Source organism: Chiloscyllium punctatum, chromosome 33, assembly GCF_047496795.1.
Source record: "Chiloscyllium punctatum isolate Juve2018m chromosome 33, sChiPun1.3, whole genome shotgun sequence".
Classification (NCBI taxonomy): domain Eukaryota; kingdom Metazoa; phylum Chordata; class Chondrichthyes; order Orectolobiformes; family Hemiscylliidae; genus Chiloscyllium; species Chiloscyllium punctatum.
The window spans coordinates 23,456,979-24,014,926 of record NC_092771.1 but is presented as its reverse complement, the minus strand read 5'-3'; positions in this window follow the sequence as shown (position 1 = coordinate 24,014,926).

The window sequence follows — 557,948 nt, the reverse complement described above, 5'->3', positions numbered from 1 at the left end:
CAACACTCCCCTTCCTGGTCTGTACCCTCTGTCTCTCACTCTCACCCATCCTGGTCTGTCCCCTCCATTTCTCACTGTCCCCCATCCTGGCCTGTCCCCTCCCTCTCTCACTGTCACCCATCCTGGCCTGTCCCCTCCCTCTCTCATTGTCCCCCGTCTTGGTCTGTCCCCTCCCTCTGTCACAGTCCCCATCCTGGTCTGTCCACTCCCTCTCTCACTGACCCCCGCCCTTTTCTGTCCCCTCCATTTCTCACTGTCCCCCATCCTGGCCTGTCCCCTCCCTCTCTCACCGCTCCCTGTCCTGGTCTGTACCTTCCCTCTCTCACTGTCCCCCGTCCTGGTCTGTCCCCTCCCTCTCTCACTGTCCCCGATCGTGGCCTGTCCCCTCCCTCTCTCACTCTCTGCCGTCTTGGTCTGTACCCTCCCTCTGACACAGTCCCCATCCTGGTCTGCCCCCTCCCTCTCTCACTGTCCCCGTCCTGGTCTGTCCCCTCCCTCTCTCACTGTCCTCCGTCCTGGTCTGCCCCCTCCCTCTCTCACTGTCCCCCATCCTGGGCTGTCCCCTCCCTCTGTCACTTTCTCCAGTCCTGGTCTGTCCCCTCCCCCTCTCACTGTCCCTTGTCCTGGTCTGTCTCCTCCCTCTCTCACTTTCTCTGGTCCTGATCTGTCCCCTCCCTCTCTCACTGTCCCCAGTCCTGGTCTGTCCCCTACCTCTCTCACTGTCCCCCGTCCTGGTCTGTCTCCTCCCTCTCTCACTGTACCCCATCCTGGTCTGTCCCCTCCCTCTCTCACTGTCCCCCGTCCTGGTCTGTCCCCTCCCTTTCTCCCTGTCCCCCGTCCTGGTCTGTCCCCTCCCTCTCTCACTGTCCCCCGTCCTGGTCTGTCCCCTCCCTCTCTCACTGTCCCCCGTCCTGGTCTGTCCCCCTCCCTCTCTCACTGTCCCCCGTCCTGGTCTGTCGCCTCCCTCTCTCACTGTCCCCGTCCCGGTCTGTCCCCTCCCTCTCTACTGTCCCCGTCCTGGTCTGTCCCCTCCCTCTCTCCCTGTGCCCCGTCCTGGTCTATCCCCTCATTCTCTCACTGACCCCATCCTGACCAGTGCCCTCCCTCATCAACACTCCCCTTCCTGGTCTGTACCCTCTGTCTCTCACTGTCCCCCGTCCTGGTCTGTCCCCTCCCTCTCTCACCGCTCCCTGTCCTGGTCTGTACCTTCCCTCTCTCACTGTCCCCCGTCCTGGTCTGTCCCCTCCCTCTCTCACTGTCCCCGATCGTGGCCTGTCCCCTCCCTCTCTCACTCTCTGCCGTCATGGTCTGTCCCCTCCCTCTCTCACTCTCTGCCGTCTTGGTCTGTACCCTCCCTCTGACACAGTCCCCATCCTGGTCTGCCCCCTCCCTCTCTCACTGTCCCCCATCCTGGTCTGCCCCCTCCCTCTCTCACTGTCACCCGTCCTGGGCTGTCCCCTCCCTCTGTCACTTTCTCCAGTCCTGGCCTGTCCCCCTCCCTCTCTCACTGTCCCTGTCCTGGGGTCTGTCCCCTCCCCCTCTCACTGTCCCTTGTCATGGTCTGTCTCCTCCCTCTCTCACTTTCTCATGTCCTGATCTGTCCCCTCCCTCTCTCACTGTCCCCCGTCCTGGTCTGTACCCTCCCTCTCTCACTGTCACCCGTCCTGGGATATGTCCCCTCCCCCTCTCACTGACCCTGTCCTTCTCTGACCCCTCCTTCTTTCACGGTCCCTCGCCCTGGTCTGTCCCCTCCCTCTCTCACTGTCCCTTGTCCTGGTCTGTCTCCTCCCTCTCTCACTTTCTCTGGTCCTGCTTTGTCCCCTCCCTCTCTCACTGTCCCCCGTCCTGGTCTGTCCCCTCCCTCTCTACTGTCCCCGTCCTGGTCTGTCCCCTCCCTCTCTCACTGTGCCCCGTCCTGGTCTATCCCCTCATTCTCTCACTGACCCCATCCTGACCAGTCCCCTCCCTCTCTCAACACTCCCCTTCCTGGTCTGTACCCTCTGTCTCTCACTGTCACCCATCCTGGTCTGTCCCCTCCCTCTCTCACTGTCCCCCGTCCTGGTCTGTCCCCTCCCTCTCTCACTGTCACCCATCCTGGCCTGTCCCCTCCCTCTGTCTTAGTCCCCATCCTGGTCTGTCCACTCCCTCTCTCACTGACCCCCGCCCTTTTCTGTCCCCTCCATTTCTCACTGTCCCCCATCCTGGCCTGTCCCCTCCCTCTCTCACCGCTCCCTGTCCTGGTCTGTACCTTCCCTCTCTCACTGTCCCCCGTCCTGGTCTGTCCCCTCCCTCTCTCACTGTCCCCGATCGTGGGCTGTCCCCTCCCTCTCTCACTCTCTGCCGTCTTGGTCTATACCATCCCTCTGACACAGTCCCCATCCTGGTCTGCCCCCTCCCTCTCTCACTGTCCCCCATCCTGGGCTGTCCCCTCCCTCTGTCACTTTCTCCAGTCCTGGCCTGTCCCCCTCCCTCTCTCACTGTCCCTGTCCTGGGGTCTGTCCCCTCCCCCTCTCACTGTCCCTTGTCCTGGTCTGTCTCCTCCCTCTCTCACTTTCTCTGGTCCTGATCTGTCCCCTCCCTCTCTCACTGTCCCCCGTCCTGGTCTGTACCCTCCCTCTATCACTGTCCCCCGTCCTGGTCTGTCCCCTCCCTCTCTCACTGTCCCCGTCCTGGTCTGTCCCCTCCCTCTCTCACTGTCCCCGTCCTGGTCTGTCCCCTCCCTCTCTCACTGTGCCCCGTCCTGGTCTATCCCCTCATTCTCTCACTGACCCCATCCTGACCAGTCCCCTCCCTCTCTCAACACTCCCCTTCCTGGTCTGTACCCTCTGTCTCTCACTGTCCCCCATCCTGTCCTGTCCCCTCCCTCTCTCATTGTCCCCCGTCTTGGTCTGTCCCCTCCCTCTCTCACTGTCCCCCGCCCTTTTCTGTCCCCTCCCTCTCTCTCCGCTCCCTGTCTTGGTCTGTCCCCTCCCTCTCTCACTGTCCCAGTCCTGGTCTGTCCCCTCCCTCTCCCACTGTCCCCCGCTCTTTTCTGTCCCCTCCCTCTCTCTCCGCTCCCTGTCTTGGTCTGTCCCCTCCCTCTCTCACTGTCCCAGTCCTGGTCTCTCCCCTCCCTCTCTCACTGTCCCATGTCCTGGTCAGTACCCTCCCTCTCTCACCGCTCCCCGTCCTGGTAAGTACCCTCCCTCTCTCACAGTCCCCTGTCCTGGTCTCTCCCCTCCCTCTCTCACTGTCCAATTTCCTGGTCTGTCCCCCCCCTCGCTCACTGTCCACCGTCCTGGTCTGTCTCCTCCCTCTTTCACTGTCCCCAGTCCTGGTCTGTCCCCTCGCTCTCTCACTGTCCCCAGTCCTGGTCTGTCCCCTCGCTCTCTCACTGTCCCTCGTCCTGGTCTGTCTCCTCCCTCTCTCACTTTCTCTGGTCCTGGTCTGTCCCCTCCCTCTCTCACTGTCCCCCGTCCTGGTCTGTCCCCTCCCTCTCTCACTGTCCCCCGTCGTGGTCTGTCCCCTCCCTCTCTCACTGTACCCCATCCTGGTCTGTAACGTCCCTCTCTCACTGTCCCCCGTCCTGGTCTGTCCCCTCCCTCTCTCACTGTCCCCCGTCCTGGTCTGTCCCCTCCCTCTCTCACTGTACTCCATCCTGGTCTGTATCCTCCCTCTCTCACTGTCCCCCGTCCTGGTCTGTCCCCTCCCTCTCTCACTGTCCCCTGTCCTGGTCTGTCCCCTCCCTCTCTCAGTGTCCCCGTCCTGGTCGGTCCCCTCCCTTTCTCACTTTCTCCAGTCCTGGCCTGTCCCCCTCCCTCTCTCACTGTCCCCGTCCTGGTCTGTCCCCTCCCTCCCTCACTGTCCCTTGTCCTGGTCTGTCTCCTCCCTCTCTCACTTTCTCTGGTCCTGATCTGTCCCCTCCCTCTCTCACTGTCCCCCGTCCTGGTCTGTCCCCCTCCCTCTCTCACTGTCCCCCGTCCTGGTCTGTTCCCTCCCTCTCTCACTGACCCTGTCCTTCTCTGACCCCTCCTTCTTTCAGTGTCCCCAGTCCTGGTCTGTCCCCTACCTCTCTCACTGTCCCCCGTCCTGGTCTGTCCCCTCCCTCTCTCACTGTCCCCCGTCCTGGTCTGTCCCCTCCCTCTCTCACTGTCCCCCGTCCTGGTCTGTCCCCCTCCCTCTCTCACTCTTCCCCGTCCTGGGGTCTGTCCCCTCCCCCTCTTACTTTCCCTGTCCTTTTCTGTCCCCTCCCTCTCTCATTGTCCCCCGTCTTGGTCTGTCCCCTCCCTCTGTCACAGTCCCCATCCTGGTCTGTCCACTCCCTCTCTCACTGACCCCCGCCCTTTTCTGTCCCCTCCATTTCTCACTGTCCCCCATCCTGGCTTGTCCCCTCCCTCTCTCACCGCTCCCTGTCCTGGTCTGTCCCCTCCCTCTCTCACCGCTCCCTGTCCTGGTCTGTCCCCTCCCTCTCTCACCGTTCCCCGTCCTGGTCTTTCCCCTCCCTCTCTCACTGTCCCCGATCGTGGCCTGTCCCCTCCCTCTCTCACTCTCTGCCGTCTTGGTCTGTACCCTCCCTCTGACACAGTCCCCATCCTGGTCTGCCCCCTCCCTCTTTCACTGTCCCCCATCCTGGGCTGTCCCCTCCCTCTGTCACTTTCTCCAGTCCTGGCCTGTCCCCCTCCCTCTCTCACTGTCCCTGTCCTGGGGTCTGTCCCCTCCCCCTCTCACTGTCCCTTGTCCTGGTCTGTCTCCTCCCTCTCTCACTTTCTCTGGTCCTGATCTGTCCCCTCCCTCTCTCACTGTCCCCCGTCCTGGTCTGTACCCTCCCTCTCTCACTGTCCCCCGTCCTGGTCTGTCCCCTCCCCCTCTCACTGACCCTGTCCTTCTCTGACCCCTCCTTCTTTCACTGTCCCCCGTCCTGGTCTGTCCCCTCCCTCTCTCACTGTCCCTTGTCCTGGTCTGTCTCCTCCCTCTCTCACTTTCTCTGGTCCTGCTTTGTCCCCTCCCTCTCTCACTGTCCCCCGTCCTGGTCTGTCCCTCCCTCTCTCACTGTCCCCCGTCCTGGTCTGTCCCCTCCCTCTCTCACTGTCCCCGTCCTGGTCTGTCCCCTCCCTCTCTACTGTCCCCGTCCTGGTCTGTCCCCTCCCTCTCTCACTGTGCCCCGTCCTGGTCTATCCCCTCATTCTCTCACTGACCCCATCCTGACCAGTCCCCTCCCTCTCTCAACACTCCCCTTCCTGGTCTGTACCCTCTGTCTCTCACTGTCACCCATCCTGGTCTGTCCCCTCCCTCTCTCACTGTCCCCCGTCCTGACCAGTCCCCTCCCTCTCTCGCTGTCACCCATCCTGGCCTGTCCCCTCCCTCTCTCATTGTCCCCTGTCTTGGTCTGTCCCCTCCCTCTGTCACAGTCCCCATCCTGGTCTGTCCACTCCCTCTCTCACTGACCCCCGCCCTTTTCTGTCCCCTCCATTTCTCACTGTCCCCCATCCTGGCCTGTCCCCTCCCTCTCTCACCGCTCCCTGTCCTGGTCTGTACCTTCCCTCTCTCACTGTCCCCCGTCCTGGTCTGTCCCCTCCCTCTCTCACTGTCCCCGATCGTGGCCTGTCCCCTCCCTCTCTCACTCTCTGCCGTCTTGGTCTGTACCCTCCCTCTGACACAGTCCCCATCCTGGTCTGTCCCCTCCCTCTCTCACTGTCCCCCATCTTGGGCTGTCCCCTCCCTCTGTCACTTTCTCCAGTCCTGGCCTGTCCCCCTCCCTCTCTCACTGTCCCTGTCCTGGGGTCTGTCCCCTCCCCCTCTCACTGTCCCTTGTCCTGGTCTGTCTCCTCCCTCTCTCACTTTCTCTGGTCCTGATCTGTCCCCTCCCTCTCTCACTGTCCCCCGTCCTGGTCGGTACCCTCCCTCTCTCATTGTCCCCCGTCCTGGTCTGTCCCCTTCCTCTCTCACTGTCCCCGTCCTGGTCTGTCCCCTCCCTCTCTCACTGTCCCCGTCCTGATCTGTCCCCTCCCTCTCTCATTGTCCCCCCTCTTGGTCTGTCCCCTCCCTCTCTCACTGTCCCCCGCCCTTTTCTGTCCCCTCCCTCTCTCACCGCTCCCTGTCTTGGTCTGTCCCCTCCCTTTCTCACTGTCCCAGTCCTGGTCTGTCCCCTCCCTCTCCCACTGTCCCCCGCTCTTTTCTGTCCCCTCCCTCTTTCACTGTCCCCTGTCCTGGTCTCTCCCCTCCCTCTCTCACAGTCCCCTTTCCTGGTCTGTCCCCCCCCTCGCTCACTGTCCCCCGTCCTGGTCTGTCTCCTCCCTCTTTCACTGTCCCCAGTCCTGGTCTGTCCCCTCGCTCTCTCACTGTCCCCAGTCCTGGTCTCTCCCCTCGCTCTCTCACTGTCCCTCGTCCTGGTCTGTCTCCTCCCTCTCTCACTTTCTCTGGTCCTGGTCTGTCCCCTCCCTCTCTCACTGTCCCCGTCCTGATCTGTCCCCTCCCTCTCGCATTGTCCCCCCTCTTGGTCTGTCCCCTCCCTCTCTCACTGTCCCCCGCCCTTTTCTGTCCCCTCCCTCTCTCACCGCTCCCTGTCTTGGTCTGTCCCCTCCCTCTCTCACTGTCCCAGTCCTGGTCTGTCCCCTCCCTCTCCCACTGTCCCCCGCTCTTTTCTGTCCCCTCCCTCTTTCACTGTCCCCTGTCCTGGTGTCTCCCCTCCCTCTCTCACTGTCCCATGTCCTGGTCAGTACCCTCCCTCTCTCACCGCTCCCCGTCCTGGTAAGTACCCTCCCTCTCTCACAGTCCCCTGTCCTGGTCTCTCCCCTCCCTCTCTCACTGTCCCCTTTCCTGGTCTGTCCCCCCCCTCGCTCACTGTCCCCCGTCCTGGTCGGTCTCCTCCCTCTTTCACTGTCCCCAGTCCTGGTCTGTCCCCTCGCTCTCTCACTGTCCCCAGTCCTGGTCTGTCCCCTCGCTCTCTCACTGTCCCTCGTCCTGGTCTGTCTCCTCCCTCTCTCACTTTCTCTGGTCCTGGTCTGTCCCCTCCCTCTCTCACTGTCCCCCGTCCTGGTCTGTCCCCTCCCTCTCTCACTGTCCCCCGTCCTGGTCTGTCCCCTCCCTCTCTCACTGTCCCCTGTGCTGGTCTGTCCCCTCCCTCTCTCAGTGTCCCCGTCCTGGTCTGTCCCCTCCCTTTCTCACTTTGTCCAGTCCTGGCCTGTCCCCCTCCCTCTCTCACTGTCCCCTGTCCTGGGGTCTGACCCCTCCCTCTTTCACTGTCCCCGTCCTGGTCTGTCCCCTCCCTCCCTCACTGTCCCCAGTCCTGGTCTGTCCCCTCCCTCTCTCACTGTGCCCCGTCCTGGTCTATCCCCTCATTCTATCACTGACCCCATCCTGACCAGTCCCCTCCCTCTCTCAACACTCCCCTTCCTGGTCTGTACCCTCTGTCTCTCACTGTCCCCCATCCTGGCCTGTCCCCTCCCTCTCTCATTGTCCCCCGTCTTGGTCTGTCCCCTCCCTCTCTCACTGTCCCCCGCCCTTTTCTGTCCCCTCCCTCTCTCACCGCTCCCTGTCTTGGTCTGTCCCCTCCCTCTCTCACTGTCCCAGTCCTGGTCTGTCCCCTCCCTCTCCCACTGTCCCCCGCTCTTTTCTGTCCCCTCCCTCTCTCACTGTCCCATGTCCTGGTCAGTACCCTCCCTCTCTCACCGCTCCCCGTCCTGGTAAGTACCCTCCCTCTCTCACTGTCACCCGTCCTGGTCTGCCCCCTCCCTCTCTCACAGTCCCATGTCCTGGTCTCTCCCCTCCCTCTCTCACTGTCCCCCATCCTGGTCTGTCTCCTCCCTCTTTCACTGTCCCCAGTCCTGGTCTGTCCCCTCGCTCTCTCACTGTCCCTTGTCCTGGTCTGTCTCCTCCCTCTCTCACTTTCTCTGGTCCTGGTCTGTCCCCTCCCTCTCTCACTGTCCCCCGTCCTGGTCTGTCCCCTCCCTCTCTCACTGTCCCCCGTCATGGTCTGTCCCCTCCCTCTCTCACTGTACCCCATCCTGGTCGGTAACGTCCCTCTCTCACTGTCCCCCGTCCTGGTCTGTCCCCTCCCTCTCTCACTGTACCCCATCCTGGTCTGTATCCTCCCTCTCTCACTGTCCCCCGTCCTGGTCTGTCCCCTCCCTCTCTCACTGTCCCCTGTCCTGGTCTGTCCCCTCCCTCTCTCAGTGTCCCCGTCCTGGTCGGTCCCCTCCCTTTCTCACTTTCTCCAGTCCTGGCCTGTCCCCCTCCCTCTCTCACTGTCTCCTGTCCTGGGGTCTGACCCCTCCCTCTTTCACTGTCCCCGTCCTGGTCTGTCCCCTCCCTCCCTCACTGTCCCCAGTCCTGGTCTGTCTCCCTCCCTTTCGCACTGTCCCCCGTCCTCGTCTGCCCCAACCCTCTTTCACAGTCCCCTGTCCTGATCAGCCCCCTCCCTCTCTCACTGTTCCCCGCCGTTTTCTGTCACCTCCATCTCTCATTGTCCCCCATCTTGGTCTGACTCCTACATCTCTCACTGTCCTCCGTCCTGGTCGGTACCCTCCCTCTCTCATTGTCCCCCGTCCTGGTCTGTCCCCTTCCTCTCTCACTGTCCCCGTCCTGGTCTGTCCCCTCCCTCTCTCACTGTCCCCGTCCTGATCTGTCCCCTCCCTCTCTCATTGTCCCCCCTCTTGGTCTGTCCCCTCCCTCTCTCACTGTCCCCCGCCCTTTTCTGTCCCCTCCCTCTCTCACCGCTCCCTGTCTTGGTCTGTCCCCTCCCTTTCTCACTGTCCCAGTCCTGGTCTGTCCCCTCCCTCTCCCACTGTCCCCCGCTCTTTTCTGTCCCCTCCCTCTTTCACTGTCCCCTGTCCTGGTCTCTCCCCTCCCTCTCTCACAGTCCCCTTTCCTGGTCTGTCCCCCCCCTCGCTCACTGTCCCCCGTCCTGGTCTGTCTCCTCCCTCTTTCACTGTCCCCAGTCCTGGTCTGTCCCCTCGCTCTCTCACTGTCCCCAGTCCTGGTCTCTCCCCTCGCTCTCTCACTGTCCCTCGTCCTGGTCTGTCTCCTCCCTCTCTCACTTTCTCTGGTCCTGGTCTGTCCCCTCCCTCTCTCACTGTCCCCGTCCTGATCTGTCCCCTCCCTCTCGCATTGTCCCCCCTCTTGGTCTGTCCCCTCCCTCTCTCACTGTCCCCCGCCCTTTTCTGTCCCCTCCCTCTCTCACCGCTCCCTGTCTTGGTCTGTCCCCTCCCTCTCTCACTGTCCCAGTCCTGGTCTGTCCCCTCCCTCTCCCACTGTCCCCCGCTCTTTTCTGTCCCCTCCCTCTTTCACTGTCCCCTGTCCTGGTGTCTCCCCTCCCTCTCTCACTGTCCCATGTCCTGGTCAGTACCCTCCCTCTCTCACCGCTCCCCGTCCTGGTAAGTACCCTCCCTCTCTCACAGTCCCCTGTCCTGGTCTCTCCCCTCCCTCTCTCACTGTCCCCTTTCCTGGTCTGTCCCCCCCCTCGCTCACTGTCCCCCGTCCTGGTCGGTCTCCTCCCTCTTTCACTGTCCCCAGTCCTGGTCTGTCCCCTCGCTCTCTCACTGTCCCCAGTCCTGGTCTGTCCCCTCGCTCTCTCACTGTCCCTCGTCCTGGTCTGTCTCCTCCCTCTCTCACTTTCTCTGGTCCTGGTCTGTCCCCTCCCTCTCTCACTGTCCCCCGTCCTGGTCTGTCCCCTCCCTCTCTCACTGTCCCCCGTCCTGGTCTGTCCCCTCCCTCTCTCACTGTCCCCTGTGCTGGTCTGTCCCCTCCCTCTCTCAGTGTCCCCGTCCTGGTCTGTCCCCTCCCTTTCTCACTTTGTCCAGTCCTGGCCTGTCCCCCTCCCTCTCTCACTGTCCCCTGTCCTGGGGTCTGACCCCTCCCTCTTTCACTGTCCCCGTCCTGGTCTGTCCCCTCCCTCCCTCACTGTCCCCAGTCCTGGTCTGTCCCCTCCCTCTCTCACTGTGCCCCGTCCTGGTCTATCCCCTCATTCTATCACTGACCCCATCCTGACCAGTCCCCTCCCTCTCTCAACACTCCCCTTCCTGGTCTGTACCCTCTGTCTCTCACTGTCCCCCATCCTGGCCTGTCCCCTCCCTCTCTCATTGTCCCCCGTCTTGGTCTGTCCCCTCCCTCTCTCACTGTCCCCCGCCCTTTTCTGTCCCCTCCCTCTCTCACCGCTCCCTGTCTTGGTCTGTCCCCTCCCTCTCTCACTGTCCCAGTCCTGGTCTGTCCCCTCCCTCTCCCACTGTCCCCCGCTCTTTTCTGTCCCCTCCCTCTCTCACTGTCCCATGTCCTGGTCAGTACCCTCCCTCTCTCACCGCTCCCCGTCCTGGTAAGTACCCTCCCTCTCTCACTGTCACCCGTCCTGGTCTGCCCCCTCCCTCTCTCACAGTCCCATGTCCTGGTCTCTCCCCTCCCTCTCTCACTGTCCCCCATCCTGGTCTGTCTCCTCCCTCTTTCACTGTCCCCAGTCCTGGTCTGTCCCCTCGCTCTCTCACTGTCCCTTGTCCTGGTCTGTCTCCTCCCTCTCTCACTTTCTCTGGTCCTGGTCTGTCCCCTCCCTCTCTCACTGTCCCCCGTCCTGGTCTGTCCCCTCCCTCTCTCACTGTCCCCCGTCATGGTCTGTCCCCTCCCTCTCTCACTGTACCCCATCCTGGTCGGTAACGTCCCTCTCTCACTGTCCCCCGTCCTGGTCTGTCCCCTCCCTCTCTCACTGTACCCCATCCTGGTCTGTATCCTCCCTCTCTCACTGTCCCCCGTCCTGGTCTGTCCCCTCCCTCTCTCACTGTCCCCTGTCCTGGTCTGTCCCCTCCCTCTCTCAGTGTCCCCGTCCTGGTCGGTCCCCTCCCTTTCTCACTTTCTCCAGTCCTGGCCTGTCCCCCTCCCTCTCTCACTGTCTCCTGTCCTGGGGTCTGACCCCTCCCTCTTTCACTGTCCCCGTCCTGGTCTGTCCCCTCCCTCCCTCACTGTCCCCAGTCCTGGTCTGTCTCCCTCCCTTTCGCACTGTCCCCCGTCCTCGTCTGCCCCAACCCTCTTTCACAGTCCCCTGTCCTGATCAGCCCCCTCCCTCTCTCACTGTTCCCCGCCGTTTTCTGTCACCTCCATCTCTCATTGTCCCCCATCTTGGTCTGACTCCTACATCTCTCACTGTCCTCCGTCCTGGTCTATACCCTCCCTCTCTCACTGTCCCCCGTCGTGGTCTGCCCCCTCCCTCTCTCACTGTCCCCAGTCCTGGTCTGTCCCCTCCCTCTCTCACTGTCCCCCGTCCTGGTCTGCCCCCTCCCTCTCTCACATTCTCCAGTCCTGGCCTGTCCCCCTCCCTCTCTCACTGTCCCTTTCCTGGGGTCTGTCACCTCCCCCTCTCACTGACCCCATCCTTCTCTGACCCCTCCTTCTTTCACTGTCCCCAGTCCTGGTCAATCCCCACCCTCCCTCACTGTCCCCAGTCCTGGTCAATCCCCACCCTCCCTCACTGTCCCCAGTCCTGGTCTGTCCCCTCCCTCTCTCACTTTCTCTGGTCCTGGTCTGTCCCCTCCCTCTCTCACTGTACCCCGTCCTGGTCTGTCCCCTCCCTCTTTCACTGCCCCCGTCCTGGTCAGTTCCCTCCCTCTCTCACTGTACCCCGTCCTGGTCTGTCCCCTCCCTCTCTCACTGTCCCCCATCCTGGTCTGACCCCTCCCTCTTTCACTGCCCCCGTCCTGGTCTGTCCCCTCCATTTCTCCCTGTCCCCCGTCCTGGTCTCTACCCTCCCTCTCACTGTCCCCATCCTGGTCTGTCCCCTCCCTCTCTCACTGACACCCATCTAGGTCTGTCCTCTCCATTTCTCACTTTCCCCCATCCTCGTCTGTCCCCTCCCTATCTCACTCTCCCTGTCTTGGTCTGTCCCCACCCTTTCTCACTGCCCCCCGTCCTGGCCTGTCCCCTCCCTCTCTCACTGTCCCCATCCTGGTCTGTCCCCTCCCTCTCTCACTGACCCCCATCTTGGTCTGTCCCCACCCTTTATCACTGCCCCCTTCCTGGTCTGTCCCCTCCCTCTCTCACTGACACCCATCTAGGTCTGTCCTCTCCATTTCTCACTTTCCCCCATCCTCGTCTGTCCCCTCCCTATCTCACTCTCCCTGTCTTGGTCTGCCCCCTCCCTCTCTCACTGTCCCCCGTCCTGGTCTGTCCCCTCCCTCTCTCACTGTCCCCCGTCCTGGTCTGTCCCCTCCCTCTCTCACTGTCCCCATCCTGGCCTGTCCCCTCCCTCTCTCACTGCCCCCGTCCTGGTCTGTCCCCTCCCTCTCTCACTGTCCCCTTCCTGGTCTGTCCCCTCCCTCTCTCACTGTCCCCTTCCTGGTCTGTCCCCTCCCTCTCTCACTGTCCCCTGTCCGGGTCTGTCCCCTCCCTCTCTCACTGTCCCCCGTCCTGGTCAGTTCCATCCCTCTCTCACTATCCCTGTCCTCGTCAGTCCCCTCGCTGCCAAACTGTTCCCCATCTTGGTCTGTCCCCTCCCTCTCTCACTGTCCCCCATCCTGGTCTGTCCTCTCCCTCTTTCACTGTCCCCAGTCCTGGTCTGTCCCCTCGCTCTCTCACGGTCCCCATCCTGGTCTGTCCCCTCCCTCTCTCATTGTCCCCAGTCCTGGTCTGTCCCCTCCCTCTCTCACTGTCCCTGTCCTGGTCTGTCCCCTCCCTCTCTCACTTCCCCCGTCCTGGTCTATCCCCTCCCTCTCTCACTGTCCCTGTCCTGGTCTGTCCCCTCCCTCTCTCACTTCCCCTGTCCTGGTCTGTCCCCTCCCTCTCTCACTTCCCCCATCCTGGTCTGTCCCCTCCCTCTCTCATTGTCCCCAGTCCTGGTCTGTCCCCTCCCTCTCTCACTGACCCCGTCCTGGTCAGTTCCCTCCCTCTCTCACTGTCCCTGTCCTCGTCAGTCCCCTCGCTGCCAAACTGTTCCCCATCTTGGTCTGTCTCCTCCCTCTCTCACAGACCCCGTCCTGGTCTATCCCCTCCCTCTCTAACTGTCCCCGTCCTGGTCTGTCCCCTCCCTCTCTCACTGTCCCCGTCCTGGTCTGTCCCCTACCTCTCTCACTGTCCCCGACCTGGTCTGTCCCCTCCCTCTCTCACATCCCCCATCTTGGTCTGTCCCCTCCCTCTCTCACTGTCCCCCGTCCTGGTCTGTCCCCTCCCTCTCTCACTGCCCCCGTCCTGGTCTGTCCCCTCCCTCTCTCACTGCCCCCGTCCTGGTCTGTCCCCTCCCTCTCTCCCTGTCCCCCGTCCTGGTATCTACCCTCCCTCACACTGTCCCCATCCTGGTCTGTCCCCTCCCTCTCTCACTGTCCCCTTCCTGGTCTGTCCCCTCCCTCTCTCACTGACCCCCATCTTGGTCTGTCCCCTCCATTTCTCACTTTCCCCCATCCTCGTCTGTCCCCTCCCTATCTCACTCTCCCCATCTTGGTCTGTCCCCTCCCTCTCTCACTGTCCCCCATCCTGGTCTGTCCTCTCCCTCTCTCACTGTCCCCCGTCCTGGTCTGTCCCCTCCCTCTCTCACTGTCCCTCGTCCTGGTCTGTACCCTCCCTCTCTCATTGTCCCTAGTCCTGGTCTGTCCCCTCCCTCTCTCACTGACCCCGTCCTGGTCAGTTCCCTCCCTCTCTCACTGTCCCTGTCCTCGTCAGTCCCCTCGCTGCCAAACTGTTCCCCATCTTGGTCTGTCTCCTCCCTCTCTCACAGACCCTGTCCTGGTCTATCCCCTCCCTCTCTAACTGTCCCCATCCTGGTCTTCCCCTCCCTCTCTCACTGTCCCGCGTACTGGTCTATCCCCTCCCTCTCTAACTGTCCCCATCCTGGTCTGCCCCCTCCCTCTGTCACATCCCCCATCTTGGTCTGTCCCCTCCCTCTCTCACTGTCCCCGTCCGGGTCAGTCCCCGCCCTCTCTCACTGACCCCCATCTTGGTCTGTCCCCTCCATTTCTCACTGTCCCCGTTCTGGTCTGTCCCCTCCCTCTCTCACTGTCTCCGTTCTGGTCTGTCCCCTCTCTCAGTGTCCCCGTCCTGGTCTGTCCCTCCCTCTCTCACTGTCCCCCATCCTGGTCTGTCCCCTCCCTCTCTCACTGTCCCCGTCCTGGTCTGTCCCTTCCCTCTCTCCCTGTCCCCCATCCTGGACTGTCCCCTCCCTCTTCACTGACCCCCATCTTGGTCTGTCCCCTCCCTCTCTCACTGACCCCCATCTTGGTCTGTCCCCTCCATTTCTCACTGTCCCCCATCCTCGTCTGTCCCCTCCCTATCTCACTCTCCCTCTCTTGGGCTGTCCCCTCCCTCTCTCACTGTCCCCCGTCCTGGTCTATACCCTCACTATCTCACTGTCCCCATCCTGGTCTATCCCCTTCCTCTCTAACTGTCCCCATCCTCGTCTGCCCCCTCCCTCTCTCACATCCCCCATCTTGGTCTGTCCCCTCCCTCTCTCACTGTCCCTCGTCTTGGTCTGTCCCCTCCCTCTCTCACTGTCCCCCGTCCTGGTCTGTCCCCTCCCTCTCTCACTGTCCCCCGTCCTGGTCTGTCCCCTCCCTCTCTCACTGTCCCCCGTCCTGGTCTGTCCCCTCCCTCTCTCACTGTCCCCATCCTGGCCTGTCCCCTCCCTCTCTCACTGCCCCCGTCCTGGTCTGTCCCCTCCCTCTCTCACTGTCCCCTTCCTGGTCTGTCCCCTCCCTCTCTCACTGTCCCCTTCCTGGTCTGTCCCCTCCCTCTCTCACTGTCCCCTGTCCGGGTCTGTCCCCTCCCTCTCTCACTGTCCCCCGTCCTGGTCAGTTCCATCCCTCTCTCACTATCCCTGTCCTCGTCAGTCCCCTCGCTGCCAAACTGTTCCCCATCTTGGTCTGTCCCCTCCCTCTCTCACTGTCCCCCATCCTGGTCTGTCCTCTCCCTCTTTCACTGTCCCCAGTCCTGGTCTGTCCCCTCGCTCTCTCACGGTCCCCATCCTGGTCTGTCTCCTCCCTCTCTCATTGTCCCCAGTCCTGGTCTGTCCCCTCCCTCTCTCACTGTCCCTGTCCTGGTCTGTCCCCTCCCTCTCTCACTTCCCCCGTCCTGGTCTATCCCCTCCCTCTCTCACTGTCCCTGTCCTGGTCTGTCCCCTCCCTCTCTCACTTCCCCTGTCCTGGTCTGTCCCCTCCCTCTCTCACTTCCCCCATCCTGGTCTGTCCCCTCCCTCTCTCATTGTCCCCAGTCCTGGTCTGTCCCCTCCCTCTCTCACTGACCCCGTCCTGGTCAGTTCCCTCCCTCTCTCACTGTCCCTGTCCTCGTCAGTCCCCTCGCTGCCAAACTGTTCCCCATCTTGGTCTGTCTCCTCCCTCTCTCACAGACCCCGTCCTGGTCTATCCCCTCCCTCTCTAACTGTCCCCCGTCCTGGTCTGTCCCCTCCCTCTCTCACTGTCCCCGTCCTGGTCTGTCCCCTACCTCTCTCACTGTCCCCGACCTGGTCTGTCCCCTCCCTCTCTCACATCCCCCATCTTGGTCTGTCCCCTCCCTCTCTCACTGTCCCCCGTCCTGGTCTGTCCCCTCCCTCTCTCACTGCCCCCGTCCTGGTCTGTCCCCTCCCTCTCTCACTGCCCCCGTCCTGGTCTGTCCCCTCCCTCTCTCCCTGTCCCCCGTCCTGGTATCTACCCTCCCTCACACTGTCCCCATCCTGGTCTGTCCCCTCCCTCTCTCACTGTCCCCTTCCTGGTCTGTCCCCTCCCTCTCTCACTGACCCCCATCTTGGTCTGTCCCCTCCATTTCTCACTTTCCCCCATCCTCGTCTGTCCCCTCCCTATCTCACTCTCCCCATCTTGGTCTGTCCCCTCCCTCTCTCACTGTCCCCCATCCTGGTCTGTCCTCTCCCTCTCTCACTGTCCCCCGTCCTGGTCTGTCCCCTCCCTCTCTCACTGTCCCTCGTCCTGGTCTGTACCCTCCCTCTCTCATTGTCCCTAGTCCTGGTCTGTCCCCTCCCTCTCTCACTGACCCCGTCCTGGTCAGTTCCCTCCCTCTCTCACTGTCCCTGTCCTCGTCAGTCCCCTCGCTGCCAAACTGTTCCCCATCTTGGTCTGTCTCCTCCCTCTCTCACAGACCCTGTCCTGGTCTATCCCCTCCCTCTCTAACTGTCCCCATCCTGGTCTTCCCCTCCCTCTCTCACTGTCCCGCGTACTGGTCTATCCCCTCCCTCTCTAACTGTCCCCATCCTGGTCTGCCCCCTCCCTCTGTCACATCCCCCATCTTGGTCTGTCCCCTCCCTCTCTCACTGTCCCCGTCCGGGTCAGTCCCCGCCCTCTCTCACTGACCCCCATCTTGGTCTGTCCCCTCCATTTCTCACTGTCCCCGTTCTGGTCTGTCCCCTCCCTCTCTCACTGTCTCCGTTCTGGTCTGTCCCCTCTCTCAGTGTCCCCGTCCTGGTCTGTCCCTCCCTCTCTCACTGTCCCCCATCCTGGTCTGTCCGCTCCCTCTCTCACTGTCCCCGTCCTGGTCTGTCCCTTCCCTCTCTCCCTGTCCCCCATCCTGGACTGTCCCCTCCCTCTTCACTGACCCCCATCTTGGTCTGTCCCCTCCCTCTCTCACTGACCCCCATCTTGGTCTGTCCCCTCCATTTCTCACTGTCCCCCATCCTCGTCTGTCCCCTCCCTATCTCACTCTCCCTCTCTTGGGCTGTCCCCTCCCTCTCTCACTGTCCCCCGTCCTGGTCTATACCCTCACTATCTCACTGTCCCCATCCTGGTCTATCCCCTTCCTCTCTAACTGTCCCCATTCTCGTCTGCCCCCTCCCTCTCTCACATCCCCCATCTTGGTCTGTCCCCTCCCTCTCTCACTGTCCCTCGTCTTGGTCTGTCCCCTCCCTCTCTCACTGTCCCCCGTCCTGGTCTGTCCCCTCCCTCTCTCACTGTCCCCCGTCCTGGTCTGTCCCCACCCTTTCTCACTGCCCCCCGTCCTGGTCTGTCCGCTCTCTCTCTCACTGTCCCCATCCTGGTCTATCCCCTTCCTCTCTAATTGTCCCCATCCTCGTCTGCCCCCTCCCTCTCTCACATCCCCCATCTTGGTCTGTCCCCTCCCTCTCTCACTGTCCCCCGTCCTGGTCAGTCCCCTCCCTCTCTCACTGTCCCCCCTCCTGGTCAGTCCCCTCCCTCTCTCACTGTCCCCCGTCCTGGTCTGTCCCTCCCTCTCTCACTGCCCCCGTCCTGGTCTGTCCCCTCCCTCTCTCACTGTCCCCTTCCTGGTCTGTCCCCTCCCTCTCTCACTGTCCCCCGTCCTGGTCAGTTCCCTCCCTCTCTCACTGTCCCTGTCCTCGTCAGTCCCCTCGCTGCCAAACTGTTCCCCATCTTGGTCTGGCCCCTCCCTCTCTCACTGTCCCCCGTCCTGGTCTGTCCCCACCCTTTCTCACTGCCCCCCGTCCTGGCCTGTCCCCTCCCTCTCTCACCGCCCCCGTCCTGGTCTGTCCCCTCCCTCTCTCACTGACCCCGTCCTGGTCTATCCCCTCCCTCTCTAACTATCCCCATCCTGGTCTGCCCCCTCCCTCTCTCACATCCCCCATCTTGGTCAGTCCCCGCCCTCTCTCACTGACCAACATCTTGGTCTGTCCCCTCCCTATCTCACTCTTCCTGTCTTGGTCTGTCCCCTCCCTCTCTCACTGTCCCCCGTCCTGGTCAGTCCCCTCCCTCTCTCACTGTCCCCCCTCCTGGTCAGTCCCCTCCCTCTCTCACTGTCCCCCGTCCTGGTCTGTCCCTCCCTCTCTCACTGCCCCCGTCCTGGTCTGTCCCCTCCCTCTCTCACTGTCCCCTTCCTGGTCTGTCCCCTCCCTCTCTCACTGTCCCCCGTCCTGGTCAGTTCCCTCCCTCTCTCACTGTCCCTGTCCTCGTCAGTCCCCTCGCTGCCAAACTGTTCCCCATCTTGGTCTGGCCCCTCTCTCTCTCACTGTCCCCCGTCCTGGTCTGTCCCCACCCTTTCTCACTGCCCCCTGTCCTGGCCTGTCCCCTCCCTCTCTCACCGCCCCCGTCCTGGTCTGTCCCCTCCCTCTCTCACTGACCCCGTCCTGGTCTATCCCCTCCCTCTCTAACTGTCCCCATCCTGGTCTGCCCCCTCCCTCTCTCACATCCCCCATCTTGGTCAGTCCCCGCCCTCTCTCACTGACCAACATCTTGGTCTGTCCCCTCCCTATCTCACTCTTCCTGTCTTGGTCTGTCCCCTCCCTCTCTCACTGTCCCCCGTCCTGGTCTATACCCTCACTCTCTCACTGTCCCCATCCTGGTCTGCCCCCTCCCTCTCTCAATGTTCCCCGCATTTTTCTGTACCCTCCATCTCTCACTGTCCCCGTTCTGGTCTGTCCCCTCCCTCTCTCAGTGTCCCTGTCTTGGTCTGCCCCCTCCCTCTCTCACTGTCCCCCGTCCTGGTCTGTCCCTCCCACTCTCACTGTCCCCATCCTGGCCTGTCCCCTCCCTCTCTCACTGGCCCCTTCCTGGTCTGTCCCCTCCCTCTCTCACTGTCCCCTTCCTGGTCTGTCCCCACCCTCTCTCACTGTCCCCCCTACTGGTCAGTTCCCTCCCTCTCTCACTGTCCCTGTCCTCGTCAGTCCCCTCCCTCTCTCACTGTCCCCGTCCTGGTCTGTCCCCTCCCTCTCTAACTGTCCCCCGTCCTGGTCAGTACCCTCCCTCTCTCACTGTCCCCCGTCCTGGTCTATCCCCTCCCTTTCTCACATCCCTAACTTGGTCTGTCCCCTCCCTCGCACTGTCCCCATCCTGGTCAGTCCCCGCCCTCTCTCACTGACCTCCATCTTGGTCTGTCCCCTCCATTTCTCACTTTCCTCCATCCTCGTCTGTCCGCTCCTTATCTCACTCTCCCCGTCCTGGTCTGTCCCCTCCCTCTCTCACTGTCCCCATCCTGGTCTGCCCCCTCCCTCTCTCAATGTTCCCCGCATTTTTCTGTACCCTCCATCTCTCACTGTCCCCGTTCTGGTCTGTCCCCTCCCTCTCTCACTGTCCCCCGTCCTGGTCTGTCCCCTCCCTCTTTCACTGTCCCCCGTTCTGGTTTGTCCCCTCCCTCTCTCAGTGTCCCCGTCCTGGTCTGTCCCTCCCTCTCTTAGTGTCCCCGTCCTGGTCTGTCCCTCCCTCTATCACTGTCCCCTGTCCTGGTCTGTCCCCTCCCTCTCTCACTGTCCCCCGTCCTGGTCTGTCCCCTCCCTCTCTCACTGACCCCAGTCCTGGTCTGTCCCCTCCCTCTCTCACTGTCCCCCGTCCTGGTCTGTCCCCTCCCTCTCTCACTGTCCCCCGTCCTGGTCTGTCCCCACCCTTTCTCACTGCCCCCCGTCCTGGTCTGTCCCCTCCCTTTCTCACTGTCCCCATCCTGGCCTGTCCCCTCTCTCTCTCACTGCCCCCGTCCTGGTCTGTCCCCTCCCTCTCTCACTGACCCCGTCCTGGTCTATCCCCTCCCTCTCTAACTGTCCCCATCCTGGTCTGCCCCCTCCCTCTCTCACACCCCCATCTTGGTCTGTCCCCTCCCTCTCTCACTGTCCCCATCCTGGTCTGCCCCCTCCCTCTCTCAATGTTCCCCGCATTTTTCTGTACCCTCCATCTCTCACTGTCTCCGTTCTGGTCTGTCCCCTCCCTCTCTCAGTGTCCCCGTCCTGGTCTGTCCCCTCCCTCTCTCAGTGTCCCCGTCCTGGTCTGTCCCTCCTTCTCTCACTTTTTCTGGTCCTGGTCTGTCCCCTCCCTCTCTCACTGTCCCCCGCCCTTTTCTGTCACCTCCATCTCTCATTGTCCCCCATCTTGGTCTGACTCCTACATCTCTCACTGTCCCCTGTCCTGGTCTGTCCCCTCCCTCTCTCACTGTCCCCCGTCCTGGTCTGTCCCCTCCCTCTCTCACTGTACCCCGTCCTGGTCTGTACCCTCCCTCTCTCACTGTCCCTCGTCCTGGTCTGTCCCCTCCCTCTCTCCCTGTCCCCCATCTTGGTCTGTCCCCTCCATTTCTCACTTTCCCCCATCCTCGTCTGTCCCCTCCCTATCTCACTCTCCCTTTCTTGGTCTGCCCCCTCCCTCTCTCACTGTCCCCCGTCCTGGTCTGTCCCCTCCCTCTCTCACTGTCCCCATCCTGGCCTGTCCCCACCCTCTCTCACTGCCCCCGTCCTGGTCAGTTCCCTCCCTCTCTCACTGTCCCTGTCCTCGTCAGTCCCCTCGCTGCCAAACTGTTCCCCATCTTGGTCTATCCCCTCCCTCTCTCACTGTTCCCCATCTTGGTCTATCCCCTCCCTCTCTCACTGTACCCCGTCCTGGTCTATCCCCTCCCTCTCTCACATCCCTCACCTTGGTCGGTCCCCTCCCTCGCACTGTCCCCATCCTGGTCAATCCCCGCCCTCTCTCACTGTCCCCCGTCCTGGTCTGTCCCCTCCCTCTCTCACTGTCCCCCGTCCTGGTCTATACCCTCCCCCTCTCACTGTCCCCATCCTGGTCTGCCCCCTCCCTCTCTCAATGTTCCCCGCATTTTTCTGTACCCTCCCTCTTTCACTGTCCCCCGTTCTGGTTTGTCCCCTCCCTCTCCCAGTGTCCCCGTCCTGGTCTGTCCCTCCCTCTCTCAGTGTCCCCGTCCTGGTCTGTCCCTCCCTCTCTCACTGTCCCCTGTCCTGGTCTGTCCCCTCCCTCTCTCAGTGTCCCCGTCCTGGTCTGTCCCTCCCTCTCTCACTGTCCCCTGTCCTGGTCTGTCCCTCCCTCTCTCACTGTCCCCTGTCCTGGTCTGTCCCCTCCCTCTCTCACTGTCCCCCGTCCTGGTCTGTCCCCTCCCTCTCTCACTGACCCCAGTCCTGGTCTGTCCCCTCGCTCTCTCACTGTCCCTCGTCCTGGTCTGTCCCCTCCCTCTCTCACTTTCTCTGGTACTGGTCTGTCCCCTCCCTCTCTCACTGTCCCCTGTCCTGGTCTGTCCCCTCCCTCCCTCACTGTCCCCCGTCCTGGTCTGCCCCCTCCCTCTCTCAATGTTCCCCGCATTTTTCTGTACCCTCCCTCTTTCACTGTCCCCCGTTCTGGTTTGTCCCCTCCCTCTCTCAGTGTCCCCGTCCTGGTCTGTCCCTCCCTCTCTCAGTGTCCCCGTCCTGGTCTGTCCCCTCCCTCTCTCACTGTCCCCCGTCCTGGTCTATACCCTCCCCCTCTCACTGTCCCCATCCTGGTCTGCCCCCTCCCTCTCTCAATGTTCCCCGCATTTTTCTGTACCCTCCCTCCCTCACTGTCCCCCGTCCTGGTCTGCCCCCTCCCTCTCTCAATGTTCCCCGCATTTTTCTGTACCCTCCCTCTTTCACTGTCCCCCGTTCTGGTTTGTCCCCTCCCTCTCTCAGTGTCCCCGTCCTGGTCTGTCCCTCCCTCTCTCAGTGTCCCCATCCTGGCCTGTCCCCACCCTCTCTCACTGCCCCCGTCCTGGTCAGTTCCCTCCCTCTCTCACTGTCCCTGTCCTCGTCAGTCCCCTCGCTGCCAAACTGTTCCCCATCTTGGTCTATCCCCTCCCTCTCTCACTGTTCCCCATCTTGGTCTATCCCCTCCCTCTCTCACTGTACCCCGTCCTGGTCTATCCCCTCCCTCTCTCACATCCCTCACCTTGGTCTGTCCCCTCCCTCGCACTGTCCCCATCCTGGTCAATCCCCGCCCTCTCTCACTGTCCCCCGTCCTGGTCTGTCCCCTCCCTCTCTCACTGTCCCCCGTCCTGGTCTATACCCTCCCCCTCTCACTGTCCCCATCCTGGTCTGCCCCCTCCCTCTCTCAATGTTCCCCGCATTTTTCTGTACCCTCCCTCTTTCACTGTCCCCCGTTCTGGTTTGTCCCCTCCCTCTCTCAGTGTCCCCGTCCTGGTCTGTCCCTCCCTCTCTCAGTGTCCCCGTCCTGGTCTGTCCCTCCCTCTCTCACTGTCCCCTGTCCTGGTCTGTCCCCTCCCTCTCTCAGTGTCCCCGTCCTGGTCTGTCCCTCCCTCTCTCACTGTCCCCTGTCCTGGTCTGTCCCTCCCTCTCTCACTGTCCCCTGTCCTGGTCTGTCCCCTCCCTCTCTCACTGTCCCCCGTCCTGGTCTGTCCCCTCCCTCTCTCACTGACCCCAGTCCTGGTCTGTCCCCTCGCTCTCTCACTGTCCCTCGTCCTGGTCTGTCCCCTCCCTCTCTCACTTTCTCTGGTACTGGTCTGTCCCCTCCCTCTCTCACTGTCCCCTGTCCTGGTCTGTCCCCTCCCTCCCTCACTGTCCCCCGTCCTGGTCTGCCCCCTCCCTCTCTCAATGTTCCCCGCATTTTTCTGTACCCTCCCTCTTTCACTGTCCCCCGTTCTGGTTTGTCCCCTCCCTCTCTCAGTGTCCCCGTCCTGGTCTGTCCCTCCCTCTCTCAGTGTCCCCGTCCTGGTCTGTCCCCTCCCTCTCTCACTGTCCCCCGTCCTGGTCTATACCCTCCCCCTCTCACTGTCCCCATCCTGGTCTGCCCCCTCCCTCTCTCAATGTTCCCCGCATTTTTCTGTACCCTCCCTCTTTCACTGTCCCCCGTTCTGGTTTGTCCCCTCCCTCTCTCAGTGTCCCCGTCCTGGTCTGTCCCTCCCTCTCTCAGTGTCCCCGTCCTGGTCTGTCCCTCCCTCTCTCACTGTCCCCTGTCCTGGTCTGTCCCCTCCCTCTCTCAGTGTCCCCGTCCTGGTCTGTCCCTCCCTCTCTCACTGTCCCCTGTCCTGGTCTGTCCCTCCCTCTCTCACTGTCCCCTGTCCTGGTCTGTCCCCTCCCTCTCTCACTGTCCCCGTCCTGGTCTGTCCCTCCCTCTCTCACTGTCCCCGTCCTGGTCTGTCCCCTCCCTCTCGCACTTTCTCCAGTCCTGGCCTGTCGCCCTCCCTCCCTCACTGTCCCCTGTCCTGGGTTCTGTCCCCTCCCCCTCTCAGTGACCCTGTCCTTCTCTGACCCCTCCTTCTTTCACCGTCCCCCGTCCTGGTCTGTCCCTCCCTCTCTCACTGTCCCCTGTCTTGGTCTGTCCCTCCCTCTCTCAGTGTCCCCGTCCTGGTCTGTCCCCTCCCTCTCTCAGTGTCCCCGTCCGGGTCTGTCCCTCCCTCTCTCAGTGTCCCCGTCCTGGTCTGTCCCTCCCTCTCTCAGTGTCCCCGTCCTGGTCTGTCCCTCCCTCTCTCACTGTCCCCTGTCCTGGTCTGTCCCCTCCCTCTCTCACTGTCCCCCGTCCTGGTCTGTCCCCTCCCTCTCTCACTGACCCCAGTCCTGGTCTGTCCCCTCGCTCTCTCACTGTCCCTCGTCCTGGTCTGTCCCCTCCCTCTCTCACTTTCTCTGGTACTGGTCTGTCCCCTCCCTCTCTCACTGTCCCCCGTCCTGGCCTGCCCCCTCCCTCTCTCAGTGTCCCCGTCCTGGTCTGTCCCTCCCTCTCTCAGTGTCCCCGTCCTGGTCTGTCCCTCCCTCTCTCACTGTCCCCTGTCCTGCTCTGTCCCCTCCCTCTCTCACTGCCCCCGTCCTGGTCTGTCCCCTCCCTCTCTCACTGACCCCGTCCTGGTCTATCCCCTCCCTCTCTAACTGTCCCCATCCTGGTCTGCCCCCTCCCTCTCTCACAGCCCCCATCTTGGTCTGTCCCCTCCCTCTCTCACTGTCCCCATCCTGGTCTGCCCCCTCCCTCTCTCAATGTTCCCCGCATTTTTCTGTACCCTCCATCTCTCACTGTCTCCGTTCTGGTCTGTCCCCTCCCTCTCTCAGTGTCCCCGTCCTGGTCTGTCCCTCCTTCTCTCACTTTTTCTGGTCCTGGTCTGTCCCCTCCCTCTCTCACTGTCCCCCGCCCTTTTCTGTCACCTCCATCTCTCATTGTCCCCCATCTTGGTCTGACTCCTACATCTCTCACTGTCCCCTGTCCTGGTCTGTCCCCTCCCTCTCTCACTGTCCCCCGTCCTGGTCTGTCCCCTCCCTCTCTCACTGTACCCCGTCCTGGTCTGTACCCTCCCTCTCTCACTGTCCCTCGTCCTGGTCTGTCCCCTCCCTCTCTCCCTGTCCCCCATCTTGGTCTGTCCCCTCCATTTCTCACTTTCCCCCATCCTCGTCTGTCCCCTCCCTATCTCACTCTCCCTTTCTTGGTCTGCCCCCTCCCTCTCTCACTGTCCCCCGTCCTGGTCTGTCCCCTCCCTCTCTCACTGTCCCCATCCTGGCCTGTCCCCACCCTCTCTCACTGCCCCCGTCCTGGTCAGTTCCCTCCCTCTCTCACTGTCCCTGTCCTCGTCAGTCCCCTCGCTGCCAAACTGTTCCCCATCTTGGTCTATCCCCTCCCTCTCTCACTGTTCCCCATCTTGGTCTATCCCCTCCCTCTCTCACTGTACCCCGTCCTGGTCTATCCCCTCCCTCTCTCACATCCCTCACCTTGGTCTGTCCCCTCCCTCGCACTGTCCCCATCCTGGTCAATCCCCGCCCTCTCTCACTGTCCCCCGTCCTGGTCTGTCCCTCCCTCTCTCACTGTCCCCTGTCCTGGTCTGTCCCTCCCTCTCTCACTGTCCCCATCCTGGTCTGCCCCCTCCCTCTCTCAATGTTCCCCGCATTTTTCTGTACCCTCCCTCTTTCACTGTCCCCCGTTCTGGTTTGTCCCCTCCCTCTCTCAGTGTCCCCGTCCTGGTCTGTCCCTCCCTCTCTCAGTGTCCCCGTCCTGGTCTGTCCCTCCCTCTCTCACTGTCCCCTGTCCTGGTCTGTCCCTCCCTCTCTCACTGTCCCCTGTCCTGGTCTGTCCCCTCCCTCTCTCACTGTCCCCGTCCTGGTCTGTCCCTCCCTCTCTCACTGTCCCCGTCCTGGTCTGTCCCCTCCCTCTCGCACTTTCTCCAGTCCTGGCCTGTCGCCCTCCCTCCCTCACTGTCCCCTGTCCTGGGTTCTGTCCCCTCCCCCTCTCAGTGACCCCGTCCTTCTCTGACCCCTCCTTCTTTCACCGTCCCCCGTCCTGGTCTGTCCCTCCCTCTCTCACTGTCCCCTGTCTTGGTCTGTCCCTCCCTCTCTCAGTGTCCCCGTCCTGGTCTGTCCCCTCCCTCTCTCAGTGTCCCCGTCCTGGTCTGTCCCTCCCTCTCTCAGTGTCCCCGTCCTGGTCTGTCCCTCCCTCTCTCAGTGTCCCCGTCCTGGTCTGTCCCTCCCTCTCTCACTGTCCCCTGTCCTGGTCTGTCCCCTCCCTCTCTCACTGTCCCCCGTCCTGGTCTGTCCCCTCCCTCTCTCACTGACCCCAGTCCTGGTCTGTCCCCTCGCTCTCTCACTGTCCCTCGTCCTGGTCTGTCCCCTCCCTCTCTCACTTTCTCTGGTACTGGTCTGTCCCCTCCCTCTCTCACTGTCCCCTGTCCTGGTCTGTCCCCTCCCTCCCTCACTGTCCCCCGTCCTGGTCTGTCCCCTCCCTCTCTCACTGACCCCAGTCCTGGTCTGTCCCCTCGCTCTCTCACTGTCCCCCGTCCTGGTCTGTCCCCTCCCTCTCTCACTGTCCCCCGTCCTGGTCTATACCCTCCCCCTCTCACTGTCCCCATCCTGGTCTGCCCCCTCCCTCTCTCAATGTTCCCCGCATTTTTCTGTACCCTCCCTCTTTCACTGTCCTCCGTTCTGGTTTGTCCCCTCCCTCTCTCAGTGTCCCCGTCCTGGTCTGTCCCTCCCTCTCTCAGTGTCCCCGTCCTGGTCTGTCCCTCCCTCTCTCACTGTCCCCTGTCCTGGTCTGTCCCCTCCCTCTCTCAGTGTCCCCGTCCTGGTCTGTCCCTCCCTCTCTCACTGTCCCCTGTCCTGGTCTGTCCCTCCCTCTCTCACTGTCCCCTGTCCTGGTCTGTCCCTCCCTCTCTCACTGTCCCCTGTCCTGGTCTGTCCCCTCCCTCTCTCACTGTCCCCGTCCTGGTCTGTCCCTCCCTCTCTCACTGTCCCCGTCCTGGTTTGTCCCCTCCCTCTCGCACTTTCTCCAGTCCTGGCCTGTCGCCCTCCCTCCCTCACTGTCCCCTGTCCTGGGTTCTGTCCCCTCCCCCTCTCAGTGACCCCGTCCTTCTCTGACCCCTCCTTCTTTCACCGTCCCCCGTCCTGGTCTGTCCCTCCCTCTCTCACTGTCCCCTGTCTTGGTCTGTCCCTCCCTCTCTCAGTGTCCCCGTCCTGGTCTGTCCCCTCCCTCTCTCAGTGTCTCCGTCCGGGTCTGTCCCTCCCTCTCTCAGTGTCCCCGTCCTGGTCTGTCCCTCCCTCTCTCAGTGTCCCCGTCCTGGTCTGTCCCTCCCTCTCTCACTGTCCCCTGTCCTGGTCTGTCCCCTCCCTCTCTCACTGTCCCCCGTCCTGGTCTGTCCCCTCCCTCTCTCACTGACCCCAGTCCTGGTCTGTCCCCTCGCTCTCTCACTGTCCCTCGTCCTGGTCTGTCCCCTCCCTCTCTCACTTTCTCTGGTACTGGTCTGTCCCCTCCCTCTCTCACTGTCCCCCGTCCTGGTCTGTCCCCTCCCTCTCTCAGTGTCCCCGTCCTGGTCTGTCCCTCCCTCTCTCAGTGTCCCCGTCCTGGTCTGTCTCCTCCCACTCTCACTAACCCCCGTCCTGGTCTGTCCCCACCCTCTCTCATTGCCCCCCATCCTTGTCTGAACCCTCCCTCTATCACTGTCCCTGTCCTGGTCTCTCCCTCCTTCTCACTGACCCCCATCCTGGTCTGTCCCCTCCCTCTCTCACTGACCCCCATCTTGGTCTGTCCCCTCCATTTCTCACTGTCCCCAATCCTCGTCTGTCCCCTCCCTATCTCACACTCCCTGTCTTGGTCAGCACCCTCCCTCTCTCACTGTCCCCCGTCCTGGTCTATACCCTCCCTCTCTCACTGTCCCCAGTCCTGGTGTGTGCCCTCCCTCTCTCACTGTCCCCCGTCCTGGTCTGTCCCCTCCCTCTCTCACTGTCCCCGTCCTGGTCTGTCCCCTCCCCGTCTCACTGTCCCCGTCCTTCTCTGACCCCTCCCTCTTTCACTGTCCCCCGTCCTGGTCTGTCCCCTCCCTCTCTCACTTTCTCTGGTCCTGGTCTCTCCCCTCCCTCTCTCACTGTCCGCCATCGTGTCCTGTCCCATCCCTCTCTCATCGCTTCCCGTCATGGCCTGTCCCCCTCCCTCTCTCACTCTTCCCCGTCCTGGTGTCTGTCCCCTCCCCCTCTTACTGTCCCTGTCCTTCTCTGTCCGCGCCCTCTCCCACTGTCCCCTATCCTGACAATTCCCTTCCCTCTCTAACTGTCCCCCGTCCTGGTCTGTCTCCTCCCTCTCTCACTTTCCCCCGCCCTTTTCTGTCACCTCCATCTCTCATTGTCCCCCATCTTGGTTTGACTCCTTCATCTCTCACTGTCCTCCATCCTGGTCTATACCCTCCCTCTCTCACTGTCCCCCATCCTGGCCTATCCCCTCCCTCTCTAACTGTCCACAGTCCTGGTCTGTCCCCTCCCTCTCTCACTGTCCCCATCCTGGTCTGTTCCCTCCCTCTCTCACTGTCCCCATCCTGGTCTGTCCCCTCCCTCTCTCACTGTCCCCCGTCCTGGTCTGTCCCCTCCCTCTCTCACTGTCCCCGTCCTGGTCTGTCCCCTCCCTCACCCACTGTCCCCCGTCTTGGTCTGTACCCTCCCTCTCTCACTGTCCCCCATCCTGGCTGGTCCCCTCCCTCTCTCACTCTCCCTGTCTTGGTCTGTCCCCTCCCTCTTTCACTGTCCCCCATCCTGACCAGTTCCCTCCCTCTCTCACTGTCCCCCGCCCTTTTCTGTCACCTCCATCTCTCATTGTCCCCCATCTTGGTCTGACTCCTACATCTCTCACTGTCCCCCGTCCTGGTCTGTCCCCTCCCTCTCTCACTGTCCCCCATCCTGGTCTGTCCCCTCCCTCTCTCACTGTCCACGTCCTGGTCTGTCCCCTCCCTCTCTCACTGTCCCCGTCCTGGTCTGTCCCCTCCCTCTCTCCCTGTCCCCCGTCCTGGTCTGTCCCCTCCCTCTCTCACTGTCTACCATCGTGTCCTGTTCCATCCCTCTCTCATCGCTTCCCGTCATGGCCTGTCCCCCTCTCTCTCTCACTCTTCCCCGTCCTAGGGTCTGTCCCCTCCCCCTCTTACTGTCCCTGTCCTTCTCTGTCCCCTCCTTCTCTCACTGTCCCCAGTCCTGGTCTGTCCCTCTCCCTTTCGCACTGTCCCCTGTCCTCGTCTGCCCCCACCCTCTCTCACTGTCCCCCGTCTGGGACTGTCCCATCCCTCTCTCACTGTCACCCGTCCTGGTCTGTCCCCTCCCTCTCTCACTGTCCCCCGTCCTGGTCTGCCCCCTCCCTCTCTCACTGTCCCCGTCGTAGTCTGTCCCCTCCCTCTCTCACTGTCCCCCGTCCTGGCCTGTCCCCACCCTCTCTCACTGTCCCCCGTCCTGATCTGTCCCCTCCCTCTCTCACTGTCCCCAGTCCTGGTCTGTCCCCTCCCTCTCTCACTGTCCCCCGTCCTGGCCTGTCCCCTCCCTCTCTCACTGTCCCTCGTCCTGGTCTGTCCCCTCCCTCTCTCACTGTCCCTCGTCCTGGTCTGTCCCCTCCCTCTCTCACTGTCCCCGGTCCTGGTCTGTCCCCTCCATCTCTCACTGTCCCCAGTCCTGGCCTGTCCCCTCCCTCTCTCACTGTTCCCCATCCTGGTCTCTCCCCTCCCTATCTCACACTCCCTGTCTTGGTCTGTCTCCTCCCTCTCGCACTGTCCCCAGTCCTGGTCTGTCCCCTCCCTCTCTCACTGTCCCCCGTCCTGGTCTGTCCCCTCCCTCTCTCACTGTGTCCCGTCCTGGTCTGCCCCCTCCCTCTCTCACTGTCAATGTCCTGGTCTGTCCCCTCCCTCCCGCACTGTCCCCCGTCCTGGTCTGTCCCCTCCCTCTCTCACTGTCCCCGTCCTGGTCTGTCCCCTCCCTCACCCACTGTCCCCCGTCTTGGTCTGTACCCTCCCTCTCTCACTGTCCCCCATCCTGGCTGGTCCCCTCCCTCTCTCACTCTCCCTGTCTTGGTCTGTCCCCTCCCTCTTTCACTGTCCCCCATCCTGACCAGTTCCCTCCCTCTCTCACTGTCCCCCGCCCTTTTCTGTCACCTCCATCTCTCATTGTCCCCCATCTTGGTCTGACTCCTACATCTCTCACTGTCCCCCGTCCTGGTCTGTCCCCTCCCTCTCTCACTGTCCCCCATCCTGGTCTGTCCCCTCCCTCTCTCACTGTCCATGTCCTGGTCTGTCCCCTCCCTCTCTCACTGTCCCCGTCCTGGTCTGTCCCCTCCCTCTCTCCCTGTCCCCCGTCCTGGTCTGTCCCCTCCCTCTCTCACTGTCTACCATCGTGTCCTGTTCCATCCCTCTCTCATCGCTTCCCGTCATGGCCTGTCCCCCTCTCTCTCTCACTCTTCCCCGTCCTAGGGTCTGTCCCCTCCCCCTCTTACTGTCCCTGTCCTTCTCTGTCCCCTCCTTCTCTCACTGTCCCCAGTCCTGGTCTGTCCCTCTCCCTTTCGCACTGTCCCCTGTCCTCGTCTGCCCCCACCCTCTCTCACTGTCCCCCGTCTGGGACTGTCCCATCCCTCTCTCACTGTCACCCGTCCTGGTCTGTCCCCTCCCTCTCTCACTGTCCCCCGTCCTGGTCTGCCCCCTCCCTCTCTCACTGTCCCCGTCGTAGTCTGTCCCCTCCCTCTCTCACTGTCCCCCGTCCTGGCCTGTCCCCACCCTCTCTCACTGTCCCCCGTCCTGATCTGTCCCCTCCCTCTCTCACTGTCCCCAGTCCTGGTCTGTCCCCTCCCTCTCTCACTGTCCCCCGTCCTGGCCTGTCCCCTCCCTCTCTCACTGTCCCTCGTCCTGGTCTGTCCCCTCCCTCTCTCACTGTCCCTCGTCCTGGTCTGTCCCCTCCCTCTCTCACTGTCCCCGGTCCTGGTCTGTCCCCTCCATCTCTCACTGTCCCCAGTCCTGGCCTGTCCCCTCCCTCTCTCACTGTTCCCCATCCTGGTCTCTCCCCTCCCTATCTCACACTCCCTGTCTTGGTCTGTCCCCTCCCTCTCGCACTGTCCCCAGTCCTGGTCTGTCCCCTCCCTCTCTCACTGTCCCCCGTCCTGGTCTGTCCCCTCCCTCTCTCACTGTGTCCCGTCCTGGTCTGCCCCCTCCCTCTCTCACTGTCAATGTCCTGGTCTGTCCCCTCCCTCCCGCACTGTCCCCCGTCCAGGTCTGTCCCCTCCCTCTCTCACCGCTCCCCAGTCCTGGTCTGTCCCCCTCCCTTTCGCACTGTCCCCCGTCCTAGGGTCTGTCCCCTCCCCCTGTCACTCTCCTCGTCCTGGTCTGTCCCTTCCCTCTCTCACTTTCCCCCGTCCTGGTCTGTCCCCTCCCTCTCTCACTGACCCCGTCCTGGTCTGCCCACTCCCTCTCTCACTGTCCCCCATCCTGGGGTCTGTCCTCTCCCCCTCTCACTGTCCCCGTCCTTCTCTGGCCCCTCCCTTTTCACTGTCGCCTCCCTCTCTCACTGACCCTGTCCTGGTCTGTCCCCTCCCTCTCTCACTATCCCCCATCCTGACCTGTCCCCTCGCTCTCTCACTGTCCTCGTCCTGGTCTGTCCCCTCCCTGTCTAACTGTCCTCGTCCTGGTCTGTCCCCTCCCTCACTCACTGTCCCCCATCCTGACCTGTCCCCTCCCACTCTCACTGTCGCCCGCACTTGTCTGTCCCCTCACTCTCTCACTGTCCCCCATCCTGGTCTCTCCCCTCCCTATCTTACTCTCCCCGTCTTGGTCTGTCCCCTCCCTATCGCACTGTCCCCTGTCCTGGTCTGTCCCCTCCCTCTCTCGCTGTCCGCCATCGTGGCCTGTCCCCTCCCTCTCTCACCGCTCCCCATCCTGGCCTGTCCCCCTCCCTCTCTCACTGTCCCCCGTCCTGGGGTCTGTCCCCTCCCTCTCTCACTGTACCCCGTCCTTCTCTGACCCCTCCCTTTTTCACTGTCCCCAGTCCTGGTCAGTCCCTCCCTCTCTCACTGTCCCCAGTCCTGGTCAGTCCCCTCCCTCTCTCACTGTCCCCTGTCCGGGTCTGTCCCCTCCCTCTCTCACTGTCCCCCGTCCTGGTCTGTCCCCTCCCTCTCTCACTGTCCCTGCCCTGGTCTGTCCCCTCCCTCACTTACTGTCCCCAGTCCTGGTGTGTCCCCTCCCTCTCTCACTGTCCCCCATCCTGGTCTCTCCCCTCCCTATCTCACTCTCCCTGTCTTGGTCTGTCCCCTCCCTCTCGCACTGTCCCCAGTCCTGGTCTGTCCCCTCCCTCTCTCACTGTGTCCCGTCCTGGTCTGTCCCCTCCCTCTCTTACTGTCCCCGTCCTGGTCTGTCCCCTCCCTCTCTTACTGTCCCCGTCCTGGTCTGTCCCCTCCCTCTCTCACTGTCCCCTGTCCTGGTCTGACCCCTCCATCTCTCACTGTCCCCGTCTTGGTCTGTCCCCTCCCTCCCTCACTGTCCCCAGTCCTGGTCTGTCCCCTCCCTCTCTCACTGTACCCCGTCCTCGTCTGTCCCCTCCCTCACTCACCGTCCCCATTCCTGGTCTGTCCCCTCCCTCTCTCACGGTCCCCCGTCTGGTCTGTCCCCTCCCTCTCTCACTGTCCCCCGTTTGGTCTGTCCCCTCCCTCTCTCACGGTCCCCCGTCTGGTCTGTCCCCTCCACTTTCTCACTGTGTCCCGTCCTGGTCTGTCCCCTCCCTCTCTCACTGTCCCCCGTTTGGTCTGTACCCTCCCTCTCTCATTATCCCTTTCCTGGTCTGTCCCCTCCCTCTCTCACTGTCCCCCGTTTGGTCTGTACCCTCCCTCTCTCATTATCCCTTTCCTGGTCTGCCCCCTCCCTCTCTCACTGTCCCCCGTCCTGGTCTGTCCCGTCCCTCTCTCACTGTCCCCCGTCCTGGTCTGTCCCCTCCCTCTCTCACTATCCCCCGTCTGGTCTGTCCCCTCCCTCTCTCACTATCCCCCGTCTGGTCTGTCCCCTCCCTCTCTCACTGTTCCCCCTCTGGTCTGTCCCCTCCCTCTCTCACTGTCCCCCGTCCTGGTCTGTCCCCTCCCTCTCTCACTATCCCCCGTCTGGTCTGTCCCCTCCCTCTCTCACTGTCCCCCGTCCTGGTCTGTCCCCTCCCTCTCTCACTATCCCCCGTCCTGGTCTGTCCCCTCCCTCTCTCACTGTTCCCCCTCTGGTCTGTCCCCTCCCTCTCTCACTGTTCCCCCTCTGGTCTGTCCCCTCCCTCTCTCACTGTCCCCCCTCTGGTCTGTCCCCTCCCTCTCTCACTATCCCCCGTCTGGTCTGTCCCCTCCCTCTCTCACTGTTCCCCCTCTGGTCTGTCCCCTCCCTCTCTCACTGACCCCAGTCCTGGTCTGTCCCCTCCCTCTCTCACCAGGTCACGTTGCTGTTTGATGTGTTGGTGTCTGGAACTGAGCCATTCCAGAGCAGAAATAGGTACACAAGCCTTTGAAGGCCTACTTCACCTCACATTTGCTGCACCAGACCCACAGAGTTTCTCTGGATTAGCCTCCTTTCTTTTTGTCTGTCGTACACATAGATAGCTCGGTCCTGCAGAACTACTGCCTAAAGTTTAGTGAACTTTGTTAATATTTCAGGGCTCTGTCACTGTCACATCCTGGACATATCTCGAGCGCTCCACCTGAATTAAGAGTTTCTCTGAACTCATTCATCATCTCCTTTTAGTTTCCAAGTGTTCTCAATTTTAAAATAATCAGCGGCACAGCCTCATGGTTTAAACAAGATGAAAAATTAATTTATCACACAACTCCTGTTGTATATTGTTTGAGCAAATAAAAATTAATAAAGTTATTAGCCGAAATACAGACACTATTTCAAACTGGGTAAGGATAAAAGACTGGATAAGCATGAAAAAGAGGTTCGTCTGAGATCGTTACATGCCTATTACTTCTTAAAGTTTCTCTTTCTGAATTGAAGGGGTTGCAACGTGAAATCAGATTTTGCATCTGTGATGACCTCTACAGTTGAATAGTTGTCATCGGCCTGCATAGTGACTCAGCAAGTCAACAGAGAGAGAGATAGAATGTTGCTTGTTCCTCACTATTTTTACAGTTACAGTTTTTGCAGATTGCTCAGGGTGCTTTTTTTTTATTGGCTGAATATTTCAGAGCACCTTCCTCCTTTCCCTCTGTGTGGCTAGGGACCCTCTCTTCCTGGGGTTGTCCGTTAGAATCCTTTCTGGGGATGGTTTGCGCAAAATGGCTTTTCCAATTCTGCCTTGAGCACCACCAAAGCTAAGCTGCTTAGATGTTAATTTCACATCACACGCTGCTCGTGCAATTTACATTGAGATCTTCTTCTGTCTCATGCTCTCCCAGAAGTTTTGAATTCTCACACCCTCTTAGTGTGTTCTCTAAGGGCTATTCAAATTTGACGTGAGGCCCCTTTATGACTGATGCTGAAATAATATCGATCAATTGTTTCGTGTGACTGATGGTGTTTGGCCATGACTTCCACTTTGGGAAAAAAAAACTTTTTAAAACTGAAAGTTACAGGTTTCAAATGAGAAATGTGCTTGTTATATAACAAGTAATATCAGAATTGCATAACTGTAGTCAAGGTCGATAACCATGTCTTAACTCTCACCAATCACCTTCCACCTCACCATTGCCAATGCACATTGGCTCCTTGTTCAACAACAGCTTAAGTTTAAAACTCTCCTTCAAATCCCCTCCAAGGCTTTTTCATTTCACACTTCTGGAATATCCGGAATCATACTGGGAGTAAACGTTACGTTGTGATGGGGCGTCAGACAAAATGGCTTTCATTCCCTGAAAGTTAGCAGATCAGCGGGTCATTTGATTGAAGTTTACATGTTAAAGGAGACGGATAGGTGTGACAGAGAGATATAAGAGGATTCTTGATCCAGGGCATAATTATCAGAGTCAGGCTGTTCAGGATAGAAATTCAGAAATATTTCTTAAGTCTTAAGTTTGGAACTCATTTCTGTAATCAGTTATAGAAGTGAGAGCAATCAGTCATTTTAAAGTTCACATTGATGTGTTTTTGTTAACTGAAGCTATTAAGGGATTGGGCAAACATAGGATTTGTCACAGGTCACTCTGTAACTATATAGAACTATATACAGAGGAATCTCGATTGTCTGAATGAGATGGACCGGCACTATTTTGTTCAGAGAATTGGTTATTCGGTTAATTGATTTCCTCTGGGGCTCGGAGTTTTCTGTGAAGTCTGTTCCCTGTTCAGGAGACTCGGCCACAGCACACTGTGTGTGAGACCCCATCCCCCATCTGTTCCCAACCCAGTCCAACACCCCCCCCCGCACCATTCGCCCTCAATCCCGCACCCCCCATTCATCCCCACCCACGATCCGATCCCCGTCCATGCCCCTGCCCTCCGTCTGACCCCCACCCCCCGCTCTGGGGTAGCTGGACTGTACACCAACAGTAAGACTGCTACTGCCTTTGTTGGGTAAGTCTCCAAATAGCGCGCACACACACACACACACACACACATTTTGACAGGTTCTACCTCTGCCCTATACAGGACAATGTTGGAGAGATTATCTGGGGAAGGGGGGGTTCACCACTGTGTAGAACTCCAGGGAAAGTGTGGGGAGAGAGAGAGAGGGTGGGAGGTCAGTCATTTAGAGATGGTGCCTGGGCTGTTCAGGACTGTTCTCGGTAACATTTCAATGAGCCAAGTTTGTTTTTAATCACTGTACCTGTAAACAAAAGATGCGATCAGGGTTGAAACAGCTCTTTGACGTAATGCTTCTATCGGGACCCTGAGATCCCCTTCGGATAATCTGATATTCGGATAATTGATGTTCGGATAATTGAGGTTCCTCTGTAAATTTAACTATAACGATAGATCAGTCATTTCCTTGTTGAAAAGTGCAGCAGATAAGTGTGGCGAAGTGTCTGTCCAGATCTAGCTCCAACCCTTGGATATTCCTCCCAATTAACCATCTCTGACTGCGATCACACCATCGTTGGCATCTGTGTCTCCAACTGCCAAGGCCTAAAGTTCCGGAATGCCCTCCTTAAGCCACATTGTCCCTTTCCCTCAGTTATAGACCAGGGCAGACCCCCTTGTAGACCCCCTTGAAGACCCCCTTAAAGTACACTAAGAAGGTAGCCCAGACCCTAACCTTTATTGTTTTTAAGGCAGGTGTAAAGTAGATATCCCAGGAGTGATGCAGCTGGTCTAAACACTCAGCTTTCAACAAAACAGAATTTATTTAAACATTACAGATGAAACAAAGACAAATGACAACGGAATTTAGAATAACTTAAAACTCAACCGACACCATATTGCAACTTAACGAAGCTGTTCCAATCCGCGCAGCACACCATAAACACACCCCTTGGCAAAAGGTAGATTCAAACACAGGGTCTTACAGGCAGGAGAGGTTTCAGAGGGAAAGTTCAGGCAAGAAGTATCTGTTGAAGCGTGGAGCCTCTTTTCACTGTAGCTGCTTGTCGAGGGCCCCAACAGTTTCCGACTGCCTGATAAAACAAACCAAACTGGAAAAATAAACCTGAACTGGCCACTCCCCTGCCATTGTTTCCAAATAGACATTTCCAGACAAATCAGAACCTCTTCCTTTACGACCCCACTGGGAAAACAAACAAGGAAAACGTAGGAGAAAGTCAGGACTGCAGATGTTGGAGATCAGAGTCGAAAAGCACAGCCGGTCAGGCAGTATCCGAGGAGCAGGAGAACCGACGTTTCGGGCATAAGCCCTTCATCAGGATGATGCCCAAAATGTCGATTCTGCTGCTCCAAGGACAACATAACCTTGTTAAAGGGGCAGCATCTTCACACCTCCTTTCTTTCCTTTCTGAGGCTTCTTAAAGTGACCCCTTCATTCAGCTTTGATCGCCTGTTGTCCTCATTATGAGATACCGTGATTTTAATTCCATTCCTTCATGGAGTGGGATATCATTGACCATCTCTAGTTGGGAAATAAATCCCAAGAGAAGGTGGTAGTGAGCTGCCTTCTTGAACAGTCGTACTCCATGTGCTGTGAGCAAGGGGATTTCAAGGGCCCAGGGACAGTGGGATGTCTGGCTTTGTGCTAAAGTTTGCTTTATAATACTTTGCTGTGTGAAAGGTGTTACAGCAATGCAAGTTGTTGCTGTAGGGGTTCCATTTTGTGCAGCGCACTTTACAAAACTTGACAGCTCAGTGATTGACTGGGGGCGGGGGGGCGGGGAAGGGTCTACTCCCAGAGTTGGGGCTGGGCCTGTATTTAAAAGCCCACACACCTTCTCTATCGGCAACGTGTGGAAACTTGTGCATTTCGGGAGCGCCGCTTCTGTTGGGCATCTCACAGTTTGGGGAAGGGGGTGCTGTCCGTTCAGTCAAAGCCTTGGAGATTGAGGACATGGTGGTGGTGGGAGGGGGTGTGGCGGGAGTGAGAAGGAGCTAAGCTCTGACCAACAGAGAGAGGAGTGAGCACACCAACTGAATACAGTTCTGTGTAAATTGTTTAATATTTATATTAAAATCCATCCCCATCATTCAGGAAACTGGCTTCTTCAACTCCCCCAAGACTTCAGGATTGACAGTACCAGCAGACAGAGAGCTGGGAGATGTGCTGTTAAACAGAATTGGCTGCTGATTTCTGCGCTCTGGGACCTGGGGAGAGCTTCTGAGGGGGTGGGGGGGGTGTGAGAGCTGATCTTTCACGCAGGAACACTATCTGCACGGATTAACACAAACTTCTGTCCTGGTTTGTGAAGTTTAGGGATCTTTTTAAATCAAAATGAAAGAAGTCAACAGAGAAGTTTGATACCTTTGCAAACAGGAATTGTCTGCCTTGAAGGAAAGGTTGGCAGCGACAGGAATAATTACAGAAAGATAATCGTGACGTCTCAGTATTTCTTTCTACCTTAGCAGGCAAAAGCTTTCATTCATTGATCACTCCTCAGAAAACACCAAAGATGATTCACAACCAACAAACTGGGCGGCATGGTGGCACAGTGGTTAGTACTGCTGCCTCACAACGCCAGAGACCCGGGTTCAGTTCCCGCCTCAGGCGACTGACTGCGTGGAGTTTGCACATTCTCCCCGTGTCTGCGTGGGTTTCCTCCGGGTGCTCCGGTTTCCTCCCACAGTCCAAAGATGTGCAGGTCAGGTGAACTGGCCATGCTAAATTGCCCGTAGTGTTAGGTAAAGGGGTATGGGTGGGTTGTGCTTTGGCGGGTCGGTGTGGACTTGTTGGGCCAAAGGGCCTGTTTCCACACTGTAGGTAACCTAATCTTAAATTCCAGCCATTGGTGCTGATATATGGGTAATGTATGGAATACATTCATGCACATATTGTAATAACTCCACAGAGGCCAGTATCCCATCACCAAGTCGCCCTTTATTTACACATGCATAGTACATGAGACTGATCCAACTACAGTCATACATTCAGAGAGATGTACAGCATGGAAATAGACCCTTTGGTCCAACTTGTCCATGCTGACCAGATATCCTAAATTAATCTCGTCCCATTTGCCAGCACTTGGCCCATATCCCTCCAAACCCTTCCTACTCATATACCCATCCAGGTGCCTTTTAAATGTTGCAATTGTACCAGCCTCCACCACTTCCTCTGGCAACTCATTCCATACACGTACCACCCTCTGCATGAAAAAGTTACCCCTTAGGTCCCTTTTAAATCTTACCCCTCTCACTCTCGACCTATGCTTCCTAGTTTTTGATTTCCCTACCCCAGGGAAAAGCCCTTGTCTATTTACTCTATCCTTGCCCCTGATGATTTTATAAACCTCTATAAGGTCTCCCCTCAGCCTCCGATGCTCCAGGGAAAGCAGCTCCAGCCTATTCAACCTCTCCCTATATAGCTCAAACCCTGGCAACATTCTTGTAAATCTCATTCTTGTAAATCTCTTCTGAGCCTTTTCAAGTTTCACAACATCCTTCCTTTAGCAGAGAAACCAGAATTGACTGCAGTATCCCAAAAGTGGCCAAACCAGCGTCCAATACAGTTGCAACATGACCTCCCAACCCCTATACTCAGTGCACTGACCAGTAAAGGAAAGCATACCAAACACCTTCTTCACTGTCCTGTCTACCCGTGACTCCACTTTCTAACACAGAGGCTGCTCCTAGAGTGAACCGGACCCCTGACCCTCCTGTATCTATCTGTCAGCCAGGGCTCCCTGATTGGACCAGGTTAACAGCCCTAATCAGGGAACACATATTGTATGATGTCAACCTGGCTGACCTTGTTCCTATCACTACAAATATATACAATTGTGTGTGTATATGGAAAATAGCTAATATCAGGCTACAATCACAAATATATATCAGTGCAAATGGAGGCCATTAGGTCTGGAGCATCTGCACTAGCTTCTCACCGGCTTATCATGATTTAATGGTGGAGCAGACTCGATGGGCTGAATGTCCTACTTCCTGCTCCCATTTCTTATGGTCTAAATGATGAATACATCTACCACCCATTCTGCTGCCTTCTGTCAGTAAACCTGTACACTGCTCCTTTTCAGAGAACAAATTTAATCTGTAGTGACTGCAACAAAGTCAGTCAACTGCACCTCCAAGAATATGAGTTCCCTGATTGGGGCTGTCAATCTGGTCCAATCAGGGAGCCCCGGCTGACATATAAAAAAAAGTTGGGTGTCAGGGATACTGACAGTCTGGTTCCTGATTCTGTGTGAGGTCGTGCTTTGGTCAAGGACTGTTTATCTGTAAATAAAGGGTGACGTGGTGATGGGATACCGTCCTCTGTGGATTTATTTGATGATTCCGCTCTCACTTTGAACCTGCCCCACCCCCACCCCCCACAACCTCAGGTGACCCCATCCAAAGCCTAACCATGTGAACAACTTTCTCCTCATGCCAACACTGGCTCTTTTGCCCATTCTCTTCAATCCATGCCTTCAGATTCTGGATTTTGTTGGACTAGGTTAGTCATAGGATTTGAGGTCATAAGTAGTGGACATACTGATCACCCAGAACTTAAGTGATTAACTGAACCCGCTCAAGGGACGAAGTCTGTTCCTTTGTTCCTAACAGTGACGAAAATATTCACGCTAGGTTTGGAACAAAGAAAACCTGGTTTGATTTGAGGTTGTGAGGAAAAGGTAACCAGATACCTGAGGGGTAACGTTGTCATGCAGAGGGTGGTGGGTATATGGAACAAGCTGTCAGAAGAAATGGTAGAGGCCGATGCAATTACAACATTTAAAAGATGTTTGGACAGGTGTATGAATAGGCAAGGTTTAAAGGCATATGGACCAAACACAGGAAAAGTTAGGAAATCTGGTCGACATGGATGAGACTCAGATGGGCTGAGGAGTGGAAGATGGAGGTTAATTTAAATAAATGTGAGCTGTTGCATTTTGGTGAAGCAAACCAGGGCAAGACTTATACATTTAATGGTAGGGGCCTGGGGAGTGTCAAAGGGACTTGGGTGTAGGTGCATACTTCCTTGAAAGTAGATTCCCAGATAAACAGGGTGTTGAAGATGTTTAGTATGCTTACATTTATTGGTCAGAGCATTGAGTATAGGAGTTGGAAGGTCATGTTGCGGCTGTACAGGATATTAGTTAGGTTATGTTTGGAATACTCTGTACAATTCTGGTCTCCCAGCTATAGGAAAGATGTTAAACTTGAAAGGATTTACTAAGATGTTGCCAGGGTTGGAGGGTTTGTGCTTAGGGAGAGGCCGAACAGGCTGGGGCTGGAGTTTACCCTGGAGTGTTAGAGGCTGAGGGCTGACTTTATAGAGGTTTATAAAATCATAAGGAGCACGGATAGGATAAATAGACAAGGTCTTTTTTCCCCTGGGGTGGGGGAGTCCAAAATTAGAGGACTTGGTTGAAGGTGAGAGGGGAATGATTTAAAAGTGACTTAAGGGGCAACTTTTTCATACAGAGGGTGGTACGTGTATGGAATGAGCTGCCAGAGGAAGTGGTGGAGGCTGGTACAATTCCAACATTTAAAAGGCATCTGGATGGGTATATGAATAGGAAGAGTTGAGAGGGATATGGGCCAAATGCTGGCCATAGTGAAGAACTATGGCTGGACATTGATCACCAGAACTGTTTACGGGAAATGATGGTCCCATATACCACCACGAACCCCTGGGCAGCTAAAGCAAGTCATTGCTTCTGAAGGGTTTTTGATGTATACTGAGGAGTGATCAGGTGTTGTACAGAGTCGCAGAGTTTGCCTACTCAGGTCGAAACAAACGGTGAGAAGTCAAGCGTGTTGCTCATGATGACATCACAGCATTCAGCCAATGGGAGCTTCAATGAGAATCAATGAAAGACAAATCACCCAACCGCAAGGAGGCGGTTCACAAAATCATGCCATTCACAGGGGGACTCGGGGCTAGCACAATCAATCAGATCTCAGCGACAAGAACTTGATCAGGGGCAAGATGGGTACAAATTGGGACATGACACGGAGGGCGAGGATGAATGACTGCACCTCAGATCAGAGCGAGGGAGACTGCTGCCTCACAGCAAGGTCATAATCACCTGGGAGAGAGTATGCACTGCAGATGCTGGAGATCAGAGTCCAAGAGTGTCGTGTTGGAAAATCACAGCAGATCAGCCAGCATCCGAGGAGCAGCAGAATCGATGTTCTGAGTATAAGCTCTTCATCAGGAACGAAGGCTGGCCCAAGGGGGATGAGAGATAAATGGGAGGGGGAATGGGGCTGGGGGCAAGGTAGCTGGGAATGCGATGGGTCGATGAAGTTGGGGTGAAGGTATTAAGTCGGAGAGGAGGGTGGAGCGGTTAGGTGGGAAGGAAGATGGACAGTTAGGAGAGGTCAAGAGGGCAGTGCTGGGTTGGAAGGTTGGAACTGGGATAAGGTGGGCTCAAAGCGCAAGCGATCCAGGTTCGATTCCACCCTCGGGCGACTGTCTGTGTGGAATTCTCCCCGTGTCGGTATGGGTTTCATCTGGGTGCTCCTGTTTCCTCTCACAATCCAAAGATGTGTAGGTCAGGATGGATTGGTCATGCTAAAATGCCCACAGTGTCAAGGAATGTGCAGGCTAGGTGAGTTACAAATGGGAAATGCAGGGTTACAAGGAGAGGGTAAGGGGGAGGGGCTGGATGGAATGCTCTTCGGAGGGTAGGTGAGGACCGATGGGATGAATGGCTTGCTTCCATCTGTAGAGATTCTATGATTCTACATCAGAGATTCTCACAGAAGTCTCTCTTGAACTCAAGAAATAGTGTGAAGTCACTGAGTATTTAGGTAGAGGAATTAAATATTTTAATTGCTCAAAGCGAATGAAATTTAAATTAGGTGTTGGATGTTGACGTTGAGAGATCCAAATTTAGTTAAATAATTGGTTAGCTTAAATAATAAATGAGGACCAATGCTACAAAAGCAGCACTAATTAATTTTGAATCAATCTAACACCATATAAAAATGTTCATTTGCATTCTATTACATGAAGACTAAATTACTAATCATTAGCTAAAGAGTCGCAATGGCAGCAGGTTGGGAGTATGTTTTATTGATGTTTGCGGGAGAACCAAACTGTCTCGTTTATGCACGGAGTACTTATGGTTTCCAACATTCTGGTTCGTACTGATTAATCCAGAGTTCAACCAAGGAGTCTGTCCTTCACTGAAGCGGTGACTTGGCTCAATAAATAGCTTTCTCCAAACATTGTGTGCTTCAAGTTCACAACCTCTACCATCTAGAAGGACAGGGGCAGCCGATACATGGGAACACCACCCCCTGCAAGTTCCCCTCTGAGCCACTCACCATCCCGACTTGGAAATTTATCGCCGTTCTTTCACTGTCACTGGATCAAAATTCTGAAACTCCCTCTGGAACAGCAAATGGACGACAGCGATTCAAGAAGACGACAGGCAACTTTTTAATAGACAGTGTGTGGAATGACCTGCCAGAGGAAGTGCTGGAAGCGGGTGCAGTTACAACCTTTAAAAGACAAGTACATGAGTAGGAAAGGTTTGGAAGGATAGAGGCTAAATTTAGCCAAGTGGGAATAGTTTAGTTTGGGAACATGGCCGATGGAGACTAGTTGGATCAAAGGGTTGTTTCCATGCTATATGACCCCATGAATTGACTCGATGAGAGTGAAGACGAGTTTGCTGAAGGAATTTCACAGGGCTCAGTCCTATCCTGATGTGATGCTTGGGTCATTGGCAGATCTCAAAGAGATGGACAGTAAATACTGGCCCAGCCTGTGTCAGACATCTTTCGAGAATTAATGTATTAAGTGCATGTACAGGAGTGGAGCTTGACTGGAATTCAACTATGTGAGAAAACCAAGAAGCGATATGGAACAAGAGCTCTTAGATACTGAACCTGAACCGGGTTGGAACTAGATCCTGTTGGAAAGAATGAATGGGCCTTTGCGGAAAGGAGTTGAGTGTAATAGACAGAGGTGGGGATAAGGAGTGATTAATCAGACTCAATATGTAACATTAAACAAACAACTGATGTACCCGATGATGATACAAAAGCTGTGGCCCCAACTCCATAAAGCTGACCAGAGCACAGTGTAGGCCATGCCCAATTAAAAGAGATAGTGAGGAAAATGGTTGTAGTTATTAGGGATTTAATAACCAATGGATAGATAATACACTTAAAATTGAGTGTTCTAAAGGGTGTGTGGTGTTAGGTCTCATAGCAGATATGCAATAACTTTAAGGGATATGTTCATTATGCTATCACAGAATCATGGCATGTGACCCAATGATACAAAGGTCTCAGTTTCCATCTTACTGGGCCCTCTTGCAGCATGTCCTGCTGAGAGAAACATGAAAAAGAACATCCAAATTGCTTAGCTTGAGTCTGGACCTGTGACTGTGGTGTATATATGTAGATACCTGGAGCTATAATAAAAGTGCATGGAATTCTTCAGTATCATGTGACCTATAGTTATGCTATGGGAAGCCATCATAGATTGTGGGTGGCACGGTGGCACAGTGGTTAGCACTGCTGCCTCACAGCACCAGAGACCCGGGTTCAATTCCCGCCTCAGGCGACTGACTGTGTGGAGTTTGCACATTCTCCCAGTGTCTGCGTGGGTTTGCTCCGGTTTCCTCCCACACTCCAAAGATGTGCGGGTCAGGTGAATTGGCCATGCTAAATTGCCCGTAGTGTTAGGTAAGGGGTAGATGTAGGGGTATGGGTGGGTTGCGCTTCAGCGGGGTGGTGTGGACTTGTTGGGCCGAAGGGCCTGTTTCCACACTGTAAGTAATCTAAAAAAATATATAACAGCAGCACGGTGGCACAGTGGTTAGGACTGCTGCCTCACAGCGTCAGGGAACTGGGTTCAATTCCTGCCTCAGGCAACTGTCTGTGTGGAGTTTGCACGTTCTCCCTGTGTCTGCGTGGGTTTCCTCCGGGTGCTCCGGTTTCCTCCCACAGACCAAAAATGTGCAGGTCAGGTGAATTGGCCACGCTAAATTGCCCGTAGTGTTAGGTGAAGGGGTAAATGTAGGGAAATGGGTCTGGGTGGGTGGCTCCCCGGAGGGTCGGTGTGGACTTGTTGGACCGAAGGGCCTGTTTCCACACTGTAAGTAATCTAATCTAACAGAGACGCAGCTCATTAGAATATTTCACCACGACACATCATGTTATCTTGGCATCAGACTAAGGCGTACCTCCTTGTACCTGGTAAGGAATTCAGAAACCTAATTGCTACAGTTGGGGGGTGACGCCCTAGCAGCATTATAGCTGGACTGTCAATCCAGAAACCCAGATAACATTCTGGGCACCTCGGTTCAAATCCTGCCACGGCAAATAGTGGAACTTGAATTCAATAAAATCTGGAATTAAGGGTCTAATGATGCCCATGAAATGATTGTCGAAAGAAAAAAACCCGTCTGGTTCGCTAATGCCCTTTCGGGAAGGAAACTGCCATCCTTACCTGGTCTGGCCTACATGTGACTCCAGACTCACAGAAATGTGGTTGACTCTTAACTGCCCTCTGGGCAATTAACGATGGGCAATAAATGCTGGCTCAGCCAGTGACGTACACACAACTTAAAAAAAAAAGTTCATGTCAGGACAAATAATATGAGGAAGGAAGGCGGTGTGGGGTGAGGGGGTGGTGGTTAGACGAAATATCAGGAGTTTGGAGCTCAAGTATGAAGCAGAACAAGTGCCAATCCCAAGTTGGTTAGTGAGAGTGGGAGTCTCTCAGAGAAAACAGAGAAGTTAAGCCAAGCCTTTTGTAGATTTATTTGATTGGTTTAATTTATTTATTATCTTGTTACAAAGTACAATGTTACTACTCTCTTAAAACACAGAAAACTAAACCAAAACATAGAATGTAAAGGCAGAAAAATAAAGAAACCCTTTAGAACACTCAATTCTAACCGCAACGATTACCATCTATTCATCGGTTATTGATCCATTGGTAAGCGATAGACTCTATCAACAAACACATTGACTTGGATCCCATTTACCACCCCCTGAGAAAAAGAACAGGAAATGAGATCACCATAGGAAATGATGTCACCACAGGAAATGACATCATCAACCCAAGGTAACCCAAACATATAAACAGAAAGCAGGAAACAGCAGCAGTGCTCTGTCTGGAGGCTCATTGAAGATATGACCTAGTATGGTTACGAAATATCTGGAAATGAACCTTCCAGCTCAATGAGCAAACCTAATCCAGAACCTCTAAGCTACAAATCTTCTCAAAACTTGCTAACATTAGGGGCATTTAAACAGTCCTTGGATGAGATATGGATGATGATGGGAAAGTATAGGGGATGGGCTTAGATTCCCATTCCCGGGAAAACAAATCCCCATTCCTGGGGGTGGTCCCTCAGAATGGGGGATTTGGTTCCTGAGATTGGGGATTTTTTTTCCCTGGGAATGGGAAGTTTGGTTCCTCGGAACGGAGAATTTGGTTCCCGGAATTGGGGATTTTTTTCCTGGGAATGGGGAATTTGGTTTCTAGTAATGGCGAATTTTTTTTCCTGGGAAAAAGGAATTTGGCGCCTGGGACTGGGGATTTTTTTTCCTGGGAATGAGGAGTTTGGATCCTGGGAATGGGGCATTTGGTTCCTGGGAATGGGGAATTTGGCTCCTGGGAATGTGGATTTTTTAACTTGGGAATGGGGAGTCTCGTTCCTAGGAATGGGGAATTTGGCTCCTGGGAATGGGGAATTTGAGCGAAATGGTTTGATTGGGAAAACTGGGAATGTTCTCTTCGGAGCAATGGAGATTGATGGGAGATTTGATTGAGATGTACAGATAACAACAAGATTAGACAAGGTTGACAGAAACTGTTCCCATTATCTGAGGACGAGGGGGTCACAGATTTAAGATATTGGCCAAAAGAGACAGGAGAAAGTTTTAACTTGATCAAAGATAATGATCTGGAATTCACTGTCCATCATGGTGGTCAGAGCATAGATGATGAATGATTTTAAAAGGAAATTAGATGGGAACATGTGAGAAATAAACATGCAGGATACAGAGATAGAACGGGGTAACAGGATTGATTCAATTTCTCTGCAGAGTCTGAAGCAGAGGGAGACGAAGGTGTGTCTTTTAAACTTTTTGTTTTACCTTTTTTTTTAAATTTAGGAGACTTAATACTTTAGCTAACTAGTTACTGAAATAGTAAAGTAATCAAACAAAGAAAATTGGACAGATGTGGCAAGGAAGCTGGAATGTCACTTAATGCCAGAGGTGGGGGCTTGTGGGATATGACCCAATACCTGACAGCTGCATCCAGAGACTGCAATTTGAGCAGTTTCGGCTCAGAGTTGCAATCCAAGTCATCGTGGGGCATCAGTGAGGAGGAGAATTTACCCTGGGTACTTCATTCCTGGAGGTCGTCACTGACCTTGGGTTAAGTGGAGTGTCAGAGGCAGAAGAGTGTGACCAATAGCTGGGTAGCCCATAATCCTCAGAGCCTGACTCTTGACCAACCTGTGGGTGAGGTACCTGCTGCCTGACTTGGTGAGGATAACTTCGGAATGCTGAGCTGAGCAACGTTGATGGTGTGCACCAGGATTCCCAAAAAGCCATTTTATAAATTATCACGCGTATTAGCAAAATCAACATTCAGGAGGCAGTCACAGGGCGGATTCCAAATTGTCCAATGGACAAAAAAATGGAGAGCAATCAGTTATCAGACTGGAGAGAAATATATAGTGGCATTCCTCAGGGATTGGGATTAGGGTCGCTGCACTCGTTTTAATGATTAGACTTGAGCACAGGGTGAGATTCCAATCTTTGAAGATGGCATAAATTTTGGAAATGCAGTTCATAACGGAATGTGTAGTACTGGACTTCCAGGGTTAGACAGCGCTGTTGGTTCCAGGTGGCTGAGATCTTCGATGGCAGCCTCTCGCATCAGTCAGGAATCTGGAACTGGTCACAGTGGACCATCAGATGTAGTCTTCCCAGAGCTGGACAGATCGAAAGCTGCCTCAGGGAGTGCTATCATTTAGGAATGGCGGGGGGAGTCCAAGCCATGTCCATAACGATTCTCACCGACTTTTACGTGTGTGTCACGGAGAGCATTCTATCTGGAGCGATTGCTCTGCCCAGGACTGTTAGCAACTACAGAGAGTTGTGGACACAGCCCCAGTCCATTACACAAACCGACCTTCCATCCATTGACTCCATCGACACTTCCCTTTGCCTTGGGAAGGCAGCCAACATCATCAAAGACCCCTCCCACCTCCGATTATAATCTCTCCCAACCTCTTCCATTGGGCAGAAGCTTAAACACACGGACCAACAGATTCAAGGACAGCTTCTTCCCCGCTGTTATTCGACTTCTGAATGGACCTCGCATATTTTAAATCTAATATTGATCTCACTCTTGGTGCACCTCCTCTGCAGTGTAACGTTGTATTCCTCACTCTGCTCTGTTACCTTGATGCACTTTGTATGGTATAAACTGTCTGTACCGCACGCAAAACAAAACTTTTCACTGTATGTAGGTACATGTGACAATAATAAATCAAATCAAATCAAGTCGGGGGAAGGTGTGCTTAATGCTGGACACGGGGTGTGAACTACTAAGGGGGAGCAGCAATAGCTATGATTGTGACGTTTCATGGAGTCTTCTTCAGTCAAAGGGTTGTGGAGGACTTTGCAGCCAGATTCGTAGAGACAGTCTTCAAGAAGTGGCTGCTCAGGGAAACCTGGGCACTGCAACTCAAAGATTAATAGCTGGTTTATGAGAGATCTTGTTTTGGACTGAGATCACAGTTCCACTGAGAGACCACCTCCAACCCATTTCCCAGTCAGCCATCAGACATATCGTGATCTATTTTGACTAGGGGCCAATTGCCCCCATTAAATACCCTGTCCACCACAGTGGGTGGTCAGCCATTGCACCTTGGATTGCATTCCCCCCCACATGGTGGCTCAGTGGTTAGCACTGCTGCCTCACAGCATCAGGAACCTGGGTTCAATTCCAGCCTCAGATGACTGTCTGTGTGGAGTTTGCACATTCTCCCTGTGTCGGTGTGGGTTTCCTCCGGGTGCTCTGGTTTCCTCCGACAGTCCAAAGATGTGCAGGTTAGGTGGATTGGCCATGTTATATTGCCCTATAGCATCCAGGGATGTGCAGACTAGGTGAATTAGTCTTGGAAAATGCAGGGATAGGGTAGGGGGCTAAGTCTGGGTGGGATGCTCTTTGGAGGGTCGGTGTGGACTTGATGGACTGAATGACCTGCTTCCACACTGTAGGGATTCTATGATTTATGGAAACACAGATGGGGATGTTTCATATTTCCCTCCTCACCCCATCACCTCCAAAATTACTATTACAGGATGAAGAGTCGAGGGAACTGAATAGACACATGGGAGATGAGGTTTCATACAAAGAGTTTGAAGATTTGCATTCGGGTGGGATAACTGAGCAATGATGAGATAAATCATATGGTCCAATTTTGAAAGAGAGGGGCAGCAGCAGAGAGACATATTGATGCATTTATCCACAGATCTTCCAATGTGACAGAACAAGTTGGGAAAGTGTTCAAATTCCAGATGGAATCTTTGGCTTTATTTACAAGAGGAATTGGTTACAAATGGATGACGTTATACCAATCATTTATTAAAATCTAGAAGAAGTCTCAAGGAGTAGCATGTGGGGAGCTTCGAAACCATCCACTTTGGAAAGAAGAGTAGAAAAATTGTACTTTTAAAAAGGAATGTTAGAGACTATCCAATGTTCTGGATTATTCACAAATCACAAGAAGAATTAACAATCAGGTACAGGAAGCAATTAAAAATGGATTGGATACATTGAAAATGAAAAAGAAAATTGCAAAGGCCATGGGGAAAGTGCTGGTTAGTGTAACTAATTGGATTCGCTCTTTCGAGGAGCTGATATGATAAATAGAGTCATTTCCCTGCTCTGCATTAACAAAGGATTGGCCAATTCAATGAGCAATTATTGTGACAGTCTTCCTATTCCAGGGAAAACAATTCCCTGTCAATAACTGGAGCTCACAAAAGGTGACTTCTGCAAGAAGATTCAAGAACGGGGAAAAAAATATCATAATACCCAAATCCTCAGGGTCTGATAGGTTCCACCACAGGGTTTCAAAAGAAGTAGGTGAAGGGATTGTGGATGCTTTAGCTGCAATCTTCCAAAGGTTTTACGATCCAGGAGTCGTAAGGATAAATTATGAATGCAACACTGTCACTTAAGTAAGATGAAAGAGACTGGAGGGGGTGGAGAGTGGACTCCTTGGTAAGTTTAAGACACGAGGAAAGATTGGATAGGTTTGCACTGTTTTCCTTGGTGCAAAGAAGGCTGAGGGGTGATCAGATTGAGGTGAACAAGATTATAGGAGGCTCGCTCAGAATGGATAAGGAGCAGTTGTCCGCCTTTGTTGAAGGGTCAGTCACAGGGGAACGTAAGGTTCAAGGTGAGGGGCAGGAGGTTTAGGGAGGACGTGAGAAAAACGATTTTCACCTAGAGGGTGGTGACAGTTGAGAATGAGCTGCCTGGGAGGGCGGTGGAGGTGGGTTGTCTCACATCCTTTAAAAAGTACTTGGGTAAGCACACCATAACATTCATGGCTATGGGGCCAAGTGCCGGGAAATGGGATTAGGGTGAAGGTCAGGTTTGTCACATGGTGGTGCAGACTCAATGGGCTGAATGCCCTCTTCTGCACTATGACTCTATGATGAAGTCAAGAAGCCAGGGAATAATTAATTACAGGCTTGCTATGTCACTTGCAAGGAAGTTATTGGATACGTAATTAAGGACAAAGGTGGCTGAGCACTGAGAGGATTGTGAACTAATGAGAGAGAGCTGACATAAAGGGCAGGTCAAGCTAACCCAATTGAATCTTTGCCTGATAGTTGGAGATAATGGAATGTCTAAGTGTTGCTTATGTGGATTTCTGAATGGCACATATTAAAGTTCTGCATAAGAGACTAGTAAATAAAAAAATCCAGGCATTTTATTGACCTGGTTAGGAGCTTCCTTATATGTTTGAAGTCAGGAAGTAAATGATGATGTCCCACAAGGATCTGTGCTGGGGCATCAGTTATTCACTCTATTTATTATGAACTGAGATAACACAATAGATAGTCATATATCCACGTTTACCAATGACACAAAGATCGGTGGCATTGTAAGTAATGTAGACAGGAGCATAAAATTACAAAGAGACTTTGATAGATTAGAGAGAGCATGCAAAGCTGTGGTAAATGGATATCAATGTAGATATACATGAAAAGGATAAATCTGAGTAATTTTAGCCTTAAATGGGGTGTTTTTTCTCAGTGCATGAGATAGAGTGCTGGTTATAAAAGTGGCCACCTAGACATTATTCCTATGGCATTATGTCATTAGTGATAGGGGTTTATAAAATCATAAGAGAACATAGCTTGGTTAACGGAAGGTTTCTTTTCCCCGGAATAGGGGAGCTCAAGACTGGGCATATTCTTAAGGTGAAAGGAGAGAGATTTAAAAAAGACATGAGGGGCCACTTTTTTTTTAACGCAGAGCGTGGTTCACGTATGGAATGAACTTCCTGAGGAAGTGTTGGATGCTGGTCCAGTTACCACGTTTAAAAGACACTTAGTTAAATACACGAATAGGAAAGGTTCGGAGGTAGATGGGCCACATGCAGGCAGGTGGGACCACTTTAGATTGGAATTATGTTCGGCACGGACTGGTTGATCCGAAGGGTCTGTTTCCATGCTGTATGACTCTATGAAGAGCGGCCTACAGTGTAAACAGGGTCTGTTAAAATACAGGGAATATGAGCCATAACAAAATAACCTACAAATATATGGATAAAGAGCAGGAGTAGGCCTTTCAGCCCCTTGAGCCTGCTCTGCTAGTCAATATGATCATATCTGATCGATAAGTCCAATCTGCATTCCTGCCTGCCTCAATGGCATTTCACTCCTTTGCTTAACAAGAAGCCAGGAAATCTTCTCTGTACTGCTTCTGACACGTTCACATGCTTCCTTAAATAATGTGTGCATTACTGCAGCTAGTGAAACAGATTCTTCTCACGCTTGCATTTACTTCTGCTCACACTGAGTGATACCATACTGGTCACTTTCCTAATTACTTATGGAGTCATTGAGATGTACAGTGCAGAAACAGATCCTTCGGTCCATCTCATCCATGCTGACCCCGATATCCTAACCTAATCTAGTCCCATTTGCCAGCACCCGGCCCATATCTGTCTAAACCCTTTCTATTCGTTTACCCATCCAAATGCCTCTTAAATGTTGCAATTGTACCAGCCTCCACCACTTCCTCTGGCAGCTCATTCCATACACACACCACCCTCTGCGTGAAAATGTTGCCCCTTAGGTCCCTTTTATATCTTTCCCCTCTCACCCGAAACCTATCCCCTCTAGTTCTGGACTCCCCGACCCCAGGGAAATGACTTTGCCTATTTACCCTATCCATGCCCCTCATAATTTTGTAAACTCCATAAGGTCACCCTCAGCCTCCGACGCTCCAGGGAAAACAGCCCCAGCCTGTTCAGCCTCTCCCTACAGCTCAAATCCTCCAACCCTGGCAACATCCTTGTAAATCTTTTCTGAAACGTTTCAAGTTTCACAACATCCTTCTGATAGGAAGGAGATCAAAATTGCACACAATATTCCAACAGTGGGCTAAACCAATGTCCTGTACAGGCGCAACATGACCTCCCAACTCCTGTACTCAATACTCTGACCAATAAAGGAAAGCATACCAAACACCTTCTTCACTATCCTATCTATCTGCGACTCCACTTTCAAGGAACCATGAACCTGCACTCCAAGGTCTCTTTGTTGAGCAACACTCCCCAGGACCTTACCATTAAGTGTATAAGTCCTGCTCTGAGTTACCTTTCCAAAATGCAGCACCTAGAATTTATCTTACTGGAGCTGGATTCATACAGGATGATACCTAGACCCCTCCGCATCTCAGAACCCTGTAATTAACAGTAATACTGGGCCAGATAGTGACCTCCGTATCCTGTGATTGAATAAAAAGTCACAAAGATATTGCTGGGACGAGAGGGTTTCCTTTTTTATGTCTTCTGCCAAAATGGACAATTTCCCACATCCTACGCCACTTGCCAAATCTTCACCCATTCAAATCTTTATCCCTACCCAATCTATTGATACCTTTATAACCTCCATGTGTTCTCTTCATAACTTAAGTTCCTACTTAACTTTGTGTCACCAGCAAATTTGGCAATCATACATTCCATCCCTGCGTCAAAGACATTGATCTAACTCGTAGACGGTTGAAATTGCAGAACTGATCCCTGTTGTATTCAGCTTCATCATTTTGCCAAACCAGGGGGTGGGGGTGGGGGTGGGGGTGGGGGTGGGGGTGGGAAGGGGGCGGTGGGGGGGGGGGGTGGGGGGAAGCATGTATGCTTCAGTTCTGCTTGCTGTTAGCCAGTCAGTCTTCTATCGTAGAGTCAGACAGCACAAAAACAGACCCTTGGGGCTAAACTAACCTTGCCTACATTCAACTCTTATCCCTCAAGCCTTTTCTTATTCATGGACTTGTCCAAATTTTTTTTTAAATGTTGTAACTGTACCTTTATCTATCACTTCCTCTGGTACTTTATTCAATATGCACACAGCCCTCTGTGTGAAAAAGTTGCCCCTCAGGTCCCTTTGAATGTTCATTTTCTCACTTTAAACTATGCCCTCTAGTTTTGAACTCCCCTACACTACGGAAAGACCTTTGCTAATCACTTTACCTATGACCTTCATGATTTTATAATCCTGTATAAGGTCACCCCTCAGCCTCCTATGCTCCAGTGAAATAAATCCCAGTTTATCCAGCTTCTCTTTGTAATGAAAACCCTCTAGCCCCAGCAACATCTTTGTGAAATCTTTTCTGCGCCCTTTCCAATTTAATAATGTTCTTCCTGCAGAAGGGTGACCGGAACTGCATGCCCAAGAGTGACCTCACCAATGTCCAACCATGTCAAAATGGTTCCTCCTACAGTGTGAACATGTATTTTCCACAACTGTCTTTGCCAAAGTATTTTATCGGAAGCCTTCTGGGCATCTGAATACATTCCATCCATCAAATTGCCTTCATCTGCAGCATATGTTACTGCTTCAAAGAATTCTCATAGATGGGTCAAATATGTCTCCCATTTTACAAACATATGAATGAGAAACAAGAGAAGGCCACTCAGCCCCTTGAGCCTGCTCCCCCATTCAATAAGATCATGGCTGATCTGGTTTCAACCTCAATTCTACACTTCTGCATAACCCCCATAATCTTTCAACTCTTTGGTGAAACGTTTTGACCTGATTACTTTGATTTTATCTAAGCGTTCATGCTATAACTTATTTAAGCATAGCTTCTAATATTTTTTTCCGTTAACAAATGTTAACTGCCTGTAATTTCCTTTTTGAATAAAGGAATCACATTTGCCAATCCAATGGGACCATCTCTGAATTAAAATCCCTCCAGTGTGGAAACAGGCCCTTCAGCCCAACAAGTCCACACCAACCCTCTGAAGAGTAACCCACCCAGACCCATACCCCTACCCTATATTTACCCCTGACTAATGCACCTAGCCTACACATCCCTGAACACTATGGGCAATTTAGCATGGCCAGTTCACCTATCCTGCACATCATTGGACTGTGGGAGGAAACCGGAGCACCTGGAGGAAACTCACACAGACACAGGGAGAATGTACAAACACTACACAGACAGTCACTTGAAACTGGAATCGAGCCCAGGTCCCTGGCACTTTGAGGCAGCAGTGCTAATCACTGAGCCACAGTGCCGGCCTTAAATTTGGGAAATGCAAGCCAATACGACAACTATCTCAATAGCCAATTATTTTCAAATCCTAGAATAAATTTTACTAAGACCCCTTGATAGAGGCAGCACTGTGGCTCAGTGGTTAGCACTGCTGCCTCACAGAGCCAGGGACCTGGGTTCAATTCCACCCTCAGTGGACTGATTGTGTGGAGTTTGCACATTCTCCCCGTGTCTGCGTGGGTTTCCTCCCACTATCCAAAGATGTGCAGGTGAGGTGAATTGACCTTGGGCAATTGCCCATAGTGTTCAGGGATGTGTAGGTTAGTCGGGGTAAATGTAGAGTAAAGGGGAACAGGCCTGGGTGGGATACTCTTCGAAGGGTCGGTGTGGACTTGTTGGGCCAAATGACCTGTTGTACATTGTAGGGATTCTATAAAGACCCAGGGACTTGTCAGGCCACAGTTCCAGTAAGTTACTCTACCATTTCCCTGGTAATTGTAATTTTCCTGAGTTCTCTCCCATTTTCTGATGAATTGCTGCTTCTGAGATGTTGCCTAAATCCTCTATGCTGAGGAGTCATGCAAAATATCTATTCAATTCATTGCCCATTTCCTTAATTTCTACTGTTAATTCTCCAGTCTCACTCTCTGTAGTTCACTTTGTTAACTCTCTCTCTCTTTAACTATTTGTCAAAACTCTTACTATCTGTTCTTACATTTCTGGCTAATTTTCTCTCATATTCTAATTTTTCTCTTTTTTCTTGGTCATCCTTTGCTGTTTTCTATTTTCCATTGAACCGTCTGAGCTGCCACCAACATTTGCATAATTGCATATTTTAAATCATCTTGTTGCTATCTTTAACATTACTGCTTTACCACGGATGGTGGGGTTGTCCCTCAGGACATTCCTTACTCAGTGGCATCTATCTATTCTGTATATTCTGGAATCTCTCCTTAAATGACTGCCACTGAGTGTCTATTGACCTATCCTTCAATGTATCTGTCAATTCATTTTAGCCAGCTCTGCTTTCATGTTCTCAGGATTGTTTTTATTTAAACATTAATAAATAGTTTTGGTCTCATTTCTTGCTCCCTCAAACTGAATGTAAAATTCATTTAACTTATGGCCACTGCTACTTTTGAAATCATGAATTAATCCGAATTTGTTGCACAATACCAGGTCTAGTATAATCTCTTTTCTGGTTGCCTCCACACAGTACTGTTCTAAAAAAAAGCTATTCTAAAACATTTATGAATTTTTCATCCAGACTACCTTTGCCTGCATGACGTTTCTATCTGACAGGCAGGTTAAAATCTCCTCCTATATTGATGTGCCTTTCTGATATATTCTTATTATTTCTTCATGTTCTAACCAACTATATAATTACTGTATTGTGCCCAAATGTTCTTCTTTCTGTCCAAACTGTTTCCACATCTTGCTTTCCTGAACGTCCTTCATCCTTCTCTCTTGCACTCATTAATGAACAGAGCCACCCCTCCACCTTTTCCAAGTCATAGAGTCATACAGCACAGAAATAGACCTTCCAGTCCAACCAGTCCATGCCGACTATAATCCCAAACTAAACCAATCTCCTGATATTCATAAATGCCTTGTACCCTTCAAATCCCAGGTCTTAATTCATGTTATCCTGCAGCCATGTCTTTGTAATGGCTACAAGGGCAGATGTATTCATTTCTAACAGTTAATTTGCTTTATTTCAAAAGCTCTGTGCATTTAGACATAGAGTATTTAATTTTATTCGTTTAGTTTCTTTAAAACTTTTAATCTTATCCATTGATTGCCTTGTATTCTGTATCCTTGCCTGTCATTGAAGCATAAAATCATTTAAAAAGGAGCAGGAGCAGGCCATTCAGCCCTTTGAACCTGTTCTGCTATTCAATATGATCATGACGGATCATCCAACTCTGTCCCTCGTTCCTGCTTCCTCCACTCCCCACTCCACGCCCCCTCCCTCCCCCCCCCCCCCCCCCCCCCCCCCCACCTCCTGCCAAACCATTTTATCCCTTTAGCTCTGAGAATGACAGGGGCGTTTAAGGGGGTTTTAGGTAAGCACATGAATATGCAAGGAATGGAGGGATAAGGACCATGGGCAGGCAGAAGGGATCCGTTTATCTTGGCGTCATGTTCAGCACGATATTGTGGGTTAGAGAGTCTATTCCTGTGCCGTGCTGTTCTATGTTCTAACTTTAACTAATTCCTTCTTGAACGTGCGATGCTTTGGCCTCCACCACTGTCTGAGTCACAGTCTTTCTATCATTTCCTGTATAATTATACCATTCTCGATGTCCTTCACTCTATTCTTTGATCTACCGCATCTTCCCAGATTTGATCCCTTGCCCTCACTATTTAATTCCAAGTGGCACGGTGGCTCAATAGACAGCACCAGGGACCCGGGTTTGATTCCAGCCTCGGGTGACTGTCTGTGTGGAGTTTGCACATTCTCCCCGTGTCTGGGTGGGTTTCCTCCGGGTGCTCCGGTTTCCTCCCACAGTCCAAAGATGTGCAGGTCAGGGGAATTGGCCATGCTAAATTGTCCAAAATGTTCAGGGATGTGTAGGTTAGGGGCATTAGTCAGGAGTAAATATAGGTAGGGGAATGGATCTGGATGGGTAACTCTTCAGAGGGTCGGTTGGTGTGGACTTGTTGGGTTGAATGGCCTGTTTCCACACTGTAGGGATTCTAATTCTAATTCTCTACTCCCTGAGTGCTGCGGTGGGCAAGCAAAGTTCAGAGTTCAGGAGAAGAGTGTCCCAGGAACTGAAACGCACTTCTCCCACACCAGTGTCTGAGCAACATGTTCAACTCTCATCTCCTGATTTCCATATAGCTTTGGAGAAAGTGAGGGCTGCAGATGGTGGAGATCAGAGCTGGAAATGTGTTGCTGGAAAAGCGCAGCAGGTCAGGCAGCATCCAAAGAGCAGGAGAATCGACGTTTCGGGCATGATTCCGGAAGAAGGGCTCATGCCCGAAACGTCGATTCTCCTGTTCCACATAGCTTAGGTAATTCTGCAGAGGAAAGGACCCCAAAGGGGTTCAGCTTCTGAATTTGGTCTTAGCTTCTTCTCACAAGAATGATGAGGAGACACTGCTTTTGGACTGGTCCTGGTCCATGGATGTACCAATGAAACAAAGAAGGAGGTTGTACATTATTGTTATAGTTAAAATCGCACAACACCAGGTTATTGTCCAACAGGTTTATTTGGAAGCCCTAACTTTTGGAACACTGCTACTTCATCAGGTAGCATGCACTTCCAAATAAACCTGTTGGACTATAACCTGGTGTTTTGTGATTTTAACTATAGCAATAATATACAACTTCCTTCTTTGTTTCATTGGTACATCCATTGGATTCTCCTGTTCCCACTGGAAGGGTGATATGGTGGCTCAGTGGTTAGCACTGCTGCCTCAATGCTCTAGGCCTGGGTTTAGTTCCAGCCTCAGGCGACTGTCTGTGTGGAGTTTGTACGTTCTCCCTGTTCCTGTGTGGGTTTCCTTTGGGAGCCCTGGTTTCCTTCCACAATCCAAGGATGTGTAAGTGAGCTGGGTTGGCCATGCTGAGTTGCCTAGGCGCTTTAGTCGTGGTATATGCGGAAATTGGGTGGGATGGTCTTCAGACGGTTGATGCTAATTCAATGGGCTGAATGGCCTTTTTCCACACAGTTGGGACTCAGTGAAGTTCCTTTCCATTTCTGAACCTTGACGCTGGATTGATGCTGTTTGCTGCACAGAGCTGTGTCAATTCCCCACATTGGACTGATCCCCCACTGACTTTACATTGCTTCTCCCTCCTTCCTCTTGAGTGGCACCCTGTACCACAGTGCCACTGTCAGTTATCCCATCCACCCTGCAGCCTTCACTTTTACCCAGACAAGCTGAAAGGACTCGCTGGACAATTGCGAAGAATGAGGCTCCTAACTTCTGGATCCCTTTACCTTCCTCCCTCACACTCGTCTGCTCCCTCCCTGAGCACTGACCAAATCAGACAAGCGAACTCCTCAAAGGTATGACTGCCTCAAGTTACAGATAGTCCAGACATCTCTCACTCTCCTTGATGCGTAGCAGTGCCTGACTGATTAGATTACTTACAGCGTGGAAACAGACCCTTTGGCCCAACAAGTCCACACCGACCCACCGAAGCGCAACCCACCCATTCCCCTACATTTACCCCTTACCTAACACTACGGGCAATTTAGCATGGGCAATTCACCTGACCTGCATGTCTTTGGACTGTGGGAGGAAACCGGAGCACCCGGAGGAAACCCACGCAGACACGGGGAGAATGTGCAAACTCCACACAGTCAGTCGCCTGAATCGGGAATTGAACCCGGGTCTCTGGTGCTGTGAGGCTGCAGTGCTAACCACTGTGCCACCGTGCCAACCTGACGTTCAGCTTCCAGCTTATTCACTCAGAGCTGAGGCTGCTCAAGCTTCAAGCCCCTTGGCACAGGTATGGCAGCTCCACTCCCAGCTGGCATCCAGGATTTCCCCCGTGTTGCAGTGCTGACCCAGCTCCTGCAATAGTCTCTCTAAGCTGTGTAGGAGCATGCACATTGATCCTTCTGTTCCCAGCATTGACTTACGGTTTCACAAGCCCCTGGCTGCACATAGAGAGCATGAGAAAAAAATTAGATGTGTTGGTCATCTGTCCTGCAATCCTAAATGTGTTCGAAAGAACTGCTTTATTTATTCAGTATTATATTCTATGTTTTTATATATTTTATTATGTATAGATCGCTATATATAAAAGAATACACCGAAGTCACTTACCATTGACTCATCAGCTCATAAGAATCAATCCTGAGGCTGAAGAAGTTTAAGAAAAGCAACAAAATCCATCATTCCCTTCCTTACCTTCACTCCCTGAAACATTTAATTCCCACACTCGATCACTTCTTCTCCAGTACAAAGGTTTTAGATTAGATTAGATTACTTACAGTGTGGAAACAGGCCCTTCGGCCCAACAAGTCCACACCGCCCCGCCGAAGCGTAACCCACCCATACCCCTACATCTACATCTACCTAACATTACGGGCAATTGAGCATGACCAATTCACCTGACCGGCACATTTTTTGGAGTGTGGGAGGAAACCGGAGCACCCGGAGGAAACCCGCACAGACACGGGGAGAACGTGCAAACTCCACACAGTCAGTCGCCTGAGGCGGGAATTGAACCCGGGTCTCCGGCGCTGTGAGGCAGCAGGGCTAACCACTGTGCCACCGTGCCGCCGGTTGTGAGGTGAGATTGCATAAACTACACTTGTATAAACCAGAATATAGAAAGAGTGATTTTATTGCAATTTTTAGGGTTTTAAAAGGAAGCGACTGGCTAAGTAGAATGACGTTTCTTTTTCGCTGGACATGACCTTAAGGTCTTGGCGGCACAATGGCTCAGTGGTTGGCACTGCTGCCTCACAGCGCCAGGGACCTGGGTTCGATTCCACTCTCAGGTGACTGTCTGTGTGGAGTTCTTCCTATGTCTGTATGGGTTCCCTCTGGGTGCTCTGGTTTCCTCCCACAGTCCGAAGATGCGCAGGTTAGATTGAGTTAAGTTAAAAATCACACAACACCAGGCTATAGTCCACAGGTTTATTTGGAAGCACTAGCTTTTGGAGCGCAGCTCCTTCATTAGGTGATTAAAACTAGTGTTTCCAAATAAACCTGGTGTTGTGTGATTTTTAACTTTGTCCACCCCCTGTCCAACACTGGCACCTCCCTGTCTTGGTTGGGTTAACCATGCTAAATTGCTCTTAGTGTCCAAAGATGTGTAGGCTAGGTGGATTGGTCATGGTAGATGCGGAGGTACAGGGATTAAGCAGGGGTCTGGGCGGGATGCTCTTCAGAAGGATGGCATGGACTCACTGGGCCGAATGGCCTGCTCTCACAATGTGGGGATTCCATGATTAAGATCAGAAGCAAGCCATTCATGAGAGATGTTAAGAAACACTTCTTTGCACAAGGACAGTCCACTATCTACAAGCCACAAGTCAGGAGGATAATGGAATGGAATCCCCAACCACACTCAAGGTGTTGACACCATCGTTGGTAAAGCAGCTGACTTACTCCCTCAGCACCCAATCCACCACCTTCACTCACCCCAACACCAACACCAAGGCAGCAGTACGCTCCATCAACAGGATGTACCACAGAAGCTCTATCGACAACATCTTCCGAAACCATGTCTTCCACCAACCAACAGAATAAGGGCAGAGGGCACATGCACGTTTCCCCCTAAGTCACCCTTTATCATTATTGTATCAAAGTTCTAAAACAACAACAGCAATTTGCATTTATATCACTTCTCAAACCTTAATATTTCTTTAAAGGGTTGCATGATGCTTCAGATGAGGATTACCAAAAGATGTGCAGGTCAGGTGAATTGGCCGTACTAAATTACCCATAGTGTTTGGTGCATTAGTCAGAGGGAAATGAGTCTGGATGGGTTACTCTTCGGAGGGTCGGTGTGGACTGGTTGGGCTGAACGGCCTGTTTCGACACTGTAGGGAATCTAATCAAAAGGAAGTTACAACCAAGTCCTAGAAAAAGCTTTGGGCAGATGACCAAAGACGTGGTCGATGAGATGGGGTTCTAGGAGGGGGACAGGGAGACGTGTTTGGGAGAGACCTTATGTGGCAGACGAAGAGAAAGGTAAGGCAATACTTTTTGATTGGAAGGACATGGAGAGACAATACAAAATAACGAGTGCAACTCGAAGAAGGGCACAAGAACAGGGGGACCTGGACATAATGTGCTTACACATTGAAGGTAGTTAATAAACTATGTGGTATCCTCAGCATTATCAATAGCAGTATATAGTGTAAGGAGGTTATGTTAAACTCTTGTAAAATACTGGTTCACCCTCAGCCAAAGTATTGCATCACTTTAGGAAGCATGTGAGGCCATTGGAAAGAGTGTAAAAATGTAAAAAAAAGGAATAGTTGTAGAAATCAAGAATTTTACTTATGGAAATGGAAACAAGAAATAGAAGCTGTTTCCTTTGCAGAAGAGGAAACTAAGCGAGAGCTAAAAATTACTTCTGCTCAATGGAGTGGCGTGGTAAGATAGTGTCAGTGTCAGTATGATGCTTGGTATGTAGGCTGGGTGTCTGGACACTGGTGAATCATATCAATATGTGCATTTGGCTCTTAGCAACAGGTAAGGTACTGATGGCCCTTAACCAGCCTGCACTTACCGGACTCAAATCACAGTGTCAAGAGTTAAACGTGATTCCTTGACTGGACACCATTAGCTAGATAATGCCGAGTAACCAGCTTAGGATTGTCAGTTGAGCCCACAGCGTAACGTGCTAGCATGGCGCAGAAACTGCATTTGTTAAAGCATCAGGCTGTTCTTTGCTGATGGAAAGAATGTGTGCACACATTGCATCTGTTCAGGCTCAAGGAAACAGGTGACAGCTAATCTCTGGTTCATTCTCCAGGGCAATGCCTTGATTGATCAGTGTCAACCTGCCTGATTTAAGTTTAGACAAAGCTTGGCAGTTAACTGTCAGTCATCACCTGGCTGGTGCATGCTCCGTGACAATGCCTCTAACAATCAGAGTGTACTTGCTCACCATTCAGTGCTCTGACCTGATACAAGATAAAATATTCCAGTAGTGACATTAGTTGAGATCATAACAGTGCTTTGCATCTGTTTTTAAGCAGGACTGAAACTGTTATCGGTACAGTGAGAGCGGAAGAGGTTGAGACACTAAAAAATTCTGATAGAGAGAAACAATTGGAAAGGCTGACTGTGCTTAATAATAACACTTATCCAGGATTGGGTGAGATGCATCTGAATTTAACTGCATGACTATGTAATGTTGAAAATTATAGAAGCACAGGCCATTGTCATATAACCCTCCTTAGATACAGAAATTGTTGTCAGGACCAGAAAATCGCAAATGGTCCAGAAAGAATGTAAGGAGAATTGCAGCTATAACCCGATCAGTTTAATGTCAGCGGTGGGCAAGCTTCTCAAACTAATCATCTAGAACAGGGTGTGCAGGTTAGGCCGTGGGAAATGCAGGGTTATAAGGATAGGGCAGGGGATTGGGTCTGGTTGAGATGCTCTTCAGTGAGTCGGTGTGGACTGGATGGGCTGAATGGTCTACTTCCACACTGTAGGGATTCTAAGGTAAGAGGTCCATTTATAAGTCTGAAAGCAGCGGGGAAAAAGCTGTTTGTTGGTACCTGTTTTCAAGCTTTCGTATCTTCAGCCCGATGGAAGCGGGTGGAAGAGAGTATAACCGGGGTGGGAGGGGTCTTTGATGACGTTGGCTGCCTTCCTGAGGCAGTGGAAAATGTAGATGGAGTCAATGGATGGAAGGTTGGCTTGTGTGATGGACTGGGCGTTCACAACTCCTCTGTAATTTCTTATGGTCCTGGGCAGAGTAGTCACCAAACTAAGCTGTTACATCCGAATAGGATGCTTTCTACAAAAATTGGTAAGAGTCATTGTGGACCAGGACAAGTTGTTGGTGATAATTACTCTGAAGAACTTGAAACTCTCCACCACTTTCACCTCAGCCCCATTGATACAGACAGGGGCATGTCCTCCACTCCACTTCCTGAAGTCAATGACCTTTGTGTATTCCAATTGGTGTTTAACATGAAACAGTACTAATTCATTGGATGAGGGGAGTGGGGTTCTCAAGGTGTTAAAGAGGCTGCTTTTTTCATGTGGTTGGAAACAATATGGAGGAGTTCCAGTCTCAGGGGTTCAAAGGATTAGTTGAGGGAGGGAATCCATGATGGATTTGAGGTTCAGTTTAACTGTTTCCCAGGAGTTGGAGCTGGTTGTAGTCCCCTAACCTCCCCTACAGTCACTTGGAACCCTCCAAAGCCCCCCAGTTCTAACTCAGAGTAGGGGAAATTTTCAGAGGATTCCAAACACCAGATAAACGACCCAAGATAATTTCAACTCCTTGGGCAGTTCCCCAGGAGTCAGTACTGGTGGGAATACCATCCAATTGCGATGAGGAACTCCAGTCTATGCTTCAGCAATGGCAAGTGTCCAGTTGGAAAATCTGGTCAATATCTCCTTCTGTGACCCAGAGTCAAATATGATCATTAAAGCACCTTTGGAAATGTGTTTTTTTTAATAATAATGATATATAAATCCTTCTTGTCTCCTTCTTACAGTAAAAAATATGATTTATAAAATGATGAATCTGGTGCCTTTTGAGGTAAGTTTAGCTTTGTTAGCATCATGAGTATGAGGATAATGAGTGAAAATGCTTTGAGCCGATGATATGTGTTAACAGCGGTGCAGTCTCAGATATCTAAATGACCTACTCCTGCTCCTATGTTCCTGCATCTTTATTTATTGAAGAGTACAGTAGTTGGATTTTTAACCAAAGACAACCTAACCAGGATATTTCTCGATTCTGAGATTCTCTTGCTTCCAAGAGTGCATGATATAACATTACACTCCCCCTCGAAGTATAAACCAGTCTCTCCCAAATGCAACTGGTTCAGTAGCCATCATGGTTAATGAAATAACTCCACATAGGCCGGTATTTTGTCACCAAGTCAGCTTTTATTTACACATGCATCCAAGAGGTCTGGCTTCCTCACAGCCTTGTTTATATCTGTCAGCCAGGGCTCCCTGATCGGACCAGGCCAACAGCCTCAATCAGGGAACTCATATTGTATGAGGTCCACCTGGCTGACTGCATTCCAATCGCTACACTGGGAAGAAAGACGTAGAGTCAGAGAGCATGGAACCAGACCCTTCAGTCAATGCTGACCAGGTATCCTGAACCGAACTAGTCCCATGAGCATTTGGAGCGTGTTCCATCTCAACATTTCCCGCCCCAATCCAAATGACACGGGTGAGGGTTTCAGCAGCAGAGGGGTGAGATGCAGCGATGTTACAGAGGTGCAAGCAGGCAGTTTTCATAATAGAGTCAGTAGATGGCCAGAAGCTCACCTTGGGGTGAATTACAACAAGCAAGTGGGAAAACCGTTTGGTTCAATCTCAGCACATGGACAGAAAGAGAAATCGTCTCCATCGCGCGGGAGTGGAATTCATGACAGGAACTGAGAAGAATGTCTTTGCTCTTCACAATATTTAATTGATGGGCATTTCTGCTCATCCTAAAGTGATGGGGAATAGTTGGAAACCTGGAACAGAAGATGCGGAAAACAAGCTGGCAAGTAGCTCAGCAAAGGAGAAAAATGAAATGAACACCATGACTCCCTGAAGGGTCGATGAATCACAGAGAGAAGCTGAGTGCACTCGTCTGATGCTCTTTAAAGTACATCAAACATTTTATAAAAGTAATGTCGTGGATTGTTCTCAGATAATTTTAATCTGCTTTGAGTCATTTCCTAAATAAACAGGAGGAACGAGAGTGATTTTGTTTATCATTTAGTCTCAGATCTTTGTTTAAATTGAGCGCTTGCATTCTGACTGTAATCCCTTTTGTTAGTCCATTACTCAACAAAAGGAAATTGGTACATCCTGCGGGATTAGATCATTTACAATAACCCTGAAATGGATAGAAAAATAATCAACCCCAGCAATAATTATTTATGGTATTATTTAGGGATTTGTAATGATTAATTAATCATGAAACACTGTGAACATTGCAACCTGTGATCTACAAATAACAAACTACACTCCGAACACAGTCATTGCCTCAGGCAGCTGCTGTGTGGGGGAACGTTGAAGTTTTATTCTGCAATGTTAATGTCTTCGGAAGCAGGGAATTTAATAGAAACTTTTTTTTTTCCCTGAGATGATGAACAGGTTATCAGCTGAAGTTGTGTTTGTGCTGGAAGCAAAGTTGTCTACTGCGTCTCTGAGCCCCTCCTCGTCTGACAGTGCATATCTTGAAACTTCACTTCCACTCTGGAGAGTTTTTGAAGAATCTGACAACCTTTCCAACACATCCCCATCTCGCAGAAAATGGTCCTGAGTTGGCCAAAACATTCTGGACCAGATAATTCTACATTTGTCATTTTCCTGTAGCTGCCTTTTCCAATTATCTTAAGAAAGTTGTCATCTTTGTCCTGGTTTTTATCTTTTGTTCACTGTCTCTAGATTTAAATATAAAGAAAAGCGTAAAAAATTGGCTCTAGCCCAGTTAGATTTAATTAGATGATGGAGAGAATGAACCCAAATTGAGAGAAAGACATTAAACTCTGAGCTCAGCTTTTATGAGTGAGTTATAGTCGTGTGTTGTAGCTCCATCTAACTCAAGGGGAAAATGTCAGAAGTCACATGACACCAGGTCATGGTCCAATACATTTTATTTGAAATCACAAGCTTTCTGAACGCTGCTCCTTCATCAGGTGACCTCTGACTTTATCCACCCCAGTCCGACACTGGCACCTCCACATTATAACTCAAGGGAGGCGTGAACTTTGGAAAGTAAACCTAGCGGACGAGGTAGTGGGGGGATGATGATGGATGATGAAGGAGAGTGAGTGGATTAACAAGGTCTTTCAGATTAAAAAAAACTCCCCAAATAGGAACGTCGCACCTGACCACTGCATTGCTTGCAATAATCCAATGTGTCACCATGTCCCCCAACATAGATTCTCACACATATAACCTGTTTTAGTCCATCACCAGGGATTATGAGGCCTATATTTTGATGTGACGCTGATGCAAGAAACATGGAATTCTTCAGTTTGGTCCCACTTTAAACCTGGAAAAGAGGGTCAAGAACCAATATTTTATTCCCAACTGTATGTAGGTTTGTATTTGCATGTGTCACTCTGTGTATATTTGTGTGTAGATCTATATGACTCTAAGCATTTTGCTTTATACATTCAAAGCAGGCACCATCCTTACTGTTCATCGTTAATTGTCCCTTGCAAAGATATTAGTGAGTTGTCTTCTTGAACCACTGCATTCCATATGGATGGATACACTCCCAGTGCTCGAGAGAACTCTAGGATTTTGTCCCCGCGACTCTGAAGGAACAGCGATATATTTCCAGGTCAGAATGTTGTGTGTCTTCGAGGAGAACTTGCAGGGGGTGATGTTCCCATGTATCTGCTGCCCTCATCCTTCCACATGGAAGAAATTGGATACTTGAAAATTCTAACAGTAGTGGACTTGCCAACATTAAGGGTGTTTAAATGGTCATTGGATAAACATATGGATGATAGTGGAATAGATGGGCTTTAGCTTGATTTCACAGGTCAATATCGAGGGCCAAAGGGCCTGTACTGCTGTATAATGCTCTATGCTCTATGTTCCAAGAACCTTATGAATTTTGGCAGGGCATTTTATAAACATCGTTGCTACTATGATGGTGGGAGAGTTGTGCTATGATGCTTAAGTTAGTGGATTGATTGCAATCAAATGGTCTGCTTTGTCCTGGATGGTGTCGAACTTATTGAGTGTTGGTGAAGCTGCATTCATCCAGATAAGTGGAGAGTAGTCCATCACCACCCTAATTTGTGACTTGTAGTTGGTGGAGAGGCTTTGGGGAGTCAGGAATTGAAACATTCACCACAGAGTTTCCAATTTCTGACCTTTTCTTGCATTCAGTCCCACATAGCAATCCCAGTCCCAAAGATCAACACCAATCCCACACCCCAATCCCAATCTCACCCATTGATTCCAACTCACACGCCATCACTCCTAATCCCAAACACCAAGCCAATCCCACACTCCAATCCCAAACTCACCCATTCATTCCAAATCACACGCCATCATTCCTAATCCCAAACACCAAGCCAATTCCACACCCCAATCCCAATCTCACCCATTGATTCCAATTCACGTGCCATCATTCCTAATCCCAAACAGCAAGCCAATCCCACAGTATTCCTAATCCCATTCTGCAAACTTTATGCCATAGAGTGATCCTGATCCCAATCCCACTCGTCATGCCAATGACTAGACTGTGCCTGAATGCGGAAGTTGCCAGTGCTCTGATTTCTCCAGCCTGCAATCACGTTCCCTTACCTCCCTTCATGGTAACCTCAGCCGGTGTGGGAATTGAACCCAGACTATTGGCATCACTCTGCATCACAAGCCAGCTCTCCTTCTCAAACTCCCTCTTTGTTTGAAGCATGATGACTCTCAGATTAAACCACCAAAAGTTGTCTTTCTCTAATAAGAGCACAGCATTATGGTCTGGTAAGACAATGGTGACTTTATCTACAACAGAGTAGATAAAGGGGAACCAGTAAATATAGTGTATTTGGATTTCCAAAAGACGTTCGATAATAAACCACATAAAAGTTCACTAAATAACATAATGGCGGAGCTGTATATTAGCACTGGGTGAATTAGATACAGGATCAGTTCACTATTGGATAGAGGTTTGGCTCACTAACAGAATCAGTGCATTGGAATAAATGGGTCATTTCCAGGTTGGCAAACTGTAACAACTGAATTTAACAGAGCCTCAGATGTTACAATCTATGTTAATAAATTGGATGTTGTCTACTGATGGTAATGTGAGAAGTGAGAAAGCAATTAGTGAGGCGGATACAAAGAGTGCATCGTGACAAATTCCGAAGAGGCCATACCTGACTTGAAACATTAACTCTGTTTCTCTCTCCACTCATGCTGCCAGGCCTGCTGAGTTTCTCCAGCGTTCTCTGTGTTTCAATATCTACAGTACTTTGCCTTTATTCCAGCCAGCAGGGTGTGTTCCAGGAGTCCAAGGGACTTTCCCCTGCTCTGTGCCTGAGGGAGATCCAAGAACTTCACTCCAAATTGATTCCATTTGCATTGAGCCCAGAGCAGGCACCATAAAGATTGCCAGTAATGATTTAAACAGGGGAGTTCATGGGAAACATCTTTATCCAGACTGTACAACAGATGGAACTTTCTTTCTGAAAGCACCTTAATACCGTGAGATGTCCCAGGCTACTTTGTGGGATTGTAACAACAAAGTGTGGGGCAATGAGCAACATGAGGAGATATTGGAGCAGTTGACCAAAAGCTTGCTCAAAGGTTTAAGGAAGGAAATGAGGTAAGGGAGGGAATAATCACTTATTAGGAGGTTAAAGGAATAAGAGGAGGCCATTCAGCCCATCAAGCATGCCCTGCTGTTCAATACCATCATGGCTGATTGAATACTTCATTGCCTTTTACCCAGCCTATCCCTCCACTGGTAATTAGAAATCTATCAATTTTGACCTTATACAAATTCAAAGACTAAATCAGGGGGGCTGGAGATAAGCTTTTTCCCAGGATGAGGGATTCACTAAGGAGAGGTCACGTGGTCAAGATGAGAGGTGAAAAGTTTAAGGGGGATACACGTGGAAAGGACTTCACATAGAGGTACCTGGAACATGTTACCAGCACAGGTAGTAGAGGCAGGCATGATAGATTCATGCCTGGTGGGGAGCAGAGGGACAGAGATGCTTAGGAATTAGGCGATAGGTTTAGACAGTGGATTTGGATTGGCTCAGGCTTGGAGGGCCGAAGGGCCTGTTCCTGGGCTGTACATTTTTTTTGACGAAAGTGAGGACTGCAGATACTGGAGATCAGAGTCCAGGTTAATGTGGTGCTGGAGAAGCACAGCAGGTCAGGCAGCATCCAAGGAGCAGGTGCAAAATTTGACCTAGTCTTGGGAAATAAGGCAGGGCAGGTGACTGAGGTGTCAGTGGGGGAGCACTTTGGGGCCCGCGACCATAATTCTATTTGTTTTAAAATAGTGATGGAGAAGGATAGGCCAGATCTAAAAGTTGAAGTTCTAAATTGGAGAAAGGCCAATTTTGACGGTATTAGGCAAGAACTTTCGAAAGCTGATTGGAGACAGATGTTCGCAGGTAAAGGGACGGCTGGAAAATGGGAAGTCTTCAGAAATGAGATAACAAGAATCCAGAGAAAGTATATTCCTGTCAGGGTGAAAGGAAAGGCTGGTAGGTGTAGGGAATGCTGCATTACTAGAAAAATTGAGGCGTTGGTTAAGAAGGAAGTATATGTCAGGTATAGAGCGAGTGAATCCTTAGAAGAGTATAAAGGCAGTAGGAAGATACTTCAGAGGGAAATCAGGAGGGCAAAAAGGGGACATGAGATAGCTTTGGTAAATAGGGTTAAGGAGAATCCAAAGGGTTTTTACAAATATATTAAGGACAAAAGGGTAACTAGGGAGAGAATAGGGCCCCTCAAAGATCAGCAAGGTGGCCTTTGTGTGGAGCCGCAGGAGATGGGGGAGATACTGAATGAGTATTTTGCATCAGTGTTTAATGTGGAAAAGGACATGGAAGATGTAGAACGTAGGGAAATAGATGGTGACATCTTGAAAAAATGTCTATATTACAGAGGAGGAAGTGCTGCATGTCTTGAAATGCATAAAAGTAGACAAATCTCCAGGACTTGATCAGTTGTATCCTAGAACTCTATGGGAAGCTAGGGAAGTGATTGCTGGGCCTCTTGCTGAGATATTTGTATCATTGATAATCACAGGTGAGGTGCTGGAAGACTGGAGGTTGGCTACGGTAGTACCGCTATTTAGGAAGGGTGGTAAGGACAAGCCAGGGAACTATAGACCAGTGAGCCTGATGTCGATGGTGGGCAAGTTGTTGGAGGGAATCCTGAGGGATAGGTTTTACATGTATTTGGAAAGGCAAGGATTGATTAGGGATAGTCAACATGGCTTTGTGCATGGGAAATCATGTCTCATGAACTTCATTGAGTTTTTTGAAGAAGTAACAAAGAGGATTGATGAGGGCAGAGCAGTAGATGTGATCTACATGGACTTCAGTAAGGCGTTCGACACGGTTCCCCATGGGATACTGGTTAGCAAGGTTAGATCTCATAGAATACAGGGAGAACTAGCCATTTGGATACAGAACTGGCTCAAAGGTAGAAGAGAGAGTGTGATGGTGGAGGGTTGTTTTTCAGACTGGAGGCCTATGACCAGTGGAGTGCCACAAGGATCAGTGCTGGGTCCACTACTTTTCATCATTTATATAAATGATTTGGATGTGAACATAAGAGGTGCAGTTAGTAAATTTGCAGATGACACCAAAATTAGAGGTGTAGTGGACAGTGAAGAGGGTTACCTCAGAGTATAACGGGATCTTGATCAGATAGGCCAATGGTTTGAAAGTGGCAGATGGAGTTTAATTTAGATAAATGTGAGGTGCTGCATTTTGGGAAAGCAAATCTTAGCAGGACTTATACACTTAATGGTAATGCCCTAGGGAGTGTTGCTGAACAAAGAGACCTTGGAGTGCAGGTTCATAGCTCCTTGAAAGTGGAGTCGCAGGTAGATAGGATAGTGAAGAAGAACATTTCTGAGGAGTGTTGCTGAATGAACAGACCTTGGAGTGCAGATGCACAGTTCCATGAAAGTGGAATCGCAGGTAGATACGATAGTGAAGAAGGTGTTTGATGTGCTTGCCCTTATTGGCCAGAGCATTGAGTAAGCAGTAGTGACATCATGTTGTGACTGTACAGGACATTGGTTTGGCCACATTTGGAATATTACGTGCAATTCTGTTCCCCCTGCTATAGGCAGGATGTTGTGAAACTTGAAAGGTTTCAGAAAAGACTTATGAAGTGGTTGCCAGGGTTGGAGGATTTGAGCTATAGGGAGAGGCTGTGGCTGTTTTCCCTTGAGCGTCAGAGGCTGAGGGGTGACCTTATAGAGGTTTATAAAATCATGAGGGGCATGGATAGGGTGAATAGACAAGGTCTTTCCCTTGTCTGGGGGAGTCTGGAACTGGAGAGCATAGGTTTAGGGTGAGGGGGGAAAAGATATAAAAGAGACCGAAGAAGTAACCTTTTCACGCAGAGGGTGGTACGTTTATGGAATGAGCTGCCAGAGGAAGTGATGGAGGCTGGTACAATTGCAATATTTAAAACGCACCTGGATGGGTATATGAATAGGAAGGATTTAGACGGATATGGACTAGATTAATTTAAGGTATCTGGTCAGCATGGGTGCATTGGACCGAGGGGTTTGTTTCCTTGTTATACATCTCTATGACTCTACGTACCATGGTAGGATTTGAACCCAGATCCACAGATGTATTTATAGAGTCATACAGCACAGAAACAGACCCTTCAGTCCAACCAGTCTATGTCAATCATGCTCTCAAACTAAACTAGCCCCATCTGCCTGTACTTGGTCATATCCTTCCATTACTTTCCTATTTGTGTTAGAAATTTAGAAGGAATTCTAAAAAAATGCTTAAACCTTAGGAGCAGCTGCAAGATCCAAACTACTCTCAGTCCTCCATTTTCGAATCTGTCTGAGGAAGGGTCACTGGACCTGAAACCGTAACTCTGATTTCTCCCCATCGACACGGAGATTTTCCAATAATTCTTGGTTTCATTTTAGATTTCCAGCATCCATGGGCCTTTCAGTTTCTTGGGTCTCTGGATTAATAGTACAATTATTCTCTACTACTAATCCTATCACCTCTACTTCTGCTGTTCCTAGTAAGGGAGTTGCTCAGTGGTTAACGCTATTGTCTCATAGCACCCGGGATCTGGGTTCGATTCCACCCTCAGGTGACTGTGTGTATGGAGTTTGCACATTCACCCTCTTCTCTCACTGTGCAAACTCACATGACACTGGATTATAGACCAATAGATTGTTTTCATATTGCACCCCTACAGTGTGGAAACAGGCCCTTCAGCCCAACAAGTCCACACCAACCCTCCGAAGAGTAACCTACCCAGACCCATTCCCCTACATTTACCCCTGACTAATGCGCCTCACTTACACATCCTTGAAAACTATGGGCAATTTGGCATGGCCAATTCACCCTGACCTGCACATCTTTGGATTAGTGTGAGGAAACCCACGCAGACACGGGGAGAATGTGCAGACTCCAGACAGACAGTCGCCCGAGGCTGAGAATCGAACGCGTGTCCCTGGCGCAGTGAGGTAGCAGTGCTAACCGCTGAGCCACCCCGATTTGAAATCACAAGCTTTGCAGAGGGCTACTCCTTCATCACGTGAAGTCAAAGCTGTGTAGGTTAGGGTGGATTGGCCATGCTAAATTGCCTGTAGTGTCCAGGGGTGTGCAGGCTGGGTGGGTTAGCCATTGGAAGTGCAGGGATAGGATAGCGGGGGGGGTGGGTCTGGGTGGGATGCTCTTTGGAGGGTTGGCATGGATTCGATGGGCCGAATGGCCTCCTTCCCTACTGTAGGGAATCTATGATTAGAGACCAGGACACGGGAGCAGTGAGCCACTATCAGCTCAGGTATGCGGACAGCTCATTCTTCTTGGTAGTCTACCTGACGATGTTGTTTGACTGTCAGCTTTAGACTGCCATCTGCTGCTCAGTGGCTTCATTACACCGTGAGCTCCCTCTCCTCTTCACTGTCACCTCTCCTCCGTTCCATGCCCTGCAGATCTGCAGAACTCGCGCTGAGCTACCTTCTCGACACGTTCGACTTTGAACCCTGCCAACCAACAACTGAAGGAGATTTTTCTCTTTCTCTCTCTCTCTCTCTCTCTCTCTGTCTAATTGGAGAGAAACTATGCACGGGTTTGAGAATCTGCTATTGCCTTCAGCAACTGGCTGCTCATTTACAGCTGCTTCACTCTGGGTTTACTGTGCCTGTATTGTACCCGGGTGTGATTCCTCAGTCATTACCCCGGCCCCCAATTCCAGCTCCTGCCTGAAATTCAATTACCACCCCACCTTTCGCACTCTCAGACTGGCTGAGTTCACATCCAACCCCAAAGGTGGAAGTGCAGAGTGACTCCCATTGTGTCTTTTTTTTTCCCAAAATAAATTTAATTGAACGGTACTGGAGAGTAAATATGCAGAGCATGTTGAGAATATAATTGGCAAATTTCTCCCGCTCACATTACGGGCTGACCTTCAGCTGCATACACTCACCACCTTCACAATCTGCAAAGAGGTGGCGTGTTATTTAAAGAAGAATGTTTGTACACTTCTGTGTTCAGAGCAAAGTGACAAATTCCCAACTCCCTCTGTCTCTGCCCATGTGTCAAACCCATCTTGCCTTTACTTTTTACTCATATGTCTCAGCAGAAAGCCCCCCCCCCCCCTCATAAATTTGACTCTCTCACCTTCCAGCAGCAGTTATTCAAAAGCAGCTGTTCTGTAGCTGGTATTGTGTGGGGATTTTTGTGGTAATGTCCCTACCTCAGGAATAAGAGGCCTGGGTTCAAGACCCACCTGCCCCAGAGGCCTGTAGTAACAGACTGATTCGGAAAATTAGCTTACATTTTTTTAAAAATGCTGGATTAGATGGGGCTTTTGTGGGAAAGTGATAGTGTCCCTGTCTTTGGATTAGGAAGCCTGGGTTCAAGTCTCACCTGGTCCTGAGGTGTGTGGTAGCATCCCTGAACAGCATGGTCAGAAAGCAATAGAGCTGGAGGTACTCTGTGTTTATAACTAGAAAGCAAGCCTTTACTCCCTTCAGTAACAATCTCCATCAGTATCCCATTCTGCAGCACCTTAAACACGTCTTCGCTATTCACAGGGGGAGCTCGGAGGGTGAGTGTGAGGGGAGGGCAGAGGGAGCTCGGAGGGTGAGTGTGAGGGGAGGGCAGAGGGAGCTCGGAGGGTGAGTGTGAGGGGAGGGCAGAGGGAGCTCGGAGGGTGAGTGTGAGGGGAGGGCAGAGGGAGCTCGGAGGGTGAGTGTGAGGGGAGGGCAGAGGGAGCTCGGAGGGTGAGTGTGAGGGGAGGGCAGGGGGAGCTCGGAGGGTGAGTGTGAGGGGAGGGCAGAGGGAGCTCGGAGGGTGAGTGTCAGAAGAGGGCAGAGGGAGCTCGGAGGGTGAGTGTGAGGGGAGGGCAGAGGGAGCTCGGAGGGTGAGTGTGAGAAGAGGGCAGAGGGAGCTCGGAGGGTGAGTGTGAGAAGAGGGCAGAGGGAGCTCGGAGGGTGAGTGTGAGGGGAGGGCAGAGGGAGCTCGGAGGGTGGGTGTGAGTGAGTGTGAGGGGCGGGCAGAGGGAGCTCGGAAGGTGAGTGTGAGGGGAGGGCAGAGGGAGCTCGGAGGGTGGGCGTGGGTGAGTGTGAGGGGCGGGCAGGGGGAGCTCGGAGGGTGGGTGTGGGTGAGTGTGAGGGGCGGGCAGGGGGAGCTCGGAGGGTGGGAGTGGGTGAGTGAGGGAGGGGGGGTGAAGCAGGAGGCTCAGAAGGAGGCCCAGAGGTTTGGGAAGGTTGGGGTGGGCTAGTGTGGGGTGGTGTGGGAGTGCGGGGTGGTGTGGGAGAGGAGGGTGGGGAAGTCCGGGGGTGTGGGTGAGTGTTGGGCGGGGAGGGCAGGTGGGGGTGAGGGTCCTCTCACATTCAGAGGAACTCTACCCGATCGAACGGCTTGTCATCAGGAAGTGAGTGGAGGGGGGAGGTGGGGGGAGGATGTTGGAAAGAAACACCTGCCTTCGTTGCTAAGCCTCCACCCATCCCCATCGATGCTTCCCCACCCTACATCCCAGCATCAACAGGGGAGGAGCGAATGGCCTTGTGATTATAGCTGCTGGACTGTTAATCCAGAGGCTTAGATAATGTCCTGGGGACCTGGGTTTGAATCCTGCTATGGCAGAGGGTGGAATTTTAATTCAGTAATAATTCTGGAACTAAGAGTCTAATGATGATCCAGAAACCATTGTTCGAAAAACCTATCTGGGTCACCAATGTCCTTCTGGGATGGAAATTGCCATCCTTACCTGGTCTGGCCTACATATGACTTCAGACCCCACAGCAATGTGGTTGACTCTTCACTGCCTTCTGGGTAATTAGGGATGGGCAATAAATGCTGACAGAGCCAGCAAAACCCACATCCTCTGAGTGAATAAAATTTTTAAAAAGACTTGTTAGGACTGGGCCTCTCCCTGGGTGCACTACCAACAGCTGCCAGCACTCTCACTGGCACTGTCGAGCAATGGTCAGGAGTTAGTCTCTGATTGGATGGGTCAGGCGGTGTGTGGGGGATGGGGTGGGGATGGGGGCAGCACAAGGGGCAAAGCCTCAGTGATGTGGAGTCACTGAACGTTCTGTTGAATCGGCCCCTGTTTGTCGGTCTCTCGAACTCCCTGTGTACAAAGCCCAGGGTTCGTCTGCTGGAGACTGGGTACACAGTCTACACAGACACACTGAGGTGGGCAGCAAGGAGAATAGATCCTGAGTTCAACTCATCCATGCCCACGCCCTTCAGCCCATCGCATCCATGCTGGCCAAGAACAACCACCTAACTATTCCGATCCCATGTTCCAGCACTTGCCTTGGAATAGCAAGTGCACATCGAAATCCTTCTTCAAAGTGATGAGGGTTTCTGCCTCTCCCACCCAGTCAGTTCCACATTCCCCACCACCCTGGAATCAGAGAGTCATTCAGTACAAGAGACAGCCTTTGGCCCATCAAGCCTGAGCTGCTAGAAATGTACCACTACCTGCATCGCTCCGACTTTCCTGCAGTTGTCCCATTGTTTGAAGTGGTGTGGTACGTCAATGCTTACCCAAGTAGTTTTTAATGGTTGTGAGGTTTCCAGGCAGTGAGTTCTAGAGTGCCACTACCTTCTGGGTCAAAAATGATTTTCCTCCAATCCCCTCCTGCCTTCCACCTTAAAATTATGCCCACCTTGTTATTGGTTCTATGTCCTTTCCCAAATTATTGAGCTCTAACATCACCACCTTCCAGGATTGGATTCAAACTCCTGCACCCGGGACATTTTCCGAATCTCCAGATTGTTAATCCAATGGCGTTACTGTGACACTACCGCCTCCCCCTGTTTACTGTCTGCACTGCGTCCCCTGCTCCAGCTGTACTGCCAGCAGCATGAGCAGGCCCTCCCACAAGGACATTAGTCCCATTCTGGTTCAGGGTCAGACCTCCAGTTTCCCCAGAGACGGAACCTTGTCAGACAGGTCTGTGTTAACTCTGAGTGCCACACTCTCAGGATAGTCTCAGATTGAGCAGGATAATGTTGGAGCTGAGGACGCTCAGCAATCAAGAGTTTTGCTTCAGATCTGGTTTTGTTTCAGTGTCTCTTGGCTCAGCTTTCCAGTGCTGTCCCCACCATCAGTGAAACAGATGAATGGCAGACAGAAACTTAACAAAACTACAAACTATGTTCAGGTGTGTCTTTGTGAATGTGAACCGTGTGAGTGAGTGCGAGCTGTATACGTGAGGATGAGCTGTGTAGGTGAGTGTGAGCTGTGTAAGTGAGTGTGAGCAGGATTGGGTGTGATCTGAGTGGGTGAGTGTGAGCAGTATTGGGTGTGAGCTGAGTTGGTGAATGTGAGCTGTGTGAGTGAGGGTGAGCTGTGTGAGTGAGTGTAAGCTGTGTAGGTGAGTGTGAGTTGAGTGAGTGTGAACTGAGTTGGTAAGTGTGAGCTGAGTGAGTGTGAGATATGTAAGTCAGTGTGAGCTGAGATGGTGCATACGAGCTGTGTAAGTGAATGTGAGTTCTGTAGGTGAATGTGAGCAATGTTAAGTGAGTGTGAACTGTGTTGGTGAGTATCAGCTGTGTAAGTCAGTGTGAGTTGTGTTGGTGAGTGTGAGCTGTGTTGGTGAGTGCGAGCAGCTTTGGAGAGTGTGAGCTGTGTTGTTGAGTGTGAGCCTGGTTGGGGGTTTTGAGTGTTTTGTTGAGTGTGAGCTGTGTTGGAAGGTTTGAGTGTGAGCTATGTTGGAGGTTTTGAGTGCGCTGTTGAGCGTGAGCTGTGTTGGAAGTTTTGAGTGTGAGCTGTGTTGGAGGTTTTGAGTATGTTGTTGAGTGTGAGCTGTGTTGGAGGTTTTGATTGTGTTGTTGAGTGTGAGCTGCATTGGAAGTTTTGAATGTGATGTTGAGTTATGAGCTGTGTTGGAATTTTTTAGTGTGTTGTTGAGTGTGAGCTTTGTTGGAAGTTTGAGTGTGTTGATGAGTCTGAGCTGTGTTGGAGGTTTTGAGTGTGTTGTTGAGTGTGAGCTGTTTTGGAGGTTTGAGTGTGTTGAGAGTGAGGTGGGTTGGAAGTTTTGAGTGTGTTGTTGAGTGTGAGCTTTGTTGAAGGTTTTGAGTGTGTTGCTGAGTGTGAGCTGTGTTGGATGTTTTGAGTGCGCTGTTGAGTGTGAGCTATGTTGGAAGTTTTGAGTGTGAGCTGTGTTGGACGTTTTGAGTGTGTTGCTGAGTGTGAGCTGGGTTGGAAGTTTTGAGTGTGCTGTTGAGTGTGAGCTTTGTTGAAGGTTTTGAGTGTGTTGTTGAGTGTGAGCTGTGTTGGAAGTTTAGAGTGTGAGCTGTGTTGGAGGTTTTGAGTATGTTGTTGAGTGTGAGCTGTGTTGGTGAGTGGGAGCTGTTTTGGAGAGGGTGAGCTGTGTTGGAGGTTTTCAGTGTGTTGTTGAGTATGAGCTGGGTTGGAGGTTTTGAGTGTGTTGTTGAGTATGAGCTGGGTTGGAGGTTTTGAGTGTGTTGTTGAGTGTGAGCTGTGTTGGAAGTTTTGAGTGTGTTGTTGAGTGTGAGCTGTGTTGGAGGTTTTCAGTGTGTTGTTGAGTATGAGCTGGGTTGGAGGTTTTGAGTGTGTTGTTGAGTGTGAGCTGTGTTGGAAGTTTTGAGTGTGTTGTTGAGTGTGAGCTGTGTTGGAGGTTTTGAGTGTGTTGAATGTGAGCTGGGTTGGAAGTTTTGACTGTACTGTTGAGAGTGAGTCTGGTTGGAGGTTTGAGTGTGTTGATGAGTGTGAGCTGTATTGGAAGTTTTGAATGTACTGTTGAGTGTGAGTCTGGTTGGAGGTTTGAGTGTGTTGATGAGTGTGAGATGTGTTGGAAGTTTGAGTGTGTTGATGAGTCTGAGCTGTGTTGGAGGTTTTGAGTGTGTTGTTGAGTGTGAGCTGTTTTGGAGGTTTGAGTGTGTTGAGAGTGAGGTGGGTTGGAAGTTTTGAGTGTGTTGTTGAGTGTGAGCTTTGTTGAAGGTTTTGAGTGTGTTGTTGAGTGTGAGCTGTGTTGGATGTTTTGAGTGCGCTGTTGAGTGTGAGCTATGTTGGAAGTTTTGAGTGTGAGCTGTGTTGGACGTTTTGAGTGTGTTGCTGAGTGTGAGCTGGGTTGGAAGTTTTGAGTGTGCTGTTGAGTGTGAGCTTTGTTGAAGGTTTTGAGTATGTTGTTGAGTGTGAGCTGTGTTGGAAGTTTAGAGTGTGAGCTGTGTTGGAGGTTTTGAGTATGTTGTTGAGTGTGAGCTGTGTTGGTGAGTGGGAGCTGTTTTGGAGAGGGTGAGCTGTGTTGGAGGTTTTCAGTGTGTTGTTGAGTATGAGCTGGGTTGGAGGTTTTGAGTGTGTTGTTGAGTATGAGCTGGGTTGGAGGTTTTGAGTGTGTTGTTGAGTGTGAGCTGTGTTGGAAGTTTTGAGTGTGTTGTTGAGTGTGAGCTGTGTTGGAGGTTTTGAGTGTGTTGAATGTGAGCTGGGTTGGAAGTTTTGACTGTACTGTTGAGTGTGAGTCTGGTTGGAGGTTTGAGTGTGTTGATGAGTGTGAGCTGTGTTGGAAGTTTTGAATGTACTGTTGAGTGTGAGTCTGGTTGGAGGTTTGAGTGTGTTGATGAGTGTGAGCTGTGTTGGAGGTTTTGAGTGTGTTATTGAGTGTGAGCTGTGTTGGAGGTTTTGAGTGTGTTGGTGATTTTAAGCTGTGTTAGAGGTATTGAGTGTGTTGCTGAGAGTGAGGTGTGTTGGAGGTTTTGGGTTTGTTGGTGAGTGTGAGCTGGGTTGGATGTTTTGAGTGTGTTGTTGATTGTGAGCTGTGTTGGAGGTTTGAGTGTATTGAGTGAGAGCTGTGTCGGAGGTTTTGAGTGTGCTGTTAAGTGTGAGCTGTTTTGGAAGTTTTGAGTGTGTTGTTGAGTGTGAGCTGTGTTGGAGGTTTTGAGTGTGCTGTTGAGTGTGAGCTGTGTTGGAGGATTTGAGTGTGTTGTTGAGTGTGAGCTGTGCTGGAAGTTTTGAGTGTGTTGTTGAGTGTGAGCTTTGTTGGAGGTTTTGAGTGTGTTGTTGAGTGTGAGCTGTGTTGGTGAGTGAGCTGTGTTGGAGAGGGGGAGCTGTGTTGGAGGTTTTGAGTGTGTTGTTGATTGTGAGCTGTGCTGAAGGTTTTGAGTGTGCTGTGGAGTGTGAGCTGTGTTGGAAGTTTTGATTGTGTGGTTGAGTGTGAGCTGTGTTGGAGGTTTTGAGTGTGTTGTTGATTGTGAGCTGTGTTGGAGAGGGGGAGCTGTGTTGGAAGTTTTGAGTGTGTTGTTGAGTGTGAGCTGTGTTGGAAGTTTTGAGTGTGTTGTTGAGTGTGAGCTTTGTTGGAGGTTTTGAGTGTGTTGTTGAGTGTGAGCTGTGTTGGAAGTTTTGAGTGTGTTGTTGATTGTGAGCTGTGCTGAAGGTTTTGAGTGTTTTGTTGAGTATGAGCTATGTTGGAGGTTTGAGTGTGTTGAGTGTGAGCTGTGTTGGAGGTTTGAGTGTGTTGAGTGTGAGCTGTGTTGGAGGTTTTGAGTGTGTTGTTGAGCGTGAGCTGTGTTGGAGGTTTTGAGGGTGTTGTTGAGTGTGAGCTGTGTTGGAGAGGGGAGCTGTGTTGGAGGTTTTGAGTGTGTTCGTGAGTGTGAGCCGTGCTGAAGGTTTTGAGAGTGTTGTTGAGTGTGAGCTGTGTTGGAGAGTTTGAGTGTGCTGTTGAGTGTGAGCTGTGTTGGAAATTTTCAGTGTGTTGTTGTGTATGAGCTGTGTTGGAGGTTTTGAGTGTGTTGTTGAGTGTGAGCTGTGTTGGAAGTTTTGAGTGTGTTGTTGAGTGTGAGCTTTGTTTGAGGTTTTGAGTATGTTGTTGAGTGTGAGCTGTGTTGGAAGTTTTGAGTGTGAGCTGTGTTGGAGGGTTTGAGTGTGCTGTTGAGTGTGCGCTGTGTTGGAAGTTTTGAGTGTGTTGTTGAGTGTGAGCTGTGTTGGAGGTTTGAGTGTGTTGAGTGTGAGCTGTGTTGGAGGTTTTAAGGGTGTTGGTGAGTGTGAGCTATGTTGGTGAGTGTGAGCTGTGTTGGAGCGGGACAGCTGTGTTGGAGGTTTTGAGTGTGTTGGTGAAGTGTGAGCTGTGTTGAAAGTTTTGAGTGTGTTGTTGAGTATGAGCTATGTTGGACGTTTTGAGTGTGCTGTTGAGTGTGAGCTATGTTGGTGAGTGTGAGCTGTGTTGGATATGGGAAGCTGTGTTGGAGGTTTTGAGTGTGCTGTTGAGTGTGAGCTGTGTTGTTGAGTGTGAGCTGTGTTGGAGGTTTTGAGTGTGTTGAGTGTGAACTGTGTTGGACATTTTGAGTGTGTTGTTGAGTGTGAGTTGTGTTGGATGTTTTGCGTTTGTTGGTGAGTATGAACTGTGTTGGAGGGTTTGTGTGTGTTGGTGAGTGTGAGCTGTTTTGGAGGTTTTGAGTGTGTTGTTGATTGTGAGTTAATTTGGAGGTTTTGAGTGTGTTGTTAAGTGTGAGCTGTGTTGGAGGTTTTGAGTGTGTTGTTGATTGTGAGTTGGTTTGGAGGTTTTGAGTGTGTTGTTGAGTGTGAGCTGTGTTGGAGGTTTTGAGTTTGTTGTTGAGTGTGAGTTGTGTTGGCGGTTTTGAGTGGGTTGTTGAGTATGAACTGTGTTGGTGAGTGTGAGCTGTGTTGGAGAGGGGGAGCTGTGTTGGAGGTTTTGAGTGTGTTGTTGGGTGTAAGCTGTGTCGGAAGTTTTGAGTTTGTTGTTGTGTGTGAGCTGTGTTGGTGAGTGTGGGCTGTGTTGGTGAAGGGGAGCTGTGTTGGAAGTTTTGAGTATGCTGTTGAGTGTGAGCTGTGTTGGAGGTTTTTAGCGTGTTGAGTGTGAACTGTGTTGGATGTTTTGAGTATGTTATTGAGTGTGAGTTGTGTTAGAGATTTTGAGTGTGTTGCTGAGTGTGAGCTGTGTTGGAAGTTTTGAGTGTGTTGTTGAGTATGATCTATGTTGGACGTTTTGAGTGTGCTGTTGAGTGTGAGCTGTGTTGGAGGTTTTGAGCGTGTTGAGTGTGAACTGTGTTGGACGTTTTGAGTGTGTTATTGAGTGTGAGTTGTGTTGGAGGTTTTGAGTGTGTTGGTGAGTGTGAGCTGTGTTGGAAGTTTTGAGTGTGTTGTTGAGTGTGAGCTGCATTGGAAGTTTTGAGTGTGCTGTTGAGTGTGAGCTGTGTTGGAGGTTTTGAGTGTGCTGTTGAGTTTGAGCTGTGTTGGAAGTTTTGAGTGTGGTGTTGAGTGTGAGCTGTGTTGGAGGTTTTGCGTGTGATGTTGAGTGTGAGCTGTGTTGGAGAGGGTAGCTGTGATGGAAGTTTTGAGTGTGTTGTTGAGTGTGAGCTGTGTTGGAGGTTTTGAGTGTGTTGTTGAGTGTGAGCTGTGTTGGAGGTTTTGAGTGTGCTGAGTGTGAGGTGGGTTGGAAGTTTTGAGTGTGTTGTTGAGTGTGAGCTTTGTTGAAGGTTTTGATTGTGTTGTTGAGTGTGAGCTGTGTTGGATGTTTTGAGTGCGCTGTTGAGTGTGAGCTATGTTGGAAGTTTTGAGTGTGAGCTGTGTTGGACGTTTTGAGTGTGTTGCTGAGTGTGAGCTGGGTTGGAAGTTTTGAGTGTGTTGTTGAGTGTGAGCTTTGTTGAAGGTTTTGAGTGTGTTGTTGAGTGTGAGCTGTGTTGGAAGTTTAGAGTGTGAGCTGTGTTGGAGGTTTTGAGTATGTTGTTGAGTGTGAGCTGTGTTGGTGAGTGGGAGCTGTTTTGGAGAGGGTGAGCTGTGTTGGAGGTTTTGAGTGTGTTGTTGATTGTGAGCAATGCTGAAGGTTTTGAGTGTGTTGTTGAGTATGAGCTGGGTTGGAGGATTTGAGTGTGTTGTTGAGTGTGAGCTGTGTTGGAAGTTTTGAGTGTGTTGTTGAGTGTGAGCTGTGTTGGAAGTTTTGAGTGTGATGTTGAGTGTGAACTGTATTGGAAGTTTTCTGTGTGTTGTTGAGTGTGAGCTGTGTTGGAGGTTTTGAGTGTGTTGTTGAGTGTGAGCTGCATTCGAAGTTTAGAGTGTGATGTTGAGTATGAGCTGTGTTGGAATTTTTTAGTGTGTTGTTGAGTGTGAGCTTTGTTGGAAGTTTTGAACGTGTTGTTGAGTGTGAGATGTGTTGGAAGTTTGAGTGTGTTGTTGAGTGTGAGCTGTGTTGGAGGTTTGAGTGTGTTGAGTGTGAGGTGGGTTGGAAGTTTTGAGTGTGTTGTTGAGTGTGAGCTGTGTTGGAGGTTTTGATTGTGTTGTTGAGTGTGAGCTGCATTGGAAGTTTTGAGTGTGATGTTGAGTTATGAGCTGTGTTGGAGGTTTTGAGCGTGTTGAGAGTGAACTGTGTTGAACGTTTTGAGTGTGTTATTGAGTGTGAGTTGTGTTGGAGGTTTTGAGTGTGTTGGTGAGTGTGAACTTTGTTGGAGGTTTTGAGTGTGTTGTTGAGTGTGAGCTGTGTTGGAAGTTTTGAGTGTGTTGTTGAGTGTGAGCTGTGTTGGAGGTTTTGGGTGTGGTGTTGAGTGTGAGTTGTGTTGGAGAGGGGAGCTGTGATGGAAGTTTTGAGTGTGTTGTTGAGTGTGAGCTGTGTTGGAGGTTTTGAGTGTGTTGTTGAGTGTGAGCAGTGTTGGAGGTTTTGATTGTGTTGTTGAGTGTGAGCTGTTTTGGAGGTTTGAGTGTGTTGAGTGTGAGGTGGGTTGGAAGTTTTGAGTGTGCTGTTGAGTGTGAGCTGTGCTGGTGAGTGTGAGCTGTGTTGGAGGTTTTGAGTGTGTTGTTGAGTGTGAACTTTGTAGGAGGTTTTGAGTGTGTTGTTGAGTGTGAGCTGTGTTGGAAGTTTTGAGTGTGTTGTTGATTGTGAGCTGTGCTGAAGGTTTTGAGTGTTTTGTTGAGTATGAGCTATGTTGGAGGTTTGAGTGTGTTGAGTGTGAGCTGTGTTGGAGGTTTGAGTGTGTTGAGTGTGAGCTGTGTTGGAGGTTTTGAGTGTGTTGTTGAGCGTGAGCTGTGTTGGAGGTTTTGAGGGTGTTGTTGAGTGTGAGCTGTGTTGGAGAGGGGAGCTGTGTTGGAGGTTTTGAGTGTGTTCGTGAGTGTGAGCCGTGCTGAAGGTTTTGAGAGTGTTGTTGAGTGTGAGCTGTGTTGGAGAGTTTGAGTGTGCTGTTGAGTGTGAGCTGTGTTGGAAATTTTCAGTGTGTTGTTGTGTATGAGCTGTGTTGGAGGTTTTGAGTGTGTTGTTGAGTGTGAGCTGTGTTGGAAGTTTTGAGTGTGTTGTTGAGTGTGAGCTTTGTTTGAGGTTTTGAGTATGTTGTTGAGTGTGAGCTGTGTTGGAAGTTTTGAGTGTGAGCTGTGTTGGAGGGTTTGAGTGTGCTGTTGAGTGTGCGCTGTGTTGGAAGTTTTGAGTGTGTTGTTGAGTGTGAGCTGTGTTGGAGGTTTGAGTGTGTTGAGTGTGAGCTGTGTTGGAGGTTTTAAGGGTGTTGGTGAGTGTGAGCTATGTTGGTGAGTGTGAGCTGTGTTGGAGCGGGACAGCTGTGTTGGAGGTTTTGAGTGTGTTGGTGAAGTGTGAGCTGTGTTGAAAGTTTTGAGTGTGTTGTTGAGTATGAGCTATGTTGGACGTTTTGAGTGTGCTGTTGAGTGTGAGCTATGTTGGTGAGTGTGAGCTGTGTTGGATATGGGAAGCTGTGTTGGAGGTTTTGAGTGTGCTGTTGAGTGTGAGCTGTGTTGTTGAGTGTGAGCTGTGTTGGAGGTTTTGAGTGTGTTGAGTGTGAACTGTGTTGGACATTTTGAGTGTGTTGTTGAGTGTGAGTTGTGTTGGATGTTTTGCGTTTGTTGGTGAGTATGAACTGTGTTGGAGGGTTTGTGTGTGTTGGTGAGTGTGAGCTGTTTTGGAGGTTTTGAGTGTGTTGTTGATTGTGAGTTAATTTGGAGGTTTTGAGTGTGTTGTTAAGTGTGAGCTGTGTTGGAGGTTTTGAGTGTGTTGTTGATTGTGAGTTGGTTTGGAGGTTTTGAGTGTGTTGTTGAGTGTGAGCTGTGTTGGAGGCTTTGAGTTTGTTGTTGAGTGTGAGTTGTGTTGGCGGTTTTGAGTGGGTTGTTGAGTATGAACTGTGTTGGTGAGTGTGAGCTGTGTTGGAGAGGGGGAGCTGTGTTGGAGGTTTTGAGTGTGTTGTTGGGTGTAAGCTGTGTCGGAAGTTTTGAGTTTGTTGTTGTGTGTGAGCTGTGTTGGTGAGTGTGGGCTGTGTTGGTGAAGGGGAGCTGTGTTGGAAGTTTTGAGTATGCTGTTGAGTGTGAGCTGTGTTGGAGGTTTTTAGCGTGTTGAGTGTGAACTGTGTTGGATGTTTTGAGTATGTTATTGAGTGTGAGTTGTGTTAGAGATTTTGAGTGTGTTGCTGAGTGTGAGCTGTGTTGGAAGTTTTGAGTGTGTTGTTGAGTATGATCTATGTTGGACGTTTTGAGTGTGCTGTTGAGTGTGAGCTGTGTTGGAGGTTTTGAGCGTGTTGAGTGTGAACTGTGTTGGACGTTTTGAGTGTGTTATTGAGTGTGAGTTGTGTTGGAGGTTTTGAGTGTGTTGGTGAGTGTGAGCTGTGTTGGAAGTTTTGAGTGTGTTGTTGAGTGTGAGCTGCATTGGAAGTTTTGAGTGTGCTGTTGAGTGTGAGCTGTGTTGGAGGTTTTGAGTGTGCTGTTGAGTTTGAGCTGTGTTGGAAGTTTTGAGTGTGGTGTTGAGTGTGAGCTGTGTTGGAGGTTTTGCGTGTGATGTTGAGTGTGAGCTGTGTTGGAGAGGGTAGCTGTGATGGAAGTTTTGAGTGTGTTGTTGAGTGTGAGCTGTGTTGGAGGTTTTGAGTGTGTTGTTGAGTGTGAGCTGTGTTGGAGGTTTTGAGTGTGCTGAGTGTGAGGTGGGTTGGAAGTTTTGAGTGTGTTGTTGAGTGTGAGCTTTGTTGAAGGTTTTGATTGTGTTGTTGAGTGTGAGCTGTGTTGGATGTTTTGAGTGCGCTGTTGAGTGTGAGCTATGTTGGAAGTTTTGAGTGTGAGCTGTGTTGGACGTTTTGAGTGTGTTGCTGAGTGTGAGCTGGGTTGGAAGTTTTGAGTGTGTTGTTGAGTGTGAGCTTTGTTGAAGGTTTTGAGTGTGTTGTTGAGTGTGAGCTGTGTTGGAAGTTTAGAGTGTGAGCTGTGTTGGAGGTTTTGAGTATGTTGTTGAGTGTGAGCTGTGTTGGTGAGTGGGAGCTGTTTTGGAGAGGGTGAGCTGTGTTGGAGGTTTTGAGTGTGTTGTTGATTGTGAGCAATGCTGAAGGTTTTGAGTGTGTTGTTGAGTATGAGCTGGGTTGGAGGATTTGAGTGTGTTGTTGAGTGTGAGCTGTGTTGGAAGTTTTGAGTGTGTTGTTGAGTGTGAGCTGTGTTGGAAGTTTTGAGTGTGATGTTGAGTGTGAACTGTATTGGAAGTTTTCCGTGTGTTGTTGAGTGTGAGCTGTGTTGGAGGTTTTGAGTGTGTTGTTGAGTGTGAGCTGCATTCGAAGTTTAGAGTGTGATGTTGAGTATGAGCTGTGTTGGAATTTTTTAGTGTGTTGTTGAGTGTGAGCTTTGTTGGAAGTTTTGAACGTGTTGTTGAGTGTGAGATGTGTTGGAAGTTTGAGTGTGTTGTTGAGTGTGAGCTGTGTTGGAGGTTTTGAGTGTGTTGTTGAGTGTGAGCTGTTTTGGAGGTTTGAGTGTGTTGAGTGTGAGGTGGGTTGGAAGTTTTGAGTGTGTTGTTGAGTGTGAGCTGTGTTGGAGGTTTTGATTGTGTTGTTGAGTGTGAGCTGCATTGGAAGTTTTGAGTGTGATGTTGAGTTATGAGCTGTGTTGGAGGTTTTGAGCGTGTTGAGAGTGAACTGTGTTGAACGTTTTGAGTGTGTTATTGAGTGTGAGTTGTGTTGGAGGTTTTGAGTGTGTTGGTGAGTGTGAACTTTGTTGGAGGTTTTGAGTGTGTTGTTGAGTGTGAGCTGTGTTGGAAGTTTTGAGTGTGTTGTTGAGTGTGAGCTGCATTGGAGGTTTTGAGTGTGCTGTTGAGTGTGAGCTGTGTTGGAGGTTTTGAGTGTGTTGTTGAGTGTGAGCTGTGTTGGAGGTTTTGGGTGTGGTGTTGAGTGTGAGTTGTGTTGGAGAGGGGAGCTGTGATGGAAGTTTTGAGTGTGTTGTTGAGTGTGAGCTGTGTTGGAGGTTTTGAGTGTGTTGTTGAGTGTGAGCAGTGTTGGAGGTTTTGATTGTGTTGTTGAGTGTGAGCTGTTTTGGAGGTTTGAGTGTGTTGAGTGTGAGGTGGGTTGGAAGTTTTGAGTGTGCTGTTGAGTGTGAGCTGTGCTGGTGAGTGTGAGCTGTGTTGGAGGTTTTGAGTGTGTTGTTGAGTGTGAACTTTGTAGGAGGTTTTGAGTGTGTTGTTGAGTGTGAGCTGTGTTGGAGGTTTTGATTGTGTTGTTGAGTGTGAGCTGCATTGGAAGTTTTGAGTGTGATGTTGAGTTATGAGCTGTGTTGGAATTTTTTAGTGTGTTGTTGAGTGTGAGCTTTGTTGGAAGTTTTGAACGTGTTGTTGAGTGTGAGATGTGTTGGAAGTTTGAGTGTGTTGATTAGTCTGAGCTGTGCTGGAGGTTTTGAGTGTGTTGTTGAGTGTGAGCTGTTTTGGAGGTTTGAGTGTGTTGAGTGTGAGGTGGGTTGGAAGTTTTGAGTGTGATGTTGAGTGTGAGCTTTGTTGAAGGTTTTGAGTGTGTTGTTGAGTGTGAGCTGTGTTGGATGTTTTGAGTGCGCTGTTGAGTGTGAGCTATGTTGGAAGTTTTGAGTGTGAGCTGTGTTGGACGTTTTGAGTGTGTTGCTGAGTGTGAGCTGGGTTGGAAGTTTTGAGTGTGTTGTTGAGTGTGAGCTTTGTTGAAGGTTTTGAGTGTGTTGTTGAGTGTGAGCTGTGTTGGAGGTTTAGAGTGTGAGCTGTGTTGGAGGTTTTGATTATGTTGTTGAGTGTGAGCTGTGTTGGTGAGTGGGAGGTTTTGAGTGTGTTGTTGATTGTGAGCAATGCTGAAGGTTTTGAGTGTGTTGTTGAGTATGAGCTGGGTTGGAGGATTTGAGTGTGTTGTTGAGTGTGAGCTGTGTTGGAAGTTTTGAGTGTGTTGTTGAGTGTGAGCTGTGTTGGAAGTTTTGAGTGTGATGTTGAGTGTGAACTGTATTGGAAGTTTTCCGTGTGTTGTTGAGTGTGAGCTGTGTTGGAGGTTTTGAGTGTGTTGTTGAGTGTGAGCTGCATTGGAAGTTTTGAGTGTGATGTTGAGTATGAGCTGTGTTGGAATTTTTTAGTGTGTTGTTGAGTGTGAGCTTTGTTGGAAGTTTTGAACGTGTTGTTGAGTGTGAGATGTGTTGGAAGTTTGAGTGTGTTGTTGAGTGTGAGCTGTGTTGGAGGTTTTGAGTGTGTTGTTGAGTGTGAGCTGTTTTGGAGGTTTGAGTGTGTTGAGTGTGAGGTGGGTTGGAAGTTTCGAGTGTGTTGTTGAGTGTGAGCTGTGTTGGAGGTTTTGATTGTGTTGTTGAGTGTGAGCTGCATTGGAAGTTTTGAGTGAGATTTTGAGTTATGAGCTGTGTTGGAATTTTTTAGTGTGTTGTTGAGTGTGAGCTTTGTTTAAAGTTTTGAACGTGTTGTTGAGTGTGAGATGTGTTGGAAGTTTGAGTGTGTTGATGAGTCTGAGCTGTGCTGGAGGTTTTGAGTGTGTTGTTGAGTGTGAGCTTTGTTGAAGGTTTTGAGTGTGTTGTTGAGTGTGAGCTGTGTTGGAGGTTTTGAGTGTGTTGTTGAGTGTGAGCTGGATTGGAAGTTTTGAGTGTGATGATGAGTATGAGCTGTGTTGGAATTTTTTAGTGTGTTGATGAGTCTGAGCTGTGTTGGAAGTTTTGAGTGTGTTGTTGAGTGTGAGCTTTGTTGGAGGTTTTGAGTGTGTTGTTGAGTGTGAGCTGCATTGGAAGTTTTGATTGTGATGTTGAGTATGAGCTGTGTTGGAATTTTTTAGTGTGTTGTTGAGTGTGAGCTGTGTTGGAAGTTTTGAACGTGTTGTTGAGTGTGAGATGTGCTGGAAGATTGAGTGTGTTGATGAGTCTGAGCTGTGTTGGAGGTTTTGAGTGTGTTGTTGAGTGTGAGCTGTTTTGGAGTATTGAGTGTGTTGAGTGTGAGGTGGGTTGGAAGTTTTTAGTGTGTTGTTGAGTGTGAGCTTTGTTGAAGATTTTGAGTGTGTTGTTGAGTGTGAGCTGTGTTGGATGTTTTGAGTGCGCTGTTGAGTGTGAGCTATGTTGGAAGTTTTGAGTGTGAGCTGTGTTGGACGTTTTGAGTGTGTTGCTGAGTGTGAGCTGGGTTGGAAGTTTTGAGTGTGTTGTTGGGTATGAGCTGGGTTGGAGGTTTTGAGTGTGTTGTTGAGTATGAGCTGGGTTGGAGGTTTTGAGTGTGTTGTTGAGTATGAGCTGGGTTGGAGGTATTGAGTGTGTTGTTGAGAGTGAGCTGTGTTGGAATTTTTCCGTGTGTTGTTGAGTGTGAGCTGTGTTGGAGGTTTTGAGTGTGTTGTTGAGTGTGAGCTGTGTTGGATGTTTTGAGTGCGCTGTTGAGTGTGAGCTATGTTGGAAGTTTTGAGTGTGAGCTGTGTTGGACGTTTTGAGTGTGTTGCTGAGTGTGAGCTGGGTTGGAAGTTTTGAGTGTGTTGTTGAGTGTGAGCTTTGTTGAAGGTTTTGAGTATGTTGTTGAGTGTGAGCTGTGTTGGAAGTTTAGAGTGTGTGCTGTGTTGGAGGTTTTGAGTATGTTGTTGAGTGTGAGCTGTGTTGGTGAGTGGGTGCTGTTTTGGAGAGGGTGAGCTGTGTTGGAGGATTTGAGTGTGTTGTTGAGTATGAGCTGGGTTGGAGGTTTTGAGTGTGTTGTTGAGTATGAGCTGGGTTGGAGGTTTTGAGTGTGTTGTTGAGTGTGAGCTGTGTTGGAATTTTTCCGTGTGTTGTTGAGTGTGAGCTGTGTTGGAGGTTTTGAGTGTGTTGTAGAGTGTGAGCTGCATTGGAAGTTTTGAGTGTGATGTTGAGTATGAGCTGTGTTGGAATTTTTTAGTGTGTTGTTGAGTGTGAGCTTTGTTGGAAGTTTTGAGCGTGTTGTTGAGTGTGAGATGTGTTGGAAGTTTGAGTGTGTTGTTGAGTGTGAGCTATGTTGGAGGTTTGGTGTGTGGTGTTGAGTGTGAGCTGTGTTGGAGAGGGGAGCTGTGCTGGAGGTTTTGAGTGTGTTGCTGAGTGTGAGCTGTGATGGAAGTTTTGAGTGTGTTGGTGTGTGTGAGCTGCATTTGAAGTTTTGAGTGTGATGTTGAGTTTTGAGCTGTGTTGGAATTTTTTAGTGTGTTGTTGAGTGTGAGCTTTGTTGGAAGTTTTGAGCGTGTTGTTGAGTGTGAGATGTGTTGGAAGTTTGAGTGTGTTGATGAGTCTGAGCTGTGTTGGAGGTTTTGAGTGTGTTGAGTGTGAGGTGGGTTGGAAGTTTTGAGTGTGTTGTTGAGTGTGAGCTTTGGTGAAGGTTTAGAGTGTGTTGTTGAGTGTGAGCTGTGTTGGAAGTTTTGAGTGCGCTGTTGAGTGTGAGCTGTGTTGATGGTTTTGAGTGTATTGTTGATTGTGAGCTGTGCTGAACGTTTTGAGTGTGTTGTTGAGTATGTGCTGGGTTGGAGGGTTTGAGTGTGCTGTTGTGTGTGAGCTGTGTTGATGCTTTTGAGTGTGTTGTTGAGTGTGAGCTGTGTTGGAGGTTTTGAGTGTGTTGAATGTGAGCTGGGTTGGAAGTTTTGAATGTACTGTTGAGTGTGAGTCTGGTTGGAGGTTTGAGTGTGTTGATTAGTGTGAGCTGTGTTGGAAGTTTTGAATGTACTGTTGGGTATGAGTCTGGTTGGAGGTTTGAGTGTGTTGATGAGTGTGAGCTGTGTTGGAGGTTTTGAGTGTGTTATTGAGTGTGAGCTGTGTTGGAAGTTTTGAGTGTGTTGTTGAGTGTGAGCTTTGTTTGAGGTTTTGAGTATGTTGTTGAGTGTGAGCTGTGTTGGAAGTTTTGAGTGTGAGCTGTGTTGGAGGGTTTGAGTGTGCTGTTGAGTGTGCGCTGTGTTGGAAGTTTTGAGTGTGTTGTTGAGTGTGAGCTGTGTTGGAGGTTTGAGTGTGTTGAGTGTGAGCTGTGTTGGAGGTTTTAAGGGTGTTGGTGAGTGTGAGCTATGTTGGTGAGTGTGAGCTGTGTTGGAGCGGGACAGCTGTGTTGGAGGTTTTGAGTGTGTTGGTGAAGTGTGAGCTGTGTTGAAAGTTTTGAGTGTGTTGTTGAGTATGAGCTATGTTGGACGTTTTGAGTGTGCTGTTGAGTGTGAGCTATGTTGGTGAGTGTGAGCTGTGTTGGATATGGGAAGCTGTGTTGGAGGTTTTGAGTGTGCTGTTGAGTGTGAGCTGTGTTGTTGAGTGTGAGCTGTGTTGGAGGTTTTGAGTGTGTTGAGTGTGAACTGTGTTGGACATTTTGAGTGTGTTGTTGAGTGTGAGTTGTGTTGGATGTTTTGCGTTTGTTGGTGAGTATGAACTGTGTTGGAGGGTTTGTGTGTGTTGGTGAGTGTGAGCTGTTTTGGAGGTTTTGAGTGTGTTGTTGATTGTGAGTTAATTTGGAGGTTTTGAGTGTGTTGTTAAGTGTGAGCTGTGTTGGAGGTTTTGAGTGTGTTGTTGATTGTGAGTTGGTTTGGAGGTTTTGAGTGTGTTGTTGAGTGTGAGCTGTGTTGGAGGTTTTGAGTTTGTTGTTGAGTGTGAGTTGTGTTGGCGGTTTTGAGTGGGTTGTTGAGTATGAACTGTGTTGGTGAGTGTGAGCTGTGTTGGAGAGGGGGAGCTGTGTTGGAGGTTTTGAGTGTGTTGTTGGGTGTAAGCTGTGTCGGAAGTTTTGAGTTTGTTGTTGTGTGTGAGCTGTGTTGGTGAGTGTGGGCTGTGTTGGTGAAGGGGAGCTGTGTTGGAAGTTTTGAGTATGCTGTTGAGTGTGAGCTGTGTTGGAGGTTTTTAGCGTGTTGAGTGTGAACTGTGTTGGATGTTTTGAGTATGTTATTGAGTGTGAGTTGTGTTAGAGATTTTGAGTGTGTTGCTGAGTGTGAGCTGTGTTGGAAGTTTTGAGTGTGTTGTTGAGTATGATCTATGTTGGACGTTTTGAGTGTGCTGTTGAGTGTGAGCTGTGTTGGAGGTTTTGAGCGTGTTGAGTGTGAACTGTGTTGGACGTTTTGAGTGTGTTATTGAGTGTGAGTTGTGTTGGAGGTTTTGAGTGTGTTGGTGAGTGTGAGCTGTGTTGGAAGTTTTGAGTGTGTTGTTGAGTGTGAGCTGCATTGGAAGTTTTGAGTGTGCTGTTGAGTGTGAGCTGTGTTGGAGGTTTTGAGTGTGCTGTTGAGTTTGAGCTGTGTTGGAAGTTTTGAGTGTGGTGTTGAGTGTGAGCTGTGTTGGAGGTTTTGCGTGTGATGTTGAGTGTGAGCTGTGTTGGAGAGGGTAGCTGTGATGGAAGTTTTGAGTGTGTTGTTGAGTGTGAGCTGTGTTGGAGGTTTTGAGTGTGTTGTTGAGTGTGAGCTGTGTTGGAGGTTTTGAGTGTGCTGAGTGTGAGGTGGGTTGGAAGTTTTGAGTGTGTTGTTGAGTGTGAGCTTTGTTGAAGGTTTTGATTGTGTTGTTGAGTGTGAGCTGTGTTGGATGTTTTGAGTGCGCTGTTGAGTGTGAGCTATGTTGGAAGTTTTGAGTGTGAGCTGTGTTGGACGTTTTGAGTGTGTTGCTGAGTGTGAGCTGGGTTGGAAGTTTTGAGTGTGTTGTTGAGTGTGAGCTTTGTTGAAGGTTTTGAGTGTGTTGTTGAGTGTGAGCTGTGTTGGAAGTTTAGAGTGTGAGCTGTGTTGGAGGTTTTGAGTATGTTGTTGAGTGTGAGCTGTGTTGGTGAGTGGGAGCTGTTTTGGAGAGGGTGAGCTGTGTTGGAGGTTTTGAGTGTGTTGTTGATTGTGAGCAATGCTGAAGGTTTTGAGTGTGTTGTTGAGTATGAGCTGGGTTGGAGGATTTGAGTGTGTTGTTGAGTGTGAGCTGTGTTAGAAGTTTTGAGTGTGTTGTTGAGTGTGAGCTGTGTTGGAAGTTTTGAGTGTGATGTTGAGTGTGAACTGTATTGGAAGTTTTCCGTGTGTTGTTGAGTGTGAGCTGTGTTGGAGGTTTTGAGTGTGTTGTTGAGTGTGAGCTGCATTCGAAGTTTAGAGTGTGATGTTGAGTATGAGCTGTGTTGGAATTTTTTAGTGTGTTGTTGAGTGTGAGCTTTGTTGGAAGTTTTGAACGTGTTGTTGAGTGTGAGATGTGTTGGAAGTTTGAGTGTGTTGTTGAGTGTGAGCTGTGTTGGAGGTTTTGAGTGTGTTGTTGAGTGTGAGCTGTTTTGGAGGTTTGAGTGTGTTGAGTGTGAGGTGGGTTGGAAGTTTTGAGTGTGTTGTTGAGTGTGAGCTGTGTTGGAGGTTTTGATTGTGTTGTTGAGTGTGAGCTGCATTGGAAGTTTTGAGTGTGATGTTGAGTTATGAGCTGTGTTGGAGGTTTTGAGCGTGTTGAGAGTGAACTGTGTTGAACGTTTTGAGTGTGTTATTGAGTGTGAGTTGTGTTGGAGGTTTTGAGTGTGTTGGTGAGTGTGAACTTTGTTGGAGGTTTTGAGTGTGTTGTTGAGTGTGAGCTGTGTTGGAAGTTTTGAGTGTGTTGTTGAGTGTGAGCTGCATTGGAGGTTTTGAGTGTGCTGTTGAGTGTGAGCTGTGTTGGAGGTTTTGAGTGTGTTGTTGAGTGTGAGCTGTGTTGGAGGTTTTGGGTGTGGTGTTGAGTGTGAGTTGTGTTGGAGAGGGGAGCTGTGATGGAAGTTTTGAGTGTGTTGTTGAGTGTGAGCTGTGTTGGAGGTTTTGAGTGTGTTGTTGAGTGTGAGCAGTGTTGGAGGTTTTGATTGTGTTGTTGAGTGTGAGCTGTTTTGGAGGTTTGAGTGTGTTGAGTGTGAGGTGGGTTGGAAGTTTTGAGTGTGCTGTTGAGTGTGAGCTGTGCTGGTGAGTGTGAGCTGTGTTGGAGGTTTTGAGTGTGTTGTTGAGTGTGAACTTTGTAGGAGGTTTTGAGTGTGTTGTTGAGTGTGAGCTGTGTTGGAGGTTTTGATTGTGTTGTTGAGTGTGAGCTGCATTGGAAGTTTTGAGTGTGATGTTGAGTTATGAGCTGTGTTGGAATTTTTTAGTGTGTTGTTGAGTGTGAGCTTTGTTGGAAGTTTTGAACGTGTTGTTGAGTGTGAGATGTGTTGGAAGTTTGAGTGTGTTGATTAGTCTGAGCTGTGCTGGAGGTTTTGAGTGTGTTGTTGAGTGTGAGCTGTTTTGGAGGTTTGAGTGTGTTGAGCGTGAGGTGGGTTGGAAGTTTTGAGTGTGATGTTGAGTGTGAGCTTTGTTGAAGGTTTTGAGTGTGTTGTTGAGTGTGAGCTGTGTTGGATGTTTTGAGTGCGCTGTTGAGTGTGAGCTATGTTGGAAGTTTTGAGTGTGAGCTGTGTTGGACGTTTTGAGTGTGTTGCTGAGTGTGAGCTGGGTTGGAAGTTTTGAGTGTGTTGTTGAGTGTGAGCTTTGTTGAAGGTTTTGAGTGTGTTGTTGAGTGTGAGCTGTGTTGGAGGTTTAGAGTGTGAGCTGTGTTGGAGGTTTTGATTATGTTGTTGAGTGTGAGCTGTGTTGGTGAGTGGGAGCTGTTTTGGAGAGGGTGAGCTGTGTTGGAGGTTTTGAGTGTGTTGTTGATTGTGAGCAATGCTGAAGGTTTTGAGTGTGTTGTTGAGTATGAGCTGGGTTGGAGGATTTGAGTGTGTTGTTGAGTGTGAGCTGTGTTGGAAGTTTTGAGTGTGTTGTTGAGTGTGAGCTGTGTTGGAAGTTTTGAGTGTGATGTTGAGTGTGAACTGTATTGGAAGTTTTCCGTGTGTTGTTGAGTGTGAGCTGTGTTGGAGGTTTTGAGTGTGTTGTTGAGTGTGAGCTGCATTCGAAGTTTAGAGTGTGATGTTGAGTATGAGCTGTGTTGGAATTTTTTAGTGTGTTGTTGAGTGTGAGCTTTATTGGAAGTTTTGAACGTGTTGTTGAGTGTGAGATGTGTTGGAAGTTTGAGTGTGTTGTTGAGTGTGAGCTGTGTTGGAGGTTTTGAGTGTGTTGTTGAGTGTGAGCTGTTTTGGAGGTTTGAGTGTGTTGAGTGTGAGGTGGGTTGGAAGTTTTGAGTGTGTTGTTGAGTGTGAGCTGTGTTGGAGGTTTTGATTGTGTTGTTGAGTGTGAGCTGCATTGGAAGTTTTGAGTGTGATGTTGAGTTATGAGCTGTGTTGGAGGTTTTGAGCGTGTTGAGAGTGAACTGTGTTGAACGTTTTGAGTGTGTTATTGAGTGTGAGTTGTGTTGGAGGTTTTGAGTGTGTTGGTGAGTGTGAACTTTGTTGGAGGTTTTGAGTGTGTTGTTGAGTGTGAGCTGTGTTGGAAGTTTTGAGTGTGTTGTTGAGTGTGAGCTGCATTGGAGGTTTTGAGTGTGCTGTTGAGTGTGAGCTGTGTTGGAGGTTTTGAGTGTGTTGTTGAGTGTGAGCTGTGTTGGAGGTTTTGGGTGTGGTGTTGAGTGTGAGTTGTGTTGGAGAGGGGAGCTGTGATGGAAGTTTTGAGTGTGTTGTTGAGTGTGAGCTGTGTTGGAGGTTTTGAGTGTGTTGTTGAGTGTGAGCAGTGTTGGAGGTTTTGATTGTGTTGTTGAGTGTGAGCTGTTTTGGAGGTTTGAGTGTGTTGAGTGTGAGGTGGGTTGGAAGTTTTGAGTGTGCTGTTGAGTGTGAGCTGTGCTGGTGAGTGTGAGCTGTGTTGGAGGTTTTGAGTGTGTTGTTGAGTGTGAACTTTGTAGGAGGTTTTGAGTGTGTTGTTGAGTGTGAGCTGTGTTGGAGGTTTTGATTGTGTTGTTGAGTGTGAGCTGCATTGGAAGTTTTGAGTGTGATGTTGAGTTATGAGCTGTGTTGGAATTTTTTAGTGTGTTGTTGAGTGTGAGCTTTGTTGGAAGTTTTGAACGTGTTGTTGAGTGTGAGATGTGTTGGAAGTTTGAGTGTGTTGATTAGTCTGAGCTGTGCTGGAGGTTTTGAGTGTGTTGTTGAGTGTGAGCTGTTTTGGAGGTTTGAGTGTGTTGAGTGTGAGGTGGGTTGGAAGTTTTGAGTGTGATGTTGAGTGTGAGCTTTGTTGAAGGTTTTGAGTGTGTTGTTGAGTGTGAGATGTGTTGGATGTTTTGAGTGCGCTGTTGAGTGTGAGCTATGTTGGAAGTTTTGAGTGTGAGCTGTGTTGGACGTTTTGAGTGTGTTGCTGAGTGTGAGCTGGGTTGGAAGTTTTGAGTGTGTTGTTGAGTGTGAGCTTTGTTGAAGGTTTTGAGTGTGTTGTTGAGTGTGAGCTGTGTTGGAGGTTTAGAGTGTGAGCTGTGTTGGAGGTTTTGATTATGTTGTTGAGTGTGAGCTGTGTTGGTGAGTGGGAGCTGTTTTGGAGAGGGTGAGCTGTGTTGGAGGTTTTGAGTGTGTTGTTGATTGTGAGCAATGCTGAAGGTTTTGAGTGTGTTGTTGAGTATGAGCTGGGTTGGAGGATTTGAGTGTGTTGTTGAGTGTGAGCTGTGTTGGAAGTTTTGAGTGTGTTGTTGAGTGTGAGCTGTGTTGGAAGTTTTGAGTGTGATGTTGAGTGTGAACTGTATTGGAAGTTTTCCGTGTGTTGTTGAGTGTGAGCTGTGTTGGAGGTTTTGAGTGTGTTGTTGAGTGTGAGCTGCATTGGAAGTTTTGAGTGTGATGTTGAGTATGAGCTGTGTTGGAATTTTTTAGTGTGTTGTTGAGTGTGAGCTTTGTTGGAAGTTTTGAACGTGTTGTTGAGTGTGAGATGTGTTGGAAGTTTGAGTGTGTTGTTGAGTGTGAGCTGTGTTGGAGGTTTTGAGTGTGTTGTTGAGTGTGAGCTGTTTTGGAGGTTTGAGTGTGTTGAGTGTGAGGTGGGTTGGAAGTTTCGAGTGTGTTGTTGAGTGTGAGCTGTGTTGGAGGTTTTGATTGTGTTGTTGAGTGTGAGCTGCATTGGAAGTTTTGAGTGAGATTTTGAGTTATGAGCTGTGTTGGAATTTTTTAGTGTGTTGTTGAGTGTGAGCTTTGTTTAAAGTTTTGAACGTGTTGTTGAGTGTGAGATGTGTTGGAAGTTTGAGTGTGTTGATGAGTCTGAGCTGTGCTGGAGGTTTTGAGTGTGTTGTTGAGTGTGAGCTTTGTTGAAGGTTTTGAGTGTGTTGTTGAGTGTGAGCTGTGTTGGAGGTTTTGAGTGTGTTGTTGAGTGTGAGCTGGATTGGAAGTTTTGAGTGTGATGATGAGTATGAGCTGTGTTGGAATTTTTTAGTGTGTTGATGAGTCTGAGCTGTGTTGGAAGTTTTGAGTGTGTTGTTGAGTGTGAGCTTTGTTGGAGGTTTTGAGTGTGTTGTTGAGTGTGAGCTGCATTGGAAGTTTTGATTGTGATGTTGAGTATGAGCTGTGTTGGAATTTTTTAGTGTGTTGTTGAGTGTGAGCTGTGTTGGAAGTTTTGAACGTGTTGTTGAGTGTGAGATGTGCTGGAAGATTGAGTGTGTTGATGAGTCTGAGCTGTGTTGGAGGTTTTGAGTGTGTTGTTGAGTGTGAGCTGTTTTGGAGTATTGAGTGTGTTGAGTGTGAGGTGGGTTGGAAGTTTTTAGTGTGTTGTTGAGTGTGAGCTTTGTTGAAGATTTTGAGTGTGTTGTTGAGTGTGAGCTGTGTTGGATGTTTTGAGTGCGCTGTTGAGTGTGAGCTATGTTGGAAGTTTTGAGTGTGAGCTGTGTTGGACGTTTTGAGTGTGTTGCTGAGTGTGAGCTGGGTTGGAAGTTTTGAGTGTGTTGTTGGGTATGAGCTGGGTTGGAGGTTTTGAGTGTGTTGTTGAGTATGAGCTGGGTTGGAGGTTTTGAGTGTGTTGTTGAGTATGAGCTGGGTTGGAGGTATTGAGTGTGTTGTTGAGAGTGAGCTGTGTTGGAATTTTTCCGTGTGTTGTTGAGTGTGAGCTGTGTTGGAGGTTTTGAGTGTGTTGTTGAGTGTGAGCTGTGTTGGATGTTTTGAGTGCGCTGTTGAGTGTGAGCTATGTTGGAAGTTTTGAGTGTGAGCTGTGTTGGACGTTTTGAGTGTGTTGCTGAGTGTGAGCTGGGTTGGAAGTTTTGAGTGTGTTGTTGAGTGTGAGCTTTGTTGAAGGTTTTGAGTATGTTGTTGAGTGTGAGCTGTGTTGGAAGTTTAGAGTGTGTGCTGTGTTGGAGGTTTTGAGTATGTTGTTGAGTGTGAGCTGTGTTGGTGAGTGGGTGCTGTTTTGGAGAGGGTGAGCTGTGTTGGAGGATTTGAGTGTGTTGTTGAGTATGAGCTGGGTTGGAGGTTTTGAGTGTGTTGTTGAGTATGAGCTGGGTTGGAGGTTTTGAGTGTGTTGTTGAGTGTGAGCTGTGTTGGAATTTTTCCGTGTGTTGTTGAGTGTGAGCTGTGTTGGAGGTTTTGAGTGTGTTGTTGAGTGTGAGCTATGTTGGAGGTTTGGTGTGTGGTGTTGAGTGTGAGCTGTGTTGGAGAGGGGAGCTGTGCTGGAGGTTTTGAGTGTGTTGCTGAGTGTGAGCTGTGATGGAAGTTTTGAGTGTGTTGGTGTGTGTGAGCTGCATTTGAAGTTTTGAGTGTGATGTTGAGTTATGAGCTGTGTTGGAATTTTTTAGTGTGTTGTTGAGTGTGAGCTTTGTTGGAAGTTTTGAGCGTGTTGTTGAGTGTGAGATGTGTTGGAAGTTTGAGTGTGTTGATGAGTCTGAGCTGTGTTGGAGGTTTTGAGTGTGTTGAGTGTGAGGTGGGTTGGAAGTTTTGAGTGTGTTGTTGAGTGTGAGCTTTGGTGAAGGTTTAGAGTGTGTTGTTGAGTGTGAGCTGTGTTGGAAGTTTTGAGTGCGCTGTTGAGTGTGAGCTGTGTTGATGGTTTTGAGTGTATTGTTGATTGTGAGCTGTGCTGAACGTTTTGAGTGTGTTGTTGAGTATGTGCTGGGTTGGAGGGTTTGAGTGTGCTGTTGTGTGTGAGCTGTGTTGATGCTTTTGAGTGTGTTGTTGAGTGTGAGCTGTGTTGGAGGTTTTGAGTGTGTTGAATGTGAGCTGGGTTGGAAGTTTTGAATGTACTGTTGAGTGTGAGTCTGGTTGGAGGTTTGAGTGTGTTGATTAGTGTGAGCTGTGTTGGAAGTTTTGAATGTACTGTTGGGTATGAGTCTGGTTGGAGGTTTGAGTGTGTTGATGAGTGTGAGCTGTGTTGGAGGTTTTGAGTGTGTTATTGAGTGTGAGCTGTGTTGGAGGTTCTGAGTGTGTTGGTGATTTTAAGCTGTGTTGGAGGTTTTGAGTGTGTTGGTGATTGTGAGCTGTGTTAGAGGAATTGAGTGTGTTGCTGAGTGTGAGGTGTGTTGGAGGTTTTGGGTGTGTTGGTGAGTGTGAGCTGGGTTGGAAGTTTTGAGTGTGTTGTTGATTGTGAGCTGTGTTGGAGGTTTGAGTGTGTTGAGTGAGAGCTGTGTTGGAGGTTTTGAGTGTGCTGTTAAGTGTGAGCAGTTTTGGAAGTTTTGAGTGTGTTGTTGAGTGTGAGCTGTGTTGGAGGTTTTGAGTGTGCTGTTGAGTGTGAGCTGTGTTGGAGGTTTTGCGTGTGTTGTTGAGTGTGAGCTGTGTTGGAAGTTTTGAGTGTGGTGTTGAGTGTGAGCTTTGTTGGAGGTTTTGAGTGTGTTGTTGAGTGTGAGCTGTGTTGGAAGTTTTGAGTGTGAGCTGTGTTCGAGGTATTGAGTGTGTTGTTGATTGTGAGCTGTGCTGAAGGTGTTGAGTGTGCTGTTGAGTGTGAGCTGTGTTGGAAGTTTTGAGTGTGTTGTTGAGTGTGAGCTGTGTTGGAGGTTTTGAGTGTGTTGTTGAGTGTGAGCTGTGTTGGAGAGGGGGAGCTGTGTTGGAAGTTTTGATTGTGTTGTTGAGTGTTAGCTGTGTTGGAATTTTTTAGTGTGTTATTGAGTGTGAGCTGCATTGGAAGTTTTGAGCGTGTTGTTGAGTGTGAGATGTGTTCGAAGGTTGAGTGTGTTGATGAGTCTGAGCTGTGTTGGAGGTTTTGAGTGTGTTGAGCGTGAGGTGGGTTGGAAGTTTTGAGTGTGTTGTTGAGTGTGAGCTTTGGTGCAGGTTTAGAGTGTGTTGTTGAGTGTGAGCTTTGTTGAAGGTTTTGAGTGTGTTGTTGAGTGTGAGCTGTGTTGGAAGTTTAGAGTGGGAGCTGTGTTGGAGGTTTTGAGTATGTTGTTGAGTGTGAGCTGTGTTGGTGAGTGGGAGCTGTTTTGGAGAGGGTGAGCTGTGTTGGAGGTTTTGAGTGTGTTGTTGATTGTGAGCAATGCTGAAGGTTTTGAGTGTGTTGTTGAGTATGAGCTGGGTTGGAGGATTTGAGTGTGTTGTTGAGTGTGAGCTGTGTTGGAAGTTTTGAGTGTGTTGTTGAGTGTGAGCTGTGTTGGAAGTTTTGAGTGTGATGTTGAGTGTGAACTGTATTGGAAGTTTTCCGTGTGTTGTTGAGTGTGAGCTGTGTTGGAGGTTTTGAGTGTGTTGTTGAGTGTGAGCTGCATTCGAAGTTTAGAGTGTGATGTTGAGTATGAGCTGTGTTGGAATTTTTTAGTGTGTTGTTGAGTGTGAGCTTTGTTGGAAGTTTTGAACGTGTTGTTGAGTGTGAGATGTGTTGGAAGTTTGAGTGTGTTGTTGAGTGTGAGCTGTGTTGGAGGTTTTGAGTGTGTTGTTGAGTGTGAGCTGTTTTGGAGGTTTGAGTGTGTTGAGTGTGAGGTGGGTTGGAAGTTTTGAGTGTGTTGTTGAGTGTGAGCTGTGTTGGAGGTTTTGATTGTGTTGTTGAGTGTGAGCTGCATTGGAAGTTTTGAGTGTGATGTTGAGTTATGAGCTGTGTTGGAGGTTTTGAGCGTGTTGAGAGTGAACTGTGTTGAACGTTTTGAGTGTGTTATTGAGTGTGAGTTGTGTTGGAGGTTTTGAGTGTGTTGGTGAGTGTGAACTTTGTTGGAGGTTTTGAGTGTGTTGTTGAGTGTGAGCTGTGTTGGAAGTTTTGAGTGTGTTGTTGAGTGTGAGCTGCATTGGAGGTTTTGAGTGTGCTGTTGAGTGTGAGTTGTGTTGGAGGTTTTGAGTGTGTTGTTGAGTGTGAGCTGTGTTGGAGGTTTTGGGTGTGGTGTTGAGTGTGAGTTGTGTTGGAGAGGGGAGCTGTGATGGAAGTTTTGAGTGTGTTGTTGAGTGTGAGCTGTGTTGGAGGTTTTGAGTGTGTTGTTGAGTGTGATCAGTGTTGGAGGTTTTGATTGTGTTGTTGAGTGTGAGCTGTTTTGGAGGTTTGAGTGTGTTGAGTGTGAGGTGGGTTGGAAGTTTTGAGTGTGCTGTTGAGTGTGAGCTGTGCTGGTGAGTGTGAGCTGTGTTGGAGGTTTTGAGTGTGTTGTTGAGTGTGAACTTTGTAGGAGGTTTTGAGTGTGTTGTTGAGTGTGAGCTGTGTTGGATGTTTTGAGTGCGCTGTTGAGTGTGAGCTATGTTGGAAGTTTTGAGTGTGAGCTGTGTTGGACGTTTTGAGTGTGTTGCTGAGTGTGAGCTGGGTTGGAAGTTTTGAGTGTGTTGTTGAGTGTGAGCTTTGTTGAAGGTTTTGAGTGTGTTGTTGAGTGTGAGCTGTGTTGGAGGTTTAGAGTGTGAGCTGTGTTGGAGGTTTTGATTATGTTGTTGAGTGTGAGCTGTGTTGGTGAGTGGGAGCTGTTTTGGAGAGGGTGAGCTGTGTTGGAGGTTTTGAGTGTGTTGTTGATTGTGAGCAATGCTGAAGGTTTTGAGTGTGTTGTTGAGTATGAGCTGGGTTGGAGGATTTGAGTGTGTTGTTGAGTGTGAGCTGTGTTGGAAGTTTTGAGTGTGTTGTTGAGTGTGAGCTGTGTTGGAAGTTTTGAGTGTGATGTTGAGTGTGAACTGTATTGGAAGTTTTCCGTGTGTTGTTGAGTGTGAGCTGTGTTGGAGGTTTTGAGTGTGTTGTTGAGTGTGAGCTGCATTGGAAGTTTTGAGTGTGATGTTGAGTATGAGCTGTGTTGGAATTTTTTAGTGTGTTGTTGAGTGTGAGCTTTGTTGGAAGTTTTGAACGTGTTGTTGAGTGTGAGATGTGTTGGAAGTTTGAGTGTGTTGTTGAGTGTGAGCTGTGTTGGAGGTTTTGAGTGTGTTGTTGAGTGTGAGCTGTTTTGGAGGTTTGAGTGTGTTGAGTGTGAGGTGGGTTGGAAGTTTCGAGTGTGTTGTTGAGTGTGAGCTGTGTTGGAGGTTTTGATTGTGTTGTTGAGTGTGAGCTGCATTGGAAGTTTTGAGTGAGATTTTGAGTTATGAGCTGTGTTGGAATTTTTTAGTGTGTTGTTGAGTGTGAGCTTTGTTTAAAGTTTTGAACGTGTTGTTGAGTGTGAGATGTGTTGGAAGTTTGAGTGTGTTGATGAGTCTGAGCTGTGCTGGAGGTTTTGAGTGTGTTGTTGAGTGTGAGCTTTGTTGAAGGTTTTGAGTGTGTTGTTGAGTGTGAGCTGTGTTGGAGGTTTTGAGTGTGTTGTTGAGTGTGAGCTGGATTGGAAGTTTTGAGTGTGATGATGAGTATGAGCTGTGTTGGAATTTTTTAGTGTGTTGATGAGTCTGAGCTGTGTTGGAAGTTTTGAGTGTGTTGTTGAGTGTGAGCTTTGTTGGAGGTTTTGAGTGTGTTGTTGAGTGTGAGCTGCATTGGAAGTTTTGATTGTGATGTTGAGTATGAGCTGTGTTGGAATTTTTTAGTGTGTTGTTGAGTGTGAGCTGTGTTGGAAGTTTTGAACGTGTTGTTGAGTGTGAGATGTGCTGGAAGATTGAGTGTGTTGATGAGTCTGAGCTGTGTTGGAGGTTTTGAGTGTGTTGTTGAGTGTGAGCTGTTTTGGAGTATTGAGTGTGTTGAGTGTGAGGTGGGTTGGAAGTTTTTAGTGTGTTGTTGAGTGTGAGCTTTGTTGAAGATTTTGAGTGTGTTGTTGAGTGTGAGCTGTGTTGGATGTTTTGAGTGCGCTGTTGAGTGTGAGCTATGTTGGAAGTTTTGAGTGTGAGCTGTGTTGGACGTTTTGAGTGTGTTGCTGAGTGTGAGCTGGGTTGGAAGTTTTGAGTGTGTTGTTGGGTATGAGCTGGGTTGGATGTTTTGAGTGTGTTGTTGAGTATGAGCTGGGTTGGAGGTTTTGAGTGTGTTGTTGAGTATGAGCTGGGTTGGAGGTATTGAGAGTGTTGTTGAGAGTGAGCTGTGTTGGAATTTTTCCGTGTGTTGTTGAGTGTGAGCTGTGTTGGAGGTTTTGAGTGTGTTGTTGAGTGTGAGCTGTGTTGGATGTTTTGAGTGCGCTGTTGAGTGTGAGCTATGTTGGACGTTTTGAGTGTGAGCTGTGTTGGACGTTTTGAGTGTGTTGCTGAGTGTGAGCTGGGTTGGAAGTTTTGAGTGTGTTGTTGAGTGTGAGCTTTGTTGAAGGTTTTGAGTATGTTGTTGAGTGTGAGCTGTGTTGGAAGTTTAGAGTGTGTGCTGTGTTGGAGGTTTTGAGTATGTTGTTGAGTGTGAGCTGTGTTGGTGAGTGGGTGCTGTTTTGGAGAGGGTGAGCTGTGTTGGAGGATTTGAGTGTGTTGTTGAGTATGAGCTGTGTTGGAGGTTTTGAGTGTGTTGTTGAGTATGAGCTGGGTTGGAGGTTTTGAGTGTGTTGTTGAGTGTGAGCTGTGTTGGAATTTTTCCGTGTGTTGTTGAGTGTGAGCTGTGTTGGAGGTTTTGAGTGTGTTGTAGAGTGTGAGCTGCATTGGAAGTTTTGAGTGTGATGTTGAGTATGAGCTGTGTTGGAATTTTTTAGTGTGTTGTTGAGTGTGAGCTTTGTTGGAAGTTTTGAGCGTGTTGTTGAGTGTGAGATGTGTTGGAAGTTTGAGTGTGTTGTTGAGTGTGAGCTATGTTGGAGGTTTGGTGTGTGGTGTTGAGTGTGAGCTGTGTTGGAGAGGGGAGCTGTGCTGGAGGTTTTGAGTGTGTTGCTGAGTGTGAGCTGTGATGGAAGTTTTGAGTGTGTTGGTGTGTGTGAGCTGCATTTGAAGTTTTGAGTGTGATGTTGAGTTATGAGCTGTGTTGGAATTTTTTAGTGTGTTGTTGAGTGTGAGCTTTGTTGGAAGTTTTGAGCGTGTTGTTGAGTGTGAGATGTGTTGGAAGTTTGAGTGTGTTGATGAGTCTGAGCTGTGTTGGAGGTTTTGAGTGTGTTGAGTGTGAGGTGGGTTGGAAGTTTTGAGTGTGTTGTTGAGTGTGAGCTTTGGTGAAGGTTTAGAGTGTGTTGTTGAGTGTGAGCTGTGTTGGAAGTTTTGAGTGCGCTGTTGAGTGTGAGCTGTGTTGATGGTTTTGAGTGTATTGTTGATTGTGAGCTGTGCTGAACGTTTTGAGTGTGTTGTTGAGTATGTGCTGGGTTGGAGGGTTTGAGTGTGCTGTTGTGTGTGAGCTGTGTTGATGCTTTTGAGTGTGTTGTTGAGTGTGAGCTGTGTTGGAGGTTTTGAGTGTGTTGAATGTGAGCTGGGTTGGAAGTTTTGAATGTACTGTTGAGTGTGAGTCTGGTTGGAGGTTTGAGTGTGTTGATTAGTGTGAGCTGTGTTGGAAGTTTTGAATGTACTGTTGGGTATGAGTCTGGTTGGAGGTTTGAGTGTGTTGATGAGTGTGAGCTGTGTTGGAGGTTTTGAGTGTGTTATTGAGTGTGAGCTGTGTTGGAGGTTCTGAGTGTGTTGGTGATTTTAAGCTGTGTTGGAGGTTTTGAGTGTGTTGGTGATTGTGAGCTGTGTTAGAGGAATTGAGTGTGTTGCTGAGTGTGAGGTGTGTTGGAGGTTTTGGGTGTGTTGGTGAGTGTGAGCTGGGTTGGAAGTTTTGAGTGTGTTGTTGATTGTGAGCTGTGTTGGAGGTTTGAGTGTGTTGAGTGAGAGCTGTGTTGGAGGTTTTGAGTGTGCTGTTAAGTGTGAGCAGTTTTGGAAGTTTTGAGTGTGTTGTTGAGTGTGAGCTGTGTTGGAGGTTTTGAGTGTGCTGTTGAGTGTGAGCTGTGTTGGAGGTTTTGCGTGTGTTGTTGAGTGTGAGCTGTGTTGGAAGTTTTGAGTGTGGTGTTGAGTGTGAGCTTTGTTGGAGGTTTTGAGTGTGTTGTTGAGTGTGAGCTGTGTTGGAAGTTTTGAGTGTGAGCTGTGTTCGAGGTATTGAGTGTGTTGTTGATTGTGAGCTGTGCTGAAGGTGTTGAGTGTGCTGTTGAGTGTGAGCTGTGTTGGAAGTTTTGAGTGTGTTGTTGAGTGTGAGCTGTGTTGGAGGTTTTGAGTGTGTTGTTGAGTGTGAGCTGTGTTGGAGAGGGGGAGCTGTGTTGGAAGTTTTGATTGTGTTGTTGAGTGTTAGCTGTGTTGGAATTTTTTAGTGTGTTATTGAGTGTGAGCTGCATTGGAAGTTTTGAGCGTGTTGTTGAGTGTGAGATGTGTTCGAAGGTTGAGTGTGTTGATGAGTCTGAGCTGTGTTGGAGGTTTTGAGTGTGTTGAGCGTGAGGTGGGTTGGAAGTTTTGAGTGTGTTGTTGAGTGTGAGCTTTGGTGCAGGTTTAGAGTGTGTTGTTGAGTGTGAGCTTTGTTGAAGGTTTTGAGTGTGTTGTTGAGTGTGAGCTGTGTTGGAAGTTTAGAGTGTGAGCTGTGTTGGAGGTTTTGAGTATGTTGTTGAGTGTGAGCTGTGTTGGTGAGTGGGAGCTGTTTTGGAGAGGGTGAGCTGTGTTGGAGGTTTTGAGTGTGTTGTTGATTGTGAGCAATGCTGAAGGTTTTGAGTGTGTTGTTGAGTATGAGCTGGGTTGGAGGATTTGAGTGTGTTGTTGAGTGTGAGCTGTGTTGGAAGTTTTGAGTGTGTTGTTGAGTGTGAGCTGTGTTGGAAGTTTTGAGTGTGATGTTGAGTGTGAACTGTATTGGAAGTTTTCCGTGTGTTGTTGAGTGTGAGCTGTGTTGGAGGTTTTGAGTGTGTTGTTGAGTGTGAGCTGCATTCGAAGTTTAGAGTGTGATGTTGAGTATGAGCTGTGTTGGAATTTTTTAGTGTGTTGTTGAGTGTGAGCTTTGTTGGAAGTTTTGAACGTGTTGTTGAGTGTGAGATGTGTTGGAAGTTTGAGTGTGTTGTTGAGTGTGAGCTGTGTTGGAGGTTTTGAGTGTGTTGTTGAGTGTGAGCTGTTTTGGAGGTTTGAGTGTGTTGAGTGTGAGGTGGGTTGGAAGTTTTGAGTGTGTTGTTGAGTGTGAGCTGTGTTGGAGGTTTTGATTGTGTTGTTGAGTGTGAGCTGCATTGGAAGTTTTGAGTGTGATGTTGAGTTATGAGCTGTGTTGGAGGTTTTGAGCGTGTTGAGAGTGAACTGTGTTGAACGTTTTGAGTGTGTTATTGAGTGTGAGTTGTGTTGGAGGTTTTGAGTGTGTTGGTGAGTGTGAACTTTGTTGGAGGTTTTGAGTGTGTTGTTGAGTGTGAGCTGTGTTGGAGGTTTTGAGTGTGTTGTTGAGTGTGAGCTGCATTGGAGGTTTTGAGTGTGCTGTTGAGTGTGAGCTGTGTTGGAGGTTTTGAGTGTGTTGTTGAGTGTGAGCTGTGTTGGAGGTTTTGGGTGTGGTGTTGAGTGTGAGTTGTGTTGGAGAGGGGAGCTGTGATGGAAGTTTTGAGTGTGTTGTTGAGTGTGAGCTGTGTTGGAGGTTTTGAGTGTGTTGTTGAGTGTGAGCAGTGTTGGAGGTTTTGATTGTGTTGTTGAGTGTGAGCTGTTTTGGAGGTTTGAGTGTGTTGAGTGTGAGGTGGGTTGGAAGTTTTGAGTGTGCTGTTGAGTGTGAGCTGTGCTGGTGAGTGTGAGCTGTGTTGGAGGTTTTGAGTGTGTTGTTGAGTGTGAACTTTGTAGGAGGTTTTGAGTGTGTTGTTGAGTGTGAGCTGTGTTGGAGGTTTTGATTGTGTTGTTGAGTGTGAGCTGCATTGGAAGTTTTGAGTGTGATGTTGAGTTATGAGCTGTGTTGGAATTTTTTAGTGTGTTGTTGAGTGTGAGCTTTGTTGGAAGTTTTGAACGTGTTGTTGAGTGTGAGATGTGTTGGAAGTTTGAGTGTGTTGATGAGTCTGAGCTGTGCTGGAGGTTTTGAGTGTGTTGTTGAGTGTGAGCTGTTTTGGAGGTTTGAGTGTGTTGAGTGTGAGGTGGGTTGGAAGTTTTGAGTGTGATGTTGAGTGTGAGCTTTGTTGAAGGTTTTGAGTGTGTTGTTGAGTGTGAGCTGTGTTGGATGTTTTGAGTGCGCTGTTGAGTGTGAGCTATGTTGGAAGTTTTGAGTGTGAGCTGTGTTGGACGTTTTGAGTGTGTTGCTGAGTGTGAGCTGGGTTGGAAGTTTTGAGTGTGTTGTTGAGTGTGAGCTTTGTTGAAGGTTTTGAGTGTGTTGTTGAGTGTGAGCTGAGTTGGAGGTTTAGAGTGTGAGCTGTGTTGGAGGTTTTGATTATGTTGTTGTGTGTGAGCTGTGTTGGTGAGTGGGAGCTGTTTTGGAGAGGGTGAGCTGTGTTGGAGGTTTTGAGTGTGTTGTTGATTGTGAGCAATGCTGAAGGTTTTGAGTGTGTTGTTGAGTATGAGCTGGGTTGGAGGATTTGAGTGTGTTGTTGAGTGTGAGCTGTGTTGGAAGTTTTGAGTGTGTTGTTGAGTGTGAGCTGTGTTGGAAGTTTTGAGTGTGATGTTGAGTGTGAACTGTATTGGAAGTTTTCCGTGTGTTGTTGAGTGTGAGCTGTGTTGGAGGTTTTGAGTGTGTTGTTGAGTGTGAGCTGCATTGGAAGTTTTGAGTGTGATGTTGAGTATGAGCTGTGTTGGAATTTTTTAGTGTGTTGTTGAGTGTGAGCTTTGTTGGAAGTTTTGAACGTGTTGTTGAGTGTGAGATGTGTTGGAAGTTTGAGTGTGTTGTTGAGTGTGAGCTGTGTTGGAGGTTTTGAGTGTGTTGTTGAGTGTGAGCTGTTTTGGAGGTTTGAGTGTGTTGAGTGTGAGGTGGGTTGGAAGTTTCGAGTGTGTTGTTGAGTGTGAGCTGTGTTGGAGGTTTTGATTGTGTTGTTGAGTGTGAGCTGCATTGGAAGTTTTGAGTGAGATTTTGAGTTATGAGCTGTGTTGGAATTTTTTAGTGTGTTGTTGAGTGTGAGCTTTGTTTAAAGTTTTGAACGTGTTGTTGAGTGTGAGATGTGTTGGAAGTTTGAGTGTGTTGATGAGTCTGAGCTGTGCTGGAGGTTTTGAGTGTGTTGTTGAGTGTGAGCTTTGTTGAAGGTTTTGAGTGTGTTGTTGAGTGTGAGCTGTGTTGGAGGTTTTGAGTGTGTTGTTGAGTGTGAGCTGGATTGGAAGTTTTGAGTGTGATGATGAGTATGAGCTGTGTTGGAATTTTTTAGTGTGTTGATGAGTCTGAGCTGTGTTGGAAGTTTTGAGTGTGTTGTTGAGTGTGAGCTTTGTTGGAGGTTTTGAGTGTGTTGTTGAGTGTGAGCTGCATTGGAAGTTTTGATTGTGATGTTGAGTATGAGCTGTGTTGGAATTTTTTAGTGTGTTGTTGAGTGTGAGCTGTGTTGGAAGTGTTGAACGTGTTGTTGAGTGTGAGATGTGCTGGAAGATTGAGTGTGTTGATGAGTCTGAGCTGTGTTGGAGGTTTTGAGTGTGTTGTTGAGTGTGAGCTGTTTTGGAGTATTGAGTGTGTTGAGTGTGAGGTGGGTTGGAAGTTTTTAGTGTGTTGTTGAGTGTGAGCTTTGTTGAAGATTTTGAGTGTGTTGTTGAGTGTGAGCTGTGTTGGATGTTTTGAGTGCGCTGTTGAGTGTGAGCTATGTTGGAAGTTTTGAGTGTGAGCTGTGTTGGACGTTTTGAGTGTGTTGCTGAGTGTGAGCTGGGTTGGAAGTTTTGAGTGTGTTGTTGGGTATGAGCTGGGTTGGAGGTTTTGAGTGTGTTGTTGAGTATGAGCTGGGTTGGAGGTTTTGAGTGTGTTGTTGAGTATGAGCTGGGTTGGAGGTATTGAGTGTGTTGTTGAGAGTGAGCTGTGTTGGAATTTTTCCGTGTGTTGTTGAGTGTGAGCTGTGTTGGAGGTTTTGAGTGTGTTGTTGAGTGTGAGCTGTGTTGGATGTTTTGAGTGCGCTGTTGAGTGTGAGCTATGTTGGAAGTTTTGAGTGTGAGCTGTGTTGGACGTTTTGAGTGTGTTGCTGAGTGTGAGCTGGGCTGGAAGTTTTGAGTGTGTTGTTGAGTGTGAGCTTTGTTGAAGGTTTTGAGTATGTTGTTGAGTGTGAGCTGTGTTGGAAGTTTAGAGTGTGTGCTGTGTTGGAGGTTTTGAGTATGTTGTTGAGTGTGAGCTGTGTTGGTGAGTGGGTGCTGTTTTGGAGAGGGTGAGCTGTGTTGGAGGATTTGAGTGTGTTGTTGAGTATGAGCTGGGTTGGAGGTTTTGAGTGTGTTGTTGAGTATGAGCTGGGTTGGAGGTTTTGAGTGTGTTGTTGAGTGTGAGCTGTGTTGGAATTTTTCCGTGTGTTGTTGAGTGTGAGCTGTGTTGGAGGTTTTGAGTGTGTTGTAGAGTGTGAGCTGCATTGGAAGTTTTGAGTGTGATGTTGAGTATGAGCTGTGTTGGAATTTTTTAGTGTGTTGTTGAGTGTGAGCTTTGTTGGAAGTTTTGAGCGTGTTGTTGAGTGTGAGATGTGTTGGAAGTTTGAGTGTGTTGTTGAGTGTGAGCTATGTTGGAGGTTTGGTGTGTGGTGTTGAGTGTGAGCTGTGTTGGAGAGGGGAGCTGTGCTGGAGGTTTTGAGTGTGTTGCTGAGTGTGAGCTGTGATGGAAGTTTTGAGTGTGTTGGTGTGTGTGAGCTGCATTTGAAGTTTTGAGTGTGATGTTGAGTTATGAGCTGTGTTGGAATTTTTTAGTGTGTTGTTGAGTGTGAGCTTTGTTGGAAGTTTTGAGCGTGTTGTTGAGTGTGAGATGTGTTGGAAGTTTGAGTGTGTTGATGAGTCTGAGCTGTGTTGGAGGTTTTGAGTGTGTTGAGTGTGAGGTGGGTTGGAAGTTTTGAGTGTGTTGTTGAGTGTGAGCTTTGGTGAAGGTTTAGAGTGTGTTGTTGAGTGTGAGCTGTGTTGGAAGTTTTGAGTGCGCTGTTGAGTGTGAGCTGTGTTGATGGTTTTGAGTGTATTGTTGATTGTGAGCTGTGCTGAACGTTTTGAGTGTGTTGTTGAGTATGTGCTGGGTTGGAGGGTTTGAGTGTGCTGTTGTGTGTGAGCTGTGTTGATGCTTTTGAGTGTGTTGTTGAGTGTGAGCTGTGTTGGAGGTTTTGAGTGTGTTGAATGTGAGCTGGGTTGGAAGTTTTGAATGTACTGTTGAGTGTGAGTCTGGTTGGAGGTTTGAGTGTGTTGATTAGTGTGAGCTGTGTTGGAAGTTTTGAATGTACTGTTGGGTATGAGTCTGGTTGGAGGTTTGAGTGTGTTGATGAGTGTGAGCTGTGTTGGATTTTTGAGTGTGTTATTGAGTGTGAGCTGTGTTGGAGGTTCTGAGTGTGTTGGTGATTTTAAGCTGTGTTGGAGGTTTTGAGTGTGTTGGTGATTGTGAGCTGTGTTAGAGGAATTGAGTGTGTTGCTGAGTGTGAGGTGTGTTGGAGGTTTTGGGTGTGTTGGTGAGTGTGAGCTGGGTTGGAAGTTTTGAGTGTGTTGTTGATTGTGAGCTGTGTTGGAGGTTTGAGTGTGTTGAGTGAGAGCTGTGTTGGAGGTTTTGAGTGTGCTGTTAAGTGTGAGCAGTTTTGGAAGTTTTGAGTGTGTTGTTGAGTGTGAGCTGTGTTGGAGGTTTTGAGTGTGCTGTTGAGTGTGAGCTGTGTTGGAGGTTTTGCGTGTGTTGTTGAGTGTGAGCTGTGTTGGAAGTTTTGAGTGTGGTGTTGAGTGTGAGCTTTGTTGGAGGTTTTGAGTGTGTTGTTGAGTGTGAGCTGTGTTGGAAGTTTTGAGTGTGAGCTGTGTTCGAGGTATTGAGTGTGTTGTTGATTGTGAGCTGTGCTGAAGGTGTTGAGTGTGCTGTTGAGTGTGAGCTGTGTTGGAAGTTTTGAGTGTGTTGTTGAGTGTGAGCTGTGTTGGAGGTTTTGAGTGTGTTGTTGAGTGTGAGCTGTGTTGGAGAGGGGGAGCTGTGTTGGAAGTTTTGATTGTGTTGTTGAGTGTTAGCTGTGTTGGAATTTTTTAGTGTGTTATTGAGTGTGAGCTGCATTGGAAGTTTTGAGCGTGTTGTTGAGTGTGAGATGTGTTCGAAGGTTGAGTGTGTTGATGAGTCTGAGCTGTGTTGGAGGTTTTGAGTGTGTTGACCGTGAGGTGGGTTGGAAGTTTTGAGTGTGTTGTTGAGTGTGAGCTTTGGTGCAGGTTTAGAGTGTGTTGTTGAGTGTGAGCTGTGTTGGAAGTTTTGAGTGCGCTGTTGCGTGTGAGCTATGTTGGAAGTTTTGAGTGTGAGCTGTGTGGTGGTTTTGAGTATGTTGTTGAGTGTGAGCTGTGTTGGTGAGTGGGAGCTGTTTTGGAGAGGGGGAGCTGTGTTGGAGGTTTTGAGTGTGTTGTTGATTGTGAGCTGTGTTGGACGTTTTGAGTGTATTGTTGATTGTGAGCTGTGCTGAAGGTTTTGAGTGTGTTGTTGAGTATGTGCTGGGTTGGAGGGTTTGAGTGTGCTGTTGTGTGTGAGCTGTGTTGATGGTTTTGAGTGTGTTGTTGAGTGTGAGCTGTGATGGAGGTTTTGAGTGTGAGCTGTGTTCGAGGTATTGAGTGTGTTGTTGATTGTGAGCTGTGCTGAAGGTGTTGAGTGTGCTGTTGAGTGTGAGCTGTGTTGGAAGTTTTGAGTGCGTTGTTGAGTGTGAGCTGTGTTGGAGGTTTTGAGTGTGCTGTTGAGTGTGAGCTGTGTTGGAGAGGGGGAGCTGTGTTGGAAGATTTGATTGTGTTGTTGAGTGTTAGCTGTGTTGGAAGTTTTGAGTGTGTTGTTGAGTGTGAGCTTTGTTGGAGGTTTTGAGGGTGTTGTCGAGTGTGAGCTGTGTTGGAAGTTTTGAGTGTGAGCTGTGTTGGAGGTTTTGAGTGTGTTGTTGATTGTGAGCTCTGCTGAAGGTTTTGAGTGTGTTATTGAGTATGAGCTATGTTGGAGGTTTGAGTGTGTTGAGTGTGATCTGTGTTGGAGGTTTTGAGTGTGTTGTTGAGTGTGAGCTGTGTTGGAGGTTTTGAAGGTGTTGTTGAGTGTGAGCTGTGTTGGAGAGGGGAGCTGTGTTGGAGGTTTTGAGTGTGTTGTTGAGTGTGAGCTTTGTTGGAAGTTTTGAGTGTGTCGTTGAGTGTGAGCTTAGTTGGAGGTTTTGAGTATGTTGTTGAGTGTGAGCTGTGTTTGAAGTTTTGAGTGTGTACTGTGTTGGAGGGTTTGAGTGTGCTGTTGAGTGTGAACTGTGTTGGAAGTTTTGAGTGTGTTTTTGAGTGTGAGCTGTGTTGGAGGTTTGAGTGTGTTGAGTGTGAGGTGTGTTGGAGGTTTGAGTGTGTTGTTGAGTATGAGCTATGTTGGAGGTTTGAGTGTGTTGAGTGTGAGCTGTGTTGGAGGTTTGAGTGTGTTGAGTGTGAGCTGTGTTGGAGGTTTAGAGTGTGCTGTTGAGTTTGAGCTGTGTTGGTAGTTTTGAGTGTGTTGTTGTGTGTGAGCTGTGTTGGAGGTTTTGAGTGTGTTGTTGAGTGTGAGCTGTGTTGGAAGTTTTGAGTGTGTCGTTGAGCGTGAGCTTAGTTGGAGGTTTTGAGTATGTTCTTGAGTGTGAGCTGTGTTGGAGGGTTTGTGTGTGCTGTTGAGTGTGAGCTGTGTTGGAAGTTTTGAGTGTGTTGTTGAGTGTGAGCTGTGTTGGAGGTTTGAGTGTGTTGAGTGTGAGGTGTGTTGGAGGTTTTAGTGTGTTGTTGAGTATGAGCTATGTTGGAGGTTTGAGTGTGTTGAGTGTGAGCTGTGTTGGAGGTTTGAGTGTGTTGAGTGTGAGCTGTGTTGGAGGTTTTGAGGGTGTTGTTGAGTGTGAGCTGTGTTGGAGAGGGGAGCTGTGTTGGAGGTTTTGAGTGTGTTGGTGAGTGTGAGCTGTGCTGAAGGTTTTGAGAGTGTTGTTGAGTGTGAGCTGTGTTGGAGAGTTTGAGTGTGCTGTTGAGTGTGAGCTGTGTTGGAAGTTTTGAGTGTCTTGTTGTGTGTGAGCTGTGTTGGAGGTTTTGAGTGTGTTGTTGAGTGTGAGCTGTGTTGTAGAGGGGAGCTGTGTTGGAGGTTTTGAGTGTGTTGGTGAGTGTGATCTATGTTGTTGAGTGTGAGCTGTGTTGGAGCAGGGGAGCTGTGTTAGAGGTTTTGAGTGTGTTGGTGAAGTGTGAGCTGTGTTGAAAGTTTTGAGTGTGTTGTTGAGTATGAGCTATGTTGGACGTTTGAGTGTGCTGTTGAGTGTGAACTGTGTTGGTGAGTGTGAGCTGTGTTGGATATGGGAAGCTGTGTTGGAGGTTTTGAGTGTGCTGTTGAGTGTGGACTTTGTTGGAGTTTTTGAGTGTGTTGTTGAGTGTGAGCTGTGTTGGAAGTTTTGAGTGTGTTGTTGAGTGTGAGCTGCATTGGTGGTTTTGAGTGTGCTGTTGAGTGTGAGCTGTGTTGGAGGTTTTGAGTGTGTTGTTGAGTGTGAGCTGTGTTGGAGGTTTTGGGTGTGGTGTTGAGTGTGAGCTGTGTTGGAGGTTTTGAGTGTGTTGAATGTGAGCTGGGTTGGAAGTTTTGAATGTACTGTTGCGTGTGAGTCTGGTTGGAGGTTTGAGTGTGTTGATGAGTGTGAGCTGTGTTGGAAGTTTTGAATGTACTGTTGAGTGTGAGTCTGGTTGGAGGTTTGAGTGTGTTGATGAGTGTGAGCTGTGTTGGAGGTTTTGAGTGTGTTGGTGAGTGTGAGCTGCATTGGAAGTTTTGAGTGTGATGTTGAGTTATGAGCTGTGTTGGAATTTTTTAGTGTGTTGTTGAGTGTGAGCTTTGTTGGAAGTTTTGAGCGTGTTGTTGAGTGTGAGATGTGTTGGAAGTTTGAGTGTGTTGATGAGTCTGAGCTGTGTTGGAGGTTTTGAGTGTGTTGAGTGTGAGCTGTGGTGGAAGTTTTGAGTGTGAGCTGTGTTGGAGGTTTTGAGTGTGTTGTTGATTGTGAGCTCTGCTGAAGGTTTTGAGTGTGTTATTGAGTATGAGCTATGTTGGAGGTTTGAGTGTGTTGAGTGTGATCTGTGTTGGAGGTTTTGAGTGTGTTGTTGAGTGTGAGCTGTGTTGGATGTTTTGAAGGTGTTGTTGAGTGTGAGCTGTGTTGGAGAGGGGAGCTGTGTTGGAGGTTTTGAGTGTGTTGGTGAGTGTGAGCCGTGCTGAAGGTTTTGAGTGTGCTGTTGAGTTTGAGCTGTGTTGGTAGTTTTGAGTGTTGTTGTGTGTGAGCTGTGTTGGAGGTTTTGAGTGTGTTGTTGAGTGTGAGCTTTGTTGGAAGTTTTGAGTGTGTCGTTGAGTGTGAGCTTAGTTGGAGGTTTTGAGTATGTTGTTGAGTGTGAGCTGTGTTTGGAGTTTTGAGTGTGTACTGTGTTGGCGGGTTTGAGTGTGCTGTTGACTGTGAGCTGTGTTGGAAGTTTTGAGTGTGTTGTTGAGTGTGAGCTGTGTTGGAGGTTTGAGTGTGTTGAGTGTGAGGTGTGTTGGAGGTTTGAGTGTGTTGAGTGTGAGCTGTGTTGGAGGTTTAGAGTGTGCTGTTGAATTTGAGCTGTGTTGGAAGTTTTGAGTGTCTTGTTGTGTGTGAGCTGTGTTGGAGGTTTTGAGTGTGTTGTTGAGTGTGAGCTGTGTTGGAGAGGGGAGCTGTGTTGGAGGTTTTGAGTGTGTTGGTGAGTGTGAGCTATGTTGTTGAGTGTGAGCTGTGTTGGAGCGGGGGAGCTGTGTTAGAGGTTTTGAGTGTGTTGGTGAAGTGTGAGTTGTGTTGAAAGTTTTGAGTGTGTTGTTGAGTATGAGCTATGTTGGACGTTTTGAGTGTGCTGTTGAGTGTGAACTGTGTTGGTGAGTGTGAGCTGTGTTGGATATGGGAAGCTGTGTTGGAGGTTTTGAGTGTGCTGTTGAGTGTGGACTTTGTTGGAGTTTTTGAGTGTGTTGTTGAGTGTGAGCTGTGTTGGAGGGTTTGAGTGTGTTGTTGAGTGTGAGCTGCATTGGTGGTTTTGAGTGTGCTGTTGAGTGTGAGCTGTGTTGGAGGTTTTGAGTGTGTTGTTGAGTGTGAGCTGTGTTGGAGGTTTTGGGTGTGGTGTTGAGTGTGAGCTGTGTTGGAGGTTTTGAGTGTGTTGAATGTGAGCTGGGTTGGAAGTTTTGAATGTACTGTTGCGTGTGAGTCTGGTTGGAGGTTTGAGTGTGTTGATTAGTGTGAGCTGTGTTGGAAGTTTTGAATGTACTGTTGAGTGTGAGTCTGGTTGGAGGTTTGAGTGTGTTGATGAGTGTGAGCTGTGTTGGAGGTTTTGAGTGTGTTGGTGAGTGTGAGCTGCATTGGAAGTTTTGAGTGTGATGTTGAGTTATGAGCTGTGTTGGAATTTTTTAGTGTGTTGTTGAGTGTGGGCTTTGTTGGAAGTTTTGAGCGTGTTGTTGAGTGTGAGATGTGTTGGAAGTTTGAGTGTGTTGATGAGTCTGAGCTGTGTTGGAGGTTTTGAGTGTGTTGAGTGTGAGGTGGGTTGGAAGTTTTGAGTGTGTTGTTGAGTGTGAGCTTTGGTGAAGGTTTAGAGTGTGTTGTTGAGTGTGAGCTGTGTTGGAAGTTTTGAGTGCGCTGTTGAGTGTGAGCTGTGTTGATGGTTTTGAGTGTATTGTTGATTGTGAGCTGTGCTGAACGTTTTGAGTGTGTTGTTGAGTATGTGCTGGGTTGGAGGGTTTGAGTGTGCTGTTGTGTGTGAGCTGTGTTGATGGTTTTGAGTGTGTTGTTGAGTGTGAGCTGTGTTGGAGGTTTTGAGTGTGTTGAATGTGAGCTGGGTTGGAAGTTTTGAATGTACTGTTGAGTGTGAGTCTGGTTGGAGGTTTGAGTGTGTTGATTAGTGTGAGCTGTGTTGGAAGTTTTGAATGTACTGTTGGGTATGAGTCTGGTTGGAGGTTTGAGTGTGTTGATGAGTGTGAGCTTTTTTGGAGGTTTTGAGTGTGTTATTGAGTGTGAGGTGTGTTGGCAGTTTTGGGTGTGTTGGTGAGTGTGAGCTGGGTTGGAAGTGTTGAGTGTGTTGTTGATTGTGAGCTGTGTTGGAGGTTTGAGTGTGTTGAGTGAGAGCTGTGTTGGAGGTTTTGAGTGTGCTGTTAAGTGTGAGCTGTTTTGGAAGTTTTGAGTGTGTTGTTGAGTGTGAGCTGTGTTGGAGGTTTTGAGTGTGCTGTTGAGTGTGAGCTGTGTTGGAGGTTTTGCGTGTGTTGTTGAGTGTGAGCTTTGTTGGAGGTTTTGAGTGTGTTGTTGAGTGTGAGCTGTGTTGGAAGTTTTGACTGTGAGCTGTGTTCGAGGTATTGAGTGTGTTGTTGATTGTGAGCTGTGTTGGAAGTTTTGAGTGTGTTGTTGAGTGTGAGCTGTGTTGGAGGTTTTGAGTGTGTTGTTGAGTGTGAGGTGTGTTGGAGAGGGGGAGCTGTGTTGGAAGTTTTGATTGTGTTGTTGAGTGTTAGCTGTGTTGGAATTTTTTAGTGTGTTACTGAGTGTGAGCTGCATTGGAAGTTTTGAGCGTGTTGTTGAGTGTGAGATGTGTTCGAAGTTTGAGTGTGTTGATGAGTCTGAGCTGTGTTGGAGGTTTTGAGTGTGTTGAGCGTGAGGTGGGTTGGAAGTTTTGAGTGTGTTGTTGAGTGTGAGCTTTGGTGAAGGTTTAGAGTGTGTTGTTGAGTGTGTGCTGTGTTGGAAGTTTTGAGTGCGCTGTTGAGTGTGAGCTATGTTGGAAGTTTTGAGTGTGAGCTGTGTGGAGGTTTTGAGTATGTTGTTGAGTGTGAGCTGTGTTGGTGAGTGGGAGCTGTTTTGGAGAGGGGGAGCTGTGTTGGAGGTTTTGAGTGTGTTGTTGATTGTGAGCTGTGTTGGACGTTTTGAGTGTATTGTTGATTGTGAGCTGTGCTGAAGGTTTTGAGTATGTGCTGGGTTGGGGGGTTTGAGTGTGCTGTTGTGTGTGAGCTGTGTTGATGGTTTTGAGTGTGTTGAATGTGAGCTGGGTTGGAAGTTTTGAATGTACTGTTGAGTGTGAGTCTGGTTGGAGGTTTGAGTGTGTTGATTAGTGTGCGCTGGGTTGGAAGTTTTGAATGTACAGTTGGGTGTGAGTCTGGTTGGAGGTTTGAGTGTGTTGATGAGTGTGAGCTGTGTTGGAGGTTTTGAGTGTGTTATTGAGTGTGAGCTGTGTTGGAGGTTCTGAGTGTGTTGGTGATTTTAAGCTGTGTTGGAGGTTTTGAGTGTGTTGGTGATTGTGAGCTGTGTTAGAGGTATTGAGTGTGTTGCTGAGTGTGAGGTGTGTTGGAGGTTTTGGGTGTGTTGGTGAGTGTGAGCTGGGTTGGAAGTTTTGAGTGTGTTGTTGATTGTGAGCTGTGTTGGAGGTTTGAGTGTGTTGAGTGAGAGCTGTGTTGGAGGTTTTGAGTGTGCTGTTAAGTGTGAGCTGTTTTGGAAGCTTTGAGTGTGTTGTTGAGTGTGAGCTGTGTTGGAGGTTTTGAGTGTGCTGTTGAGTGTGAGCTGTGTTGGAGGTTTTGCGTGTGTTGTTGAGTGTGAGCTGTGTTGGAAGTTTTGAGTGTGTTGTTGAGTGTGAGCTTTGTTGGAGTTTTTGAGTGTGTTGTTGAGTGTGAGCTGTGTTGGGTGTTTTGAGTGTGAGCTGTGTTCGAGGAATTGAGTGTGTTGTTGATTGTGAGCTGTGCTGAAGGTGTTGAGTGTGCTGTTGAGTGTGAGCTGTGTTGGAAGTTTTGAGTGCGTTGTTGAGTGTGAGCTGTGTTGGAGGTTTTGAGTGTGTTGTTGAGTGTGAGCTGTGTTGGAGAGGGGGAGCTGTGTTGGAGGTTTTGAGTGTGTTGGTGAGTGTGAGCCGTGCTGAAGGTTTTGAGTGTGCTGTTGAGTTTGAGCTGTGTTGGTAGTTTTGAGTGTTATTGTGTGTGAGCTGTGTTGGAGGTTTTGAGTGTGTTGTTGAGTGTGAGCTTTGTTGGAAGTTTTGAGTGTGTCGTTGAGTGTGAGCTTTGTTGGAGGTTTTGAGGGTGTTGTGGAGTGTGAGCTGTGTTGGAAGTTTTGAGTGTGAGCTGTGTTGGAGGTTTTGAGTGTGTTGTTGATTGTGAGCTCTGCTGAAGGTTTTGAGTGTGTTATTGAGTATGAGCTATGTTGGAGGTTTGAGTGTGTTGAGTGTGAGCTGTGTTGGAGGGTTGAGTGTGTTGAGTGTGAGCTGTGTTGGAGGTTTTGAGTGTGTTGTTGAGTGTGAGCTGTGTTGGAGGTTTTGAAGGTGTTGTTGAGTGTGAGCTGTGTTGGAGAGGGGAGCTGTGTTGGAGGTTTTGAGTGTGTTGGTGAGTGTGAGCCGTGCTGAAGGTTTTGAGTGTGCTGTTGAGTTTGAGCTGTGTTGGTAGTTTTGAGTGTGTTGTTGTGTGTGAGCTGTGTTGGAGGTTTTGAGTGTGTTGTTGAGTGTGAGCTTTTTTGGAAGTTTTGAGTGTGTTGTTGAGTGTGAGCTGTGTTGGAAGTTTTGAGTGTGAGCTGTGTTGGAGGGTTTGAGTGTGCTGTTGAGTGTGAGCTGTGTTGGAAGTTTTGAGTGTGTTGTTGAGTGTGAGCTGTGTTGGAGGATTGAGTGTGTTGAGTGTGAGGTGTGTTGGAGGTTTGAGTGTGTTGTTGAGTATGAGCTATGTTGGAGGTTTGAGTGTGTTGAGTGTGAGCTGTGTTGGAGGTTTGAGTGTGTTGAGTGTGAGCTGTGTTGGAGGTTTAGAGTGTGCTGTTGAGTTTGAGCTGTGTTGGTAGTTTTGAGTGTGTTGTTGTGTGTGAGCTGTGTTGGAGGTTTTGAGTGTGTTGTTGAGTGTGAGCTGTGTTGGAAGTTTTGAGTGTGTCGTTGAGCGTGAGCTTAGTTGGAGGTTTTGAGTATGTTGTTGAGTGTGAGCTGTGTTGGAAGTTTTGAGTGTGAGCTGTGTTGGAGGGTTTAAGTGTGCTGTTGAGTGTGAGCTGTGTTGGAAGTTTTGAGTGTGTTGTTGAGTGTGAGCTGTGTTGGAGGTTTGAGTGTGTTGAGTGTGAGGTGTGTTGGAGGTTTTAGTGTGTTGTTGAGTATGAGCTATGTTGGAGGTTTGAGTGTGTTGAGTGTGAGCTGTGTTGGATGTTATGAGTGTGTTGAGTGTGAGCTGTGTTGGAGGTTTTGAGGGTGTTGTTGAGTGTGAGCTGTGTTGGAGAGGGGAGCTGTGTTGGAGGTTTTGAGTGTGTTGGTGAGTGTGAGCTGTGCTGAAGGTTTTGAGAGTGTTGTTGAGTGTGAGCTGTGTTGGAGAGTTCGAGTGTGCTGTTGAGTGTGAGCTGTGTTGGAAGTTTTGAGTGTGTTGTTGTGTGTGAGCTGTGTTGGAGGTTTTGAGTGTGTTGTTGAGTGTGAGCTGTGTTGGAGAGGGGAGCTGTGTTGGAGGTTTTGAGTGTGTTGGTGAGTGTGAGCTATGTTGTTGAGTGTGAGCTGTGTTGGAGCGGGGGAGCTGTGTTAAAAGGTTTTGAGTGTGTTGGTGAAGTGTGAGCTGTGTTGAAAGTTTTGAGTGTGTTGTTGAGTATGAGCTATGTTGGATGTTTTGAGTGTGCTGTTGAGTGTGAACTGTGTTGGTGAGTGTGAGCTGTGTTGGATATGGGAAGCTGTGTTGGAGGTTTTGAGTGTGCTGTTGAGTGTGAACTTTGTTGGAGGTTTTGAGTGTGTTGTTGAGTGTGAGCTGTGTTGGAAGTTTTGAGTGTGTTGTTGAGTGTGAGCTGCATTGGTGGTTTTGAGTGTGCTGTTGAGTGTGAGCTGTGTTGGAGGTTTTGAGTGTGTTGTTGAGTGTGAGCTGTGTTGGAGGTTTTGGGTGTGGTGTTGAGTGTGAGCTGTGTTGGAGGTTTTGATTGTGTTGAATGTGAGCTGGGTTGGAAGTTTTGAATGTACTGTTGCGTGTGAGTCTGGTTGGAGGTTTGAGTGTGTTGATGAGTGTGAGCTGTGTTGGAAGTTTTGAATGTACTGTTGAGTGTGAGTCTGGTTGGAGGTTTGAGTGTGTTGATGAGTGTGAGCTGTGTTGGAGGTTTTGAGTGTGTTATTGAGTGTGAGCTGTGTTGGATGCTTTGAGTGTGTTGGTGATTTTAAGCTGTGTTGGAGATTTTGAGTGTGTTGGTGATTGTGAGCTGTGTTAGAGGTATTGCGTGTGTTGCTGAGTGTGAGGTGTGTTGGAGGTTTTGGGTGTGTTGGTGAGTGTGAGCTGGGTTGGAAGTTTTGAGTGTGTTGTTGATTTTGAGCTGTGTAGGAGGTTTTGAGTGTGTTGTTGAGTGTGAGCTGTGTTGGAGGTTTTGATTGTGTTGTTGAGTGTGAGCTGCATTGGAAGTTTTGAGTGTGATGTTGAGTGTGAGCTTTGTTGAAGGTTTTGAGTGTGTTGTTTAGTGTGTGTGCTGTGTTGGATGTTTTGAGTGTGAGCTTTGTTGGACGTTTTGAGTGTGTTGCTGAGTGTGAGGTGGGTTGGAAGTTTTGAGTGTGTTGTTGAGTGTGAGCTTTGTTGGAGGTTTTGAGTGTGTTGTTGAGTGTGAGGTGTTGTGGAAGTTTTGAGTGTGAGCTGTGTTCGAGGTATTGAGTGTGTTGTTGATTGTGAGCTCTGCTGAAGGTTTTGAGTGTGTTGCTGAGTGTGAGCTGGGTTGGAAGTTTTGAGTGTGTTGTTGAGTGTGAGCTTTGTTGGAGGTTTTGTGTGTGTTGTTGAGTGTGTGCTGTGTTGGAAGTTTTGAGTGTGAGCTGTGTTGGAGGTTTTGAGTGTGTTGTTGATTGTGAGCTCTGCTGAAGGTTTTGCGTGTGTTGCTGAGTGTGAGCTGTGTTAGAGGTTTGAGTGTGTTGAGTGTGAGCTGTGTTGGAGGTTTTGAGTGTGTTGTTGAGTGTGAGCTGTGTTGGAGGTTTTGAGGGTGTTGTTGAGTGTGAGCTGTGTTGGAGAGTTTGAGTGTGTTGTTGAGTGTGAGCTGTGTTGGAAGTTTTGAGTGTGTCGTTGAGTGTGAGCTTAGTTGGAGGTTTTGAGTATGTTGTTGAGTGTGAGCTGTGTTGGAAGTTTTGAGTGTGCGCTGTGTTGGAGGGTTTGAGTGTGCTGTTGAGTGTGAGCTGTGTTGGAAGTTTTGAGTGTGTTGTTGAGTGTGAGCTGTGTTGGAGGTTTGAGTGTGTTGAGTGTGAGGTGTGTTGGAGGTTTGAGTGTGTTGTTGAATATGAGCTATGTTGGAGGTTTGAGTGTGTTGAGTGTGAGCTGTGTTGGAGGTTTGAGTGTGTTGAGCGTGAGCTGTGTTGGAGGTTTTGAGTGTGTTGTTGAGTGTGAGCTGTGTTGGAGGTTTTGAGGGTGTTGTTGAGTGTGAGCTGTGTTGGAGAGGGGAGCTGTGCTGAAGGTTTTGAGAGTGTTGTTGAGTGTGAGCTGTGTTGGAGAGTTTGAGTGTGCTGTTGAGTGTGAGCTGTGTTGGAAGTTTTGAGTGTGTTGTTGTGTGTGAGCTGTGTTGGAGGTTTTGAGTGTGTTGTTGAGTGTGAGCTGTGTTGGAGAGGGGAGCTGTGTTGGAGGTTTTGAGTGTGTTGGTGAGTGTGAGCTATGTTGTTGAGTGTGAGCTGTGTTGGAGCGGGGGAGCTGTGTTGGAGGTTTTGAGTGTGTTGGTGAGTGTGAGCTATGTTGTTGAGTGTGAGCTGTGTTGGAGCGGGGTAGCTGTGTTAGAGGTTTTGAGTATGTTGTTGAGTGTGAGCTGTGTTGGTGAGTGGGAGCTGTTTTGGAGAGGGGGAGCTGTGTTGGAGGTTTTGATTGTGTTGTTGAGTGTGAGCTGTGTTGGAGGTTTGAGTGTGTTGAGTGTGAGCTGTGTTGGAGGTTTTGAGTGTGTTGTTGAGTGTGAGCTGTGTTGGAGGTTTTGAGGGTGTTGTTGAGTGTGAGCTGTGTTGGAAGTTTTGAGTGTGAGCTGTGTTGGAGGTTTTGAGTATGTTGATTAGTGTGAGCTGTGTTGGGAGTTTTGAATGTACTGTTGGGTGTGAGTCTGGTTGGAGGTTTGAGTGTGTTGATGAGTGTGAGCTGTGTTGGAGGTTTTGAGTGTGTTATTGAGTGTGAGCTGTGTTGGAGGTTCTGAGTGTGTTGGTGATTTTAAGCTGTGTTGGAGGTTTTGAGTGTGTTGGTGATTGTGAGATGTGTTGGAAGTTTGAGTGTGTTGGTGAGTCTGAGCTGTGTTGGAGGTTCTGAGTGTGTTGGTGATTTTAAGCTGTGTTGGAGGTTTTGAGTGTGTTGGTGATTGTGAGATGTGTTGGAAGTTTTAAGTGTGTCGTTGAGTGTGAGCTTTGTTGAAGGTTTTGAGTGTGTTGTTTAGTGTGTGTGCTGTGTTGGATGTTTTGAGTGCGCTGTTGAGTGTGAGCTATGTTGGAAGTTTTGAGTGTGAGCTGTGTTGGACATTTTGAGTGTGTTGCTGAGTGTGAGCTGGGTTGGAAGTTTTGAGTGTGTTGTTGAGTGTGAGCTTTGTTGGAGGTTTTGAGTGTGTTGTTGAGTGTGAGCTGTGTTGGAAGTTTTGAGTGTGAGCTGTGTTCGAGGTATTGAGTGTGTTGTTGATTGTGAGCTCTGCTGAAGGTTTTGTGTGTGTTGCTGAGTGTGAGCTGGGTTTGAAGTTTTGAGTGTGTTGTTGAGTGTGAGCTTTGTTGAAGGTTTTGAGTATGTTGTTGAGTATGAGCTATGTTGGAGGTTTGAGTGTGTTGAGTGTGAGCTGTGTTGGAGGTTTGAGTGTGTTGAGTGTGAGCTGTGTTGGAGGTTTTGAGTGTGTTGTTGAGTGTGAGCTGTGTTGGAGAGGGGAGCTGTGTTGGAGGTTTTGAGTGTGTTGGTGAGTGTGAGCCGTGCTGAAGGTTTTGAGAGTTTTGTTGAGTGTGAGCTGTGTTGGAGAGTATGAGTGTGCTGTTGAGTTTGAGCTGTGTTGGTAGTTTTGAGTGTGCTGTTGAGTGTGAGCTGTGTTGGAAGTTTTGAGTGTCTTGTTGTGTGTGAGCTGTGTTGGAGGTTTTGAGTGTGTTGTTGAGTGTGAGCTGTGTTGTAGAGGGGAGCTGTGTTGGAGGTTTTGAGTGTGTTGGTGAGTGTGATCTATGTTGTTGAGTGTGAGCTGTGTTGGAGCAGGGGAGCTGTGTTAGAGGTTTTGAGTGTGTTGGTGAAGTGTGAGCTGTGTTGAAAGTTTTGAGTGTGTTGTTGAGTATGAGCTATGTTGGACGTTTGAGTGTGCTGTTGAGTGTGAACTGTGTTGGTGAGTGTGAGCTGTGTTGGATATGGGAAGCTGTGTTGGAGGTTTTGAGTGTGCTGTTGAGTGTGGACTTTGTTGGAGTTTTTGAGTGTGTTGTTGAGTGTGAGCTGTGTTGGAAGTTTTGAGTGTGTTGTTGAGTGTGAGCTGCATTGGTGGTTTTGAGTGTGCTGTTGAGTGTGAGCTGTGTTGGAGGTTTTGAGTGTGTTGTTGAGTGTGAGCTGTGTTGGAGGTTTTGGGTGTGGTGTTGAGTGTGAGCTGTGTTGGAGGTTTTGAGTGTGTTGAATGTGAGCTGGGTTGGAAGTTTTGAATGTACTGTTGCGTGTGAGTCTGGTTGGAGGTTTGAGTGTGTTGATGAGTGTGAGCTGTGTTGGAAGTTTTGAATGTACTGTTGAGTGTGAGTCTGGTTGGAGGTTTGAGTGTGTTGATGAGTGTGAGCTGTGTTGGAGGTTTTGAGTGTGTTGGTGAGTGTGAGCTGCATTGGAAGTTTTGAGTGTGATGTTGAGTTATGAGCTGTGTTGGAATTTTTTAGTGTGTTGTTGAGTGTGAGCTTTGTTGGAAGTTTTGAGCGTGTTGTTGAGTGTGAGATGTGTTGGAAGTTTGAGTGTGTTGATGAGTCTGAGCTGTGTTGGAGGTTTTGAGTGTGTTGAGTGTGAGCTGTGGTGGAAGTTTTGAGTGTGAGCTGTGTTGGAGGTTTTGAGTGTGTTGTTGATTGTGAGCTCTGCTGAAGGTTTTGAGTGTGTTATTGAGTATGAGCTATGTTGGAGGTTTGAGTGTGTTGAGTGTGATCTGTGTTGGAGGTTTTGAGTGTGTTGTTGAGTGTGAGCTGTGTTGGATGTTTTGAAGGTGTTGTTGAGTGTGAGCTGTGTTGGAGAGGGGAGCTGTGTTGGAGGTTTTGAGTGTGTTGGTGAGTGTGAGCCGTGCTGAAGGTTTTGAGTGTGCTGTTGAGTTTGAGCTGTGTTGGTAGTTTTGAGTGTTGTTGTGTGTGAGCTGTGTTGGAGGTTTTGAGTGTGTTGTTGAGTGTGAGCTTTGTTGGAAGTTTTGAGTGTGTCGTTGAGTGTGAGCTTAGTTGGAGGTTTTGAGTATGTTGTTGAGTGTGAGCTGTGTTTGGAGTTTTGAGTGTGTACTGTGTTGGCGGGTTTGAGTGTGCTGTTGACTGTGAGCTGTGTTGGAAGTTTTGAGTGTGTTGTTGAGTGTGAGCTGTGTTGGAGGTTTGAGTGTGTTGAGTGTGAGGTGTGTTGGAGGTTTGAGTGTGTTGAGTGTGAGCTGTGTTGGAGGTTTAGAGTGTGCTGTTGAATTTGAGCTGTGTTGGAAGTTTTGAGTGTCTTGTTGTGTGTGAGCTGTGTTGGAGGTTTTGAGTGTGTTGTTGAGTGTGAGCTGTGTTGGAGAGGGGAGCTGTGTTGGAGGTTTTGAGTGTGTTGGTGAGTGTGAGCTATGTTGTTGAGTGTGAGCTGTGTTGGAGCGGGGGAGCTGTGTTAGAGGTTTTGAGTGTGTTGGTGAAGTGTGAGTTGTGTTGAAAGTTTTGAGTGTGTTGTTGAGTATGAGCTATGTTGGACGTTTTGAGTGTGCTGTTGAGTGTGAACTGTGTTGGTGAGTGTGAGCTGTGTTGGATATGGGAAGCTGTGTTGGAGGTTTTGAGTGTGCTGTTGAGTGTGGACTTTGTTGGAGTTTTTGAGTGTGTTGTTGAGTGTGAGCTGTGTTGGAGGGTTTGAGTGTGTTGTTGAGTGTGAGCTGCATTGGTGGTTTTGAGTGTGCTGTTGAGTGTGAGCTGTGTTGGAGGTTTTGAGTGTGTTGTTGAGTGTGAGCTGTGTTGGAGGTTTTGGGTGTGGTGTTGAGTGTGAGCTGTGTTGGAGGTTTTGAGTGTGTTGAATGTGAGCTGGGTTGGAAGTTTTGAATGTACTGTTGCGTGTGAGTCTGGTTGGAGGTTTGAGTGTGTTGATGAGTGTGAGCTGTGTTGGAAGTTTTGAATGTACTGTTGAGTGTGAGTCTGGTTGGAGGTTTGAGTGTGTTGATGAGTGTGAGCTGTGTTGGAGGTTTTGAGTGTGTTGGTGAGTGTGAGCTGCATTGGAAGTTTTGAGTGTGATGTTGAGTTATGAGCTGTGTTGGAATTTTTTAGTGTGTTGTTGAGTGTGGGCTTTGTTGGAAGTTTTGAGCGTGTTGTTGAGTGTGAGATGTGTTGGAAGTTTGAGTGTGTTGATGAGTCTGAGCTGTGTTGGAGGTTTTGAGTGTGTTGAGTGTGAGGTGGGTTGGAAGTTTTGAGTGTGTTGTTGAGTGTGAGCTTTGGTGAAGGTTTAGAGTGTGTTGTTGAGTGTGAGCTGTGTTGGAAGTTTTGAGTGCGCTGTTGAGTGTGAGCTGTGTTGATGGTTTTGAGTGTATTGTTGATTGTGAGCTGTGCTGAACGTTTTGAGTGTGTTGTTGAGTATGTGCTGGGTTGGAGGGTTTGAGTGTGCTGTTGTGTGTGAGCTGTGTTGATGGTTTTGAGTGTGTTGTTGAGTGTGAGCTGTGTTGGAGGTTTTGAGTGTGTTGAATGTGAGCTGGGTTGGAAGTTTTGAATGTACTGTTGAGTGTGAGTCTGGTTGGAGGTTTGAGTGTGTTGATTAGTGTGAGCTGTGTTGGAAGTTTTGAATGTACTGTTGGGTATGAGTCTGGTTGGAGGTTTGAGTGTGTTGATGAGTGTGAGCTTTTTTGGAGGTTTTGAGTGTGTTATTGAGTGTGAGGTGTGTTGGCAGTTTTGGGTGTGTTGGTGAGTGTGAGCTGGGTTGGAAGTGTTGAGTGTGTTGTTGATTGTGAGCTGTGTTGGAGGTTTGAGTGTGTTGAGTGAGAGCTGTGTTGGAGGTTTTGAGTGTGCTGTTAAGTGTGAGCTGTTTTGGAAGTTTTGAGTGTGTTGTTGAGTGTGAGCTGTGTTGGAGGTTTTGAGTGTGCTGTTGAGTGTGAGCTGTGTTGGAGGTTTTGCGTGTGTTGTTGAGTGTGAGCTTTGTTGGAGGTTTTGAGTGTGTTGTTGAGTGTGAGCTGTGTTGGAAGTTTTGACTGTGAGCTGTGTTCGAGGTATTGAGTGTGTTGTTGATTGTGAGCTGTGTTGGAAGTTTTGAGTGTGTTGTTGAGTGTGAGCTGTGTTGGAGGTTTTGAGTGTGTTGTTGAGTGTGAGGTGTGTTGGAGAGGGGGAGCTGTGTTGGAAGTTTTGATTGTGTTGTTGAGTGTTAGCTGTGTTGGAATTTTTTAGTGTGTTACTGAGTGTGAGCTGCATTGGAAGTTTTGAGCGTGTTGTTGAGTGTGAGATGTGTTCGAAGTTTGAGTGTGTTGATGAGTCTGAGCTGTGTTGGAGGTTTTGAGTGTGTTGAGCGTGAGGTGGGTTGGAAGTTTTGAGTGTGTTGTTGAGTGTGAGCTTTGGTGAAGGTTTAGAGTGTGTTGTTGAGTGTGTGCTGTGTTGGAAGTTTTGAGTGCGCTGTTGAGTGTGAGCTATGTTGGAAGTTTTGAGTGTGAGCTGTGTGGAGGTTTTGAGTATGTTGTTGAGTGTGAGCTGTGTTGGTGAGTGGGAGCTGTTTTGGAGAGGGGGAGCTGTGTTGGAGGTTTTGAGTGTGTTGTTGATTGTGAGCTGTGTTGGACGTTTTGAGTGTATTGTTGATTGTGAGCTGTGCTGAAGGTTTTGAGTATGTGCTGGGTTGGAGGGTTTGAGTGTGCTGTTGTGTGTGAGCTGTGTTGATGGTTTTGAGTGTGTTGAATGTGAGCTGGGTTGGAAGTTTTGAATGTACTGTTGAGTGTGAGTCTGGTTGGAGGTTTGAGTGTGTTGATTAGTGTGCGCTGGGTTGGAAGTTTTGAATGTACAGTTGGGTGTGAGTCTGGTTGGAGGTTTGAGTGTGTTGATGAGTGTGAGCTGTGTTGGAGGTTTTGAGTGTGTTATTGAGTGTGAGCTGTGTTGGAGGTTCTGAGTGTGTTGGTGATTTTAAGCTGTGTTGGAGGTTTTGAGTGTGTTGGTGATTGTGAGCTGTGTTAGAGGTATTGAGTGTGTTGCTGAGTGTGAGGTGTGTTGGAGGTTTTGGGTGTGTTGGTGAGTGTGAGCTGGGTTGGAAGTTTTGAGTGTGTTGTTGATTGTGAGCTGTGTTGGAGGTTTGAGTGTGTTGAGTGAGAGCTGTGTTGGAGGTTTTGAGTGTGCTGTTAAGTGTGAGCTGTTTTGGAAGCTTTGAGTGTGTTGTTGAGTGTGAGCTGTGTTGGAGGTTTTGAGTGTGCTGTTGAGTGTGAGCTGTGTTGGAGGTTTTGCGTGTGTTGTTGAGTGTGAGCTGTGTTGGAAGTTTTGAGTGTGTTGTTGAGTGTGAGCTTTGTTGGAGTTTTTGAGTGTGTTGTTGAGTGTGAGCTGTGTTGGGTGTTTTGAGTGTGAGCTGTGTTCGAGGAATTGAGTGTGTTGTTGATTGTGAGCTGTGCTGAAGCTGTTGAGTGTGCTGTTGAGTGTGAGCTGTGTTGGAAGTTTTGAGTGCGTTGTTGAGTGTGAGCTGTGTTGGAGGTTTTGAGTGTGTTGTTGAGTGTGAGCTGTGTTGGAGAGGGGGAGCTGTGTTGGAGGTTTTGAGTGTGTTGGTGAGTGTGAGCCGTGCTGAAGGTTTTGAGTGTGCTGTTGAGTTTGAGCTGTGTTGGTAGTTTTGAGTGTTATTGTGTGTGAGCTGTGTTGGAGGTTTTGAGTGTGTTGTTGAGTGTGAGCTTTGTTGGAAGTTTTGAGTGTGTCGTTGAGTGTGAGCTTTGTTGGAGGTTTTGAGGGTGTTGTGGAGTGTGAGCTGTGTTGGAAGTTTTGAGTGTGAGCTGTGTTGGAGGTTTTGAGTGTGTTGTTGATTGTGAGCTCTGCTGAAGGTTTTGAGTGTGTTATTGAGTATGAGCTATGTTGGAGGTTTGAGTGTGTTGAGTGTGAGCTGTGTTGGAGGGTTGAGTGTGTTGAGTGTGAGCTGTGTTGGAGGTTTTGAGTGTGTTGTTGAGTGTGAGCTGTGTTGGAGGTTTTGAAGGTGTTGTTGAGTGTGAGCTGTGTTGGAGAGGGGAGCTGTGTTGGAGGTTTTGAGTGTGTTGGTGAGTGTGAGCCGTGCTGAAGGTTTTGAGTGTGCTGTTGAGTTTGAGCTGTGTTGGTAGTTTTGAGTGTGTTGTTGTGTGTGAGCTGTGTTGGAGGTTTTGAGTGTGTTGTTGAGTGTGAGCTTTTTTGGAAGTTTTGAGTGTGTTGTTGAGTGTGAGCTGTGTTGGAAGTTTTGAGTGTGAGCTGTGTTGGAGGGTTTGAGTGTGCTGTTGAGTGTGAGCTGTGTTGGAAGTTTTGAGTGTGTTGTTGAGTGTGAGCTGTGTTGGAGGATTGAGTGTGTTGAGTGTGAGGTGTGTTGGAGGTTTGAGTGTGTTGTTGAGTATGAGCTATGTTGGAGGTTTGAGTGTGTTGAGTGTGAGCTGTGTTGGAGGTTTGAGTGTGTTGAGTGTGAGCTGTGTTGGAGGTTTAGAGTGTGCTGTTGAGTTTGAGCTGTGTTGGTAGTTTTGAGTGTGTTGTTGTGTGTGAGCTGTGTTGGAGGTTTTGAGTGTGTTGTTGAGTGTGAGCTGTGTTGGAAGTTTTGAGTGTGTCGTTGAGCGTGAGCTTAGTTGGAGGTTTTGAGTATGTTGTTGAGTGTGAGCTGTGTTGGAAGTTTTGAGTGTGAGCTGTGTTGGAGGGTTTAAGTGTGCTGTTGAGTGTGAGCTGTGTTGGAAGTTTTGAGTGTGTTGTTGAGTGTGAGCTGTGTTGGAGGTTTGAGTGTGTTGAGTGTGAGGTGTGTTGGAGGTTTTAGTGTGTTGTTGAGTATGAGCTATGTTGGAGGTTTGAGTGTGTTGAGTGTGAGCTGTGTTGGATGTTATGAGTGTGTTGAGTGTGAGCTGTGTTGGAGGTTTTGAGGGTGTTGTTGAGTGTGAGCTGTGTTGGAGAGGGGAGCTGTGTTGGAGGTTTTGAGTGTGTTGGTGAGTGTGAGCTGTGCTGAAGGTTTTGAGAGTGTTGTTGAGTGTGAGCTGTGTTGGAGAGTTCGAGTGTGCTGTTGAGTGTGAGCTGTGTTGGAAGTTTTGAGTGTGTTGTTGTGTGTGAGCTGTGTTGGAGGTTTTGAGTGTGTTGTTGAGTGTGAGCTGTGTTGGAGAGGGGAGCTGTGTTGGAGGTTTTGAGTGTGTTGGTGAGTGTGAGCTATGTTGTTGAGTGTGAGCTGTGTTGGAGCGGGGGAGCTGTGTTAAAAGGTTTTGAGTGTGTTGGTGAAGTGTGAGCTGTGTTGAAAGTTTTGAGTGTGTTGTTGAGTATGAGCTATGTTGGATGTTTTGAGTGTGCTGTTGAGTGTGAACTGTGTTGGTGAGTGTGAGCTGTGTTGGATATGGGAAGCTGTGTTGGAGGTTTTGAGTGTGCTGTTGAGTGTGAACTTTGTTGGAGGTTTTGAGTGTGTTGTTGAGTGTGAGCTGTGTTGGAAGTTTTGAGTGTGTTGTTGAGTGTGAGCTGCATTGGTGGTTTTGAGTGTGCTGTTGAGTGTGAGCTGTGTTGGAGGTTTTGAGTGTGTTGTTGAGTGTGAGCTGTGTTGGAGGTTTTGGGTGTGGTGTTGAGTGTGAGCTGTGTTGGAGGTTTTGATTGTGTTGAATGTGAGCTGGGTTGGAAGTTTTGAATGTACTGTTGCGTGTGAGTCTGGTTGGAGGTTTGAGTGTGTTGATGAGTGTGAGCTGTGTTGGAAGTTTTGAATGTACTGTTGAGTGTGAGTCTGGTTGGAGGTTTGAGTGTGTTGATGAGTGTGAGCTGTGTTGGAGGTTTTGAGTGTGTTATTGAGTGTGAGCTGTGTTGGATGCTTTGAGTGTGTTGGTGATTTTAAGCTGTGTTGGAGATTTTGAGTGTGTTGGTGATTGTGAGCTGTGTTAGAGGTATTGCGTGTGTTGCTGAGTGTGAGGTGTGTTGGAGGTTTTGGGTGTGTTGGTGAGTGTGAGCTGGGTTGGAAGTTTTGAGTGTGTTGTTGATTTTGAGCTGTGTAGGAGGTTTTGAGTGTGTTGTTGAGTGTGAGCTGTGTTGGAGGTTTTGATTGTGTTGTTGAGTGTGAGCTGCATTGGAAGTTTTGAGTGTGATGTTGAGTGTGAGCTTTGTTGAAGGTTTTGAGTGTGTTGTTTAGTGTGTGTGCTGTGTTGGATGTTTTGAGTGTGAGCTTTGTTGGACGTTTTGAGTGTGTTGCTGAGTGTGAGGTGGGTTGGAAGTTTTGAGTGTGTTGTTGAGTGTGAGCTTTGTTGGAGGTTTTGAGTGTGTTGTTGAGTGTGAGGTGTTGTGGAAGTTTTGAGTGTGAGCTGTGTTCGAGGTTTTGAGTGTGTTGTTGATTGTGAGCTCTGCTGAAGGTTTTGCGTGTGTTGCTGAGTGTGAGCTGTGTTAGAGGTTTGAGTGTGTTGAGTGTGAGCTGTGTTGGAGGTTTTGAGTGTGTTGTTGAGTGTGAGCTGTGTTGGAGGTTTTGAGGGTGTTGTTGAGTGTGAGCTGTGTTGGAGAGTTTGAGTGTGTTGTTGAGTGTGAGCTGTGTTGGAAGTTTTGAGTGTGTCGTTGAGTGTGAGCTTAGTTGGAGGTTTTGAGTATGTTGTTGAGTGTGAGCTGTGTTGGAAGTTTTGAGTGTGCGCTGTGTTGGAGGGTTTGAGTGTGCTGTTGAGTGTGAGCTGTGTTGGAAGTTTTGAGTGTGTTGTTGAGTGTGAGCTGTGTTGGAGGTTTGAGTGTGTTGAGTGTGAGGTGTGTTGGAGGTTTGAGTGTGTTGTTGAATATGAGCTATGTTGGAGGTTTGAGTGTGTTGAGTGTGAGCTGTGTTGGAGGTTTGAGTGTGTTGAGCGTGAGCTGTGTTGGAGGTTTTGAGTGTGTTGTTGAGTGTGAGCTGTGTTGGAGGTTTTGAGGGTGTTGTTGAGTGTGAGCTGTGTTGGAGAGGGGAGCTGTGCTGAAGGTTTTGAGAGTGTTGTTGAGTGTGAGCTGTGTTGGAGAGTTTGAGTGTGCTGTTGAGTGTGAGCTGTGTTGGAAGTTTTGAGTGTGTTGTTGTGTGTGAGCTGTGTTGGAGGTTTTGAGTGTGTTGTTGAGTGTGAGCTGTGTTGGAGAGGGGAGCTGTGTTGGAGGTTTTGAGTGTGTTGGTGAGTGTGAGCTATGTTGTTGAGTGTGAGCTGTGTTGGAGCGGGGGAGCTGTGTTGGAGGTTTTGAGTGTGTTGGTGAGTGTGAGCTATGTTGTTGAGTGTGAGCTGTGTTGGAGCGGGGTAGCTGTGTTAGAGGTTTTGAGTATGTTGTTGAGTGTGAGCTGTGTTGGTGAGTGGGAGCTGTTTTGGAGAGGGGGAGCTGTGTTGGAGGTTTTGATTGTGTTGTTGAGTGTGAGCTGTGTTGGAGGTTTGAGTGTGTTGAGTGTGAGCTGTGTTGGAGGTTTTGAGTGTGTTGTTGAGTGTGAGCTGTGTTGGAGGTTTTGAGGGTGTTGTTGAGTGTGAGCTGTGTTGGAAGTTTTGAGTGTGAGCTGTGTTGGAGGTTTTGAGTATGTTGATTAGTGTGAGCTGTGTTGGGAGTTTTGAATGTACTGTTGGGTGTGAGTCTGGTTGGAGGTTTGAGTGTGTTGATGAGTGTGAGCTGTGTTGGAGGTTTTGAGTGTGTTATTGAGTGTGAGCTGTGTTGGAGGTTCTGAGTGTGTTGGTGATTTTAAGCTGTGTTGGAGGTTTTGAGTGTGTTGGTGATTGTGAGATGTGTTGGAAGTTTGAGTGTGTTGGTGAGTCTGAGCTGTGTTGGAGGTTCTGAGTGTGTTGGTGATTTTAAGCTGTGTTGGAGGTTTTGAGTGTGTTGGTGATTGTGAGATGTGTTGGAAGTTTTAAGTGTGTCGTTGAGTGTGAGCTTTGTTGAAGGTTTTGAGTGTGTTGTTTAGTGTGTGTGCTGTGTTGGATGTTTTGAGTGCGCTGTTGAGTGTGAGCTATGTTGGAAGTTTTGAGTGTGAGCTGTGTTGGACATTTTGAGTGTGTTGCTGAGTGTGAGCTGGGTTGGAAGTTTTGAGTGTGTTGTTGAGTGTGAGCTTTGTTGGAGGTTTTGAGTGTGTTGTTGAGTGTGAGCTGTGTTGGAAGTTTTGAGTGTGAGCTGTGTTCGAGGTATTGAGTGTGTTGTTGATTGTGAGCTCTGCTGAAGGTTTTGTGTGTGTTGCTGAGTGTGAGCTGGGTTTGAAGTTTTGAGTGTGTTGTTGAGTGTGAGCTTTGTTGAAGGTTTTGAGTATGTTGTTGAGTATGAGCTATGTTGGAGGTTTGAGTGTGTTGAGTGTGAGCTGTGTTGGAGGTTTGAGTGTGTTGAGTGTGAGCTGTGTTGGAGGTTTTGAGTGTGTTGTTGAGTGTGAGCTGTGTTGGAGAGGGGAGCTGTGTTGGAGGTTTTGAGTGTGTTGGTGAGTGTGAGCCGTGCTGAAGGTTTTGAGAGTTTTGTTGAGTGTGAGCTGTGTTGGAGAGTATGAGTGTGCTGTTGAGTTTGAGCTGTGTTGGTAGTTTTGAGTGTGTTGTTGTGTGTGAGCTGTGTTGGAGGTTTTGAGTGTTTTGTTGAGTGTGAGCTGTGTTGGAAGTTTTGAGTGTGTCGTTGAGTGTGAGCTTAGTTGGAGGTTTTGAGTATGTTGTTGAGTGTGAGCTGTGTTGGAAGTTTTGAGTGTGAGCTGTGTTGGAGGGTTTGAGTGTGCTGTTGAGTGTGAGCTGTGTTGGAAGTTTTGAGTGTGTTGTTGAGTGTGAGCTGTGTTGGAGGTTTGAGTGTGTTGAGTGTGAGCTGTGTTGGAGGTTTGAGTGTGTTGTTGAGTATGAGCTATGTTGGAGGTTTGAGTGTGTTGAGTGTGAGCTGTGTTGGAGGTTTGAGTGTGTTGAGTGTGAGCTGTGTTGGAGGTTTTGAGTGTGTTGTTGAGTGTGAGCTGTGTTGGAGAGGGGAGCTGTGTTGGAGGTTTTGAGTGTGTTGGTGAGTGTGAGCTGTGCTGAAGGTTTTGAGAGTGTTGTTGAGTGTGAGCTGTGTTGGAGAGTTTGAGTGTGCTGTTGAGTGTGAGCTGTGTTGGAAGTTTTGAGTGTGTTGTGTGTGAGCTGTGTTGGATGTTTTGAGTGTGTTGTTGAGTGTGAGCTGTGTTGGAGAGGGGAGCTGTGTTGGAGGTTTTGACTGTGTTGGTGAGTGTGAGCTATGTTGTTGAGTGTGAGCTGTGTTGGAGTGGTGGAGCTGTGTTAGAGGTTTTGAGTGTGTTGGTGAAGTGTGAGCTGTGTTGAAAGTTTTGAGTGTGTTGTTGAGTATGAGCTATGTTGGACGTTTTGAGTGTGCTGTTGAGTGTGAACTGTGTTGGTGAGTGTGAGCTGTGTTGGATATGGGAAGCTGTGTTGGAGGTTTTGAGTGTGCTGTTGAGTGTGAACTTTGTTGGAGGTTTTGAGTGTGCTGTTGACTGTGAGCTGTGATGGAGGTTTTGAGTATGTTGTTGAGTATGAGCTGTGTTGGAATTTTTTAGTGTGTTGTAGAGTGTGAGCTTTGTTGGAATTTTTGAACGTGTTGATGAGTCTGAGCTGTGTTGGAGGTTTTGAGTGTGTTGCTGAGTGTGAGATGTTTTGGAGGTTTGAGTGTGTTGAGTGTGAGGTGGGTTGGAAGTTTTGAGTGTGTTGTTGAGTGTGAGCTTTGTTGAAGGTTTTGAGTGTGTTGTTGAGTGTGAGCTGTGTTGGATGTTTTGAGTACGCTGTTGAGTGTGAGCTATGTTGGAAGTTTTGAGTGTGAGCTGTGTTGGACGTTTTGAGTGTGTTGCTGAGTGTGAGCTGGGTTGGAAGTTTTGAGTGTGTTGTTGAGTGTGAGCTTTGTTGAAGGTTTTGAGTATGTTGTTGAGTGTGAGCTGTGTTGGAAGTTTAGAGTGTGGGCTGTGTTGGAGGTTTTGAGTATGTTGTTGAGTGTGAGCTGTGTTGGTGAGTGTGAGCTGTTTTGGAGAGGGGGAGCTGTGTTGGAGGTTTTGATTGTGTTGTTGAGTATGAGCTGGGTTGGCGGTTTTGAGTGTGTTGTTGAGTGTGAGCTATGTTGAAAGTTTTGAGTGTGTTGTTGAGTGTGAGCTGTGTTGGAAGTTTTGAGTGTGATTTTGAGTGTGAACTGTATTGGAAGTTTTCCGTGTGTTGTTGAGTGTGAGCTGTGTTGGAGGTTTTGAGTGTGTTGTAGAGTGTGAGCTGCATTGGAAGTTTTGAGTGTGATGTTGAGTATGAGCTGTGTTGGAATCTTTTAGTGTGTTGTTGAGTGTGAGCTTTGTTGGAAGATTTGAGCGTGTTGTTGAGTGTGAGATGTGTTGGAAGTTTGAGTGTGTTTTTGAGTGTGAGCTGTGTTGGAGGTTTTGTGTGTGGTGTTTAGTGTGAGCTGTGTTGGAGAGGGGAGCTGTGCTGGAGGTTTTGAGTGTGTTGCTGAGTGTGAGCTGTGATGGAAGTTTTGAGTGTGTTGGTGAGTGTGAGCTGCATTGGAAGTTTTGAGTGTGATGTTGAGTTATGAGCTGTGTTGGAATTTTTTAGTGTGTTGTTGAGTGTGAGCTTTGTTGGAAGTTTTGAGCGTGTTGTTGAGTGTGAGATGTGTTGGAAGTTTGAGTGTGTTGATGAGTCTGAGCTGTGTTGGAGGTTTTGAGTGTGTTGAGTGTGAGCTGTGTTGGAAGTTTTGAGTGCGCTGTTGAGTGTGAGCTATGTTGGAATTTTTGAGTGTGAGCTGTGTGGAGGTTTTGAGTATGTTGTTGAGGGTGAGCTGTGTTGGTGAGTGGGAGCTGTTTTGGAGAGGGGGAGCTGTGTTGGAGGTTTTGAGTGTGTTGTTGATTGTGAGCAGTGTTGGCCTTTTTGAGTGTATTGTTGATTGTGAGCTGTGCTGAAGGTTTTGAGTGTGTTGTTGAGTATGTGCTGGGTTGGAGGGTTTGAGTGTGCTGTTGTGTGTGAGCTGTGTTGATGGTTTTGAGTGTGTTGTTGAGTGTGAGCTGTGTTGGAGGTTTTGAGTGTGTTGAATGTGAGCTGGGTTGGATGTTTTGAATGTACTGTTGAGTGTGAGTCTGGTTGGAGGTTTGAGTGTGTTGATTAGTGTGAGCTGTGTTGGAAGTTTTGAATGTACTGTTGGGTGTGAGTCTGGTTGGAGGTTTGAGTGTGTTGATGAGTGTGAGCTGTGTTGGAGGTTTTGAGTGTGTTATTGAGTGTGAGCTGTGTTGGAGGTTCTGAGTGTGTTGGTGATTTTAAGCTGTGTTGGAGGTTTTAAGTGTGTTGGTGATTGTGAGCTGTGTTCGAGGTATTGAGTGTGTTGCTGAGTGTGAGGTGTGTTGGAGGTTTTGGGTGTGTTGGTGAGTGTGAGCTGGGTTGGAAATTTTGAGTGTGTTGTTGATTGTGAGCTGTGTTGGAGGTTTGAGTGTGTTGAGTGAGAGCTGTGTTGGAGGTTTTGAGTGTGCTGCTGAGTGTGACTTGTGTTGGAGGTTTTGCGTGTGTTGTTGAGTGTGAGCTGTTTTGGAGGTTTTGAGTGTGTTGTTGAGTGTGAGCTTTGTTGGAGGTTTTGAGTGTGTTGTTGAGTGTGAGCTGTGTTGGAAGTTTTGAGTGTGAGCTGTGTTCGAGGTATTGAGTGTGTTGTTGATTGTGAGCTGTGCTGAAGGTGTTGAGTGTGCTGTTGAGTGTGAGCTGTGTTGGAAGTTTTGAGTGTGTTGTTGAGTGTGAGCTGTGTTGGAGGTTTTGAGTGTGTTGTTGAGTGTGAGCTGTGTTGGAGAGGGGGAGCTGTGTTGGAAGTTTTGATTGTGTTGTTGAGTGTTAAGTGTGTTGGAAGTTTTGAGTGTGTTGTTGAGTGTGAGCTTTGTTGGAGGTTTTGAGTGTGTTGTTGAGTGTGAGCTGTGTTGGAAGTTTTGAGTGTGAGCTGTGTTGGAGGTTTTGAGTGTGTTGTCGATTGTGAGCTCTGCTGAAGGTTTTGAGTGTGTTATTGAGTATGAGCTATGTTGGAGGATTGAGTGTGTTGAGTGTGAGCTGTGTTGGATGTTTGAGTGTGTTAAGTGTGAGCTGTGTTGGAGGTTTTGAGGGTGTTGTTGAGTGTGAGCTGTGTTGGAGAGGGGAGCTGTGTTGGAGGTTTTGAGTGTGTTGGTGAGTGTGAGCCGTGGTGACGTTTTTGAGAGTTTTGTTGAGTGTGAGCTGTGTTGGAGAGTTTGAGTGTGCTGTTGAGTTTGAGCTGTGTTGGAAGTTTTGAGTGTGTCATTGAGTGTGAGCTTAGTTGGAGGTTTTGAGTATGTTGTTGAGTGTGAGCTGTGTTGGAAGTTTTGAGTGTGAGCTGTGTTGGAGGGTTTGAGTGTGCTGTTGAGTGTGAGCTGTGTTGGAAGTTTTGAGTGTGTTGTTGAGTGTGAGCTGTGTTGGAGGTTTGAGTGTGTTGAGTGTGAGGTGTGTTGGAGGTTTGAGTGTGTTGTTGAGTATGAGCTATGTTGGAGGTTTGAGTGTGTTGAGTGTGAGCTGTGTTGGAGGTTTGAGTGTGTTGAGTGTGAGCTGTGTTGGAGGTTCTGAGTGTGCTGTTGAGTTTGAGCTGTGTTGGTAGTTTTGAGTGTGTTGTTGTGTGTGAGCTGTGTTGGAGGTTTTGAGTGTGTTGTTGAGTGTGAGCTGTGTTGGAAGTTTTGAGTGTGTCGTTGAGCGTGAGCTTAGTTGGAGGTTTTGAGTATGTTGTTGAGTGTGACCTGTGTTGGAAGTTTTGAGTGTGAGCTGTGTTGGAGGGTTTGAGTGTGCTGTTGAGTGTGAGCTGTGTTGGAAGTTTGAGTGTGTTGAGTGTGAGCTGTGTTGGAGGTTTTGTGTGTGTTGTTGAGTGTGAGCTGTGTTGCAGGTTTTGAGGGTGTTGTTGAGTGTGAGCTGTGTTGGAGAGGGGAGCTGTGTTGGAGGTTTTGAGTGTGTTGGTGAGTGTGAGCCGTGCTGAAGATTTTGAGAGTTTTGTTGAGTGTGAGCTGTGTTGGAGAGTTTGAGTGTGTTGTTGAGTGTGAGCTGTGTTGGAAGTTTTGAGTGTGTCGTTGAGTGTGAGCTTAGTTGGAGGTTTTTAGTATGTTGTTGAGTGTGAGCTGTGTTGGAAGTTTTGAGTGTGAGCTGTGTTGGAGGATTTGAGTGTGCTGTTGAGTGTGAGCTGTGTTGGAAGTTTTGAGTGTGTTGTTGAGTGTGAGCTGTGTTGGAGGTTTGAGTGAGTTGAGTGTGAGGTGTGTTGGAGGTTTGAGTGTGTTGTTGAGTATGAGCTATGTTGGAGGTTTGAGTGTGTTGAGTGTGAGCTGTGTTGGAGGTTTGAGTGTGTTGAGTGTGAGCTGTGTTGGAGGTTTTGATTGTGTTGTTGAGTGTGAGCTGCATTGAAAGTTTTGAGTGTGATGTTGAGTGATGAGTTGTGTTGGAATTTTTTAGTGTGTTGTTGAGTGTGAGCTTTGTTGGAAGTTTTGAACATGTTGTTGAGTGTGAGATGTGTTGGAAGTTTGAGTGTGTTGATGAGTCTGAGCTTGTTGGAGATTTTGAGTGTGTTGTTGAGTGTGAGATGTTTTGGAGGTTTGAGTGTGTTGAGTGTGAGGTGGGTTGGACGTTTTGAGTGTGTTGTTGAGTGTGAGCTTTGTTGAAGGTTTTGAGTGTGTTGTTTAGTGTGTGTGCTGTGTTGGATGTTTTGAGTGCGCTGTTGAGTGTGAGCTATGTTGGAAGTTTTGAGTGTGAGGTGTGTTGGACGTTTTGAGTGTGTTGCTGAGTGTGAGCTGGGTTGGAAGTTTTGAGTGTGTTGTTGAGTGTGAGCTTTGTTGGAGGTTTTGAGTGTGTTGTTGAGTGTGAGCTGTGTTGGAAGTTTTGAGTGTGAGCTGTGTTCGAGGTATTGAGTGTGTTGTTGATTGTGAGCTCTGCTGAAGGTTTTGAGTGTGTTGCTGAGTGTGAGCTGGGTTGGAAGTTTTGAGTGTGTTGTTGAGTGTGAGCTTTGTTGGAGATTTTGGGTGTGTTGTTGAGTGTGTGCTGTGTTGGAAGTTTTGAGTGTGAGCTGTGTTGGAGGTTTTGAGTGTGTTGTTGATTGTGAACTCTGCTGAAGGTTTTGAGTGTGTTGCTGAGTGTGTGCTGTGTTGGAGGTTTGAGTGTGTTGAGTGTGAGCTGTGTTGGAGGTTTTGAGTGTGTTGTTGAGTGTGAGCTGTGTTGGAGGTTTTGAGGGTGTTGTTGAGTGTGAGCTGTGTTGGAGAGGGGAGCTGTGTTGGAGGTTTTGAGTGTGTTGGTGAGTGTGAGCCGTGCTGAAGGTTTTGAGAGTTTTGTTGAGTGTGAGCTGTGTTGGAAGTTTTGAGAGTGTCGTTGAGTGTGAGCTTAGTTGGAGGTTTTGAGTATGTTGTTGAGTGTTAGCTGTGTTGGAAGTTTTGAGTGTGAGCTGTGTTGGAGGGTTTGAGTGTGCTGTTGAGTGTGAGCTGTGTTGGAAGTTTTGAGTGTGTTGTTGAGTGTGAGCTGTGTTGGAGGTTTGAGTGTGTTGAGTGTGAGCTGTGTTGGAGGTTTGAGTGTGTTGTTGAGTATGAGCTATGTTGGCCGTTTGAGTGTGTTGAGTGTGAGCTGTGTTGGAGGTTTTGAGTGTGTTGTTGAGTGTGAGCTGTGTTGGAGAGTTTGAGTGTGCTGTTGAGTGTGAGCTGTGTTGGAAGTTTTGAGTGTGTTGTGTGTGAGCTGTGTTGGATGTTTTGAGTGTGTTGTTGAGTGTGAGCTATGTTGGCCGTTTGAGTGTGTTGAGTGTGAGCTGTGCTGAAGGTTTTGAGAGTGTTGTTGAGTGTGAGCTGTGTTGGAGAGTTTGAGTGTGCTGTTGAGTGTGAGCTGTGTTGGAAGTTTTGAGTGTGTTGTGTGTGAGCTGTGTTGGATGTTTTGAGTGTGTTGTTGAGTGTGAGCTGTGTTGGAGAGGGGAGCTGTGTTGGAGGTTTTGACTGTATTGGTGAGTGTGAGCTATGTTGTTGAGTGTGAGCTGTGTTGGAGCGGGGGAGCTGTGTTAGAGGTTTTGAGTGTGTTGGTGAAGTGTGAGCTGTGTTGAAAGTTATGAGTGTGTTGTTGAGTATGAGCTATGTTGGACGTTTTGAGTGTGTTGTTGAGTGTGAGCTGCATTGGAATTTTTGAGTGTGATGTTGAGTTATGAGTTGTGTTGGAATTTTTTAGTGTGTTGTTGAGTGTGAGCTTTGTTGGAAGTTTTGAACATGTTGTTGCGTGTGAGATGTGTTGGAAGTTTGAGTGTGTTGATGAGTCTGAACTTTGTTGGAGGTTTTGAGTGTGTTGTTGAGTGTGAGATGTTTTGGAGGTTTGAGTGTGTTGAGTGTGAGGTGGGTTGGAAGTTTTGAGTGTGTTGTTGAGTGTGAGCTTCGTTGAAGGTTTTGAGTGTGTTGTTTAGTGTGTGTGCTGTGTTGGATGTTTTGAGTGCGCTGTTGAGTGTGAGCTATGTTGGAAGTTTTGAGTGTGAGCTGTGTTGGACGTTTTGAGTGTGTTGCTGAGTGTGAGCTGGGTTGGAAGTTTTGAGTGTGTTGTTGAGTGTGAGCTGTGTTGGAAGTTTAGAGTGTGAGCTGTGTTGGAGGTTTTGAGTATGTTGTTCAGTGTGAGCTGTGTTGGTGAGTGGGAGCTGTTTTGGAGAGGGTGAGCTGTGTTGGAGGTTTTGAGTGTGTTGTTGATTGTGAGCTATGCTGAACGTTTTGAGTGTGTTGTTGAGTATGAGCTGGGTTGGAGGATTTGAGTGTGTTGTTGAGTGTGAGCTGTGTTGGAAGTTTTGAGTGTGTTGTTGAGTGTGAGCTGTGTTGGAAGTTTTGAGTGTGATGTTGAGTGTGAGCTGTATTGGAGGTTTTGAGTGTGTTTTGTTGAGTGTGAGCTGCATTGGAAGTTTTGAGTGTGATGTTGAGTATGAGCTGTGTTGGAATTTTCTAGTGTGTTGTTGAGTGTGAGCTTTGTTGGAAGTTTTGAGCGTGTTGTTGAGTGTGAGATGTGTTGGAAGTTTGAGTGTGTTGTTGAGTATGAGCTGTTTTGGAAGTTTTGAGTGTGTTGTTGAGTATGAGCTGTTTTGGAGGTTTTGAGTGTGTTGAGTGTGAGGTGGTTTGGAAGTTTTGAGTGTGTTGTTGCGTGTGAGCTGCATTGGAGGTTTTGACTGTGCTGTTGAGTGTGAGCTGTGTTGGAGGTTTTGAGTTTGTTGTTGAGTGTGAGCTGTGTTGGAGGTTTTGAATGTGGTGTTGAGTGTGAGCTGTGTTGGAGAGGGGAGCTGTGCTGGAGGTTTTGAGTGTGTTGCTGAGTGTGAGCTGTGATGGACCTTTTTTAGTGTGTTGCTGAGTGTGAGCTGTGATGGAAGTTTTGAGTGTGTTGGTGAGTGTGAGCTGCATTGGAAGTTTTGAGTGTGATGTTGAGTTATGAGCTGTGTTGTAATTTTTTCGTGTGTTGTTGAGTGTGAGCATTGTTGGAAGTTTTGAGCGTGTTGTTGAGTGTGAGATGTGTTGGAAGTTTGAGTGTGTTGATGAGTCTGAGCTGTGTTGGACGTTTTGAGTGTGTTGAGTTTGAGGTGGGTTGGAAGTTTTGAGTGTGTTGTTGAGTGTGAGCTGTGTTGAAGGTTTTGAGTGCACTGTTGAGTGTGAGCTATGATGGAAGTTTTGAGTGTGAGCTGTGTTGGAGGTTTTGAGTATGTTGTTGAGTGTGAGCTGTGTTGGTGAGTGGGAGCTGTTTTGGAGAGGGGGAGCTGTGTTGGACGTTTTGAGTGTATTGTTGATTGTGAGCTGTGCTGAAGGTTTTAAGTGTGTTGTTGAGTATGTGCTGGGTTGGAGGGTTTGAGGGTTCTGTTGTGTGTGAGCTGTGTTGATGGTTTTGAGTGTGTTGTTGAGTGTGAGCTGTGTTGGAGGTTTTGAGTGTGTTGAATGTGAGCTGGGTTGGAAGTTTTGAAAGTACTGTTGAGTGTGAGTCTGGTTGGAGGTTTGAGTGTGTTGATTAGTGTGAGCTGTGTTGGAAGTTTTGAATGTACTGTTGAGTGTGAGTCTGGTTGGAGGTTTGAGTGTGTGGATGAGTGTGAGCTGTGTTGGAGGTTTTGAGTGTGTTATTGAGTGTGAGCTGTGTTGGAGGTTCTGAGTGTGTTGGTGATTGTGAGCTGTGTTAGAGGTATTGAGTGTGTTGCTGAGTGTGAGGTGTGTTGGAGGTTTTGGGTGTGTTGGTGAGTGTGAGCTGGGTTGGAAGTTTTGAGTGTGTTGATGAGTGTGAGCTGTGTTGGAGGTTTTGAGTGAGCTGTGAAGTGTGAGCTGTTTTGGAAGTTTTGAGTGTGTTGTTGAGTGTGAGCTGTGTTGGAGGTTTTGAGTGTGCTGTTGAGTGTGAGCTGTTTTGGAGGTTTTGCGTGTGTAGTTGAGTGTGAGCTGTGTTGGAAGTTTTGAGTGTGTTTTTGAGTGTGAGCTTTGTTGGAGGTTTTGAGTGTGTTGTTGAGTGTGAGCTGTGTTGGAAGTTTTGAGTGTGAGCTGTGTTCGAGGTATTGAGTGTGTTGTTGATTGTGAGCTGTGCTGAAGGTGTTGAGTGTGCTGTTGAGTGTGAGCTGTGTTGGAAGTTTTGAGTGTGTTGTTGAGTGTGAGCTGTGTTGGAGGTTTTGAGTGTGTTGTTGAGTGTGAGCTGTGTTGGAGAGGGTGAGGTGTGTTGCAAGTTTTGATGGTGTTGTTGAGTGTTAGCTGTGTTGGAAGTTTTGAGTGTGTTGTTGAGTGTGAGCTTTGTTGGAGGTTTTGAGTGTGTTGTTGATTGTGAGCTGTGTTGGAAGTTTAGAGTGTGAGCTGTGTTGGAGTTTTTGAGTATGTTGTTGAGTGTGAGCTGTGTTGGTGAGTGGGAGCTGTTTTGGAGAGGGGGAGCTGTGTTGGAGGTTTTGAGTGTGTTATTGATTGTGAGCAATGCTGAAGGTTTTGAGTGTGTTGTTGAGTATGAGCTGGGTTGGAGGTTTTGAGTGTGTTGTTGAGTGTGAGATGTGTTGGAAGTTTTGAGTGTGTTGTTGAGTGTGAGCTGTGTTGGAAGTTTTGAGTGTGATGTTGAGTGTGAGCTGTATTGGAGGTTTTGAGTGTGTTGTTGAGTGTGAGCTGCATTGGAAGTTTTGAGTGTGTTGTTGAGTGTGAGCTATGATGGAAGTTTTGAGTGTGAGCTGTGTTGGAGGTTTTGAGTATGTTGTTGAGTGTGAGCTGTGTTGGTGAGTGGGAGTTGTTTTGGAGAGGGGGAGCTGTGTTGGACGTTTTGAGTGTATTGTTGATTGTGAGCTGTGCTGAAGGTTTTAAGTGTGTTGTTGAGTATGTGCTAGGTTGGAGGGTTTGAGGGTGCTGTTGTGTGTGAGCTGTGTTGATGGTTTTGAGTGTGTTGTTGAGTGTGAGCTGTGTTGGAGGTTTTGAGTGTGTTGAATGTGAGCTGGGTTGGAAGTTTTGAAAGTACTGTTGAGTGTGAGTCTGGTTGGAGGTTTGAGTGTGTTGATTAGTGTGAGCTGTGTTGGAAGTTTTGAATGTACTGTTGAGTGTGAGTCTGGTTGGAGGTTTGAGTGTGTGGATGAGTGTGAGCTGTGTTGGAGGTTTTGAGTGTGTTATTGAGTGTGAGCTGTGTTGGAGGTTCTGAGTGTGTTGGTGATTGTGAGCTGTGTTAGAGGTATTGAGTGTGTTGCTGAGTGTGAGGTGTGTTGGAGGTTTTGGGTGTGTTGGTGAGTGTGAGCTGGGTTGGAAGTTTTGAGTGTGTTGATGAGTGTGAGCTGTGTTGGAGGTTTTGAGTGAGCTGTGAAGTGTGAGCTGTTTTGGAAGTTTTGAGTGTGTTGTTGAGTGTGAGCTGTGTTGGAGGTTTTGAGTGTGCTGTTGAGTGTGAGCTGTTTTGGAGGTTTTGCGTGTGTAGTTGAGTGTGAGCTGTGTTGGAAGTTTTGAGTGTGTTTTTGAGTGTGAGCTTTGTTGGAGGTTTTGAGTGTGTTGTTGAGTGTGAGCTGTGTTGGAAGTTTTGAGTGTGAGCTGTGTTCGAGGTATTGAGTGTGTTGTTGATTGTGAGCTGTGCTGAAGGTGTTGAGTGTGCTGTTGAGTGTGAGCTGTGTTGGAAGTTTTGAGTGTGTTGTTGAGTGTGAGCTGTGTTGGAGGTTTTGAGTGTGTTGTTGAGTGTGAGCTGTGTTGGAGAGGGTGAGGTGTGTTGCAAGTTTTGATGGTGTTGTTGAGTGTTAGCTGTGTTGGAAGTTTTGAGTGTGTTGTTGAGTGTGAGCTTTGTTGGAGGTTTTGAGTGTGTTGTTGATTGTGAGCTGTGTTGGAAGTTTAGAGTGTTAGATGTGTTGGAGTTTTTGAGTATGTTGTTCAGTGTGAGCTGTGTTGGTGAGTGGGAGCTGTTTTGGAGAGGGGGAGCTGTGTTGGAGGTTTTGAGTGTGTTATTGATTGTGAGCAATGCTGAAGGTTTTGAGTGTGTTGTTGAGTATGAGCTGGGTTGGAGGTTTTGAGTGTGTTGTTGAGTGTGAGCTGTGTTGGAAGTTTTGAGTGTGTTGTTGAGTGTGAGCTGTGTTGGAAGTTTTGAGTGTGATGTTGAGTTTGAGCTGTATTGGAGGTTTTGAGTGTGTTGTTGAGTGTGAGCTGCATTGGAAGTTTTGAGTGTGTTGTTGAGTGTGAGCTATGATGGAAGTTTTGAGTGTGAGCTGTGTTGGAGGTTTTGAGTATGTTGTTGAGTGTGAGCTGTGTTGGTGAGTGGGAGCTGTTTTGGAGAGGGGGAGCTGTGTTGGACGTTTTGAGTGTATTGTTGATTGTGAGCTGTGCTGAAGGTTTTAAGTGTGTTGTTGAGTATGTGCTAGGTTGGAGGGTTTGAGGGTGCTGTTGTGTGTGAGCTGTGTTGATGGTTTTGAGTGTGTTGTTGAGTGTGAGCTGTGTTGGAGGTTTTGAGTGTGTTGAATGTGAGATGGGTTGGAAGTTTTGAAAGTACTGTTGAGTGTGAGTCTGGATGGAGGTTTGAGTGTGTTGATTAGTGTTTGCTGTGTTGGAAGTTTTGAATGTACTGTTGAGTGTGAGTCTGGTTGGAGGTTTGAGTGTGTTGATGAGTGTGAGCTGTGTTGGAGGATTTGAGTGTGTTATTGAGTGTGAGCTGTGTTGGAGGTTCTGAGTGTGTTGGTGATTGTGAGCTGTGTTAGAGGTATTGAGTGTGTTGCCTAGTGTGAGGTGTGTTGGAGGTTTTGGGTGTGTTGGTGAGTGTGAGCTGGGTTGGAAGTTTTGAGTGTGTTGATGAGTGTGAGCTGTGTTGGAGGTTTTGAGTGAGCTGTGAAGTGTGAGCTGTTTTGGAAGTTTTGAGTGTGTTGTTGAGTGTGAGCTGTGTTGGAGGTTTTGAGTGTGCTGTTGAGTGTGAGCTGTTTTGGAGGTTTTGCGTGTGTAGTTGAGTGTGAGCTGTGTTGGAAGTTTTGAGTGTGTTTTTGAGTGTGAGCTTTGTTGGAGGTTTTGAGTGTGTTGTTGAGTGTGAGCTGTGTTGGAAGTTTTGAGTGTGAGCTGTGTTCGAGGTATTGAGTGTGTTGTTGATTGTGAGCTGTGCTGAAGGTGTTGAGTGTGCTGTTGAGTGTGAGCTGTGTTGGAAGTTTTGAGTGTGTTGTTGAGTGTGAGCTGTGTTGGAGGTTTTGAGTGTGTTGTTGAGTGTGAGCTGTGTTGGAGAGGGTGAGGTGTGTTGCAAGTTTTGATGGTGTTGTTGAGTGTTAGCTGTGTTGGAAGTTTTGAGTGTGTTGTTGAGTGTGAGCTTTGTTGGAGGTTTTGAGTGTGTTGTTGATTGTGAGCTGTGTTGGAAGTTTAGAGTGTGAGCTGTGTTGGAGGTTTTGAGTATGTTGTTCAGTGTGAGCTGTGTTGGTGAGTGGGAGCTGTTTTGGAGAGGGGGAGCTGTGTTGGAGGTTTTGAGTGTGTTATTGATTGTGAGCTATGCTGAAGGTTTTGAGTGTGTTGTTGAGTATGAGCTGGGTTGGAGGTTTTGAGTGTGTTGTTGAGTGTGAGCTGTGTTGGAAGTTTTGAGTGTGTTGTTGAGTGTGAGCTGTGTTGGAAGTTTTGAGTGTGATGTTGAGTGTGAGCTGTATTGGAGGTTTTGAGTGTGTTGTTGAGTGTGAGCTGCATTGGAAGTTTTGAGTGTGATGTTGAGTATGAGCTGTGTTGGAATTTTCTAGTGTGTTGTTGAGTGTGAGCTTTGTTGGAAGTTTTGAGCGTGTTGTTGAGTGTGAGATGTGTTGGAAGTTTGAGTGTGTTGTTGAGTATGAGCTGTTTTGGAAGTATTGAGTGTGTTGTTGAGTATGAGCTGTTTTGGAGGTTTTGAGTTTGTTGAGTGTGAGGTGGTTTGGAAGTTTTGAGTGTGTTGTTGAGTGTGAGCTATGATGGAAGTTTTGAGTGTGAGCTGTGTTGGAGGTTTTGAGTATGTTGTTGAGTGTGAGCTGTGTTGGTGAGTGGGAGTTGTTTTGGAGAGGGGGAGCTGTGTTGGACGTTTTGAGTGTATTGTTGATTGTGAGCTGTGCTGAAGGTTTTAAGTGTGTTGTTGAGTATGTGCTAGGTTGGAGGGTTTGAGGGTGCTGTTGTGTGTGAGCTGTGTTGATGGTTTTGAGTGTGTTGTTGAGTGTGAGCTGTGTTGGAGGTTTTGAGTGTGTTGAATGTGAGCTGGGTTGGAAGTTTTGAAAGTACTGTTGAGTGTGAGTCTGGTTGGAGGTTTGAGTGTGTTGATTAGTGTGAGCTGTGTTGGAAGTTTTGAATGTACTGTTGAGTGTGAGTCTGGTTGGAGGTTTGAGTGTGTTGATGAGTGTGAGCTGTGTTGGAGATTTTGAGTGTGTTATTGAGTGTGAGCTGTGTAGGAGGTTCTGAGTGTGTTGGTGATTGTGAGCTGTGTTAGAGGTATTGAGTGTGTTGCTGAGTGTGAGGTGTGTTGGAGGTTTTGGGTGTGTTGGTGAGTGTGAGCTGGGTTGGAAGTTTTGAGTGTGTTGATGAGTGTGAGCTGTGTTGGAGGTTTTGAGTGAGCTGTGAAGTGTGAGCTGTTTTGGAAGTTTTGAGTGTGTTGTTGAGTGTGAGCTGTGTTGGAGGTTTTGAGTGTGCTGTTGAGTGTGAGCTGTTTTGGAGGATTTGCGTGTGTAGTTGAGTGTGAGCTGTGTTGGAAGTTTTGAGTGTGTTTTTGAGTGTGAGCTTTGTTGGAGGTTTTGAGTGTGTTGTTGAGTGTGAGCTGTGTTGGAAGTTTTGAGTGTGAGCTGTGTTTGAGGTATTGAGTGTGTTGTTGATTGTGAGCTGTGCTGAAGGTGTTGAGTGTGTTGTTGAGTGTGAGCTGTGTTGGAAGTTTTGAGTGTGTTGTTGAGTGTGAGCTGTGTTGGAGGTTTTGAGTGTGTTGTTGAGTGTGAGCTGTGTTGGAGAGGGTGAGGTGTGTTGCAAGTTTTGATGGTGTTGTTGAGTGTTAGCTGTGTTGGAAGTTTTGAGTGTGTTGTTGAGTGTGAGCTTTTTTGGAGGTTTTGAGTGTGTTGTTGATTGTGAGCTGTGTTGGAAGTTTAGAGTGTGAGCTGTGTTGGAGGTTTTGAGTATGTTGTTCAGTGTGAGCTGTGTTGGTGAGTGGGAGCTGTTTTGGAGAGGGGGAGCTGTGTTGGAGGTTTTGAGTGTGTTATTGATTGTGAGCTATGCTGAAGGTTTTGAGTGTGTTGATGAGTATGAGCTGGGTTGGAGGTTTTGAGTGTGTTGTTGAGTGTGAGCTGTGTTGGAAGTTTTGAGTGTGTTGTTGAGTGTGAGCTGTGTTGGAAGTTTTGAGTGTGATGTTGAGTGTGAGCTGTATTGGAGGTTTTGAGTGTGTTGTTGAGTGTGAGCTGCATTGGAAGTTTTGAGTGTGATGTTGAGTATGAGCTGTGTTGGAATTTTCTAGTGTGTTGTTGAGTGTGAGCTTTGTTGGAAGTTTTGAGCGTGTTGTTGAGTGTGAGATGTGTTGGAAGTTTGAGTGTGTTGTTGAGTATGAGCTGTTTTGGAAGTATTGAGTGTGTTGTTGAGTATGAGCTGTTTTGGAGGTTTTGAGTGTGTTGAGTGTGAGGTGGTTTGGAAGTTTTGAGTGTGTTGTTGAGTGTGAGCTATGATGGAAGTTTTGAGTGTGAGCTGTGTTGGACGTTTTGAGTGTATTGTTGATTGTGAGCTGTGCTGAAGGTTTTAAGTGTGTTGTTGAGTATGTGCTAGGTTGGAGGGTTTGAGGGTGCTGTTGTGTGTGAGCTGTGTTGATGGTTTTGAGTGTGTTGTTGAGTGTGAGCTGTGTTGGAGGTTTTGAGTGTGTTGAATGTGAGCTGGGTTGGAAGTTTTGAAAGTACTGTTGAGTGTGAGTCTGGTTGGAGGTTTGAGTGTGTTGATTAGTGTGAGCTGTGTTGGAAGTTTTGAATGTACTGTTGAGTGTGAGTCTGGTTGGAGGTTTGAGTGTGTTGATGAGTGTGAGCTGTGTTGGAGGATTTGAGTGTGTTATTGAGTGTGAGCTGTGTTGGAGGTTCTGAGTGTGTTGGTGATTGTGAGCTGTGTTAGAGGTATTGAGTGTGTTGCTGAGTGTGAGGTGTGTTGGAGGTTTTGGGTGTGTTGGTGAGTGTGAGCTGGGTTGGAAGTTTTGAGTGTGTTGATGAGTGTGAGCTGTGTTGGAGGTTTTGAGTGAGCTGTGAAGTGTGAGCTGTTTTGGAAGTTTTGAGTGTGTTGTTGAGTGTGAGCTGTGTTGGAGGTTTTGAGTGTGCTGTTGAGTGTGAGCTGTTTTGGAGGTTTTGCGTGTGTAGTTGAGTGTGAGCTGTGTTGGAAGTTTTGAGTGTGTTTTTGAGTGTGAGCTTTGTTGGAGGTTTTGAGTGTGTTGTTGAGTGTGAGCTGTGTTGGAAGTTTTGAGTGTGAGCTGTGTTCGAGGTATTGAGTGTGTTGTTGATTATGAGCTGTGCTGAAGGTGTTGAGTGTGCTTTTGAGTGTGAGCTGTGTTGGAAGTTTTGAGTGTGTTGTTGAGTGTGAGCTGTGTTGGAGGTTTTGAGTGTGTTGTTGAGTGTGAGCTGTGTTGGAGAGGGTGAGGTTTGTTGCAAGTTTTGATGGTGTTGTTGAGTGTTAGCTGTGTTGGAAGTTTTGAGTGTGTTTTTGAGTGTGAGCTTTGTTGGAGGTTTTGAGTGTGTTGTTGAGTGTGAGCTGTTTTGGAGTTTTTGCGTGTGTAGTTGAGTCTGAGCTGTGTTGGAAGTTTTGAGTGTGTTTTTGAGTGTGAGCTTTGTTGGAGGTTTTGAGTGTGTTGTTGAGTGTGAGCTGTGTTGGAAGTTTAGAGTGTGAGCTGTGTTGGAGGTATTGAGTGTGTTGTTGATTGTGAGCTGTGCTGAAGGTGTTGAGTGTGCTGTTGACTGTGAGCTGTGTTGGAAGTTTTGAGTGTGTTGTTGAGTGTGAGCTGTGTTGGAGGTTTTGAGTGTGTTGTTGAGTGTGAGCTGTGTTGGAGAGGGTGAGGTGTGTTGCAAGTTTTGATGGTGTTGTTGAGTGTTAGCTGTGTTGGAAGTTTTGAGTGTGTTGTTGAGTGTGAGCTTTGTTGGAGGTTTTGAGTGTGTTGTTGAGTGTGAGCTGTGTTGGAAGTTTTGAGTGTGAGCTGTGTTGGAGGTTTTGAGTGTGTTGTTGATTGTGAGCTGTGCTGAAGGTGTTGAGTGTGTTGTTGAGTGTGAGCTGTGTTGGAAGTTTTGAGTGTGTTGTTGAGTGTGAGCTGTGTTGGAGGTTTTGAGTGTGTTGTTGAGTGTGAGCTGTGTTGGAGAGGGTGAGGTGTGTTGCAAGTTTTGATGGTGTTGTTGAGTGTTAGCTGTGTTGGAAGTTTTGAGTGTGTTGTTGAGTGTGAGCTTTTTTGGAGGTTTTGAGTGTGTTGTTGATTGTGAGCTGTGTTGGAAGTTTAGAGTGTGAGCTGTGTTGGAGGTTTTGAGTATGTTGTTCAGTGTGAGCTGTGTTGGTGAGTGGGAGCTGTTTTGGAGAGGGGGAGCTGTGTTGGAGGTTTTGAGTGTGTTATTGATTGTGAGCTATGCTGAAGGTTTTGAGTGTGTTGATGAGTATGAGCTGGGTTGGAGGTTTTGAGTGTGTTGTTGAGTGTGAGCTGTGTTGGAAGTTTTGAGTGTGTTGTTGAGTGTGAGCTGTGTTGGAAGTTTTGAGTGTGATGTTGAGTGTGAGCTGTATTGGAGGTTTTGAGTGTGTTGTTGAGTGTGAGCTGCATTGGAAGTTTTGAGTGTGATGTTGAGTATGAGCTGTGTTGGAATTTTCTAGTGTGTTGTTGAGTGTGAGCTTTGTTGGAAGTTTTGAGCGTGTTGTTGAGTGTGAGATGTGTTGGAAGTTTGAGTGTGTTGTTGAGTATGAGCTGTTTTGGAAGTATTGAGTGTGTTGTTGAGTATGAGCTGTTTTGGAGGTTTTGAGTGTGTTGAGTGTGAGGTGGTTTGGAAGTTTTGAGTGTGTTGTTGAGTGTGAGCTATGATGGAAGTTTTGAGTGTGAGCTGCGTTGGATGTTTTGAGTGTATTGTTGATTGTGAGCTGTGCTGAAGGTTTTAAGTGTGTTGTTGAGTATGTGCTAGGTTGGAGGGTTTGAGGGTGCTGTTGTGTGTGAGCTGTGTTGATGGTTTTGAGTGTGTTGTTGAGTGTGAGCTGTGTTGGAGGTTTTGAGTGTGTTGAATGTGAGCTGGGTCGGAAGTTTTGAAAGTACTGTTGAGTGTGAGTCTGGTTGGAGGTTTGAGTGTGTTGATTAGTGTGAGCTGTGTTGGAAGTTTTGAATGTACTGTTGAGTGTGAGTCTGGTTGGAGGTTTGAGTGTGTTGATGAGTGTGAGCTGTGTTGGAGGATTTGAGTGTGTTATTGAGTGTGAGCTGTGTTGGAGGTTCTGAGTGTGTTGGTGATTGTGAGCTGTGTTAGAGGTATTGAGTGTGTTGCTGAGTGTGAGGTGTGTTGGAGGTTTTGGGTGTGTTGGTGAGTGTGAGCTGGGTTGGAAGTTTTGAGTGTGTTGATGAGTGTGAGCTGTGTTGGAGGTTTTGAGTGAGCTGTGAAGTGTGAGCTGTTTTGGAAGTTTTGAGTGTGTTGTTGAGTGTGAGCTGTGTTGGAGGTTTTGAGTGTGCTGTTGAGTGTGAGCTGTTTTGGAGGTTTTGCGTGTGTAGTTGAGTGTGAGCTGTGTTGGAAGTTTTGAGTGTGTTTTTGAGTGTGAGCTTTGTTGGAGGTTTTGAGTGTGTTGTTGAGTGTGAGCTGTGTTGGAAGTTTTGAGTGTGAGCTGTGTTCGAGGTATTGAGTGTGTTGTTGATTATGAGCTGTGCTGAAGGTGTTGAGTGTGCTTTTGAGTGTGAGCTGTGTTGGAAGTTTTGAGTGTGTTGTTGAGTGTGAGCTGTGTTGGAGGTTTTGAGTGTGTTGTTGAGTGTGAGCTGTGTTGGAGAGGGTGAGGTTTGTTGCAAGTTTTGATGGTGTTGTTGAGTGTTAGCTGTGTTGGAAGTTTTGAGTGTGTTTTTGAGTGTGAGCTTTGTTGGAGGTTTTGAGTGTGTTGTTGAGTGTGAGCTGTTTTGGAGTTTTTGCGTGTGTAGTTGAGTCTGAGCTGTGTTGGAAGTTTTGAGTGTGTTTTTGAGTGTGAGCTTTGTTGGAGGTTTTGAGTGTGTTGTTGAGTGTGAGCTGTGTTGGAAGTTTAGAGTGTGAGCTGTGTTGGAGGTATTGAGTGTGTTGTTGATTGTGAGCTGTGCTGAAGGTGTTGAGTGTGCTGTTGACTGTGAGCTGTGTTGGAAGTTTTGAGTGTGTTGTTGAGTGTGAGCTGTGTTGGAGGTTTTGAGTGTGTTGTTGAGTGTGAGCTGTGTTGGAGAGGGTGAGGTGTGTTGCAAGTTTTGATGGTGTTGTTGAGTGTTAGCTGTGTTGGAAGTTTTGAGTGTGTTGTTGAGTGTGAGCTTTGTTGGAGGTTTTGAGTGTGTTGTTGAGTGTGAGCTGTGTTGGAAGTTTTGAGTGTGAGCTGTGTTGGAGGTTTTGAGTGTGTTGTTGATTGTGAGCTGTGTTGGAGGTTTTGAGTGTGTTGTTGAGTGTGAGCTGTGTTGGAGGTTTTGTGGGTGTTGTTAAGTGTGAGCTGTGTTGGAGAGGGGAGCTGCGTTGGAGGTTTTGAGTGTGTTGGTGAGTGTGAGCCGTGCTGAAGGTTTTGAGAGTGTTGTTGAGTGTGAGCTGTGTTGGAGAGTTTGAGTGTGCTGTTGAGTTTGAGCTGTGTTGGTAGTTTTCAGTGTGTTGTTGTGTGTGAGCTGTGTTGGAGGTTTTGAGTGTGTTTTTGAGTGTGAGCTATGTTGGAAGTATTGAGTGTGTCGTTGAGTGTGAGCTTAGTTGGAGCTTTTGAGTATGTTGTTGAGTGTTAGCTGTGTTGGAAGTTTTGAGTGTGAGCTGTGTTGGAGGGTTTGAGTGTGCTGTTGAGTGTGAGCTGTGTTGGAAGTTTTGAGTGTGTTGATGAGTGTGAGCTGTGTTGGAGGTTTTGAGTGAGCTGTGAAGTGTGAGCTGTTTTGGAAGTTTTGAGTGTGTTGTTGAGTGTGAGCTGTGTTGGAGGTTTTGAGTGTGCTGTTGAGTGTGAGCTGTTTTGGAGGTTTTGCGTGTGTAGTTGAGTGTGAGCTGTGTTGGAAGTTTTGAGTGTGTTTTTGAGTGTGAGCTTTGTTGGAGGTTTTGAGTGTGTTGTTGAGTGTGAGCTGTGTTGGAAGTTTTGAGTGTGAGCTGTGTTCGAGGTATTGAGTGTGTTGTTGATTATGAGCTGTGCTGAAGGTGTTGAGTGTGCTTTTGAGTGTGAGCTGTGTTGGAAGTTTTGAGTGTGTTGTTGAGTGTGAGCTGTGTTGGAGGTTTTGAGTGTGTTGTTGAGTGTGAGCTGTGTTGGAGAGGGTGAGGTTTGTTGCAAGTTTTGATGGTGTTGTTGAGTGTTAGCTGTGTTGGAAGTTTTGAGTGTGTTTTTGAGTGTGAGCTTTGTTGGAGGTTTTGAGTGTGTTGTTGAGTGTGAGCTGTTTTGGAGTTTTTGCGTGTGTAGTTGAGTCTGAGCTGTGTTGGAAGTTTTGAGTGTGTTTTTGAGTGTGAGCTTTGTTGGAGGTTTTGAGTGTGTTGTTGAGTGTGAGCTGTGTTGGAAGTTTAGAGTGTGAGCTCTGTTGGAGGTATTGAGTGTGTTGTTGATTGTGAGCTGTGCTGAAGGTGTTGAGTGTGCTGTTGACTGTGAGCTGTGTTGGAAGTTTTGAGTGTGTTGTTGAGTGTGAGCTGTGTTGGAGGTTTTGAGTGTGTTGTTGAGTGTGAGCTGTGTTGGAGAGGGTGAGGTGTGTTGCAAGTTTTGATGGTGTTGTTGAGTGTTAGCTGTGTTGGAAGTTTTGAGTGTGTTGTTGAGTGTGAGCTTTGTTGGAGGTTTTGAGTGTGTTGTTGAGTGTGAGCTGTGTTGGAAGTTTTGAGTGTGAGCTGTGTTTGAGGTATTGAGTGTGTTGTTGATTGTGAGCTGTGCTGAAGGTGTTGAGTGTGTTGTTGAGTGTGAGCTGTGTTGGAAGTTTTGAGTGTGTTGTTGAGTGTGAGCTGTGTTGGAGGTTTTGAGTGTGTTGTTGAGTGTGAGCTGTGTTGGAGAGGGTGAGGTGTGTTGCAAGTTTTGATGGTGTTGTTGAGTGTTAGCTGTGTTGGAAGTTTTGAGTGTGTTGTTGAGTGTGAGCTTTTTTGGAGGTTTTGAGTGTGTTGTTGATTGTGAGCTGTGTTGGAAGTTTAGAGTGTGAGCTGTGTTGGAGGTTTTGAGTATGTTGTTCAGTGTGAGCTGTGTTGGTGAGTGGGAGCTGTTTTGGAGAGGGGGAGCTGTGTTGGAGGTTTTGAGTGTGTTATTGATTGTGAGCTATGCTGAAGGATTTGAGTGTGTTGATGAGTATGAGCTGGGTTGGAGGTTTTGAGTGTGTTGTTGAGTGTGAGCTGTGTTGGAAGTTTTGAGTGTGTTGTTGAGTGTGAGCTGTGTTGGAAGTTTTGAGTGTGATGTTGAGTGTGAGCTGTATTGGAGGTTTTGAGTGTGTTGTTGAGTGTGAGCTGCATTGGAAGTTTTGAGTGTGATGTTGAGTATGAGCTGTGTTGGAATTTTCTAGTGTGTTGTTGAGTGTGAGCTTTGTTGGAAGTTTTGAGCGTGTTGTTGAGTGTGAGATGTGTTGGAAGTTTGAGTGTGTTGTTGAGTATGAGCTGTTTTGGAAGTATTGAGTGTGTTGTTGAGTATGAGCTGTTTTGGAGGTTTTGAGTGTGTTGAGTGTGAGGTGGTTTGGAAGTTTTGAGTGTGTTGTTGAGTGTGAGCTATGATGGAAGTTTTGAGTGTGAGCTGCGTTGGACGTTTTGAGTGTATTGTTGATTGTGAGCTGTGCTGAAGGTTTTAAGTGTGTTGTTGAGTATGTGCTAGGTTGGAGGGTTTGAGGGTGCTGTTGTGTGTGAGCTGTGTTGATGGTTTTGAGTGTGTTGTTGAGTGTGAGCTGTGTTGGAGGTTTTGAGTGTGTTGAATGTGAGCTGGGTCGGAAGTTTTGAAAGTACTGTTGAGTGTGAGTCTGGTTGGAGGTTTGAGTGTGTTGATTAGTGTGAGCTGTGTTGGAAGTTTTGAATGTACTGTTGAGTGTGAGTCTGGTTGGAGGTTTGAGTGTGTTGATGAGTGTGAGCTGTGTTGGAGGATTTGAGTGTGTTATTGAGTGTGAGCTGTGTTGGAGGTTCTGAGTGTGTTGGTGATTGTGAGCTGTGTTAGAGGTATTGAGTGTGTTGCTGAGTGTGAGGTGTGTTGGAGGTTTTGGGTGTGTTGGTGAGTGTGAGCTGGGTTGGAAGTTTTGAGTGTGTTGATGAGTGTGAGCTGTGTTGGAGGTTTTGAGTGAGCTGTGAAGTGTGAGCTGTTTTGGAAGTTTTGAGTGTGTTGTTGAGTGTGAGCTGTGTTGGAGGTTTTGAGTGTGCTGTTGAGTGTGAGCTGTTTTGGAGGTTTTGCGTGTGTAGTTGAGTGTGAGCTGTGTTGGAAGTTTTGAGTGTGTTTTTGAGTGTGAGCTTTGTTGGAGGTTTTGAGTGTGTTGTTGAGTGTGAGCTGTGTTGGAAGTTTTGAGTGTGAGCTGTGTTCGAGGTATTGAGTGTGTTGTTGATTATGAGCTGTGCTGAAGGTGTTGAGTGTGCTTTTGAGTGTGAGCTGTGTTGGAAGTTTTGAGTGTGTTGTTGAGTGTGAGCTGTGTTGGAGGTTTTGAGTGTGTTGTTGAGTGTGAGCTGTGTTGGAGAGGGTGAGGTTTGTTGCAAGTTTTGATGGTGTTGTTGAGTGTTAGCTGTGTTGGAAGTTTTGAGTGTGTTTTTGAGTGTGAGCTTTGTTGGAGGTTTTGAGTGTGTTGTTGAGTGTGAGCTGTTTTGGAGTTTTTGCGTGTGTAGTTGAGTCTGAGCTGTGTTGGAAGTTTTGAGTGTGTTTTTGAGTGTGAGCTTTGTTGGAGGTTTTGAGTGTGTTGTTGAGTGTGAGCTGTGTTGGAAGTTTAGAGTGTGAGCTGTGTTGGAGGTATTGAGTGTGTTGTTGATTGTGAGCTGTGCTGAAGGTGTTGAGTGTGCTGTTGACTGTGAGCTGTGTTGGAAGTTTTGAGTGTGTTGTTGAGTGTGAGCTGTGTTGGAGGTTTTGAGTGTGTTGTTGAGTGTGAGCTGTGTTGGAGAGGGTGAGGTGTGTTGCAAGTTTTGATGGTGTTGTTGAGTGTTAGCTGTGTTGGAAGTTTTGAGTGTGTTGTTGAGTGTGAGCTTTGTTGGAGGTTTTGAGTGTGTTGTTGAGTGTGAGCTGTGTTGGAAGTTTTGAGTGTGAGCTGTGTTGGAGGTTTTGAGTGTGTTGTTGATTGTGAGCTGTGTTGGAGGTTTTGAGTGTGTTGTTGAGTGTGAGCTGTGTTGGAGGTTTTGTGGGTGTTGTTAAGTGTGAGCTGTGTTGGAGAGGGGAGCTGCGTTGGAGGTTTTGAGTGTGTTGGTGAGTGTGAGCCGTGCTGAAGGTTTTGAGAGTGTTGTTGAGTGTGAGCTGTGTTGGAGAGTTTGAGTGTGCTGTTGAGTTTGAGCTGTGTTGGTAGTTTTCAGTGTGTTGTTGTGTGTGAGCTGTGTTGGAGGTTTTGAGTGTGTTTTTGAGTGTGAGCTATGTTGGAAGTATTGAGTGTGTCGTTGAGTGTGAGCTTAGTTGGAGCTTTTGAGTATGTTGTTGAGTGTTAGCTGTGTTGGAAGTTTTGAGTGTGAGCTGTGTTGGAGGGTTTGAGTGTGCTGTTGAGTGTGAGCTGTGTTGGAAGTTTTGAGTGTGTTGTTGTGTGTGAGCTGTGTTGGAGGTTTTGAGTGTGTTGTTGAGCGTGAGCTGTGTTGGAAGTTTTGAGTGTGTCGTTGAGTGTGAGCTTAGTTGGAGGTTTTGAGTATGTTGTTGAGTGTGAGCTGTGTTGGAAGTTTTGAGTGTGAGCTGTGTTGGAGGGTTTGAGTGTGCTGTTGAGTGTGAGCTGTGTTGGAAATTTTGAGTGTGTTGTTGAGTGTGAGCTCTGTTGGAGGTTTGAGTGTGTTGAGTGTGAGGTGTGTTGGAGGTTTGAGTGTGTTGTTGAGTATGAGCTATGTTGGAGGTTTGAGTGTGTTGAGTGTGAGCTGTGTTGGAGGTTTGAATGTGTTGAGTGTGTGCTGTGTTGGAGGTTTTGAGTGTGTTGTTGAGTGTGAGCTGTGTTGGAGGTTTTGAGGGTGTTGTTGAGTGTGATCTGTGTTGGAGAGGGGAGCTTTGTTGGAGGTTTTGAGTGTGTTGGTGAGTGTGAGCTGTGCTGAAGGTTTTGAGAGTTTTGTTGAGTGTGAGCTGTGTTGGAGAGTTTGAGTGTGCTGTTGAGTGTGAGCTGTGTTGGAAGTTTTGAGTGCGTTGTTGTCTGTGAGCTGTGTTGGAGGTTTTGACTGTGTTGTTGAGTGTGAGCTATGTTGGTGAGTGTGAGCTGTGTTGGGGAGGGGGAGCTGTGTTGGAGGTTTTGAGTGTGTTGGTGAGTGTGAGCTATGTTGTTGAGTGTGAGCTGTGTTGGAGCGGGGGAGCTGTGTTAGAGGTTTTGAGTGTGTTGGTGAAGTGTGAGCTGTGTTGAAAGTTTTGAGTGTGTTGTTGAGTATGAGCTATGTTGGACGTTTTGAGTGTGCTGTTGAGTGTGAACTGTGTTGGTGAGTTTGAGCTGTGTTGGATATGGGAATCTGTGTTGGAGGTTTTGAGTGTGCTGTTGAGTGTGAGCTGTGTTGTTGAGTGTGAGCTGTGTTGGAGGTTTTGAGTGTGTTGAGTGTGAACTGTGTTGGTGAGTGTGAGCTGTGTTGGATATGGGAAGCTGTGTTGGAGGTTTTGAGTGTGCTGTTGAGTGTGAGCTGTGTTGTTGAGTGTGAGTTGTGTTGGATGTTTTGAGTGTGTTGTTGAGTGTGAGCTGTGTTGGAAGTTTTGAGTGTGTTGTTGAGTGTGAGCTGTGTTGGAGGTTTGAGTGAGTTGAGTGTGAGGTGTGTTGGAGGTTTGAGTGTGTTGTTGAGTATGAGCTATGTTGGAGGTTTGAGTGTGTTGAGTGTGAGCTGTGTTGGAGGTTTGAGTGTGTTGAGTGTGAGCTGTGTTGGAGGTTTTGATTGTGTTGTTGATTGTGAGCTGCATTGAAAGTTTTGAGTGTGATGTTGAGTGATGAGTTGTGTTGGAATTTTTTAGTGTGTTGTTGAGTGTGAGCTTTGTTGGAAGTTTTGAACATGTTGTTGAGTGTGAGATGTGTTGGAAGTTTGAGTGTGTTGATGAGTCTGAGCTTGTTGGAGATTTTGAGTGTGTTGTTGAGTGTGAGATGTTTTGGAGGTTTGAGTGTGTTGAGTGTGAGGTGGGTTGGACGTTTTGAGTGTGTTGTTGAGTGTGAGCTTTGTTGAAGGTTTTGAGTGTGTTGTTTAGTGTGTGTGCTGTGTTGGATGTTTTGAGTGCGCTGTTGAGTGTGAGCTATGTTGGAAGTTTTGAGTGTGAGCTGTGTTGGACGTTTTGAGTGTGTTGCTGAGTGTGAGCTGGGTTGGAAGTTTTGAGTGTGTTGTTGAGTGTGAGCTTTGTTGGAGGTTTTGAGTGTGTTGTTGAGTGTGAGCTGTGTTGGAAGTTTTGAGTGTGAGCTGTGTTCGAGGTATTGAGTGTGTTGTTGATTGTGAGCTCTGCTGAAGGTTTTGAGTGTGTTGCTGAGTGTGAGCTGGGTTGGAAGTTTTGAGTGTGTTGTTGAGTGTGAGCTTTGTTGGAGATTTTGGGTGTGTTGTTGAGTGTGTGCTGTGTTGGAAGTTTTGAGTGTGAGCTGTGTTGGAGGTTTTGAGTGTGTTGTTGATTGTGAACTCTGCTGAAGGTTTTGAGTGTGTTGCTGAGTGTGAGCTGTGTTGGAGGTTTGAGTGTGTTGAGTGTGAGCTGTGTTGGAGGTTTTGAGTGTGTTGTTGAGTGTGAGCTGTGTTGGAGGTTTTGAGGGTGTTGTTGAGTGTGAGCTGTGTTGGAGAGGGGAGCTGTGTTGGAGGTTTTGAGTGTGTTGGTGAGTGTGAGCCGTGCTGAAGGTTTTGAGAGTTTTGTTGAGTGTGAGCTGTGTTGGAAGTTTTGAGAGTGTCGTTGAGTGTGAGCTTAGTTGGAGGTTTTGAGTATGTTGTTGAGTGTTAGCTGTGTTGGAAGTTTTGAGTGTGAGCTGTGTTGGAGGGTTTGAGTGTGCTGTTGAGTGTGAGCTGTGTTGGAAGTTTTGAGTGTGTTGTTGAGTGTGAGCTGTGTTGGAGGTTTGAGTGTGTTGAGTGTGAGCTGTGTTGGAGGTTTGAGTGTGTTGTTGAGTATGAGCTATGTTGGCCGTTTGAGTGTGTTGAGTGTGAGCTGTGTTGGAGGTATTGAGTGTGTTGTTGAGTGTGAGCTGTGTTGGAGAGGGGAGCTGTGTTGGAGGTTTTGAGTGTGTTGGTGAGTGTGAGCTGTGCTGAAGGTTTTGAGAGTGTTGTTGAGTGTGAGCTGTGTTGGAGAGTTTGAGTGTGCTGTTGAGTGTGAGCTGTGTTGGAAGTTTTGAGTGTGTTGTTTGTGAGCTGTGTTGGATGTTTTGAGTGTGTTGTTGAGTGTGAGCTGTGTTGGAGAGGGGAGCTGTGTTGGAGGTTTTGACTGTATTGGTGAGTGTGAGCTATGTTGTTGAGTGTGAGCTGTGTTGGAGCGGGGGAGCTGTGTTAGAGGTTTTGAGTGTGTTGGTGAAGTGTGAGCTGTGTTGAAAGTTATGAGTGTGTTGTTGAGTATGAGCTATGTTGGACGTTTTGAGTGTGTTGTTGAGTGTGAGCTGCATTGGAAGTTTTGAGTGTGATGTTGAGTTATGAGTTGTGTTGGAATTTTTTAGTGTGTTGTTGAGTGTGAGCTTTGTTGGAAGTTTTGAACATGTTGTTGCGTGTGAGATGTGTTGGAAGTTTGAGTGTGTTGATGAGTCTGAACTTTGTTGGAGGTTTTGAGTGTGTTGTTGAGTGTGAGATGTTTTGGAGGTTTGAGTGTGTTGTGTGTGAGGTGGGTTGGAAGTTTTGAGTGTGTTGTTGAGTGTGAGCTTCGTTGAAGGTTTTGAGTGTGTTGTTTAGTGTGTGTGCTGTGTTGGATGTTTTGAGTGCGCTGTTGAGTGTGAGCTATGTTGGAAGTTTTGAGTGTGAGCTGTGTTGGACGTTTTGAGTGTGTTGCTGAGTGTGAGCTGGGTTGGAAGTTTTGAGTGTGTTGTTGAGTGTGAGCTGTGTTGGAAGTTTAGAGTGTGAGCTGTGTTGGAGGTTTTGAGTATGTTGTTCAGTGTGAGCTGTGTTGGTGAGTGGGAGCTGTTTTGGAGAGGGTGAGCTGTGTTGGAGGTTTTGAGTGTGTTGTTGATTGTGAGCTATGCTGAAGGTTTTGAGTGTGTTGTTGAGTATGAGCTGGGTTGGAGGTTTTGAGTGTGTTGTTGAGTGTGAGCTGTGTTGGAAGTTTTGAGTGTGTTGTTGAGTGTGAGCTGTGTTGGAAGTTTTGAGTGTGATGTTGAGTGTGAGCTGTATTGGAGGTTTTGAGTGTGTTTTGTTGAGTGTGAGCTGCATTGGAAGTTTTGAGTGTGATGTTGAGTATGAGCTGTGTTGGAAGTTTTGAGCGTGTTGTTGAGTGTGAGATGTGTTGGAAGTTTGAGTGTGTTGTTGAGTATGAGCTGTTTTGGAAGTTTTGAGTGTGTTGTTGCGTGTAAGCTGCATTGGAGGTTTTGAGTGTGCTGTTGAGTGTGAGCTGTGTTGGAGGTTTTGAGTTTGTTGTTGAGTGTGAGCTGTGTTGGAGGTTTTGAATGTGGTGTTGAGTGTGAGCTGTGTTGGAGAGGGGAGCTGTGCTGGAGGTTTTGAGTGTGTTGCTGAGTGTGAGCTGTGATGGACCTTTTGAGTGTGTTGCTGAGTGTGAGCTGTGATGGAAGTTTTGAGTGTGTTGGTGAGTGTGAGCTGCATTGGAAGTTTTGAGTGTGATGTTGAGTTATGAGCTGTGTTGTAATTTTTTCGTGTGTTGTTGAGTGTGAGCATTGTTGGAAGTTTTGAGCGTGTTGTTGAGTGTGAGATGTGTTGGAAGTTTGAGTGTGTTGATGAGTCTGAGCTGTGTTGGACGTTTTGAGTGTGTTGAGTTTGAGGTGGGTTGGAAGTTTTGAGTGTGTTGTTGAGTGTGAGCTGTGTTGAAGGTTTTGAGTGCGCTGTTGAGTGTGAGCTATGATGGAAGTTTTGAGTGTGAGCTGTGTTGGAGGTTTTGAGTATGTTGTTGAGTGTGAGCTGTGTTGGTGAGTGGGAGCTGTTTTGGAGAGGGGGAGCTGTGTTGGACGTTTTGAGTGTATTGTTGATTGTGAGCTGTGCTGAAGGTTTTAAGTGTGTTGTTGAGTATGTGTTGGGTTGGAGGGTTTGAGGGTTCTGTTGTGTGTGAGCTGTGTTGATGGTTTTGAGTGTGTTGTTGAGTGTGAGCTGTGTTGGAGGTTTTGAGTGTGTTGAATGTGAGCTGGGTTGGAAGTTTTGAAAGTACTTTTGAGTGTGAGTCTGGTTGGAGGTTTGAGTGTGTTGATTAGTGTGAGCTGTGTTGGAAGTTTTGAATGTACTGTTGAGTGTGAGTCTGGTTGGAGGTTTGAGTGTGTGGATGAGTGTGAGCTGTGTTGGAGGTTTTGAGTGTGTTATTGAGTGTGAGCTGTGTTGGAGGTTCTGAGTGTGTTGGTGATTGTGAGCTGTGTTAGAGGTATTGAGTGTGTTGCTGAGTGTGAGGTGTGTTGGAGGTTTTGGGTGTGTTGGTGAGTGTGAGCTGTGTTGGAGAGTTTGAGTGTGCTGTTGAGTGTGAGCTGTGTTGGAAGTTTTGAGTGTGTTGTTTGTGAGCTGTGTTGGATGTTTTGAGTGTGTTGTTGAGTGTGAGCTGTGTTGGAGAGGGGAGCTGTGTTGGAGGTTTTGACTGTATTGGTGAGTGTGAGCTATGTTGTTGAGTGTGAGCTGTGTTGGAGCGGGGGAGCTGTGTTAGAGGTTTTGAGTGTGTTGGTGAAGTGTGAGCTGTGTTGAAAGTTATGAGTGTGTTGTTGAGTATGAGCTATGTTGGACGTTTTGAGTGTGTTGTTGAGTGTGAGCTGCATTGGAAGTTTTGAGTGTGATGTTGAGTTATGAGTTGTGTTGGAATTTTTTAGTGTGTTGTTGAGTGTGAGCTTTGTTGGAAGTTTTGAACATGTTGTTGCGTGTGAGATGTGTTGGAAGTTTGAGTGTGTTGATGAGTCTGAACTTTGTTGGAGGTTTTGAGTGTGTTGTTGAGTGTGAGATGTTTTGGAGGTTTGAGTGTGTTGTGTGTGAGGTGGGTTGGAAGTTTTGAGTGTGTTGTTGAGTGTGAGCTTCGTTGAAGGTTTTGAGTGTGTTGTTTAGTGTGTGTGCTGTGTTGGATGTTTTGAGTGCGCTGTTGAGTGTGAGCTATGTTGGAAGTTTTGAGTGTGAGCTGTGTTGGACGTTTTGAGTGTGTTGCTGAGTGTGAGCTGGGTTGGAAGTTTTGAGTGTGTTGTTGAGTGTGAGCTGTGTTGGAAGTTTAGAGTGTGAGCTGTGTTGGAGGTTTTGAGTATGTTGTTCAGTGTGAGCTGTGTTGGTGAGTGGGAGCTGTTTTGGAGAGGGTGAGCTGTGTTGGAGGTTTTGAGTGTGTTGTTGATTGTGAGCTATGCTGAAGGTTTTGAGTGTGTTGTTGAGTATGAGCTGGGTTGGAGGTTTTGAGTGTGTTGTTGAGTGTGAGCTGTGTTGGAAGTTTTGAGTGTGTTGTTGAGTGTGAGCTGTGTTGGAAGTTTTGAGTGTGATGTTGAGTGTGAGCTGTATTGGAGGTTTTGAGTGTGTTTTGTTGAGTGTGAGCTGCATTGGAAGTTTTGAGTGTGATGTTGAGTATGAGCTGTGTTGGAAGTTTTGAGCGTGTTGTTGAGTGTGAGATGTGTTGGAAGTTTGAGTGTGTTGTTGAGTATGAGCTGTTTTGGAAGTTTTGAGTGTGTTGTTGCGTGTGAGCTGCATTGGAGGTTTTGAGTGTGCTGTTGAGTGTGAGCTGTGTTGGAGGTTTTGAGTTTGTTGTTGAGTGTGAGCTGTGTTGGAGGTTTTGAATGTGGTGTTGAGTGTGAGCTGTGTTGGAGAGGGGAGCTGTGCTGGAGGTTTTGAGTGTGTTGCTGAGTGTGAGCTGTGATGGACCTTTTGAGTGTGTTGCTGAGTGTGAGCTGTGATGGAAGTTTTGAGTGTGTTGGTGAGTGTGAGCTGCATTGGAAGTTTTGAGTGTGATGTTGAGTTATGAGCTGTGTTGTAATTTTTTCGTGTGTTGTTGAGTGTGAGCATTGTTGGAAGTTTTGAGCGTGTTGTTGAGTGTGAGATGTGTTGGAAGTTTGAGTGTGTTGATGAGTCTGAGCTGTGTTGGACGTTTTGAGTGTGTTGAGTTTGAGGTGGGTTGGAAGTTTTGAGTGTGTTGTTGAGTGTGAGCTGTGTTGAAGGTTTTGAGTGCGCTGTTGAGTGTGAGCTATGATGGAAGTTTTGAGTGTGAGCTGTGTTGGAGGTTTTGAGTATGTTGTTGAGTGTGAGCTGTGTTGGTGAGTGGGAGCTGTTTTGGAGAGGGGGAGCTGTGTTGGACGTTTTGAGTGTATTGTTGATTGTGAGCTGTGCTGAAGGTTTTAAGTGTGTTGTTGAGTATGTGTTGGGTTGGAGGGTTTGAGGGTTCTGTTGTGTGTGAGCTGTGTTGATGGTTTTGAGTGTGTTGTTGAGTGTGAGCTGTGTTGGAGGTTTTGAGTGTGTTGAATGTGAGCTGGGTTGGAAGTTTTGAAAGTACTTTTGAGTGTGAGTCTGGTTGGAGGTTTGAGTGTGTTGATTAGTGTGAGCTGTGTTGGAAGTTTTGAATGTACTGTTGAGTGTGAGTCTGGTTGGAGGTTTGAGTGTGTGGATGAGTGTGAGCTGTGTTGGAGGTTTTGAGTGTGTTATTGAGTGTGAGCTGTGTTGGAGGTTCTGAGTGTGTTGGTGATTGTGAGCTGTGTTAGAGGTATTGAGTGTGTTGCTGAGTGTGAGGTGTGTTGGAGGTTTTGGGTGTGTTGGTGAGTGTGAGCTGGGTTGGAAGTTTTGAGTGTGTTGATGAGTGTGAGCTGTGTTGGAGGTTTTGAGTGAGCTGTGAAGTGTGAGCTGTTTTGGAAGTTTTGAGTGTGTTGTTGAGTGTGAGCTGTGTTGGAGGTTTTGAGTGTGCTGTTGAGTGTGAGCTGTTTTGGAGGTTTTGCGTGTGTAGTTGAGTGTGAGCTGTGTTGGAAGTTTTGAGTGTGTTTTTGAGTGTGAGCTTTGTTGGAGGTTTTGAGTGTGTTGTTGAGTGTGAGCTGTGTTGGAAGTTTTGAGTGTGAGCTGTGTTCGAGGTATTGAGTGTGTTGTTGATTGTGAGCTGTGCTGAAGGTGTTGAGTGTGCTGTTGAGTGTGAGCTGTGTTGGAAGTTTTGAGTGTGTTGTTGAGCGTGAGCTGTGTTGGAGGTTTTGAGTGTGTTGTTGAGTGTGAGCTGTGTTGGAGAGGTTGAGGTGTGTTGCAAGTTTTGATGGTGTTGTTGAGTATTAGCTGTGTTGGAAGTTTTGAGTGTGTTGTTGAGTGTGAGCTTTGTTGGAGGTTTTGAGTGTGTTGTTGATTGTGAGCTGTGTTGGAAGTTTAGAGTGTGAGCTGTGTTGGAGTTTTTGAGTAAGTTGTTCAGTGTGAGCTGTGTTGGTGAGTGGGAGCTGTTTTGGAGAGGGGGAGCTGTGTTGGAGGTTTTGAGTGTGTTATTGATTGTGAGCAATGCTGAAGGTTTTGAGTGTGTTGTTGAGTATGAGCTGGGTTGGAGGTTTTGAGTGTGTTGTTGAGTGTGAGCTGTGTTGGAAGTTTTGAGTGTGTTGTTGAGTGTGAGCTGTGTTGGAAGTTTTGAGTGTGATGTTGAGTGTGAGCTGTATTGGAGGTTTTGAGTGTGTTGTTGAGTGTGAGCTGCATTGGAAGTTTTGAGTGTGTTGTTGAGTGTGAGCTATGATGGAAGTTTTGAGTGTGAGCTGTGTTGGAGGTTTTGAGTATGTTGTTGAGTGTGAGCTGTGTTGGTGAGTGGGAGCTGTTTTGGAGAGGGGGAGCTGTGTTGGACGTTTTGAGTGTATTGTTGATTGTGAGCTGTGCTGAAGGTTTTAAGTGTGTTGTTGAGTATGTGCTAGGTTGGAGGGTTTGAGGGTGCTGTTGTGTGTGAGCTGTGTTGATGGTTTTGAGTGTGTTGTTGAGTGTGAGCTGTGTTGGAGGTTTTGAGTGTGTTGAATGTGAGCTGGGTTGGAAGTTTTGAAAGTACTGTTGAGTGTGAGTCTGGTTGGAGGTTTGAGTGTGTTGATTAGTGTGAGCTGTGTTGGAAGTTTTGAATGTACTGTTGAGTGTGAGTCTGGTTGGAGGTTTGAGTGTGTTGATGAGTGTGAGCTGTGTTGGAGGATTTGAGTGTGTTATTGAGTGTGAGCTGTGTTGGAGGTTCTGAGTGTGTTGGTGATTGTGAGCTGTGTTAGAGGTATTGAGTGTGTTGCCTAGTGTGAGGTGTGTTGGAGGTTTTGGGTGTGTTGGTGAGTGTGAGCTGGGTTGGAAGTTTTGAGTGTGTTGATGAGTGTGAGCTGTGTTGGAGGTTTTGAGTGAGCTGTGAAGTGTGAGCTGTTTTGGAAGTTTTGAGTGTGTTGTTGAGTGTGAGCTGTGTTGGAGGTTTTGAGTGTGCTGTTGAGTGTGAGCTGTTTTGGAGGTTTTGCGTGTGTAGTTGAGTGTGAGCTGTGTTGGAAGTTTTGAGTGTGTTTTTGAGTGTGAGCTTTGTTGGAGGTTTTGATTGTGTTGTTGAGTGTGAGCTGTGTTGGAAGTTTTGAGTGTGAGCTGTGTTCGAGGTATTGAGTGTGTTGTTGATTGTGAGCTGTGCTGAAGGTGTTGAGTGTGCTGTTGAGTGTGAGCTGTGTTGGAAGTTTTGAGTGTGTTGTTGAGTGTGAGCTGTGTTGGAGGTTTTGAGTGTGTTGTTGAGTGTGAGCTGTGTTGGAGAGGGTGAGGTGTGTTGCAAGTTTTGATGGTGTTGTTGAGTGTTAGCTGTGTTGGAAGTTTTGAGTGTGTTGTTGAGTGTGAGCTTTGTTGGAGGTTTTGAGTGTGTTGTTGATTGTGAGCTGTGTTGGAAGTTTAGAGTGTGAGCTGTGTTGGAGGTTTTGAGTATGTTGTTCAGTGTGAGCTGTGTTGGTGAGTGGGAGCTGTTTTGGAGAGGGGGAGCTGTGTTGGAGGTTTTGAGTGTGTTATTGATTGTGAGCTATGCTGAAGGTTTTGAGTGTGTTGTTGAGTATGAGCTGGGTTGGAGGTTTTGAGTGTGTTGTTGAGTGTGAGCTGTGTTGGAAGTTTTGAGTGTGTTGTTGAGTGTGAGCTGTGTTGGAAGTTTTGAGTGTGATGTTGAGTGTGAGCTGTATTGGAGGTTTTGAGTGTGTTGTTGAGTGTGAGCTGCATTGGAAGTTTTGAGTGTGATGTTGAGTATGAGCTGTGTTGGAATTTTCTAGTGTGTTGTTGAGTGTGAGCTTTGTTGGAAGTTTTGAGCGTGTTGTTGAGTGTGAGATGTGTTGGAAGTTTGAGTGTGTTGTTGAGTATGAGCTGTTTTGGAAGTATTGAGTGTGTTGTTGAGTATGAGCTGTTTTGGAGGTTTTGAGTGTGTTGAGTGTGAGGTGGTTTGGAAGTTTTGAGTGTGTTGTTGAGTGTGAGCTATGATGGAAGTTTTGAGTGTGAGCTGTGTTGGAGGTTTTGAGTATGTTGTTGAGTGTGAGCTGTGTTGGTGAGTGGGAGTTGTTTTGGAGAGGGGGAGCTGTGTTGGACGTTTTGAGTGTATTGTTGATTGTGAGCTGTGCTGAAGGTTTTAAGTGTGTTGTTGAGTATGTGCTAGGTTGGAGGGTTTGAGGGTGCTGTTGTGTGTGAGCTGTGTTGATGGTTTTGAGTGTGTTGTTGAGTGTGAGCTGTGTTGGAGGTTTTGAGTGTGTTGAATGTGAGCTGGGTTGGAAGTTTTGAAAGTACTGTTGAGTGTGAGTCTGGTTGGAGGTTTGAGTGTGTTGATGAGTGTGAGCTGTGTTGGAAGTTTTGAATGTACTGTTGAGTGTGAGTCTGGTTGGAGGTTTGAGTGTGTTGATGAGTGTGAGCTGTGTTGGAAGTTTTGAATGTACTGTTGAGTGTGAGTCTGGTTGGAGGTTTGAGTGTGTTGATGAGTGTGAGCTGTGTTGGAGATTTTGAGTGTGTTATTGAGTGTGAGCTGTGTTGGAGGTTCTGAGTGTGTTGGTGATTGTGAGCTGTGTTAGAGGTATTGAGTGTGTTGCTGAGTGTGAGGTGTGTTGGAGGTTTTGGGTGTGTTGGTGAGTGTGAGCTGGGTTGGAAGTTTTGAGTGTGTTGATGAGTGTGAGCTGTGTTGGAGGTTTTGAGTGAGCTGTGAAGTGTGAGCTGTTTTGGAAGTTTTGAGTGTGTTGTTGAGTGTGAGCTGTGTTGGAGGTTTTGAGTGTGCTGTTGAGTGTGAGCTGTTTTGGAGGTTTTGCGTGTGTAGTTGAGTGTGAGCTGTGTTGGAAGTTTTGAGTGTGTTTTTGAGTGTGAGCTTTGTTGGAGGTTTTGAGTGTGTTGTTGAGTGTGAGCTGTGTTGGAAGTTTTGAGTGTGAGCTGTGTTTGAGGTATTGAGTGTGTTGTTGATTGTGAGCTGTGCTGAAGGTGTTGAGTGTGTTGTTGAGTGTGAGCTGTGTTGGAAGTTTTGAGTGTGTTGTTGAGTGTGAGCTGTGTTGGAGGTTTTGAGTGTGTTGTTGAGTGTGAGCTGTGTTGGAGAGGGTGAGGTGTGTTGCAAGTTTTGATGGTGTTGTTGAGTGTTAGCTGTGTTGGAAGTTTTGAGTGTGTTGTTGAGTGTGAGCTTTTTTGGAGGTTTTGAGTGTGTTGTTGATTGTGAGCTGTGTTGGAAGTTTAGAGTGTGAGCTGTGTTGGAGGTTTTGAGTATGTTGTTCAGTGTGAGCTGTGTTGGTGAGTGGGAGCTGTTTTGGAGAGGGGGAGCTGTGTTGGAGGTTTTGAGTGTGTTATTGATTGTGAGCTATGCTGAAGGTTTTGAGTGTGTTGATGCTTATGAGCTGGGTTGGAGGTTTTGAGTGTGTTGTTGAGTGTGAGCTGTGTTGGAAGTTTTGAGTGTGTTGTTGAGTGTGAGCTGTGTTGGAAGTTTTGAGTGTGATGTTGAGTGTGAGCTGTATTGGAGGTTTTGAGTGTGTTGTTGAGTGTGAGCTGCATTGGAAGTTTTGAGTGTGATGTTGAGTATGAGCTGTGTTGGAATTTTCTAGTGTGTTGTTGAGTGTGAGCTTTGTTGGAAGTTTTGAGCGTGTTGTTGAGTGTGAGATGTGTTGGAAGTTTGAGTGTGTTGTTGAGTATGAGCTGTTTTGGAAGTATTGAGTGTATTGTTGAGTATGAGCTGTTTTGGAGGTTTTGAGTGTGTTGAGTGTGAGGTGGTTTGGAAGTTTTGAGTGTGTTGTTGAGTGTGAGCTATGATGGAAGTTTTGAGTGTGAGCTGTGTTGGAGGTTTTGAGTATGTTGTTGAGTGTGAGCTGTGTTGGTGAGTGGGAGCTGTTTTGGAGAGGGGGAGCTGTGTTGGACGTTTTGAGTGTGTTGTTGATTGTGAGCTGTGCTGAAGGTTTTAAGTGTGTTGTTGAGTATGTGCTAGGTTGGAGGGTTTGAGGGTGCTGTTGTGTGTGAGCTGTGTTGATGGTTTTGAGTGTGTTGTTGAGTGTGAGCTGTGTTGGAGGTTTTGAGTGTGTTGAATGTGAGCTGGGTCGGAAGTTTTGAAAGTACTGTTGAGTGTGAGTCTGGTTGGAGGTTTGAGTGTGTTGATTAGTGTGAGCTGTGTTGGAAGTTTTGAATGTACTGTTGAGTGTGAGTCTGGTTGGAGGTTTGAGTGTGTTGATGAGTGTGAGCTGTGTTGGAGGATTTGAGTGTGTTATTGAGTGTGAGCTGTGTTGGAGGTTCTGAGTGTGTTGGTGATTGTGAGCTGTGTTAGAGGTATTGAGTGTGTTGCTGAGTGTGAGGTGTGTTGGAGGTTTTGGGTGTGTTGGTGAGTGTGAGCTGGGTTGGAAGTTTTGAGTGTGTTGATGAGTGTGAGCTGTGTTGGAGGTTTTGAGTGAGCTGTGAAGTGTGAGCTGTTTTGGAAGTTTTGAGTGTGTTGTTGAGTGTGAGCTGTGTTGGAGGTTTTGAGTGTGCTGTTGAGTGTGAGCTGTTTTGGAGGTTTTGCGTGTGTAGTTGAGTGTGAGCTGTGTTGGAAGTTTTGAGTGTGTTTTTGAGTGTGAGCTTTGTTGGAGGTTTTGAGTGTGTTGTTGAGTGTGAGCTGTGTTGGAAGTTTTGAGTGTGAGCTGTGTTCGAGGTATTGAGTGTGTTGTTGATTATGAGCTGTGCTGAAGGTTTTGAGTGTGCTTTTGAGTGTGAGCTGTGTTGGAAGTTTTGAGTGTGTTGTTGAGTGTGAGCTGTGTTGGAGGTTTTGAGTGTGTTGTTGAGTGTGAGCTGTGTTGGAGAGGGTGAGGTTTGTTGCAAGTTTTGATGGTGTTGTTGAGTGTTAGCTGTGTTGGAAGTTTTGAGTGTGTTTTTGAGTGTGAGCTTTGTTGGAGGTTTTGAGTGTGTTGTTGAGTGTGAGCTGTTTTGGAGTTTTTGCGTGTGTAGTTGAGTCTGAGCTGTGTTGGAAGTTTTGAGTGTGTTTTTGAGTGTGAGCTTTGTTGGAGGTTTTGAGTGTGTTGTTGAGTGTGAGCTGTGTTGGAAGTTTAGAGTGTGAGCTGTGTTGGAGGTATTGAGTGTGTTGTTGATTGTGAGCTGTGCTGAAGGTGTTGAGTGTGCTGTTGACTGTGAGCTGTGTTGGAAGTTTTGAGTGTGTTGTTGAGTGTGAGCTGTGTTGGAGGTTTTGAGTGTGTTGTTGAGTGTGAGCTGTGTTGGAGAGGGTGAGGTGTGTTGCAAGTTTTGATGGTGTTGTTGAGTGTTAGCTGTGTTGGAAGTTTTGAGTGTGTTGTTGAGTGTGAGCTTTGTTGGAGGTTTTGAGTGTGTTGTTGAGTGTGAGCTGTGTTGGAAGTTTTGAGTGTGAGCTGTGTTGGAGGTTTTGAGTGTGTTGTTGATTGTGAGCTGTGTTGGAGGTTTTGAGTGTGTTGTTGAGTGTGAGCTGTGTTGGAGGTTTTGTGGGTGTTGTTAAGTGTGAGCTGTGTTGGAGAGGGGAGCTGCGTTGGAGGTTTTGAGTGTGTTGGTGAGTGTGAGCCGTGCTGAAGGTTTTGAGAGTGTTGTTGAGTGTGAGCTGTGTTGGAGAGTTTGAGTGTGCTGTTGAGTTTGAGCTGTGTTGGTAGTTTTCAGTGTGTTGTTGTGTGTGAGCTGTGTTGGAGGTTTTGAGTGTGTTTTTGAGTGTGAGCTATGTTGGAAGTATTGAGTGTGTCGTTGAGTGTGAGCTTAGTTGGAGCTTTTGAGTATGTTGTTGAGTGTTAGCTGTGTTGGAAGTTTTGAGTGTGAGATGTGTTGGAGGGTTTGAGTGTGCTGTTGAGTGTGAGCTGTGTTGGAAGTTTTGAGTGTGTTGTTGTGTGTGAGCTGTGTTGGAGGTTTTGAGTGTGTTGTTGAGCGTGAGCTGTGTTGGAAGTTTTGAGTGTGTCGTTGAGTGTGAGCTTAGTTGGAGGTTTTGAGTATGTTGTTGAGTGTGAGCTGTGTTGGAAGTTTTGAGTGTGAGCTGTGTTGGAGGGTTTGAGTGTGCTGTTGAGTGTGAGCTGTGTTGGAAATTTTGAGTGTGTTGTTGAGTGTGAGCTCTGTGGGAGGTTTGAGTGTGTTGAGTGTGAGGTGTGTTGGAGGTTTGAGTGTGTTGTTGAGTATGAGCTATGTTGGAGGTTTGAGTGTGTTGAGTGTGAGCTGTGTTGGAGGTTTGAATGTGTTGAGTGTGTGCTGTGTTGGAGGTTTTGAGTGTGTTGTTGAGTGTGAGCTGTGTTGGAGGTTTTGAGGGTGTTGTTGAGTGTGATCTGTGTTGGAGAGGGGAGCTTTGTTGGAGGTTTTGAGTGTGTTGGTGAGTGTGAGCTGTGCTGAAGGTTTTGAGAGTTTTGTTGAGTGTGAGCTGTGTTGGAGAGTTTGAGTGTGCTGTTGAGTATGAGCTGTGTTGGAAGTTTTGAGTGCGTTGTTGTCTGTGAGCTGTGTTGGAGGTTTTGACTGTGTTGTTGAGTGTGAGCTATGTTGGGGAGTGTGAGCTGTGTTGGAGAGGGGGAGCTGTGTTGGAGGTTTTGAGTGTGTTGGTGAGTGTGAGCTATGTTGTTGAGTGTGAGCTGTGTTGGAGCGGGGGAGCTGTGTTAGAGGTTTTGAGTGTGTTGGTGAAGTGTGAGCTGTGTTGAAAGTTTTGAGTGTGTTGTTGAGTATGAGCTATGTTGGACGTTTTGAGTGTGCTGTTGAGTGTGAACTGTGTTGGTGAGTTTGAGCTGTGTTGGATATGGGAATCTGTGTTGGAGGTTTTGAGTGTGCTGTTGAGTGTGAGCTGTGTTGTTGAGTGTGAGCTGTGTTGGAGGTTTTGAGTGTGTTGAGTGTGAACTGTGTTGGTGAGTGTGAGCTGTGTTGGATATGGGAAGCTGTGTTGGAGGTTTTGAGTGTGCTGTTGAGTGTGAGCTGTGTTGTTGAGTGTGAGTTGTGTTGGATGTTTTGCGTTTGTTGGTGAGTATGAACTGTGTTGGAGGTTTGTGTGTGTTGGTGTGTGTGAGCTTTGTTGGAGTTTTTGAGTGTGTTGTTGATTGTGAGTTGGTTTGGAGGTTTTGAGTGTGTTGTTGAGTGTGAGCTGTGTTGGAGGTTTTGAGTTTGTTGTTGAGTGTGAGTTGTGTTGGCGGTTTTGAGTGTGTTGTTGAGTATGAACTGTGTTGGTGAGTGTGAGCTGTGTTGGAGAGGGGGAGCTGTGTTGGCAGTTTTGAGTGTTTTGTTGAGTGTAAGTTGTGTTGGAAATTTTGAGTGTGCTGTTGAGTGTGAGCTGTGTTGTTGAGTGTGAGCTGTGTTGGAGGTTTTGAGCGTGTTGAGTGTGAGCTCTGTTGGAGGTTTTGAGCGTGTTGAGTGTGAACTGTGTTGGACGTTTTAAGTGTGTTATTGAGTGTGAGTTGTGTTGGAGTTTTTGAGTGTGTTTGTGAGTGTGAGCTGTGTTGGAAGTTTTGAGTGTGCTGTTGAGTGTGAGCTGTGTTGGAGGTTTTGAGTGTGGTGTTGAGTGTGAGCTGTGTTGGAGAGGGTAGCTGTGCTGGAGGTTTTGAGTGTGTTGGTGAGTGTGAGCTGTGATGGAAGTTTTGAGTGTGTTGGTGAGTGTGAGCTGTGTTGGAAGTTTTGAGTGTGTTGTTGAGTGTGAGCTGCATTGGAGGTTTTGAGTGTGCTGTTGAGTGTGAGCTGTGTTGGAGGTTTTGAGTGTGTTGTTGAGTGTGAGCTGGGTTGGAGGTTGTGAGTGTGTTGTTGAGTGTGAGCTATGTTGGAGAGGGGGAGCTGTGCTGGAGGTTTTGAGTGTGTTGGTGAGTGTGAGCTGTGATGGAAATTTTGAGTGTGTTGTTGAGTGTAAGCTTTGCTGAACGTTTTGAGTGTGCTGTTGAGTGTTAGCTGTGTTGGTGAGTGTGAGCTGTGTTGAAGGTTTTGAGTGTGTTGTTGAGTGTGAGCTTTGTTGGAGATTTTGAGTGTGCTGTTGAGTGTGACCTGTGTTGGAGGTTTTGAGTGTGGTGTTGAGTGTGACCTGTGTTGGAGAGGTGGAACTGTGTTGGAGGTTTTGAGTGTGTTGGTAAGTGTGACCTGTGATGGAAGTTTTGAGTGTGTTGTTGAGTGTGAGCTGTGTTGGAGGTTTTGAGTGTGTTGTTGAGTGTGAGCTGTGTTGGAGAGGTGGAACTGTGTTGGAGGTTTTGAGTGTGTTGGTGAGTGTGAGCTGTGTTGGAAGTTTAGAGTGTGTTGTTGAGTATGAGCTTTGCTGGAGGTTTTGAGTGTGCTGTTGTGTGTTAGCTGTGTTGGTGAGTGTGAGCTGTGTTGAAGGTTTTGAGTGTGCTGTTGAGTGTGAGCTGTGTTGGAGATTTTGAGTGTGCTGTTGAGTGTGACCTGTGTTGGAGGTTTTGAGTGTGTTGTTGAGTGTGAGCTGTGTTGGAAGTTTTGAGTGTGATGTTGAGTGTGAGCTGTATTGGAAGTTTTGAGTGTGTTGTTGAGTGTGAGCTTTGTTGGAAGTTTTGATTGTGTTGCTGAGTGTGAGATGTGTTGGAAGTTTTGAGTGTGTTGTTGAGTGTGAGCTGTTTTGGAGGTTTTGAGTGTGTTGAGTGTGAGGTGGGTTGGAAGTTTTGAGTGTGTTGTTGAGTGAATGCTGTGTTAGAAGTTTTGAGAGTGTTGTTGAGTGTGAGCCTGGTTGGAGTTTTGAGTGTGCTGATGAGTGTGAGCGGTGTTGGAAGTTTTGAATTTGCTGTTGAGTGTGACCTGTGGTGGAGAGGGGAGCTGTGCTGGTGGTTTTGAGTGTGTTGGTGAGTGTGACCTGTGCTGGAAGTTTTGAGTGTGTTGTTGAGTGTGAGCTGTGTTGGAGGTTTTGAGTGTGTTGTTGAGTGTGAGCTGTGTTGGAAGTTTTTGTGTGTGATGTTGAGTGTGAGCTGTATTTGAACTTTTGCGTGTGTTGGAGAGGGGGAGCTGTGTTGGAGGTTTTGAGTGTGTTGTTGAGTGTGAGCTGCATTGGAAGTTTTGAGTGTGTTGTTGAGTGTGAGCTTTGTTGGAAGTTTTGATTGTGTTGTTGAGTGTGAGATGTGTTGGAAGTTTGAGTGTGTTGATGAGTCTGAGCTGTGTTCGTGGTTTTGAGTGTATTGTTGAGCATGAGCTGTTTTGGAGGTTTTGAGTGTGTTGAGTGTGAGGTGGGTTGGAAGTTTTGAGTGTGCTGTTGATTGTGAGCTGTATTGGAAGTTTTGAGAGTGTTGTTGAGTGTGAGCCTGGTTGGAGGTTTTGAGTGTCTTGTTGAGTGTGAGCTGTGTTGGAAGTTTTGAGTGTGTTGTTGAGTGTGAGCTGTGTTGGAGGTTATGAGATTGTTGTTGAGTGTATGCTGTATTGGAAGTTATCGTGTTTTGTTGAGTGTGAGCTGTGTTGGAGGTTTTGGGTGTTGGCTGTGTTGGAGGTTTTGAGTGTGTTGTTGAGAGTGAGCTGTGTTGGAGGGTTTGAGTGTGCAGTTGAATGTGAGCTGTGTTAATGATTTTGAGTGTGTTGTTGAGTGTGAGCTGTGTTGGATGTTTTGAATGTGCTGTTGAGTGTGAGCCTGGTCGGAAGTTTGAGCGTGTTGATGAGTGTGAGCTGTGTTGGTGGCTTTGAGTGTGAGCAGTGTTGGAGGTTTTGAGTGTGTTGTTGAGTGTGAGATGTATTGGAGGTTTTGTGTGTGTTGAGTGTGAGCTGGGTTGGATATGGGAAGCTGTGTTGGAGGTTTTGAGTGTGCTGTTGAGTGTGAGCTGTGTTGTTGAGTGTGAGCTGTGTTGGAGGTTTTGAGTGTGTTGAGTGTGAACTGTGTTGGTGAGTGTGAGCTGTGTTGGATATGGGAAGCTGTGTTGGAGGTTTTGAGTGTGCTGTTGAGTGTGAGCTGTGTTGTTGAGTGTGAGTTGTGTTGGATGTTTTGCGTTTGTTGGTGAGTATGAACTGTGTTGGAGGGTTTGTGTGTGTTGGTGCGCGTGAGCTGTGTTGGAGTTTTTGAGTGTGTTGTTGATTGTGAGTTGGTTTGGAGGTTTTGAGTGTGTTGTTGAGTGTGAGCTGTGTTGGAGGTTTTGAGTTTGTTGTTGAGTGTGAGTTGTGTTGGCGGTTTTGAGTGTGTTGTTGAGTATGAACTGTGTTGGTGAGTGTGAGCTGTGTTGGAGAGGGGGAGCTGTGTTGGCAGTTTTGAGTGTGTTGTTGAGTGTAAGTTGTGTCGGAGGTTTTGAGTTTGTTGTTGTGTGTGAGCTGTGTTGGTGAGTGTGGGCTGTGTTGGTGAAGGGGAGCTGTGTTGGAAATTTTGAGTGTGCTGTTGAGTGTGAGCTGTGTTGTTGAGTGTGAGCTGTGTTGGAGGTTTTGAGCGTGTTGAGTGTGAGCTCTGTTGGAGGTTTTGAGCGTGTTGAGTGTGAACTGTGTTGGACGTTTTGAGTGTGTTATTGAGTGTGAGTTGTGTTGGAGTTTTTGAGTGTGTTGGTGAGTGTGAGCTGTGTTGGAAGTTTTGAGTGTGCTGTTGAGTGTGAGCTGTGTTGGAGGTTTTGAGTGTGGTGTTGAGTGTGAGCTGTGTTGGAGAGGGTAGCTGTGCTGGAGGTTTTGATTGTGTTGGTGAGTGTGAGCTGTGATGGAAGTTTTGAGTGTGTTGGTGAGTGTGAGCTGTGTTGGAAGTTTTGAGTGTGTTGTTGAGTGTGAGCTGCATTGGAGGTTTTGAGTGTGCTGTTGAGTGTGAGCTGTGTTGGAAGTTTTGAGTGTGTTGTTGAGTGTGAGCTGTGTTGGAGGTTGTGAGTGTGTTGTTGAGTGTGAGCTATGTTGGAGAGGGGGAGCTGTGCTGGAGGTTTTGAGTGTGTTGGTGAGTGTGAGCTGTGATGGAAATTTTGAGTGTGTTGTTGAGTGTGAGCTTTGCTGAACGTTTTGAGTGTGCTGTTGAGTGTTAGCTGTGTTGGTGAGTGTGAGCTGTGTTGAAGGTTTTGAGTGTGTTGTTGAGTGTGAGCTGTGTTGGAGATTTTGAGTGTGCTGTTGAGTGTGACCTGTGTTGGAGGTTTTGAGTGTGGTGTTGAGTGTGACCTGTGTTGGAGAGGTGGAACTGTGTTGGAGGTTTTGAGTGTGTTGGTAAGTGTGACCTGTGATGGAAGTTTCGAGTGTGTTGTTGAGTGTGAGCTGTGTTGGAGGTTTTGAGTGTGTTGTTGAGTGTGAGCTGTGTTGGAAGTTTTGAGTGTGATGTTGAGTGTGAGCTGTATTGGAAGTTTTGAGTGTGTTGTTGAGTGTGAGCTTTGTTGGAAGTTTTGATTGTGTTGCTGAGTGTGAGATGTGTTGGAAGTTTTGAGTGTGTTGTTGAGTGTGAGCTGTTTTGGAGGTTTTGAGTGTGTTGAGTGTGAGGTGGGTTGGAAGTTTTGAGTGTGTTGTTGAGTGAATGCTGTGTTAGAAGTTTTGAGAGTGTTGTTGAGTGTGAGCCTGGTTGGAGTTTTGAGTGTGCTGATGAGTGTGAGCGGTGTTGGAAGTTTTGAATTTGCTGTTGAGTGTGACCTGTGGTGGAGGTTTTGAGTGTGGTGTTGAGTGTGACCTGTGTTGGAGAGGGGAGCTGTGCTGGTGGTTTTGAGTGTGTTGGTGAGTGTGACCTGTGCTGGAAGTTTTGAGTGTGTTGTTGAGTGTGAGCTGTGTTGGAAGTTTTGAGTGTGATGTTGAGTGTGAGCTGTATTGGAAGTTTTGAGTGTGTTGTTGAGTGTGAGCTCTGTTGGAGGTTTGAGTGTGTTGAGTGTGAGGTGTGTTGGAGGTTTGAGTGTGTTGTTGAGTATGAGCTATGTTGGAGGTTTGAGTGTGTTGAGTGTGAGCTGTGTTGGAGGTTTGAGTGTGTTGAGTGTGTGCTGTGTTGGAGGTTTTGAGTGTGTTGTTGAGTGTGAGCTGTGTTGGAGGTTTTGAGGGTGTTGTTGAGTGTGAGCTGTGTTGGAGAGGGGAGCTTTGTTGGAGGTTTTGAGTGTGTTGGTGAGTGTGAGCTGTGCTGAAGGTTTTGAGAGTTTTGTTGAGTGTGAGCTGTGTTGGAGAGTTTGAGTGTGCTGTTGAGTGTGAGCTGTGTTGGAAGTTTTGAGTGCGTTGTTGTCTGTGAGCTGTGTTGGAGGTTTTGACTGTGTTGTTGAGTGTGAGCTATGTTGGTGAGTGTGAGCTGTGTTGGAGAGGGGGAGCTGTGTTGGAGGTTTTGAGTGTGTTGGTGAGTGTGAGCTATGTTGTTGAGTGTGAGCTGTGTTGGAGCGGGGGAGCTGTGTTAGAGGTTTTGAGTGTGCTGGTGAAGTGTGAGCTGTGTTGAAAGTTTTGAGTGTGTACTTGAGTATGAGCTATGTTGGACGTTTTGAGTGTGCTGTTGAGTGTGAACTGTGTTGGTGAGTGTGAGCTGTGTTGGAGGTTTTGAGTGTGTTGAGTGTGAACTGTGTTGGTGAGTGTGAGCTGTGTTGGATATGGGAAGCTGTGTTGGAGGTTTTGAGTGTGCTGTTGAGTGTGAGCTGTGTTGTTGAGTGTGAGTTGTGTTGGATGTTTTGCGTTTGTTGGTGAGTATGAACTGTGTTGGAGGGTTTGTGTGTGTTGGTGCGCGTGAGCTGTGTTGGAGGTTTTGAGTGTGTTGTTGATTGTGAGTTGGTTTAGAGGTTTTGAGTGTGTTGTTGAGTGTGAGCTGTGTTGGAGGTTTTGAGTTTGTTGTTGAGTGTGAGTTGTGTTGGCGGTTTTGAGTGTGTTGTTGAGTATGAACTGTGTTGGTGAGTGTGAGCTGTGTTGGAGAGGGGGAGCTGTGTTGGCAGTTTTGAGTGTGTTGTTGAGTGTAAGTTGTGTCGGAGGTTTTGAGTTTGTTGTTGTGTGTGAGCTGTGTTGGTGAGTGTGGGCTGTGTTGGTGAAGGGGAGCTGTGTTGGAAATTTTGAGTGTGCTGTTGAGTGTGAGCTGTGTTGTTGAGTGTGAGCTGTGTTGGAGGTTTAGAGCGTGTTGAGTGTGAGCTCTGTTGGAGGTTTTGAGCGTGTTGAGTGTGCACTGTGTTGGACGTTTTGAGTGTGTTATTGAGTGTGAGTTGTGTTGGAGGTTTTGAGTGTGTTGTTGATTGTGAGTTGGTTTAGAGGTTTTGAGTGTGTTGTTGAGTGTGAGCTGTGTTGGAAGTTTTGAGAGTGCTGTTGAGTGTGAGCTGTGTTGGAGGTTTTGAGTGTGGTGTTGAGTGTGAGCTGTGTTGGAGAGGGTAGCTGTGCTGGAGGTTTTGAGTGTGTTGGTGAGTGTGAGCTGTGATGGAAGTTTTGAGTGTGTTGGTGAGTGTGAGCTGTGTTGGAGGTTTTGAGTGTGTTGTTGAGTGTGAGCTGCATTGGAGGTTTTGAGTGTGCTGTTGAGTGTGAGCTGTGTTGGAGGTTTTGAGTGTATTGTTGAGTGTGAGCTGTGTTGGAGGTTGTGAGTGTGTTGTTGAGTGTGAGCTATGTTGGAGAGGGGGAGCTGTGCTGGAGGTTTTGAGTGTGTTGGTGAGTGTGAGCTGTGATGGAAATTTTGAGTGTGTTGTTGAGTGTGAGCTTTGCTGAACGTTTTGAGTGTGCTGTTGAGTGTTAGCTGTGTTGGTGAGTGTGAGCTGTGTTGAAGGTTTTGAGTGTGTTGTTGAGTGTGAGCTGTGTTGGAGATTTTGAGTGTGCTGTTGAGTGTGACCTGTGTTGGAGGTGTTGAGTGTGGTGTTGAGTGTGACCTGTGTTGGAGAGGTGGAACTGTGTTGGAGGTTTTGAGTGTGTTGGTAAGTGTGACCTGTGATGGAAGTTTTGAGTGTATTGTTGAGTGTGAGCTGTGATGGAAGTTTTGAGTGTGTTGGTGAGTGTGAGCTGTGTTGGAAGTTTTGAGTGTGTTGTTGAGTGTGAGCTGCATTGGAGGTTTTGAGTGTGCTGTTGAGTGTGAGCTGTGTTGGAGGTTTTGAGTGTGTTGTTGAGTGTGAGCTGTGTTGGAGGTTGTGAGTGTGTTGTTGAGTGTGAGCTATGTTGGAGAGGGGGAGCTGTGCTGGAGGTTTTGAGTGTGTTGGTGAGTGTGAGCTGTGATGGAAATTTTGAGTGTGTTGTTGAGTGTGAGCTTTGCTGAACGTTTTGAGTGTGCTGTTGAGTGTTAGCTGTGTTGGTGAGTGTGAGCTGTGTTGAAGGTTTTGAGTGTGTTGTTGAGTGTGAGCTGTGTTGGAGATTTTGAGTGTGCTGTTGAGTGTGACCTGTGTTGGAGGTTTTGAGTGTGGTGTTGAGTGTGACCTGTGTTGGAGAGGTGGAATTGTGTTGGAGGTTTTGAGTGTGTTGGTAAGTGTGACCTGTGATGGAAGTTTTGAGTGTGTTGTTGAGTGTGAGCTGTGTTGGAGGTTTTGAGTGTGTTGTTGAGTGTGAGCTGTGTTGGAAGTTTTGAGTGTGATGTTGAGTGTGAGCTGTATTGGAAGTTTTGAGTGTGTTGTTGAGTGTGAGCTTTGTTGGAAGTTTTGATTGTGTTGCTGAGTGTGAGACGTGTTGGAAGTTTTGAGTGTGTTGTTGAGTGTGAGCTTTGCTGAACGTTTTGAGTGTGCTGTTGAGTGTTAGCTGTGTTGGTGAGTGTGAGCTGTGTTGAAGGTTTTGAGTGTGTTGTTGAGTGTGAGCTGTGTTGGAGATTTTGAGTGTGCAGTTGAGTGTGACCTGTGTTGGAGGTTTTGAGTGTGGTGTTGAGTGTGACCTGTGTTGGAGAGGTGGAACTGTGTTGGAGGTTTTGAGTGTGTTGGTAAGTGTGACCTGTGATGGAAGTTTTGAGTGTGTTGTTGAGTGTGAGCTGTGTTGGAGGTTTTGAGTGTGTTGTTGAGTGTGAGCTGTGTTGGAAGTTTTGAGTGTGATGTTGAGTGTGAGCTGTATTGGAAGTTTTGAGTGTGTTGTTGAGTGTGAGCTTTGTTGGAAGTTTTGATTGTGTTGCTGAGTGTGAGACGTGTTGGAAGTTTTGAGTGTGTTGTTGAGTGTGAGCTGTTTTGGAGGTTTTGAGTGTGTTGAGTGTGAGGTGGGTTGGAAGTTTTGAGTGTGTTGTTGAGTGAATGCTGTGTTAGAAGTTTTGAGAGTGTTGTTGAGTGTGAGCCTGGTTGGAGTTTTGAGTGTGCTGATGAGTGTGAGCGGTGTTGGAAGTTTTGAATTTGCTGTTGAGTGTGACCTGTGGTGGAGGTTTTGAGTGTGGTGTTGAGTGTGACCTGTGTTGGAGAGGGGAGCTGTGCTGGTGGTTTTGAGTGTGTTGGTAAGTGTGACCTGTGCTGGAAGTTTTGAGTGTGTTGTTGAGTGTGAGCTGTGATGGAGGTTTGGAGTGTGTTGTTGAGTGTGAGCTGTGTTGGAACTTTTTGAGTGTGATGTTGAGTGTGAGCTGTATTTGAACTTTTGCGTGTGTTGGAGAGTGTGAGATGTGTTGGAAGTTTGAGTGTGTTGATGAGTCTGAGCTGTGTTCGTGGTTTTGAGTGTATTGTTGAGCATGAGCTGTTTTGGAGGTTTTGAATGTGTTGAGTGTGAGGTGGGTTGGAAGTTTTGAGTGTGCTGTTGATTGTGAGCTGTATTGGAAGTTTTGAGAGTGTTGTTGAGTGTGAGCCTGGTTGGAGGTTTTGAGTGTCTTGTTGAGTGTGAGCTGTGTTGGAGAGGGGGAGCTGTGCTGGAGGTTTTGAGTGTGTTGGTGAGTGTGAGCTGTGATGGAAGTTATGAGTGTGTTGTTGAATGTGAGCTGTGTGAAGGAGGTTTTGAGTGTCTTGTTTATTGTGAGCTGTGTTGGAAGCTTTGAGTGTGTTGTTGAGTATGAGCTGTGTTGGAAGTTTTGAGTGTGATGTTGAGTGTGAGCTGTATTGGAAGTTTTGCGTGTGTTGTTGAGTGTGAGCTTTATTGGAAGTTTTGAGTGTGTTGTTGATTGTGAGCTGTATTGGAAGTTTTGAGTGTGTTGTTGAGTATGAGCTATGTTGGACGTTTTGAGTGTGCTGTTGAGCGTGAGCTGTGTTGGTGAGTGTGAGCTGTGCTGGAGGTTTTGAGTGTGTTGTTGAGTGTGAGCTGTTTTTGGAGGTTTTGAATGTGTTGTTGAGTGTGAGATGTGTTGGAAGTTTTGAGTGTGCTGTTGATTGTGAGCTGTATTGGAAGTTTTGAGTGTGTTGTGTGTGAGCTGCATTGGAGGTTTTGTGTGTGCTGTTGAGTGTGAGCTGTGTTGGAGGTTTTGAGTGTGTTGTTGAGTGTGAGATGTGTTGGAAGTTTGAGTGTGTTGATGAGTCTGTGCTGTGTTCGTGGTTTTGAGTGTATTGTTGAGCGTGAGCTCTTTTGGAGGTTTTGAGTGTGTTGAGTGTGAGGTGGGTTGGAAGTTTTGAGTGTGCTGTTGATTGTGAGCTGTATTGGAAGTTTTGAGAGTGTTGTTGAGTGTGAGCCTGGTTGGAGGTTTTGAGTGTCTTGTTGAGTGTGAGCTGTGTTGGAAGTTTTGAGTGTGTTGTTGAGTGTGAGCTGTGTAGGAGGTTATGAGTTTGTTGTTGAGTGTAAGCTGTATTGGAAGTTTTGCGTGTTTTGTTGAGTGTGAGCTGTGTTGGAGGTTTTGGGTGTTGGCTGTGTTGGAGGTTTTGAGTGTGTTGTTGAGTGTGAGCTGTGTTGGAGGGTTTGAGTGTGCAGTTGAATGTGAGCTGTGTTGATGATTTTGAGTGTGTTGTTGAGTGTGAGCTGTGTTGGAAGTTTTGAATGTGCTGTTGAGTGTGAGCCTGGTCGGAAGTTTGAGCGTGTTTATGAGTGTGAGCTGTGTTGGTGGCTTTGAGTGTGAGCAGTGTTGGAGGTTTTGAGTGTGTTGTTGAGTGTGAGATGTATTGGAGGTTTTGTGTGTGTTGAGTGTGAGCTGGGTTGGAAATTTCGAGTGTGTTGGTGATTTTAAGCTGTGTTGGAGGTTTTGAGTGTGTTGTTGAGTGTGAGCTGTGTTGGAGAGGGGGAGCTGTGTTGAAGGTTTTGAGTGTGTTGGTGAGTGTGAGCTGTGTTGGTGAGTGTGAGCTGTGTTGGATAGGGGGTGCTGTGTTGGAGGTTTTGAGTGTGTTGTTGAGTGTGAGATGTGTTGGAAGTTTTGAGTGTGCTGTTGATTGTGAGCTGTGTTGGAAGTTTTGAGTGTGTTGTTGAGTATGAGCTATGTTGGACGTTTTGAGTGTGCTGTTGAGTGTGAGCTGTGTTGGTGAGTGAGGGCTGTGTTGGAGGTTTTGAGTGTGTTGTTGAGTGTGAGCTATGTTGGAAGTTTTGAGTGTGCTGTTGATTGTGAGCTGTATTGGACATTTTGATTGTGTTGTTGAGTGTGAGCTGTATTGGAAGTTTTGCGGGTGTTGGAGAGGGGGAGCTGTGTTGGAGGTTTTGAGTGTGTTTTTGAGTTTGAGCTGCATTGGAAGTTTTGAGTGTGTTGTTGAGTGGGAGCTTTGTTGGAAGTTTTGGTCGTGTTGTTGAGTGTGAGATGTGTTGGAAGTTTGAGTGTGTTGATGAGATGGATCTGTGTTGGTGGTTTTGAGTGTGTTGTTGAGTGTGAGCTGTTTTGGAGGTTTTGAGTGTGTTGAGTGTGAGTTGGGTTGGAAGTTTTGAGTGTGTTGTTGAGTGTGAGCCTGGTTGGAGTTTTGAGTGTGTTGATGAGTGTGAGCTATGTTGGAAGTTTTGAATGTGCTGTTGAGTGTGAGCCTGGTTGGAGGTTTTGAGTGTGTTGATGAGTGTGAGCTGTGTTGGAAATTTTGAGTTTGCTGTCGAGTGTGAGCCTGGTTGGAGGTTTTGAGTGTGTTGTTGAGTGTGAGCTGTGTTGGAGGTTTTGAGTTTTGGCTGTGTTGGAGGTTTTGAGTGTGTTGTTGAGTGTGAGCTGTGTTGGAGCATTTGAGTGTGCGGTTGAGTGTGAGCTGTGTTGATGATTTTGAGTGTGTTGTTGAGTGTGAGCTGTGTTGGAAGTTTTGAATGTGCTGTTGAGTGTGAGCCTGGTCAGAGGTTTGAGAGTGTTGATGAGTGTGAGCTGTGTTGGTGGTTTTGAGTGTGAGCTGTTTTGGAGGTTTTGAGTGTGTTGTTGAGTGTGTGCTGGATTGGAGGTTTTGAGTGTGTTGAGTGTGAGCTGGGTTGGACGTTTTGAGTGTGTTGGTGATGTTAAGCTGTGTTGGAGGTTTTGAGTGTGTTGTTGAGTGTGAGCTGTGTTGGAGAGGGGGAGCTGTGTTGGAGGTTTTGAGTGTGTTAGTGAGTGTGAGCTGTGTTGGTCAGTGTGAGCTGTGTTGGAGAGGGGGTGCTGTGTTGGAGGTTTAGAGTGTGTTGGTGATAGTAAGCTGTGCTGGATGATTTGAGCGTTTTGTTGAGTATGAGCTATGTTGGACGTTTTGAGTGTGCTGTTGAGCGTGAGCTGTGTTGGTGATTGTGAGCTGTGTTGGAGGTTTTGAGTGTGTTGTTGAGTGTGAGCTGTGTTGGAGGTTTTGAGTGTGGTGTTGTATGTGAGCTGTGTTGGAGAGGGGGAGCTGTGCTGGAGGTTTTGAGTGTGTTGGTGAGTGTGAGCTGTGATGGAAGTTATGAGTGTGTTGTTGAATGTGAGCTGTGTGAAGGAGGTTTTGAGTGTCTTGTTGAGTGTGAGCTGTGTTGGAAGCTTTGAGTGTGTTGTTGAGTATGAGCTGTGTTGGAAGTTTTGAGTGTGATGTTGAGTGTGAGCTGTATTGGAAGTTTTGCGTGCGTTGTTGAGTGTGAGCTTTATTGGAAGTTTTGAGTGTGTTGTTGATTGTGAGGTGTATTGGAAGTTTTGAGTGTGTTGTTGAGTATGAGCTATGTTGGACGTTTTGAGTGTGCTGTTGAGTGTGAGCTGTGTTGGAGGTTTTGAGTGTGTTGTTGAGTGTGAGCTGTGTTGGAGGTTTTGAGTGTGGTGTTGAGTGTGAGCTGTGTTGGAAGCTTTGAGTGTGTTGTTGAGTATGAGCTGTGTTGGAAGTTTTGACTGTGATGTTGAGTGTGAGCTGCATTGGAAGTTTTGCGTGTGTTGTTGAGTGTGAGCTTTATTGGCAGTTTTGAGTGTGTTGCTGATTGTGAGCTGTATTGGAAGTTTTGAGTGTGTTGTTGAGTATGAGCTATGTTGGACGTTTTGAGTGTGCTGTTGAGCGTGAGCTGTGTTGGTGAGTGTGAGCTGTGCTGGAGGCTTTGAGTGTGTTGTTGAGTGTGAGCTGTGTTGGAAGTTTTGAGTGTGCTGTTGATTGTGAGCTGTATTGGAAGTTTTGAGTGTGTTGTGTGTGAGCTGCATTGGAGGTTTTGTGTGTGCTGTTGAGTGTGAGCTGTGTTGGAGGTTTTGAGTGTGTTGTTGAGTTTGAGCTGTGTTGGTGAGTGAGGGCTGTGTTGGAGGTTTTGAGTGTGTTGTTGAGTGTGAGCTGTTTTGGAGGTTTTGAGTGTGTTGAGTGTGAGTTGGGTTGGAAGTTTTGAGTGTGTTGTTGAGTGTGAGCCTGGTTGGAGTTTTGAGTGTGTTGATGAGTGTGAGCTATGTTGGAAGTTTTGAATGTGCTGTTGAGTGTGAGCCTGGTTGGAGGTTTTGAGTGTGTTGATGAGTGTGAGCTGTGTTGGAAATTTTGAGTTTGTTGTCGAGTGTGAGCCTGATTGGAGGTTTTGAGTGTGTTGTTGAGTGTGAGCTGTGTTGGAGGTTTTGAGTTTTGGCTGTGTTGGAGGTTTTGAGTGTGTTGTTGAGTGTGAGCTGTGTTGGAGCATTTGAGTGTGCGGTTGAGTGTGAGCTGTGTTGATGATTTTGAGTGTGTTGTTGAGTGTGAGCTGTGTTGGAAGTTTTGAATGTGCTGTTGAGTGTGAGCCTGGTCAGAGGTTTGAGAGTGTTGATGAGTGTGAGCTGTGTTGGTGGTTTTGAGTGTGAGCTGTTTTGGAGGTTTTGAGTGTGTTGTTGAGTGTGTGCTGGATTGGAGGTTTTGAGTGTGTTGAGTGTGAGCTGGGTTGGACGTTTTGAGTGTGTTGGTGATGTTAAGCTGTGTTGGAGGTTTTGAGTGTGTTGTTGAGTGTGAGCTGTGTTGGAGAGGGGGAGCTGTGTTGGAGGTTTTGAGTGTGTTAGTGAGTGTGAGCTGTGTTGGTCAGTGTGAGCTGTGTTGGAGAGGGGGTGCTGTGTTGGAGGTTTTGAGTGTGTTGGTGATAGTAAGCTGTGCTGGATGATTTGAGTGTTTTGTTGAGTATGAGCTATGTTGGACGTTTTGAGTGTGCTGTTGAGCGTGAGCTGTGTTGGTGATTGTGAGCTGTGTTGGAGGTTTTGAGTGTGTTGTTGAGTGTGAGCTGTGTTGGAGGTTTTGAGTGTGGTGTTGTATGTGAGCTGTGTTGGAGAGGGGGAGCTGTGCTGGAGGTTTTGAGTGTTTTGGTGAGTGTGAGCTGTGATGGAAATTATGAGTGTGTTGTTGAATGTGAGCTGTGTGAAGGAGGTTTTGAGTGTCTTGTTGAGTGTGAGCTGTGTTGGAAGCTTTGAGTGTGTTGTTGAGTATGAGCTGTGTTGGAATTTTTGAGTGTGATGTTGAGTGTGAGCTGTATTGGAAGTTTTGCGTGTGTTGTTGAGTATGAGCTATGTTGGACGTTTTGAGTGTGCTGTTGAGCGTGAGCTGTGTTGGTGAGTGTGAGCTGTGCTGGAGGTTTTGAGTGTGTTGTTGAGTGTGAGCTGTGTTGGAGGTTTTGAATGTGTTGTTGAGTGTGAGATGTGTTGGAAGTTTTGAGTGTGCTGTTGATTGTGAGCTGTATTGGAAGTTTTGAGTGTGTTGTGGAGTGTGAGCTGCATTGGAGGTTTTGTGTGTGCTGTTGAGTGTGAGCTGTGTTGGAGGTTTTGAGTGTGTTGTTGAGTGTGAGCTGTGTTGGAGGTTTTGAGTGTGGTGTTGAGTGTGAGCTGTGTTGGAAGCTTTGAGTGTGTTGTTGAGTATGAGCTGTGTTGGAAGTTTTGACTGTGATGTTGAGTGTGAGCTGTATTGGAATTTTTGCGTGTGTTGTTGAGTGTGAGCTTTATTGGCAGTTTTGAGTGTGTTGTTGATTGTGAGCTGTATTGGAAGTTTTGAGTGTGTTGTTGAGTATGAGCTATGTTGGACGTTTTGAGTGTGCTGTTGAGCGTGAGCTGTGTTGGTGAGTGTGAGCTGTGCTGGAGGTTTTGAGTGTGTTGTTGAGTGTGAGCTGTGTTGGAGGTTTTGAATGTGTTGTTGATTGTGAGATGTGTTGGAAGTTTTGAGTGTGCTGTTGATTGTGAGCTGTATTGGAAGTTTTGAGTGTGTTGTGTGTTAGCTGCATTGGAGGTTTTGTGTGTGCTGTTGAGTGTGAGCTGTGTTGGAGGTTTTGAGTGTGTTGTTGAGTGTGAGCTGTGTTGGAAGTTTTGCGGGTGTTGGAGAGGGGGAGCTGTGTTGGAGGTTTTGAGTGTGTTGTTGAGTGTGAGCTGCATTGGAAGTTTTGAGTGTGATGTTGAGTATGAGCTGTGTTGGAATTTTTAGTGTGTTGTTGAGTGGGAGCTTTGTTGGAAGTTTTGGTCGTGTTGTTGAGTGTGAGATATGTTGGAAGTTTGAGTGTGTTGATGAGATTGATTTGTGTTGGTGGTTTTGAGTGTGTTGTTGAGTCTGAGCTGTTTTGGAGGTTTTGAGTGTGTTGAGTGTGAGTTGGGTTGGAAGTTTTGAGTGTGTTGTTGAGTGTGAGCCTGGTTGGAGTTTTGAGTGTGTTGATGAGTGTGAGCTATGTTGGAAGTTTTGAATGTGCTGTTGAGTATGAGCCTGGTTGGAGGTTTTGAGTGTGTTGATGAGTGTGAGCTGTGTTGGAAATTTTGAGTTTGCTGTCGAGTGTGAGCCTGGTTGGAGGTTTTGAGTGTGTTGTTGAGTGTGAGCTGGGTTGGAGGTTTTGAGTTTTGGCTGTGTTGGAGGTTTCGAGTGTGTTGTTGAGTGTGAGCTGTGTTGGAGCGTTTGAGTGTGCGGTTGAGTGTGAGCTGTGTTGATGATTTTGAGTGTGTTGTTGAGTGTGAGCTGTGTTGGAAGTTTTAAATGTGCTGTTGAGTGTGAGCCTGGTCAGAGGTTTGAGAGTGTTGATGAGTGTGAGCTGTGTTGGTGGTTTTGAGTGTGAGCTGTATTGGATGTTTTGAGTGTGTTGTTGAGTGTGTGCTGGATTGGAGGTTTTGAGTGTGTTGAGTGTGAGCTGGGTTGGACGTTTTGAGTGTGTTGTTGTGTGTGAGATGTGTTGGAGAGGGGGAGCTGTGTTGGAGGTTTTGAGTGTGTTAGTGAGTGTGAGCTGTGTTGGTCAGTGTGAGCTGTGTTGGAGAGGTGGTGCTGTGTTGGAAGTTTTGAGTGTGTTGTTGAGTGTAAGCTGTGTTGGCGGTTTTGAGTGTGTTGTTGAGTGTGAGATGTGTTGGAAGTTTTGAGTGTGCTGTTGATTGTGAGCTGTATTGGAAGTTTTGAGTGTGTTGTGGTGTGTGAGCTGCATTGGAGGTTTTGTGTGTGCTGTTGAGTGTGAGCTGTCTTGGAGGTTTTGAGTGTGTTGTTGAGTGTGAGCTGTGCTGGAGGTTTTGAGTGTGTTGTTGAGTGTGAGCTGCATTGGAAGTTTTGAGTGTGTTGTTGAGTGTGAGCTTTGTTGGAAGTTTTGATTGTGTTGTTGAGTGTGAGATGTGTTGGAAGTTTGAGTGTGTTGATGAGTCTGAGCTGTGTTCGTGGTTTTGAGTGTATTGTTGAGCATGAGCTGTTTTGGAGGTTTTGAATGTGTTGAGTGTGAGGTGGGTTGGAAGTTTTGAGTGTGCTGTTGATTGTGAGCTGTATTGGAAGTTTTGAGAGTGTTGTTGAGTGTGAGCCTGGTTGGAGGTTTTGAGTGTCTTGTTGAGTGTGAGCTGTGTTGGAGAGGGGGAGCTGTGCTGGAGGTTTTGAGTGTGTTGGTGAGTGTGAGCTGTGATGGAAGTTATGAGTGTGTTGTTGAATGTGAGCTGTGTGAAGGAGGTTTTTAGTGTCTTGTTGAGTGTGAGCTGTGTTGGAAGCTTTGAGTGTGTTGTTGAGTATGAGCTGTGTTGGAAGTTTTGAGTGTGATGTTGAGTGTGAGCTGTATTGGAAGTTTTGCGTGTGTTGTTGAGTGTGAGCTTTATTGGAAGTTTTGAGTGTGTTGTTGATTGTGAGCTGTATTGGAAGTTTTGAGTGTGTTGTTGAGTATGAGCTATGTTGGACGTTTTGAGTGTGCTGTTGAGCGTGAGCTGTGTTGGTGAGTGTGAGCTGTGCTGGAGGTTTTGAGTGTGTTGTTGAGTGTGAGCTGTGTTGGAGGTTTTGAATGTGTTGTTGAGTGTGAGATGTGTTGGAAGTTTTGAGTGTGCTGTTGATTGTGAGCTGTATTGGAAGTTTTGAGTGTGTTGTGTGTGAGCTGCATTGGAGGTTTTGTGTGTGCTGTTGAGTGTGAGCTGTGTTGGAGGTTTTGAGTGTGTTGTTGAGTGTGAGATGTGTTGGAAGTTTGAGTGTGTTGATGAGTCTGTGCTGTGTTCGTGGTTTTGAGTGTATTGTTGAGCGTGAGCTGTTTTGGAGGTTTTGAGTGTGTTGAGTGTGAGGTGGGTTGGAAGTTTTGAGTGTGCTGTTGATTGTGAGCTGTATTGGAAGTTTTGAGAGTGTTGTTGAGTGTGAGCCTGGTTGGAGGTTTTGAGTGTCTTGTTGAGTGTGAGCTGTGTTGGAAGTTTTGAGTGTGTTGTTGAGTGTGAGCTGTGTTGGAGGTTATGAGTTTGTTGTTGAGTGTAAGCTGTATTGGAAGTTTTGCGTGTTTTGTTGAGTGTGAGCTGTGTTGGAGGTTTTGGGTGTTGGCTGTGTTGGAGGTTTTGAGTGTGTTGTTGAGTGTGAGCTGTGTTGGAGGGTTTGAGTGTGCAGTTGAATGTGAGCTGTGTTGATGATTTTGAGTGTGTTGTTGAGTGTGAGCTGTGTTGGAAGTTTTGAATGTGCTGTTGAGTGTGAGCCTGGTCGGAAGTTTGAGCGTGTGATGAATGTGAGCTGTGTTGGTGGCTTTGAGTGTGAGCAGTGTTGGAGGTTTTGAGTGTGTTGTTGAGTGTGAGATGTATTGGAGGTTTTGTGTGTGTTGAGTGTGAGCTGGGTTGGAAATTTTGAGTGTGTTGGTGATTTTAAGCTGTGTTGGAGGTTTTGAGTGTGTTGTTGAGTGTGAGCTGTGTTGGAGAGGGGGAGCTGTGTTGAAGGTTTTGAGTGTGTTGGTGAGTGTGAGCTGTGTTGGTGAGTGTGAGCTGTGTTGGATAGGGGGTGCTGTGTTGGAGGTTTTGTGTGTGTTGTTGAGTGTGAGATGTGTTGGAAGTTTTGAGTGTGCTGTTGATTGTGAGCTGTGTTGGAAGTTTTGAGTGTGTTGTTGAGTATGAGCTATGTTGGACGTTTTGAGTGTGCTGTTGAGTGTGAGCTGTGTTGGTGAGTGAGGGCTGTGTTGGAGGTTTTGAGTGTGTTGTTGAGTGTGAGCTATGTTGGAAGTTTTGAGTGTGCTGTTGATTGTGAGCTGTATTGGACATTTTGATTGTGTTGTTGAGTGTGAGCTGTATTGGAAGTTTTGCGGGTGTTGGAGAGGGGGAGCTGTGTTGGAGGTTTTGAGTGTGTTTTTGAGTTTGAGCTGCATTGGAAGTTTTGAGTGTGTTGTTGAGTGGGAGCTTTGTTGGAAGTTTTGGTCGTGTTGTTGAGTGTGAGATGTGTTGGAAGTTTGAGTGTGTTGATGAGATTGATCTGTGTTGGTGGTTTTGAGTGTGTTGTTGAGTGTGAGCTGTTTTGGAGGTTTTGAGTGTGTTGAGTGTGAGTTGGGTTGGAAGTTTTGAGTGTGTTGTTGAGTGTGAGCCTGGTTGGAGTTTTGAGTGTGTTGATGAGTGTGAGCTATGTTGGAAGTTTTGAATGTGCTGTTGAGTGTGAGCCTGGTTGGAGGTTTTGAGTGTGTTGATGAGTGTGAGCTGTGTTGGAAATTTTGAGTTTGCTGTCGAGTGTGAGCCTGGTTGGAGGTTTTGAGTGTGTTGTTGAGTGTGAGCTGTGTTGGAGGTTTTGAGTTTTGGCTGTGTTGGAGGTTTCGAGTGTGTTGTTGAGTGTGAGCTGTGTTGGAGCATTTGAGTGTGCGGTTGAGTGTGAGCTGTGTTGATGATTTTGAGTGTGTTGTTGAGTGTGAGCTGTGTTGGAAGTTTTGAATGTGCTGTTGAGTGTGAGCCTGGTCAGAGGTTTGAGAGTGTTGATGAGTGTGAGCTGAGTTGGTGGTTTTGAGTGTGAGCTGTTTTGGAGGTTTTGAGTGTGTTGTTGAGTGTGTGCTGGATTGGAGGTTTTGAGTGTGTTGAGTGTGAGCTGGGTTGGACGTTTTGAGTGTGTTGGTGATGTTAAGCTGTGTTGGAGGTTTTGAGTGTGTTGTTGAGTGTGAGCTGTGTTGGAGAGGGGGAGCTGTGTTGGAGGTTTTGAGTGTGTTAGTGAGTGTGAGCTGTGTTGGTCAGTGTGAGCTGTGTTGGAGAGGGGGTGCTGTGTTGGAGGTTTAGAGTGTGTTGGTGATAGTAAGCTGTGCTGGATGATTTGAGTGTTTTGTTGAGTATGAGCTATGTTGGACGTTTTGAGTGTGCTGTTGAGCATGAGCTGTGTTGGTGATTGTGAGCTGTGTTGGAGGTTTTGAGTGTGTTGTTGAGTGTGAGCTGTGTTGGAGGTTTTGAGTGTGGTGTTGTATGTGAGCTGTGTTGGAGAGGGGGAGCTGTGCTGGAGGTTTTGAGTGTGTTGGTGAGTGTGAGCTGTGATGGAAGTTATGAGTGTGTTGTTGAATGTGAGCTGTGTGAAGGAGGTTTTGAGTGTCTTGTTGAGTGTGAGCTGTGTTGGAAGCTTTGAGTGTGTTGTTGAGTATGAGCTGTGTTGGAATTTTTGAGTGTGATGTTGAGTGTGAGCTGTATTGGAAGTTTTGCGTGTGTTGTTGAGTATGAGCTATGTTGGACGTTTTGAGTGTGCTGTTGAGCGTGAGCTGTGTTGGTGAGTGTGAGCTGTGCTGGAGGTTTTGAGTGTGTTGTTGAGTGTGAGCTGTGTTGGAGGTTTTGAATGTGTTGTTGAGTGTGAGATGTGTTGGAAGTTTTGAGTGTGCTGTTGATTGTGAGCTGTATTGGAAGTTTTGAGTGTGTTGTGGATTGTGAGCTGCATTGGAGGTTTTGTGTGTGCTGTTGAGTGTGAGCTGTGTTGGAGGTTTTGAGTGTGTTGTTGAGTGTGAGCTGTGTTGGAGGTTTTTAGTGTGGTGTTGAGTGTGAGCTGTGTTGGAAGCTTTGAGTGTGTTGTTGAGTATGAGCTGTGTTGGAAGTTTTGACTGTGATGTTGAGTGTGAGCTGTATTGGAAGTTTTGCGTGTGTTGTTGAGTGTGAGCTTTATTGGCAGTTTTGAGTGTGTTGTTGATTGTGAGCTGTATTGGAAGTTTTGAGTGTGTTGTTGAGTATGAGCTATGTTGGACGTTTTGAGTGTGCTGTTGAGCGTGAGCTGTGTTGGTGAGTGTGAGCTGTGCTGGAGGTTTTGAGTGTGTTGTTGAGTGTGAGCTGTGTTGGAGGTTTTGAATGTGTTGTTGAGTGTGAGATGTGTTGGAAGTTTTGAGTGTGCTGTTGATTGTGAGCTGTATTGGAAGTTTTGAGTGTGTTGTGTGTGAGCTGCATTGGAGGTTTTGTGTGTGCTGTTGAGTGTGAGCTGTGTTGGAGGTTTTGAGTGTGTTGTTGAGTGTGAGCTGTGTTGGTGAGTGAGGTCTGTGTTGGAGGTTTTGAGTGTGTTGTTGAGTGTGAGCTGTGTTGGAAGTTTTGAGTGTGCTGTTGATTGTGAGCTGTATTGGACATTTTGATTGTGTTGTTGAGTGTGAGCTGTGTTGGAAGTTTTGCGGGTGTTGGAGAGGGGGAGCTGTGTTGGAGGTTTTGAGTGTGTTGTTGAGTGTGAGCTGCATTGGAAGTTTTGAGTGTGATGTTGAGTATGAGCTGTGTTGGAATTTTTAGTGTGTTGTTGAGTGGGAGCTTTGTTGGAAGTTTTGGTCGTGTTGTTGAGTGTGAGATATGTTGGAAGTTTGAGTGTGTTGATGAGATTGATTTGTGTTGGTGGTTTTGAGTGTGTTGTTGAGTCTGAGCTGTTTTGGAGGTTTTGAGTGTGTTGAGTGTGAGTTGGGTTGGAAGTTTTGAGTGTGTTGTTGAGTGTGAGCCTGGTTGGAGTTTTGAGTGTGTTGATGAGTGTGAGCTATGTTGGAAGTTTTGAATGTGCTGTTGAGTGTGAGCCTGGTTGGAGGTTTTGAGTGTGTTGATGAGTGTGAGCTGTGTTGGAAATTTTGAGTTTGCTGTCGAGTGTGAGCCTGGTTGGAGGTTTTGAGTGTGTTGTTGAGTGTGAGCTGGGTTGGAGGTTTTGAGTTTTGGCTGTGTTGGAGGTTTCGAGTGTGTTGTTGAGTGTGAGCTGTGTTGGAGCGTTTGAGTGTGCGGTTGAGTGTGAGCTGTGTTGATGATTTTGAGTGTGTTGTTGAGTGTGAGCTGTGTTGGAAGTTTTAAATGTGCTGTTGAGTGTGAGCCTGGTCAGAGGTTTGAGAGTGTTGATGAGTGTGAGCTGTGTTGGTGGTTTTGAGTGTGAGCTGTATTGGATGTTTTGAGTGTGTTGTTGAGTGTGTGCTGGATTGGAGGTTTTGAGTGTGTTGAGTGTGAGCTGGGTTGGACGTTTTGAGTGTGTTGTTGTGTGTGAGATGTGTTGGAGAGGGGGAGCTGTGTTGGAGGTTTTGAGTGTGTTAGTGAGTGTGAGCTGTGTTGGTCAGTGTGAGCTGTGTTGGAGAGGTGGTGCTGTGTTGGAAGTTTTGAGTGTGTTGTTGAGTGTAAGCTGTGTTGGCGGTTTTGAGTGTGTTGTTGAGTGTGAGATGTGTTGGAAGTTTTGAGTGTGCTGTTGATTGTGAGCTGTATTGGAAGTTTTGAGTGTGTTGTGGAGTGTGAGCTGCATTGGAGGTTTTGTGTGTGCTGTTGAGTGTGAGCTGTCTTGGAGGTTTTGAGTGTGTTGTTGAGTGTGAGCTGTGTTGGAGGTTTTGAGTGTGGTGTTGTATGTGAGCTGTGTTGGAGAGGGGGAGCTGTGCTGGAGGTTTTGAGTGTGTTAGTGAATGTGAGCAGTGATGGATGTTATGAGTGTGTTGCTGAGTGTGAGCTGTGTTGGAGGTTTTGAGTGTCTTGTTTAGTGTGAGCTGTGTTGGAAGCTTTGAGTGTGTTGTTGAGTATGAGCGGTGTTGGAAGTTTTGAGTGTGATGTTGAGTGTGAGGTGGGTTGGAAGTTTTGCATGTGTTGTTGAGTGTGAGCTTTGTTGGAAGTTTTGAGTGTGTTGTTCAGTGTGAGATGTGTTGGAAGTTTGAGTGTGTTGATGAGTGTGAGCTTTGTTGTAGGTTTTGAGTGTGTTGCTGAGTGTGAGCTGTGTTGGCGGTTTTGAGTGTGTTGTTGAGTGTGAGCTTCGTTGGAGGTTTTGAGTGTGTTGAGTGTGAGGTGGGTTGGAAGTTTTGAGTGTTTTGGTGATTTTAAGCTGTGTTGGAGGTTTTGAGTGTGTTGTTGAGTGTGAGGCTTGTTCGAGGTTTTGGGTGTGTTGGTTAGTGTGAGCTGGTTTGGAAGTTTTGAGTGTATTGTTGATTGTGAGCTCTGTTGGACGTTTTGAGTGTGTTGTTGAGTGTGAGATGTGTTGGAAGTTTTGAGTGTGCTGTTGATTGTGAGCTGTGTTGGAAGTTTTGAGCGTGTTGTTGAGTGTGAGCTGTATTGTAAGTTTTGCGTGTGTTGGAGAGTGGGAGCTGTGTTGGAGGTTTGGAGTGTGTTGTTGAGTGTGAGCTGCATTGGAAGTTTTGAGTGTGATGTTGAGTATGAGCTGTGTTGGAATTTTTAGTGTGTTGTTGAGTGTGAGCTTTGTTGGAAGTTTTGAGTGTGTTGTTGAGTGTGAGATGTGTTGGAAGTTTTGAGTGTGCTGTTGATTGTGAGCTGTATTGGAAGTTTTGAGTGTGTTGTGGAGTGTGAGCTGCATTGGAGGTTTTGTGTGTGCTGTTGAGTGTGAGCTGTGTTGGAGGTTTTGAGTGTGTTGTTGAGTGTGAGCTGTGTTGGAGGTTTTGAGTGTGGTGTTGTATGTGAGCTGTGTTGGAGAGGGGGAGCTGTGCTGGAGGTTTTGAGTGTGTTAGTGAATGTGAGCTGTGATGGAAGTTATGAGTGTGTTGTTGAGTGTGAGCTGTGTTGGAGGTTTTGAGTGTCTTGTTTAGTGTGAGCTGTGTTGGAAGCTTTGAGTGTGTTGTTGAGTATGAGCTGTGTTGGAAGTTTTGAGTGTGATGTTGAGTGTGAGCTGTGTTGGAAGTTTTGCGTGTGTTGTTGAGTGTGAGCTTTATTGGAAGTTTTGAGTGTGTTGTTCAGTGTGAGATGTGTTGGAAGTTTGAGTGTGTTGATGAGTGTGAGCTTTGTTGTAGGTTTTGAGTGTGTTGCTGAGTGTGAGCTGTGTTGGCGGTTTTGAGTGTGTTGTTGAGTGTGAGCTTCGTTGGAGGTTTTGAGTGTGTTGAGTGTGAGGTGGGTTGGAAGTTTTGAGTGTTTTGGTGATTTTAAGCTGTGTTGGAGGTTTTGAGTGTGTTGTTGAGTGTGAGGCTTGTTCGAGGTTTTGGGTGTGTTGGTTAGTGTGAGCTGGTTTGGAAGTTTTGAGTGTATTGTTGATTGTGAGCTCTGTTGGACGTTTTGAGTGTGTTGTTGAGTGTGAGATGTGTTGGAAGTTTTGAGTGTGCTGTTGATTGTGAGCTGTGTTGGAAGTTTTGAGCGTGTTGTTGAGTGTGAGCTGTATTGTAAGTTTTGCGTGTGTTGGAGAGTGGGAGCTGTGTTGGAGGTTTGGAGTGTGTTGTTGAGTGTGAGCTGCATTGGAAGTTTTGAGTGTGATGTTGAGTATGAGCTGTGTTGGAATTTTTAGTGTGTTGTTGAGTGTGAGCTTTGTTGGAAGTTTTGATTGTGTTGTTGAGTGTGAGCTGTTTTGGAGGTTTTGAGTGTGTTGAGTGTGAGTTGGATTGGAAGTTTTGAATTTGTTGTTGAGTGTGAGCCTGGTTGGACTTTTGAGTGTGTTGATGACTGTGGGCTGTGTTGGAAGTTTTGAATGTGCTGTTGAGTGTGAGACTGGTTGGAGGTTTTGAGTGTGTTGATGAGCGTGAGCTGTGTTGGAAGTTTTGAGTTTGCTGTTGAGTGTGAGCCTGGTTGGAGGTTTTGAGTGTGTTGTTGAGTGTGAGCTATGTTGGACGTTTTGAGTGTGTTGTTGAGTGTGAGCTGTGTTGGAGGTTTTGAATGTGTTGTTGAGTGTGAGATGTGTTGGAAGTTTTGAGTGTGCTGTTGATTGTGAGCTGTATTGGAAGTTTTGAGTGTGTTGTGTGTGAGCTGCATTGGAGGTTTTGTGTGTGCTGTTGAGTGTGAGCTGTGTTGGAGGTTTTGAGTGTGTTGTTGAGTGTGAGCTGTGTTGGAGGTTTTGAGTGTGGTGTTGAGTGTGAGCGGCGTTGGAAGTTTTGAGTGTGTTGTTGAGTGCGAGCTGTGTTGGGGGTTTTGAGTGTGTTGTTGAGTGTGAGCTGTGTTGTACGTTTTGAGTGTGTTGAGTGTGAGGTGCTTTGGAAGTTTTGAGTGTGATGTTGAGTGTGAGCTGTGTTGGAAGTTTTTCGTGTGTTGGAGAGTGGGAGCTGTGTTGGACGTTTTGAGTGTGTTGAGTGTGAGGTGCTTTGGAAGTTTTGAGTGTGATGTTGAGTGTGAGCTGTGTTGGAAGTTTTGAGTGTGTTGTTGAGTGTGAGCTGTATTGGAAGTTTTGCGTGTGTTGGAGAGTGGGAGCTGTGTTGGAGGTTTTGAGTGTGTTGTTGAGTGTGAGCTTTGTTGAAGGTTTTGAGTATGTTGTTGAGTGTGAGCTGTGTTGGAAGTTTAGAGTGTGAGCTGTGTTGGAGGTTTTGAGTATGTTGTTGAGTGTGAGCTGTGTTGGTGAGTGTGAGCTGTTTTGGAGAGGGGGAGCTGTGTTGGAGGTTTTTCATTGTGTTGTTGAGTGTGAGATGTGTTGGACGTTTGAGTGTGTTGATGTGTGTGAGCTGTTTTGGAGGTTTTGAGTGTGTTGAGTGTGAGTTGGGTTGGAAGTTTTGAGTGTGTTTTTGAGTGTGAGCCTGGTTGGACTTTTGAGTGTGTTGATGACTGTGGGCTGTGTTGGAAGTTTTGAATGTGCTGTTGTGTGTGAGACTGGTTCGAGGTTTTGAGTGTGTTGATGAGTGTGAGCTGTTTTGGAGGTTTTGAGTGTGAGCTCTGTTGGTGGTTTTGAGTGTGTTGTTGAGTGTGAGCTGGATTGGAGGTTTTGAGTGTGTTGAGTGTGAGCTGGGTTGGAAGTTTTGAGTGTGTTGGTGATGTTAAGCTGTGTTGGAGGTTTTGAGTGTGTTGTTGAGTGTGAGGTGTGTTGGAAGTTTTGAGTGTTGGCTGTTTTGGAGGTTTTGAGTGTGTTGTTGAGTGTGAGCTGTGTTGGTGAGTGTGAGCTGTGTTGGAGAGGGGCTGCTGTGTTGGAGGTTTTGAGTGTGTTGGTGATTGTTGGAGAGGGGCTGCTGTGTTGGAGGTTTTGAGTGTGTTGGTGATTGTAAGCTGTGTTGGAAGTTTTGAGTGTGCTGTTGAGTATGAGCTATGTTGGACGTTTTGAGTGTGCTGTTGAGCGTGAGCTGTGTTGGTGAGTTTGAGCTGTGCTGGACGTTTTGAGTGTGTTGTTGAGTGTGAGCTGTGTTGGAGGTTTTGAATGTGTTGTTGAGTGTGAGATGTGTTGGAAGTTTTGAGTGTGCTGTTGATTGCGAGCTGTATTGGAAGTTTTGAGTGTGTTGTGTGTGAGCTGCATTGGAGGTTTTGTGTGTGCTGTTGAGTGTGAGCTGTGTTGGAGGTTTTGAGTGTGTTGTTGAGTGTGAGCTGTGTTGGAGGTTTTGAGTGTGGTGTTGAGTGTGAGCTGCGTTGGAAGTTTTGAGTGTGTTGAGTGTGATGTGGGTTGGAAGTTTTGAGTGTGATGTTGAGTGTGAGCTGTGTTGGAAGTTTTGCGTGTGTTGTTGAGTGTGAGCTTTATTGGAAGTTTTGAGTGTGTTGATGAGTGTGAGCTTTGTTGGAAGTTTTGAGTGTGTTGAGTGTGAGCTTCGTTGGAGGTTTTGAGTGTGTTGAGTGTGAGGCGGGTTGGAAGTTTTGAGTGTGTTGGTGATTTTAAGCTGTGTTGTAGGTTTTGAGTGTGTTTCTGATTGTGAGGTGTGTTCTAGGTTATGGGTGTGTTGGTGAGTGTGAGGTGGTTTGGAAGTTTTGAGTGTGTTGGTGATTTTAAGCTGTGTTGGAGGTTTTGAGTGTGTTGTTGAGTGTGAGGCTTGTTCGAGGTTTTGGGTGTGTTGGTTAGTGTGAGCTGGTTTGGAAGTTTTGAGTTTGTTGTTGATTGTGAGCTCTGTTGGACGTTTTGAGTGTGTTGTTGAGTGTGAGATGTGTTGGAAGTTTTGAGTGTGCTGTTGATTGTGAGCTGTATTGGAAGTTTTGAGTGTGTTGTTGAGTGTGAGCTGTATTGGAAGTTTTGCGTGTGTTGGAGAGTGGGAGCTGTGTTGGAGGTTTTGAGTGTGTTGTTGAGTGTGAGCTGCATTGGAAGTTTTGAGTGTGATGTTGAGTATGAGCTGTGTTGGAATTTTTAGTGTGTTGTTGAGTGTGAGCTTTGTTGGAAGTTTTGATTGTGTTGTTGAGTGTGAGATGTGTTGGAAGTTTGAGTGTGTTGATGTGTGTGAGCTGTTTTGGAGGTTTTGAGTGTGTTGAGTGTGAGTTGGGTTGGAAGTTTTGAGTGTGTTTTTGAGTGTGAGCCTGGTTGGACTTTTGAGTGTGTTGATGACTGTGGGCTGTGTTGGAAGTTTTGAATGTGCTGTTGAGTGTGAGACTGGTTGGAGGTTTTGAGTGAGTTGATGAGTGTGAGCTGTGTTGGAAGTTTTGAGTGTGCTGTTGAGTGTGAGCCTGGTTGGAGGTTTTGAGTGTGTTGTTGAGTGTGAGCTGTGTTGGAGCGTTTGAGTGTGCGGTTGAGTGTGGGCTGTGTTGATGATTTTGAGTGTGTTATTGAATGTGAGCTGTGTTGGAAGTTTTGAATGTGCTGTTGAGTGTGAGCCTGGTCGGAGGTTTGAGCGTGTTGATGTGTGTGAGCTATGTTGGTGGTTTTGAGTGTGAGCTCTGTTGGTGGTTTTGAGTGTGTTGTTGAGTGTGAGCTGGATTGGAGGTTTTGAGTGTGTTGGTGATTTTAAGCTGTGTTGGAAGTTTTGAGTGTGTTGTTGAGTGTGAGCTGTATTGGAGAGGTGGAGCTGTGTTGGAGGTTTTTTAGTGTGTTGATGAGTGTGAGCTGTGTTGGTGAGTGTGAGCTGTGTTGGAGAGGGGGTGCTGTGTTGGAGGTTTTGAGTGTGTTGGTGATTGTAAGCTGTGTTGGAAGTTTTGAGTGTGTTGTTGAGTATGAGCTATGTTGGACGTTTTGAGTGTGCTGTTGAGCGTGAGCTGTGTTGGTGAGTGTGAGCTGTGCTGGAGGTTTTGAGTCTGTTCAGTGTGACTTGGATTGGAAGTTTTGAGTGTGTTTTTGAGTGTGAGCCTGGTTGGACTTTTGAGTGTGTTGATGACTGTGGGCTGTGTTGGAAGTTTTGAATGTGCTGTTGAGTGTGAGACTGGTTGGAGGTTTTGAGTGTGTTGATGAGTGTGAGCTGTGTTGGAAGTTTTGAGTTTGCTGTTGAGTGTGAGCCTGGTTGGAGGGTTTGAGTGTGTTGTTGAGTGTGAGCTGTGTTGGAAGTTTTGAGTGTTGGCTGTTTTGGAGGTTTTGAGTGTGTTGTTGAGTGTGAGCTGTGTTGGAGCGTTTGAGTGTGCGGTTGAGTGTGAGCTGTGTTGATGATTTTGAGTGTGTTGTTGAGTGTGAGCTGTGTTGGAAGTTTTGAATGTGCTGCTTAGTGTGAGCCTGGTCGGAGGTTTGAGTGTGTTGATGTGCGTGAGCTGTGTTGGTGGTTTTGAGTGTGAGCTCTGTTGATGGTTTTGAGTGTGTTGTTGAGTGTGAGCTGGATTGGAGGTTTTGAGTGTGTTGAGTGTGAGCTGGGTTGGAAGTTTTGAGTGTGTTGGTGATTTTAAGCTGTGTTGGAAGTTTTGAGTGTGTTGTTGAGTGTGAGCTGTGTTGGAGAGGGGGAGCTGTGTTGGAGGTTTTGAGTGTGTTGATGAGTGTGAGCTGTGTTGGTGAGTGTGAGCTGTGTTGGAGAGGGGGTGCTGTGTTGGAGGTTTTGAGTGTGTTGGTGATTGTAAGCTGTGTTGGAAGTTTTGAGTGTGTTGTTGAGTATGAGCTATGTTGGACGTTTTGAGTGTGCTGTTGAGCGTGAGCTGTGTTGGTGAGTGTGAGCTGTGCTGGAGGTTTTGAGTGTGTTGTTGAGTGTGAGCTGTGTTGGAGGTTTTGAATGTGTTGTTGAGTGTGAGATGTGTTGGAATTTTTGAGGGTGCTGTTGATTGTGAGCTGTATTGGAAGTTTTGAGTGTGTTGTGTGTGAGCTGCATTGGAGGTTTTGTGTGTGCTGTTGAGTGTGAGCTGTGTTGGAGGTTTTGAGTGTGTTGTTGAGTGTGAGCTGTGTTGGAGGTTTTGAGTGTGGTGTTGAGTGTGAGCTGCGTTTGAAGTATTGAGTGTGTTGTTCAGTGTGAGATGTGTTGGAAGTTTGAGTGTGTTGATGAGTGTGAGCTTTGTTGGAAGTTTTGAGTGTGTTGTTGAGTGCGAGCTGTGTTGGGGGTTTTGAGTGTGTTGTTGAGTGTGAGCTGTGTTGGAGGTTTTGAGTGTGTTGAGTGTGAGGTGGGCTGGAAGTTTTGAGTGTGATGTTGAGTGAGAGCTGTGTTGGAAGTTTTGCGTGTGTTGTTGAGTGTGAGCTTTATTGGAAGTTTTGAGTGTGTTGTTCAGTGTGAGATGTGTTGGAAGTTTGAGTGTGTTGATGAGTGTGAGCTTTGTTGTAGGTTTTGAGTGTGTTGAGTGTGAGGTGGGTTGGAAGTTTTGAGTGTGTTGGTGATTTTAAGCTGTGTTGTAGGTTTTGAGTGTGTTTTTGATTGTGAGGTGTGTTCGAGGTTTTGTGTGTGTTGGTGAGTGTGAGGTGATTTGGAAGTTTTGAGTGTGTTGGTGATTTTAAGCTGTGTTGGAGGTTTTGAGTGTGTTGTTGAGTGTGAGGCTTGTTCGAGGTTTTGGGTGTGTTGGTTAGTGTGAGCTGGTTTGGAAGTTTTGAGTGTGTTGTTGATTGTGAGCTCTGTTGGACGTTTTGAGTGTGTTGTTGAGTGTGAGATGTGTTGGAAGTTTTGAGTGTACTGTTGATTGTGAGCTGTATTGGAAGTTTTGAGTGTGTTGTTGAGTGTGAGCTGTATTGGAAGTTTTGCGTGTGTTGGAGAGTGGGAGCTGTGTTGGAGGTTTTGAGTGTGTTGTTGAGTGTGAGCTGCTTTGGAAGTTTTGAGTGTGATGTTGAGTATGAGCTGTGTTGGAATTTTTAGTGTGTTATTGAGTGTGAGCTTTGTTGGAAGTTTTGATTGTGTTGTTGAGTGTGAGATGTGTTGGAAGTTTGAGTGTGTTGATGTGTGTGAGCTGTTTTGGAGGTTTTGAGTGTGTTGAGTGTGAGTTGGGTTGGAAGTTTTGAGTGTGTTTTTGAGTGTGAGCCTGGTTGGACTTTTGAGTGTGTTGATGACTGTGGTGCTGTGTTGGAAGTTTTGAATGTGCTCTTGAGTGTGAGCCTGGTTGGAGGTTTTGAGTGTGTTGATGAGTGTGAGCTGTGTTGGAAGTTTTGAGTTTGCTGTTGAGTGTGAGCCTGGTTGGAGGATTTGAGTGTGTTGTTGAGTGTGAGCTGTGTTGGAAGTTTTGAGTGTTGGCTCTTTTGGAGGTTTTGAGTGTGTTGTTGAGTGTGAGCTGTGTTGGAAGTTTTGAATGTGATGTTGAGTGTGAGCCTGGTCGGAGGTTTGAGCGTGTTGATGTGTGTGAGCTGTGTTGGTGGTTTTGAGTGTGAGCTCTGTTGGTGGTTTTGAGTGTGTTGTTGAGTGTGAGCTGGATTGGAGGTTTTGAGTGTGTTGAGTGTGAGCTGGGTTGGAAGTTTTGAGTGTGTTGGTGATTTTAAGCTGTGTTGGAAGTTTTGAGTGTGTTGTTGAGTGTGAGCTGTGTTGGAGAGGGGGAGCTGTGTTGGAGGTTTTTTAGTGTGTTGATGAGTGTGAGCTGTGTTGGTGAGTGTGAGCTGTGTTGGAGAGGGGGTGCTGTGTTGGAGGTTTTGAGTGTGTTGGTGATTGTAAGCTGTGTTGGAAGTTTTGAGTGTGTTGTTGAGTATGAGCTATGTTGGACGTTTTGAGTGTGCTGTTGAGCGTGAGCTGTGTTGGTGAGTGTGAGCTGTGCTGGAGGTTTTGAGTGTGTTGTTGAGTGTGAGCTGTGTTGGAGGTTTTGAATGTGTTGTTGAGTGTGAGATGTGTTGGAAGTTTTGAGTGTGTTGTTGTGTGTGAGCTGCATTGGAGGTTTTGTGTGTGCTGTAGAGTGTGAGCTGTGTTGGAGTTTTTGAGTGTGTTGCTGAGTGTGAGCTGTGTTGGAGGTTTTGAGTGTGGTGTTGAGTGTGAGCTGTGTTGGAAGTTTTGAGTGTGTTGTTCAGTGTGAGATGTGTTGGAAGTTTGAGTGTGTTGATGAGTGTGAGCTTTGTTGGAAGTTTTGAGTGTGTTGTTGAGTGCGAGCTGTGTTGTAGGTTTTGAGTGTGTTGTTGAGTGTGAGCTGTGTTGGAGGTTTTGAGTGTGTTGAGTGTGAGGTGGGTTGGAAGTTTTGAGTGTGTTGGTGATTTTAAGCTGTATTGGAGGTTTTGAGTGTGTTGTTGAGTGTGAGCTGTGTTGGAGAGGGGGAGCTGTGTTGAAGGTTTTGAGTGTGTTGGTGAGTGTGAGCTGTGTTGGTGAGTGTGAGCTGTATTCGAGAGGGGGTGCTGTTTTGGAGGGTTTGAGTGTGTTGGTGATTGTAAGCTGTTTTCGAAGTTTTGAGTGTGTTGGTGAGTGACGGCTGTGTTGGAGGTTTTGAGTGTGTTGTTGAGTGTGGGCTGTGTTGGACGTTTTGATGCTGGCTGTTTTGAAGGTTTTGAGTGTGTTGGTGAGTGTGAGCTGTGTTGGAGCGTTTGAGTGTGCGGTTGAGTGTGAGCTGTGTTGATGATTTGGAGTGTGTTGTTGAGTGTGAGCTGTGTTGGAAGTTTTGAATGTGCTGTTGAGTGTGAGCCTGGTCGGTGGTTTGAGCCTGTTGATGAGTGTGAGCTGTGTTGGTGGTTTTGAGTGTGAGCTGTGTTGGAGGTTTTGAGTGTGTTGTTGAGTGTGAGCTGTGTTGGTGAGTGTGAGCTGTGTTGGAGAGGGGGTGCTGTGTTGGAGGTTTTCAGTGTGTTGGTGATTGTTAGCTGTGTTGGAACTTTTGAGTGTGTTGTTGAGTATGAGCTATGTTGGACGTTTTGAGTGTGCTGTTGAGCGTGTGCTGTGTTGGTGAGTGTGAGCTGTGCTGGAGGTTTTGAGTGTGTTGTTGAGTGTGAGCTGTGTTGGAGGTTTTGAATGTGTTGTTGAGTGTGAGATGTGTTGGAAATTTTGAGTGTGCTGTTGATTGTGAGCTGTATTGGAAGTTTTGAGTGTGTTGTTGTGTGTGAGCTGCATTGGAGGTTTTGTGTGTGCTGTTGAGTGTGAGCTGTGTTGGAGGTTTTGAGTGTGTTGTTGAGTGTGAGCTGTGTTGGAGGTTTTGAGTGTGGTGTTGAGTGTGAGCTGTGTTGGAAGTTTTGAGTGTGTTGATGAGTCTGATCTGTGTTGGAGGTTTTGAGTGTGTTGTTGAGTGTGAGCTGTTTTGGAGGTTTTGAGTGTGTTGAGTGTGAGGTGGGTTGGAAGCTTTGAGTGTGTTGTTGAGTGTGAGCTGCATTGGAAGTTTTGAGTGTGATGTTGAGTATGAGCTGTGTTGGAATTTTTAGTGTGTTGTTGAGTGTGAGCTTTGTTGGAAGTTTTGAACATGTTGTTGTGTGTGAGATGTGTTGGAAGTTTGAGTGTGTTGATGAGTCTGATCTGTGTTGGAGGTTTTGAGTGTGTTGTTGAGTGTGAGCTGTTTTGGAGGTTTTGAGTGTGTTGAGTGTGAGGTGGATTGGAAGTTTTGAGTGTGTTGTTGAGTGCGATCCTGGTTGGAGTTTTGAGTGTGTTGATGAGTGTGAGCTGTGTTGTAAGTTTCGAATGTCCTGTTGAGTGTGAGCCTGGTTGGAGGTTTTGAGTGTGTTGATGAGTGTGAGCTGTGTTGGAAATTTTGAGTTTGCTGTTGAGTGTGAGCCTGGTTGGAGGTTTTGAGTGTGTTGTTGAGTGTGAGCTGTGTTGGAAGTTTTGAGTGTTGGCTGTTTTGGAGGTTTTGAGTGTGTTGTTGAGTGTGAGCTGTGTTGGAGGTTTTGAGTGTGTTGTTGAGTGCGATCCTGGTTGGAGTTTTGAGTGTGTTGATGAGTGTGAGCTGTGTTGTAAGTTTCGAATGTCCTGTTGAGTGTGAGCCTGGTTGGAGGTTTTGAGTGTGTTGATGAGTGTGAGCTGTGTTGGAAATTTTGAGTTTGCTGTTGAGTGTGAGCCTGGTTGGAGGTTTTGAGTGTGTTGTTGAGTGTGAGCTGTGTTGGAAGTTTTGAGTGTTGGCTGTTTTGGAGGTTTTGAGTGTGTTGTTGAGTGTGAGCTGTGTTGGAGGTTTTGAGTGTGTTGTTGAGTGTGAGCTGGATTGGAGGTTTTGAGTGTGTTGAGTGTGAGCTGCATTGGAAGTTTTGAGTGTGTTGGTGATTTTAAGCTGTGTGGGAAGTTTTGAGTGTGTTGTTGAGTGTGAGCTGTGTTGGAGAGGGGGAGCTGTGTTGGAGGTTTTGAGTGTGTTGGTGAGTGTGAGCTGTGTTGGTCAGTGTGAGCTGTGTTGGAGAGGGGGTGCTGTGTTGGAGGTTTTGAGTGTGTTGGTGATTGTAAGCTGTGTTGGAAGTTTTGAGTGTGTTGTTGAGTATGAGCTATGTTGGACGTTTTGAGTGTGCTGTTGAGCGTGAGCTGTGTTGGTGAGTGTGAGCTGTGCTGGAGGTTTTGAGTGTGTTATTGAGTGTGAGCTGTGTTGGAGGTTTTGAATGTGTTGTTTAGTGTATGATGTGTTGGAAGTTTTGAGTGTGCTGTTGATTGTGAGCTGTATTGGAAGTCTTGAGTGTGTTGTTGTGTGTGAGCTGCATTGGAGGTTTTGTGTGTGTTGATGAGTGTGAGCTTTGTTGGAGGTTTTGAGTGTGTTGATGAGTGTGAGCTGTGTTGGAAGTTTTGAGAGTGTTGTTCAGTGTGAGATGTGTTGGAAGTTTGAGTGTGTTGATGAGTGTGAGCTTTGTTGAATGTTTTGAGTGTGTTGTTGAGTGTGACCTGTGTTGGGGGTTTTGAGTGTGTTGTTGAGTGTGAGCTGTGTTGGAAGTTTTGAGTGTGTTGTTCAGTGTGAGATGTGTTGCAAGTTTGAGTGTGTTGATGAGTGTTAGCTTTGTTGGAAGTTTTGAGTGTGTTGTTGAGTGTGAGCTGTGTTCGGGGTTTTGAGTGTGTTGTTGAGTGTGAGCTGTGTTGGAGAGGGGGAGCTGTGTTGGAGGTTTTGAGTGTGTTGGTGAGTGTGAGCTTTGTTGGTCAGTGTGAGCTGTGTTGGAGAGGGGGTGCTGTGTTGGAGGTTTTGAGTGTGTTGGTGAGTGTGAGCTGTGTTGGTCAGTGTGAGCTGTGTTGGAGAGGTGGTGCTGTGTTGGAGGTTTTGAGTGTGTTGGTGATTGTAAACTGTGTTGGAAGTTTTGAGTGTTTTGTTGTGTATGAGCTATGTTGGACGTTTTGAGTGTGCTGTTGAGCGTGAGCTGTGTTGGTGAGTGTGAGCTGTGTTGGAGGTTTTGAATGTGTTGTTGTGTGTGAGCTGTGTTGGAGGTTTTGAGTGTGTTGTTGAGTGTGAGATGTGTTGGAAGTTTTGAGTGTGATGTTGAGTATGTGCTGTGTTGGAATTTTTTATGTGTGTTGTTGAGTGTGAGCTTTGTTGGAAGTTTTTATTGTGTTGTTGAGTGTGAGATGTGTTGAAAGTTTGAGTGTGTTGATGTGTGTGAGCTGGTTTGGAGGTTTTGAGTGTGTTGAGTGTGAGCTGGGTTGGAGGTTTTGAGTGTGTTTTTGAGTGTGAGCCTGGTTGGAGTTTTGAGTGTGTTGTTGATTGTGAGCTGTGTTGGAGGTTTTGAGTGTGTTGTTGAGTGTGAGATGTGTTGGAAGTTTTGAGTGTGCTGTTGATTGTGAGCTGTGTTGGAAGTTTTGAGTGTGTTGTTGAGTATGAGCTATGTTGGACGTTTTGAGTGTGCTGTAGAGCGTGAGCTGTGTTGGTGAGTGTGAGCTGTGCTGGACGTTTTGAGTGTGTTGTTGAGTGTGAGATGTGTTGGAAATTTTGAGTGTGTTGTTGTGTGTGAGCTGCATTGGAGGTTTTGTGTGTGCTGTTGAGTGTGAACTGTGTTGGAGGTTTTGAGTGTGTTGCTGAGTGTGAGCTGTGTTGGAGGTTTTGAGTGTGGTGTTGAGTGTGAGCTGTGTTGGAAGTTTTGAGTGTGTTGTTCAGTGTGAGATGTGTTGGAAGTTTGAGTGTGTTGATGAGTGTGAGCTTTGTTGGAAGTTTTGAGTGTGTTGTTGAGTGCGAGCTGTGTAGGGGGTTTTGAGTGTGTTGTTGAGTGTGAGCTGTGTTGGAGGTTTTGAGTGTGTTGAGTGTGAGGTGGGTTGGAAGTTTTGAGTGTGTTGGTGATTTTAAGCTGTATTGGAGGTTTTGAGTGTGTTGAGTGTGAGCTGGGTTGGAAGTTTTGATTGTGTTGGTGATTTTAATCTGTATTGGAGGTTTTGAGTGTGTTGAGTGTGAGCTGGGTTGGAAGTTTTGAGTGTGTTGTTGATTTTAAGCTGTGTTGGAGGTTTTGTGTGTGTTGTTGAGTGTGAGCTGTGTTGGAGAGGGGGAGCTGTGTTGAAGGTTTTGAGTGTGTTGGTGAGTGTGAGCTGTGTTGGTGAGTGTGAGCTGTATTTGAGAGGGGGTGCTGTGTTGGAGGTTTTGAGTGTGTTGGTGATTGTAAACTGTGTTGGAAGTTTTGAGTGTGTTGGTGATTGTAAGCTGTTTTGGAAGTTTTGAGTGTGTTGGTGACTGACGGCTGTGTTGGAGGTTTTGAGTGTGTTGTTGAGTGTGAACTGTGTTGGACGTTTTGAGTGCTGGCTGTTTTGGAGGTTTTGAGTGTGTTGTTGAGTGTGAGCTGTGTTGGAGCGTTTGAGTGTGCGGTTGAGTGTGAGCTGTGTTGATGATTTGGAGTGTGTTGTTGAGTGTGAGCTGTGTTGGAAGTTTTGAATGTGCTGTTGAGTGTGAGCCTGGTCGGGGGTTTGAGCATGTTGATGAGTGTGAGCTGTGTTGGTGGTTTTGAGTGTGAGCTGTGTTGGAGGTTTTGTGTGTGTTGTTGAGTGTGAGCTGGATTGGAGGTTTTGAGTGTGTTGAGTGTGAACTGTGTTGGAAGTTTTGTGTGTGTTGTTGAGTGTGAGCTGTGTTGGAGAGAGGGAGCTGTGTTGGAGGTTTTGAGTGTGTTGGTGAGCGTGAGCTGTGTGGGTGAGTGTGAGCTGTGTTGGAGAGGGGGTGCTGTGTTGAAGGTTTTCAGTGTGTTGGTGATTGTAAGCTGTGTTGGAATTTTTAATGTGTTGTTGAGTATGAGCTATGTTGGACGTTTTGAGTGTGCTGTTGAGCGTGAGCTGTGTTGGTGAGTGTGAGCTGTGCTGGAGGTTTTGAGTGTGTTGTTGAGTGTGAGCTGTGTTGGAGGTTTTGAGTGTGTTGTTGAGTGTGAGATGTGTTGGAAGTTTTGAGTGTGCTGTTGATTGTGAGCTGTATTGGAAGTTTTGAGTGTGTTGTTGTGTGTGAGCTGCATTGGAGGTTTTGTGTGTGCTGTTGAGTGTGAGCTGTGTTGGAGGTTTTGAGTGTGTTGTTGAGTGTGAGCTGTGTTGGAGGTTTTGAGTGTGGTGTTGAGTGTGAGCTGTGTTGGAAGTTTTGAGTGTGTTGATGAGTCTGATCTGTGTTGGAGGTTTTGAGTGTGTTGTTGAGTGTGAGCTGCATTGGAAATTTTGAGTGTGATGTTGAGTATGAGCTGTGTTGGAATTTTTAGTGTGTTGTTGAGTGTGAGCTTTGTTGGAAGTTTTGATTGTGTTGTTGTGTGTGAGATGTGTTGGAAGTTTGAGTGTGTTGATGAGTCTGATCTGTGTTGGAGGTTTTGAGTGTGTTGTTGAGTGTGAGCCTGGTTGGAGTTTTGAGTGTGTTGATGAGTGTGAGCTCTGTTGTAAGTTTTGAATGTCCTGTTGAGTGTGAGCCTGGTTGGAGGTTTTGAGTGTGTTGATGAGTGTGAGCTGTGTTGGAAATTGTGAGTTTGCTGTTGAGTGTGAGCCTGGTTGGAGGTTTTGAGTGTGTTGTTGAGTGTGAGCTGTGTTGGAAGTTTTGAGTGTTGGCTGTTTTGGAGGTTTTGAGTGTGTTGTTGAGTGTGAGCTGTGTTGGAGGTATTGAGTGTGTTGAGTGTGAGCTGGATTGGAGGTTTTGAGTGTGTTGAGCGTGAGCTGCGTTGGAAGTTTTGAGTGTGTTGGTGATATTAAGCTGAGTGGGAAGTTTTGAGTGTGTTGTTGAGTGTGAGCTGTGTTGGGAGAGGGGGAGCTGTGTTGGAGGTTTTGAGTGTGTTGGTGAGTGTGAGCTGTGTTGGTGAGTGTGAGCTGTGTTGGAGAGGGGGTGCTGTGTTGGAGGTTTTGAGTGTGTTGGTGATTGTAAGCTGTCTTGGAAGTTTTGAGTGTGTTGGTGATTTTAAGCTGTGTGGGAAGTTTTGAGTGTGTTGTTGAGTGTGAGCTGTGTTGGAGAGGGGGAGCTGTGTTGGAGGTTTTGAGTGTGTTGGTGAGTGTGAGCTGTGTTGATGAGTGTGAGCTGTGCTGGAGGTTTTGAGTGTGTTGTTGAGTGTGAGCTGTGTTGGAGGTTTTGAATGTGTTGTTTAGTGTAAGATGTGTTGGAAGTTTTGAGTGTGCTGTTGATTGTGAGCTGTATTGGAAGTTTTGAGTGTGTTGTTGTGTGTGAGCTGCATTGGAGGTTTTGTGAGTGTTGATGAGTGTGAGCTGTGTTGGAGGTTTTGAGTGTGTTGATGAGTGTGAGCTGTGTTGGAAGTTTTGAGTGTGTTGTTCAGTGTGAGATGTGTTGGAAGTTTGAGTGTGTTGATGAGTGTGAGCTTTGTTGGAAGTTTTGAGTGTGTTGTTGAGTGTGACCTGTGTTGGGGGTTTTGAGTGTGTTGTTGAGTGTGAGCTGTGTTGGAAGTTTTGAGTGTGTTGTTCAGTGTGAGATGTGTTGGAAGTTTGAGTGTGTTGATGAGTGTGAGCTTTGTTGGAAGTTTTGAGTGTGTTGTTGAGTGTGAGCTATGTTGGGGGTTTTGAGTGTGTTGTTGAGTGTGAGCTGTGTTGGAGAAGGGGGGCTGTGCTGGAGGTTTTGAGTGTGTTGGTGAGTGTGAGCTTTGTTGGTCAGTGTGAGCTGTGTTGGAGAGGGGGTGCTGTGTTGGAGGTTTTGAGTGTGTTGGTGATTGTAAACTGTGTTGGAAGTTTTGAGTGTTTTTTTGTGTACGAGCTATGTTGGACGTTTTGAGTGTGCTGTTGAGCGTGAGCTGTGTTGGTGAGTGTGAGCTGTGTTGGAGGTTTTGAATGTGTTGTTGTGTGTGAGCTGTGTTGGAGGTTTTGAGTGTGTTGTTGAGTGTGAGATGTGTTGGAAGTTTTGAGTGTGATGTTGAGTATGAGCTGTGTTGGAAGTTTTGCGTGTGATGTTGAGTGTGAGCTTTGTTGGAAATTTTGATTGTGTTGTTGAGTGTGAGATGTGTTGGAAGTTTGAGTGTGTTGATGTGTGTGAGCTGGTTTGGAGGTTTTGAGAGTGTTGAGTGTGAGGTGGTTTGGAGGTTTTGAGTGTGTTGTTGAGTGTGAGATGTGTTGGAAGTTTTGAGAGTGCTGTTGATTGTGAGCTGTATTGGAAGTTTTGAGTGTGTTGTTGAGTGTGAGCTGTATTGGAAGTTTTGCGTGTGATGTTGAGTATGAGCTGTGTTGGAAGTTTTAGTGTGTTGTTGAGTGTGAGCTTTGTTGGAAATTTTGATTGTGTTGTTGAGTGTGAGATGTTTTGTAAGTTTGAGTGTGTTGATGTGTGTGAGCTGTTTTGGAGGTTTTGAATGTGTTGAGTGTGAGGTGGGTTGGAAGTTTTGAGTGTGTTTTTGAGTGTGAGCCTGGTTGGACTTTTGAGTGTGTTGATGGGTGTGAGCTGTGTTGGAAGTTTTGAATGTGCTGTTGAGTGTGAGCCTGGTTGGAGGTTTTGAATGTGTTGATGAGTGTGAGCTGTGTTGGAAGTTTTGAGTTTGCTGTTGAGTGTGAGCCTGGTTGGAGGATTTGAGTGTGTTGTTGAGTGTGAGCTGTGTTGGAAGTTTTGAGTGTTGGCTGTTTTGGAGGTTTTGAGTGTGTTGTTGAGTGTGAGCTGTGTTGGAGCGTTTGAGTGTGCGGTTGAGTGTGAGCTGTGATGATGATTTTGAGTGTGTGAGCTGTGTTGGAAGTTTTGAATGTGCTGTTGAGTGTGAGCCTGGTCAGAGGTTTGAGCGTGTTGATGAGTGTGAGCTGTGTTGGTGGTTTTGAGTGTGAGCTGTGTTGGAGGTTTTGAGTGTGTTGTTGAGTGTGAGATGTGTTGGAAGTTTGAGTGTGTTGATGTGTGTGAGCTGTTTTGGAGGTTTTGAGTGTGTTGAGTGTGAGTTGGGTTGGAAGTTTTGAGTGTGTTTTTGAGTGTGAGCCTGGTTGGACTTTTGAGTGTGTTGATGACTGTGGTGCTGTGTTGGAAGTTTTGAATGTGCTCTTGAGTGTGAGCCTGGTTGGAGGTTTTGAGTGTGTTGATGAGTGTGAGCTGTGTTGGAAGTTTTGAGTTTGCTGTTGAGTGTGAGCCTGGTTGGAGGATTTGAGTGTGTTGTTGAGTGTGAGCTGTGTTGGAAGTTTTGAGTGTTGGCTCTTTTGGAGGTTTTGAGTGTGTTGTTGAGTGTGAGCTGTGTTGGAAGTTTTGAATGTGATGTTGAGTGTGAGCCTGGTCGGAGGTTTGAGCGTGTTGATGTGTGTGAGCTGTGTTGGTGGTTTTGAGTGTGAGCTCTGTTGGTGGTTTTGAGTGTGTTGTTGAGTGTGAGCTGGATTGGAGATTTTGAGTGTGTTGAGTGTGAGCTGGGTTGGAAGTTTTGAGTGTGTTGGTGATTTTAAGCTGTGTTGGAAGTTTTGAGTGTGTTGTTCAGTGTGAGATGTGTTGGAAGTTTGAGTGTGTTGATGAGTGTGAGCTTTGTTGGAAGTTTTGAGTGTGTTGTTGAGTGCGAGCTGTGTTGTAGGTTTTGAGTGTGTTGTTGAGTGTGAGCTGTGTTGGAGGTTTTGAGTGTGTTGAGTGTGAGGTGGGTTGGAAGTTTTGAGTGTGTTGGTGATTTTAAGCTGTATTGGAGGTTTTGAGTGTGTTGAGTGTGAGCTGGGTTGGAAGTTTTGAGTGTGTTGGTGATTTTAAGCTGTGTTGGAGTATTTGAGTGTGTTGTTGAGTGTGAGCTGTGTTGGAGAGGGGGAGCTGTGTTGAAGGTTTTGAGTGTGTTGGTGAGTGTGAGCTGTGTTGGTGAGTGTGAGCTGTATTCGAGAGGGGGTGCTGTTTTGGAGGGTTTGAGTGTGTTGGTGATTGTAAGCTGTTTTGGAAGTTTTGAGTGTGTTGGTGAGTGACGGCTGTGTTGGAGGTTTTGAGTGTGTTGTTGAGTGTGGGCTGTGTTGGACGTTTTGATGCTGGCTGTTTTGAAGGTTTTGAGTGTGTTGGTGAGTGTGAGCTGTGTTGGAGCGTTTGAGTGTGCGGTTGAGTGTGAGCTGTGTTGATGATTTGGAGTGTGTTGTTGAGTGTGAGCTGTGTTGGAAGTTTTGAATGTGCTGTTGAGTGTGAGCCTGGTCGGTGGTTTGAGCGTATTGATGAGTGTGAGCTGTGTTGGTGGTTTTGAGTGTGAGCTGTGTTGGAGGTTTTGAGTGTGTTGTTGAGTGTGAGCTGTGTTGGTGAGTGTGAGCTGTGTTGGAGAGGGGGTGCTGTGTTGGAGGTTTTCAGTGTGTTGGTGATTGTTAGCTGTGTTGGAACTTTTGAGTGTGTTGTTGAGTATGAGCTATGTTGGACGTTTTGAGTGTGCTGTTGAGCGTGTGCTGTGTTGGTGAGTGTGAGCTGTGCTGGAGGTTTTGAGTGTGTTGTTGAGTGTGAGCTGTGTTGGAGGTTTTGAATGTGTTGTTGAGTGTGAGATGTGTTGGAAATTTTGAGTGTGCTGTTGATTGTGAGCTGTATTGGAAGTTTTGAGTGTGTTGTTGTGTGTGAGCTGCATTGGAGGTTTTGTGTGTGCTGTTGAGTGTGAGCTGTGTTGGAGGTTTTGAGTGTGTTGTTGAGTGTGAGCTGTGTTGGAGGTTTTGAGTGTGGTGTTGAGTGTGAGCTGTGTTGGAAGTTTTGAGTGTGTTGATGAGTCTGATCTGTGTTGGAGGTTTTGAGTGTGTTGTTGAGTGTGAGCTGTTTTGGAGGTTTTGAGTGTGTTGAGTGTGAGGTGGGTTGGAAGCTTTGAGTGTGTTGTTGAGTGTGAGCTGCATTGGAAGTTTTGAGTGTGATGTTGAGTATGAGCTGTGTTGGAATTTTTAGTGTGTTGTTGAGTGTGAGCTTTGTTGGAAGTTTTGAACATGTTGTTGTGTGTGAGATGTGTTGGAAGTTTGAGTGTGTTGATGAGTCTGATCTGTGTTGGAGGTTTTGAGTGTGTTGTTGAGTGTGAGCTGTTTTGGAGGTTTTGAGTGTGTTGAGTGTGAGGTGGATTGGAAGTTTTGAGTGTGTTGTTGAGTGCGATCCTGGTTGGAGTTTTGAGTGTGTTGATGAGTGTGAGCTGTGTTGTAAGTTTCGAATGTCCTGTTGAGTGTGAGCCTGGTTGGAGGTTTTGAGTGTGTTGATGAGTGTGAGCTGTGTTGGAAATTTTGAGTTTGCTGTTGAGTGTGAGCCTGGTTGGAGGTTTTGAGTGTGTTGTTGAGTGTGAGCTGTGTTGGAAGTTTTGAGTGTTGGCTGTTTTGGAGGTTTTGAGTGTGTTGTTGAGTGTGAGCTGTGTTGGAGGTTTTGAGTGTGTTGTTGAGTGCGATCCTGGTTGGAGTTTTGAGTGTGTTGATGAGTGTGAGCTGTGTTGTAAGTTTCGAATGTCCTGTTGAGTGTGAGCCTGGTTGGAGGTTTTGAGTGTGTTGATGAGTGTGAGCTGTGTTGGAAATTTTGAGTTTGCTGTTGAGTGTGAGCCTGGTTGGAGGTTTTGAGTTTGTTGTTGAGTGTGAGCTGTGTTGGAAGTTTTGAGTGTTGGCTGTTTTGGAGGTTTTGAGTGTGTTGTTGAGTGTGAGCTGTGTTGGAGGTTTTGAGTGTGTTGTTGAGTGTGAGCTGGATTGGAGGTTTTGAGTGTGTTGAGTGTGAGCTGCATTGGAAGTTTTGAGTGTGTTGGTGATTTTAAGCTGTGTGGGAAGTTTTGAGTGTGTTGTTGAGTGTGAGCTGTGTTGGAGAGGGGGAGCTGTGTTGGAGGTTTTGAGTGTGTTGGTGAGTGTGAGCTGTGTTGGTCAGTGTGAGCTGTGTTGGAGAGGGGGTGCTGTGTTGGAGGTTTTGAGTGTGTTGGTGATTGTAAGCTGTGTTGGAAGTTTTGAGTGTGTTGTTGAGTATGAGCTATGTTGGACGTTTTGAGTGTGCTGTTGAGCGTGAGCTGTGTTGGTGAGTGTGAGCTGTGCTGGAGGTTTTGAGTGTGTTGTTGAGTGTGAGCTGTGTTGGAGGTTTTGAATGTGTTGTTTAGTGTATGATGTGTTGGAAGTTTTGAGTGTGCTGTTGATTGTGAGCTGTATTGGAAGTCTTGAGTGTGTTGTTGTGTGTGAGCTGCATTGGAGGTTTTGTGTGTGTTGATGAGTGTGAGCTTTGTTGGAGGTTTTGAGTGTGTTGATGAGTGTGAGCTGTGTTGGAAGTTTTGAGAGTGTTGTTCAGTGTGAGATGTGTTGGAAATTTGAGTGTGTTGATGAGTGTGAGCTTTGTTGAATGTTTTGAGTGTGACCTGTGTTGGGGGTTTTGAGTGTGTTGTTGAGTGTGAGCTGTGTTGGAAGTTTTGAGTGTGTTGTTCAGTGTGAGATGTGTTGCAAGTTTGAGTGTGTTGATGAGTGTTAGCTTTGTTGGAAGTTTTGAGTGTGTTGTTGAGTGTGAGCTGTGTTCGGGGTTTTGAGTGTGTTGTTGAGTGTGAGCTGTGTTGGAGAGGGGGAGCTGTGTTGGAGGTTTTGAGTGTGTTGGTGAGTGTGAGCTTTGTTGGTCAGTGTGAGCTGTGTTGGAGAGGGGGTGCTGTGTTGGAGGTTTTGAGTGTGTTGGTGAGTGTGAGCTGTGTTGGTCAGTGTGAGCTGTGTTGGAGTGGTGGTGCTGTGTTGGAGGTTTTGAGTGTGTTGGTGATTGTAAACTGTGTTGGAAGTTTTGAGTGTTTTGTTGTGTATGAGCTATGTTGGACGTTTTGAGTGTGCTGTTGAGCGTGAGCTGTGTTGGTGAGTGTGAGCTGTGTTGGAGGTTTTGAATGTGTTGTTGTGTGTGAGCTGTGTTGGAGGTTTTGAGTGTGTTGTTGAGTGTGAGATGTGTTGGAAGTTTTGAGTGTGATGTTGAGTATGAGCTGTGTTGGAATTTTTTATGTGTGTTGTTGAGTGTGAGCTTTGTTGGAAGTTTTTATTGTGTTGTTGAGTGTGAGATGTGTTGAAAGTTTGAGTGTGTTGATGTGTGTGAGCTGGTTTGGAGGTTTTGAGTGTGTTGAGTGTGAGCTGGGTTGGAGGTTTTGAGTGTGTTTTTGAGTGTGAGCCTGGTTGGAGTTTTGAGTGTGTTGTTGATTGTGAGCTGTGTTGGAGGTTTTGAGTGTGTTGTTGAGTGTGAGATGTGTTGGAAGTTTTGAGTGTGCTGTTGATTGTGAGCTGTGTTGGAAGTTTTGAGTGTGTTGTTGAGTATGAGCTATGTTGGACGTTTTGAGTGTGCTGTAGAGCGTGAGCTGTGTTGGTGAGTGTGAGCTGTGCTGGACGTTTTGAGTGTGTTGTTGAGTGTGAGCTGTGTTGGAGGTTTTGAATGTGTTGTTGAGTGTGAGATGTGTTGGAAGTTTTGAGTGTGTTGTTGTGTGTGAGCTGCATTGGAGGTTTTGTGTGTGCTGTTGAGTGTGAACTGTGTTGGAGGTTTTGAGTGTGTTGCTGAGTGTGAGCTGTGTTGGAGGTTTTGAGTGTGGTGTTGAGTGTGAGCTGTGTTGGAAGTTTTGAGTGTGTTGTTCAGTGTGAGATGTGTTGGAAGTTTGAGTGTGTTGATGAGTGTGAGCTTTGTTGGAAGTTTTGAGTGTGTTGTTGAGTGCGAGCTGTGTAGGGGGTTTTGAGTGTGTTGTTGAGTGTGAGCTGTGTTGGAGGTTTTGAGTGTGTTGAGTGTGAGGTGGGTTGGAAGTTTTGAGTGTGTTGGTGATTTTAAGCTGTATTGGAGGTTTTGAGTGTGTTGAGTGTGAGCTGGGTTGGAAGTTTTGATTGTGTTGGTGATTTTAATCTGTATTGGAGGTTTTGAGTGTGTTGAGTGTGAGCTGGGTTGGAAGTTTTGAGTGTGTTGTTGATTTTAAGCTGTGTTGGAGGTTTTGTGTGTGTTGTTGAGTGTGAGCTGTGTTGGAGAGGGGGAGCTGTGTTGAAGGTTTTGAGTGTGTTGGTGAGTGTGAGCTGTGTTGGTGAGTGTGAGCTGTATTTGAGAGGGGGTGCTGTTTTGGAGGTTTTGAGTGTGTTGGTGATTGTAAGCTGTTTTGGAAGTTTTGAGTGTGTTGGTGACTGACGGCTGTGTTGGAGGTTTTGAGTGTGTTGTTGAGTGTGAACTGTGTTGGACGTTTTGAGTGCTGGCTGTTTTGGAGGTTTTGAGTGTGTTGTTGAGTGTGAGCTGTGTTGGAGCGTTTGAGTGTGCGGTTGAGTGTGAGCTGTGTTGATGATTTGGAGTGTGTTGTTGAGTGTGAGCTGTGTTGGAAGTTTTGAATGTGCTGTTGAGTGTGAGCCTGGTCGGGGGTTTGAGCGTGTTGATGAGTGTGAGCTGTGTTGGTGGTTTTGAGTGTGAGCTGTGTTGGAGGTTTTGTGTGTGTTGTTGAGTGTGAGCTGGATTGGAGGTTTTGAGTGTGTTGAGTGTGAGCTGTGTTGGAAGTTTTGTGTGTGTTGTTGAGTGTGAGCTGTGTTGGAGAGAGGGAGCTGTGTTGGAGGTTTTGAGTGTGTTGGTGAGCGTGAGCTGTGTGGGTGAGTGTGAGCTGTGTTGGAGAGGGGGTGCTGTGTTGAAGGTTTTCAGTGTGTTGGTGATTGTAAGCTGTGTTGGAATTTTTAATGTGTTGTTGAGTATGAGCTATGTTGGACGTTTTGAGTGTGCTGTTGAGCGTGAGCTGTGTTGGTGAGTGTGAGCTGTGCTGGAGGTTTTGAGTGTGTTGTTGAGTGTGAGCTGTGTTGGAGGTTTTGAATGTGTTGTTGAGTGTGAGATGTGTTGGAAGTTTTGAGTGTGCTGTTGATTGTGAGCTGTATTGGAAGTTTTGAGTGTGTTGTTGTGTGTGAGCTGCATTGGAGGTTTTGTGTGTGCTGTTGAGTGTGAGCTGTGTTGGAGGTTTTGAGTGTGTTGTTGAGTGTGAGCTGTGTTGGAGGTTTTGAGTGTGGTGTTGAGTGTGAGCTGTGTTGGAAGTTTTGAGTGTGTTGATGAGTCTGATCTGTGTTGGAGGTTTTGAGTGTGTTGTTGAGTGTGAGCTGCATTGGAAATTTTGAGTGTGATGTTGAGTATGAGCTGTGTTGGAATTTTTAGTGTGTTGTTGAGTGTGAGCTTTGTTGGAAGTTTTGATTGTGTTGTTGTGTGTGAGATGTGTTGGAAGTTTGAGTGTGTTGATGAGTGTTAGCTTTGTTGGAAGTTTTGAGTGTGTTGTTGAGTGTGAGCTGTGTTCGGGGTTTTGAGTGTGTTGTTGAGTGTGAGCTGTGTTGGAGAGGGGGAGCTGTGTTGGAGGTTTTGAGTGTGTTGGTGAGTGTGAGCTTTGTTGGTCAGTGTGAGCTGTGTTGGAGAGGGGGTGCTGTGTTGGAGGTTTTGAGTGTGTTGGTGAGTGTGAGCTGTGTTGGTCAGTGTGAGCTGTGTTGGAGAGGTGGTGCTGTGTTGGAGGTTTTGAGTGTGTTGGTGATTGTAAACTGTGTTGGAAGTTTTGAGTGTTTTGTTGTGTATGAGCTATGTTGGACGTTTTGAGTGTGCTGTTGAGCGTGAGCTGTGTTGGTGAGTGTGAGCTGTGTTGGAGGTTTTGAATGTGTTGTTGTGTGTGAGCTGTGTTGGAGGTTTTGAGTGTGTTGTTGAGTGTGAGATGTGTTGGAAGTTTTGAGTGTGATGTTGAGTATGAGCTGTGTTGGAATTTTTTATGTGTGTTGTTGAGTGTGAGCTTTGTTGGAAGTTTTTATTGTGTTGTTGAGTGTGAGATGTGTTGAAAGTTTGAGTGTGTTGATGTGTGTGAGCTGGTTTGGAGGTTTTGAGTGTGTTGAGTGTGAGCTGGGTTGGAGGTTTTGAGTGTGTTTTTGAGTGTGAGCCTGGTTGGAGTTTTGAGTGTGTTGTTGATTGTGAGCTGTGTTGGAGGTTTTGAGTGTGTTGTTGAGTGTGAGATGTGTTGGAAGTTTTGAGTGTGCTGTTGATTGTGAGCTGTGTTGGAAGTTTTGAGTGTGTTGTTGAGTATGAGCTATGTTGGACGTTTTGAGTGTGCTGTAGAGCGTGAGCTGTGTTGGTGAGTGTGAGCTGTGCTGGACGTTTTGAGTGTGTTGTTGAGTGTGAGCTGTGTTGGAGGTTTTGAATGTGTTGTTGAGTGTGAGATGTGTTGGAAGTTTTGAGTGTGTTGTTGTGTGTGAGCTGCATTGGAGGTTTTGTGTGTGCTGTTGAGTGTGAACTGTGTTGGAGGTTTTGAGTGTGTTGCTGAGTGTGAGCTGTGTTGGAGGTTTTGAGTGTGGTGTTGAGTGTGAGCTGTGTTGGAAGTTTTGAGTGTGTTGTTCAGTGTGAGATGTGTTGGAAGTTTGAGTGTGTTGATGAGTGTGAGCTTTGTTGGAAGTTTTGAGTGTGTTGTTGAGTGCGAGCTGTGTAGGGGGTTTTGAGTGTGTTGTTGAGTGTGAGCTGTGTTGGAGGTTTTGAGTGTGTTGAGTGTGAGGTGGGTTGGAAGTTTTGAGTGTGTTGGTGATTTTAAGCTGTATTGGAGGTTTTGAGTGTGTTGAGTGTGAGCTGGGTTGGAAGTTTTGATTGTGTTGGTGATTTTAATCTGTATTGGAGGTTTTGAGTGTGTTGAGTGTGAGCTGGGTTGGAAGTTTTGAGTGTGTTGTTGATTTTAAGCTGTGTTGGAGGTTTTGTGTGTGTTGTTGAGTGTGAGCTGTGTTGGAGAGGGGGAGCTGTGTTGAAGGTTTTGAGTGTGTTGGTGAGTGTGAGCTGTGTTGGTGAGTGTGAGCTGTATTTGAGAGGGGGTGCTGTTTTGGAGGTTTTGAGTGTGTTGGTGATTGTAAGCTGTTTTGGAAGTTTTGAGTGTGTTGGTGACTGACGGCTGTGTTGGAGGTTTTGAGTGTGTTGTTGAGTGTGAACTGTGTTGGACGTTTTGAGTGCTGGCTGTTTTGGAGGTTTTGAGTGTGTTGTTGAGTGTGAGCTGTGTTGGAGCGTTTGAGTGTGCGGTTGAGTGTGAGCTGTGTTGATGATTTGGAGTGTGTTGTTGAGTGTGAGCTGTGTTGGAAGTTTTGAATGTGCTGTTGAGTGTGAGCCTGGTCGGGGGTTTGAGCGTGTTGATGAGTGTGAGCTGTGTTGGTGGTTTTGAGTGTGAGCTGTGTTGGAGGTTTTGTGTGTGTTGTTGAGTGTGAGCTGGATTGGAGGTTTTGAGTGTGTTGAGTGTGAGCTGTGTTGGAAGTTTTGTGTGTGTTGTTGAGTGTGAGCTGTGTTGGAGAGAGGGAGCTGTGTTGGAGGTTTTGAGTGTGTTGGTGAGCGTGAGCTGTGTGGGTGAGTGTGAGCTGTGTTGGAGAGGGGGTGCTGTGTTGAAGGTTTTCAGTGTGTTGGTGATTGTAAGCTGTGTTGGAATTTTTAATGTGTTGTTGAGTATGAGCTATGTTGGACGTTTTGAGTGTGCTGTTGAGCGTGAGCTGTGTTGGTGAGTGTGAGCTGTGCTGGAGGTTTTGAGTGTGTTGTTGAGTGTGAGCTGTGTTGGAGGTTTTGAATGTGTTGTTGAGTGTGAGATGTGTTGGAAGTTTTGAGTGTGCTGTTGATTGTGAGCTGTATTGGAAGTTTTGAGTGTGTTGTTGTGTGTGAGCTGCATTGGAGGTTTTGTGTGTGCTGTTGAGTGTGAGCTGTGTTGGAGGTTTTGAGTGTGTTGTTGAGTGTGAGCTGTGTTGGAGGTTTTGAGTGTGGTGTTGAGTGTGAGCTGTGTTGGAAGTTTTGAGTGTGTTGATGAGTCTGATCTGTGTTGGAGGTTTTGAGTGTGTTGTTGAGTGTGAGCTGCATTGGAAATTTTGAGTGTGATGTTGAGTATGAGCTGTGTTGGAATTTTTAGTGTGTTGTTGAGTGTGAGCTTTGTTGGAAGTTTTGATTGTGTTGTTGTGTGTGAGATGTGTTGGAAGTTTGAGTGTGTTGATGAGTCTGATCTGTGTTGGAGGTTTTGAGTGTGTTGTTGAGTGTGAGCCTGGTTGGAGTTTTGAGTGTGTTGATGAGTGTGAGCTCTGTTGTAAGTTTTGAATGTCCTGTTGAGTGTGAGCCTGGTTGGAGGTTTTGAGTGTGTTGATGAGTGTGAGCTGTGTTGGAAATTGTGAGTTTGCTGTTGAGTGTGAGCCTGGTTGGAGGTTTTGAGTGTGTTGTTGAGTGTGAGCTGTGTTGGAAGTTTTGAGTGTTGGCTGTTTTGGAGGTTTTGAGTGTGTTGTTGAGTGTGAGCTGTGTTGGAGGTATTGAGTGTGTTGAGTGTGAGCTGGATTGGAGGTTTTGAGTGTGTTGAGCGTGAGCTGCGTTGGAAGTTTTGAGTGTGTTGGTGATATTAAGCTGAGTGGGAAGTTTTGAGTGTGTTGTTGAGTGTGAGCTGTGTTGGGAGAGGGGGAGCTGTGTTGGAGGTTTTGAGTGTGTTGGTGAGTGTGAGCTGTGTTGGTGAGTGTGAGCTGTGTTGGAGAGGGGGTGCTGTGTTGGAGGTTTTGAGTGTGTTGGTGATTGTAAGCTGTCTTGGAAGTTTTGAGTGTGTTGGTGATTTTAAGCTGTGTGGGAAGTTTTGAGTGTGTTGTTGAGTGTGAGCTGTGTTGGAGAGGGGGAGCTGTGTTGGAGGTTTTGAGTGTGTTGGTGAGTGTGAGCTGTGTTGATGAGTGTGAGCTGTGCTGGAGGTTTTGAGTGTGTTGTTGAGTGTGAGCTGTGTTGGAGGTTTTGAATGTGTTGTTTAGTGTAAGATGTGTTGGAAGTTTTGAGTGTGCTGTTGATTGTGAGCTGTATTGGAAGTTTTGAGTGTGTTGTTGTGTGTGAGCTGCATTGGAGGTTTTGTGAGTGTTGATGAGTGTGAGCTGTGTTGGAGGTTTTGAGTGTGTTGATGAGTGTGAGCTGTGTTGGAAGTTTTGAGTGTGTTGTTCAGTGTGAGATGTGTTGGAAGTTTGAGTGTGTTGATGAGTGTGAGCTTTGTTGGAAGTTTTGAGTGTGTTGTTGAGTGTGACCTGTGTTGGGGGTTTTGAGTGTGTTGTTGAGTGTGAGCTGTGTTGGAAGTTTTGAGTGTGTTGTTCAGTGTGAGATGTGTTGGAAGTTTGAGTGTGTTGATGAGTGTGAGCTTTGTTGGAAGTTTTGAGTGTGTTGTTGAGTGTGAGCTATGTTGGGGGTTTTGAGTGTGTTGTTGAGTGTGAGCTGTGTTGGAGAAGGGGGGCTGTGCTGGAGGTTTTGAGTGTGTTGGTGAGTGTGAGCTTTGTTGGTCAGTGTGAGCTGTGTTGGAGAGGGGGTGCTGTGTTGGAGGTTTTGAGTGTGTTGGTGATTGTAAACTGTGTTGGAAGTTTTGAGTGTTTTTTTGTGTACGAGCTATGTTGGACGTTTTGAGTGTGCTGTTGAGCGTGAGCTGTGTTGGTGAGTGTGAGCTGTGTTGGAGGTTTTGAATGTGTTGTTGTGTGTGAGCTGTGTTGGAGGTTTTGAGTGTGTTGTTGAGTGTGAGATGTGTTGGAAGTTTTGAGTGTGATGTTGAGTATGAGCTGTGTTGGAAGTTTTGCGTGTGATGTTGAGTGTGAGCTTTGTTGGAAATTTTGATTGTGTTGTTGAGTGTGAGATGTGTTGGAAGTTTGAGTGTGTTGATGAGTGTGAGCTTTGTTGGAAGTTTTGAGTGTGTTGTTGAGTGCGAGCTGTGTAGGGGGTTTTGAGTGTGTTGTTGAGTGTGAGCTGTGTTGGAGGTTTTGAGTGTGTTGAGTGTGAGGTGGGTTGGAAGTTTTGAGTGTGTTGGTGATTTTAAGCTGTATTGGAGGTTTTGAGTGTGTTGAGTGTGAGCTGGGTTGGAAGTTTTGATTGTGTTGGTGATTTTAATCTGTATTGGAGGTTTTGAGTGTGTTGAGTGTGAGCTGGGTTGGAAGTTTTGAGTGTGTTGTTGATTTTAAGCTGTGTTGGAGGTTTTGTGTGTGTTGTTGAGTGTGAGCTGTGTTGGAGAGGGGGAGCTGTGTTGAAGGTTTTGAGTGTGTTGGTGAGTGTGAGCTGTGTTGGTGAGTGTGAGCTGTATTTGAGAGGGGGTGCTGTTTTGGAGGTTTTGAGTGTGTTGGTGATTGTAAGCTGTTTTGGAAGTTTTGAGTGTGTTGGTGACTGACGGCTGTGTTGGAGGTTTTGAGTGTGTTGTTGAGTGTGAACTGTGTTGGACGTTTTGAGTGCTGGCTGTTTTGGAGGTTTTGAGTGTGTTGTTGAGTGTGAGCTGTGTTGGAGCGTTTGAGTGTGCGGTTGAGTGTGAGCTGTGTTGATGATTTGGAGTGTGTTGTTGAGTGTGAGCTGTGTTGGAAGTTTTGAATGTGCTGTTGAGTGTGAGCCTGGTCGGGGGTTTGAGCGTGTTGATGAGTGTGAGCTGTGTTGGTGGTTTTGAGTGTGAGCTGTGTTGGAGGTTTTGTGTGTGTTGTTGAGTGTGAGCTGGATTGGAGGTTTTGAGTGTGTTGAGTGTGAGCTGTGTTGGAAGTTTTGTGTGTGTTGTTGAGTGTGAGCTGTGTTGGAGAGAGGGAGCTGTGTTGGAGGTTTTGAGTGTGTTGGTGAGCGTGAGCTGTGTGGGTGAGTGTGAGCTGTGTTGGAGAGGGGGTGCTGTGTTGAAGGTTTTCAGTGTGTTGGTGATTGTAAGCTGTGTTGGAATTTTTAATGTGTTGTTGAGTATGAGCTATGTTGGACGTTTTGAGTGTGCTGTTGAGCGTGAGCTGTGTTGGTGAGTGTGAGCTGTGCTGGAGGTTTTGAGTGTGTTGTTGAGTGTGAGCTGTGTTGGAGGTTTTGAATGTGTTGTTGAGTGTGAGATGTGTTGGAAGTTTTGAGTGTGCTGTTGATTGTGAGCTGTATTGGAAGTTTTGAGTGTGTTGTTGTGTGTGAGCTGCATTGGAGGTTTTGTGTGTGCTGTTGAGTGTGAGCTGTGTTGGAGGTTTTGAGTGTGTTGTTGAGTGTGAGCTGTGTTGGAGGTTTTGAGTGTGGTGTTGAGTGTGAGCTGTGTTGGAAGTTTTGAGTGTGTTGATGAGTCTGATCTGTGTTGGAGGTTTTGAGTGTGTTGTTGAGTGTGAGCTGCATTGGAAATTTTGAGTGTGATGTTGAGTATGAGCTGTGTTGGAATTTTTAGTGTGTTGTTGAGTGTGAGCTTTGTTGGAAGTTTTGATTGTGTTGTTGTGTGTGAGATGTGTTGGAAGTTTGAGTGTGTTGATGAGTCTGATCTGTGTTGGAGGTTTTGAGTGTGTTGTTGAGTGTGAGCCTGGTTGGAGTTTTGAGTGTGTTGATGAGTGTGAGCTCTGTTGTAAGTTTTGAATGTCCTGTTGAGTGTGAGCCTGGTTGGAGGTTTTGAGTGTGTTGATGAGTGTGAGCTGTGTTGGAAATTGTGAGTTTGCTGTTGAGTGTGAGCCTGGTTGGAGGTTTTGAGTGTGTTGTTGAGTGTGAGCTGTGTTGGAAGTTTTGAGTGTTGGCTGTTTTGGAGGTTTTGAGTGTGTTGTTGAGTGTGAGCTGTGTTGGAGGTATTGAGTGTGTTGAGTGTGAGCTGGATTGGAGGTTTTGAGTGTGTTGAGCGTGAGCTGCGTTGGAAGTTTTGAGTGTGTTGGTGATATTAAGCTGAGTGGGAAGTTTTGAGTGTGTTGTTGAGTGTGAGCTGTGTTGGGAGAGGGGGAGCTGTGTTGGAGGTTTTGAGTGTGTTGGTGAGTGTGAGCTGTGTTGGTGAGTGTGAGCTGTGTTGGAGAGGGGGTGCTGTGTTGGAGGTTTTGAGTGTGTTGGTGATTGTAAGCTGTCTTGGAAGTTTTGAGTGTGTTGGTGATTTTAAGCTGTGTGGGAAGTTTTGAGTGTGTTGTTGAGTGTGAGCTGTGTTGGAGAGGGGGAGCTGTGTTGGAGGTTTTGAGTGTGTTGGTGAGTGTGAGCTGTGTTGATGAGTGTGAGCTGTGCTGGAGGTTTTGAGTGTGTTGTTGAGTGTGAGCTGTGTTGGAGGTTTTGAATGTGTTGTTTAGTGTAAGATGTGTTGGAAGTTTTGAGTGTGCTGTTGATTGTGAGCTGTATTGGAAGTTTTGAGTGTGTTGTTGTGTGTGAGCTGCATTGGAGGTTTTGTGAGTGTTGATGAGTGTGAGCTGTGTTGGAGGTTTTGAGTGTGTTGATGAGTGTGAGCTGTGTTGGAAGTTTTGAGTGTGTTGTTCAGTGTGAGATGTGTTGGAAGTTTGAGTGTGTTGATGAGTGTGAGCTTTGTTGGAAGTTTTGAGTGTGTTGTTGAGTGTGACCTGTGTTGGGGGTTTTGAGTGTGTTGTTGAGTGTGAGCTGTGTTGGAAGTTTTGAGTGTGTTGTTCAGTGTGAGATGTGTTGGAAGTTTGAGTGTGTTGATGAGTGTGAGCTTTGTTGGAAGTTTTGAGTGTGTTGTTGAGTGTGAGCTATGTTGGGGGTTTTGAGTGTGTTGTTGAGTGTGAGCTGTGTTGGAGAAGGGGGGCTGTGCTGGAGGTTTTGAGTGTGTTGGTGAGTGTGAGCTTTGTTGGTCAGTGTGAGCTGTGTTGGAGAGGGGGTGCTGTGTTGGAGGTTTTGAGTGTGTTGGTGATTGTAAACTGTGTTGGAAGTTTTGAGTGTTTTTTTGTGTACGAGCTATGTTGGACGTTTTGAGTGTGCTGTTGAGCGTGAGCTGTGTTGGTGAGTGTGAGCTGTGTTGGAGGTTTTGAATGTGTTGTTGTGTGTGAGCTGTGTTGGAGGTTTTGAGTGTGTTGTTGAGTGTGAGATGTGTTGGAAGTTTTGAGTGTGATGTTGAGTATGAGTTGTGTTGGAAGTTTTGCGTGTGATGTTGAGTGTGAGCTTTGTTGGAAATTTTGATTGTGTTGTTGAGTGTGAGATGTGTTGGAAGTTTGAGTGTGTTGATGTGTGTGAGCTGGTTTGGAGGTTTTGAGAGTGTTGAGTGTGAGGTGGGTTGGAGGTTTTGAGTGTGTTGTTGAGTGTGAGATGTGTTGGAAGTTTTGAGAGTGCTGTTGATTGTGAGCTGTATTGGAAGTTTTGAGTGTGTTGTTGAGTGTGAGCTGTATTGGAAGTTTTGCGTGTGATGTTGAGTATGAGCTGTGTTGGAAGTTTTAGTGTGTTGTTGAGTGTGAGCTTTGTTGGAAATTTTGATTGTGTTGTTGAGTGTGAGATGTTTTGTAAGTTTGAGTGTGTTGATGTGTGTGAGCTGTTTTGGAGGTTTTGAATGTGTTGAGTGTGAGGTGGGTTGGAAGTTTTGAGTGTGTTTTTGAGTGTGAGCCTGGTTGGACTTTTGAGTGTGTTGATGGGTGTGAGCTGTGTTGGAAGTTTTGAATGTGCTGTTGAGTGTGAGCCTGGTTGGAGGTTTTGAATGTGTTGATGAGTGTGAGCTGTGTTGGAAGTTTTGAGTTTGCTGTTGAGTGTGAGCCTGGTTGGAGGATTTGAGTGTGTTGTTGAGTGTGAGCTGTGTTGGAAGTTTTGAGTGTTGGCTGTTTTGGAGGTTTTGAGTGTGTTGTTGAGTGTGAGCTGTGTTGGAGCGTTTGAGTGTGCGGTTGAGTGTGAGCTGTGATGATGATTTTGAGTGTGTGAGCTGTGTTGGAAGTTTTGAATGTGCTGTTGAGTGTGAGCCTGGTCAGAGGTTTGAGCGTGTTGATGAGTGTGAGCTGTGTTGGTGGTTTTGAGTGTGAGCTGTGTTGGAGGTTTTGAGTGTGTTGTTGAGTGTGAGATGTGTTGGAAGTTTGAGTGTGTTGATGTGTGTGAGCTGTTTTGGAGGTTTTGAGTGTGTTGAGTGTGAGTTGGGTTGGAAGTTTTGAGTGTGTTTTTGAGTGTGAGCCTGGTTGGACTTTTGAGTGTGTTGATGACTGTGGTGCTGTGTTGGAAGTTTTGAATGTGCTCTTGAGTGTGAGCCTGGTTGGAGGTTTTGAGTGTGTTGATGAGTGTGAGCTGTGTTGGAAGTTTTGAGTTTGCTGTTGAGTGTGAGCCTGGTTGGAGGATTTGAGTGTGTTGTTGAGTGTGAGCTGTGTTGGAAGTTTTGAGTGTTGGCTCTTTTGGAGGTTTTGAGTGTGTTGTTGAGTGTGAGCTGTGTTGGAAGTTTTGAATGTGATGTTGAGTGTGAGCCTGGTCGGAGGTTTGAGCGTGTTGATGTGTGTGAGCTGTGTTGGTGGTTTTGAGTGTGAGCTCTGTTGGTGGTTTTGAGTGTGTTGTTGAGTGTGAGCTGGATTGGAGGTTTTGAGTGTGTTGAGTGTGAGCTGGGTTGGAAGTTTTGAGTGTGTTGGTGATTTTAAGCTGTGTTGGAAGTTTTGAGTGTGTTGTTGAGTGTGAGCTGTGTTGGAGAGGGGGAGCTGTGTTGGAGGTTTTTTAGTGTGTTGATGAGTGTGAGCTGTGTTGGTGAGTGTGAGCTGTGTTGGAGAGGGGGTGCTGTGTTGGAGGTTTTGAGTGTGTTGGTGATTGTAAGCTGTGTTGGAAGTTTTGAGTGTGTTGTTGAGTATGAGCTATGTTGGACGTTTTGAGTGTGCTGTTGAGCGTGAGCTGTGTTGGTGAGTGTGAGCTGTGCTGGAGGTTTTGAGTGTGTTGTTGAGTGTGAGCTGTGTTGGAGGTTTTGAATGTGTTGTTGAGTGTGAGATGTGTTGGAAGTTTTGAGTGTGTTGTTGTGTGTGAGCTGCATTGGAGGTTTTGTGTGTGCTGTTGAGTGTGAGCTGTGTTGGAGGTTTTGAGTGTGTTGCTGAGTGTGAGCTGTGTTGGAGGTTTTGAGTGTGGTGTTGAGTGTGAGCTGTGTTGGAAGTTTTGAGTGTGTTGTTCAGTGTGAGATGTGTTGGAAGTTTGAGTGTGTTGATGAGTGTGAGCTTTGTTGGAAGTTTTGAGTGTGTTGTTGAGTGCGAGCTGTGTTGTAGGTTTTGAGTGTGTTGTTGAGTGTGAGCTGTGTTGGAGGTTTTGAGTGTGTTGAGTGTGAGGTGGGTTGGAAGTTTTGAGTGTGTTGGTGATTTTAAGCTGTATTGGAGGTTTTGAGTGTGTTGAGTGTGAGCCTGGTTGGAGGTTTTGAGTGTGTTGTTGAGTGTGAGCTGTGTTGGAAGTTTTGAGTGTTGGCTGTTTTGGAGGTTTTGAGTGTGTTGTTGAGTGTGAGCTGTGTTGGAGGTATTGAGTGTGTTGAGTGTGAGCTGGATTGGAGGTTTTGAGTGTGTTGAGCGTGAGCTGCGTTGGAAGTTTTGAGTGTGTTGGTGATATTAAGCTGAGTGGGAAGTTTTGAGTGTGTTGTTGAGTGTGAGCTGTGTTGGGAGAGGGGGAGCTGTGTTGGAGGTTTTGAGTGTGTTGGTGAGTGTGAGCTGTGTTGGTGAGTGTGAGCTGTGTTGGAGAGGGGGTGCTGTGTTGGAGGTTTTGAGTGTGTTGGTGATTGTAAGCTGTCTTGGAAGTTTTGAGTGTGTTGGTGATTTTAAGCTGTGTGGGAAGTTTTGAGTGTGTTGTTGAGTGTGAGCTGTGTTGGAGAGGGGGAGCTGTGTTGGAGGTTTTGAGTGTGTTGGTGAGTGTGAGCTGTGTTGATGAGTGTGAGCTGTGCTGGAGGTTTTGAGTGTGTTGTTGAGTGTGAGCTGTGTTGGAGGTTTTGAATGTGTTGTTTAGTGTAAGATGTGTTGGAAGTTTTGAGTGTGCTGTTGATTGTGAGCTGTATTGGAAGTTTTGAGTGTGTTGTTGTGTGTGAGCTGCATTGGAGGTTTTGTGAGTGTTGATGAGTGTGAGCTGTGTTGGAGGTTTTGAGTGTGTTGATGAGTGTGAGCTGTGTTGGAAGTTTTGAGTGTGTTGTTCAGTGTGAGATGTGTTGGAAGTTTGAGTGTGTTGATGAGTGTGAGCTTTGTTGGAAGTTTTGAGTGTGTTGTTGAGTGTGACCTGTGTTGGGGGTTTTGAGTGTGTTGTTGAGTGTGAGCTGTGTTGGAAGTTTTGAGTGTGTTGTTCAGTGTGAGATGTGTTGGAAGTTTGAGTGTGTTGATGAGTGTGAGCTTTGTTGGAAGTTTTGAGTGTGTTGTTGAGTGTGAGCTATGTTGGGGGTTTTGAGTGTGTTGTTGAGTGTGAGCTGTGTTGGAGAAGGGGGGCTGTGCTGGAGGTTTTGAGTGTGTTGGTGAGTGTGAGCTTTGTTGGTCAGTGTGAGCTGTGTTGGAGAGGGGGTGCTGTGTTGGAGGTTTTGAGTGTGTTGGTGATTGTAAACTGTGTTGGAAGTTTTGAGTGTTTTTTTGTGTACGAGCTATGTTGGACGTTTTGAGTGTGCTGTTGAGCGTGAGCTGTGTTGGTGAGTGTGAGCTGTGTTGGAGGTTTTGAATGTGTTGTTGTGTGTGAGCTGTGTTGGAGGTTTTGAGTGTGTTGTTGAGTGTGAGATGTGTTGGAAGTTTTGAGTGTGATGTTGAGTATGAGTTGTGTTGGAAGTTTTGCGTGTGATGTTGAGTGTGAGCTTTGTTGGAAATTTTGATTGTGTTGTTGAGTGTGAGATGTGTTGGAAGTTTGAGTGTGTTGATGTGTGTGAGCTGGTTTGGAGGTTTTGAGAGTGTTGAGTGTGAGGTGGGTTGGAGGTTTTGAGTGTGTTGTTGAGTGTGAGATGTGTTGGAAGTTTTGAGAGTGCTGTTGATTGTGAGCTGTATTGGAAGTTTTGAGTGTGTTGTTGAGTGTGAGCTGTATTGGAAGTTTTGCGTGTGATGTTGAGTATGAGCTGTGTTGGAAGTTTTAGTGTGTTGTTGAGTGTGAGCTTTGTTGGAAATTTTGATTGTGTTGTTGAGTGTGAGATGTTTTGTAAGTTTGAGTGTGTTGATGTGTGTGAGCTGTTTTGGAGGTTTTGAATGTGTTGAGTGTGAGGTGGGTTGGAAGTTTTGAGTGTGTTTTTGAGTGTGAGCCTGGTTGGACTTTTGAGTGTGTTGATGGGTGTGAGCTGTGTTGGAAGTTTTGAATGTGCTGTTGAGTGTGAGCCTGGTTGGAGGTTTTGAATGTGTTGATGAGTGTGAGCTGTGTTGGAAGTTTTGAGTTTGCTGTTGAGTGTGAGCCTGGTTGGAGGATTTGAGTGTGTTGTTGAGTGTGAGCTGTGTTGGAAGTTTTGAGTGTTGGCTGTTTTGGAGGTTTTGAGTGTGTTGTTGAGTGTGAGCTGTGTTGGAGCGTTTGAGTGTGCGGTTGAGTGTGAGCTGTGATGATGATTTTGAGTGTGTGAGCTGTGTTGGAAGTTTTGAATGTGCTGTTGAGTGTGAGCCTGGTCAGAGGTTTGAGCGTGTTGATGAGTGTGAGCTGTGTTGGTGGTTTTGAGTGTGAGCTGTGTTGGAGGTTTTGAGTGTGTTGTTGAGTGTGAGATGTGTTGGAAGTTTGAGTGTGTTGATGTGTGTGAGCTGTTTTGGAGGTTTTGAGTGTGTTGAGTGTGAGTTGGGTTGGAAGTTTTGAGTGTGTTTTTGAGTGTGAGCCTGGTTGGACTTTTGAGTGTGTTGATGACTGTGGTGCTGTGTTGGAAGTTTTGAATGTGCTCTTGAGTGTGAGCCTGGTTGGAGGTTTTGAGTGTGTTGATGAGTGTGAGCTGTGTTGGAAGTTTTGAGTTTGCTGTTGAGTGTGAGCCTGGTTGGAGGATTTGAGTGTGTTGTTGAGTGTGAGCTGTGTTGGAAGTTTTGAGTGTTGGCTCTTTTGGAGGTTTTGAGTGTGTTGTTGAGTGTGAGCTGTGTTGGAAGTTTTGAATGTGATGTTGAGTGTGAGCCTGGTCGGAGGTTTGAGCGTGTTGATGTGTGTGAGCTGTGTTGGTGGTTTTGAGTGTGAGCTCTGTTGGTGGTTTTGAGTGTGTTGTTGAGTGTGAGCTGGATTGGAGGTTTTGAGTGTGTTGAGTGTGAGCTGGGTTGGAAGTTTTGAGTGTGTTGGTGATTTTAAGCTGTGTTGGAAGTTTTGAGTGTGTTGTTGAGTGTGAGCTGTGTTGGAGAGGGGGAGCTGTGTTGGAGGTTTTTTAGTGTGTTGATGAGTGTGAGCTGTGTTGGTGAGTGTGAGCTGTGTTGGAGAGGGGGTGCTGTGTTGGAGGTTTTGAGTGTGTTGGTGATTGTAAGCTGTGTTGGAAGTTTTGAGTGTGTTGTTGAGTATGAGCTATGTTGGACGTTTTGAGTGTGCTGTTGAGCGTGAGCTGTGTTGGTGAGTGTGAGCTGTGCTGGAGGTTTTGAGTGTGTTGTTGAGTGTGAGCTGTGTTGGAGGTTTTGAATGTGTTGTTGAGTGTGAGATGTGTTGGAAGTTTTGAGTGTGTTGTTGTGTGTGAGCTGCATTGGAGGTTTTGTGTGTGCTGTTGAGTGTGAGCTGTGTTGGAGGTTTTGAGTGTGTTGCTGAGTGTGAGCTGTGTTGGAGGTTTTGAGTGTGGTGTTGAGTGTGAGCTGTGTTGGAAGTTTTGAGTGTGTTGTTCAGTGTGAGATGTGTTGGAAGTTTGAGTGTGTTGATGAGTGTGAGCTTTGTTGGAAGTTTTGAGTGTGTTGTTGAGTGCGAGCTGTGTTGTAGGTTTTGAGTGTGTTGTTGAGTGTGAGCTGTGTTGGAGGTTTTGAGTGTGTTGAGTGTGAGGTGGGTTGGAAGTTTTGAGTGTGTTGGTGATTTTAAGCTGTATTGGAGGTTTTGAGTGTGTTGAGTGTGAGCTGGGTTGGAAGTTTTGAGTGTGTTGGTGATTTTAAGCTGTGTTGGAGTATTTGAGTGTGTTGTTGTGTGTGAGCTGTGTTGGAGAGGGGGAGCTGTGTTGAAGGTTTTGAGTGTGTTGGTGAGTGTGAGCTGTGTTGGTGAGTGTGAGCTGTATTCGAGAGGGGGTGCTGTTTTGGAGGGTTTGAGTGTGTTGGTGATTGTAAGCTGTTTTGGAAGTTTTGAGTGTGTTGGTGAGTGACGGCTGTGTTGGAGGTTTTGAGTGTGTTGTTGAGTGTGGGCTGTGTTGGACGTTTTGAATGCTGGCTGTTTTGAAGGTTTTGAGTGTGTTGTTGAGTGTGAGCTGTGTTGGAGCGTTTGAGTGTGCGGTTGAGTGTGAGCTGTGTTGATGATTTGGAGTGTGTTGTTGAGTGTGAGCTGTGTTGGAAGTTTTGAATGTGCTGTTGAGTGTGAGCCTGGTCGGTGGTTTGAGCGTGTTGATGAGTGTGAGCTGTGTTGGTGGTTTTGAGTGTGAGCTGTGTTGGAGGTTTTGAATGTGTTGTTGAGTGTGAGATGTGTTGGAAATTTTGAGTGTGCTGTTGATTGTGAGCTGTATTGGAAGTTTTGAGTGTGTTGTTGTGTGTGAGCTGCATTGGAGGTTTTGTGTGTGCTGTTGAGTGTGAGCTGTGTTGGAGGTTTTGAGTGTGTTGTTGAGTGTGAGCTGTGTTGGAGGTTTTGAGTGTGGTGTTGAGTGTGAGCTGTGTTGGAAGTTTTGAGTGTGTTGATAAGTCTGATCTGTGTTGGAGGTTTTGAGTGTGTTGTTGAGTGTGAGCTGTTTTGGAGGTTTTGAGTGTGTTGAGTGTGAGGTGGGTTGGAAGCTTTGAGTGTGTTGTTGAGTGTGAGCTGCATTGGAAGTTTTGAGTGTGATGTTGAGTATGAGCTGTGTTGGAATTTTTAGTGTGTTGTTGAGTGTGAGCTTTGTTGGAAGTTTTGAACATGTTGTTGTGTGTGAGATGTGTTGGAAGTTTGAGTGTGTTGATGAGTCTGATCTGTGTTGGAGGTTTTGAGTGTGTTGTTGAGTGTGAGCTGTTTTGGAGGTTTTGAGTGTGTTGAGTGTGAGGTGGATTGGAAGTTTCGAGTGTGTTGTTGAGTGCGATCCTGGTTGGAGTTTTGAGTGTGTTGATGAGTGTGAGCTGTGTTGTAAGTTTCGAATGTCCTGTTGAGTGTGAGCCTGGTTGGAGGTTTTGAGTGTGTTGATGAGTGTGAGCTGTGTTGGAAATTTTGAGTTTGCTGTTGAGTGTGAGCCTGGTTGGAGGTTTTGAGTGTGTTGTTGAGTGTGAGCTGTGTTGGAAGTTTTGAGTGTTGGCTGTTTTGGAGGTTTTGAGTGTGTTGTTGAGTGTGAGCTGTGTTGGAGGTTTTGAGTGTGTTGTTGAGTGTGAGCTGGATTGGAGGTTTTGAGTGTGTTGAGTGTGAGCTGCATTGGAAGTTTTGAGTGTGTTGGTGATTTTAAGCTGTGTGGGAAGTTTTGAGTGTGTTGTTGAGTGTGAGCTGTGTTGGAGAGGGGGAGCTGTGTTGGAGGTTTTGAGTGTGTTGGTGAGTGTGAGCTGTGTTGGTCAGTGTGAGCTGTGTTGGAGAGGGGGTGCTGTGTTGGAGGTTTTGAGTGTGTTGGTGATTGTAAGCTGTGTTGGAAGTTTTGAGTGTGTTGTTGAGTATGAGCTATGTTGGATGTTTTGAGTGTGCTGTTGAGCGTGAGCTGTGTTGGTGAGTGTGAGCTGTGCTGGAGGTTTTGAGTGTGTTGTTGAGTGTGAGCTGTGTTGGAGGTTTTGAATGTGTTGTTTAGTGTATGATGTGTTGGAAGTTTTGAGTGTGCTGTTGATTGTGAGCTGTATTGGAAGTCTTGAGTGTGTTGTTGTGTGTGAGCTGCATTGGAGGTTTTGTGTGTGTTGATGAGTGTGAGCTTTGTTGGAGGTTTTGAGTGTGTTGATGAGTGTGAGCTGTGTTGGAAGTTTTGAGAGTGTTGTTCAGTGTGAGATGTGTTGGAAGTTTGAGTGTGTTGATGAGTGTGAGCTTTGTTGAATGTTTTGAGTGTGTTGTTGAGTGTGACCTGTGTTGGGGGTTTTGAGTGTGTTGTTGAGTGTGAGCTGTGTTGGAAGTTTTGAGTGTGTTGTTCAGTGTGAGATGTGTTGCAAGTTTGAGTGTGTTGATGAGTGTTAGCTTTGTTGGAAGTTTTGAGTGTGTTGTTGAGTGTGAGCTGTGTTGGGGGTTTTGAGTGTGTTGTTGAGTGTGAGCTGTGTTGGAGAGGGGGAGCTGTGTTGGAGGTTTTGAGTGTGTTGGTGAGTGTGAGCTTTGTTGGTCAGTGTGAGCTGTGTTGGAGAGGGGGTGCTGTTTTGGAGGTTTTGAGTGTGTTGTTGAGTGTGAGCTGTGTTGGAGGTATTGAGTGTGTTGAGTGTGAGCTGGATTGGAGGTTTTGAGTGTGTTGAGCGTGAGCTGCGTTGGAAGTTTTGAGTGTGTTGGTGATTTTAAGCTGAGTGGGAAGTTTTGAGTGTGTTGTTGAGTGTGAGCTGTGTTGGGAGAGGGGGAGCTGTGTTGGAGGTTTTGAGTGTGTTGGTGAGTGTGAGCTGTGTTGGTGAGTGGGAGCTGTGTTGGAGAGGGGGTGCTGTGTTGGAGGTTTTGAGTGTGTTGGTGATTGTAAGCTGTCTTGGAAGTTTTGAGTGTGTTGGTGATTTTAAGCTGTGTGGGAAGTTTTGAGTGTGTTGTTGAGTGTGAGCTGTGTTGGAGAGGGGGAGCTGTGTTGGAGGTTTTGAGTGTGTTGGTGAGTGTGAGCTGTGTTGATGAGTGTGAGCTGTGCTGGAGGTTTTGAGTGTGTTGTTGAGTGTGAGCTGTGTTGGAGGTTTTGAATGTGTTGTTTAGTGTGAGATGTGTTGGAAGTTTTGAGTGTGCTGTTGATTGTGAGCTGTATTGGAAGTTTTGAGTGTGTTGTTGTGTGTGAGCTGCATTGGAGGTTTTGTGAGTGTTGATGAGTGTGAGCTGTGTTGGAGGTTTTGAGTGTGTTGATGAGTGTGAGCTGTGTTGGAAGTTTTGAGTGTGTTGTTCAGTGTAAGATGTGTTGGAAGTTTGAGTGTGTTGATGAGTGTGAGCTTTGTTGGAAGTTTTGAGTGTGTTGTCGAGTGTGACCTGTGTTGGGGGTTTTGAGTGTGTTGTTGAGTGTGAGCTGTGTTGGAAGTTTTGAGTGTGTTGTTCAGTGTGAGATGTGTTGGAAGTTTGAGTGTGTTGATGAGTGTGAGCTTTGTTGGAAGTTTTGAGTGTGTTGTTGAGTGTGAGCTATGTTGGGGGTTTTGAGTGTGTTGTTGAGTGTGAGCTGTGTTGGAGAAGGGGGGCTGTGCTGGAGGTTTTGAGTGTGTTGGTGAGTGTGAGCTTTGTTGGTCAGTGTGAGCTGTGTTGGAGAGGGGGTGCTGTGTTGGAGGTTTTGAGTGTGTTGGTGATTGTAAACTGTGTTGGAAGTTTTGAGTGTTTTTTTGTGTACGAGCTATGTTGGACGTTTTGAGTGTGCTGTTGAGCGTGAGCTGTGTTGGTGAGTGTGAGCTGTGTTGGAGGTTTTGAATGTGTTGTTGTGTGTGAGCTGTGTTGGAGGTTTTGAGTGTGTTGTTGAGTGTGAGATGTGTTGGAAGTTTTGAGTGTGATGTTGAGTGTGAGCTTTGTTGGAAATTTTGATTGTGTTGTTGAGTGTGAGATGTGTTGGAAGTTTGAGTGTGTTGATGTGTGTGAGCTGGTTTGGAGGTTTTGAGAGTGTTGAGTGTGAGGTGGGTTGGAGGTTTTGAGTGTGTTGTTGAGTGTGAGATGTGTTGGAAGTTTTGAGAGTGCTGTTGATTGTGAGCTGTATTGGAAGTTTTGAGTGTGTTGTTGAGTGTGAGCTGTATTGGAAGTTTTGCGTGTGATGTTGAGTATGAGCTGTGTTGGAATTTTTAGTGTGTTGTTGAGTGTGAGCTTTGTTGGAAATTTTGATTGTGTTGTTGAGTGTGAGATGTTTTGTAAGTTTGAGTGTGTTGATGTGTGTGAGCTGTTTTGGAGGTTTTGAATGTGTTGAGTGTGAGGTGGGTTGGAAGTTTTGAGTGTGTTTTTGAGTGTGAGCCTGGTTGGACTTTTGAGTGTGTTGATGGGTGTGAGCTGTGTTGGAAGTTTTGAATGTGCTGTTGAGTGTGAGCCTGGTTGGAGGTTTTGAATGTGTTGATGAGTGTGAGCTGTGTTGGAAGTTTTGAGTTTGCTGTTGAGTGTGAGCCTGGTTGGAGGATTTGAGTGTGTTGTTGAGTGTCAGCTGTGTTGGAAGTTTTGAGTGTTGGCTGTTTTGGAGGTTTTGAGTGTGTTGTTGAGTGTGAGCTGTGTTGGAGCGTTTGAGTGTGCGGTTGAGTGTGAGCTGTGATGATGATTTTGAGTGTGTGAGCTGTGTTGGAAGTTTTGAATGTGCTGTTGAGTGTGAGATGTGTTGGAAGTTTGAGTGTGTTGATGTGTGTGAGCTGTTTTGGAGGTTTTGAGAGTGTTGAGTGTGAGGTGGGTTGGAGGTTTTGAGTGTGTTGTTGAGTGTGAGATGTGTTGGAAGTTTTGAGAGTGCTGTTGATTGTGAGCTGTATTGGAAGTTTTGAGTGTGTTGTTGAGTGTGAGCTGTATTGGAAGTTTTGCGTGTGATGTTGAGTATGAGCTGTGTTGGAATTTTTAGTGTGTTGTTGAGTGTGAGCTTTGTTGGAAATTTTGATTGTGTTGTTGAGTGTGAGATGTTTTGTAAGTTTGAGTGTGTTGATGTGTGTGAGCTGTTTTGGAGGTTTTGAATGTGTTGAGTGTGAGGTGGGTTTGAAGTTTTGAGTGTGTTTTTGAGTGTGAGCCTGGTTGGACTTTTGAGTGTGTTGATGGGTGTGAGCTGTGTTGGAAGTTTTGAATGTGCTGTTGAGTGTGAGCCTGGTCAGAGGTTTGAGCGTGTTGATGAGTGTGAGCTGTGTTGGTGGTTTTGAGTGTGAGCTGTGTTGGAGGTTTTGAGTGTGTTGTTGAGTGTGAGATGTGTTGGAAGTTTGAGTGTGTTGATGTGTGTGAGCTGTTTTGGAGGTTTTGAGTGTGTTGAGTGTGAGTTGGGTTGGAAGTTTTGAGTGTGTTTTTGAGTGTGAGCCTGGTTGGACTTTTGAGTGTGTTGATGACTGTGGTGCTGTGTTGGAAGTTTTGAATGTGCTCTTGAGTGTGAGCCTGGTTGGAGGTTTTGAGTGTGTTGATGAGTGTGAGCTGTGTTGGAAGTTTTGAGTTTGCTGTTGAGTGTGAGCCTGGTTGGAGGATTTGAGTGTGTTGTTGAGTGTGAGCTGTGTTGGAAGTTTTGAGTGTTGGCTCTTTTGGAGGTTTTGAGTGTGTTGTTGAGTGTGAGCTGTGTTGGAAGTTTTGAATGTGATGTTGAGTGTGAGCCTGGTCGGAGGTTTGAGCGTGTTGATGTGTGTGAGCTGTGTTGGTGGTTTTGAGTGTGAGCTCTGTTGGTGGTTTTGAGTGTGTTGTTGAGTGTGAGCTGGATTGGAGGTTTTGAGTGTGTTGAGTGTGAGCTGGGTTGGAAGTTTTGAGTGTGTTGGTGATTTTAAGCTGTGTTGGAAGTTTTGAGTGTGTTGTTGAGTGTGAGCTGTGTTGGAGAGGGGGAGCTGTGTTGGAGGTTTTTTAGTGTGTTGATGAGTGTGAGCTGTGTTGGTGAGTGTGAGCTGTGTTGGAGAGGGGGTGCTGTGTTGGAGGTTTTGAGTGTGTTGGTGATTGTAAGCTGTGTTGGAAGTTTTGAGTGTGTTGTTGAGTATGAGCTATGTTGGACGTTTTGAGTGTGCTGTTGAGCGTGAGCTGTGTTGGTGAGTGTGAGCTGTGCTGGAGGTTTTGAGTGTGTTGTTGAGTGTGAGCTGTGTTGGAGGTTTTGAATGTGTTGTTGAGTGTGAGATGTGTTGGAAGTTTTGAGTGTGTTGTTGTGTGTGAGCTGCATTGGAGGTTTTGTGTGTGCTGTTGAGTGTGAGCTGTGTTGGAGGTTTTGAGTGTGTTGCTGAGTGTGAGCTGTGTTGGAGGTTTTGAGTGTGGTGTTGAGTGTGAGCTGTGTTGGAAGTTTTGAGTGTGTTGTTCAGTGTGAGATGTGTTGGAAGTTTGAGTGTGTTGATGAGTGTGAGCTTTGTTGGAAGTTTTGAGTGTGTTGTTGAGTGCGAGCTGTGTTGTAGGTTTTGAGTGTGTTGTTGAGTGTGAGCTGTGTTGGAGGTTTTGAGTGTGTTGAGTGTGAGGTGGGTTGGAAGTTTTGAGTGTGTTGGTGATTTTAAGCTGTATTGGAGGTTTTGAGTGTGTTGAGTGTGAGCTGGGTTGGAAGTTTTGAGTGTGTTGGTGATTTTAAGCTGTGTTGGAGTATTTGAGTGTGTTGTTGAGTGTGAGCTGTGTTGGAGAGGGGGAGCTGTGTTGAAGGTTTTGAGTGTGTTGGTGAGTGTGAGCTGTGTTGGTGAGTGTGAGCTGTATTCGAGAGGGGGTGCTGTTTTGGAGGGTTTGAGTGTGTTGGTGATTGTAAGCTCTTTTGGAAGTTTTGAGTGTGTTGGTGAGTGACGGCTGTGTTGGAGGTTTTGAGTGTGTTGTTGAGTGTGGGCTGTGTTGGACGTTTTGAGTGCTGGCTGTTTTGAAGGTTTTGAGTGTGTTGTTGAGTGTGAGCTGTGTTGGAGCGTTTGAGTGTGCGGTTGAGTGTGAGCTGTGTTGATGATTTGGAGTGTGTTGTTGAGTGTGAGCTGTGTTGGAAGTTTTGAATGTGCTGTTGAGTGCGAGCCTGGTCGGTGGTTTGAGCGTGTTGATGAGTGTGAGCTGTGTTGGTGGTTTTGAGTGTGAGCTGTGTTGGAGGTTTTGAATGTGTTGTTGAGTGTGAGATGTGTTGGAAATTTTGAGTGTGCTGCTGATTGTGAGCTGTATTAGAAGTTTTGAGTGTGTTGTTGTGTGTGAGCTGCATTGGAGGTTTTGTGTGTGCTGTTGAGTGTGAGCTGTGTTGGAGGTTTTGAGTGTGTTGTTGAGTGTGAGCTGTGTTGGAGGTTTTGAGTGTGGTGTTGAGTGTGAGCTGTGTTGGAAGTTTTGAGTGTGTTGATGAGTCTGATCTGTGTTGGAGGTTTTGAGTGTGTTGTTGAGTGTGAGCTGTTTTGGAGGTTTTGAGTGTGTTGAGTGTGAGGTGGGTTGGAATTTTTAGTGTGTTGTTGAGTGTGAGCTTTGTTGGAAGTTTTGAACATGTTGTTGTGTGTGAGATGTGTTGGAAGTTTGAGTGTGTTGATGAGTCTGATCTGTGTTGGAGGTTTTGAGTGTGTTGTTGAGTGTGAGCTGTTTTGGAGGTTTTGAGTGTGTTGAGTGTGAGGTGGATTGGAAGTTTTGAGTGTGTTGTTGAGTGCGATCCTGGTTGGAGTTTTGAGTGTGTTGATGAGTGTGAGCTGTGTTGTAAGTTTCGAATGTCCTGTTGAGTGTGAGCCTGGTTGGAGGTTTTGAGTGTGTTGATGAGTGTGAGCTGTGTTGGAAATTTTGAGTTTGCTGCTGAGTGTGAGCCTGGTTGGAGGTTTTGAGTGTGTTGTTGAGTGTGAGCTGTGTTGGAAGTTTTGAGTGTTGGCTGTTTTGGAGGTTTTGAGTGTGTTGTTGAGTGTGAGCTGTGTTGGAGGTTTTGAGTGTGTTGTTGAGTGTGAGCTGGATTGGAGGTTTTGAGTGTGTTGAGTGTGAGCTGCATTGGAAGTTTTGAGTGTGTTGGTGATTTTAAGCTGTGTGGGAAGTTTTGAGTGTGTTGTTGAGTGTGAGCTGTGTTGGAGAGGGGGAGCTGTGTTGGAGGTTTTGAGTGTGTTGGTGAGTGTGAGCTGTGTTGGTCAGTGTGAGCTGTGTTGGAGAGGGGGTGCTGTGTTGGAGGTTTTGAGTGTGTTGGTGATTGTAAGCTGTGTTGGAAGTTTTGAGTGTGTTGTTGAGTATGAGCTATGTTGGACGTTTTGAGTGTGCTGTTGAGCGTGAGCTGTGTTGGTGAGTGTGAGCTGTGCTGGAGGTTTTGAGTGTGTTGTTGAGTGTGAGCTGTGTTGGAGGTTTTGAATGTGTTGTTTAGTGTATGATGTGTTGGAAGTTTTGAGTGTGCTGTTGATTGTGAGCTGTATTGGAAGTCTTGAGTGTGTTGTTGTGTGTGAGCTGCATTGGAGGTTTTGTGTGTGTTGATGAGTGTGAGCTTTGTTGGAGGTTTTGAGTGTGTTGATGAGTGTGAGCTGTGTTGGAAGTTTTGAGAGTGTTGTTCAGTGTGAGATGTGTTGGAAGTTTGAGTGTGTTGATGAGTGTGAGCTTTGTTGAATGTTTTGAGTGTGTTGTTGAGTGTGACCTGTGTTGGGGGTTTTGAGTGTGTTGTTGAGTGTGAGCTGTGTTGGAAGTTTTGAGTGTGTTGTTCAGTGTGAGATGTGTTGCAAGTTTGAGTGTGTTGATGAGTGTTAGCTTTGTTGGAAGTTTTGAGTGTGTTGTTGAGTGTGAGCTGTGTTGGGGGTTTTGAGTGTGTTGTTGAGTGTGAGCTGTGTTGGAGAGGGGGAGCTGTGTTGGAGGTTTTGAGTGTGTTGGTGAGTGTGAGCTTTGTTGGTCAGTGTGAGCTGTGTTGGAGAGGGGGTGCTGTGTTGGAGGTTTTGAGTGTGTTGGTGAGTGTGAGCTGTGTTGGTCAGTGTGAGCTGTGTTGGAGAGGTGGTGCTGTGTTGGAGGTTTTGAGTGTGTTGGTGATTGTAAACTGTGTTGGAAGTTTTGAGTGTTTTGTTGTGTATGAGCTATGTTGGACGTTTTGAGTGTGCTGTTGAGCATGAGCTGTGTTGGTGAGTGTGAGCTGTGTTGGAGGTTTTGAATGTGTTGTTGTGTGTGAGCTGTGTTGGAGGTTTTGAGTGTGGTGTTGAGTGTGAGATGTGTTCGAAGTTTTGAGTGTGATGTTGAGTATGAGTTGTGTTGGAATTTTTTATGTGTGTTGTTGAGTGTGAGCTTTGTTGGAAGTTTTTATTGTGTTGTTGAGTGTGAGATGTGTTGAAAGTTTGAGTGTGCTGATGTGTGTGAGCTGGTTTGGAGGTTTTGAGTGTGTTGAGTGTGAGGTGGGTTGGAGGTTTTGAGTGTGTTTTTGAGTGTGAGCCTGGTTGGAGTTTTGAGTGTGTTGTTGATTGTGAGCTGTGTTGGAGGTTTTGAGTGTGTTGTTGAGTGTGAGATGTGTTGGAAGTTTTGAGTGTGCTGTTGATTGTGAGCTGTGTTGGAAGTTTTGAGTGTGTTGGTGAGTGACGGCTGTGTTGGAGGTTTTGAGTGTGTTGTTGAGTGTGGGCTGTGTTGGACGTTTTGAGTGCTGGCTGTTTTGAAGGTTTTGAGTGTGTTGTTGAGTGTGAGCTGTGTTGGAGGTTTTGAGTGTGTTGAGTGTGAGGTGGGTTGGAAGTTTTGAGTGTGTTGGTGATTTTAAGCTGTATTGGAGGTTTTGAGTGTGTTGAGTGTGAGCTGGTTTGGAAGTTTTGATTGTGTTGGTGATTTTAATCTGTATTGGAGGTTTTGAGTGTGTTGAGTGTGAGCTGGGTTGGAAGTTTTGAGTGTGTTGTTGATTTTAAGCTGTGTTGGAGGTTTTGTGTGTGTTGTTGAGTGTGAGCTGTGTTGGAGAGGGGGAGCTGTGTTGAAGGTTTTGAGTGTGTTGGTGAGTGTGAGCTGTGTTGGTGAGTGTGAGCTGTATTTGAGAGGGGGTGCTGTTTTGGAGGTTTTGAGTGTGTTGGTGATTGTAAGCTGTTTTGGAAGTTTTGAGTGTGTTGGTGACTGACGGCTGTGTTGGAGGTTTTGAGTGTGTTGTTGAGTGTGAACTGTGTTGGACGTTTTGAGTGCTGGCTGTTTTGGAGGTTTTGAGTGTGTTGTTGAGTGTGAGCTGTGTTGGAGCGTTTGAGTGTGCGGTTGAGTGTGAGCTGTGTTGATGATTTGGAGTGTGTTGTTGAGTGTGAGCTGTGTTGGAAGTTTTGAATGTGCTGTTGAGTGTGAGCCTGGTCGGGGGTTTGAGCATGTTGATGAGTGTGAGCTGTGTTGGTGGTTTTGAGTGTGAGCTGTGTTGGAGGTTTTGTGTGTGTTGTTGAGTGTGAGCTGGATTGGAGGTTTTGAGTGTGTTGAGTGTGAGCTGTGTTGGAAGTTTTGAGTGTGTTGTTGAGTGTGAGCTGTGTTGGAGAGAGGGAGCTGTGTTGGAGGTTTTGAGTGTGTTGGTGAGCGTGAGCTGTGTGGGTGAGTGTGAGCTGTGTTGGAGAGGGGGTGCTGTGTTGAAGGTTTTCAGTGTGTTGGTGATTGTAAGCTGTGTTGGAACTTTTGAGTGTGTTGTTGAGTATGAGCTATGTTGGACGTTTTGAGTGTGCTGTTGAGCGTGAGCTGTGTTGGTGAGTGTGAGCTGTGCTGGAGGTTTTGAGTGTGTTGTTGAGTGTGAGCTGTGTTGGAGGTTTTGAATGTGTTGTTGAGTGTGAGATGTGTTGGAAGTTTTGAGTGTGCTGTTGATTGTGAGCTGTATTGGAAGTTTTGAGTGTGTTGTTGTGTGTGAGCTGCATTGGAGGTTTTGTGTGTGCTGTTGAGTGTGAGCTGTGTTGGAGGTTTTGAGTGTGTTGTTGAGTGTGAGCTGTGTTGGAGGTTTTGAGTGTGGTGTTGAGTGTGAGCTGTGTTGGAAGTTTTGAGTGTGTTGATGAGTCTGATCTGTGTTGGAGGTTTTGAGTGTGTTGTTGAGTGTGAGCTGCATTGGAAATTTTGAGTGTGATGTTGAGTATGAGCTGTGTTGGAATTTTTAGTGTGTTGTTGAGTGTGAGCTTTGTTGGAAGTTTTGATTGTGTTGTTGTGTGTGAGATGTGTTGGAAGTTTGAGTGTGTTGATGAGTCTGATCTGTGTTGGAGGTTTTGAGTGTGTTGTTGAGTGTGAGCCTGGTTGGAGTTTTGAGTGTGTTGATGAGTGTGAGCTCTGTTGTAAGTTTTGAATGTCCTGGTGAGTGTGAGCCTGGTTGGAGGTTTTGAGTGTGTTGATGAGTGTGAGCTGTGTTGGAAATTGTGAGTTTGCTGTTGAGTGTGAGCCTGGTTGGAGGTTTTGAGTGTGTTGTTGAGTGTGAGCTGTGTTGGAAGTTTTGAGTGTTGGCTGTTTTGGAGGTTTTGAGTGTGTTGTTGAGTGTGAGCTGTGTTGGAGGTATTGAGTGTGTTGAGTGTGAGCTGGATTGGAGGTTTTGAGTGTGTTGAGCGTGAGCTGCGTTGGAAGTTTTGAGTGTGTTGGTGATTTTAAGCTGAGTGGGAAGTTTTGAGTGTGTTGTTGAGTGTGAGCTGTGTTGGGAGAGGGGGAGCTGTGTTGGAGGTTTTGAGTGTGTTGGTGAGTGTGAGCTGTGTTGGTGAGTGTGAGCTGTGTTGGAGAGGGGGTGCTGTGTTGGAGGTTTTGAGTGTGTTGGTGATTGTAAGCTGTCTTGGAAGTTTTGAGTGTGTTGGTGATTTTAAGCTGTGTGGGAAGTTTTGAGTGTGTTGTTGAGTGTGAGCTGTGTTGGAGAGGGGGAGCTGTGTTGGAGGTTTTGAGTGTGTTGGTGAGTGTGAGCTGTGTTGATGAGTGTGAGCTGTGCTGGAGGTTTTGAGTGTGTTGTTGAGTGTGAGCTGTGTTGGAGGTTTTGAATGTGTTGTTTAGTGTGAGATGTGTTGGAAGTTTTGAGTGTGCTGTTGATTGTGAGCTGTATTGGAAGTTTTGAGTGTGTTGTTGTGTGTGAGCTGCATTGGAGGTTTTGTGAGTGTTGATGAGTGTGAGCTGTGTTGGAGGTTTTGAGTGTGTTGATGAGTGTGAGCTGTGTTGGAAGTTTTGAGTGTGTTGTTCAGTGTGAGATGTGTTGGAAGTTTGAGTGTGTTGATGAGTGTGAGCTTTGTTGGAAGTTTTGAGTGTGTTGTTCAGTGTGAGATGTGTTGGAAGTTTGAGTGTGTTGTTGAGTGTGAGCTGTGTTGGAGGTTTTGAGTGTGTTGAGTGCGAGGTGGGTTGGAGGTTTTGAGTGTTTTGATGATTTTAAGCTGTGTTGTAGGTTTTGAGTGTGTTTTTGATTGTGAGGTGTGTTCGAGGTTTTGGGTGTGGTGGTGAGTGTGAGGTGGTTTGGAAGTTTTGAGTGTGTTGGTGATTTTGAGCTGTATTGGAGGTTTTGAGTGTGTTGAGTGTGAGCTGGGTTGGAAGTTTTGGGTGTGTTGGTGATTTTAAGCTGTGTTGGAGGTTGTGAGTGTGTTGTTGAGTGTGAGCTGTGTTGGAGAGGAGGAGGTGTGTTGAAGGTTTTGAGTGTGTTGGTGAGTGTGAGCTGTGTTGGTGAGTGTGAGCTGTGTTCGAGAGGGGGAGGTGTGTTGAAGGTTTTGATTGTGTTGTTGAGTGTGAGATGTGTTGGAAGTTTGAGTGTTGTGATGAGTCTGATCTGTGTTGGTGGTTTTGAGTGTGTTGTTGAGTGTGTGCTGTTTTGGAGGTTTTGAGTGTGTTGCGTGTGAGGTGGGTTGGAAGTTTTGAGTGTGTTTTTGAGTGTGAGCCTGGTTGGAGTTTTGAGTGTGTTGATGAATGTGAGCTGTGTTGGAAGTTTTGAATGTGCTGTTGAGTGTGAGACTGGTTGGAGGTTTTGAGTGTGTTGAAGAGTGTGAGCTGTGTTGGAAATTTTGAGTTTGCTGTTGAGTGTGAGTCTGGTTGGAGGTTTTGAGTGTGTTGTTGAGTGTGAGCTGTGTTGGAGGTTTTGAGAGTTGGCTGTGATGGAGGTTTTGAGTGTGTTGTTGAGTGTGAGCTGTGTTGGAGCATTTGAGTGTGCGGTTGAGTGTGAGCTGTGTTGATGATTTTGAGTGTGAGCTGCATTGGAGGTTTTGAGTGTGTTGAGTGTGAGCTGGGTTGAACGTTTTGAGTGTGCTGGTGATTTTAAGCTGTGTTGGAGGTTTTGAGTGTGTTGTTGAGTGTGAGCTGTGTTGGAGAGGGGGAGCTGTGTTGGAGGTTTTGAGTGTGTTGTTGAGTGTGAGCTGTGTTGGAGGTTTTGAGTGTGTTGTTGAGTGTGAGCTGTGTTGGAGAGGGGGAGCTGTGTTGGAGGTTTTGAGTGTGTTGTTGAGTGTGAGCTGTGTTGGAAGTTTTGAGTGTGTTGTTCAGTGTGAGCTGTGTTGGGGGTTTTGAGTGTGTTGTTGAGTGTGAGCTGTGTTGGGGGTTTTGAGTGTGTTGTTGAGGGTGAGCTGTGTTGGAGAGGGGGAGCTGTGTTGGAGGTTTTGAGTGTGTTGTTGAGTGTGAGCTGTGTTGGAGGTTTTGAGTGTGTTGTTGAGTGTGAGCTGTGTTGGAGAGGGGGAGCTGTGTTGGAGGTTTTGAGTGTGTTGTTGAGTGTGAGCTGTGTTGGAAGTTTTGAGTGTGTTGTTCAGTGTGAGCTGTGTTGGGGGTTTTGAGTGTGTTGTTGAGTGTGAGCTGTGTTGGGGGTTTTGAGTGTGTTGTTGAGGGTGAGCTGTGTTGGAGGTTTTGAGTGTGTTGAGTGTGAGGTGTGTTGGAAGTTTTGAGTGTGTTGATGATTTTAAGCTGTGTTGTAGGTTTTGAGTGTGTTTTTGATTCTGAGGTGTGTTCGAGGTTTTGGGTGTGTTGGCGAGTGTGAGGTGGTTTGGATGTTTTGAGTGTGTTGGTGATTTTAAGCTTTATTAGAGGTTTTGAGTTTGTTGAGTGTGAGCTGGGTTGGAAGTTTTGAGTGTGTTGGTGATTTTAAGCTTTATTAGAGGTTTTGAGTTTGTTGAGTGTGAGCTGGGTTGGAAGTTTTGAGTGTGTTGGTGATTTTAAGCTGTGTTGGAGGTTTTGAGTGTGTTGTTGAGTGTGAGCTGTGTTGGAGAGGGGGAGCTGTGTTGAAGGTTTTGAGTGTGTTGGTGAGTGTGAGCTGTGTTGGTGAGTGCGAGCTGTGTTCGATAGGGGGTGCTGTGTTGGACGTTTTGAGTGTGTTGTTGAGTGTGAGCTGTGTTGGAAGTTTTGAGTGTGCTGTTGAGTGTGAGCTGTGTTGGTGAGTGAGGGCAGTGTTGGAGGTTTTGAGTGTGTTGTTGAGTGTGAGATGTGTTGGAAGTTTTGAGTGTGCTGTTGAGTGTGAGCTGTGTTGGTGAGTGAGGGCAGTGTTGGAGGTTTTGAGTGTGTTGTTGAGTGTGAGCTGTGTTGGAAGTTTTGAGTGTGCTGTTGATTGTGAGCTGTATTGGACATTTTGATTGTGTTGTTGAGTGTGATCTGTATTGGAAATTTGGCATGTGTTGGAGAGGGGGAGCTGTGTTGGAGGTTTTGAGTGTGTTGTTGAGTGTGAGCTGCATTGGAAGTTTTGAGTGTGATGTTGAGTATGAGCTGTGTTGGAATTTTTAGTGTGTTGTTGAGTGTGAGCTTTGTTGGAAGTTTTGATTGTGTTGTTGTGTGTGAGATGTGTTGGAAGTTTGAGTGTGTTGATGAGTCTGATCTGTGTTTGAGGTTTTGAGTGTGTTGTTGAGTGTGAGCTGTTTTGAGCTGTGTTGGAAGTTTTGAATGTGCTGTTGAGTGTGAGCCTGGTTGGAGGTTTTGAGTGTGTTGTTGAGCGTGAACTGTGGTGGAGGTTTTGAGTGTGTTGTTGAGTGTGAGCTGTGTTGGAGGTTTTGAGTGTGTTGTTGAGTGTGAGCTGTATTGGAAGTTTTGCGTGTGTTGGAGAGTGGGAGTTGTGTTGGAGGTTTTGAGTGTGTTGTTGAGTGTGAGATGTGTTGGAAGTTTTGAGTGTGTTGTTGTGTGTGAGCTGCATTGGAGGTTTTGTGTGTGCTGTTGAGTGTGAGCTGTGTTGGAGGTTTTGAGTGTGTTGCTGAGTGTGAGCTGTGTTGGAGGTTTTGAGTGTGGTGTTGAGTGTGAGCTGTGTTGGAAGTTTTGAGTGTGTTGTTCAGTGTGAGATGTGTTGGAAGTTTGAGTGTGTTGATGAGTGTGAGCTTTGTTGGAAGTTTTGAGTGTGTTGTTGAGTGCGAGCTGTGTTGTAGGTTTTGAGTGTGTTGTTGAGTGTGAGCTGTGTTGGAGGTTTTGAGTGTGTTGAGTGTGAGGTGGGTTGGAAGTTTTGAGTGTGTTGGTGATTTTAAGCTGTATTGGAGGTTTTGAGTGTGTTGAGTGTGAGCTGGGTTGGAAGTTTTGAGTGTGTTGGTGATTTTAAGCTGTGTTGGAGTATTTGAGTGTGTTGTTGAGTGTGAGCTGTGTTGGAGAGGGGGAGCTGTGTTGAAGGTTTTGAGTGTGTTGGTGAGTGTGAGCTGTGTTGGTGAGTGTGAGCTGTATTCGAGAGGGGGTGCTGTTTTGGAGGGTTTGAGTGTGTTGGTGATTGTAAGCTCTTTTGGAAGTTTTGAGTGTGTTGGTGAGTGACGGCTGTGTTGGAGGTTTTGAGTGTGTTGTTGAGTGTGGGCTGTGTTGGACGTTTTGAGTGCTGGCTGTTTTGAAGGTTTTGAGTGTGTTGTTGAGTGTGAGCTGTGTTGGAGCGTTTGAGTGTGCGGTTGAGTGTGAGCTGTGTTGATGATTTGGAGTGTGTTGTTGAGTGTGAGCTGTGTTGGAAGTTTTGAATGTGCTGTTGAGTGCGAGCCTGGTCGGTGGTTTGAGCGTGTTGATGAGTGTGAGCTGTGTTGGTGGTTTTGAGTGTGAGCTGTGTTGGAGGTTTTGAATGTGTTGTTGAGTGTGAGATGTGTTGGAAATTTTGAGTGTGCTGCTGATTGTGAGCTGTATTAGAAGTTTTGAGTGTGTTGTTGTGTGTGAGCTGCATTGGAGGTTTTGTGTGTGCTGTTGAGTGTGAGCTGTGTTGGAGGTTTTGAGTGTGTTGTTGAGTGTGAGCTGTGTTGGAGGTTTTGAGTGTGGTGTTGAGTGTGAGCTGTGTTGGAAGTTTTGAGTGTGTTGATGAGTCTGATCTGTGTTGGAGGTTTTGAGTGTGTTGTTGAGTGTGAGCTGTTTTGGAGGTTTTGAGTGTGTTGAGTGTGAGGTGGGTTGGAATTTTTAGTGTGTTGTTGAGTGTGAGCTTTGTTGGAAGTTTTGAACATGTTGTTGTGTGTGAGATGTGTTGGAAGTTTGAGTGTGTTGATGAGTCTGATCTGTGTTGGAGGTTTTGAGTGTGTTGTTGAGTGTGAGCTGTTTTGGAGGTTTTGAGTGTGTTGAGTGTGAGGTGGATTGGAAGTTTTGAGTGTGTTGTTGAGTGCGATCCTGGTTGGAGTTTTGAGTGTGTTGATGAGTGTGAGCTGTGTTGTAAGTTTCGAATGTCCTGTTGAGTGTGAGCCTGGTTGGAGGTTTTGAGTGTGTTGATGAGTGTGAGCTGTGTTGGAAATTTTGAGTTTGCTGCTGAGTGTGAGCCTGGTTGGAGGTTTTGAGTGTGTTGTTGAGTGTGAGCTGTGTTGGAAGTTTTGAGTGTTGGCTGTTTTGGAGGTTTTGAGTGTGTTGTTGAGTGTGAGCTGTGTTGGAGGTTTTGAGTGTGTTGTTGAGTGTGAGCTGGATTGGAGGTTTTGAGTGTGTTGAGTGTGAGCTGCATTGGAAGTTTTGAGTGTGTTGGTGATTTTAAGCTGTGTGGGAAGTTTTGAGTGTGTTGTTGAGTGTGAGCTGTGTTGGAGAGGGGGAGCTGTGTTGGAGGTTTTGAGTGTGTTGGTGAGTGTGAGCTGTGTTGGTCAGTGTGAGCTGTGTTGGAGAGGGGGTGCTGTGTTGGAGGTTTTGAGTGTGTTGGTGATTGTAAGCTGTGTTGGAAGTTTTGAGTGTGTTGTTGAGTATGAGCTATGTTGGACGTTTTGAGTGTGCTGTTGAGCGTGAGCTGTGTTGGTGAGTGTGAGCTGTGCTGGAGGTTTTGAGTGTGTTGTTGAGTGTGAGCTGTGTTGGAGGTTTTGAATGTGTTGTTTAGTGTATGATGTGTTGGAAGTTTTGAGTGTGCTGTTGATTGTGAGCTGTATTGGAAGTCTTGAGTGTGTTGTTGTGTGTGAGCTGCATTGGAGGTTTTGTGTGTGTTGATGAGTGTGAGCTTTGTTGGAGGTTTTGAGTGTGTTGATGAGTGTGAGCTGTGTTGGAAGTTTTGAGAGTGTTGTTCAGTGTGAGATGTGTTGGAAGTTTGAGTGTGTTGATGAGTGTGAGCTTTGTTGAATGTTTTGAGTGTGTTGTTGAGTGTGACCTGTGTTGGGGGTTTTGAGTGTGTTGTTGAGTGTGAGCTGTGTTGGAAGTTTTGAGTGTGTTGTTCAGTGTGAGATGTGTTGCAAGTTTGAGTGTGTTGATGAGTGTTAGCTTTGTTGGAAGTTTTGAGTGTGTTGTTGAGTGTGAGCTGTGTTGGGGGTTTTGAGTGTGTTGTTGAGTGTGAGCTGTGTTGGAGAGGGGGAGCTGTGTTGGAGGTTTTGAGTGTGTTGGTGAGTGTGAGCTTTGTTGGTCAGTGTGAGCTGTGTTGGAGAGGGGGTGCTGTGTTGGAGGTTTTGAGTGTGTTGGTGAGTGTGAGCTGTGTTGGTCAGTGTGAGCTGTGTTGGAGAGGTGGTGCTGTGTTGGAGGTTTTGAGTGTGTTGGTGATTGTAAACTGTGTTGGAAGTTTTGAGTGTTTTGTTGTGTATGAGCTATGTTGGACGTTTTGAGTGTGCTGTTGAGCATGAGCTGTGTTGGTGAGTGTGAGCTGTGTTGGAGGTTTTGAATGTGTTGTTGTGTGTGAGCTGTGTTGGAGGTTTTGAGTGTGGTGTTGAGTGTGAGATGTGTTCGAAGTTTTGAGTGTGATGTTGAGTATGAGTTGTGTTGGAATTTTTTATGTGTGTTGTTGAGTGTGAGCTTTGTTGGAAGTTTTTATTGTGTTGTTGAGTGTGAGATGTGTTGAAAGTTTGAGTGTGCTGATGTGTGTGAGCTGGTTTGGAGGTTTTGAGTGTGTTGAGTGTGAGGTGGGTTGGAGGTTTTGAGTGTGTTTTTGAGTGTGAGCCTGGTTGGAGTTTTGAGTGTGTTGTTGATTGTGAGCTGTGTTGGAGGTTTTGAGTGTGTTGTTGAGTGTGAGATGTGTTGGAAGTTTTGAGTGTGCTGTTGATTGTGAGCTGTGTTGGAAGTTTTGAGTGTGTTGGTGAGTGACGGCTGTGTTGGAGGTTTTGAGTGTGTTGTTGAGTGTGGGCTGTGTTGGACGTTTTGAGTGCTGGCTGTTTTGAAGGTTTTGAGTGTGTTGTTGAGTGTGAGCTGTGTTGGAGCGTTTGAGTGTGTTGAGTGTGAGGTGGGTTGGAAGTTTTGAGTGTGTTGGTGATTTTAAGCTGTATTGGAGGTTTTGAGTGTGTTGAGTGTGAGCTGGTTTGGAAGTTTTGATTGTGTTGGTGATTTTAATCTGTATTGGAGGTTTTGAGTGTGTTGAGTGTGAGCTGGGTTGGAAGTTTTGAGTGTGTTGTTGATTTTAAGCTGTGTTGGAGGTTTTGTGTGTGTTGTTGAGTGTGAGCTGTGTTGGAGAGGGGGAGCTGTGTTGAAGGTTTTGAGTGTGTTGGTGAGTGTGAGCTGTGTTGGTGAGTGTGAGCTGTATTTGAGAGGGGGTGCTGTTTTGGAGGTTTTGAGTGTGTTGGTGATTGTAAGCTGTTTTGGAAGTTTTGAGTGTGTTGGTGACTGACGGCTGTGTTGGAGGTTTTGAGTGTGTTGTTGAGTGTGAACTGTGTTGGACGTTTTGAGTGCTGGCTGTTTTGGAGGTTTTGAGTGTGTTGTTGAGTGTGAGCTGTGTTGGAGCGTTTGAGTGTGCGGTTGAGTGTGAGCTGTGTTGATGATTTGGAGTGTGTTGTTGAGTGTGAGCTGTGTTGGAAGTTTTGAATGTGCTGTTGAGTGTGAGCCTGGTCGGGGGTTTGAGCATGTTGATGAGTGTGAGCTGTGTTGGTGGTTTTGAGTGTGAGCTGTGTTGGAGGTTTTGTGTGTGTTGTTGAGTGTGAGCTGGATTGGAGGTTTTGAGTGTGTTGAGTGTGAGCTGTGTTGGAAGTTTTGAGTGTGTTGTTGAGTGTGAGCTGTGTTGGAGAGAGGGAGCTGTGTTGGAGGTTTTGAGTGTGTTGGTGAGCGTGAGCTGTGTGGGTGAGTGTGAGCTGTGTTGGAGAGGGGGTGCTGTGTTGAAGGTTTTCAGTGTGTTGGTGATTGTAAGCTGTGCTGGAAGTTTGGAGTGTTTTGTTGAGTATGAGCTATGTTGGACGTTTTGAGTGTGCAATTGAGCGTGAGATGTGTTGGTGAGTGTGAGCTGTGCTGGAGGTTTTGAGTGTGTTGTTGAGTGTGAGCTGTGTTGGAGGTTTTGAATGTGTTGTTGAGTGTGAGATGTGTTGGAAGTTTTGAGTGTGCTGTTGATTGTGAGCTGTATTGGAAGTTTTGAGTGTGTTGTTGTGTGTGAGCTGCATTGGAGGTTTTGTGTGTGCTGTTGAGTGTGAGCTGTGTTGGAGGTTTTGAGTGTGTTGTTGAGTGTGAGCTGTGTTGGAGGTTTTGAGTGTGGTGTTGAGTGTGAGCTGTGTTGGAAGTTTTGAGTGTGTTGATGAGTCTGATCTGTGTTGGAGGTTTTGAGTGTGTTGTTGAGTGTGAGCTGCATTGGAAATTTTGAGTGTGATGTTGAGTATGAGCTGTGTTGGAATTTTTAGTGTGTTGTTGAGTGTGAGCTTTGTTGGAAGTTTTGATTGTGTTGTTGTGTGTGAGATGTGTTGGAAGTTTGAGTGTGTTGATGAGTCTGATCTGTGTTGGAGGTTTTGAGTGTGTTGTTGAGTGTGAGCCTGGTTGGAGTTTTGAGTGTGTTGATGAGTGTGAGCTCTGTTGTAAGTTTTGAATGTCCTGGTGAGTGTGAGCCTGGTTGGAGGTTTTGAGTGTGTTGATGAGTGTGAGCTGTGTTGGAAATTGTGAGTTTGCTGTTGAGTGTGAGCCTGGTTGGAGGTTTTGAGTGTGTTGTTGAGTGTGAGCTGTGTTGGAAGTTTTGAGTGTTGGCTGTTTTGGAGGTTTTGAGTGTGTTGTTGAGTGTGAGCTGTGTTGGAGGTATTGAGTGTGTTGAGTGTGAGCTGGATTGGAGGTTTTGAGTGTGTTGAGCGTGAGCTGCGTTGGAAGTTTTGAGTGTGTTGGTGATTTTAAGCTGAGTGGGAAGTTTTGAGTGTGTTGTTGAGTGTGAGCTGTGTTGGGAGAGGGGGAGCTGTGTTGGAGGTTTTGAGTGTGTTGGTGAGTGTGAGCTGTGTTGGTGAGTGTGAGCTGTGTTGGAGAGGGGGTGCTGTGTTGGAGGTTTTGAGTGTGTTGGTGATTGTAAGCTGTCTTGGAAGTTTTGAGTGTGTTGGTGATTTTAAGCTGTGTGGGAAGTTTTGAGTGTGTTGTTGAGTGTGAGCTGTGTTGGAGAGGGGGAGCTGTGTTGGAGGTTTTGAGTGTGTTGGTGAGTGTGAGCTGTGTTGATGAGTGTGAGCTGTGCTGGAGGTTTTGAGTGTGTTGTTGAGTGTGAGCTGTGTTGGAGGTTTTGAATGTGTTGTTTAGTGTGAGATGTGTTGGAAGTTTTGAGTGTGCTGTTGATTGTGAGCTGTATTGGAAGTTTTGAGTGTGTTGTTGTGTGTGAGCTGCATTGGAGGTTTTGTGAGTGTTGATGAGTGTGAGCTGTGTTGGAGGTTTTGAGTGTGTTGATGAGTGTGAGCTGTGTTGGAAGTTTTGAGTGTGTTGTTCAGTGTGAGATGTGTTGGAAGTTTGAGTGTGTTGATGAGTGTGAGCTTTGTTGGAAGTTTTGAGTGTGTTGTTCAGTGTGAGATGTGTTGGAAGTTTGAGTGTGTTGTTGAGTGTGAGCTGTGTTGGAGGTTTTGAGTGTGTTGAGTGCGAGGTGGGTTGGAGGTTTTGAGTGTTTTGATGATTTTAAGCTGTGTTGTAGGTTTTGAGTGTGTTTTTGATTGTGAGGTGTGTTCGAGGTTTTGGGTGTGGTGGTGAGTGTGAGGTGGTTTGGAAGTTTTGAGTGTGTTGGTGATTTTGAGCTGTATTGGAGGTTTTGAGTGTGTTGAGTGTGAGCTGGGTTGGAAGTTTTGGGTGTGTTGGTGATTTTAAGCTGTGTTGGAGGTTGTGAGTGTGTTGTTGAGTGTGAGCTGTGTTGGAGAGGAGGAGGTGTGTTGAAGGTTTTGAGTGTGTTGGTGAGTGTGAGCTGTGTTGGTGAGTGTGAGCTGTGTTCGAGAGGGGGAGGTGTGTTGAAGGTTTTGATTGTGTTGTTGAGTGTGAGATGTGTTGGAAGTTTGAGTGTTGTGATGAGTCTGATCTGTGTTGGTGGTTTTGAGTGTGTTGTTGAGTGTGTGCTGTTTTGGAGGTTTTGAGTGTGTTGCGTGTGAGGTGGGTTGGAAGTTTTGAGTGTGTTTTTGAGTGTGAGCCTGGTTGGAGTTTTGAGTGTGTTGATGAATGTGAGCTGTGTTGGAAGTTTTGAATGTGCTGTTGAGTGTGAGACTGGTTGGAGGTTTTGAGTGTGTTGAAGAGTGTGAGCTGTGTTGGAAATTTTGAGTTTGCTGTTGAGTGTGAGTCTGGTTGGAGGTTTTGAGTGTGTTGTTGAGTGTGAGCTGTGTTGGAGGTTTTGAGAGTTGGCTGTGATGGAGGTTTTGAGTGTGTTGTTGAGTGTGAGCTGTGTTGGAGCATTTGAGTGTGCGGTTGAGTGTGAGCTGTGTTGATGATTTTGAGTGTGAGCTGCATTGGAGGTTTTGAGTGTGTTGAGTGTGAGCTGGGTTGAACGTTTTGAGTGTGCTGGTGATTTTAAGCTGTGTTGGAGGTTTTGAGTGTGTTGTTGAGTGTGAGCTGTGTTGGAGAGGGGGAGCTGTGTTGGAGGTTTTGAGTGTGTTGTTGAGTGTGAGCTGTGTTGGAGGTTTTGAGTGTGTTGTTGAGTGTGAGCTGTGTTGGAGAGGGGGAGCTGTGTTGGAGGTTTTGAGTGTGTTGTTGAGTGTGAGCTGTGTTGGAAGTTTTGAGTGTGTTGTTCAGTGTGAGCTGTGTTGGGGGTTTTGAGTGTGTTGTTGAGTGTGAGCTGTGTTGGGGGTTTTGAGTGTGTTGTTGAGGGTGAGCTGTGTTGGAGAGGGGGAGCTGTGTTGGAGGTTTTGAGTGTGTTGTTGAGTGTGAGCTGTGTTGGAGGTTTTGAGTGTGTTGTTGAGTGTGAGCTGTGTTGGAGAGGGGGAGCTGTGTTGGAGGTTTTGAGTGTGTTGTTGAGTGTGAGCTGTGTTGGAAGTTTTGAGTGTGTTGTTCAGTGTGAGCTGTGTTGGGGGTTTTGAGTGTGTTGTTGAGTGTGAGCTGTGTTGGGGGTTTTGAGTGTGTTGTTGAGGGTGAGCTGTGTTGGAGGTTTTGAGTGTGTTGAGTGTGAGGTGTGTTGGAAGTTTTGAGTGTGTTGATGATTTTAAGCTGTGTTGTAGGTTTTGAGTGTGTTTTTGATTCTGAGGTGTGTTCGAGGTTTTGGGTGTGTTGGCGAGTGTGAGGTGGTTTGGATGTTTTGAGTGTGTTGGTGATTTTAAGCTTTATTAGAGGTTTTGAGTTTGTTGAGTGTGAGCTGGGTTGGAAGTTTTGAGTGTGTTGGTGATTTTAAGCTTTATTAGAGGTTTTGAGTTTGTTGAGTGTGAGCTGGGTTGGAAGTTTTGAGTGTGTTGGTGATTTTAAGCTGTGTTGGAGGTTTTGAGTGTGTTGTTGAGTGTGAGCTGTGTTGGAGAGGGGGAGCTGTGTTGAAGGTTTTGAGTGTGTTGGTGAGTGTGAGCTGTGTTGGTGAGTGCGAGCTGTGTTCGATAGGGGGTGCTGTGTTGGACGTTTTGAGTGTGTTGTTGAGTGTGAGCTGTGTTGGAAGTTTTGAGTGTGCTGTTGAGTGTGAGCTGTGTTGGTGAGTGAGGGCAGTGTTGGAGGTTTTGAGTGTGTTGTTGAGTGTGAGATGTGTTGGAAGTTTTGAGTGTGCTGTTGAGTGTGAGCTGTGTTGGTGAGTGAGGGCAGTGTTGGAGGTTTTGAGTGTGTTGTTGAGTGTGAGCTGTGTTGGAAGTTTTGAGTGTGCTGTTGATTGTGAGCTGTATTGGACATTTTGATTGTGTTGTTGAGTGTGATCTGTATTGGAAATTTGGCATGTGTTGGAGAGGGGGAGCTGTGTTGGAGGTTTTGAGTGTGTTGTTGAGTGTGAGCTGCATTGGAAGTTTTGAGTGTGATGTTGAGTATGAGCTGTGTTGGAATTTTTAGTGTGTTGTTGAGTGTGAGCTTTGTTGGAAGTTTTGATTGTGTTGTTGTGTGTGAGATGTGTTGGAAGTTTGAGTGTGTTGATGAGTCTGATCTGTGTTTGAGGTTTTGAGTGTGTTGTTGAGTGTGAGCTGTTTTGAGCTGTGTTGGAAGTTTTGAATGTGCTGTTGAGTGTGAGCCTGGTTGGAGGTTTTGAGTGTGTTGTTGAGCGTGAACTGTGGTGGAGGTTTTGAGTGTGTTGTTGAGTGTGAGCTGTGTTGGAGGTTTTGAGTGTGTTGTTGAGTGTGAGCTGTATTGGAAGTTTTGCGTGTGTTGGAGAGTGGGAGTTGTGTTGGAGGTTTTGAGTGTGTTGTTGAGTGTGAGCTGCATTGGAAGTTTTGAGTGTGATGTTGAGTATGAGCTGTGTTGAAATTTTTAGTGTGTTGTTCAGTGTGAGCTTTGTTGGAAGTTTTGATTGTGTTGTTGAGTGTGAGATGTGTTGGAAGTTTGAGTGTTGTGATGAGTCTGATCTGTGTTGGTGGTTTTGAGTGTGTTGTTGAGTGTGAGCTGTTTTGGAGGTTTTGAGTGTGTTGAGTGTGAGGTGGGTTGGAAGTTTTGAGTGTGTTGTTGAGTGTGAGCCTGCTTGGAGTTTTGAGTATGTTGATGAATGTGAGCTGTGTTGGAAGTTTTGAATGTGCTGTTGAGTGTGAGACTGGTTGGAGGTTTTGAGTGTGTTGATGAGTGTCAGCTGTGTTGGAAATTTTGAGTTTGCTGTTGAGTGTGAGCCTGGTTGGAGGTTTTGAGTGTGTTGTTGAGTGTGAGCTGTGTTGGAAGTTTTGAGTGTTGGCTGTGTTGGAGGTTTTGAGTGTGTTGTTGAGTGTGAGCTGTGTTGGAGCATTTGAGTGTGCGGTTGAGTGTGAGCTGTGTTGATGATTTTGAGTGTGTTGTTGAATGTGAGCTGTGTTGGAAGTTTTGAATGTGCTGTTGAGTGTGAGCCTGGTCAGAGGTTTGAGCGTGTTGATGAGTGTGAGCTGTGTTGGTGGTTTTGAGTGTGAGCTGTATTGGAGTTTTTGAGTGTGTTGTTGAGTGTGAGCTGGATTGGAGGTTTTGAGTGTGTTGAGTGCCAGCTGGGTTGGACGTTTTGAGTGTGTTGGTGATTTTAAGCTGAATTGGAGGTTTTGAGTGTGTTGTTGAGTGTGAGGTGTGTTGTAGAGGGGGAGCTGTGTTGGAGGTTTCGAGTGTGTTGTTGAGTGTGAGCTGTGTTGGTCAGTGTGAGCTGTGTTGGAGAGGTGGTGCTGTGTTGGAGGTTTTGAGTGTGTTGATGATTGTAAGCTGTGCTGGAAGTTTTGAGTGTTTTGTTGAGTATGAGCTATGTTGGACGTTTTGAGGGTGCTGTTGAGCGTGAGCTGTGTTGGTGAGTGTGAGCTGTGTTGGATGTTTTGAGTGTGTTGTTGAGTGTGAGCTGTGTTGGAGGTTTTGAGTGTGTTGTTGGGTGTGAGATGTGTTGGAAGTTTTGAGTGTGTTGTTGAGTGTGAGCTGCATTGGAGGTTTTGTGTGTGCTGTTGAGTGTGTGCTTTGTTGGATGTTTTGAGTGTGTTGTTGAGTGTGAGCTGTGTTGGAGGTTTTGAGTGTGGTGTTGTGTGTGAGCTGTGTTGGAGAGGGGGAGCTGTGCTGGAGGTTTTGAGTGTGTTGGTGAGTGTGAGCTGTGATGGAAGTTATGAGTGTGTTGTTGAGTGTGAGCTGTGTTGGAGGTTTTGAGTGTCTTGTTGAGTGTGAGCTGTGTTGGAAGCTTTGAGTGTGTTGTTGAGTATGAGCTGTGTTGGAAGTTTTGAGTGTGATGTTGAGTGTGAGCTGTGTTGGAAGTTTTGCGTGTGTTGTTGAGTGTGAGCTTTATTGGAAGTTTTGAGTGTGTTGTTCAGTGTGAGATGTGTTGGAAGTTTGAGTGTGTTGATGAGTGTGAGCTTTGATATTGGTTTTGAGTGAGTTGTTGAGTGTGAGCTGTGTTGGGGGTTTTGAGTTTGTTGTTAAGTGTGAGCTGTGTTGGAGGTTTTGAGTGTGTTGAGTTTGAGATGTGTTGGAAGTTTTGAGTGTGATGTTGAGTATGAGCTGTGTTGGAGGTTTTGAGTGTGTTGTTGAGTGTGAGGCTTGTTCGAGGTTTTGGGTGTGTTGGTAAGTGTGAGCTGGTTTGGAAGTTTTGAGTGTGTTGTTGATTGTGAGCTGTGTTGGACGTTTTGAGTGTGTTGTTGAGTGTGAGATGTGTTGGAAGTTTTGAGTGTGCTGTTAATTGTGAGCTGTATTGGAAGTTTTGAGTGTGTTGTTGAGTGTGAGCTGTATTGTACGTTTTGCGTGTGTTGGAGAGGGGGAGCTGTGTTGGAGGTTTTGAGTGTGTTGTTGAGTGTGAGCTGCATTGGAAGTTTTGAGTGTGATGTTGAGTATGAGCTGTGTTGGAATTTTTAGTGTGTTGTTGAGTGTGAGCTTTGGTGGAAGTTTTGATTGTGTTGTTGGGTGTGAGACGTGTTGGAAGTTTGAGTGTTTTGATGCGTGTGAGCTGTTTTGGAGGTTTTGAGTGTGTTGAGTGTGAGGTGGGTTGGAAGTTTTGAGTGTGTTTTTGAGTGTGAGCTGTGTTGGAGGTTTTGAGTGTTGGCTGTGTTGGAGGTTTTGAGTGTGTTGTTGAGTGTGAGCTGTGTTGGAAGTTTTGAATGTGCTGTTGAGTGTGAGCCTGGTCGGAGGATTGAGCGTGTTGATGAGTGTGAGCTGTGTTGGTGGTTTTGAGTGTGAGCTGTATTGGAGGTTTTGAGTGTGTTGTTGAGTGTGAGCCTGGTCGGAGTTTTGAGCGTGTTGATGAGTGTGAGCTGTGTTGGTGGTTTTGAGTGTGAGCTGTGTTGGAGGTTTTGAGTGTGTTGTTGAGTGTGAGCTGGATTGGAGGTTTTGAGTGTGTTGAGTGTGAGCTGGGTTGGAAGTTTTGAGTGTGTTGGTGATTTTAAGCTGTGATGGAAGTTTTGAGTGTGTTGTTGAGTGTGAGCTGTGTTGGAGAGGGGGAGCTGTGTTGCAGGTTTTGAGTGTGTTGGTGAGTGTGAGCTGTGTTGGTCAGTGTGAGCTGTGTTGGAGTGGTGGTGCTGTGTTGGAGGTTTTGAGTGTGTTGGTGATTGTAATCTGTGCTGGAAGTTTTGAGTGTTTTGTTGAGTATGAGCTATGTTGGACGTTTTGAGTGTGCTGTTGAGCGTGAGCTGTTTTGGTGAGTGTGAGCTGTGTTGGATGTTTTGAGTGTGTTGTTGAGTGTGAGCTGTGTTGGAGATTTTGAGTGTGTTGTTGAGTGTGAGATGTGTTGGAAGTTTTGAGTGTGTTGGTGATTTTAAGCTGTGTTGGAGGGTTTGAGTGTGTTGTTGAGTGTGAGATGTGTTGGAAGTTTTGAGTGTGTTGGTGATTTTAAGCTGTGTTGGAGGTTTTGAGTGTGTTGTTGAGTGTGAGGCTTGTTCGCGGTTTTGGGTGTGTTGGTTAGTGTGAGCTGGTTTGGAAGTTTTGAGTGTCTTGTTGATTGTGAGCTGTGTTGGAGGTTTTGAGTGTGTTGTTGAGTGTGAGATGTGTTGGAAGTTTTGAGTGTGGTGGTGATTTTAAGCTGTGTTGGAGGGTTTGAGTGTGTTGTTGAGTGTGAGATGTGTTGGAAGTTTTGAGTGTGTTGGTGATTTTAAGCTGTGTTGGAGGTTTTGAGTGTGTTGTTGAGTGTGAGGCTAGTTCGCGGTTTTGGGTGTGTTGGTTAGTGTGAGCTGGTTTGGAAGTTTTGAGTGTGTTGTTGATTGTGAGCTGTGTTGGACGTTTTGAGTGTGTTGTTGAGTGTGAGACGTGTTGGAAGTTTTGAGTGTGCTGTTGATTGTCAGCTGTATTGGAAGTTTTGAGTGTGTTGTTGAGTGTGAGCTGCATTGGAAGTTTTGAGTGTGATGTTGAGTATGAGCTGTGTTGGAATATTTAGTGTGTTGTTGAGTGTGAGCTTTGTTGGAAGTTTGAGTGTGTTGATGTGTGTAAGCTGTTTTGGAGGTTTTGAGTGTGTTGAGTGTGAGGTGGGTTGGAAGTTTTGAGTGTGTTTTTGTGTGTGAGCCTGGTTGGAATTTTGAGTGTGTTGATGAGTGTGAGCTGTGGTGGAAGTTTTGAATGTGCTGTTGAGTGTGAGCCTGGTTGGAGGTTTTGAGTTTGTTGATGAGTGTGAGCTGTGTTGGAAGTTTTGAGTTTGCTGTTGAGTGTGAGCCTGGTTGGAGGATTTAAGTGTGTTGTTGAGTGTGAGCTGTGTTGGTGGTTTTGAGTGTGAGCTGTGTTGGAGGTTTTGAGTGTGTTGTTGAGTGTGAGCTGTGTTGGAGCGTTTCAGTGTGCGGTTGAGTGTGAGCTGTGTTGGAAGTTTTTAATGTGCTGTTGAGTGTGAGCCTGGTCGGAGGTTTGAGCGTGTTGATGAGTGTGAGCTGTGTTGGTGGTTTTGAGTGTGAGCTGTGTTGGAGGTTTTGAGTGTGTTGTTGAGTATGAGCTGTGTTGGAATATTTAGTGTGTTGTTGACTGTGAGCTTTGTTGGAAGTTTGAGTGTGTTGATGTGTGTAAGCTGTTTTGGAGGTTTTGAGTGTGTTGAGTGTGAGGTGGGTTGGAAGTTTTGAGTGTGTTTTTGAGTGTGAGCCTGGTTGGACTTTTGAGTGTGTTGATGAGTGTGAGCTGTGGTGGAAGTTTTGAATGTGCTGTTGAGTGTGAGCCTGATTGGAGGTTTTGAGTTTGTTGATGAGTGTGAGCTGTGTTGGAAGTTTTGAGTTTGCTGTTGAGTGTGAGCCTGGTTGGAGGATTTGAGTGTGTTGTTGAGTGTGAGCTGTGTTGGTGGTTTTGAGTGTGAGCTGTGTTGGAGGTTTTGAGTGTGTTGTTGAGTGTGAGCTGTGTTGGAGCGTTTCAGTGTGCGGTTGAGTGTGAGCTGTGTTGGAATTTTTTAATGTGCTGTTGAGTGTGAGCCTGGTCGGAGGTTTGAGCGTGTTGATGAGTGTGAGCTGTGTTGGTGGTTTTGAGTGTGAGCTGTGTTGGAGGTTTTGAGTGTGTTGTTGAGTGTGAGCTGGATTGGAGGTTTTGAGTGTGTTGAGTGTGAGCTGGTTTGGAAGTTTTGAGTGTGTTGGTGATTTTAAGCTGTGATGGAAGTTTTGAGTGTGTTGTTGAGTATGAGCTGTGTTGGAGAGGGGGAGCTGTGTTGGAGGTTTTGAGTGTGTTGGTGAGTGTGAGCTGTGTTGGTCAGTGTGAGCTGTGTTGGAGAGGTGGTGCTGTGTTGGAGGTTTTGAGTGTGTTGGTGATTGTAATCTGTGCTGGAAGTTTTGAGTGTTTTGTTGAGTATGAGCGATGTTGGACGTTTTGAGTGTGCTGTTGAGCGTGAGCTGTGTTGGTGAGTGTGAGCTGTGTTGGATGTTTTGAGTGTGTTGTTGAGTGTGAGCTGTGTTGGAGGTTTTGAGTGTGTTGTTGAGTGTGAGATGTGTTGGAAGTTTTGAGTGTGTTGGTGATTTTAAGCTGTGTTCGAGGTTTTGAGTGTTGTTGAGTGTGAGGCTTGTTCGAGGTTTTGGGTGTGTTGGTTAGTGTGAGCTGTGTTGGTCAGTGTGAGCTGTGTTGGAGAGGTGGTGCTGTGTTGGAGGTTTTGAGTGTGTTGGTGATTGTAATCTGTGCTGGAAGTTTTGAGTGTTTTGTTGAGTATGAGCTATGTTGGACGTTTTGAGTGTGCTGTTGAGCGAGAGCTGTGTTGGTGAGTGTGAGCTGTGTTGGATGTTTTGAGTGTGTTGTTGAGTGTGAGCTGTGTTGGAGGTTTTGAGTGTGTTGTTGAGTGTGAGATGTGTTGGAAGTTTTGAGTGTGTTGGTGATTTTAAGCTGTGTTGGAGGTTTTGAGTGTTGTTGAGTGTGAGCTTTGTTGGATGTTTTGAGTGTGTTGTTGAGTGTGAGCTATGTTGGAGGTTTTGAATGTGTTGTTGAGTGTGAGATGTGTTGGAAGTTTTGAGTGTGCTGTTGATTGTGAGCTGTATTGGAAGTTTTGAGTGTGTTGTTGAGTGTGAGCTGTATTGGAAGTTTTGCGTGTGTTGGAGAGGGGGAGCTGTGTTGGAGGTTTTGAGTGTGTTGTTGAGTGTGAGCTGCAGTGGAAGTTTTGAGTGTGATGTTGAGTATGAGCTGTGTTGGAATTTTTAGTGTGTTGTTGAGTGTGAGCTTTGTTGGAAGTTTTGATTGTGTTGTTGAGTGTGAGATGTGTTGGAAGTTTGAGTGTGTTGATGTGTGCGAGCTGTTTTGGAGGTTTTGAGTGTGTTGAGTGTGAGGTGGGTTGGAAGTTTTGAGTGTGTTTTTGAGTGTGAGCCTGGTTGGAGTTTTGAGTGTGTTGATGAGTGTGAGCTGTGTTCGAAGTTTTGAATGTGCTGTTGAGTGTGAGCCTGGTTGGAGGTTTTCAGTTTGTTGATGAGCGTGAGCTGTGTTGGAAGTTTTGAGTTTGCTGTTGAGTGTGAGCCTGGTTGGAGGATTTGAGTGTGTTGTTGAGTGTGAGCTGTGTTGGAAGTTTTGAGTGTTGGCTGTTTTGGAGGTTTTGAGTGTGTTGTTGAGTGTGAGCTGTGTTGGAGCGTTTGAGTGTGTGGTTGAGTGTGAGCTGTGTTGATGATTTTGAGTGTGTTGTTGAGTGTGAGTTGTGTTGGAAGTTTTTAATGTGCTGTTGAGTGTGAGCCTGGTCGGAGGTTTGAGCGTGTTGATGAGTGTGAGCTGTGTTGGTGGTTTTGAGTGTGAGCTGTGTTGGAGGTTTTGAGTGTGTTGTTGAGTGTGAGCTGGATTGGAGGTTTTGAGTGTGTTGAGTGTGAGCTGGGTTGGAAGTTTTGAGTGTGTTGGTAATTTTAAGCTGTGTTGGAAGTTTTGAGTGTGTTGTTGAGTGTGAGCTGTGTTGGAGAGGGGGCGCTGTGTTGGAGGCTTTGAGTGTGTTGGTGAGTGTGAGCTGTGTTGGTGAGTGTGAGCTGTGTTGGAGAGGCGGTGCTGTGTTGGAGGTTTTGAGTGTGTTGGTGATTGTCAGCTGTGTTGGAAGTTTTGAGTGTGTTGTTGAGTATGAGCTATGTTGGACGTTTTGAGTGTGTTGTTGAGAATGACCTGTGTTGTTGAGTGTGAGCTGTGTTCGAGGTTTTGAATGTGTTGTTGAGTGTGAGATGTGTTGGAAGTTTTGAGTGTGCTGTTGATTGTGAGCTGTATTGGAAGTTTTGAGTGTGTTGTTGTGCGTGAGCTGCATTGGAGGTTTTGTGTGTTCTGTTGAGTGTGAAATGTGTTGGAGGTTTTGAGTGTGTTGTTGAGTGTGAGCTGTGTTGGAGGTTTTGAGTGTGGTGTTGAGTGTGAGCTGTGTTGGAAGTTTTGAGTGTGTTGTTCAGTGTGAGATGTGTTGGGGGTTTTGAGTGTGTTGTTGAGTGTGAGCTGTGTTGGAGGTTTTGAGTGTGTTGAGTGTGAGGTGGGTTGGAAGTTTTGAGTGTGTTGATGATTTTAAGCTGTGTTGTAGGTTTTGAGTGTGTTTTTGATTGTGAGGTGTGTTCGAGGTTTTGGGTGTGTTGGTGAGTGTGAGGTGGTTTGGAAGTTTTGAGTGCGTTGGTGATTTTAAGCTGTATTGGAGGTTTTGAGTGTGTTGAGTGTGAGCTGGGTTGGAGGTTTTGAATGTGTTGTTGAGTGTGAGATGTGTTGGAAGTTTTGAGTGTGCTGTTGATTGTGAGCTGTATTGGAAGTTTTGAGTGTGTTGTTGAGTGTGAGCTGTATTGGAAGTTTTGCGTGTGTTGGAGAGGGGGAGCTGTGTTGGAGGTTTTGAGTGTGTTGTTGAGTGTGAGCTGCAGTGGAAGTTTTGAGTGTGATGTTGAGTATGAGCTGTGTTGGAATTTTTAGTGTGTTGTTGAGTGTGAGCTTTGTTGGAAGTTTTGATTGTGTTGTTGAGTGTGAGATGTGTTGGAAGTTTGAGTGTGTTGATGTGTGCGAGCTGTTTTGGAGGTTTTGAGTGTGTTGAGTGTGAGGTGGGTTGGAAGTTTTGAGTGTGTTTTTGAGTGTGAGCCTGGTTGGAGTTTTGAGTGTGTTGATGAGTGTGAGCTGTGTTCGAAGTTTTGAATGTGCTGTTGAGTGTGAGCCTGGTTGGAGGTTTTCAGTTTGTTGATGAGCGTGAGCTGTGTTGGAAGTTTTGAGTTTGCTGTTGAGTGTGAGCCTGGTTGGAGGATTTGAGTGTGTTGTTGAGTGTGAGCTGTGTTGGAAGTTTTGAGTGTTGGCTGTTTTGGAGGTTTTGAGTGTGTTGTTGAGTGTGAGCTGTGTTGGAGCGTTTGAGTGTGTGGTTGAGTGTGAGCTGTGTTGATGATTTTGAGTGTGTTGTTGAGTGTGAGTTGTGTTGGAAGTTTTTAATGTGCTGTTGAGTGTGAGCCTGGTCGGAGGTTTGAGCGTGTTGATGAGTGTGAGCTGTGTTGGTGGTTTTGAGTGTGAGCTGTGTTGGAGGTTTTGAGTGTGTTGTTGAGTGTGAGCTGGATTGGAGGTTTTGAGTGTGTTGAGTGTGAGCTGGGTTGGAAGTTTTGAGTGTGTTGGTAATTTTAAGCTGTGTTGGAAGTTTTGAGTGTGTTGTTGAGTGTGAGCTGTGTTGGAGAGGGGGCGCTGTGTTGGAGGCTTTGAGTGTGTTGGTGAGTGTGAGCTGTGTTGGTGAGTGTGAGCTGTGTTGGAGAGGCGGTGCTGTGTTGGAGGTTTTGAGTGTGTTGGTGATTGTCAGCTGTGTTGGAAGTTTTGAGTGTGTTGTTGAGTATGAGCTATGTTGGACGTTTTGAGTGTGTTGTTGAGAATGACCTGTGTTGTTGAGTGTGAGCTGTGTTCGAGGTTTTGAATGTGTTGTTGAGTGTGAGATGTGTTGGAAGTTTTGAGTGTGCTGTTGATTGTGAGCTGTATTGGAAGTTTTGAGTGTGTTGTTGTGCGTGAGCTGCATTGGAGGTTTTGTGTGTTCTGTTGAGTGTGAAATGTGTTGGAGGTTTTGAGTGTGTTGTTGAGTGTGAGCTGTGTTGGAGGTTTTGAGTGTGGTGTTGAGTGTGAGCTGTGTTGGAAGTTTTGAGTGTGTTGTTCAGTGTGAGATGTGTTGGGGGTTTTGAGTGTGTTGTTGAGTGTGAGCTGTGTTGGAGGTTTTGAGTGTGTTGAGTGTGAGGTGGGTTGGAAGTTTTGAGTGTGTTGATGATTTTAAGCTGTGTTGTAGGTTTTGAGTGTGTTTTTGATTGTGAGGTGTGTTCGAGGTTTTGGGTGTGTTGGTGAGTGTGAGGTGGTTTGGAAGTTTTGAGTGCGTTGGTGATTTTAAGCTGTATTGGAGGTTTTGAGTGTGTTGAGTGTGAGCTGGGTTGGAAGTTTTGAGTGTGTTGGTGATTTTAAGCTGTGTTGGAGTATTTGAGTGTGTTGTTGAGTGTGAGCTGTGTTGGTGAGTGTGAGCTGTGTTCGAGAGGGGGTGCTGTGTTGGAGGTTTTGAGTGTGTTGGTGATTGTAAGCTGTTTTGGAAGTTTTGAGTGTCTTGTTGTGTATGAGCTATGTTGGACGTTTTGAGTGTGCTGTTGAGTGTGAGCAGTGTTGGTGAGTGAGGGCTATGTTGGAGGTTTTGAGTGTGTTGTTGAGTGTGAGCTCTGTTGGAAGTTTTGAGTGTACTGTTGATTGTGAGCTGTATTGGACGTTTTGATTGTGTTGTTGAGTGTGAGCTGTATTGGAAGTTTTGAGTGTGATGTTGGGTATGAGCTGTGTTGGAATTTTTAGTGTGTTGTTCAGTGTGAGCTTTGTTGGAAGATTTGATTGTGTTGTGTGTGAGATGTGTTGGAAGTTTGAGTGTGTTGATGAGTCTGATCTGTGTTGGAGGTTTTGAGTGTGTTGTGTGTGAGGTGGGTTGGAAGTTTTGAATTTGTTGTTGAGTGTGAGCCTGGTTGGAGTTTTGAGTGTGTTGATGAGTGTGAGCTGTGTTGGAAGTTTTGAATGTGCTGTTGAGTGTGAGCCTGGTTCGAGGTTTTGAGTGTGTTGATGAGTGTGAGCTGTGTTGGAAATTTTGAGTTTGCTGTTGAGTGTGAGCCTGGTTCGAGGTTTTGAGTGTGTTGATGAGTGTGAGATGTGTTGGAAATTTTGAGTTTGCTGTTGAGTGTGAGCCTTGTTGGAGGTTTTGAGTGTGTTGTTGAGTGTGAGCTGTGTTGGAAGTTTTGAGTGTTGGCTGTGTTGATGATTTTGAGTGTGTTGTTGAGTGTGAGCTGTGTTGGAAGTTTTGAATGTGCTGTTGAGTGTGAGCCTGGTCAGAGGTTTGAGCGTGTTGATGAGTGTGAGCTGTGTTGGTGGTTTTGAGTGTGAGCTGTGTTGGAGGTTTTGAGTGTGTTGTTGAGTGTGAGCTGTGTTGGAGAGGGGGAGCTGTGTTGGAGGTTTTGAGTGTGTTGGAGAGTGTGAGCTGTGTTGGTGAGTGTGAGCTGTGTTGGAGAGGGGGTGCTGTGTTGGAGGTTTTGAGTGTGTTGGTGATTGTAAGCTGTGTTGGAAGTTTTGAGTGTTTTGTTGAGTATGAGCTATGTTGGACGTTTTGAGTGTGCTGTTGAGCATGAGCTGTGTTGGTGAGTGTGAGCTGTGTTGGAGGTTTTGAGTGTGTTGTTGAGTGTGAGCTGTGTTGGAGGTTTTCAATGTGTTGTTGAGTGTGAGATATGTTGGAAGTTTTGAGTGTGCTGTTGATTGTGAGCTGTCTTGGAAGTTTTGAGTGTGTTGTTGAGTGTGAGCTGCATTGGAGGTTTTGTGTGTGCTGTTGTGTGTGAGCTGTGTTGCAGGTTTTGAGTGTGTTGTTGAGTGTGAGCTGTGTTGGAGGTTTGGAGTGTGGTGTTGTGTGTGAGCTCTGTTGGAGAGGGGGAGCTGTGCTGGAGGTTTTGAGTGTGTTGGTGAGTGTGAGCTGTGATGGAAGTAATGAGTGTGTTGTTGAGTGTGAGCTGTGTTGGAGGTTTTGTGTGTCTTGTTGAGTGTGAGCTGTGTTGGAAGCTTTGAGTGTTTTGTTGAGTATGAGCTGTGTTGGAAGTTTTGAGTGGTATATTGAGTGTGAGCTTTGTTCGAAGTTTTGTATGTGTTGTTGAGTGTGAGCTTTGTTGGAAGTTTTGAGTGTGTTGCTCAGTGTGAGATGTGTTGGAAGTTTGAGTGTGTTGATGAGTGTGAGCTTTGTTGGAACTTTTGAGTGTGTTGTTGAGTGTGAGCTGTGTTGGGGGTTTTGAGTGTGTTGTTGAGTGTGAGCTGTGTTGGAGGTTTTGAGTGTGTTGAGTGTGAGGTTGGTTGGAAGTTTTGAGTGTGTTGGTAATTTTAAGCCGTGTTGTAGGTTTTGAGTGTGTTTTTGATTGTGAGTTGTGTTCGAGGTTTTGGGTGTGTTTGTGAGTGTGAGGTGGTTTGGAAGTTTTGAGTGTGTTGGTTATTTTAAGCTGTGTTGGAGGTTTTGAGTGTGCTGTTTAGTGTGAGCCTGGTCGGAGGTTTGAGCGTGTTGATGAGTGTGAGCTGTGTTGGTGGTTTTGAGTGTGAGCTGTGTTGGAGGTTTTGAGTGTGTTGTTGAGTGTGAGCTGTGTTGGAGAGGGGGAGCTGTGTTGGAGGTTTTGAGTGTGTTGGTGATTGTAAGCTGTGCTGGAAGTTTGGAGTGTTTTGTTGAGTATGAGCTATGTTGGACGTTTTGAGTGTGCAATTGAGCGTGAGATGTGTTGGTGAGTGTGAGCTGTGTTGGAGGTTTTGAGTGTGTTGTTGAGTGTGAGCTGTGTTGGAGGTTTTGAGTGTGTTGTTGAGTGTGAGATGTGTTGGAAGTTTTGAGTGTGCTGTTGATTGTGAGCTGTATTGGAAGTTTTGAGTGTGTTGTTGAGTGTGAGCTGCATTGGAGGTTTTGTGTGTGCTGTTGAGTGTGAGCTGTGTTGGAGGTTTTGAGTGTGTTGTTGAGTGTGAGCTGTGTTGGAGGTTTTGAGTGTGGTGTTGTGTGAGGTTGGTTGGAAGTTTTGAGTGTGTTGGTAATTTTAAGCCGTGTTGTAGGTTTTGAGTGTGTTTTTGATTGTGAGGTGTGTTCGAGGTTTTGGGTGTGTTTGTGAGTGTGAGGTGGTTTGGAAGTTTTGAGTGTGTTGGTGATTTTAAGCTGTGTTGGAGGTTTTGAGTGTGCTGTTTAGTGTGAGCCTGGTCGGAGGTTTGAGCGTGTTGATGAGTGTGAGCTGTGTTGGTGGTTTTGAGTGTGAGCTGTGTTGCAGGTTTTGAGTGTGTTGTTGAGTGTGAGCTGTGTTGGAGAGGGGGAGCTGTGTTGGAGGTTTTGAGTGTGTTGGTGATTGTAAGCTGTGCTGGAAGTTTGGAGTGTTTTGTTGAGTATGAGCTATGTTGGACGTTTTGAGTGTGCAATTGAGCGTGAGATGTGTTGGTGAGTGTGAGCTGTGTTGGAGGTTTTGAGTGTGTTGTTGAGTGTGAGCTGTGTTGGAGGTTTTGAGTGTGTTGTTGAGTGTGAGATGTGTTGGAAGTTTTGAGTGTGCTGTTGATTGTGAGCTGTATTGGAAGTTTTGAGTGTGTTGTTGAGTGTGAGCTGCATTGGAGGTTTTGTGTGTGCTGTTGAGTGTGAGCTGTGTTGGAGGTTTTGAGTGTGTTGTTGAGTGTGAGCTGTGTTGGAGGTTTTGAGTGTGGTGTTGTGTGTGAGCTGTGTTGGAGAGGGGGAGCTGTGCTGGAGGTTTTGAGTGTGTTGGTGAGTGTGAGCTGTGTTGGAGGTTTTGAGTGTCTTGTTGAGTGTGAGCTGTGTTGGTAGCTTTGAGTGTGTTGTTGAGTATGAGCGGTGTTGGAAGTTTTGAGTGTGATGTTGAGTGTGAGCTGTGTTGGAAGTTTTGCGTGTGTTGTTGAGTGTGTGCTTTGTTGGAAGTTTTGAGTGTGTTGTTCAGTGTGAGATGTGTTGGAAGTTTGAGAGTGTTGATGAGTGTGAACTTTGTTGGAAGTTTTGAGTGTGTTGAGTGTGAGGTGGGTTGGAAGTTTTGCGTGTATTGGAGAGGGGGAGCTGTGTTGGAGGTTTTGAGTGTGATGTTGAGTGTGAGCTTTGTTGGAAGTTTTGATTGTGTTGTTGAGTGTGAGATGTGATGGAAGTTTGAGTGTGTTGATGTGTGTGAGCTGTTTTGGAGGTTTTGAGTGTGTTGAGTGTGAGGTGGGTTGGAAGTTTTGAGTGTGTTTTTGAGTGTGAGCCTGGTTGGAGTTTTGAGTGTGTTGATGAGTGTGAGCTGTGTTGGAAGTTTTGAATGTGCTGTTGAGTGTGAGCCTGGTTGGAGGTTTTGAGTTTGTTGATGAGTGTGAGCTGTGTTGGAGCGTTTCAGTGTGCAGTTGAGTGTGAGCTGTGTTGATGATTTTGAGTGTGTTGTTGAGTGTGAGCTGTGTTGGAAGTTTTTAATGTGCTGTTGAGTGTGAGTCTGGTCGGAGGTTTGAGCGTGTTGATGAGTGTGAGCTGTGTTGGTGGTTTTGAGTGTGAGCTGTGTTGGAGGTTTTGAGTGTGTTGTTGAGTGTGAGCTGGATTGGAGGTTTTGAGTTTGTTGAGTGTGAGCTGGGTTGGAAGTTTTGAGTGTGTTGGTGATTTTAAGATGTGTTGGAAGTTTTGAGTGTGTTGTTGAGTGTGAGCTGTGTTGGTGAGTGTGAGCTGTGTTGGAGAGGGGGTGCTGTGTTGGAGATTTTGAGTGTGTTGGTGAGTGTGAGCTGTGTTGGTGAGTGTGAGCTGTGTTAGAGAGGGGGTGCTGTGTTGGAGATTTTGAGTGTGTTGGTGATTGTAAGCTGTGTTGGAAGTTTTGAGTGTGTTGTTGAGTATGATCTATGTTCGATGTTTTGAGTGTGCTGTTGAGCGTGACCTGTGTTGTTGAGTGTGAGCTGTGTTGGAGGTTTTGAATGTGTTGTTGAGTGTGAGATGTGTTGGAAGTTTTGAGTGTGCTGTTGATTGTGAGCTGTATTGGAAGTTTTGAGTGTGTTGTTGTGTGTGAGCTGCAGTGGAGGTTTTGTGTGTGCTGTTGAGTGTGAACTTTGTTGGAGGCTTTGAGTGTGTATTTGAGTGTGAGCTGCGTTGGAGGTTTTGAGTGTGGTGTTGAGTGTGAGCTGTGTTGGAAGTTTTGAGTGTGTTGTTCAGTATGAGATGTGTTCGAAGTTTGAGTGTGTTGATGAGTGTGAGCTATGTTGGAAGTTTTGAGTGTGTTGTTGAGTGTGAGCTGTGTTGGGGGTTTTGAGTGTGTTGTTGAGTGTGAGCTGTGTTGGAGGTTTTGAGTGTGTTGAGTGTGAGGTGGGTTGGAAGTTTTGAGTGTGTTGATGATTTTAAGCTGTGTTGTAGGTTTTGAGTGTGTTTTTGATTGTGAGGTGTGTTCGAGGTTTTGGGTGTGTTGGTGAGTGTGAGGTGGTTTGGAACTTTTGAGTGTGTTGGTGATTTTAAGCTGTATTGGAGATTTTGAGTGTGTTGTTGAGTGTGAGCTGTGTTGGAGAGGGGGAGCTGTGTTGAAGGTTTTGAGTGTGTTGGTGAGTGTGAGCTGTGTTGGTGAGTGTGAGCTGTGTTCGAGAGGGTGTGCTGTGTTGGAGGTTTTGAGTGTGTTGGTGATTGTAAGCTGTGTTGGAAGTTTTGAGTGTTTTGTTGAGTATGAGCTATGTTGGACGTTTTGAGTGTGCTGTTGAGCGTGAGCTGTTTTGGTGAGTGTGAGCTGTGTTGGATGTTTTGAGTGTGTTGTTGAGTGTGAGCTGTGTTGGAGGTTTTGAGTGTGTTGTTGAGTGTGAGATGTGATGGAAGTTTTGAGTGTGTTGGTGATTTTAAGCTGTGTTGGAGGTTTTGAGTGTGTTGTTGAGTGTGAGGCTTGTTCGCGGTTTTGGGTGTGTTGGTTAGTGTGAGCTGGTTTGGAAGTTTTGAGTGTGTTGTTGATTGTGAGCTGTGTTGGACGTTTTGAGTGTGTTGTTGAGTGTGAGACGTGTTGGAAGTTTTGAGTGTGCTGTTGATTGTCAGCTGTATTGGAAGTTTTGAGTGTGTTGTTGAGTGTGAGCTGCATTGGAAGTTTTGAGTGTGATGTTGAGTATGAGCTGTGTTGGAATATTTAGTGTGTTGTTGAGTGTGAGCTTTGTTGGAAGTTTGAGTGTGTTGATGTGTGAGCTGTTTTGGAGGTTTTGAGTGTGTTGAGTGTGAGGTGGGTTGGAAGTTTTGAGTGTGTTTTTGAGTGTGAGCCTGGTTGGACTTTTGAGTGTGTTGATGAGTGTGAGCTGTGGTGGAAGTTTTGAATGTGCTGTTGAGTGTGAGCCTGGTTGGAGGTTTTGAGTTTGTTGATGAGTGTGAGCTGTGTTGGAAGTTTTGAGTTTGCTGTTGAGTGTGAGCCTGGTTGGAGGATTTGAGTGTGTTGTTGAGTGTGAGCTGTGTTGGTGGTTTTGAGTGTGAGCTGTGTTTGAGGTTTTGAGTGTGTTGTTGAGTGTGAGCTGTGTTGGAGCGTTTCAGTGTGCGGTTGAGTGTGAGCTGTGTTGGAAGTTTTTAATGTGCTGTTGAGTGTGAGCCTGGTCGGAGGTTTGAGCGTGTTGATGAGTGTGAGCTGTGTTGGTGGTTTTGAGTGTGAGCTGTGTTGGAGGTTTTGAGTGTGTTGTTGAGTGTGAGCTGGATTGGAGGTTTTGAGTGTGTTGAGTGTGAGCTGGGTTGGAAGTTTTGAGTGTGATGGTGTTTTTAAGCTGTGATGGAAGTTTTGAGTGTGTTGTTGAGTATGAGCTGTGTTGGAGAGGGGGAGCTGTGTTGCAGGTTTTGAGTGTGTTGGTGAGTGTGAGCTGTGTTGGTCAGTGTGAGCTGTGTTGGAGAGGTGGTGCTGTGTTGGAGGTTTTGAGTGTGTTGGTGATTGTAATCTGTGCTGGAAGTTTTGAATGTTTTGTTGAGTTTGAGCTATGTTGGACGTTTTGAGTGTGCTGTTGAGCGTGAGCTGTGTTGGTGAGCGTGAGCTGTGTTGCCTGTTTTGAGTGTGTTGTTGAGTGTGAGCTGTGTTGGAGGTTTTGAGTGTGTTGTTGAGTGTGAGATGTGTTGGAAGTTTTGAGTGTGTTGGTGATTTTAAGCTGTGTTGGAGGTTTTGAGTGTTGTTGAGTGTGAGGCTTGTTCGAGGTTTTGGGTGTGTTGGTTAGTGTGAGCTGTGTTGGTCATTGTGAGCTGTGTTGGAGAGGTCGTGCTGTGTTGGAGGTTTTGAGTGTGTTGGTGATTGTAATCTGTGCTGGAAGTTTTGAGTGTTTTGTTGAGTATGAGCTATGTTGGACGTTTTGAGTGTGCTGTTGAGCGTGAGCTGTGTTGGTGAGTGTGAGCTGTGTTGGATGTTTTGAGTGTGTTGTTGAGTGTGAGCTGTGTTGGAGGTTTTGAGTGTGTTGTTGAGTGTGAGATGTGTTGGAAGTTTTGAGTGTGTTGGTGATTTTAAGCTGTGTTGGAGGTTTTGAGTGTTGTTGAGTGTGAGGCTTGTTCGAGGTTTTGGGTGTGTTGGTTCGTGTGAGCTGTGGTGGTCAGTGTGAGCTGTGTTGGAGAGGTGGTGCTGTGTTGGAGGTTTTGAGTGTGTTGGTGATAGTAAGCTGTGCTGGAAGTTTTGAGTGTTTTGTTGAGTATGAGCTATGTTGGACGTTTTGATTGTGCTGTTGAGCGTGAGCTGTGTTGGTGAGGGTGAGCTTTGATGGATGTTTTGAGTGTGTTGTTGAGTGTGAGCTGTGTTGGAGGTTTTGTGTGTGTTGTTGAGTGTGAGATGTGTTGGAGGCTTTGAGTGTGTTGGTGATTTTAAGCTGTGTTGGAGATTTTGAGTGTGTTGGTGATTGTGAGCTGTGTTAGAGGTATTGCGTGTGTTGCTGAGTGTGAGGTGTGTTGGAGGTTTTGGGTGTGCTGTTGATTGTGAGCTGTATTGGAAGTTTTGAGTGTGTTGTTGAGTGTGAGCTGTATTGGAAGTTTTGCGTGTGTTGGAGAGGGGGAGCTGTGTTGGAGGTTTTGAGTGTGCTGTTGATTGTGAGCTGTATTGGAAGTTTTGAGTGTGTTGTTGAGTGTGAGCTGTATTGGAAGTTTTGCGTGTGTTGGAGAGGTGGAGCTGTGTTGGAGGTTTTGAGTGTGTTGTTGAGTGTGAGCTGCATTGGAAGTTTTGAGTGTGATGTTGAGTATGAGCTGTGTTGGAATTTTTAGTGTGTTGTTGAGTGTGAGCTTTGTTGGAAGTTTTGATTGTGTTGTTGAGTGTGAGATGTGTTGGAAGTTTGAGTGTGTTGATGTGTGTGAGCTGTTTTGGAGGTTTTGAGTGTGTTGAGTGTGAGGTGGGTTGGAAGTTTTGAGTGTGTTTTTGAGTGTGAGCCTGGTTGGAGTTTTGAGTGTGTTGATGAGTGTGAGCTGTGTTGGAAGTTTTGAATGTGCTGTTGAGTGTGAGCCTGGTTGGAGGTTTTGAGTTTGGTGATGAGTGTGAGCTGTGTTGGAAGTTTTGAGTTTGCTGTTGAGTGTGAGCCTGGTTGGAGGATTTGAGTGTGTTGTTGAGTGTGAGCTGTGTTGGAGCGTTTGAGTGTGCGGTTGAGTGTGAGCTGTGTTGATGATTTTGAGTGTGTTGTTGAGTGTGAGTTGTGTTGGAGGTTTTGAGTGTGTTGAGTGTGAGCTGGGTTGGAAGTTTTGAGTGTGTTGGTGATTTTAAGCTGTGTTGGAAGTTTTGAGTGTGTTGGTGAGTGTGAGCTGTGTTGGAGAGGGGGTGCTGTGTTGGAGGTTTTGAGTGTGTTGGTGAGTGTGAGCTGTGTTGGTCAGTGTGAGCTGTGTTGGAGAGGTGGTGCTGTGTTGGAGGTTTTGAGTGTGTTGGTGATTGTAAGCTGTGTTGGAAGTTTTGAGTGTGTTGTTGAGTATGAGCTATGTTGGACGTTTTGAGTGTGCTGTTGAGCGTGACCTGTGTTGTTGAGTGTGAGCTGTGTTGGAGGTTTTGAATGTGTTGTTGAGTGTGAGATGTGTTGGAAGTTTTGAGTGTGCTGTTGATTGTGAGCTGTATTGGAAGTTTTGAGTGTGTTGTTGTGTGTGAGCTGCATTGGAGGTTTTGTGTGTGCTGTTGAGTGTGAACTGTGTTGGAGGTTGTGAGTGTGTTGTTGAGTGTGAGCTGTGTTGGAGGTTTTGAGTGTGTTGTTGAGTGTGAGATGTGTTGGAAGTTTTGAGTGTGCTGTTGATTGTGAGCTGTATTGGAAGTTTTGAGTGTGTTGTTGTGTGTGAGCTGCATTGGAGGTTTTGTGTGTGCTGTTGAGTGTGAACTGTGTTGGAGGTTGTGAGTGTGTTGTTGAGTGTGAGCTGTGTTGGAGGTTTTGAGTGTGGTGTTGAGTGTGAGCTGTGTTGGAAGTTTGAGTGTGTTGATGAGTGTGAGCTGTGTTGGAAGTTTTGAGTGTGTTGTTGAGTGTGAGCTGTGTTGGGGGTTTTGAGTGTGTTGTTGAGTGTGAGCTGTGTTGGAGGTTTTGAGTGTGTTGAGTGTGAGGTGGGTTGGAAGTTTTGAGTGTGTTGATGATTTTAAGCTGTGTTGTAGTTTTTGAGTGTGTTTTTGATTGTGAGGTGTGTTCGAGGTTTTGGGTGTGTTGGTGAGTGTGAGGTGGTTTGGAAGTTTTGAGTGTGTTGGTGATTTTAAGCTGTATTGGAGGTTTTGAGTGTGTTGAGTGTGAGCTGTGTTGGAAGTTTTGAATGTGTTGGTGATTTTAAGCTGTGTTGGAGTATTTGAGTGTGTTGTTGAGTGTGAGCTGTGTTGGTGAGTGTGAGCTGTGTTCGAGAGGGGGTGCTGTGTTGGAGGTTTTTAGTGTGTTGGTGATTGTAAGCTGTTTTGGAAGTTTTGAGTGTCTTGTTGAGTATGAGCTATGTTGGACGTTTTGAGTGTGCTGTTGAGTGTGAGCAGTGTTGGTGAGTGAGGGCTGTGTTGGAAGTTTTGAGTGTGCTGTTGATTGTGAGCTGTATTGGACATTTTGATTGTGTTGTTGAGTGTGAGCTGTATTGGAAGTTTTGAGTGTGTTGTTGAGTGTGAGCTGTATTGGAAGTTTTGCGTGTGTTGGAGAGGGGGAGCTGTGTTGGAGGTTTTGAGTGTGCTGTTGATTGTGAGCTGTATTGGAAGTTTTGAGTGTGTTGTTGAGTGTGAGCTGTATTGGAAGTTTTGCGTGTGTTGGAGAGGGGGAGCTGTGTTGGAGGTTTTGAGTGTGTTGTTGAGTGTGAGCTGCATTGGAAGTTTTGAGTGTGATGTTGAGTATGAGCTGTGTTGGAATTTTTAGTGTGTTGTTGAGTGTGAGCTTTGTTGGAAGTTTTGATTGTGTTGTTGAGTGTGAGATGTGTTGGAAGTTTGAGTGTGTTGATGTGTGTGAGCTGTTTTGGAGGTTTTGAGTGTGTTGAGTGTGAGGTGGGTTGGAAGTTTTGAGTGTGTTTTTGAGTGTGAGCCTGGTTGGAGTTTTGAGTGTGTTGATGAGTGTGAGCTGTGTTGGAAGTTTTGAATGTGCTGTTGAGTGTGAGCCTGATTGGAGGTTTTGAGTTTGTTGATGAGTGTGAGCTGTGTTGGAAGTTTTGAGTTTGCTGTTGAGTGTGAGCCTGGTTGGAGGATTTGAGTGTGTTGTTGAGTGTGAGCTGTGTTGGAGCGTTTGAGTGTGCGGTTGAGTGTGAGCTGTGTTGATGATTTTGAGTGTGTTGTTGAGTGTGAGTTGTGTTGGAGGTTTTGAGTGTGTTGAGTGTGAGCTGGGTTGGAAGTTTTGAGTGTGTTGGTGATTTTAAGCTGTGATGGATGTTTTGAGTGTGTTGGTGAGTGTGAGCTGTGTTGGAGAGGGGGTGCTGTGTTGGAGGTTTTGAGTGTGTTGGTGAGTGTGAGCTGTGTTGGTCAGTGTGAGCTGTGTTGGAGAGGTGGTGCTGTGTTGGAGGTTTTGAGTGTGTTGGTGATTGTAAGCTGTATTGGAAGTTTTGAGTGTGTTGTTGAGTATGAGCTATGTTGGACGTTTTGAGTGTGCTGTTGAGCGTGACCTGTGTTGTTGAGTGTGAGCTGTGTTGGAGGTTTTGAATGTGTTGTTGAGTGTGAGATGTGTTGGAAGTTTTGAGTGTGCTGTTGATTGTGAGCTGTATTGGAAGTTTTGAGTGTGTTGTTGTGTGTGAGCTGCATTGGAGGTTTTGTGTGTGCTGTTGAGTGTGAACTGTGTTGGAGGTTGTGAGTGTGTTGTTGAGTGTGAGCTGTGTTGGAGGTTTTGAGTGTGGTGTTGAGTGTGAGCTGTGTTGGAAGTTTTGAGTGTGTTGTTCAGTGTGAGATGTGTTGGAAGTTTGAGTGTGTTGATGAGTGTGAGCTGTGTTGGAAGTTTTGAGTGTGTTGTTGAGTGTGAGCTGTGTTGGGGGTTTTGAGTGTGTTGTTGAGTGTGAGCTGTGTTGGAGGTTTTGAGTGTGTTGAGTGTGAGGTGGGTTGGAAGTTTTGAGTGTGTTGATGATTTTAAGCTGTGTTGTAGGTTTTGAGTGTGTTTTTGATTGTGAGGTGTGTTCGAGGTTTTGGGTGTGTTGGTGAGTGTGAGGTGGTTTGGAAGTTTTGAGTGTGTTGGTGATTTTAAGCTGTATTGGAGGTGTTGAATGTGTTGAGTGTGAGCTGTGTTGGAAGTTTTGAATGTGTTGGTGATTTTAAGCTGTGTTGGAGTATATGAGTGTGTTGTTGAGTGTGAGCTGTGTTGGTGAGTGTGAGCTGTGTTCGAGAGGGGGTGCTGTGTTGGAGGTTTTGAGTGTGTTGGTGATTGTAAGCTGTTTTGGAAGTTTTGAGTGTCTTGTTGAGTATGAGCTATGTTGGACGTTTTGAGTGTGCTGTTGAGTGTGAGCAGTGTTGGTGAGTGAGGGCTGTGTTGGAAGTTTTGAGTGTGCTGTTGATTGTGAGCTGTATTGGACGTTTTGATTGTGTTGTTGAGTGTGAGCTGCATTGGAAGTTTTGAGTGTGATGTTGAGTATGAGCTGTGTTGGAATTTTTAGTGTGTTGTTCAGTGTGAGCTTTGTTGGAAGTTTTGATTGTGTTGTGTGTGAGATGTGTTGGAAGTTTGAGTGTGTTGATGAGCCTGATCTGTGTTGGAGGTTTTGAGTGTGTTGTTGAGTGTGAGCTGTTTTGGAGGTTTTGAGTTTGTTGAGTGTGAGGTGGGTTGGAAGTTTTGAATTTGTTGTTGAGTGTGAGCCTCGTTGGAGATTTGAGTGTGTTGATGAGTGTGAGCTGTGTTGGAAGTTTTGAATGTGCTGTTGAGTGTGAGCCTGGTTCGAGGTTTTGAGTGTGTTGATGAGTGTGAGCTGTGTTGGAAATTTTGAGTTTGCTGTTGAGTGTGAGCCTGGTTCGAAGTTTTGAGTGTGTTGATGAGTGTGAGCTGTGTTGGAAATTTTGAGTTTGCTGTTGAGTGTGAGCCTTGTTGGAGGTTTTGAGTGTGTTGTTGAGTGTGAGCTGTGTTGGAAGTTTTGAGTGTTGGCTGTGTTGATGATTTTGAGTGTGTTGTTGAGTGTGAGCTGTGTTGGAAGTTTTGAATGTGCTGTTGAGTGTGAGCCTGGTCAGAGGTTTGAGCGTGTTGATGAGTGTGAGCTGTGTTGGTGGTTTTGAGTGTGAGCTGTGTTGGAGGTTTTGAGTGTGTTGTTGAGTGTGAGCTGTGTTGGAGAGGGGGAGCTGTGTTGGAGGTTTTGAGTGTGTTGGTGAGTGTGAGCTGTGTTGGTGAGTGTGAGCTGTGTTGGAGAGGGGGTGCTGTGTTGGAGGTTTTGAGTGTGTTGGTGATTGTAAGCTGTGTTGGAAGTTTTGAGTGTTTTGTTGAGTATGAGCTATGTTGGACGTTTTGAGTGTGCTGTTGAGCATGAGCTGTGTTGGTGAGTGTGAGCTGTGTTGGAGGTTTTGAATGTGTTGTTGAGTGTGAGCTGTGTTGAAGATTTTGAATGTGTTGTTGAGTGTGAGATGTGTTGGAAGTTTTGAGTGTGCTGTTGATTGTGAGCTGTATTGGAAGTTTTGAGTGTGTTGTTGAGTGTGAGCTGCATTGGAGGTTTTGTGTGTGCTGTTGAGTGTGAGCTGTGTTGGAGGTTTTGAGTGTGTTGGTGAGTGTGAGCTGTGTTGGAGGTTTTGAGTGTGGTGTTGTGTGTGAGCTGTGTTGGAGAGGGGGAGCTGTGCTGGAGGTTTTGAGTGTGTTGGTGAGTGTGAGCTGTGATGGAAGTAATGAGTGTGTTGTTGAGTGTGAGCTGTGTTGGAGGTTTTGAGTGTCTTGTTGAGTGTGAGCTGTGTTGGAAGCTTTGAGTGTTTTGTTGAGTATGAGCTGTGTTGGAAGTTTTGAGTGGTATATTGAGTGTGAGCTTTGTTCGAAGTTTTGTATGTGTTGTTGAGTGTGAGCTTTGTTGGAAGTTTTGAGTGTGTTGTTCAGTGTGAGATGTGTTGGAAGTTTGAGTGTGTTGATGAGTGTGAGCTTTGTTGGAAGTTTTGAGTGTGTTGTTGAGTGTGAGCTGTGTTGGGGGTTTTGAGTGTGTTGTTGAGTGTGAGCTGTGTTGGAGGTTTTGAGTGTGTTGAGTGTGAGGTGGGTTGGAAGTTTTGAGTGTGTTGGTAATTTTAAGCCGTGTTGTAGGTTTTGAGTGTGTTTTTGATTGTGAGGTGTGTTCGAGGTTTTGGGTGTGTTTGTGAGTGTGAGGTGGTTTGGAAGTTTTGAATGTGTTGGTTATTTAAGCTGTGTTGGAGGTTTTGAGTGTGCTGTTTAGTGTGATCCTGGTCGGAGGTTTGAGCTTGTTGATGAGTGTGAGCTGTGTTGGTGGTTTTGAGTGTGAGCTGTGTTGGAGGTTTTGAGTGTGTTGTTGAGTGTGAGCTGTGTTGGAGAGGGGGAGCTGTGTTGGAGGTTTTGAGTGTGTTGGTGATTGTAAGCTGTGCTGGAAGTTTGGAGTGTTTTGTTGAGTATGAGCTATGTTGGACGTTTTGAGTGTGCAATTGAGCGTGAGATGTGTTGGTGAGTGTGAGCTGTGTTGGAGGTTTTGAGTGTGTTGTTGAGTGTGAGCTGTGTTGGAGGTTTTGAGTGTGTTGTTGAGTGTGAGATGTGTTGGAAGTTTTGAGTGTGCTGTTGATTGTGAGCTGTATTGGAAGTTTTGAGTGTGTTGTTGAGTGTGAGCTGCATTGGAGGTTTTGTGTGTGCTGTTGAGTGTGAGCTGTGTTGGAGGTTTTGAGTGTGTTGTTGAGTGTGAGCTGTGTTGGAGGTTTTGAGTGTGGTGTTGTGTGTGAGCTGTGTTGGAGAGGGGGAGCTGTGCTGGAGGTTTTGAGTGTGTTGGTGTGTGTGAGCTGTGATGGAAGTAATGAGTGTGTTGTTGAGTGTGAGCTGTGTTGGAGGTTTTGAGTGTCTTGTTGAGTGTGAGCTGTGTTGGTAGCTTTGAGTGTGTTGTTGAGTATGAGCGGTGTTGGAAGTTTTGAGTGTGATGTTGAGTGTGTGCTTTGTTGGAAGTTTTGAGTGTGTTGTTCAGTGTGAGATGTGTTAGAAGTTTGAGTGTGTTGATGAGTGTGAGCTTTGTTGGAAGTTTTGAGTGTGTTGAGTGTGAGGTGGGTTGAAAGTTTTGAGTGTGTTGGTGATTTTAAGATGTGTTGGAAGTTTTGAGTGTGTTGTTGAGTGTGAACTGTGTTGGAGAGGGGGAGCTGTGTTGGAGGTTTTGAGTGTGTTGGTGAGTGTGAGATGTATTGGAGGTTTTGAGTGTGTTGAGTGTGAGCTGAGTTGGAAATTTTAAGTGTGTTGGTGATTTTAAGCTGTGTTGGAGGTTTTGAGTGTGTTGTTGAGTGTGAGCTGTGTTGGAGAGTGGGAGCTGTGTTGAAGGTTTTGAGTGTGTTGGTGAGTGTGAGCTGTGTTGGTGAGTGTGAGCTGTGTTGGAGAGGGGGTGCTGTGTTGGAGGTTTTGAGTGTGTTGGTGATTGTAAGCTGTGTTGGAAGTTTTGAGTGTGTTGTTGAGTATGAGCTATGTTGGACGTTTTGAGTGTGCTGTTGAGAGTGAGCTGTGTTGGTGAGTGAGTGCTGTGTTGGAGGTTTTGAGTGTGTTGTTGAGTGTGGGCTGTGTTGGAAGTTTTGAGTGTGCTGTTGATTGTGAGCTGTATTGGACGTTTTGATTGTGGTGTTGTGTGTGAGCTGTATTGGAAGTTTTGCGTGTGTTGGAGAGTGGGAGCTGTGTTGGTGGTTTTGAGTGTGTTGTTGGGTGTGAGCTGCATTGGAAGTTTTGAGTGTGATGTTGAGTATGAGCTGTTTTGGAATTTTTAGTGTGTTGTTGAGTGTGAGCTTTGTTGGAAGTTTTGATTGTGTTTTTGATTGTGAGATGTGTTGGAAGTTTGAGTGTGTTCATGAGTCTGATCTGTGTTGTTGGTTTTGAGTGTGTTGTTGAGTGTGAGCTGTTTTGGAGAATTTGAGTGTGTTGAGTGTGAGGTGGGTTGGAAGTTTTGAGTGTGTTGTTGAGTGTGAGCCTGGTTGGAGTTTTGAGTGTGTTGATGAATGTGAGCTGTGTTGGAAATTTTGAGTTTGCTGTTGAGTGTGAGCCTTGTTGGAGGATTTGAGTGTGTTGTTGAGTGTGAGCTGTGTTGGAGGTTTTGTGTGTTGGCTGTGTTGGAGGTTTTGAGTGTGTTGTTGAGTGTGAGCTGTGTTGGAAGTTTTGAATGTGCTGTTGAGTGTGAGCCTGGTCGGAGATTTGAGCGTGTTGATGAGTGTGAGCTGTGTTGGTGGTTTTGAGTGTGAGCTGTATTGGAGGTTTTGAGTGTGTTGTTGAGTGTGAGCCTGGTCGGAGGTTTGAGCGTGTTGATGAGTGTGAGCTGTGTTGGTGGTTTTGAGTGTGAGCTGTATTGGAGGTTTTGAGTGTGTTGTTGACTGTGAGCTGGATTGGAGATTTTGAGTGTGTTGAGTGTGAGCTGGGTTGGAAGGTTTGAGTGTGTTGGTGATTTTAAGCTGTGATGGAAGTTTTGAGTGTGTTGTTGAGTATGAGCTGTGTTGGAGAGGGGGAGCTGTGTTGCAGGATTTGAGTGTGTTGGTGAGTGTGAGCTGTGTTGGTCAGTTTGAGCTGTGTTGGAGAGGTGGTGCTGTGTTGGAGGTTTTGAGTGTGTTGGTGATTGTAATCTGTGCTGGAAGTTTTGAGTGTTTTGTTGAGTATCAGCTATGTTGGACGTTTTGAGTGTGCTGTTGAGCGTGAGCTGTGTTGGTGAGTGTGAGCTGTGTTGGTTGTTTTGAGTGTGTTGTTGAGTGTGAGCTGTGTTGGAGGTTTTGAGTGTGTTGTTGAGTGTGAGATGTGTTGTAAGTTTTGAGTGTGTTGGTGATTTTAAGCTGTGTTGGAGGTTTTGAGTGTTGTTGAGTGTGCGGCTTGTTCGAGGTTTTGGGTGTGTTGGTTAGTGTGAGCTGGTTTGGAAGTTTTGAGTGTGTTGTTGATTGTGAGCTGTGTTGGACGTTTTGAGTGTGTTGTTGAGTGTGAGATGTGTTGGAAGTTTTGAGTGTGCTGTTGATTGTGAGCTGTATTGGAAGTTTTGAGTGTGTTGTTGAGTGTGAGCTGTATTGGAAGTTTTGCGTGTGTTGGAGAGGGGGAGCCGTGTTGGAGGTTTTGAGTGTGTTGTTGAATGTGAGCTGTGTTGGAATTTTTAGTGTGTTGTTGAGTGTGAGCTGTGTTGGAAGTTTTGATTGTGTTGTTGAGTGTGAGATGTGTTGGAAGTTTGAGTGTGTTGATGTGTGTGAGCTATTTTGGAGGTTTTGAGTGTGTTGAGTGTGAGGTGGGTTGGAAGTTTTGAGTGTGTTTTTGATTGTGAGCCTGGTTGGGGTTTTGAGTGTGTTGATGAGTGTGAGCTGTGTTGGAAGTTTTGAATGTGCTGTTGAGCGTGAGCCTGTTTGGAGGTTTTGAGTTTGTTGATGAGTGTGAGCTGTTTTGGAAGTTTTGAGTTTGCTGTTGAGTGTGAGCCTGGTTGGAGGATTTGAGTGTATTGTTGAGTGTGAGCTGTGTTGGAAGTTTTGAGTGTTGGCTGTTTTGGAGGTTTTGAGTGTGTTGTTGAGTGTGAGCTGTGTTGGAGCGTTTCAATGTGCGGTTGAGTGTGAGCTGTGTTGATGATTTTGAGTGTGTTGTTGAGTGTGAGCTGTGTTGGAAGTTTTTAATGTGCTGTTGAGTGTGAGCCTGGTCGGAGGTTTGAGCGTGTTGCTGAGTGTGAGCTGGATTGGAGGTTTTAAGTGTGTTGAGTGTGAGCTGGGTTGGAAGTTTTGAGTGTGTTGGTGATTTTAAGCTGTGTTGGAAGTTTTGAGTGTGTTGTTGAGTGTGAGCTGTGTTGGAGAGGGGGAGCTGTGTTGGAGGTTTTGAGTGTGTTGGTGAGTGTGAGCTGTGTTGGTGAGTGTGAGCTGTGTTGGAGAGGGGGTGCTGTGTTGGAGGTTTTGAGTGTTTTGGTGATTGTAAGCTGTGTTGGAAGTTTTGAGTGTGTTGTTGAGTATGAGCTATGTTGGACGTTTTGAGTGTGCTGTTGAGCGTGACCTGTGTTGTTGAATGTGAGCTGTGTTGGAGGTTTTGAATGTGTTGTTGTGTGTGAGCTGCATTGGAGGTTTTGTGTGTGCTGTTGAGTGTGAACTGTGTTGGAGGTTTTGAGTGTGTTGTTGAGTGTGAGCTGTGTTGGAGGTTTTGAGTGTGGTGTTGAGTGTGAGCTGTGTTGGAAGTTTTGAGTGTGTTGTTCAGTGTGAGATGTGTTGGAAGGTTGAGTGTGTTGATGAGTGTGAGCTTTGTTGGAAGTTTTGAGTGTGTTGTTGAGTGTGAGCTGTGTTGAGGGTTTTGAGTGTGTTGTTGAGTGTCAGCTGTGTTGGAGGTTTTGAGTGTGTTGAGTGTGAGGTGGGTTGCAAGTTTTGAGTGTGTTGATGATTTTAAGCTGTGTTGTAGGTTTTGAGTGTGTTTTTGATTGTGAGGTGTGTTCGAGGTTTTGGGTGTGTTGGTGAGTGTGAGGTGGTTTGGAAGTTTTGAGTGTGTTGGTGATTTTAAGCTGTATTGGAGGTTTTGAGTGTGTTGTGTGTGAGCTGGGTTGGAAGTTTTGAGTGTGATGGTGATTTTAAGCTGTGTTGGAGGTTTTGAGTGTGTTGTTGAGTGTGAGCTGTGTTGGAGAGGGGGAGCTGTGTTGAAGGTTTTGAGTGTGTTGGTGAGTGTGAGCTGTGTTGGTGAGTGTGAGCTGTGTTCGATAGGGGGTGCTGTGTTGAAGGTTTTGAGTGTGTTGGTGATTGTAAGCTGTTTTGGAAGTTTTGAGTGTCTTGTTGAGTATGAGCTATGTTGGACGTTTTGAGTGTGCTGTTGAGTGTGAGCTGTGTTGGTGAGTGAGGGCTATGTTGGAGGTTTTGAGTGTGTTGTTGAGTGTGAGCTGTGTTGGAAGTTTTGAGTGTGCTGTTGATTGTGAGCTGTATTGGACGTTTTGATTGTGTTGTTGAGTGTGAGCTGCATTGGAAGTTTTGAGTGTGTTGTTGAGTATGAGCTGTGTTGGAATTTTTAGTGTGTTGTTCAGTGTGAGCTTTGTTGGAAGTTTTGATTGTGTTGTTGTGTGTGAGATGTGTTGGAAGTTTGAGTGTGTTGATGAGTCTGATCTGTGTTGGAGGTTTTGAGTGTGTTGTTGAGTGTGAGCTGTTTTGGAGGTTTTGAGTGTGTTGAGTGTGAGGTGGGTTGGAAGTTTTGAGTGTGTTGTTGAGTGTGAGCCTGGTTGGAGTTTTGAGTGTGTTGATGAGTGTGAGCTGTGTTGGAAGTTTTGAATGTGCTGTTGAGTGTGAGCCTGGATCGAGGTTTTGAGTGTGTTGATGAGTGTGAGCTGTGTTGGAAATTTTGAGTTTGCTGTTGAGTGTGAGCCTGGTTCGAGGTTTTGAGTGTGTTGATGAGTGTGAGCTGTGTTGGAAATTTTGAGTTTGCTGTTGAGTGTGAGCCTTGTTGGAGGTTTTGAGTGTGTTGTTGAGTGTGAGCTGTGTTGGAAGTTTTGAGTGTTGGCTGTGTTGATGATTTTGAGTGTGTTGTTGAGTGTGAGCTGTGTTGGAAGTTTTGAATGTGCTGTTGAGTGTGAGCGTGGTCAGAGGTTTGAGCATGTTGAAGAGTGTGAGCTGTGTTGGTGGTTTTGAGTGTGAGCTGTGTTGTAGGTTTTGAGTGTGTTGTTGAGTGTGAGCTGTGTTGGAGAGGGGGAGGTGTGTTGGAGGTTTTGAGTGTGTTGGTGAGTGTGAGCTGTGTTGGTGTGTGTGAGCTGTGTTGGAGAGGGGGTGCTGTGTTGGAGGTTTTGAGTGTGTTGGTGATTGTAAGCTGTGTTGGAAATTTTGAGTGTTTTGTTGAGTATGAGCTATGTTGGACGTTTTGAGTGTGCTGTTGAGCATGAGCTGTGTTGGTGAGTGTGAGCTGTGTTGGAGGTTTTGAGTCTGTTGTTGAGTGTGAGCTGTGTTGGAGGTTTTGAATGTGTTGTTGAGTGTGAGATGTGTTGGAAGTTATGAGTGTGCTATTGATTGTGAGCTGTATTGGAAGTTTTGAGCGTGTTGTTGAGTGTGAGCTGCATTGGAGGTTTTGTGTGTGCTGTTGAGTGTGAGCTGTGTTGGAGGTTTTGAGTGTGGTGTTGTGTGTGAGCTGTGTTGGAGAGGGGGAGCTGTGCTGGAGGTTTTGAGTGTGTTGGTGAGTGTGAGCTGTGATGGAAGTAATGAGTGTGTTGTTGAGTGTGAGCTGTGTTGGAGGTTTTGAGTGTCTTGTAGAGTGTGAGCTGTGTTGGAAGCTTTGAGTGTTTTGTTGAGTATGAGCTGTGTTGGAAGTATTGAGTGGTATATTGAGTGTGAGCTTTGTTCGAAGTTTTGCATTTGTTGTTGAGTGTGAGCTTTGTTGGAAGTTTGAGTGTGTTGTTCAGTGTGAGATGTGTTGGAAGTTTGAGTCTGTTGTTGAGTGTGAGCTTTGTTGGAAGTTTTGAGTGTGTTGTTGAGTGTGAGCTGTGTTGGGGGTTTTGAGTGTGTTGTTGAGTGTGAGCTGTGTTGGAGGTTTTGAGTGTGCTGTTTAGTGTGAGCCTGGTCGGAGGTTTGAGCGTGTTGATGAGTGTGAGCTGTGTTGGTGGTTTTGAGTGTGAGCTGTGTTGGAAGTTTTGAGTGTGTTGTTGAGTGTGTTGCTGAGTGTGAGCTGTGTTGGATGTTTTGAATGTTCTGTTGAGTGTGAGCCTGGTTGGTGGTTTTGAGTGTTTTGTTGAGTGTGAACTATGTTGGACGTTTTGAGTGTGCAGTTGAGCGTGAGATGTGTTGGTGAGTGTGAGCTGTGTTGGAGGTTTTGAGTGTGTTGTGGAGTGTGAGCTGTGTTGGAGGTTTTGAGTGTGTTGTTGAGTGTGAGATGTGTTGGAAGTTTTGAGTGTGCTGTTGATTGTGAGCTGTATTGGAAGTTTTGAGTGTGTTGTGGAGTGTGAGCTGCATTGGAGGTTTTGTGTGTGCTGTTGAGTGTGAGCTGTGTTGGAGGTTTTGAGTGTGTTGTTGAGTGTGAGCTGTGTTGGAGGTTTTGAGTGTGGTGTTGTGTGTGAGCTGTGTTGGAGAGGGGGAGCTGTGCTGGAGGTTTTGAGTGTGTTGGTGAGTGTGAGCTGTGATGGAAGTAATGAGTGTGTTGTTGAGTGTGAGCTGTGTTGGAGGTTTTGAGTGTCTTGTTGAGTGTGAGCTGTGTTGGTAGCTTTGAGTGTGTTGTTGAGTATGAGCGGTGTTGGAAGTTTTGAGTGTGATGTTGAGTGTGAGCTGTGTTGGAAGTTTTGCGTGTGTTGTTGAGTGTGTGCTTTGTTGGAAGTTTTGAGTGTGTTGTTCAGTGTGAGATGTGTTGGAAGTTTGAGTGTGTTGATGAGTGTGAGCTTTGTTGGAAGTTTTGAGTGTGTTGAGTGTGAGGTGGGTTGGAAGTTTTGAGTGTGTTGTTGAGTGTGAGCTGTGTTGGAGGTTTTGAGTGTTGTTGAGTGTGAGGCTTGTTCGAGGTTTTGGGTGTGTTGGTTAGTGTGAGCTGATTTGGAAGTTTTGAGTGTGTTGTTGATTGTGAGCTGTGTTGGACGTTTTGAGTGTGTTGTTGAGTGTGAGATGTGTTGGAAGTTTTGAGTGTGCTGTTGATTGTGAGCTGTATTGGAAGTTTTGAGTGTGTTGTTGAGTGTGAGCTGTATTGGAAGTTTTGCGTGTGTTGGAGAGGGGGAGCCGTGTTGGAGGTTTTGAGTGTGTTGTTGAGTGTGAGCTGTGTTGGAATTTTTAGTGTGTTGTTGAGTGTGAGCTTTGTTGGAAGTTTTGATTGTGTTGTTGAGTGTGAGATGTGTTGGAAGTTTGAGTGTGTTGATGTATGTGAGCTATTTTGGAGGTTTTGAGTGTGTTGAGTGTGAGGTGGGTTGGAAGTTTTGAGTGTGTTTTTGAGTGTGAGCCTGGTTGGGGTTTTGAGTGTGTTGATGAGTGTGAGCTGTGTTGGAAGTTTTGAATGTGCTGTTGAGCGTGAGCCTGTTTGGAGGTTTTGAGTTTGTTGATGAGTGTGAGCTGTTTTGGAAGTTTTGAGTTTGCTGTTGAGTGTGAGCCTGGTTGGAGGATTTGAGTGTGTTGTTGAGTGTGAGCTGTGTTGGAAGTTTTGAGTGTTGGCTGTTTTGGAGGTTTTGAGTGTGTTGTTGAGTGTGAGCTGTGTTGGAGCGTTTCAATGTGCGGTTGAGTGTGAGCTGTGTTGATGATTTTGAGTGTGTTGTTGAGTGTGAGCTGTGTTGGAAGTTTTTAATGTGCTGTTGAGTGTGAGCCTGGTCGGAGGTTTGAGCGTGTTGATGAGTGTGAGCTGGATTGGAGGTTTTAAGTGTGTTGAGTGTGAGCTGGGTTGGAAATTTTGAGTGTGTTGGTGATTTTAAGCTGTGTTGGAAGTTTTGAGTGTGTTGTTGAGTGTGAGCTGTGTTGGAGAGGGGGAGCTGTGTTGGAGGTTTTGAGTGTGTTGGTGAGTGTGAGCTGTGTTGGTGAGTGTGAGCTGTGTTGGAGAGGGGGTGCTGTGTTGGAGGTTTTGAGTGTGTTGGTGATTGTAAGCTGTGTTGGAAGTTTTGAGTGTGTTGTTGAGTATGAGCTATGTTGGACGTTTTGAGTGTGTTGGTGAGTGTGAGCTGTGTTGGAAGTTTTGAGTGTGTTGTTGAGTATGAGCTATGTTGGACGTTTTGAGTGTGCTGTTGAGCGTGACCTGTGTTGTTGAGTGTCAGCTGTGTTGGAGGTTTTGAGTGTGTTGAGTGTGAGGTGGGTTGCAAGTTTTGAGTGTGTTGATGATTTTAAGCTGTGTTGTAGGTTTTGAGTGTGTTTTTGATTGTGAGGTGTGTTCGAGGTTTTGGGTGTGTTGGTGAGTGTGAGGTGGTTTGGAAGTTTTGAGTGTGTTGGTGATTTTAAGCTGTATTGGAGGTTTTGAGTGTGTTGTGTGTGAGCTGGGTTGGAAGTTTTGAGTGTGTTGGTGATTTTAAGCTGTGTTGGAGGTTTTGAGTGTGTTGTTGAGTGTGAGCTGTGTTGGAGAGGGGGAGCTGTGTTGAAGGTTTTGAGTGTGTTGGTGAGTGTGAGCTGTGTTGGTGAGTGTGAGCTGTGTTCGATAGGGGGTGCTGTGTTGAAGGTTTTGAGTGTGTTGGTGATTGTAAGCTGTTTTGGAAGTTTTGAGTGTCTTGTTGAGTATGAGCTATGTTGGACGTTTTGAGTGTGCTGTTGAGTGTGAGCTGTGTTGGTGAGTGAGGGCTATGTTGGAGGTTTTGAGTGTGTTGTTGAGTGTGAGCTGTGTTGGAGGTTTTGAGTGTGCTGTTGATTGTGAGCTGTATTGGACGTTTTGATTGTGATGTTGAGTGTGAGCTGCATTGGAAGTTTTGAGTGTGTTGTTGAGTATGAGCTGTGTTGGAATTTTTAGTGTGTTGTTCAGTGTGAGCCTTGTTGGAAGTTTTGATTGTGTTGTTGTGTGTGAGATGTGTTGGAAGTTTGAGTGTGTTGATGAGTCTGATCTGTGTTGGAGGTTTTGAGTGTGTTGTTGAGTGTGAGCTGTTTTGGAGGTTTTGAGTGTGTTGAGTGTGAGGTGGGTTGGAAGTTTTGAGTGTGTTGTTGAGTGTGAGCCTGGTTGGAGTTTTGAGTGTGTTGATGAGTGTGAGCTGTGTTGGAAGTTTTGAATGTGCTGTTGAGTGTGAGCCTGGATCGAGGTTTTGAGTGTGTTGATGAGTGTGAGCTGTGTTGGAAATTTTGAGTTTGCTGTTGAGTGTGAGCCTGGTTCGAGGTTTTGAGTGTGTTGATGAGTGTGAGCTGTGTTGGAAATTTTGAGTTTGCTGTTGAGTGTGAGCCTTGTTGGAGGTTTTGAGTGTGTTGTTGAGTGTGAGCTGTGTTGGAAGTTTTGAATGTGCTGTTGAGTGTGAGCCTGGTTCGAGGTTTTGAGTGTGTTGATGAGTGTGAGCTGTGTTGGAAATTTTGAGTTTGCTGTTGAGTGTGAGCCTTGTTGGAGGTTTTGAGTGTGCTATTGATTGTGAGCTGTATTGGAAGTTTTGAGTATGTTGTTGAGTGTGAGCTGCATTGGAGGTTTTGTGTGTGCTTTTGAGTGTGAGCTGTGTTGGAGGTTTTGAGTGTGTTGTTGAGTGTGAGCTGTGTTGGAGGTTTTGAGTGTGGTGTTGTGTGTGAGCTGTGTTGGAGAGGGGGAGCTGTGCTGGAGGTTTTGAGTGTGTTGGTGAGTGTGAGCTGTGATGGAAGTAATGAGTGTGTTGTTGAGTGTGAGCTGTGTTGGAGGTTTTGAGTGTCTTGTTGAGTGTGAGCTGTGTTGGAAGCTTTGAGTGTTTTGTTGAGTATGAGCTGTGTTGGAAGTTTTGAGTGGTATATTGAGTGTGAGCTTTGTTTGAAGTTTTGCATGTGTTGTTGAGTGTGAGCTTTGTTGGAAGTTTTGAGTGTGTTGTTCAGTGTGAGATGTGTTGGAAGTTTGAGTCTGTTGATGAGTGTGAGCTTTGTTGGAAGTTTTGAGTGTGTTGTTGAGTGTGAGCTGTGTTGGGGGTTTTGAGTGTGTTGTTGAGTGTGAGCTGGGTTGGAGGTTTTGAGTGTGTTGGTGATTTAAAGCTGTGTCGGAGGTTTTGAGTATGCTGTTTAGTGTGAGCCTGGTCGGAGGTTTGAGCGTGTTGATGAGTGTGAGCTGTGTTGGTGGTTTTGAGTGTGAGCTGTGTTGGAAATTTTGAGTTTGCTGTTGAGTGTGAGCCTGGTTCGAGGTTTTGAGTGTGTTGATGAGTGTGAGCTGTGTTGGAAATTTTGAGTTTGCTGTTGAGTGTGAGCCTTGTTGGAGGTTTTGAGTGTGTTGTTGAGTGTGAGCTGTGTTGGAAGTTTTGAGTGTTGGCTGTGTTGATGATTTTGAGTGTGTTGTTGAGTGTGAGCTGTGTTGGAAGTTTTGAATGTGCTGTTGAGTGTGAGCCTGGTCAGAGGTTTGAGCATGTTGAAGAGTGTGAGCTGTGTTGGTGGTTTTGAGTGTGAGCTGTGTTGGAGTTTTTGAGTGTGTTGTTGAGTGTGAGCTGTGTTGGAGAGGGGGAGCTGTGTTGAAGGTTTTGAGTGTGTTGGTGAGTGTGAGCTGTGTTGGTGAGTGTGAGCTGTGTTCGATAGGGGGTGCTGTGTTGAAGGTTTTGAGTGTGTTGGTGATTGTAAGCTGTGTTGGAAGTTTTGAGTGTTTTGTTGAGTATGAGCTATGTTGGACGTTTTGAGTGTGCTGTTGAGTGTGAGCTGTGTTGGTGAGTGAGGGCTATGTTGGAGGTTTTGAGTGTGTTGTTGAGTGTGAGCTGTGTTGGAAGTTTTGAGTGTGCTGTTGATTGTGAGCTGTATTGGACGTTTTGATTGTGTTGTTGAGTGTGAGCTGCATTGGAAGTTTTGAGTGTGTTGTTGAGTCTGAGCTGTGTTGGAATTTTTAGTGTGTTGTTCAGTGTGAGCTTTGTTGGAAGTTTTGATTGTGTTGTTGTGTGTGAGATGTGTTGGAAGTTTGAGTGTGTTGATGAGTCTGATCTGTGTTGGAGGTTTTGAGTGTGTTGTTGAGTGTGAGCTGTTTTGGAGGTTTTGAGTGTGTTGAGTGTGAGGTGGGTTGGAAGTTTTGAGTGTGTTGTTGAGTGTGAGCCTGGTTGGAGTTTTGAGTGTGTTGATGAGTGTGAGCTGTGTTGGAAGTTTTGAATGTGCTGTTGAGTGTGAGTCTGGATCGAGGTTTTGAGTGTGTTGATGAGTGTGAGCTGTGTTGGAAATTTTGAGTTTGCTGTTGTGTGTGAGCCTGGTTCGAGGTTTTGAGTGTGTTGATGAGTGTGAGCTGTGTTGGAAATTTTGAGTTTGCTGTTGAGTGTGAGCCTTGTTGGAGGTTTTGAGTGTGTTGTTGAGTGTGAGCTGTGTTGGAAGTTTTGAATGTGCTGTTGAGTGTGAGCCTGGTCAGAGGTTTGAGCATGTTGAAGAGTGTGAGCTGTGTTGGTGGTTTTGAGTGTGAGCTGTGTTGGAGGTTTTGAGTGTGTTGTTGAGTGTGAGCTGTGTTGGAGAGGGGGAGCTGTGTTGGAGGTTTTGTGTGTGTTGGTGAGTATGAGCTGTGTTGGTGTGTGTGAGCTGTGCTGGAGAGGGGGTGCTGTGTTGGAGGTTTTGAGTGTGTTGGTGATTGTAAGCTGTGTTGGAAATTTTGAGTGTTTTGTTGAGTATGAGCTATGTTGGACGTTTTGAGTGTGCTGTTGAGCATGAGCTGTGTTGGTGAGTGTGAGCTGTGTTGGAGGTTTTGAGTCTGTTGTTGATGTGAGCTGTGTTGGAGGTTTTGAATGTGTTGTTGAGTGTGAGATGTGTTGGAAGTTATGAGTGTGCTATTGATTGTAAGCTGTATTGGAATTTTTGAGTATGTTGTTGAGTGTGAGCTGCATTGGAGGTTTTGTGTGTGCTGTTGAGTGTGAGCTGTGTTGGAGGTTTTGAGTGTGTTGTTGAGTGTGAGCTGTGTTGGAGGTTTTGAGTGTCTTGTTGAGTGTGAGGTGGGTTGGAAGTTTTGAGTGTGTTGGTGATTTTAAGCTGTGTTGTAGGTTTTGAGTGTGTTTTTGATTGTGAGGTGTGTTCGAGTTTTTGGGTGTGTTGGTGAGTGTGAGGTGGTTTGGAAGTTTTGAGTGTGTTGGTGATTTTAAGCTGTGTTGGAGGTTTTGAGTCTGTTGTTGAGTGTGAGGCTTGTTCGAGGTTTTGGGTGTGTTGGTGAGTGTGAGCTGGTTTGGAAGTTTGGAATGTGTTGTTGATTGTGAGCTGTGTTGGAGCTTTTGAGTGTGTTGAGTGTGAGCTGCGTTGGAGGTTTTGAGTGTGTTGTTGAGTGTGAGCTGTGTTGGAGAGGTGGAGCTGTGTTGGAGGTTTTGAGTGTGTTGGTGAGTGTGAGCTGTGTTGGTGAGTGCGAGCTGTGTTGGAAAGGGGGAGCTGTGTTGGAGGTTTTGAGTGTGTTGGTGAGTGTGAGCTGTGTTGGAAGTTTTGAGTGTGTTGTTGAGTATGAGCTATGTTGGACATTTTGAGTGTGCTGTTGAGTGTGAGCTGTGTTGGTGAGTGAGGGCTGTGTTGGAGGTTTTGAATGTGTTGTTGAGTGTGAACTGTGTTGGAGGTTTTGAGTGTGTTGGTGAGTGTGAGCTGTGTTGGAAGTTTTGAGTGTGTTGTTGAGTGTTAGCTGCGTTGGAGGTTTTGAGTGTGCTGTTGAGTGTGAGCCTATTTGCAGGTTTGAGCGAGTTGATGAGTGTGAGTTGTGTTGTAGATTTTGAGTGTTGTTGAGTGCGAGCTCTTTTGGAGGTTTTGAGTGTGTTGGTGAGTGTGAGCCTGTTTGGGAGTTTTCAGTGTGTTGTTGAGTGTGAGCTGTGTTGGAAGTTTAGAGTGTGTTGTTCAGTGTGAGCCCTTTTGGACGTTTTGAGTGTGTTGTTTAGTGTGAGCCTGGTTGGAGGTTTGAGTGTGTTGATGAGTGTGAGTTGTGTTGGAGGTTTTGAGTGTGTTGATGAGTGTGAGCTATGTTGGAAGTTTTGAGTTTGCTGTTGAGAGTGAGCCTGGTTGGAGGTTTTGAGTGTGTTGTTGAGTGTGAGCTGTGTTGGAGGTTTTCAATTTGTTGTTGAGTGTGAGCTCTGTTGGAGGTTTTGAGTGTGCTCTTGAGTGTGAGCTGTGTTGGAATTTCTGAGTGTGTTGCTGAGTGTGAGCTGCGTTGGAGGTTTTGAGTGTGCTGTTGAGTGTGAGCCTATTTGGAGGTTTGAGCGAGTTGATGAGTGTGAGTTGTGTTGTAGATTTTGAGTGTGTTGTTGAGTGCGAGCTCTTTTGGAGGTTTTGAGTGTGTTGGTGAGTGTGAGCCTGTTTGGGAGTTTTGAGTGTGCTCTTGAGTGTGAGCTGTGTTGGAATTTCTGAGTGTGTTGCTGAGTGTGAGCTGTGTTGGAGCTTTTGAGTGTGTTGAGTGTGAGCTGCGTTGGAGGTTTTGAGTGTGTTGTTGAGTGTGAGCTGTGTTGGAGAGGTGGAGCTGTGTTGGAGGTTTTGAGTGTGTTGGTGAGTGTGAGCTGTGTTGGTGAGTGCGAGCTGTGTTGGAAAGGGGGAGCTGTGTTGGAAGTTTTGAGTGTGTTGTTGAGTATGAGCTATGTTGGACATTTTGAGTGTGCTGTTGAGTATGAGCTGGGTTGGTGAGTGAGGGCTGTGTTGGAGGTTTTGAATGTGTTGTTGAGTGTGAACTGTGTTGGAGGTTTTGAGTGTGTTGGTGAGTGTGAGCTGTGTTGGAAGTTTTGAGTGTGTTGTTGAGTGTTAGCTGCGTTGGAGGTTTTGAGTGTGCTGTTGAGTGTGAGCTGTGTTGGAGAGGGGGAGCTGTGCTGGAGGTTTTGAGTGTGTTGGTGAGTGTGAGCTGTGATGGAAGTAATGAGTGTGTTGTTGAGTGTGAGCTGTGTTGGAGGTTTTGAGTGTCTTGTTGAGTGTGAGCTGTGTTGGTAGCTTTGAGTGTGTTGTTGAGTATGAGCGGTGTTGGAAGTTTTGAGTGTGATGTTGAGTGTGAGCTGTGTTGGAAGTTTTGCGTGTGTTGTTGAGTGTGTGCTTTGTTGGAAGTTTTGAGTGTGTTGTTCAGTGTGAGATGTGTTGGAAGTTTGAGTGTGTTGATGAGTGTGAGCTTTGTTGGAAGTTTTGAGTGTGTTGAGTGTGAGGTGGGTTGGAAGTTTTGAGTGTGTTGTTGAGTGTGAGCTGTGTTGGAGGTTTTGAGTGTGTTGAGTGTGAGGTGGGTTGGAAGTTTTGAGTGTGTTGGTGATTTTAAGCTGTGTTGTAGGTTTTGAGTGTGTTTTTGATTGTGAGGTGTGTTCGAGGTTTTGGGTGTGTTGGTGAGTGTGAGGTGGTTTGGAAGTTTTGAGTGTGTTGGTGATTTTAAGCTGTGTTGGAGTTTTTGAGTGTGATGGTGAGTGTGAGCTGTGTTGGAAGTTTTGAGTGTGTTGTTGAGTATGAGCTATGTTGGACATTTTGAGTGTGCTGTTGAGTGTGAGCTGTGTTGGTGAGTGAGGGCTGTGTTGGAACTTTTGAGTGTGATGTTGAGTGTTAGCTGCGTTGGAGGTTTTGAGTGTGCTGTTGAGTGTGAGCCTATTTGGAGGTTTGAGCGAGTTGATGAGTGTGAGTTGTGTTGTAGATTTTGAGTGTTGTTGAGTGCGAGCTCTTTTGGAGGTTTTGAGTATGTTGGTGAGTGTGAGCCTGTTTGGGAGTTCTGAGTGTGTTGTTGAGTGTGAGCTGTGTTGGAAGTTTAGAGTGTGTTTTTCAGTGTGAGCCATTTTGGAGGTTTTGAGTGTGTTGTTTAGTGTGAGCCTGGTTGGAGGTTTTGAGTGTGTTGTTGAGTGTGAGCTGTGTTGGAGGTTTTCAATTTGTTGTTGAGTGTGAGCTCTGTTGGAGGTTTTGAATGTGCTCTTGAGTGTGAGCTGTGTTGGAATTTCTGAGTGTGCTGTTGCGTGTGAGCCTGTTTGGGGGTTTTGAGTGTGTTGTTGAATGCCAGCCTGGCTGGAGGTTTTGAATGTGTTGTTGAGTGTGTGCTGTTTTGGATGTTTAGAGTGTGTTGTTGAGTGTGAGCTGTGTTGGAAGTTTTGAGTGTGTTGTTGAGTGTGTTGCTGATTGTGAGCTGTGTTGGATGTTTTGAATGTTCTGTTGAGTGTGACCCTGGTTGGAGGTTTTGAGTGTTTTGTTGAGTGTGAGCTATGTTGGACGTTTTGAGTGTGCAGTTGAGCGTGAGATGTGTTGGTGAGTGTGAGCTGTGTTTGAGGTTTTGAGTGTGTTGTTGAGTGTGAGCTGTGTTGGAGGTTTTGAGTGTGTTGTTGAGTGTGAGATGTGTTGGAAGTTTTGAGTGTGCTGTTGATTGTGAGCTGTATTGGAAGTTTTGAGTGTGTTGTGGAGTGTGAGCTGCATTGGAGGTTTTGTGTGTGCTGTTGAGTGTGAGCTGTGTTGGAGGTTTTGAGTGTGTTGTTGAGTATGAGCTGTGTTGGAGGTTTTGAGTGTGGTGTTGTGTGTGAGCTGTGTTGGAGAGGGGGAGCTGTGCTGGAGGTTTTGAGTGTGTTGGTGAGTGTGAGCTGTGATGGAAGTAATGAGTGTGTTGTTGAGTGTGAGCTGTGTTGGAGGTTTTGAGTGTCTTGTTGAGTGTGAGCTGTGTTGGTAGCTTTGAGTGTGTTGTTGAGTATGAGCGGTATTGGAAGTTTTGAGTGTGATGTTGAGTGTGAGCTGTGTTGGAAGTTTTGCGTGTGTTGTTGAGTGTGTGCTTTGTTGGAAGTTTTGAGTGTGTTGTTCAGTGTGAGATGTGTTGGAAGTTTGAGTGTGTTGATGAGTGTGAGCTTTGTTGGAAGTTTTGAGTGTGTTGTTGAGTGTTAGCTGCGTTGGGGGTTTTGAGTGTGTTGTTGAGTGTGAGCTGTGTTGGAGGTTTTGAGTGTCTTGTTGAGTGTGAGGTGGGTTGGAGGTTTTGAGTGTGTTGTTGAGTGTGAGCTGTGTTGGAGAGGTGGAGCTGTGTTGGAGGTTTTGAGTGTGTTGGTGAGTGTGAGCTGTGTTGGTGAGTGCGAGCTGTGTTGGAAAGGGGGAGCTGTGTTGGAAGTTTTGAGTGTGTTGTTGAGTATGAGCTATGTTGGACATTTTGAGTGTGCTGTTGAGTGTGAGCTGTGTTGGTGAGTGAGGGCTGTGTTGGAGGTTTTGAATGTGTTGTTGAGTGTGAACTGTGTTGGAGGTTTTGAGTGTGTTGGTGAGTGTGAGCTGTGTTGGAAGTTTTGAGTGTGTTGTTGAGTGTTAGCTGCGTTGGAGGTTTTGAGTGTGCTGTTGAGTGTGAGCTGTGTTGGAGCGGGGGAGCTGTGCTGGAGGTTTTGAGTGTGTTGGTGAGTGTGAGCTGTGATGGAAGTAATGAGTGTGTTGTTGAGTGTGAGCTGTGTTGGAGGTTTTGAGTGTCTTGTTGAGTGTGAGCTGTGTTGGTAGCTTTGAGTGTGTTGTTGAGTATGAGCGGTGTTGGAAGTTTTGAGTGTGATGTTGAGTGTGAGCTGTGTTGGAAGTTTTGCGTGTGTTGTTGAGTGTGTGCTTTGTTGGAAGTTTTGAGTGTGTTGTTCAGTGTGAGATGTGTTGGAAGTTTGAGTTTGTTGATGAGTGTGAGCTTTGTTGGAAGTTTTGAGTGTGTTGAGTGTGAGGTGGGTTGGAAGTTTTGAGTGTGTTGTTGAGTGTGAGCTGTGTTGGAGGTTTTGAGTGTGTTGAGTGTGAGGTGGGTTGGAAGTTTTGAGTGTGTTGGTGATTTTAAGCTGTGTTGCAGGTTTTGAGTGTGTTTTTGATTGTGAGGTGTGTTCGAGGTTTTGGGTGTGTTGGTGAGTGTGAGGTGGTTTGGACGTTTTGAGTGTGTTGGTGATTTTAAGCTGTGTTGGAGTTTTTGAGTGTGTTGTTGAGTGTGAGGCTTGTTCGCGGTTTTGGGTGTGTTGGTGAGTGTGAGCTGTGTTGGTGAGTGTGAGCTGTGTTGGAGGTTTTGAGTGTGTTGTTGAGTGTGAGCTGTGTTGGAGGTTTTGAGTGTGCTGTTGATTGTGAGCTGTATTGGAAGTTTTGAGTGTGTTGTTGTGTGTGAGCTGCATTGGAGGTTTTGTGTGTGCTGTTGAGTGTGAGCTGTGTTGGAGGTTTTGAGTGTTTTGTTGAGTGTGAGCTGTGTTGGAGGTTTTGAGTGTCGTGTTGAGTGTGAGCTGTGTTGGAGAGGGGAGCTGTGCTGGAGGTTTTGAGTGTGTTGTTGTGTGTGAGCTGCATTGGAGGTTTTGTGTGTGCTGTTGAGTGTGAGCTGCATTGGACGTTTTGAGTGTGCTGTTGAGCGTGAGCTGTGTTGGTGAGTGTGACCTGTGCTGGAGGTTTTGAGTGTGTTGTTGAGTGTGAGCTGTGTTGGAGGTTTTGAATGTGTTGTTGAGTGTGAGATGTGTTGGAAGTTTTGAGTGTGCTGTTGATTGTGAGCTGTATTGGAAGTTTTGTGTGTACTGTTGAGTGTGAGCTGTGTTGGAGGTTTTGAGTGTGTTGTTGAGTGTGAGCTGTGTTGGAGGTTTTGAGTGTGGTGTTGAGTGTGAGCTGTGTTGGAGAGGGGAGCTGTGCTCGAGGTTTTGGGTGTGTTGGTGAATGTGAGCTGGTTTGGAAGTTTTGAATGTGTTGTTGATTGTGAGCTGTGTTGGAGCTTTTGAGTGTGTTGAGTGTGAGCTGTGTTGGAGGTTTTGAGTGTGTTGTTGAGTGTGAGCTGTGTTGGAGAGGGGGAGCTGTGTTGGAGGTTTTGAGTGTGTTGGTGAGTGTGAGCTGTGTTGGTGAGTGCGATCTGTGTTGGAGAGGGGGAGCTGTGTTGGAGGTTTTGAGTGTGTTGGTGAGTGTGAGCTGTGTTCGAAGTTTTGAGTGTGTTGTTGAGTATGAGCTATGTTGGACATTTTGAGTGTGCTGTTGAGTGTGAGCTGTGTTGTTGAGTGTGAGATGTGTTGGAGGTTTTGAATGTGCTGTTGAGTGTGAGCTGTGTTGGAGGTTTTGAGTGTATGGTTGTGTGTGAGCTGCATTGGAGGTTGTGTGTGTGCTGTTGAGTGTGAGCTGTGTTGGAGGTTTTGAGTGTGTTGTTGAGTGTGAGCTGTGTTGGAGGTTTTTAGTGTGGTGTTGAGTGTGAGCTGTGTTGGAGAGGGGAGCTGTGCTGGAGGTTTTGAGTGTGTTGTTGTGTGTGAGCTGCATTGGAGGTTTTATGTGTGCTGTTGAGTGTGAGCTGCATTGGACGTTTTGAGTGTGCTGTTGAGCGTGAGCTGTGTTGGTGTGTGTGAGCTGTGCTGGAGGTTTTGAGTGTGTTGTTGAGTGTGAGCTGTGTTGGAGGTTTTGAATGTGTTGTTGAGTGTGAGATGTGTTGGAAGTTTTGAGTGTGCTGTTGATTGTGAGCTGTGTTGGAGAGGGGAGCTGTGCTCGAGGTTTTGGGTGTGTTGGTGAATGTGAGCTGGTTTGGAAGTTTTGAATGTGTTGTTGATTGTGAGCTGTGTTGGAGCTTTTGAGTGTGTTGAGTGTGAGCTGTGTTGGAGGTTTTGAGTGTGTTGTTGAGTGTGAGCTGTGTTGGAGAGGGGGAGCTGTGTTGGAGGTTTTGAGTGTGTTGGTGAGTGTGAGCTGTGTTGGTGAGTGCGATCTGTGTTGGAGAGGGGGAGCTGTATTGGAGGTTTTGAGTGTGTTGGTGAGTGTGAGCTGTGTTCGAAGTTTTGAGTGTGTTGTTGAGTATGAGCTATGTTGGACATTTTGAGTGTGCTGTCGAGTGTGAGCTGTGTTGGTGAGTGAGGGCTGTGTTGGAGGTTTTGAATGTGTTGTTGAGTGTGAACTGTGTTGGAGGTTTTGAGTGTGTTGGTGAGTGTGAGCTGTGTTGGAAGTTTTGAGTGTGTTGTTGAGTATGAACTGCGTTGGAGGTTTTGAGTGTGCTGTTGAGTGTGAGCCTATTTGGAGGTTTGACCGAGTTGATGAGTGTGAGTTGTGTTGTAGATTTTGAGTGTGTTGTTGAGTGCGAGCTCTTTTGGAGGTTTTGAGTGTGTTGGTGAGTGTGAGCCTGTTTGGGAGTTTTGAGTGTGTTGTTGAGTGTGAACTGTGTTGGAAGTTTAGAGTGTGTTGTTGAGTGTGAGCCCGGTTGGAGGTTTTGAGTGTGTTGTTTAGTGTGAGCCTGGTTGGAGGTTTGAGTGTGTTGATGAGTGTGAGTTGTGTTGGAGGTTTTGAGTGTGTTGATGAGTGTGAGCTGTGTTGGAAGTTTGGAGTTTGCTGTTGAGTGTGAGCCTGGTTGGAGGTTTTGAGTGTGTTGTTGAGTGTGAGCTGTGTTGGAAGTTTTGAGTGTTGGCTGTGTTGGAGGTTTTGAGTGTGTTGTTGAGTGTGAGCTGTGTTGGACATTTTGAGTGTGCTGTTGAGTGTGAGCTGTGTTGGAATTTCTGAGTGTGTTGCTGAGTGTGAGCTGCGTTGGAGGTTTTGAGTTTGCTGTTGAGTGTGAGCCTATTTGGAGGTTTGAGCGAGTTGATGAGTGTGAGTTGTGTCGTAGATTTTGAGTGTGTTGTTGAGTGCGAGCTATTTTGGAGGTTTTGAGTGTGTTGGTGAGTGTGAGCCTGTTTGGGAGTTTTGAGTGTGTTGTTGAGTGTGAGCTGTGTTGGAAGTTTAGAGTGTGTTGTTGAGTGTGAGCCCGGTTGGAGGTTTTGAGTGTGTTGTTTAGTGTGAGCCTGGTTGGAGGTTTTGAGTGTGTTGTTGAGTGTGAGCTGTGTTGGAAGTTTTGAGTGTTGGCTGTGTTGGAGGTTTTGAGTGTGCTGTTGAGTGTGAGCCTATTTGGAGGTTTGAGCGAGTTGATGAGTGTGAGTTGTGTTGTAGATTTTCCGTGTGTTGTTGAGTGCGAGCTCTTTTGGAGGTTTTGAGTGTGTTGGTGAGTGTGAGCCTGTTTGGGAGTTTTGAGTGTGCTCTTGAGTGTGAGCTGTGTTGGAATTTCTGAGTGTGTTGCTGAGTGTAAGCTGTGTTGGATCTTTCGAATGTGCTGTTGCGTGTGAGCCTGTTTGGGGGTTTTGAGTGTGTTGTTGAATGCCAGCCCGGCTGGAGGTTTTGAGTGTGTTGTTGAGTGTGAGCTGTTTTGGAAGTTTTGAGTGTGTTGTTGAGTGTGTTGCTGAGTGTGAGCTGCGTTGGAGGTTTTGAGTGTGCTGTTGAGTGTGAGCCTATTTGGAGGTTTGAGCGAGTTGATGAGTGTGAGTTGTGTTGTAGATTTTGAGTGTGTTGTTGAGTGCGAGCTCTTTTGGAGGTTTTGAGTGTGTTGGTGAGTGTGAGCCTGTTTGGGAGTTTTGAGTGTGTTGTTGAGCGTGAGCTGTTTTGGATGTTTAGAGTGTGTTGTTGAGTGTGAGCCTGGTTGGGGACTTTGAGTGTGTTGTTGAGTGTGTTGCCGAGTGTGAGCTGTGTTGGATGTTTTGAATGTTCTGTTGAGTGTGAGCCTGGTTGGAGGTTTTGAGTGTTTTGTTGAGTGTGAGCTGTGTTGGAGGTTTTGAGTGTGTTGTTGAGTGTGAGCTGGGTTGGAAGTTTTGAGTGTGTTGGTGATTGCGAGCTCTTTTGGACAGGGGACGCTGTGTTGGAAGTTTTGGGTGTGTTGTTGAGTGTGAGCTGTTTTGGAACTTTTGAGATTGTTGTTGAGTGTGAGCTGTGTTGGAGGTTTTGAGTGTGGTGTTGAGTGTGAGCTGTGTTGGAGAGGGGAGCTGTGCTCGAGGTTTTGGGTGTGTTGGTGAGTGTGAGCTGGTTTGGAAGTTTTGAATGTGTTGTTGATTGTGAGCTGTGTTGGAGCTTTTGAGTGTGTTGAGTGTGAGCTGTGTTGGAGGTTTTGAGTGTGTTGTTGAGTGTGAGCTGTGTTGGAGAGGGGAAGCTGTGTTGGAGGTTTTGAGTGTGTTGGTGAGTGTGAGCTGTGTTGGTGAGTGCGATCTGTGTTGGAGAGGGGGAGCTGTATTGGAGGTTTTGAGTGTGTTGGTGAGTGTGAGCTGTGTTCGAAGTTTTGAGTGTGTTGTTGAGTATGAGCTATGTTGGACATTTTGAGTGTGCTGTCGAGTGTGAGCTGTGTTGGTGAGTGAGGGCTGTGTTGGAGGTTTTGAATGTGTTGTTGAGTGTGAACTGTGTTGGAGGTTTTGAGTGTGTTGGTGAATGTGAGCTGTGTTGGAAGTTTTGAGTGTGTTGTTGAGTATGAGCTGTGTTGGAGGTTTTGAGTGTGCTGTTGAGTGTGAGCCTATTTGGAGGTTTGAGCGAGTTGATGAGTGTGAGTTGTGTCGTAGATTTTGAGTGTGTTGTTGAGTGCGAGCTCTTTTGGAGGTTTTGAGTGTGTTGGTGAGTGTGAGCCTGTTTGGGAGTTTTGAGTGTGTCGTTGAGTGTGAGCTTTGTTGGAAGTTTAGAGTGTGTTGTTGAGTGTGAGCCCGGTTGGAGGTTTTGAGTGTGTTGTTTAGTGTGAGCCTGGTTGGAGGTTTGAGTGTGTTGATGAGTGTGAGTTGTGTTGGAGGTTTTGAGTGTGTTGATGAGTTTGAGCTGTGTTGGAAATTTTGAGTTTGCTGTTGAGTGTGAGCCTGGTTGGAGGTTTTGAGTGTGTTGTTGAGTGTGAGCTGTGTTGGAAGTTTTGAGTGTTGGCTGTGTTGGAAGTTTTGAGTGTGTTGTTGAGTGTGAGCTGTGTTGGAGGTTTTCAATTTGTTGTTGAGTGTGAGCTCTGTTGGAGGTTTTGAGTGTGCTCTTGAGTGTGAGCTGTGTTGGAATTTCTGAGTGTGTTGCTGAGTGTGAGCTGCGTTGGAGGTTTTGAGTGTGCTGTTGAGGGTGAGCCTATTTGGAGGTTTGAGCGAGTTGATGAGTGTGAGTTGTGTTGTAGATTTTGAGTGTGTTGTTGAGTGCGAGCTCTTTTGGAGGTTTTGAGTGTGTTGGTGAGTGTGAGCCTGTTTGGGAGTTTTGAGTGTGTTGTTGAGTGTGAGCTGTTTTGGATGTTTAGAGTGTGTTGTTGAGTGTGAACCTGGTTGGGGGCTTTGAGTGTGTTGTTGAGTGTGTTGCCGAGTGTGAGCTGTGTTGGATGTTTTGAATGTTCTGTTGAGTGTGAGCCTGGTTGGAGGTTTTGAGTGTTTTGTTGAGTGTGAGCTGTGTTGGAGGTTTTGAGTGTGTTGTTGAGTGTGAGCTGGGTTGGAAGTTTTGAGTGTGTTGGTGATTGCGTGCTCTTTTGGACAGGGGGCGCTGTGTTGGAAGTTTTGGGTGTGTTGTTGAGTGTGAGCTGTTTTGGAACTTTTGAGTTTGTTGTTGAGTGTGAGCTGTGTTGGAGGTTTTGAGTGTATTGTTGGGTGTGAGCTGTTTTGGAACTTTTGAGTTTGTTGTTGAGTGTGAGCTGTGTTGGAGGTTTTGAGTGTGTTGTTGAGTGTGAGCTGTGTTGGAGGTTTTGAGTGTGTTGTTGAGTGTGAGCTGTGTTGGAGGTTTTGAGTGTGAGCTGTGTTGGAGGTTTTGAGTGTGTTGTTGGGTGTGAGCTGTTTTGGAACTTTTGAGTTTGTTGTTGAGTGTGAGCTGTGTTGGAGGTTTTGAGTGTGTTGTTGAGTGTGAGCTGTGTTGGAGGTTTTGAGTGTGAGCTGTGTTGGAGGTTTTGAGTGTGAGCTGTGTTGGAGGTTGTGAATGTGTTGTTGGGTGTGAGCTGTCTTGGAACTTTTGAGTTTGTTGTTGAGTGTGAGCTGTGTTGGAGGTTTTGAGTGTGTTGTTGAGTGTGAGCTGTGTTGGAAGTTTTGAGTGTGTTGGTGATTGCGAGCTCTTTTGGACAGGGGCGTTGTTTTAGAAGTTTTGGTTGTGTTTTTAAGTGTGAGCCTGGTTGGAGGTTTTGAGTGTGTTGTTGAGTGTGAGCTGTGTTGGAGGTTTTGAGTTTGTTGTTGAGTGTGAGCTCTGTTGGAGGTTTTGAGTGTGTTGTTGAGTGTGAGCTGTGCTGGAAGTTTAGAGTGTGAGCTGTGTTGCAGGTTTTGAGTGTGTTGTTGAGTGTGAGCTTGTTTGGAGGTTTTGATTGTGTTGTTGAGTGTGAGCTGTGCTGGAAGTTTAGAGTGTGAGCTGTGTTGCAGGTTTTGAGTGTGTTGTTGAGTGTGAGCTTGTTTGGAGGTTTTGATTGTGTTGTTGGGTGTGAGCTGTGCTGGAAGTTTTGAGTGTGAGCTGTGTTGCAGGTTTTGAGTGTGTTGTTGAGTGTGAGCTTGGTTGGAGGTTTTGAGTGTGTTGTTGAGTGTGAGCTGTGTTGGAACTTTTGAGTTTGTTGTTGAGTGTGAGCTGTGTTGGAGGTTTTGAGTGTGTTGTTGAGTGTGAGCTGTGTTGGAACTTTTGAGTTTGTTGTTGAGTGTGAGCTGTGATGGAGGTTTTGAGTGTGTTGTTGGGAGTGAGCTGTGCTGGAAGTTTTGAGTGTGAGCTGTGTTGCAGGTTTTGAGTGTGTTGTTGAGTTTGAGCTTGGTTGGAGGTTTTGAGTGTGTTGTTGAGTGTGAGCTGTGTTGGAACTTTTGAGTTTGTTGTTGAGTGTGAGCTGTGTTGGAGGTTTTGAGCGTATTGTTGAGTGTGAGCTGTGTTGGAGGTTTTGAGTCTGTTGTTCATTGTGAGCTGTGTTGGCGGTTTTGAGTGTGAGCTGTGTTGGAGGTTTTGAGTTTGTTGTTGAGTGTGAACTGTGATGGAGGTTTTGAGTGTGAGCTGGGTTGGAAGTTTTGAGTGTGTTGGTGATTGCGAGCTCTTTTGGACGGGGCGTTGTTTTGGAAGTTTTGGTTGTGTTGTTCAGTGTGAGCCTGGTTGGAGGTTTTGAGTGTGTTGTTGAGTGTGAGCTGTGTTGGAGGTTTTGAATGTGTTGTTGAGTGTGAGCTGTGTTGGAGGTTTTGAGTGTGTTGTTGAGTGTGAGCTGTGTTGGAGGTTTTGAATGTGTTGTTGAGTGTGAGCTGTGTTGGAGGTTTTGAGTTTGTTGCTGAGTGTGAGCTGTCTTGGAGGTTTTGAGTTTGTTGTTGAGTGTGGGCTGTGTTGGTGAGTGAGTTGTGTTGGAGAGGGGGAGCTGTGTTGGATGTTTTGAGTGTGTTGTTGATTGTGAGTTGTGTTGGAGGTTTTGAGTATGTTGTTGAGTGTGAGCTGTGTTAGAGGGTTTGAGTGTGCTGTTTAGTTTGAGCTGTTTTGATGCTTTTGAGTGTGTTGTTGAGTGTCAGCTGTGTTGGAAGTTTTGCATGTGCTGTTGAGTGTGAGCCTGGTCGGAGGTTTGAGTGTGTTGATGAGTGTGAGCTGTGTTGGTGGTTTTGAGTGTGAGCTGTGTTGGAGGTTTTGAGTGTGTTGTTGAGTGTGAGCTGTGTTGGAGGTTTTGAGTGTGTTGTTGAGAGTGAGGTGTGTTTTAGGTTTTGGGTTTGTTGGTGAGTGTGAGCTGGTTTGGTAGTTTTGAGTGTGTTGTTGATTGTGAGCTGTGTTGGAGGTTTTGAGTGTGTTGAGTGTGAGCTGTGTTGGAGTTTTTGAGTGTGTTGTTGAGTGTGAGCTGTGTTGGAGGTTTTGAGTGTGTTGTTGAGTGTGAGCTGTGTTGGAGAGGGGGAGCTGTGTTGGAGGCTCTGAGCGTGTTGGTGAGTGTGAGCTGTGTTGGTGAGTGTGAGCTGTGTTGGAGAGGGGGAGCTGTGTTGGAGGTTTTGAGTGTGATGGTGAGTGTGAGCTGTGTTGGAAGTTTTGAGTGTGTTGTTGATTATGAGCTATGTTGGACGTTTTGACCGTGCTGTTAAGTGTGAGCTGTGTTGGTGAGTGTGAGCTGTGTTGGAGGTTTTGAGTGTGTTGTTGAGTATGAGCTATGTTGGACGTTTTGAGGTTTCTGTTGGGTGTGAGCTGTGTTGGTGAGTGTGAGCTGTGTTGGAGGTTTTGAGTGTGTTGTTGAGTGTGAGCTGTGTTGGAGGTTTTGAGTGTGTTGTTGAGTGTGAGCTGTGTTGGAGAGGGGGAGCTGTGTTGGAGGCTCTGAGCGTGTTGGTGAGTGTGAGCTGTGTTGGTGAGTGTGAGCTGTGTTGGAGAGGGGGAGCTGTGTTGGAGGTTTTGAGTGTGATGGTGAGTGTGAGCTGTGTTGGAAGTTTTGAGTGTGTTGTTGATTATGAGCTATGTTGGACGTTTTGACCGTGCTGTTAAGTGTGAGCTGTGTTGGTGAGTGTGAGCTGTGTTGGAGGTTTTGAGTGTGTTGTTGAGTATGAGCTATGTTGGACGTTTTGAGGTTTCTGTTGGGTGTGAGCTGTGTTGGTGAGTGTGAGCTGTGTTGGAGGTTTTGAGTGTGCTCTTGAGTGTGAGCTGTGATGTTGAGTGTGAGCTGTGATGGAGGTTTTGAGTGTGTTGTTGAGTGTGAGCTGTGCTGGAGGTTTGAGTGTGAGCTGTGTTGGAGGTTTTGAGTGTGTTGTTGAGTGTGAGCTGTGTTGGAGGTTTTGAGTTTGTTGTTGAGTGTGAGCTGTGTTGGAGGTTTTGAGTTTGTTGTTGAGTGTGGGCTGTGTTGGTGAGTGAGTTGTGTTGGAGAGGTGGAGCTGTGTTGGATGCTTTGAGTGTGTTGTTGACTGAGCAGTGCTGAAGGTTTTGAGTATGTTGTTGAGTGTGAGCTGTGTTGGAGGGTATGAGTGTGCTGTTTAGTGTGAGCTGTTTTGATGGTTTTGAGTGTGTTGTTGAGTGTGAGCTGTGTTGGAAGTTTTGCATGTGCTGTTGAGTGTGAGCCTGGTCGGAGGTTTGAGTGTGTTGATGAGTGTGAGCTGTGTTGGTGGTTTTGAGTGTGAGCTGTGTTGGAGGTTTTGAGTGTGTTGTTGAGTGTGAGGTGTGTTTGAGGTTTTGGGTGTGTTGGTGAGTGTGAGCTGGTTTGGTAGTTTTGAGTGTGTTGTTGATTTTGAGCTGTGTTGGAGGTTTTGAGTGTGTTGAGTGTGAGCTGTGTTGGAGGTTTTGAGTGTGTTGTTGAGTGTGAGCTGTGTTGGAGGTTTTGAGTGTGTTGTTGAGTGTGAGCTGTGTTTGAGAGCGGGAGCTGTGTTGGAGGCTTTGAGCGTGTTGGTGAGTGTGAGCTGTGTTGGTGAGTGTGAGCTGTGTTGGAGAGGGGGAGCTGTGTTGGAGGTTTTGAGTGTGATGGTGAGTGTGAGCTGTGTTGGAAGGTTTGAGTGTGTTGTTGATTATGAGCTATGTTCGACGTTTTGACGGTGCTGTTAAGTGTGAGCTGTGTTGGTGAGTGTGAGCTGTGTTGGAGGTTTTGAGTGTGTTGTTCAGTATGAGCTATGTTGGACGTTTTGAGGTTTCTGTTGAGTGTGAGCTGTGTTGGTGAGTGTGAGCTGTGTTGGAGGTTTTGAGTGTGTTCTTGAGTGTGAGCTGTGATGTTGAGTGTGAGCTGTGTTGGAGGTTTTGAGTGTGTTGAGTGTGATCTGTGTTGCATGTTTTGTGCGTGTTATTGAGTGTGAGTTGTGTTGGACGTTTTGCGTGTGTTGGTGAGTGTGAACTCTGTTGCAGGTTTTTTGCGTTTTGGGGAGTGTGAGCTAGGTTGGAGGTTTTGATTGTGTTGTTGAGTGTGAGCGTGTTTGGAGGTTTGAGTGAGTTGATGAGTGTGAGTTGTGTTGGAAATTTTGAGTGTGTTGTTGAGTGCGAGCTCTTTTGGAAGGTTTTGAGTGTGTTGGTGAAGGTAAGCCTGTTTTGGGAGTTTTGAGTGTGTTGTTGAGTGTGAGCTGTGTTGGAAGTTTAGAGTGTGTTGTTGAGTGTGAGCCTGGTTGGAGGCTTTGAGTGTGTTGTTGAGTGTGAGCTGTGTTGGAGGATTTTAATGTGTTGTTGAGTGTGAGCTGTGTTGGAGGTTTTGAGTTTGTTGTTGACTGTGAGCTGTGTTGGTGAGTGTGGGCTTTGTTATGGGCGGCACGGTGGCACAGTGGTTAGCACTGCTGCCTCACAGCGCCAGAGATCCGGGTCCAATTCCCTCCTCAGGCGACTAACTGTGTGGAGTTTGCACGTTCTCCCCGTGTCTGCGTGGGTTTCCTCCAGGTGCTCCGGTTTCCTCCCACAGTCCAAAGATGTGCAGGTCAGGTAAATTGGCCATGCTAAATTGCCCCTAGTGTTAGGAGCCTGTTTGGAGGTTTTGAGTGTGTTGTTGAGTGTGAGCTTTGTTGGAAGTTTTGAGTGTTGGCTGTGTTGGAGGTTTTGAGTGTGTTGTTGAGTGTGAGCTGTGTTGGAGGTTTTCAATTTGTTGTTGAGTGTGAGCTGTGTTGGAGGTTTTGAGTGTGCTCTTGAGTGTGAGCTGTGTTGGAATTTCTGAGTGTGTTGCTGAGTGTGAGCTGTGTTGGATGTTTTGAATGTGCTGTTGAGTGTGAGCTGGGTTGGAAGTTTTGAGTGTGTTGGTGATTGCGAGCTCTTTTGGACTGGGGCGCTGTGTTGGAAGTTTTGGTTGTGTTGTTGAGTGTGAGCCTGGTTGGAGGTTTTGAGTGTGTTGTTGAGTGTGAGCTGTGTTGGAGGTTTTGAGTGTGTTGTTGAGTGTGAGCTGTGTTGGAAGTTTTGGGTGTGAGCTGTGTTGGAGGTATTGAGTGTGTTGTTGATTGTGAGCTGTGCTGAAGGTTTTGAATGTGTTGTTGGGTGTGAGCTGTGTTGGAAGTTTTGAGTTGTTGAGTGTGAGCTGTGTTGGAGGTTTTCAATTGGTTGTTGAGTGTGAGCTGTGTTGGAGGTTTTGAGTGTGAGCTGTGTTGGAGGTTTTGAGTGTGTTGTTGAGTGTGAGCTGTGTTGGAGGTTTTGATTTTGTTGTTGAGTGTGAGCTGGGTTGGAAGTTTTGAGTGTGTTGGTGATTGCGAGCTCTTTTGGACAGGGGACGCTGTGTTGGAAGTTTTGGTTGTGTTGTTGAGTGTGAGCTATGTTGGAGGTTTTGAGTGTGTTGTGGAGTGTGAGCTGTGCTGGAAGTTTTGAGTGTGAGCTGTGTTGGAGGTTTTGAGTGTGTTGTTGAATGTGAGCTGTGTTGGAGGTTTTGAGTTTGTTGTTGAGTGTGAGCTGTGTTGGTGAGTGAGCTGTGTTGGAGAGGGCGAGCTGTGTTGGATGTTTTGAGTGTGTTGTTGAGTGTGAGCTGTGTTGGTGGGTTTGAGTGTGCTGTTGAGTGTGAGCTGTTTTGATGGTTTTGAGTGTGTTGCTGAGTGTGAGCTGTGTTGGAAGTTTTGAATGTGCTGTTGAGTGTGAGCCTGGTCAGAGGTTTGAGTGTGTTGATGAGTGTGAGCTGTGTTGGTGGTTTTGAGTGTGAGCTGTGTTGGAGGTTTTGAGTGTGTTGTTGAGTGTGAGCTGTATTGGAGGTTTTGAGTGTGTTGAGTGTGAGCTGTTTTCGAAGTTTTGAGTGTGTTGGTGATTTTAAGCTGTGTTGGAGGTTTTGAGAGTGTTGTTGAGTGTGAGGTGTGTTCGAGGTTTTGGGTGTGTTGGTGAGTGTGAGCTGGTTTGGTAGTTTTGATTGTTTTGTTCATTGTGAGCTGTGTTGGAGTTTTTGAGTGTGTTGAGTGTGAGCTGTGTTGGAGGTTTTGAGTGTGTTGTTGAGTGTGAGCTGTGTTGGAGAGGGGGAGCTGTGTTGGAGTTTTTGAGTGTGTTGAGTGTGAGCTGTGTTGGAGGTTTTGAGTGTGTTGGTGAGTGTGAGCTGTGTTGGAGAGGGGGAGCTGTGTTGGAGTTTTTGAGTGTGTTGAGTGTGAGCTGTGTTGGAGGTTTTGAGTGTGTTGGTGAGTGTGAGCTGTGTTGGATAGGAGGAGCTGTGTTGGAGGTTTTGAGTGTGCTCTTGAGTGTGAGCTGTATTGTTGAGTGTGAGCTATGTTGGAGGTTTGAGTGTGTTGAGTGTGATCTGTGTTGCACGTTTTGTGTGTGTTTTTGAGTGTGAGTTGTGTTGGATGTTTTGAGTGTGTTGAGTGTGAGCTGTGTTGGAGGTTTTGAGTGTGTTGTTGATTGTGAGTTGTGTTGGAGGTTTTGAGTGTGTTGTTGAGTGTGAGCTATGTTGGAGGTTTTGAGTGTGTTGTTGAGTGTGAGCTGTGTTGAAAGTTTTGAGTTTGTTGTTGAGTGTGATCTGTGTTGGAGGTTTTGAGTTTGTTGTTGACTGTGAGCTGTGTTGGTGAGTGTGGGCTGTGTTATGGGTGGCACGGTGGCACAGTGGTTTGCACTGCTGCCTCACAGCGCCAGGGATTCGGGTCCAATTCCCGCCTCAGGCAACTAACTGTGTGGAGTTTGCACGTTCTCCCCGTGTCTGTGTGGGTTTCCTCCAGGTGCTCCGGTTTCCTCCCGCAGTCCAAAGATGTGCAGGTCAGGTGAATTGGCCATGCTAAATTGCCCGTAGTGTTTGGTAATGGGTAAATGTAGGGGTATGGGTGGGTTGCGCTTCGGCGGGTCGGTGTGGACTTGTTGGGCCGAAGGGCCTGTTTCCACACTGTAAGTGATCTAATCTTATGATCTAAGAGGTGGAGCTGTGTTGGAGGTTTTGAGTGTGAGCTGTGTTGTTGAGTATGAGCTGTGTTGGAGGTTTTGAGTGTGAAATGTGTTGGACATTTTGACTGTGATTTGTGTTGGAAGTTTTGCGTGTGTTGGTGAGTGTGAGCTATGTTGGAGGTTTTGAGTGTGAGTTGTATTGGAAGTTTTGAGTGTGTTGTTGAGTGTGAGCTGTGTTGGAGGTTTTAAGTGTGTTGTTGATTGTGAGTTATGTTGGAGGTTTTAAGTGTGTTGTGTGTGAGCTGTGTTGGAAGTTTTGAGTGTGTTGAGTGTGAGCTGTGTTGGAAGTTTTGAGTGTGTTGAGTGTGAGCTGTGTTGGAAGTTTTGAGTGGGTTGTTGAGTGGGAGCTGTGTTGGAGTTTGTGAACTGTGTTGGAGATTTTGAGTGTGTTGTTGTGTGTGAACTTTGTTGGAGGTTTTGAGTCTGTTGTTGATTGTGAGTTGTGTTGGATGTTTTGAGTGTGTTGTTGAGTGTGAGCTGTGTTGGAGAGGGGGAGCTGTGTTGGAGGCTTTGAGTGTTTTGTTGAGTGTGAGCTGTGTTGGAGAGGGGGGGCTGTGTTGGAGGTTTTGAGTGTGTTGGTGAGTGTGAGCTGTGTTGGAGAGGGGGGGCTGTGTTGGAGGTTTTGAGTGTGTTGGTGAGTGTGAGCTGTGTTGGAAGTTTTGAGTGTGTTGTTGAGTATGAGCTATGTTGGACGTTTTGAGTGTGCTGTTGAGTGTGAGCTGTGTTGGTGAGTGTGAGCTGTGCTGGTGAGTGTGAGCTGTGTTGGAGGTTTTGAGTGTATTGAGTTGAGCTGTTTTGGAGGTTTTGTGTTTGTTGGTGAGTGGGAGCTGTGTTGGAGTTTGTGAGCTGTGTTGGAGATTTTGAGTGTGTTGTTGAGTGTGAACTGTGTTGGAGGTTTTGAGTGTGTTGAGTGTGAACTGTGTTGGAGATTTTGAGTGTGTTGAGTGTGAACTGTGTTGGAGGTTTTGAGTGTGTTGTTGACTGTGTGCTGTGTTGAAGTCTTTCGGTCATGTTGGCTGTGTTGGCTGATGAGAGTGTGGGCTGTGTTTGTCAGTGTGTGCTGTGTTATTACTGTGCTTTATTTTGAAGAGTTGTAGCTCTGCTGTTGTCTGTTAGCTGTGTGGGTGAGTGTGACATGTGTTGGTGAGTGTGAACTGTGCTGTTGACTGTGAGCTGTGTTGGTGAGTGTGAGCTGTCTTGGAGAGGGGGAGCTGTGTTGGAGGGTGTGAGCTGTGTTGGTGAATGTGAGCTGTTTGATACGTATGAGCTACATTGGAGAGCATGAGCTGTATTTGGTGAGTGTGAGTTGGGTTGGAGACTGTGAGCTCTGTTAGTGCAAGTGAACTGAGTTGGAGGGTGTGAGCTGTGTTGGATGGTGTGAGATGTATTGGAGAGTGTGAGATGTGTTGGAGAGTGTAAGATGTGTTCGAGAGTGTGAGCTTTGTTCCAGGGTGTGAGATGTGTTGAAGGATGTGGGATGTGTTGGAGAGTGTGAGATGTGTTGGAGGGTGTGAGATGTGTTGGAGAGTGCGGGATAAGTTGGAGTGTGCGAGATGTGTTCGAGAGTGTGAGCTTTGTTCCAGGGTGTGAGATGTGTTGAAGGATGTGGGATGTGTTGGAGAGTGTGAGATGTGTTGAAGATTGCGAGATGTGTTGGTGGGTGTGGATGTGTTGGAGAGATTGAGATTTGTTGTATGGTGTGAGATGTGCAGGAGAGTGGGAGATGTGTTGGATGTTGTGAGATGCGTTGGAGAGTGTGGCATGTGTTGGAGGGTGTGAGATATGTTGGAGGGTGTGAGATGTGTTGGATGGTATGAGATGCATTGGATAGTTTGAGATGCGTTGGAGAGTGTGGCATGTGTTGGAGGATGTGAGATGTGTTGGATGGTGTGAGATGTGTTGGAGAGTGTGAGATGTATTGGTGGGTGTCAGATGTGTAGGAGGGTGTGAGATATATTGGATGGTATGAGATGCATTGGAGAGTGAGGCATGTGTTGGAGGATGTGAGATGTGTTGAAGGGTGTGAGATGTGTTGGAGAGTGTGAGATGTGTTGGATGTTGTGAGATGTGTTGGATGTTGTGAGATGTGTTGGATGGTGTGAGATGTGTTGGAGGGTGTTAGATGTGTTGGATGGTGTGAGATGTGTTGGAGAGTGTGAGATGTATTGGATGGTATGAGATGCATTGGATAGTTTGAGATGCGTTGGTGAGTGTGGCATGTGTTGGAGGGTGTGAGAGGTGTTGGATGGTGTGAGATGTGTTGGAGAGTGTGAGATGTGTTGGATGGTGTGAGATGTGTTGGAGGGTGTTAGATGTGTTGGATGGTGTGAGATGTGTTGGAGAGTGTGAGATGTGTTGGATGGTAGAGATGCATTGGATAGTTTGAGATGCGTTGGAGAGTGTGGCATGTGTTGGAGGGTGTGAGATGTGTTGGAGGGGGTGAGATGTGTTGGAGAGTGTGAGATGTGTTGGAGAGTGTGAGATGTATTGGTGGGTGTCAGATGTGTAGGAGGGTGTGAGATGTATTGGATTGTATGAGATGCATTGGAGAGTGAGGCATGTGTTGGAGGGTGTGAGATGTGTCGGATGGTGTGCGATATGTTGGAGAGTGTGAGGCGTGTTGCATGGATTGAGATATGTCGGATAGTGTGGGATATGTGTGAGGGTGTGACACGTGTTGGAGGGTGTGAGATGTTTTGGAGAGTGTGAGATGTGTTGGAGAGTGGGAGATGTGTTGGAATGTGTAAGGGTTATTGGAGGGTGTGAGATGTGTAGGACAGTATGAGGTGTGTTGGTGAGTGTGAGATGTGTTGGATGGTGTGAGACGTGTTGGATGGTGTGAGATGTGTTGGATGGTGTGAGATGTTAAAGAGAGTGAGATGTGTTGGAGAATGTAAGGTTTGTTGGAGAGTGTGATATGTGTTCAAGGGTGAGGGATGTGTTGGAGGATGTGAGATGTGTTGGAGATTGTAAGATGTATTAGAGGGTGTCAGATGTGTAGGAGGGTGTCAGATGAGTTGGATGGTGTGAGATGTGTTGGATGGATTGCGATGTGTCGGAGAGTGTGGGATATGTGTGAGGGTGTGAGACGTGTTGGAGGGTGTGAGATATGTTAGAGAGCATGAGACGTGTTGGAGAGTGTGAGATGTGTAAGAGAGTGTGAGATGTGTTGGAGTGTGTAAGGGTTGTTGGAGGGTGTGAGATGTGTAGGTCGGTGTGAGGTGTGTTGGTGAGTGTGAGATGTGTTGGAGGATGTGAGATGTGTTGGTGTGTGCAAGATGTGATGGATGGTGTGAGATGATTTTAGAGAGTGTGAGATGTGTTGGAGAGTGTGAGATCTGTTGTAGAGTGTGTGATGTATTGGAGGGTGTGAGATGTGTTGGAGAGTGTGGCATGTGTTGGAGGGTGTGAGGTGTGTCGGAGGGTGTGAGATGTGTGGGAGCTGGGTTGGAGAATGAGAGAGGAGTTGAAGAGACTGAGATGTGTTGGAGAGTGTAAGGTTTGTTGGAGGGTGTGAGCTGTGTTGGTGAATGTGAGCTGTGTGATACGTATGAGCTACATTGGAGAGCATGAGCTGTATTTGGTGAGTGTGAGCTGGGTTGGAGACTGTGAGCTCTGTTAGTGCAAGTGAACTGAGTTGGAGGGTGTGAGCTGTGTTCATAAGTGTGAACTGGGTTGGAAAGTGTGAGCTGGGTAGGGGTGTTTGAGCTGGGTGGCTGAGTGTGAGCAGTGTTTGTGAGTGTGAGCTGCATTTGAGAGTGAGACTGTGATGGAGAGTGTGAGTTGTTAGTGGTTATGAGTGTGAGGTGTGTTGGAGAGTGTGTGCTGACTTGGTTGATGTGATCAGTATTAGGGTGTGAACTTTGTTATAGTGTGAGACCGTGTTGAACAGAGTGAATATGTTGCAGAGTGTGAGATGTGTTGGAGAGTGCGAGATGTGTTGATGAGTGTGAGCTGTGTTGGTGGGTGCGAGATGTGTTGGTGTGCGTTTTATTCTGAGTGTGAGCTGTATTGTAGGGCATGGTTATATTAGTGTGTGTGAGATGTGTTGGTGAGTGGGAGTCTTGTTAGGGAGTGAGTTTTGCTGGAGAGTGTTTTGGGTGTGAGTTGTACTTGAGAGTTAGAGGTATGTCAAAGATTGTGAGATGTGATGATGAATATACGCTGTGTTGGTGAGTGTGAGCTGTGTTGGTGTGTGAGCAGTGTTGGAGGGTGTGTCTGCATTGTTGAGTGTGAGATGTTTTGATGGGTGTGACTGCGTTGTGCAGAGTGACCTGTGTTGAAGGCAATGAGCTTTGTAGGTGAGGGTGAACTGTGATGGAGGTGAGACTGTGTTTATGAGTGTGAGCTGTGTCAAAGATTGTGAGCTCTGTTGCTGATGTAGAGCTCTGTAGTTGAGTGTGGGATGTTGTGATGGGTGTGACTGAGTTATTCAGAGTGAGCTGTGTAGGAAAGTGTCAGCTGTGTTGGATACTGAGCGATGTATTCAAGGTTGTGAGATGTGTAGGAGAGTGTGAGGTGTTAGAGGGTGTGAGATGTGTTGGATGGTGTGAGATGTATTGGAGAGTGTGAGATGTGTTGGGGAGTGTGAGATGTGTTGGGGAGTGCGGGATATGTTGGAGTGTGCGAGATGTGTTCGAGAGTGTGAGCTTTGTTGCAGGGTGTGAGATGTGTTGAAGGATGTGGGATGCGTTGGAGAGTGTGAGATGTGTTGAAGATTGCGAGATGTGTTGGTGGGTGTGGATGTGTTGGAGAGATTGAGATTTGTTGTATGGTGTGAGATGTGCAGGAGAGTGGGAGATGTGTTGGATGTTGTGAGATGCGTTGGATAGTGTGGCATGTGTTGGAGGGTGTGAGATGCGTTGGAGGGTGTCAGATGTATTGGAGGGTGTGAGATGTGTTCGCTGGTGTGAGATGTGTTGGATGGTGTGAGATATGTTAGAGAGCATGAGACGTGTTGGAGAGTGTGAGATGTGTAAGAGAGTGTGAGATGTGTTGGAGAGTGTAAGGGTTGTTGGAGGGTGTGAGATGTGTAGGTCAGTGTGAGGTGTGTTGGTGAGTGTGAGATGTGTTGGAGGATGTGAGATGTGTTGGATGGTGTGAGATGTGTTGGATGGTGTGAGATGTGTTGGTGTGTGCAAGATGTGATGAATGGTGTGAGATGATTTTAGAGAGTGGGAGATGTGTTCGAGAGTGTGAGATGTGTTGGAGAGTGTGAGATGTGTTGGAGAGTGTGAGATGTGTTGGGGAGTGTGAGATGTATTGGAGGGTGTCAGATGTTTAGGAGGGTGTGAGACGTGTTGGATGGTGTGAGATGCGTTGGAAAGTGTGGCATGTGTTGGAGGGTGTGAGATGTGTCGGATGGTATGAGATGCATTGGATGGTGTGAGATGTGTTGGAGAGTGTGAGATGTGTTGGAGAGTGGGAGCTGGGTTGGAGAATGAGAGAGGAGTTGAAGAGACTGAGATGTGTTGGAGAGTGTAAGGTTTGTTGGAGGATGTGAGAGGTGTAGGTCAGTGTGAGGTGTGTTGGTGACTGTGAGGTTTGTGGGAGGATGTGAGATGTGTTGGATGGTGTGAGATGTGTTGGAGGGTTTGAGATGTGTTGGTGTGTGCAAGAAGTGATGGATGGTGTGAGATAATTTTGGTGAGTCTGAGATGTGGTGGAATGTGTGAGATGTGTTGGAGAGTGTGAGTTGTGATTGAGGGTGTGAGATGTGTTGGATGGTGTGAGATGTGTTGGAGAGTGTGAGATGTGTTGGAGGGAGTGAGAAGTGTTGGAGAGTGTGAGAAGTGTTGGAGGGTGTGAAATGTCTTGGAGGGTGTGGGATGTGTTGCATAGTGTGAGGTTTGTTGGACGGAGTGAGATGTGTTGGGGAGTGTGACATGTGTTGGAGAGTGTGAGATGTGTTGGAAGATGCGAGATGTGTTGGAGGGTGTGAGATGTGTTGGATGGTGTGAAATGTGTTGGAGAGTGTGAGATGTGTTGGAAGATGCGAGATGTGTTGGAGGGTGTGAGATGTGTTGGAGGGTGTGAGATGTGTTGGAGGGTGTGAGATGTCTTGGAGGGTGTGGGATGTGTTGCATAGTGTGAGGTTTGTTGGAGGGTGTGAGATGTGAATGTGTTGGAGAGTGTGAGATGTGTTGGAAGATGTGAGATGTGTTGGACGGTGTGAGATGTGTAGGAGAGTGTGAGATGTGTTGGATGGTGCGAGTTATGTTGGAGGGTGTGAGATGTGTTGGATGGAGTGAAAAGTGTTGGAGGGTGTGAGATGTGTTGGATGATGGGAGGTTTGTTGGAGAGTGTGAGATATGTTGGAGAGCGTGAGATATGTTGGGGAGTGAGGGATGTTTTAGAGAGCATGAGACGTGTTGGAGAGAGTGAGATGGGTTGGCGAGTGTAAGGTTTGTTGGAGGGTGTGAGAGGTGTAGGTCAGTGTGAGGTGTGTTGGTGACTGTGAGGTGTGTTGGAGGATGTGAGATGTGTTGGATGGTGTGAGATGTGTTGGAGGGTTTGAGATGTGTTGGTGTGTGCGAGAAGTGATGGATGGTGTGAGATAATTTTGGTGAGTCTGAGATGTGTTGGAGAGTGTGAGTTCTGGTGGAGGGTGTGAGATGTGTTGGATGGTGTGAGATGTGTTGGAGGGTGTGAGATGTCTTGGAGGGTGTGGGATGTGTTGCATAGTGTGAGGTTTGTTGGAGGATGTGAGATATTTTGGAGAGTGTGAGATGTGTTGGAAGATGTGAGATGTGTTGGACGGTGTGAGATGTGTAGGAGAGTGTGAGATGTGTTGGATGGTGCGAGTTATGTTGGAGGTTTTGAGATGTGTTGGATGGAGTGAAATGTGTTGGAGGGTGTGAGATGTGTTGGAGGGTGTGAGGTGTATTGGATGGATTGCGATGTGTCGGAGAGTGTGGGATATGTGTGAAGGTGTGAGATGTGTTGGAGGGTGTGAGACGTGTTGGATGGTGTGCGATGTGTTGGATGGTGTGAGATGTATTGGAGAGTGTGAGATGTGTTGGATGGTGTGAGATATGTTAGAGAGTGTGAGATGTGTTGGGGAGTGAGGGATGTTTTAGAGAGCATGAGACGTGTTGGAGAGTATGAGACGTGTTGGAGAGTGTGAGGGTTGTTGGAGGGTGTGAGATGTGTAGGTCAGTGTGAGGTGTGTCGGTGAGTGTGAGATGTGTTGGATGGTGTGAGATGTGGTGGAGGGTGTGAGATGTGTAAGAGAGTGTGAGATGTTTTGGATGTTGTCAGAAGTGTTGGAGGGGATGAGATGTGTTGGATGGTGTGAGATGTTTTGGAGGGAGTGCGAAGTGTTGGAGAGTGTGACATGTTTTGGAGGGTGTGAGATGTGTTGGAGAGTGTGAGATGTGTTGGATGGTGCGAGTTATGTTGGAGGGTGTGAGATGTGTTGGATGGAGAGAAATGTGTTGGTTGATGTGAGATGTTTTGGAGGGAGTGCGAAGTGTTGGAGAGTGTGACATGTGCTGGAGGGTGTGAGATGTGTTGCATAGTGTGAGATGTGTTGGAAGATGCGAGATGTGTTGGATGGAGTGAAATGTGTTGGAGGGTGTGAGATGTGTTGGAGGGTGTAAGGTTTGTTAGAGGATGTGAGAGGTGTAGGTCAGTGTGAGGTGTGTTGGTGACTGTGAGATGTGTGGGAGAGTGTGAGATGTGTTGGAGGGTGTAAGGTTTGTTAGAGGATGTGAGAGGTGTAGGTGAGTGTGAGGTGTGTTGGTGAGTGTGAGATGTGTGGGAGAGTGTGAGATGTGTTGGATTGTGCGAGTTATGTTGGAGAGAGTGAGTTGTGGTGGAGGGTGTGAGATGAGTTGGATGGTGTGAGATGTGTTGGATGGATTGCAATGTGTCAGAGAGTGTGGGATATGTGTCAGGGTGTGTGACGTGTTGGAGGTTTTGAGATGTGTGGGATAGTGTGAGATTTAGATTAGATTAGATCACTTACAGTGTGGAAACAGGCCCTTCGGCCCAACAAGTCCACACCGCACCCGCCCAAGCGCAACCCACCCATACCCCTACATTTACCCCTTACCCAACACTACGGGCAATTTAGCGTAGCCAATTCACCTGACCCGCAAATCTTTGGAGTGTGGGAGGAAACTGGAGCACCCGGAGGAAACCCACGCAGACACGGGGAGAATGTGCAAACTCCACACAGAGAGTCGCCTGAGGCGGGAATTGAACCCGGATCTCTGGCGCTGCGAGGCAGCAGCGCTAACCACTGTGCCACCGTGCCGCCCACATGTGTTGGATGGTGCAAGTTATGTTGGAGGGTGTGAGATGTGTTGGTGAGTGTGAGATGTGTTGGAGGGTGTGAGATGTGTTGGTGAGTGTGAGATGTGTTGGAGGGTGTGAGATGTGTTGGTGAGTGTGAGATGTGTTGCATAGTGTGAGGTTTGTTGGAGGGTGTGAGATGTGTTGGAGAGTGTGAGATGTGTTGGAAGATGCAATATGTATTGGACGGTGTGAGATGTGTGGGAGAGTGTGAGATGTGTTGGATGGTGAGAGTTATGTTGGAGGGTGTGAGATGTTTTGGAGATTGTGCAATGTGTTGCATAGTGTGAGGATTGTTGGAGGGTGTGAGATGTGCAGGAGAGTGTGAGGTGTGTTGGTGAGTGTGAAATATGTTCGTGGGTGCAAGATGTATTGGATATTGTGAGATTGGTTGGAGAGTGTGAGATGTGTCGGAGGGTGGGTGAAGTGTTGGAGAGGGCGGGATGTTTTGGAGGGTGTGAGGTGTGTTGGATGGTGTGAGATGTGCTGGAAGGTGTGTAATGTGTTGGAGTGTGTGAGAAATCTTGAGGAGTGTGAGATATGTTAGAGAGTGTGAGATGTGTTGTGGAGCGTCAGATGTGTTAGAGAGTGTGAAATGTGTTGGAGAGTGTGAGATGTGGGAGATGTGTTGGATGGTGTGAGATGTGTTGGATGGTGTGAGATGCGTTGGAGAGTGTGAGACATGTTAGAGAGTGGGAGATGTATTGGGGAGTGAGGGATGTGTTTGAGAGTGTGAGATGTTTTGTGGAGTGTTAGATGTGGTAGAGAGTGTGAGATGTGTTGGAGAGTGTGAGATGTGGGAGATGTGTTGGATGGAGTGAGATGTGTTGGATGGTGTGAGATATGTTCGAGAGTGGGAGATGTGTTGGGGAGTGAGGGATGTGTTAGAGAGTGTGAGATGTGTTGGGGAGTGTGAGTTGTGGTGAAGGCTGTGAGACATGTTGGATGGTGTGAGACGTGTTGGAGAGTGTGAGATGTGTAAGAAAGTGTAACGTTTGTTGGAGGGTGTGAGAGGTGTAGGTCAGTGTGAGGTGTGTTGGATGGTGTGAGATGTGTTGGAGGGTTTGAGATGTGTTGGTGTGTGCGAGAAGTGATGGATGGTGTGAGATAATTTTGGAGAGTGTGAGATGTGTTGGATGGTGTGAGATGTTTAAGAGAGTGTGAGATGTGTTGGAGAATGTAAAGTTTGTTGGAGAGTGTGATATGTGTTCAAGGGTGAGGGATGTGTTGGAGGATGTGAGATGTGTTGGAAGTTGCGAGATGTGTTGGATGGTGTGACATGTGTTGGAGAGTGTGAGATATGTTGGAGAGTGTGAGATGTATTAGAGGGTTTCAGATGTGTAGGAGGGTGTGAGATGTGTTGAATGGTGTGAGATGTGTTGGATGGTGTACGATGTGTTGGAGAGTGTGAGGTGTATTGGAGGATGTGAGATGTGTTGGAGAGTGTGAGATGTGTTGGGGAGTGTGAGATGTGTTGGAGAGTGGGAGGTGGGTTGGAGAGTGTGAGATGTGTAAGAGAGTGTGAGATGTGTAAGAGAGTGTGAGATGTGTTGGAGTGTGTAAGGGTTATTGGAGGGTGTGAGATGTGTAGGTCAGTGTGAGGTGTGTTGGTGAGTGTGAGATGTGTTGGAGGATGTGAGATGTGTTGGAGTGTGCAAGATGTGATGGTTGGTGTGAGATGATTTTAGAGAGTGGGAGATGTGTTGGGGAGTGAGGGATGTGTTAGAGAGTGTGAGATGTGTTGGGGAGTGTGAGATGTGTTGGAGAGTGTGAGATGTGTTGGAGAGTGTGAGGTTTGTTGGAGGGTGTGAGGTGTGTAGGACAGTGTGAGGTGTGTTAGTGAGTGTGAGATGTGATCGATGGTGTGAGATGTGTTGTATGGTGTGAGATGATTTTGGAGAGTGTGATATGTGTTGGAGTGTGTGAGCTGTGTTGGAGAGTGTGAGATGTGGGAGATGTGTTGTGTGGTGTGAGATGTGTTGGATGGTGTGCGACGCGTTGGAGAGTGTGAGATATGTTAGAGAGTGGGAGATGTGTTGGGGAGTGAGGGATGTATTAGAGAGTGTGAGATGTGTTGGAGAGTGTGAGATGTGTTGGAGAATGTGAAATGTGTAGGACAGTGTGTGGTGTGTTGTATGGTGTGAGATGATTTTGGAGAGTGTGAGCTTTTTTGGAGAGTGTGAGATGTGTTGGAGAGTGTGAGCTTTTTTGGAGAGTGTGAGATGTGTTGGAGGGTGTGAGATGTGTTGGATGGTGTGAGATGCGTTGGAGGGTTTGAGATGTGTTGTATGGTGAGATGTGTTAGATGGTCTGTGATATGTTAGCTGGTATGGTGTGAGATGTATTGGAGGTTGTGAGATGTTTTGGAGAGTGTGAGATGTGTTGGAGGGTGTGAGATGTGTTTGAAAGCATGAGATGCGTTGGATGGAGTGAGATGTTTTGGAGGGTGTGAGATTTTTGGAGGGTGTGAGATGTGTTGGAGAGCATGAGGTGTGCTGGTGAGTGTGAAATGTGTTGGAGGGTGTGTTATGTGTTGGATGGTGTGAGATGTGTTGGAGGGTGTGAGATGTGTTGAAGGGTGTGAGATGTGTTGGAGAGTGTGAGATGTGTTTGAGTGAGAGGGATGTTTTGTAGTGAGAGAGATGTGATGGAAGGTGCATGATGTGTTGGAGACTGTGAGATGTATTGGACAGTGTGAGATGTGTTGAATGGAGTGAGATGTGTTGGAGGGTGTGAGATGTGTTAGAAGTGTGAGATGTGTTGGTGAGTGTGAGATGTTTTGGAGGGTGTCAGGTGTGTCGGAGGCTGTGAGAAGTGTTGAATGGTGTGTGATGTTTTGCAGCGAGTGAGATATGTTAGAGTGTGAGATGTGGTGGAGAGTGTGAGATGTGTTAGAGATTGTGGGATGTATTGGAGAGTGTGAGATGTGTTGGAGATTGTGAGATGTGTTAGAGATTGTGGGATGTATTGGAGAGTGTGAGATGTGTTGGAGAGTGTGAGATGTGTTAGAGATTGTGGGATGTATTGGAGAGTGTGAGATGTGGTGGAGAGTGTGAGATGTGTTAGAGATTGTGGGATGTATTGGAGAGTGTGAGATGTGGTGGAGAGTGTGAGATGTGTTAGAGATTGTGGGATGTATTGGAGAGTGTGAGATGTGTTGGAGAGTGTGAGATGTGTTGGAGAGTGTGAGATGTTTAGGATGGTGTGAGATGTGTTGGAGAGTGTGAGATTGTTGGATGGTGTGAGATGTTTTGGATGGTGTGAGATGTGTTGGAGAGTGTGAGATGTGTTGGAGAGTATGAGATGTGCTGAATAGTGTGAGATGTGTTGGAGGGTATGAGATATGTTGGAGAGTGTGAGATGTATTGAAGGGTGTGAGATTTGTTGGATGGATTGAGATGTGTTGGTGGGTGTGAGGTGTGTTGGGGACTGTGTGATGTGTTGGCGGGTGGGAGCTGTGTTGGAGAGTGGAAGGTGTTTTGTAGGCTCTGAGATGTTTTGTTGACTCTGAGATGTGTTATTTTATGTGAGATATGTTGGAGGATGTGAGATGTTTGGAGGGGGTGAGATGTGTTGAAAGGTGTGAGATGTTTTGGAGAGCGTGAGATGTGTTGGAGAGTGTGATAAGTTTTGGAAAGTGGAAAATGTGTTGGAGGGTGGAGATGTGTTGGATGGAGTGGGATGTGTTGGAGAGTGTATGATGTGTTGGAGAGTGTGAGATATGTTGCAGGACGTGAGATGTGTTGGAGGGTGGGAGACGTGGTGGAGAGTGTGAGATGTGGTGGAGAGTGTGAGAGGTGTTGAAGATTGCAATATATGTTGGTGGGTGCGAGATGTGTTGGAGAGATTGAGATTTGTTGTATGGTGTGCGATGTGTTGGTGAATGTGAGATGTGTTGGAGACGGAGATGTGTTGGAGAGTGGGAAATGTGTTCGAGGGTGTGAGATGAGTTGGAGAATGTGAGATGTTTTGGAGTGTGGAAGAGGTGTTGGCGATTGGGAGATGTGTTGGAGGGTGTGAGATGTGTTGGAGAGTGTGAGATGTGTTAGAGAGTGTGAGATTTGTTGGTGAGTGTGAGATGTTTAGGATGGTGTGAGATGTGTTGGAGAGTGGGAAATGTGTTCGAGGGTGTGAGATGAGTTGGAGAATGTGAGATGTTTTGGAGTGTGGAAGAGGTGTTGGCGATTGGGAGATGTGTTGGAGGGTGTGAGATGTGTTGGAGAGTGTGAGATGTGTTAGAGAGTGTGAGATTTGTTGGTGAGTGTGAGATGTTTAGGATGGTGTGAGATGTGTTGGAGAGTGGGAGATGTGTTGGAGACTGTGAGATGTGTTGGAAGGTGTGAGATGTGTTGATGAGTGTGAGATGTGTTGGAGAATGTGAGATGTGTTGGATGGAGTGAGATATGTTAGAAGTGTGAGATGTGTTGGAGAGTGTGAGATGTTTTGGAGGGTGTCAGGTGTGTCGGAGGCTGTGAGAAGTGTTGAATGGTGTGTGATTTTTTGCAGCGAGTGAGATATGTTAGAGTGGGAGATGTGGTGGAGAGTGTGAGATGTGTTAGAGATTGTGAGCTTTGTTGGAGAATGTGAGATGTGTAAAAGAGTGAGAGATGTATTGGAGAGTGTGGGATGTGTTGGAGGGTGTGAGATGTGTTGGATGGTATGTAATGTGTTGGTGAGTGGGAGATGTGTTGGAGAGTGTAAGATGTGTTAGAGAGTGTGAGATTTGTTGGTGAGTGTGAGATGTTTAGGATGGTGTGAGATGTGTTGGAGAGTGGGAGATGTGTTGGAGAGTGTGAGATTGTTGGATGGTGTGAGATGTGCTGATGGTGTGAGATGTGTTGGAGAGTGTGAGATTGTTGGATGGTGTGAGATGTGTTGGATGGTGTGAGATGTGTTGGAGAGTGTGAGATGTGTTAGAGAGTGTGAGATTTGTTGGTGAGTGTGAGATGTTTAGGATGGTGTGAGATGTGTTGGAGAGTGGGAGATGTGTTGGAGAGTGTGAGATTGTTGGATGGTGTGAGATGTGCTGATGGTGTGAGATGTGTTGGAGAGTGTGAGATGTGTTGGAGAGTATGAGATGTGCTGAATAGTGTGAGATGTGTTGGAGGGTATGAGATATGTTGGAGAGTGTGAGATGTATTGAAGGGTGTGGGATTTGTTGGAAGGAGTGAGATGTGTTGGTGGGTGTGAGGTGTGTTGGGGACTGTGTGATGTGTTGGCGGGTGGGAGCTGTGTTGGAGAGTGGAAGGTGTTTTGTAGGCTCTGAGATGGTTTGTTGACTCTGAGATGTGTTATTTTGTGTGAGATATGTTGGAGGATGTGAGATGCTTGGAGGGGGTGAGATGTGTTGAAAGGTGTGAGATGTTTTGGAGAGCGTGAGATGTGTTGGAGAGTGTGATAAGTTTTGGAAAGTGGAAGATGTGTTGGAGGGTGGAGATGTGTTGGATGGAGTGGGATGTGTTGGAGAGTGTATGATGTGTTGGAGAGTGTGAGATATGTTGCAGGACGTGAGATGTGTTGGAGGGTGGGAGACGTGGTGGAGAGTGTGAGATTTGTTGGAGAGTGTGAGAGGTGTTGAAGATTGCAATATATGTTGGTGGGTGTGAGATGTGTTGGAGATATTGAGATTTGTTGTATGGTGTGCGATGTGTTGGTGAATGTGAGATGTGTTGGAGACGGAGATGTTTTGGAGAGTGGGAAATGTGTTCGAGGGTGTGAGATGAGTTGGAGAATGTGAGATGTTTTGGAGTGTGGAAGAGGTGTTGGCGATTGGGAGATGTGTTGGAGGGTGTGAGATGTGTTGGAGAGTGGGAGATGTGTTGGAGGGTGTGAAATGTGTTTGGAGAGTGTGAGCTTTGTTGGAGAATGTGAGATGTGTAAAAGAGTGAGAGATGTATTGGAGAGTGTGGGATGTGTTGGAGGGTGTGAGATGTGTTGGATGGTATGTAATGTGTTGGTGAGTGGGAGATGTGTTGGAGAGTGTAAGATGTGTTAGAGAGTGTGAGATTTGTTGGTGAGTGTGAGATGTTTAGGATGGTGTGAGATGTGTTGGAGAGTGGGAAATGTGTTGGAGAGTGTGAGATTGTTGGATGGTGTGAGATGTGCTGATGGTGTGAGATGTGTTGGAGAGTGTGAGATTGTTGGATGGTGTGAGATGTGTTGGATGGTGTGAGATGTGTTGGAGAGTGTGAGATGTGTTAGAGAGTGTGAGATTTGTTGGTGAGTGTGAGATGTTTAGGATGGTGTGAGATGTGTTGGAGAGTGGGAGATGTGTTGGAGAGTGTGAGATTGTTGGATGGTGTGAGATGTGCTGATGGTGTGAGATGTGTTGGAGAGTGTGAGATGTGTTGGAGAGTATGAGATGTGCTGAATAGTGTGAGATGTGTTGGAGGGTATGAGATATGTTGGAGAGTGTGAGATGTATTGGAGGGTGTGGGATTTGTTGGAAGGAGTGAGATGTGTTGGTGGGTGTGAGGTGTGTTGGGGACTTTGTGATGTGTTGGCGGGTGGGAGCTGTGTTGGAGAGTGGAAGGTGTTTTGTAGGCTCTGAGATGTTTTGTTGACTCTGAGATGTGTTATTTTGTGTGAGATATGTTGGAGGATGTGAGATGCTTGGAGGGGGTGAGATGTGTTGGAGAGTGTGATAAGTTTTGGAAAGTGGAAGATGTGTTGGAGGGTGGAGATGTGTTGGAGGGTGTGAGATGTGTTGGATGGAGTGGGATGTGTTGGAGAGTGTATGATGTGTTGGAGAGTGTGAGATATGTTGCAGGACGTGAGATGTGTTGGAGGGTGGGAGACGTGGTGGAGAGTGTGAGATTTGTTGGAGAGTGTGAGAGGTGTTGGAGATTGCAATATATGTTGGTGGGTGTGAGATGTGTTGGAGATATTGAGATTTGTTGTATGGTGTGCGATGTGTTGGTGAATGTGAGATGTGTTGGAGACCGAGATGTTTTGGAGAGTGGGAAATGTGTTCGAGGGTGTGAGATGAGTTGGAAAATGTGAGATGTTTTGGAGTGTGGAAGAGGTGTTGGCAATTGGGAGATGTGTTGGAGGGTGTGAGATGTGTTGGAGAGTGGGAGATGTGTTGGAGGGTGTGAGATGTGTTTGGAGAGTGTGAGCTTTGTTGGAGAATGTGAGATGTGTAAAAGAGTGAGAGATGTATTGGAGAGTGTGGGATGTGTTGGAGGGTGTGAGATATGTTGGATGGTATATAATGTGTTGGTGAGTGGGAGATGTGTTTGAGGAGGAGATGTGTTGGAGAGCGGGAAATGTGTTCGAGGGTGTGAGATGAGTTGGAGTGTAGAAGAGGTGTTGGAGATTGGCAGATGTTTTGGAGGGTGTGAGATGTGTTGGAGACTGTGGGATGTGTTGGGGAGTAGGAGAAATGTTGAAGAGTGTGAGATGTGTTGTCGGATGTGAGAAGTGATGGAGCATGTGAGCTGTGTTGGAGTGTGAGATGTGTTGGAGAGAGTGAGATGTGTTGGAGAGTGTGAGATGTGTTGGAGAGTGTGAGACATGTTGGAGAGTGGGGGCTGTGTTGAAGAGTGGGAGATGTGTTGGAGAGATTGAGCTGTGTTGGAAAGTGTGAGATCTGTTGGAGAGTGGGAGACGTTTTGGAGAAAATGAGATGTGTTGGAGAGTGTGAGATGTGTTGGAGCGTGTGAGATGTGTTAGAGAGTTTGAAATGTGTTGAAGAATGCGAGATATGTTGGTGGGTGTGAGATGTGTTGGAGAGATTGAGATTTGTATTGTGTGAGATGTGTTGGTGAATGTGAGATGTGTTGGAGAAGGAGATGTGTTGGAGAGTGGGAAATGTGTTCGAGGGCGTGAGATGAGTTGGAGAGTGTGAGATGTTTTGGATTGTGGACGAGGTGTTGGTGATTAGGAGATGTGTTAGAGGGACTGAGATGTGTTGGAGACTGTGAGATGTGTTGGAGAGTGTGAGCTGTGTTGGAGAGTGTGAGATGTGTTGGAGAGTGTGAGACGTGTTGGAGAGAGTGAGATGTGTTGGAGAGTGGGAGATGTGTTGGAAGGTGTGAGATGTGTTGGAGAGAGTGAGAATGTTAGGAGAGAGTGAGATGTGTTGTAGGGTGTGAGGTATGCAGGAGAGTGGGAGCTGAGTTGGAGAGATTTAGATTTGTTGTATGGTGTGAGATGTATTGGTGAATGTGAGATGTGTTGGAGGGTGTGAGATGTGTTGGAGAGTGTGAGATGTGTGGCGAGTGGGAGAAGTGTTGAAGAGTGTGAGATGTGTTGTCGGATTTGAGAAGTGTTGGAGCATGTGAGCTGTGTTGGAGAGTGTTAGATGTGTTGGGGAGAGTGAGAATGTTTGGAGAGAGTGAGATGTGTTGGAGAGTGGGAGATGCGTTGGAGAAAATGAGATGTGTTGGAGATTCGGAGATGTGTTGGAGAGTGTGAGATGTGTTGGAGAGTGTGAGATGTGTTGGGGAGAGTGAGAATGTTTGGAGAGTGTGAGATGTGTTGGAGAGTGTGAGATGTGTTGGAGAGTGGGAGATGTGTTGGAGACTGTGAGATGTGTTGGGGAGTGGGAGAAGTGTTGGGGAGTGGGAGAAGTGTTGGAGAGTGGGAGAAGTGTTGAAGAGTGTGAGATGTGTTGTTGGATGCGAGAAGTGTTGGAGCGTGTAAGCTGTGTTGGAGAGTGTGAGATGTGTTGGACAGAGTGAGAATGCTTGGAGAGAGTGAGATGTGTTGTAGGGTGTGAAGTATGCAGGAGAGTGGGAGCTGAGTTGGAAAGATTGTGATTTGTTGTGTGGTGTGAGATGTATTGGTGAATGTGAGATGTCTTGGAGAGTGTGAGATGTTTTGGAGTGTGGGAGCTGTGTTGGAGAGTGAGAAATGAGTTGGACAGAGTGGGATGTGTTTGGGAGTGGGAGATGAGTTGGAGATGTGTTGGAGAGTGGAAGAGGTGTTGGCGAGTGGGAGATCTGTTGGAGAGTGTGAGACTTTTGTAGTGTCTGAGATTGTTGGAGAGTGTGAGATGTGTTGGTGGATGTGAGTGTTGTGGAGTGTGAGATGTGTTGGAGGGTGGGAGGTTTGTTGTAGGCTCTGAGATGTTTTGTTGTCTATGCGATTTGTTGCAGGGTCTGAGCTGTGTTATTGGGTATGAGATGTGTTGGATATTGGGAGTTGTGTTGGGGAGTTTGTGATGTGTTGGATGGTGTGAGATGTGTTGGACACTATGAGATGTGTTGGGGAGTGTGAGAAGTGTTGAAGAGTGTGAGAACCATTGGAGAGTGGGAGATATGTTTGAGAGTGTGATATGTTTTGGAGAGTGGAAGATGTGTGGAAGGGTGTGAGATGTATTGGAGAGTGTGAGGTGTGTTGGAGGCAGTGAGTTGTGATGCGTAGTATGAGATGTGTTGGACATTGTGAGATGTGTTGGGGAGTATGAGGTGTGTTGGAGAGTGTGAGATGTGTTGGAGAGTGTGAGATGTGTTGGAAAGTGTGAGTTGTGTTGGAGGGTGTGAGCTGTGTTGGAGATTGTGAGATGTGTTGAAGATTGCAAGATGTGTTGGTGGCTGTGAGATGTGTTGGAGATATTGAGATTTTTTGTATGGTGTGAGATGTGTTGGTGAGTGTGAGATGTCTTGGAGAGTGTGAGATGTGTTGGAGAGTGGGAGATGTGTTGGAGGGTGTGAGAAGTGTTGGAGAGTGTGTGATGTGTTGGAGAGTGAGAGATTTGTTGTATGGTGCGAGATGTGTTGGAGAGTGTGAGATGTTTTCAAGATTGAGAGATTTGTTGTATGGTGTGAGATGTGTTGGAGAGTGGGTGATGTGTTGGAGAGGTTGAGATGTGTTGGAGAGTGTGAAGTGTGTTGGAGAGTGTGAAATGTATTGGAGAGTGTGGGATGTGTTGGAGGGTGTGAGATGTGTTGGAGACTGTGAGCTGTGTTGGAGAGTGTGAGATGTGCTGGAAAGTGTGAGATGTGATGGATGGCGTGAGATGTGTTGGAGACTATGAGATATGTTGGAGAGTGTGAGATGTGATGGGGAGTGTGAGTTGTGTTAGAGGGTGTGAGATGTGTTGGAGAGTGTGAGATGTGTTGAAAATTGCGAGGTGTTGGTGGCTGTGAGATGTGTTGGAGAGATTGAGATTTTTTGTATGGTGTGAGATGTGTTGGTGAGTGTGAGATGTCTTGGAGAGTGTGAGAGTTGTTGGAGAGTGGGAGATGTGTTGGAGACGGAGATGTGTTGGAGAGTGGGAATGTGTGGGAGAGTGTGAGATGGTTTGGAGAGTGGGAGAGGCGTTGGGGAGTGGGAGATGTGTTGGACGGTGTGAAATGTGTTGGTGAGATTGAGATTTGTTGTATGGTGTGAGATGTGATTGTGAGTGTGAGATGTCTTGGAGAGTGTGAGATGTATTGGAGAGTGGGAGATGTGTTGGAGAGTGGGAGACGTGTTTGGAGAGTGGGAAATGTGTGGGAGAGTGTGAGATGTGTTGGAAGGTGTGAGATGTGTTTGAGGGTGTGAGATGTGTTAGAAAGCATGAGATGTGTTGGAGACTGTGAGATGTGATGGAGACTGTGAGATGTGTTGGAAAGTGTGAGCTGTGTTGGAGGGTGTGACGTGTTGTAGGATGTGAGATGTTTTGGAGATTGTGAGATGTATTGGAGAGTGTGAGATGTTTTCGAGAGTGAGAGATTTGTTGTATGGTGTGAGATATGTTGAAGAGTGGGAAATGTGTTGGAGAGAATGAAATGTGTTGGGGAGTGGGAGATGAGTAGGAGATTTTAGATGTGTTGGAGAATGGGAGAGACGTTGGGGAGTGTGAGATGTGTTGGAGAGTGGGAGATGTGTTGGAGAGTGGGAGATGAGTTGGAGAGTGTGAGATGTTTTGGAGAGTGGGAGATGTGTTGGAGAGTGGGAGATGTGTTGGAGAGTGTGAGATGTGTTGGAGAGCATGAGATGTGTTGGGGAGTCAGTGAAGTGTTGGAGAGTGTAAGATGTGTTGGAGAGTGTGAGATGTGTTTTCAGGTGTGAGATGTGTAGGGGTATGTGAGATGTGTTAGAGATTGTGATCTGTGTTGGAGGGTGTGAGATGTGTTTGAGGGCATCAGATGTGTTGGAAGTTGTGAGATGTGTTGGAGAGCATGAGATGTGTTGGAGAGCGTGATTAGTTTTGGAGAGTATAAGATGTGTTGGATGTTGTGAGATGTGTTTGAGGCTGAGATGTGTTGGAAGGAGTGAGATGTGTTGAAGACTGTGAGATGTGTTGGAGAGTGTGAAATGTGTTGGAGTGTGTGAGATGTGTTGTGGAATGTGAGATGTGTTTTCGGGTGTGAGTTGTGTAGGAGAGGGTGAGATGTGAAGGAGAGTGTGAGCTGTGTTGGAAGGTGTGAGATGTGTTGGAGAGCATGAGATGTGTGGGAGAGTGTGAGATGTGTTTGAGGCTGTGAGATGTGTTAGAATGCGTGAGATGTGTTGGAGACTGTGAGATGTGTTGGAGTGTGAGATATTTTGGAGGGTGTGAGATGTGTTGGAGACTGTGAGATGTGATGGAGACTGTGATATGAGTTGGAGCGTGTGAGCAGTATTGGAGGGTGTGAAATGTGTTGTAGGGTGTGAGATGTGTTGGAGAGTGGGAGATGAGTTGGAGTGTTTGAGATGTGTTGTAGGGTGTCAGATGTGTTGGAGAGTGTGAGATGTTTTTGAGAGTGAGAGATTTGTTGTAGGGTGTGAGATGTGTTGGAGATTGGGAGATGTGTTGGAGAGATTGAGATGTGAGGAGAGTATGTAATGGTTGGAGAGTGTGAGATGTTTTGGGGAGTATAAGATTTGTTGGAGAATCGGAGGTGTCTTGGATAGTGTGATATGTGTTGTAGAGTTTGAGATATGTTGGAGAGTGTGAGATGTGTTGTAGGGTGTGAGATGTGTTGGAGAGTGTGAGATGTGTTGTCGAATGTGAGATGTGTTGGAGAGTGTGTATATGTTGGAGAGTGTGAGATGTGTTGGAGAGAGTGAGATGTTTTGGAGGGTGTGAGATGTGTTGGGGACTGTGAGATGTGTTGGGGAGTGTGAAATTTGTTGGGGATTATGAGATTTGTCCGTGAGTGGGAGCTGGGCTGGATGGTGTGCGACTTGCTGGAGAGTGTGAGATGTGTTGGATGGTGTGAGATGTGTTGAAGATTGCGAGATGTGTTGGAGAGATTGAGGTGTGTTGCAGAGTGTGAGATATGTTGGAGGGCTGGGGATGTGTTGAAGGATGTGAGATGTGTTGGAGAGTGTGAAATGTGTTGAAGATTGCAAGATGTGTTGGTGGGTGTGAGATGTGTTGGAGAGATTGAGATTTGTTGTATGTTGTGAGATGTGTTGGTGAGTGTGAGATGATTTGGGGAGTGTGAGAGGTGTTGGAGAGTGGGAGATATGTTGGAGGGTGTGAGATGTGTTGGAGAGTAGGAAATGGGTTGGATGGTGAGAGAGGAGTTGGAGAGTGTAAGATGCGTTGGAGAGAGTGAGATGTGTTGGGGAGTGGGAGATGTGTTAGAGAGTGGGAGATGTGTTGGAGAGTGTGAGATGTGTTGGAGAGTGGGAGAAGTGTTGGAGGGTGGGAGAAGTGTTGGAACATAAGAGATATGTTGTCGGATGTGAGATGTGTTGGATCCTGTGAGCTCTGTTGGACAATGTGAGATGTGTTGGAGAGTGTGAGAATATTTGGACAGAGTAAGATGTGTTGTAGGGTGTGAGATGTGTTGGAGAATGGGAGCTGTGTTGGAGAATGTGAGATGTGTTGGAGGGTGTGTGGGGCATTGGAAGGTGTGAGATGTGTTGGAGAAAGTGAGATGTCTTGGAGAGTGTGGGATGTGTTGGAGAGTATGAAATGTGGTTGAGAGTGGGATATGTGTTGGTGAAAGTGTGATGTCTTGAAGAATGTGAGATGTGTTGCAAAGTGTGAGATGTGTTGGAGATTGGAAGATCCTGTTGTAGGGTGTGAGATGTTTTGGAGAGTGTGTGATGTGTTGGAGAGTGGGAGATGTGTTGGAGAGTGGGAAATGTGTTGGAGGGTGTGAGATGTGTTGGAGAGTGTGAGATGCGTTGGAGAGTGTGAGATGTGTTGCAGGGTGTGAGATGTGTTGGAGTATGTGAGATGTGTTGTCGGGTGTGAGATGTGTTGGACAGCGGGAGCTGGATTGTAGAGTCTGAGATGTGTTGAAGGGTGTGAGATGTTTTGGAGAGTGTGAAATGTGTTGGATGGTGTCAGATGTGTTGGAGAGAGTGAGATGCTTTGGAGAGAGTGAGATGTTTGAAGACTGTGAGATGTGTTGGAGGGTGTGAGGTATGTTGGAGAGTGAGCTGTTTTGGAGTGAGTGAGATGTTTTGGAGAGAGTGTGATGTTTTGAAGACAGTGAGATGTGTTGGTGAGTGTAGATGTGTTAGAGAGAGTGAGATGTGTTGGAGACTGTGCGATGTCTTGGATAGTGTGAGATTGTTAGAGAGTCTGCGATTTTTGGAGGTTGTGAGACATGTTGGATGGTGTGAGATTTGTTGGAGACAGTGAGGTGTGTTGCAGAGTGTGAGATGTGTTGGAGAGTACGAGATGTGTTGGAGAGTGGGAACTGGGCTGGATGGTGTGCGATGTGATGGAGGGTGGGAGCAATGTTGGAGAGTGGGAGGTTTGTTGTAGGCTCTAAGATATTTTGTTGTTTCTGAGATGTGTTGGAGGGTGTGAGCTGTGTTGTCGGGTGTGAGATGTGTTGGAGATTGGGAGCTGTGTTGGAGAGTGTGCGATGTGTTGGAGGGTGTGAGGGGTGTCGGATAGTGTGAGATGTTTTGGAGAGTGTGAGATTTGTTGAAGATTGTGCGATATGGTGTGCGGCACGGTGGGACAGTGGTTAGCCCTGCTGCCTCACAGTGCTAGAGACCCGGGTTCGATTCCAGCCTCAGGCGACTCTCTGTGTGGAGTTTGCACATTCTCCCCATGTCTGCGTGGGTTTCCTCCAGGTGTTCTGGTTTCCTCACACAGTCCAAAAAATGTGCAGGTTAGGTGAATTGACCATGTTAAATTGCCCATAGTGTCAGGTGAAGGGGTAAATGTAGGGGAATGGGTCAGGGTGGGTGCATTTTGGCAGGTTGGTGTGGACATGTTGGGCCGAAGGGCCTGTTTCCACACTGTCAGTAATCTAATATAATATGTTGGAGAATGTGGGATGTGTTGGAGAGTTGGAGAGTGGGAGATGCGTTGGCGAAAGTGAGATGTGTTGGGGAGTGTGAGATGTGTTGGAGACTGGGAGACCATGTTGGAAGGTGTAAGATGTTTTGGAGAGTGGGAGATATGTTGGAGAGTGGGAGATGTGTTGGATGGTGTGAGATGTGTTGGGGAGTGGGAAATGTGTTGGAGAGTGGGAGATGTGTTGGAGGGTCTGAGATGTGTTGAAGAGTGGGAGATGTGTTGGAGAGTGGGAGATGTGTTGGAGGGTCTGAGATGGGTTGGGGAGTGGGAGATGTGTGGGAGAGTGTGAAATGTGTTGTAGGGTGTGAGATATGTTGGAGTGTGTGAGATATGTTGGACAGTGGGAGCTGGGTTGCAGAGTCTGAGATGTGTTGGAGGGTGTTAGATGTTTTGGAGAGTGTGAGATGTGTTGGATTGTGTCAGATGTGTTGAAGAGTATGAGATGCTTTGGCGAGAGTGAGATGTTTTGCAGACTGCGTGTTGTGTTGGAGTGTGTGAAATGTGTTGGAGAGTGGGAGCTGTTTTGGAGTGAGTGAGATGTCTTGGATGGTGTGAGATTGTTGGAGGGTCTGAGATTGTTGGAGGTTGTGAGATGTGTTGTAGAGTATGAGATGTATCCGTAAGTGGGAGCTGGGCTGGATGGTGTGCAATGTGTTGGAGGGTGGGAGCTGTGTTGGATAGTGGGAGGTTTGTTGTAGGCTCTGAGATATCTTATTGATTGTGAGATGTGTTGAAGGGTTTAAGCTGTGCTGGATGGTGTGAGATGTGTTGGAGATTGGGAGATACGTTGGAGAGTGTGTGATGTGTTGGGGAGGGTGAGATGTTTTGGAGTTTGGGAGCTGTGTTGGAGAGTGTGAAATGATTTGGATAGAGTGAGATGTGTTTTGGAGTGGGAAATGAGTTGGAGATGTGAGATGTGTTGGAGTGTAGAAGAGGTGTTGGAGAGTGGGAGATATGTTAGAGCATGTGAGATATGTTGGAGAGTGTGAGATGTGTTGGAGAGTGGGAGAGGTGTTGGAGAGTGAGAGATATGTAGGAGAGTGGGAGATGTGCTGGAGGGTGTATGGCGTTTTGGATGGTGTGTGATGTGTTGGAGAGTGTGAGATGTGTTGGAGCGGGGGAGATGTATTTGGAGAAGGTGAAATGTCTTTGAGAGTGTGAGATGTGTTGCAGAGTGTAAGATGTGTTGGGCAGTGGGAGAAGTTTGGAGAGTGTGAGATGTGTTGTCGGATGTGAGTAGTTGTTGGAGCGTGTGAGCTGTGTTGGAGAGTGTGAGATGTGTTGGAGAGAATGAGAACGTTTGGAGAGTGTGAGATGTGTTGGAATGTGTCAGATGTGTTGGAGAGTGTGAGATGTTTTGGAACGAGTGAGATGTTTTGAAGACTGTGAGATGTGTTAGAGAGTGTGAGCTGTGTTGTCAGGTATAAGATGTGTTGCAGAGTGGGAGCTGTGTTGGAGGGTGTGAAATTTGTTGGTGTTTGTGAGTGGTGTTGGATGGTGTGAGATGCATTGGAGGGAGTGGGATGTTTTAGAGAGAGTGAGATGTTTTGAAGACAGCGAGATGTGTTGGAGATTGTGATATGTTTTGGAGAGTGGGTGATGTGTTAGTGGGTGTGTTGTCGGATGTGAGTAGTGTTGGAGCGTGTGAGCTGTGTTGGAGAGTGTGAGATGTTTTGGAGACAGTGAGAATGTTTGGAGAGAGTGAGATGTGTTGGAGAGTGTGAGATGTGTTGGAGAGTGGGAGATGTGTTGGAGAGTGGGAGATGTGTTGGAGACTATTAGATGTGTTGGGGAGTGGTAGATGTGTTGGAGAGTGTGAGCTGTGTTGGACAGTGGGAGCTGGGTTGCAGTGTGTGAGATGTGTTGGAGGGTGTGAGATATTTTGGAGAGTGTGAGATGTGTTGGAGAGTGGGAGATGTGTTGGAGAGTGGGAGATGTGTTGGAGACTATTAGATGTGTTGGGGAGTGGTAGATGTGTTGGAGAGTGTGAGCTGTGTTGGACAGTGGGAGCTGGGTTGCAGTGTGTGAGATGTGTTGGAGAGTGTGAGATATTTTGGAGAGTGTGAGATGTGTTGGAATGTGCCAGATGTGTTGGAGAGTGTGTGATGTGTTAGATTGTGTCAGATCTGTTGGAGAGAGTGAGATGTTTTGGGGAGAGTGAGATGTTTTGAAGACTGTGAGATGTGTTGGAGATTGTGATATGTTTTGGAGAGTGGGAGATGTGTTGGAGGGTGTGAGATGTGTTGGAGAGTCTGAGATGTGTTGGAGAGTGTGAGATGTGTTGGAGAGTGGGAGATGTGTTGGAGGGTGTGAGATGTGTTGGAGGGTGTGAGATGTGTTGGAGAGAGTTAGATGTGTTGGAGAGTGTGAGATGTGTTGGAGGGTGTGAGATGTGTTGGAGAGAGTGAGATGTGTTGGAGGGTGTGAGATGTGTTGGAGGGTGTGAGATGTGTTGGAGAGAGTGAGATGTGTTGGAGGGTGTGAGATATTTTGGAGAGTGTGAGATGTGTTGGAATGTGCCAGATGTGTTGGAGAGTGTGTGATGTGTTAGATTGTGTCAGTTTTTTTGGAGAGAGTGAGATGTTTTGGAGAGAGTGAGATGTTTTGAAGACTGTGAGATGTGTTGGAGATTGTGATATGTTTTGGAGAGTGGGTGATGTGTTGGAGGGTGTGAGATGTGTTGGAGAGTGTGAGATGTGTTGGAGAGTGTGAGATGTGTTGGAGAGTGGGAGATGTGTTGGAAGGTGTGAGATGTGTTGGAGAGTGAGAGATGTGTTGGAGAGTGGGAGATGTGTTGGAGGGTGTGAGATGTGTTGGAGAGTGGGAGATGTGTTGGAGGGTGTGAGATGTGTTGGAGAGAGTGAGATGTGTTGGAGAGTGTGAGATGTGTTGGAGAGTGTGAGATGTGTTGGAGAGTGGGAGATGTGTTGGAAGGTGTGAGATGTGTTGGAGAGTGAGAGATGTGTTGGAGAGTGGGAGATGTGTTGGAGGGTGTGAGATGTGTTGGAGAGTGGGAGATGTGTTGGAGGGTGTGAGATGTGTTGGAGAGTGTGAGATGTGTTGGAGCGGGGGAGATGTATTTGGAGAAGGTGAAATGTCTTTGAGAGTGTGAGATGTGTTGCAGAGTGTAAGATGTGTTGGGCAGTGGGAGAAGTTTGGAGAGTGTGAGATGTGTTGTCGGATGTGAGTAGTTGTTGGAGCGTGTGAGCTGTGTTGGAGAGTGTGAGATGTGTTGGAGAGAATGAGAACGTTTGGAGAGTGTGAGATGTGTTGGAATGTGTCAGATGTGTTGGAGAGTGTGAGATGTTTTGGAACGAGTGAGATGTTTTGAAGACTGTGAGATGTGTTAGAGAGTGTGAGCTGTGTTGTCAGGTATAAGATGTGTTGCAGAGTGGGAGCTGTGTTGGAGGGTGTGAAATTTGTTGGTGTTTGTGAGTGGTGTTGGATGGTGTGAGATGCATTGGAGGGAGTGGGATGTTTTAGAGAGAGTGAGATGTTTTGAAGACAGTGAGATGTGTTGGAGATTGTGATATGTTTTGGAGAGTGGGTGATGTGTTAGTGGGTGTGTTGTCGGATGTGAGTAGTGTTGGAGCGTGTGAGCTGTGTTGGAGAGTGTGAGATGTTTTGGAGACAGTGAGAATGTTTGGAGAGAGTGAGATGTGTTGGAGAGTGGGAGATGTGTTGGAGGGTGTGAGATGTGTTGGAGAGTGTGAGATGTGTTGGAGAGTGGGAGATGTGTTGGAGAGTGGGAGATGTGTTGGAGGGTGTGAGATGTGTTGGAGAGTGTGAGATGTGTTGGAGAGTGGGAGATGTGTTGGAGAGTGGGAGATGTGTTGGAGACTATTAGATGTGTTGGGGAGTGGTAGATGTGTTGGAGAGTGTGAGCTGTGTTGGACAGTGGGAGCTGGGTTGCAGTGTGTGAGATGTGTTGGAGAGTGGGAGATGTGTTGGAGGGTGTGAGATGTGTTGGAGAGTGGGAGATGTGTTGGAGGGTGTGAGATGTGTTGGAGAGAGTGAGATGTGTTGGAGAGTGTGAGATGTGTTGGAGGGAGTGAGATGTGTTGGAGGGTGTGAGATATTTTGGAGAGTGTGAGATGTGTTGGAATGCGCCAGATGTGTTGGAGAGTGTGTGATGTGTTAGATTGTGTCAGTTTTTTTGGAGAGAGTGAGATGTTTTGGAGAGAGTGAGATGTTTTGAAGACTGTGAGATGTGTTAGAGCATGTGAGCTGTGTTGTCAGGTGTGAGAAGTGTTGGAGAGTGTGTGATGTGTTAGATTGTGTCAGATCTGTTGGAGAGAGTGAGATGTTTTGGGGAGAGTGAGATGTTTTGAAGACTGTGAGATGTGTTGGAGATTGTGATATGTTTTGGAGAGTGGGAGATGTGTTGGAGGGTGTGAGATGTCTTGGAGAGAGTGAGATGCTTTGAAGACTATGAGATGTGTTAGAGAATGTGAGCTGTGTTGTCAGGTGTAAGATGTGTTGGAGAGTGGGAGCTGTGTTGGAGAGTGTGAAATGTGTTGGTGTTTGTAAGTGGTGTTGGATGGTGTGAGATGCGTTGGAGGGAGTGAGATGTTTTAGAGAGAGTGAGATGTTTTGAAGACTGAGATGTGTTGGAGATTATGATATGTTTTGGAGAGTGTGAGATGTGTTGGAGAGTGGGAGATGTGTTGGAGGGTGTGAGATGTGTTGGAGGGTGTGAGATGTGTTGGAGAGTGGGAGATGTGTTGGAGGGTGTGAGATGTGTTGGAGAGTGGGAGATGTGTTGGAGGGTGTGAGATGTGTTGGAGCGTGGCAGATGTGTTGGAGGGTGTGAGATGTGTTGGAGAGTGGGAGATGAGTTGGAGAGTGCGAGCTGTGTTGTCAGGTGTAAGATGTGTTGGGCAGTGGGAGAAGTTTGGAGAGTGTGAGATGTGTTGTCGGATATGAGTAGTGTTGGAGCGTGTGAGCTGTGTTGGAGAGTGTGAGATGTGTTGGAGAGAGTGAGAATGTTTGGAGAGAGTGATATGTGTTGGAGAGTGTGAGATGTGTTGGAGGGTGTGAGATGTGTTGGAGGGTGTGAGATGTGTTGGAGGGTGTGAGATATTTTGGAGTGTGTGAGATGTGTTGGAATGTGTCAGATGTGTTGGAGAATGTGTGATGTATTGGATTGTGTCAGATTTGTTGGAGAGAGTGAGATGTTTTGAAGACTGTGAGATGTGTTAGAGAGAGTGAGCTGTGTTGTCAGGTGTAAGATGTGTTGCAGAGTGGGAGCTGTGTTGGAGGGTGTGAAATTTGTTGGTGTTTGTGAGTGGTGTTGGATGGTGTGAGATGCATTGGAGGGAGTGAGATGTTTTAGAGAGAGTGAGATGTTTTGGAGAGAGTGAGATGCTTTGAAGACAGTGAGATGTGTTGGAGATTGTGATATGTTTTGGAGAGTGGGTGATGTGTTAGTGGGTGTGAGATGTGTTGTCGGGTGTGAGTAGTGTTGGAGCGTGTGAGCTGTGTTGGAGAGAGTGAGATGTGTTGGAGAGTGTGAGATGTGTTGGAGGGTGTGAGATGTGTTGGAGAGAGTGAGATGTGTTGGAGGGTGTGAGATATTTTGGAGAGTGTGAGATGTGTTGGAATGTGCCAGATGTGTTGGAGAGTGTGTGATGTGTTAGATTGTGTCAGTTTTTTTGGAGAGAATGAGATGTTTTGGAGAGAGTGAGATGTTTTGAAGACTGTGAGATGTGTTGGAGATTGTGATATGTTTTGGAGAGTGGGTGATGTGTTGGAGGGTGTGAGATGTGTTGGAGAGTGTGAGATGTGTTGGAGAGTGTGAGATGTGTTGGAGAGTGGGAGATGTGTCGGAAGTTGTGAGATGTGTTGGAGAGTGGGAGATGTGTTGGAGGGTGTGAGATGTGTTGGAGAGAGTGAGATGTGTTGGAGAGAGTGAGATGTGTTGGAGGGTGTGAGATATTTTGGAGAGTGTGAGATGTGTTGGAATGTGCCAGATGTGTTGGAGAGTGTGTGATGTGTTAGATTGTGTCAGATCTGTTGGAGAGAGTGAGATGTTTTGGGGAGAGTGAGATGTTTTGAAGACTGTGAGATGTGTTGGAGATTGTGATATGTTTTGGAGAGTGGGAGATGTGTTGGAGGGTGTGAGATGTGTTGGAGAGTGTGAGATGTGTTGGAGAGTGTGAGATGTGTTGGAGAGTGGGAGATGTGTTGGAGGGTGTGAGATGTGTTGGAGGGTGTGAGATGTGTTGGAGAGAGTTAGATGTGTTGGAGAGTGTGAGATGTGTTGGAGGGTGTGAGATGTGTTGGAGAGAGTGAGATGTGTTGGAGGGTGTGAGATGTGTTGGAGGGTGTGAGATGTGTTGGAGAGAGTGAGATGTGTTGGAGGGTGTGAGATATTTTGGAGAGTGTGAGATGTGTTGGAATGTGCCAGATGTGTTGGAGAGTGTGTGATGTGTTAGATTGTGTCAGTTTTTTTGGAGAGAGTGAGATGTTTTGGAGAGAGTGAGATGTTTTGAAGACTGTGAGATGTGTTGGAGATTGTGATATGTTTTGGAGAGTGGGTGATGTGTTGGAGGGTGTGAGATGTGTTGGAGAGTGTGAGATGTGTTGGAGAGTGTGAGATGTGTTGGAGAGTGGGAGATGTGTTGGAAGGTGTGAGATGTGTTGGAGAGTGAGAGATGTGTTGGAGAGTGGGAGATGTGTTGGAGGGTGTGAGATGTGTTGGAGAGTGGGAGATGTGTTGGAGGGTGTGAGATGTGTTGGAGAGAGTGAGATGCGTTGGAGAGTGTGAGATGTGTTGGAGAGTGTGAGATGTGTTGGAGAGTGGGAGATGTGTTGGAAGGTGTGAGATGTGTTGGAGAGTGAGAGATGTGTTGGAGAGTGGGAGATGTGTTGGAGGGTGTGAGATGTGTTGGAGAGTGGGAGATGTGTTGGAGGGTGTGAGATGTGTTGGAGAGTGTGAGATGTGTTGGAGCGGGGGAGATGTATTTGGAGAAGGTGAAATGTCTTTGAGAGTGTGAGATGTGTTGCAGAGTGTAAGATGTGTTGGGCAGTGGGAGAAGTTTGGAGAGTGTGAGATGTGTTGTCGGATGTGAGTAGTTGTTGGAGCGTGTGAGCTGTGTTGGAGAGTGTGAGATGTGTTGGAGAGAATGAGAACGTTTGGAGAGTGTGAGATGTGTTGGAATGTGTCAGATGTGTTGGAGAGTGTGAGATGTTTTGGAACGAGTGAGATGTTTTGAAGACTGTGAGATGTGTTAGAGAGTGTGAGCTGTGTTGTCAGGTATAAGATGTGTTGCAGAGTGGGAGCTGTGTTGGAGGGTGTGAAATTTGTTGGTGTTTGTGAGTGGTGTTGGATGGTGTGAGATGCATTGGAGGGAGTGGGATGTTTTAGAGAGAGTGAGATGTTTTGAAGACAGCGAGATGTGTTGGAGATTGTGATATGTTTTGGAGAGTGGGTGATGTGTTAGTGGGTGTGTTGTCGGATGTGAGTAGTGTTGGAGCGTGTGAGCTGTGTTGGAGAGTGTGAGATGTTTTGGAGACAGTGAGAATGTTTGGAGAGAGTGAGATGTGTTGGAGAGTGGGAGATGTGTTGGAGGGTGTGAGATGTGTTGGAGAGTGTGAGATGTGTTGGAGAGTGGGAGATGTGTTGGAGAGTGGGAGATGTGTTGGAGACTATTAGATGTGTTGGGGAGTGGTAGATGTGTTGGAGAGTGTGAGCTGTGTTGGACAGTGGGAGCTGGGTTGCAGTGTGTGAGATGTGTTGGAGAGTGGGAGATGTGTTGGAGGGTGTGAGATGTGTTGGAGAGTGGGTGATGTGTTGGAGGGTGTGAGATGTGTTGGAGAGAGTGAGATGTGTTGGAGAGTGTGAGATGTGTTGGAGGGAGTGAGATGTGTTGGAGGGTGTGAGATATTTTGGAGAGTGTGAGATGTGTTGGAATGCGCCAGATGTGTTGGAGAGTGTGTGATGTGTTAGATTGTGTCAGTTTTTTTGGAGAGAGTGAGATGTTTTGGAGAGAGTGAGATGTTTTGAAGACTGTGAGATGTGTTAGAGCATGTGAGCTGTGTTGTCAGGTGTGAGAAGTGTTGGAGAGTGTGTGATGTGTTAGATTGTGTCAGATCTGTTGGAGAGAGTGAGATGTTTTGGGGAGAGTGAGATGTTTTGAAGACTGTGAGATGTGTTGGAGATTGTGATATGTTTTGGAGAGTGGGAGATGTGTTGGAGGGTGTGAGATGTCTTGGAGAGAGTGAGATGCTTTGAAGACTATGAGATGTGTTAGAGAATGTGAGCTGTGTTGTCAGGTGTAAGATGTGTTGGAGAGTGGGAGCTGTGTTGGAGAGTGTGAAATGTGTTGGTGTTTGTAAGTGGTGTTGGATGGTGTGAGATGCGTTGGAGGGAGTGAGATGTTTTAGAGAGAGTGAGATGTTTTGAAGACTGAGATGTGTTGGAGATTATGATATGTTTTGGAGAGTGTGAGATGTGTTGGAGAGTGGGAGATGTGTTGGAGGGTGTGAGATGTGTTGGAGGGTGTGAGATGTGTTGGAGAGTGGGAGATGTGTTGGAGGGTGTGAGATGTGTTGGAGAGTGGGAGATGTGTTGGAGGGTGTGAGATGTGTTGGAGCGTGGCAGATGTGTTGGAGGGTGTGAGATGTGTTGGAGAGTGGGAGATGAGTTGGAGAGTGCGAGCTGTGTTGTCAGGTGTAAGATGTGTTGGGCAGTGGGAGAAGTTTGGAGAGTGTGAGATGTGTTGTCGGATATGAGTAGTGTTGGAGCGTGTGAGCTGTGTTGGAGAGTGTGAGATGTGTTGGAGAGAGTGAGAATGTTTGGAGAGAGTGATATGTGTTGGAGAGTGTGAGATGTGTTGGAGGGTGTGAGATGTGTTGGAGGGTGTGAGATGTGTTGGAGGGTGTGAGATATTTTGGAGTGTGTGAGATGTGTTGGAATGTGTCAGATGTGTTGGAGAATGTGTCATGTATTGGATTGTGTCAGATTTGTTGGAGAGAGTGAGATGTTTTGAAGACTGTGAGATGTGTTAGAGAGAGTGAGCTGTGTTGTCAGGTGTAAGATGTGTTGCAGAGTGGGAGCTGTGTTGGAGGGTGTGAAATTTGTTGGTGTTTGTGAGTGGTGTTGGATGGTGTGAGATGCATTGGAGGGAGTGAGATGTTTTAGAGAGAGTGAGATGTTTTGGAGAGAGTGAGATGCTTTGAAGACAGTGAGATGTGTTGGAGATTGTGATATGTTTTGGAGAGTGGGTGATGTGTTAGTGGGTGTGAGATGTGTTGTCGGGTGTGAGTAGTGTTGGAGCGTGTGAGCTGTGTTGGAGAGAGTGAGATGTGTTGGAGAGTGTGAGATGTGTTGGAGGGTGTGAGATGTGTTGGAGAGAGTGAGATGTGTTGGAGGGTGTGAGATATTTTGGAGAGTGTGAGATGTGTTGGAATGTGCCAGATGTGTTGGAGAGTGTGTGATGTGTTAGATTGTGTCAGTTTTTTTGGAGAGAATGAGATGTTTTGGAGAGAGTGAGATGTTTTGAAGACTGTGAGATGTGTTGGAGATTGTGATATGTTTTGGAGAGTGGGTGATGTGTTGGAGGGTGTGAGATGTGTTGGAGAGTGTGAGATGTGTTGGAGAGTGTGAGATGTGTTGGAGAGTGGGAGATGTGTCGGAAGTTGTGAGATGTGTTGGAGAGTGGGAGATGTGTTGGAGGGTGTGAGATGTGTTGGAGAGAGTGAGATGTGTTGGAGAGAGTGAGATGTGTTGGAGGGTGTGAGATATTTTGGAGAGTGTGAGATGTGTTGGAATGTGCCAGATGTGTTGGAGAGTGTGTGATGTGTTAGATTGTGTCAGATCTGTTGGAGAGAGTGAGATGTTTTGGGGAGAGTGAGATGTTTTGAAGACTGTGAGATGTGTTGGAGATTGTGATATGTTTTGGAGAGTGGGAGGTGTGTTGGAGGGTGTGAGATGTCTTGGAGTGAGTGAGATGCTTTGAAGACTATGAGATGTGTTAGAGAATGTGAGCTGTGTTGTCAGGTGTAAGATGTGTTGGAGAGTGGGAGCTGTGTTGGAGAGTGTGAAATGTGTTGGTGTTTGTAAGTGGTGTTGGATGGTGTGAGATGCGTTGGAGGGAGTGAGATGTGTTGGAGAGTGAGAGATGTGTTGGAGAGTGGGTGATGTGTTGGAGGGTGTGAGATGTGTTGGAGATTGTGATATGTTTTGGAGAGTGGGTGATGTGTTGGAGGGTGTGAGATGTGTTGGAGAGTGTGAGATGTGTTGGAGAGTGTGAAATGTGTTGGAGAGTGGGAGATGTGTTGGAAGGTGTGAGATGTGTTGGAGAGTGAGAGATGTGTTGGAGAGTGGGAGATGTGTTGGAGGGTGTGAGATGTGTTGGAGAGTGGGAGATGTGTTGGAGGGTGTGAGATGTGTTGGAGAGAGTGAGATGTGTTGGAGAGTGTGAGATGTGTTGGAGAGTGTGAGATGTGTTGGAGAGTGGGAGATGTGTTGGAAGGTGTGAGATGTGTTGGAGAGTGAGAGATGTGTTGGAGAGTGGGAGATGTGTTGGAGGGTGTGAGATGTGTTGGAGAGTGGGAGATGTGTTGGAGGGTGTGAGATGTGTTGGAGAGTGTGAGATGTGTTGGAGCGGGGGAGATGTATTTGGAGAAGGTGAAATGTCTTTGAGAGTGTGAGATGTGTTGCAGAGTGTAAGATGTGTTGGGCAGTGGGAGAAGTTTGGAGAGTGTGAGATGTGTTGTCGGATGTGAGTAGTTGTTGGAGCGTGTGAGCTGTGTTGGAGAGTGTGAGATGTGTTGGAGAGAATGAGAACGTTTGGAGAGTGTGAGATGTGTTGGAATGTGTCAGATGTGTTGGAGAGTGTGAGATGTTTTGGAACGAGTGAGATGTTTTGAAGACTGTGAGATGTGTTAGAGAGTGTGAGCTGTGTTGTCAGGTATAAGATGTGTTGCAGAGTGGGAGCTGTGTTGGAGGGTGTGAAATTTGTTGGTGTTTGTGAGTGGTGTTGGATGGTGTGAGATGCATTGGAGGGAGTGGGATGTTTTAGAGAGAGTGAGATGTTTTGAAGACAGTGAGATGTGTTGGAGATTGTGATATGTTTTGGAGAGTGGGTGATGTGTTAGTGGGTGTGTTGTCGGATGTGAGTAGTGTTGGAGCGTGTGAGCTGTGTTGGAGAGTGTGAGATGTTTTGGAGACAGTGAGAATGTTTGGAGAGAATGAGATGTTTTGGAGAGAGTGAGATGTGTTGGAGGGTGTGAGATGTGTTGGAGAGTGTGATATGTTTTGGAGAGTGGGTGATGTGTTGGAGGGTGTGAGATGTGTTGGAGAGTGTGAGATGTGTTGGAGAGTGTGAGATGTGTTGGAGAGTGGGAGATGTGTCGGAAGTTGTGAGATGTGTTGGAGAGTGGGAGATGTGTTGGAGGGTGTGAGATGTGTTGGAGAGAGTGAGATGTGTTGGAGAGAGTGAGATGTGTTGGAGGGTGTGAGATATTTTGGAGAGTGTGAGATGTGTTGGAATGTGCCAGATGTGTTGGAGAGTGTGTGATGTGTTAGATTGTGTCAGTTTTTTTGGAGAGAGTGAGATGTTTTGGAGAGAGTGAGATGTTTTGAAGACTGTGAGATGTGTTGGAGATTGTGATATGTTTTGGAGAGTGGGAGGTGTGTTGGAGGGTGTGAGATGTCTTGGAGTGAGTGAGATGCTTTGAAGACTATGAGATGTGTTAGAGAATGTGAGCTGTGTTGTCAGGTGTAAGATGTGTTGGAGAGTGGGAGCTGTGTTGGAGAGTGTGAAATGTGTTGGTGTTTGTAAGTGGTGTTGGATGGTGTGAGATGCGTTGGAGGGAGTGAGATGTGTTGGAGAGTGGGAGATGTGTTGGAGAGTGGGTGATGTGTTGGAGGGTGTGAGATGTGTTGGAGAGTGGGAGATGTGTTGGAGACTGTGAGAGGTGTTGGAGCGTGTGAGATGAGTTGGAGAGTGCAAGATGTGTTGGAGATTGTGAGCTGTGTTGTCAGGTGTAAGATGTGTTGGGCAGTGGGAGAAGTTTGGAGAGTGTGAGATGTGTTGTCGGATATGAGTAGTGTTGGAGCGTGTGAGCTGTGTTGGAGAGTGTGAGATGTGTTGGAGAGAGTGAGAATGTTTGGAGAGAGTGAGATGTGTTGGAGAGTGGGAGATGTGTTGGAGGGTGTGAGATTTGTTGGAGGGTGTGAGATATTTTGGAGAGTGTGAGATGTGTTGGAATGTGTCAGATGTGTTGGAGAGTGTGTGATGTATTGGATTGTGTCAGATTTGTTGGAGAGAGTGAGGTGTTTTGAAGACTGTGAGATGTGTTAGAGAGTGTGAGCTGTGTTGTCAGGTGTAAGATGTGTTGCAGAGTGGGAGCTGTGTTGGAGGGTGTGAAATTTGTTGGTGTTTGTGAGTGGTGTTGGATGGTGTGAGATGCATTGGAGGGAGTGAGATGTTTTAGAGAGAGTGAGATGTTTTGGAGAGAGTGAGATGCTTTGAAGACAGTGAGATGTGTTGGAGATTGTGATATGTTTTGGAGATTGGGTGATATGTTAGTGGGTGTGAGATGTGTTGTCGGGTGTGAGTAGTGTTGGAGCGTGTGAGCTGTGTTGGAGAGTGTGAGATGTTTTGGAGAGAGTGAGAATGTTTGGAGAGAGTGAGATGTGTTGGAGAGTGGGAGATGTGTTGGAGAATGTGAGATGTGTTGGAGGGTCTGAGATGTGTTGGAGAGAGTGAGATGTGTGGGAGAGTGTGAGATGTGTTGGAGGGTCTGAGATGTGTTGGGGAGTGGGAGATGTGTGGGAGAGTGTGAAATGTGTTGTAGGGTGTGAGATATGTTGGAGTGTGTGAGATGTGTTGGACAGTGGGATCTGGGTTGCAGAGTCTGAGATGTGTTGGAGGGTGTTAGATGTTTTGGAGAGTGTGAGATGTGTTGGATTGTGTCAGATGTGCTGAAGAGTGGGAGATGCTTTGGCGAGAGTGAGATGTTTTGCAGACTGCGTGTTGTGTTGGAGTGTGTGAAATGTGTTGGACAGTGAGAGCTGTTTTGGAGTGAGTGAGATGTCTTGGATAGTGTGAGATTGTTGGAGGGTCTGAGATTGTTGGAGGTTGTGAGATGTGTTGCAGAGTGTGAGATGTGTTGTAGAGTATGAGATGTATCCGTAAGTGGGAGCTGGGCTGGATGGTGTGCAATGTGTTGGAGGGTGGGAGCTGTGTTGGATGGTGTGAGATGTGTTGGAGATTGGGAGATACGTTGGAGAGTGTGCGATGTGTTGGGGAGGGTGAGATGTTTTGGAGTTTGGGAGCTGTGTTGGAGAGTGTGAAATGATTTGGATAGAGTGAGATGTGTTTTGGAGTGGGAAATGAGTTGGAGATGTGAGATGTGTTGGAGTGTAGAAGAGGTGTTGGAGAGTGGGAGATGTGTTGGAGAGTGGGAGATGTGTTGGAGAGTGGGAGATGTGTTGCAGAGTGTGTGATGTGTTGTCGGATGTGAGTAGTGTTGGAGCATGTGAGCTGTGTTGGAGAGTGTGAGATGTGTTGGACAGAGTGAGATTGTTTGGAGAGAGTGAGATGTGTTGGAGAGTGGGAGGTTTGTTGTAGGCTCTGAGATATTTTATTGATTGTGAGATGTGTTGGAGGGTGTGAGCTGTGTTGGATGGTGTGAGATATTTTGGAGAGTGTGAGATGTGTTGGATTGTGTCAGATTTGTTGGAGAGAGTGAGATGTTTTGAAGACTGTGAGATGTGTTGGAGATTGTGAGCTGCGTTGTCAAGTGTAAGATGTGTTGGAGAGTGGGAGTTGTGTTGGAGGGTGTGAAATTTGTTGGTGTTTGTGAGTGGTGTTGGATGGTGTGAGATGCATTGGAGGGAGGGAGATGTTTTAGAGAGAGTGAGATGTTTTGAAGACTGTGAGATGTGTTGGAGATTGTGATATGTTTTGGAGAGGGGGTGATGTATTGGTGGGTGTGAGATGTGTTGTCGGGTGTGAGATATGTTGAAGAGTGTGAGATGTGTTGGTGAGTGTAAGATGTGTTGGAGAGTGTGTAAATTGTGTTGGAGAGTGTGAGAAGTGTTGGAGAGTGTGAGGATGTGTTGTCGGATGTGAGATGTGTTGGAGTGTGTGAGATGAGTTGGAGAGTGGGAGATGTGTAGGAGACTGTGAGAGGTGATGGAACATGTGAGATGTGTTGGAGAGTGTGAGATGTGTTGGGGAGTGAGAGAATGTTGGAGAGTTTGAGATGTGTTGAAGAGTGGGAAATGTGTTGGAGAGTGGGAGATGTGTTGAAGGGTGTATGGGGTGTTGGATGGTGTGAGATGTGTTGGAGAAAGTGAGATGTCTTTCAGACTGTGAGATGTGTTGGAATATGGGAGATGTGTTTGGAGAAGGTGAAATGTCTTTGAGAGTGTGAGATGTGTTGCAGAGTGTAAGATGTGTTGGAGAGTGGGAGATGTGTTGAATGGTCTGAGATAGTTGGAGTGTCTGAGATTGTGGTAGGGTGTGAGATGTGTTGGTGGGTGTGAGGTGTGTTGGGGTGTGTGAGATGTGTTGGAGGGCGGGAGCTGTGTTGGAGAGTGGGAGATGTGTTGGAGATTGTGATATGTTTTGAAGAGTGGGTGATGTGTTGGTGGGTGTGAGATGTGTTCTCGGGTGTAAGATATGTTGGAGAGTTTGAGATGTGTTGGTGGGTGTGAGATGTGTTGGAGAGAATGAGATTTTTTGTATGGTGTGAGATGTGTTGGAGAGTGTGAGATGTGTTGGAGAGAGTGAGATGCTTTGGAGGGTGTGAGATGTATTGGAGTGTCTGAGATGTGTTGGACGGTGTCTTATGGAGTGGGAGATGTGTTGAATTTGTGAGATAGTTGGAGTGTCTGAGATTGTTGTAGGGTGTGAGATGTGTTGGTAGGTGTGAGGTGTGTTGGGGTGTGTGAGAAGTGTTGGAGGGCGGGAGCTGTGTTGGAGAGTGGGAGATGTGTTGGTGGGTGTGAGATGTGTTGTTGGGTCTAAGATATTTTGGAGAATTTGAGATGTGTTGGTGGTTGTGAGATGTGTTGGAGAGAATGAGATTTGTTGTATGGTGTGAGATGTGTTGGAGAGTGGGAGATGTGTTGGAGAGTGGGAGATGTGTTGGAGAGTGTGTGAAGTGTTGGAGAGGGAGATGAGTTGGAGAGTGTGAGATGTGTTGCAGAGTGTGAGATGTGTTGGAGCGTGGGAGCTGTGTTGGAGAGTGTGAGATGTGTTGGGGAGTGGGAGATGAGTTGGAGAGTGTGAGATGTGTTGCAGAGTGTGAGATGTGTTGGAGCGTGGGAGCTGTGTTGGAGAGTGTGAGATGTGTTGGAGCGTGGGAGCTGTGTTGGAGAGTGGGAGATGTGTTGGGGAGTGGGAGATGTGTTGGGGAGTGGGAGATGTGTTGGGGAGTGGGAGATGTGTTGGGGAGTGGGAGATGAGTTGGAGATGTCAGATGTGTTGGCGAGTGAGAGATGTGTTGGAGGGTGGGAGATGCGTTAGAGGGTGTGAGATGCATTGGAGAGTGTGAGATGTATTGGATGGTGTGAGATGTATTGGATGGTGTGAGATGTTTTGGAGGGTGTGAGATGTGTTTGGGAGAGAGACGGGTTTTGGAGAGTGAGATATTTTGAAGACTGTGAGATGTGTTGGTGGGTGTGAGATGTTTTGGAGAGTGTGAGATGTGTTGGAGATTGTGATATGTGTTGGTGAGTGGAGAGTGTGAGATGTGTTGGAGTGTGTGAGAAGTTTGAGGGTGTGAGATGTGTTGGGAGTGTGTGGTGTTTTGGGGAGTGTCAGATATGTTGTGGAGTCTAAGATGTGTTGGAGGGTGTGAGATGTCTTGGAGAGTGTGAGATGTGTTGGGCAGTGTGAGATATGTTGGAGATTGGGAGCTGTGTTGGTGGGTGTGAGCTGTGTTGGTGGGTGTGAGCTGTGTTGGAGGGTGTGAGATGTGTTCGAGAGTGTGAAATGTGTTGGATGGTGTAAGATGTTTTGGAGGGTGTGAGATGTGTTGGAGAGAGTGAGATGTGTTGGACGGTGAGAGATGTGTTGGAGAGTGGGAGATGTGATGGAGAGTGTGAAATGTGTTGGAGAGTGTGAGATGTGTTGGAGGGTGTGAGATGTGTTTGGGAGGGTGAGATGTATTGGAGAGTGTGAGATGTGTTGGAGAGTGTGAGATGTGTTGGAGGGTGTGAGATGTGTTGGAGAGTGGGAGATGTGATGGAGAGTGTGAGATGTGTTGGAGGGTGTGAGATGTGTTGGAGAGTGTGAGATGTGTTGGAGGGTGTGAGATGTGTTGGAGAGTGGGAGATGTGATGGAGAGTGGGAGATGTGATGGAGAGTGTGAAATGTGTTGGAGAGTGTGAGATGTGTTGGAGGGTGTGAGATGTGTTGGAGAGTGTGAGATGTGTTTGGGAGGGTGAAATGTGTTGGAGAGTGTGAGATGTGTTGGAGGGTGTGAGATGTGTTTGGGAGGGTGAGATGTGTTGGACGGTGAGAGATGTGTTGGATGGTGTAAGATATTTTGGAGGGTGTGAGATGTGTTTGGGAGAGTGAGATGTTTTGGCGAGAGTGAGGTGTTTTGAAGACTCTGAGATGTGTTGAAGTGTGTGTGATGTGTTGGAGATTGTGAGCTGTATTGGAAAGTGTGAGATGTGTTGGAAAGTGTGAGATGTTTTGGATTGAGTGAGATGTTTTGGAGACTGTGAGATGTGTTGAAGAGAGTGAGATGCTTTGGAGGGTGTGCGATGTGTTGGATTGTATGAGATTGTTGTACGGTGTGAGATTGTTGGTGGATGTGAGATGTGTTGGAGAGTGTGAGATGTGTTGCTGAGTGTGAGATGTGTTTGATGCTGTGAGATGTGTTGGAGGGTCTGAGATTGTTGGAGAGTGGGAGGTGTGTTGGAGGGTATGAGATTGTTGGAGGGTCTGAGATTGTTGGAGGGTGTGTGCTACATTATTGAATTTGAGCTGTGTTCGTGTGAGCTGTGTTCGTCAGTGCGAGCTATAGTCAAGATAATGTGCTGTGTTTGTCAGTGTTAGCAGTGATTGTTGGTGTGAGATTTGTTGGTGACTGTGATCTCTCTTGAAATGTTTGAGCTTTATTGGTGAGTGTGAGCTGTGTCCGTGAGTGTGAGCTCTGTTGGTGAAAGGAGGACGATTTATAACTGCAGTAAAAGGATTAACTTGTTTAATTGAATGTTCACGTGAGACGAGATAACCATTCTTAATTCCAAGGATCAAGGGGGGAGGACAGAATTTCATCAGGATAGTAGGGATTTGGAGAGTCTCAGAGATAAGCAAGTACAGGGAACTCCCGCTATCCAATGTGGAGAGTTCCCAGGAAACCTTTTGTCAGCTGAAAATGGCGTAAAGTGAAGGTGCATGATTTATATCATAGAATCCAGACAGTGACGAAACAGGCCCTTCGACCCAAAAGGTCCACACTGACCCTCTGAAGAGTAACCCATCCATGCCCAGCCTGATAACCTAAATTTACCCTTATTAATGCACCTAAGCAACAAATCCCTGAACACAATGGGCAATTTAGCATGGCCAATTCACCTAACCTGCACATCTTTTGGACTGTGGGAGGAAACTGGAGTACCCGAAGGAAACCCACGCAGACACGGGGAGAATGTGCAAACTCCACACAGACAGTCACCCGAGGCAGGAATCAATACCTGGTGCTGTGATGAAGCAGGGCGAAACACTGAGCCATTGCATTGCACTGTACACTGATGGGATGCATTGTAAGATCCCAAGGATTGGTGATAACGATATCTGGTAATACCATGTGACCATGGGAGAACCCGGGGGGTCTGTCATAAACGGTGTGGTTCCAAGATTGGATGTGCAGATGAGGAGCATGGAAATGAGGTGAGGTAACAAACAAATGGAGCGATGTTAAACGTAATTATTGTAACACCGAATGTACAAAAGTGCTGCATTCAGCTGGGGGAGCCAGAGTGTCATTGACTCTCTTCATACTACACTGTCACAAGAGGGCAACTGGACCTAATGTGAAAGCTGTTTTCAGAGCAGTCTCTATATCTCCCAGCTCACATGGTCCAAAAAACTTCACACTGACAAACACAGCTCACAACCTCCAACCCTCCTCACACTCACAAACACAGTTCACAACCTCCAACCCCCCTCACACTCAAAAACACAGTTCACAACCTCCAACCCCCCTCACACTCACAAACACCCCTCACACCTTTCAACCCCCCTCACACTCACAAACACAGCTCACAACCTCCAACCCTCCTCACACTCACAAACACAGTTCACAACCTCCAACCCCCCTCACACTCACAAACACCCCTCACACCTTTCAACCCCCCTCACACTCACAAACACAGCTCACAACCTCCAACCCCCCTCACACTCACAAAAACAGCTCACAACCTCCAACCCCCCTCACACTCACAAACACCCCTCACACCTTTCAACATCCCTCACACTCACAAACACAGCTCACACCCTCCAAAACCCCTCAAAGTCACAAACACAGCTCACAACCTCCAACCCCCCTCACACTCACAAAAACAGCTCACAACCTCCAACCCCCCTCACACTCACAAAAACAGCTCACAACCTCCAACCCCCCTCACACTCACAAACACCCCTCACACCTTTCAACATTCCTCACACTCACAAACACAGCTCACAATCTCCAACACCCCTCACAGTCACAAACACAGCTCACACCCGCCAAAACCCCTCACAGTCACAAACACAGCTCAGACCCTCCAAACCCCCTCAAACTCACAAACAGAGCTCACACCCTCCAACACCACTCACACTTACAAACACAGCTCACACTCTCCAACACCCCTCACACTCACAAACACATCTCACACACTCCAACACACTCCAAACTCACAAACAAAGCTCACACCCTCCAATAACACTCACACTCAAAAATACAGCTTACACCCTCCAATACTCTACACACTCACAAACACAGCTCACACTCTCCAACACCCCTCAAACTCAAAAACACAGCTCAAACTCTCCAACACCCCTCACACTCAAAAACACAGCTCAAACTCTCCAACACCCCTCACAATCACAAACACAGCTCACACTCACCACACCCCTCACAATCACAAACACAGCTCACATTTTCCAACACCCCTCACACTCCCAAACACAGCTCACACCCTCCAATAACCCTCACACTCACAAACACAGCTCACACCGTACAACAACATACACTCACAAACATAGCTCACACCCTCCAAAACCCCTCACAGTCACAAACATAGCTCACACCCTCCAAACCCCCTCACACTCACAAACAGAACTCACACCCTCCAACACCCCTTACTCTCACAAACACAGCTCACACTCTCCAACACCCCTCACACTCCCAAACACAGCTCACACCCTCCAACACCCCTCACACTCACAAACACAGCTCACACCCTCCAATAACCCTCACACTCACAAACACAGCTCACACCGTACAACAACATACACTCACAAACATAGCTCACACCCTCCAAAACCCCTCACAGTCACAAACATAGCTCACACCCTCCAAACCCCCTCACACTCACAAACAGAACTCACACCCTCCAACACCCCTTACTCTCACAAACACAGCTCACACTCTCCAACACCCCTCACACTCCCAAACACAGCTCACACCCTCCAACACCCCTCACACTCACAAACACAGCTCACACCCTCCAACACCCCTCACACTCATAAACACAGCTCACACACTCCAACACCTTTCACTCACAAACACAGCTCACACCCTCCAACACACCTCACACTCAAAAACATAGCTCACACCCTCCAACACCCCTCGCACTCACAAACACAGCTCACACCCTCCAACACCTTTCACTCACAAACACAGCTCAAACTCTCGAACAACCATCACACTAACAAACACAGCTCACACCCTCCAACACCACTCACACTCACAAACACAGTTCACACCCTCCAAGACCTCACACTCACAAAGACAGCTCACAATATCCAATACCCTTCACACTCACAAAAACAGCACACACCCTCCAAAACCCCTCACACTCACAAACACAGCTCACACCCTCCAACATCCCTCATACTCACAAAAACAGCTCACACCCTCGAACACCCCTCACACTCACAAACACAGCACACACCTTCGAGCACACCTCACACTCACAAACACAGCTCACACCCTCCAACATCCCTCATACTCACAAAAACAGCTCACACCCTCCAAAACCCCTCACACTCACAAACACAGCTCACACCCTCCAACACCCCTCACACACACAAACACAGCTCACACTCTACAACACCCCTCACACTCACAAACACAGGTCACACCCTCCAACACCCCTCACACTCACAAACGCAGCTCACACCCTCCAACACCCCTCACACTCACAAACACAGCTCACACCCTCCAACACCCCTCACACTCACAAACACAGCTCAATCCCAACAACACCCCTCACACTCACAAACACAGCTCACACCCTCCAACATCCCTCATACTCACAAAAACAGCTCACACCCTCCAAAACCCCTCACACTCACAAACACAGCTCACACCCTCCAACACCCCTCACACACACAAACACAGCTCACACTCTACAACACCCCTCACACTCACAAACACAGGTCACACCCTCCAACACCCCTCACACTCACAAACGCAGCTCACACCCTCCAACACCCCTCACACTCACAAACACAGCTCACACCCTCCAACACCCCTCACACTCACAAACACAGCTCAATCCCAACAACACCCCTCACAATCACAAACACAGCTCACACTCTCCACCACCATCACACTCACACACACAGCTCACACACTCCAACAACTCTCACACTCACAAACACAGTTCACACTCTCCAACACCCCTCACACTCAAGAGAACAGCTCACACCCTCCAACACCCCTCACTCTCACACACAATGCTCACACCCTCCATCAAACCCACACTCACAAAGACAGCTCACACTCTCCAACAACTATCACACTCACAAACCCAGCTCACACCCTCCAACTCCCCTCACACTCTCAAACACAGCTCACAACCTCCAAAACACCACACACTCACAAACACAGCAAATCCCACCAACACCCCTCACACTCCCAAACACAGCTCACACACTCCAACACCCCCCACACTCACAAACATAGCTCATACCCTCCAACACACCTCACACTCACATAGACAGCTCACACCCTCCATCACCCCGCGCACTCACAAACACAGCTCACACTCTCCAACACCACTCAAACTCACAAACACAGCTCACACCCTCCAACACCCCTCACACTCACACAGTTCACACCCTCCAACAACTATCACACTCACAAACACAGCTCATACCCTCCAGCACCCCTCACACTCACAAACACAACTCACACACACCAAAACCCCTCACAGTCACAAACACAGCTCACACTCTCCAACATCCCTCACACTCACAAACACAGCTCAATCCCACCAACACTCCTCACAGTCACAAACACAGCCTACACCCTCCAACAAACCTCACACTCACAAACACAGCTCACACTGTCCAACACTCCTCACCCTCTGAAACATAGCTCATACCCTGAAACACCCCACACACTCACAAACACAGACTCACACCCTCCAACACCCCTCACACTCCCAAACACAGCTCACCCCCTCCAACACACATCACAGTCACAACCCAGCTCACACCCTACAACACCCCTCACACTAACAAACACAGCTCACACCCTCCAACACCTTTCACTCACAAACACAGCTCAAACTCTCGAACAACCATCACACTAACAAACACAGCTCACACCCTCCAACACCACTCACACTCACAAACACAGTTCACACCCTCCAAGACCTCACACTCACAAAGACAGCTCACAATATCCAATACCCTTCACACTCACAAAAACAGCACACACCCTCCAAAACCCCTCACACTCACAAACACAGCTCACACCCTCCAACATCCCTCATACTCACAAAAACAGCTCACACCCTCGAACACCCCTCACACTCACAAACACAGCACACACCTTCGAGCACACCTCACACTCACAAACACAGCTCACACCCTCCAACATCCCTCATACTCACAAAAACAGCTCACACCCTCCAAAACCCCTCACACTCACAAACACAGCTCACACCCTCCAACACCCCTCACACACACAAACACAGCTCACACTCTACAACACCCCTCACACTCACAAACACAGGTCACACCCTCCAACACCCCTCACACTCACAAACGCAGCTCACACCCTCCAACACCCCTCACACTCACAAACACAGCTCACACCCTCCAACACCCCTCACACTCACAAACACAGCTCAATCCCAACAACACCCCTCACACTCACAAACACAGCTCACACCCTCCAACATCCCTCATACTCACAAAAACAGCTCACACCCTCCAAAACCCCTCACACTCACAAACACAGCTCACACCCTCCAACACCCCTCACACACACAAACACAGCTCACACTCTACAACACCCCTCACACTCACAAACACAGGTCACACCCTCCAACACCCCTCACACTCACAAACGCAGCTCACACCCTCCAACACCCCTCACACTCACAAACACAGCTCACACCCTCCAACACCCCTCACACTCACAAACACAGCTCAATCCCAACAACACCCCTCACAATCACAAACACAGCTCACACTCTCCAACAACTATCACACTCACACACACAGCTCACACACTCCAACAACTCTCACACTCACAAACACAGTTCACACTCTCCAACACCCCTCACACTCAAGAGAACAGCTCACACCCTCCAACACCCCTCACTCTCACACACAATGCTCACACCCTCCATCAAACCCACACTCACAAAGACAGCTCACACTCTCCAACAACTATCACACTCACAAACCCAGCTCACACCCTCCAACTCCCCTCACACTCTCAAACACAGCTCACAACCTCCAAAACACCACACACTCACAAACACAGCAAATCCCACCAACACCCCTCACACTCCCAAACACAGCTCACACACTCCAACACCCCCCACACTCACAAACATAGCTCATACCCTCCAACACACCTCACACTCACATAGACAGCTCACACCCTCCATCACCCCGCGCACTCACAAACACAGCTCACACTCTCCAACACCACTCAAACTCACAAACACAGCTCACACCCTCCAACACCCCTCACACTCACACAGTTCACACCCTCCAACAACTATCACACTCACAAACACAGCTCATACCCTCCAGCACCCCTCACACTCACAAACACAACTCACACACACCAAAACCCCTCACAGTCACAAACACAGCTCACACTCTCCAACATCCCTCACACTCACAAACACAGCTCAATCCCACCAACACTCCTCACAGTCACAAACACAGCCTACACCCTCCAACAAACCTCACACTCACAAACACAGCTCACACTGTCCAACACTCCTCACCCTCTGAAACATAGCTCATACCCTGCAACACCCCACACACTCACAAACACAGACTCACACCCTCCAACACCCCTCACACTCCCAAACACAGCTCACCCCCTCCAACACACATCACAGTCACAACCCAGCTCACACCCTACAACACCCCTCACACTAACAAACACAGCTCACACCCTCCAACACCCCTCACACACACAAACATAGCTCACACCCTCCAACACCCCTCACACTCACACACCATGCTCATACCCTCCGACAACCCACACACTAACAAACACAGCTCCCACCATCCAACACCACTCACACTCACAAACACTGCTCAAACCCTCCAACAACCCTCATCTCACAAACACAGATCACACCCTCCAACACACACCACACTTACAAACACAGCTCACACCCGCAAACACCCCTCAAACTCAAAAACACAGCTCACACCCTCCAACACCCCTCACACTCACAAACTCAGCTCACAAACTCCAACACCCCTCTCACTCACAAACTCAGCTCACACCCTCCAAGACCCCTCACAATCACAAACACAGCTCACACCCTCCAAGACCCCTCACACTCACAAACACAGCTCACACCCTCCAACACCCTTCACACTCACAAACACAGCTCACACCCTCCAAGACCACACACTCTCACAAACACTGCTCACATCCTCCAACACCCCTCACACTCATAAAGACAGCTCACACCCTCCAACACCCCTCATACTGACAAACACAGCTCACACCCTCCAACACCCCTCACACTGACAAACACAGCTCACACCCTCCAACACCCCTCACACTGACAAACACAGCTCACACCCTCCAACACCCCTCACACTCACAAACATAGCTCACACCCTCCAACACCCCTCACACTCACTAAGACAGCTCACACCCTCCATCACCCCTCACACTCACTAACACAGCTCATACCCTCCAACACCCCACACTCTCAGAAACACAGCTCGCACCCTCCAACACCCCTCACGCTCATAATCACAGCTCACACCCTCCAACACCCCACACATTTACAAACACAGCTCACACCCTCCAACACCCCTCACACTCACTAAGACAGCTCACACCCTCCAACACCCCTCACACTCACTAAGACAGCTCACACCCTCCAACACCCCTCACACTCACAAACACAGCTCACACCCTCCAACACCCCTCACACTCACAAACACAGCTCTCACCCTCCAACACCTCTCACACTCACAAACACAGCTCACACCCTCCAACACCCCTCACACTCACAAACACAGCTCACATGATTCCAACACCCCTCACACTCACAAACACAGCTCTGGACAATGCACCCCTCTCTGTAATCAGTTACTTGCAATTCTTTAGCCGTGGTATAAGATCTGATGGGATAGTGACACTCACCCCTGTATCGCGGTGAACGTTACTGAGTTATTCTTTGGCATATGTCGGTTGGATCAAACTCAAGTTGGTTGAATGATTAACTCTCCTATGAATGCCTCAGTACCCTCTTTCTGATGATGGTGGATCTATAACATTAACAACCTTGTCTGAGTAAACATTTGGCTTTTTACTGCATCCTATTTTGGCACATTTTCTGGAAGTGTCTTACAATTTTACAGATGGGTAACTTTTTTTTGTCCTTGTTGGCCACTGCTTGTGCCTGTTAGGCTACATTAAACCATTAATATTTATATTTTGATAAACCTTTTGTATAAGCTTCAGAGTATTTATACATTATAAAGTGGATAGGTTCTGTTGCTCTCCTGTGGTAAGTTTATCCTTCTGCTCTTAGGATTTGTCTGTAATTCTTTAGGTTTCTGCTTCCTGTACAGCCTGAACATTAGCAAACTTGCTTCCAATTAAACCTGTTGGACTATAACCTGGGATTTTTAACTTTGTACACCCCAATCCAACACCGCATCGCCAAATCGTGTGTTGTCGAGGGTGACATGTTTTGAAGAGTGTGAGTTAATTGGTGCGTGTGAGCAGGTTGAAGAGGGTGCACTGTGTTGGTAAGTGTGAGCTCTGGTGTTGATTGTGAGCTACGTTAATCAGTGTGATCTGAGTTGATCTCAGTGAGCTGCGTTGGAACATGTGAGCTGTGTTGGTGAGTGTGAGCTGTGTTCAAGTATGCGAGATGTGTTCAAGGGTGTGATTGTGTTGGTGAGTTTGTGATATAGAGTCATAGAGTCATAGAGATGTACAGCATGGAAACAGACCCTTCGGTCCAACCCATCCATGCCAATCAGATATTCCAAACCCAATCTAGTCCCACCTGCCAGCACTTGGCCCATATCCCTCCAAACCCTTCCTATTCATATCCCCATCCAAATACTTTTTAAATGTTGTCATTGTACCAGCTTCCACCACTTCCTCCGGCAGCTTATTCCATACACGCACCACCCTCTGCGTGAAAAAGTTACCCCTTAGGTCTCTTTTATATCTTTCCCCTCTCACCCTAAATCTGTGCCCTCTAGTTTTGGACTCCCCGACCCCAGGGAAATGACTTTGTCTATTTAACCTATCCATGCCCCTCATAATTTTGTAAAACTCTATAAGGTCACCCCTCAGCCTCTGACGCTTCAGTGAAAACAGCCCCAGCCTGTTCAGCCCCTCCCTATAGCTCAAATCCTCCAACCCTGGCAACATTCTTGTAAATCTTATCTGAACCCTTTCAAGTTTCACATCTTTCCGATAGGAAGGAGACCAGAATTGCACACAATATTCTGACAGTGGCCTAACCAATGTCCTGTACAGCTGCAGCATGACCTCCCAACTCCTGTGCTCAATACTCTGACCAATAAAGGAAAGCATACCAAACGCCTTCTTCACTATCCTATCTACCTGCAACTCCACTTTCAAGGAGCTATGAACCTGCACTCCAAGGTCTCTTTGTTCAGCAACATTTCCTTGGGCCTTACTATTAAGTGTATAAGTCCTGCTAAGATTTGCTTTCCCAAAATGCAGTACCTCGCATTTATCTGAATTAAACTCCATCTGCTGCTTCTCAGCCCATTGGCCTATCTGGTCCAGATCCTGTTGTAATCTGATGTAACCTTCTTCGCTGTCCACTACACCCCCAATTTTTGTGTCATCTGCAAACGTACTAATTGTACCTCTTATGCTCGCATCCAAATCACTTATGTAAATGACAAAACTTAGAGGACCCAGCACCGATCCTTGTGGCACACTACTGGTCACAGGCCTCCAGTCTGAAAAACAACCCTCCACCACCACCCTCTGTCTTCTATCTTTGAGCCAGTTCTGTATCCAAATGGCTAGTTCTCCCTGTGTTCCGTGAGATCTAACCTTGCTAATCAGTCTCCCATGGGGAACCTTGTCGAATACCTTACTGAAGTCCATATAGATCACATTAACCGCTCTGCCCTCATCAATCCTCTTTGTTACTTCTTCAAAAAACTCAACCAAGTTTGTGAGACATGATTTCCCACGCACAAAGCCATGTTGACTATCCCTAATCAGTCCTTACCTTTCCAAATACATGTACATCCTGTCCCTCAGGATTCCCTCCAACAACTTGCCCACCACCGAGGTCAGGCTCACTGGTCTATAGTTCCCTGGCTTGTCTTTACCGCCCTTCTTAAACAGTGGCACCACGTTTGCCAACCTCCAGTCTTCCGGCACCTCACCTGTGACTATCGATGATACAAATATCTCAGCAAGAGGCCCAGCTATCACTTCTCTAGATTCCCACAGAGTTCTCAGGTACACCTGATCAGATCCTGCATCACCTCACATTTGTCCAGATTAAACTCCACCTGCCATTTCTGCACCCAAGTCCCCAACCACATTTTATCATGCAGTCTCCTCTTCTTTCCTACCCATAGCATCCCCAATCTTTGTGTCATCTGCAAACTTATTGATCAGGCCACCTCTATTCTCCTCCAGATCATCTATGTGTATTACAAACAGCAAAGGTTCCAGCACTGATCCCTGTGGAACAGGTAAAAACAATGACTGCAGATGCTGGAAACCAGAGTCTGGATTAGTGGCGCTGGAAGAGCACAGCAGTTCAGGCAGCATCCAAGGAGTAGCAAAATCAACGTTTTTGAGGGCTTTTGCCTGAAACGTCGATTTTACTGCTCTGTGGAACAGCACTGTTCACAGATCTCCAGTCAGAGATTCATCCTTTCACGGCCACTCTCTGTCTTCTATGAGTATCCATTTTACCAGCTCAGAGCAGATTCCATGTGACTTCACCTTCTGTACCAGCCTGCTCTGAGTGACCTTGATAAAGTACGGATCAACCACATTTACTGCTCTGGCCTCACCAATCATTTTTATTAGATATTAGATTTATTAGATTCCCTACAGTGTGGAAACAGGCCCTTCGGCCCGACAGGTCCACACCGACCCTCCGAAGAGCAACCCACCCAGACCCATACCCCTACACCTAACACTGTGGGCAATTTAGCTTGGCCAATTCACCCGAACCTGCGCGTCTTTGGACTGTGGGAGGAAACCGGAGCACCCGGAGGAAACCCACGCAGACACGGGGAGAACGTGCAAACTCCACACAGTCAGTCGCCTGAGGCTGGAATCGAACCCGGATCCCTGGCGCTGTGAGGCAGCAGTGCTAACCACTGTGCCACGTACCAGCCTTTTTGTCACTTCCTCAAAAAGTTTGATCAGGTTTGTGAGATTCAAAGCCATGCTGCCTATTGCTGATAAGTTTATTTTCTTCCAAATGTCAGGAAATCCTATCCCAAATAATCTTCTCCAATAATTTCTCTAGTTTAAGGTTCACTAACCTCTAATTTCTCAGATTATCCCTGTTCCCCTTCCTGAAGAAAATAACAAGTTTGATTACTTTCCAGACCACGAGGACCTCTCCTGTTCTGTTCTGAAGAAGGATCAATGGACCATTTCTCTTTCTCTCCACAGATGCTGCCAGACCTGCTGAGTTTCTCCAGTGATTTCTCATTTTGTTTCTATAAATGGACCAGTATACACTGGCAAACCATTTAAAAATATGTGCATCTGGGAGTGACCCAGATCATGTTGTCACCACACAATCCTCACTCAAACTGTCGAGCAGAAAATCTGATACATACCATTGTGACGAGACTGTGACTTTAAGAGGTGTGCTTTGTCCTGGTCTCTTTTAGACAGAGACTTGGGGGACAGGCGACGAGCACTCTATGAGAGGATAAACACCATGTCAATTCTAAGGTGCTTTTTTTAAAAGTTGGAACATTAGAAGCAGCCTGAATGGGTGAGGTCAAGCTCCCACAGAATCATGGATTTTTTTTCAACTGCTGGGATAGAGAAAAACTGTCACGTGTCTCTTTGCTACAGTTGAAAATTCTCTTTTGATGTTATTTCATCCTGGGATGGATAACTGCACGTATTTGTGTGTGTGTGAGTGAGTGTGTGCATGTGATTGTGTGTGTGTGTGTGAGTTAGTGTGTGTGTGAGTGTTTGTGTGTGTGTGTGTGTGTGTGTGTGCGTGTACGTATGTGTGAGTGTGTGTGTATGTGTATGTGATTGTGTGTGTGTGTGAGTGAGTGTATGTGTGTGTGAGCGTATGTGTGTGAGTGTATGTGTGTATGTGAGTATGCGTGTACATGTGTGTGAGTGTGTGTGCATCTTTGTGTGAGTGAGTGTATGTGTGCGTGTGTGTGCATATATGTGTGTGTTTGTGTTTATATGTGTGTGTGAGTGTGTGTGAGTGTGTGTGTATGGTGTGCATGTGTGTGTGAGTGTGTGAATGTGTGCATGTGTGCGTGCAAGTGTGTGTGTATATGTATGTGAGTGTATGTATGTGTGACTATGTGTGTGTGTATATGTGTGTGAATGTGTGTCTGTGTGAGTATGTGTGTGTATGTGTGTGTGTGCGCATCTGTATGTGAGTGTGCGTGTTTGTATATGTGTGTGTGGGTATATGTGTGTGTGAGTGAGTGCGTGTGTGAATGTGTGTGCGTATGTGTGTGTATATGTGTGTGTGCATGTGTGCGTGTGTGCGTATGTATTGTGCATGGCGTATGTGTATGTCTGTCTGTGTGAATGTGTGTGTGTGTGCACATGTCTGTGTGAGCGTATGTGTCTGAGTGTGTGTCTGTGAGTCTCTGTCTGTGTGAGTGTATGTGTGTGAGTATTTGTGAGAGTGTGTGAGCGTGTGTATGTCTTTGTGAGTGTATGCCTATGTATGAGTGTGTCTGTGTGTACCTGTGTGTGTATATATGTGTGTTGGTGTGAGTGCCTGTGTGTGTGTCTGTGACTGGGTCTGTGTGAATGTGTGTGTGTTGTGTGAGTGTGTGGCTGTGTGAGTGTGTGTGTCTGTGTGAATGTGTGTGAGTGTGTGTGTTGTGTCTGTGTGACTGTATGTGAGTGTGTGTCTGTGTATGTGGATATGTGAGTGTGTCTGTGTGAGTATGTATGTGTATGTCTGTATGAGTGTTTGTGTGTGCGTATGTGTGTATATATGTGTGTGTGCGTGTCTGTGGAAATGTTTGTGTGTATATGTGTGTGTGCCTGTGCGAGTGTGTGTTTATATGTGTGTCTGTGTGCTTGTGTGCATGTCTGTGTGAGTGTGTGCCTGTGTGAGTGTGTGTGTGTGGATGTCTGTGCAAGTGTGTGTTTATATGCGTGTCTGTGTGAGTGTGTACCTGTGTGAGTGTGTGTGTGGATGTCTGTGTGAGTGTGTGTCTGTGTGAGTGTGTGTGTGTGGATGTCTGTGCGAGTGTGTGTTTATATGCGTGTCTGTGTGCTTGTGTGCGTGTCTGTGTGAGTGTGTACCTGTGTGAGTGTGTGTGTGGATGTCTGTGTGAGTGTGTGTCTGTGTGTAAGTCTGTGTCAGTGTGTGTATGCATGTGTGCATGTGTGTGTCTGTGTGAATGTGTGTCTGTGTGTATGTATTTGTGTGTCTGTGTGAATGCATGTGTGTCTGTGTGAGTGTGTGTGTATATATATGTATGTGTGAGTGTGTGTCTGTGTGTGCATATATGTGTGTGTCTGTGTGAGTGTATGTATTTGTGTGTGTCTGTGTGAGTATGAGTCTGTGTGTGTGTATCTGTGTGTGTGTGTGCCTGTGTGAGTGTGTGTCTGTGAGTGTGTGTGTGTGTCTGTGTGAGTGTGATGTGTATATGTGTGTGTGTGTGTGTGTCGATGTGAGTGTGTGTCTGTGTGCGTGCATGTGCATGTGAGTGTATATGTATGTGTGCGTGAGTGCATATGTGTATGTGTGTGTGGGTGTGTGTGTGGATGTCTGTGTGAGTGTGTGTCTGTGTGTAAGTGTGTGTCAGTGTGTGTATGTATGTGTGTGTCTGTGTGAACGTGTGTCTGTGTGAGTGAGTGTGTGTGTGTCTGTGTCTGTGTCTGTGTGTGTGTATGTGTGTATGTGTGTGTATGTGTGTGTATGTGTGTGTGTGTATGTGTGTGTATGTGTGTGTATGTGTGTGTGTGTGTGTGTGTATGTGTGTGTGTGCGTAGGACACAGTGAAGAAATAATGAGTGCAATACTTTTTATTTGTATTCCACCACCTGGGAGAAAAAGCACCGGAGTGACTAGTACAAGCTTCTCTTTAATAGCAATGTCGAAGTGAAAACAAAAAGTGAAGGGGAAGGTCAGGATTCAGAGGGGGAAGTGAAACACTCCATGCCCCTTGGTGCCCACTTCTCCCTGAAAACCTCGGGGGGTATTGGTAGAGGGATGTTGTTCTCTTGAAACAGCTAATTGGTACTAGTTCCCGTATCTATTCCGTTAAGATTTCCAACAGAGTTAAGTTATTCCAATTCCTTGTTTCTTTTGTTGCATTTTAATTATAATGGATGAATTATAGTTTGACCAATCAAATTGCATCTGGAACACAACACCTTACATTTACCTTTAAAGTAAGGACTCGTGTGGGTCTACACTATCAAATCAATGATCATGAGTGTTGGACAACAAAGCAAGCTATTTTTCACATTGCTTCGCTGTATTGCAGTAGGATTGCCATCACCAGGATATTCAGCAATGTCACCGCCCCACCATTCTGAGGCGCAGGACTGTCTCCCTCAAAGATAGAGGAGATTGAAAGGGATACATGGCCAATGGTCCAGTAGAAAATTGCACACTGGGCAGAGAGTGAAGCACAAACATGAATACTTGGAAACCAGCAAAGATGTACAAGCAGGGTCTGAGGACCAAGGGAGCCATGATCATGGCCTGACCAGACAGGTTGAGTATCAATTGTGCAAATCCTTCCAGCTGATTGTAGAATCCCTCCATGTGGAAGCAAGACATTCGGCCCATCAGGTCCACCCTGCCCCTCTGAAGAGCATCCTACTCAGATCCACCCCCTTTACCCTGTCCCTATAACCCTGCATTTCCCATGCCCAATCCTCCCTAACCTATGTTTTTATAGACTATGGGAGGAAACTGGAGCACCCAAAGGAAACCCATGTAGACACGAGGAGAATGGGCCAACACCACACAGACAGTCGCCCGAAGTGGGAATCAAACCTGGGTCCATGGTGCTGTGCAGCGTTAACCACCGCATCATCCTTGCAGTGGGAGCTTCAGACTTCACAATTGTCCATTGGGTCCTTTCAGCCTGTCTGGAGGAGAGTGAGGGTAGGGTGGGATACCTAACTGTGGCACTGTGGTACAGGGAACCACTCAAGAGGAGGGGGGGGAAGATGCAACGGAGAGGCAGTGGGGGATCAGTACAATGTGGGGAATGACACAGCTCTGTGCAGTTAACAGCATCAACCCAGTGTCGGGGCTCAGAGATGGAAAGGAACTTTATAGAGTCGCTGCAGTGTGGAAAAAGGCCATTCAGCCCACTGAGTCTGCACTAACCCTTTTGAAAGGCATCCCACCTAATTCCAATATGGCTAACACACCCAGCTTGCACACTAGGAAATTTAGCATGGCTAACCTGCGCACCTATGGACTGTGGCAGGAAACCAGATCATGTAAAGGAAACCCACAGGGAAAACATGCAAACTCCACACTGATAGTCACCCCACGGGGGGAGTTGAAGCTGGATTCCTGACCCTACGAGGTGGCAGTGCTAACCACTGAACCACCAGTAGTCTTGTGCTGCTGAGCTGCACTATCCCACCCTGAAGTGCACATATGAGTGCAGTTGATGACAGACAGTCAGGGTGGGGAGCATTCCTGGTTAGATGTGCAATGGAATGAAAGTGGAACATCTGCCATCGTGATCCAGAGTCCCAGGCTGCAACGTGCTAGGAAATTCTTCGAGAAGGTGACCAAACAGGTGGATGAAGGAAAGGCGGTTGATGTGGTGTACTTGGACTTCAGTAAGGCGTTTGATAAGGTTCCACACGGTAGGCGATTGCACAAAATACGGAGCTTCGGGTTTGAAGGTGATGTAGCAGTTTGGATCAGAAATTGGCTAGCTGAAAGAAGACAGAGGGTAGTGGTTGATGTGAAATGTTCATCCTGGAGTTCAGTTACCAGTGGGGTGCCACAAGGATCTATTTTGGGGCCACTGCTGTTTGTCATTTTTATAATTGATCTGGATGTGGGCATGGAAGGATGGGTTAGTAAATTTGCGGATGACCCTATGGTAGGCAGAGTTGTGGATAGTGCCAAAGGATGTTGTGGGTTACAGAGGAACATAGATAAGATGCAGAGCTGGACTGAGAAGTGGCAAATGGAGTTTAATGTGGAAAAGTGTGAGGTAGTTCACTTCGGAAGAAGTAACAGGGATGCAGAATACTGGGCTAATGGTAAAATCTTTGGCAGTATAGGTGAAAAGAGAGATTTTGGTGTCCAGGTGCATAAATCCTTGAAAGTTGCCAACCAAGCTGATACGATTAGTGGTGCTGGAAGATCACAGCAGTTCAGGCAGCATCCAAGGAGCTTCGAAATCGACGTTTCGTGCAAAAGCCCTTCATCAAGAATAAAGGCAGTGAGCCTGAAGCGTGGAGAGATAACTTCAGGCTCACTGCCTTTATTCCTGATGAAGGGCTTTTGCCCGAAACGTCGATTTCGAAGCTCCTCTGATGCTGCCTGAACTGCTGTGCTCTTCCAACACCACTAATCCAGAATCTGGTTTCCAGCATCTGCAGTCATTGTTTTTACCTCGGTTTAACCAAGCTGATAGGGTTGTTAAGAAGGCATATGGTGTGTTGGCGTTTATTGGTTAGGGGGATTGAGTTTTGGAGCTACGAGGTCATGCTTCAGCTGTACAAGACTCTTGTGCGGCCACACTTGGAGTATTGCATACAGTTCTGTCACTGGAAGGATGTGGAAGCTTTGGAAAGGGTTCAGAGGAGATTTACTGGGATGTTACCTGGTATGGAGGGAAGGTCTTATGAGGAAAGGCTGAGGGAACTGAGGCTGTTTTCATTAGAGAGAAGGTTGAGAGGTGACTTAATTAAGATGTATAAGATAATCAGAGGGTTAGATAGGGTGGACAGTGAGAGCCTTTTTCCTTGGATGGTGATGGCTAGCACGAGGGGACATAGCTTTACCTTGAGGAGTGACAGATATAGGACAGATATCAGGGGTAGTTTCTTTACTGAGAGAGTAATTGGGGCGTGGTACAGCCTGCCTGCAACAGTAGTAGACTCGCCAACGTTAAGGGCAGTTAAACGGGCATTGGACATACATATGGCTAATAGTGGAATGATGTAGGTTAGATGGGCATCAGATTAATTTCACAGGTCAGCTCAACATGTCGATGTTCCTGAACTGCGCTGTAACATTCTATGTTCTATCTTCTATAAGCTCTTGTAAAAGTCTCTGTTCCTCAGTTACCCAGTCTCCGGGGTGACCAGTTGGCTCAGTGGGGTGGAGGGCTGGCATTGACCAGATTAGTGGCAGCAGCATGAGGGTTGGTGCCCCGTTATTGCTGGGTGTGTCTCTTTGCCCTATCCCTGGAGGAGAAGGTGCCAAAGTGTGTCAGACCCGCCCTTAGGAAGAGAACTCAGCAGAAGCTGCCGTTTAGTACACTCAATAAACGTTACAAATTTAAACAAGTGAGATAAAAAGCAAACCAGTCACAGCATCTAATTCAAGAGTTTGCCTCAGTGGGATCTGATTTGACACAAGACAAATTAGGTCTTCAAATGATTCCTGAAGTGCTAAAACCCACAGTAATTAATGGCTTCGTGGTGGGAGAGTGCTGCTCAACAGCAGTAAACAGTTCCACACACTCTCATTCACACATAGACACACGGACACATACAGACACACAGACTACACAGAGACACAGACACACTCACATGTACAAATACACACACACACATCCAGACACACACACACACAAATAACACACAGGCAAACACACACAGACATACACGCATATAGACATGCAGACATAGACACACAGATGCATACACACACACACACTCACACACACACACAAATAACACACACAGACATACACGCATATAGACATGCAGACATAGACACACAGATGCATACACACACACACACACCAACACACATACACACACTCACACACACATACACACACACACACACACACACTCACACACACACACGCATACACACACATACACACACGTGCATGCACGCACACTCGCACACACACACGCACATACATGCACACGGACACACACGCACACTCACTCACACACACACGCACACTCAAGCACTCATGCACACACATGCACACGGACACACACACGCACACTCACACACACACATGCACACTCACAGACACACACGCACACACATGCACACAGCCATACACGGATGAACATGCAAGCGGAAAAGAATGGCAGACAATGGAGATCTCAATGTAACAAGATGTTAGTGACTTTAGTTTGCATGTCAGAGGATTTAAACGGCTGGACCTGGTTCTTGGCAATGAACCCTGAGAGGGTTCTGGAATGTGATATTATGGCCAGCACTGAGTGGAACAGCTGATCCTCCTGAATTGATATTACGAATAAAATATTATTCGGAGGAGGAAAACCAGACTAAAGCATCGAGTGTTGGCCCACAGTTACCCGTGAGTTTAAAGCCTATAATCTAATTGATTGGACTATAATTTGAAGGGAACCTTTCAAAGTGGCATTTCCCAATGCAATCTTTCATTGTGAAAGCTTTAGCTTTGCAAATCAGTGCTCTAGCCAGGATTATCCTTCTTGATTCACAATAGATTGAAAGTACAGACCTCTGAATCATTACTTATTTCGAAAATTGAAACAAAATCTAAACAAATACTGTTTCCAACGCATTCCAGAGGGCTAAATGAAGAAGATGAGACTATGTCAATATTTAATGAGATTTTCACCCAAACTGAATGAAGCAGGTTCACTCATGTTCACAGGCCTCCTAATTCCTATCTGTTAATGAAGGAAGGAGCTGTATAAATCTGCAAAATGGTTTAAAGACAAGTGTACTGCTGTTCCCTGTTGTTAGTCTTCAGACTGGCTTGTTTCGTTTGGTGATAAACCAATGTGGAATTAGTAAAATGTCAGCTATAGATGGCAGTTAAAATATGTAAAACATTGCATTTTGTACCATTAAAGCCAAATACTCAGACTAAGAGCCAGCGTGATGCCAATTAACATAGTACATGCAAACACACAACACCCTGCCGTCCCTGATTAAAGTGCATCTTCCCACTGTAATTTACCTCATGCCAAACTGTGTCATTCAGCACACATATGCAAAGCTTTCATTAACCCGAACCTAAATTACTGGGACATTCATCAGCGGCCTGTCACTGTGCGTTATCTTTACAAATGAGTCCCTCACTCCGGAAGAATTGGAGCTCCTTACTGGGACACGGTCTATTTAAAGAGGAGATGTGACCACCACAGTCACACCGAGAAATTAAACAGTTAAACAGCGACTCAATTGTCTAAAACTAGGGGGCGTGCATTTAAAGGGAGAAGGGGGAAAGTTTGAAGGAGATGTGAGGGACAGGTATTTTACGCTGCCAGGGTGGCAATAGAGGCAGACACAATAGGGGCGTTGAAGAGACTTTGAGATCCATGGAGTCAATTTACACGGCTCGCTGCCGTAAAATTAATCCGATGCCCATCTAACCTACACCGTTCCATTGTTATCCATATGTATGTCCAATGCCCGTTTAACTGCCCTTAACGTTGGCAAGTCTGCAGGCAGGTTGTTCCACGCCCCAATTACTCTCTCAGTAAAGAAACTACACCTGATATCTGTCCTATATCCGTCACTCCTCAATGTAAAGCTATGCCCACTCATGCTAGCCATCACCATCCAAGGAAAAAGGCTCTCACTGTCCACCCTATCTAACCCTCTGATCATCTTATACATCTCGATTAAGATACATCTCAACCTTCTCTCCAGCGAAAACAGCCTCAAGTCCCTCAGCCTTTCCTCATAAGTCCTTCCTTCCATACCAGACAACATCCTAGTAAATCTCCTCGGATCCCTTTCCAAAGCTTCCACATCCTTCCTATAATGTGGTGACCAGAACTGTACGCAATACTCCAGGTGCAGCTGCACCAGTATCTTTTACGGCTGAAAGGCTGCCAGCATCATCAAAGACCCATCCCCACCTGATAATGCTCTCCTACAATCTCTTCCACCAGGCAGAAGGTACAGAAATTTGTACAAATGCTCCAGCAAGATCAAGAACAGTTTCTTCCCTGCTGTTCTTTGTCTGGTGAATGGACTCTGTAACTACAAATCGTGCTTTTGCCCGAAACGTCAATTTCGAAGCTCCTTGGATGCTGCCTGAACTGCTGTGCTCTTCCAGCACCACTAATCCAGAATCTGGTTTCCAGCATCTGCAGTCATTGTTTTTACCCAACTACAAATAGTGCTGACCATGTTAATGCTGATCGTGCCTAGCCCACACCCTGTGTAACCTGTACGCCTTACTCTGCCCACATTTTCTTTTCCACCCTCTGATCTGTATGTCCTTGCTTGCTATGATCTGCCTGTATTGCTCACAAACAAAGCTTTTCACTGTACTTAGGTACACGTGACAATAAATCAAATCAATCAATAGAATATGCAAGGGATATGAACCAGGGGCAGGCAGACAGGATTAGATTAGTTTGGCATCATGTTTGGCACTGCATCGTGGGCTGAAGGACCTGTTCCCATGCTGTACTGTTCTAAGGTCTATGTTCAAACCTTCTTTTTTATCCCCACTGATTTCCAGACAGAAACGTATATTCCTGGTCAAAGATCTGAGGAGAAACATTTTAATCAAAATAGTTGAGTTTTAAATAGAGTGATGGAACATCAAGAGAGAGATCTGGCATGTCAATATATAATTGAATTGAATGAGCTTGATTGTCACATGTATTCAAATGAGTGCAGTGAAAAGTTTGTAAGTTGCCACTTATAGCTCCCTCTCAGGTACAGAGGAGGTTAGATACAATCCTTAGTTACAGAAGAGGCTACAGGAGATGGTTGTTAAAAATAATGTCGTTGCTAGACTTTAGAAATCAAAGCAGAGCATACAAAATGAAGAAAGTTTTATAAGCTTCAGCTGGAGCACTGTTTTCGATTTTGTGCACCACACCTTAGGACAGATATTAATTTTTCTTGAGCAAAGAACAGATGGGATTAACTCAATTGGTACCAGGGATGAGGGCCGTCAGTTCTGAGGAGGGATCTAAGGAAGCAGGGGTTGTTCACCATAGAATGGAAGAGTCGAGAGTGTGGTGCTGGTCAGGCAGTATCCGAGGAGCAGGTGAATCGACGTTTCGAGCACAAGCCTTTCATCAGGAAAGCTTGTGCCCGAAACATTGATTCTTCTGCTCCTTGGGATGCGGCCTGACCTGCTGTGCTTTTCCAGCACCACACACTCAGCTCCAACATCTGCAAGTCCTCACTGCCTCTCAAAGAATGGAAAAGATTAAGGATGAGCCTTAATGGTGTTCGGAAACAGCAGGGATTTGGGATGGTTAGCAACAAGAGCTTGTTCTTAACAGCCACCAGATGACACAGATGTTAAAACAGAAAGTATTGGAAATGCGGGAAAGGTCAGGCAGCAGCTGAGCAGAGAGTTGGCTTTTCAAATTGAAATCTTCTTTTTGGCCAGTGATCGACAAAAGGACTCTTCTTTCTGTCGTTGTTATGCACAATGGAGGCCGATGCAGTGATAACATCTCGGAAGAGAATTGGATAAGCCCTTGATGGGACCAGACTTGGAGGTCTGGGATAGAGCAGTGTAGTGGGACTAACTCCATTTATAAGCAGACATATAAGAACAAGCTGAATTATAGAATCCCTACAGTGCAGGAAAAGGCCATTCAACCCATCGAGTCTGCACTGACCCTTTGAAGAACATCCACTCAATCCCCATATTTTCCATGGCTAACCCACCCACCCTGCACTCTATAGGCAATTCAGCATGGCCAATCCACCTAACCTGCATATCATTGGACTATGAGAGGAAACTAGAGCATGGGGGAAAATCCTCACACAGACACAGGAAAACATGCAAACTCCATATAGACAGAAGCTCGAGGGTAAATCGTCCATAGTGTCCAGGGATGTGCAGGCTGGTAGATTAGCCATGGGAAATGCAAGGTCACAAGGATAGGATAGGGAGGTGAGTCTGGGTGGGATGCCCTTCAGAGGGTTCAATGCGCCAAATGGCTTGCTTCCACACTGCAGGGATTCTATAATCTACTCTGTTGAACCCTTTAAACATTTCAAAGTGCTGTATTTTAGAGGCCTTCCAACACTTGACACAAAAGCAATAGTTGGGATCTCACTCATGAGTACACCAGAGGAAGTGGTGGAGGCTGGTATAATTACAATACTTAAAATGCATCTGGATGGGTATATGAACAGGAAAGGTTTCGAGGCTAAATGCTGCCAAGTAGAACTAGATCAGATTGGGATGTCTGGTTGGTGTGGACATGTTGTGTCGAAAGGTCTGTTTCCAATGCTGTACAACTGTACAACCATCATGGGGCTCTCTTTATTCTTCCCTATACTTCTATAGACCGAGGGCCATCAATGACAGGGCTTCCCATTCCAAAGAGCAGCCGAGAATCAATCAATCACATTGTTGTAGTACTGGAGTCACGTGTAGACCAGACAAGGATGGCTAATTTCCTTTCCCAAAAGTTCATTAGGTTCTACAGTAATTGATGATCATCTCATGGTCTCCATCACGGAGACTAGTTTTCAATCCTAGATTTTATTCGTTTACCTTAACTTTGCCATGGGTGGGATTTGAACCCATATCCCAAACGAAGCTTTGTGCTGCCTGCCCAGGGACATTGCTATTGCACCGCCATTAGTGAAGCCACTGTCTGGTGGAAAGGGCCTAGTTTCAAGTGTTGTCATCAATCCAATCCATAGTCTCAACAGCGCCAGGTTTTCTGTGGTGGCCACTGCTGGAACTACAGTGGCCCCTGAACAAAAAAAAAGCTGATGGAGGGCTGATAAAAGGTGATTGGTTGGCAGGCCACAATGAGAGGAATGAGGAGGGGTTGAGGGCCAGGTTTGAGAGGGCTGGGCTGAGTGGGAGAGTTAAAGTTATGAGAGGTCTCCCAACTCTCTTGTCCATGGGTGGCACGGTGGCACAGCGGTTAGAACTGCTGCCTCACAGCGCCAGAGACCCGGGTTCAATTCCTGCCTCAGGCGACTGACTGTGTGGAGTTTGCACATTCTCCCTGTGTCTGTGTGGGTTTCCTCCCACAGTCCAAAAATGTGCGGGTTAGGTGAATTGGCCATGCTAACTTGCCTGTAGTGTTAGGTGAAGAGGGGAATGGTAAAAACAATGACTGCAGATGCTGAAAATCAAATACTGGATTAGTGGTGCTGGAAGAGCACAGCAGTTCAGGCAGCATCCAACGAGCAGGGGAATGGGTCTACGTGGGCGTGCTTCGGCGGGTTGGTGTGAACTTGTTGGGCCGAAGGGCCTGTTTCCACACTGTAAGTAATCTAATCACCAGCTCAGCACTTACCACCCCATGCAATGACAGCAAGAGGCAACGTGATGGGGCAATTGTGTGACCATTAATTGATTACATTGGACCTCAATAGGCCTCATGAGGTTAGGGGAAAGTGGGGAGGCAGTGAGGATGCCATACCTTAAATGAGCCACTGGAGGGCAAAGCTGTTGTTGGGGGGTGTGAGAATCCCAAACCAAAGAGACCAGTTAGATCATCCATCAACCTTGAACACACAGGCAAATACAAGACCAGATTATACAATCCTGGTGACATGGTCCTTCTCATCTCAACGTCCCCCTGTATCATCCTGGTGAATCAGATTGTGATGGTGGCAAATTGCTCAGGGAGAACTCAGTCTTGCTTTGAAGAAGGGAGATCATCGGTACCAGACCTCCACTGGAATCAGGGAAACCGGTTCTATTTCTGAGATTGATTCTTCAATGCTCCCAAGGGGGAGGACAGGCCTGGCCGGTATCTAACCAGAGAATAGTAATTTGCAGGACTCTGGGCAGAGAATAGAGGAGAGTCATTGGCTCTGCTAAGCCCAGGTCAAATGTTCCTGGACAATTATTGAAAAAGAAATCATTCCTTAGGATGTGAGTGGGGCTGACAAAAATTCAGGAAGAGGTAGTCCTGAACCACTACTTCCCATGTGCTTTTAGGAAGGAAGTTCCAGGATTTTGTTCTAGTGACAGGGAAGAAATGGCGATATAATTCCAAGCAGCATTCCTACTAATACCATTGTCTTCTGTATGGATCTTTGAGGTCCAACATTTGCAATTGGAAGTCAGTGCTGTGAAGGGAGTTGACTGCATTGGTTGGGCAGTGCCTAGAGTGCCAACAAGGATAAATGTTATCGCCAACAGATGGCATGGTGGCTCAGTGGTTGGCACTGCTGCCTCACAGCACCAGAGACTCAGGTTTGATTCCCGTCTCAGGCGACTGACTGTGTGGAGTTTGCACATTCTCCCCGCGTCTGTGTGGGTTTCCTCCGGGTGCTCCGGTTTCCTCCCACAGTCCAAAGACGTGCAGGTTAGGTGATTTGGCCGTGCTAAATTGCCCGCAGTGTTAGGTGTAGGGGAATGGGTCTGGGTGGATTGCTCTTCGGAGGGTCGGTGTGGACTTGTTGGGCCGAAGGGCGTGTTTCCACACTGCAAGTAGTCTAAATCTAATCAAACAGATCCCCACATTCATGGGCATGGCTGAGTAAACCCTGGAATCATTTTCACAGCGACTGTGCAGGTGCTTTCATAGGTTCAGTGTCATTGTGGATGCGTATTCAAAGTGGCTGGGCACACACAGAGTTCATCCGTTAAACACGGGGACAATGATAGAAAAACCTTTGCAGTACATAGACTCCCGGAAGTGTTCATCACAGATAACGGGCCGTCGTTTACCAGCAAGGATTTTGAGTATTTCCTCAAGTTAGGTCCAGTGATGTATAATGTTCGGGCTGGTGTGACAGTCCTGGACAAGCATGTGGACCATATGAAAGCTGCAAACTTGCAAGTGGTGTGACAGCAATGCGTGCCCGGCTCCCCAGAACAGTCAGAAAGGCTGTCGGAATCTGTGGGGTTCTCCCTGTCCATCAAGCATTCAAGAGACCTTGGAATCCGAGGTGGGCACGGCCAATCTCACCACATCAACACCTTCACCACCGGAAGGAGAGAATGACTTTCTCTGGAGATTCTCCAGGTGCAAGAGGAGGCCCCCTGTGCGTTACATACTGTCCGCATCTGACGCAGACTCAGAGGACCCAGACCCGGGGCTAAAACACCCCAAGAGACACTACTAGAGAAAGGATCAGCCGGTGTCCTCAGACGCAGAGGGGGAGGAATGTAGTGATTGTAAGCAGGTGGACCTCATAGAATATGAGTTCCCTGACTGGGGCTGTTAATCTGATCTGATCAGGGAGCCCTGGCTGACAGATATAAACAAGAACATTAGGGTTCTGTTCACTCTGAGAGCTGGCTCTGAGGGAGCTGGATCAGTGTCAAGGACTCCCCATGTGTTAATAAAGGGGGACATGGTGATGGAATACTGACCTCTGTGGAGTTATTTCATCAAGTTTGTTGAGTGTTGCTGGAGCTGCACCCATCTGGCTATCTGGGGAATATTCCCTCCCACTCCAGACTTGTGCCTTTAGATGGGGCACAGACTCTAGGAGTGAAGGTTTCTTCAGTCTAGGTTCCAGTTATATTGTCAGCACTCAATGTCACACAAAATTATATTTTCATAATCATCATCGGCTTTAATTGGAAGAGGAAGGTGTATGTCCAGTGTGACTCACTTTCTGCGTTCAGATGGTACAGATTGTTCCAAGTTCCATTGTACATTCATCTCCTCTGTGTGTGTGTGTGTGTGTGTGTGTGTGTGTGTGTGCGTGCATGCCTGTCTCATTTTGTAAGACTGCATTTTTGTATCTATTTAAGACTGTGTGTGTTTGTCTGTATGTGTGTGAGTACCTCTCTCTATATGTGTGCATGACTGTATGCATGTGTACAATTGTGTGTGTGTGTGTGTGTGTGTGTGCGTGTGTGTGTGGGTGAGTCTTTGTGTGTGTGTCTGTCTGTGTGCATGTGTACATCTGTGTGCATGTATGAGCCTTTGTCTGTGTGTCAATGTGTGTGTCTGGGAGTGCGTGTGTGAGAGACTATGCAAGTGTCCGTATATGCGTGTGATGGATTGTGCATGTCTGTGTCTGTGTGTGGACATGTGATACTGTGCTTGTCTGTCTGTGAGGAACTGAATATCTGTGTCCATGTGTGCATGAGAGAGACTCTGTGTTTGTGTGTGTCTGTGTGTGTGAGACTGTGTGTTTGTGTATATGTGTGTGTGCGAGAGACTGAATGTATAAATGTGAGATTGTGTGTGTGCGAGAGCCTGTGTATGTGTGATACTGTATGTGAGCCTGTGTGTGTGTGAGAGAGAGGCTGCATATGTGTATGTGAAACTTTGTGTGTGTGTGTGTGTGCGAAACTGTGTGTATGTGTGTGTGTGTGTGTGTGTGAGAAACTGTGTGTATGTGTGTGTGAAACTGTGTGTACGTGTGTGTGAGACTGTGTGTATTTATGTGTGAGCAATTGTGTGTATGTGTGTGTGAGACTGTGTGTATGTGTGTGTGTGAGAAACTGTGTATGTGTGTGTGTGAGACTGTGTGTATTTGTGTGTGTGTGAGAAAAATTGTGAGTATGTGTGTGTGTTTTTGTGTGTGTATGTGTGTGTGTGAGAGACTGTGTGTATGTGTGTATGTGTGTGTGTGAGAGAGAGACTGTGTGTGCCTCTATGAGCTTGTGTACATGTACATGTGTTTCTTTATGTGTCTGAGACTGTATGTTTGTGTATGTGTGTGAGCCTGAGTGTGTGTGTGAGAGAGACTGTCTGTGTGTGCATTTATGTGCGCGCATGTGTGCCTGTGATTGTGTATGTGACAGAGACTTTATGTGTGCATGTGTGCCTGTGATTGTGTATGTGACAGAGACTTTATGTGTGCATGTGTGCCTGTGATTGTGTATGTGACAGAGACTTTATGTGTGCATGTGTGCCTGTGATTGTGTATGTGACAGAGACTTTATGTGTGCATGTGTGCACACAGAGACTGTGTGTGTGTGCACGTGTTGGCACTGGCATTGAACTGAGCACATGAATAAGAAAACCACCAAAGCAGTCTCCCACTGCCACAAGCCCTTGCTACCATATCTATCCCAACAGGGTATGAACGGATTTCGCAGTACAGTGGAATTGCTGGATAATAACCACCTCTGGGACTCTCCTCAGTGTACTCGTTAATGCACGTTTGAGTCTGGATTATGGTCAGATAACCGGCATTATCATCGGACAGTCACAATAAACTGGAGGTTGCCAGTTTTTCGCCACAGCCAAAGCAAATTAACATCATCTCTTTTGATATACACCTGCAGTTTTATCATCAGTGAGTATCAGCCGGGATTCAGTCAGAGCTGCTTTGAGCAGCACATCTCCTTGCAGGATGCTGTCTGTGGACTTGCACAGTTCAGTGAATCTCCAAAGACATTTGCAGTTCTATCAGAGCCGAATACACCCAGATGAAGAAAAGGATGTGATTTTTCAAGCATTAAGTCATTTTTCACATTTTTAGAGCAACAGGATTGTGCAAAACACATGCAGATGACTCGGGCATCCGCAAGGAATTTGAGAAATGAAACGTATCCCAAAAGAGCCTCACAATAGTCCCTGTAAATAAGGGGAGCTCTTTCCATTTGCCAACCACCTCCCTCACAACATAATGTTGTCTCCCTGGAATTGCAGTGATTGATTTCCATTGTCTGTGCTCTGAAAAAGCAGGTTTTGTTTAAGTTCATAAGGATTACAGTCAAGTCGCATGCAGGCCAATATGACACCAGCAATCTCCTGCCAAACTACTAATAGAAACAAATTATACAGGCCACATCCTCAAGACAAAATGTTTGGCAGGTTACTTTCTTTTATCGCCTTCTTCTCTATTTCTTTGCAAGAATAAGGCCAGGATGGAAATTGTTCTGAAATAATTATTAGGATAAGAATGCTGCTCCTTCTCCATATTACATGGGAAAGATGTGATAAAAGAAACCCCTTTCAACCAGTACATGCCACAACCCACGTACTCTACAGCAATTCCTTAAGTTCCCCAACGCCTCTATAGAATCATACCATGCAGCAGAGGCCCTTTGGGCCATTAAGTCTGTGCTATCCGAACAAACCTACTTTCTGTACTATCCAAACATGCAGCTCAGCTGTCAGTCAAAAAGGACGTGTATTTTGAAATTGCCCCTTAGAAGATAGAACATAGAACAGTGCAGCACAGAACAGGCCCTATAGCCCACAATGTTGTGCCGACCATTGATCCTCGTGTGAGGTAAACCTAATGTACCAACCCGCAAATTTCTGTGACCATATGCATGTCCAGTAGTCTCTTAAATATCCCCAATGACCTCACTTCCTCAACTGCTGCTGGCAACGCATTCCATGCTCTCACAACTCTCTGCATAAAGAACCCGCCTCTGATATCCCCTCTATACTTTCTGCCAAACAGCTTAAAACTATGACCCCTCGTGTTAACAATTTCTGCCCTGGGAAAAAGTTTCTGGCTATCAACTCTATCTATGCCTCTCATTATCTTGTACACCTCAATTAGGTCTCCTCTCCTTCTTTTTTCCAATGAAAAAAGTCCGAGCTCAGTCAACCTCTCTTCATAAGATAAGCCCTCCATTCCAGGCAGCATCCTGGTAAACCTCCTCTGAACCCTCTCCAAAGCATCCACATCTTTTCAATAATAGGGCAACCAGAACTGGACACAGTATTCCAGGTGCGGTCTAACCAAAGTTTTATAGAGCTGCAACAAGATCTCACGACTCTTAAACTCAATCCCCCTGTTAATGAAAGCCAAAACACCATATGCTTTCTTAACAACCCTGTCCACTTGGGTGTCAATTTTAAGGGATCTATGTACCTGCACACCAAGATCCCTCTGTTCCTCCACACTGCCAAGAATCCTGTCCTTAATCCTGTACTCAACTTTCAAGTTCGACCTTCCAAAATGCATCACCTTGCATTTACCCAGGTTGAACTCCATCTGCCATCTCTCAGCCCATCTCTGCATCCTGTCAATGTCACGCTGCAGCCTACAACAGCCCTCTATACTGTCAACGACACCTCCAACCTTCGTGTCATCTGCAAACTTGCTAACCCATCCTTCAATCTCCTCATCCAAGTCATTAATAAAAATTACAAACAGTAGAGGCCCAAGGACAGACCCCTGTGGAACACCATTCACCACTGACTTCCAGGCAGAATACTTTCCTTCTACTACCACTCGCTGTCTTCTGTTGGCCAGCCAGTTCTGTATCCAGACAACTAAGTTCCCCTGTATTCCATTCCTCCTGACCTTCTGAATGAGCCTACCATGGGGAACCTTATCGAATGCTGTACCGAAGCCCATATACACCACATCCACTACTCGACCCTCATCAACTTGTCTAGTAACATCTTCAAAGAACTCAATAAGATTTGTGAGGCATGACCTGCCCCTCACAAAGCTGTGCTGACTGCATTTAATCAAGCCATGCTCTTTCAGATGGTCATAAATCCTATCCCTCAGAATCCTTTCTAACACCTTGCAGACAACAGACGTGAGACTTACTGGTCTGTAATTGCCGGGGATTTCCCTATTTCCTTTCTTGAAGCGAGGAATTACATTTGCCTCTCTCCAGTCCTCAGATATGACTCCAGTGGAGAACGAGGATGAAAAGTGGCGGAGCAATTGCATTTCGCGTTTCCCAAAGCAGCCGAGGACAAATCTGGTCCGGGCCTGGCGACTTGTCAATCTTAATGTTTGTCAAAATTTTCAACACATCAGCTTCCTCAATCTCTATCTGTTCCAGCGTGCTTACCTGCTGCTCAATGGTTTCATTCACTACAAGGTCCTTTTCTTTAGTAAAGACAGGAGCAAAAAACTCATTTAGGGCTTTCCCTACCTCCTCAGACTCTATACACAAGTTCCCTATGCCATCCCTGATCAGCCCTACTCTTTCTTTGATCATTCTCTTATTCCTCACATACTTGTAAAATGCCATTGGATTCTCCCTAATCCTTCCTGCCAAGCCTTTCTCGTGCTCCCTCCTGGCTCTCCTCAGACCATTTTTGAGCTCCTTCCTCACCTGCCTATAATCCTCTAGAGCTGAGCATCTATGGAGGAGCTGCTGCTACCATTGTGGTGATGTTTGTGGCGCTGCTAATTTAGCAGGCCCGCGTGATTGCTCAGGGGAATGTGAGTTCAAATCCCACTGTCGCAGCTGATTGAGGATGATCAGCCATGATCATATTGAATGGTGGTGCAGGCTCGATGGGCAGAATGGCCTACTCCTGCACCTATTGTCTATTGAGTTGAAGTTCGGTCAGTAAATTCAACCAGGTGATTAACTTTTAAAAATCTGAAAGTGAAAACTCGTGCTGATGAAGATACAAGTGTAGGGAAGTGCGTTTGTTAGCTTGAATGGCTGGTGAGAAATGCAGTGATTCTTACAGCGTGGGTTCAATTCCTGCACTGGCTGAGGTTACCAGGAAGGACTCACCTTCCCAACCTCTCCCCTCGCCTGAGATGTGGTGACCCTCAGGTTAAACCACCACCAGTCGTTTCTCTCCAAAGAGGAAAGCAGCTCTGGTAAGACTATACTGATGTAACCTTTACTAGAATGGCTCACTGCTGCCTCACAGAGCCAGGGGCCTGGGTTCAATTCCAGCCTCGGGTGAATGTCTCTGTGGAGTTTGCACATTCTCCCTGTGTCTGCGTGGGTTGCCTCCCATTGTGGGGCTCTGTGCATGGGGTGGGATGGCCTTCAAGGATTCGATGGGCTGAATGATCTGCTTCTGCATGGTTCAAATTGTTACACCTCATCGAATTCACAAATGTTGAGACAGAGATGCCCCACACTGTAGCTGTGTGGGTGCAATATGGTTGACTATTACCTGCTCTCACATTGGCTGAGCAAATTCAAGGGCAATTAGGAATAGACAACAAACAGCCTTGAGGTGATATTCACACAAATGAGCAAAAGCCTTCATCACTTCCATCTTTCCTTCTCAATGCATATGACAAACCGCCTCACTGCCCATTTTTCTTGCTTTACCATAGAGTCATCCAGCATGGAAACAGACCTTTCGGGTCCAACCAGTCCATGCCAAACATAAGCCCAAACTAACCTCGTCCCACCTGCCTGCTCCTGGATCTTATCCCTTCAAACCTTTCCTATTGTAGACTTATGCCCAATTAAAATCTTGCGGAGCCGTTTCTAGCTGTGAATGCTGCTGTATGTAGGAAGAGGAGTAAGGTTTAGTCTTTCAAACATCTTCTGTCATGGAATGAGATCATCGCTGATCTGTGTCCCAATTCCACCTTCACATTCCTTTGCGGCGAAGCGAGAAATAACGACTTGACCCAATGATATTAAATCATCAGTTGTGTGGCCGTGTGAAGAGCGAGTGGTGAGATTGAGTTCCACATTTTCACCCCTCTTTGCGTGAAAAGATGCTTCCTAATTCTGCTCCTGCGTGACCTGACTCCAATACCTTGTGCTGCACTGGATCACCGGCTGTAAGCATTTCCCACTATCTACCCCCATTGAGACCTTCTGAAGTTCACAATAAACCTAAAGATCACAATAAAAATCACTTCTTCAACCTTTTAAAATTGGAGTCGAGGTAACCTCTTCTCAGAGCCCGGCAACCCTGGCACTATTTTGGTGAACCTCATTTGCGCAGAGGGACATTTCATCCTTTCCAATGTGCGTTACCCAGAGCTGTGTAGGGTTAATGACTCTACGCATTGGACCACCAGGAATTTGTATACTTATCGCAAAAAACTTCACCAATTTCGAAATGTAAAGTAGACAGGCAGGAGGCTGGAAGAACACAGCAAGCCAGGCAGCATCAGGAAGTGGAGAAGTTGACGTTTCAGATATAACCCATCCTCAGAAGTGGGGTGGGTGCAAGGGAGTTGCAGATAAGAGGCTGAGAAAGGATGGTTTATTGGTTGGGGGGGGGGGGAATGGGGTGGAATGGTGAGGTAGTGATAGGTGAACACAGGTGGTGGGTGCGACCTGGCTGGTCGATGGGAGGGATGAATCTGGTTGGTCACTGGGAGGAAGGGTCAGGAGGTGGAATGGAAGAGATGAGGAGTGGCTGGAAAGGGAGTCGGGGGATGGGTGGGAAGGCGATTTGAAATTGGAGAACTTAATGTTGTGTTTTCCGGGCTGTAGGCTGCCAGCAGGAAGAAAAGGTGTGGCTCCTCCAATTTGTGGTCTGATTCACCATGGCAACGGAGGAGGCCGAGGATGGACATGTCGGAGGGGGACTGGGAGAGAGAATTGAAATGGGCAGTAACTGGGAGGTCAGACTGAGATGTTCAGTGAAATGTCTACTTAGTTTATGCTTGGTCTCGCTGACATAGAGAAGACATCATCAGGATCCCCTCATTCCCTGGCACCGGGATAATGAGCCAAATGGCTTTCTTCAAAATGGCTGTACCATTTCATGTTTTTTTATATTTCAGGGGCTGTAGGTGTAATTGGCAAGGCCGGCATTCAATGCCCATCCCTAATTGCCTTGGAACCAAATGGCTAGCTTGGCCATTTTGCAAAAGGGTTAACAGTCAACATGAAAAGATGGTACATTTTCTTCGCTGAAGGGCATCAATGAACCACATGGATTTATGACAGCATTGGTCACCATTACAGAGACCACACATTCCATTTGTTAACTGAATACCAATTCCACCAGGTCCCCACAATATTAGCTTGGGACTAGAACATGGAACAGAGAACATTCCAGCGCAGTACAGGTCCTTCGGCCTTTGGTATTGCGCCAACCTGTGAAACCAATCTGTCCTATACTATTCCATGATCATCCGTATGTTTATCCAATACAGTGGTGGGTATGACCTGATTGGTCGAAGGGAGGAATGAATCTGGTTGGAAGGAAGGGTTTGTCGCTTATCAGTCCAGTGATTCCTGTCTGACTGCAAGTTTCTGTCCAGTGGTGTACCCCAGGGCTGGGCACTGCGTCTCTCACTGCTTGTGTTGTGTACATTAATGATTTGGGAGGTAGAGTCTTTATGTTGACCAGTAACACAAAGATTTACAGTGTGTTAAATAGCAAGGAGGACAGCATTTGACAGCAGGATGATGTAGACAGGCAGGTCAGATGGACTGTACAGTGGCTAAATGAACTTATTTGTGAAAAGTGTGAGGTGATGCATTTTGGGAGAACCACTGAGGTAAAGGAGTACCATAGAGTTCTTCCAGTGTGGAAAGTAGCCATTCAGCCCATTGAGTTTGCACTGACCCTTCAAAGAGCATCCCCATGCAGACCTCAAACCCTATACTAACCACGGCTAGGCCAGCATTTATTGCCCATCCCTAATTGCCCAGAGGGCAGTTAAAAGTCAACCCACATTGCTGTGGGTCTGGGATCCCATGTAGGCCAGACCACGTAAGGATGACAACATCCTTTGCTAAAAGAAACGCTGGGTTTTTCAGACAATGGATTTGTGGTCATCATGAGACTCACAATTCCAGATTATAAAAAAAATGCAATCCAAATTCCACCACCTGCCAATGCAGGATTCAAACCAGGGTCCCCAGGTCAATAGTCCAGCGAACACGTCACAAAGTCATTGCCTCACCCACCCTCTTTGGACTGTGGGAGTAAACTGGAGCACCCGGAGGAAACCCACACAGACACGGGGAGAGCATGCAAACTGCACACAGACACGGGGAGAACATGCAAACTCCACACAGACACGGGGAGAGCATGCAAACTGCACACAGACACGGGGAGAACATGCAAACTCCACGGGGAGAGCATGCAAACTGCACACAGACACAGGGAGAACATGCAAACTGCACACAGACACGGGGAGAACATGCAAACTCCACGGGGAGAGCATGCAAACTGCACACAGACACGGGGAGAACATGTAAACTCCACACAGACACGGGGAGAACATGCAAGCTGCACACAGACACGGGGAGAGCATGCAAACTGCACGCAGACACGGGGAGAACATGCAAACTCCACACAGACACGGGGAGAGCATGCAAACTGCACACAGACACGGGAAGAACATGCAAACTCCATGGGGAGAGCATGCAAACTGCACACAGACACGGGGAGAACATGCAAACTCCACACAGACACGGGGAGAGCATGCAAACTGCACACAGACACGGGGAGAACATGCAAACTCCACACAGACACGGGGAGAGCATGCAAACTGCACACAGACACGGGGAGAACATGCAAACTCCACACAGACACGGGGAGAACATGCAAACTCCACACAGACACGGGGAGAGCATGCAAACTGCACACAGACACGGGGAGAACATGCAAACTCCACGGGGAGAGCATGCAAACTGCACACAGACACGGGGAGAACATGCAAACTGCACACAGACACGGGGAGAACATGCAAACTCCATGGGGAGAGCATGCAAACTGCACACAGACACGGGGAGAACATGCAAACTGCACACAGACACGGGGAAAACATGCAAACTGCACGTTGACATGGGGAGAACATGCAAACTCCACACAGATACAGGGAGAACATGCAAACTCCACGCTGACATGGGGAGAACATGCAAACTCCACACAGATACAGGGAGAACATGCAAACTCCACACAGATACAGGGAGAACATGTAAACTCCACACAGACATGGGGAGAACATGCAAACTCCACAGAGACAGTCGCCCGAGGCTGGAATCAAACCCAGGTCCTTGGCGGTGTGAGGCAGCAGTGCAAACCACTGAGCCACTATGCTTCCCAAGCTACATTGTAGGACCTGAGAGGAAGCTTAGTCTGTCAATCTATAGAACCTTGGAGGCAGCGGGTCAGAGATATAAAATAATCAGGAAGGGAAATGCAATACTCGCCTTTATTAGTCAAGGCATTGAATCGATGTGGAGGGTGGTTATGAAGAGAATATCATGTTCATGGGGCCTGCTGGAAGACTGTGTGTGGTTCTGGTTTCAATGGGAAAGTGCAATTGCACTGGATGGGACACAGAGGAGATTCCCCAGGATGGTACCTTAACTGGAAGAGAAAGAGTAAATAGACGGGAGCCTGACTGAGGTGCTCAATTTTCTAGGATAAATAAGGAGAAAATTCTCTCTTGGTAAAGGGGTCAAGAACCACCAGGAAGCACAGATTGAAGGTAAGGAGCAGGAAGTTTAGTGGGGATTTGAGGAAGAGGGTGTTGGGTATCTGGAACTCACTGTAATGGTGAGAGTAGCAGGAGCCCTGAAGATGTTTTGGGAATATTTCAACGATCACCTGAAATGCCACAACATACAAGGCTACAGGCCAAGTGCAGGGCAATGGGATTAGACTAGACCATAGGCCCAAACATGACAGGCCAAGAAATTGTGCTGTAAGAACTTTAAGACCCAATATTATGACACACCTGAGGCATATGGGACTTAGTCATAGAGACATAGAGATGTACAGCTCGGAAACAGATACTTCGGTCTAATATGTCCGATCAGATATCCTAAACTAATCTAGTCTCTCTTGCTAACACTTGACCCATATCCTTCTAAACCCTTTCTGTTCATCTAGCCATCCAGATGCCTTTTAAAGGTTGCAATTGTACCAGCCTCCATCACTTCCTTTGGCAGCTCATTCCATACACAATCTGTGTCAAAACGTTGCCCCTTAGGTCCCTTTTAAATCTTTCCCCTCTCACTCTAAATCTATACCCTCTAGTTCTGGACTCTCCAACCCTAGGGGAAAGATCTTGGCTATCCATATTGCGCAGACACTACCTCTGTACCACAAGATCCTGATTGTTAATCTATTCAAACGTGCTGTTGCACACCATGGTGAGACTTGAAGCTCAGCCTCCTGAGTCTGAGGCAGGGACATGGTCGCTTCGGTCACTACAACGATGGAAACCAAAGTGTACACCCATCAGTGGATGCATCACTCATCACCAGGCCCGAGATTTGCCCCCTGCTTCACTGTTGGGGGGGCTCTGCACCTCCATAAGGAGAAAGTTTTGACTGCGTGTGTGGTGGAGAGGTGCCCGCAGTGGGTCAGACCAGAGCACGGATAGCTGGAAGAATCGGCTGGTTGAATCAGGAATCAGATTGTGCGCTTTCACTCGGGAGACTGACTCTGACAGATGTTGTGCCTCCTAAACATCTGAGCTGCATTATATTGTAGTTCACAGCAATCATTGTAACAAATCATTTCATCAAAGGCTGCTGCGAACCATCGATCCTATTTAGTTAAGAATATATATTTCAATACAATCTGTACGGTTTAATAATAAAGTGCTATTTACTTAAGGGGCCAATTCCTCCCAATCTACAGGGGCTTTTCAATCAGTGATTAGACATTTGCAAAGCAAGCTCTCTGTTTGAATGAGAACGGTGCGCCGTTAAGTGACCGGATTTGCAACATACATGGGGGAGGGTTGGTGGAGCAGGGGTTGGGGGGGGTTGGGGGGGGAGCAGTTTGCTGGGGATCTGAACCTGGGCAGGAGTTGGCGATTTGTGTTGTTGTAATGCGCGCTGGCTGGCTGGCTCGCTAGCTTGCAACACCTCCCAGCCTGGGGCGTTCACTTTTCAAGTGGCGGGGCCAACGGAGATGGGAGCACAGAGTGCTCTGTTCAATCACCGGGGAAGTGACAAGCCTTGCTCATTAAGCCTAATAAACTAGCCCAGTGTGAGGAGCACCGCTCCAATCTGCCAGCAAGTCAGGATGACCCCCCCTGTTACAGGTGCTGCCTTGGGCACTGTTGCTGTTGTTTTAAAACCAGCACATTACAGCCTTCCTCATATCATATTCAAATGCAAAGAGCATGTTTTTCATGATTTGGAGGTCAGGAACAAAGGAAGCTGCTTAATCAAAAGCGCCTGACAATTTGTTGCCTTGACACTAAAAGCAGAAAGTGATAGGACAGCTCCATTCTATCACATTACTTACAGCTATTTCTTTGAATCAGAGAAGAGACATTTCTTTGTTAAGAAAAAAAAAATTAAAAATTCATCAGAAAGAAAGCCGTCAGAGGTCCAGGGAATGTGTTTTGTGATGGAACCAACATTTGTAAAACTTCCAGCTCCTTTAGCGCTGATTGTTATTGATCGCCAGCTTGTTAAGAGCTGCAGGAGAGGGCTGGTATTGGTAGGGGAACAGGCCCCTGCCTGAGCAGGCACTTGTGAGGTTTGTCATAGTGTGACAGCAGGCTCCATGCTGCTGGTGATGTGCTCTGGAGCTCAGTATATTAAACATCTCTCATTTATATTCAATTGTGAGCATAGACACTACACTGTCAGTCTCTCTCCATACACACACACACACAAACACTCACACACAAACACAAACACACACACACGGTTCCACCTTTAGAGCTTTTCTTGCACCATTGATCCATCATAGGCCAGGATTCTGCTTACATTCTACCTGAACAGCCTGTCCCAAGATGTTACCACGCACCTCTGGAGCTGGTGGGACTTGAACCTGGGCCTCCTGGTTCAGAGGTAGGGACACTACCACAGCAGCCTCGCTGTGAGGTTTGTTCTTTTACCTTTCCTTTCAACAAAAAAAAATCTTGCATTCTCTGAGATATTCTGGTTCATAAGCATCAAAGCTGCTTCGCCAACTTGGTGGGAGATGCTGTTACACACCTTGAGAGCAGGTGGGACTTGAACCTGGGCCAGAGATAGGGACTGTACCACAGCACCACAAGGGCCCGTGCAGTAGCCGGCTGAAGTGCCCTGTTTAGTGTCTGATACAATCCACTTCCTGTCTCTGACGGGTGACGCCGTAGGCCTTTCGGCTGCAAATCGATGAATTGATTGGGTAATAAACTGAGCTGTGCAAACTCATTCTGTTATAATGGAGGTCTCCCTCTGCTTACACAGAGCGGAGAATTATTCAATGGTGGCAGCGCAGGGCACTGGATGCTTTCCCTGAACCAACCTGCACAGTGGAGGGGTGAGTGCAAGTCGGAGGATTGTCTTGTGGGTCTGTCCCTGGACTTGCTTAGGCTGGTCATGAACAGCAAGTGGGCTATGGAACAGGGCCATTTCTGCTGACTGCCTGTTCCTCTTCCGCATCTACATTTGTGTCCATGTGTCCCTGGAGAGGGAGCACTTGGTGCCCATCAATAATCACAATGCCTTTTGAGAGAGTTAGGTTCCATGGGGAATACCATGCTTTATTTCCCGCCCACCTCGAATTCCATTTTGATATAGCCCTCTCTCCCTCTCCCTCTCATGGAGTCAGAGAAATGTACAGCAGGGAAACAGACCCTTCGGTCCAACCCGTCCATGCCAACCAGATATCCTAAATTAATCTAGTCCCACCTGCCAGCACCCGGCCCATATCCCTCCAAACCCTTCCTATTCATATACCAATCCAGATGCCTTTTAAATGTTGTAATTGTACCAGCCTCCACCACTTCCTCTGGCAGCTCATTCCATACACGCACCACCCTCTGTGTGAAAAAGTTGCCCCTTAGGTCTCTTTTAAACCTTTCCCCTCTCACCTTAAACCTCTAACTCTGGAAGAAAGAAAAATAGTTGGAACCAAAACAATGTCATAAGACCACAAGACACAGGAGCAGAAATTAGGCCATTCAGCCCATTGCGTCTGCTCTGCCATTCAATCATGGCTGATCAGTTTCTCAACCCCACTCTCCCACCTTCTCCCTGTGAATCTTGATTGCCTTGAAAAAACCTATCTATCTCAGTATTGAATGTACTCAATGACCTGGCCTCCACAGCCTTCCGTGGCAATGAATTCACCCTCATGATTTTATAAACCTCAAGAAAGTCACTCCTCGGCTTCTGACACTCCAGGGAAAACAGCCTCAAATAATTCAGCCTCTTATTAAAGATATACAGCTGACAACTGTACAGATGGATCATGAGTGACAATGCGAGAAGCAGCCAACGTTTCTTCCTTGTTGAGGTGGTTCCTGAAGCTGGAGGTTTGGGCTGTCATAAGGTGTTTGGGGAAGTAATGTTGATTTGGCAGAGCCCTGGCATTGCTACAGCGTAGCAGGAGGCCATTCCACCCACAGTGTCCCTGCTGGCTGCCCTAAGGAGACTGTCATTTCCCACCCCCATCCCCATACTCACCATATATCACTGAACATTCCTCCTGTGCAGATCTTTCAGACCTGAGGAAGTGTTGATTGATTTATGGCACAGAATGAGGTCACTTCTTCCATTGTCCCTGCACCCACCAAAAAAAAATGAATCACTCAACCCTAATCCCATTTTCTAGCACTTGGCTTTAGATTAGATTCCCTACAGTGTGGGAACGACAAGTCCACACAGACCCTCTGAAGAATAACTCATCCAGATCTGTTCCTCTCTGACTAATGTACCTAACACTACGGGCAATTTAGCGTGACCAATTCACCTGACATCTTTGGATTGTGGGAGGAAACCCACGTAGACACAGGGAGAACATGCAAACTCCACACAGACAGTCGCCCAAGGCTGGGATCGAGCCCCATTCCCTGGTGTTGTGAGGCAGCAGTGCTAATCACTGAGCCACCATGCTGCCCCTCCCTCTAGAGCTTTCTGTACATCCACATACATTCAAATGAGTTGAGGGTTTCTGCCTCTATTTCCCTCAGGCAGTGAGTTCCAGACCTCTATCCACCCCCTGAGTGAAAGTGATTTTCTTCACCTCTCCTCTAACCCTCCTGGCATTTTAATTCCTTTGAATCTTACTTTTAATTCATTCGCAGGAACACTGCCTGCCCAGCATTTATGGCCCGTCCCTAGTTGCCCCTTGAGAAGGTGGAGGTGGCCTGCCTTCTTGAACCACTGCAGTCCATGTGCGGTAGGTTGACTCACAATGCCCTTAGAGAGGGAATTCCAGGATTCTGACCCAGCGATAGTGAAGGAACGGCGATATATTTCCCAGTCGGGATGGTGAGTGGTTTGGAGAGGAATTTTTCGGGCGTGGTATTTCCATGTATCTCCTGCCCTTGTCCTTCCAGACAGTAGAGGATTGCTTTGGAAGGTGTTATCTAAGGAACCTTGATGAGCTATTACAGTGAATCTTGAAGATGGTACACGCTGCTGACACTATGCCTCAGTAGTGGAGAGTGAGCCAATTAATCGGGCTGCTTTGTCCCAGATGACACTGAATTTCTTGAGTGTTGTTAGAGCTGCTCCCAATCCAGCCAAGTGCAGGGGGTTCATCACACCCCTGACTTCTGTCTTGTAGATGGTGGACAAGGAGTGTCAGGGGACGAGTTACTGCAAAATTCCTGGTCTCTGACCTACACTTGTATTCACAGTATTTATATGGCTTGTCAATTTGGTTTCTGGTTGATAGTGATTCCCAAGATGTTAATAGTGGGGAATGGTGATGCCATGAACATCAGGGGGCAATGGTTGGATTTTCTCTTGCTGATGGTCATAGTGTCATAGAGATATACAGTTCAGAAACAGACACTTCGGTCCAACTCGTCCATGCCGACCAGATATCCCAAACCAATCTAGTCCCACCTGCCAGCACCCAGCCCATATCCCTCCAAACCCTTCCTATTCATATACCCATCCAAATGCATCTTAAATGTTGCAATTGTACCAGCCTCCACCACATCCTCTGGCAACTCATTCCATACACAGACCACCCTCTGTGTGAAAAGGTTGCCCCTTAGGTCTCTTTTATATCTTTCCCCTCTCACCCTAACCTATGCCCTGTAGTTCTGGACTCCCCCACCCCAGGGAAGAGACTTTGTTTACTTATCCTATCCTTCATGATTTTATAAACCTCTAGAACGTCACTCCTCAGCCTCCGACGCTCCAGGGAAAACAGCCCCAGACTATCCAACCTCTCCCTATAACACAAATCCTCCAACCTTGGCAACTTCCTTGTATATCTTTTCTGAACCCTTTCAAGTGATTATTGCCTGGCACTTGTGGGGCACAAATGATACTTGCCACTTGCCGACCCTTCGCTGAATGTTGTCCAAGTCTTGCTGCTATTGCAAGCAAACTCCTTCAGTATCTGAAGAGTCAGGAATGGTGCTGAACATTGCGCAATCATCGATGAGCATCCCCACTCCCGACCTAATGATAGAGGGAATGTCTTGATGAAGCAGCTGACGATGGTTAGGCCGAGGACGCGATCCTGAGGAGCTCTTGCAGAGGTCTCCTTAACTGAAATCATCAACTTCCAACAATCACGTCCATATTTATTTGTGACGACCAGATAGTAAGGACTGCAGAGTCAATAGAAGAGCACAGCAGGTCAGCCAGCATCCGAGGAGCAGGAAAGTCAATGTTTCATTCATCCTGATAAAGGGTTTCAGCCCGAAACATTGCCTTCCCTGCTCCTCGGATGCTGTTTGACCTGTTGTGCTCTTGCAGCTTCACATCTGTTGACCCATATTCATTTGTGTTGGGTATGAGTCCAACCAGCAGAGAGTTTTCCTCTGAAGCTCATTGAATCAATGTATAACTAGGGTTCCTTGATGCCATACTCGGTCAGATTCTGCCTCGATGTCAAGATTATTCATTCTCAGCTCTTATGTCCATGCTTAAACCAAGACTGTTGTAAAATCCAGTGGTTCGTGGCCCTAGCAGAGTCAATTTCCTTTGTAAGTGTTGTTTCATTACACGGTCAACAATCCCCTTGCATCACTTTGCTGATGATTAATGGGAACATCATTGGTCAAGTTTGATTTGTCCTGCTTTTCATGAACAGGACACACCTTCGCCAAATCTCAGGCAGTCTTGTAGCTGTATTGGAGCAGCTTGGCGAAGGGCATGGTTGGTTTTTGAGCACAAATCTTCAGCGCTATTGCTGGGTTGTTGTCAGAGTCCATAGCCTTTGGGGTATCCAGTGCCTTCAGCCACTTCTCAATCTCAAATGCTCTCCAGTCTCATTAAATGGAAGGAATACCACCCAAGAGCACTATTGAAAATGTTTGCGAGATGCTTAACATTAAAGAACAAAGAACAAAGAAAATGTACAGCCCAGGAACAGGCCCTTCGGTCCTCCAAGCCTGAGCCGATCTAAATCCACTCTCTAAACCTGTCGCCCAATTCCTAAGCATCTGTATCCCTCTGCTCCCCATCTGTCCAGACACATCTTAAATGAATCTACCATGCCTGCCTCTACCACCTCTGCTGGCAGGGCATTCCAGACACCCACCATCCTCTGTGTGAAGTACTTGCCACATATATCCCCCTTAAACTTTTCATCTCTCACCTTGAATGCATGACCTCTCATTATTGAATCCTTCACCCCGGGAAAAAAGCTTATCTCTATCTACCCTGTCTATATCCTTCATGATTTTGGAAACCTCAGTCAGGTCCCCCCTCAATCTCCTTTTTTCTAATGAAAACAAACCTAACCTAGTCAACCTCTAGATAGCTAGCATCTTCCATACCAGGCAACATCCTCATAAACCTTCTCTGCACCCTCTCCAAAGCATCCACATCCTTTTGGTAATGTGGCGACCAGAACTGTACGCAGTATTCCAAATGCGGCCAAACCAATGTCGTGTGCAATTTTAACATGACCTGCCAGCTCTCATACTCAATACCCCATCCGATGAAGGCAAGCATACCATATGCCTTCTTGACCACTCTATCCATCTATGCAGCAACTTTCAGGGTACAATGGACCTGAACTCCCAGATCTCTCTGTTCATCAACTCTTCCCAAGGCTCTTCCGTTTACTGTATAATTCGCTCTAGAATTAGACTTCCCGAAATGCATCCCTTACATTCATTACTGATTATTTCAGCTGTCTGCTACTGCACTGTGTGAACCTTTGGAACTTCTCTCTACAGTTCTCTACAGTTCGAAATATATACATGGACTGATCTGGCTGCATGACAATGCGTTCCTTGTTGATTAAAGGCATGTACTGAAGTAAATTGCTTTCAGACATCTTACTGAATCGTTATGCTGCTATAAGAGCATTTCATTTGATTGATCATTGTCGGAGATGCAGTGAAAAATATTGTTATCCAGGCAAATCAAATCTTTTATAAGTCCATCAGGATAATAGAACAGAATGCAAAATATAGTGTTACATAGAGAGAAGGTGCAGAGAAAGATCAACTCTAATATATGAGACGTTCATACATTAGTCTGTTAACTGTTCATGAATCTGTTGGTACGTGTTTCCAAACTTTTATACCTTCTGCCTAATGGAAGAGGGTGGAAGAGAGTATAACCAGGGTGGGAGGGGTCTTTGATGATGTCGGTTGCTTTCCTGAGGCAGCAGGAAGTGTAAATGGAGTCGATGGACGGAAGGTTGGTTTGTGTGATGGACTGAGCTGTGTTCACAACTCTCTGTAGTTTCTCGTGGTCTTGGGCAGAGCAGTTGCCAAACCAAGCTGTGATACATCCTGATAGGATACTTTCTATGGTGCATCTATAAATGTTGATAAGAGTCTTTGTGGACTTGTCGAATTTCCTCAGCCTCCTGAGTAAGTAGAGGTACAGGTGTGTTTTCATGACTGCAGTGTCGATGTGGATGGACCAGGACAGATTTTTGGTGAAAGGAAAGCTAGGGAGCTGAAGAAAGGTCGCTGGGCACAAAATGTTAACTCTGCTTTCTCTCTGCGGATGCGGCCAGACCTGCTGAGGTTCTCCAGCAATTTCTGCTTCTGTTTCAGATCTTCGGCATCTGCAAACCTTTGTTTCATTAAGGTTAGGGAGCAATTCGTTCACCTCAACCTCAGTGACAAGCAATGTTCAAGACACCTTCAGTTCAGTAAGGTGTCCAGGACTGATATTCCCTCACTACTGCGGGTGCAGCAGGAAGTAGAAAGAAGATGAGAAACAGCAATGGCAGCAGCTGACAAAGTGGTCAGAGCTGTTATCTTTAGCTGTTACACATCCGTCTCCTTTCAGACTGTGGCTGGAGATAGACACAATATCAGATGGTTTTCAATGTGGTGCTGTATAAGAGGGTGAGGGAGGTATTGATTCTTCGGGCTCTCTGTGCACTCAGATAGCTTTGTCTCATTCCCACTTGGCAGACACAGGATATTAGACTGAGTGAGTGTAAGGACTTGCTGGTTCCCCATGCTGCAGGGTATCATTGATCTGACACACAGACAGACAGACAGACAGACACACACACACACACACAGACACACACACAAACACACACACAAACACACACACGCATGCACAGATACTCTCTCACTCACACACAGACACACATACACACACACACACATCATGCACACAACACACAGACACACATACACAATCACACAGACGTGCACACATGCTCGCATACATACTCATACACACAGGCTCACACATTCACACACATGTACACACACACACACACACACACACATCATGCACACAACACACAGACACACATGGACACACATACACAATCACACAGACATGCACACATGCTCGCATACATACTCATACACACAGGCTCACACACTCACACACACATACACACACACAGACACAGACACACATGCACGCAGACACACACACATCATGCGCACACACATGACGTGTGCACACAGACACACATACACACATAGATCATGCATGCAACACACAGACACACATGGACACAAATACACAATCACATAGACATTCACATAGGCTCATACATTCTCACACACATTCACACACACACACACACACACACACACACTTGACCAATTCACAGAATGGAATAGAATTTTACTCCCTCGATATTCAGGCAGTTGTGGAAGTGGAGGGGATTGTGGGTGAGGGTTAGGTTGTAAAGGAGTACTCCTCTTTGATGGATTAATGAGTTTAAAAGGAATCAAGTGGATTAATTACATAAAACTTCAATTAAACACATAAAGCAAGGTTAAGAGCAGGCACGGTTGCACGCTGGTGTGGGTCACAGCTGCAGTGTTGCGTGTGAGTTTGTGAAGAGCACTGAAACAGTGAGTGTCTGTGTGTGGGGTGTATTTACCAACTCTGCTTAGACTTACTCATGACCACTCATCTCCATCCACCTCACCCAGTCAAATAGCCCGCCTCTTTACCTACAATATTTTTCAAAGTAATAAGTTAAAGTGTTCAAAGCATGTGGTTAGAATTTGCTGTTTGGTTATTGCCCCCATGATTTTTTCTGTGTGCTTCTAATTCCTGGAGACTCCAAGACAACTTTGGAGGCTTGAACAACCCCTCGCCTCTGGGAACCAACCTCAAAGATAATATTTTTAGGGGTTACAACAGCCATCTGCAAACTAACAAAGAGATGAGAGGTTCACGGATCAGCATGGAATAGCGGATGAGGCTTGAGGGGCTAAATGGCCTCCTGCCACATCTAATTTGTGCATTTGGGATGAACGCTGTGAATGAAGGGAGAGTGTGGAAGGCAGAGTTTTCAATTCAGGGGCCAATGTACACAGGAAAGAGGGAGCTTGTATTTGATGGAAGTACTTTAGTTGTAGTGACTGGAACGAAGTCAGCCGAGGGACCTCATAGAATGTGAGTTCCCTGATTGGGGCTGTTAATCTGGTCCAATCAAGGAGGCCAGAAACAGGAGGGTCAAAATATAAGCACTACTGCTGTTAGGCAGTAGTGTGGGGGATCGAAAAAATAGAAAGAAAGCAAGAAAAAATAATAAGCAGGAGTGTTAGGGGTTTTGCTCACTTGAGGAGCCACTTGGGTCAGTGAGATATACTATGCACATGTAAATAAAGGGGGACTTGGTGACGGGATACGGGCCTTCATGGAGTTATTTCACTCGTGATTTGAATAACTAAGGAAGCAGACATAGCTTTAAATTAGTGGGTGATAGAGAATTCAGGTAAAGTCAAATTATAACTCTGAAACAACAAGACTCCCGTGCAGAGCATGTGATTTGGATAAAATTAAGCAGAGAGGAATAGTTTAAGTATAATCGCCCCGTTTGGGCGGAGCTTAATGCAGAAGCCAACGTTAACTGTTTCAGAACTGATACAACAGAATGAGAATATATCACCCGGTGTGATAATGCTGTCACTTTAAAAGTTTAATTTGTCCTACATTTTATTGAAGAGAAGCTATAAGGAAGAGGTGATGAACTGACTATGAAAGACAACTTCAGTAAACAATGTGTGAGACATTGAGTGTTTTCCTTGGGTGTGGGCAACTCACACCAGACCAGGCTTTCCATTTTTTTTAGCTTTAGCAACAAATGCTGTTTGGGGACCCAAAAGAGTTGGAAACTTCAGTCTCTTGGCTGCTACATCCTCTGAATTCTCTCTTGATGTTGTTTCCTCCTGGATTGGAGAACTGCATGTGAGAATCTGTGTCTCAATTTACCTTTTTGCCAAGAGATGTGTTTATGGGATGTTACTATATTGGAACAATTAATTAAGGATAGGTATTGTATCTATTATTCGGTTAAGTTTTCCAATAGTTAAGTTTTTCTAAATTCAGCTCACCTCTGTTTGAAGAGACGAGTTGGGGATGTGGGGAAGGAGAGTTGGGGTTAGGTAACTCCAACCCCAATTGATTTCCAGTTCCTTAATAAGGCACTGATTCCTATGACTGAATCATTAGCATTACCCTCCCACCTCCAACGCCAGGGTAACAGGCTGCCTACCGAGTTCCAGCAAGCGTGCACCCAGCTTTCAGTCAGCCCACTTGCAGTCAGGTTGATCTCAGTGCTGAATGGTGACTGGGTGAGGATATGGTGGTTCTCCATGTGTTAGCCCATGCAAGGGCTCTTGTGGTGCTGTGGTAGTTTCTCCCCCTCTGAGACAGGAGACCTGGCGTCGTGTCTCACAGAGGCGTGTTATAATACCTCTGGATTGGTTGATTCGGAAAATATTTGTGTTAACCCAAACAATATATTCCGCAGAGTCAAGTTTGTACTCAGACAGATATCTAGAAGTTTATTAACAGCTGATTAATCACATTACAATGGATCCCTGATTTATGAATGCTCGTATGTGATCTCATTCAGGGGTATAATTTTAAAGAGCCAACATGTGAACATTTCCTCTACTTTACATTGTGTTCTTACTTGCATACAAATTGTCTAGCAAATGGACTCCAGGATGAAACCCAATTGCAACTCCAAGACTCCCTGTAATATGATGAACTCAGACTGACATTTTCAGCCTGGGTTATAAAGATTTTACTGGATTAGTGGTGCTGGAAGAGCACAGCAGTTCAGGCAGCATCCAACGAGCAGCGAAATCGACGTTTCGGGCAAAAGCCCTTCATCAGGAATTGGTTTTCAGCATCTGCAGTCATTGTTTTTACCTTATAAAGATTTTAGTCAACACTTGCCCAGGGAAGGTGTGAATTAAGCTCAGTGTTGTGCGTGAATTACCACAAGCTACCTTTAATCCAGCTACCCACTGAGAAACCTCACAACCAATCAGAAACAATGACTTCAACTTTATTGTATGTAGTGACCAAATAAGACCCGACAGTAAGAAAGTTAAGTCTCACACCTTAACCATGATCTGATTAATGTTGGAATATGGCTACAGTTCCAACCAATGGTGTCAGTCTCTGGATGTATCTAGGGTTCGATCCTCGTACAGCATTGTTCTTCAAAGTTCTGCTCCTGAAGTGGAATTGTTATCGGATTTTCTGATTTGTAAACATAAGCATCATAGAATTGCTGCAGCATGGAAGCTGGCCATTCAGCCCATCGAATCCACACCAACCTCTGAAGAGCCAATCCCTGTAACTCTGCATTCCCCATGACTAACCCACCTACCCTGCACACTACAGGACAATTTAGCATGGTCAACCCACTATAAATGCCGGAGGAAACAGCACAGAAGCGCTTCACAGGAGGCTCCCAAGCACAGAGGATGTCACCTTCTTGTGGGAGAACTGGTAATCCAGACACGCAGGTAATGTTCTGGGTACGTGGGCTTGAATCCCACCATGGCAGACTGTGGAATTTGAATATCTAGAATTAAGAATCGACTGACTACTATAAATCCAATGCCAATTGTCGGAAAACCCCATCTGGTTTACTTATGCCCCTTAAGGAAGGAAACTGCCATCCTTACCTGGTCTGGCCTCCATGTGACTCAGCAAAATGGTTGACTCTTAATAGCCCTCTGGGCAATTAGGGATGGACAACAAATGCTGGCCTAGTCAGCGAAACCCATGTCTTGTTAAAGAATTTAAAAAATCAGGAGTAGTTTCCCTGTTTCCTGATACATTTGGTATTAACTGTTTGTTCAAAAACACAACTTTCCTGCAATTAACCACTTTACCTCAGGACATTCCTTCTGCAGGTAATCTGTAGTTGCTTGTTTATCATGAGGTTAACGGCAGTGTCACCTCCTCTCGCCCAGGAAACTGTTTGTTTATGTTGCTTTGATGCCTTCTTCCCAAGGATGATTAATTAGCATGCCACTTTTAATCCTTTATAACAATTTCTCCTTATCCCTTTCACCTCAGGAAACAGTCTATTCCAGCAAGAGTTATTCTTGATTCTTTCAATCCCAGAACAGTTACTAAAGTTTTGAAGATTAAAGTATCACAGCAGCACTCCTGGTTCAGAGGTTGAGACACTACCACACAGCCAGTGGAACCCTCAGTCAGTGGTGGACGCATCCTTAGCTCGCTGTTATCTTGCATCGACAGTTGAAAGGATGACTAACAGAGTGAAGATACACAGGAGGTCAGAAATAGAGGAAAGCAGATATCCTGGAGGCTGAGGGAGACAGCAGAGATAGAGAGAGGGGTGAGCCCTTGGAGGGACAGGGAAACAGGAATTAAGGTTGAAATGCTAGCGGGAGGTCAGGGGTACAGGGATTGTGGGCGAAGAGGACTTTTTGAACTGTAGGACATGTGCAATAGAGTTTTGGATGGCTCTTGAGCAGGAGATCAACTGAAAGAAGTGGTCAAATGAGAAAAAAACAAACGAATAAAGGGTTCGGTGTCAGATAGACTGAGACAGGGGCAGAGTCAAGCCATGCTTCAATGTAGAAATATAAAAGAAGATGGAGGCTTAGAAAGAGAGAAACGTCAATGATACAAGCACAAGGAGGCCATTAAGCCCTGCTCTGCCATTCATCACCATCATGGCTGATTGTCCAATGCAGTAGCCTAATCCTGCTTTCTGCCCATAACCTTTGACCCCATTCGCTCCCAAGTGCTAGATCCAGCCACCTCTTGAATACATTCAATATTTGGGCATCAGCTCCTTCCTGTGGTAATGAATTCCACAGGCACACCGCTCTCTGGGTGAAGAAATGTCTCCTCATCTCCATCCTAAATGATCCACCCCGAATCCTCACTGTGACCCCTGGTTCTAGACATACCCACGATTGGGAACATCCTCCCTGCATTCATCCCTTTGGAACTTTATAAGTTTCTATGGAACCCCACCAACCACTCCCCCCCCCACCCACCCCATTTATCTGAACTCCAGCGAAAACAATCCTAACCCAGTCAGAGAGTCATCGAACTGTACAGCATGGAAACAGATCCTTCAATCCAACTCATCCGTGCTGACCAGATATCCTAAATTAATCTCATCCTATTTGCCAGCACCCGGCCCATATCCCTCCAAACCCTTCCTATTCATATACCCATCCAGATGCCTTTTAAATGTTGCAATTGTACCAGCCTCCACCACATCCTCTGGCAGCTCGGTCCATACACGCACCACGCTCTACATGAAAATGTTGCCCCTAAGGTCCCTTTTGTATCTCTTCCCTCTCACCCTAAACCTATACCCTCCAGTTCTGGACTCCCCCAAAACCAGGGAAAAGACCTTGTCTATTTATCCTATCCATGCCCTCACTATTTTATAAACCTCTGCAGTGTCACCCCTCAGCCTCCAACACTCCTGAGAAAACAGACCCATTCTATTCAGCTCAAACCCTCCAACCCTGGCAATGTCCTTGTAAATCGTTCTGAGCCCAGTTACTCGAGATATTTTCAAACATGAAACAGGTGAACATTGATCGTCAGGCAAGTGAGTCTTGGAAAATGATAGTGGAAAATTAGGAGATGGGAGATGAATACGAATTGTGCGACACTTTTGTTCTTGGGGATAATAGTAACATTGCAAAAACAAGTGCACATCAAGAAATAGAGAGGACAAAGGGAGGAACCTGAAAAAATTACAAATCACCAGTGGTGTGAGACTGAGACAATCATTGGAGCTGTATTTCTGATGATCTCCATCCTCTGGTCTTCAGAGGAATGGTTAGTGAGATAGTCGATACGTTGGTTTCAATTTTTTACCACTACCTAGATCTGAAGAAATATCCATTAGTTTGGAAACTACTGGCCTGTTAGCTCAATTCCTGTCATTAAAGGCTTTGTAGCAGAGCGTTTAGAATAGTTCAAGATATTCAGGCATGGTTTTGCAAAAGATAACTCATGTTTAACCAATTTATTTCAGGTCTTTAAGGATATGTGCTGTGGATCAAGGGGAACCTATAGATGTACCATACTTAGATTTCCCGAAGGCATTTGATAAGATGCTATGTCAAATGTTATTGTGGAAAATATACACTCATGTTGTAGGGGATAGAGAGTAATACATTGAGATAGATCGAAAAATTGCCAGTAGACGGACGATTAATGGATAAATGGATGTAAGATGATGAAGAATGTAAGATCTTGTGTCTTCTTACAATTTATATAAGCAGCTTGGATGAAGGGACTGCAGGTAGTATACTGTAATGTGATAATAACATGAAGATAGATAGGAAAGTAAGATATGAAGAGAGCAAAAGCAGCCACAAAGTAATTTGGATTGGTTAACTGACTGGGCAAAGATCTGCCTCGTGGAGTATAAAATGGGAAAATGTTAATTTGCAGGAAAAAGCAAAATTTGTACATTATTTAAATGATGGTAGATAGAGTTTTAAGATGCAAAGGAATCTGGATGCCCTAGTGCACAAATCCCAGAAAATTATTAGGTGGGTGCAACAAGTATGGGCGGCACGGTGGCACAGTGGTTAGCACTGCTGCCTCACAGCGCCAGAGACCCGGGTTCAATTCCTGCCTCAGGCGACTGACTGTGTGGAGTTTGCACATTCTCCCCGTATCTGCGTGGGTTTCCTCCGGGTGCTCCGGTTTCCTCCCACAGTCCAAAGATGTGCACTTCAGGTGAATTGGCCATGCTAAATTGCCTGTAGTGTTAGGTAAAGGGGTAAATGTAGGGGAATGGGTGGGTTACGCTTCGGCGGGTCGGTGTGGACTTGTTGGGCCGAAGGGCCTGTTTCCACACTGTAAGTAATCTAATCTAAAAAAAGTAATTCAGAGATCTCAGACTGTTCTTGTTTAATGTAAGGGAAAATGAATTCCTAGTGAAGGGGAGTCTAACTCTAAAAGGCATAGATTTAAAATGAGAGGGGAAAGATTTGAAAAAGAGCTGAGGGGTAACTTTTTCACCCAGAGGGTGGTGGGTATATGGAACAAACTGCTGGAGAAAGTGCTGGAGGTTGGTACGATTACAACATCTTAAAGGCATCTGGAAGAATACATGAATAGGAAGGGTTTAGAGGGATATGGACCAAGTGCTGGCAAATGGGACTAGAGTAGGTTGAGATGTTTGATCAGTGCAGGTGAGTTTGACCGAAGGGTCTGTCCCTGTACTGGATGACTCTATGAATACGGAAGTAGGGAAGATATACTCCAGTTATACATTGCATGGTGGGATCATATATCTGGAGTAATGTATACAGCGTTGGTCACCTTATTTAAGGAAGAAGTAAATTTATTTTTAATTCATTTTTTTTTTTTTTTTTATTTCAAAAATATACTTTATTCATAAATGATTTGATGGTCTGTACATTGGATCATGCCATACATATGTCCATATTTACAAACACAGATTCGACTTTATTCTTGTCCTTTACAATCCTGTGCATTTTTTCAATCTTGTATATATACATATATTTGGCTGAGGCATCAGCAGAGCCCAAAAAAAACGTCTGTATGGGCCCCCTGTTCTTCTTTCGGCAGGCCGATCTTACACAGTGGTCTTTCCCCACCGCGCTTTGGCGGCAGCTGCCCCAAGCTTCAGCGCGTCCCTCAACACGTAGTCTTGGACCTTGGAATGTGCCAGTCTGCAACACTCGGTCGGGGTCAACTCCTTCAGCTGGAAGATCAACAGGTTTCGGACCGCCCAGAGAGCGTCCTTCACCGAGTTGATGATCCTCCAGGCGCAGTTAATGTTCGTCTCGGTGTGAGTCCCGGGGAACAGGCCGTAGAGCACGGAGTCCCGCGTCACGGCGCTGCTCGGGACGAACCTCGACAAGCACCACTGCATTCCTCTCCAGACTTCCTCTGCATAGGCACATTCCAGAAGGAGGTGTGTGACAGTCTCGTCCCCCCCGCAGCCACTTCGAGGGCAGCGTGCGGTGCGGCAGAGAGTCCGGGCGTGCATAAAGGATCTCACAGGCAGAGCCCTTCTCACCACCAGCCAAGCCACGTCTTGGTGCTTGTTGGAAAGTTCTGGCGATGAGGCATTCTGCCAAATGGCTTTGACAGTCTGCTCAGGGAACCGCTCGACAGGATCCGCCCTCTCCTTTTCCCGAAGGGTCTCAAGGACGCTACGTGCTGACCACTTCCTGATGGACTTGTGGTCAAAGGTGTTTTTCCTCATAAATTTCTCCACGAAGGACAGGTGATACGGAACGGTCCAACTACTCGGAGCGTTCCGCGGCAGCGAGGCCAGGCCCATCCTTCGCAACACCGGGGACAGGTAGAACCTCAGTACGTAGTGACACTTGGTGTTTGCGTACCGGGGATCCACGCACAGCTTGATGCAGCAACACACAAAGGTGGCCATCAGGGTGAGGGTGGCATTGGGCGTGTTTTTTCCCCCATTGCACCGGTCTTTGTACATAGAGTCTCTTCGGACCCGGTCCATCTTTGATCTCCAAATGAATTGGAAGATGGCCCGGGTGACTGCGGCGGCACAGGTCCTGGGGATAGGCCAGACCTGTGCCACATATAGCAATACTGAGAGTACCTCACACCTGATGACCAGGTTTTTTCCCGCGATGGAGAGCGACCGTTGCCCCCATCTGCCTAGTTTCTGTCTCATCTTCCTGATCCGCTCCTCCCAGGTCTTGGCGCACGCCCCAGCCCCCCCGAACCAAATACCCAGCACCTTCAGGTGGTCAGTCCTGACGGTGAAGGGGATAGAGGATTGGTCGGCCCAGTTCCCGAAGAGCATGGCCTCGCTCTTGCCTCGGTTTACCTTGGCCCCCGAGGCCCGTTCGAACTGGTCGCAGATGCACACGAGTCTGTGCACGGACAGCGGATCCGAGCAGAAAACAGCGACGTCATCCATGTACAGGGAGGCCTTAACCTGCAGGCCCCCGCTGCCAGGAATAGTCACCCCTCTCAGGCTCGCATCCTTCCTGATGGATTCGGCAAATGGCTCTATGCAACACACAAACAAGGCGGGTGAGAGGGGGCATCCCTGCCTGACTCCAGATCTTACAGGGAAGCTATCTGATTCCCACCCATTGATTGAGACTGCACTGACAATGTTGGTGTAGAGCAGTCTGATCCAATTTCCGATTCCCTCCCCAAAGCCCATTTTGGAGAGGACATCCCTCATATATGTATGCGATATCCTGTCAAAGGCTTTCTCCTGGTCCAGGCTGATGAGGCAGGTGTCCACCCCCCTGTCCTGCACGTAGGCGATCGTATCCCTGAGGAGTGCGAGACTCTCAGAGATCTTCCTGCCCGGTACAGCACAGGTTTGGTCCGGGTGGATCACCGATCCCAGAGCAGGCCTGACCCGATTGGCGATGACCTTTGACAGGATTTTGTAGTCTGCATTTAACAGTGAGATCGGTCTCCAATTTCTAATTTCCTCCCTCTCCCCCTTCCGCTTGTAGACGAGGGTGATGATGCCTTTCCTCATGGATTCACTCATGGTACCTGCCCGGAGCATACTGACATACACCTCCAGCAGGTCCTGGCCGATCAAGTCCCAAAGAGCGGAATAAACCTCGACCGGTAAGCCGTCGCTTCCGGGAGTTTTATTCTTTTCGAAGGACTCGAGGGCCTTGGTCAGTTCATCCAGAGATAGCGGCTGGTCCAGCCTCTCTCGTGTTCCGTCATCTAGGACCTCCGTGATAGAGGACAGGAACGACTGGGAGGCCGCGCTGTCGGTCGGCTTCGAGTCATACAGGCTGGCGTAGAAGGATTTGCTGATCCTCATGACGTCAGCCTGAGATGACGTTACCGAGCCATCTTCTTTCTTCAGGCTGCTGAGCACGGAGCTCTCTTTGTGCACCTTCTGGAAGAAGAAACGTGAGCACGTCTCGTCCTGCTCCACCGAGCGGACCCTGGACCGGAAGATTATCCTGGAGGCCTCCGAGGCGAAGAGCGAGGCTTGCTGGCCCTTCACCTCCTTGAGGTCCTCCGTGACATCCACCCCCATCGTCTGCAGCAGGAGCAGGTTCTGCATACTTTCCTGGAGCTGGGACAGTTTTCCCCGCCTCTCTCTCGCCTCCTGGACACCTTTGAGGATAAAGAACCTCTTGATGTTCCCTTTTACCGTTTCCCACCAGTCCGCTGGAGACTCAAAGAGGGGCTTCACGGTTCTCCAACCTGCGTAATCCCTCTTGAGCTCTTCGATGTTTCCCGGGGTCATGGGATGAGGGCGTCACTGGCTAGGCCAATATTCATTGCCCATCCCTAATTGTCCAGAGGGCAGTTCAGAGTCAACCACATTGCTGTGAGCCTGGAGTCACATGTAGGCCAGACCTGGTAAGGATGGCAGATTCCTCCCCGAAGGACACTAGTGAACCAGATGGGTTTTTCCAAACAATCGATAATGGATTCATGGTCATCGTTAGATTCTTATTTCCAGAGTTTTTTTTAAATTCAAATTCGACCATCTGCTGTGGCTGGATTCGAGCCTGGAGCCCCAGAATATTACCTGGGTCTGTGGATTAACAGTGCAGCTATAATACCACTAGGCCATCACCTCTCTCTAAATGCATTGGAAGCAATTCAGAGGAGAGTTACCTGACTAATACCTGGAGTGATTGACTATTGAGGGAAAGTTGGATAAGGCAGGCTTGTATTAGCTGCAGTATTAGAGAGTAAAAGATTGAAACAGATAAGATCCTGTGTGGTCATGATGATGTGAGTATGGGAAGGACGTTCTCTTGTGTGGAAGAATCTAGAACTGGGGAGGTCACTGTTTAAAAATAAGGAGTTGGCAATTCAAAGCAGAAATGAGAAGAATCGTTTTCTCACAGTGGGTTGCGAGTCGCTAAAGCTTGCTTTCCCAAAATGGTGGAAGCAAGGGTCCTTGGACATTTTTGAGGCAAAGGTGCATGTATTTTTGATAAATAAGGGGTGAAACATTATTGGAAGGAAGTGGCAGTATGGAGTCAATAGATTGGATCTGATCCTATTGAACGGTGGTACAGGGTTAATTCATATGTGTGGGCATTTTTGGGCACTGTTGAAAGATCATAAGGTAATAATGGTGGGAAAATATCAATTGGGCCCAGGAGGAAACAAGTTCAGCGTTTTAAAGACATTCCAATTTAGTCAGCAGCTAATTGGACAGACAGTAACAATTGTAGAAGGAATAGCAACGCAAAATCAGGCGAAAAATTTCACCTCAGGCCTGGTAAGAAGTGCCTGAAAGACAATGTGGGTGAGCAAGAGAGTAAAACAAAGCGTGGCACTTCCAGAGTCCTGAGAGAAAATTGATCTACAGGGGCAGTCCTGATTCAAGGGTCAGCTTTATGAATATAGTTGAAAATCCCTGTTATAGAGGGGAAAAAAATTAGAATGGTGCAAAGGACCAAGCTGAGAAAGATAAAAACAGAAAAGAAGTGCTTATGTTCACAGCAAAATTTCCCACCATTACAAATGGAATATATGAGGCACGGCTATAATAGTAAGGTCAAGACTATTAAATTAATTAATACCAAGTCTGCAGCGTCAGGATTATTGCAGAGCACAGTTAAAGTGACAAAAGGATTATTTAAAAGATTTCGAAGAGTTTAACAGAAGAAAATAACAAGAAAAATTTTAAAGCTGCAGTAACGTCATGGGATACATAACTGAAACATTGATTTTGGTGGAAACATTTATTAAGACCACACCCCATTGAGGTTTACATCAGTAATCAGGGAAAAGGATTTTCATTCTCGGTTACGCTGTGAAAGATCCTAAATGTAGTTATTTTTCAGAAAACCTGCATCAAAGCTGGTGAGAGCAGAAGAAAAATGTCAGTTTTGCCAACAGGAGGCGGAAAGCCACCATTTTGATTGCAAAAAATGTCAGGATAACGCTCAGCAAGCCGTACTGAGATACAATATAGCTATTTAACCAAATTCAAAGTTTTAAATGATAATACAACATTAAACAGCCTGTAAACAAAGACATAAATACAGCATCGTAATAATGCAGAATTATCAAATCTTGCAAATAGACTGCTGAAATGGCATTGCTGTAAAACAAGATTAAAAGCTTAAAATACAGTACATTACAAACAACATAGGATATGAATTAGAGTTGGAATTAGCTTTTATTGTCACATTGACTCAATGAGTACAGTGAAAAGTCTGTGCATCGCCACTTACAACATCATCTTAGGTACAAAAGTACCTACAGCTTCTTTAGTTAGAGATCTTAGACAACACAGAAGTAAAATGTCCAACATTGCAGAAATAAAATTTCAGACCCATGGTCTTCCAACCCAGATCACACCGGCACCTAGCCTCCTGTCTGCACCGGACACTGGTTCCAGATCGCACCTGACTTCACCGTGAGGATCACAAGGTTATTGCTCCAGGCCAGGAGGTCACCATGCCAGGACAGGAGGTCACCACTCAAGGCCGTGAGGTGACCATGCCAGGCTGGGAGGTCACCGTGCCAGGCTGGGAAGTCGCCATGCCAGGCCGTGAGTTCAGCACACCTGGCCAGGAGGTCACGACACCTGGCCGTGAGGCCACCACGCCAGGCCATGAGGTCACCACGCCAGGACAGGAGGTCAACACGCCAGGACAGAAGGTCACCACACCAGGCCGTGAGGTCACCACACCAGGCCATGAGGTCACCACGCCAGGACAGGAGGTCACCACGCCAGGCCGTGAGGTCACCACGCCAGGTCATGAGGTCACCACGCCAGGACAGGAGGTCACCACGCCAGGCCGTGAGGTCACCACACCAGGCCGTGAGGTCACCACGCCAGGACAGGAGGTCACCACGCCAGGCCGTGAGGTCACCACGCCAGGCCATGAGGTCACCACGCCAGGACAGGAGGTCACCACGCCAGGCCATGAGGTCAGCATGCCAGGACAGGAGGTCACCACGCCAGGCCGTGAGGTCACCACGCCAGGCCATGAGGTCACCACGCCAGGACAGGAGGTCACCACGCCAGGCCATGAGGTCAGCATGCCAGGACAGGAGGTCACCACGCCAGGCCGTGAGGTCACCACGCCAGGCCGTGAGGTCACCACACCAGGCCGTGAGGTCACCACACCTGGCCATGAGGTCACCACACCTGGCCAGGAAATCACCACGCCAGGCCAGGAGGTCACCACACCAGGCCGTGAGGTCACAACGCCAGGCCAGGAGGTCACCACGCCAGGACAGGAGGTCACCACGCCAGGACAGGAGGTCACCATGCCAGACCAGGACATCACCGCACCAAGCCAGGAGGTTGCTACACCAGGCCAGGACACTGCTTTGCAAAGCTGGCGAGTCTATCAGTTTAGAACAGCTTTAAAGGGCAAAAGATAAATAATCACACTAAGTACAAACTGCAAGAGAAATAATACAACCTCAAAAATTTAGTTCCAAGTATAATGTCAATGAAGAGCCCTTTCATTTTAAGCTTCGGGCTAATGTCACCACTTATTGAATCAAGCACCATGACTGAAGAAACAAAAGTTACAGCCAAAAGGGAAGAAACGACAGGCTTCATGTGGAATAAAAGCCAAGAGCATGCTACAAGTAACACTGCAACACAAAACACGTAAGAATATTGGAACTGTGCAGGCAATGCACAATCAGCACGTTTCTCTGGTGAGCCGACATGTGTGTCCTGACTTCAACACCTATAAAGTTACAGAAGGTTTTCCACCCCCAATTTGAAGAGAGTAATAGGTCCAGAGACAACCTGTGGTTGGTCAATCAGTAAAAGGGCAAACCTGCAAACCATTTCCTTGACAGATAGCAGAAGAACAATTCCATTGAGTTTACCGATGCTGTCATAGCAGCGTTGTTTCATTCTGTTCAAAGGATAAATAACCACGCTGATATAAAATTGGTGGAAATACAATACTTTCCAATTCAGAGGACAAAAATAAACAAAGTTTTCCAGAAAAAGCCAATATTGAGAACAAAAATGAGCAATACAACCCATCTGAACTCATTAAGGAAACCTTAATTCTAACTGATACAATAGTGAAATAGTTTAGTAAGCAAATAGATGTGGCAGATTTAATATGAATACTTGAGCATCAGTTGGCACAAACTAAAGATTTTCAGCATTTCAATCCTTTGTCTTGCATCAAAGTACCAGTGACAAAAATCACATTAGATTTAGATTTAGATTTATTGTCACATGCATATTAGAAAATACAGTGAAAACTGTTTTTTTGTGGTGTTGTATATGTGTTGCCCTTCTCCAACACCACTTCGAAATACCAAATGTAATGCAAGATTTTACTGCAATACAGTTTATCTTCCTCCCTTCTTTCCGTTCCTCATCCACTGCACTTCAGTTGATGATTGACATTGGCTGGACTCTCTGTAAAAGGTCTCTGTAACACGCCCCAAGGTTTCTGTAACAGGCCCCGGGGTCTCTGTAACAGGCCTCGGGGTCTCTATAACAGGCCCCAGGGGTCTCTGTAACAGGCCTCGGGGTCTCTGTAACAGGTCCCGGGGTCTCTGTAACACACGCCAGAGTCTCTGTAACTGGCCCCAGGGTCTCTGTAACAGGCCCCGGGGTCTCTGTAACAGGCCCCTGGGGTCTCTGTAACAGGCCCCAGGGTCTCTGTAACAGGCCCCGCGGACTCTGTAACAGGCCCCGGGGTCTCTGTAACAGGCCCCGCGGACTCTGTAACAGGCCCCGGGGTCTCTGTAATAGGCCCCAGGGTCTCTGTGACAGGCCCCGGGGTCTCTGTAACAGGCCCCAGGGGTCTCTGTAACAGGCCCCAGGGGTCTCTGTAACAGGCTCTGGGGTCTCTGTAACAGGCCCCGAGGTCTCTGTAACAGGCTCCGGGGTCTCTGTAACAGGCTCCGGGGTCTCTGTAACAGGCCCCGGGGTCTCTGTAATAGGCCCCAGGGTCTCTGTGACAGGCCCCGGGGTCTCTGTAACAGGCCCCAGGGGTCTCTGTAACAGGCCCCAGGGGTCTCTGTAACAGGCTCTGGGGTCTCTGTAACAGGCCCCGAGGTCTCTGTAACAGGCTCCGGGGTCTCTGTAATAGGCTCCGGGGTCTTTGTAACAGGCCCCGGGGTCTCTGTAATGGGCCTCGGGGTCTCTGTAACAGGCCCCAGGGTCTCTGTAACAGGCTCCGGGGTCTCTGTAACAGGCCTCGGGGTCTCTGTAACAGGCCCCAGGGTCTCTGTAACAGGCTCTGGGGTCTCTGTAACAGGCCCCGAGGTCTCTGTAACAGGCTCCGGGGTCTTTGTAACAGGCCCCGGGGTCTCTGTAATGGGCCTCGGGGTCTCTGTAACAGGCCCCAGGGTCTCTGTAACAGGCTCCGGGGTCTCTGTAACAGGCCCCGGGGTCTCTGTAACAGGCCCCAGGGTCTCTGTAACAGGCTCTGGGGTCTCTGTAACAGGCCCCGGGGTCTCTGTAACAGGCTCCGGGATCTCTGTAACAGGCCCCAGGGTCTCTATAACAGGCTCCGGGGTCTCTGTAACAGACCCCTGGGGTCTCTGTAACAGGCCCCGGGGTCTCTGTAACAGGCCCTGGGGTCTCTGTAACAGGCTCCGGGGTCTCTGTAACAGGCCCCGGGGTCTCTGTAACAGGCTCCGGGGTCTCTGTAACAGGCCCCTGGGGTCTCTGTAACAGGCCCCAGGGTCTCTGTAACAGGCTCCGGGGTCTCTGTAACAGGACCCGGGGTCTCTGTAACTCGCCCCGAGGTCTCTGTAACACGCTCCAATGTCTCTGTAACAGGGTCTGGGGTCTCTTTAACAGGCCCCAGGGTCTCTGTAACAGGCCCCAGGGTCTCTGTAACAGGCCCCAGGGTCTCTGTAACAGGCCCTGGGGTCTCTGTGACAGGCTCCGGGGTCTCTGTAATAGGCTCCGGGGTCTCTGCAACAGGCCCCGGGGTCTCTGTAACAGGCCCTGGGGTCTCTGTAACAGGCTCCGGGGTCTCTGTAACAGGCCCCTGGGTCTCTGTAACAGGCCCCTGGGTCTCTGTAACAGGCCCCTGGGTCTCTGTAACAGGCTCCGGGGTCTCTGTAACAGGCCCCGGGGTCTCTGTAACAGGCCCCGGGGTCTCTGTAACAGGCCCCGGGGTCTCTGTAACAGGCCCCGGGGTCTCTGTAATGGACCTCGGGTCTCTGTAATGGACCTCGGGTCTCTGTAACAGGCCCCTGGGTCTCTGTAACAGGCCCCTGGGTCTCTGTAACAGGCTCCGGGGTCTCTGTAACAGGCCCCAGGGTCTCTGTAACAGGCCCCGGGGTCTCTGTAACAGGCCCCGGGGTCTCTGTAATGGACCTCGGGTCTCTGTAATGGACCTCGGGTCTCTGTAACAGGCCCCGGGGTCTCTGTAACAGGCCCCGGGGTCTCTGTAATGGACCTCGGGTCTCTGTAACAGGCCCCTGGGTCTCTGTAACAAGCCCTGGGGTGTCTGTAACGGGCCCCTGGGCCTCTGGTGTCCAGTTTGTGGCCCTTTGCTGCAGCCGTAACCATGACTGCTGAGTCTGAGCTGGAGCCATGGGCCTGGGGATGCACTGGTTCCGGCCCTCCTGTTCTCCATCTGATGATCCTCCCGATGCTGCCGACAGTCATCACTTCTCGGGGTCCTCTGCTATCCTGTTTGCCGACACCACTGCTCCTTCAGCCGAGCGGGGCTAGCCATGGACCTGGACCCTCGGCTCCGCCTGTGAATCGGGGTGGGGTACTCAGTGTGGGACCTGGTCAATAATCACCAGGAGCCTCCGGGCTCAGGGCGGGAAATGTGTCCGGCTCCTACTGTTGTAGCTGCTGCTGGAGGCCTCCTCCCTCTGTCCCCAGCCTCCAGGCATTAAAGAAAAGCAAAAAAGAGTAAAACAAGCAAAAGCAATATGTGGAGAAGAGAAAGAAGAGAAAGAAAGCAGATGAGTGTGGCCTAGCTACTGTTCCACCATCTTAAACAATGTTAAATAAGCAGCAATTCTTCAGTAAGATGGTGGAGGATGTGGACATCTATAGAGGGTAAATAAAAATATCCAACCTACTCCAGAAAGGTACATTAAAGAGCACAGACAAATCTTGAGAATAAAGACTAACTTGATCATAGACTCATACAGTCATAGAGATGTACAGCATGGAAACAGACCCTTCGGTCCAACACTTGCATGCTGACCAGATATCCCAACCTCATCTCGGCCCACCTGCCAGCACCCGGCCTATATCCCTCAAAACCCTTCCTATTCATCTACCCATCCAGGTGCCTTTTAAATGTTGTAATTGTACCAGCCTCCATCACTTCCTCTGGCAGCTCATTCCACACACGCACCACCCTCTGTGTGAAAATGTTACCCCTTAGGTCCCTTTTATATCTTTCCCCTCTCACCCTAAACCTATGCCCCTCTAGTTCTGGACTCCCCCACCCCAGGGAAAAGACTTTGTCAATTTACCCTATCCATGCCCCTCATGATTTTATAAACCTCTATAAGGTCACCCCTCAGCCTCCGACACTCCAGGGAAAACAGCCCCAGCCTATTCAGCCTCTCCCTATAGCACAATCCTGGCAACATCCTTGTAAGACTTTTCTGAATTCTTTCATGTTTCACAGCATCCTTCCTGCAGCAGGGAGACCAGAATTGAAGACGATTTTCTAAAACTAGCCTCAGCAATGTCCTGCAGCAGTTGCAATATGTCTTCCCAACACCTATAATCGACGCACTGACCAATAAAGGCAGGCATACCAAACACCTTCTTCATTATCCTGTCTACCTGTGACTCCACTTTGAAAAGGGAGTAGATCTGTGTGTGGCTCAATGGGAGCCAAGCCAATCTCCACTCAGGGAACACATATTAGAATGTAGAACAGAGAACAGCACAGCATGTTCAGGCACTTTGGCCCCCGATGTTGGGCTGACCTTTTATCTTATTATAAGAACAAACTAACCTACATACACTTCATTTTACTATCATCCACGTGCCTTTCCAAGAGTCGCTTAAATATCCCTAATGTCTCTGACTCTATCACCACCACTGGCAGTGCAATCCGTGCACCCACCACCCTCTGTTTAAGAACCTACCTCTGACATCTCCCCTAAGCCTTCCTCCAATCACCTTATAATTATGGCCGCTTGTGATAGACATTTTCACCCTGAGAAAAAATCCTCTGGCTATCCACTCTATCTCTGCCTCTCATCACCTTGTACACCTCTATCAAGGCACCTCTCATCCTTCTTCACTCCAATGAGAAAAGCCCTCGCTCCCTCAACCTTTCTTCATAAGACACACCCTCCAGTCCAGGCAGCATCCTGGTAAATCTCCCCTGCACCCTCTCTAAAGCTTCCACATCTTTCTAATAATGAGGCGACCAGAACCGAACACAATATTCCAAGTGTGGTCTAACCTGGGGTTTATAGAACTGCAGTGTAACCTCACGGCTCTTCAACTCAATCCCCCTGCTAATGAAAGCCAATGCACCATACACCTTCCTAACAACCCTATCACATTGGTTGGCAACTTTGAGGGAGCAATGGATGTGGACCCCAAGATCCCTCTGTTCCTCCAAACTATCAAGAATCCTGCCTTTAACTCTGTAATCTACATTCCAATTCAACCTTCCAAAATGAATCACTTCACACTTTACCAGGTTGAACTCCACCTGCCACTTCTCAGCCCTGCTCTGCATCCTGTCAATGCCCTGTTATAACCTACAACAGCCCTCCAGACTATCCACAACTCCACCAACCTTCGCGTCATCAGCAAACTTATTAACCCACCCTTCCACTTCCTCATCTAAGTCATTTATAAAAATCACAAAGAGCAGCGGTCCCAGAACAGATCCCTGTGGAACACCACTGGTCACCGAGCTCCAGGCTGAATACTTTCCATCTACTATCACTGTCTTCTATGAGCCAGTCAATTCTGTATCCAGATAGCCAAGTTTCCCCGTATCCCATGCCTCCTTACTTTTTGAATGAGCCTACCAGGAGGAACCTTATCTCAATGAACAGTGAGAATCACTCTTGGTGTCAGGAGTGACATTTTCTGCCCTCTCTTGTGGCATGTTTGAATTTGGAAAGGTCTTTTAAGTTGGCATATCTGATGCCCTTCTCCCCACTGTGAGGATTAGGCTGTGGGCCTTGCTAAAATCCATGTACACCATATCTACCGCTCCCCTCCATCAATGTGTTTTGTCACATCCCCAAAGAATTCAATAAGGCTTGTGAGGCATGACCTATCCCTTCATGAAGCCATACTGACTATGCTAATGAAACTATGCTTTTCCAATATTTTATGAGGTTCACATGGCTGACCTTGTTACAATCACTACAGTAGTTCAGACACGTGAATATATTGCTGATAACAGCGGGTGATATTTTTAAGGGGCAATGGGGCATCTCATGTGAGAGTTTTAGTGAGAGAACCAATCAAGCAGTGGCATGGTCAATGGTAGGTTTTTGCCAGAATCATGATCCTGGGGTAGGGGCAAGGGTAGAGATCTCACGCATCACAGGTTGGCAACTCTTGTGCCTCACTGTGGCACCGGGGTGACTGTCTGCTACTGGAATGACAGGCAGTAGTGTTTCAGGTTATGGTTAGGCCACAGCCTGGGAGTCGCAGGGAGAGGGGCTGGAAGGGAGTTGGGAACAAGGACTTGGTGTCACTCTCAACAGGACACCAATTCGAGTTCCTCAGCCACGCACTGAGTGGCCTCGATTGACGGCTCCTCCAGGAAATGGCAACTTAGCTGCACAGCTTTACCCACCATGCACCTTGCATGTTGCCAGGCCTACTATTAGCTTAGTTGCAGTGGTCATTGAATGACTGATTCAGGGCAGCAGGGCAAATAGTCCACATGTTGGGGATCCTAGCCCAGAGCCTAATCCTGGCAGAGGGGAGAAGGGTATTAGATATGCCAAACTAAAAGACTTTTCCACCTTCAAACATACCACAAGAGAGGGCAGAAAGTGTTGCTCCTGACACCAAGTGCGATTCTCACTATTCAGAATGCTTAAAGTTCATTCAGGTTCTTTGAGAACATGAATTACATACCTTTCCTGCTCCTTCTGCACTCTCTCTACCTTAATAGGCTCTGTATTCCCAAGATAACTAGGTGGCATTTACCCGGATTGTCACTGCTCGTTTGGACCTGAAAGTGTTACCAGGCAGTACAAGATAAGCTCCATCCATCAGGAAATAAAGGACTACTCTTGGGAGGAGTTAACCTGTCTTAACCTATTTTGTTCGGGTTCTGTGCTTGTTCCCAACACTGTGTGAGAATATTTTCGTAGCTGCAATGTGAACATATCCTCAAGCTGAGGCTGATCTCTCACAAGAGTCACAGGTGGACAGGGCGGTGAAGGAAGCAGTCAGTACGCTTTCCTTTATTGGTCAGTGCATTGATTACAGGAGTTAGGAGGTCATGCTGCAGATATACAGGACATTGTTTAGGCCACTTTGGGAATACTGTGTTCAATTCTGTGAAATTTGAAAGTGTTCGAGAAAGATTTACGATGATTTTGCCAGGGTTGGAGGGTTTGAGCTAAAGGGAGAGGTCGAATAGGCTGGGACTGTTTTCCTTGGAGCATCAGACGCTGAAGGGTGACTTTGTAGAGGTTTATAAAATTATGAAGGACATGGATAAGGTGAATAGCCAAGGTCTTTTTCCCAGGGTAGAGGAGTCTAAAACTAGAGGGCATAGGTTTAACGTGAGAGGGAAAAGGTTTAAAAGGGACCTAGGGAGCAACCTTTGTGCACAGAAGATGGAATGATCTACCAGAGAAAGTGATAGAGGCAGGTACAATTACAATCATCTGGAAGGATCTATGAATAGGAAGGGTTTAGAGGGGTATGTGCCAAGTGCTGGCAAATGGGGATAGATTCATTTAGGATATCTGGTCGGCATGGACAAGTTGGATCAAAAGGTCTTTTTTCTGTGCTGTAAATCTCACAGATTCTAAGACCATGTTTCTTGAATATGATCTAACTAGCTATTGAGTAATAACTAACACTATTTACTGTTCATCAAGTCTATCTTCTGCCTAAGATTTATGGGATATGGTCTCAAAGATTCAACTATTACCAGAGGAATTGGTGGCAACAACTCTAACCGAGATATCCCAGATGATATTAATCTGATAAAGTGGTGACAGCAGTGTGGATGTTGCTAATTATAAGTCACTGACCAAAAGAGGCACCTTCTCAACATCCATAGAAATGTTAGCTGTGTCACAGGGAGTCATACTCTTGCCTTCACTCAGAAAAGTTTCGTTCGAGATCATGCTTTGGAAAATAGAGTTTGATAGAGTAGTGCACTGCAGTTCTGCGGGAGTGTTGTAGAACAGCAACTGAAATTAATATGACACCTTTAATGTGATGATTTATTGATTATTTTATTGCAGTCATGTATACTGCGATACAGTGAAAAGTGTTGTTTTGCGTTGTTTTGCAGATCATACCATACAAAGTTGCACCAGGGTAGCAGAACAGAGTGCAGAACACAGTGTTACAGCAACAGAGAAGGTGGAGAGAGAGAGGGGGAGAGATTGGAATTAACATTTGAGGGGTCTGTTCAACAGTCTGATAACAGCGGGGAAGAAGCTGTTCTTGAATCTGTTCACACGTGTATTCAAACTTTTATATCCTCAACTCGACAGAAGAGGGTGGGAAGATGGTATAATTGGGATGGGGGGGTGTCTTTGATTGTGTTGGCTGCTTTCCTGAGACAACAGGAAGTGTCGATGGAATCATTGGATAGAAGGCTGGTTTGCAAGATGGACTGGGCTGTGTTCACAACTCTCCGCTGTATCGTTTCATTTTGGGAAGGTACTTCCCAGGACCATTACAATGTGTGACAGTGAGCCACATAAGATGTGTTGTTGACATGACCAAACACTTGATCAATGAGGTGGATTCTGAGCAGGGTCTTAAGGGAGGAAAGTGGGATGCAATTCCAGAGCTTGAGTACGGTGGGTAACTGAACACACTGTCATTTCAGTAGAAGGAAGGCTCCTGTCTTCTCTCTCAGGTGGTCATAAAGGATCCCAAGGCAGGTTTACAAAGAAGGCCAATGTTTCCCCCTCTCAACCACTTCCAGAAAAACAGAATACTTGCTCATGTTTACTTTGTTGCTTTGGTGGATCTTGTGCAATTGGCTTCGGTGTTTCCTAAATGATGACGGTGGCTACACCAGCACAAACGTACTCAACTACTGGTCAAGTGATTCCATGCTCCGTGCTCGTGAGCGGTACTATCCTTAAAGCCTGTAACGTCTACTGCATTGCTTTTATCTTCTCTATTAGTTCTCCGAAGAATTAGAACGGGGTTGAGAACAGAGTTGAGGAGAAAGTCTTCACCCAGAGAGTGGTGGGTGTATGGAATGCTCTGCCACAGAAGACTGTGGAGGTCAAGTCTTTGGATACTTTCAAGAAGAGTTGGATAGAGCTCTTAAGGATAATGGAATCAAGGGTTACGGGGATAAGGCAGGAACAGGATACTGATTGTGGATGATCAGCCATAATCATAATGAATGGTGGGTGCTGGTTCAAAGGGCTGAATGGCTTACTCCTGCACCTATTATCTATTGAATTGAATACAGTTGATTTAACCTGACCCCACCCTTCGCCCTTTTTAGAAATTCAAGCTGCATATTTATATTATATTTACCATCTCAGCATATTGTGCTTTTAGTGATGATTCTGCTAGTTTTCCTACTGCTGACAACAGCTAATCGCCACGTACTTCCCTCGATCGAATCCATCTCCCTTTTTGAAGATTGGTATCACATCTGCTGTTCTGCTAGTCCGCTGGCACTACAATAATGATACGTTCAAAAGGGATTAAGCTGTGCACCAATTCAGAAATGTTTCAATTAAAAAGAACCTCACCGACAAAAAAAGCCTGTGAATAAACGTGCTCAAGTCCCCAGAGAGTAATTTGAAGATGCTGCCTCCTCTATTAACCCAGGCAGGTGGATAAAGCCTGGAATTTCAGGCTGAGACGCTGTGTGAGGTGACTGTGAACAGTGTGAGACCTCCTGTCAAAGTGCTGCCAATTTGGACAACCATTTAAAGAGAGGCAAACTGAAGTCTTGTTTGTTATAGATACCAATTCAGCTAATTACCGACTGAGATCCCAATACCTTGTTTCATGCTTGTTGAAAGTTGCCTTTAGATTAAACCCCATTCGCGCCCAGAGTCTGGTCTTCCTATTTCTCCCCACAATCCTGAAATAATTTGCACCGTCCAATGAATCTTGAAATGTTACTGGCCCATCATAACTCACGAGGAAGCAATGTGGCTCAGTGGTTAGCATTGCTGCCCTCCCAGCAGTAGGGACCTGAGTTCAATTCCAGCCTTGGGTGACTGTTCTCCCAGTGTCTGTGTGGGTTTCCTCTGGGTGGTCTGGTTTCCTCTCATAATCCAAAAAATGTGCAGGTTAGGTGGAGTGTTCATAGATGTGTGGGTTAGGTCATTAGTCAGGGGTAAATAATGGATAATACGATAGGGGAATGGGTCTGGGTGTGTTATTCTTTGGTGGGTCGGTGTGGACGTTTTAAGCTGAGGGGCCTGCTTCCACACTATAGGGATTCTATGATGAATGTTATTACTTACTTTGAAGAACATTTCCATTCTTACTCTCTTGATCTCTCTCTCTCTCTGTAATGAAGCTATTTTATCGCCTCGTTAGATGATCCTGAAGTGATGCAGGGGAACCCACTACAGCATTGCTCCTTGATGGGAACATAGCTGCAACCCCCGCACCACACCCCCCCAACCCTGCCACCTCAAATTCACTGCTTGCAACAATATATTACAGAACATGAAGACAGACACCCACTGGTTATAAGACAACTTTCTGAAAAACACAACCTTCCCGAAACAATGTAAAGATTTAAGTGTGTATCAGGCAGAGGCACTGGCAAAGGCGGGACAAACAGACTTAAATGGAAATCTCTTCAGAACACTTGTCAAATCAATATTGACAAGACAATCAAGTTTCTCTTCTTTAAACAACTGGGGTTACTACTTTGCTCATCAAGAAATTTCATCCCCCAATTCTTTATTATCCATTATTAACTCTGCATTCTCCCTCTCTCTCTCTCTCGGGCCAACAACTCACTTTGGGTACTCTTTTCCTGTTCAGATACCGACAGAAACTCTTGCTGTCTTTTTTTAAAAATATTTCTAGCTTGCTTTCTCAAATGCTCTAATTTCTTTCCCCTGATTAACATTTTAGTTATTCTCTGTCATTCTTTACATTCTGAATAATAACGTGACCTGCCTCTTTACACAATTGTATGTTTGCTACTTAATTTTGAAGTTTCATTAACTTCTCCAGTAACCAGGGCTCCCTGACTGGACCAGATTTATAGATCCATTCTATGAAGTCCACCTGCTGATCTCGTTCCAATCACTACATCCCCCACCACTGCCCAGGGGTGCAAGGACATAGGCCAGTCATTTCTTTCAAAGCTCCCTCCTAAGGCATTTTAGCACTGGGTCAGGTTCTTCCAACTCTGCCTCTGATACGGGAAGCATGTAAAGCACAGTAAAACATAGAACAGTACAGCACAGTACAGGCCCTTCGGCCCTCAACGTTATGCCAACCTTTTATCCTACTCTAAAATCAAACTAACCTGCATACCCTCCATTTTACTACCATTCAGGTGCCTTTCCAAGAGTCGCATAAATGTCCCTAATGTATCTGACTCTACTACCACTGCTGGCAGTGCATTCCACACACCCACCACTCTCTGTGTGAAGAACCTACCTCTGACATCTCCTCTAACCACCTTAAAATTATGTCCCCTCATGACAGCCATTTCCACCTGGGGAAAAAATCTCTGGCTATCCACTCTATCTCTGCCTCTCATCATCTTGTACACCTCTATCTAGTCACATCTCATCTTTCTTCGCTTTAATGAGAAAAGCCCGAACTCCCTCAAACTTTCTTCATAAGACACACCCTCCAGTCCAGGAGGCACCCTGGTAAATCTCCCCTGCACCCTCTCTGAAGCTTCCACATCCTTCCTATAATGAGGTGACCAGAACTGCATACAATATTGCAAGTGTGATCTAACCAGGGGTTTATAGAGCTGCAGTGTAACCTCACAATTCATAAACTCAATCCCCCTGCTAATGAAAGCCAACACATCATACACCTTCTTAACAACCCTATCAGCACGAGTAGCAACTTTGAGGGAGCAATGGATTTGGACCTCAAGATCCCTCTGTTCCTCCATATTGCCAAGAATCTTACCTTTAACCCTGTATTTTGTATTTAAATTTCAGCTTCCAAGATAAATGACTTCATACTTTTCCAGGTTGAACTCCATCTGCCACTTCACAGCCCAGCTCTGCATCCTGTCAGTGTCCCACTGCAACCTACAACAACCCTCCACACTATCCATCATTTCGTCAACCTTCATGTCATTGGCAAACTTACTAAGCCACCCTTCCACTTCCTCAACCAAGTCATTTATAAATATCACAAAGAGCAGCGGTCCCAGAGCAGATCCCTGCAGAACATCACCGGTTATCGAGCTCCAGGCTGAAAACTTTCCATCGACCACCACCATCTCTGTCTTCTATGGGCCAGCTAATTCTGTATCCAGACAGCCAAATTTCCCTGTAACCCTATTTCCCTGTATTCTTACTTTCTGAATGAGTCTACCGTGAGGAATCTTATCAAACACCTTGCTAAAATCCATGTACACCCACATCCACTTCATCAATGTGTTTTGTCACATCCTCAAAAAATTCAATAAGGCTTGTGAGGCATGATCTGACCCTCACAACGCCATGCTTACTATCTCTAATCAAACTATGCTTTTCCAAATAATCATAAACCTTGCTTCTCAGAATCCTCTCTCATAATTTTCCAACCACCAATATAAGACTGACTGGTGTGTAATTCCCAGGGTTATCCCTATTCCCTTTCTTAAACAAGGAAGTAACATTTACCACCCTCCAATCATCTGGTACTACTCCAGTGGATAGTGAGGATGCAAAGATCATTGCTAAAGGTGCAGCAATCTCTTCCCTCACTTCCTGTGGTAACCTTGGGTATATCCTGTCTGACCCAGGGGACTTATCTATTCTCATGTATTTCAAAATTTCCAGCACATCCTTCTTCTTAACATCAACCTGTTTGAGCATATCAGCCTGTTTCACATTGTCCTCACAAATGACAAAGTCCCTCTCACTCGTGAATACTGAAGCAAAGTATTCATAAGTACCTCCCCTACCTCCTCCAACCCCAGGTACAAGTTCCCTCCACTATCCCTGATCATCCCTATCCTCACTCTGGCCATTGTCTTGATCCTTACATAAGTGTAGAATGCCTTGGGGCTTTCCTTACTCCTACCCACCAAGGCTTTTTCATGCCCCCTCCTAGCTCTCCTAACTCCATTCTTCAGTTCCTTCCTGGCTACCTTGTGACCCTCTAAAGCCCTGGCTGATCCTTGCTTCCTCAACCTTAAGTACGCTTCCTTCCTCCTCTTGACTAGATGTGCCACATCCCTTGCCACTCAAGGTTCCTTCACCCTACCATCCCTTCCCTGCCTCAGTGGGACAAACCTATCCAGCACTCATAGCAAGTGCTCCCTAAACAACCTCCACAATTCTATTGCACATTTCCCTGAAAATATCTGCTCCCAATTTATGCTCCACAATTTCTGCCTAATAGCATTGTAATTCCCCCTCTCCCAATTAAATACTTTCCCATATTATCTGCTCCTATCCTTCTCAATGACTATAGTAAAGCTCAGGGAGTTGTGATCACTATCACCGAAATGCTCTCCCACCAAGAGATCTGATACCTGACCTGGTTCGTTGCCAAACACCAAATCCAATATGGCCTCCCCTCTAGTCGGCCTATCTACATATTGAGTCAGGAATCCTTTCTGGTCACACCTGACAAAATCTGCTCTGTCCAATCTTTTTGCACTCAAGAAGTTCCAATCAATATTAGGAAAATTGTAGTCTCCCATGACAACAACCCTGTTACTCTGCACCTTTCCAAAATCTGCCTCCCAATCTGCTCCTCCATGTCTCTGTTGCTACTGGGAGGCCTACAGAAAACTCTTCAATAAAGTGACTGCTCCTTTCCTGTTTCTGACTTCCACCCATACCGACTCGATAGACAAACCCCCCTTGCCGACCTCCCTTTCTGCAGCTGTGATACTATCCCTGATTAGCAATGCCACTCCCCCACCTCTTCTACCTCCCTCCCTCAACATTGTGAAATACTCAAACCTGGGAACATCCAACAACCATCCTTGCCCCTGCATATCCAAGTCTCCGTAATGGCCACAACATCATAGCTGCAAGTACTCATTTATACTCTTAAGTTCATCACCCTTATTCCCGATACTTCTTGAGTTAAAATAGACACATTTCAACCCATCACACTGACTCTCGCACCCGGAGTGTCTCGGAAAATGAACATTCTCCTCTTCAGGTGGCAAAGGTCATCGAGATAGTGACATCCGCTGTGTCCATCTCAGATTCCAAGGTCTCTTCAACGCTTCGTGGCCAGGGAGAACCCCATAGGTTCCAGAATAGTCAGGAAAGGCTGTTGGGACATGTATTGCTCCCACACTGTTTGCGCATTTGCAGCCTCCTGATGGTCCACATGCTTGTTCAGGGCTGTCAGACCAACTTTATACATCACTGGACCTGACCTTGCATTGACCACACCTCTTACCCATGCAGGGCCATTCCCATGATTCCTAACACCAAACTTTGTTCCCCGAAGTAAGCTGCCCCTCCAGCTCAGCAGAGCCTGGTGTCCGGCATTGACATTCCTGATGCTGTTTCAACTCAGGTTCGGGAAGGTCAGGTTTAACCTGGTGCAGAGTCTTCTCCCCATTAGCAACCCTGCTGGAGCTGTCCCTGTAGTTCCATAATCAAACAGGAACTGGGACAGTTTGGAATTGAGTGAAGCTGTAGGCTGTTTCTTTAATCCTGCCTTCACAGTTTGGACTGATTTTTCTGCTAGACCAATGGACGCTTTGGAGTTGTCCTTATATGTTGAATACCACTCAACCTCGGAAGTATCCAAATTCCCAGCTGGTAAAAGATGCCCTGATATCTGTGACCAACACTTTTGACAGTCTGTGTACTGCAAAAGATGCTCGCAGATTTCCTATCGTTGTTTGACGAGTCGACTCTATGCACCTCCAATGACTTTGAGTGAGTATCCACAATGACTAAGAACACTGACCCCATGAAAGGTCCAGCATAGCTGATATGTAACTGGTTTATCGGCCATACCCATGAATGTAGGCAAGCTGCCAGTGGTAATCTGTGTTTTTGTTGGCACTCTGGGAACTACCCTACCAAGGCCGCAATCTCTGTATCCAATCCTGGCCACCAGACATAACTTCTCACCAACATCTTCAGTTTGGAAACTCCTGGATAACTCTGGTGGCCAGTATCTGGCAGTGACCTTTGCTCAGGACAATCACTCTTGCTCCCCATAATAATATACCATCCTCTATGGTGACCTGATCTCTCCATGTCCAAAATAATTTCAATTCTAGTTATGACAGCCCTTTGGTTTCTCCCATCACCATTGGCTGTTTCAGTTTTGCCAGGACTGGATATTCCTGCATCTAAAGTCTGATATTGTCAGCTATGACTGGAAGTGCGTCCAGAAAATTAAAAACCATTATGGACTCTTCCCGTGGTGGTTCCCCTGGGGGTGTATCTGCCAGTGGGAGGTGGCTCAATGCATCCACATTCATTTGTCAGCCTCCTGAACGGCGTTCCAACTTGTAATTATACACACTTAGTATTACAGCCCAACGCTGAATTCAGCCTGAAGTTATGGGCTGCCAATGCCTTGTCTTCATTAAGTTGACCGAGCAGGGGTTTGTGGTTTGTTACTATTACAATCCTAAACCCATCAAAGTATTAGTGGAATTTCCTGACTCCAGGTATGACCACCAAACGTTCCTTCTCTATCTGAGTGCATTTACGCTCTGCATTAGACAGAGTTCTGGATGCTTATACTATTGGCCGTTCCTCTCCATTGAGCCATCTATGAGCTAACACTACCTCGATGCTGTATGGACATATTAGCTGCACAATCAGGGATCTCATATTCTATGATGTGCACCTGGCTGACCTCATTACAATCACCACACTCCCCATGGAACTTCAATTTTCCCTCAGAATGTACTTCCTGAATGTTTATACCAAAATCTCCCCTTCAATGTCGGCCACTATTTTCGGGATTGATCTAAAGTCTACTCTTGTGTCCTAACTCACTTCACCTAGCTCCACGCTCATAGCCACGTAATTATGCTTATTTAAGTTTAAAGTACTAGTCTCAGACTCACACTTCTTCCTTTCAAACTGGATGTAAAATTCAATCAGACTGTGGTCACTGCTTCCTCGAGATACCGTTAGTGAATCCTCTGACAATAAACAACACCAAATCTCACCGAGCCCACTCTCTGGCTCTTTCCAGAATGTGGGGCTGTCCCAAGAAACTATCTCCGCTGCATTTTATGAAATCCCTACAATTGGCTTTTTCCAGTTCATACATTGTTTATAATTATCCATGATTATTCCGTACCCTTTATTCCAAGCCCGGAATATTTCTTCTGATCCACTTTCTGCTATGCTGATAGCTGGGCCAGTATTCATTGCCTGTCCCTAGCTGTGCTTGAGAAAGACTCCTTTCTACTGCTGTAGTTTAAGCTCTGTGGCCCCCCTCAGATATTATTACGGATCCTGTATATCACTCCTACTGATAACTTCTCTCAGCTACTGTTCCACAGCTCCATCCACTTTGGCTCTGAACCAATCCCATTCTTGACTAACAGTGTCACCTCCTTTCCTTTACCCAGTTTCCGAATCTTCATGAATGTCACATTCCCCTCAAAATTCAGAACCCAAAGCTTATCATCCTGTAGTCATGTTACCAGATTTATACTTATTTACATCAAAGGGTGCTATCCATTCAATTACTTTGGTATAAATGCTCCATACATTCTGATTCAATTCTATTAGATTTTGGCATCTGTTTAATTGTTGTCACATCTTGTCACTGATGAAATAACTGAAGATGCTTGGGTCTAGGACAACCTCTTAAGGAACTCCTGCAGTAATATCCCAGGAGTGAGTGATTCTAGTGTATTTAAAATTGAACTTTGCATATTATAACCACATACCAGCTGAGGGGATGGTGAACAGTGGAAAGAATCTTTTAACAATACGTGCAAACCATTGCTCTGGAAAATGTGCATAAACCTGTCCCCACTCCAGTGAACCAATCATCAGTCAGAGATTCTGCTAAATTACATTCGTTTGTGGGAGTTTGAGGGGACTATAGACATTAAACTATCGCAGTAGAAAGGAATCTTTCTCAAAGCCAGTGGGGACAGGCAATAAATAACCACATGCTATGGGTAATTATTTTAAAAAACTATCCTTTAACAAGATGTGCAAGAGTTCTGTTCCTGACAGAACCTTCCTGTTTCTTCCCATACATTTCACAGTGGTGAGGTAAATGGTGAGAAACGGGCATGAAACCTTCGGAAAGTGTTTACTTTCTGGAGGCAGCACTTTAAGTCGGATAGTTAGGGAATGATTTCAGTCCGCAGCCACTCAAGAGGCACTTGAGTTTGGGATTGGAATGCAGAATGTTTGTATGCACATACACACTGGTCCTGCAAACCAAAACCATTAAAATGAAGGAAAATAATTAACCTTTAATCACTACAGAGAAGTTTTTTTACTTTGTAGTGCGTGATCAAGGATCTTGGTTATCAAGCGCAGACTAAGAAGGGCTCGCTCAAACTATTCTTTTAGGCTTATTCTGTTGACACGTTTCTTTTCTGACATGACTAGTCAGTCTGCCTCCTGCCAATGGAACTTTGTGAATGATAGTGATAGGATTCAGCTTGTCAGGCTAAGACTCTTATATCACTGAGACCAAAACAGCTAAATACCTGATGTCTATTTGTGAGGGAAAATATCCACCACACTTGAGTGATCTAATGATATTCAGTGTGTAAGCAAATCTTTCAATTTACTGCATACAACAGATTTCAGAAGACACAAGGCTGGGGAAGTGATGGCCTAGTGATATTATCATTAGATTGAGGACCTGGGTTCAAATCCCACCTGTAACAAATGATGGAATTTGAATTCCAGGAAAACGCTGGAATTAAGAGTCTAATGATAACCATGAGCCTATTGTTGGGGGGAAAAGCCCATCTGTTTCACTTTAGGGAAGGAATCTGCCATCCTTACCTGGTCTGGCCTCTATGTGACTCCAGACCCACAGCTAATGTGGTTGACTCTTAACTGTCCCCTGACCAATTAGGGATGGGCAATAAATGCTGACCTGGCCAGTGATGGCCCACATCCCAGGAATGAATAAAAATAAATGCATTCATTTTACCAGTGGAAATGAATGTTCAAGTTATGCTTGTTGTTTACAAACTGTTGCAAGACGTTATGCATCTCATTTACTAACAAAGTTGTACATGTTGTATCATAAATGGCATTGCCCCTTAAGAATACCGTACACATATACCAGCAGAGGGAGTCTGAAAGGAAAATCAAGGACTCCATGTTGTATTAGTATAGGACGCAGACCTGCTTCTTCCTGAATATTACCGTTTCTTCCCATGAACCTCACAACGATTGGCCTCTGATAACCACCAGCACCTTCCTTTTTGCTCAGAATTATTGTAGAGGACTTTGTGGTTGATGAAAGCCGTTTTGTTTTGCGAAGTGTGTTGTGTTCTTGTTTATTAAGCAGCAGCACAGATAAAACATGATGTTTTCGGCAAGGCGATGATTTCAGATGCCAGGCAGCTTATTCAGTATTCCGAGGCATTCCTCCTCTTAAATCCCCTCCCCCCCCCCCCCTTCCCCCCGCTGCCCCCACTTCCTTCCTCTATCCACAACCCCGACTTCTCAAGTGTGCCCAGGAGCTAACCAGCTTTTGTTCTGTGGAAGGGCCACGTGACCCAAAACGCTAGCCCTGATTTCTCTCCACAGATGCTGCCAGACCTGCTGAGCTTTTCCAGCGATTCCTGTTTTTGTTTCTGATTTGCAGCATCCGCGGTTCTTTCGGTTTTTAATCTTTGTTGGGCACAAACTGGTTTCTGTGCTTTCTGCACCCTAATATTACAAGAGGAATTCCATTCCGAATTGGCTGAAAAGCCCTTTGGGATGTAATGTGGTCTTGATAGGTGCTATATAAATGTAAGTTTTTTTTCTCCCTTAAGGAAGTTGCCAAGTCTGATTGATACCTTATACATAGAGATAGCACAAAGTGCTCCAACACAACTTGTTATGCACTGACTCAATCAATGCAGTTAGATGAACACAGCACCATTTCAGTGCTAACTAATACCTGTTGCTACAAGATATAATCTCATTCCTGATGAAGGGATCCGGCCTGAAACATCGACTCTCCTGCTCCTCGCAAGCTGTCTGTGCTTTTCCAGCAACACACTCTGCAGACCTCACTGTTTCCAAGATCTAATCCAGCTGAGTCCTGTCCAGTCATGATCCTGGCACAATGGCATCTCAGACGAAAATAAATGATGTCCGTGCACATAACTGCACCCGGGATAAGATGCAGAAGCAGCAACCTAACATTTCTTTTGTCTCAATTACTAACATATCTGGACAAAGTATCTGATAACACCATAAGACCGTAGGAACAGGAGTAGGCCATTCGGCCCTTCAAGCCTGCTCCCGCATTCAATAGGATTATGTCTGACCCAACATTCCTCACATCCACTTTTCTCCCTTTTCCCTGTAGTCCTTGATTCCTGATTGATCTATCCATCTCAGCCTGCAATATACACAAGGACTCTGTCCACACAACTCTCTCTGGCAAGCAGTTCCAAAGACCCACAACCTCTGAGAGAAGAAATTCCTCACCATCTCAGTCTTAAATTGTTGTGCCTTTATTCTGAGACTATATCCTCTGGTTCTAGACTCTCCCATGAGGAGAAACTTCCCATTCATCCAATAATCAGCATCACTGGCATCTTGATAGTGTTGCTCACTAGCTCCTACATTCCCACCTAGTTTGGTGTAGGGGAATGTAAATGATATATTAAATAGAGAAAGGAATTGAGCTGAGCTGAGGGTTAATGTTGCCTCAAAATTGCTTTAAGATTCTGCGCATGACGATCGGCATTGGCACACCTATCACGGCATTGACTTCCGGTTCTGAGACACACTGGAGTCCTGTACAGCCAGTAAAAAAATTAGGGTTAATGTGAATCATGTAAAGAGTCTGTGTTTTAGAAGATGGTTAGTACTTGAAAGAGTTAAATCCCATTATGGAATAGGTGGCACACATCATCAAATATGGTTATTGAAAGGAACTAACCAGCATTTGGTTCCAGTTGATGGCGGTGGAGTAGGGCTCTGAGCCCAGGGCTCAACCATTTCATCCACTTTTCTTTTCAGTTCTTTTTCTCTCTCTCTTCTCGCATTTTTTTCTCTTCTATTTTATCTACCTCTTGGTGAAGAGTTCAGTCACAGTGACAGCATCGGCAGCAATGAGTAGGCCCAGCAGCATGGACTCCAGTGGGCCCAGCAACACGGACTGGAGTAGGCCCAGCAGCACAGACCTGAGTGGGCCCAGCAGTTGGACTCTAGTGGGCCCAGCAGCACAGTCTTGAATGGGCCCAGCAGCATGGACTCGAATGGGCCTAGCAGCATAGACTTGAATAGGCCCAACAGCACAGACTGGAGTAGGCTTAACAGCATGGACTCGAGTGGGGCCTAGCAACATGGACTCAAGTAGGCCCCGTAGTATGGATTCAAGTCAGCCCTGCAGTATGGACAGGAGTGGGCCCAGCAGCACAGACTGAAGTGGGACTAGTAATATGGACTCAAATGGGCCCTGCAGTACAGACTTGAGCGGGCCCTGCAGTACAGACTTGAGCAGGCCCAGCAATACAAACTGGAGTGGACCCAGCAGTATGGACTGGACTGGGCCCAGCAGCGCAGACTCAGGACAGCAGTGTCAGAGATGGGTTTGGGTTCCTGGTGGCTTCTGTAGCCAATGTGGATTGATGGAGGTGGAGTTCTGTTCGGGCCAGTGTGGTACCTGCTGGCATTGGTGGCTTCTGGATTGGTGAGATCCAGTGAGGACTTGTAGTGGCGAGGGTGTCAGAGGTGAGATGGCACCAAGGAGTGGGCTACACTCATTCCAGCAGCACCAGCAGTGGTGAAGGGGAGTTGTGCCAAGTCACCAGACCCATAGTCCATGGTGGAGCATTTAACATGAAGGACTGTAAAATTGAACACTTTCTTTATTTCTTCATTTTTCTACCTTTATATTCTAAATTTTAGTCTATTTTTCTGTGTTTTAAGATGGTGCCAGAGAGTGGCAACATGATACAATACCTTTCACTGTAATTTGTAACACATGTGGCAATAAATAAATCAAATCTTGCTCTAGTCAGAAATTCCTGGAACTAACTATCACATCCCATTATCTAAAATCCAACTTGATAACTCACAAGGGGCCATCATATATCTTGGATGGTATGTAACTAGCTACTGCTTACTATGTAATAAATGTATTCTGTTTATCACCAAATTTCTCTTCTGCTGAAGACCTTGTGTGATAACCCTCTCACAATTGGTAACAGTAACTTAGATTAATACCAGGTAAGAGGACTGGTGACAGAGAATCAATCCAAGGCATTTAAAGTCATAGAGATGTACAGCATGGAAACAGATCCTTCGGTCCAACCCGTCCATGCCGACCAGATATCCCAACTCAATCTAGTCCCACCTGCCAGCACCCGGCCCATATCCCTCCGAACCCTTCCTATTCATATACCCATCCAGATGCCTCTTAAATGTTGCAATTGTACCAGCCTCAGTTGGTTCCACTGGATTATGCCCACAATAGATGCCAATCAGCCAGAGCTGGTATCTGAAAATATCTCAATGCTGACAGCGGCTTGGAGTTTGTCAAAGATACCATGGTACATCATCAATGTCATCAAATCACATGGTAACAGAGTCTACTGAGAGGTGGTTCTATATGAAGCCATGTCATATAGTCAGAGTCATCGAGATGTACAGCACAGAAAAAGACCCTTCGGTCCAACTTGTCTGTGCCGACCAGATATCGTAAACTAATTTAGTCCCATTTGCCAGCTTTTGGCCCATAGCCCTATAAACCCTTCCTGGTCATATACCCATCCAGATGCCTTTTAAATGTTGTCATTGTACCAGTCTCCACCGCTTCCACAGCCTCCGATCCTCCAGAGAAAATAACTCCAGCCTATTCAGTCTCTCTCTATAGCACACACCCTCCAGCCCTGGCAACATCCTTGTAAATCGATTCTGTACACTTCCAAGTTTCACAACATCCGCCCTATAGCAGGGAGACCAGAATTGAGTGCAGTATTCCAAAAGTGGCCGAACCAGTGTCCTGTAGAGCCACAACATGACCTATAGTTTAAAGGTTTTGTAAAGTTTACCCAGAGGTCTGTCTCTCACAGTCTCTATCAATCCTAACTAAGGACACAACCCACTCTAAGTTCAACGTTGATGATAACAGGCGATGGGCTTGAGAATATTACACAGTAACATTGCTTTTGAAGTGAAATATATTTTCGTGCTGTGCCTATAGGTGTCCCCCAGAACCAGGATTGGTTCAAAGTTGCAGCTGGGAAGCCTTGGTATCCCATGGCAACATGTATCCCTCTTGTGTTGCTGGAATCTTATGGCATGAATTAAGCCCATTCAGCTAACTATCCCTGTATGCTTCAAAGTTTTGATTATGCAGATATTTATCTGCTTGGTTTTGAAATTTTCCAGCTTCCTTCCCACTCTTCCTGAATGAATATTTTAGATTTAAAAAGTGTGGTGCTGGAAAAGCACAGTCAGTCAGGCAGCATCCAAGGAGCAGGAGAATCGATGTTTCGGGCATAAGCCCTTCATCAGGAATGAGGGGGCAGCCCCAAGGGGGCTGAGAGATAAATGGGAGGGGGATGGAGCAAGGGGGAAGGTAGCTGAGAGTGTGATAGGTGGATGGAGGTGGGGAGTAAAGGTGATAGGTCAGAGAGGAGGGTAGGGTGGATAGGTGGGAAAGAAGATGGACAGATGGATGGGTCATGAGGGCGGTGCCAAGTTGGAAGGTTGGATCTAGGATGAGGTGGATGAAATCAACATTGATCCCATGTGGTTGGAGGGTCCCAAGACGGAAGATGAGGCGTTCTTCCTCCAGACGTCGGCTGGCTAGGATTTGGCCATGGAGGAGGCCCAGGACTTGCATGTCATGGCAGAGTGGGAGGGGGAGTTGAAGTGGTCGGCCACAGGGCAGTGGAGTTTTTTGGTGTGTGTGTGTGTCCCAGAGATGTTCCCTGGATATATCATATCTGAAGGAAAACCTGTGTCAAAATGTAACTGCTGCCTTGGACCCTTTGTTAGTGATTGTTCTGAACGGTGTGGATCTGGAGTTCCTGCTGATCTGGAGTTCCATGGAGACATTGCCACTCGAAGTAGCAGAGCCAGCCTGGAATACTGCAGACGTTTAGATGTAAGGCACTTTCAGTGCTGATGGAGATGATGTGATATCTTACGTACATCTTTAAAGACATCACATTGGACAATGTGCACAAGACTGCCTGTGTCCCTTGTGAGAAATTCCCAGCAGTGAGCTCAGCTCATTGTGTGGGTGTTTGAGGAGGCTGCAGAGGTTCAGCTACAACTTTAACAGATGATGCCATGAACATCACATTTTATTAAAAGATTTTGAATAACATTTTTTGAAACAAAAATCTCATGCTCTCAGTGGTTTGGGTTTATTATGTTAAATCAGCGTCGTAAAGTCACATGGTAGCAGAGTCCACTGAGGGATAGTTCTATCTAAAGTCTTGTCCTGTAAATAATTGGAAGATTATGTTCAATAAAAGGTAACGTTTACCCAGAGCTCTGCCTCTCACAGTCTCTATCAATCCTAATTGAAGACCCAACCCACTCTAAAACCCCACACTGATGATAACAGGCTCTGCCTGATGATCAAGAATATCAAACAGTAACATTGCTATTATAGTTTGCCCCTGTGCCTATAGGTGGCCCCTGAGAATCAGAAGCTGTAAAAAAAATCACTGTGGAACTTTGTAAAACCATTGCTGCTATCAAGCACTGCTGCCACCATGTTTTATATGAACATCACTGTCACCGTGTACTCAGAGGATGTGGATCCAATGTACACAATGTCTCCTCTTAGGAGGACTCTCTGATCTCAGGAATCAATTTAAGGATCCCTTGGTGCACACCTTCAAAGGAAGGTTGATCCTTTCTGAGGGACACCAAGTAAAGCTTCTCAAATACTCTAGGTCCAGTCTCATCAAGACCATCGCAGTTATTTTTTTTTCTCTATGCTTCCCTGAGGTGTAGATACTGCTGGCAAGGCCTGATGAAGGGATTTATGCCTGAAATGTCGAGTCTCCTGCTCCTCGGTTGCTGCCTGACCTGCTGAGCTTTTCCCAGGGCCACACTTTTCATCTTTGACTCTCCAGCATCTGCAGTTCTCACTTCTCACGGGCCAGCAATTGTTGCCGAGTCCTGACCACCCTGCAGCTTGAGGGACTTGTGAAGCCATTTCAGTGTCAACCACATCGCTGTAGGTCTGGAGTCACATGTAGGCCACACCAGATAAGGAGATAGATTTCCTTTCCAAAAGAACAGAGTTGAACCAGACAGGAATTTACAATAATGGCTTCATGCTCACAATTACTGTTACTCCCTGTTAATTCCAGATGGTGACTCAATGGTTAACACTGCTGTCTCACAGTGCTAGGGACCGTGGTTCGATTCCAGCCTCTGGCAACTGTTTGTGTGGAGTTTGCACATTCTCCCCATGTCTGCGTGGGTTTGCTCTGGATTCCTCCCACAATCCAAAAATGTGCAGGTTAGGATAAATTGGCCATGCTAAATTGCGCATAGTAGGTTTGGTGCATTAGTCAGGGGTAAATGTAAGGGAATGGGTCTGGCTGGGGTACTCTTCGGAGGGTCGGTGTGGACTTGTTGGGCCAAAATGGCCTGTTTCCACACAGTAAAGATTCTGTGATTTATCAAGTGAATTTAAATTCCAGTGATCCTTGTGGTGGGATTTGAGATCAGTGTTGGCAGAGCCTTATCCTCCTCCTCTGTCTTTCTGATCCGGTGATATTACAACTCCTCCAACATCATCCCCCCTGGTGTTCACCATTGCCAGGTCCTCCCACAGTGCCCAGCATTGGTACTGGTTTTAAATCCCAGTTATACTCCTGATGAAACGTTACCAATCACGAGGAACACTCCTTCGGTGGCACAGCCGACACTTCATTGCGAAGTGCTGGTTTATAAGTCAGTTTAGCTCAGTTGGCTGGATTGTTGGTTTGCAGCCTACTGCTGATGGTATGGGTTCAATTCCCATCACTGGTTTGAGGTTACCATGAAGGACTCTCCTTCTCAACCTCTTCCCTCGTCTGGTGGCCCCCAGGTTAAATCACCGCCAGTCGCTTCTCTCTCTAATAAGAGAGCAGCCCCTATGACCTGGTAAGACCATAGTGACATAACAACAAGTTATTTTAGAACCAAGATGCCAATCCATAAACTGAAAAAGCACAGCCAGTCGGGCAGCACCCGAGGAGCAGGAGAGTCAATGTTTCGGGCACAAGCCCTTTATCAGGATTTCATCAGACAGTGCTTTTCCAGCACCAAACTCTCGACTCTGACCCCAGCATCCGCAGTCCTCACTTTAAACTGATCCCATCTCAGACCCCTGTCAGAGAGTGCCACTGTTTCCCCAGTGCCTGGTGTAGCCTACAGCTTGATCATGCCAACAGTTGTGCCAAGCCAGTGTAGTTGTGACTGTCGATGACCTCTTCTCCTGCAGTCTCCTTCAACACACTATTGCCCTGAAGCGTTGAGTTTCCCACCTTCACAATTATTGTCCTCCTTGCATCCCAACATAGTGTCTCCAGTTCCCACAATTCACCTCCCCATTTCTCCACCACACCAGTGGCCCCCTAGTAATCCCCCTTGACATCTACTGAGCGGACCCCCCAGGACTGACTGTGGCCCACACTGTTCTGGATGGACAATGCTGACTTAGAACTGAACAGAGCCTCAACTACTCTGAGAACAGTTTGCTGAACGGCTTACCAACATTCCCCGGAAAGTTTGCCTGCGGGAGTGACTGCAGCCCCACTCCCTGGGCTGAGGGAGCACAGAACCCCAGACCCTCTCCGCTCCAAGAGGCTGACTGGCCATTTCCAACCCCTGGACTGATATTGGTAAATAGCCCCTTGACTTAGATAGAATTGAGACTCCCTGACTGACAGCTAACTCCCCGAGGAGAAAGTGAAGACAAAAGGTGCTGGAGAGTCAGAGTCGAAAAGGGTGGTGCTGGAAAAGCACAGCCGGTCAGACAGCATCTGAGGAGCAGGAGAGTTGATGTTTTTAGCATAAGCTCTTCATCAGGATGTCTCTTTTGACCTGACTGAGGACTAATCCCAGTATAGATGATCATTCAGTTTAAGGACATGCAGTGTCTGGTGGCTGTATAACTGGTGGAATGTACAGTAAAAACAAGGACTGCAGATGCTGGAAACCAGAGTCTAGATTAGAGTGGTGTTGGAAAAGCACAGCAGGTCAGGCAGCATCTGACGAGCAGGAAAATCAATGTTTTGAGCAAAAGCCCTTCATCATTCCTGATGCTGCCTGACCTGCTGTGCTTTTCCAACACCACTCTAAGCTAGACACTGGTGGAATGTTCGGCAGAGGTGAGATTAATTCCTAGCATTCATACAATCATAGAATCCCTACAGTGTGGAAACAGGCCATATTGCCCTAACAAATCCACACCGACCCTCCGAAGAGTAACCCACCCAGATCCATTCCCCTACTCTATTACTCTACATTTACCCCTGACTAATCCTTGAACACTATGGGCAACTTAGCATGGCCAATCCACCTGACCCGCACATCTTTGGACTGTGGGAAGGAAACCGGAGCACCCGGAGGAAACCCACGCAGACACGGGGAGAATGTGCAAACTCCGCACAGACATTCGCCCGAGGGTGGAATCGAACCCGGGTCCCTGGCGCCATGAGGCAGCAGTGTTAGCCACTGAGCCTGTACTATGTTGGCATACAGCTAGATGGCCACCCCTGTGACTGGTGACGGCTGACCACCATGTTAAGCTGCCTGAAACAGCAAAGCAATCCTGTACCGTGAACCTTTATTCTCTGGCTGAGGTTGGGGAGGTGTGGGCAAAGTGAGAGAAGACTAAGCCATCTGTGGGCATCTAAGCAGGCACAAACTGAGTGATTTGCAAGAGAGCTAGTGAGAAACCCAGAGATGTAGCTCAGTCCAATCCACGAGATGAGCTCCTGTCCCTGTTTGCAAGGTGCCCTGGAAACTGCATTGCAATGAGAGGTGACAGTGCATTCCAAAGCATTGAAATGCTGACTTAAATTGGGAGGGAGTGGGAAACGTGTCAGGAAGGTGTGACCAAGCTGGTCCTTGTACAATCTGATGAGGGGTGGTACAGGCAGTCATAGAGTCATACAGCACAGAAAGAGCCCCTTCGGTCCAACCAGTCCATGCCAACCATAATCCCAAACTAAACCAGTCTATGCCACCCATGTTCCAAAACTAATCTAGTCCCACCTACCTGCATTTGGACCATATCCTGATGAAGGCCTAAAGCGTCGATCCTCCTGCTCCTCGGATGCTGCCTGACCTGCTGTGTTTTTCCAGCACCACACTCTCAACTGCGATCTCCAGCAGCTGCAATACTCACTTTTGCCATATCCCTCCAAACCTTTTCTATTCACGTACTGTCCAAATGTCTCTTAAATGTTGTAATTATATTTGCAACTACTACTCCTATGGCAGTTCATTCCACATTTGAACCAATGTGTCCTCCTCTTTCTTGGCTCTACCATCATGTTAACTTTCTGATATTTGTGTTTAAGATAACCCTAGACCCCTGGACAATACCATTTTATGATCTCTCAAGATTTTAAACCCAAACCTTTTTTCTCTTCTTCATACAAGCGTGAATTGCATTTCACCCCATTATATTGCAATACTTTATGTATAATTCCCACGATAAAGACAGCACAGTCAATGATATGGTGCAGTGTAGCGGACTCTGTTACACTCAGTACCTTTGTGTTGCAATGTAATTATATCCAGTCAGAAACCTGCCCTCTCTCAGGAACAAAACCTCCCTGGGTCTGGAAGTGTGGACCGGGCAGGGAATGGGGATTTTAACATATCACTGAGTTGGTTTGGAAATCTCTGCTGCAAATGGACATTTCTCCACATTATATTCCATTTGCCCAATTGCTTGCCCACTCAGTGAACCTGCCCATATCTGTTAACATCCCCATAGTTTTCCCTCCAACCCAAAGTGGTTTGTCAGTTACCCTGAAGACATTACAAAGAAACATAGAAGATAGGAGCAGGAGTAGGCCATTCGACCCATCGAGTATGCTCCACCATTCAATATGATCATGGCTGATCATCGAGCTCAATTCCCTAACCCCACCATCCTCGGACATCCCTTGGCCCCTTTATCTACAAGAGCAAAATCTAGATTGTATCTGAGAGAGAGAGAGAGAGAGAGAGACAGATTGTGCATGAAGGGGAGAGAGAGAGATTATGCATGAACGAGAGTATTGGCATTTGATTGACAACACATCCATCCCCTCCACCACTGACTCTCGGTAGCAACACATGTGCACTATTTACAAGATGCACTGCAGAAATTCACCAAAGCTCTTCAGCCAGCACTTTCCAAACCCAAGATCACTTCCATCTAGAAGGTCAAGGGCAGTAGATATGTGGGAACACCACCCCTTGAAAGTTCTCCACCCATTTAGTCACCATCCTGATTTGGAAATATATTGCCATCCCTTCACTGTCCCTTGGTCAAAATGTCTCCCACCTGCATTATGTACTGAACACCCCCAGGGATAGGAGCGGATCAAGAAGACAGCTCACCATCGTCTTCAGGGTAATTAGGGATTGACTATAAATGCTAGCCGTGCCTACATCCCATGAGTGAATTTTTAAAAATGCTCAATTCCCTTCAGACAGCAAACTTCACAAAAGTGCCAGTCCATCCTGGATTTTCTCTGAGCTCCAATACTTCTCAATTCCACCAAACCAGGCTCTTCCAACCTCCCACTCTCCTTTGAATTGAGCCATCGATGGTTCTTAGCTCTGCATCCATGCCCTAACCATTCCTGCCAACTCCCAGGGCTTTTCCTTATTGTCAGGTCCTGCTCCAGCAGCCCCTTCGCAGTTTAGGTCCTCGTCCCCTGCCTCTCGCCACCTGGCTGCAGCCGATGGGATCAGTTTGTGCCCTCCCTGGTTCTGTGGTCTCCTTCCCCCCTCCATCGCTACCGCACGGGAAGGGGTCTCCAGTCTGCAATTGTCTTGGGGTGAATGCAGAACATTCAGCTCAGTACACCAAACCTGTGAAGCCAGAAATCTCACTGAATGTCAGAAACTGCAGTCCTTGGCCTGCACCCATTGAGAACGGTACGAGAACATTTCTTCACATTGTTTTGTGGGCCCTTTTACCTGGGTGTTGGTTGGCTCAGTTGGGTAAATGATTGGCTTACAATGAAAGGTGATGCCAACAATATGGGTTCAATTCCAACACTGGTTGCAAGTTGCCATGAAGGACTTTCCTTCTCAACCTCTCCCTTTGCCTGAGATTTAGTGACCTTGAGGTTAAACCATCATCAGTGATCGCTCTGCATTGGGAGAGTGGTCCTGTGGCACAATGCTTCTGGCCAACAGTGAGTTGCATGGTATTGGTAAAGGAGGGAACAGTGATGGTGACAAGACAGCAAACCTTAGATTGTCTCTTACCAAAGAGGGTCATTGCTTGGCATGTGAGTTGCATGAATGCTATTTGCTGGTTGTCAGCCCAAGCCTGGATATTGTCCAGATCTTATTGCGTTTGAAGTTGACCGCTTCAGTATCGGTGGAGGAGCTGAACACTGTGCAATCATCAGCGGACATTCCCACTTCTGGCCTTATGATGGATGGAAGGTCATTGATGAAGCAGCTGAAGATGGTTGGGCCAAGTGCACATGGTCATTGCCAAATCTGGAAGCATACAGGGTAAGGTAAGCAAATAAAAATTCATTCCAGATACCGAAAAAGTTAAGGCTGTAGAAAGCCTGGAGAGTACAGAAAGTGTGGAAGTGAAATAATAAAGGCATTAGGAATGCAAAGAGAGGATATGGAAAAATACTGGCAGGTAAAATCAAGGAAAAGCCAAACATGTTTCATCATCATTTTATGAGCAAGAGCATACTAAAGAAAGCGTAGGGTCTTATCAGAGATATACAGGTAACTTATGCGAGGGAAAGCGTAGGGTCTTATCAGAGATATACAGGTAACTTATGCGAGGGAAAGGGCTGGGTCTATCTGAGATATACAGGTAACTTATGCGAGGGAAAGGGCTGGGTCTATCTGAGATATACAGGTAACTTATGCGAGGGAAAGGGCTGGGTCTATCTGAGATAGGTAAAAATCAAGGACTGCAGATGCTGGAAACCAGAGTCTAGATTAGTGTGGTGCTGGAAAAGCACAGCAGGTCAGGCAGCATCCGAGGGGCAGGAAAATCGACATTTCGGGTAAAAACCTTTCATCAGGAATAGATTGTCAACTCTCCTGTTCCTTGGATGCTGCCTGACCTGCTGTGCCTTTCCAGCGCCACTCTAATCTAACTCTATCAGGGGTATACCGATAACCTATGCCAGGGAAAGGGTAGGGTCTATCAGAGATATTCAGGTAACTTATCCATAAATACAGAATATGGACACTTCGTCTTGACAAATGAGAGGTGTGCTGTTGAATTAAAGGGGAAAGAGTGAAACACAGCTGCAATAAGCATAGTATCAGCAGGGGTTTTGCCCGAAACATTGATTTTCCTGCTCCTCAGATGCTGCCTGACCTGCTGTGCTTTTCCAGCACCACTCTAATCTAGACCCTGGAAAATAGACCGAAGTTACAAAACTCTCGAGACTGCAAAATTCCTTTTGGGCTGCAGAGGTAAACGCAGTTCCCTAATATTTTAAACTAAAAACTGAAAGAATTGCAAATGCTGTAAAGCAGAAACATCAACAGAAATTGCTGGAAAAGCTCAGCAGGTCTGGCAGCAGCTGTGGTGAGAAATCAGAGTTGACATTTCAGGTCCAGTGACCCTTCCTCGGAGGATTTTTCAGATTTCTCTCCACAGATGCTGCCAGACCTGCTGAGCTTTTCCAGCAATTTCTGTCTCTGTCTTTACCCTACATTTCTGCAGCATTTCAGAAGAGAACCCTGTGTGAATCGATATTTGTGCTGGGTTTGCTGAGAATGAGTTTGAAAGCAATCGTGATTTGTTCAAATTTAAGGCATGACCAAATGACCGCGGGGAAGTGATTGTGCAAAGCGATTGTGCAAAAGGTCCAAGTGATTGTGCAAATTTAGGGAAAGGCTAAAGTGCTGGTGGGGAAGTGATGGCACAAATTAATAGGCGGCACGGTGGCTCAGTGGTTAGCACTGCTGCCTCACAGTGCCAGAGACCCGGGTTCAATTCCCCCCTCAGGTGACTCTCTGTGTGGAGTTTGCACATTCTCCCCGTGTCTGTGTGGGTTTCCTCCGGGTGCTCCGGTTTCCTCCCACAGTCCAAAGATGTGCAGGTCAGGTGATTTGGCTGTGCTAAATTGCCTGTACTGTTAGGTGTAGGGGAATGGGTCTGGGTGGGTTGCTCTTCAGAGGGTCGGTGTGGACTTGTTAGGCCGAGGGGCCTGTTTCCACACTGTAAGTAATCTAAAAAATGGAAGGTTAAAGCTGCAAAGAGTATGTAAAGCATCAGAGTTTGCAAGACAGCTGCCAGAAACATTCGCACTGATCCTGTTTTTAAATGAATGTTCCAAGGATTATTACAAGCGCTCAATCTGTCAGTCCCAATCAGCTGCACCACTAAACACACTAAGCCACTCAGTTGTGTTCTGCACTCAGTTTCACCACTTGTTCCAGCTACATGGGCTACTTACTTTGTCTCCGTGTCTTCCAATTGCCCCTGGCAATGATCTAGCAGCTTTTGTGGTGCAGTGATAATGTCCCTACCTCTGGCCTAGGTAGGCCTGGGTTCAAAACTCACTTACCCCAGACGTGTGCAACAATATCCCTGAACAGATTGATTATAAAACACGTCAGGCACAAATTCAAAGATGAAAGGACTGACAGTCAGACGACGAAGCACTGCCTTCTTTTGTTTCCTGGAGAATCCGGAGTGAAATCTGAACCATTTCACACTGACCCGAAATATATCGGTTTGGGAAAAATTGCCATCTTCAGAAAAATCCTAATTTTAAAGCTAATCTGGAATGTCTACTTGAGTTTCAAGGGAGCCATTTCAACTGAAGTGTATCCTTCCAGCAGTTTCTTACCCTCAGGTTTATTGTGCTGGTAACTAATGGTTAAGGAGCATTATGCTTGTCAGTATCTTTGGTAAGATACATGATGATAGTCAGTGCTTTCTGTAAAGGTGCATCGTGCTAGTCAGTGACTTTAGTTAAGGAACCTTGTGACAGTCAATATCTTTAGTTAAGAAACATTGTGCTCATCAGTGTTTTCAGTTAAGAACATTGGTGTATTCAATGCCTTAGTTAAGGAGCAGTGTGTTAGTTAATCTTTAGTTAAGGAACAGTGTGCTAGTTCATGCTCTAGCTAAGGAGCAGTATGTTAGTCAGTGCCTTTAGTGAAGGAGCATTATGTTAGTTAGTGCTTTCAGTTAAGGAACATTGTGCTAGTCAATGGTGTAGTTAAGGAATGTTGTGCTAGCCAATGCCTTTAGTTAATAACATTGTGCTAGTTAATGCCTTAGGTCGGGAACATTATGCTGTTGGCTCAGATGAGTCAAAATGTGGGAGTTACTTTAACCCATTGGTTAATCTGACCGGGGAACGCTTGCTTAGAGCTGGGCCAGGAAACAAAAACTGAAAGAGTTTTACTTGACCCAATACTGATACCCTTCCTCCAGGTCACAGTCATCTAACAGCAACATGGGATTACCCAGGCAGGATCTGGATTACCCGGGCAGGATCTGGATTACCCGGGCAGGATCTGGATTATCCGGGCTGGATCTGGATTACCCGGGGTGGATCTGGATTCCCCGGGCAGGATCTGGATTACCCAGGCAGGATCTGGATTCCCCGGGCAGGATCTGGATTACCCGGGGTGGATCTGGATTACCCGGGGTGGATCTGGATTACCCGGGCAGGGTGTGGATTTCCTGGGCAGTATCTGGATTCCCCGGGCTGGATCTGGATTACCCAGGCAGGATCTGGATTACCCGGGCAGGATCTGGATTCCCCGGGCAGGATCTGGATTCCCCGGGCAGGATCTGGATTACCCGGGGTAGATCTGGATTACCCGGGCAGGGTGTGGATTTCCTGGGCAGTATCTGGATTCCCCGGGCTGGATCTGATTTCCCCGGGCAGGACCTGGATTACCCAGGCAGGATCTGGATTACCCGGGGTGGATCTGGATTCCCTGGGCAGGATCTCGATTACCCAGGTGGGATCTGATTTTCCCGGGCAGGACCTGGATTCCCCAGGCAGGATATGGATTCCCCAGGCTGGATCTGGATTACCCGGGCAGGATCTGGATTTCCCAGGCAGGATCTGGATTACCCGGGCTGGATCTGGATTACCCGGGCAGGATCTGGATTCTCCGGGCAGGATCTGGATTACCCGGGCAGGATCTGGATTACCCGGGCTGGATCTGGATTCCCCAGGCAGGATCTGGATTACCCGGGCTGGATCTGGATTACCCGGGCAGGATCTGGATTCCCCAGGCAGGATCTGGATTACCCGGGCTGGATCTGGATTACCCGGGCAGGATCTGGATTCCCCAGGCAGGATCTGGATTACCCGGGCTGGATCTGGATTACCCGGGCAGGATCTGGATTCTCCGGGCAGGATCTGGATTCCCCAGGCAGGATCTGGATTACCCGGGCTGGATCTGGATTACCCGGGCAGGATCTGGATTCCCCAGGCAGGATCTGGATTACCCGGGCTGGATCTGGATTACCCGGGCAGGATCTGGATTGCCCGGGCAGGATCTGGATTCCCCAGGCAGGATCTGGATTACCCGGGCTGGATCTGGATTACCCGGGCAGGATCTGGATTGCCCGGGCAGGATCTGGATTCCCCAGGCAGGATCTGGATTACCCGGGCTGGATCTGGATTACCCGGGCAGGATCTGGATTCTCCGGGCAGGATCTGGATTCCCCAGGCAGGATCTGGATTACCCAGGCTGGATCTGGATTACCCGGGCAGGATCTGGATTCCCCAGGCAGGATCTGGATTACCCGGGCTGGATCTGGATTACCCGGGCAGGATCTGGATTCTCCGGGCAGGATCTGGATTACCCGGGGTGGATCTGGATTCCCCGGGGTGGATCTGGATTCCCTGGGCAGGATCTGGATTACCCAGGGTGGATCTGGATTCCCCGGGCAGGACCTGGATTACCCGGGGTGGATCTGGATTCCCCGGGCTGGATCTGGATTCCCTGGGCAGGATCTGGATTACCCGGGCACGATCTGGATTCCCCGGGCAGGATCTGGATTACCCGGGCACGATCTGGATTACCCGGGCAGGATCTGGATTCTCCGGGCAGGATCTGGATTACCCGGGGTGGATCTGGATTCCCCGGGGTGGATCTGGATTCCCTGGGCAGGATCTGGATTACCCAGGGTGGATCTGGATTCCCCGGGCAGGACCTGGATTACCCGGGGTGGATCTGGATTCCCCGGGCTGGATCTGGATTCCCTGGGCAGGATCTGGATTACCCGGGCACGATCTGGATTCCCCGGGCAGGATCTGGATTACCCGGGCACGATCTGGATTACCCGGGCAGGATCTGGATTACCCGGGGTGGATCTGGATCACTCGGGCAGGATCTGGATTCCCCGGGCAGGATCTGGATTCCCTGGGCAGGATCCGGATTCCCCGGGCAGGATCTGGATTCCCCGGGCAGGATCTGGAATACCCGGGCTGGATCTGGATTAATTCAGGTGCAGGGTGTGGCGGAGAGTGAGGAGCTGTGTGTGACGGAGCTGAAGGTGGAGAGTAGGAAAGCACTCGACAGCGTTACCTTGGCGACGCTCTGGCGAGGTACAGCAGGCAAGAAGCTGCTCAGTGACCTCCCCACACACCCACCTCGTCGCCTCTCCCCCTCCAAAGCACCCACCTGAGCACCGACATCAGGGGCTGGAGGGTGGTCTCAGTGAAGCTGAGCTAAGATCGGCCCCTCCCACACTTCAGCTCCCAGAGTACAGAGCATCCACAGCCAGAATACATCACCCGCCACTCCCCTGTCCCCCATCACGAGGTGCTGGCTGTCTTTTAGTGAGTCAGAAAGGGTCCCACTGTAATCATTGCAAACCAGTGAGCGGCCAAGGATGGCACACATGGGTGATGCCAGCTGTATCTCCTGCTCACGAGGCATGGATTATAAATACAAGGGACATGGATAGGGTGAATAGCCAAATGTCTTTTCCCTGGGGTGGGGGGAGTCCAGAACTAGAGGGGCATAGGTTTAGGGTGAGAAGGGAAAGACATAAAAGAGACCTAAGGGGCAACTTTTTCACACAGAGGGTGGTACGTGTATGGAATGAGCTGCCAGAGGAAGTGGTGGAGGCTGGTACAATTACAACATTTAAAAGGCATCTGGATGGGGACGTGAACAGGAAGGGTTAGAGGGATATGGGCCAGATACCGGTAAATGGGACTAGATTGTGTTGGGATATCTGGTCGGCATGGATGGGTTGGACTGAAAGGTCTGTTTCCGTGCTGTACATCTCTCTGACTCTATAAAGAAGTATTATTGTGTCCAGTTTTGGTCTCTTTACTTTGAGGAAGGCTATAATGGAGACACTTCAGGGGAGGTTCACCAGGTTGGTTCCAGGGAAGAAAGGGCTGTCATACAAAGAGCAGTTGAATAACCTGGGATTGTACTCACTGGAGTTCCGAAGAATGAAGGGAATCTGATGGAGGCAAAAATCAAATGCTAAGGGTGGACTCTTTAATATTTTAGGATCTCTGTGAAGATCCAAGCCATGGGGAAGACATGGTGTCAGAACAGGTTAGACATATAAAATGATAAGGTGGACATTGAACACATGTTCATACCTGTCGGACAGTCTCAAACAACAGGAGAGGAGGTAGATTCAAAACTGGGATGAGGAGAAACGAGGGTTATGAATCTGTGGAACTCACTGCCCCAGAGTGCAGTAGAGGCAGAATCAATCAGTAGATTCAAGAAGGAAATAGATATGTTTCTGACCAGGCCTGCGTCAAGGAAAAGCCGCCAGCATTCTCAAAGATCCATCCTGCCCTGGCAATGTTTTTCCACAACCTCTACCATCGGGGAGAAGGTACAGAAGCCTGAACACGCACACACACACACACACACCAGTTTCATAACAGTTTCTACCCTACTGTTGTTAGAATACTGAACGGGCTCACAAACAGCACTGTGGCTCAGTGGTTAGCACTGCTGCCTCACAACACCAGGGACCCTGGCTTCAATTCCCGCCTCAGGCAACTGTCTGTGTGGAGTTTGCACATTCTCCCCGTGTCTGCGTGGGTTTCCTCCCAAAGTCCAAAGATGTGCAGGTCAAGTGAATTGGCCATGGTAAATTGCCTGTAGTGTTAGGTGTAGGGGTAAAATGTAGGGGGATGGGTTGCTCTTTGGAGGGTTGGTGTGGACTTGTTGGGCCGAAGGGCCTGTTTCCACACTGTAGAGCATCTAATTTGCCTGTACCTGTGTGATTTTTTTTTGCTGCTGTTTACCTATTATTTACTTCTCCATGCTACTTAACTCTGTGATCTGCCTGTATTGCTCGCAAGACAAAGCTTTTCACTGTGCCTCGGTACACGGGACAATCAATTCAATTCAATTCAAATTCAATTCAAAAGCGGGGTAGAGTGGAGCAGGCAGGAGAGTGGAGTTGAGACCAGGCTAAGGTCAGCCCAGTGAATGGCGGTGTGGGCTAGGAGGGCTGCACATCCTCCTCCTGTTCCTACTTACCGTGATTGTGGGGCAGTACCAATACCACAGAGGCCCAGCATCGACAGAGTGCCAGCGTCGAGCATTTAACTGCGTGAAATGACCCCACTGAGGGAGCCGCTGGGTCACATCATCTCTAACTAACCCATTAATGATTCCAGATGAGTAAATCTTTCCGATTGTTAAGGAGCTCTGAAGTCTGTGCGGGCCGCGCAAGGCAAAACAAAAGAGCAGCCCTCGCTAATGGTAAACTCGAGTATATTTTACACTGTTCATTATCACCAGTGAATCCAGGGAAATAGGAAAGATGAAGCATTCATTGCAAAGTGTTTAGGCAGCATTCTGCAAGCATATCAAATGCTGAGCTCAGTGCCTTTGGTGGCTGCATTCTCAAACACTGCTTTAACTCTCAGTGGGTCATTCATTTATTTCCCCTCTCCCTCCAGTTAATAACTCGGTGAATAATATTATTCTAATTATATCAGCCCAATCAGCACTATTGCATGTCCAAGGCTCATTTCGATTAGTTTAAGTTTTGTCTTTCATACTGTGAGTCTAATTCAATGAGACATCAAACATTTTCACTGACCCAGGACACTGAGGTGAGGCAGCTTTACCCTTCCAATCTATTAACCCGACACTGTAATCGTCTCTGTCACTCGCTGCATGATAAATAGCATAGTTCCACCGCAAACGACTTAATGTGTGAGGAGTATATTTTGCCCATATATCAATATGTGTTTAGTTTGCAGGGTGTGTCAATGCTTTGGGTAATCAGTCCTCATTCCCCAATGACAAAGAGGCGGTGGAAATGCTTTAGCTAAAATCTAGACTGGAAACGTTAGCTCTCTCTTTCTCTCCCCGGATGCTGCCTGACCCGTTGCGATGACCAGAATTTTTTTGTTTTCGGTACAGATTCCAGCAGGAATTTGCACTGACATTCTTATTCTGGCTCTGTTATCCCACGATTGTGGAATTTGCAGCACTTTTTTGCAATGACGTGTGGGGTGACACGGGTCAGGAAGTTTATAGATGAATATCTAGTCCTCACAGCCACATGGACATATTAGCTAGTCATGATATCACTGTTGCTTGTGGGATCTTGCTGTGTTGAAAATGCAGTGACTACGTTTCAAACCTGTGAATTGGTTGAGAAACCATGAGCTGAGCTGATTGGGCGGCACGGTGGTTAGCGCTGCTGCCTCACAGCGCCAGAGACCCGGGTTCAATTCCCACCTCAGGCGACTGACTGTGTGGAGTTTGCACGTTCTCCCCGTGTCTGTGTGGATTTCCTCCGGGTGCTCCGGTTTCCTCCCACAGTCCAAAAATGTGCAGGTCAGGTGAATTGGCCGTGCTCAATTGCCCACCATATTAGGTGTAGGGGAATGGGTCTGGGTGGGTTGCGCTGCACAGGGTCGGTGTGGACTTGTTGGGCCGAAGGGCCTGTTTCCACACTGTAAGTAATCTAATCTAATGATGAAAGGTGATATCAAGTCACAACTCATATTCCTCCTGGAGCAGAGACTCCAAGTTAAGGGCCTTAAACCTTCCCTTGGGCCTGTGAGTGAATGTTCCTGGCAATGGCCCCAACTCCGAACACTGGGAAAAGCTCCCACACCCAACACTGGGAATGGTTGCCCCACCCCCAACACCGGGAATGGTTCTACCACCAAGCCCAACACTGGGAATGGTCCCTAAGCCCCCACACCCAGCAGGAATGGTTCCTGAACCCCAAACCCACTGCTGGGATTGTGATTCTCTCATCTCTGGGTATAACCCCTCCCTCCCAACCACGGGGAATTGTACCCTGATTGTCCCCCTCCCCCCACCACCTTTCAGCTTGGGCCACAACCCCACACCGTGGGCAATGCTTGTTTGCTCACTGTTGGGAATGGCCTACCTGCAACACCAGTCCCTCCCCCCAGCACCCCCCCTCAATCTCCCACCCCAAGTATCTAACTGAGAGTGCATCTCTGCCTTCAACATGCTCCTGTCCCCAAACCACCCACAGTGTGTGTAGAACCAGTCACAACGTTGTGGGTTCAGAGGAAAATAACGTCAACTGTGTAGGAGGTGGGGGGGGGGGGGGGGTGGTGGTGGGGGGGGGTTGATCATCTTACATCCCCCGCCCCCACTCCTGCACATGAAGACCCTGAGGACCCCAGGGAAATCAGATGGGCTTGCTTCTTCACCTGCCTCATTTTTGCTCCCAGCACCATCCAGAGGGATATAAGCATCACATTTCAGCTTAAAACTGCTTCATTCAAACTCTGTCTAACAGATTAGGTGAAGCCCAACACTGCTCAGCTTGTGAAAGCAGATTATGTGACCGGTGCAGAAACACACCGACACCCTCCCAGCTACAGATTGGCTCCCGCTCTTGTAAAAAGCTCTTGCCCCAGTCGGGCTGACGTTTATTAAAACAACTTGAGGAAACTCATCAGCTGACTTTCATTTTTGCAAATTCAGTTTTGTGAGGCAGAAGAATATTCCTTTAAGCTGCATCATTTGCTCTGATTTCGCCAGACCCAATAACATTAAATCCTTTGGAAACACTGGATGATTTACTTTATGCGACTGGACTCAATTATCTCATGTACAAATCGACCAGAGCTGAAAAAAAAATCTAATTAATATGCCACGAAAGTCAGAATAAACCTTTCAAAAGCCCAAAGGCCAATCCTGCTCTAGAGGATGTCCTCTCACTCTCTCCTGTTATGTCTCTTATGCTCTTTATCCCTCTATATCTCTCACTCTCTCTTTCTCTCTCAATCTCTCTAGTATCTCACTGTGTGTGTCTCTCTCTCTCTCCTTTCTCTCTTCCTACTTCAACCTTACATTTACTGTATCTTCCTATCTAACTGTTTATCTCTCGCCCCTCTCTCTGCGTCTGTTTCACTGTCTCTCTCACCTCTCTCTTTTTCTGTCTCTCTCTCTGTCTAGGTCTCTCTCTTACAGTCTCTATCTCACTCTCTTTCCCTCATCTCTCACTCTGTCCCTTTGTACCTCCCCCTTCCCATCTTCATTTTTCTCTCTGTCTCTGTCTCCGTCTCTGTCTCTCTCTCCCACTCACAATGTCACTTTTTTCTCTCTCTTCCTCTGCGTCTCTGTGTCTTTCTCTCTATCTCTGTGCCTCTGTTTCTGTCCAGTTTCCTCCCATAATCCAATGATGTGCAGGACAGGATGAATTGGCCACGCTAAATTGCCCATAGTGTTAGGTGCATTAATCAGGGGGAAATGTAGGGGAATGGGTCTGGGTGGGTTACTCTTCGGAGGGTCGGTGTGGACTTGTTGGGCCGAAGGACCTGTTTCCATACTGTAGGGAATCTAATCTAATCTAATCTCTCTCTCCCTCTTTCTCTATCTCTGTGTCTCACTCACCGTTTCTCTTTCTGTGTGTCTCTATCTGCATCTCCTTCTGATAAAAGCTGGGAGAGTTGGTAGGAAGGACACATTGGCGTTGTTGTTATGGTTGGCAGAGCGATGAAGAGATAACACCTGAAGAAGAGCAACTCTGACATTGGTGGGTTTGACAGGGCAGCGGTGGGGTGACATTTTGAACAGGAGCAACAGATAAAGAACAAAGATGGACTTTCTTTCGTTCAGTTATTCAAAATGGCGCCAGATCATGGCGACAGTTGAAGTTTTTCACTGTATTTTCTCTTAAGTACAAGTTAGAATATTCATTCGATTCAATTAGGCTCAAAATAATTCAAGGGAAGGGTGGGAGGTGCATTTTGTGGTTTTCTGTATGAAGATATATCACAAAGACTGTCATCTCCTTAAGGCAGCTATCTTGAAGTTTATTAACAATATTGTCAATTAAACAGCATCACAGATTCAAATGCGAGGCTAATCTTTCGTGCCAGGCAGGTTTTTCCTGTACATGGGAGTTGTACAATCTCTGCAGTGTGGAAACAGGCCATTCAGCCCATCAAGTCCACACCGACCCTCAAAGAGTAACCCACCCATTTCCCTTACACTTATCTCTGACTAATGCACCTAACCTACACATCCCTGAACGCGATGGGCTATTTAACATGGCCAATCCACCTTAACATCTTCGGACTGTGGGAGGAAACCGGAGCACCTGGAGGAAACCCACGCAGACACGGGGAGAATGTGCAAGCTCCACTCCACACAGACGGTCGCCCGAGGCTGGAATCGAACCCAGGCCCCTGGCGCTGTGAGGCTGCAGTGCTAACCACTGAGCCACCACACCTGAGGACCTCACAGAATCCCTATTGTAGCATATTCCTGAGGAATTATCTGGGAAATTGAAGATTCCACTGAGTAATTCCCCTGCTCCTGAAATCCCCTCAAAGTCTCCATTTCAATCTATAGTTCCACTAGAGTTAAGTAAATCTTTACTCAGGGAACGTTCAGTGATTAAATACTGAGTCTAACTCCTGACCAACTATTCAATTAACCCCAATTTAACTTATTACACTTCTCTGTGCACCTTACACCCTCCAGGTCATCCCCAACCCTCTCCCCTGAGGACCTGACGTGACCCTCCTCCAACACCTGCCCCCTCCCACTCTGTCTGACCTAACCAGCATGCCTTGCTGCTGGACCCAACACCTCCCTTCAATAAGGGTCTGACACTGTTCATCACAGAGTCAGAGAGTCATACAGCATGGAAACAGACCCTTTAGCCCAACCCGCCCACACCAAACAGGTTTCCCAAACTAAACTAGTCCCACTTGCCTGCATTTAGCTGATATCCTTCTAAACTTTTCTGTTCATATATCCATCCAGATACCTTTTAAATGTTGCAATTGTACCAGCCTCCACCACTTCCGCTGGCAGCTCATTCCATCCACTCACCACCCTCTGTGTGAAAAAGTTACCCCTCAGGTCCCTTTTAAGTCTTGCCCCTCTCACCTTAAACCTATGCCCTCTAGTTTTGAACTCCCCTACCTAGAGGAGAAGACTTTGACTATTTACCCTATCCCTACCCCTCATGATTTTATAAACCGTTATAAGTCATCCCTCCGAAGCTCCAGGGGAAAAAAACCCTAGCCTATCCAACCTCTCCTTGTAGCACAAACCCTCCAGGCCCAGAAATATCCTGAAGAAGGGCTTATGCCCGAAACGTCGATTCTCCTGCTCCTTTGATGCTGCCTGATCTGCTGCGCTTTTCCAGCAACACATTTTTCAGCTCTGATCTCCAGCATCTGCAGTTCTCACTTTCTCCTTCCAGAAATATCCTTGCAAATATTTTTCGACCCTCTCCGATTTAATAACCCCCTTCCTAAAGCAGGGTGCACCACCTCCCCCCCCACTGCTGTCCCCGAGACCTGACCCCCAGTCACCACCACCTGTCAGACCTAATGTCTTCTACAATCCTCTGAGCTGCCTGAAACACCCAATCGCTTGTATGCACCCTTGCCATTGGTATCATAGTGACTGGCACTCTGCCCCCTGGCACCCTGATTCCAATGCCTCCAATACCCGCAACACCCAATCCCAACATCCTAACCCCTACCGATTGACACCTACCCACCTGGAACGCTACATACTTGGCACCATCCCCCACCTACACTGCACCCAACTTACAAGACCCTTTCCCCATTTGACACAATACTCTCCCATCACTCTAACCTCATGGCCGCTGATGTAGCTACTTTGCCTGTGATTACATAATACAGCATGGAGCTGCTGTGAGAGGGAATATGGTTTGTTTCCCCCACACTGAGGGAGCTACCAAGGTAGGGGTTTATCCTGAGGGAGCTTTGATCAGAATCTCTCAGAAATGTGTAGAATCCCTATAGTGCGGAAGCAGGCCATTCAGCCCATCAAGTCCATATCGGCCCTCCGGATAGCATTCCACCCAGACCTACCCTTTCCCTGTAACCCTGCATTTCCCATGGCTAACCCACATAACCTGGACACTATGGGCAAGTTAGCATAGCCAGTTCACCTGACCTACACATCTTTGGACTGTGGGAGGAAACCAGAGCACCCGGAGGAAGCCCACGCAGACACAGGGAGAATGTGCAAACTCCACACGGACAGTTCACCTGAGGCTGGAATCGAACCCTGGTCCCCGATGCTGTGAGGCAGCAGTGCTAACCACAGAGCTGCCTTCCCATTTGGCAAAAATGAGCAGATTGTCAATGTGTGTGAGGTTGCTCCTCGTTGGAACATCCAACCCATCTTCCTCTGGGTCCTGTGTTTACTATGTTGCTACACGTCAGCTGCACACAGCTGACTGAGTGACTGAAGACACTCCCCTGACTCTGTGACACAGAGGGAGTAACTGAACAGGAGGGGGTGCCTTTATTCTGGAACATCGCGGAACTGCCTTCAAGATACGTTGCCCCGTGTGTGTGTCCTTTATCTGTGGGACACCTGCCAGAAATAGGCCTGTGGATGACCTTTTATTTATTTTATTAAACAATTACAAAAGTTTACAAAAAACAGGTAACATTTACAGCTGTATACAAGAGACAGCAATTTTACAAGGGAGAGGAGCAGCAAAATCAGGCCCCCAAACCCCACCGTTCAACCAGTTTATAGGGAAATGATAACAAACCTCAAATCCTCCTGTGGATGACCTTCCTGACTGCCATGAACTTAAGGTGATCAAGTGACCTTAAGTGATCAATTAACAACATTTGGTGGCTTGGTGACAGTAAGGTTGCAGATGCTGGAAGTAGAAGTCAATAGATATGAATCTGGAAAAGCACAGAAACATTGACTCCTCGGATGCTGTCTGACCCGCTGTGTTTTTCCAGCTATTGACAACAACATTTGATGGCCACATTCCAACCAGGCCACAATTACTTTGGCTCCAGGCCAGAAGTTATTCCAGTGGGGTTCAGGGTGGGGTGTTAGTGGGTAGGGGGAGGTGTCTGCGTGGAGTTTGCACATTCTCCTCGTGTCTGGGTGGGTTTCCTCCCACAGTCCAAAGATGTGCAGGTCAGGTGGATTGGAGGAGCTGGTCATCGGCTTCAGGAAGTGGAATGGAGGCCACATCCCATCTGGATCAGTGATGGAGCTTCAAGTTCCTGGGAATAACTATCACCAAAGATCTGTCCTGGTCCATCCACATCGACGCTACAGTCAAGAAAGCAGACCATGCCCCTAATTCCTCAGGAGGCTAAGGAAATTCAGCAAGTCCACAATGACTCTTCTCAATTTTTATAGATGCACCATAGAACGTATCCTCTCTGAATGTATCACGGCTTGGTTTGGCAACTGCTCTGCTCAGGACTGAAAAAAACAACAGCCCAGTCCATCAGGAAAACCAGTCTTCCATCCGTTGGCTCTATCTACACTTCCCAGTGCCTCGGGAAAGCAGCCAAAGACCCCTCCCACTCCAATTGTACCCTCTTCCATCCTCTTCCATTGGGCAGAAGATACAAAAGTTTGAAAACACACTGCAACAGATTCAAGAGCTGTTTCTTCCCCGCTGCTATCAGACTTATGAACTGACCTCTCATTAATGAGAGTTGATCTTTCTCTGCACCCTCTCTGTGGCTGTAACTCTATAGTCTGCAGCCTGTTCTATTACCCTGGTGGAGTTATGTAAGGAATGAATTGCCTGGACAGCACAGCAAACAATACTGTTCACTGTATTTCGTGGCAACAATAAATCAAATCAAATAAATTCTATGGTAGAGAATTTCAAAAACATATCGAGTCACTGTCGTGGGCTGCCCCTTCATTTTGAGGATGACGTCCCCTCAGTGTTATGGGTTTCTGCTGTGGGCCTTCCTGTTGTATGTGTTGTGGAACAAACCTCTAGAAGCTCAAGTCTGGGGTTGAGTGCTGCCAGCAATTCTCCTTCACCCCATATTACTGCCTAACAGCGGGAGTGCTCATTTTTCCGCAGCATCCATGTCATGTGTGTGCAGGTGTGGGACACAGTGAAGAACAAATAAGTGCATAAATCTTTATTTATATTCCATCATGAGAATGAAAGGAAACACCAGGGTGGCCAGTGCCAAGTAGTGGCAGTTCTCCTTTCCATACTGCTTCGAGAGCATGTGTCTGGTTAATAATAATCAAGGATGAGCAACTGGTGAATCTGAACAACAAGAAGTATTTGTCATAACAAGGTGTCGATTACTTCGTGATAGTAACAGATACATGTTTGATTGGTTAGTTGAACATAATAACTGTAACTATCAGGAACCAGAGGTGACTTGTTCAAAAACATCAGGACCTTGAGCTGCACTCCTGATTCTCTGACCAAGACATCAACCTGTGGATGAAAGCTTGATACAGACTTCAACACTCACTCCTTCAGAACTATTGCCTTAGTAAATATCTTCCCCCAAGCATCATTCCCTGGAGTTAACATTTCTACATTCAGGTATATAATTAAAGTCACAGCGATGCATAGCATGATATCATTCCGATCAGATATCCTAGTCCCATTTGCCAGCATTTGACACAAGGTCCGCTAAATCCGTCCAATTCATATACCCATCCAGATGGCTTTTAAATGCTGTAATTGTACCAGCCTCCACCACTTCCTCTGGCAGTTCATTCCATACACACACCACCCTCTGTGTGAAAATGTTGCCCCTTACATCCCTTTTATACCTTTCCTCTCTGACCTTAAACCTATGCCCTCTAGTTCTGGAATCCCCTACCCTGGGGAAAAGACCTTGTCTATTTACCCTATCCATGCCCCTCATGATCTTATAAACCTCTATAACGTCACCTTTCAGCCTCCGACGCTCCAGAGAAAACAGCCCCAGCCTATTCAGCCTCTCCCTATAGCTCAAATCCCCCAACCCTGGCAACATCCTTGTAAATCTTTACTGAACCCTTTCAAGATTCACAACATCTTTTTACGTTGACATTTATCATTAGTCCATTTGCCAGCAAGTCTCTGACATCACAGATGTAGGCAGTCTGGAGATTACACAATTTTTCCAGAATAAGTTTACTCTGGACTCAGCAAATTGCTGGTTGGCTTAGAGATTGTTGACCTCAATTCTGATTGCCTGCAGCTTATTACTCATTAGGCAATCTCTTCTCAATGGGAACTCCTTCCTGGATGATGCTGGTGCCTGTTAAACTCAGTAGTTGGTCCATTATCTCATCCAGCCAACCCTTATTCTCCTGAATTCCCATCAGACAACGACTCTTCCCGATAACTCATGAAGTTACCTCATAACATCATCCAGGGGCTTCTATAATCTGCTGAATGTCCATCTTTGGAAATTATTACTCAGTGGAAACAAATATTTTCATCCTGAATTTTTAGACCAAGCAACCTCTTCTCATTGACCATATCCTATATCCATGGGCCATGTCATAGAATCCCGACAGTGCGAAACCAGGCCCTTCAACCCAACAAGTCCACACCGACCCTCTGAAGAGTATCCCACCCAAACCCATTCCCCTACTTTTATCCCTAACCTACACATCCCTGAACACTATGGGCAAATTAGCATGGTCAATGCACATCTTTGGATTGCGGGAAGAAACCAGATCATCCAGATGAAACCCACGCAGACACAGGGAGAACGTGCAAACTCCACACAGACAGTTGCCCAAGGCTGGATGCGAACCTGGGTCCCTGGTGCTGTGAGGCAGCAGTGCTAACCACTGAGCCACCATGCCGCCCCAAACTCCCACGAAGTTGGGTGCAACTCAACTCATTGTTTTTCAAGTAAATCTTTATGCTCAAACTGCGGTTGATTCAGCCTTGAAATGCAGAAGCAATTTCCATCCAGGTTTTGCTGTGGATGCCTTCCTGGTCGTGTTGAAAACCTCCATCATGTTACTGGAGTATTGCAGTTTGCTTAGCATTACTTTTGACCCTTCTTGTTTGAAGGACCAGGGACTGAACTGCTGCTCTTAAGCTCATGTCATCTCATCATCTGGTAACAAGGTCAAATATGTTGCAATTATTTGTTTTCACCAGTCTGTTCTGCTGCTCTTCAGTGGGAGTTCCCTCATTTAGCCTAAGTGGGTCGTACTGCTCATTCTGTTTCCTCAGCATTTGCTTCTTTCCCAGTGAAGCAATTCTCTTCTGCCAACAATTATGTCAATGGACTCTCTCTTTTATTCTCACCCTGGGCTCGTTGGCCAGCAATGGTTTATTCCTGGACAGGATTAGATTCCCTACAGTGTGGAGTCAGGCCACTTGACACAACGGGTCCTTGTAAATCCGACCCTCCGAAGAGTAACCCACCCTCTGGCTAATGCACCTAACAATATGGGGCAATTTAGCGTGGCCAACTCACCCGAACCTGCACTTCCTCGGATTGTGGGAGGAAACCGGAGCGCCCGGAGGAAACCCACACAGACACGGGGAGAATGTGCAAACTCCACACAGACAGTTGCCTGAGGCGGGAATTGAACTTGAGGCCCTGGTGCTGTGAGGCAACAATGCTAACTGCTGTGCCCCCGTGCCACCCTGTTGCTCTTTTGCAAATGAGTCGAACTTTTTCAGCTACCTCAGGGATGTTGAGGTCATGACATGTGTACTGAATCAATACTGAGAAGGGTTGATTGTGAATTCCATATCTGTAATGAACTCTCTTTGTCTTATAGTATTACTTGTAGAATACTTTTACTCTTGTCAGTCATTCGACCTGGCAAATATAATTTCATCTCTGATATCCAAAAGATTGGCCCGGTTGCCTTTAAAGGTTTTTTTTTCCCCCTTGCCTAGTGTTCTTTAATGTTACTCAGGGAGCTCTGAAAGGTCATTCCTCAGATGGACAGCTAATCAGGGCTGTCTGTGCACACCCTTCATCTCTAAGGACACTGCAATTATCAAGTGTGCCCATTCTGTCCTTCCTGCGTTTCACACCTGCTCCAAGGTGATGCCTGCAACTGCTCCTTATGCCCTGCCAACCCTCCCATGATGCTTGCTGTCTGGTCAAGCACTTGCAGCTGCTGTCTGCCTGTCCGAACATGAAGTAGGAAGATCTTCAAAGCAATAAACTCACTTGCCTTCTAAAACAATTTCCCCCCCCCCCCCCCCCGCCCCCGGGTCAAATCAGGGCAAGACTTAATGGTAGAGTCCTGAGGAGGGTTACTAAAACAAATAGACCTTGAGGTGCAGGTTCACAGTTCCCTGCAGGTGGAGGCTCAGGTCAACAGGATAGTGAAGAAGCCATTTGGTACACTTGCCTTTATTGGTCAATGCATTGAATACAGGAGTTGGGAGGTTATGTTGCGGCTGAACAGGACATTGGTTGGGCCACTTTTGGAATATTGTGTTCAATGCTGGTCTCCCTGCTATAGAAAAGATGTTGTTCAATTTGAAAGGGCACAGAAATGATTTACAAGGACGCTGCTGGGGCTAGAGGGTTTGAGACATGGGGAGAGGCTGAACAGACTAGGTCTCTTTTCCCTGGAGCGTCGGAGCCTTTACAAAATTATGAGGGGCATGGATAGGGTAAATAGACAAGGTCTTTTTCTCAGGGTAGGGGGTCCAAAACTAGAGGGCATAGGTTTAGAGTGAGAGGAGCAACGTTTTCATTCAGAAGGTGGTACGTGTATGGAATGAACTGCCAGAGGAAGAGGTGGTGTTGGTACAATTACAACATTTAAAAAGGTATCTAATAGGTGCACAAAATGGAAGGGTTTAGAAAGATTCAGACCAAATGTTGGCAAATGGGACTAAATTAGGTTGGGATATCTGGTCAGCATAGGGGAGTTGGATTGAAGGGTCTGTTTCTGTGCTGTACATCTCCATGACTCTATGGATATTTTTCACCCTCGTTATCTTGGGATATATAAAGCCCATTGCCACTCACCACATTCTGTGCACTGCAGCACCAACCACTGCCAGCTAATGGTTTGGATATATTATCATCAACACTCCTCCTTTTCTCCTCTTTAGAAAATAGACTTTGATGTATTAAACCACCCCTGATAGGGCACTGTAACAGAAGCAAAATCAAACGGTTTATGGAAGCTTATCGAAATAGAATGGAAACTTAATCAAAATCAAATCAAAATCACACTGTCTGGAGTGATTTTATATTCCCATTCCTCCTTTCTCTACTGGGTCCACCCAACGCTTGGAGGAAGAACGCCTCATCTTCGACCTTGGAATCCTCCAACCACTTGGGGTTAATGTTGATTTCAAAAGTTTCCTCGTCTCTCCTCTCCCCACCTTACCCCAGATGGAAGATAGAACATTACAGTGCAGTACAGGCCCTTCGGCCCTCGACATTGCACTGACCTGTGGAACCAACCTGAAGCCCATCTATCCTACACTACTCCATATGTTTATCCAATGACCGTTTAAATGCCCTTAAAGTTGGCGAGCACAGTACTGTTACAGACAGTGTGTCCCAAGCCCCAACTACTCTCTGAGATCCTACCATACTACACAGCATTGCCCTTTTACACTGTCCTACCTGTCCACCTTCCTTCCCACCTATCCACTCCTCCCTCCGTTCCAACCTATCATCACCGTTCCCCCCCCCCACCCCACCCCACCTCAATTCGCCTATGGCATTCCCAGCTATCTTCCCCAAGCCCCACCCACCTCCCATTGATCTCTCAGCCCCCTTGGCCCTCCCCCACATTCCTGATGAAAAGCTTATGCTCAAAACACTGATTCTCCTGCTCCTCGGATGCTGCCTGACTGCTCCTTTTCCAGCACCACACTTTTCTGATCTCCAGCATCTGCTGTCCTCACTGTCTCCTTTATGTAAATGTGCACAGTACAGTGGCTGTGGCCAACTAGCTCAAAGTTAGTCCCTGAACTGAATTTCCTGAATATTTTTTCTTTTTTCTTTCTACCATGTCACCCACGATTTACATGTGAAGAGTCCTTGACACTGAGTTAGCTCCCTCAAAGCCATCTCTCAGTGACAGAATCCCTGCCATGCCTGTTTTTAAAATTTTTTTCTTTTTTTTTCTTCTTTTACCCCCACACTACCACCTAACTGCAGTAGCACTTATTTTCCCCAGCACCCATGCTGTGTGTGTGCAGTTGTGAGACATAGTGAGAGGCACAAGGTGCACAAATCTTTATTCAGTAATTTCCCGATTATTTTTTTTTCTTTTTTTTAAAAATATGGGACAGAGAACTTCCCAATGGGGATGGGGATAGGGATAGATTAGATTACTTACAGTGTGGAAACAGGCCCTTCGGCCCAACAAGTCCGCACCGACCCGCCGAAGCACAACCCACCCATTCCCCTACATTTACCCCTTTACCTAACACTATGAGCAATTTAGCATAGCCAATTCACCTGACCTGCACATCTTTGGACTGTGGGAGGAAACCGGAGCACCCGGAGGAAACCCACGCAGACACAGGGAGAACGTGCAAACTCCACACAGTCAGTCACCTGAGTCAGGGATTGAACCCAGGTCCCTGGCGCTGTGAAGCAGCAGTGCTAACCACTGTGCCACCGTGCCGCCCACAATTTCCTGATTATTTTTTTTTATTTTTATTTTTCCTTTAACCCCCACACTACCGCCTAACTGCGGTAGTGTTTATTTTTTCCCCAGCACCCATGGTGTGTGTGTGCAGGTGTGAAACACAGTGAAAGACACAAAGTGCACGAACCTTTATTCAATTCCCACCACCAGGAAGATAGGAAAACACTCAAGTGGCCAGTGACAAGTACTGCCCTTCAAACCAAAGGGCAATGCTGTGTGATCAAAAAAGGTGAAGGGGAGGGTAGAGACTAAATCAAAATAGAATTGGAGGGGGAAATAATGCACTCCACTCCCTGCGGCGCCCACCTCTCCCTGAATGACTCCAGGGTGTTGGTGGACACAGCGTGCTCCCTCTCCAAGGACACCCGGGCTCTAACGTAACCCCGGAAGAGGGGCTTTTTTTTTGTGGACACCGCGTGCTCCTTCTCCAGAGACACCCGAACTTTTGTTTATTTCTTTTTCTTTTATTTATTTTTTTTTCTCCCACACTACCGCCTAAGTGCGGTAGTGCTTATTTTTTCCCCCAGCACCCATGGTGTGTGTGTGCAGGTGTAAAACACAGTGAAGGAAACAAAGTGCACGGATCTTTATTCAATTTCCACCACCAGGAAGATATGAAAAACACCCGAGTGGCCAGTGACAAGCACTGCCCTTCACATCAAAGGGCAATGCTGTGTGATCAAAACAGTGAAGGGGAGGGTAGGGACTAAATCAAAATAGAGTTGGAGGGAGAAATAATGCACTCCACTCCCTGCGGCGCCCACCTCTCCCTGAACGACTCCAGGGTGTTGGTGGACACCGCGTGCTCCTTCTCCAAGGACACCCGGGCTCTAACGTAACCCCGGAAGAGGGGCATTTTTTTTTTTTCTTTCTGTGTGTGTGTAGGTGTGAGACACAGTGAAAAGACACAAAGTGCACGAATCTTTATTCAATTTCCACCACCAGGAAGATAGGAAAAACACCCGAGTGGCCAGTGACAAGCACTGCCCTTCAAACCACAGGGCAATGCTGTGTGAGCAAAACAGTGAAGGGAAGGGTAGGGACTAAATCAAAATAGAGTTGGATGGGGAAATAATACATTCCGCTCCCTGCGGCGCCCACCTCTCCCTGAACGACTCCAGGGTGTTGGTGGACACTGCGTGCTCCTTCTCCAAGGACACCCGGGCTCTAACGTAACCCCGGAAGAGGGGCATTTTTTTTTTCTTTTTTTTTTTTTTTCTTTTCTTTTTTTTTAACTTCTTTTTTCTATCCCCACACTACCGCCTAAGTGCGGTAGTGCTTATTTTTTTCCCCAGCACCCATGGTGCGTGTGTGCAGGTGTGAGACACAGTGAAAGACACAAAGTGCACAAATCTTTATTCAATTTCCACCACCAGGAAGATAGGAAAAACACCCGGGTGGCCAGTGACGAGCACTGCCCTTCAAACCACAGGGCAATGCTGTGTGATCAAAACAGTGAAGGGGAGGGTAGGGACTAAATCAAAATAGAGTTGGAGGGAGAAATGATGCACTCCACTCCCTGCGGCGCCCACCTCTCCCTGAACGACTCCAGGGTGTTGGTGGACACTGCGTGCTCCTTCTCCAAGGACACCCGGGCTCTAACGTAACCCCGGAAGAGGGGCATATCTGTCAGCCAGGGTTTCCTGATTGGCCCAGGTTAACAACCCCAATGTAGGAGCTCATAGTCGATAGGATCCACCCGGTTCCAATCACCACACCTCACAAAACCAACTCAGAAGCTGGCTAAACAGCTGAAAACCCTCTCTCCCACCATGTCATGTTTTCTCAAGGGGTCAATACGGGAACAACTGCACAGACACTCTGAGCTGTCTTTGAAATGGCTCTGTCACCAGGCAACCCCCTGCTCTTTCTTTCTGTTCTAAGGACCTGGTTGGGTAACACTGCCAGAGAATGAGCCACCACTGAGGCTTAACAAGAAGAGGCACTTTTTCTTTAACAGCAAGATGATAGAAAGCTCCTCTAAGTTAAAAGCAGTGAACATGTCCTGTTTCTGAGTCCGTTGATTTTTACACAAGGCAGAACGCAATGCAAGACAATATGACGCAGCCCATTGCCACTATGGGAAGTGTTCCTATCTCAGATATTGAAAATTGCACCCCTGAATGGGATCGTGTTTGTAAGTACGGGCAGTAATAAGTCGGATGTTGGAGAGCCCTGTTAATGTTGCTGCTAATCTGCCTCAGGGCCTTAAGGGGGTCAGATGTGTCAATGCTACCCCTTAATAGTCTCACTTAATATGCCTAAATAGTCAATGTTACCCGTATCTATTGCTATCACGCAATAGACTGCATCTTGTTGTTTAAAACAAAGTGCATCTTCTTGGTGAGCCTCAGTATTGATTCAGTCTTTACTAGTGTTACCCAAATAAGCCCTTAGACCCGAGTGAGATTGTGGCGCTGGAAAAGCACAGCCAGTCAGGCAGCATCCGAGGAGCAGGAAGGTCAACATTTTGAGCATACGCCCTTCGTCGGGAATGGCGAAGATCTCTGTTCGACCCGACTCTCCTGCTCCTTGGATGCTGCCTGACCTGCTGCGCTTTTCCAGCCCCCCCCCCCCCCACTCTTTGACTCTGTAAATACAGGGTGACTTGGTGACGGGATACTGGCCCCTGTCCCAGGTATTTCTCAGGGGTCTCGCCTGAATCCTTGTCAAACCAGCTTCAAGAAGGGCACCGGCCTTTGTCCAACAGACCCGCCCAGGTCATCCAGAGAAAACAACAGGGGAATGGCTGGCGGCATTTCTTCCCAGAACATAACAGGAACTCAACTATGTCCTGGACCGAATGCTGTTGCGAACTGCTTTTGATTTTAACTGCAAAAGAGGCGAAGGCCAAAGAGTTAAAAATGTGTTGGCATCTGAATAAACTCTTGCCTGCACATTAGCAAAGGGAACCTGACAAGCCTGGCTTGACATTCCTGAATAAAACCCCCTTCACTCCCATGATTAATAATCACCAACTCTTGCAACTGATTGTTAACTGAACATTCTCTTCTCTCTCTGATGGATGAAAGAGTGAGCTGCTGATCAGATTATTTAATTTCGCGCTGCTGACCTCTGGAGGTTTTCGCCCCATTCCATCACCTTCACAGCTGCTCAAGTTAATTGTTGGAAGCTAAATGTGAATTAATTCAGTTCAAGGTAATAATGAATGAAGTCCATTACTCTAAATACAGACTGACTTGTGAAGGATCAGCAGCAGCCACTGAATGTAATCCCACTATCCAGTCACATTCCTCCCAATCCCTGCTTAGTGCAGCCTATACGCGGATGCACAGTCTACACATTGTACGCGGTATCTCTGTAAATCTTACTCTCCGGCAGCACTGATTTAACAGCTTGACTGCTTCACAGTTACAATCACTTGACAGCGTTAATGGTTATGGGTGGGTGCTGGCCAGAAATGGTACTCTGGGAGCTGATATCTCAGTCACAAACACGACCATTTTCAAATGCAGTTTGCAAATTACACCCACGGTCATGTCGGTCGTTTAAGTGGTATTGTATTTATAGCTAATTGCACTCTCTAATTATGGGTTCGCAACTCCCACACTGTCGAAACAAGTTTTTCTTTTTAATTAAATTAATAACAGGAGCAAGGTTTTCAAGCAAATGCGACTGAGACACATGCTCACTGTCAGACACACACACACACACCCACACATACAGGCGCACCACCTACCCACCCACACACACACACATACAGGTGCACCACCTACCCACCCACACACACACACACACATACAGGCGCACCACCTACACACACACATATTGACATCGACACTGTCGATTTTTCTCTCTCTCACACTCACACACACACAGACCATACAGACACACACACAGACAGACACATACACACGCACGCGCGCACACACACACAAATAAATATCGACACCGACGCTGTCACTTTCTCTCTCTCTCACTCACATACATACAGACATACAGACACACACATACAGTGTCAGACCAATAAACAGAGACACATACTGATCTACACACAGTCACGTGCACTCATTGTCAGACACACACACAAATATTGACACACAGTCAGACTGATACACACGTACGATGAGCATTCACAAAGTTAGACTCACACATGCACACATACAGTCAGATTACCTCACACATACATATAGGCACATACCTAAACACACACACACACACAAAAACAGTCATACCAATGCAGACACACAGATAAATACTGGTGCGCATAGTCAGATTGACACACATATACACAGTCAGACTGGAAAACGCATATAGACACAGACCGATGCACACAATCAGACTGACACACACACCCTCTTCCGGATGCTTCCACTAGAATGTAAAAGACACAGGGTGGCCTGTTCACTTATATAAGGTCTTTATCCTATATATTAAAAATCACCTGCTGAAGGAAATATAAACTGGCATTCTTGAGGCTCAATGTAGTTTTTACTGCTGAAAGCAAGGAGACCTCCAGAGCTCAGGGATGACCGAGAGCTTCTCTAGGTGTTGTGCACAGCCCCAAATTATTCAGCTAGCTGAGAACCAATCACATAGCTGTTGGCAGGCAGAAGGCCTTTATTATCAATAACAGGTCACTAGTCCACAGCCAATCAACTAGTTGTTGCCAACGAAAGCTCCATTTGTACACAACACATTGACTCCAGTTCACCTGCACACTAAACTTCAATTCCTGCTTCACCAAACAGCTGTGTAAACAATGCTTGCCATGAGTGTCAGGTTACTTACCTTTAAAAATGTAGCAAACCTCTGGGAATCCTTGGATTTAAAAAAAAAGTTCTTTTCTCCTTTCAGTCAGCAGTGAAATAAAGAGACTGAGTCTCACAGTCCATGTTTGGAGAAGATGGAGTCTGAGTCAATCCTCAAAAGGAGAAGGTCACACACCAATTCCATGTTCAGATCTCCAAGTCTTTGGCCAGTGACTGTGACACTTTCCGAACAAGAGTTAACAGGAGTGGACCACAGTCTCCTGGAGTGGGGTTGGGGGATGGTGCCGGGTTTGGAGTGAATTCTGGTCGTGGCTGGTGGGAGGATCTTTGCCTAGTTGGCATCTGGATGGAGCCCTGGGGCTCAATGCATTCCTTCATGGTGGCCTTTAAGTTCCCCTTTACTTGTATCGGATTGACGCAGTCAAGCGCCAGTTGCAGGTCGTTGGTGGGAGTTTGGGCATTGTTTTGGAGGTTAAGTATCTGCCAAACATACCATTCATCTCAGACACCAAAATGGCAGGGTGTCCTCAAGCCTGTTGAAATGGCGACTAAAAAGATGGAGAACCAGGGCAGGTGCTTGCTCGGATGTTCACTTGACTCCAGTTCTGATTGGAAAAGGCTTCAGGATCCAGTCCAGAATGAAGAACGGAGTCTGTCCTTTCATCGTAGCAAGAATGCACCATCTATTTCTGCACAGCCAGCTGGTATGACCCCGGACCAAACAGAGAGCTTCCCCTGAGTTGAAAGCCTTTGTCAGATCGATCAAAAACTCCTTTTGCCCACGGTGTTCTCACAAGTTGGTGTCCAGTGGGATTAGGGTGGAGGTCCTGGTGACGGTGAATGTAAGATCGCTGGCTCCCCAGTTCTCACATTCAGCCCAGCTTCACTTTGTGAAAATCCAGACAAATCCCAACACCATGCCTTCATACCAGCTAGTCCTGAAGCATAAGTCCAGACCTTATATAACTGTCCTAGAAGGATAGATCTCCACTGGGGCAGTATCCAGGCCAGCAGCAATGGCTGGATGGGTTTTGTCAGGGGCCTGGTTCACTGGGGATTGCCCACTGGGGTGGTGCACGGAGTTGGGGCAAACTCCAAAACCATCGCCCAGTGATTGAGAAGAGCCTCAGAGTGTTCTCTCCATCTGGGCCTGGAGTGGTCAGTGTCTGTGAAACTCATACAATAAAACTCACACACACTCACACACACACACACACACTCACTCCCTTACTCTCTCTCTCTGTCTCACACACACACACACACACACACACTGACTGACTCACTCACACACTCACTCACAAACTCACTCACACACTGACTGACTCACTCAATCACTCAGTTACTCACTCACACACTGACTGACTCACACACACACTGACTGACTCACACACACACTCACACACATTGAGTGAGTCAATCAATCACTCACTCACACACACTGACTGACTCACTCAATCACTCACTCTCACACTGACTGACTCACTCACACACTGACTGACTCACTCAATCACTCACTCACACACTGACTGACTCACTCACACACACACACTTACACATTCACACACACTGACTGACTCACTCAATCACTCACACATACTCTCACATACACACACTGACTGACTCACTCGCACACACACTGACTGACCCACTCAATCACTCACTCACACACTTACACACACATACTGACCTACTCACTCACACACACAGACTGACTCACACACTCACGCAGACTGACTGACTCACTCAATAACACACTTACTCACTCACACACACTGACTGACTCTCTTACTCATTCACTTACACACTGACTCACTTACTCAGTCATTCACTCACTCAGACACACACATACAGTCTCACACAGACACTGAGACACATACAGACACACTTATTGACTGAGACATACACTGACAGACACACACACACACACACACAGCCAAACAGATTGAGACACACACATTCAGACACTCATTCACTCAGATGGAGACACTGACTCCAGACGGAGACAATGACTCATACTCAAATTCTCTGTCTCTCTCTCTCTCTCTCTCAGACACACACACACAGACTGAGACACTCATTCATTCAGATTGAGAGACACACATAGTCATACAATGACTCAAACAAGCACACACATTAGCTCACCCTCAGACTGACACACACTCTCACAATAATAATACCCAGATGCAACTGGCTGCACCTGAGGAGGGGAGGTTTTGAGGGACTGAGTGAGTCTGAAGAGTTTTCAAGTAAGATGGGGCAGATTCGGATAGAGTTTACAGTGAGGATGAAGAGTATGTGGGGGATGTCAGAGTCGGGCAGAGGGTGGCAAAGAGGCTTACTGTTGTACAACTTATTTTATTGCGAAAAAAATATTCTATTCACAAATTACCTATAAGTACAAAAGCTCCAAAGCAGTTCAATACAGACTGCGCAAAAAAACAAGGTAGAATTTTGTCATTCTTCCTCAAAACATCAATCCAGTTGCAACGAAACAGGGCATTTTCTAACCGTACAGGAAATGGTTTACTTTCCCACTCAGCCAATAAAGGGGTCCGAAACCCTCGTTATATTTTGGCCTTTCCCACCGTGCTTGTTTTTCACTCTATCTCCTGAGTGAGGGCTCTTGCAGGGAATCAGTGGACTGAATGGCCTCCATGTGCTCTGTGAATATTCTGTGATGGACCCTGAAGACCTGTCATTGACCAGGCACCAGCACCAAACCATAACCGCGACGCAAGGAACCAAATCAAAACGCTGGTTGGTTTTGGAGTGCGCCACCCTCAGTGTTTCAAACCTCCTAGAGACTCACAATGTCTCACTGAGGAACTGAGGCTACAGGTCACACTCTTGACTTTGAAGTTGAAAATAGCAGAAACAAAGGGATGGATATTGTGGGCAATTAATCAGAGGTGATTCACTGTGAAACACTTCCCACAATTAAGCCATCAACCAAATCAAGATTAAAGATAGCAATGTGACCAATCTTACTTAATCCAATCATGTGGACAGGGGCTGCATCTCCCACAGTTTACGCAGAACAAGACTTGATCAAAATGCCTTGTGCGTTTATTATAAGCAGAGCTGTGGTCCTGACAGATGAATATGTAGCTTGCTTTGAGAAACTGAATGATGAGGGAACACTAATTGCACGTTTGGGTGGACGAACTCTCAATTTTGGGAGGTTTTTGATCGCAGCTACCTCATGTAAACAGTTGACAATTTGTAGCAATTTTCTGATAGTTATTGGAGTTTGTTACGAAGGGGCAGTTTAGATAAGATAGATCACTTAATTAGACAAAGAGAATGTGTGACCATGAGAGATAAGAATATTCCATCGATCCTGTGGCTATCCTGTAGAACAGAGAAGGGGGGGTGGTGGTTTCGACGCGGGGGAGTGTTCATCTCTGACATTGTGCAGTCTTCAGTAACAGTCTTTGATGATGACAGTCTTTGTCCTTCCTGACATGGAGGAACTCACGATCTTCTCCCAAGAAGGTGATTGGCTGGATCCTCTCTGTCCCTCTTTCCCTACCATTCCCTGTTGATAAACCTTACTTTAGGAGCTGACAATGTGTTCAACCACTTGTCTAAACCCTCTTGGGCAATGACCATGGGTAGCTCCTCTGAATCTAGACTAGAGCGGTGCTGGAAAAGTACAGCAGGTCAGGCAGCATCCGAGGAGCAGGAAAATCAACATTTTGGGCAAAAGCCCTTCATCAGGAATGGAGGCAGGGAGCCTCCGGGGTGGAGAGATAAGTGAGGTGGCCGGTGGGGGGGGGGGGGGAGAGAAGGTAGCAAAGAGTACAATAGGTGGATGGGGGTGGGGATGGAGGTGATGGGTCAGAAAGGAGGGTGGGGGAAGGTAACAAAGAGTACAATAGGTGGATGGGGGTGGGGAGGGAGGTGATAGGTCAGAGAGGAGGGTAGAGGAAGGTAGCACTGTCCCCTGACCACCGTCCCCTTGCCCATTTGAAGGTTAATCTTCATTCCTTCTAAGAACAAAGCCTCCTTATTTTCCCAAATGCTGCACTCATACTAGAGTTGCCCCTATTATGCCTGATAGGATAAGTCTTTCGTTCTGTTTATTGAAGGCTAGTTACTGTAATCCAGTGAAATGGGGAATCAGGCTACACAGGGAATGCTAAACTTGGAAAGTATGAAGAGAACACAGTTTTAAAGGGACCCCGGTTCCCAACAGAACACATTCCAGACCCAGAGCTGGCTCGTGAAGGATAATCTGTTCAACATTTTCCAAGCAGCTCCAATCTCTGAGCTCTTTGTAAGGTCAGAGTAACATTCCACTCATGATGTAAACCTCTCACTCCCTCCTCCCTGTCACCTCATAACAAATTGTCACAGGGACCCACTCCTCAGTCAAGCCCCAATTTTCAAATAGCTAAACCCACAGCCTGGGCTCAAATCCCAATTTGCAGCAAATCTTAGGAGCAAAAGAGTAATAGGAGCAGAAGGAGACCATTCAGCCCTTGAAGACCGCTCTACTATTCAATTGGATTATGGTTAATCATCTACGTCAATACCATTTCCCGCTCTATCCTGACATAGGGAGAGGCTGAATGAGCTGGGGTTGTTTTCCCAGGAGCATTGGAGGCTGAGGGGTGACCTTATAGAGGTTTATAGAATCATGAGGGTCATGTAAAGGGTGAATAGACAAGGTCTTTGCCCTGGGGTGAGGGAGTCCAAAACTAGAATGCATAGGTTTCGGGTGAGAGGGGAAAGATTTAAAAGGTGGTGCGTGTATGGAATGAGCTGCCAGAGGAAGTGGCGGAGGCTGGTACAATTAAAACATTTAAAAGGCATCTGGATGGGTGTATGAATAGGAAGGGTTTGGAGGAATATTGGTCTAGTGTTGGCAAATGGAACTAGATCGGTTTGGGATATCTGGTCAGCATGAATAAGTTGGACCGAATGGGCTCTATGACTCTACCTCCTGATCTCTTACATGTCTAAAGTTCAATCAACTTGTGTTGAACATCCCCACTGATGTTACCTCCACAGCTCTCTGCATTCGAGCATCTCAAAGATTCACCAACCTCTCTGTTACTAAATTCCTCCCTACCTCAGTCCTGAATGGCTTGCCCTTTTATTTTGAGGCTCTGTCCTCTGATTCCAGGCCCCTTCCATTCAAGGACTCATCCTAGCTGCATCCATTCCAATGAGACCTTTAAATAACTGTGCATGGCTGAGATCACCTGTCATTCACTCAAACTGGAGGGAGTATGGGCCCACCATAATAACAGTGCTGTCACTCAGAATAACATCATGGCCAAGACTGTCAACTGTCACTAAAAAAAACACCGACTTCACCCCATAGCCTTTAGAATCATAGAGTCCCAACTGAATGGAAGCAGGCCATTCGGCCCATCGGGTATATAGCGACCTCTGAGGAGCATCCCATACAGATCCACCTCCCTACCCTGCCCCTCCAACCCTGCATTTCCCACGGCTAACCCACCCAGCCTGCACATCCCTGGGCATTATGGGCAATGTAACATGACCAATCCACCAAACCTGCCCATCGAGTCACACAGCACGAAAGAGACCCTTCGGTCCAACCAGTCCATGCCGAACATAATCCCAAACTAAATAAGTCGCCCCCATCTGCATCTTTGGACTGTGGGAGGAAACCGGAGCACCCGGAGGAAACCCACACAGACACGGGGAGAAGGTGCAATCACAGAAGGTGTAACATGTGGCCATTCCTCCGTCCCTCACTACCCTAGGCTCCAGCCACATCTCCAGGTAAGTCAGTGATTTACCTGTACTTCACTCAATCTAGTTTACTGCATTCATTACTCACACTGTGGTCTCCTCTACAACCAGGAGGTGAAGAGTAGACTGGGTGGCCGCTCTGTAGAACACCTACGTTCTCTTCACAAAAATGACCCTGAGCTTCCAGTTGCCTGCCACCTAACCACATCACTGTGTTTCCCTGGCCAACAGCTCTGTCTTGGGCTTGCTGCAGTGCTCCAGTGAAGCTCAGCACAAGCTGGAAGAACAGCACCTCATTTTCAGCTCAGAAACCTAGACAGCATGAACGTGTTGGGCCGAAGGGCCTGTTTCCTCAGGACCCTGCAACCTTCAGGAGTCAGTATCGAATTCAACAGTTTGAAGGCTTTAGCACTTTTTCCCAGGTCCTTACCCCAACCCCAACACACCAGGCCCTGTCATCACATGTACTGTTTCCACACATAATCCACTGTCAGGCACTAATAGCTCCCATTAGCGGCTATTCATTCCCGCAGACTGACCTTTACCCAGTCCTTGGTCTGCCCAATTGTTTTTCTCCTCTCTCTCTCTCTCTGTCTCTCTCTGGGGTCCATCTCCACTCCTCTAGCCCCTGCTATAGCAATAATACTGACCTTTTCCCAGCTACAATCAGTCTCAAAGAAGGGTTCACTAGTCACGAAACACTGACTCTACTTTCTTTCAGACCAGACCTGCTGAGCTTTTCCAGCAATTTCTGATTGTGTTTAAGGGTGAGCTGGATGAATACAGAAGGAGAAAGGAATAGGAGGAATCCACACAAACTAGTTGGGCCAAATGGCCTGTTCTTGTACTGTAAATTCTCTGTAACGCTAACGAATGTTTCCTGTTGGTCAAGGGGCCAAGACGAGGGGCTCAATGTTAAGGTAAGGAGCAGGCGGTTTAGGGAGGATGTGATGAAAGGAAATTTCTCCCATATACTGCTGAGTATCAGGAACTCAGTTCCTATAAGGAACCTTCAAGCTGTTTAAGAACTACATTGATGAGCACTTGGAAGACCACCACAGGAACAACACTCCCCCTCCCCACCCCACCCCACAAGACTCAGCGCAAAGCACTGGAAAATGGGATTAAGAACAGATCAGCAATTGATGGCCTGCGTAGACAGGATGAGCCAGAAAGTCACCATGGAAACAGGTCCTTTGGCCCAACACTTTCAGGTTTCCTAACCTGAACTAGTCCCATTTGTCAGCATTTGACCCATATCCCTCTGAACCCTTTCTAATCATGTGACCATCCAGATGCCTTTTAAATGTTGTAATTGTACCCAATTCCACCACTTCCTCTGGCAGCTCATTCCATACACGCACCACCCTCTGTGTGAAAAAGTCACCCCTAAGATCTCTTTTAAATCTTCATCTTGACTTAGACTCACAGAGATGTACAGTACGGAAACAGACCCTTTGGTCCAACTCGTCCATGCTAACCAGATATCCTAAATTAATCTAGTCCCATTTGCCAGCATTTGGCCCGTATCCCTCCAAACCCTTCCTAATCATCTACCCATCCAGTTGCCTTTTAAATGCTGTAATTGTACCAGCCTCCACCACTTCCTCTGGCAGCTCATTCCATACATGCACCACCCTCTGTGTGAAAACACTGCCCCTTAGGTCTCTTTTAAATCTTTCCCTCTCACCTTAAACCTATGCCCTTTAGTTCTGGACTCCCCTGCCTTAGGAAAAAGACCTTGGCTGTTCATCCTATCCAGCCCCTCATGATTTTAGAAACCTCTAAGGTCATCCCTCAACATCTGACGCTCCAGGGAAAATAGCCCCAGCCTATTCAACCTCACCCTGTACCTCAAACCCTCTCATCCCAATAACATTTTTTGTCAATGCTTTCTGCACATTTTCCAGTTTATTAATATCCTTCCTATAGCAGGAAGAACAGAACTGTAAGCAATATTCCCAAAATGGCCTAACTAATGACCTGTACAGCCGCAACATGACCTCCCAACTCCTGTTCCCGTAACACTGACTGATGAAGCAAAGCATACCAAGTGCCTTCTTCACCATCCTGTCGACCTGTGATGCCAGGAACTGTGAACCTCCAACCCACGTCCCTCCGTTTTCCCAGACTATAAAAACTCCTGATGAAGGGCTTTTGCCCGAAACATCGATTTTCCTGCTCCTCGGATGCTGCCTGACCTGCTGTGCTTTTCCAGCACTACTCTAATCTAGACTGTTCAAACTCTGTGGTTCCCTGTACATGAACCCTAATCTCATAAAGTTTTTTTTTGCAGGAATCACTTCCCATTCACTTGCTTTTCCATATTAAATCTTTCCTCCCTTGTCTCGCAAATGCACGAGATGTTTAGCACAATGGTGATTAATATCACTTTAGTGATTTAATGTGAAGACTTGGATGTAACAGCTCTCTTTCTGAAGCAGAAAGATTTGTTAGGGAGTGACAGTAAATTAAAACTGAAGAAACATGGTTTTAAAATGCCTCACATGTTAAATGACTCGTGCTTTTGTCAGGAGAGAAAGGTCAACTCATTCGCTGCGGTTATAATCCCCCTGAGACCTCCACTATATTTACTCAGCGTTCGGATTACGGCTGTGAGGGAAATGTTCATTATCCGACAAGGATACTGCCACTCACAAGGAAAGGGTCCCACTCAAAGTAATGGGAAGCTCAGGATGCAAAGTCATTCCAGTGTAACCCACTGAGGCTGACATGTAGTGAACCAGCAGCCACAGTCAAATAACATCGTCTCATTGTGTACAGACTGCTCTCTCACCACTGCACAGCAGCAAGAGCATTCAAAGGTCAATGGACCTGCTTATGTGTCCTGTGAAACATTTTATAAATTCATCAATAGGAATTCAGTGACAGCGGAGTTAAATATTTGGATTGTTATGGGAAAGTCAATTGTCACTCTCAAACAATTACTGTCTGGAGAGGGAATCCTGGCCCAGCCTGCACACTGAGCCTTAAAATACACATGTGCACACACTCTCTCACACACGCGCGTACAAACACACACTTTCACACACACACACATGCACAAACAGACACATACTCTCACACACATACACACTCACTCACACATACACAGACACTCATATAGACAAACATCCACACACAGACAGGCACAAACAGACACTCACTCACACACACGCAGATACAATACACACTCACACGCACACACACTCAGTGACACACAGGCACAAATACACACACACTCACACCCAATACACACACATGCACAAACACACTCTCACACATACACATGTACAAACAGACACATGCATACATAGACACATACACACAAACACACACACACAAACGTGCACTCTCTCACACACACAGGCACAAACACACATGCACATTCTCACACACACCCTGTACACAGAGACCTACACACACACAACACACTCACAAAAACACACATACACTCAACACACTTTCACACTGACACAAACATAAACAACATCCTCACACACACCCTCACACACCCACACACACAAACACACACACACACACCCTCACACACAAACACCCTCACACAAACACACAAACACCCTCACACAAACACACCCACACACCCTCACACACACACACCCACACACACAAACTCTCACACAAACTCACAAACACAAACACACACACACAAACACGCCCTCACACAAACACACACACGCCCTCACACAAACACACACACGCCCTCACACAAACACACACACGCCCTCACACAAACACACGTGTTCACACAAACACAGCCTACACACCCACTCACACATACTAAAACCCTTCATCCTATCCAGACATACCTACACACAGACCCTTAAAACACACAAGCATATACCACGCGCTCTCACATACACAACACATACATCCTAAAAACACACATATCCTGCACACAGTCCCTTAACAGAAACTCACACACACACAGGCACATACATACACACAACTTTACACAGTACCTGCATGCACACTGATGCACCATGTACACACTCACCCTGCACACATATAACACACATAACACATACATTTACATACACACACTCTTACAAACGCACATCACAAATCACTTACACAGACTAATACTCCTAGCACACACAGCCTGAACACACTATCTGCATGATTTGTAGGAGTCAGTGTTGGACTGGGGTGTACAAAGTTAAAAATCACACAACACCAGGTTATAGTCCAACAGGTTTAATTGGAAGCACTAGCTTTTGGAGCACTGCTCCTTCATCAGGTAGTGTGGAGTACTCCACAACTATCTGATGAAGGAGCAGTGCTCCAAAAGCTAGTGCTTCCAATTAAACCTGTTGGACTATAACCTGGTGTTGTGTGATTTTTAACTTTGTACACTACCTGCAGATGCACTTATTCATAATGTGCACACTGACCCAACACTCACACCCTGCACATTTTACACTCACACAACCTGCACACACACACAAATGCCATGCTCCCACATACACACACAGCACAAATGTGCACTTTGATATTACAGATTTTTAGGAAGAAAATTTTAAAATCATATTTCTTTATTAGAAACTGAAACTTGGAGGAAACACCCTAAATTGTAAAAATCCTTTAAAAGGATTTCAAGGAAATCCCACATCTGTCTGTTCCCATTTGGTGGGGAGGGGATCAAGGCCCATTGCGTTGTGTTAACACAGTATCAATTACAATGGGAGACAGTCAGAATACAATTAATCCTTGACCAACACAACAAGTCCTTCTAATAGTGTGAGAATTCAAACCTTCGGAGAGATCAGGAAACTGAAAGACCAACACAGGGAATCCCAACATGAAAGGAGATTTCTTTACCTGACAGAATGATTGACACAGTGATATCTTAGTATCATGTAACAAACTGTCTCTTGACTTGTCAGACAAGTGTCTCTTCATGTTAAGTGGTCCATCCTCTACTGATAATGATGAGGACTACATTGGACAAACAGGCAGAAAACTAGCCACCAGGATACATGAGCATCAGTTAGCCACAAAAAGACATGACCCACTCTTACGAGTATCTTTACATACGGATGAAGAAGGACACCACTTCAACTAGGACAATACATCCATCCTGGGACAAACAGAGACACGCACGAGAATTCTTAGAAGTATGACATTCCAACCAGAACTCTATCAACAAACACACCGACCTGGATCCCATTTACCACCCCCTGAGAAAGAGAACAGGAAATGGCATCACCACAGGAAATGGCATCACCACAGGAAATGACATCACTGGCCTGAGGAAAGCCAAATATGTAAATAGAAAGCAGGCCTATGCCACCAGTGCTTCATCTGGAGGCTCACTGAAGGTGTTACCTCATGTGGCGATGAAACATCTGAAAATGAACCTTCCAGCTCAGCGAACAAACCCACATCCATGATTATGATGTGGAGGTGCTGGTGTTGGACTTGGCTGGGCAATGTCAGAAGTCACAAGACACCCAGGTTATGGTGCAACAGGTTTATTTGAAATCATAAGCCTTAAGAGCACAGCCCCTTCATCAGGTGACTTCAACAGCAATTTACAAACAGCAACAGGGTGAAAGCAGGAAAACCTTCATCCAGTCATAGAGTCATCCAGCACAGAAACAGACCCTTCGGCCCAATCAGTCCATGCCTAACATAATCCCAAACTAAACTAGGGCCACCTGCCTGCTCCTGGCCCATAGCCCTCTAAACATTTCTTATTCATATACTTTGGGCAGGTTAGGAAAGTGGGCAAAGAAGTGGCAGATGGAATACAAGGTGGGAAAGTCTGAGGTCATGCATTTTGGTAGGAAGAATAGAGCAAGGGGAGCAACTTCAGAAACCTGAAGTGCAGAGAGAGTTGGGAGTTCTAGTCCAGGATTCGCTCAACGTGAATTACAGGTTGCGTCAGTAGTTTAGAAGGCAAATGTAACTATGACATTATTTTGAGAGGACTTGAAGCAGGGATGTACTTCTGAGGCTCTATCAGGCTCTAGTCAGACCACATTTGGAGGATTGTACGCAGTTTTGATCCCCATATCTCAGGGAGGATGTACTGGTCTTGGAGCATGTTCAGAGGAGGCTCACGAGCGTGGTGCCAGAATTGAAAAGCTTAACATATGAGGAACGTTTGAGGATTCCAGGTCTATACTCGATGGAGTTTAGAAGGATGCAGGGGGATATAATTGAAACTTATAGAAAACTGAATGGCTTGGAGAGAGTAAATGTTGGGAAGATGTTTCTATTGGTAGAGGTGACGAGGACCTGAGGGCACAGCCTTAGGGTAAAGGGAAGACCTTTTAGAACAGAGATAAGGAGAAACTTCTTCAGCCAGAGCGTGGGGAATCTATGGAATTCATTGCAACAGAAGGCTGTGGAGGCCAGGTCATTGAATATATTTAAGACTGAGATAGATGGGTTCATGATTGTCATGGGAATCAAGGCTTATGGGGAGAAGGCGGGAGAATGGGGTTGAGAAACTTATCAGCCATGATTGAATGGTGGAGCGGACCCGATGGGCTGAATGGCCTAATTTTGCTGCTCTGTGTTATGGTCTAATACACCGTAATATTCAGCAAGTCCTGTAGAAGATGGTATCATAAATCACCAAAATATTATAGAAGGCACAGATACTTTTGTAGCACTTCCAATTGCTTTTGATAAGTACTTCGATCTACAAATGAACAGTTTGTTTGCACATTCTCCCTGTGTCTGCGTGGGTTTCCTCCGGGTGCTCTGGTTTCCTCCCACAGTCCAAAGATGTGCAGGTTAGATCGAAGTACTTATCAAAAGCAAGGGTCTGCAAACACGCCAATGGTCAGCAAGTTGTGAATTGGATTGTTCCCTGGGACTTGTCCACTGGTTAGAGTAAGTTAGGCCCATATTCTCAGGAGTTTAGAAGATTGAATGGTGATCGCTATTGTTGACCTTCTCTTCAGCCATGATACTTGTTCAGATCGGGCAGTGACACTGGTCCCACATTCCAGCTTAACTTTAATGGGATGTCCAACAATAAACAAAGTGTATCTGCTGTCATTTTGCTTCCATATGGTAGAGACTTTGGGGGTTTGTAAGGCGCTGTTAGGGCCTTGGTGAATATTTCTGAAGGGCATCCTGTAGATGGTGCACACTGCTGGTACTGGGTACTGTGTAAAAACTGAATCTTTTGCATCTCCAGTTTCCCCTATGAATGCTTTGGGTGTCTTTTCCAATGGAAATGTATTGTCTAATGTGGCTATAATTATTAAAGCAAGAGGTTCTATTTGCCTAAGTGAGCATTTAACTTTCTGCTGCTCTGAAACTATGCACTACCTCTGGAAGTGAGTTACCATTTTATAAGTTGGCATTCTTTTTTTATCATTGTTGGGTATTGACTGTGTCTGTGAGGCTTTGTTGTTTCCCAATGCTAACAGAGATCCTTAATGTCTGCTGCTTGGGTTACTCTCTGCGTTAGATGATCCCATGCCCCTTTAAGTGCCCGTACCCACTAAGTGCAGAGGTTTTGTGTTGCTGCCGTGAGAAATGGTTTTTTTTTTGTTTTTCAACGTCCATATGTGAGACTTTTTCATTTTCTGCTCTCAGTGTGATTTAAGTAGCTTTCTCCAAAGTTAAATTTTCCTGAGACTTTAATGAAATCTGATGAAGACCAATAGAGTCATAGAGGTTGAAAGCCTGGAAACAGGCCCTTCTGCCCAACCTGTCTATGCTGCCCAGTTTTCATAATTTAAACTAGTCCCACTTGCCTGTGTTTGGTCCATATCCCTCCATACCTATCCCATCCATGGGCCGGTCTTAATGTTTCTTAAACGGCAAAATTGTCCTCACCTCCACCACTGCCTGTAGCAGCCCTTTTCAGATATTCACCCCCTCCATGTGAACAAATTGCCCCGTTGACCTTTTTGTACCTCTCCCCTCAACCTTATGTCCTGTAGTGTTAGATTCCCCTCCCATGGGGAAACCCCGTTGGCGATCGAACTTATGGAAGCACAAATTCTTTGAACAATTCTGTCTCTTATGAATTCCGATTTCAAAGCTCCATAGTCATGGTTTTCCACTTACCCACAGAGATCATTAATACAAATATCCATGGATTCCCCCCAGATGCTGCATTCTTCTGTTAAATCTTCAAGAATAAGATTAGATTAGATTTCCTACAGTGTGGAAACAGGCCCTTTGGCCCAACAAGTCCACACTAACCCTCCAAAGAGAAACCCACCCCCCTATATTTACCCCTGACTAATATACCTAACACTATGGACAATTTAGCGTGACCATGTCACCCTAACCTGCACATCTTTGGACTGTGCTGAACAGCAGGGTGTTTGTGTGGTGTGTGTACAGACCCTTGTGCTGAACAGCAGGGTGTGTGTTTGGAGTGTGTACAGACCCTTGTGCTGAACAGCAGGGTGTTAGTGTGGTGTGTGTACAGACCCTTGTGCTGAACAGCAGGGTGTGTGTGTGGTGTGTGTACAGACCCTTGTGCTGAACAGCAGGGTATTTGTGTGGTGTGTGTACAGACCATTGTGCTGAACAGCAATGTGTTTGTGTGGTGTGTGTACAGACCCTTGTGCTGAACAGCAGGGTGTGTGTTTGGAGTGTGTACAGACCATTGTGCTGAACAGCAGGGTGTTTGTGTTGTGTGTGTACAGACCCTTGTGCTAAATAGCAGGGTGTATTTGGAGTGTGTACAGACCCTTGTGCTGAACAGCAGGGTGTTAGTGTGGAGTGTGCACAGACCCTTGTGCTGAACAGCAATGTGTTTGTGTGGTGTGTATACAGACCCTTGTGCTGAACAGCAGGGTATTTGTGTGGTGGGTGTACAGACACTTGTGCTGAACACCAGGGTGTGTGTGTGGTGTGTGTACAGACCCTTGTGCTGAACAGCAGGGTGTTTGTGTGGTGTGTGTACAGACCCTTGTGCTGAACAGCAGGGTGTGTGTTTGGAGTGTGTACAGACCCTTGTGCTACGCAGCAGGGTGTGTGTGTGGTGTGTGTACAGACCCTTGTGCTGAACAGCAGGGTGTTTGTGTGGTGTGGTGTGTACAGACCCTTGTGCTGAACAGCAGGGTGTTTGTGTGGTGTGTAAACAGACCCTTATGCTGAACAGCAGGGTGTTTGTGTGGTGTGTGTACAGACCCTTGTGGTGAACAGCAGGGTGTTTGTGTGGTGTGTATACAGACCCTTGTGCTGAACAGCAGGGTATTTGTGTGGTGTGTGTACAGACCCTTGTGCTGAACAGCAATGTGTTTGTGTGGTGTGTGTACAGATCCTTGTGCTGAACAGCAGGGTGTTTGTGTGGTGTGTGTACAGACCCTTGTGCTGAACAGCAGGGTGTTTGTGTGGTGTGTGTACAGACCCTTGTGCTGAACAGCAGGGTGTGTGTTTGGAGTGTGTACACACCCTTGTGCTGAACAGCAGGGTGTGTGTTTGGAGTGTGTACAGACCATTGTGCTGAACAGCAGGGTGTTTGTGTTGTGTGTGTACAGACCCTTGTGCTAAATAGCAGGGTGTATTTGGAGTGTGTACAGACCCTTGTGCTGAACAGCAGGGTGTTAGTGTGGAGTGTGCACAGACCCTTGTGCTGAACAGCAATGTGTTTGTGTGGTGTGTATACAGACCCTTGTGCTGAACAGCAGGGTATTTGTGTGGTGGGTGTACAGACCCTTGTGCTGAACAGCAGGGTGTGTGTGTGGTGTGTGTATAGACCCTTGTGCTGAACAGCAGGGTGTTTGTGTGGTGTGTGTACAGACCCTTGTGCGGAAGAGCAGGGTGTGTGTTTGGAGTGTGTACACACCCTTGTGCTGAACAGCAGGGTGTGTGTTTTTGGAGTGTGTACAGACCCTTGTGCTGAACACCAGGGTATTTGTGTGGTGTGTGTACAGACCCTTGTGCTGAACAGCAGGATATTTGTGTGGTGTGTGTACAGACCCTTGTGCTGAACAGCAGGGTGTTTGTGTGGTGTGTGGACAGACCCTTGTGCGAAATAGCAGGGTGTGTGTTTGGAGTGTGTACAGACCCTTGTGCTGAACAGCAGGGTGTTTGTGTGGTGTGTGTACAGACACTTGTGCTGAACAGCAGGGTGTTTGTGTGGTGTGTATACAGACCCTTGTGCTGAACAGCAGGGTGTTTGTGTGGTGTGTGTACAGACCCTTGTGGTGAACAGCAGGGTGTTTGTGTGGTGTGTGTACAGACCCTTGTGCTGAACAGCAGGGTCTTTGTGTGGTGTGTGTACAGACCCTTGTGCTGAACAGCAATGTGTTTGTGTGGTGTGTGTACAGATCCTTGTGCTGAACAGCAGGGTGTTTGTGTGGTGTGTGTACAGACCCTTGTGCTGAACAGCAGGGTGTTTGTGTGGTGTGTGTACAGACCCTTGTGCTGAACAGCAGGGTGTGTGTTTGGAGTGTGTACACACCCTTGTGCTGAACAGCAGGGTGTGTGTTTGGAGTGTGTACAGACCATTGTGCTGAACAGCAGGGTGTTTGTGTTGTGTGTGTACAGACCCTTGTGCTAAATAGCAGGGTGTATTTGGAGTGTGTACAGACCCTTGTGCTGAACAGCAGGGTGTTAGTGTGGAGTGTGCACAGACCCTTGTGCTGAACAGCAATGTGTTTGTGTGGTGTGTATACAGACCCTTGTGCTGAACAGCAGGGTATTTGTGTGGTGGGTGTACAGACCCTTGTGCTGAACAGCAGGGTGTGTGTGTGGTGTGTGTATAGACCCTTGTGCTGAACAGCAGGGTGTTTGTGTGGTGTGTGTACAGACCCTTGTGCGGAAGAGCAGGGTGTGTGTTTGGAGTGTGTACACACCCTTGTGCTGAACAGCAGGGTGTGTGTTTTTGGAGTGTGTACAGACCCTTGTGCTGAACACCAGGGTATTTGTGTGGTGTGTGTACAGACCCTTGTGCTGAACAGCAGGATATTTGTGTGGTGTGTGTACAGACCCTTGTGCTGAACAGCAGGGTGTTTGTGTGGTGTGTGGACAGACCCTTGTGCGAAATAGCAGGGTGTGTGTTTGGAGTGTGTACAGACCCTTGTGCTGAACAGCAGGGTGTTTGTGTGGTGTGTGTACAGACACTTGTGCTGAACAGCAGGGTGTTTGTGTGGTGTGTATACAGACCCTTGTGCTGAACAGCAGGGTGTTTGTGTGGTGTGTGTACAGACCCTTGTGGTGAACAGCAGGGTGTTTGTGTGGTGTGTGTACAGACCCTTGTGCTGAACAGCAGGGTCTTTGTGTGGTGTGTGTACAGACCCTTGTGCTGAACAGCAATGTGTTTGTGTGGTGTGTGTACAGATCCTTGTGCTGAACAGCAGGGTGTTTGTGTGGTGTGTGTACAGACCCTTGTGCTGAACAGCAGGGTGTTTGTGTGGTGTGTGTACAGACCCTTGTGCTGAACAGCAGGGTGTGTGTTTGGAGTGTGTACACACCCTTGTGCTGAACAGCAGGGTGTGTGTTTGGAGTGTGTACAGACCATTGTGCTGAACAGCAGGGTGTTTGTGTTGTGTGTGTACAGACCCTTGTGCTAAATAGCAGGGTGTATTTGGAGTGTGTACAGACCCTTGTGCTGAACAGCAGGGTGTTAGTGTGGAGTGTGCACAGACCCTTGTGCTGAACAGCAATGTGTTTGTGTGGTGTGTATACAGACCCTTGTGCTGAACAGCAGGGTATTTGTGTGGTGGGTGTACAGACCCTTGTGCTGAACAGCAGGGTGTGTGTGTGGTGTGTGTATAGACCCTTGTGCTGAACAGCAGGGTGTTTGTGTGGTGTGTGTACAGACCCTTGTGCGGAACAGCAGGGTGTGTGTTTGGAGTGTGTACACACCCTTGTGCTGAACAGCAGGGTGTGTGTTTTTGGAGTGTGTACAGACCCTTGTGCTGAACACCAGGGTATTTGTGTGGTGTGTGTACAGACCCTTGTGCTGAACAGCAGGATATTTGTGTGGTGTGTGTACAGACCCTTGTGCTGAACAGCAGGGTGTTTGTGTGGTGTGTGGACAGACCCTTGTGCGAAATAGCAGGGTGTGTGTTTGGAGTGTGTACAGACCCTTGTGCTGAACAGCAGGGTGTTTGTGTGGTGTGTGTACAGACACTTGTGCTGAACAGCAGGGTGTTTGTGTGGTGTGTATACAGACCCTTGTGCTGAACAGCAGGGTGTTTGTGTGGTGTGTGTACAGACCCTTGTGGTGAACAGCAGGGTGTTTGTGTGGTGTGTGTACAGACCCTTGTGCTGAACAGCAATGTGTTTGTGTGGTGTGTGTACAGACGCTTGTGCTGAACAGCAGGGTGTTTGTGTGGTGTGTGTACAGACCCTTGTGGTGAACAGCAGGGTGTTTGTGTGGTGTGTGTACAGACCCTTGTGCTGAACAGCAGGGTCTTTGTGTGGTGTGTGTACAGTCCCTTGTGCTGAACAGCAATGTGTTTGTGTGGTGTGTGTACAGACCCTTGTGCTGAACAGCAGGGTGTTTGTGTGGTGTGTGTACAGACCCTTGTGCTGAACAACAGGCTGTGTGTGTGGAGTGTGTACAGACCTTTGTGCTGAACAGCAGGGTATTTCTGTGGTGTGTGTACAGACCCTTGTGCTGAACAGCAATGTGTTTGTGAGGTGTGTGTACAGACCCTTGTGCTGAACAGCAGGGTGTTTGTGTGGTGTGTGCACAGACCCTTGTGCTGAACAGCAGGGTGTTTGTGTGGTGTGTGTACAGACCCAGTGCTGAACAGCAGGGTGTCTGTTTGGAGTGTGTACAGACCCTTGTGCTGAACACGAGGGTATTTGTTTGGTGTGCGTACAGACCCTTGTGCTGACCAGCAATGTGTTTGTGTGGTGTGTATACAGACACTTGTGCTGAACAGCAGGGTATTTGTGTGGTGGGTGTACAGACCCTTGTGCTGAACACCAGGGTGTGTGTGTGGTGTGTGTACAGACCCTTGTGCTGAACAGCAGGGTGTTTGTGTGGTGTGTGTACAGACCCTTGTGCGGAACAGCAGGGTGTGTGTTTGGAGTGTGTACACACCCTTGTGCTGAACAGCAGGGTGTGTGTTTTTGGAGTGTGTACAGACCCTTGTGCTGAACACCAGGGTATTTGTGTGGTGTGTGTACAGACCCTTGTGCTGAACAGCAGGATATTTGTGTGGAGTGTGTACAGACCCTTGTACTGAACAGCAGGGTGTTTGTGTGGTGTGTGTACAGACCCTTGTGCTGAACAGCAGGGTGTGTGTTTGGAGAGAGTACAGACCCTTGTGCTGAACACCAGGGTATTTGTGCGGTGTGTGTACAGACCCTTGTGCTGAACAGCAGGGTGTTTGTGTGGTGTGTGTACAGACCCTTGTGCTGAACAGCAGGGTGTGTGTTTGGAGTGTGTACAGAACCTTGTGCTACGCAGCAGGGTGTGTGTGTGGTGTGTGTACAGACCCTTGTGCTGAACAGCAGGGTGTTTGTGTGGTGTGTGTACAGACCGTTGTGCTAAATAGCAGGGTGTGTGTTTGGAGTGTGTACAGACCCTTGTGCTGAACAGCAGGGTGTTTGTGTGGTGTGTGTACAGACCCTTATGCTGAACAGCAGGGTGTTTGTGTGGTGTGTGTACAGACCCTTGTGCTGAACAGCAGGGTGTTTGTGTGGTGTGTGTACAGACCCTTGTGCTGAACAGCAGGGTGTTTGTGTGGTGTGTGTACAGACCCTTGTGCTGAACAGCAGGGTATTTGTGTGGTGTGTGTACAGACCCTTGTGTTGAACAGCAGGGTGTTTGTGTGGTGTGTGTACAGACCCTTGTGCTGAACAGCAGGGTGTTTGTGTGGTGTGTATACAGACCCTTGTGCTGAACAGCAGGGTGTTTGTGTGGTGTGTGAACAGACCCTTGTGCTGAACAGCAGGGTATTTGTGTGGTGTGTGTACAGACCCTTGTGCTGAACAGCAATGTGTTTGTGTGGTGTGTGTACAGACCCTTGTGCTGAACAGCAGGGTGTTTGTATGGTGTGTGTACAGACCCTTGTGCTGAACAGCAGGGTGTGTGTTTGGAGTGTGAACAGACCCTTGTGCTGAACAGCAGGGTGTTAGTGTGGTGTGTGTACAGACCCTTGTGCTGAACAGCAGGGTGTTTGTGTGGTGTGTGTACAAACCCTTGTGCTGAACAGCAGGGTGTGTGTTTGGAGTGTGTACACACCCTTGTGCTGAACAGCAGGGTGTGTGTTTGGAGTGTGTACAGACCATTGTGCTGAACAGCAGGGTGTTTGTGTTGTGTGTGTACAGACCCTTGTGCTAAATAGCAGGGTGTATTTGGAGTGTGTACAGACCCTTGTGCTGAACAGCAGGGTGTTAGTGTGGAGTGTGCACAGACCCTTGTGCTGAACAGCAATGTGTTTGTGTGGTGTGTATAAAGACCCTTGTGCTGAACAGCAGGGTATTTGTGTGGTGGGTGTACAGACCCTTGTGCTGAACAGCAGGGTGTGTGTGTGGTGTGTGTATAGACCCTTGTGCTGAACAGCAGGGTGTTTGTGTGGTGTGTGTACAGACCCTTGTGCGGAACAGCAGGGTGTGTGTTTGGAGTGTGTACACACCCTTGTGCTGAACAGCAGGGTGTGTGTTTTTGGAGTGTGTACAGACCCTTGTGCTGAACACCAGGGTATTTGTGTGGTGTGTGTACAGACCCTTGTGCTGAACAGCAGGATATTTGTGTGGTGTGTGTACAGACCCTTGTGCTGAACAGCAGGGTGTTTGTGTGGTGTGTGGACAGACCCTTGTGCGAAATAGCAGGGTGTGTGTTTGGAGTGTGTACAGACCCTTGTGCTGAACAGCAGGGTGTTTGTGTGGTGTGTGTACAGACACTTGTGCTGAACAGCAGGGTGTTTGTGTGGTGTGTATACAGACCCTTGTGCTGAACAGCAGGGTCTTTGTGTGGTGTGTGTACAGACCCTTGTGCTGAACAGCAATGTGTTTGTGTGGTGTGTGTACAGATCCTTGTGCTGAACAGCAGGGTGTTTGTGTGGTGTGTGTACAGACCCTTGTGCTGAACAGCAGGGTGTTTGTGTGGTGTGTGTACAGACCCTTGTGCTGAACAGCAGGGTGTGTGTTTGGAGTGTGTACACACCCTTGTGCTGAACAGCAGGGTGTGTGTTTGGAGTGTGTACAGACCATTGTGCTGAACAGCAGGGTGTTTGTGTGGTGTGTGTACAGACCCTTGTGCTAAATAGCAGGGTGTATTTGCAGTGTGTACAGACCCTTGTGCTGAACAGCAGGGTGTTAGTGTGGAGTGTGCACAGACCCTTGTGCTGAACAGCAATGTGTTTGTGTGGTGTGTATACAGACCCTTGTGCTGAACAGCAGGGTATTTGTGTGGTGTGTGTACAGACCCTTGTGCTGAACAGCAGGGTGTTTGTGTGGTGTGTGGACAGACCCTTGTGCGAAATAGCAGGGTGTGTGTTTGGAGTGTGTACAGACCCTTGTGCTGAACAGCAGGGTGTTTGTGTGGTGTGTGTACAAACACTTGTGCTGAACAGCAGGGTGTTTGTGTGGTGTGTATACAGACCCTTGTGCTGAACAGCAGGGTGTTTGTGTGGTGTGTGTACAGACCCTTGTGGTGAACAGCAGGGTGTTTGTGTGGTGTGTGTACAGACCCTTGTGCTGAACAGCAGGGTCTTTGTGTGGTGTGTGTACAGTCCCTTGTGCTGAACAGCAATGTGTTTGTGTGGTGTGTGTACAGACCCTTGTGCTGAACAGCAGGGTGTTTGTGTGGTGTGTGTACAGACCCTTGTTCTGAACAGCAGGGTGTTTGTGTGGTGTGTGGACAGACCCTTGTGCGAAATAGCAGGGTGTGTGTTTGGAGTGTGTACAGACCCTTGTGCTGAACACCAGGGTGTTTGTGTGGTGTGTGTACAGACACTTGTGCTGAACAGCAGGGTGTTTGTGTGGAGTGTGTACAGACCCTTGTGCTAAAAAGCAATGTGTTTGTGTGGTGTGTATACAGACCCTTGTGCTGAACAGCAGGGTGTTTGTGTGGTGTGTGTACAGACCCTTGTGGTGAACAGCAGGGTGTTTGTGTGGTGTGTGTACAGACCCTTGTGCTGAACAGCAGGGTCTTTGTGTGGTGTGTGTACAGTCCCTTGTGCTGAACAGCAATGTGTTTGTGTGGTGTGTGTACAGACCCTTGTGCTGAACAGCAGGGTGTTTGTGTGGTGTGTGTACAGACCCTTGTGCTGAACAACAGGCTGTGTGTGTGGAGTGTGTACAGACCTTTGTGCTGAACAGCAGGGTATTTCTGTGGTGTGTGTACAGACCCTTGTGCTGAACAGCAATGTGTTTGTGTGGTGTGTGTACAGACCCTTGTGCTGAACAGCAGGGTGTTTGTGTGGTGTGTGCACAGACCCTTGTGCTGAACAGCAGGGTGTTTGTGTGGTGTGTGTACAGACCCAGTGCTGAACAGCAGGGTGTCTGTTTGGAGTGTGTACAGACCCTTGTGCTGAACACGAGGGTATTTGTTTGGTGTGCGTACAGACCCTTGTGCTGACCAGCAATGTGTTTGTGTGGTGTGCATACAGACACTTGTGCTGAACAGCAGGGTATTTGTGTGGTGGGTGTACAGACCCTTGTGCTGAACACCAGGGTGTGTGTGTGATGTGTGTACAGACCCTTGTGCTGAACAGCAGGGTGTTTGTGTGGTGTGTGTACAGACCCTTGTGCGGAACAGCAGGGTGTGTGTTTGGAGTGTGTACACACCCTTGTGGTGAACAGCAGGGTGTGTGTTTTTGGAGTGTGTACAGACCCTTGTGCTGAACACCAGGGTATTTGTGTGGTGTGTGTACAGACCCTTGTGCTGAACAGCAGGATATTTGTGTGGAGTGTGTACAGACCCTTGTACTGAACAGCAGGGTGTTTGTGTGGTGTGTGTACAGACCCTTGTGCTGAACAGCAGGGTGTGTGTTTGGAGAGAGTACAGACCCTTGTGCTGAACACCAGGGTATTTGTGCGGTGTGTGTACAGACCCTTGTGCTGAACAGCAGGGTGTTTGTGTGGTGTGTGTACAGACCCTTGTGCTGAACAGCAGGGTGTGTGTTTGGAGTGTGTACAGAACCTTGTGCTACGCAGCAGGGTGTGTGTGTGGTGTGTGTACAGACCCTTGTGCTGAACAGCAGGGTGTTTGTGTGGTGTGTGTACAGACCGTTGTGCTAAATAGCAGGGTGTGTGTTTGGAGTGTGTACAGACCCTTGTGCTGAACAGCAGGGTGTTTGTGTGGTGTGTGTACAGACCCTTATGCTGAACAGCAGGGTGTTTGTGTGGTGTGTGTACAGACCCTTGTGCTGAACAGCAGGGTGTTTGTGTGGTGTGTGTACAGACCCTTGTGCTGAACAGCAGGGTGTTTGTGTGGTGTGTGTACAGACCCTTGTGTTGAACAGCAGGGTGTTTGTGTGGTGTGTGTACAGACCCTTGTGCTGAACAGCAGGGTGTTTGTGTGGTGTGTATACAGACCCTTGTGCTGAACAGCAGGGTGTTTGTGTGGTGTGTGAACAGACCCTTGTGCTGAACAGCAGGGTATTTGTGTGGTGTGTGTACAGACCCTTGTGCTGAACAGCAATGTGTTTGTGTGGTGTGTGTACAGACCCTTGTGCTGAACAGCAGGGTGTTTGTATGGTGTGTGTACAGACCCTTGTGCTGAACAGCAGGGTGTGTGTTTGGAGTGTGAACAGACCCTTGTGCTGAACAGCAGGGTGTTAGTGTGGAGTGTGCACAGACCCTTGTGCTGAACAGCAGGGTGTTTGTGTGGAGTGTGTACAGATCCTTGTGCTGAACAGCAGGGTGTGTGTTTGGAGTGTGAACAGACCCTTGTGCTGAACAGCAGGGTGTTAGTGTAGAGTGTGCACAGACCCTTGTGCTGAACAGCAATGTGTTTGTGTGGTGGGTATACAGACCCTTGTGCTGAACAGCAGGGTATTTGTGTGGAGTGTGTACAGACTCTTATGCGGAACAGCAGGGTGTGTGTTTGGAGTGTGTACACACCCTTGTGCTGAACAGCAGGGTGTGTGTTTTTGGAGTGTGTACAGACCCTTGTGCTGAACACCAGGGTATTTGTGTGGTGTGTGTACAGACGCTTGTGCTGAACAGCAGGATATTTGTGTGGTGTGTGTACAGACCCTTGTGCTGAACAGCAGGGTGTTTGTGTGGTGTGTGTACAGACCCTTGTGCTGAACAGCAGGGTGTGTGTTTGGAGTGTGTACAGACCCTTGTGCTACGCAGCAGGGTATTTGTGCGGTGTGTGTACAGACCCTTGTGCTGAACAGCAGGGTGTTTGTGTGGTGTGTGTACAGATCCTTGTGCTGAACAGCAGGGTGTGTGTTTGGAGTGTGTACAGAACCTTGTGCTACGCAGCAGGGTGTGTGTGTGGTGTGTGTACAGACCCTTGTGCTGAACAGCAGGGTGTTTGTGTGGTGTGTGTACAGACCGTTGTGCTAAATAGCAGGGTGTGTGTTTGGAGTGTGTACAGACCCTTGTGCTGAACAGCAGGGTGTTTGTGTGGTGTGTGTACAGACCCTTGTGCTGAACAGCAATGTGTTTGTGTGGTGTGTGTACAGACCCTTGTGCTGAACAGCAGGGTGTTTCTGTGGTGTGTGTACAGACCCTTGTGCTGAACAGCAGGGTGTTTGTGTGGTGTGTGTACAGACCCTTGTGCTGAACAGCAGGGTATTTGTGTGGTGTGTGTACAGACCCTTGTGTTGAACAGCAGGGTGTTTGTGTGGTGTGTGTACAGACCCTTGTGCTGAACAGCAGGGTATTTGTGTGGTGTGTGTACAGACCCTTGTGCTGAACAGCAATGTGTTTGTGTGGTGTGTGTACAGACCCTTGTGCTGAACAGCAGGCTGTTTGTGTGGTGTGTGTACAGACCCTTGTGCTGAACAGCAGTGTGTTTGGAGTGTGTACAGACCCTTGTGCTGAACAGCAGGGTGTTAGTTTGGAGTGTGTACAGAACCTTGTGCTGAACAGCAATGTGTTTGTGTGGAGTGTGTACAGACCCTTGTGCTGAACAGCAGGGTGTGTGTTTGGAGTGTGTAAAGACTCTTGTGCTGAACAACAGGGTGTGTGTGTGGTGTGTGTACTGACCCTTGTGCTGAAGAGCAGGGTATTTTTGTGGTGTGTGTACAGACCCTTGTGCTGAACAGCACGGTGTGTGTGTGTGGTGTGTACAGACCCTTGTGCTGAACAGCAGGGTGTTTGTGTGGTGTGTGTACAGGCCCTTGTGCTGAACACCAGGGTATTTGTGTGGTGTGTGTACAGACCCTTGTGCTGAACAGCAGGGTGTTTGTGTGGTGTGTGTACAGACCCTTGTGCTGAACAGCAGGGTGTTTGTGTGGTGTGTGTACAGACCCTTGTGCTGAACAGCAGGGTGTGTGTTTGGAGTGTGTACAGACCCTTGTGCTACGCAGCAGGGTATTTGTGCGGTGTGTGTACAGACCCTTGTGCTACGCAGCAGGGTATTTGTGCGGTGTGTGTACAGACCCTTGTGCTGAACAGCAGGGTGTTTGTGTGGTGTGTGTACAGACCCTTGTGCTGAATAGCAGGGTGTGTGTTTGGAGTGTTTACAGAACCTTGTGCTATGCAGCAGGGTGTGTGTGTGGTGTGTGTACAGACCCTTGTGCTGAACAGCAGGGTGTTTGTGTGGTGTGTGGACAGACCCTTGTGCGAAATAGCAGGGTGTGTGTTTGGAGTGTGTAAAGACCCTTGTGCTGAACAGCAGGGTGTTTGTGTGGTGTGTGTACAGACACTTGTGCTGAACAGCAGGGTGTTTGTGTGGTGTGTATACAGACCCTTGTGCTGAACAGCAGGGTTTTTGTGTGGTGTGTGTACAGACCCTTGTGGTGAGCAGCAGGGTGTTTGTGTGGTGTGTGTACAGACCCTTGTGCTAAACAGCAGGGTATTTGTGTGGTGTGTGTACAGTCCCTTGTGCTGAACAGCAATGTGTTTGTGTGGTGTGTGTACAGACCCTTGTGCTGAACAGCAGGGTGTTTGTGTGGTGTGTGTACAGACCCTTGTGCTGAACAACAGGCTGTGTGTGTGGAGTGTGTACAGAACTTTGTGCTGAACAGCAGGGTTTTTCTGTGGTGTGTGTACAGACCCTTGTGCTGAACAGCAATGTGTTTGTGTGGTGTGTGTACAGACCCTTGTGCTGAACAGCAGGGTGTTTGTGTGGTGTGTGTACTGATCCTTGTGCTGAACAGCAGGGTGTTTGTGTGGTGTGTGTACAGACCCTTGTGCTGAACAGCAGGGTGTCTGTTTGGAGTGTGTACAGACCCTTGTGTTGAACACGAGGGTATTTGTTTGGTGTGTGTACAGACCCTTGTGCTGAACAGCAATGTGTTTGTGTGGTGTGTATACAGACCCTTGTGCTGAACAGCAGGGTATTTGTGTGGAGTGTGTACAGACCCTTGTGCTGAACAGCAGGGTGTGTGTGTGGTGTGTGTACAGACCCTTGTGGTGAACAGCAGGGTGTTTGTGTGGTGTGTATACAGACCCTTGTGCTGAACAGCAGGATATTTGTGTGGTGTGTGTACAGACCCTTGTGCTGAACAGCAGGGTGTTTGTGTGGTGTGTGTACAGACCCTTGTGCTGAACAGCAGGGTGTGAGTTTGGAGTGTGTACAGACCCTTGTGCTACGCAGCAGGGTATTTGTGCGGTGTGTGTACAGACCCTTGTGCTGAACAGCAGGGTGTTTGTGTGGTGTGTGTACAGATCCTTGTGCTAAATAGCAGGGTGTGTGTTTGGAGTGTGTACAGACACTTGTGCTGAACAGCAGGGTGTTTGTGTGGTGTGTGTACAGACACTTGTGCTGAACAGCAGGGTGTTTGTGTGGTGTGTATACAGACCCTTGTGCTGAACAGCAGGGTGTTTGTGTGGTGTTTGTACAGACCCTTGTGGTGAACAGCAGGGTGTTTGTGTAGTGTGTGTACAGACCCTTGTGCTGAACAGCAGGGTATTTGTGTGGTGTGTGTACAGACCCTTGTGCTGAACAGCAATGTGTTTGTGTGGTGTGTGTACAGACCCTTGTGCTGAACAGCAGGGTGTTTGTGTGGTGTGTGTTCAGACCCTTGTGCTGAACAGCAGGGTGTTTGTGTGGTGTGTGTACAGACCCTTGTGCTGAACAACAGGGTGTGTGTGTGGAGTGTGTACAGACCCTTGTGCTGAACAGCAGGGTATTTGTGTGGTGTGTGTACAGACCCTTGTGCTGAACAGCAATGTGTTTGTGTGGTGTGTGTACAGACCCTTGTGGTGAACAGCAGGGTGTTTGTGTGGTGTGTGTACAGACCCTTGTGCTGAACAGCAGGGTGTTTGTGTGGTGTGTGTACAGACCCTTGTGCTGAACAGCAGGGTGTGTGTTTGGAGTGTGTACAGACCCTTGTGCTGAACAGCAGGGTGTTTGTGTGGAGTGTGTACAGACCCTTGTGCTGAACAGCAATGTGTTTGTGTGGTGTGTGTACAGACCCTTGTGCTGAACAGCAATGTGTTTGTGTGGTGTGTGTACAGACCCTTGTGCTGAACAGCAGGGTGTTTGTGTGGTGTGTGTACAGACCCTTGTGCTGAACAGCAGTGTGTTTGGAGTGTGTACAGACCCTTGTGCTGAACAGCAGGGTGTTTGTGTGGTGTGTGTACAGATCCTTGTGCTGAACAGCAGTGTGTTTGTGTGGAGTGTGTACAGATCCTTGTGCTGAACAGCAGGGTGTGTTTTTGGAGTGTGTACAGACCCTTGTGCTGAACACCAGGGTATTTGTGTGGTGTGTGTACAGACGCTTGTGCTGAACAGCAGGATATTTGTGTGGAGTGTGTACAGACTCTTGTGCTGAACAGCAGGGTGTGTGTTTGGAGTGTGTACACACCCTTGTGCTGAACAGAAGGGTGTGTGTTTTTGGAGTGTGTACAGACCCTTGTGCTGAACACCAGGGTATTTGTGTGGTGTGTGTACAGACGCTTGTGCTGAACAGCAGGATATTTGTGTGGTGTGTGGACAGACCCTTGTGCGAAATAGCAGGGTGTGTGTTTGGAGTGTGTAAAGACCCTTGTGCTGAACAGCAGGGTGTTTGTGTGGTGTGTGTACAGACACTTGTGCTGAACAGCAGGGTGTTTGTGTGGTGTGTATACAGACCCTTGTGCTGAACAGCAGGGTTTTTGTGTGGTGTGTGTACAGACCCTTGTGGTGAACAGCAGGGTGTTTGTGTGGTGTGTGTACAGACCCTTGTGCTAAACAGCAGGGTATTTGTGTGGTGTGTGTACAGTCCCTTGTGCTGAACAGCAATGTGTTTGTGTGGTGTGTGTACAGACCCTTGTGCTGAACAGCAGGGTGTTTGTGTGGTGTGTGTACAGACCCTTGTGCTGAACAACAGGCTGTGTGTGTGGAGTGTGTACAGAACTTTGTGCTGAACAGCAGGGTTTTTCTGTGGTGTGTGTACAGACCCTTGTGCTGAACAGCAATGTGTTTGTGTGGTGTGTGTACAGACCCTTGTGCTGAACAGCAGGGTGTTTGTGTGGTGTGTGTACAGACCCTTGTGCTGAACAGCAGGGTATTTGTGTGGTGTGTGTACAGACCCTTGTGTTGAACAGCAGGGTGTTTGTGTGGTGTGTGTACAGACCCTTGTGCTGAACAGCAGGGTATTTGTGTGGTGTGTGTACAGACCCTTGTGCTGAACAGCAATGTGTTTGTGTGGTGTGTGTACAGACCCTTGTGCTGAACAGCAGGCTGTTTGTGTGGTGTGTGTACAGACCCTTGTGCTGAACAGCAGTGTGTTTGGAGTGTGTACAGACCCTTGTGCTGAACAGCAGGGTGTTAGTTTGGAGTGTGTACAGAACCTTGTGCTGAACAGCAATGTGTTTGTGTGGAGTGTGTACAGACCCTTGTGCTGAACAGCAGGGTGTGTGTTTGGAGTGTGTAAAGACTCTTGTGCTGAACAACAGGGTGTGTGTGTGGTGTGTGTACTGACCCTTGTGCTGAACAGCAGGGTATTTTTGTGGTGTGTGTACAGACCCTTGTGCTGAACAGCACGGTGTGTGTGTGTGGTGTGTACAGACCCTTGTGCTGAACAGCAGGGTGTTTGTGTGGTGTGTGTACAGGCCCTTGTGCTGAACACCAGGGTATTTGTGTGGTGTGTGTACAGACCCTTGTGCTGAACAGCAGGGTGTTTGTGTGGTGTGTGTACAGACCCTTGTGCTGAACAGCAGGGTGTTTGTGTGGTGTGTGTACAGACCCTTGTGCTGAACAGCAGGGTGTGTGTTTGGAGTGTGTACAGACCCTTGTGCTACGCAGCAGGGTATTTGTGCGGTGTGTGTACAGACCCTTGTGCTACGCAGCAGGGTATTTGTGCGGTGTGTGTACAGACCCTTGTGCTGAACAGCAGGGTGTTTGTGTGGTGTGTGTACAGACCCTTGTGCTGAATAGCAGGGTGTGTGTTTGGAGTGTTTACAGAACCTTGTGCTATGCAGCAGGGTGTGTGTGTGGTGTGTGTACAGACCCTTGTGCTGAACAGCAGGGTGTTTGTGTGGTGTGTGGACAGACCCTTGTGCGAAATAGCAGGGTGTGTGTTTGGAGTGTGTAAAGACCCTTGTGCTGAACAGCAGGGTGTTTGTGTGGTGTGTGTACAGACACTTGTGCTGAACAGCAGGGTGTTTGTGTGGTGTGTATACAGACCCTTGTGCTGAACAGCAGGGTTTTTGTGTGGTGTGTGTACAGACCCTTGTGGTGAGCAGCAGGGTGTTTGTGTGGTGTGTGTACAGACCCTTGTGCTAAACAGCAGGGTATTTGTGTGGTGTGTGTACAGTCCCTTGTGCTGAACAGCAATGTGTTTGTGTGGTGTGTGTACAGACCCTTGTGCTGAACAGCAGGGTGTTTGTGTGGTGTGTGTACAGACCCTTGTGCTGAACAACAGGCTGTGTGTGTGGAGTGTGTACAGAACTTTGTGCTGAACAGCAGGGTTTTTCTGTGGTGTGTGTACAGACCCTTGTGCTGAACAGCAATGTGTTTGTGTGGTGTGTGTACAGACCCTTGTGCTGAACAGCAGGGTGTTTGTGTGGTGTGTGTACTGATCCTTGTGCTGAACAGCAGGGTGTTTGTGTGGTGTGTGTACAGACCCTTGTGCTGAACAGCAGGGTGTCTGTTTGGAGTGTGTACAGACCCTTGTGTTGAACACGAGGGTATTTGTTTGGTGTGTGTACAGACCCTTGTGCTGAACAGCAATGTGTTTGTGTGGTGTGTATACAGACCCTTGTGCTGAACAGCAGGGTATTTGTGTGGAGTGTGTACAGACCCTTGTGCTGAACAGCAGGGTGTGTGTGTGGTGTGTGTACAGACCCTTGTGGTGAACAGCAGGGTGTTTGTGTGGTGTGTATACAGACCCTTGTGCTGAACAGCAGGATATTTGTGTGGTGTGTGTACAGACCCTTGTGCTGAACAGCAGGGTGTTTGTGTGGTGTGTGTACAGACCCTTGTGCTGAACAGCAGGGTGTGAGTTTGGAGTGTGTACAGACCCTTGTGCTACGCAGCAGGGTATTTGTGCGGTGTGTGTACAGACCCTTGTGCTGAACAGCAGGGTGTTTGTGTGGTGTGTGTACAGATCCTTGTGCTAAATAGCAGGGTGTGTGTTTGGAGTGTGTACAGACACTTGTGCTGAACAGCAGGGTGTTTGTGTGGTGTGTGTACAGACACTTGTGCTGAACAGCAGGGTGTTTGTGTGGTGTGTATACAGACCCTTGTGCTGAACAGCAGGGTGTTTGTGTGGTGTTTGTACAGACCCTTGTGGTGAACAGCAGGGTGTTTGTGTAGTGTGTGTACAGACCCTTGTGCTGAACAGCAGGGTATTTGTGTGGTGTGTGTACAGACCCTTGTGCTGAACAGCAATGTGTTTGTGTGGTGTGTGTACAGACCCTTGTGCTGAACAGCAGGGTGTTTGTGTGGTGTGTGTTCAGACCCTTGTGCTGAACAGCAGGGTGTTTGTGTGGTGTGTGTACAGACCCTTGTGCTGAACAACAGGGTGTGTGTGTGGAGTGTGTACAGACCCTTGTGCTGAACAGCAGGGTATTTGTGTGGTGTGTGTACAGACCCTTGTGCTGAACAGCAATGTGTTTGTGTGGTGTGTGTACAGACCCTTGTGGTGAACAGCAGGGTGTTTGTGTGGTGTGTGTACAGACCCTTGTGCTGAACAGCAGGGTGTTTGTGTGGTGTGTGTACAGACCCTTGTGCTGAACAGCAGGGTGTGTGTTTGGAGTGTGTACAGACCCTTGTGCTGAACAGCAGGGTGTTTGTGTGGAGTGTGTACAGACCCTTGTGCTGAACAGCAATGTGTTTGTGTGGTGTGTGTACAGACCCTTGTGCTGAACAGCAATGTGTTTGTGTGGTGTGTGTACAGACCCTTGTGCTGAACAGCAGGGTGTTTGTGTGGTGTGTGTACAGACCCTTGTGCTGAACAGCAGTGTGTTTGGAGTGTGTACAGACCCTTGTGCTGAACAGCAGGGTGTTTGTGTGGTGTGTGTACAGATCCTTGTGCTGAACAGCAGTGTGTTTGTGTGGAGTGTGTACAGATCCTTGTGCTGAACAGCAGGGTGTGTTTTTGGAGTGTGTACAGACCCTTGTGCTGAACACCAGGGTATTTGTGTGGTGTGTGTACAGACGCTTGTGCTGAACAGCAGGATATTTGTGTGGAGTGTGTACAGACTCTTGTGCTGAACAGCAGGGTGTGTGTTTGGAGTGTGTACACACCCTTGTGCTGAACAGAAGGGTGTGTGTTTTTGGAGTGTGTACAGACCCTTGTGCTGAACACCAGGGTATTTGTGTGGTGTGTGTACAGACGCTTGTGCTGAACAGCAGGATATTTGTGTGGTGTGTGGACAGACCCTTGTGCGAAATAGCAGGGTGTGTGTTTGGAGTGTGTAAAGACCCTTGTGCTGAACAGCAGGGTGTTTGTGTGGTGTGTGTACAGACACTTGTGCTGAACAGCAGGGTGTTTGTGTGGTGTGTATACAGACCCTTGTGCTGAACAGCAGGGTTTTTGTGTGGTGTGTGTACAGACCCTTGTGGTGAACAGCAGGGTGTTTGTGTGGTGTGTGTACAGACCCTTGTGCTAAACAGCAGGGTATTTGTGTGGTGTGTGTACAGTCCCTTGTGCTGAACAGCAATGTGTTTGTGTGGTGTGTGTACAGACCCTTGTGCTGAACAGCAGGGTGTTTGTGTGGTGTGTGTACAGACCCTTGTGCTGAACAACAGGCTGTGTGTGTGGAGTGTGTACAGAACTTTGTGCTGAACAGCAGGGTTTTTCTGTGGTGTGTGTACAGACCCTTGTGCTGAACAGCAATGTGTTTGTGTGGTGTGTGTACAGACCCTTGTGCTGAACAGCAGGGTGTTTGTGTGGTGTGTGTACTGATCCTTGTGCTGAACAGCAGGGTGTTTGTGTGGTGTGTGTACAGACCCTTGTGCTGAACAGCAGGGTGTCTGTTTGGAGTGTGTACAGACCCTTGTGTTGAACACGAGGGTATTTGTTTGGTGTGTGTACAGACCCTTGTGCTGAACAGCAATGTGTTTGTGTGGTGTGTATACAGACCCTTGTGCTGAACAGCAGGGTATTTGTGTGGAGTGTGTACAGACCCTTGTGCTGAACAGCAGGGTGTGTGTGTGGTGTGTGTACAGACCCTTGTGGTGAACAGCAGGGTGTTTGTGTGGTGTGTATACAGACCCTTGTGCTGAACAGCAGGATATTTGTGTGGTGTGTGTACAGACCCTTGTGCTGAACAGCAGGGTGTTTGTGTGGTGTGTGTACAGACCCTTGTGCTGAACAGCAGGGTGTGTGTGTGGAGTGTGTACAGACCCTTGTGCTACGCAGCAGGGTATTTGTGCGGTGTGTGTACAGACCCTTGTGCTGAACAGCAGGGTGTGTGTTTGGAGTGTGTACAGACACTTGTGCTGAACAGCAGGGTGTTTGTGTGGTGTGTGTACAGACACTTGTGCTGAACAGCAGGGTGTTTGTGTGGTGTGTATACAGACCCTTGTGCTGAACAGCAGGGTGTTTGTGTGGTGTTTGTACAGACCCTTGTGGTGAACAGCAGGGTGTTTGTGTGGTGTGTGTACAGACCCTTGTGCTGAACAGCAGGGTATTTGTGTGGTGTGTGTACAGACCCTTGTGCTGAACAGCAATGTGTTTGTGTGGTGTGTGTACAGACCCTTGTGCTGAACAGCAGGGTGTTTGTGTGGTGTGTGTTCAGACCCTTGTGCTGAACAGCAGGGTGTTTGTGTGGTGTGTGTACAGACCCTTGTGCTGAACAACAGGGTGTGTGTGTGGAGTGTGTACAGACCCTTGTGCTGAACAGCAGGGTATTTGTGTGGTGTGTGTACAGACCCTTGTGCTGAACAGCAATGTGTTTGTGTGGTGTGTGTACAGACCCTTGTGGTGAACAGCAGGGTGTTTGTGTGGTGTGTGTACAGACCCTTGTGCTGAACAGCAGGGTGTTTGTGTGGTGTGTGTACAGACCCTTGTGCTGAACAGCAGGGTGTGTGTTTGGAGTGTGTACAGACCCTTGTGCTGAACAGCAGGGTGTTTGTGTGGAGTGTGTACAGACCCTTGTGCTGAACAGCAGTGTGTTTGTGTGGAGTGTGTACAGACCCTTGTGCTGAAGAGCAGGGTGTGTTTTTGGAGTGTGTACAGACCCTTGTGCTGAACAGCAGGGTGTTTGTGTGGTGTGTGTACAGATCCTTGTGCTGAACAGCAGTGTGTTTGTGTGGTGTGTGTACAGACCCTTGTGCTGAACAGCAGGGTGTTTCTGTGGTGTGTGTACAGACCCTTGTGCTGAACAGCAGGGTGTTTGTGTGGTGTGTGTACAGACCCTTGTGCTGAACAGCAGGGTATTTGTGTGGTGTGTGTACAGACCCTTGTGTTGAACAGCAGGGTGTTTGTGTGGTGTGTGTACAGACCCTTGTGCTGAACAGCAGGGTATTTGTGTGGTGTGTGTACAGACCCTTGTGCTGAACAGCAATGTGTTTGTGTGGTGTGTGTACAGACCCTTGTGCTGAACAGCAGGGTGTTTGTGTGGTGTGTGTACAGACCCTTGTGCTGAACAGCAGTGTGTTTGGAGTGTGTACAGACCCTTGTGCTGAACAGCAGGGTGTTTGTGTGGTGTGTGTACAGATCCTTGTGCTGAACAGCAGTGTGTTTGTGTGGAGTGTGTACAGATCCTTGTGCTGAACAGCAGGGTGTGTTTTTGGAGTGTGTACAGACCCTTGTGCTGAACACCAGGGTATTTGTGTGGTGTGTGTACAGACGCTTGTGCTGAACAGCAGGATATTTGTGTGGAGTGTGTACAGACTCTTGTGCTGAACAGCAGGGTGTGTGTTTGGAGTGTGTACACACCCTTGTGCTGAACAGAAGGGTGTGTGTTTTTGGAGTGTGTACAGACCCTTGTGCTGAACACCAGGGTATTTGTGTGGTGTGTGTACAGACGCTTGTGCTGAACAGCAGGATATTTGTGTGGTGTGTGTACAGACCCTTGTGCTGAACAGCAGGGTGTTTGTGTGGTGTGTGTACAGACCCTTGTGCTGAACAGCAGGGTGTGTGTTTGGAGTGTGTACAGACCCTTGTGCTACGCAGCAGGGTATTTGTGCAGTGTGTGTACAGACCCTTGTGCTGAACAGCAGGGTGTTTGTGTGGTGTGTGTACAATTCCTTGTGCTGAACAGCAGGGTGTTTGTGTGGTGTGTGTACAGACCCTTGTGCTAAATAGCAGGGTGTGTGTTTGGAGTGTGTACAGACCCTTGTGCTGAACAGCAGGGTATTTATGTGGTGTGTGTACAGACCCTTGTGCTGAACAGCAATGTGTTTGTGTGGTGTGTGTACAGACCCTTGTGGTGAACAGCAGGGTGTTTGTGTGGTGTGTGTACAGACCCTTGTGCTGAACAGCAGGGTGTTTGTGTGGTGTGTGTACAGACCCTTGTGCTGAACAGCAGGGTGTGTGTTTGGAGTGTGTACAGACCCTTGTGCTGAACAGCAGGGTGTTTGTGTGGAGTGTGTACAGACCCTTGTGCTGAACAGCAGTGTGTTTGTGTGGAGTGTGTACAGACCCTTGTGCTGAAGAGCAGGGTGTGTTTTTGGAGTGTGTACAGAGCCTTTTGCTGAACAGCAGGGTGTTTGTGTGGTGTGTGTACAGATCCTTGTGCTGAACAGCAGTGTGTTTGTGTGGAGTGTGTACAGATCCTTGTGCTGAACAGCAGGGTGTGTTTTTGGAGTGTGTACAGACCCTTGTGCTGAACACCAGGGTATTTGTGTGGTGTGTGTACAGACGCTTGTGCTGAACAGCAGGATATTTGTGTGGAGTGTGTACAGACTCTTGTGCTGAACAGCAGGGTGTGTGTTTGGAGTGTGTACACACCCTTGTGCTTTACAGCATTGTGTGTGTTTTTGGAGTGTGTACAGACCCTTGTGCTGAACAGCAGGGTGTTTGGAGTGTGTACAGAACCTTGTGCTGAACAGCAGGGTGTTAGTGTGGAGTGTGTACAGACCCTTGGGCTGAACAGCAGGGTATTTGTGTGGAGTGTGTACAGACCCTTGTGCTGAACAGCAGGGTGTGTGTTTGGAGTGTGTAAAGACTCTTGTGCTGAACAACAGGGTGTGTGTACTGACCCTTGTGCTGAACAGCAGGGTATTTTTGTGGTGTGTGTACAGACCCTTGTGCTGAACAGCAGGGTGTGTGTGTGTGGTGTGTACAGACCCTTGTGCTGAACAGCAGGGTGTTTGTGTGGTGTGTGTACAGACCCTTGTGCTGAACAGCAGGGTGTGTGTTTGGAGTGTGTGCAGACCCTTGTGCTGAACACCAGGGTATTTGTGTGGTGTGTGTACAGACCCTTGTGCTGAACAGCAGGGTGTTTGTGTGGTGTGTGTACAGACCCTTGTGCTGAACAGCAGGGTGTTTGTGTGGTGTGTGTACAGACCCTTGTGCTGAACAGCAGGGTGTTTGTGTGGTGTGTGTACAGACCCTTGTGCTGAACAGCAGGGTGTGTGTTTGGAGTGTTTACAGACCCTTGTGCTACGCAGCAGGGTATTTGTGCAGTGTGTGTACAGACCCTTGTGCTGAACAGCAGGGTGTTTGTGTGGTGTGTGAACAGATCCTTGTGCTGAACAGCAGGGAGATTGTGTGGTGTGTGTACAGACCCTTGTGCTAAATAGCAGGGTGTGTGTTTGGAGTGTGTATAGACCCTTGTGCTGAACAGCAGGGTGTTTGTGTGGTGTGTGTACAGACCCTTGTGCTGAACAGCAGGGTGTTTGTGTGGTGAGTGGACAGACCCTTGTGCTGAACAGCAGGGTATTTGTGTGGTGTGTGTACAGACCCTTGTGCTGAACAGCAGGGTGTTTGTGTGGTGTGTGTACAGACCCTTGTGCTGAACAGCAGGGTGTTTGTGTGGTGTGTGTACAGACCCTTGTGCTGAACAGCAGGGTGTGTGTTTGGAGTGTGTACAGACCCTTGTGCTGAACACCAGGGTATTTGTGTGGTGTGTGTACAGACCCTTGTGCTGAACAGCAGTATGTTTGGAGTGTGTACAGACCCTTGTGCTGAACAGCAGGGTGTTAGTGTGGAGTGTGTTCAGACCCTTGTGCTGAACAGCAGGGTATTTGTGTGGAGTGTGTACAGACCCTTGTGCTGAACAGCAGGGTGTGTGTTTGGAGTGTGTAAAGACTCTTGTGCTGAACAACAGGGTGTGTGTTTGGAGTGTGTACAGACCCTTGTGCTGAACAGCAGGGTGTTTGTGTGGTGTGTGTACAGACCCTTGTGCTGAACAGCAGGGTGTGTGTGTGTGGTGTGTACAGACCCTTGTGCTGGACAGCAGGGTGTTTCTGTGGAGTGTGTACAGACCCTTGTGCTGAACAGCAGGGTGTTTGTGTGGTGTGTGTACAGACCCTTGTGCTGAACAGCAGGGTGTGTGTTTGGAGTGTGTACAGACCCTTGTGCTGAACAGCAGGGTGTTTGTGTGGTGTGTGTACAGACCCATGTGCTGAACAGCAGGGTGTGTGTGTGGAGTGTGTACAGACCCTTGTGCTGAACAGCAGGGTATTTGTGTGGTGTGTGTACAGACCCTTGTGCTGAACAGCAATGTGTTTGTGTGGTGTGTGTACAGACCCTTGTGCTGAACACCAGGGTATTTGTGTGGTGTGTGTACAGACGCTTGTGCTGAACAGCAGGATATTTGTGTGGAGTGTGTACAGACTCTTGTGCTGAACAGCAGGGTGTGTGTTTGGGGTGTGTACACACCCTTGTGCTGAACAGCAGGGTGTGTGTTTTTGGAGTGTGTACAGACCCTTGTGCTGAACACCAGGGTATTTGTGTGGTGTGTGTACAGACGCTTGTGCTGAACAGCAGGATATTTGTGTGGTGTGTGTCCAGACCCTTGTGCTGAACAGCAGTGTGTTTGTGTGGTGTGTGTACAGACCCTTGTGCTGAACAGCAGGGTGTGTGTTTGGAGTGTGTACAGACCCTTGTGCTACGCAGCAGGGTATTTGTGCAGTGTGTGTACAGACCCTTGTGCTGAACAGCAGGGTGTTTGTGTGGTGTGTGTACAGATCCTTGTGCTGAACAGCAGGGTGTTTGTGTGGTGTGTGTACAGACCTTTGTGCTAAATAGCAGGGTGTGTGTTTGGAGTGTGTACAGACCCTTGTGCTGAACAGCAGGGTGTTTGTGTGGTGTGTGTACAGACCCTTGTGCTGAACAGCAGGGTGTTTGTGTGGTGTGTGTACAGACCCTTGTGCTGAACAGCAGGGTATTTGTGTGGTGTGTGTACAGACCCTTGTGCTGAACAGCAGGGTGTTTGTGTGGTGTGTGTACAGACGCTTGTGCTGAACAGCAGGGTGTTTGTGTGGTGTGTGTACAGACCCTTGTGCTGAACAGCAGGGTGTGTGTTTGGAGTGTGTACAGACCCTTGTGCTGAACACCAGGGTATTTGTGTGGTGTGTGTACAGACCCTTGTGCTGAACAGCAGTGTGTTTGGAGTGTGTACAGACCCTTGTGCTGAACAGCAGGGTGTTAGTGTGGAGTGTGTACAGACCCTTGTGCTGAACAGCAGGGTGTTTGTGTGGTGTGTGTACAGACCCTTGTGCTAAATAGCAGGGTGTGTGTTTGGAGTGTGTACAGACCCTTGTGCTGAACAGCAGGGTATTTGTGTGGTGTGTGTACAGACCCCTGTGCTGAACAGCAGGGTGTTTGTGTGGTGTGTGTACAGACCCTTGTGCTAAATAGCAGGGTGTGTGTTTGGAGTGTGTACAGACCCTTGTGCTGAACAGCAGGGTATTTGTGTGGTGTGTGCAGACCCTTGTGCTGAACAGCAGTGTGTTTGGAGTGTGTAAAGACCCTTGTGCTGAACAGCAGGGTGTTAGTGTTGAGTGTGTACAGACCCTTGTGCTGAACAGCAGGGTGTGTGTTTGGAGTGTGTAAAGACTCTTGTGCTGAACAGCAGGGTGTGTGTGTGGTGTGTGTACTGACCCTTGTGCTGAACAGCAGGGTATTTTTGTGGTGTGTGTACAGACCCTTGTGCTAAACAGCAGGGTGTGTGTGTGTGGTGTGTACAGACCCTTGTGCTGAACAGCAGGGTGTTTGTGTGGTGTGTGTACAGACCCTTGTGCTGAACAGCAGGGTGTGTGTTTGGAGTGTGTGCAGACCCTTGTGCTGAACACCAGGGTATTTGTGAGGTGTGTGTACAGACCCTTGTGCTGAACAGCAGGGTGTTTGTGTGGTGTGTGTACAGACCCTTGTGCTGAACACCAGGGTATTTGTGTGGTGTGTGTACAGACGCTTGTGCTGAACAGCAGGATATTTGTGTGGAGTGTGTACAGACACTTGTGCTGAACAGCAGGGTGTGTGTTTGGAGTGTGTACACACCCTTGTGCTGAACAGCAGGGTGTGTGTTTTTGGAGTGTGTACAGACCCTTGTGCTGAACACCAGGGTATTTGTGTGGTGTGTGTACAGACGCTTGTGCTGAACAGCAGGATATTTGTGTGGTGTGTGTACAGACCCTTGTGCTGAACAGCAGGGTGTTTGTGTGGTGTGTGTACAGACCCTTGTGCTGAACAGCAGGAAATTTGTGTGGTGTGTGTACAGACCCTTGTGCTCCGCAGCAGGGTATTTGTGCAGTGTGTGTACAGACCCTTGTGCTGAACAGCAGGGTGTTTGTGTGGTGTGTGTCCAGATCCTTGTGCTGAACAGCAGGGTGTTTGTGTGGTGTGTGTACAGACCGTTGTGCTAAATAGCAGGGTGTGTGTTTGGAGTGTGTACAGACCCTTGTGCTGAACAGCAGGGTGTCTGTGTGGTGTGTGTACAGACCCTTGTGCTGAACAGCTGGGTGTTTGTGTGGTGTGTGTACAGACCCTTGTGCTGAACAGCAGGGTATTTGTGTGGTGTGTGTACAGACCCTTGTGCTGGACAGCAGTGTGTTTGGAGTGTGTACAGACCCTTGTGCTGAACAGCAGGGTGTTAGTGTGGAGTGTGTACAGACCCTTGTGCTGAACAGCAGGGTATTTGTGTGGAGTGTGTACAGACCCTTGTGCTGAACAGCAGGGTGTGTGTTTGGAGTGTGTAAAGACTCTTGTGCTGAACAACAGGGTGTGTGTGTGGTGTGTGTACTGACCCTTGTGCTGAACAGCAGGGTATTTTTGTGGTGTGTGTACAGACCCTTGTGCTGAACAGCAGGGTGTGTGTGTGTGGTGTGTACAGACGCTTGTGCTGAACAGCAGGATATTTGTGTGGTGTGTACAGACCCTTGTGCTGAACAGCAGGGTGTTTGTGTGGTGTGTGTACAGACCCTTGTGCTGAACAGCAGGGTGTGTGTTTGGAGTGTGTACAGACCCTTGTGCTGAACAACAGGGTGTTTGTGTGGTGTGTGTACAGACCCTTGTGCTGAACAGCAGGGTGTGTGTGTGGAGTGTGTACAGACCCTTGTGCTGAACAGCAGGGTATTTGTGTGGTGTCTGTACAGACCCTTGTGGTGAACAGCAGGGTGTTTGTGTGGTGTGTGTACAGACCCTTGTGCTGAACAGCAGGGTGTTTGTGTGGTGTGTGTACAGACCCTTGTGCTGAACAGCAGGGTGTGTGTTTGGAGTGTGTACAGACCCTTGTGCTGAACAGCAGGGTGTTTGTGTGGAGTGTGTACAGACCCTTGGGCTGAACAGCAGTGTGTTTGTGAGGAGTGTGTACAGACCCTTGTGCTGAAGAGCAGGGTGTGTTTTTGGAGTGTGTACAGACCCTTGTGCTGAACACCAGGGTATTTGTGTGGTGTGTGTACAGACGCTTGTGCTGAACAGCAGGATATTTGTGTGGAGTGTGTACAGACTCTTGTGCTGAACAACAGGGTGTGTGTTTTTGGAGTGTGTACAGACCCTTGTGCTGAACACCAGGGTATTTGTGTGGTGTGTGTACAGAGGCTTGTGCTGAACAGCAGGATATTTGTGTGGTGTGTGTACAGACCCTTATGCTGAACAGCAGGGTGTTTGTGTGGTGTGTGTACAGACCCTTGTGCTGAACAGCAGGGTGTGTGTTTGGAGTGTGTACAGACCCTTGTGCTACGCAGCAGGGTATTTGTGCAGTGTGTGTACAGACCCTTGTGCTGAACAGCAGGGTGTTTGTGTGGTGTGTGTACAGATCCTTGTGCTGAACAGCAGGGTGTTTGTGTGGTGTGTGTACAGACCGTTGTGCTAAATAGCAGGGTGTGTGTTTGGAGTGTGTACAGACCCTTGTGCTGAACAGCAGGGTGTTTGTGTGGTGTGTGTACAGACCCTTGTGCTGAACAGCAGGGTATTTGTGTGGTGTGTGTACAGACCCTTGTGCTGAACAGCAGGGTGTCTGTGTGGTGTGTGTACAGACGCTTGTGCTGAACAGCAGGGTGTTTGTGTGGTGTGTGTACAGACCCTTGTGCTGAACAGCAGGGTGTGTGTTTGGAGTGTGTACAGACCCTTGTGCTGAACACCAGGGTATTTGTGTGGTGTGTGTACAGACCCTTGTGCTGAACAGCAGTGTGTTTGGAGTGTGTACAGACCCTTGTGCTGAACAGCAGGGTGTTAGTGTGGAGTGTGTACAGACCCTTGTGCTGAACAGCAGGGTATTTGTGTGGAGTGTGTACAGACCCTTGTGCTGAACAGCAGGGTGTGTGTTTGGAGTGTGTAAAGACTCTTGTGCTGAACAACAGGGTGTGTGTGTGGTGTGTGTACTGACCCTTGTGCTGAACAGCAGGGTATTTTTGTGGTGTGTGTACAGACCCTTGTGCTGAACAGCAGGGTGTGTGTGTGTGGTGTGTACAGACCCTTGTGCTGAACAGCAGGGTGTTTGTGTGGTGTGTGTACAGACCCTTGTGCTGAACAGCAGGGTGTGTGTTTGGAGTGTGTGCAGACCCTTGTGCTGAACACCAGGGTATTTGTGTGGTGTGTGCACAGACCCTTGTGCTGAACAGCAGGATATTTGTGTGGTGTGTGTACAGACCCTTGTGCTGAACAGCAGGGTGTTTGTGTGGTGTGTGTACAGACCCTTGTGCTGAACAGCAGGGTGTGTGTTTGGAGTGTGTACAGAACCTTGTGCTACGCAGCAGGGTATTTGTGCGGTGTGTGTACAGACCCTTGTGCTGAACAGCAGGGTGTTTGTGTGGTGTGTGTACAGACCCTTGTGCTGAACAGCAGTGTGTGTGTGTGGTGTGTGTACAGACCCTTGTGCTAAATAGCAGGGTGTGTGTTTGGAGTGTGTACAGACCCTTGTGCTGAACACCAGGGTATTTGTGTGGTGTGTGTACAGACCCTTGTGCTGAACAGCAGTGTGTTTGGAGTGTGTACAGACCCTTGGGCTGAACAGCAGGGTGTTAGTGTAGAGTGTGTACAGACCCTTGTGCTGAACAGCAGGGTATTTGTGTGGAGTGTGTACAGACCCTTGTGCTGAACAGCAGGGTGTCTGTGTGGTGTGTGTACAGACCCTTGTGCTGAACAGCAGGGTATTTGTGTGGTGTGTGTACAGACCCTTGTGCTGAACAGCAGGGTGTGTGTTTGGAGTGTGTACAGACCCTTGTGCTGAACACCAGGGTATTTGTGTGGTGTGTGTACAGACCCTTGTGCTGAACAGCAGTGTGTTTGGAGTGTGTACAGACCCTTGTGCTGAACAGCAGGGTGTTAGTGTGGAGTGTGTACAGACCCTTGTGCTGAACAGCAGGGTATTTGTGTGGAGTGTGTACAGACCCTTGTGCTGAACAGCAGGGTGTGTGTTTGGAGTGTATAAAGACTCTTGTGCTGAACAACAGGGTGTGTGTGTGGTGTGTGTACTGACCCTTGTGCTGAACAGCAGGGTATTTTTGTGGTGTGTGTACAGACCCTTGTGCTGAACAGCAGGGTGTGTGTGTGTGGTGTGTACAGACCCTTGTGCTGAACAGCAGGGTGTTTCTGTGGAGTGTGTACAGACCCTTGTGCTGAACAGCAGGGTGTTTGTGTGGTGTGTGTACAGACCCTTGTGCTGAACAGCAGGGTGTGTGTTTGGAGTGTGTACAGACCCTTGTGCTGAACAGCAGGGTGTTTGTGTGGTGTGTGGACAGACCCTTGTGCTGAACAGCAGGGTGTGTGTGTGGAGTGTGTACAGACCCTTGTGCTGAACAGCAGGGTATTTGTGTGGTGTCTGTACAGACCCTTGTGGTGAACAGCAGGGTGTTTGTGTGGTGTGTGTACAGACCCTTGTGCTGAACAGCAGGGTGTTTGTGTGGTGTGTGTACAGACCCTTGTGCTGAACAGCAGGGTGTGTGTTTGGAGTGTGTACAGACCCTTGTGCTGAACAGCAGGGTGTTTGTGTGGAGTGTGTACAGACCCTTGTGCTGAACAGCAGTGTGTTTGTGTGGAGTGTGTACAGACCCTTGTGCTGAAGAGCAGGGTGTGTTTTTGGAGTGTGTACAGACCCTTGTGCTGAACACCAGGGTATTTGTGTGGTGTGTGTACAGACGCTTGTGCTGAACAGCAGGATATTTGTGTGGAGTGTGTACAGACTCTTGTGCTGAACAGCAGGGTGTGTGTTTGGAGTGTGTACACACCCTTGTGCTGAACAGCAGGGTGTGTGTTTTTGGAGTGTGTACAGACCCTTGTGCTGAACACCAGGGTATTTGTGTGGTGTGTGTACAGACGCTTGTGCTGAACAGCAGGATATTTGTGTGGTGTGTGTACAGACCCTTGTGCTGAACAGCAGGGTGTTTGTGTGGTGTGTGTACAGACCCTTGTGCTGAACAGCAGGGTGTGTGTTTGGAGTGTGTACAGACCCTTGTGCTACGCAGCAGGGTATTTGTGCAGTGTGTGTACAGACCCTTGTGCTGAACAGCAGGGTGTTTGTGTGGTGTGTGTACAGATCCTTGTGCTGAACAGCAGGGTGTTTGTGTGGTGTGTGTACAGACCGTTGTGCTAAATAGCAGGGTGTGTGTTTGGAGTGTGTACAGACCCTTGTGCTGAACAGCAGGGTGTTTGTGTGGTGTGTGTACAGACCCTTGTGCTGAACAGCAGGGTGTTTGTGTGGTGTGTGTACAGACCCTTGTGCTGAACAGCAGGGTATTTGTGTGGTGTGTGTACAGACCCTTGTGCTGAACAGCAGGGTGTCTGTGTGGTGTGTGTACAGACCCTTGTGCTGAACAGCAGGGTGTGTGTTTGGAGTGTGTACAGACCCTTGTGCTGAACACCAGGGTATTTGCGTGGTGTGTGTACAGACCCTTGTGCTGAACAGCAGTGTGTTTGGAGTGTGTACAGACCCTTGTGCTGAACAGCAGGGTGTTAGTGTGGAGTGTGTACAGACCCTTGTGCTGAACAGCAGGGTATTTGTGTGGAGTGTGTACAGACCCTTGTGCTGAACAGCAGGGTGTGTGTTTGGAGTGTGTAAAGACTCTTGTGCTGAACAACAGGTTGTGTGTGTGGTGTGTGTACTGACCCTTGTGCTGAACAGCAGGGTATTTTTGTGGTGTGTGTACAGACCCTTGTGCTGAACAGCAGGGTGTGTGTGTGTGGTGTGTACAGACCCTTGTGCTGAACAGCAGGGTGTTTGTGTGGTGTGTGTACAGACCCTTGTGCTGAACAGCAGGGTGTGTGTTTGGAGTGTGTGCAGACCCCTGTGCTGAACACCAGGGTATTTGTGTGGTGTGTGCACAGACCCTTGTGCTGAACAGCAGGATATTTGTGTGGTGTGTGTACAGACCCTTGTGCTGAACAGCAGGGTGTTTGTGTGGTGTGTGTACAGACCCTTGTGCTGAACAGCAGGGTGTGTGTTTGGAGTGTGTACAGAACCTTGTGCTACGCAGCAGGGTATTTGTGCGGTGTGTGTACAGACCCTTGTGCTGAACAGCAGGGTGTTTGTGTGGTGTGTGTACAGACCCTTGTGCTGAACAGCAGTGTGTGTGTGTGGTGTGTGTACAGACCCTTGTGCTAAATAGCAGGGTGTGTGTTTGGAGTGTGTACAGACCCTTGTGCTGAACACCAGGGTATTTGTGTGGTGTGTGTACAGACCCTTGTGCTGAACAGCAGTGTGTTTGGAGTGTGTACAGACCCTTGTGCTGAACAGCAGGGTATTTGTGTGGAGTGTGTACAGACCCTTGTGCTGAACAGCAGGGTGTGTGTTTGGTGTGTGTACTGACCCTTGTGCTGAACAGCAGGGTATTTTTGTGGTGTGTGTACAGACCCTTGTGCTGAACAGCAGGGTGTGTGTGTGTGGTGTGTACAGACCCTTGTGCTGAACAGCAGGGTGTTTGTGTGGTGTGTGTACAGACCCTTGTGCTGAACAGCAGGGTGTGTGTTTGGAGTGTGTGCAGACCCTTGTGCTGAACACCAGGGTATTTGTGTTGTGTGTGTACAGACCCTTGTGCTGAACAGCAGGATATTTGTGTGGTGTGTGTACAGACCCTTGTGCTGAACAGCAGGGTGTGTGTTTGGAGTGTGTACAGAACCTTGTGCTACGCAGCAGGGTATTTGTGTGGTGTGTGTACAGACACTTGTGCTGAACAGCAGGGTGTTTGTGTGGTGTGTATACAGACCCTTGTGCTGAACAGCAGGGTGTTTGTGTGGTGTGTGTACAGACCCTTGTGGTGAACAGCAGGGTGTTTGTGTGGTGTGTGTACAGACCCTTGTGCTGAACAGCAGGGTATTTGTGTGATGTGTGTACAGTCCCTAGTGCTGAACAGCAATGTGTTTGTGTGGTGTGTGTACAGACCCTTGTGCTGAACAGCAGGGTGTTTGTGTGGTGTGTGTACAGACCCTTGTGCTGAACAACAGGGTGTGTGTGTGGAGTGTGTACAGACCCTTGTGCTCAACAGCAGGGTATTTGTGTGGTGTGTGTACAGACCCTTGTGCTGAACAGCAATGTGTTTGTGTGTTGTGTGTCCAGACCCTTGTGGTGAAAAGCAGGGTGTTTGTGTGGTGTGTGTACAGACCCTTGTGCTGAACAGCAGGGTGTTTGTGTGGTGTGTGTACAGACCCTTGTGCTGAACAGCAGGGTGTGTGTTTGGAGTGTGTACAGACCCTTGTGCTGAACACCAGGGTATTTGTGTGGTGTGTGTACAGACCCTTGTGCTGAACAGCAATGTGTTTGTGTGGTCTGTATACAGACCCTTGTGCTGAACAGCAGGGTATTTGTGTGGAGTGTGTACAGACCCTTGTGCTGAACAGCAGGGTGTGTGTTTGGAGTGTGTACAGACCCTTGTGCTGAACAGCAGGGTGTTTGTGTGGTGTGTGTACAGACCCTTGTGCTGAACAGCAGGGTGTGTGTTTGGAGTGTGTACAGACCCTTGTGCTGAACACCAGGGTATTTGTGTGGTGTGTGTACAGACCCTTGTGCTGAACAGCAGGATATTTGTGTGGTGTGTGTACAGACCCTTGTGCTGAACAGCAGGGTGTTTGTGTGGTGTGTGTACAGACATTTGTGCTGAACAGCAGGGTGTTTGTTTGGAGTGTGTACAGACCCTTGTGCTACGCAGCAGGGTATTTGTGCGGTGTGTGTACATATCCTTGTGCTGAACAGCAGGGTGTGTGTTTGGAGTGTTTACAGAACCTTGTGCTACGCAGCAGGGTTTGTGTGTGGTGTGTGTACAGACCCTTGTGCTGAACAGCAGGGTGTTTGTGTGGTGTGTGTACAGACCCTTGTGCTGAACAGCAGGGTGTGTGTTTGGAGTGTGTACAGACCCTTGTGCTGAACACCAGGGTATTTGTGTGGTGTGTGTACAGACCCTTGTGCTGAACAACAGGGTGTGTGTGTGGTGTGTGTACTGACCCTTGTGCTGAACAGCAGGGTATTTTTGTGGTGTGTGTACAGACCCTTGTGCTGAACAGCAGGTTGTGTGTGTGGTGTGTGTACAGACCCTTGTGCTGAACAGCAGGGTGTGTGTTTGGAGTGTGTACAGACCCTTGTGCTGAACACCAGGGTATTTGTGTGGTGTGTGTACAGACCCTTGTGCTGAACAGCAGGATATTTGTGTGGTGTGTGTACAGACCCTTGTGCTGAACAGCAGGGTGTTTGTGTGGTGTGTGTACAGAACCTTGTGCTGAACAGCAGGGTGTGTGTTTGGAGTGTGTACAGACCCTTGTGCTACGCAGCAGGGTATTTGTGCGGTGTGTGTACAGATCCTTGTGCTGAACAGCAGGGTGTGTGTTTGGAGTGTTTACAGAACCTTGTGCTACGCAGCAGGTTGTGTGTGTGGTGTGTGTACAGACACTTGTGCTGAACAGCAAGGTGTTTGTGTGGTGTGTGTACAGACCCTTGTGCTGAACAGCAGTGTGTGTGTGTGTGGTGTGTGTACAGACCCTTGTGCTAAATACCAGGGTGTGTGTTTGGAGTGTGTACAGACCCTTGTGCTGAACAGCAGGATATTTGTGTGGTGTGTGTACAGACCCTTGTGCTGAACAGCAGGGTGTTTGTGTGGTGTGTGTACAGACCCTTGTGCTGAACAGCAGGGTGTGTGTTTGGAGTGTGTACAGAACCTTGTGCTACGCAGCAGGGTATTTGTGCGGTGTGTGTACAGACCCTTGTGCTGAACAGCAGGGTGTTTGTGTGGTGTGTGTACAGACCCTTGTGCTGAACAGCAGTGTGTGTGTGTGGTGTATGTACAGACCCTTGTGCTAAATAGCAGGGTGTGTGTTTGGAGTGTGTACAGACCCTTGTGCTGAACACCAGGGTATTTGTGTGGTGTGTGTACAGACCCTTGTGCTGAACAGCAGTGTGTTTGGAGTGTGTACAGACCCTTGGGCTGAACAGCAGGGTGTTAGTGTAGAGTGTGTACAGACCCTTGTGCTGAACAGCAGGGTATTTGTGTGGAGTGTGTACAGACCCTTGTGCTGAACAGCAGGGTGTGTGTGTGGTGTGTGTACTGACCCTTGTGCTGAACAGCAGGGTATTTTTGTGGTGTGTGTACAGACCCTTGTGCTGAACAGCAGGGTGTGTGTGTGTGGTGTGTACAGACCCTTGTGCTGAACAGCAGGGTGTTTGTGTGGTGTGTGTACAGACCCTTGTGCTGAACAGCAGTGTGTGTGTGTGGTGTGTGTACAGACCCTTGTGCTAAATAGCAGGGTGTGTGTTTGGAGTGTGTACAGACCCTTGTGCTGAACACCAGGGTATTTGTGTGGTGTGTGTACAGACCCTTGTGCTGAACAGCAGGATATTTGTGTGGTGTGTGTACAGACCCTTGTGCTGAACAGCAGGGTGTGTGTTTGGAGTGTGTACAGAACCTTGTGCTACGCAGCAGGGTATTTGTGTGGTGTGTGTACAGACACTTGTGCTGAACAGCAGGGTGTTTGTGTGGTGTGTATACAGACCCTTGTGCTGAACAGCAGGGTGTTTGTGTGGTGTGTGTACAGACCCTTGTGGTGAACAGCAGGGTGTTTGTGTGGTGTGTGTACAGACCCTTGTGCTGAACAGCAGGGTATTTGTGTGATGTGTGTACAGTCCCTAGTGCTGAACAGCAATGTGTTTGTGTGGTGTGTGTACAGACCCTTGTGCTGAACAGCAGGGTGTTTGTGTGGTGTGTGTACAGACCCTTGTGCTGAACAGCAGGGTGTGTGTTTGGAGTGTGTGCAGACCCTTGTGCTGAACACCAGGGTATTTGTGTTGTGTGTGTACAGACCCTTGTGCTGAACAGCAGGATATTTGTGTGGTGTGTGTACAGACCCTTGTGCTGAACAGCAGGGTGTGTGTTTGGAGTGTGTACAGAACCTTGTGCTACGCAGCAGGGTATTTGTGTGGTGTGTGTACAGACACTTGTGCTGAACAGCAGGGTGTTTGTGTGGTGTGTATACAGACCCTTGTGCTGAACAGCAGGGTGTTTGTGTGGTGTGTGTACAGACCCTTGTGGTGAACAGCAGGGTGTTTGTGTGGTGTGTGTACAGACCCTTGTGCTGAACAGCAGGGTATTTGTGTGATGTGTGTACAGACCCTAGTGCTGAACAGCAATGTGTTTGTGTGGTGTGTGTACAGACCCTTGTGCTGAACAGCAGGGTGTTTGTGTGGTGTGTGTACAGACCCTTGTGCTGAACAACAGGGTGTGTGTGTGGAGTGTGTACAGACCCTTGTGCTCAACAGCAGGGTATTTGTGTGGTGTGTGTACAGACCCTTGTGCTGAACAGCAATGTGTTTGTGTGTTGTGTGTACAGACCCTTGTGGTGAAAAGCAGGGTGTTTGTGTGGTGTGTGTACAGACCCTTGTGCTGAACAGCAGGGTGTTTGTGTGGTGTGTGTACAGACCCTTGTGCTGAACAGCAGGGTGTGTGTTTGGAGTGTGTACAGACCCTTGTGCTGAACACCAGGGTATTTGTGTGGTGTGTGTACAGACCCTTGTGCTGAACAGCAATGTGTTTGTGTGGTGTGTATACAGACCCTTGTGCTGAACAGCAGGGTATTTGTGTGGAGTGTGTACAGACCCTTGTGCTGAACAGCAGGGTGTGTGTTTGGAGTGTGTACAGACTCTTGTGTTGAACAACAGGGTGTGTGTGTGGTGTGTGTACAGACCCTTGTGCTGAACAGCAGGGTATTTTTGTGGTGTGTGACAGACCCTTGTGCTGAACAGCAGGGTGTGTGTGTGGTGTGTGTACAGACCCTTGTGCTGAACAGCAGGGTGTTTGTGTGGTGTGTGTACAGACCCTTGTGCTGAACAGCAGGGTGTGTGTTTGGAGTGTGTACAGACCCTTGTGCTGAACACCAGGGTATTTGTGTGGTGTGTGTACAGACCCTTGTGCTGAACAGCAGGATATTTGTGTGGTGTGTGTACAGACCCTTGTGCTGAACAGCAGGGTGTTTGTGTGGTGTGTGTACAGACATTTGTGCTGAACAGCAGGGTGTTTGTTTGGAGTGTGTACAGACCCTTGTGCTACGCAGCAGGGTATTTGTGCGGTGTGTGTACATATCCTTGTGCTGAACAGCAGGGTGTGTGTTTGGAGTGTTTACAGAACCTTGTGCTACGCAGCAGGGTTTGTGTGTGGTGTGTGTACAGACCCTTGTGCTGAACAGCAGGGTGTTTGTGTGGTGTGTGTACAGACCCTTGTGCTGAACAGCAGGGTGTGTGTTTGGAGTGTGTACAGACCCTTGTGCTGAACACCAGGGTATTTGTGTGGTGTGTGTACAGACCCTTGTGCTGAACAGCAATGTGTTTGTGTGGTGTGTATACAGACCCTTGTGCTGAACAGCAGGTTATTTGTGTGGAGTGTGTACAGGCCCTTGTGCTGAACAGCAGGGTGTGTGTTTGGAGTGTGTACAGACTCTTGTGTTGAACAACAGGGTGTGTGTGTGGTGTGTGTACTGACCCTTGTGCTGAACAGCAGGGTATTTTTGTGGTGTGTGTACAGACCCTTGTGCTGAACAGCAGGTTGTGTGTGTGGTGTGTGTACAGACCCTTGTGCTGAACAGCAATGTGTTTGTGTGGTGTGTGTACAGACCCTTGTGCTGAACAGCAGGGTGTGTGTTTGGAGTGTGTACAGACCCTTGTGCTGAACACCAGGGTATTTGTGTGGTGTGTGTACAGACCCTTGTGCTGAACAGCAGGATATTTGTGTGGTGTGTGTACAGACCCTTGTGCTGAACACCAGGGTGTTTGTGTGGTGTGTGTACAGACCCTTGTGCTGAACAGCAGGGTGTTTGTGTGGTGTGTGTACAGAACCTTGTGCTGAACAGCAGGGTGTGTGTTTGGAGTGTGTACAGACCCTTGTGCTACGCAGCAGGGTATTTGTGCGGTGTGTGTACAGATCCTTGTGCTGAACAGCAGGGTGTGTGTTTGGAGTGTTTACAGCACCTTGTGCTACGCAGCAGGGTGTGTGTGTGGTGTGTGTACAGACACTTGTGCTGAACAGCAGGGTGTTTGTGTGGTGTGTGTACAGACCCTTGTGCTGAACAGCAGGGTGTTTGTGTGGTGTTTGTACAGACCCTTGTGGTGAACAGCAGGGTGTGTGTTTGGAGTGTGTACAGACCCTTGTGCTACGCAGCAGGGTATTTGTGCGGTGTGTGTACAGACCCTTCAACTGTACAGCAGGGTGTTTGTGTGGTGTGTGTACAGATCCTTGTGCTGAACAGCAGGGTGTTTGTGTGGTGTGTGTACAGACCGTTGTGCTAAATAGCTGGGTGTGTGTTTGGAGTGTGTACAGACCCTTGTGCTGAACAGCAGGGTGTTTGTGTGGTGTGTGTACAGACACTTGTGCTGAACAGCAGGGTGTTTGTGTGGTGTGTGTACAGACCCTTGTGCTGAACAGCAGGGTATTTGTGTGGTGTGTGTACAGACCCTTGTGCTGAACAGCAGGGTGTCTGTGTGGTGTGTGTACAGACCCTTGTGCTGAACAGCAGGGTGTTTGTGTGGTGTGTGTACAGACCCTTGTGCTGAACAGCAGGGTGTGTGTTTGGAGTGTGTACAGACCCTTGTGCTACGCAGCAGGGTATTTGTGCGGTGTGTGTACAGACCCTTGTGCTGAACAGCAGTGTGTTTGTGTGGTGTGTGTACAGACCCTTGTGCTGAACAGCAGGGTGTGAGTTTGGAGTGTTTACAGAACCTTGTGCTATGCAGCAGGGTGTGTGTGTGGTGTGTGTACAGACCCTTGTGCTGAACAGCAGTGTGTTTGTGTGGTGTGTGTACAGACCCTTGTGCTAAATAGCAGGGTGTGTGTTTGGAGTGTGTACAGACCCTTGTGCTGAACAGCAGGGTGTTTGTGTGGTGTGTGTACAGACACTTGTGCTAAATAGCATGGTGTGTGTTTGGAGTGTGTACAGACCCTTGTGCTGAACAGCAGGGTGTTTGTGTGGTGTGTGTACAGACTCTTGTGCTGAACAGCAGGGTGTTTGTGTGGTGTGTGTACAGACCCTTGTGCCAAATAGCAGGGTGTGTGTTTGGTGTGTGTACAGACCCTTGTGCTGAACAGCAGGGTGTGTGTTTGGAGTGTGTACAGACCCTTGTGCTACGCAGCAGGGTATTTGTGCGGTGTGTGTACAGACCCTTGTGCTGAACAGCAGGGTGTTTGTGTGGTGTGTGTACAGACCCTTGTGCTGAACAGCAGGGTGTTTGTGTGGTGTGTGTACAGACCCTTGTGGTGAACAGCAGGGTGTTTGTGTGGTGTGTGTACAGACCCTTGTGCTGAACAGCAGGGTATTTGTGTGGTGTGTGTACAGTCCCTTGTGCTGAACATCAATGTGTTTGTGTGGTGTGTGTACAGACCCCTGTGCTTAACAGCAGGGTGTTTGTGTGGTGTGTGTACAGACCCTTGTGCTGAACAACAGGCTGTGTGTGTGGAGTGTGTACAGACCTTTGTGCTGAACAGCAGGGTATTTCTGTGGTGTGTGTACAGACCCTTGTGCTGAACAGCAATGTGTTTGTGTGGTGTGTGTACAGACCCTTGTGCTGAACAGCAGTGTGTTTGTGTGGTGTGTGTACAGACCCTTGTGCTGAACAGCAGGGTGTTTGTGTGGTGTGTGTAAAGATCCTTGTGCTGAACAGCAGTGTGTTTGTGTGGTGTGTGTAAAGATCCTTGTGCTGAACAGCAGTGTGTTTGTGTGGAGTGTGTACAGACTCTTGTGCTGAACAGCAGGGTATTTGTGTGGAGTGTGCACAGACTCTTGTGCTGAACAGCAGGGTGTGTGTTTGGAGTGTGTACACACCCTTGTGCTGAACAGCAGTGTGTGTGTTTTTGGAGTGTGTACAGACCCTTGTGCTGAACACCAGGGTATTTGTGTGGTGTGTGTACAGACGCTTGTGCTGAGAAGCAGGGTGTGTGTTTGGAGTGTGTACAGACCCTTGTGCTACGCAGCAGGGTATTTGTGCGGTGTGTGTACAGACCCTTGTGCTGAACAGCAGGGTGTTTGTGTGGTGTGTGTACAGATCCTTGTGCTGAACAGCAGGGTGTTTGTGTGGTGTGTGTACAGACCGTTGTGCTAAATAGCTGGGTGTGTGTTTGGAGTGTGTACAGACCCTTGTGCTGAACAGCAGGGTGTTTAAGTGGTGTGTGTACAGACCCTTGTGCTGAACAGCAGGGTGTTTGTGTGGTGTGTGGACAGACCCTTGTGCTGAACAGCAGGGTATTTGTGTGGTGTGTGTACAGACCCTTGTGCTGAACAGCAGGGTGTCTGTGTGGTGTGTGTACAGACCCTTGTGCTGAACAGCAGGGTGTTTGTGTGGTGTGTGTACAGACCCTTCTGCTGAACAGCAGGGTGTGTGTTTGGAGTGTGTACAGACCCTTGTGCTGAACACCAGGGTATTTGTGTGGTGTGTGTACAGACCCTTGTGCTGAACAGCAGGGTGTTTGTGTGGTGTGTGTACAGACCCTTGTGCTGAACAGCAGGGTGTGTGTTTGGAGTGTGTACAGACCCTTGTGCTGAACACCAGGGTATTTGTGTGGTGTGTGTACAGACCCTTGTGCTGAACAGCAATGTGTTTGTGTGGTGTGTATACAGACCCTTGTGCTGAACAGCAGGGTATTTGTGTGGAGTGTGTACAGACCTTTGTGCTGAACAGCTGGGTGTGTGTTTGGAGTGTGTACAGACCCTTGTGCTGAACACCAGGGTATTTGTGTGGTGTGTGTACAGACCCTTGTGCTGAACAGCAGGGTGTTTGTGTGGTGTGTGTACAGACCCTTGTGCTGAACAGCAGGGTGTGAGTTTGGAGTGTTTACAGAACGTTGTGCTATGCAGCAGGGTGTGTGTGTGGTGTGTGTACAGACCCTTGTGCTGAACAGCAGGGTGTTTGTGTGGTGTGTGTACAGACCCTTGTGCTAAATAGCAGGGTGTGTGTTTGGAGTGTGTACAGACCCTTGTGCTGAACAGCAGGGTGTTTGTGTGGTGTGTGTACAGACCCTTGTGCTAAATAGCAGGGTGTGTGTTTGGTGTGTGTACAGACCCTTGTGCTGAACAGCAGGGTGTGTGTTTGGAGTGTGTACAGACCCTTGTGCTGAACAGCAGGGTGTTTGTGTGGTGTGTGTACAGACCCTTGTGCTAAATAGCAGGGTGTGTGTTTGGAGTGTGTACAGACCCTTGTGCTGAACAGCAGGGTGTTTGTGTGGTGTGTGTACAGACCCTTGTGCTGAACAGCAGGGTGTGTGTGTGGTGTGTGTGCAGACCCTTGTGCTGAACACCAGGGTATTTGTGTGGTGTGTGTACAGACCCTTGTGCTGAACAGCAGGGTGTGTGTTTGGAGTGTGTACAGAACCTTGTGCTACGCAGCAGGGTATTTGTGCGGTGTGTGTACAGACCCTTGTGCTGAACAGCAGGGTGTTTGTGTGGTGTGTGTACAGACCCTTGTGCTGAACAGCAAGGTGTGTGTTTGGAGTGTTTACAGAACCTTGTGCTATGCAGCAGGGTGTGTGTGTGGTGTGTGTACAGACCCTTGTGCTGAACAGCAGGGTGTTTGTGTGGTGTGTGTACAGACCCTTGTGCTGAACAGCAGGGTGTTTGTGTGGTGTGTGTACAGACCCTTGTGCTGAACAACAGGGGGTGTGTGTGGAGTGTGTACAGACCCTTGTGCTGAACAGCAGGGTGTTTGTGTGGTGTGTGTACAGACCCTTGTGCTGAACAACAGGGTGTGTGTGTGGTGTGTGTACAGACCCTTGTGCTGAACAGCAGGGTGTGTGTGTGGTGTGTATACAGACCCTTGTGCTGAACAGCAGGGTATTTGTGTGGAGTGTGTACAGACCTTTGTGCTGAACAGCAGGGTGTGTTTTTGGAGTGTGTACAGACCCTCGTGCTGAACACCAGGGTATTTGTGTGGTGTGTGTACAGACCCTTGTGCTGAACAGCAGGGTGTTTGTGTGGTGTGTGTACAGACCCTTGTGCTGAACAGCAGGGTGTGAGTTTGGAGTGTTTACAGAACGTTGTGCTATGCAGCAGGGTGTGTGTGTGGTGTGTGTACAGACCCTTGTGCTGAACAGCAGGGTGTTTGTGTGGTGTGTGTACAGACCCTTGTGCTAAATAGCAGGGTGTGTGTTTGGAGTGTGTACAGACCCTTGTGCTGAACAGCAGGGTGTTTTTGTGGTGTGTGTACAGACACTTGTGCTAAATAGCAGGGTGTGTGTTTGGAGTGTGTACAGACCCTTGTGCTGAACAGCAGGGTGTTTGTGGGGTGTGTGTACAGACCCTTGTGCTAAATAGCAGGGTGTGTGTTTGGTGTGTGTACAGACCCTTGTGCTGAACAGCAGGGTGTGTGTTTGGAGTGTGTACAGACCCTTGTGCTACGCAGCAGGGTATTTGTGCGGTGTGTGCACAGACCCTTGTTCTGAACAGCAGGGTGTGTGTTTGGAGTGTTTATAGAACCTTGTGCTATGCAGCAGGGTGTGTGTGTGGTGTGTGTACAGACCCTTGTGCTGAACAGCAGGGTGTTCGTGTGGTGTGTGTACAGACCCTTGTGGTGAACAGCAGGGTGTTTGTGTGGTGTGTGTACAGACCCTTGTGCTGAACAGCAGGGTATTTGTGTGGTGTGTGTACAGTCCCTTGTGCTGAACAGCAATGTGTTTGTGTGGTGTGTGTACAGACCCCTGTGCTGAACAGCAGGGTGTTTTTGTGGTGTGTGTACAGACCCTTGTGCTGAACAACAGGCTGTGTGTGTGGAGTGTGTACAGACCTTTGTGCTGAACAGCAGGGTATTTCTGTGGTGTGTGTACAGACCCTTGTGCTGAACAGCAATGTGTTTGTGTGGTGTGTGTACAGACCCTTGTGCTGAACAGCAGGGTGTGTGTGTGGTGTGTGTACAGACCCTTGTGCTGAACAGCAGGGTGTGTGTTTGGAGTGTGTACAGACCCTTGTGCTGAACAGCAGGGTGTTTGTGTGGTGTGTGTACAGACACTTGTGCTGAACAGCAGGGTGTTTGTGTGTTGTGTGTACAGACCCTCGTGCTGAACAGCAGGGTGTTTGTACAGACCCTTGTGGTAAACAGCAGGGTGTTTGTGTGGTGTGTGTACAGACCCTTGTGCTGAACAGCAGGGTATTTGTGTGGTGTGTGTACAGACCCTTGTGCTGAACAGCAATGTGTTTGTGTGGTGTGTGTACAGACCCTTGTGCTGAACAGCAGGGTGTTTGTGTGGTGTGTGTACAGACCCCTGTGCTGAACAGCAGGGTGTTTGTGTGGTGTGTGTACAGACCCTTGTGCTGAACAACAGGGTGTGTGTGTGGAGTGTGGACAGACCCTTGTGCTGAACAGCAGGGTATTTGTGTGGTGTGTGTACAGACCCTTGTGCTGAACAGCAATGTGTTTGTGTGGTGTGTGTACAGACCCTTGTGGCGAACAGCAGGGTGTTTGTGTGGTGTGTGTACAGACCCTTGTGCTGAACAGCAGGGTGTGTGTTTGGAGTGTGTACAGACCCTTGTGCTGAACAGCAGGGTGTTTGTGTGGAGTGTGTACAGACCCTTGTGCTGAACAGCAGGGTGTTTTTGTGGAGTGTGTACAGACCCTTGTGCTGAACAGCAGGGTGTGTTTTTGGAGTGTGTACAGACCCTTGTGCTGAACAGCAGGGTGTTTGTGTGGTGTGTGTTCAGACCCTTGTGCTGAACAGCAGTGTGATTGTGTGGAGTGTGTACAGATCCTTGTGCTGAACAGCAGGGTGTGTTTTTGGAGTGTGTACAGACCCTTGTGCTGAACAGCAGGGTGTTTGTGTGGTGTGTGTACAGACCCTTGTGCTGAACAGCAGGGTATTTGTGTGGTGTGTGTACAGACCCTTGTGCTGAACAGCAGGGTGTGTGTTTGGAGTGTATACAGACCCTTGTGCTGAACAGCAGGGTGTGTGTTTGGAGTGTGTACAGAACCTTGTGCTGAACAGCAATGTGTTTGTGTGGTGTGTGTACAGACCCTTCTGGTGAACAGCAGGGTGTCTGCGTGGTGTGTGTACAGACCCTTGTGCTGATCAGCAGCGTGTTTGTGTGGTGTGTGTACAGACCCTTGTGCTGAACAGCAGGGTGTGTGTTTGGAGTATGTACACACCCTTGTGCTGAACAGCAGGGTGTTTGTGTGGTGTGTGTACAGATCCTTGTGCTAAATAGCTGGGTGTGTGTTTCGAGTGTGTACAGAACCTTGTGCTGAACAGCAGGGTGTTTGTGTGGTGTGTGTACAGACCCTTGTGCTGAACAGCAGGGTGTTTGTGTGGTGTGTGTACAGACCCTTGTGCTGAACAGCAGGGTATTTGTGTGGTGTGTGTACAGACCCTTGTGCTGAACAGCAGGGTATTTGTGTGGTGTGTGTACAGACCCTTGTGCTGAACAGCAGGGTGTGTGTGTGGTGTGTGTACAGACCCTTGTGCTGAACAGCAGGGTGTTTGTGTGGTGTGTGTACAGACCCTTGTGCTGAACAGCAGGGTATTTGTGTGGTGTGTGTACAGACCCTTGTGCTGAACAGCAGTGTGTTTGGAGTCTGTACAGACCCTTGTGCTGAACAGCAGGGTGTTAGTGTGGAGTGTGTACAGACCCTTGTGCTGAACAGCAGGGTATTTGTGTGGAGTGTGTACAGACCCTTGTGCTGAACAGCAGGGTGTGTGTTTGGAGTGTGTAAAGACTCTTGTGCTGAACAACAGGGTGTGTGTGTGTGGTGTGTGTACTGACCCTTGTGCTGAACAGCATGGTATTTTTGTGGTGTGTGTACAGACCCTTGTGCTGAACAGCAGGGTGTGTGTGTGTGGTGTGTACAGACTCTTGTGCTGAACAGCAGGGTGTTTGTGTGGTGTGTGTACAGACCCTTGTGCTGAACAGCAGGGTGTGTGTGTGGTGTGTGTGCAGACCCTTGTGCTGAACACCAAGGTATTTGTGTGGTTTGTGTACAGACCCTTGTGCTGAACAGCAGGATATTTGTGTGGTGTTTGTACAGACCCTTGTGCTGAACAGCAGGGTGTTTGTGTGGTGTGTGTACAGACCCTTGTGCTGAACAGCAGGGTGTGTGTTTGGAGTGTGTACAGAACCTTGTGCTACGCAGCAGGGTATTTGTGCGGTGTGTGTACAGACCCTTGTGCTGAACAGCAGTGTGTTTGTGTGGTGTGTGTACAGACCCTTGTGCTGAACAGCAAGGTGTGTGTTTGGAGTGTTTACAGAACCTTGTGCTATGCAGCAGGGTGTGTGTGTGGTGTGTGTACAGACCCTTGTGCTGAACAGCAGGGTGTTTGTGTGGTGTGTGTAGAGACCCTTGTGCTAAATAGCAGGGTGTGTGTTTGGAGTGTGTACAGAACCTTGTGCTGAACAGCAGGGCGTTTGTGTGGTGTGTGTACAGACCCTTGTGCTGAACAACAGGGTGTGTGTGTGGAGTGTGTACAGACCCTTGTGCTGAACAGCAGGGTGTTTGTGTGGTGTGTGTACAGACCCTTGTGCTGAACAACAGGGTGTGTGTGTGGTGTGTGTACAGACCCTTGTGCTGAACAGCAGGGTGTTTGTGTGGTGTGTGTACAGACCCTTGTGCTGAACAGCAGGGTGTGTGTTTGGAGTGTGTACAGACCCTTGTGCTGAACACCAGGGTATTTGTGTGGTGTGTGTACAGACCCTTGTGCTGAACAGCAATGTGTTTGTGTGGTGTGTGTACAGACCCTTGTGCTGAACAGCAGGGTATTTGTGTGGAGTGTGTACAGAACTTTGTGCTGAACAGCAGGGTGTGTGTTTGGAGTGTGTACAGACCCTTGTGCTGAACAGCAGGGTGTTTGTGTGGTGTGTGTACAGACCCTTGTGCTGAACAGCAGGGTGTGTGTGTGGTGTGTGTGCAGACCCTTGTGCTGAACACCAGGGTATTTGTGTGGTGTGTGTACAGACCCTTGTGCTGAACAGCAGGGTGTGTGTTTGGAGTGTGTACAGAACCTTGTGCTACGCAGCAGGGTATTTGTGCGGTGTGTGTACAGACCCTTGTGCTGAACAGCAGGGTGTTTGTGTGGTGTGTGTACAGACCCTTGTGCTGAACAGCAAGGTGTGTGTTTGGAGTGTTTACAGAACCTTGTGCTATGCAGCAGGGTGTGTGTGTGGTGTGTGTACAGACCCTTGTGCTGAACAGCAGGGTGTTTGTGTGGTGTGTGTACAGACCCTTGTGCTGAACAGCAGGGTGTTTGTGTGGTGTGTGTACAGACCCTTGTGCTGAACAACAGGGGGTGTGTGTGGAGTGTGTACAGACCCTTGTGCTGAACAGCAGGGTGTTTGTGTGGTGTGTGTACAGACCCTTGTGCTGAACAACAGGGTGTGTGTGTGGTGTGTGTACAGACCCTTGTGCTGAACAGCAGGGTGTGTGTGTGGTGTGTATACAGACCCTTGTGCTGAACAGCAGGGTATTTGTGTGGAGTGTGTACAGACCTTTGTGCTGAACAGCAGGGTGTGTTTTTGGAGTGTGTACAGACCCTCGTGCTGAACACCAGGGTATTTGTGTGGTGTGTGTACAGACCCTTGTGCTGAACAGCAGGGTGTTTGTGTGGTGTGTGTACAGACCCTTGTGCTGAACAGCAGGGTGTGAGTTTGGAGTGTTTACAGAACGTTGTGCTATGCAGCAGGGTGTGTGTGTGGTGTGTGTACAGACCCTTGTGCTGAACAGCAGGGTGTTTGTGTGGTGTGTGTACAGACCCTTGTGCTAAATAGCAGGGTGTGTGTTTGGAGTGTGTACAGACCCTTGTGCTGAACAGCAGGGTGTTTTTGTGGTGTGTGTACAGACACTTGTGCTAAATAGCAGGGTGTGTGTTTGGAGTGTGTACAGACCCTTGTGCTGAACAGCAGGGTGTTTGTGGGGTGTGTGTACAGACCCTTGTGCTAAATAGCAGGGTGTGTGTTTGGTGTGTGTACAGACCCTTGTGCTGAACAGCAGGGTGTGTGTTTGGAGTGTGTACAGACCCTTGTGCTACGCAGCAGGGTATTTGTGCGGTGTGTGCACAGACCCTTGTGCTGAACAGCAGGGTGTGTGTTTGGAGTGTTTATAGAACCTTGTGCTATGCAGCAGGGTGTGTGTGTGGTGTGTGTACAGACCCTTGTGCTGAACAGCAGGGTGTTCGTGTGGTGTGTGTACAGACCCTTGTGGTGAACAGCAGGGTGTTTGTGTGGTGTGTGTACAGACCCTTGTGCTGAACAGCAGGGTATTTGTGTGGTGTGTGTACAGTCCCTTGTGCTGAACAGCAATGTGTTTGTGTGGTGTGTGTACAGACCCCTGTGCTGAACAGCAGGGTGTTTTTGTGGTGTGTGTACAGACCCTTGTGCTGAACAACAGGCTGTGTGTGTGGAGTGTGTACAGACCTTTGTGCTGAACAGCAGGGTATTTCTGTGGTGTGTGTACAGACCCTTGTGCTGAACAGCAATGTGTTTGTGTGGTGTGTGTACAGACACTTGTGCTGAACAGCAGGGTGTTTGTGTGTTGTGTGTACAGACCCTCGTGCTGAACAGCAGGGTGTTTGTGTGGTGTTTGTACAGACCCTTGTGGTAAACAGCAGGGTGTTTGTGTGGTGTGTGTACAGACCCTTGTGCTGAACAGCAGGGTATTTGTGTGGTGTGTGTACAGACCCTTGTGCTGAACAGCAATGTGTTTGTGTGGTGTGTGTACAGACCCTTGTGCTGAACAGCAGGGTGTTTGTGTGGTGTGTGTACAGACCCCTGTGCTGAACAGCAGGGTGTTTGTGTGGTGTGTGTACAGACCCTTGTGCTGAACAACAGGGTGTGTGTGTGGAGTGTGGACAGACCCTTGTGCTGAACAGCAGGGTATTTGTGTGGTGTGTGTACAGACCCTTGTGCTGAACAGCAATGTGTTTGTGTGGTGTGTGTACAGACCCTTGTGGCGAACAGCAGGGTGTTTGTGTGGTGTGTGTACAGACCCTTGTGCTGAACAGCAGGGTGTGTGTTTGGAGTGTGTACAGACCCTTGTGCTGAACAGCAGGGTGTTTGTGTGGAGTGTGTACAGACCCTTGTGCTGAACAGCAGGGTGTTTTTGTGGAGTGTGTACAGACCCTTGTGCTGAACAGCAGGGTGTGTTTTTGGAGTGTGTACAGACCCTTGTGCTGAACAGCAGGATGTTTGTGTGGTGTGTGTTCAGACCCTTGTGCTGAACAGCAGTGTGATTGTGTGGAGTGTGTACAGATCCTTGTGCTGAACAGCAGGGTGTGTTTTTGGAGTGTGTACAGACCCTTGTGCTGAACAGCAGGGTGTTTGTGTGGTGTGTGTACAGACCCTTGTGCTGAACAGCAGGGTATTTGTGTGGTGTGTGTACAGACCCTTGTGCTGAACAGCAGTGTGTTTGGAGTCTGTACAGACCCTTGTGCTGAACAGCAGGGTGTTAGTGTGGAGTGTGTACAGACCCTTGTGCTGAACAGCAGGGTATTTGTGTGGAGTGTGTACAGACCCTTGTGCTGAACAGCAGGGTGTGTGTTTGGAGTGTGTAAAGACTCTTGTGCTGAACAACAGGGTGTGTGTGTGTGGTGTGTGTACTGACCCTTGTGCTGAACAGCATGGTATTTTTGTGGTGTGTGTACAGACCCTTGTGCTGAACAGCAGGGTGTGTGTGTGTGGTGTGTACAGACTCTTGTGCTGAACAGCAGGGTGTTTGTGTGGTGTGTGTACAGACCCTTGTGCTGAACAGCAGGGTGTGTGTGTGGTGTGTGTGCAGACCCTTGTGCTGAACACCAAGGTATTTGTGTGGTTTGTGTACAGACCCTTGTGCTGAACAGCAGGATATTTGTGTGGTGTTTGTACAGACCCTTGTGCTGAACAGCAGGGTGTTTGTGTGGTGTGTGTACAGACCCTTGTGCTGAACAGCAGGGTGTGTGTTTGGAGTGTGTACAGAACCTTGTGCTACGCAGCAGGGTATTTGTGCGGTGTGTGTACAGACCCTTGTGCTGAACAGCAGTGTGTTTGTGTGGTGTGTGTACAGACCCTTGTGCTGAACAGCAAGGTGTGTGTTTGGAGTGTTTACAGAACCTTGTGCTATGCAGCAGGGTGTGTGTGTGGTGTGTGTACAGACCCTTGTGCTGAACAGCAGGGTGTTTGTGTGGTGTGTGTAGAGACCCTTGTGCTAAATAGCAGGGTGTGTGTTTGGAGTGTGTACAGAACCTTGTGCTGAACAGCAGGGCGTTTGTGTGGTGTGTGTACAGACCCTTGTGCTGAACAACAGGGTGTGTGTGTGGAGTGTGTACAGACCCTTGTGCTGAACAGCAGGGTGTTTGTGTGGTGTGTGTACAGACCCTTGTGCTGAACAACAGGGTGTGTGTGTGGTGTGTGTACAGACCCTTGTGCTGAACAGCAGGGTGTTTGTGTGGTGTGTGTACAGACCCTTGTGCTGAACAGCAGGGTGTGTGTTTGGAGTGTGTACAGACCCTTGTGCTGAACACCAGGGTATTTGTGTGGTGTGTGTACAGACCCTTGTGCTGAACAGCAATGTGTTTGTGTGGTGTGTGTACAGACCCTTGTGCTGAACAGCAGGGTATTTGTGTGGAGTGTGTACAGAACTTTGTGCTGAACAGCAGGGTGTGTGTTTGGAGTGTGTACAGACCCTTGTGCTGAACAGCAGGGTGTTTGTGTGGTGTGTGTACAGACCCTTGTGCTGAACAGCAGGGTGTGTGTGTGGTGTGTGTGCAGACCCTTGTGCTGAACACCAGGGTATTTGTGTGGTGTGTGTACAGACCCTTGTGCTGAACAGCAGGGTGTGTGTTTGGAGTGTGTACAGAACCTTGTGCTACGCAGCAGGGTATTTGTGCGGTGTGTGTACAGACCCTTGTGCTGAACAGCAGGGTGTTTGTGTGGTGTGTGTACAGACCCTTGTGCTGAACAGCAAGGTGTGTGTTTGGAGTGTTTACAGAACCTTGTGCTATGCAGCAGGGTGTGTGTGTGGTGTGTGTACAGACCCTTGTGCTGAACAGCAGGGTGTTTGTGTGGTGTGTGTACAGACCCTTGTGCTGAACAGCAGGGTGTTTGTGTGGTGTGTGTACAGACCCTTGTGCTGAACAACAGGGGGTGTGTGTGGAGTGTGTACAGACCCTTGTGCTGAACAGCAGGGTGTTTGTGTGGTGTGTGTACAGACCCTTGTGCTGAACAACAGGGTGTGTGTGTGGTGTGTGTACAGACCCTTGTGCTGAACAGCAGGGTGTGTGTGTGGTGTGTATACAGACCCTTGTGCTGAACAGCAGGGTATTTGTGTGGAGTGTGTACAGACCTTTGTGCTGAACAGCAGGGTGTGTTTTTGGAGTGTGTACAGACCCTCGTGCTGAACACCAGGGTATTTGTGTGGTGTGTGTACAGACCCTTGTGCTGAACAGCAGGGTGTTTGTGTGGTGTGTGTACAGACCCTTGTGCTGAACAGCAGGGTGTGAGTTTGGAGTGTTTACAGAACGTTGTGCTATGCAGCAGGGTGTGTGTGTGGTGTGTGTACAGACCCTTGTGCTGAACAGCAGGGTGTTTGTGTGGTGTGTGTACAGACCCTTGTGCTAAATAGCAGGGTGTGTGTTTGGAGTGTGTACAGACCCTTGTGCTGAACAGCAGGGTGTTTTTGTGGTGTGTGTACAGACACTTGTGCTAAATAGCAGGGTGTGTGTTTGGAGTGTGTACAGACCCTTGTGCTGAACAGCAGGGTGTTTGTGGGGTGTGTGTACAGACCCTTGTGCTAAATAGCAGGGTGTGTGTTTGGTGTGTGTACAGACCCTTGTGCTGAACAGCAGGGTGTGTGTTTGGAGTGTGTACAGACCCTTGTGCTACGCAGCAGGGTATTTGTGCGGTGTGTGCACAGACCCTTGTGCTGAACAGCAGGGTGTGTGTTTGGAGTGTTTATAGAACCTTGTGCTATGCAGCAGGGTGTGTGTGTGGTGTGTGTACAGACCCTTGTGCTGAACAGCAGGGTGTTCGTGTGGTGTGTGTACAGACCCTTGTGGTGAACAGCAGGGTGTTTGTGTGGTGTGTGTACAGACCCTTGTGCTGAACAGCAGGGTATTTGTGTGGTGTGTGTACAGTCCCTTGTGCTGAACAGCAATGTGTTTGTGTGGTGTGTGTACAGACCCCTGTGCTGAACAGCAGGGTGTTTTTGTGGTGTGTGTACAGACCCTTGTGCTGAACAACAGGCTGTGTGTGTGGAGTGTGTACAGACCTTTGTGCTGAACAGCAGGGTATTTCTGTGGTGTGTGTACAGACCCTTGTGCTGAACAGCAATGTGTTTGTGTGGTGTGTGTACAGACACTTGTGCTGAACAGCAGGGTGTTTGTGTGTTGTGTGTACAGACCCTCGTGCTGAACAGCAGGGTGTTTGTGTGGTGTTTGTACAGACCCTTGTGGTAAACAGCAGGGTGTTTGTGTGGTGTGTGTACAGACCCTTGTGCTGAACAGCAGGGTATTTGTGTGGTGTGTGTACAGACCCTTGTGCTGAACAGCAATGTGTTTGTGTGGTGTGTGTACAGACCCTTGTGCTGAACAGCAGGGTGTTTGTGTGGTGTGTGTACAGACCCCTGTGCTGAACAGCAGGGTGTTTGTGTGGTGTGTGTACAGACCCTTGTGCTGAACAACAGGGTGTGTGTGTGGAGTGTGGACAGACCCTTGTGCTGAACAGCAGGGTATTTGTGTGGTGTGTGTACAGACCCTTGTGCTGAACAGCAATGTGTTTGTGTGGTGTGTGTACAGACCCTTGTGGCGAACAGCAGGGTGTTTGTGTGGTGTGTGTACAGACCCTTGTGCTGAACAGCAGGGTGTGTGTTTGGAGTGTGTACAGACCCTTGTGCTGAACAGCAGGGTGTTTGTGTGGAGTGTGTACAGACCCTTGTGCTGAACAGCAGGGTGTTTTTGTGGAGTGTGTACAGACCCTTGTGCTGAACAGCAGGGTGTGTTTTTGGAGTGTGTACAGACCCTTGTGCTGAACAGCAGGATGTTTGTGTGGTGTGTGTTCAGACCCTTGTGCTGAACAGCAGTGTGATTGTGTGGAGTGTGTACAGATCCTTGTGCTGAACAGCAGGGTGTGTTTTTGGAGTGTGTACAGACCCTTGTGCTGAACAGCAGGGTGTTTGTGTGGTGTGTGTACAGACCCTTGTGCTGAACAGCAGGGTATTTGTGTGGTGTGTGTACAGACCCTTGTGCTGAACAGCAGGGTGTGTGTTTGGAGTGTATACAGACCCTTGTGCTGAACAGCAGGGTGTGTGTTTGGAGTGTGTACAGAACCTTGTGCTGAACAGCAATGTGTTTGTGTGGTGTGTGTACAGACCCTTCTGGTGAACAGCAGGGTGTCTGCGTGGTGTGTGTACAGACCCTTGTGCTGAACAGCAGCGTGTTTGTGTGGTGTGTGTACAGACCCTTGTGCTGAACAGCAGGGTGTGTGTTTGGAGTATGTACACACCCTTGTGCTGAACAGCAGGGTGTTTGTGTGGTGTGTGTACAGACCCTTGTGCTAAATAGCTGGGTGTGTGTTTGGAGTGTGTACAGAACCTTGTGCTGAACAGCAGGGTGTTTGTGTGGTGTGTGTACAGACCCTTGTGCTGAACAGCAGGGTGTTTGTGTGGTGTGTGTACAGACCCTTGTGCTGAACAGCAGGGTATTTGTGTGGTGTGTGTACAGACCCTTGTGCTGAACAGCAGGGTATTTGTGTGGAGTGTGTACAGACCCTTGTGCTGAACAGCAGGGTGTGTGTGTGGTGTGTGTACAGACCCTTGTGCTGAACAGCAGGGTGTTTGTGTGGTGTGTGTACAGACCCTTGTGCTGAACAGCAGGGTATTTGTGTGGTGTGTGTACAGACCCTTGTGCTGAACAGCAGTGTGTTTGGAGTCTGTACAGACCCTTGTGCTGAACAGCAGGGTGTTAGTGTGGAGTGTGTACAGACCCTTGTGCTGAACAGCAGGGTATTTGTGTGGAGTGTGTACAGACCCTTGTGCTGAACAGCAGGGTGTGTGTTTGGAGTGTGTAAAGACTCTTGTGCTGAACAACAGGGTGTGTGTGTGGTGTGTGTACTGACCCTTGTGCTGAACAGCATGGTATTTTTGTGGTGTGTGTACAGACCCTTGTGCTGAACAGCAGGGTGTGTGTGTGTGGTGTGTACAGACTCTTGTGCTGAACAGCAGGGTGTTTGTGTGGTGTGTGTACAGACCCTTGTGCTGAACAGCAGGGTGTGTGTGTGGTGTGTGTGCAGACCCTTGTGCTGAACACCAAGGTATTTGTGTGGTTTGTGTACAGACCCTTGTGCTGAACAGCAGGATATTTGTGTGGTGTTTGTACAGACCCTTGTGCTGAACAGCAGGGTGTTTGTGTGGTGTGTGTACAGACCCTTGTGCTGAACAGCAGGGTGTGTGTTTGGAGTGTGTACAGAACCTTGTGCTACGCAGCAGGGTATTTGTGCGGTGTGTGTACAGACCCTTGTGCTGAACAGCAGTGTGTTTGTGTGGTGTGTGTACAGACCCTTGTGCTGAACAGCAAGGTGTGTGTTTGGAGTGTTTACAGAACCTTGTGCTATGCAGCAGGGTGTGTGTGTGGTGTGTGTACAGACCCTTGTGCTGAACAGCAGGGTGTTTGTGTGGTGTGTGTAGAGACCCTTGTGCTAAATAGCAGGGTGTGTGTTTGGAGTGTGTACAGAACCTTGTGCTGAACAGCAGGGCGTTTGTGTGGTGTGTGTACAGACCCTTGTGCTGAACAACAGGGTGTGTGTGTGGAGTGTGTACAGACCCTTGTGCTGAACAGCAGGGTGTTTGTGTGGTGTGTGTACAGACCCTTGTGCTGAACAACAGGGTGTGTGTGTGGTGTGTGTACAGACCCTTGTGCTGAACAGCAGGGTGTTTGTGTGGTGTGTGTACAGACCCTTGTGCTGAACAGCAGGGTGTGTGTTTGGAGTGTGTACAGACCCTTGTGCTGAACACCAGGGTATTTGTGTGGTGTGTGTACAGACCCTTGTGCTGAACAGCAATGTGTTTGTGTGGTGTGTGTACAGACCCTTGTGCTGAACAGCAGGGTATTTGTGTGGAGTGTGTACAGAACTTTGTGCTGAACAGCAGGGTGTGTGTTTGGAGTGTGTACAGACCCTTGTGCTGAACACCAGGGTATTTGTGTGGTGTGTGTCCAGACCCTTGTGCTAAATAGCAGGGTGTGTGTTTGGAGTGTGTACAGACCCTTGTGCTGAACAGCAGGGTGTTTGTGTGGTGTGCTTACAGACACTTGTGCTAAATAGCAGGGTGTGTGTTTGGAGTGTGTACAGACCCTTGTGCTGAACAGCAGGGTGTGTGTTTGGAGTGTGTACAGACACTTGTGCTGAACACCAGGGTATTTGTGTGGTGTGTGTACAGACCCTTGTGCTGAACAGCAGGGTGTTTGTGTGGTGTGTGTACAGACCCTTGTGCTAAATAGCAGGGTGTGTGTTTGGAGTGTGTACAGACCCTTGTGCTGAACAGCAGGGTGTTTGTGTGGTGTGTGTACAGACACTTGTTCTAAATAGCAGGGTGTGTGTTTGGAGTGTGTATAGACCCTTGTGCTGAACAGCAGGGTGTTTGTGTGGTGTGTGTACAGACACTTGTGCTGAACAGCAGGGTGTTTGTGTGGTGTGTGTACAGACCCTTGTGCTAAATAGCAGGGTGTGTGTTTGGTGTGTGTACAGACCCTTGTGCTGAACAGCAGGGTGTGTGTTTGGAGTGTGTACAGACCCTTGTGCTACGCAGCAGGGTATTTGTGCGGTGTGTGTACAGACCCTTGTGCTGAACAGCAGGGTGTTTGTGTGGTGTGTGTACAGACCCTTGTGCTGAACAGCAGGGTGTGTGTTTGGAGTGTTTATAGAACCTTGTGCTATGCAGCAGGGTGTGTGTGTGGTGTGTGTACAGACCCTTGTGCTGAACAGCAGGGTGTGAGTTTGGTGTGTGTACAGACACTTGTGCTGAACAGCAGGGTATTTTTGTGGTGTGTGTACAGATCCTTGTGCTGAACAGCAGGGATTGTGTTTGGAGTGTTTACAGAACCTTGTGCTACGCAGCAGGGTGTGTGTGTGGTGTGTGTACAGACCCTTGTGCTGAACAGCAGGGTGTTTGTGTGGTGTGTGTACAGACCGTTGTGCTAAATAGCAGGGTGTGTGTTTGGAGTGTGTACAGACCCTTGTGCTGAACAGCAGGGTATTTGTGTGGTGTGTGTACAGACCCTTGTGCTGAACAGCAATGTGTTTGTGTGGTGTTTGTACAGACCCTTGTGGTGAACAGCAGGGTGTTTGTGTGGTGTGTGTACAGACCCTTGTGGTGAACAGCAGGGTGTTTGTGTGGTGTGTGTACAGACCCTTGTGCTGAACAGCAGGGTGTGTTTTTGGAGTGTGTACAGACCCTTGTGCTGAACATCAGGGTGTTTGTGTGGAGTGTGTACAGACCCTTGTGCTGAACAGCAGTGTGTTTGTGTGGAGTGTGTACAGACCCTTGTGCTGAAGAGCAGGGTGTGTTTTTGGAGTGTGTACAGACCCTTGTGCTGAACAGCAGGGTGTTTGTGTGGTGTGTGCACAGATCCTTGTGCTGAACAGCAGGGTGTGTGTTTGGAGTGTGTACACACCCTTGTGCTGAACAGCAGGGTGTGTGTTTTTGGAGTGTGTACAGACCCTTGTGCTGAACACCAGGGTATTTGTGTGGTGTGTGTACAGACGCTTGTGCTGAACAGCAGGATATTTGTGTGGTGTGTGTACAGACCCTTGTGCTGAACAGCAGGGTGTGTGTTTGGAGTGTGTACAGACCCTTGTGCTACGCAGCAGGGTATTTGTGCGGTGTGTGTACAGACTCTTGTGCTGAACAGCAGGGTGTTTGTGTGGTGTGTGTACAGATCCTTGTGCTGAACAGCAGGGTGTTTGTGTGGTGTGTGTACACACGGTTGTGCTAAATAGCTAGGTGTGTGTTTGGAGTGTGTACAGACCCTTGTGCTGAACAGCAGGGTGTTTGTGTGGTGTGTGTACAGACCCTTGTGCTGAACAGCAGGGTATTTGTGTGGTGTGTGTACAGACCCTTGTGCTGAACAGCAGGGTGTCTGTGTGGTGTGTGTACAGACCCTTGTGCTGAACAGCAGGGTGTTTGTGTGGTGTGTGTACAGACCCTTGTGCTGAACAGCAGGGTGTGTGTTTGGAGTGTGTACAGACCCTTGTGCTGAACAGCAGGGTATTTGTGTGGTGTGTGTACAGACCCTTGTGCTGAACAGCAGTGTGTTTGGAGTGTGTACAGACCCTTGTGCTGAACAGCAGGATGTTAGTGTGGAGTGTGTACAGACCCTTGTGCTGAACAGCAGGGTATTTGTGTGGAGTGTGTACAGACCCTTGTGCTGAACAGCAGGGTGTGTGTTTGGAGTGTGTAAAGACTCTTGTACTGAACAACAGGGTGTGTGTGTGGTGTGTGTCCTGACCCTTGTGCTGAACAGCAGGGTATTTTTGTGGTGTGTGTACAGACCCTTGTGCTGAACAGCAGGGTGTGTGTGTGTGGTGTGTACAGACCCTTGTGCTGAACAGCAGGGTGTTTGTGTGGTGTGTGTACAGACCCTTGTGCTGAACAGCAGGGTGTGTGTGTGGTGTGTGTGCAGACCCTTGTGCTGAACACCAGGGTATTTGTGTGGTGTGTGTACCGACCCTTGTGCTGAACAGCAGGATATTTGTGTGGTGTGTGTTCAGACCCTTGTGCTGAACAGCAGGGTGTTTGTGTGGTGTGTGTACAGATCCTTGTGCTGAACAGCAGGGTGTGTGTTTGGAGTGTGTACAGAACCTTGTGCTACGCAGCAGGGTATTTGTGCGGTGTGTGTACAGACCCTTGTGCTGAACAGCAGGGTGTTTGTGTGGTGTGTGTACAGACCCTTGTGCTGAACAACAGGGTGTGTGTGTGGAGTGTGTACAGACCCTTCTGCTGAACAACAGGGTGTTTGTGTGGTGTGTGTACAGACCCTTGTGCTGAACAGCAGGGTATTTGTGTGGTGTGTGTACAGACCCTTGTGCTGAACAGCAGGGTGTTTGTGTGGTGTGTGTACAGCCCTTGTGCTGAACAGCAGGGTGTGTGTTTGGAGTGTTTACAGACCCTTGTGCTGAACATCAGGGTGTGTGTTTGGAGTGTGTACAGACTCTTGTGTTGAACAACAGGGTGTGTGTGTGGTGTGTGTACTGACCCTTGTGCTGAACAGCAGGGTATTTTTGTGGTGTGTGTACAGACCCTTGTGCTGAACAGCAGGGTGTGTGTGTGGTGTGTGTACAGACCCTTGTGCTGAACAGCAGGGTGTTTGTGTGGTGTGTGTACAGACCCTTGTGCTGAACAGCAGGGTGTGTGTTTGGAGTGTTTACAGAACCTTGTGCTGACCAGCAGGGTGTGTGTTTGGAGTGTGTACAGACCCTTGTGCTGAACAGCAGGGTGTTTGTGTGGAGTGTGTACAGACCCTTGTGCTGAACAGCAGTGTGTTTGTGTGGAGTGTGTACAGATCCTTGTGCTGAACAGCAGGGTGTTTTTTTGGAGTGTGTACAGACCCTTATGCTGACCAGCAGTGTGTTTGTGTGGTGTGTGTACAGACCCTTGTGCTGAACAGCAGGGTATTTGTGTGGTGTGTGCACAGACCCTTGTGCTGAACAGCAGGGTGTTTGTGTGGAGTGTGTACAGATCCTTGTGCTGAACAGCAGGGTGTGTTTTTGGAGTGTGTACAGACCCTTGTGCTGAACAGCAGGGTGTGTGTTTGGAGTGTGTACAGAACCTTGTGCTGAACAGCACTGTGTTTGTGTGGAGTGTGTACAGACCCTTGTGCTGAACAGCAGTGTGTTTGTGTGGAGTGTGTACAGACCCTTGTGCTGAACAGCAGGGTGTGTGTGTGGAGTGTGTACAGACCCTTGTGCTGAACAGCAGGGTATTTGTGTGGTGTGTGTACAGACCCTTGTGCTGAACAGCAGGGTGTGTGTTTGGAGTGTGTACAGACCCTTGTGCTGAACACCAGGGTATTTGTGCGGTGTGTGTACAGACCCTTGTGCTTAACAGCAGGGTGTTTGTGTGGTGTGTGTACAGACCGTTGTACTAAATAGCAGGATGTGTGTTTGGAGTGTGTACAGACCCTTGTGCTGAACAGCAGGGTGTTTGTGTGGTGTGTGTACAGACCCTTGTGCTGAACATGAGGGTGTTTGTGTGGTGTGTATACAGATCCTTGTGCTGAACAGCAGGGTGTTTGTGTGGTGTGTGTACAGATCCTTGTGGTGAACAGCAGGGTATTTGTGTGGTGTGTGTACAGACCCTTGTGCTGAACAGCAATGTGTTTGTGTGGTGTGTGAACAGACCCTTGTGCTGAACAGCAGGGTGTTTGTGTGGTGTGTGTACTGACGCTTGTGCTGAACAGCAGTGTGTTTGGAGTGTGTACAGACCCTTGTGCTGAACAGCAGGGTGTTAGTGTGGAGTGTGTACAGACCCTTGTGCTGAACAGCAATGTGTTTGTGTGGTGTGTATACAGACCCTTGTGCTGAACAGCAGGGTGTGTGTTTGGAGTGTGTACAGACCCTTGTGCTGAACAACAGGGTGTGTGTGTGGTGTGTGTACAGACCCTTGTGCTGAACAGCAGGGTATTTTTGTGGTGTGTGTACAGAACCTTGTGCTGAACAGCAGGGTGTGTGTGTGGTGTGTGTACAGACCCTTGTGCTGAACAGCAGGGTGTTTGTGTGGTGTGTGTATAGACCCTTGTGCTGAACAGCAGGGTGTGTGTGTGGTGTATGTACAGACCCTTGTGCTGAACAGCAGGGTGTTTGTGTGGTGTGTGTACAGACCCTTGTGCTAAACAGCAGGGTGTGTGTTTGGAGTGTGTACAGACCCTTGTGCTGAACAGCAGGGTGTTTGTGTGGTGTGTGTACAGAATCTTGTGCTGAACAGCAGGGTGTTTGTGTGGTGTGTATACAGACCCTTGTGCTGAACAGCAGGGTGTGTTTTTGGAGTGTGTACAGACCCTTGTGCTGAACATCAGGGTGTGTGTGTGGAGTGTGTACAGACGCTTGTGCTGAACAGCAGGGTATTTGTGTGGTGTGTGTACAGACCCTTGTGCTGAACAGCAGGGAGTTTGTGTGGTGTGTGTACAGGTCCTTGTGCTGAACAGCAGTGTGTTTGTGTGGTATGTTTACAGACCCTTGTGCTGAACAGCAGGGTGTTTGTGTGGAGTGTGTACAGATCCTTGTGCTGAACAGCAGGGTGTTTGTGTGGTGTGTGTACAGACCCTTGTGCTGAACAGCAGGGTGTTTGTGTGGAGTGTGTACAGACCCTTGTGCTGAACAGCAGGGTATTTGTGTGGAGTGTGTACAGACCCTTGTGCTGAACAGCAATGTGTTTGTGTGGTGTGTGTACAGACCCTTGTGCTGAACAGCAGGGTGTGTGTTTGGAGTGTGTACAGACCCTTGTGCTGAACACCAGGGTGTGTGTTTGGTGTGTGTACAGACCCTTGTGCTGAACAGCCGTGTGTTTGTGTGGAGTCTGTACAGACCCTTGTGCTGAACAGCAGGGTGTGTGTTTGGAGTGTGTACAGACCCTTGTGCTGAACAACAGGGTGTTTGTGTGGTGTGTGTACAGACCCTTGTGCTGAACAGCAGGGTGTGAGTTTGGAGTTTGTACAGACCCTTGTGCTGAACAGCAGGGTGTTTGTGTGGTGTGTGTACAGACCCTTGTGCTGAACAGCAGGGTGTGTGTGTGGAGTGTGTACAGACCCTTGTGCTGAACAGCAGGGTGTGTGTTTGGAGTGTGTACAGACCCTTGTGCTGAACAGCAGTGTGTTTGTGTGGTGTGTGTACAGACCCTTGTGCTGAACAGCAGGGTGTTTGTGTGGAGTGTGTACAGACCCTTGTGCTGAACAGCAATGTGTTTGTGTGGAGTGTGTCCAGACCCTTGCGTTTGTAGTCTGCAGTTAAGCATGGCTATGTCAGCTTGTGAAGCATGTGTTCCATGCCAGAATGCAGAGAATTTTCCAGATTAACCTCGTGTTGAAGGAATAGGAGGACAAAATCCCAAGCCAAAAGATGAGGTGTCATGAAAAGGCAAAGGATTTGTTGGATGAACTGGCCTTTTTTCGCCCATGAACTGTGCATTTGCTGTACTCACCTCCTCCTCGAGCTGGAGTCCTCCCCTCTGTTTGTGTGACGTGGATGTTCTGATGTTGGACTGGTCAGAACGCCTTTCAAGTCACATTCCCGAGATAATTTAAGGTTTTATAAAATATAAATCCCGAGACTTCTGAGTAATTCTTGAACTTACTTATTAATGAATCAAATCCTGCACCCCATTCTGAAAGATGAAAGACTTAACAGCAATCTAGCTTTTTTCAATATATTGTATCAGAGTACGACCTTGCGATCTTTCACTGTAAATTCTGTGTCCTATGATCCTGCTCCACTCGCTTCCTGAAGAATGAGTAACTACCCGAAAGCTTGTGCTTCTAAATTAACCTGTTTGACTATAACCTGGTGTTGTGTAATCTTTAACTTTGTCCACTATTTGTATAGATTAGGTTCAGCTCTGTCTCCTTAGGACAATTAGCCAGCCAACAGGTCGGTATAAACATGCAGGAACCCAATACATCCAAACCAGGCAGAGATTATCGCAGACACTGTCAGCCAGGATAGCTGAGAACAGGAAAAAAACTGCATAAGCTCTCAATCAGAAACAAAAATCAGAAAGTGCTGGAAGAGCTCAGCATGTCTGGGAGAAATCAGAGCTAACGTTTCGGGTCGAGTGACCCATCCTGAGAATCGCCAAGTGGATGATCTATTTTGAGTGACTCCTGAGGCCCTCAGTAATAACAGACACCAGTCTTCAGCCAAATCGACTCCCTCTCTGTGTGAACAGGACCATGGTTCCAGATGCTGGAAAGTCTGGGGTACTTGGCTCATCTCATGACTCCCAAAGCCTGCTTACCATCTCCAAGGCACAAATCAGGAGCACACTGGAACACTCTCCACTTGCCTGATGGGTACGACATCAGCAACTTTCAAGAAGATTATCACCATCCAGAGCACAGTGGCCCATTTGAATGGCACCCCATCTGCCAACTTCAATATTCACTCCTTCCACCACTGGTACCCAGTGCCAGCAGTGTGTACCATCTACAAAATGCCCTTCAGAAATTCACCAAGTGTCCAACAGCACCTTACAGACCTCCAATGCCTCTACCACCTGGATGCAAAATGGCAGCAGGTACATGGGAACACCACCCCCTTGATTCTAGTTATGAATGGCCTATCGTTTACACACACAGCCACTTGGCCTAGTGAGGAATTAACCATCAACTCCACCCTAGTCCTCTCTGTGGAGGATCAATGGGATTCCTGCCCCACATTCCACCTCAGGAGCTGTTGGCTGCATTGTTAAGGGATTAGCAATCTGCAAACCCTTTCCAACACAGAGTGGGAGAGCTTTGTGGGATCTTGTGATAGTGTCCTCAGCTTTGAGCCAGGGGGCCTGCGTTCACCTGTTCCAGAGGTGCATTATTAATCTCAGAGCAGATCGATTCAGAAAAGATGCGAGACTGGGAGAGCTGTCTGCTTCAGGAATCCCAGTCTGAGATTCCACTTCAGTGAGCAAGTGTCATCCTTATTCCAAGGGTCTGTATTCCTTCCTGTAAATACTTCCAGTTTATCGAACCTCCCCGTTTAGTCTCTTACATTGAATAGCTGCTGCAACATGAAAGTTGAAGGGGAGAGAATGAAGATAAAGATTGAAGATAAAGATTGATTTGTTTGTTACCAACTGAGTGAAGGGAGTGATTTGTTGGGTTTGTTGAAACAAATCAGAGTGTTCTTCTCTCAGAATCCTCCCCCTGTGTAAGCTCCCACGGTGAATCGTTTGGAGAGATGGCAATGGAAGTCATGATGAGCTTGTTAACGGCTCGTGAGGAGCCAATTACAGGATCCTGAGAACTGAGTGATGTAGGGATCTCTCTCTTCCTGGGAGGAGGATGAACGCCTAACACACACACACACACACACTCTGTCACTCTTACATTTACACACACTCATACACACACTCACAGACATGCATTCTCACACACACAGAGACGTGCACTCTCTCACACACACTGAGTGATGTGGGGGGTCTCCTAACACACACGCACACACACACTCACTCTTACATTTACACACACTCACTCACACTCATACACACACTCACAGACATGCATTCTCACACACACAGAGACGTGCACTCTCTCACACACACTGAGTGATGTGGGGGGTCTCCTAACACACACACTCACTCTTACATTTACACACACTCACTCACACTCATACACACACTCACAGACATGCATTCTCACACACACAGAGACATGCACTCTCTCACACACATTGAGTGATGTGGAGGTCTCCTAACACACATGCACACACACACACACACTCTCACTCTTACACACACTCACTCACATTCTCATACACACACTCACAGACTTCCTTTTTCTCACGCATAGAGACATGCACTCTCTCACACACACTCAGATATGTACTCTTTCACTTACAGATGCACACTCACTCACACACACACAATACATACTAATTCTTCATTCTGATGATAAAAGACTTATAGAATAGAATCCCTGCAGTGTGGAAACAGGCCATTCAGCCCAACAAGTCCACACTGACACTCTGAACAATATCCTCCCAGACCCAATTCCCTTACATTTCCCCTGCTTAATGCATCTAGCCTTCATTGCTGAACACTATGGGCAATTCACCCTGACCTGCACATCTTTCAATTGTGAGAGGAAACTGGAGCACCCAGAGGAAACCCACACTGACACGGGGAGAATGTCAAACTCCACACAGACCCGAGGCTGGAATTGAACCTGGGTCCCTGGCGCTGTGAGGCAGCGGTGCTGACCACAGAGCCACCATGTAACCCTAGGCTCCAATGCCAAGTATAAGGGAGCGATTGCATTATTTATGACCATAGATTGGAAGGTGCACTCCTGAACGGATTAGAAGGCAAGAGTGGCCAGCTGTACAACATCAAAGAAGCAAAGCTTTAGCTGTCGGAGTCTGCGGGTGGAGTCTGTGAGGATCAGTGTCTCAGCAAGAATTCATGTCTGATGGTGTTAAGATCCTCAGGCACTGATATCCAGCACCCAAACTGCTCCATTAGCCACAGTGAAAGTCACAGCAGGCCTCAGGCCTCTGCATTCAGGCAGGCAGAAGGTAAGCAGTGGTTGTATTGCTGGGGTAAGGCTGCTCCAGCTTTGGTTCTGGCTTCGGGCAGACTGCATCTTTCCCAAGAATATGACCCTGTACACAACGGCAAACCCATATCAGACAGACAGACTTAATGTTCAATGACACACAATCATTGATTGTTTCTAATGCAGGAGAATGCCATTCAGCCCATTTGGCCCATGCTGGCTCAGTGCCAGAATTGCCTAGTTCACCCGGATCCAGCACTCACGAGGCATAGACACCAGAAGGTAGTGAATTCACTCTCACCCCAATCTGGAAAGCACACACTCCCCATCACCCCCACCCCCATCACCGACACCCACACTCCCCATCACCCCCACCCCCATCACCGACACCCACACTCCCTATCACCCCCAGCCCCATCACTAACACCCACACTCCCCATCACCCCCACCCCCATCACCGACACACACACTCCCCATCACCCCCACCCCCATCACCGACACCACACTCCCCATCACCCCCACCCCCATCACTGACACCCACACTCCCCATTACCCCCACCCCATCACTGACACCACACTCCCCATCACCCCCACCCCCATCACCGACACCCACACTCCCCATCACCCCCACCCTCATCACCAACACCCATACACCCATCACCCCCACCCCCATCACCCACACCCACACTCCCCATCACCCCCACCCCCACTCCCTATCACCCCCACCCCCATCACTGACACCCACACTCCCCATCACCCCCACCCCCATCACTGACACCCACACTCCCCATCACCCCCACCCCCATCACCGACACCCACTCTCCCTATCACCCCCACCCCCATCACCAACCCCCACTCTCCCTATCACCCCCACCCCCATCACCGACACCCACACTCCCCATCACCCCCACCCCCATCACCGACACCCACACTCCCCATTACCCCCACCCCCATCACCCACACCCACATTCCCCATTACCCCCACCCCCATCACCGACACCCACACTCCCCATCACCCCCACCCCCATCACCGACACCCACACTCCCCATTACCCCCACCCCCATCACCAACACCCACACTCCCCATCACCCCCACCCCCATCACCCACACCCACACTCCCCATCACCCCCACCCCCATCACCCACAGCCACACTCCCCATCACCCCCACACACACTCCCCATCACCCCCACCCCCATCACCGACACACACACTCCCCATCACCCCCACCCCCATCACCGACACACACACTCCCCATCACCCCCACCCCCATCACCACCACCCACACCCACACTCCCCATCACCCCCATCCCCACCAGTACCACCCACACCCCCATCACCATCACCCCCATCACCATCAGCCACATACCCATCGCCATCAGTTACACCTCCAACTCCATCACCCACACCCCCATTGTCATCACACACACCCCATCTCCATCATCCACACCCCCATCGTTATCACCCACACCCCCATCACCACCACCCACATCCCCCTCAACCCCATCACCATCACCACCACCGACACCCCCATCACCATCACCCACACCCCATCACTACCTCCCACACCCCCATCACCATCACCCACACACCCATCACCATCACCCACACCCCCATCACCACCATCACCCACACCCCCATCACCATTACCCACACCCCATCGCCATCATTCACACCCGCATCACCATCACCCATACCCCCATCGCCATCATCCACACCCCCATCGCCATCACCCACACCCCCATCGCCATCATCCATGCCCCCATCACCAACACCCCCATCACATCACTCACACCCCCAACGCCATCATCCACGCCCCCATCACCATCACCCACAACCCCATCACCATCACTCACATCCCCATCACTACCACCCACACCCCCATCGCCATTATCCACACCCCCATTGTCATCATCCACACCCCCATCACCATCATCCACACCCCTATCACCATCACCCACACCCCCAACACCATCACCCACACCCCCAGCGCCATCGTCCACACCCCTATCACCATCACCCACACCCCCATCGCCATCACCCACACGCCAATCACCATCACCCACACCCCCATCGCCAACATCCACACCCCCATCACCATCACGCACACCCCATTGCCATCATCCACACCCCATCGCCATCATCCACACCCCCACCACCACCACCCACACCCCCATCGCCATCATCCACACCCCATCGCCATCATCCACACCCCCATCACCACCCCCCACACCCCCATCACCATCATTCACATCCCCATTGCCATCACCCACACCTCCATCGCCATCACCCACACCCCCATTGCCATCACCCACACCCCGATCGCCATCATCCACACCCCCATCGCCATCACCCAAACCCCATCACCACCACCCACATCCCCATCACCATCATCCATAACCCATCCCCACCACCCACACCCCCATCACCACCACCCACAGCCCCATCGCCATCATCCACACCCCTATCACCATCACCCACACCCCATCACCATCACCCACACCCCCATCACCATCACCCACACCCCCATCGCCATCACCCACACCCCCATTGCCATCATCCACACCCCTATCGCCATCATCCACACCCCCATCACCACCATCCACAGCCCCATCGCCATCATTCACACCCCCACCGCCATCATTCACACCCCCATCGCCATTATCCATACCCCCATTGTCATCATCCACACCCCCATCACCATCATCCACACCCCCATCGCCATCACCCAAACCCCATCACCACCACCCACATCCCATCACCATCATCCATACCCCATCCCCACCACCCACACCCCCATCACCATCATCCATACCCCATCCCCACCACCCACACCCCCATCGCCATCATTCACATCCCCATAACCATCACCCACACCCCCATCACCATCATCCATACCCCATCCCCACCACCCACACCCCCATCGCCATCATTCACATCCCCATAACCATCACCCACACCCCCATCGTCATCATCCACACCCCCATCACCATCATCCACACCCCCATCACCACCACCCACAGCCCCATCGCCATCATTCACACCCCATCGCCATCATCCCCACCCTCATCCCCATCCCCACCACCCGTATCCCCATCGCCATCATCCATGCCCCATTCTCACCACCCACACCCCCATCACCACCACCCACACCCTCATCACCACCACCCACACCCCATCACCATCACCCACACCCCCATCGTCATCATCCACACACCCATCACCACCATTCACACCCCCATCACCATCACCATCACCCACACCCCCATCGCCATCACCCACACCCCCGTCACCATCACGCATAACCCAGACCTACACCCCTATCACATCACCCACACACCCATCACCATCACCCACACACCCCCATCACCGTCACCCATAATCCAGATCTACACCACCCACACCCCATCAACATCATCCACACCCCCATTGCCATCACCCATAACTCACCCCCACACCCTTACCCCCTTCACCCACTGCCCACACCTGTATCCCCTTCACTGTCATCATTTCCAATTTAAATCCTAACCCTGAGCTCTCAGACTCACCCTATTCTAAACTCCAGTCCACCACCCAATTTTAACCTACAACCTCTTCCCCTTCACCCCCATTAGAAAGCCCCACCCTTAACCCCACTTTTAACTCACACCCTCACCTCCTTCACCCCCACTGTAAACCCCAGATTACACTAAACTCACTGCGACCCCATCACTCCAATCTAAACTCCGCCCTGACCTGTCACGTTCCTCAACACTCCTGACCTGTACCTCAATCCTCAGCCCATTCAGCCCATTGTAAATGCCCAGCCACAGCCCTTGCCCCACACCTTTACAACCTTCAATCTCAGCCACTCACCTTCCTACCCTCAGTCCCACGTTGCTGACCATGGGGATGAGCTGTACACTGATGGAGTTGCAGTGCAAACTGTGGCATGGCTTGGTGTGTGAGTGAGAGTAAGTTCCAGTCTGAGGGACCAGGCTAATAACCATCATTGGAAACACCAGACTCCCACCCCACAGCACCAGAAGAGTAAATGGGGCAAAGCACATCTCCCAACTAACACATCCGTCACTCAGACTATCATGATAGAAACGAGCTCAGCTACCTTAACTTCATAGAGTATGAGTTCCCTCACTGGGGCTGTGAACTGCATATAAACCTCATCAGTCCTGATGGAGGGCTTTTGCCTGAAACGTCGACTCTCCTGCTCCTCAGATGCTGCCTGACCTGCTGTGCTTTTTCAGCACCACGCTCTCGACTCTGATCTCCAGCGTCTACAGTCCTCACTTTCTCCTAGATATAAACCGGAGTGTCAGGGGCCCTGCTCACTCTGGGAGCCGGCTCTAAGCTAGCTTGGTCAGTGTCATGTATCGTGCACATGCAAATATAGGGTGTCTTGGTGACGGGACGCCAACCTTCATGGACAATTGGGAGAATCCCAGAGAGGAATTGAGTTGGACTATATCAAAGAGCCTGAGGGTTGTTTTCACTAAGGAAGAAAGGGCAGTTTGGGAGATGTGCCACAATTGAGCAGAATTACAAAAATATAAATGTTGAGAGACCCTTGCCATTTGTGGATGAGCCTAAAGCAGGAAGTGAGAGGTGGAGTGGCAGTTTGCACTGATTGGTTAAACAGAACATTGTTTCTGTCCAGAATCTCAGGGAGTAGTGTGAACAATTACAGAATTTTAAACAGACAATAATTCATCGGGCTTTCAAAACATCATGGTTAGTTTTGGAATTAATCAATAAAATGAACTCAACGAAAATTTCAATTTGAACAGAACATCTCTTATTGGACTGATGATCTTTCTCATGGATTTCTTTGTCCCAACTCCAGGAAATTCATCTCTGATTCAGAGAATCCATGGTGCAGTGATCAGCAACGTGGCCTGGCCTAACAGGAGTGAGTGATCCCACAGGCGCTCCTCCGTTGGCAGAGTTAGGAGACTGGGAAGTATCTCACAAATAGGGTCACTCACCTCAAATGGGAAGGGAACACAAGGGTTGAGGGGGTGCAGTGTGTTCAATCTGGGGGTCAGTATTTCACACAATTCACCAGGAATGTGCACCCCTGACCTTTCACACTCATCACTAAGCTCTCACACTTACGACTAACCCCCTCACACTCACCACTGACCCCTCACACTCACCACTGACGCTCTCACTCTTACTACTGACTGCCTCACACTCACCACTCATCCCTCACACTCACCACTGACCCACTCACACTCACTACTCATCGCTCACACTCACCACTGACCCCCTCACACTCACCACTGACCCCCTCACTTTCACCACGGACCCCCTCACACTCACGACTAACCTCTCACACTCACCACTAATTTCTCACACTCACTACTTATCTCTCACAATCACCACTGAGCCCCCTCACACTCTTACTACTGACTGCCTCACACTCACCACTTGTCCTCACACTCACCACCAACCCACTCACACTCACTACTCATCTCTCACACTCACCACTGACCCTCTCACACTCACAACTAACCCCCTCACTTTCACTACGGACCCCCTCACACTCACGACTAACCTCTCACACTCACTACTGATCTCTCATACTCATTACTGATCTCGCACACTCATCACTGACCCCCTCACACTCACCATCCACACAGTATTGATGATCAACCCATTAGCTGAAAGCAATCTCCCCACCACACAGAGTAAGCAACCCAATTAATTTTGATCACCGCCCTACAATAACTACTGACCTCTCATATTCACCACTGACCGCACCCACCCAGCACTGACCCCTCCCACCCAGTACTGACCACATCCACCCAGAACTGACAACCCCCAATCGGCACTGACCCCTCCCACCTATTACAGACCACACCCACCCAGCACTGACCCCTCCCACCCAGCATTGACCCTCTCCCAAGTAAAACTGACCACACCCACCCAGTACTGACAACCCTTCACCCAGCACTGACCCCTCCCACCTAGTACTGACCGCTCCCACCCAGCATTGACCCAGTGCTGACCACACCCACCCAGCACCAGCCACTCAAACTCAAAGCCAACCCCCACACCAGTCACTGACTATCCCATTGGCACTGCTAGCTCTCACCCAGCATTCACCCCCAAATCCTGTTGTTATCCTCAAACATTCTGTGACATGGAAATAGCGACCACACTTTTTTTATTTATAAATACAATACAGGATTCTAGTGAGAGTGAGAGTGTACAATATCAGAACATTCTGCCCAACTCTCCTTATGCCCAATGCTAACTTCCTCCTATCCTTCCTCATCTAACTCCACCAAATAATAACTTCTCCCTATATCCCTCTTTGGGTTACCGCTTCTCCTTAAATACATTGACACAATTCACCTCAACACATCAAAAAATTCCTTCTGTGCTTACTGTTGGATTGCCAATGACTACCGTTGGGTTCAGATCCCACCCTCAGTGCAATCGGTGGATCCTCCGCAAAACTGCAACAAAATTCTACAAATTATATGAAGTGCTTTATTGTCGGGAGCTTCTGCTCACTCTCATTTACAGATCAGTGAACATCACAGCTGCCGGGAACCCAGTGTAACATTCTAGACCATGACTTTAGTACATTGAAGAGGCAATATATTTAAGAATGGTACATTCATGGTGTCAAACATAGGCAATGACAAAAATAAACATTTTTAATCCAAGCATCAATGCACCAAATATGAGCTTCTTGTTTCTTCATTCATGGGATGTGAACATCACTGGCATGGTTGGCGTTTAGCAAACGTTCCCTGATTGCCCTTGAGAAGTTGATGGTGGGCTACCATCTTCAGTTTCTGTGGTGTAGATAGATGCCCAAAAATATTAGGGAGTGAGTTTCAAGGTTTTTGACTCAATGAAGGAATGGCGACACATTTCCCAGTCGGGATGGCGTGCGACTCAGAGCGGATCGTGGAGGCGGTGGTGGTGTTCCCATGGATCTGCTGCCCCTTAGCCTTCTGGGTGGAAGAGGCTAATGGCAAAGGAGAGGGTTCAGGAAAAATGTACCAAGATGTTGCCGGGAATGGAAGGTTGAGCGAAAAGGATAGGCTGGGACTTATTTCACTGGTGTGTAGGAGCTTGAGAGGGTCACCTTATAGATGTTTATAGGGGCATAGATAAGGTGAATGACCGTGATCTATTGCATAGGATGGGTGAGTTCAAAAATAGGAGACATATTTTTAAGTTGAGCGGAGAAAGAGTTAAAAAGGACCTGAGGGGCTATTGTCCTTGGATGGTGATGATTGTTCTCCAACCACCACAACCATTTTCCTTTGTCTTGGGTATGACTCCCACCAGCGAAGAGGTTTCCCCTTGATTCCTGTTGGCTTGGGATTTGTTAATGTTCCCTCCCCCACTCCCCACCCCACCTCCCAACCTTCCCCCAACCCCCACCCTCCCCCACTCCCCACCCCACCCCCCAGCCTCCCACACTCCCCACCCCCCGTTTGTTAATGTTCCTTGATGTCCTGCCCAGTGAAGCAGTTGAGGCTACCTCCTTGTATGACTTTAAAGCAAAGGTAGATGGATTTTTCAACTGTAAAGGAATCAAGGGTTATGGTGAGAGGGTAGGTAGGTTGAGCTGAGACCATGAAAAGGTCAGGAGAAAGTGAGGACTGCAGATGCTGAGATCAGAGCTCAAACATGTGTTGCTGGAAAAGCGCAGCAGGTCAGGCAGCATCCAAGGAGCAGGAGAATCGACGTTTTGGGCATAAGCCCTTCTTCAGGAATGAGGAGGGTGTGCCAAGCAGGCTAAGATAAAAGGTAGGAAGGAGGGACTTGGGGGAGGGGCATTGGGAATGGGATAGGTGGAAGGAGGTTAAGGTGAGGGTGACAGGCCGGAGAGGGGGTGGGGGCGGAGAGGTCGGGAAGAAGATTGCAGGTCAAGAAGGCGGTGCTGAGTCTGAGGGTTGGGACTGAGATGGGGAGGGGGGAGGGAAATGAGGAAACTGGAGAAATCTGAGTTCATCCCTTGTGGTTGGAGGGTTCCTAGGCAGAAGATGAGGTGCTCTTCCTCCAGGCGTCATGTTGCCATGGTCTGGCGATGGAGGAGGCCAAGAACCTGCATGTCCTTGACAGAGTGGGAGGGGGAGTTAAAGTGTTCAGCCACGGGGCGGTTGGGTTGGTTGGTCCGGGTGTCCCAGGGGTGTTCCCTGAAACATTCCGCAAGTAGGCGGCCTGTCTCCCCAATGTAGAGGAGGCCACATCGGGTGCAGCGGATGCAGTAAATGATGTGTGTGGAGGTGCAGGTGAATTTCTGACAGATATGGAAGGATAACTTGGGGCCTTGGAGGGAAGTGAGGGGGGAGGTGTGGCGCAAGTTTTGCATTTCTTGCGGTTGCAGGGGAAGCTGCCGGGAGTGGAGGTTGGGTTGGTGGGGGGTGTGGACCTGACGAGGGAGTCACGGAGGGAGTGGTCTTTTCAGAATGCTGATAGGGGTGGGGAGGGAAATATATCCTTGGTGGTGGGGTCTGTTTGGAGGTGGCGGAAAAGGTCAGACATAATCTTATTGAATGGCGGAGCAGGCTCAATGGGCCAGATGGCCTACTCCTGATCCTAGTCCTTGCATTCTTAGGACACACTCAGCCAAGGAGTGACACTCGCACCTCACCTCTACAATTCAAATCTTTTCTCTACCTTTGAACCAAGGCTGGAATGAAGTCAGGAGCTACGTAGCCTTGGCAGAACCCAAACTGAGTGACCGTGCTGACTCACGGCTGAGTAAGTGCCATGTCTGAAAGCTCTGATGAGAACCTCTTCCATCTCTTTGCTGAAGGTTCAAAAGTTAGTGCTGAGTCAGTCATTGACGAGATTTGATTGTCCTGTCTAAACCTGTGCGATGTTCTGCATTGTTGGGTAGATACCAATGTTGTAGCTGTACTGAAACAGCTTGGCTAGGGGAGCAGCATATTCTGGAGCAGAGGTCTTCACTACAATAGCCAGAATATTGTCGAGACTCATAGCTTTTGTAGTATTAACTATCTTTTGCTAGTATGTGCCATGACTGAATTGGCTGAAGACTGGCATCTCTGATTTTGGGTACTTCTACGTGCAGAAGATAAGTACAAATGTTTCAGTCTTATCTGTTGCATTGATATGCTGCATTGCCCCATCATTGAGAATGGGGTTATTTGTGAAGCCTTCCCTTTTTATTTGTTATTTAACTGTTTATCACCATTTCTGACAAAATGTGATAGGACTGCAAAGTTTTGGTCTGATCTGATTGATTGGAGTTGGAACAATCGATTGGAGTTCACTCCAACTCAACCATGTCAATCTCTTGTCCTAACCTAATCTAGTCCCATTTGCCAGCACCCGGCCCATATCCCTCCAAACCCTTCCTATTCATGTACCCATTCAGGTGCCTTTTAAATGTTGCAATTGTACCAGCTTCAACCACTTCCACTGGCAGCTCATTCCATACACGCACCACCCTCTGTGTGAAAAAGTTGCCCCTTAGGTCCCTTTTAAATCTTTCCCCTCCCACCTTAAGCCCTCTAGTTTTGAACTCCCCATTGTCTATTTTGTCCTATCCATGTCCCTCATGATTTTATAAACATCTACAACGTCATCCCTCTGACGCTCCATTGAAAACAGTCCCAGCCTATTCAGCCTCTCCCTGTAGCTCAAACCCTCCAACCCTGGCAACGTCCTTGTAAATCTTTTCTGAACTCTTTCAATTTTTGCAACGTGGAGTCCTGTATTTTATGTTCAGCACAGTGACATTTCATTTTCCATAGACAGTTTCGGAACCTGTAAAACGTAATCTGTTTGAAGAGGCCATCAGCGTAATGTTCAATATTGCTCTTGACTGAGATGGAGAAGAGCTGGAACACGTTATAGACACAACCATCAGACTACACACATAATACAATTTACTGTTAATTGAACATTCATAACTGTTTGCCTCACAGAGCTACAAGCGGTTGGCTGATATTTGTAATGAGTGACCAATTGCAACAGCAGCTGCAAGTTGCATTTTTATAGCACTCAACATCACAAAATATACCAAGGTCTTCTCAGGGCATTACCCTCACGTGAGCACACACACTCCTCCATCTTACTTAATAATACACAGAAACATTCTACATTATAATACACATATACTTCACAGCACCGAAAGCAATCAATTCCACCCAACTGTTCTGTGCAGCTAGCCTTGCTCCATATAAAACTGTTCTTTTTTGTTATATTCACTCATGGGATGAGGCCATCAATGGCCAGCCCAGCATAGAACATAATTAAGAAAGGCCTTCAGATAAGATGCAACTATCGAGAAAGTCAATGTGTGTTGTCTTCTCTGAACACAAAAAGCAAGATGGATTTGAACTGCTTCAGTAGATGTGTATGTACATAAAGATTTGCCTCGTTAGGGATAACATATTGTTTTACAAACAAAAATTATTGTCCATCCCTAATTGCCCTGCAGAAGGTGGTAGTGAGCTGCCCCCTTGAACCGCTGCAGTTCATATGGTTTGGTTAGACCTGAATACTGTTGGAGGGGAAGTTCCAGGATTTTGACCCAATGGACGTCCCCATTATAGAAGGGATGTGATCACATTGGAGAGGGTGCAGAGGAGATTGACCAGGATGTTGTCAGGGCTGGAGAGTTTCAGTTATGGAGAGAGATTGGACAGACTGGGATTATTTTCCTTAGAGCAGAGGGGACGTGATTGGGATGTACAAAATTATGAGGGGTACAGACAGGGTGGACAGGAACAAACCTTCCCCCTTGATAGAAGGATCAATGAGCAGGGTCTTGATTTTAAGGTAAGGGGCAGAAGGTTTAGACGAGCTGTGAGGAAAATACCTTTTGCCCAGAGGGTGGTGAGAATCTGGAATTCACTGCCTGGAAGAAGCAGAAACCCTCATAACATTGAAGAGGTATTTAGATGTACACTTACAGTGCCAAGGCTATGGGTCAAATCATGGAAAATTGGTTTCGAATAGTTGGATGTTTATTTTTGGCTGGCCCTGGCTTGATGGGCTGAAGGTCCTTTTCCTGTGCTGTGACTCTCTAACTCTGTGACAGTGAAGGAACATCGATATATTTCGAAGTCAGGATGGCTCGGAGGAGAACTTGCGGGTGGTGGTGATCCCATGTATCTGCTGCCCTTGTCATTCTGGAAGGAAGGGGCTGTTTGGAAGGTGCTGTCTAAGGACTTTGAGTGAAGTTTGGTCGTGCATCTTGTAGATAGTACACTGCTGCTACAGAGTGGCCAGTGGCGAAGGGACTGGATGCTTATGGATGTGGAGCCTATCAAGTGGGCTGCTTTGTCCTGGGTGATGTCAAGCTTCTTGTAGGTTGTTGGAGCTGCACCCATCCAGACAAGTGAGGGGTACTCCATCACACTCCTGACTTGTGCCTTATAGATGGTGGACAGGCTCTGGGGTGTCAGGCAGTCAGTTATTCATTGCAAAACTCTTGGTCTCTGACCTGCTCATGTAGCTATTGTCTTTATACAGCCAGTCCAGTTTAGTTTCTGGTCAATAGTAATCCCTAGATGTCGATAGTGAGGAATTCAGAGTCTAGAGTGTGGTGCTGGAAAAGCACAGCAGGTCAGGCAGCATCCAGGGATGTTTTGGGCATGAACACCCCCTCCCCTCCCCACCACCACATTCCTGATGAAGAGCTTATAGCCGAAATGCCAATTCTCCTGCTCCTCAGATGCTGCCTGACCTGCTGTGCTTTTCCAATACCACACTCTTGACTCGATCTCCAGCATCTGCAGTCCTAGTAGGGTATTCAGTATTGGATTCATTGAATATCAAGGGACAATGGTTAGATTCACCCTCATTGGAACGGGTCCTGTGTATGGCATAGATGTTATTTGCCACTTACTGGAGTAAAGCCGGATATTGTCCAGGTCTTGCTACACTTTGGCATAGACAGCTTCCCAACCTCTTGATCAAACCATCTCAAAAATAACATCCTAATAACATCGTGCCCTCAGGCATCGTTCACCCAATAACATTTTGTGTTTCCTCTCTATGTCAGTTTGAAAGCAAAGTGAACCCAATTGGATGATTCAAAATTTGTCAAAAAGCCTTCCCTCCCGTGTTTTTTGGTTAGACCCTCGTCATGTGACTCTTACACCTATTATGTTATTCCAGTCTTTGAGTTTACTTCCAGCTCCACTTTATTATTAATTTTTTGTAATTACCTCTCTGCTTCAATTAATCAGATTACAGGCCATCCCTTTGCTTATTATTCAGCTGTTGACACTTTACTCACACAGTCTGACACTCTCGATCACCTGCATTGACCTATTATTCATCCTGTTGACACTCCACTCACGCCACTTGTATGATCTTTTGATCTGTCTGGTTATAAAGTCTGTGCCTGAGTACTCTCTTCACTTCATCTGATAAAGAGGCAGTGCTCCGAAAGCTTGTGATTTCAAATAAACTTGTTGGACTATAATCTGGTGTCATGTGACTTTTGACCATGTCCACCACAGTCCAACACCTGCACCACCACATCATCCCTTTCCTTTTTGACATTTCAACATCGCAGAAGGAAAAATGAACCAACAAAATGACCGAAAAAGCCATAATCTCTCTAAAAACTTATTTTCATCTTTCTCCAGGTTTGCACATAGTGATGTTCCAAAGATTGATCATCAATTCCTGAAGACTCCAAGCCAATCCTGGAGGATTGGTCGCCCTTGTAGCTCATGACAGAAGTCATGACGAAGCTGGTGATTTCAAATAAACCTGTTGGACTGTTACCTGGTGTCATGAAACTTCTGACTCTGTCCAACCCCATTCCAACACCAGGACCTCCACATCACGGCCACCCTTGTAGCTCGCTCCACGTTATTTTATCTCATCGATTCCATTTACCACTCTCTAGACAAAGGCATTTCTGCTGGATCCTCTGTTAGACATTGAATCTAACAGCTTGTGACCCTTGCCTTTGGAAGTTGATACAACCTCTCCACATCCTACCTGAACTGTAGCATCTTTGAAACTCTATCAGACCACTCCCTGCCTTCCTTTCCTTCCTTGCTGCTCAGTTGTGTCCTAGTCGCTTCAACCTTTTGCAAAGCAACGCCATTAGAGGTAATTAGCCTGGCATTGTAGCGGCACACTAACAATGAACTAGCTCATAAAATGCACTAAGAAAATATTCCTCTGGTGTTTGTCAGTGACCTACTGTGTGGTTCAAAGGTTCCAACATTCAAATGACACCTTTCTATTCCTCTCCTAATAATCACATGAAATTTCTTGACTGAGTCTGTTGGAAGCATTGCCAGTGCAATTATCCAGGGCTGTAACTGCCGCTGGTCATTAGATAGATATTTGAATATGGCCTTACCTCTTTATGGGCTCCGCAGATTGGTAAAATTGGAAACACAGAAGGTTATGTTAATTCTGAGGGAGAGAGAAAAAAAAACTTTGCATAGTGACAATCAAATGAAACTTGACTGTCAACATTGCTGTCATTATCAGAGGCAGAACTACAGAAGAAAAGATATCAAAGTCTGCTCCAATGTACAGGAGCCTATTGAGGTCAACTCTGCCCCCTCCTACACCACCACCACCCCCCCATCCTCCAACAATATTTATAATGAAAGAACAAAGCTTTAGATGTCACCACTGATTACCTCAGTCTACAAAAGAAAGGTTGTTCCTGCATGGTTTCCCTTAGGCCTCTCTGCTAAATTTACCTGGTACTTATTTCAGGGACACAGAAACACACTGAGCTTAAAAGCCCTGCCAACTAATAAGGTTTGCATATTCCAGAGAGAGCGCATACACAATGAGGAAGAAAAAGGAATGGTATTATTAAACATAAAATATACTGAAGATGGTAAGCCATGAAACTTTAATGCAGCTTGACTTTTGCCTGAATTTCTTTAAGTCATTTACATCTTTGTGAAAACCGCTGCAGAACTGAATGCTAATAGAGTGAGTAATCGCGAGAAACAATCCAATCAGACAGGCGGGAAAATGAACTCGCCAGAGGAAAACTTTCCATATATTTTATATTTTGCTTTGCATTGTCAAGAAAGTGGTGTAAAAATAAGAGCAGCGCTGCGCACGGTTCCTGGGAGCCAGACAGGGGAACTGAAAAGAAGAATCAGTGTCTTTTGTGGGAGAGCTGTAGGCTATGACCATTATCTCCCCTGCCATTCTACTTGCATTTACATATCCAAGGCCACCTGAGGTAATGCGGGCATTTCAATCCAGGTTCAGTCCCTGCAAAGATCAGGCGGTGAATGAAACAGGAAGAACACTAGCTGCCAAGATGTAAGTAGCCACATGCACATTCTGCAAACAATTCCCTTTGAAGAGATCTCCTTTTCAGTGCACTGCAATCCAGACATAATAGAATGTGCCAGAAATCATTAAAAAACAACCACAGGCTCTTCAGCCCAGCACTCAAAAAAACTTAAAACTTTATTTATATTCCAGGATTAATCACTCTTCCCCTATTCAACGAGGACTGCTGTTGCCTGAGACCCTGAGCCAAGCCTGTAGCTGGGAGAATGGAGACATGCAGTGTTGAAGTAATGTCAAAACAGATGGAGCTTTCTCTTTCTCTCTCATTTAGTATCTGAGAGACTGTGACTCCCTGAAAAGCAACAAGTTCCCGGACAATGGCTGAAAAAGTCTTACAGCGGAGCGAAGGGAGGTTTGTCCGGGGCCAAATTAAAACTGAGTTCATTTTGTTCCGCAGTCGATGAAATGCTCTTTGGAGTGTTGCTGTTAGATGGAATCGGAGCTGAAGTCGAACGATGTCGCTGCCTATCGCAGTCTCCCCCCCCTCTGTTTAAAGTGTGCCCTGAAACACCCCCATTCGCAGCACCCTGCAAAATCTATTCAGGGTTAAACGTGAAACGCAAGCGACTGTCAAAGTTTGGGCCAGCCCGCTCCCAGTTTTGAGAAATTAGAAACACCACATCCCTTAGCAATGAGTGGGATCAAAGTTGGCAGCAGCAGCGAGGTGGTTTTGCCTGAATTCTTTGTCAGTTTGGCTTCAGTTCTATTACACGCTGACTTTTTGATCGCATTGTTCAAAGAATCAAGTGAGTGAGAGAGAGAGAGAAAAAAAAAGTTCTGTCTCCTTTTCTCTCTTCTTTAGCAGCCCGGTGTTGGCAGTTTTCCATGGCAACCAACTGTCTCATCATCTCCAGGCTGGCTGCAGCACCAGCTCCTGGTACTCCATAAGTACAGCCCGAGGTGCCACTCTCTCTGACTGCAACCACCCGCCAACTCAACTTTACCCCCCTCCCCAAAATGCCCCCCTACCATCTCTCTGTGAGGCACCTCTGCCATCTGCTGTGCCAGGATTGGGAACATGTCACTTGGGCAATCCAAACATGCTCCTTCATCCAGCACAATGGCCCAATTATAAAATGCATCACATCATACAAGGGGGACAGGGAGAGCGTAAAAGGCTTTACTTGGGACAAAGACACCAAACGCAGAAAAGGGCATAATGTTTGAGGAAGTCGACCGTTGTAGAAGTATATGTTTTACTGATAAAGCGAAACAGCAAAGAATGAAGTTTTTAAAAATCGTTATGAGTGTAGATTATCAAGTGGTGCGTGGTAAACAGAATCAAACCAGACCCTGCCATTTCTTCAAATGATGAACAGAAACTTCCATCTACATCATGTCACCAATGTACACATATGGAGGAAGTGATGGGCCAGTGGTACCATCACTAAATTATTAATTCAGCAATCAGGCCTTGTTGTATTATCTCTGGACTGTTAATTCAGAGACACAGCTGTTATTCTGGGAGCCCAGGTTCAGATCCTGCCACGGCAAATGGTGGAACTTGAATTTGACAAAAATCTTGAATTATGAGACTAATGATGACCATGAATCCATTGTCAATTGTTGGGAAAACCCATCTGGTTCACTAATGTCCTTTTGGGAAGGAAACTGCCATCCTTACCTGGTCTGGCCAACATGTGGACTCCAGACCCACAGCTATGTGGTTGACTCTTAAAACAGCCCTCTGGGCAATTAGGGATGGGCAATAAATGCTGGCCTGGCCAGTGATGCTCTCATCCTGTGGATGAATAAAAGAAATCCTGGGAACGTTCTGGGGATTAGGGTTTGCATCCCCCCACAGCAGATGTTGCAAATTTAATTCAATAAAAATCTGGAATTAAGAGACTCATGATGACACGGAATCCACTGTCAATTGTCAGGGGGAAAAACAACTATCTGGGTCTCTAATGTCCTTTAGGGAAGGAAACAGCCATCCTTACATGGTCTGACCTACAAGTGACTCCAGACCCACAGCAATGTGGTTGCTCTTAACTGCCTTCTGGGCAATTAGGGATGGGCAATAAATACTGGCTGAGCCAGAGATGCCTTTGTCCTGTGAGTGAATAAAAAAGACCTTGTAATTATTGGCTGATATACTAATTGCCTTCTTGATTGCTATCTGTCATTGCAAGTTAATTTTTCGTGTGCAGTAACCAATGACAAACCAATCCCTCTACACATCAATGTTGATATCGCACCATTTAAAAATATTTAGTTTCTCCCATTCCTAACCTCACATATTTTCCCCCTATATTCCACCTGGTATCGCTGCCCGCTCTCTCAAGCTCGACTTGTGTCTTCCTGTCTTACTTTCCAGCCTTGCTTTATATCATCAGCAGGTAATATATTTGGCCCCCTTCTTCCAAGTCATTAATGTAGATCATTTACAGCTGAACCCCCAGCCCTGATCCATACACCAGCCAATTGCTTCTGTTCATGACAGGCATTTATTAGCGATGGGCGGAGTGGCTTTTGTGTGGGGAATGTTGTGTCTCACAAACTTGAGTGAGTTTTTCGAGTAAGTGACAAAATTGATTGGTGATCCCCAGGGCAGTAAATGTAATTGATACATACATTAGCAAGGTCTTTGACAAGGTCCCTCATGGCGTGCTGATACAGAAGGTGAAGTCACATGGGATCTACAGTGAGCTGGTTAGATGGATATAGAACTAGCTTAGTCATAGAAGACAGAGTGGCAGTGGAAGGGTGTATTCCACAGGGATCAGTGCTGGAACCCTTACTGTTTGTAATACATATAGATGACCTGGAGGAGAATAGAGGTGGCCTGATTAGTACGTTTGGAAATGATACAAAGATTGGGGTCGTGATGGGTAGCGAGGAGGTTGCCAGAAGATACAGCAAGTTGTAGATAGGCAGAGATTTGGGTGAAGAAATGGCAAATGGAGTTTGATCCAGACAAATGCAAGGTGATGCATTCTGTAAGATCTAATGCAGGAAGGAAGTATACAATCAATGGCAGAACCCTTAGGAGCATCAACATCCAGAGGGATCAAGGCAAACAGGTCGACAGTTCACCCAAAGTGGCAACACAAGTGGGTGAGGTGGCCAAGAAGACACATGGCATGCTTGCCTACATCAATCAGGGCACAGGGTATAAAAAGTGATGACTTTGGCTAGCCATATGTGCAATATTGCATACAGTACTGGTTGCCACACTACCAGAAGGATGTGGAGGTTCTGGAAGAGGGTACAGAAACAGTTTACCAGGATGTTGCCTGGTTTGGAAGGTATTATCTATGATGAAAAATTGAACAATGGTTCATTTTCAATTGACCATCACCAGCTGAGGGGCGACCTGATAAAGGTTTACCAAATTACCAGAGGCGCAGACAGAGTTGGTGTATTTTTCCAGTGAAGAAATGTCAATTATTAGTGGACAAGGGTAAAAGGGGATAAATTTAAAGAAAGTGTGAGAGTCGGGTTTTTAACAGAGGGAATCATCGAATCCCTATAGTGTGGAAACAGACCATTCGGCCCATCAAGTCTTCATAAACCCACCCAGATCCAACCTTATATTCCGATGGCTAACCCACCTAGCCTGCACGTTGTGGGCAATTCAGCATGACTACTCCATCCAACCTGCACATCTTCGGACTGTGAGAGGAAACCGGAGCACTCGGAGGAAACCTACACAGACACGGGGAGAATGTGCAAACTCCACACAGAGAGTCATCTGAGGTGGGAATTGAACCTGGGTCCCTGGTACTGTGAGGCAGCAGTGCTAATCACTGAGACACAGTACAGCCCCTGGGTGGTAAGTGCCTGGAATGCATGGCCAGAGGAAGTGGTAGGGGCAGATACAATGGCAATTTTTAAGAGGCATCTTGACTGATAGATGAATAGAGGGATATGGACCATGTTGAGGCAATCTTTTTTTGGTTTAGAAAGGTATCAGCACGGTCTTGGTGGGCCGAAGGGCCTGTTCCTGTGCTGTACTGTCCTTAGTTCTTCAACCCGTAACAGAATGTCATTCTAAAAGTTACCTGCTTATCTCTAGTCTTTGTTTTTATATCCTGTGAATAACCTTCTGTCCTTGTTGATATTCCCAATCCCATAAGCTAGCATTTGTTGCCCATCCCTCACTGTCCTTGAACTGGGAGGGCAGGTCAAAGTCATACAGACCAACCGGACTGTATGTCCTCAAGTTTAATCTCTGTCCAATTGTCAGACAGCACTTGTTTGTTAATTTCTGATCACTGTGGAGGTAACGGATGCACTGGTTATAAGTTTCTCAAACTTCAGAATTCCAGTCTGATAGATTCCCACTCCTCCTGGACTGAGAGAATCCCACTCATAGAGTAATAGAGATGTACAACACGGAAACAGACCCTTCGGTCCAACCTGTCCATGCCAGCCAGATATCCCAACCCAATCTAGTCCCACCTGCCAGCACTTGGCCCTTATCCCTCCAAACCCTTCCTATTCATACACTCATCCAAATGCCTCTTAAGTGTTGCAATTGTACCAGCCTCCAACACTTCCTCTGACAACTCATTCCATACACGTACCCCCACCCTCTGCGTGAAAACGTTGCCCCTTAGGTCTATTTTATATCTTTCCCCTCTCACCCTAAACCTATGCCCTCTAGTTCTGGACTCCCCGACCCCAGGGAAAAGACTTTGCCTATTTACCCTATCCATGCCCCTCATAATTTTGTAAACCTCAGTAAGGTCACCCCCTCAGCCTCCGACGCTCCAGGGAAAACAGCCCCAGCCTGTTCAGCCTCTCCCTATAGCTCAAATCCTCCAACCCTGGCAACATCCTTGTAAATCTTTTCTGAACCCTTTCAAGTTTCACAGATTCCCTTCGATTCCTGGATCGACAGGTTCCTCTCGTTGCAGGGCTGACAAATTCAATTCTAATCCTGGACAGAGAGATTCCCTTTCTTGTTGGAATCTTGTGATGAAAGCAGTCCCTCCATGAGTCACTGGTCCCTGCCTCCATCCCTCCCAACAACCCAGTCCCTTCCTATGGAATCTTTGTGTGCAAAGGTGGGGGATGCCATACCTGCCCTTTCTGTTCATCCATTTGCATCATCCAAGACCCCAGACACCCTTTTCAGATGAGACAGTGACTCATGTGTATATTTTTCATTTGACCGTGCTATTCATGACACAGTCTGCTATGCAATAGTAGGAACAAATCGCAGATAGGAAATTGCCTCATGGAGTTTGGGTGGCATGGTGGCGAAATGGTTAGCACTACTGCCTCACAGTGCCAGGGACCCAGGTTCAATTCCAGCCTTGGGTAACTGTCTGTGTGGAGTTTGCACGTTCTCCCCATGTCTGCGTGGGTTTCCTCCGGGTGCTCCAGTTTCCACCCACAGTCCAAAAACGTGGCGAGTTGGCCATGCTAAAAAAACTGTCCATAGTGTTCAGGGATGTGTAGGTTAGGTGCATCTGTCATGGGAAATGGAGGGTTGTAGGGTAGGGGAATGCGTCTGGGTGGGATAGTCTTCGGAGGGTCGGTATGGACTTGTTGGGCCAAAATGCCTGTTTCCACACTGGAGGGATTCTATGATTCTGTGTACATCCCACAAGTGTGACCAGTCATGTTAATCCTGCACTCCTCTCCCACTGTTCCAGACTGTTCCAGTGAAACCAGACACAAGCTCAAGGAACAACACCCCAATTCCACAGTTCAGGTCAATAGTTTGAAACAGAGCCTCTTTTCCCAGTTTGAGCAATAGCAGATATTGGGAATGATTCCCTCGTTCTCCTCAAAATGCTTCTTTTATTTCTTTACCTTGCCCGTCACCACCCCATTTCTCATTTATCCACTGCATTTCCTCCACGCTATCACGAACTCTACATCTTGTTCATAGCATCCCTACAGGCCATTCGGCCCATCGGGTACACACTAACCATCCAACGAGCATCCCACCCAGACCCACCCCCTTACCCCTGCATTTCCCACGTCCAATCCACCCTAACCTGCACATCTTCGGAGTGGAAGGAGGAAATCGGAGCACCCGGAGGAAACCCACGCAGACACGGGGAGAATGTGCAAACTCCACACAGACAGTCGCCCAAGGCTGACATCGAACCCGGACCCCTGGAACTGTGAAGCTGCAGTGCTGACCACTGAGCCAACATACTGCCCCCTTTCCACTCTTCCCCAATACTAGCCTCAGTACTAGTTTAAAACCTGCAACATTTCTAACCTTGCCCAGAATTAATGAGAGAGTGTGGTGCTGGAAAAGCACAGCAGGCCAGGCAGCATCCAAGGAGCAGGAAAATCAATGTTTCGGAATTCATTTCCTGATGAAAGGCTTTTGCCCGAAACGTCGATTTTCTTGCTCCTCGGATGCTGCCTAACCAGCTGTGCTTTCCCTGCACCACACTCTTGACTCTAATCGCCAGCATCTACAGACCTCACTTTTGCCCAGAACGAATGAAAGGTGATTGATCCAAAATATTAGCTCAGTTTCACTGTCCCAGAGCTACCGAGTAATCCGTTTTTGTATCTCCTTCATTTACGGATCATGCAATACCCTTTTGCTAAGACTGTGACCCTATGAGTTGGAAATAGTCACTTGCTTGTACAGAACATTAGCATTGCTGCCATAAAAGACACCCTGCACTTTTCAGGACAGATGCAAGAATAGCATATTTCAAAGGGAACACCAATTTACACAGCAGATTTGGACAGGTTCATGAATAGAAAGGATTTAGAGGGATATGGGTCAAGCGCAGGCAAGTGGGACTAGTTCAGTTGAGGAAACCTGGTCAGTACTGACGAGATGGGCTGAAAGGCCTGTTTCTGTGCCGTATGACTCTGTGTCAAAAAGGATGCTGGTTGTTTGGCAAGTGGACAGATCGCCAAATTGTCTGGAGAATGCACCAAGGAACGGTTAATCCCCAACGTTTGGTTTCATTGTAAAAGGGACCCCTTCCTTCTGTTTTCAGAGGACTGCACTGTGTGAGCAAAATTAGAAGCAAAGACTTGCTTCAGCCGGTGGGTTGTATGTAATTATCAGGATCCAGTCCCCTAGAAAATACCAAGATGTCTTCACTCTAATGTGCTGCCATTACTTTCCTATCACAACCATATTAAGGATGAGCTGTGTTTAAACTGTTTTATATAACAAAGAACTGCAGGTGCTGGAGATCTGAAACCAAACAGAAATTGCTGGAGAAACTCAACAGGTCTGGCAGCATCTGTGGGAGGAAAGCAGGGTCAACGTTTCAAGTCCAGCGGATGCAAAGCTCTGCTTTCTTCTGACAGGTGTTACCAAGCCTACTGAGTTTCTCCAGCGGTTTCTGATTTTGTTTAAATTTTCTTTAAAGTTCACTTCACGTTTAGGAAATTTGGGTGCCATGGATGAATTGGGCCAAAGGGTCTGATTCCATAGAACATAGAACAGGAGCGCACAGTGCATGCCCTTCAGCCCTTGATGCTGTGCTGACCTTTTATCCTGCTCTAAGATTAAACTAGCCTATATACTCTTCATTTTACTATCACCTGTGTGCCTATCCAAGAGTCGCTTAAGTGTCCCTAATGTATCTGACTCTACTCCCACCGCTGGCAGTGGCACCCACCACTCTCTGTGTAAATAACCTACCTCTGACATCTCCCCTAAACCTTCCTCCAATCACCTTAAAATTATGCCCCCTTGTGATAGCCATTTCCGCCCTGAGAAAAATCCTCTGGCTATCCACTCTATCTCTGCCTCTCATCACCTTGTACACCTCTATCAAGTCACCTCTCATCCTTCTTCACTCCAATGAGAAAAGCCCTCGCTCCCTCAACCTTTCTTCATAAGACACACCCTCCAGTCCAGGCAGCATCCTGGTAATTCTCCCCTGCACCCTCTCTGAAGTGTGGTCTAACAAGGGCTTTATAGAGCTGGGGTATAACCTTGCGGCTCATAAACTCAAACCCCCTGCTAATGAAAGCTAACACACCAGACGCCTTCTTAAAAACCCTATCAACTTGGGTGGCAACTTTGAGGGATCTATGGACATGGACCCCAAGATCCCTCTGTTCCTCCACACTGCCAAGAATCCTGCTTTTAATCCTGTATTCTGCATTCAAATTCGACCTTCCAAAGTGAATCACTTCACACTTTTCCAGGTTGAACTCTACCTGCCACCTATCAACCCAGGTCTGTATCCTGTCAATGTCCCGTTGTAACCTATAATAGCCCTCCAAACTATCCACAACTCCACCAACCTTCGTGTCATCGGCAAACTTACTAATCCACCTTGCCACTTCCTCATCCAAGTCATTTATAAAAATCACAAAGCGCAGAAGTCCCAGAACAGATCCCTGTGGAACATCACAGGTCACCCAGCTCCAGGCTGAATACTTTCCATCGACTACCACCCTCTGTCTTCTGTGGGCCAGTCAATTCTATATCCAGACAGATAGGTTTCCCTGTATCCCATGTCTCTTCACTTTCTGAATGAGCCAATCATGGGGAACCTTATGTATAGAGTATGACTGTATAAGAGAGACAATCTTCTGCTGGATAGTGTCAGTAAATCATTTGCAACAGAAAAGAGTGTGGGAGATATTTACCTTCATAACAATGTATGTCCATCCTTTCCTGAGCAGAACTGTTACGCAATGAAAACTTGGTAGCTGAGTGGATGATGTATGCTACTAACCCTTATTGCAGGCTGAATGGACTGATTTGCTGTCCATTAGAGTAACTTTGCTCTATTTTTGAACTATGTGTGTGGATGGTCTGTTCAGTAACTGGTGGTGGAGGAGCAGGCCAACACTGGAACAGAATGTTGCTAGAGGAGCAGAGCATTGAGGAGCAAGAGTAGGCCATTCTGCCCATTGAGACGAGCCCATGGACCAATAAGATCATGGCCTATCTGAACATGGTCCCAATCTAACTCCCCTGTCTGCCATCCCACAACCTTCGAGTCTTTTGTCTAACAAAAAACTCTACCTGCCTTAGTTTTAGAGTCATAGAGAGTTGCTGCACGGACCAACTTTAGTCCAACTTGCCCATGTCAACCAGATATCCCAACCCAATCTAGTCCCATTTGCCAGGATGTGGCCCATATTGCACTCAACCCTTCCTATTCATACACCTATCCCTAATTGTAATTGTACCAGCCTCCATCACTTCCGCTGGCAGCTCACTCCGTACAAACACCACTCTCTATTCAATGTCTACCATCTTCTAGGGAAAAGAGTTCCACACTCTAAAGACCAAGACGCCATTAACGGTGAGAGACAAAGAGAAGCTCTGCCTATTGAGGATGCTCAGAGGATGCAGACTGAAGAGCCCAGTTCTGAAAGTAACTGTGTTTCTTATCGTTGCACACCTCCCTGACCGGTTGGTGTGAAGCCCTGAGAGAACGTGTAGGCTGTCTCCCGGCCTGTGGCTAAATCACCTTCATCGTTAAGTTGAAAGCAGAAAGTGCTGGAGAAACTTGGCAGGTTTGGGGGGGGAGAGTGCGGAGGCGCCATCTCCTGCAGAGAGAGGAACAGTGTTAGTGTTTCAAGTTGCTCTGCATCACCAGACGGGCTGTCCAACTAACTGAGCTACCCAACAGCGAACAGTGGGGGTTCAATTCCAACACGACCACGAAGTTTCTTGCTTTCTCAAACTCATCTGAGGTTAACCTCACAGTCACTCTTCTCTCTCTCTCTCTCTCTAATGGAAGAACAGTTCCTGTGGCCCTCTGGAACAATGGCAGTCCAACTGTTCACTTTCAACAACATAATCTACAAACAAACCAATGGCACACCCATGGGATCTCCGCTATCAGGATTCATAGCAGAAGCGGTAATGCAAAGACTAGAGCAAACAGCCCTACCAACCATCAAACCAAAAATCTGGGTCCACTACGGAGATGACACCTTTTTCATCACAAAACGAAACAAGATAGAAGAGACATTTAACATCATCAACAACACCCTCACAGGCATAAAGTTCACCAAGGAGGAAGAAACCGACAACAAACTCGCATTCCTGGACGTCACAGTCGAAAGAAAGGACAACGGAGAACCACAAACCTGCATATACAGAAAACTGACAAACACTGACCAAATACTCAACTACACCAGCAACCATCCCAACACACACAAACAAAGCTGTATCAGAACACTATTCCAATGAGCCACCACACACTGCAGCACAGACGAACTTCGGAAAACAGAGGAGAACCACCTATACGATGTATTCAAGAAGAACGGATACTCAAAAAATATAGTGTGCAGATTCCTCAAGAACAACCACAACAAGCAGACCAAACACAGCCAGAGACCCTAACCACCTTACCATATATCAAAGAAGTTTCAGAAATGACAGCCAGACTACTAAGACCCCTCGGAATCCTAGTAGCACACAAACCCACCAACACTCTCAAACAAAAACTAACAAACTTAAAAGACCCAGTACAACCCATGGACAACACCAACGTCATCTACAAAATTCCATGCAAGGACTGCCACAAACACTACGTAGGACAAACAGGAAGAAAGTTAGCCACCAGGATACACGAACAACAGCTAGCCACAAAAAGACACGACCCTCTCTCCCTCGTAACCCTACACACGGTTGAAAAAAACCACCATTTCGACTGGGACAACACATCTCTCCTGGGACAGACTAAGCAAAGACATGCCAGAGAATTCCTAGAGGCCTGGCACTCCAACCACAACACCATAAACAAACACATAGATCTAGATACCATCTATCAACTCCTCAGAAAATGAACAGGAAATGGCATCACCACAAACCCCAGGAACCCCATCCAGGAGAAAGATATAAATAGAAAGCAGGAGACAACAGCTTTGCTTCACTTGGAGGTCACCACTGATGATGTTACCTAGCCAGGTAATGAAACGTCTGGATATCAAACCTACAGCTCAGCGAGCAAAGCTACACCCTAAACCTCAACCTGAGCTACAAACCTTCACAAACCTTGCAAAAAGTCCAACTGTCTATTTAAAGTTTTTAAGTCCCATGAGATTTTCCTTCAGACTTTTCTGTTTGCCATCTTTGTCATGGTTGACGGAAATGGGTTTTATGGGTCTTCATAGCCCAGACGTCAACAGCATCCAAGGCACCTGCCTCAGTATCAGCTGGATGTCAAGCCAGGATTCCCAGCTGAATCTCTAGTCCGTGCACTCGGGAGAATCCTGAAGGAGAGTTCAACTTCTGCACCTCCTGACACAGAGGCAAGGAATCGCTGCTGCCAAGTCTGTAGAATCATAAAGGGTGGAAGCAGGCAATTCGGCTCATCAAGTCCACACCAACCCTCCAAACAGCATTCCACCTATTCTTGTAACTCTGCATTTCCCATGGCCAATTGACCTAACCTGCACATCCTTGAACACTATGAGCAATTTGGCACAGCCAATCCACCTAACCGGCACATCTCTGAGCACTATGGGTAATTTAGCATGGTCAATCCACCCTGACCTGCACATCTCTGAAAACTATGGGCAATTTAGCACAGTCAATCCACCTAACCTGCACATCCCTGAACGCTATGGGCAATTTAGCATAGCCAATGTACCGTAACCTGCATATCCCTGAGCACTATCGGCAATTTAGCATGGCCAACCCACCCTAACCTGCACATCCCTGAGCACTATGGGCAATTTAGCATAGCCAATCCACCTAACCTGCACATCCCTGAGCACTATGGGCAATTTAGCACAGCCAATCCACCCTAACCTGCACATCCCTGAGCACTATGGGCAATTTAGCACGGCCAATCCACCCTAACCTGCACATCCCTGAGCTCTATCGGCAATTTAGCACATCCAATCCACCCTAACCTGCACATCCCTGAGTGCTATGGGCAACTTAGCACGGCCAATCCACCCTAACCTGCACATCCCTGAGCACTATGGGCAATTTAGCACGGCCAATCCACCCTAACCTGCACATCTTGTTTACTGTGGGAGGATACCAGTGCACACGGGGGAAACCCACGCAGACACGGGGAGAGTGCGCAAACTATGCCCCACTCTTACCTTACAAGTCAAGCGGTTTAGTGGGTTTTCATCAGTCCTGATTCAATCTGCTTCTATTGCCCCTTCAGAGCAGTGCATTCCAGTTCAGGACAATTGACTGTGGAAAACAAGTTATCTTCATCTCCAACCTGTTGCTATTTTAACATGTTGCAACTCGATCTTCGGTTCGGTGACTCAGCTATCAGTGAAAACAGTTTCCCTCCATTCCTCCAATCGAAGACCTTTGAGGTTTTAGGCACTTCTATTGCAACAACAACTTTCATTTGCATAGCGCCCTTCATGAGTTCACATTTCCTGAAATGCTGTCAATTGAAGTTTCACATTGAGCTGCATGAGGAGATATTAAGGTGGGTCAAAGCGGGAGTTTTTTTTAAAAAGTCTGTGTCTTTAAAAGCAGGAAGGTCATGGTGGGACTTCCAGAGATAACCAGCCAGTTGAAGGGAAGGTCACCAGAGCTGGAGTGATTCAAATGAGAAATGTTCAGGAGGACACTACTGGACGGGCACAAAATTCTTGTGTTGTTGTGGGCTGGAGGAGGTCAGAGAATGAGGAAAAGGGACTAACAAGGACTTCAAAACTGAAGTGTTACTCGGCTGCGAGCCAATGTGCATAAGATCGAGGAACGTTTGCGCCACTTGAGAGCAGGGCACCCAGTCCAATAGCTGTCAAAGCCTTATCCCCAGAGACAGCAAAGGCATAAGTGAGGGTTTCAGTGTTCTCTACCTTTTCTGCTTCGGGGACAATAATCCCAATTCCTCCAGTGACTCCTTTCATCCCTGCACTCCCGAGCAAAAGATGCTGAAAATCCAAAATCAGAACCAAAAGTGCTGTAGAAACTGTAGAGAGAGAGAGAAACAGAGTTAACATCTCAAGTCAGTTAATACTCTTAGACTCATCGAGATGTTCAGGGCAGAAGCAGACCCTTCGGTCTGTCTTGTCCATGCTGATCAAATACCCTCATTAGCTGTTGAAAATGTGTTGCTGGAAAAGCGCAGCAGGTCAGGCAGCATCCAAGGAGCAGGAGAATCGATGTTTCGGGCTTGAGCCCTTCTTCAGGAATTTAAAAGGCTCATGCCCGAAACGTCGATTCTCCTGCTCCTTGGATGCTGCCTGACCTGCTGCGCTTTTCCAGCAACACATTTTCAGCTCTGATCTCCAGCATCTGCAGTCCTCACTCTCTCCTAGGAGATACCCTCATTAATCTAGTTTCCGCTGACGGGTGAGTGCCGAACCAGAGGGCACAGCTTAAAAATACGGGGTAGACACTTAGGACAGAGATGAGGAGAAACTTCTTCACCCAGAGAGTGGTGACTGTGTGGAGTGCTCTGCCCCAGAGGGCAGTGGAGGCCCAGTCTCTGGATTCATTTAAGAAAGAGTTGGATAGAGCTCTCAAGGATAGTGGAATCAAGGGTTATGGAGATAAGGCAGGAACAGGATACTGATTATTGATGATCAGCCATGATCATATTGAATGGTGGTGCAGGCTCAAAGGGCAGAATGGCCTCCTCCTGCACCTATTGTCTATTGGCTATTGTCTCATTTTCCAGCGCTTGGCCCTGTTCCCTTATCATTCTTTATCTGAAGCCTGGTCACTGGACTTGAAGAGTTACGTCTGTTTCTCCAACCATTTATCATCACTGAGTTTCTCCGGTGCTTTCTGTTTCAACTTCCTCATTCCAATAAAATCTCCTCTGAACCCTTACCAACACCTTGATGTCCAATTCCAAAATGCCTGGAATGGGATGCAATACTGCATCTGAGGCCTGATCACTGATTTATATGTGTTTAACATAACATCAAAATCAAAGTATTAGAGATACAGATGTTTGAGGTTGACACGGTGGCTCAGTGGTTAGCACTGCTGCCTCATAGTGCCAGGAACCCGAGTTTCACTTCACCGTCAGGAGACAGTTACAACATTTAAAAGGCATCTGGATGGGTACATGAATGGGAAGGGTTTAGAGGGATATGGGCCAAGTGCTGCCAAATGGGACTAGTCTAATTTAGGATATCTAGTCAGTATGGACAAGTTGAACCGAAGAATCTGTTTCTGTGTTGTACACCTCTGTTACTCTGAGACTGACTGTGTGGAGTTTGCACGTTCTCCCCGTGTCTGCTGCGTGGGTTTCCTCCGGGTGCTCCGGTTTCCTCCCACAGTCCAAAGATGTGCAGGTCAGGTGAATTGGCCACGCTAAAGGGCCGATAGTGTTCAGGGATGTGTAGGTTAGGTGGATTAGTGATGGGAAATGCAGGATTAGAGGGATAGCGCAGGGGTCTGGGTGAGATGCTCTCCAGAGGGTCACTGTGGACTTGATGGGCTGAATGGCCTGCTTCCACTCTGTCAGAATTCTACGATGATATTTAGATCTGAAATTAAAAGCAGAAAGTGTTCAAAATATTGCGCAGTCGGGCAGGTTTGGATGAGGAGAGAGCTGAATTAAAGTTTTGAGTTGGCAATTTTTCATCCGTGGTTCAGCCTTAATTTTCTGTCTTTATTTTCATCTAAGTCCTTCCATCGATACAAATCCTGGATGTTTTGCTTTGAACCACCTTCTCTACTTGTCCTGCCCCTTGAAAGATTTCAGCACATACCCCGCTGGGTCTCTGTTCCTGCGCCCCCTTCAAATTGAGTTTAGATTGCGTCTTCTTGATCTCCCTACTGTAAATTGATGAATATAAGTTAGAATATTCAACAAGGAGATGGATGACTTGTCTTTACATTCATGACATTAAGTGTGAAGGGGGTTATCAGTGCGGAGAAGCAATAGAATGTGAGAAAGGAAGAGTCTTTGGAGATCCTGAGCTCGTGAAAAAGAGCAGGTTTTGAGGATAAATCCCTGACTGTCCCACAGAACAGAGATTGGGGAATTACCTTGCCGCGCGAAAGTAGCCAGCTTAAATTGTGCCAGGGTTTTCAACCTGCCGAGCAATTTTGCCAAACGATGCAAGAGTGTGATTCCTCGCAAGCGGGCATCATTGAGAGGAAGGGCACTGGTGGCACCCCAGGTCAGGAGAGCTCGCTGAATGTGATGAGCCACTTCGCCCATGTTGTAATCACACTGAGTGTCGCTCCCCCCCCACCCCACCCCCCCACCCTGCTCAATGGTCCCTGCAGCATTGTCTTCTCAAACGCCTGCATTATTTCACTCACTTCAGCCAAACACCCTCTGCTCAGCAGAATTACAGCTCAATCAGTCGGCAACGAGACCTTGATGAGATTCAAATGCAGCATTCACTCTCCATAATTCGCTGGGTGCCTTAAGGGCACTGGTCATTCTGGTCCCGACATCTTCGGAAGATTAGTTATATTCAGTTCTTATTCTCTCCAGATGATTGTGGCTCTTTACTTCCCAGTCATAAACTGCTCGTGCACCTCTGTCGCAGTCTCTCTTATGAACTTAGCAGGACCTATACTTTTAATGGTAAGGTCAGAGGGAGTGTTGCTGAACAAAGAGACCTTGGAGTGCAGGTTCATAGCTCCTTGAAAGTGGAGTCACAGGTAGATAGGATAGTGAAGAAGGCATTTGGTATGCTTTCCTTTATTGGTCAGAGTATTGTGTACAGGGGTTGTGAGGTCATGTTGCGGCTGTACAGGACATTGGTGAGGCCACGTTTGGAATATTGTATTCAATTCTGGCCTCCTTCCTATAGGGAAAATGTTGTGAAACTTGAAAGGGTTCAGAAAAGATTTACAAGAATGTTGCCAGGGTTGGAGGATTTGAGCTGTAGGGAGAGGCTGAACAGGCTGGGGCTGTTTTCCCGGAACGTCGGAGGTTGACGTGTGATGTTATAGGGCTTTATAAAACCGTGAGGGGCATGGATAGGGTAAATAGGCAAAGTCATTTCCCTGGGGTCAGGGATTCCAGAACTATGGTGAGAGGAGAAAGATATAAAAGAGACCTAAGGGGCAGCTTTTTCACGCAGAGGGTGGTACGTGTATGGAATGAGCTCCCAGAGGAAGTGGTGGAGGCTGGTACAATTGCAACATTTAAGAGGCATTTGGATGGGTATATGAGTAGGAAGGGTTTGGAGGGATATGGGCCGGGTGCTGGCAGGTAGGACTAGATTGGGTTGGGATATCTGGTCAGCATGGATGGGTTGGACCGAAGGGTCTGTTTCCCTGCTGTACATCTCTATGATATTCTGA